This window comes from Panthera tigris, chromosome F2, assembly GCF_018350195.1.
Source record: "Panthera tigris isolate Pti1 chromosome F2, P.tigris_Pti1_mat1.1, whole genome shotgun sequence".
Lineage (NCBI taxonomy): Eukaryota > Metazoa > Chordata > Mammalia > Carnivora > Felidae > Panthera > Panthera tigris.
Genome location: NC_056676.1, coordinates 39,823,008 through 40,399,723, shown reverse-complemented (window position 1 = coordinate 40,399,723; position 576,716 = coordinate 39,823,008). Strand labels below are relative to the sequence as shown.

The window sequence follows — 576,716 nt, the reverse complement described above, 5'->3', positions numbered from 1 at the left end:
GTGGAGCCCTGATTCATATTCTTACAGGCAAGAATTATCCTGCCAAGCCACCAGCTTTTCTCTTTACCTGATCAGGCTGAAAGCCCATTTGCAAGGTAAGATCATCTTGGAAAAGAAATGGAGCCACGTGAAGCCTTGCAGATCCACAAGAGTCTGGTTTGCTGGGAATGAACCAGATAGAATCTGACTATTGCTGCTGTGCCCAATTTGCTGAATTCATAAAGCAAAAAATCAAAATCTAGCCTTTCTTCCATGTCTAGCCATCCGTTTCTGTGAGTCTGCCCACATGCCCTGGACCTCTGGAGGGCAGAGTTCCAGGCCACTGTTCTGCTATTTTGACAGCTTTGCAGCTGTGACCCATGTACTGGAAAGAGCTGTGTGCAGTGCCTTGGTCTTGGAACTTTACACATTTTTGACGTGATTAGGTATTTACAACTGGAAGTGCAGCCAGAGTCCAGTGTTTCCAGGGATGATGCGTATAACCCAGAGGTTCTAATGTGGCTGCTCCTGGCTTTGGCTGGGATCACGTAAGTTCTTAGGAGTTTACCCACAGGTCATGAACATGAGATTATAAAACAGCCACACTGGGACCTTCATCCAGATGGATAAGTTGTATAAAACTTTCTCCACCACAGTTTCGGAAGGTGGTTTTGTAGAAGGCATTCATAAACATTTTGCAAAAGTCATTAGCAGTGACGTGGTAGAACAGACACGTCCTTGGTATTTCCTACATTACACGTATTTGCATAACAGCAAAAAAAGGATGGAGGGGCACTTGGGTGGCTCAGTTCGTTGAGCAACTGAGGCTTAGGTCATGATCCCAGGGTCATGGGATTGAGCCCGGAGTCAGGCTCTGAGCTGAGTGTGGATCCTGCTTAAGATTCTCTTTCTCTCTCCTCTGCCCCTCTCCTTCACTTGCACACGTGCTCTCTCTCTCTCTCAAAAAAAAAAAAAAAAAAGATGGAAATTACCCAAGGATAAAAATACAGTTGATTAAATAAAAAGCCTTTCAAACCATAAGAGACTTTTAAATACAGAGAACAAATGGAGGGTGGATGGGGGGAGGTAGCAAGAGGGGAAATGGGTGATGGGCAGTGAGGAGGGCACTTGTTGGGATGAGCACTGGGTGTTGTATGTAAGCGATGAACCATGGGAATCTACCCCAAAAACCAAGAGCACACTTTACACCCTTTATGTTAACCAATTTGCCAATAAATTATATTAAATAAATAAACAAAAAGCCTTTAACCTTTATTCATTGACTTCCCAATCATTTCTTCATCACCTGTTATGTGCCAGGAACTCTTGTTTGCTAAAGACAAAAATAATAATAATAATAATAAACACTCCCCCTCATTTCAAGGGGCTCATATTTGATGGGAGAAATAAACATATGTACAAATAATTATTCATGATTATGCAGAAGGTGATTTGGGAGCACAGAGGAAGAATGGATTAGCTGGGAGGCTAAGGGTGGGCATCACAATTGAGGAGGCGTTTGAACTGGGTCTGGAGAAAGGCACATAGGAGTTTCTCAGACAGAAGGGTTAAAGTGGGGTTCCAGACAGAGAAATTCTGGTCAGAGGAATTCCTTGAGGAGAGGAACGGTAAGTTTGGGAAAATGGCAAGTCATATGATGTACTTTAGTACTGAATTTTGAGCAATTGCTGTGAGAAAAACTAAAAACTCTCTGCAAATTACATACATACACTCCAATGCTAAAATGATCAGTCCGAAGTGAATCTAGATGAAACAGCACAGGTCATGGAAATAGGGTCCCAGATAGACTAGGAACAACTACAACAAAAAGGACGACCTGAACTCAAATAGTATGACATCTGGTTCCAGTGACTGCTGGTTTCCCCTAAATCCTGATGGGAAATAAGTGGATATTAGAGTGATATTATATACCATACAAGAAGACTATTAGGGTACATATATAATTCCAAAATGCAGGTTCAGCCATTCTCAGGAAATCCTTTTGTTATGCTTATAATTGCCTAAAGTAAATATGCCCTTCAGGTACTGATAAGGAGAAACACAAGAAATGGATGGAACTTACTGATATTTGCCCAGTGGAGAGAGTAGAGAGGTCCTTGTAGAATAGTGTCTGCAGAAGCTCTAGCACAGAGTAAGCACTCAATAAATGCTAGCTCAATCGTGACAAAAGATTATATAAAAATAACAAGTGAAGGGGCTAAGTGTCTGACTTTGGCTCAGATCATGATCTCATGGTTCATGGGTTGTTCAAGCCTCATGTCAGACTCTGTGCTGACAGCTCGGAGCCTGGAGCCCACTTTGGATTCTGTGTCTCCCTCTCTCTCTGCTCCTCCCCTGCTCGCTCTCTCTCTCTCTCTCTCTCTCTCTCTCAATAATAAATAAACATTAAAAAAATAATGAGTGGAAATTCACAAGGCATCCTAAGAAAGCTTTGAGCTTGTTATCTGGAGTTTCAAAGTGGTAAAAGTCAATTAAGGAAAATTGAAAATTGAGGTCAGCATGCACACGCACATCATAACCCATCTATACTACGTGTGTGGCACCAGAATCCCAAACTGAGAAATGAAATGAAGAAGTGGTATAGAACACTGAAAACCCTAGGGCTTTAGAAGGTGCAAATGTCAAACTGCTCTACAGAGATGATTCACAACCCCAGGTCATAGGGTCTCTCAGGAGAGGAAAACAAAACACACAACCTTTCTAGGGATGAGTTCATAATCAAGGATTGCAAACCACATGAAAAGACAAACTACCATAAAGGAGAATTAGGAGGCGTAAGAGTTGGAAATAACAGAATGCTCTAAAAATGATTTGAGGACAATTTGAGGACAAGTGTTTGAGGACGATGCAAACAAACACTTCTAGAACTTCTCTCCATGTACTAAATTTAATTGAAAACTGTTACGAACAATAAAAGGTAACTCCATCTGCAAATTCTTAATGGCCTCTTTTATGCTTCAATCTTGATTTGTGGATTGACTCAGATATCAAAGTCAAAATGTAATTTGATCCCAATCTGGTCAAAACCTACACCAATCTGGTCAACACCAGTCTTTAAAAGGTTATCTTGGAAAAAAGCAGAGAGGTGGAAAATGCCAAAACAGTCAAGTTAAAACAGGCATCTCATTTCCCTGGCAATTAAGCCAATGCTGAAATGGTCATAAATAATTTTATCTATTCATATTTCAGCTACTGCTTCCATTTGGCTTAAGTGTAAATTTTTAGTCATTTATTTTGTTAAAAGCCTCAACAAAGACTCCAAAAACAAGGGTTTTTTTGTATCTCACTGTTTCATTAGAACAACATTCCAAAAAAGCTTCTCCTGGTTTATTTTTACCTATAGAATTTTTAAATCTATAACTGCTAAATTTTAGTGGGTTGAAGGACCGGAAAATGGCACTGATGCAAGAACCCCAAATTCCTGTGTGTCCTTCCAGAACTCTCTTGGGGGAGTAGTCGCTGAACTTAAGGTTCTTATGCATGAACAAAATTTCAGGGAGTAAAATGAATGAGATATTGAGGCAGTGACATAGAATTGCCATCTTATGATTTGCTAGATAAGGACAGTCCACATAAATATTTACTACTGCCTTAATCTCATTTTTAAAGGACTATTTGATACCAAAATAAGGAAGAAGATAATTTCAGAAAAGAAGATGTTCCTCACATTTTCATGTAAATAGCTTTATTAAAAATAGATTACAGCATCCTTATTTTCCCCCATTTTGCCACAAATTAGCAAAATATTGGTCATGGTTTCAGAGTGTGAGATAATAGAAAATATATATATATTGGTCTCTGTCCCCAGTTACTGGCACAGAGCTCCTGAGCCCTTGTAATACCCTCAGTGATAAAAACACTAGGAGCATCTCTTGTTCTGATATTTGGCCTCTGCCTTTGGTTCCTGATATAGGGCTTCTTTTGTTCTGAGGTGACTCTGCCTGGCCTCCTGAATGGAGGCAGGTCACCAGAAAGACCAAGCCATGATTAGAAGTCTGGAATGTTCAGCTCCACATTGTCTTGAGAGGGAAGAGGAGTTGAAAATGGAGATAATGATTGATCGTGCCTATGCCATGAAACCTCCACAAACATTCAAAGAATCTGGAGTTTGGAGAGCTTCCAGGTTGGTGAACCACATACTGGAAGAGTGGCACACCCCAACTCTACAGGGACAGAAGCTTTTGTGCTCAGGACTCCCCCAGACATTGCTGTATGCATCTCTCCATCTGGCTGTTCATCTGTATCCTTTATCATATCCCTTAATCAACTAGCAAACATAAGTGTTTCTCTGAGTTCTGTGAGCTGCTGCTCCAGCGAATTGATTGAACCCAAGGGCGGGGGGGGGGGTCATGGGAACCTCTAATTTGGGGCCAATCAGTCAGAAGCACAGGTGACAATCTGGACTTGAAGTTGGCATCTGAACTGGGGTGGAGGCAATCTTGGGGGACTGAGCCCTTAAGCTGCAGGATCGGACAGTATCTCCAGGTATGTAGGGTCACAATTGAGTTAAATTGTAGGACATCCCATTACTGTCCTGGAGAATTGCTTGGTGTGGGAAAAAAAAATCCCACCCATTTGGTGATCAGAAGTGTCAGAAATGAAGTGTAGGAAGTAAGGAGCAAAGGAGAAAGTAAAGGAGGAAGTGAGGAGTAAAGGAGAAAGACAGGAGGTAGCCTGAACTGTAGAACTCTCCAGGACACTGATTCAGTGATCCCCAACTTTGGGGATGCAGGGCATGTGTCCTCTTATTTCAAAGCAGGGGATCCAGAACTCTAGAATCCCTATCAACTTAGATACAACATTAATTCAACATTAGTAATAGGCAGATTTTATACCTCTTGACCTACCATTATAACTAGTCTGACTATAAAATCATTGGAGTTTAGAGGGTCCTTTATGGTTTCCAAAGCATTTATACATGCATTCTCTCCTTCATTCTAAGGAAGAAAGAAAGGACCCTAATGTAAGAAGTTTTATTTATTTATTTCTATCTTGCAGTTGAAGAAACTGGAAGTTGAAGCTGTCATTCATTTGCTCATATAGTCAATAAATATTTATGTGTCTCCAGGCCCTGTAGCACTATTCTAATCCCCAATGACATTAAGATGAATAAAAAGTCAACCAACTGCTTACGATTATATGGGTAGTTAGTGACAGAGCTCGACTGGAGCCCAGGTATTTTGAATGCAAGTATTGTGCTCTCTCTAGCAAGCCATGATGCCCACGTCTCTCTCTCTTCATTGTGTTTAGTTCTCTTTTCCACAGACAACCCTCCTGCTTGCCCACATACCATCTGAGCTCCCTGACTTTGGGCAGAGCTCCCTGACCTTGGCCGTGGCATTCCGGGCAGGTTCTCATATTCACACCAATATCCTCTAGATGTTTGTTCAACATTTATTTAGGGTGGCTGAGCTCCGGAATGGGGTTGGATGGGTATGAAGAACAAAGAGGGCCATGCCCAATTAGCAAAATAAAGGCCCTGCAGCTAAATAGGAAGTTTAACAGAACATGAAGATAATCATTACATCGTTACTTGAACATAAACATGCGTACAATCTCTCCTCCCTACCCCAAGAAGCTTATCATAATATTTCTTCCAAACATACATAGTTCTTTCCCTGAGAGGAGATCCAATGAATACAGTTTTCTCCAGTTCTTTATATTCCAGTAATACCTTGTTTAACACCCTGGTCACCCACCCCCTCATCTTCCCTTGCACTCACTTCTTCATGAAACAGCCTCTGTTCAACACTTTGCCAAGACATATTCTCATTATGCACCACCCAATTCGAGGCCTGTTCTTTCCAAGAGTCTACTTTGATGCACCCAGAACATTTCACCTTCCCAACTTGATCTCCACACATTTCTCCATCTGGAGCCCATATAATCCAAGATTACAGCTAAGGCTGCATCCACCAGTATGTGATTGGTCTGACAGGTCTCCTGGTCACATGGGTGCAACACTTTTGAATATCGCCTTTACATATATTGCCACGTAGTCCTTTTCATTTGTAAAATCTTTGTAGGTCCTCTTCTCTCATATATCGGCCAGGTTGAGATATGTTAGAGTTCAGAGGCTTTTTCTGAATAGATATAGAACTGATAAAGGACATTTTTAACTTTTTATGTTCCTGGCCCCTGCTCCTGAGCTCCCGGGGAAGCTATACTCTAACATTTACCAAGGTCAAAATGCCTTGGCAAAATCTCAAAGTGTGGGCTCTGTTTCTGCCCTGAGCACACATTGTACATCCGCTTCGTTGAAGAAAATTACCAAAAGGAATTACCAAAAGGAGCAGTCTGAACACAAAAGGTAAGAAAAAGTAAGAAACTTCCCTGGTTCCCAGGAGATTAAAGTCATACAGCCTTGCATATACTCCAAATTTAAGATAAGGTCTGCAACTTTCTGAAATGTCTTTGTCAAATGTTCTATGTTCTTTGTAACTTTTATATAAATTATGTAAAAGCTGCATATGACCAGATGTTCGTTTACAGGAGCACTCTCTTCTTCGTGAAGACTGTATATCCCGGGTGGCTGTCCTAACTTGGGCTTGAATAAAATCTCTTTCTTGCCTTTAGAGATTCTGAAATTGTGTTCAATTTGTGTCAACAGATACATAGATATGCATATTTGTAATATGTCCAATGCAGTGCCGAGTGATGGATCATTATGCATTTGCTCATGATGCTTTTGGAACTAAGAGGAAAAGAGAAATAGTAGCTTCGACTCTTCACTTCCAACTACCCCCCACACTCTCTCTAATGGGATGTTTAAATGCTGAATTTTTTTCTGAAAATAGAAAACACTTGATGCCAGTGGTGCCCCTGCCTGAGTGGCTCAGTTGGTTAAACTTCTGACTCTTGGTTTCAGCTCAGGTCATGATCTCATGGTTCGTGAGTTCCAGGTCCGTGTGGGGCTCTGTGCTGCTGGTGCAGAGCCTGCTTGGGATTTTTCTCTCTCTCTCTCTCTCTCTCTCTCTTTCTCCCTCTCTCTCAAAATAAATAAATAAACTTTAAAAAAAAAAAAAGAATATAATTGGTGCCATATCAGAATACATTTAAGGGAAGATATTCGGTATACCTTGAAAGGTGCCAGTTCATGGGGCTTGTAGATGGCTCAGTCGGTTGAGTGTCTGACCTCGGCCCAGGTCATGATCTTGCGGTTTGTGAGTTCGAGCCCCACATCGGGCTCTGTGCTGACAGCTCAGAGCCTGGAGGCTGCTTCGGATTCTGTGTCTCCCTCTCTCTCTGTCCCTGCCCCACTTGTGCTCTGTCTCTCTCTCAAAAATAAGAATAAACATTTAAAAAATAAAAAAAAGAAAGGTGCCAGTTCAACAGAGAATATTTGAAAAATCTGTTGCTAACTTCATGCAAGATGGCCCTTCTATACATGAAAGTGCTCAGCTGCAAATACCTGGCAGGTGAAAGCCCGTCGAATGAACATGACTCCTCTTTCAATGGCAGTGCAAGCTTCTCTGTGAAGGAATCATACAGTCCTTTCACAATTTACTGCACTGTGGCCTTCTATAACTTTTATCCGAGGCACTAAGAGAAAGTACTTAGTGGTGACCCATCACAAGCCCAGGGAATGCCATTGTGAAGCCCTGCAGAATGCCAGACACATCAACTTGGTCATCAAGTACATGTGACTTGAGCTGATATGAGCTGTCATGCAAGTTCCTAGACTTCACTGTCACAGTGTATAGATAACACTCTCAAGATAGTCCTAGCTCTTGTGAAATCTGCAGGCTTTATCATCAAAACTACTTTGCACAAATTAGACAGCCAACGAATACCTGTTGAATAAAACTGAAGAATGGAATTGATTCTTTGTAGCCCAGGGAGCGGTTGCTACAAACCTCACATTTAAATGATAATGAAATTTAATGCTGAGAATTATACTTTCTAATCCTAACCCTGATCTTGGGGTAAGAGATTTTATGGCAAACACTCGGGTCCTCTGGGTTGTCCATAACCTATGCTTCTCATTGTCTTTCCACTTTGCTTATTTCAAGATAGAATTAAAGCCTATCAGTAGGTGAATTCCAGGAAGGAAGTTAATGTGGAGAAAAGTGTTCTCCAAAGCAGCCGTTCTAAAACGTATTAACTGTTTCTTGCATGAAAGCCGTATTTGATTTCTTGTTCAGTCCTTCCATCCCGTTAATTCCTTTCTCTTTTCCTACTTGACTAATAGTTAGCAAAAGTTAAGATATCAAAATCCCTTCTCCCCTGACCCCCACTCAAATAACAGGAATCCTGAATCATAGCACTCTAAGGCCCACGGGGAGAAGTGGGTGCTTCCTGCAGAAAGAGCAACCAGAAGAGGCACAGGATCCTGAGTGAAACACTGTATCTGTCTCCTAGGGAATCCTCAAGGGCAACTGAAATCATGCACAGATGCACGGAGACAGCCGGTGACCCACAGCTGTAGACAGCACCTTGGAACACACATTTTTGTGGCTTGGGTGAGCAGGAAACACCAGACATAGGAGAGGGTTGCAGAAGGGTGGGTGAAAGAGCACTAGAGCTGAACTTGATCTTCCTCCTTACTCCAAAGAACGAGGAGACCCTAATGCTCCAGAGATTTGCTGGCACCGAGATCTTATTTCGAATTGCAATTACCTGTGGGATGATTAAGACTACAGTACTGGAGATTGCGTTAAACTCAATTAAGTCCTCTGCAATCAGAGTCATTATTCTGGGGTAGGGATGAAAAAAAAAAAAGATGTATATTCTAGTTAAAAAGGGATGAAAAAGAAAATGATCTAGGGCAGTGTTTCCCAAGTCTGCTGCATAAGAATCAGAAGAGCTTGTTGAAAACACAGATTCTTTTCTCCTTCTCCCTACCTCATACCCATTCTGAATCAAGAAAGTCTGGGGTGGTGACCAGGAATCAATATTTTTAAAAGCTCCTTGGGCCATCTGATGTTGCCAGCCCAGGTATGAGCTCTGGGGAAGAACAGGTCTTGGAGGCTGGTTTGTTGCCCTGATCTTCAGCTTGACTGACATTGAACTTGATGTTGCACTGGGCTGATTGGGACTGATCTGCTTACAGACCTCACAGGAAACTTATGGATAAACTAAAATGCCTGCTCATTAGTTACAAGGAGGGTAATCCTTCTCAGAGGTCAAAATGCCCACGTCTGCCATGCAGAACACTGGCATGACACCTGGACGCTTTTAATCAGATGGTCGCTTGCTATTGGTCTGTGAAATCAGATCAAAGAGATGCTCCCAATTGCATTTTCATGTGGGCCACAGGAAGTGCGGGAAATAACTCTTCTATGCCCCAGACTAGATCTCCTCAACCTTGACCAGAGCTGGAGAAACACTGCCAAATTCTCGCTCTCACACATTTTTTTCTAGAGCCTATGAAGGCAATCATTCTCTTGTTTTTTGTTTTTTGTTTTATGTTTATTCTCCTTTCAAATGGGATACTATTTTACTAAATTTCCATTTTCTTCCCTGAAATTACATTCCATTTGTGTGTCCCTGGCCACCTATGCCACACTCCGTGTGTCCACATCACCAATATCTTGGTGACTGTTTACATGCGTAAGCTTATTTTCTATCCTTGTGTACTGACCTGATGGTCAACCTCATGAACTTATATTCCAGCCGGAATAGATTTATAATAAATATATCTTAAGAACCAAAAAAAAATTAGATAGTGTGAGTGCTTTGAAGAAGCTGAACGACAGCAAGAAGTAGATGTGATTTGAGCTGGGAGTTGATTAAGGAAGTCTTCTCTGCAGATGTGACATTTATGTTGAGAGCTAGAACCTCATAATTGCACTCTCAAGCAATGTTTATTTCCAAGGTCACGCAGAGGCATGTCTCCATCGTAAATACTAGCATTGTTTTACTAAAAGAGCCAGTAGATGGCTTTGTAAAATTTGTTATGAGCAGCTAATGGGGAAAATACTCCTCCAGATAGTTGGAAAACTCTTTCACTGTTACACATGAGAAACCCTGGACAAAATATAATAAATATTTTTAAATATGCTATTTTTAAGTGAAATCCATTTCTAGTGAAGAAGTGAGCTCACAAAAAAGTAAGAGAAATCACCAGATTTTGAGAAATCAAAAGTAACGAGGGAAATGAAACTCAGTGAGGTCAACAGGAGACCTGAAAGTTTAGCGGCTGCCGGGAAGGGGTTTGGATACGAATCCCTGTGTAGGAACAGGAGATAAAGCCGTAAGCCCTAGAGACAGGAAGTTGGAACTGAAGCCACAACAGGATGCCAAGATGAAGGATTTACAAATAGGGATTTTTAAAATGGAAAGATAGATAGATATCTCTGAGGACTTATAGCCACGTCACTATCTGATGTTCAAATTCATGTCATGGGCAAGATGTAGGAAACTCTAAGTTCAGATAATAGCATAAAAAGTAGTGCTTAGCTGTGGTGCTTTTGGAGTGACTTACAAAAGCAAATGCAAAACCTTTCTTGAAGAACATCCCGTTAGCAAGGTCTCTGTAGGGATTCCCAGAGATTAAATGCCAGTGAAGGCAAGTTCGTAATCTAAAACTGTAAAACATATGAGGAAACAATACTATGAAAAAGAGTCACCAAAAGTTATGTGTATAGTACAGAAGGTAGAATTAGAACTGTAAATACTGTAATTCTTGAACAGAAATGATTTTTAAAAAGAATTTAAAGGATTAAATTTATAAAAGAAGGTCTTACATGGAAAAAGTACAAGTGTCACTGAAAAAAGATCAGGCAGACCTTGAAAACTGAAGCCAAACAGAACTTTTAGAAATGACAAATATGGCAATAAAAGCTAAAACTTATTGGGGGTGAAATATGTGCATATCACATATCTAATAAGGGACTTATATCTCTAATACATGAAGAACTCTCTAAATAAGCAATTGAGACACACAATTTGGATGGATCTTAAAGGCATTACACTGAATGAAAAAAAGCCAATCTCAAAGGGTTACAAATTGGAGAAAACTCTCAAAATGACAAAAGTATAGAGAGGGAGAACAGATCAGTGGTTATCCAGAGTTAAGACAAGGTGTAAGCAGCGTGACGGTAAAAAGGCAGCGGGAGAGTGTTCTATTGTGTTGATGGAAGAGTTCTGCATGTTAATTGCGGCACTGGTTATATGAATCTACACTGGTGATAAAAGTCATAGAATAAAGACAAAGACTTCTATAATCGTAGTGTAGTTGAAAATATTGTACAAATCAATTTTTTGGCTTCAATAATGCACTGTAATTAGGTCACCATTGGGGCAAGCCAAAAGTGGGTATACATGAACTCTCTGTACTATTTTTGCAATTTATTATGATTCTATATTTAAAAACAAAACTTTTTGCAAAAATTTAAAACTGTGGAATACATATATTTTTAAAAACTGAATGGGCATGTGAAAAATAGATAAGTCGCTGACAAAAAGAGAATTAGTGAACTAGGAGACTGATCTGAGGAAATCATCCTAAGTCAGTCCAGAAAGATGAAGGGATGACAAATACAAAAACATTAAAAGACATGAAGGACAAAAGGAGATGCCCCACACAAACCTAATCGGAGTCACAGAAAGAAAACATTGAGAAAATGGAGGAAAGGGAATATTTGAATAGATAATGGTAGAGAATTTTACAAAATTGATGAAAGATACAAATCTGTAGATTCAAGAAACACAACCATTTGCAAACACTATAAATAACATTAAACCCACCCTCACACATTTTAGTGAAACTGTAGAATACCAAAGAAAGAAATTGTTTAAAGAACAACAGGCACGATTTTATCTGTTGCTAATCACAATTTTCTTCTCATTGAAAAACCAATTGCCTGATGTTTCTTTTGTACTTACATTTGAAGTCTATCTAAATACACTGGTAGCTAAGAATGTCTACAGCTTATTACTTCAGGGAAAACATTTAAAACACTCTGTACTGTGTAAACTTTAGTGCAATCTCAGGAATATGAGCTGAGTAAATATGACAGGCACATGATCCTGGCTGGCCAAGAACCCATAAGTCTGCCTTAGTTTTGCTCAGCTTGTTTTTGCTCTGTAAACAGCGAATAAATCAAACCCACCCTTCTTCCCAGCCTGGTCTGTGGTAACGGTTCCTGCTTGACCTAATGACAGCTCAGTACAAACACCCTTCAGTTAATGTGTTGAGTGTTCAGGGGGTACAAGTTTGGCCCCACACACCCCTTCTACCTGAGCTACCAGTCTCTGGCTTTGAACTGGGAAAATTGAACCAAGATAGAGAATAATGTAGTTCTTTTTTCTTCTTCTTTATCTCTTATGCCAAATAGGCATGGAGATTCTTCTCTGTGAATAAGGCAATTTCAGTCAAAATTTCAACCCTGGGGTTGATTTATAAAATAGAGCAAAGGGCTGAGCATGGACATTCTGTTTCTAACTCTTCTGGAGATTTTAGCATTGTTTTTATCCATCTCCAAAATGGTGCAAAAAAACCCAAAACACTATCATACTGCTTATCTCAGAAGAAATGCAGTGTCACAGCCCTACACTCCACAGACATACATCTCGCCATTCAATTCTACTGCAACTTAAGCTGGAAGGGAAATGAAAACTACTTATTCATTCATTCATTTATCTGTACACATTTTTTTTTTTAATTTGTCAAGCCAGATAATAAAAAAACAATCGTTGAGTACGAACTGGGACAGTGTGGAAGGATCTTCCATCATTTCCTGTTTGAATTCTTGGTAGATGAGTGAGGGGTGAGGGGACATTTTCTTTGGAGTTGTCCAATACTAGGGATGCATACGTGGGGCAGGTTCCTATAGAAAAGGAGTCATGAAACAAACCTACTTACAATCTCCTCATTTGGGGGATTTCTAGGACTCTCCCCCACTGGACACCCTCTTTGTTCTTCACACTGTCTATGGCTCTGGTAGGCTCTGACAAATGTATTTCTACAAACAGCAGTTAGACAGGAGTAGATTATGAGCTTCCCAGTTCTAGGAGTATGAATAACTAGAATGAGCTGTGCGGGGGAAGGTGGTATCATCTCTTTCCACGTCAGGATCCTTAGGCACATGGATGGGAAAGGTTGCCACACCATCCTCTTGGATCTGGAATGGAAGTTCTGCCCTGTTCCCTGAGGACTCGCACAAGTAGGGCATGTAGATGTCATGCAAAGATGATTCAGTCTCCGGCCGGAGGCCATCTTGATGCCTTGCTGGGCAAGTTTTTAATACAGAGAGATTTCAGCCAAAACTCACTGTAGAGAGATAGACGCAAGATTTTTGCTTAATTTTTACACTTCTTGGCCTCAACTCTGTTTTCTCATCTCTTACCATTTGCCTACTCTCTTTGTCTCTCTTCTCTCTCCCCCTCTCTTGAGCTCTTTGTTCTTTCCTCATTTACTTGAAGTGCTGAAATCCTTTCAAAAATTGCTGTTAAATAAAAACAATGAAGAAATGGAAACTTGCTGCCATACTCAGGCTAGGAAATGACTGGAAATTCTGACCATATCAAATAAATATACATGTGTTTTACCATCACTGTGCATTATACCAGTAAACCACAGCTGGCTAACATCACACCTACTTTTGAAAAGTAAACATTGTGACAATAAATGTTCCAAGATGAAATGGAAGTATTTTCGTCCCTTAAATTTCCCACTCAAGTGATAGGTATAGAGTTGGCATTTCAGTTGTTCCAGATAGTAAATTATTTCACCAGGTTACATCCTTCACTTACACAAACCTCCAGCCTCTGTCTGCTTCCATACTCCCCACAGCTGTTACTTAATTTTTTGCTGCATAATTACTGTTTATTCAAAATCTTTCATTTGTTAGAGGAGTTACCACAGAGCTCTCACATTCAGCTTTGAAAATGTGATGACTCAGGTTTTGTTCTTTGTGCTAAATGTTGCAGGCAGCTTTTAGTCCTAACCAAAATATTTGCACAATGCTAATTACGTTTCTGTGGACCATCAAAATAAAGTCTGTAGAAGAATAAATGAAAAATGTGCATCAAACTTCATGACTGCAATTTCAAATCTTTCAGAAAAGGATCTTAAAATTGGATGAAGCACAAACACGGGCACCTTCTTGCTTATCAACAGTAATAGAAAAACCAGCTGAGAAGTACTGAATGTTCCCCTTGGGCCAGGCCTGTTCTGGGCACCTTCCATACTTAATCTTTAAGTACTATCTAATATTTAAGTGCCTATGAGATAGGTAGTATTATCAGCCCATTTTACAGATGAAAAAACCAAGGCACAGAGTTTAAATCACTTGCCCAAGGCCCCTCAGCTAGTAAGTAATAGGGTCTGCATTTAAATGCAGGCATTCTGATTCCAGAGTCCACGCTTGAACCACTACTCAACATTCTACTCATGAAAGCTATTTTCCACATTAATATATATATATTTTTTTCTAAATGTTCATTTATTTATTATTTTTTTAATGTTTACTTATTTTTGAGAGAGGGAGACAGACAGACAGAGCATGAGAGGGGGAGGGGCAGAGAGAGAGAGAGAGAGAGGGACCCAGAATGTGAAGCAAGCTCCAGGCTCTGAGCTGTCAGCACAGAGCCTGATGCGGGGCTCGAACTCACGGACCACGAGATCATGACCGAGCTGAAGTCGGACGTTCAACTGACTGAGCCACCCAGGTGCTCCAATGTTTATTTTTGAGGTAGAGAGAGAGAGCATGGGCACTCAAGGCGGGGAGGGGCAGAGAAAGGGAGACAGATGATCTGAAGGGGGCTCCACGAGACAGCAGAGAGCCTGATGTGGGGCTTGAAGTCACGAACCGTGAGATCATGACCTGAGCCGAAGTCAGATGCTTGACCGACTGAGCCACCCAGGTGTCTCCCTCCCACATTAGTATATATTTTGAAGGAAGCTCCCCTGCCCTGTGTCTGGTCCCCGTTCAACTCATCAACCCCTCATGCCCTCCCCACTCACACCCTTCACCTTCGCAGTTAACGGGAGAAGCCCTGTAGGGCATCCAGCTCCCGAATAGCTGCCTTCCTTATTAGAGTTTATTTCAAAGATCTGGTCTCTGTCTTCTAGAAGTTTATAATCCAAGTTAAACAATATGAAGAGGCATATAATTTATAATCCAAGAAAACTATATAAAGAGGAGTATAAAAAGAACATATAGGCAAGAGGGAGGGGCATGAAAACATAGAGTGTGTACCAAGTTTGACCAGTAAAGCAATGAGATTTGTGACATGTAATGGATAAACCCCTCTGAAGGCAATTCCAAGGCCAGATTCCAGCAGGGTTTCTGCCAACCTGTGGTGCAGCAGTGAAATGACGGCCCACACTAACAACGTTTGCGTAAAAGTAGCTCGCTATTTTACACCTGCACCTTGAATACCAAATGGCTTTCACCTCTTTCCGGTCAATTTAGCTGGCTCTCCCAATATCTTCTTCTTTCATGTCCCCTCCTTCCTTCCTCCTCTTCCCAGGGAGTCGTTTAGCAGCTCCTTGTGGTGTGCTTGTCTTAGAAGACCCTGTTCCCGGCCCTCCAGGGGCTACCAGGAGCTAAAGGCAAGGTCCTCCTTCTCAAGGAGCTTACAGGCCACAAGATCGGCTTTTAAAAATACAAGCTTGATCCTCCCCACATTTAAAACCATCCAATGGCTTTCCATTGCTCTTAGGATAAAGAACAAAATTGACCCGAGGGCCTCCCTAAAGCCCCGAGTGGACAGCTTTGCCTCCTCCCAGTCATGTCCCGCACACTCCCTGCTCTGTTCACGTCTCTCCAACCTTTTATCAGCTCCTTGAATGTGCCAAACCGGGCTCTCAGTTTTAGGATCTGATGGTACCCTCTTTTGCCATTCAGAGCCCCCATCATGATTCATAGGTGCACTCCTGTGACGATCGAGTAGTGTTGACCTCCCTCACCGGACTGTAAATTACAGGAGTGTGGGGAGGAGGTTAGAGGTCCCCAAAGAAATAAGACAAATGTCAGCTGAAATCAGATTCTGAAGAGTTGCCAAGGTGCCAGACTGAGGCATTAGGACATTACTTTGTATGCTCTGGGGAGAGACTGATGGGTTTTGAGCAAGGAGGCAAAGTGATCAGCGGTGCGTTTTAGGAACCGAGGTGAGCCTGGTAGCAAGAAGTGAGAAGGGGTGGAGAGAGACAGAGCAGGGGCCCACGTAGAGGCTGTTGCTATAGTCTGCGTAAGAGGTATGAGCCTGCACAAGGGTGACGGGAAAGACAAGGACAGCAGATTCAGGAGACTTGGTCAAATCGACAGCATTTGATCATTGCTTGAATGTGAAAACTGAGGGACAGGGAAGGCCCACAAAGATTCCCAGTTTTCCAGTTGGCATGGCTGGGAATGTAAGTGGCATCATGAATAGAAATAGAAAGGTGAGGTGAGGAGTCCCCTCTGAGAAGATGACAGAATCAATTCTGGAAATTGTTCAGCTGCAGGCCAGCTGGATGTCGGACCCATGGGACCGGAGCAAGAAGAAAGGTCACGGCCGGTGAAGAGGATGTGGGTGACATGTGCACTGAAATGGTCCTCATGAACAGGAAGAGGAGAAGGGCGAGGTGGGCACTGAGCTGGAATGCAGGAAGAAAGAAAGAACACTCAGAGAGAGCGGGTGGAACCAGGAAAGCCAGGACAGAGGGGCTCTTGCAGGAGGTCAAGACCACTGACATAAGTGCCCTGCCAAGAGCTGGGAGAGGATCTTGCGTGAAAAAGGCCAGCTGAGATCACCAGTTATGGGAGGTCCCCGAGAGAGCTGTTTCAGTGAGTAGAATTTTGAGGGTAAAACCCACATTCCAGGCATTTTATCCAGACAGAGGCCATCAGGGATTCTACTGCCTCTGCTGCTGGCCTTGATTTAATTAAATTGGGCAAACACCAGTATTTACTTGACCACTGGCCAAGAATCAGGTGCTTTATGCTATTTAAATTATTTTTCACCACCGTCTTGTGAAGAAGATATCTTCACTCATTTCAGTATTTTAGTATCCATTATCATATAGTTTACAGTTTGAAGTGGAGCTCAGAGAAGTACTGTAACTTGCCTAAGGACACACAGCAAATAAAGCCACGAGACTGTAAGTTCCACAAGGGCGAGAACCGCAAGTTTAACTTACCATCATGTATGCCCCGATAGCAATAGTTGGCATATAAGGTAGAATGATTTTTTAGATGAATGAATGAATGAATGAAAGAACTAGTGACATTTACCATCAAAATTAGGTCTAACTAGTGACATTTAGCATCAAAGCCCATAAGCCTTCCATATATACAAACGCGATTAATCCAACAGAAGGAGTTCTCCTACTGTCAACTTCTTTAAAAAGTCTCTTGAGAAACAAAAGTGAGGAAGGTGACTTTGTGAGAGTTATTATTTCTGAGTAAAAGTATGTGATTATAACTTGACTTTGCAAATTACCCAGCTGATAATTCATTCAAATAATCAAGTCAATTAAAGCTAAATTCATCCCACATGTGTCAAAGCTTACAGCCAAGTATACATGTATGGAATTTAGGAAACATATTTTGGAAAGGAAGGGCCCCTCAACCATTCCAAGAGTCAATCATGGGCCCAACTGTTTCAAATTATAGAAGACAACTTTTCATATGTTTTTTAGAGAAAACTGTTCTCCTAAAGTGGCATTCCTTCATATGTATTTCAGAAGACAAATTCATGGGAAATAGTGGTCACATATATGAAACTAATTATTGGAAGTTGAAAGGAAAGTGATTCAGGTTTAACTTCTATGGGATATAATTTTTTAGTTTTTTGGAAAACATTAGGAAGGAGCATTTCCTAATAAGGACGATTTGAACTACAATAATCTATTTGTTCCTGTTATGGGAAGTTGCTATCATACTGGTTTTTTCTTCTTCCACTTAGTCCAAACCCAGCTGGGAGGCTGGGTGGTCCATTGAAAAGCATTGTAGGCAGAAGCATATTTCAGGTCTGCCTCTAATTAAATGCAAGTCTGGATAATCCACTAGACTTTCTAAATGTCAGTTTTCCCATCTGTATTGTGGGACTAGAAGTACCTGGTCTACCTAATTTACAGAATTGTTTTAAAGATCAAAGCAGGCAATATAAATTCAAAATTGATAAGAAATGTCAAAACGCTACACAAATGCAGTGTTATCATCATTACCTCTTCCTTAAAAGATGTTTCCAATCCATTCCCCCTAAACAGAAGAACGATCTTCAAGTAATCACGTTGCTGTTGGGTTTTCTCTGTGTCATCATCTTACTGAAACATGAAATCGAATGACTCTTTAGAAATTCTCCAGGCAAGGCTGCCTTTAAGCACTCTGGAAAGAAAATTGTCCTGGCTCATCTTACAAAGCTCTAGAGTTACAGATGTCTGCTTCTTGGGAGCTTCCAGATAGTCCTGAAGTTTTGATTTCCCTTGAAACTTCCTCTGTAGATCTGAAGTCACGATTGTCCAATCCTGAGGTGGAAATTCCCATCGGTATCTTTCCCAAAGGAAAATTCAAGGAAGCCAATGCCAGGATTAGCTTCGGGGAGAATCTTTCAAACCAGGAAGCCCTCTGAAACCTGGAGTTTGGTCTGTTGCATCTTTCAGAGGGATGAGCTTAGACTGCCGTGTTCTTTTTGTGGGCCTCGTATGGGCTATGGTTGGAAAGAGGCCTGACTCCCAGGAAGTAATTTGCCTTCTTACTGACTGAGCACTGAGACTGCCTTTGTTTCTGTTGTCAGCTGGAATTTCAGCCTGAGCTAAAGTGGATAATGTTCTCTGATCACAGCCTCCCCAGTCAGGACATCGCTTGAATAACTCTGAGTGCAAGCTCAGATGCTTAGAAGGTGAGTAGGAGAGAGAAGGCATAGCACAGACAGCTACTTCCTGGGAGAAGTCCATAGCGTTGGGTCCCAGCTTCACATCTGAGAATTACCTGGATTACTGGAACAGAGGGCAGTGGGGATGTTGGCCAACAAAAATAATAGTCACCATATATTTGTTCAACACTTTTTGTGAGCCAGGAACTTTAAATATATTATCACATTTGATCTTCTTAACAGTTAATTCTCCTGGGTAGATGTCTTGGTACCTCTTTTACAAACAAGAAAGCTGATGCAAAATGTCCCATTTACACAGAGTATTTATTGAGCATCTATTACTTTCCAGGCACTGAGAATATGGCAACGAATATGGCACATTATTGTTGAAGAACTAGTGGCCAGAGGAGGTCAAATAACTTGCCCAGTACATTGTCACTGACAGGATTTAGGAGCCAGAATTTAAATATAGATCCGCGAGGCTCAAAGTCTTCTTATCCTGCTTCCAAGACCACAACGGCTTTAAGTCATTCATTTGTTCGTTCATCCAATGAACGGTAAAGTATTCAGCACCTACTGTGCGCCGTGCCCGGAATGGAGTGGACAAAATGATGAGTCAAACCAGGCAGAGCTGGTTCTCATTTTCTTGGAGCTTCAGCCCTGCCTCCTCATAAGGGAAGAGCGGCAGTTCCCCTCCCCAGGAGCTATAGCCCTACCACCAATTTTAGGCGGCCCTCCAAGGCCCTCGTTCGCTCCAGTTATGTCAGGCACAGCAATGGGGATATTCCTAGCTGATTTTTATTTCCATTTATGGACAAAAAAATTTTCTTTGTTAGAGAAAGTGCCGATTCTGGACGGATGAGATCATTTATAAATAAGAGGCATATAAGTAAATAAATAAAATAGAAGGAAGAGATTTCCTGTGGGTTCCAAAGCCAGTACCTCTCGAGGTCCCGCCTCTGGTTCTCCGTGACCCAGATCCTCAAGGACTAGAGGTACAGAAAGGGCTGGCTTGGTCCTCGGGCTGCGTCAGAGCCTCCGCAGGACCTGCACACTTCACTGTGCCGTCAGCGGCTCACGCGTTCCTCAGGCTGGAATCGTATTTCTCTGACCGCGATCCCAGGACTGCGTGTGGCGGGCGCGTATCTTTGATCAGCGTGCGCCTGAAGCACTGACTCCCGCCGCCAGCGGGAAGCCCAGCTCCCTGCGCAAACGTCCCCCGCTGCCCGCTGAAATCGGAGGGGTTCGCAGCCCCCCAGCTCCATCTGTTGACTATTTCAGGCAACTGCCCTCTCCTCTCCAAGAGCCCTCTTTGGTGTCCCAGAGGCTCCGATTCCTTTTGTTCCACTTCCCTGTAGCTTTTTGGCTTCAGGATTAATTTTAGGCCTGAATTATGTATGCCTAACCTTTGCATTGCACACAATGTAATTTCCTACTTGTCCTCAATGTTCAGAAAGGAAACTATCAATGCCATTATTTCTTATTCATATTAAAGAGGTTCAGGCTCCTGATAGGAAAACTGCAGCCACTTCTTCTGGATGCTTCTTGAATGTAAGGTCTGGTGTCCTATCTCCTGGTTTTATCCACCTTTCTGGTGTCCCCACAAAGCTCATGGGCACATACCCTTCCACCCCCGTTATGGCTAGATGTCTTAGTCTCGACGGTTTGCCTCTGGATGTCTCACCACCGCACCAAAATGTTCTCTTCCGTTTACCTAGCTCTTTCTTAGGATTTTCTCAGTTCTTTGCACATCACATCTCAAGCCAGTTAAGTATTTTGATGCACAGGTGAGTGGAATCTACCCACCTTTGGCACTGTTATTCTGCCACACACAGGTAGCACTGATGAAGATGAAATTTTTCTTAAACCGCTTTCAGGTAGAATTTCACCTTGATAGATTGGCTTGCCGGATTTAGGCTTGATAACATAAGGAAGGATTCTTAGCCTATTTCCTGGCAAAAATCCCCAAATTTAATAAATGTTTATTTCCTTCCTTCCTTTCTTGGAAGAAGTCATTCAGTCTGTCTTAGAAGGTGTTTATTCTTAGATATGCGGGAGCCTGTACCTGAAATTAGAGGAATCAGAGTTCTGCTCAGAGTCATCTGCACCTTTCCGAAGAACCGTTCTGAGAATCCAACATGGCAGAATTTGTGACATCATAGAATCCTGGAGCTAACGTGGCTCTTAGAGATAATCTCTACTGACACTGAAACAATCTGACAGGCCTTAAATAGATTAGTAAATTTAGAAAGAAAGCAGACAAAAACATGGTGGTCATTACTGGGAGACGCCACCTTGGCTTCTTCGCAATCACTGTCTCCAGTATGTTGACTGTAGTGGCTCACTGTGCTACGTCTCCCAAGAAATGATCTGCTTTCCTTGGGTTCACCTGCTTTAGTATGTGTTTGTTGCTTTAAAAACATAGCCACTGGGGCGCCTGGGTGGCTCAGTCGGTTAAGCGTCCGACTTCGGCTCAGGTCACGATCTCGCGGCCGGTGAGTTCGAGCCCCGCATCGGGCTCTGTGCTGACTGCTCGGAGCCCGGAGCCTGTTTCAGATTCTGTGTCTCCCTCTCTCTCTGACCCTCCCCCGTTCATGCTCTGTCTCTCTCTGTCTCAAAAATAAATAAACGTTAAAAAACATAGCCACTGATTTAGGTTGATCCTTGAAGAGACACTGAAGATCTTTGTGAGATGCTTTTCAATCAGGACAACTTCCTTCAGAAGTGACAGGGCGTCTAAACATGGGGGTCCGAAAAGCATATGGGCTGACCTGGGGCAAAGAGCATGGGCTTTGAGTCAGGTACACCTGGGTTTGTGTTCAGAGTCTGGCATTTTCTGGTTGTGAGACATGGTGACAGGAAAGTCAGTAATGTCTCTGACATCTGCCTTCCTCATCTGCAAAATGGGGAAATTAGTACCTATCAGTGGAGATTGCTGGGGAAGTTAAATTACCGTATTATGCAACGTGCCTGGCACATAATAAGCAGCAGGTACTATTCGTTTATATTCGTTGTTGCACATTTGAACATCACTGTACCAAACAGGATCAAAAGATGTGTTATTGATTACCTATTACGTCTCTGAGAGTGGGAAAGGATCAGCAGGAAGTTCTGCTGACAACATTTAAACTGCAAATTTTGGGGCGCCTGGGTGGCTCAGTCGGTTAAGAGGCTGACTTCGGCTCAGGTCATGATCTCGTGGTCCGTGAGTTCGAGCCCCGCGTCCGGCTCTGTGCTGACAGCTCGGAGCCTGGAGCCTGTTTCAGATTCTGTGTCTCCCTCTCTCTCTGACCCTCCCCCATTTATGCTCTGTCTCTCTCTGTCTCAAAAATAAATAAACGTTTTAAAAAAAATTAAAAAAAAAATAAACTGCAAATTTTTTTCATGGTAGTCCATATCCGTTGGCAGAAATGGATGTCCTAATAAATAAAATAAAGAAGGCAAAAGAATGGCAATTTTATATTGTCTTAAATGATTGAATCCTACTTCTGCTGTGTAACTAGATATGCCTTGCCTTGCTCTGTAGTGTATCTGTGCAATATTTTCTCTTTTAATTTTCTATAATTTTTGAGTACTTATCCTGTACAGTAAAACCTTGGGTTACAAGTAACTTGTTCTGTGAGTGTTCCACAAGACTAGCAAACATTTCTACTAAATTTTAACTAGATAAACAGGTGATGTCTTGCAATGTAAGTAGCACGTGATGCTGAACGTCATATGATCACAATTGAGACAATGGTTTCTCTCTCTCTCTCTCTCTTTGTCGCGGGATTGGGGTGATCATCTCCCATGCTCAGATGCTCAGTCTCGGGCTGTGGTGTTTGGCAGAAATCAGTGAATTTTCAGAATGTTGGAAGGTGCCCACAGCTGGCACCAGTGTATTTTTGTCACTTCAAAGCACCTATGGACAGTCCTTTGCCTTTCCACACAAGAGTAAGCCTAGGAAGGCTTTGCTTCATTCTAGGTCAAGCTGCTTGCAGATAGATATAGACCCTTTTGTCTGCTGCCTTATTGCCAGTTACATTAAATACAGTATATGATAAGAGTTTATGAATACTCGCTTGTAGTCAACATCCATGTGAGCATATACAATGGCCTCCATGCAGAAAAAGGTTGAAAAGAAAGGTGGTAAAAAGAAGGAGATGATTATGGTGGAAGTTAAGAAGGAAATCACCGAGAAGTACAACCGAGGTATTCGAGTCGCCAAAATTGCAAGATTTTATAACAAGTCTACGTCTGCATCTCATCTGCGGAGGAGGAGGAGAAAAGGGCGGAGGAATCCCTCACTTCAAATGAGATTAGGGAGACGTGTAAAATGTGGGGAACAGTGCAAAATTTTGTAGAAAAGCACCGCCCGAATAAGTCTGTGGCAGTGCGAGCGACGAATCTAACGACAATGCGATGTCACATTTCCGCGAAATCCTCAAAAGGAGACAAAAGCAAGTGTCATGGGATGGGTTCCTTGTTAAAGTTGCATGAAAAGAAAAAGATTCCATTGAACCAATAGGTAGCAGTGATTCCGTTAGTGATAGTGAAAGTCGTCCTACACAATAACCCTCCTCTTTCTGTCTCCCTCACACCAGCCACGAAGGTTTTCAAAGATAAGTGCAGGTTAATTTGTTTATTTTTCTTTGTATTTTTCTTTTTTATTATTTCATATTCTATTACAGTATTGTAATCATTTTTACATGAATATTTGTGGGTTGTGGAACGAATCATCTGCGTTTCCATGATTTCTTATGGAAATTCTCTTTGATACACCAGTGCTTTACAAGCACGTTTCCAGAACTAATTAAGCTCACAAACCAAGGTTTTACTATATTTAATTAGGTGCTTTCCCTATATTTTTCTCATTTAACACTCCCAATGATCCTGTAAAAGGACTGTCATTATTCCAATATGATAGGTGAAGCTTAGTGAAATTAAGTGACTTGCCTTTCACTTAGTGAAATTAAGTGACGACACGGGTTTGCCTGCCATTCAGCCCCCTCCAGATTTTGGAGCGTGTGTGTATGTACAGACCTCTGAAATGTGGCTTTTTATATGCAGGCATGCACTGTGAGTTCTTTTTCCCGTGATGAAGGTGACTGGTACTCAACAGATATTTTTTGGGTAAATGAATCTTTCCTTTCTCCTCAGACCTTACTTGTAATGAGCAATGTGTCTTTGCGTCTTTGCTGTCTTTGGAGCCAGCAAGGTCCATGGGATGGACTTTCCTCCTCTGGGCAAAGATATTACTTTCATTTTTGCTGAGCTAACCATACAGGACAAAGAGAAGCATCATGCATATTCTTTTGTAACTTACGCACGTTGTATGGTCTGGCCCTTGTCTACACCTCCAGCCTCAATGCTCAGTACCCTCCCCTCGGTTCCTTAAATGCTGACCGTACAGGGCTTCTTCTGATTCTCGCCATGCTTCTCCCATTGGGGTCTTCGCATGCTGCTCTGCCTGCCTCAAACACCATTCCCTTCCTGAAGAGTTGAATTGTACCCACTCTTCCAATCTTAGCTTAATCAGAACTTTCTCCAGAAAACTTCCTTGACCCTGTCTCAGTTATCTATTGCTGCACAACAAGCCTCCTCAAAGTGTAGTGACTTAGAACAACCATCCTTCATCTGTTCACAGATCTGTGACGGAGTTGGGCTTTGTAGGGAAGTTCATTTCTGTTCCACGTAGCAATGGCTGGACTAGTCTGCCTGAGGCTGGGGGATCCAAGATGGCCTCACTCACATGTCTGGCACTTCAGCTGGGATGGCCACTCTCTCCCCACAAGATTTCTCCAGCTGGACTTCTTAACATGGTGTTTGGCTTCCAAGAGGGTGAGAAATGCTGCAAGGGAACCTTAAGGACTATGCTTGGAAGTCCCCTGGTGTCTTCCCCTTCTGCCATATTCTACTGATCAAAGCAAATCACAGGGCCAGATCAGGAAGAGGGAAAATAGACCCCATCTCTTGGAGTGGCGCGTGCTTAGAGGGCTAAGGGGAAAAGCTGGTGGCCATATCTCAGCATCTCCACACACTCCTATACTCGATTAGCTCTATTATATAGAGCACCCCTAACTAAAAGCACTTGTAAGTACTTATTCAATGTCTGTCTACATTCTCCCATTACCTCCCACGCTATAAAATCTATTAGAACAGGAATCCTGTCTGTCATCTTCATTGCTAATTGTAAATATGGAGTGAATGAAGGAATGAATGAGTGAGTGAGCATACTATAGTCCAGGCACACGGTACAAGATCACAGATCTTGGTGGTCATAAGCTTGACATTTAAAGTCATGTGGCACTTCCTCTCTCCTGGAAATATTGACAAGCATCTCATGAGGATTGAACTTCCACCATCATTAAAGGCACAGAAAAGCTTATGGTTCTGGAAAATTCTGACTTCTGTAGGAAGTAAAGGCAATGATGATGTTGTCAGCAATCTTTCTTAAAGTTATTGTAACACGACTTGTTTTTTGGTGCCTAGAAAGCTGTCACTGTGATGCTAGAATATCTTGTCTTGTTGATGTTTGTCTAGCAGTGGCTGTTTTGGAAACACATTGGAAAATCCCTTCTCCTTGTCCCCATCTGTCTTTCTTTTCTTTTCTTTTTTTTTTCTTAATATTAACGAAAACCAGAAGGGGATTTCAAGAGAACAGCAAAACCAAACATGGCTATGCAGCATTCACTGGAATTTGCTTTAGAAACTCACATTTCAAATGCTAAATTAACTGCAGGCTTATGAGAGAGAAAAAGAGAATCTTCTTAGAACTAGGGGGGAGAAAACAGGGAAATCAATCAATGTGCATTTCTTTTGATGTTCCTTTGCATGAAAACAGAACAGGATGTGAGGCACAGGGAAATTGGGATTTTTTCAGCCAGAGCAGGCAAGGGCTTGAAAAATCTGGTTTTGACCTATGAGTCATTTGATGCACAGATGCCAAATCTGGAGCCTATGCTGGTTGCTGCCCATCTCCTTGGCCTTCATCTCCTGAGCAGCTGAGCTGGGCCAAGGCAGATGACAAGCAGAAATTGGTTTATCAGCCACCCCGAGGTTGGGTGTTGTGCTCCTCCCGAAACTAATTGTGCTTAGGTGCCGGGACTGTTTGCAAGCATTTCTAATTGTTGGCAGCAATTGTTTACGGTGATTTTTAAAAAACAGCTTATTAAGGAAGAACTCCTAGTTGCTTCAAATTCCTGTAAGATATGTGTATATATACATATGTTTGTGTGTATATATACGTATGTGTGTGCATGAGTGCGTGTGTCTATAACTTTTCTTCTTCAGCGGACTGAAAAGATAGTCAGAAATAGAAGCATGCAAGGCAAACGTGGTCGCTTAGCTTCATAGACCAATCACGCAGCATTTCAGCTCAGAGTTGAGAGTGGCATGGTTTTCATTTGGATTTCTAAGCCTGTGTTCAGCATTTATTTCTTTGTAAATACATATAAACAAAGTCTCTAGGCAACCATCATGAAATAAAGGCAACTTGTTCTGAAAAGCAGAATAATTACTTTCATTCTAGTTTTCTTTTTTGCTACTTAGAAAATGTCTCCCACTCTATACCCACCAACTACCCCACACGTTCCTCCATAAAAACAAAAGGAGTTTATAGGTTTTTTCAACACCAAAGAGGGGGAAATTTCTTGAGCCTCAATATATTCAGCACCAGAGGCAAATGGCTTTACAAAATTCTATCAGATAGCACCCTAAATCAGTAGATCTTTCCAACTAAAATATAAATCAAAGATTGCAGGAGGAGTTTTCTTTGGCCTCTGGCATCATCTGGCTCAGCCCAGGCTGCTTTCATCGCTACATGGTTGCCTAGCAACCTGTCACCAGTCAGCCCCACTCCTGGGGCTCGGTTCCTTACACTGGTCCTCACAGGTTTTTCTTTTTTATATTTGTTGAGCCTGCCATAGCAGCATCTGAACAATGCAATGCCCGTAAGAACAGCTTAGAAGTTGTGCAGGACAGGGGGTGCCTGGCTGGCTCAGTTGGTAGAGCATGTGACTCTTGGTCTCTGGGTCATGAGTTCAAGCCCCATCGGGTGTGGAGCCTACTTTAAAAAAAAAAGTTGTTCAGGATAATATCATGACAGTCCTTGAACCTCAAGGTGAGGAGTCTCTCCCTCATTTGGGGAGTGGTGGTGAGCCACTGCTATTTTGAAGTACAGCAGTGACAAGATCTGTACTGGCTCCTGCTTAGGAGGTTGTGAGATAACAGACCATAGTGATTAACATGGGAATGGAAAGCCATGGCCCAGGAAAGCCATTTGACTTCAGTCGAAGCAGGGTCAGGTGTCATAAGAACACACGTTAGGGCACAAGCTTTTGAACCTGAGTTTACCTAGACCGCAAAGCCGGTGTTTTTTTCTTTATACCATTTTGTCTCGTGCCTAGTCCTGCAATGTGGCACTCAAGAGGCAAAAAAAAAAAAAAAAAAAAAAAAAAAAAAAAAACGCAAAAAAACAAAAAACAAAAACCCAGACATGTTTGTATCTCTACACATTGCCCATAATCATCTAGTGAAGCCATCTGTGACATTTTTTAAAGCCCAATGCCATAGAAAACGGGAGATACGCTCATTTTACAAATGTTCTCCATTCTTCTCCAGATGGTAGCTCTTCTGCCTGCTCCAGCTTTACAAGCAAAACATCTACTTTCGGCGTGGAAAGAATCATCGGACAGGCTCTTTGCAGCCTGCCACTTAAAGGGAGTGGTAGCGACCTTGGCAACTTGAGGCAGAAATCCTCACTGAGGATCAGGGGTAGCAATGGGGAGAGGGGCTCTGAAGGGCAGGCATCCACCCCCGAACTCTTAAAGGACAGCAGCTGACTCAGAAGTTGAAGCAGGTGTGTGGCTGGAGATGTGATCATTGCAGAAGCTCGTGAAACCTTCTCTCTAGAACATTCTTACGAGCATGCCTTGGCTCCAGCAATAGCCTGTTGATTACACTTTCCAGATTCACAGAAAACAGATACTGCTTGGCATAGCCCAGGTCAAGGGACAATCCCCAAATGACCCACCCAAGGAGGGGGCCGGGGTCACATAGGTCAGCTAGGACCATAGAAGTTAGAGGAGAGCGGGTAGTGGTGAGTCAAGCCATCAACCCAAGTGATGTCCACTGTAGCGTGATGGCCGGCCCTGGAGGTGGTGGCGAGATACTGCAGGCAGGGCCACAAGAGAACCAAGATCATGGCAGGTATTTGTGGGCAAACGTGCGACACAACCCTGGGACCCAGAGGGATGATGGATGGGAGAGCTAGTGCAGTGAAAATGAAGAGTAACAGTTACCGGCCACTCAGCCTGCCTGTGCGTAGCTCCGTCCTAAGCTCTTACTCCCTTATGCTAACTCACCGAATCCTCACCAGTGCCTACACAGCACGCACCGCTGCACTGTTCGAGCGAGGAAGCCAAAAGAGGAGAGACTGGGCAACTTCCCCAAGGGACACGCAGGGGAGGGTGGCCTCTTGGCTTTCAACCCAGATGCTTCGACTCCAGGGGCCGTGTGCCTTACCAGTACTTTACTCAGCAAATGGGGCAATGAAATATGAGCTGTTCTTCTCAGATGGGCCCCCTGTGCAGCCACAGATTACAGTCAGGGCTGTTGGGGCACTTTGTTTTGTGTTCTGTTGTTGTTTCAGATCAGCCTTCTTCGCCATTTGACAAAATGCATCCAAGGGGTAGTTTAAGACTTAGGATTACTTAGAAATACTCCAGTCTTCAGGCTCCACATATATCCTTACATATGAATTTGTCCACACCCTGGTGGCTATGATGGCCTATTATAGCCCTATGATGGCAACAACAATTATGCCCCAAACATGCAGTCTGTTCCAAGTATGAACACTAAACTGTGTGGTCCTGGTGTGGGACGAGTCCAAAGGGTGCCCAAGTCTGGATGTGTGTCTTTGCATAATCACTCTGTCCTTTCTAGAGGATGGCATGGTATACACCTGTTGGGGGTTTCACGTTTATTTAGAAGCTGCCACTATTGTCGCTTTGAGTTCTTCCTGTGGCCCTCTTTTCCTTGAACTGCACCGTAAGCCATGCTCATGTACATCCTCGAGGCGCGTTCCTGAGCCAACAACTATGGATTTTTCTACATGCATCCAGAATCCGGAACGGGGCCGGAGGGTGAAGCAGCCGCTTGTGCAGGTAGGTTTTTAAATAGACCAACCACCAGAGGGCGCGATGCAAGACCGTTTTCGGGGGAAGGGAGCAATTTCTGCCTTCACAGTCCCCAGGGGAGTCAAAAAAAAACTAAGGTCTTCAGCCGGGAAGGAATATGGTCTGGGGCTACATTTCTGTCATGAAGAAGATTTGCCATGTACTTCCTGCCTGTTTGGCTAATTATATTTTCTCAGCTCCCCTTAATTATGCAGACCAGATGCTTTATGACTAGAAATAAACACAAAAAGAGAAAGAGCATCAAAGATAAATCGTCTATGACGAGGAGCCATAAATTGGAAGAAAGTAACAAATTAAGTAGTCTAGTCACTGCCACACTTGGCTTGCCACAGTCCATCTTCTCAATTCAATTAGTTTTAGTACTGAGTGTAATGGTAAGCATTTTTAAAAATTGGGGCCAGAGTCTTTTACTTGTTTTCTTTTCTTTCCTTTTTTCTTTTTTGAATAGGCAGTAAAGTAAAACGTCAAATGCTAATTTCCAAATCCTGTAATGGAAAACTTCATCAACTAGGGAGTGTAGTACAGAAAATCCTCTGGTAGTGCTTTTTTTTTTTTTTTTTTTTTTTTGGTAGGGCTCATTTTTTAAGTTAATTTTTAGCTATACAAGTAATACCTAAATACATTCTCCTTATGAAAAAGAGACATTACAGGTACGGTTCGAGGCCCCTTTGAACATCACCACAGTTCTCTTAACCCCCTCCATCTTCTCAGAGATCATCATGATTTCCTATTAGTGTGTTTTCTTCCAGACTTTTCTTTAATTAATTAGGTAGGTGAGGGTATACTTTGTCTGAAGGGCACATTTCTGTTATACTCGTCTGAACATCCAGGCCTAGGTCAGGCCTTATGAGACACTGTTAAGAGCGCTGGACTTAGATTTGATAGGCCTACATTTAAACCTCAGCTCTGTTCTGTTCTGTGTCCGACTCCCGGCATGCCGCATAAGTGCTCTGCAAATGGGGCTAGCAAAACCTCCGTCAGACATTTGTTCATTCATTTATTCTGCAGTATTTACTGAATTCCTCTAAGTTCTAGGCACCTGGGCAAAGCTCTAGGCTAAGGTGGCTTGCAAAGACATAAGCAGACAATTACAACACAGTACGATAAGGAACACGTCACGGAAGTGCCAGGTGCTCTGGGATCGTAGCACTCAGGGGTCAGGGACAGCTTCCTGCAGGAGGTAATGCGAAGCTGCAATCTGAGGGATTAGAAGGAATTGATGGGGGGGGGCATCTGGGTGGCTCAGTTGGTGGAGCGTCGGACTCCTGGGTTTTGGCTCAGGTCACGATCTCCCGGTTTCACGAGTTCAAGCCTCTTGTTGGGCTCCGTGGTGGAAGCTCAGAGCCCGGGTGGGATTCTCTGTTCCTCTCTCTCTGCCCCTCCCCCACTCACACTGTCTCTGTCACTCTCAAAATAAATAAATAAACTTTAAAAAGGGGGGGATTGATCGAGCAAATAGGGATTTGGGAGTAGGTCAATGTGTGGGGGTTTGAGGAAGTAGAAGTAGTTTTCAAGGCAGAGAAAATGTTATATCCAAAGGTCCATTGGCTAAAATGAATAAAATACATTTTTGAGTTCAATAAGCTAAAGTGTTGAGTAGAAAATTTGAAGGGGGTGTAACTAGAGATGAGGTGAGAGAGCTTGGCAGAAGCCGTCATATACCATGTGAGGGAGTCGGGACTGGATCCTGCGGACAGTGGGGAGCCACTCAATTTAGCGGGGTCCATGCTGTGTTTAGATTTGCCCTGGACACGGTTAAGTGCTAATAATATTAGCTATGGTCCCCATACTATATTTCTTTAGCCAATATAGCCTGCACCTTCATCAATAGCGATTGCTATCCAAGAGCCAATTTCCAAGAGAAGAAGAAAGAAAAGGCTGGCTGCGGGGGGCCATGTGACAGTTGCCAGCCGTCATTAAAATCAATGCTCCTTCACCCGAACTCTCCATCCCAGTCATTCCTGTGTAGTTCAACTGTGACTTTCATCTTTTTTCTTTCCTACCATCAGAGACCTGAGAAATGAGTTCAGGAGAAAAGACAGAGAAATCTACCCAGAAGCCCAGACTCCAGACACTCAGGTCATCACTGGTCCTGTCCTGTCACATGCATTTCTGCTGTTCAGGTAACCCCCCTGGAAGTCACGCGAGCAGGAAGACCAGGTGAGAGAGGCCAGGCTCCACGAAGCTTGTACGTGATGCCCGGAGCCTTGCTGCTTTCAGAGTCTGTTTCAGCACATGAGCAGGAAGTCAGAGGGGAAAAAGGACTCCAGTTTTTACTGTGTGTTCTTGACAAGGCCACTCCTAAGTTTCCCTCATTACATCTTCCTTTCCCCATCTTACATTTTACGTCTTGATTGTTGAAGTGGAGTGAGGATGGGAGAGCGTGAAGACGTCACCATTTTTTCTAGCTCAAACATTTAATGATTCCTGCATTTGGTGAACCAGCCCCAAAAGAACCCCAGAGGAGCCAATGTCTCTTCGATTCCCTCTGGGAAAATCACTGCCTCCATAGGGTGTTAGCACACTGCACCGGTCCCAGCCAGACGTCTACCTGGGGATGAAGCCACACAAGCAACCAGCAAGAAAGCAGAGATAAAGTGAAAGGGACCTTTTGAAATATTGAGGCACTTTTTCCTCTCATTGTTAAAATCAGACCACACTTACCATGCTGGGGAAGGGAAGACGTAACTCTGTGAGAACAGTTCCATTCTTGAGTTTGCATTCCAAGTGTCTTGGCTTCAAATGCAAGAACAAGGCAATAGAGGTGGGAGTTGGGGTAGATTTCTTTGGATTCTAAAAGCCTCGCTTTAAATATCTGGTGCCAAACTCGAAGGATTCTTAGCCTAGAACAGGGGTCAGCAAACTTTCTCCAAAAGAGGCCAAATAGTCCTTGTCTCGACTATTCAACCCTGCTGTTGTAACAGGTAGCTCACAGACAGTGTGTAAACAAATGGGTGTGGTCTTGTTCCAATACAACTTTATTTATAAAACAGGCTCTCGCCAGATTTGTCACACAAACCATAGTTTGCCAACTCTGCCCTAGAGTGTATTTGGGAAACCAGAGACCGAGGAAGAATAAGATCCTTTTGTGGTCTGGGAAGAAAGTCTTTGAAGGGATTGGAAAAGGAAAGCAAGAAAATTTAAATTTTAGTGTCGTGTTCATCTCTTGGCTGTCATGTCTGTATTGAACTTGGGTGGAAGGGGGAGTTGGTAATAAATCCTGGATAGTCTTAAGATTTGGGAACAGAGGGTCTTGGCTGGAGCCAAGTGGATACTTGGTCAGCAGCGGAAACCCACCCAGTTCCCAAAGCAGTCCCCAAGACCGGCCTCTCCAAGAGAATGGACAAGGGACATCAATTTGGGGTGCCCGGGGAGAAGAGTCTGTGGAGGACCGATGCATCTTCCTTAACACCATCAGTGTGTTTAGCTTGTGCAGCTGTCATTGCTTCAAAGTGGTCATTGACATTGTGGGGACAGAGGTGGAGAAGTCCTGAGTGTGTGGGCCTAGGGTTTCTAACATATTTCTTTTCATTGCTGCTTCTTATTCTCAGAGTAAGTGATCATCCAGCATCTGACACAGTGCTTGCGTGTAGTCGTTTGAATTAATTAATTGGTGAATGAATATCTCCACCATTTCCTCTTGGTTCAGTTACTTGCTCCTCTCGTCATTGTCCCATAATAATGACCATGCCGCATTGTAATTATGTGTTGAGCTGTTTGTCTCCCCTGATGAACTCACGAGAAAGGACTGTGTCTTCTTTGTTTTTATAGCTTCAAGTTTATGTAAATAGATAAAACGTAAAATGAATTTCCAAGCTGGAGCACAGGGGGATGATGTGGTTTGCTCAGGGCTGAGCGAGTCACAGCAGGCAGGAGAGAGGGCTTGTCTTCTGCCCGCCGCGTGGTGCTGTGTTTTCCCGGCACTGTCTCACACCCCTTTTAAACACCTAGACCACAAACTGAACCCTTGAAGACATCTTCTTAGATGGAATATTATAGCACTTTAAGGTATTTTTGTTTTCATTCCACCCCAGTTTATTTCCACAAAGAGACTCTCAAAGTGTGGGCTGGTGAATTAACGTGGAACTTTGCACAGAAAGGGCACGACAGACACGAATTGGTTGGAGACAAAGAACCTGCTCCATCACCGGGAAGAGGGAGCGACTCTTTCCTGCTCAGAGAAGACACTACAAACCCTGAAAAGGGCAGGGCGGTTTTCACATGACGGTGAGGTGCACACACCAAAAAGGCAGCAACAGCACAGATAGTGTAGAAAACGTAGAAAAAGACGAAAACTCAACCTTCACTGAAAGTTACGACAGTTTCTGTTGAGACTGTAGCATCCACCTACCTCCAGCATCTGAAGACAGTTTCCACCAACTATAATGGTGGTGAAACTAGATGGATGGCTTACCTGTATTAATTTTCTAAGGCTGCTGTAACAAGTTACCACACACCTAATGGCTTAAACCAACACAAACTTATTATCTTATTCAGAAGTCTTAAAGTCAAGGTGTTGGCAGGGTTGAGTTCCTTCTGGAGGCTCTAGGGGAGAATCCATTTCTGTGCCTTTTCCTGCTTCTAGAGGCTTCCTGGGCATTATCTCATGTCCCCTTCCTCAAATCACTAACTTCTGTTTCTGCCATCACATTTCTCTCTCTCTCTCTCTCTCTCTCTCTCTCTGTCTCTCTCTCTCTCACACACACACTCTGACCTTCTCACCCCCCCCCCATAAGGACTTTTGTCGTTACAATGGGACCACCTGAATGATCTAGAATAATCTCCCGATCTCAAGGTCATTAACTTAATCGCAACAGCAAGTTCCTTTTGCCTTGGGTGGGGGGAGTGGGGGGGGGCATTCATTATTTAGTCCACAATACTATCCACGGAATGATGCCAAAAGCAGAGTGAGTCTGCCACAGGACAACTTCCCTTGATCTGCTTGACCCTGGACGAGAAACTCAAGGCCTGGACCAACCCCCCAAAATGGGCAGCTGGAGTGCTTTTCATTCTTTCCTCTCCCCTGGCCCCACCTTGTTCTACACTTGCTCAGAGACTGTCAGAACACAATTAGAAAAAAAGGGGGGTTGGCACTGGGGGGCTGGCAGAGGCATACCCCATGCTGGGAAATGTGTTTCCTACAAGTGAAGTGCTATGGGCGGGGCTGGTAACAAGAGAGCCCTGGTAGAAGTGCGTTGTGGGAGGTGTAGACTGGCATATTCTGGTTCTGTCAGAGTAGCTAAGAGCTGAGTAGTGGAGAAGTGGAGGCAGGCTGATGCTGCCTGCCTCTGGCAAGGAGAACCACTTGGGATTAATGACAGCTTGTCAGAGAACTCTGCACACCCCCTGCCATCCAAGGAGCTGGAAAGGGCTTTCGTCTCTCCTTCCTTGGTCTAGGAGTTCACATATACCGTGCAGAGGGATCTTTTCACATCTGAGCCACAACTGAGAGCTAAATTCAAGTTCTATCCTTTGGCATTGTTAGGTCCAAGAAAAACAAGGAATAAGGATTACCACTTCTGGTATGGAAGCTAAGGTAATTAGACCACTCTATCCACTGAGGACAAGTCAAAGAGCTGGATAAGTTTGTTTGTTTGTTTGTTTGTTTGTTTGTTTGTTTTTAAAGCATCAAAGAACAAACAGGGTGGGGAGCAATTGCTGGGTTCAAATCTAGGAGAGGGTAAGAACCCAGAGAGGTAAGCCCAGAACTCAAAGCTGCCTTTGTCCCAAGAGTATTTGCTGATCCAGAAGAAACAGCTGAAAACCAAGCTGATGGATTCCCGGTTCAAGAAGACAAAAGTCAAAACCTAGAACCCAGAAAAAAATATGTCCTGTGTTAAAACATCCTTTCTTTAAGCTGGGATCCTAACAGGGCCATAGACTCAGACTAACGTGAACTGGAAGAAAACCTTTCAGTGACCCACAGCCTCGTTTTACCATGCCCAGGTGGTTGAGGAAAACTCAAGACTTAAATTTAGATGAAGGGAGCCCTGGACTTAGTAATACCCCTAGGCACCCAGCAAAAATAAATGAAAATTCTCCCAGGATGGATATGTCTTCATCCTAGGGGTCCTCATTATTACTACAGTTTTCCAAATACAATGATCAGCACATAGTGAAAGATAACCAGACACCCTCAGAGCCTGGAAACTGTAAGTTAAAAAGAGTGGAAAGACCAGACAACATAAACAGACACACAAAGACCTAACAATTGAATTATTATATGCAAACTATAAAACAACTCTTCTTATTACATATTTATAGAAATAAAACACAGGCAGAAAAAAAATTTAGCAGGGACCTAGAAATTACATTTAAAAAGTGATGGGGCAGGGGCGCCTGGGTGGCTCAGTCAGTTAAGCGTCCGACTTTGGCTCAGGTCATGATCTCATGGTTCATGAGTTCGAGCCCCGCGTCCGGCTCTGTGCTGACAGAGCCTGGAGCCTGCTTCGGATTCTGTGTGTCTCTCTCTCTCTGCTCCTCCCTTGCTCACACGCTGTCTCTCTCTCAAAAATAAATAAAGATTAAAAAAAAAAAAAGTGATGGGGCAGAATTGAAAAAGAACCAGATACAATTTCTAGAGTTAAAAACTGCGGTAAGCAGCACGAACAGCTCAGTGGAAAGATTCAGTAGTAAGTTATACATGGCTGAAGAGAAAATCCACAGAGTGGAAGAAACTGTTGGAATGCAGCACAGAGAAACAAAGGTGGAAAACAGAAAAGAGAATTAAGAGACTGAGGATCCAATGGAGGTCTAACAGGTTTTTTTGTTTGTTTGTTTTTTTGTTTTTTTTTTTTTTTGAAGTTCCACAGGAGGAGAGGGAAAAGAACAGGGCAGAGGCACTATTTGAAGAAATGATTGCGGTAAGGCTGGCAGCAGGATCCCTGAACATCCCATCAGCTAGGTTCCCAGCACACTCCCAAGTTAGCGACCCGGTGAGCCCAGAGTGCAAGGAGATCCTCTAGGGGGCGGTGTTGTCTAGTGTCAAACAGGTCTGAGCGTTTCAGACATGTAAAAGCCCAAATGCTCAACACTGGTGGGAGAATAGGCAGTTATCTCCCTTGGCTGACAGGTAAAGAGTGTTCCAACCTGAGAGAGCGCATATGCAGAGACTGGAAGATGAAGAGAAGGGAAGGGACGGGACTGAGGAGGGGCGGGAGGAGGATAGGAATGACTCCTAAAATTATGAATGAGTTCCTCTTCTGGGGTATAGAGGCACATGACCAGATGATAGAGAAGACCCCAAACGGATAGGTGGAATGGGAGGGAAGAGCCTTCTAAGAAGGGAAGTGGCCTGATCAGACTCGTGTTAGGAGAAGCATGCTGGGCAGAGTATGCAGAATTGACCAGAGCTGGGAGAGTGATGGCTGTCCTAAGTCATCCAGATGAGAGCTGAGGGTGACCTGCTTAGGTAATGACATTTAAGACGTGGCAATAGCTGGGGCACTCGGGTGGCTCAGTGGGTTAAACATGGGACTCTTGATGTCAGCTCAGGTCATGCACAACCGACTCTGTGCTGGGTGTGGAGCCTGCTTAGGATTCTCTCTGTCCCTTTCCCCCACTCATGTGCTAGCTCTCTCTCTCTCTCTCTCTCTCTCTTTCAAAAAAAAAAAGAAAGAAAAGAAAAGAAAAGAAAAAAGAAAAAAGGTAGAAGACAACAATACCTGATATTGGTAAGGGTGCAGGAAACAGGCATTCTCAAATGCTACTGTTGAGATAGTTAATGGATGCAACTTTAGGGAATACAGTTTAGGAATATGCAATAAAGGCTTAAAAATGAATGTAATGTTTGACCCAGTAATTCCACGTGTAGGGTTTATCCTAAATAATTTAAAATGTACAGTTTATTTCAATATTAATTATGAGGAAAACAACCTAAATGTCCAACATTGGGGATCAATCAAATATATGTACACAAATAATATTTATAGAATTAAAAATCATATTGTAAAAGATTCATTTTCCTCTTGACACTTTTATCTTTTAATTTTGTTCTATAATTAACATGGATCACTTTTGTAATGAAGAACAAATCAATGAAAAACGTTTAGAGTTTATGAAAATGTGACAAGGAATGTTTCTAAAGAACACAAGGAGTAAGTTCCAAAAATAGAAATTATGCAAGGCATATGCTTTGGCCTCTACATAATAAAAATTAAAAGTAGTATCATATGTATGAATGACTCCACCCAGGGGGAATGCAAGTAATACCACATTTTATTTATTTCTCAAATTATTCAGCACCAGTTTGAGTCCCTATCTTCCAGACTGGTGGAAAGTCATGGCCTTGGCCTTGTCCACCCTAGGTCCCCTGCAATCATCCAAGAAGTTCATTATAGGCAGCTCAAAGCAGGATACTGGCAGGTGTTTATTCCCAAGCAGAGAAGAATCCTAGCATCTTTAAGTCTACTGCTGAGCTGTTCCTTGCTTCACAAAGCACTTTTGCCAGCCTGGGTCTTCCTCTGTCTGTCCCGCGCAGCTGGCCCCTATGTCCCAAGGTCAGGCTGCAACAGTCATGTCTTTCAAAGGGGAGCAGCCTTGTGGACAATCCCACTTCGATATCTGGGAGTCCAAAAGGGGAGGGCTTGTATGGTTTCCCAAATCAGACTGTCTCCAGGGGCAACAATTCAGTGTCCTCCCAGGTTCCGCAGCCCCCAAGGTCACCTGGGTGAACGCCTCTCCTGCTCACAAGAATACCAGTGTTCCTATCAAGGCTATCCCCAGAGCAGTGCAGTGTTCCACGGAGGAGAAGACAATAGCCTCCTCCCTAACTCTTGTCCTGAAATAGCTCAGACTGTACCAAAAGCCTCAAAAGATTCACTCAATTTCTCCATCTCTGGGCATAACCCTTGTCCATGAGCCCACCAAGTGTCTCAAGAAATATAGTTAAGTTTCTGGCCTTAAACCCTGTGTGAGGAGCCAAAACAAAGCAAAACAAAACAAACCCAAATACACCGAACAAAAACCAAAACGAAAAGAACTCCTGCTCAACCTTCACCTTCAACCCAAATTCCTCTTTCCACCACCAATTACACAAATAAACTGCAGGTATGTGAGTGGGTGCACAAAGAGATTCTGGGCCCCGGGGATGGAGATGTTTGCTTTGTTCACGGTGTCTCAGTCCCAGCTCAGCAAGTCAAAAATGCCCAACACTTACCACAAGCACAAAGAGCAATTCTTGACTCATAAAATGCACCAATAAATGATCCTTCCAGAGCATCTTCTATTACCGAGTTAGACCTCCAACAGTGCCAATAGCTTTCAGAGTCTGGTGGTTATGACAAGACGGAGCCTCTGGCTTCTCTCCTTGTTTTTTTCCTTCCTTTGCAATCTCCTCTGCTTTCTCCCTTCCTTGTCCATCTCCCTTCGTCTTTCTTTCTCTATTGATTCTTTGCCAAATTCTGTTATTAATTATAATAGCTTGAATTAATCCTCTTGAGTTTTGCAGATAGAAATGATGTAATCTGAAAATGGTGATACACTTATATCTGTTCCAATAACTCTTCCCTTCCTTTCTTATGGCACTGGCCTTTCCTTTCTTATTACGCTTAACCCTCAAGTTAATGTTATGTGAGAGGAGTGACAATGAATAGCTCCATTTTATTCTTCATTTCAAAGGCAATAATTCTGTTATATACCTTTGTATACTGTATATATCTTCTATACTATATATACCTTCTATCTACCTTTCTATACCATATTTGGTAAATAGTCTTCTTTTTCTATCTTACTAAGACATTTTTGTGGGGGCACCTGGCTAGCTCAGTTAGAGGAATATGTGACTTTTGATCTTTGGGTCGTGAGGTCAAGCCCCAGGTTGGATGCAGAGATTACTTAAATAAATAAACTTTAAAAAAAGACATTTTTTTAAAGCCAGCATTAGGTTTCGAACATTATCAAATGCCATTTTGACATATATTGGTCTATTTCTTATATGTACTAGAGTTTTCATAAACCATACTGTTCTTAAGATCTACAAAAGAAAATTTCCTAAATGTCCATTAATTGGGAATGGATAATTAAATGGCGGGGGATTCACACAATGGAATGTTATATGGCCATGAAAATGAGTGACTTATTCTGCTACTGCGCGGAACAATATAGGTGAATCTCATAAATATAATGTTGAATAGAAGCAACCGGGCAAAAATCAAATCTACTCTACAGTCCCATTTATATAAAGTACAAATGCAGGTACATGTGTCATCTATGGTGTCAGAAGCGGTAGTCATGACTGAACAGGAACAGGAGGTGGACCCCTGGAGTGCTGCTATCTTCTGTTTCTTGATCTGTTTCTGATGCTGTTACGTGGATGGGTTCAGTTTGTTAGAATCTGCACAATAGAGGGAAGTGAGGACCATTGCGGAGGGCAGGGGGTGAACTTCCATCGAAAGGTAAAAGGTAAAATTTCCAACTAATTGCTGCAGCTCAGGAATATAATATGAAGAAGGCAGAAGTCTGGATTTTTACATGATATCTCCCCTTTAAATATTTCTTTTTAAAAATTAAAACCAAACACAAACAAAAAACACTGTATCAGCCAAACACAGCATGTCTGAGGGCCAGACTTAGCTTATGGAGCCCAAACTTGCAGCCTCTGTTTAGAATTTGGCAGGGTCAGGCGTTTAAACCCCAGCTGATTAAAAGCTGATCAGCTCCTCTGGGGGATTTGCTTTTCTTCCTGCTGGAGATGCTGTTCAGATATGGCAGAAAAGGGTCACTTACTAAAGTGCCAAGCTTTCATTGTTATTTCCACATATGCCCCGCCCCCCCCCATAAAATGTGGGAGAAAGGGGTGAAAGAGAAGTTTTGGGTCCCTCTAAAGACCACCACCATCCTGTAATGTTCTATAATGTCCTCGCTCAGAAACTGCTGCTCATTCGTGGTTTGGTTTCTCAAGGAAGCATGACAGAAAAAAAAATGAGACAGCACTTGAAATAGAATGGAATCTGCCACAATGGGGCAGTATAATTCCATCCTGCCTACAATCCCTAACCACCTGGGCTTCCCAAATCCCAGCCCCAGATCCTTGAAGAGGAGTCTTATGCAATGCAGGCAGAGAGGGAGAGGTTATAGAAGGCAGAGAATACATTTGGGACACTATGATCTCTGGTTTAGGACATAAATTGAACTTGAAAATAGCTAGATCCATATTTTGAGAAAAGATCAAGAGGGAAGTTCAACAAAAGAGGAAAATGTATTATCAAGGATCTTATTGGTGTTTTTCCCTTGGGGATTTCAACATGGGTAGTTTTCCTTTATGAGTTAGCCAGGTAAACATCTGGTCACTGACGCTGCTGTGCTTTAGAAACAATCTAAGTTAAATCTACTTTTATCAGCAACAAACATCCAGTGTCTTTTTTTTCTATTCACGAGAGGGGAGAACCGAATCAATAGACTCGAGCCACAAAAGGATGATTCCAAAAGTGTGCTGTTGGGTGACTATTTTGGAAGTTAGGATGCATTTTTTTTTGCACAGAAACCAAGTGATATCTAAGGATTAAGTTTCCATAAACAGGTCAAGAGAAACTATTTGACCCAGAATGAAACTAAAATATTATTTTTACAATTAAGAAGAATAGAAAATAACACGTCCTGAGAAAGAATATCTAAGAACACAGCAAACAAGGTGAACCATTCAGCCTCACTTATTAAATATTTGCTTTGTGCAAGATGCAGTTGATCTGAATTTGTTGTTTGGAAGATCAGCACTAGCAGGTTTAGCGGGGAGGGAGGGACAAAAGCCCCATGAAAGTGGGTGAAGAGGAAAAGGAAGAGAGAAAGTAGAACCAAGTGAGTTTGTTCCTTCGAAGACCTTGATGGGGGAAAGGGAGAATGCTGTCGTGATAAGAGGGAAAGAGTGCAGGACCAAGGAAGACAGAGGGAGAGGCAAAAATACAAGCCAAAGGGGGCAGAACTGATGGACCTATCTATGTTCTTGTGGCAAGCATTATTAGTTGCTCTCTGCTAATCAATCTTTGCCTATCCTAGTAAGAGTACCTTGATTTTTTTTAATGTTTATTTATTGATTTTGACAGAGAGAGAGAGAGAGAGAGAGAGAGAGAGAGAGAGAGAAGTGGGGAAGGGGCAGAGAAAGAGGGAGAGAGAATCCCAAGCAGACTCTGAGATGTCAGCGCAGAGCCCGATGCACGACTCAAACTCACAAACCGTGAGATCATGACCTGAGCCAAAATTAAGAGTCAGCTACTTAACCCACTGAGCCACACAGGCGCCCCAAGAGCACCTTGATTTTAGTCAGGAAACCAATGCACTTAGCTAAAAGACTATTTTCCATCACCCCTTGCAGCCAGATGTGGCCTTATTGATAAGGTCTGGCCAATGAGACAGAAGTAGAAATTTCAGGTGGGACACTTAGGGAGATTGCTGATTCCGCCAGGAGAAAGCCCTCTTGTCCTTCCTACAGTTGAAACATATAAATGTGAAACGCATACTTCTCACCCATTATCTGAGCACGTGCCAAAGTGTAATTGATTCATTAATGAGGGGAGCCAGCAAGGTGACAAAGCTGGCTCAGTAGGGAAAAAAGAAATCCTGAAATAAGAATGCTAAGTTAGACAGAAAGTGGCAAATGTTCTTCAAGGTAATAAAACCATCTCTCCTGAGAAAACCTCATTTGCATCTTGCCCATTTTTAACAAATTAACGTCTAATTTTAGACTCTGAACCTTAATCAGCAGCAATGAAAGAGTAAGCCATTCACCAAGTGAGAAGACCCTAGGGGGAACGTGACAATGCTCTAGGATGACAGTGACAGGACCCACAGTCACCCTTTTGCTTTATTTCCAAGTTCTGGACACTTTTCCTGAACACCACCTTCTTTCTGCCTGCTGTCTGAAATACGGGTGCAGTTACAGCAGCCACGAGGAGGAAGCCAGGAAGTACAATGGCAGGGCAGAAAGGGAAAAGGAGCCTGGGTCCCTGATGACTGTGCAGTCACTGAAACAACCCTGCACCACCTACTCCTGACTTCTTTTTGGGGGGGAGGGGTGATAAGCTTCTCTCTCATTTAAGCCATCGCTTCTCTTATTTGTGGCCAAGCTCCATCTTCTCATGGGGCAGGAGGCAGACGTCTAGAGACAGAAATAATTATTTAAATAATGCTGGCAATCCCGTGGACCACTGCGCTCTGAGGTTGTCTACAGGCAGGAAGCCTCTTGGTAAAACGTACCAAAAAAGGTCTGGGTGATTTAGGGGGTTCCAAAGCGCACACAAATAATGAAATGTATTGTTCATCCCAGTGGGCAGTGATGGCTTTCCTATAACCTTGAAGAAGAAACTGAAGATCTAACTCGGGACTAGAGAGGCACTAATAAATTTATCCACAAAAACTTGGATGGTGACACCAAAGGAGAAGTCAGAATATTCACAAATGTGCTCAAATGTCCCAAAAAGCTTACTGCATTACTCAGTACAACCCCCCCTTTGGACTTTCATGCTTTATTACCATATTCCTTGTGCAGGAAACATGCTTTACACCTATATATTACTTTTGCTTGATACACTCATACTTCTATATTACCCTACAGAACCGCATTCCCACAGCCCTATCTGACATACTGTGATGCGTGATTTGAGAAGCCTACTAGGATAATTTTGACTCTGTGTGACGCTTGCCTGTGTGCTGACGCCAGAATCTAAACTCCACCTTAAGATGTGATTCCACCCTAGAGAAGCTGAAAGGGGCTCTGATCAAGATTGGTGGAGAGACAAGCTTTAAAACTGGAGAGAAGGAGGGAAATGTAGACACAGATAAATTTGTTGTTTAGGAAGTGGGAAACGAAGCAAGCTCTTCTAGATGGGTTTGGGAATTGAGTGAGGACTTGTGAGACCATAAGCAAAGAGATATGCCTAAACCTCACACGGGACTTGGCTTCAGCTTGGCATCCTCTCCCTCTTCCTCTGTTTCCCCCACCCAGTCGGGGCGCCGGGGTGGGGTGGAGCGGGGGTGGGGGCGGTGGGGAGGAGACAGGGAGGAGAAAGATCGAGCAGTTATGCATTGAGCCTGGACTCAGAGTAAATATAGTCCAATCCATAAGTAAGATAACATTTAGCCAAGTTGTGCAATGTGATTACATTTGGCTAAGAGCCTAAAGCCTTAGTCACTTATTTTAAACTTATTTTAGATTAAATTCTAAAATTTAGAATTCTAAAATTTAGGTGCACAGTAGGCACTTAATGCATGTTGAACGATCGGCTGAGTCCAAGGACTTGTTTTGTAACTTTCTGAATGCTGCAGAAGCTGCTGTCCAGAAGAAAAACCGGTCAAGAAAAGAGCCCCTTTAATGGCAAGGAGTTCACATGTACCGCACTTGAGAAGCCCTCCAGAGGCTGTGTGTCCCTTGCTCCTGTTTCCTCTCTTCGGAGGCTATACCTTCCACTTTCTTAAACAATACCTCTTTTTGAGTCAGAAAGAACCAGGGAACGGTGTCCTGACAGAAAAGGATTGAGCATGAATGTTAGCATCTTACGTAACTTGTATTTTTATACCACAACTTAAACCTAATACCATTTTCCTTTAGTGTCTATATTTATTTTTGAGAGCACCATATTTTTAAACTGCACGCTGTGCTGACTTTCTCTCCACTGTCCAGGCTACCCTGGGACTTTCTGATATCATCAGGGTGGTTGACCACGGTTGTGTGTTTGGTGTTCACAAATACTAATGAGGCAATGCGGCATCTTTTGTGGAGAGACAGTGGGAAGTACCCTTTGTCTCCCTCTGGGTTTTAGACAATGATCAAATACAAAAGAAGCAGGAGGTAGATTCTGGCAGCAGCCTCTCAGCCTTGGCCGCCTCTTCTCCTGAACAGGGAGCTCAATTTCTTGGTCACTAAGGAAGGTTAAGCTCAGTTTGCCATGAGAGGAGGGAAATCATTTCTTTCAGCAGCAAGTAAGTTTCTTGAGTACCTGAAGGAATTTAAGTGAGCCAGGACAGGGAAAGACTTCCTCTTTAGGACACGGACAAAGGTGACCCTAAATGGAGAACACACTGGATTTAGGAAAGCGATGTCAGACCCAGTGAACTTAGTTCGAACTGCCTTGTAAAGCGACCAAATATAAACTTTGTACCCAACTTTTGTGATGGTAGCCAGCCTGTCCCTATGTTACCCTCCCTGCTGTTGTAAGGGCTGCTCACACAGCAGACCCCAGATGAGTTACATATAGACCCAGATCATCTCTCCAGAGCTCCTACTGTGTGCCCGACCTAGAGGCCGGCAAGCGAAGGCAAGCACCATCTTTCTGAGTTAATAACCTCCACTCAGGCTCAAGTCCTGGAACAGCGGGAGCAAAGTCAGGAAGCAGCTGCCCCCTGGTCCCCCCCTCCAAGTGGGCATGGCTGGCTATGGTCCCCCGGGTCAGAGAGCTTGAAATGGGAGGTGGGGGGCAGTCCTCTTCCTCAGAAAGGGAAGCGATACAAATGAATGTAAAGGAGGAAAGGGTAATGCAACGATGCGCTGTCTCACATGCAAATGAGGAACCGAGCAAGGGAGCATTGGCAAGGAAAACCCAGCCACTGTCCATAGAAAGAAGATAATTTGCCAAAGGACAATAACATACTTTGTAAAGACTTTTTATAAGCCCTAATTAAACACACACACACACACACACACACACACACACACTGAGATAAAACCCCAAACCTCAGAAGCTTGATGTGGCTGAAAGGCAACTGGACAAAATCCTTTGGGGATTCCATTCTGTTAGCCTCTTCCTTTGCTGCCAGCTGCATAGCGGGGGCAAGACAGGGGAGAGAGGGTTGTAAGGTGTTGGATCAGACTCACTCAAGGAGAGGCAAAAGGGAGGGACCATGGTGAGCAGGGGAGGAGAGAGCAAGGTCCTAGGATTTACTGGGTGTTAGACAAGAGTTGAGGGCAGAGGATTTAAAGGTTAACCATGTGTTATGACCTAGATTATGTGAAATTTTTAGAGATGTGAGTCAGACAGAAATATCTCAGAAAATGAATCCACTCTGAGACTACACTGAGTGCCTTGTGACTACAAGTATCCTCCAGACAAGGTGATGAGGCTCTCTTTAAGGTAATGCCCTTTTGTGAGCAGGTTAAATTGAGGAAAATGGACTCATTCTCTTCGACTGTTTCAAGTACTGTCTTTGCCACTCCAGACCAATCATGCACCAACTTCTTCATAATCAACAAATTATAGCAGAAGAATACATCCCACTTTTTTATTATTCAATTGAAATTAAGAATTTTTATGTGAGGCGGCTTTCCAAGACTATAATCACAGTGAATATAAAACTCTACTGTAAGAGATGAATTCCAAGAGTTTAAAAAGTGACAGTCAAAAGACGTAGAAACTGCATAGCAAATAAACCAGATGTGCATGTCTATACCATCTCTCGAAAATGCTGCTGTTGAAACGAAGATGTGAATAGCCTCAAATTCAATATGTAAAAAGTTTCAAACAACAAAACAAGATCATATCACCTGTCTGCCGGAAGCTGTTCTAATGTAGCATAGAGTTTGTTGAAAGGGCTTCATGGAAATAGATGATTTTCAAGTGTTCATAGAGGGGAACACAAAGAAACTAATCAGCCTGTTGACCCTGTCATATCAGCAGCAAAGAAGAAAAGATACCATTCCCAAGGTGGGTAATGAGAGGAAGAAATCAGCCATGTAAAAGAAATGAATATTCCATTTTCTAAGTATTTCAGTATGTGCTTTTGACTCAAAGAAAACCTTCTGTTTGAAGGCAGAGATGGGGGGACAAGGACACATTTTCACTTCTGTGCTTTTTCAATTTCAGAGTGTCTTTTAGCTATCCTCTTTCTAGAAGACTAGTACTTTTTTAATATAACACATTTATTAAGATATGATTCATAATAACATACAATTCACCCACTTAAAATACACAATTCAGTGTCTTGTAGTATATTCAGCACTGTGCAACCATCAATTTAAGACCATCTTCTTCACCCACCCCACCCCCAAGTAACCCTTACCCGTTGGCAGTCACACTTCGGTTCCCCCTAACCCTCTCCCCACACCTAGCCAATCATTAATCCACTGTCTCTATAGGTTTCCCTATTCTGGACACTTCATAGAAAGAGAACCATACAACATATGGCCTTTTGTAACTGGCTTCTTTAACTTAGTGTAACGTTTTCAAGTTTCATACACACACACACACACACACACTTCATTCTTTTTTTTATTGTCAAATGATATCCTTTTTTTTAAATTGGTTTTTAGTGTTTATTTATTTATTTTTGAGAGAGAGAGAGAGAGCGTGCACAAGTGGGGGAGAGGCAGAGAGAGAAGGAGACACAGAATCCAAAGCAGGCTCCAGGCTCTGAGCTGTCAGCACAGAGCCCGACGCGGGGCTCGAACTCACAAGCCTCAAGATCATGACCTGAGCCGAAGTTGGACACCTAACTGACTGAGCCACCCAGGCACCCTGTCAAATGATATTCTACTGTATGGGTATGCCACATTTAATTTATCCGTTCATCAGTTGATAGACATTTCTGTCATTTCTACTTTTTGGTTATTATAAATGCTGTGAACATTTATGTACAAGTTTTTTTGTGACATATATTTTCATTTATCTTGGGTATATACTTAGGTGTGGGATTCTTTTTTTTTTTAACGTTTATTTATTTTTGAAACAGGGAGAGACCGAGCATGAACAGGGGAGGGGCAGAGAGAGAGGGAGACACAGAATCTGAAACAGGCTCCAGGCTCTGAGCTGTCGGCACAGAGCCCGACACGGGGCTCGAACTCACGGACCGTGAGATCATGACCTGAGCCGCAGTCGGCCGCCTAACCGACTGAGCCACCCAGGCGCCCCAGGCGTGGGATTCTTTATATACTCTGGATACAAGTCACTTATCAGATGTAGGCTTTGCAAATATTTTCTTACATTAAGATTTATGTTCTGTGTTGAGTTAATTTGGGTGTACAGTGTGTAAGGAAGGCATCCAATTGCATTGCATGTGGCTCTACAGTTGTACAAGCACCATTTGTTGAAAAGACACTGAATTGTCTGGGAACCCTTGCTGAAAATCAGCGATGGCCAAGAGCCGTAGCTTCTGGTCTTCTAGAGACTTTGCCCTATTAGGAAGCTAGAGCAAGGGCAATGGGGGTCCAATATTGTTTTATTTTTTAATATTTTTAAATATTTTATTTTAGAGAGACAGCAAGTGCGAGCAGGGGAGAGAGGCAGAGGGAGGGGAGGGAGAGAAAGAGAGAGAGAGAGAGAGAGAGAGAGAGAGAGACAGGGAGAGAATCTTAAGCTGGCTCCACACTCAGCGTAGAGCCGGACTGGGGCTCGATCCTACGCCCCCAGATCATGTCCTGAGCCTAAAGCAAGAGTCAGACACTCAACCAACTGAGCCTCCCAGGTGTCCCGGGGCCCAATATTCTTGACCTGCCAAGTCTAGGGTAGAGCCTATGTCTCAGGAGTGAGGGCTGGGTGAAGGAAGGGAGCCCCCAATCCCTTGGCTGTACTCACCTGGAATTTAGCCCCTGCAACACAGAGCTGAGGAGGATAGGAAATGCAGACAGCCTGCGCTCCAGGAGGGATACCACAGTCCTTGGCTGGTGGCCAGGGCAATAGGAGGGAACCGCACGGTCTTGGCGACTCCGAACTGGAGTGGAGCGCCCGTCACACTGAGCTGGGGGTAGGGAGAGGCAGGGAGCAGTTCATAGCTTAAGTGCCATAGAATCTCACTGTTCTCACTGAGATTTATTAGATTTTCTTAAGTAAATGATAAACGTTTTTCTTTTATCTGCCTTCAGGACAATCTCCAGAGACTTTCTTTTTTTTTAAATACTTTTTACCAGTTACAGTTGTTTCACTGGTCTGAGAAACTCCTCCTGGCACGATGCAGGAATTGCCCATCTGGTACTTGCATTTGATATTTCAGCACAGAGGGAAAATATAGTTCAAGTTAGGGTGGGAGCCGGAGAAGTCGGAAGCCAAAAAGAATCAGTTGGTCATGGTTACTTACCTCCCGAGGATTTTGTGGTACAGCTAACTCTGGAGTTAGACCTCTTCTCAGCTGAACCAGTGCTGGCAAAGCTGTGGGCAGTGATGTATGACAGCCTAGAACCATTATGAAGCATGTGATGTGACGGCCAGCTTGCTCCTCTGACCAGAGACCAGAAAGGATGTGGACTAGAGACATAGGGTGAAAGTGGGGTGGGGTTGGGGCCTCAGTGGGCCAGGAAGCAGAGAAGTGGGAAGTGAACTAGCCAAGATCAGGGACGATCTCAAGCTGGTAGTTTTTGTTTGTAAAATATTTACCGATTTCAAGGACTCTGTAAAGCAGTATCACAGTCACGTTCTACAAACTTCCACTAAGGAATGGAAATTCTCCCTGTTACAAAGTCGAAGGTGGAGTAAAAAGAACGAAAACTAGTCCAAGTCTAACCACTTAAATTACTATTTTTTTAAATATGGAAATTAGTGCAGTAAAAAAGAAACCAGACAACTAAATATTAGTCTGTTATTTGTGATAGAAAAAAAAATAGAGGGGCACCTGGGTGGCTCAGTCGGTTAAGTGTCTGACTTCGGCTCAGGTCATGATCTCACGGTTGGTGAGTTTGAGCCCCATGTTGGGCTCTGTGCTGGCCGCTCAGAGCCTGGAGCCTGCTTCCGATTCTGTGTCTCCCTCTCTCTCTGCCCCTCCCCCACTCACACTGTCTCTCTCACAAATAAATAAACATTAAAAAGAAAAAGAAAAAAAAATAGAAAAAAATTGAGACATCAGTTACATATATTTTGGCATGTCCAAAAAATAGATTACTATGTGATTATTTAAAAAAGATATTTGTCATATGTTAGTTTTATTTTACTTTTATACTTAAGGTCTACAAAATAATGATTTGGTATATGCACACGTTGTGAATTGATCATCACAATCAAGCTAATTAACACATCCCTTACTTCACATAGTTAAGCTTTTTTTTGTAGTGAGAACACTTAAGATCTACTCTCAACACATTTCAAGTATACAGTACAGTATTATTAACTATAGTCACCATGCTCTATATTAGATTATCAGAATTTATTCATTCTGCAGAACTGAAACCTTGTACCCTTTGACCAACTTCTCCCTATTTTCTCTACTCCTTAGCCTTGGCAACCACAATTCTACTCTTTGCTCTTAGGAGTTTGAATTTTTTAGATTTCACATATGAAATTATTCAGTATTTGCCTTTCTGTATCTGGCTTATTTTATTTAGCCTAACGTCCTCCAGGTTCTCCCATGTTACTGCAAATGGCAGAATTTCCTTTCGTGTGTGTGTGTGTGTGTGTGTGTGTGTGTGACATTTTCTTTCTCCATTTATCTGTCAATGGACACTTAGGTTGTTTCCATATCTTGGCTATTGTGAATAATGGTATGACAGTTATGGGAGTGTAGATCTCTCTTTAGGATCCCGATTTTACTTCCTTTAGATATATACTTACAAGTGGGATTGCTTGGATCATATGCTAGTTCCATTTTTAATTCTTTGAGGAAACTCCATACTATTTTCCGTATTGGCCGCACCAATTTACATTCCCACCAACAGTATACAGAGTTCCCGTTTCTCTACATCCTTGCCAACAGTTGTCTTTTTGATAATATCCATTCTAACAGGTGTGAGATGATACCTTGTGGTTTTGATTTGTATTTCCCTGATGACTAGTGATGTTGAGCACCTTTTCATATATTGTTGGCCTGTTATATGTTTTCTTTTGAGAAATGTCTATTTGGGTCCTTTGCCTATTTTTAACAAAGTTATTTGGTTTTTTCTATTGAGTTCCTTATAATTTTGGATATTACCCCTTATCAGACACATGGTTTGAAAGTACGGTCTCCAATTCTGTAGATTGTGTCTTCACCCTGATGATTGTTTCTTTCGCTGTGCAGAGCTTTTCAGTTTGATGCAACCCCATATGTCTGTTTTTGCTTCTGTTGCTTGTGCTTTTGGCAACATATATCCAAAAAAAATCATTGCTCAGACCAATGTCAAGAAAAGCTTTTCCCCATGTTTTCTTCTAGCACTTTCCTAGTTCCAGGTTTTCTGCTTAAGTTTTTCATGAATTTTTAGTGGATTTTGGCATATGTTGTGAGACAGGCTCCAGTTTCATTTTCCACATGTAGATATCTGATTTTCCCATCACCATTTATTGAAGAGACTATCTTTTCTATGTTGTGTGTTCTTGGCACCCTCGTTGAAGATCAGTTGGCTGTATATGCATGGATTTATTTCTGGCCTCTCTATTCTGTTTCATTAGCTTACATTTTTAGTTCAGTACAGTACTGTTCTGCTTACTAGCTTTGTAATACATATTGAAATCAGGAAGCGTGATGCCTCCAGCTTTGTTCTCGCTCAAGACTGCTTTGGCTTTGTGGGTCTTTTGTGGTTCCATAACAATTTGGAGATAGTTCTTTTTCTACTTCTAGACAAAATGTCATTGGAATTTTGATAGGGATTACATTGATCTGTAGATTGCTTTGGGTGGTATGGCCATTTTAACAGCATCAATCCTTCCAACTCACAAACGTGGGATATCTAAAAAGATATGTCATATATTATTAAGTAGACAAACAGGCTACAAATCAATGTACAATCTGACTTTATTTTAAATGCACAGATGCATATCAAAAGATCAAAAGATAGTTGTCTCTATGATAGAAATAAAGTTTTAAATTTATTTTTAATTAGGCTTAAAATAATCAAACATAAATGGGATCATATTACAGAACTTGAATTTTTTCACTCATTATATCTCAGAAATCTTTTCATAAGACTGCATGTAGATATAGCTCCTTTTTTTGTATTTATGTATGTATGTATGTATGTATGTATTTATTTGCCCAAGTGACTTTTAAACATATGACATCTTTGGTCATTGCACATCTTGTTTACCAGAAAATATCCAAGCTGGAGACATCGCCTTTTCAGGGAAAAGCTGAGTGAGCAGTGTCTGTGTGACTAAATGTATGATTCTCAAGAGTATAACAAATTACTTCAAATCTTAGTGTCTGAAATAATGAACAGTTATTTCTTTTTAAAAAATTTTTTTCAATGTTTATTTTTGAGAGAGAGAGAGAGAGAGAGAGAGTGCGCATGAGTGGGGGAGGGGCAGATAGAGAAGGAGACACAGAATCCGAAGCAGGCCCCGGGCTCCGAGCTGTCAATACAGAGACCCGGGGCTCGAACCCACAAGCCATGAGATTATGACCTGAGCCGAAGTCAGATGCTTAACCGACTGGGCCAACCAGGTGCCCCTGAACAGTTATTTCATGCAGTTTCTGAGGGTTTGGAATTTGAGAGCAGAAGTTCTAACCCAGGGTCTTTCGGGAGGTTGTAGTCGTGCTGTGAGCCAGGGCTGTAGCCTTTGGAGACTTGACTGCGGGCGGCAGAATCTGCTCTCAGGTTCACTCATATGACTGTTGGCAAGAGGCTTCAGTATCTTTCCACACAGCCCTCTCTCTACAAGGTTTTCTCATCATGGCTCCTTGCAGTGAGTGATCCAAAAGAAAGAGAGTGAGAATGACAAGACAGAAGCTTCAGTGCTTTTTATAACCTAATTTCAGGAGGGACATCACATTGCATCTGTGCTGTGTTCTGTTGGTCACACAAACCAATAGTTGGAGGCAGGGATCACTGGGAGCCATCGTAGAGGCAGGTTACCAAATATACCAAGTATCCTACACAAGGAAGAAAGGCAGTAAACATTTGCTAGATTGGACAGAACCAACGAGTGGCTGGCATTTCAATCCAGATATGATGGTCCAAGACTCTGAAGAGACGCTGTTTAGGTCACCCACATTCAGTTGTCAAGTTGCCCCAAACCTGAGTAGAATTCAGTGACCCTGTACTATGTCAACCAAGAAATTGAGAGAAATAAAAGTAGAACGGTTTAAACTAAACGTAAAGTAAGTTTGCATACCAGGTTACGAAATGTCACTATAGACACTGAACGACTAACGGCAACATGGAAATTACACAGGTGTTCTCTTGCTTAACCACCCATCTTACCCGATTTAGAAGTAGTCAAGTCACCCACCTACAAGTGGCTAGAAGCCAGATTTCAGCCTGGCATGGCTCTGCTGCCCTTGCAGCCTTGCTCATGCCTTCTTCTTACTCCTGCTGCCACCAACACTTGCAGCCCTTGGCCACTATCTGCCTTCCCAAGTAGTTCTGTCTTTAAACATATACTGGTTGAAAGGATGCTGCAGTCACTGTGTATCTACCGACAGCTTTTTTCTGACACTCTTATCTTTCTGCTTCTTCTCCCGCCATGGTCCTCCCTCACACTGAATGTTCTAGTCATACCAACAGTCCTCAGAGATCATACTATCAGACAGATAGTATGATTTCATGTTTCTGTGCCTTGCCGCGTGCTCTTCTTCTTCCAGGAATGTCATTCCAGGTCGTTTTCTGCCTAGCAAACTTCTTTTCACCTTTCAAATCTCTGCTCAAGCATCGTCCTTTCTAATGAAATTTCCCCGACTCTCCAGGGCCTGCCTTGTACCTGTGGCACAGCAGGACAGAGTTAATTACTCTGTTTTCTGGATTGTTGTTGGAATTTTTACTTGTTTCAGTTTTGGAACCATTCTTACTTCGGGGTAGTTATTTTTGTACACATGCATCTTCCCAAGCAAACTGTGAGCTAGCTCCTCGAAGGCAGATTCTACCTTTTACCCTCAATGCCTATCCTCAGTGCCTAGATTTCTGTAATAGATTTCAGTGAATATTTCAACAAATAAACTGAGGAACTAAGGAACTGCAACCTGGACGCTGCAATGCACTGTGAAGTGAGAGACACCTCTGGTTCTAACCTGTAAAACAATTTTGTTTATACCTTTGCTTGGCATACTCCGTCTGTCTGTGGGTGGCCCCATTCCTTATGTGCTAGACTAACTGCTGGGATACATCAGTCTTTGCTTTTTCTGAGGATCTTTGCCTCTGATTCTCAAGGGGTCACTTGCTTATGGCCACTCAATAGTCCTCAGGTCTTCTCAATTCTGAAGAGATCATTCTGGTTATATGGAGAGGCCAGGCGGTGTGACAGCTTAGAGGCTAAGAGGCCAAACAGACTAGCCGGCACAAGAATTAAATAAGAAAATGTACATAGTGTGCTTTCCACATGACCCGACACATAGACACATAATAAGTGCTCAATTGACAGTAGTTTTGGTTACTGTTACTATTACAGCTGCTATTACAGCTGCAAGGTCAGTGAATTTTCTGGTTATACCTGATGTCCTCTTAGCCTAAGGAAGAGCCACGAGGATCTGACACAAGATCCCAAGCGGTGCTCTAAGAATGTGCTCTCTCTGGTCGGCTCGGTCTCCCAGCTCTGTTTCTCCTGCCACCAGGACTCAATGATCCAGTCTTTTCATCAGGCTAAATTAGGCTGTTTAACCTGTGCCCAGGTTTAGAGCAAGGAATAATACCTCTAAACAAAGTTGTTTTGAGAAAACTGCCCATCTAGGCAGTACAGATCCCTTTGCATAAGGTCAGTTTCAAAGACTTTTCTTTCTCTGTCTTTTCCGATGAGCTGAGACAAAATGGCCATGCTAATGGCAACTGTTTTGCATTCCAACTGCTGCTGTCCTAGTATAAAAATTTCATAAAGCCTCAAAAATGTTTCAAATCTTTAGCTTACCTCTATTCAGCTCACTGCTGCCTTTCCTGTTTTGCTTTTGTCCCTGTCACTGGTCCAAGGTGTCAGAGGATCTGACGTTCCCTGCCCCCATTACCACCTCTAATCACTACTGAGATTGCTGACGCCATTCTCTCCACCGCCCCCCCCCCTTTTTTTTTCCTTCCCTCTCAGGTGTCTTGTCAGGTTTCCCATTCTTCTCAGCCTTCCTTGAAGAAGGCTGGCCTCCTAGTCAACACTGCCAGCCAATTACAGTTCCTGTCCTTCAAGGAGACAAACTGAGTAATCCTCACAGGTGAGATAAAATCTCACTTACTCTGACTCTCCCTGGCTGCTTGCTTTTGCTCAGCGCCCAAGGTTTGAAGTTTCTGAAAGGCTGAATGTGCTCACTAAACTCCTTGCACTGGAGGAAAATTAGGCTTTTCAGTTTGATCGAGTGTATGTAGCAGACAAGGCAGTGAATTGGGTATGATTTAGAAAAACAGGGAAGTGTGACCCTTAAACCTTCTCTTCCCACCACCCCAGGGGGTAGTAAGGTGAACTAAGAAGAGATAATTGGTCCTTTTGGGGCTTGGTGCCCAATACTTTCAAATAGCAGCTACAGTTCTTGGTGGGCCCTCACAGGAACCCTTCTCCCATTCTGTGCCTATGGAGCAACAGGGGTCAAGTGTTGGATGGAGAACATGTAGCAAAGTAACCGGGGATCTGAATGAACTTTTTGGGTCCAACTGACTCACTTGGCAAACTGAGACTTTGAGTTCTCTCCTAATGAATACAGAAGCCACCTCCCCTGGGGGACCAAACCTGTGAGGGGCCAATTTGTATTACTGGCACTTTCTTTCGTTCAGTTCTTTGCAAAAAGAAACTAGATTGAGTTTTAGAAATCATTGAATCTTAAGTATAAAATGAAACTATAACTACAGGAAAAAATTCTTTCTCTGTATCTGAGAAGTTAACTTCTGATGAATTGAAGAAGAGAACTTCAACTGAAAGTTTTGATTGTGTATCACTAATGTCAAGTGAATGCTGAACATCCACTTTATATTCATATTGTGTTGGGCTCAACGGGCCAACAAAACCGATGGGCCCTGCCCTTAAAAAACTGAAAATCTTAAAGTTCAAAAATTATTAAAACAATTTAGAAACAAGTATGTGCGCATTTTATGAACCTAAATATTGGTTAAATAATCGAGCCTAAATTGTGTGGCCCTTAAAATATGTGCATTCGGTAACCATTATTAATGGCATATGAAATGCATGAATTTTATCATTCTTAATATATTTGCTTAGACTTGTAACTTGAGAGTTATTTAGAAAACAATGCTGTATATTGTTAGGATCCCGTCTAAGGTATAAATTTTGTTGTAAGAACTGGGCAGAAAGGATTTAGTAGGATTAAGCTTGGCTCTCAAAGTAAATTCTGAAAACGACAAAGGAAAAAGACCTGCCTGCTGTAACAAGTCAGTTTAGATGCTGTTAAGATGTCTTCATTTACCAGGCTTGTCCAGGACTCAGCTTTTAAGGTTACTATTTATGAAAAAGGTATGTTAACTACTGACCAAGGATAATAAATTTACCTCCACACTCTTGCTAGGTCCAAGGACAAAACGAGTAACAATGCATATTCAGGCATGTGCTTTGACTGATAAACCAAGACCATCAAAAACCAGGACATAATTTGCCTTTTTCTTACAGTCATTAATTCAATCACTTAATGAACTTAAAATTAACTCAACAAAATTCTCAGTGGGAGAGGTACAGAGAGATCAACAGCAAAGAACCACTCCTGAATCCCTTCAAACTTTTCACCATGAAAAATTTTCATCTCTTGTTTATGGGACATTAAAAAAAAATTTTTTTTAAGTTTATTTGAGAGAGAGACTGACAGAGCGAGCAGGGGAGAGGCAGAGAGAGGGAGAAAATTCCAAGCAGGCTCCGCACTGTCAAAGCCCGTTGTGGGGCTAGAACTCACAAACTATGAGATCACCACCTGAGCAGAAACCAAGAGTCAGACACTTAACTGACTGAGCCACCCAGGGCATTTTTTAAAAAGTCCTGCCCAAGGTGCCCAAGGGCATTTTAAAAAAAGTCCTGCCTTTGAGGTATAGAACATAAAACTCACCTATAATTGTATTTGCAAAGTTACAGCTACACTTCACCATGAGTACTCCTGACAATTGCTAATCTGAAAGTCGGCTTTAGAAGGAGACAGGGAAGGGCTAATAATGTCCATCAACAATGGATAAATTGATATATTCATATGATGGAATGTTACTTGGTAATAAAGAGACTATGAACACATTTAACAACATAGAAGAATCTCAAAAAATTGAAAAGACAGACACAAAAGAGTATGTGTTATATGATTCCATTTATATGCATTTCTAGAATAGGCAACACTAACCTATGGTGGTGGAAGTCAGAACAACAGTTACATGGGGAAGGATTAACTGGAAAGGGGCTAGAGGGAATTTTCTGTAATGGAAAAGTTGTGTTTCTTTATTGGGGTTGTGGTCACCAAATCTCAAACTATACATTTAAAAACTGTGTAGTGTATTGAATGTAAACTATATGTTTTTTAAGTACTAATTATCTACTGGACTCTGAAGTTAAATATAATCTACTACTGTAGAAAGCACCTAAAAAATCTTACTATGATTAAAAAGCAACGCAGGCATTCAGAAAGCAGATATGAAGCTTTAATTCACTGTGGGCATTTCTCTGACCAATATTATAAACTTTACACGTCTTCATACAGATACATCTTTTGTAAGACACAGGTTTTTTTACCAAGTACTGTGAAACATACCACCATTCCACTTAGTTAAGGGCGTATTATAAATATAATGAGCCACTGATTAAATATAAATACAGAGGTTGATATGTGTTAGAAAGTTTCCATAATAAAAAAAAAGTTTAAGAAAGGCTAAACTATGAAAGTTCACGTGTTTTTACTTTAAATATCTCATCACAGTGACAGCCAATTACAATAAAATTACAACTGCTTTTAGATGATAGTACATTCTGATATCTAACATCCAGTTATTTTCATTTCCACACTGCATTTTCATTTCTAAAGAGTAGACCAACTTTTAGACTGCAGACCAAGTTTCTTGTGCAAGAAATAAGAATCACTATCTTGATTGTGACCACTGGAAACTAAATTTATACATACCATACTAAATAGAGACGAGACTATTAAGTATGTAATATGGAACTCTTCAGTAGCGGTGTTCAAGAGAAATTCAAATAGTAGCCTGAAAATGGTGTTTTTTTTTCTTAATGTTTATTTTTGAGAGAGAGAGAGAGAGAGAGAGAGAGTGTGAGTGTGTGGGGGGAGGGGCAGAGAGAGAGGGAGGCACAGAGTCCAAAGCAGGCTCCACACTGTCAGCACAGGGCCCGATGCAGGACTCGAACCCATTAACTGCGAGATCATAACCTGAGCTGAAGCCAGACGCTTAACCGACTGAGCCACCCAGGTGCCCCTGAAAATGGGTTTTCATTGCTACAGCAGTCTACATATATTTCATTAAAAAGATGACATCTCTGTCAAAACATTTAGAAATAAATATATGGTAGAGCCTTCCCTTTTCCAAGATGCTGCCTGGAAGAAAAGTTCCAAGCTGAATTAAGGGGGAAAGATGGGGGAAAAAAAAAAAAACCCTCAGAAAATAAACATTATACGATGCTCTGAACTACAATCTTCCTGAGTCTGTTTTTCAACTGGAACAAGTTTTAGTCAGTTCTACATTGCTTTAGTGTCCACAATCCAGAGGGAGTCCTTGAACAACCAGTTCATATTCTACAGAAATCAGAAGGACTCCTAAACACCCCTCAACTAATTACACGAGGGAAAGCTGATCATGAGTTGTATTAAAATCTATGTGAATATCAAACATAGTCATAGCCATTCTTTTACCAGTGATGCTAGAATAAGTGATGAAAATATATGCACAGCTGTACACAGATCACCATTAAATACAGGAACAAATGCCATTGATGCATATTAAAAAGCTCCCCAAAAGCCAATCTGAATGTTTATTTTCATTTATTTTGATACAGCATTAGAAGGGACTGCATATAATTACAGGGACTGCTGCAAACAACACTTGATGCTACTAAGTGTTCTATTAAGCATCAGGCATGCACAACAGTTACCTTTGAAAATTTCTCACGTATATATCTTAAATTCCTATTTATAAGCTACAACATGTTTAAAGCATTTAGTGATTTTTAAACCAAATATTTTAACTGACCTATGTCTACACGGAGAAAAACAAAAACTCCCTCCCTGGTCTCAATAACCAAAAGTAGTATTAAATCTTACTCCCCAATTTGATATTTAGACTTAATTCCAAAAAGTGGGGAACATTCTTATCACGACTAAACTGGAAGGATGATCTCCTGAACAGTCTACCCACCACACACAGCATGCTAAGCCTGTGGGGATTACGAGATAAGCATGATGTGCTTGGTGGCTACAGATGACAATAATTGAACAGTCTCTTCTTTTTTTTCTGGATCTTTTTATTTCAAACTAAATGAAGTCATTTCATCAATACAAACTAAAAAAATAATTCTTTTTTCTTCATTTAACATCAATCTAAGAGTGGACCAAACTAAAAACACTGTCTTCAAGCATGTGGCAAAGCAGAAAAAGTTTCAATTACATTAGGTAACCAGGGGTGGTGAAGGGAGTAGTTTGTTTTTCCATTTAAGAAGCATTCCAGTCAAATAATCACAAACACTTACAAATTCAGACTGCTTGGTTCTCAGTCATTTATGGCTTAAGTACTGGATTTGAAAACCACTTCAGGCTAAAATAAATTTATATGAATAATGCATAGATTGTATATCTAGGAAATCATGCAATAAATAAACATTCTCATGTACATTGGAATCTTAGTGACGAGAAGGGTCTGCAGGTGTGAACAGAATGTTTCTTCCCTTTTACGAAGAGAATACGCCCAGCAACATCCTGGCTTTTGGCCTATTCAAGATCCTACTTGCCAGGTCATCTTGATTTTCTCAGATCCATAAAAGAAGCCAATGTCATGAGACATTTGCAACAAGGAACGAACTCGCCTCAATCACAGGTGCCATGAGGTCCGAGCTAGGCAGAATGAGACTCTCGTGATCCTGCCACCCTGCCGCAAAGTCAATTTGGAGGACTTGACCAGCTAGAGTATCAATGGGTAAATGTTTAGTGACCTACTGGAAACCCTTATTATATTAGTATCTTTCACAAATCTATCTGCCCCTTAAATCTATTTCATTTGAAAATTGCCAGGCTAAGACCCACCCACTATTCCTGGTTTTGATATGCCCCTACAACATGAGAATTGAACTGAACCACGATGATTGTTATGTCGTCTCTGTACATCCGAGCAAGCTCCTCAGGAAGACTGAGCATTTTGGAGAGGCGCTCGTGGTCTACAGCTCCAAACTCGTTGTTGCCCACCGCGTGACGAATGAGATGGGTTGCTGCATTCTGATCCTCGAATACCGAGGACATCTTGGCTCTCCTTTCTGTTAAAAGGCCATGCATCTGTCCTAGAGTCACCTTGTAGCCGCCAACAGCTATTGGCTGTTGGTGATGCATGCCCGTCAGGTACTCACCCACAATCCTAACCACATCCTGCCTATGCATCGTCTCCCACAACCCATCAGTAGCCAACACCAGAAACTTATCCTGTGGCCTTAATCGGTGATAAGTCACCTCTGGCTCAGCAGTGAGATAAGGAGGTGTATAATAATTAGGAGGGATAAACTTGGTATATTCATTGTCATTCAACTGGTCTGGGCCTGATTCTATCACTCTCTTTTGAAGGTCAATGCTCCATTTGAACTTTACGTCTCCAAAAGCCCTAAAAGGCATCAGCAAGCCAAGCAGCCGATCCTGTTTCACCACGCTCTTGGCCTCATTCTTTGGGTGCTCCAATTTCAGCCGTTCCAGTTCTCTTTCATTCTGAGCATTGTGGTCATTTGAGAGAGTGACTGCCGACCAAGAGCCGTCCTCTTCCTGCACACCCAGCATGGCTCTGCTATCGCCGGTATTGGCCACGTGAAGGTCGACGCCATCTACATGGGCCACACAAGCAGTGGCCCCAGAAAATGCCACTCGAAGCACCAAGTAATTGAGAAAAGAATTGGGATCACCGACTTGAGCCTCCAAAGAGATGTCATTGTCGAGCCTCTTGAAAGCATTAATTAAAGCCTCCTTCACATCAATATCAGTAGACTCCCCGGTGTTGAGGTCTATAAGTTCTTGCCAGTAAGTCCTTAAGCTGTTGAAATACAATTTGGACGCCTCCTTACTGAAGTAATCATTGGGGTGCTTGTGCCACTGGAGAATGGGCAGCAGTGCCCGGCCACTCTCGACTGCATTTTCAATCTCTAGCAAAGTCTCATGGGGCAACAAGGAGACGGCAATGTAATAAAAGAGTCTCTCACTGACTGCCTGGGAACAAGCACAGCCGGCATGGCCATCAAAAACCCCCAAGAGCATCCCTCTGGTCTGCAAGCAAGTAGCTGCACTTCTCCGGTCCTCGATGGGTGCATTTGCAGGCAGCTGATTGCTGTCAAATCCAAGGACGGAACTGACATTTTTGCCATCGAATTCTGGCACTTTGAAGCTGTATTCGTTGGCTTTCAGGATGCTGTTGACCTGTGGGGGTGTGAGGTAAAATCTCTGCGGCGTGGAGGCGTATCTCCTTCCCTGGGTGTTGTACTGCCACCAGCTCTCCTTCGGCCTGCAAAAGGTGGCATAGGCCGGGTGGGGTGCGTATCGCAGGCGACTCTGAGGAACGTAAGGCGACGAACAGCAGAGGTGTTTGTGGTGGCAGTAACACGCGGTGCCATAGATTCTGCTCAGTTCACAGTTACGGATCAGAGGGAAAAACAGTTGAGTTGGTGCTGGCATGGCATCAGAGAACAGCGGCAGGCTGGCACTTCTGACGGGGATTCCTAGACAGCAATTATACAGACACACACAGAGAGAAGAGTTACATTTCAGATCACTTCATCCGTCTCTGCTTTGAGAACAAATATTTAGCAGGTGAATCTACACGCTAAGCCCTGCGCCAGAAAGCACTGTATTTTATACACCTCTCCTGTACTACTTCCACAGGGTATATTCTGCTAAGCCCAATTCTTAATCACTTATGGAGCCAAGACTAGAGTCTAGCTTTACTTCTCTCTTTTCCTCGTATTTCCTTCTGCAGCACAGACTGTGCAGAACATACAACAGATCTGGCTGGAAAAAAGCTGAGGAGACGAAGATTATATAACATTATGCAGTGGCAGTCTACCTGGCCAACCACTCTTCTCCCTCCCTATCCTTAAAAAGGCCCTGGATCTCCCATGACGAAAATCCCGTTTCCAGATTTGTGGTCAATGGTAACATTTGATTACACGATTACCACCAAAATGGTGTCAGAATACATCCCCGACATATATATGCTCATGAATTCTTTAGTAAGTTATATGCACACACTACCAAATTAATATTATGTTCATATATAGTATGAACATATATATGCAGCAGATATAGGGGAAAAAATTACATGATGAATAAAAAGAGAAATGCCAGTGTCCCTTTCCTGCGCCTCAGTGGACGGTCTTGCAAACTACGCTTCTCTAGACCACTGTGCCAATTTGGTGAGCTCAGGGACATAGGTCTGCCACCAACTTGCCAAATAATCCTAGAAATGTGAGCTTACCTCTTTGGGCCTCACTTCCCTAGGTTGTAAGTGAACACACAGAAGCAGATGCTATCGAAGGCCTCTTCTGGGTCTCTATGCCTTTATGAGTGTTTGTTGCAGTGAGGCTTTGAAATCAAATGCAGGTTTCATTTATTTGTTGTTTAATCACTGTACGCTTTGTGATAAAAATAAGTTTAAGTACGCTAGTAGCTCTAAGGCTTTGTTAGTAATGTAAATGGTCTCAGTTCTGTAATTTAATTTACTTGCTAGCATTTTCCCCTGCTAATCAGCCAGAAGGGAAAGCTACAGAAATACTATTTTCATTCATTATGGATCGAGGTAGAATTCAATCCCTAGAAAAATATTTTCTCTTACATTTAAAATAAAAGTATGTATTTGCCTTAAGGAAGCAATAAAGAATAGTGAAATAATAGTCTAACAGTCTAAGGTTTGTATAGAAAAGGTGCACATATTAATCCAAATAAAAATCACTGACACTATGTGACACTGAAAATATTTTGCTGGACATTTATCTAGAAAATTTATTGAATGTGCATCATTAATCCAGATAATTTATGCAAGGGAAAAAACTTTCTTCCTTCTAACATTTATTTCCCCTGAATTGTTGAGGTATTGCTTCAAATAACTCATTTGGCCTATAAAGAAATAGACTTTAGAATTAAATAAGGAAACAAATGCAGTAAACAAAAAATAATACAGAAAACAAAACCATGTGGGTTTTAATGTCAGCAATTCCTTCTTAAGGTTGAACCCATTAAGGAAAAAAAATTTACAAATATCACAGATTGTTAGCTATATATTACATTATTTTCAGGTACCCTCTTTTGAAGAGTAATTGGAGAAGTGATAAGTGGGATGTGTGAGAGCAGAGAAAACCAAACACCGAATAATAACTTATTCTTGTTTGCTTCTGTAATGAGCACTGCATAAGCTGGGCATACAGAACCCCTTTTGCAAGTGATAGAAAGCACCATTATTTTAAATGCACTATTTCAGAAGGGATTTGTTTTAAAAACCAAAGACAAGATTATACAACAGAAGGCAATGATTAGAATTTTGGAAAGAAGATCAATAACTAAATAAGCATTCTGAAATGCCATAATGAAAAACAGAAATTCCAGATGAACAGGAATCTATCAAGACTAACCATATAAATCTCTGCACTTCAAACTAAATACCTGAAAGTCATCCAAAGGTTAAGGGTACATGATTGAGCCAGGAGATGTGCTCAAATGTTGTGCCACATGACTCTGGCTTCCAGACATAAACCGTACCTTGTTAGATTTGCATGCAGAAAGCACATTAACTCATTTCATGCTTTGTATAAAGATTTTCTATTATTAAAAATATAAACAGATGACCATTTTAAGAGAAATTTTCTCCATAATTTTATTATTTTTTTAAGATCTTATTTTTAAGTAATCTCTACACTCAGCCTGGGGCTTGAACTCACAACCCCGAGATCGAGAGTCACTTGCTGCACCGACTGAGCCAGCCAGGCACCCCTCTCCATAACTTTAGATAAGTTTGTATTTGTGCTTACTTTAAAACTTAAGACTTTTATAGGAAGAAGAAATGTTTGCTTCTGTATGGAATGCAGACCAAATCAAAGTACTACTTTGTGCGTGTGTATGTGTATGTGTCTGCAAGGGGGGTTTGATAGATGAGCAGCAGGATTACGTTGTATGTCTAACCAAGGAATAACAAGTCCAAGAAATCTGCACTTTCCTTAAATTCCTCCGTTTTGACAATTTTTCTGCTTTTGTAGTTGATTGCAAAATGAATGAAATATTGTGGCAAAAGAACTGATTCATGCAGCAGATGCTTTGAATAATATATAAAATCAAAGAGCAAGCACTCAAATACTCAGATAACATACTACATTTTTTCCTTCAAGGCGAAAGTTCTTGAGATTAAAAAAAAAAAAAAAAAAAGCAGAGTGGATTTTATCAATTGTACCTTTCAGTTTTTCAGGAGCTTAGCATATGGACTGAGAATGTATCCCAATACCCCAACTCCCAGCATACCTTCAAAAGACAAATTCTTAGAGAATATGGAATTCATGAAAACCCTGCTCTGTGATTCATGAGTGTTGTATCATCACCAGTACACATGACATAGTCTCTCCATCAGACCAGATATCCTCACAAACCAAAGTACTTGCAAATGCTTTTTCAAACCGTAAGTGCGCATTCAAAAACTCTGAGTATCTTTCTGAATATCCTGTGATTCAACAACAACAAAACCCCATGAGATCAAAACTTTTGCTGACAAACTCACTGAACTAATGAAGTAGAAAGCTCTTGATTAGGCAATTAAGAACAGCAACAAGGTACAGTGTTGGTAAACTGGAGGACTGTCATATTTTCAAGTGGTTTCTGACCACAATTTCACTGAAAAGTTCCTATCCCTGATCCACGTTATATGCAGTATCTTCGTCCTAGGCAAATTTGACCCATTTTGCCAATGACTAGTAAGAAAAGATGCACTGCAACCCGAAACAGGAGAGAGACCCATCCATTCTTACTGATGGGCTCGACAGAGCCTGTGCCAAGAAACGATTCTACTTCATTCAATAAACCCACGGACCATATTAATTAGAAAATGCTGTTATACTGCACCGACTCCGGAGCTCTTTAGCTTTCAAAGCTTTTGGTGTAAATGAAGAAAAAAAAAAAGCTATACTCGTCATTCAACGTGTCACAACCTCAGTTTATGTAATCCAATTGCATTAAACACCCTGTATAAAGACTTCACAATTTTTCAGCATTTTCTGGAAATGCTAGCCATTTCACAGCTCCTGTTATCTCTACATGAATGAAGAAACCGGCTTCCCTCCGAAGACACGACGCCCCAAGCCAGCACTTGTTTGATTAGTTTCCTTTGTCCCTACCTGAAAGCTGCACTAAGGTATCAAAGCTATCCGGGTCCAGGACGCCTTTGTTCCCTTCTTCTATCTACCTCACCCCTAATTCCACGGCGACCCAGCTAAAACCATCCACACACAAAATCAGTCACCATCCTTTCTGGGTACCCAACGCAGGTAGTTAAGTGAATACCTACCAATTCGTCTGGGCCCGGGACACACACACATTCTCCTGTCATCACAACACGGAGCCGACAACATCCACAACCCGCGCGGACAGCAGCAGCGACAGCAGCACCGGCCCATTGAAAGCAAGGCAGAGATGCTCATTAGAGGAGGCGGCGGCGGGGGAGGCGGGCACGGAGGAGGGGCGAGCTCTCGCTCCAGCCCCGTGTGTGGGGCAGGGAGGGGGGAAAAGGATGGAGCAGGGAGAAAGGGGTGGGGAGATAGAAGGAAACCAAACAAACAAACCCACCCCACTGGAGAGGCAGGAACGGAGCCCGAGGCGGCGGGGACTCAGCCGCGAGCAGAGGCGCGCCCCGGGACCGGTCCCTCCATCCAGCCCGGGCGCGGAGCCCACCGGCCCCCGGCATCCTCCGCCCGCTGCCCACCCCGCCCGGCCCACGCAGCGCCGGCTTCAGTCCAGAAGCCTAAGGCAGGGGTCGGCCCGCGGCAGGCTGCCGTGGGATCACCCCAGACTCCGGGGTGCGTACGGGGGACCCTCAGGCAGAGACGCCACACAGCTGGCGCCGCACCTCCTCGGAGCTCGCACTCGCGTTAGGTTCTCCACGGCGTCCCCGGCGCTGACAGCGGCGGCGGCCGGCCCGCCCCCCACCCAGAGCCCGCGGCGGCCCCTCGGCGCCGCCACGTCCGCCCGTAGCCCCGACGCCCCCGCGCGCACCTAGCGCTCCGGGGCTCGTCCCTCCTCCGCCCGGGCCACCGCTCGCCAACCCTCTGCACGCCCGCGGCCGTCGCTCCCCATGCGTGCCGGGCAACCTCCTCACAACTTTGGGCGCGTAGAGGAGGATTCCGGACTGGGCGGCTCGGGCATGGGGCAGGGAAGGGAATACGAACCGGGCACACAGGGGAGGAGTCGCTTCTTCCCGACGAGGAAGCGGCCGCAGCAGTAGCGGCACCGCCAAGCGCTCCCTCCAAGCCGCCCGGCGTAACTCCCTGGAGTGCAGCCCCTGGCCCCCAGCTGGCCCACTCCCTGCCCCGCCGGGCCGCCACCCTGCCCCGCCCGAACGTCCGGGCCGAAGCACTGCCCGCCTCCCGATTGGCTGCGCCCGGGAGAGTGGGCGGGGAGGAGAAGTGAGGGCCAGGCCTGAGTCGAGGAGGGGGGGCGGAAGAGCCGCGCGCTCCCAGCCAGCTTTGTGACGTCATGGGGGTCAGACAATCCCTTCCATTCCGAGCGAGCGGCTCATTGGTTCCACTGGCACGCCTCACGTGACCGCGCCCGGTAGCTGGGTGGAAGGTGGGGCTTCGTGGCGCAAGGGAGCTGCGACCGGCTGGGCGGGGCGGCTGTGAAACGGCTGGAGACCCGCGGGGGTGGGAAGAAGCTCCTGGGCCCACCCCAGCATTCCCACACGCTGGGGTCTCCGGTGGTTCGCTGCTCCCGGCCGGCCGGGCTTCCGCGAATCCCTGGCGCCTCGGCGGGTGACCCGCCTTGGCCTGGCAGCCTGGCGGTTCAGCCTTCACCGCGCCTTGCTGGTGGGCCCAAGTTTCCTAGGATAGGCGGTGGGGCCGGCTCCCCAGCCCAGCAGGGAACTGAATTCCCTGCATTTCGCCCCAGCCTAGAATATAAGGCATGACAATCTGTTGCCCCGTTCACTTGATACTTTGCAAATTTTAGGAACAGTAATTCGGATCATGTTTCCCACCGTTTTCTAGACATCTCTTGAGTCCTAGGGAGGAAGAGCGAGACTGAACAGCAGCAAGAAGAAATTGTGATCAAGGAATTCTTTTCCCTCTAGTGTAGGTGTGCTCTGAAGGTCTTTGATACCAGTGTTGCCTCGTTTTCCCGGGATGGTTACAAGGAAACCTGTAGGAGTGGAAGAGTACTGGACTTGGAGCTGATCAGAACACCTTCATCCAAGTCATTTCTGCTCCATAAGACTCCGTGTCTGTTTCAGTGAGATGAGGTTACGCTTGGAGTGGCATTGGCATTCTGTGATTATACACAAGAGATCCTGAAGGCTTCTTTTGCCTCCATCCACACATATCCCATCTTTATGGGAACTGAGTTATCTATAGTGGCCTCTAAATGCTTCCCTGGGGATGATATTAGGTAGATCATTGCACTCAGCCTGCCTAGTGTGAAACTGTTTACTTTGATTTATTAAGCATATCTGCTTACTAGCCAATAAAGTTCACACAGTGATATGGGCTGGATATAAAAACTGTCATGTTAATGGTATTGTGGGGTTTTGTTTTTATTAATCTTGCATTATTTTATTTTTACGTAATAAAGGAAAAACTTTATATACACAAAACTGCCAAGAACTGGTTCTTCATAATTCCTGGATTTTTTCAGCTGCCTCTATTCTTTAAATTAGAGGAGAGCTTTTTTGTCCAGCTCCAAGTGGCCCATGAAACTCTTGTGGCTCTCTAAGTGGCCTTGATCTCCCATTTAGTTCATCTGCCTCACTTCCCCCCTTTTTACCTCTCAAATTCTGTATTTTTCATTGTCCTTTTCCCAATTGGTATAGATTTATTTGTCTAGTTTTCTCTTGTTTCATAGAAGCAGTATAGGGTGACTTAGCATAGTGAGTAAGAGCATAGCTGGAGGCAGGCTGCCTGGGTTCCAATCCCAGCTCTGTAAATTACTATGTGGTCTTAGGCAACCTCTTTCTGGCTCAGGTCTCTCATATGTGAGGTAGGAATAAAAATAGCAATAACTCACAGGACTGTACTAAATAGGCCAATATAAATATATATTGTGCTAAGTAAGTACATAGCAGGGAGTAAGAGCTTTATAAGTATTCGCTATTATTGGGGCACCTGGCTGGCTCAGTTGGTAGAGCATATGACTCTTGATCTTGGGGCTGTGAGTTTGAGCCCTACATTGAGTGTAGAGATTACTTAAAAATAAAATCTTAAAAAAAACCATTAGCTATTATTAATATTATAGACACATGTCCAGGTAAGTATGCCTCTTTTAGATTTAAGACTCCTAAAGAGTAGTGGTTCCAGATCCCTAAGTGCAATATATTCTTAATTCTCTAGTTAGACACTAAGAAGTTATTGATAGGGGTGCCTGGGTGGCTCAGTTGGTTAAGTATCCGACTCGATTTTCGTTCAAGTCACTATAGTTTGGGAGATTCAGCCCTGCATCGGGCTCTGCGCTGACAGCACATGGCCTGCTCCGGATTCTCTCTCCCCCTCTCTCTGCCCCTCCCTGAGTAGTGCTCCTCCTCCCCTCTCAAAATAAATAAGTAAACATTAAAAAAAAGAAGTTCTTAACATACTGGAAAGTCTTAGAACTTTAGGATATCAGTTTAATTTACGTGAGGAGTGTCACTGCCTCTTAGCCCCTACTTTGCAGACATGGTGATGAGTAAACTGAAGCTAAGGGTAGATTTTTATGAGTTTCTGCCTCATAAGGTTTCAGAAATGAAGTCTATACTAGGCTTGTCTGTTGTCTATAATATTTTCCCATTGATTCTGAAAGGTAGAGGGATAAGACTCAGGAATGTATACATCCATATGAATGACCTCTTCAAACTGTCACTTTGGGAATGTACACCTTTATTCCACACCAACGTTGCCATTATGCAGAGCACTTTTTAAATTACCTTTTCAAATTGTTTTTGTCTGCACAGGAAACTCCAACTTGTTTTACTATAACTAGCACCTTGTTTTTTATACCTAAAATAGCATTGATTTCCCCCATCTTACTATTCTTAGCCCTAAATGACCTGGCTATTTCTGAAAACCCATTCTCAAAAAACTAGTATTTGCCACCACTAAATATAGTCAAAAGCATTTGTCATGAGTGTTGGAGGCAATGTCAAGGTGTTTCTAGAATCAGAATGAAGGCCCCCCAAAGTAATGTCTATGAAGTGAACTTATGTAGAGGTGCAAGTTTGTTTTCCAGCTGCAGAGTTGTAGGTTTCAGTGATGTGTGTATTACACATCGAGTCATAGTTTTGCAGAGGAACCAACCGCTTGTACCATTGAGAGAGATTCTTTAGTATCTCAACCTTATCTCCTCTCTGCCTTGGCTTTCTCCCTGTCTCTATACACAGCTCTGTTTAGCCACTCAACAGGCTTGCTTATGAAGTGCCGTTTGTTACCACATGGTCATCTGGCCAGGCAAGGGCAAGTCCTTGGGTGTGCTGCGCTGACCCCACAGACTGCTTGAGCCACCAGAACACCTGTTGACACTTGGACATTGGAAGGTGTAGAAAAGAAGCTCCGGAACAACCTAGGATTGTTGGAAAGAAGGGCCAGCAAAGAGAGAGGAAAGGATTTCAAAAATAGTACAAAAATAGTACCAAAAACTGGTACAAAGGAGCTGTGCAAAAATACCTATTTTGTCTACTCACATGCTTTCCGTGATACCAGTAATGCAAAGACAGCTCATGAATGAGACCCTTGACGGTCATTTTCTTACCCTAGAACAAAGCTAGAAATGAGCAAGTGCCGAACCAGATTGGCCTGTTGTTCTTATGGATGGATGATGAAACCTCTGGGGGTATTGGAGGTTAGCTGTGACAACATGAGATGGCCCAGCAGAGTCTTGGTACCATCCAAGAAGCTTAAAATAGACCAGCATGTGGGTCTGAGGTATTGGTCTGGTAGTTAGTGACTTCCCTTTGCCTTTGCCAAAATCAACAATTGGAAGAGAGGCTGGGTCTAACACACTCCTCTCTAAGTCCTACTTCCCTACAGGAAGGGGCAGGAAATCAGCAAGTATTTACTAAGTGTGTAAGCAACAGGTACCTCTGTTAGTTATTACCATCCCAGGGTTGAGAATTGCTTTTTGGAAATTACTTGGAGTTATGCAGTAAGATCAGCAAACCATCTATAAGAAACAGAATGTGTATTGTAGCTCATCTCTTGTGGACTTAGAGGCTGTTAAAGGTGTTTTCACATTTATCTCATTTAATATTTTTAAAGTATTCCATTGTCATAAGAATTCATGAAGCAATGGTATATTTGAGGGGAAAAAAAAAGCTTCATTCTCTTGCAAAACTAGGGAGGAAAGTCTGCTGACTGGTAGGCAGGAAGTTTCTGTGCATTAATTTAACATGACAAAGAATATGACAGCTGTGTATCTGGGGTTGCTTAATTAGGGTGCTTTGGTAAGAAGACTGCAGGTCTGTGGACCTGACTGCCACATATTTCAACAATCCCTGTTAATGGGGGTGTCTTAGAATACTAAGGATGGCATGTTGGGGGGATCTGGGATTGTCTGGTCATCAGACAATCTGGCAAATTAACTTCCCACTCAGTGTAATTCTATAGATGGATTCCCCAGAATAAAGTACAGAGGGAAAAGGTAAAGGAAGGGCTTCAGGGAAACAGAGACATTGGGGCGAGTCTAGAGCACTTTGTACAACAGGTGCTGACTTGTGCCTTTGAAGCAGGTCAGGCCAATGTGCAGACTTCAGCAGAAGCCTCCAGTCTATACACCCAAAAATAGTCGCTGCTGATTTGCATACTTCTTAAAAGCTATAATTCTTCACTTATCTGTACACCTTAACTACTAGAATGTAAGCCTCTTAAGGGCAGGGATCATGTCTCTTTTATGAACCGATACAAACCCACGGCTTGGCATATAGTGAGAACTAACAGGTAGTGAGTGCTTAACTTTATATTATTCTCTGTTCTAACTGCATTGGCTCAGTATATTCTCATAACACTCATAGGAGGTAGGTGCTATCAGTATATCTATTTCACAGGAGAGGAAACTGAGTCTCAACAAGGGTAATTTGCCCGGGGTTACATAAGTAGGAAATAGTAGAACCATCTACTTCAGAGCTTGTACTCTAAGGCACTATGCTATAAGGTCCACTACATATAATAGGTGCTCAATGGGGCACCTGGGTGGCTCAGTTGGTTACGTATCTGACTCCTGGTTTCAGCTCAAGCCATGATCTCACGGTTTCTTGAGTATGAGCACCGCGTCAGGCTCCTTGCTGACAGAGGGGAGCCTGCTTGGGATTCTCTGTCTCCCTCTCTCTCTGCTCCTTCCCCACTCATGCTGTCTCTGTCTCTCTCAAAATAAATAAACTTTAAAAAAAAATAGATGCTCGATAATGAATGGACTCCTTTCAAATGAAAAAGGCAGCACGTTGCAATAGATGAATGCATTCTGATGAAGGCCTAAAGAAACTTTCCCATTTTCATTCGGATTTGAGGGCAAACTATATATTTGCAGGATTTTCACCCATGCTTATTGTGTCTGTGACCAGCAATAACCTTGATACAGCTAGAGGACACCAACAGTCCTCTATTGTCAGATTGCTGCAGGGTTTGGCTATAGTTTTTCAAGAGAACCAGCTGTGGCTATAAAAGCATATTTTCCTTGGAAACCAGATATTAATATTTGTAGATGATACCTAATGTATTCGATTCATATCCTAGATATGATATCAGCAGTTTAATCTGTTGAAAGCTATAAATTATGTTCATCTGAAAGCATTGCTTTTATTTTGAAGCAGTATCAGCTGGAGAGAGAAAAGTTCGAGGAGAGAAAGAAGACAGAGAAAGTGGAATGTTAGCTATTGAATGTATATGTATAGCTATTGAATTAGGTATCCAGTTTCTGCCAGGAACAATGGGCTCTGGAATGCTCATCAGAATATTTAGATATTACCTAGTACAACATCTGGGTTCTTAAGGCTTCATGGCTTTGTGAAATGAGTATAGACTGGAGTCAGAGAGTCTTGAATTCAAATCCTAGCTTTGCTTCTTAACAACTGGGTATTTTTTCAAAATTTGCCCAACGGCTTCAATTTTAAAAACCTCTAAGGTGTGTTGTAAAGATTAATGATGATGTCAATGAAAGTTCCAAATGATGGCTGGCAAGTAGTACCAAGAGGTTGTACCCAAATGAGTTCTCTATTGCTGCTGTAAGAGATGACCACAAATTTAGTGGGAACAGCGCACATATCTTACACTTGGGGAGATCAGAAGTCCGAAATGGGTCTCGGTGGGCTGACATCAAGGTGTCTGCAGATCTGCATCCCCTTCTGGAGTCTTTAGCCGAGAAGCTGTTTTCTTACCTTACCCAGCATTGAGAAGCTACCTGCATTCCCAGGCTAATGGCCCCTTTGTCCATCTTCAAGGCAAGCGGAGATCTTACGATCACTAACTCTGATCTCCTCCACTGCCTTCCTTTCTAATGGACACTTGCAATTACATCAGGCCCAACATGATAATCCAGGACGATCTCTTTATTTTAAAATCAGCTGATTAGCAATCATAATTCCATCTGCAACCTCGTTTCCTCTTGCAATGTAAAGCAGCATATTCACAAGTTCTGGGGATTATGATGTGGACCTAGGGAGGGGTATTATTCTGCACACCACAGCACCTTTCTTCCTTAATATTTGTTCATTCATTTATGCACTTATTAAAGGAAAATACGAATAATAAAAGTATCTTTTGGGGTGCCTGGGTGGCTCAGTTGGTTACACATCCAACTCTTGGTTTCCACTTAGGTCATCATCTCAAGGTTCGTGAGTTCGAGTCCCACATCGGGCTCTGAGCTGCCAGTGCAGACTCTGCTTGGAATTCTCTGTTTCTGCCCCTCCCCTGCTTGCACTCTCTCTCTCTCTCTCAAAATCAAAAAATAAACTTTAAAGAAAGTGTCTTTTAGGGAAATACAAATCAAAACCACAATGAGATACCACATTACATCTGTCAGAATGGCTAACATTAACAACTCAGGCAACAACAGATGTTGGTGAGGATGCGGAGAAAGAGGATCTCTTTGCGTTGTTGGTGGCAATGCAAGCTGGTGCAGCCACTCCGGAAAACAGTATGGAGGTTCCTCAAAAAACTAAAAATGGAACTACCCTACAACCCAGTAATTGCACTACTAGGCATTTATCCAAAGGATACAGGTGTGCTGTTTTGAAGGGACACATGCACTCCAATGTTTACAGCAGCACTATCAACAATAGCCAAAGTATGGAAAGAGCCAAAAGGTCCATCGATGGATGAATGGACAAAGAATATATACACACACACACACACACACACACACACACACACACATAGAGTATTACTCGGCAATCAAAAAGAATGAAATCTTGCCATTTGCAACTACGTGGATGGAACTGGAGGGTATTATGCTAAGTGAAATTAGTCAGAGAAAGACAAAAATCATATGATTTCACTCATATGAGGACTTTAACAGACAAAACAGATGAACATAAGGGAAGGGAAACAAAAATAATATAAAAACAGAGAGGGGGACAAAACAGAAGAGACTCATAAATAGGGAGAACAAACTGAGGGTTGCTGGAGGGGTTGTGGGAGGGGGGATGGGCTAAATGGATAAGGGCCATTAAGGAATCTACTCCTGAAATCATTATTTCACTATATGCTAACTAATTTGGATGTAAATTTTAAAAAATAAAAAATAAAATTAAAAAAAAGTATCTCTTACCCTCCAGAGAGATCTGTTTAGTTGGAGAGCTTAGATTAAAAAAAATTAAAAAATGTACTGACAATTATATACAACTGACACTTTATTAAAAATGTCATTAAAAAATTAACTGACCAGACAATATGCAACAGGCCCTGATATGAGCCACTCAAGGTTGTGCTACAGACTTTTGGAGGAAAGAGTCAGTTTGGTGTATGAGAGGGAAAAAAAGAATCGCTGGAAATTTTTATTGTCTTCAAGAAGTAATGTAATAAGGGTGTCCCCTTCCCTCCCCAAAAGAGATCTTAGTTTGCATTGTTTAAAATGTGATCTTAGTTTGCATTAAGGTAAGAACAAAGGAGGTGATAGCCTCCTTCCATTCTGCCTTGGTGACTCTCCACCAAACTTTGAGGGGTATAAAAAATCTTTAGTGGAACCAGAGGAAGGCAACCAGCAGGGTGAAGAGCCTAGAATCAGAACATAGGACAAGTTTAGGGATATTGATGGTGTGATCTTCAAATACTTAAATGACAGTCGTATGAAAAGAAAGCAAGATTTATCTTTGAAAGTTCTGGAGTTTGAAAACACTAGAATAAATATGTATACGTTAGATTTAAACTCGGTATTATCACTTTGTGCGTTATGGTTTTCTGAAAATGGAATGAGCTACCCCTTAAAGTAATGAGTTTTCTGAAGGTATTCAAATAAAACCCAGACAATAGTGTCAAAGAATGTGCTCCCAAAGCATTTTGTTCATGTCTCAAACATTGTACTTACATTGTAATCATTTACATTCCAGTCTCCCTGTATTAATTGTTGTTACCTTTTTCTAGGGTGAACCTATCATATTCATTTTTACTTGGTTTAGAAGATACCCAAAGAATGTTGGATGGGGGAATGGATATTGCATGGATGAGGTTGAGATTACACAGGGTGACCTTTGGAGTCTCTCCTACGCTGAGACTGTTAGTTCTCTGAGCTAGGGTATAAACTAAATTTAAAGAGCAGAACTGGAATCCAGAAAAGAGGTCGTGGTAGTACATTCTAGATTTCACAGTATGGAAAGGCCCAGAGAGGGGATGGAACAAATCTGAGTGGAGGTGCTGTGTTGGGTGAAGAACAGGAGTTAGAGTTGGCACAGAACACTAGGTCTAGATTTCCTGCAGTGTGGACCCAGGTTGACACTTGACTACTTTGTTCTGAAAGGAAAGTACTCAGACAATCATATGCATCATGGCTGGATGGGGATGACTAGGAGCTTGTTATGGACTTAATTATGTCCCTCCCTAATTTATATGTTAAAGCTCCAAACCCCAATGTGGTAGTATTGGGAGGTGGGGTCTTTGGGAAGTGACTAGGTTTAGACGAGGTCATGAGGACCCTCATGATGGGTGGGATTAGTGCTCTTTTAAGAAGAGGCAGCAGAGGGATGCCTGGATGGCTCAGTTGGTTGAGTCAGTTGGTTGGTCTGACTTCAGCTCAGGTCATGATCTCATGGCTTGTAAGTTTGAGACCCACTCTGGGCTCTGTGCTGATAGCTCAGAGCCCAGAGCCTATTTTGGATTCTGTGTCTCCCTCTCTCTCTGCTTCTCCCCCGCTCACACTCTGTCTCTCCCTCTCCCTCTCTCTCTCTCTGAAAACTAAACATTAAAAATTTTTTAAAAATTAAAAAAAAAAAGAAGAGGCAGCAGGAAGTTTGCTTTCCCCGCTGTCCCTCCCATGGGAGTACATGTAGAGAAGCGTGCCATCTGGAAGCCAGGAAAAGCACCCTCACCAGAGAAAAAAAATCCAGTCTAAGACAGGCTATTGCCTAAATATGAGAGTAAAGAGTTAAAACGCTGGGCTAGATAACGGCAGCAAAAATATAAGGGAGGGAAAAAATGGGATGTTTTTACTAAAAACATCAGGACCTGATGGCAAGGTAAATAAGAAAGGGAGGAAAGGAAATGGTATCAGAGGCCCAAAGCTTTGTGTCTGGGTGACCAAGAGGTTGGACATTTATGCCCACTGAGTTTCTTTCTTATTCAGATGGAAGGAATGTGGGAAGATATTCAGAATATTCAGGATTTCCCACAGCTGTTTCTGTGAAGTTCTGGCTGAAAATGGGCTGTTTTTTTGTTTTTTTTTTTTTAATATTTGTGAGGATGAAAAAGTCAAGAATGTTAGTCTGTGAAGGGCCAAAGTTTCATAGGTGAGCCGCAGTATGAGGTAAGACTTTGCCCTGAATGGCCATGATAATAGCAGGCACTGCTGGAGGGGAGACTGCCCTGGGCCCGTGCAACAGCAGGCACTCCATACGCATCACCTCATGTCATTGAATGGCCGGTGAATACGAAGGCCTCAGCTGGTCCTGCCCAGTGTCTGCGTTAGGGCAGCAGCCAGGGAGAATTCTCAGCCATGTTAGTACTAAGGATACTGACATGTTTCTTAAGTAACTGGATTTTCTTTTTTTTTTAATTTTTGGACTCTAAATTGAATAAATACCTGCCTGTGTCTGTGTGTATGTGACAGGGCGAGGGAGCAGGATGGAGGAGGTATTCAGTGGTTCAGAGCCAGAACTGTGGCCCAGTTATAGCATATTATTTTTCTAGCCTCCTTTCCATTTCTTTTTATATCCCCACCCTTGTTTTTCTATCCTCTCTCTTTTAATTTATGCTGTCTTATATTTTATGCATCCCTGAAAGTAGTCCTAAATTCCTTCTAGAACAAAGGAGAATAAGTATAAATATACTTCTACGGGGGCGCCTGGGGCTCAGTTGGTTAAGCATTTGACTCTTGATCTCGGCTCAGGTCATGATCCTGATTCGTGAGACTGAGCCCCGAGTTGGGCTCTGTGCTGACAGCTCAGAGCCTGCTTGGGATTCTCTCTCCCCGTGCCCCTCCCCTGCTCACGTGCATATGGACACACTCTCTCTCTCTTTTTCAAAAAATAAATAAACTTAAATATATACATACATATAGATATAGATATAGATATATATATATACTTACACACACACACACACACACATATATACACACACATATATATATTTCTATGTACATTAGTCCCCAATTTATTCACAAGAAAGCAGAGGCTCAATTAATTTATCTAACTTACCCAAGACTACAGTGGGTATATTAGTTGTCTGTTGCTAGGTAACAAATCACCCTTGAAATGAGCAACTAAAACAGAACGGACACTGAGTTTCTCACTTGATTTCTGAGGGTCAGGAATCTGGGAGCAGCGTAGCTGAGTGGTTCTAGCTCAGAGTCTGATGAGGTTGCAGCCAAGCCTCAGATGTTAGTAGTCACTTGAAGGCTTGACAGGGGCTGAAGGATCCGCTTCCAGCTCACTCCCATGGCTGTTGGCAGAACGTTTCCGTTTCTTGCCTCATGGGCCTCTCTGTGAGGCTGTTCACAACACAGGGGCTGGCTTTCCCGGGAGCCAGTAATCCGAGGGAGACACCGAGATGAAGCTGCGATATGTTTTGTAATTAACCTCAGAAACGATAGACGGTCACTTGCTTATATTCTGTTGGTCGCACAAACAAACCCTGGTGCCGTTGGGGAGGGAACTCTACACGGGGATGAATTCCAGGGCTGGGGATCACTGGGGGCCATCGTGCCAACCACACTGAGTAAATAATGTAGCTGAGCCCACATGATGCTGCTTTTACAAAACCACTGGATTCACGCTCAGGTTTGGCCCCCAAAGCTGTTCCCACTCCTTGCATCTTGAACATTAGGTGAATGAGCACCCACAAGCAGTGCTGTTCTGGGTTTCCAGTTTTCTTCCTCTGACCCTGCTTACGATCGATCGTCAGCGCTGCCACATTGTCATCCGTAAATCTTTGTGTAGCCTCGTAACTCTATTTAATCACTGCTAAAGATGAATCCAGATCTGATCCTTCTCCTTAAGATAACCCTAAATGACTTAATTTTGGGATGCTCAGGAGCTAAAATAACACTATATATACTTACATGCTGTGCATTTGGTTATGCAAGAAACGATTATGATTTTAACTCCTTTCACTTTTTACGTTCTTTGCTTCATGGGAGGTATATGTGTGTAGAAGATAAAAGGCTTTAGTGATCCCGCCCCTCATAAGATGACTCCACCCCTCATTTGTCAGTGTAATGAGAAAATCCATGAAGATAGTTTTATGGAACGTATTTTTACTGCATTGTTGAACTGTAGCCAAATTTTATCAGAGAAAGAAATGAGGACATGTTGTTCTCCTGGAACCAGGGCACTGCTGGCTCAGTGTTCAGTATTCAGACCACAGATCCATGAGTTACCAATAAACCAACAAACAACCCGGATAAATGAACACAGAGGATTTCATTTGTTGCTGGCTATTACCCTCCGTTTTGATGTTCCTTCCTCTATTCTGCATCTGGAAATTCCATTTTCATTTGAAGTATGTATAAATTGATGTCACTATCAGTGTGTAAACACAACCCCAGACCAATTTCTTAGCCAAGATTATTTTTTCAGAACAATGGTGTTGATTAATTATTTCATCTTTAAATTATTCCTATTTAAATTTGTAAGCCATTGCTATGTGCTAGGGGTATTTCGGTGTTCTTATAACTTTCTTTACCTCTGGGATCTACCTTCAAGACCTGGTGTGATAGGCTAGTTTACGAGTAAGATAATCAGTTTTGTCTAGGGAGAGAACTTTCTCTTTACATTTGTAAGCTTTGTGGTGTTCTATAAATGGATAAAAAGGTAAGACACAATCTTTGTGCCTTTAAGAACTTGTAGTCTCGCTGCTAGGTGAACATTAACAGGAATAATCATGAGACCATGTGTTATAGCAGAAGTATTCACAAAATGCTTAAAGAGAAGGGGGAAGGAGTTTAGTTCTGCCTGGTAGAGGAAGGAGTTACCAGGAAAGACTCTTCTTAGATTGGTGGTCCCCAAAATTTGGTCACAGGACCAGTGCTAGTCTCTAATAGAATTTTTACTGATTTGTGGCAGAGTGACCAAAAAAAAAAAAAAAAAAAAAAATGAGGCCATGATTTAATGTAAATAAACTAAATTATATAAGTTAACTTTATGATTTTTAAAAATTCTTCAGCCTAAAGTGAAGGATTTACGTTTCTTTTCTGTTGTATTATCCTTAATGAAGTCATGATGATAGTACCTATTATTTGTTTTCTTTAACTGCAAAATGAAACTTGGCAGCCTCACATCAATCTGCATTTTCATGCATTTAGTCATTTATTGGTCCGTGAAATCCAAAAGGATAGGAGCCCTTAATATGGATGGTTACAACTGAGCTGGAGTTGGAAAGGAGGTACACTCCTGTGTAAAGGAAATTTCTGCTGTTTGCCTGCAAGTGGTTTAACTACCTCTGCATTAAGGGTAAATAAATTTATGGGAAATAAAAATATATATATTCTTGCTTTTTTAAGACTGGTTTTTAATGTTTTTCTTGAATGTGTCTGGGGGAGTGTGGGGGGAAGATAGAGAGAAAACCTGTGCCCATAGGGGTATAGAATTTGAATTATAGCTTTGAAAAGCTGCTGCTACCAACATGAATACTGGTTTTAGAAGGATTTCCCCCTCCCCCCATAAAGTCTTCTGAAGTTTAGCTAAAATTAGGTTTGATGATTGTAAACCTTCTACTTCTTTCTGGGTATCAGGTTAAAAAAATAAGAACTTTTATATATATGGGCCTTCCCCCCCGCAACTTGTTGGCAACAAGACCAGAAAGAGTGAGCCATTGGCTCTGTCTGAGCAGGTCAGCAGTAACAGAAGCTTCACCGCAGCCAGGCTGAAGACCCGCTTTGCCCAAAGCCTCTCGCTCGTCTCACCTTTGGTAGCAAAAGCTTTCCATCTCTTTGCAAATAGATGCTTGGCAGGAATTGAGCTTAGCCATAATTTTAAGGAATGTGTCATCTTTGAAGAGGGATTCAAGGAGAATGACAAAGATGATAAAAGGACTGAATAATATCAAAAGATGTTTAAGAAAAGTATAGGGATTCCCCTGTCTGAACTCTGGGGCAGGTCTTGTAAGAGTTTATCTACCCTGAGTGACTCCCAGCAAAAGTGCTCTAAGACATGATCAAAGATTTCCTTGAAAACTTGCCAGACAACACTTGTACATAACAGGCTCCCATTGTCCTATCCACTTGGAAGCAATCCCTGTAAAGTAAGAGCGCTCTGAGGTCAGACATGCTCCTCGTTTCATCCTCCTGGTACTGCGAGGTTGTAACATTGCCAAACCCCAGTTTCCTCCTCTCTACAATGGGAATAATAGTTCTTACTGCATAAGGTTGTTGTGCACAGAAGTAATAGCATGCAATAAGCACAAATTACCACTGTTCCTATTTTTATTATTGCTGTTTCCTTCTGAGGGGGGGACTGTCTCTCCTGCACCCCCTCCTTCTCTACTGTGCACTGTCTTCCATCTTTGAATCCGGAGGGTCCTGATTCAAGTGCGCATGCATACTAGTTGATTCTTTCAGCTTCCTTGAGCCTAGAACACCTGCGCATGAACCAAAAAGCTACTCTCATGCTGATCGGACAGATCATTTATTTTGGTGAACTGTCATATACTTAAGCAAACGAATCAAAAATTTCTATCACAATATTTCTAAACAAAATCATGTAGAGAAAAAAATGCTAAACATTTAAGCAAATTATATTTTCTTTTTTTTAAGTTTATTTATTTATTTAGAGAGGTTACACGAGTGGAGGAGGAGCAGAGAGAGAGGGAGAGAGTGAATCCCAAGCAGGCTCTGTGCTGTCATTGTGGAACCCGAGGCAGTGCTCAATCTCACAGACGGTGAGATCATGACCTTAGCCAAAACTTAGAGTCAGACACATAAGCAACTGAACCACCCAAGTGCCCCTAAGCAAATTATATTTTCTATTAACAAGCCTCAGGCATTTCTCTCTCCATGACCTTTACCAACCCAGCAATGGGAATATTGGAAGGAGATAAACATACCAGTGATGATGGGATAATGGAATATTACATGTCCTTCCTGGTTCCTGCTTTGAAAAAGAGAGAGAGACAGAGAAAGAGAGAAATATAGAGATTCTATCTCTGGTCTTGAGGGGGTTGAATCATGACCTGATCTGATGCACAGAGGAGCTCCTGGAAGCCTGTCTGCCCTGAAATGACTGGCTAAGCTGTTGGGGGTTGAGATAGAGAAGCTAAGAAGCCCCTCTCACACACTCCCAAGAAACAGATTTTGTAATTAAATTAAAAGGGGGTGGAGGGGGGCGCCAGGGTGGCTCAGTTGGTTAAGCGGCCGACTTCGGCTCAGGTCATGATCTCACAGTCTGTGAGTTCGAGCCCCGCATCGGGCTTTGTGCTGACAGCTCAGAGCCTAGAGTCTGTTTCGGATTGTGTCTCCCTCTCTCTCTGCCCCTCCCCTGTTCATGCTCTGTCTCTCTCTGTCTCAAAAATAAATAAATGTTAAAAAAAAAATTAAAAAAAAAATAAAAGGGGGTGGAGGGATCATGAGGTTGTATCTCTTGCCTAGAAACGTTGAATTGACCTAAACTTAAAAAGTGCTATTTTGAGTCACTGGTTCATTCAATCAATAGTTAATGTCACCTGATGTGTGTCAGACACTGTTCTGGACGCTGGAGATCAAACAGGACCAAGTCCCTGTTCTCATGGAACCTGAAGTCTAGTGGAGAAAATAATTCAGAAAGAACACAGGAATTCCACAGAATGCACCCTCCTGTGGCATAGGAGTGTCTCGAGTGTGGGCCTGGTGGCTTAAGTACCGTGATGTCCGTGTTTAATATTCACTCAGAAACTTAGGTATGCGTTTTCATGTTGTTATACTAATTATCAAAGCACTCACTTCCAATTAAAGCAGTGAGTATTTTTGACCTCTCAAAAATCACTGACATGGCTTTGCAGATAGATCTATTTTTGTTCTGCTTTCTCAAGTTCATGCTCTTTGTGGGATCCAACAAGGAAAATGCCACCCAGCCACAAGTGTAATAGAATAAGCTCTATGTTACCCGTGATATTGACATGCTGAGAAGCAAACCTTTGATTTTCTCAAATGCAATTTTGTGCTTTAAGTATCGGGCTTACCTACCTAGGGTTTTACTCTTTGATATACTTAACTTTTTGTATATATTTTCTTAAGTTTCAATGTAAATTTTAATAAGAGTCAGAAATCTTGGCTGAGGCCAAAGGCTGGATCATATTATATGTGCTGGTAAAGCCATGAGAACGACCTTCAGATTTCTGTAGGCTAGTGGTTTGTAAAGGAGGACAGTTTGTTCTAACCTTAACCCCGTTACAACCCTAGCAAAAAACATGTGGTAAGTCAAGCAGCACATGGTAGATGTTATATTTCAGCTATGAAGTGATACCTAATACCAAGTCAATATTTATTTTTAACTTTGGAGGTACTGTATTAAGTAGTTAAGAACAAGTCTCTCAAATATCCCCCACAGATTATTCATTAATTACCATGGGGAAGTGGTGCCTTTATAATGGGGAGATCTGTCAGATACTACCATCATCAATGAATCTAACGTCATCAATGATTGTGATTATGGGCTAACATGTTCTCCCTGATGAGATGCATCACCTAGCTAGTAAGTATTCTCACCAAACAATGTGTAACCTGACCATGAGGAAACAAGCAGACAAATCTAGACTGTGGGGCATTCTGCAAGGCATCCGGCTTGGATGCTTCAAACACGCTGTGCCAGTACAACGACACCAACAGCAAAGTGAAGGAACGCTCCAAATTAAAAGACACTAAGTAGACATGACGGCTGAGTGATAGGGTGCTGGATCCAAAAACAGAGAGCAGAGAAGAGGGGATGGGAGTAGGGGGAAGGAGGAAAATATCTGTAAAGATTATTTGGGACAAAATCGGAGAAAGTGGAATATCGTCTTTCTATTATGCAATTCTTTTGTATTGGTGTTAAATTGCTTGACTCTGATTGTTACGAAGGGGAATGTTTTCACTCTTTGGAGATACATGCTGGAAACTTTTAGTGTGAAATGTCGTAAGATCTGCAACTTTCAAATGATTTAAGACAAAAATAAGAGAGAAACAAACATGGCAAAATGGTCATTGGTGGATCTAGGTGAAGGGAATATGTGTGTTCATTGTATTTTTCTTTTGACTTACCTGTAGGTTTTGAATTTTTTTAAATAAAAAGGAGAGTGGGGAGATAAGGAAAGTCTATTTGAGAGAAATTATTATAGAAATCTGGAATAAAACCAGAAGATGTATGAAAGCACACATGCATACAGCTTCGGCATGAAGCCCAGGACAATGGGCGGAACTCTGCGGTGGGAAGCACAGGGCTCATGCCCTGTGTGTCCTCTGCCATCGCCAGCCGTGTGATCGGAGGCAGTTTGCCTAAACTCTCTGTACTCATTTCCTAGGGCTGCCGTAACCAAGTACCTCAAACTATGCGCCTTAAAACAACAGAAATGTATTGTCTCGCAGTTCTGGAGGCCAGAAATCTGGAATCAAGGAGTCAGCAAGGCCATGAACCCTCTGAAACCTACAGGGGAGAATCCTCCCTTGCCTCTTCCTCGCTTCTGGTGGCTTGCCAGTAATCCTTGGCACTCCTTGCCTGGCAGCCACCACACATTCATCTCTTCCTGTGCAGTACATGGTGTTCTCCCCTCGTGTGTCTGTCCCAGTAACTCCTCTCCTAAGGACAGCCGTTATATTGAATTAGGGCTCTAATGACACTAATGACCTCATCTTAAGCTTTATTACATCTGCAAAGACCCTACACCCGAATAGGGTTGCATTCCCAGGTACTGGGGGTTACGGCTTTGACACAGCTTGTGGGGGGTGAGGTGGGGGAGATGCAAATAACCTCCAAGACTCTCCATTCTTATTTCTTCAACCCCCGAACAGGCATGGGAAGGTGGGGGGACCAGTGAACCAAAATGACATCTGAGGTCCCTTCTGATCCCAGAGCATGAGGCTCTGTGTGTCCACCTGTCCTAAGTGGTGACATTAGTCGGCGCTGGGCAACAAAGGAGCCCAAGAGAGACTTGGTGAGGAGGAGGCTCCAGGTCATTACCGAACATAGAAGAAACGCGGCCTTTGGAAAATACGATTCTTGCACATTCTTGGCATAGCAGGCCGCTTTAGTTTGCTGTCACGGGCATCCTCTTTGTCTTCATTTTTATTTGTCTCAGTGGTTGTTGGCCCAAAGTTTTCCAAGTCGAATTCTCCTCTTGTTACCCATAAAATTACATAAAATGAGATGCTAGTGTTAAAAAATATATAAATAATTGTCACATTGCAAGTGATTTCAGATGTTGGCTAGGCCACCGAATGGAGCAGATTAATGAGGAGAATCGAGACTCCTCTCTCTGTCTTTGTCCTTCAGGCTGAAAAAAGGCAAGATAAGAAGAGAGGACATTCTGTAATGAGTAAGGGCAACTTCACCTCCACATGGGCTCAGCCCCTCCTGCTGGGCCAGCTCTAGGCATCTAGAGGAGGAGACCCTTTGAGGCCCTTGGCTCTCCCTTTGCAAGCAGAGGAGGCAGGGGGCAGCATAAATGGAGATGAGAACTGTCCGGGCTCTTTCCTGATGTCCCCGTGCTTCAAAGAGAAAAGTGTGTCAAAGCCGGGGAGGGGAAAGCACTGAACACCGAGTTGAAAGAGGACATGTTCCCAGAACTCCAGGCTCACAGTTCTCAGTGTGACACGTTGTGTACAAAGATGCAACTGCATGCGTCCTCTATCTTCCTCCATGTGACCTGATGTGGACACCAGGTGTCTGTAAACCAGGACAGGGCGGTGTCCCATCTGAGCAATCTCCAACTTGGGGCGGGAAGCAAAAACCTTAGGGAAATGAGATCTTATCCAAGATTGAATAGCGTTCATTTTTCCTGATTTCAGAAATCATTTAGGTAAACACTTGGTAATTTAATTATAATGTTGTTGTTAGGAAAGCCTATTGTGTCATTTGCAGCCAATGCTAAGTAAAAACACTGGAGATTCACACCTTGTGGTTATTATTCTGGTCTTTCCCTGCCATTTCTTCAGCACTAGGAGTTATGGGTTTGTCAGCATTTCCATTATTACTTCTTATTTTTAAGGCTCTGTCTTAGTTGCTGAAAAGTGCATGTATTGGATGGGAGCCTAGAGATAATTTCCTTTAGTGTTATAGCAGCTGCATTCTTTCACGGATGTGTGTGACTTTGCAAGCGATTTCAATTTCTTTTTATTAAAAAATTAATTCCTACATAAATCTCAACTCCTTTTTTATATGCATATTGCTCTTATTCAAGATCATGGTGTAAATCGTGTGAGATAAACATTTACGAACAGTACACAATTCAAGAAGTGTATTGTCCTGGCAGCGACATAACAAGGTATGGTCAAGAAGTAAGGAGATGGATGTGGTGGTAATCGGTCACACATTGTGTATCTCTAGGGTTTGTAATATAAAACAGGAGAAAAGAACATAGGGCCTTAAATTATAAGTTTAAGTTACAAGTATTATACTTGCTATGGACATTGGGATCTTCCTATCAAATCATAGAATTTCAGTATCTGCAGAAAACCTTAGATTTTATCTCACTCACCAATTATGGATACTTATTCCATCAATTCCACATTCCTTCTTCCTCTTTTCCAACAACGTATCAGTTATCTATTGCTGTGTAACAAACAACTCTCAAACTTAGTGACTTAAAAAACAATCACTGAGTGACTCACAATTTTGGGTATTGGCAATTTGAACTGAGCTCAGCTAGGTGGTTCTTCTGCTCATCCCAACTAGGCTCACCCATGTGGCCACACAAACACTTTTCAAGGTTCTGTTTGTGTTACATTTGTGAATGCATCATTGGCCAAAGCAAATCACGAGCTTGGCCATATGATTTGCTTTGGCCAGTGACGTATTCACAAATGTAACACAAACAGAACCTTAAAAAGACTCTATCTCTTGGTGGATAAGACTCTATCTCCCATAGTTATGGGCCTCTGAGGGAAGTGAGAATTCATAATAAGAGAGAGAGGAGAGTGACATGATTGTCCAAGGACATTGAGTCAGTGATAGAGGTGGAGACACTTCAGCACTGTCCCTGTCTATCCCTCAGATGGCCCCAGCCCTATACCCATGATCTATACCCAAGACCTGAGGAGAAGTGGCTATAACAAAAAGAACAAAAGAGGGTTTCAGTGAAAACTCTAGGGAAGACATGGGGATTTAGAGGGTGAAGGGAGTTTGTGGTTTGGGATGGACGGGAATTGGGTTGCTGAACCCAGCCTGCTTCTGGAACAGAATTGAGATGGGAAAAGAAATCACCTGGGTCAGGCATCCAGGCTTCAATGGAATGTCCAGGAAGAATCACAGCCTCACCAGGTCAGGGTAGGAGGGAGGACTCCTTCTCAAACACAGATGAGACACCCTCTTAGGACTTCCAGACAAACTGGAAGACATTGAGGGAACTGAGTGCCCCATGGAGCAAGCAAGGCTGGAGTCAGAGAAACCTTTTTTGGTGACCCTTTATCTTGACCCTATTTCTGGCATCGGCTCTTGTGGCCTGAGGAACAGGAATGAGAGCTGTCCCCTACTGATGAGCCCTGCTCTTTCACCATGGCCCAGGCAAAACTACATTGTCCTTTGTTCTTGATATGTCTTAACCTCCCGTGCAAAGTCTCTTTCTCCTTTCTTGTCCTCAACTCCTCTATAGTTTATTCACCATAACAAAGAAGCTTTCTCTTATTTGACAAGTAATTTTCCCCAGGCTTAAATTACTTCCCCAGCCTGGGGATCTTTGCATCTTCATAGGAGATTTCTCATGACCCCAGACTCTGGATCTAAAGGAATAATTCTGTTTTTAAAAAAGAAAAACTGGTGTTATTCTAAGATATTTTCGCATAGAAATTCCAAAGGAATCTGCAAAAAGATTATTAGCTCTAATAAGTACATTTATCAAGATCTAAAGGAAAAAATTCTTTAATAAAAAATTCAATTGTGGGTGGGGGGGGGAGATGTTGAGCAAAGAAGGCTTCCTGGAGCCTCTCAAATCACATCACATGGGTAGCTTTGGTTTCAAGGCTGTGTCTGTGCCTCCAGGGACTCTGAGGACCAAAGGAAACATGAAAAGGACAATGTACTGATTTTGGAAGATGAGAGAAGCTAAAGAGCTTTTAGTCAACATTGTATTATGCAAATTTTCAAACATACAGAAAATTTGGAGGAATTTGTACTCAACATCCATGTACTCACTGCCCAGATTTTATCATAATGTTAAAATACTTACTTTATCACACCTGCACCCATCTGTCCATCCCTATCCTTTAATCCATCAATTTTTTGGATACATTTCAAAGTCGCAGGCACCACTTTCCCCTAAATGCTTCAGCATGCATTTCATTATCCCGAGTTTCATTTTGTTTATAGCTTTTTTTCAGGTATGCACAATGATCTAGGTACATTTCAAGCGAACGTTCTCTGAGTTTTCACAAATGTGCACAATTGTTTAATGGAGACCCCTATCAAAATAACATTACTATTACTCCAAAATGCCTCATGCTCCACACCCAGAGACAACTACTGCTCTGATTTTTCCACCACAGGTTAGTGGAATCATACAGTGCATACTCCATTATCCGAGACTCCTTTCATGCAGCACGTTTTAGAGATTCATCCATGTTGTTGCTTGAATCACTAGTTTGTTCCTTTTTGTTGTTGAGCAGCATTCCACTTGTTAAATTTACCATGGTTTGTGTGTCCATTGTCCAAGATGAATACCTAGAATAAAGCTGCCATGAACACTCTTGAAAATGTGTTTTCATTTTTCTTGGGTAAATACCTAGGAGTCAAATTGCTGGATCATAAGGTAGATATATGTTCAGTTTTATAAAAAAAAAAACAAAACCACTGACTTTTTTCCAAAGTCATTTTACAACCCTATCAAGAATTGGTTGCTCTATGTCCTCATCAACATTTTATATTGTCATTCTTGCTTAATTTTAGCCATTCTGGTCAGGAAGTAATGAAAGAAATTAATGAATACTTTAAAAAGTGAGGTTAAAAAGCCTAATAGCGCAATGAAATAAACGATTATGATTTTTATAGTTTTCTATTTAATCTCAGGGTATATTCTGGATATTGTAAAAGTTAAAAATATTGGAGGTAGAGTAGCTAATTGAAACTTTTAGCCAATGAAAAAGTATGTGACGGTTTTCATTTTTTCATATAACATTGTCGTGAAGACAAGAGAAGTAACATAATTATTGGCAGCTGTTGTTTCTAAAAGACAAACCAAGAATGAATTTAGAATAGTTAATTGGAAACTTATATTTTCAGAAAAATAAGCTATTGGGTTCTAAAGCATAAAAAAAACAAAAAAATATTGCTTCTAGAAATGTATTTGTTCTTCTTTCTTTAACTGTCATTTAACATCAAAGCCAATCAATTCTTATTGTTTTAGGTGGCCGAATATACTCAAATATCAGTCACAGTTCCAATTCTTAAGCTACTATGTAAACATGTATGTATTTCTCCATGATGGTATATATGTAATACCCGATATATAAGCAACAAGTGCTAGGGAAGGGGATCTGGGAGCCCACAACTGTGGAGGGACTTCAGGGAAGGGATAAGACTGAAGGTGAATCAGCAAATATGGGAGGATCAAGTGAGGGTTAAGATGGAGAATATTCCAAAGAGTAATCAAAAAAATACTCATGAGAGTTGATTAATACTTTCCTGAGAAGTATTCTTCTCTATTAAAAGATACTTTGTCTTTGATCACTGTGATAGAGACATGAAAGAAATTGTAGGATCAGAGGAATTAGGGAGGAAGAATGCTCCGATATGCCCCTAGACTCTCAATATTCAGAATCAATACAGAAAGTAAGTTTCTTTGGCAATGTCATTGGTATTGCCAGAGAGTAAATGAGTGGTGTGTGTGTGTGTGTGTGTGTGTGTGTGTGTGTGTGTGAGTGCATCTAAAATGGAAGCAAGAGGAAGCAGAAAGAATATGAAAGTCTTAGATAAAACAATAAATGATGTATAACACATTTATTGTTCTGTATTTATTTATACACACTCTATTTTGTTGCAGAAGAAAGCTAGGATAACTTGAATGGATACATATAACTTGAAGGCATAAATTTAAAATAAGGGTGAAATAATTTTTGCATGAGTTTTTTTCCTGCATCACTGTATTAATAGCTTTGCACTTGTGGGGACAATTGAATGGCACTTGTATCCTTCAACCTACCTTCAAAAAGCAGTCTCACTGTTGTGCAAGTTGGATTCCTTCTGGGTCACCACCTGTTGTGAGTCAGGTTTGGAATGAATTCTACAATCACACCCAGTTTAGGTTAAGGAATATGCTTTATTGAGGAAAGGGAAAACCTCTAAGACAGATCACACAGAAAGAAAAGATATGGATTCACTGCCTCCCATGGGCCCACAGGCGAGGGTCCCCTACAAGACATGTGGTCAGGGTTGATGTTCCAAGAGAAGAACAATACCCCCCCCCACTCCATTTTTCCTAGAAAGCAGGTATAAGAAAGCTGCTTTGTCACTGGGGGGAGCACTCAGGTACCTGGTCCAGGCAGTCTGGATTTGGGGGCCCAGGTGGTTTACAGCAGTTGCTGGGAAAGCCAGCTGCCTAGCACCTGAGGAATTTGGGGTTCATGGGATGTTGCAGTCTTCCTGCAGGGGAGAGGATGCTAGCTGACCCTTGGGAAGCTGAGCTTAAACGCAGCCCTTCTGCCATAACAAAGAGTCTCAGGTCCCCTGCTAGCTCATTGTCCTGGTCACCAGAATGAGTTTCCAGGGTCATCCTCAGACTATTTTACTCATCACATCATACTTAATGGGAAGTCTGCAGCCAGGAAGCCTAAAACTTGTATGGTGACCTTGCAAAAGTCCCTTCACCTCTCTGACCCTAATTAGAAGCTCTGGTACTTACCTTGCTCTGTGGGTTGTTAGGGAATCAAATAAGAGTGACCAAATAACTAAAATGGGAGGAACTGGAAGGAGGTGGTCAGAAGGTATGAACTTCCAGTTAAAGGTAAGTACCAGGGACAGAACAGGTAGCGAGGTGACTAGAGCTCATGATGCTTTATGGGAAATAGGGAAGCTGTTAAGAGAGTAATCTTAAGAGCTCCCATCACAAGGACATTTTTTTTCTTTCCTTTGTATTGTATTTGTATGAGAAGATGGATATTAACTAAACCTTACTGTGGTAATCACTTCAGAATATACGTAAACCAAATCATCATGTTGAATGCCTTAAGCTTACACAGTGACGTATGTCAATTATCTCTCAATAAAACTGGGAGGAAAAGTTTCTTTTTTAATTCTTAATGATTATTTACTTCTGAGAAGGAGAGAGACAGACAGACAGAGCGTGAACAGGGGAGAGAGGGAGACACAGAATTCGAAGCAGGCTCCGGGCTCGGAGCGGTCAGCACAGAGCCCAATGCTGGGATCACAACCTGAGCCAAAATCTTAACCTGAGCTGAGATCACGACCTGAGCCAAGATCATGACCTGAGCCAAAGTTGGATGCCCATCTGACTGAGCCACCAAGGTGCCCTGGGGAAGAAAAGGCGCCCCCCCTTTTTTTTTAAAAAGGTATGAGTGGGGCACCTGGGTGGTTCAGTCGTTGAGCCTCAGACTTTGGCTCAGTTCATGATCTCACGGTTGGCTGGCGAGTTAGAGCCCCACATTGGGCTCTCTGTTGTCAGTGCAGAGCCCGCTTAGGATCCTCTGTCCCCCCTCTCTCTCTGCCCCTCCCCTTCTCTCTCTCTCTCTCTCTCTCTCAAAAATAAACTTTTTTTTTTTTTTTTTTTTAAGGGAATGAGCAACAGCAAGAGCTGAGAGGTTTGATTCAGTTGAGTCCCTGCTTAGAAATCTTGGAAAAGGAGAATGTGGAAACAGTGGAGGCCCCAGCCAGATTGAAAAGAAAGCCAAAGGCAGAGGGGGCTTCTGCCTCACTTCCAGTTTGGAATTCTGAGGGGAGCCCACTTCACCAGGGGAGGCCGCAGAGGAGCAGAAATGGCGATGAGGCACGGTCAGGCAGTGAGAGGGCCTGCACATGGCGGCCGGGTGATTCGATCTCCCGTGTGTCCCACTAGGGGAAGACGGAGGTTTGAGTGGGCCAAAGGGACCCGGGTTTGGCATGAGGAGGCGGTGCAGGACATAGGCAGATGACATTGGCACACACTCCAAAGCTGGACGGACCAGTTGTATCCCCACCAAAGCCACATGGGATGCTACTGTAAATGGGATTGTTGTCCTGACATCTTTCTCGGAGAGTTCATTATTAGTGGGTAGAAACATAACTGATTTTTGTATGTCGATTTTGCATCCTCTAGTTTTTTCTTTTGTTGCTTGCTTTTGTTGGCAAGAAACCGTCACCTAATTTGAGATCATGAAAATTCACACTCCCGCTTCCTCCTAAGCGTTTTACACTTTCACCTCTTACATTTAGGTCTATGACCTCTTTCGAGTTCATTGTTGTATTTGGTGTGACGTAGAAGTCCAATAGAAAAGATATCTTCATAGTTAATTTCACTTAACCTTTCTTGCTTTTTAAAATGTGGCTACCAGAAAGTTTAAAGTTACTTTTAAAAGTGACGTGACTTAGATTACTTTTCTATTGGACAACACTGAAGTATGCCAGTGGCAATACTGGGATCATAGCTATAAGTGCTACAAAAATGTATTGAGCACATACGATGTGCCAGGTGCTATTCTAGACACTAGGGATACTGAGACAATGAGGCACAAGCTCTCCTCTCAAAGAGTTACAAATATTTTGTGGGAAACAGACAAGCAAACAAATCCATCATGGTGGAGAATTTGGTTCTCAGCTTCATATATCTAGAAAATCTTATCAGTTCCATAGGAAAAGGCATGCTGGAACACTGGCTCAGAGTTACCATCCTCACATAAATCACAGAACCATCATTTATCAGTTTTTAAGGAGATCTGGAATATAACAGTCATGACTTCTTGAGCACCTATCTATACAGGCATTGTTCTAGAACTCTACATGCAATATGTCATTTTGCCCTTATAGTGATCCTCTGAGATAGTACGATGATCATCTCCAGTTTACAGATACGGAAATTGAGATGTAGAGCTTTGAAGTAGTTAGCCCAAAGTCACACAGCTGGGAAGTTTTAAATTCAGAAACCAAGCTCTTTAACCAGTACACTCCATTGCCTGTTGCCAAATGTCCCGGACGTTTGTGTTGGCCCCTCAGCGGTTTGTCTCTCTGTAGGAGGATTTATATGCAAAGCAGAATTATAACTAGGGGTTGTCTGGGTGAGTATTGAGTCAGAGCAAGAGAGTTGGTGACAAATTGAAAGGCTAATGGCATCAAGACCCACCGTAGGGTCAAAAGATACCCAGTACAGCAATGGAGAATTAAATATGGAGGGTCATGGAATCCCTTCCTCTGGATACTTGCCAACTTCTGCCTCTCTGTGCTTGTGGGTTTTTTTTCTTTTTAATTGTTTCTAGAATGGCAGTTCCTCTTTCCTTAACTCGGTCCTGCTTTTGACAGCATAATACCTAGAGTTATGTTCTTTCTCTTCCTGTTTTGAGTCTAGGAAATACTTCGTGTTGAAGTTGACTGATTTACTGCCCTCCTTTGCAGAGCGTTGGCTTGATTGGTCAAAGCAACAGAGCTCTAACTGACACCCCGCCTTCCTTTCTCAGTTCTAATCTGAGTCCTGATATTTTTATGCCACCGCCACCATCTCTATCATAGTAACCGAGACAAACCTGTTCAAAATGATAGACCTTCTTGATCTTCCTGCCTAGAACTTTCCTGTCTCCCGTCCAGCCTCTACACACACGCTGTCGCCCAGAATAGCTGTGGTGTTGACCCACCGCTTAGGTGACTCCCTTTTGATTTTAAAATAAGCTCCTCAGCTGGACGCTTTCGGCTCCTCATGATCTAGCCTCACTCTTATTGTTCCCCCACCATGAATCCTCTGTCCTTCAGGTCCCTGTCTTCGTTCATTCCTTCCTCTGAAACCTGGCTCTAATAAAACTACCTACTCTTACAAGATCTACTTACTTATATCGTACAGTATATACTGGGCTTTAGCATATACTCCGCTCCGTTGCTCCCTCTCTCCCAGGTCAGAATTCTCTTTCTCTCTTCCAGGACGCAGTCTGGCTTATGTTATATTTAGCTCTGAGGTGATGGGAAAACCAGGGGCTCTGTAGCCCTGCCACCGGGGTAAGGAACATGTCAAGTAATTATGACAATATTAATAAGGACTAGAACTTTTTCAATAGCTGTCACAAACTGAGTGTTTCACAGCATTATCTCCCAACTCATGGAGGAAGGGACCACTGTACCCATCATACAGATAACAAAACCGAGACTCAGAAAGTAAAGCAGTAGCCAGATGGTGGGGCTGGGATTCAGAGCATGTTGTAGAGGCTAAGCATTGGCATTTTGGTGCCCATCTCAGGGGCGAGATGGTAGCTGGCTCCCGGGAGGCATCACACAGAAGACCTAGTCTCGGCTGCCCTCCGTGAACTTCTGTTCTTAACAACTTGGAAGAGAGGAGGCACAGAGGTACTGCACAGGCCAGCGGAGGAAACCAAAGCAGATGTCCAAAGGAGCTGGTGCAGAGCAGGAGGGAGGAACTGGGATTCGGTCTGGGGAAGTGCACATCAAACCAGCCCCAGGGAGCCAATCCAGCACGCTAGGCTGGGACGGTCAGCAGAGAAAGGACAGCGGGGAAGGTGGAAAATGCCAGGAGGGCTGATGGACAGTCACGGAGGTGTTGCTCTGTAATGGGATGAGGCAACAGCTGGGCCAGCGCTATTCTGGGCAGCACTCAGCGGAGGTGTCAAAGTACAGAGAGGCCTACTCTTGTCTTCGTGTTTACAGGAGCGAGTCCGTGTCACAGACTCAGTGTGCGTGTGCACGCGCGTGTGTGCATGTGTGTGCACTCACACACAGCCACGCGTGCACACACTGATACTGAGCCCCATTATACACACACCACACACTGAGCCTTATCTCTCCCTCACACACACACACACACACACACACACACACGGATACTGAGCCCCATCATACCCTGTGAATTTTTTCAACTTTCTTCCATTCCGGGTTTTGCCTGTATATTTCCTAATGCTTCTGAGAGAAGTTGTGGGCCTATTGCATCGATAGGACACCGGGTACAGTTCAGGGTAGATAGGGAGGCAGGGAGTAAGTAGCTGAATAAAATAGTCCGCAGCCACAATGATGAGTTCGTGCCAGGTTCTGGAAGATCTGTTTTTAGCTGAAATCTCTGCTCGTTTTAGACCATCCGGAGGCAACGTTGCTTCGTGTTAAAGGCAGGAGCCTGAGTTTACATTTGGCTCCACCTTTTACTACATACACTTAATTATTCCACCATTTGTGAGTCTATTTTCTCATCTGTGAAGTGCAAGTAGTAATAACACCTACCTCATGGGGCTGCAGGGAAGGTTAAATGCAAAGGGACTGCCCTTGTGTTGGCAGTCCTTGGTAAGTGGACATCAATGTTCTCTTGAAATACCCCCAGAGGTTAACAGTGTAATGCATTCACAATCCGTCTGTAGTCTTTATTCAGATGACTTCGGATTTTGATATGCCAGGCTTTGCAAAGATTAACAGATTGAAACCCACAGTGAAAAACAGAACAAAACAAAAAAGCCAGTTTGAGGACTTTCTTCTAGAGCTGGAATAAAGCGATCCCAATCTTTGGAAAGTTGGCTAAATGGGCTCAGGGATATACTAGGCTTTAGAGCCATATTTTTGTGCACCTCTGGGACCCGTCTTGGCCTGGCACCATCAGGAGGGTGCTCACACCTGGGGACCTTGGGAGACGAAGCTCTGTAGTGATTCTGTCATTCCCAAACCTCACTACTGGCCATGCCTTCTAAGGCTTGAGAGCACAATTCCAACCCAACGTGGCCTACATGTCGGGGCTGTGGGCCTGCCCATCACAAGGTGAGGACGAGACAGAGGGAGGCCCTCTGAGAGTTTCATTTTCCTCCTCCTTTATCTGGGGGACTTTTTCAGTGCCTGTCATTTCTGGGCACTCTCAGCTGGCTGATTCCCAGGAGGGGGAAAGGGACATCTCTGGCCTTCCAGCTGGAAGAGCCCTCTGGGGTTTATTTGGTGGAGCCTCTCAAAGGCTCCAGAGCCAACAATGCTTGTCTGTAATCCCCTGTCAGAGTCGGTGATAAGCAAACCGCCCGACACCCTGAGGACCTCTCAGCGAGGGCTACTCCGCTACAAAGTCCTAGGTAAACAGGGTGTGTCCGGGGAGAAGCCGTAAGAGGATTCTTTCTCTTTCAAACCAAAGCAAGGAAAATCAGAGAGAGGCAAGTCGTCTGTCATTGTCGTCCATCTGCAGAACTGACTAAGCAAAATTGTGAACAGGCCAAGACTGTTCTATCTCCTGATTCATGAGCCTGAATTTGTTTTTGTATTGGATTGATTCAGTTAATAAAGTGCTTACATGCTCTGCTTTTCCTCAATTGTAAGCAGCAAAATTTCTCCATAAAATGTCCCAAATGACTGTGCTTTTGAACTGAGTACGACCTTCTGTGGGTGATTTTTGTGCATCTTGGAATATGAATAGTTTGACAGCTTTAAAAAAAATTTTTTTTTAATTTTTTTTTAAATGTTTATTTATTCTTGAGACAGAGACAGAGCATGAACAGGGGAGGGGCAGAGAGAGAGGGAGACACAGAATCTTGAAACAGGCTCCAGGCTCTGAGCTGTCAGCACGGAGCCCGACGTGGGGCTCGAACCCACAAACCGTGAGATCATGACCTGAGCCGAAGTCGGACGCTTAACCGACTGAGCCACCCAGCCGCCCCTAGTTTGACAGCTTTTAAAAAAATGTTTATTAATAAGGATTATAAGGGTATCTGTCAATGGAGAATGAGGACAGCGCCTCCCCTTACATTACCCCATACATGTATCCAGGAGGCCTGCTTGGGAAGCTGGCCTGGTAGATCCTTCTTTGAAAACTTTTCTTTGCTTAGTTGTATCTGACAGAGATGCTGGATTTTTTGTCAGCTTCCAAGGAAACCAGTGGGGAAGACAGAGTAGCTGCTGCACGGACGTGGTGTAAGAAAGTGTCTAGATGCCTCACGTAGCCAGCAAGCCATGGCTCTCTCTGGCGTAACACATGCCTTATAAACTGTAATTGCAGGCGGGCCAGCTTCCTTTCCGCAATGGGAATACACACTGCTGCCCCTACCTGCCTTGTATGGTTGTGTGGGTTGTCGTGGCATGCTATATGACAAAGGGCTTTGTAGCGGCAACAGGGGTAATTGTTGTACTGTTATGGCTGCCTGCCCTTCACTGGAGTCAGCCTGGAGAATTTTATTTCCTCAGGGGATACCTTCTTGGTTTCTGAGTTAAAACGGTTAAATTCCACCAAGGACTATGGGACAAAGTCATCAGTCTTCTGCTCTTGCTGGATGATGGAACAGTATCTCTTGGAGACAGGTCTGAATGTGATTTGTGTACCCACTCGTATTAGGACATGTTTCTAGACATTACGTCCTTGTCTTTAAAAATTGTTACCCTAGAGGGTCTTTTGCTCTGAAATTCTTCAGAGCCAGCCAGCACCTGCACACAGAACCGGTCAGTGTGGAGTCAGACATAAGAGCTCCATGGAACGCCGGACACGAGTCTTGCTTGTGGGTGAAGACTATGTCAGGTAACACGCAGGGACACCAGGTGATGGAGACGAAGAACTTCAGAATACTGACCAATGTATTCGTAGAGTCCTAAGTACTAACGTGGGTAAGTTATCTGGGCCAAAGTGTTTATTTTAAGACGAGAAGATTACGGCTCAAAATTGGTTAAGAAAGCAAAATAGACTTAGTAATACATTAAATAGCTATTTTTTGCAAACTTAGTTTTTCTTAAAAAATTTCTTTAATGTTTGTTTATTTTTGAGAGAAAAGGGGGGGGGGCGGGGAATGGGGGAAGGGCAGAGAGAGAAAGAGACAGAGAATCCAAAGCAGGCTCCATGCAAAGCCTGACGTGGGGCTTGAACTCATGAACCGTGAGATCATGACCTGAGCCAAAGTCCAACACTTAACTGACTGAACCACCCAGGTGCCCCAATACTTAGTTTTTCTGATTCTAGGCCAATGTTCTTTCTATTAAATCACTAATAATATGGACAGAATCAACAGTCATAATAGCAGCTACTGTTTATTGAACAATGAGTATGTGTTAGACGTTGTGATAAGCTATTTACATATATTCACTCATTTAATTCCTGCAACAAACCAGGAAGGCAATATTTTTCCCAATTTACAAATGAAGAAAATGAAGCTCAGAAATATTATTTCCCAAGATCAGGGTGTTGATATTTATACCAATTCACAGTATAGACAGCAAGAAGGAGCATAGTGTTGTGGTGGTGGTTGTTGTTGTTTACATACAATATTGTGTCTACATTCTTAAAAAAATTAAAGAGGAGGGGCACCTGGGTGGCTCAGTCGGTTAAGCGTTGGACTTCAGCTCAGGTTGTGATCTTGTGGTTTGTGAGTTCGAGCCCCATGTCGGGCTCTGTGCTGACAGCTCGGAGGCTGGAACCTGCTTTGGATTCTGTGTCTCCCTCCCTTTCTGCTCCTCCCATGCTGACGCTCTGTCTCTCAAAACTAAATAAGCATTAAAAACAATAAAAACATTTTTAGAGATGAAAAATCAGTTCTTACCCCAAATATCAAGGACCCTAGAAAATACACCCTGAGGGGAACTGTCACACACAACTCATCCTAAAGCACAGCCTGACTTTATATAGACAGGGATTAACTGGAAATGAGAGTGTGGAGCCCCCGCTTCTTCCGCAAACCAAGCTTTTAGAACTCAGACACGAAATGAGTCATAAGAAAAATGTGCAGGCTTTTGGCCACAGTGGAAATACTCATTTCCCCAATTGCTCAGCACATCAAAACATTGAGGCCAACGATTTTTATGTGCTAGGAATGTTAAAAACAGCTTTTAGTCTTAGAGCTGCTTTTACAATAATTGAACCAACCTGTCTTTGCCCCTGCTGTAGTTCCATTCTAAAGATCTGACACTCTGGCTTTTTCTCCTCTTGCTTTGTGGGAGTTATGAGAAACTCTCTAGGCTGACCATCGTCACTTGCCACAATACGTTTGCCTGCCGCTTAATCTCGGCATCATCTGCTTCCAACGGTTGTTAAAAAGCGTAAATCCTCTATGAAGTCTTTCCATGCTCTGGCACAATTTACGCAGCTTGACCTTTAAAACTCTGAACATGTATTTAATTATAACTCAAAAATCAAAAAGCATTTTTTTAGAAATCCTGTCTTCCCTAAAAAGTTAACTTTCCGTTAAACAATGCCATGAACAAATGTCCTAAAAGCACCAAAAGTAGTTCCTGAAATTTCTCCATTATAAAATAAAAGCATAGTAAGAGAGAGAGAACAGCCGTCTCTGAAATCAGCCCAGGCTCTTTCAGCCCAAGTAGAAACAGGATGAAACTTGACAAGAATAAAAGAGAAAAAATCTTCTGAAAACAATCCAGTATTTGATTATTGGCTGGTAATGGAATGTGGTGTGTAACGTTGATGGGAAAGAGGATTGTGGTGTTCATTTAATACGTTGTTTAGAGAGGAGAAATGCTGGGCATGGACAGATTTATGAATGCATGCATAAATGGATGAAAGAGACAAAAAAGAAAGGTAAGGGTGATAGAGCCCACTTATCAAGCTCATTCTCTTTTTAAAAATGTTTAATGTTTATTTATTTTTGAGAGACAGAGGACAAGCAGGGGAAGGGCAGAGAGGGAGGGAGACACAGAATCTGAAGCAAGATCCAGGCTCTGAGCTGTCAGCACAGAGCCTGACCCAGGGCTCAAACCCATGAAGTGTAAGATCATGACCTGGGTCCAAGTCGGACACTAAACCAACTGAGCCACACAGGCACCCCAAGCTCATTCTCCTCTTTAAATCCCTCACCTTACATCCCAGCCACACTACCTAGATTTCTCCAGAAGGGCTGTGTCCCCTCTCCTGGTTTTCACTGGCAGGGCCCTATACCTAAAACATCCTTTTACATGCCCCTATTTGAGTCTTGTCCCATCATAATGTGATAGCAACAGAAACTGCTCACTAGTAATGAAGAGCCACAACCTGCAAGGTTCTGGACTAAATGCTGTATATGCTGACCTTGTATAATCCTTACACCAACCTTTGACAGCAGGTGCTATGACGAACCCCATTATGTTAAGAGAACTAAAGCTCAAAGAGGTAGAATAACTTGACCAAGGCCGCAGCTAGTAAGTAGAAGACACAATTCCAAACCAGGCAGTTGAACTCCTAAACCTGTGCTCTTAATCACTGCGCTTTACCACTTGAGTTTCTTTGCCCTAACCCATGCGCACTTAAGGACAGAAACATTCCATAAGGGAAGGGAAGCAAAAATAATACAAAAACAGGGAGGAGGACAAAACATAAGAGACTCTTAAATATGGAGAACAAACAGAGGGTTGCTGGAGGGGTTGTGGGAGGGGGGATGGGCTAAATGGGGAAGGGGCATTGAGGAATCTACTCCTGAAATCATTGTTGCACTATAGGCTCACTAATTTGGATGTAAATTTAAAAACTAAAATAAAAAAAAAGGATAGAAACATTCCTTATCTTTGTATCCATAGCATCTAGGACAATGCCTGGCATATAAGAAAAAGAAAAGTTTGTTGAATGAATGAAAGGTGGAGACAAGGAGAAAGGAGGTGAGAAATTGGGCAGCGTGACTGCAGAGTATTCCTTCGTGAATTATGGTTAAGTAGGAACAAGAGAGAAAAAGACCCAGTAAAGTGATAGTGATAGTTACAGGGACACATGACATGAGGGAAATGTGTGTGTGTGTGTGTGTGTGTGTGTGTGTGTGTGTGTGTAGATGAAGGGACTTAATGACTTCTAGGCTGAAGAAAAGGTGCCAGTGAAAATGGAAAGACTGAAGACACAGAAGAGAAAGCGATCTGGTGGTAAAGTATGTTCCCGAGCTCACACGAGGAGATGAAATCAAGCAAGAGCTTGGGTAATGTGAGTCAGCTCCTGGGAGTCATTCATTCATGCACATTCTCAATTCCAATTTTTCTCTTATAATATTTCTCTATTTAGAAAATGTTTTAAAAGTATTTGTGTGATCACATAAATGAATGAAATACAATCATCTTAGCTAATATAGTTGGTATTTAATTAAGTAGTTAATCTAATTAGCCCATTTCAAACATGTCTGCAGGTGCTCTAAAGCAGTTAGGAGAGTGGATCTTGAAAGTCTAATCAGAAGCAAAATTTTTTGTAATTGTATGGCGAGGGGTGTTAACCGGATTTGTAACGGGGATCATTTTGCAATTTATACAAATAGTGAATCATTACATTCTATACCTGAAAATAATAGGGGTAATGTGATGCCAGTTATACCTCAAAAATAAAAGAATTTAAAAAAAAAGAGAAGAAGAAACACCTGAAATTGCTCTGGACACTGCATCTTTCTAAGCTGGAATATGTCCTTTGTAAAGGAACTTTGTTATTCAGGAGGTAAAACGTGAAACATATCTTCCACTAAAATGAAAGTAATTGGAGTTATATTACCAGCGATTTTCTTGTTGTTGTTAGACCAGCTGGCGTTTGCCCAGCATTTCAGGTTAAAACAGGGGGACAGCACAGAATTGACTCAAAAGCCAGTGACCTCAGATTGGGTGGGAGTTATAAATCCCCTCCCCAACATCTGTTTTTCTCCTATAAATGGGAAGAATAATACCTTTCTTCCAAAGATTTTATGAGCATTAAATGTGGAAAAAAATGTGAAAGGGCTTTCAATTTTTGATGAACATCACTGTTATAAGACTTTTAGGCAGTGAGCAGATATCAAACCATTTGATGTCAAAGATAAAATTAAACACAGTAGCAGTTGTGCTAGAGCTAACAGAAAGGGAGCCTTAAAAATACAAGAGCCATAGGGCACCTGGGTGGCTCAGTCAGTTAAGTGTCCAACTCTTGATCTTGGCTCAGGTCATGATCTCACCGTTCGTGCGTTCCAGCCCTGAGTTGGACTCTGTGCTGACAGTGTGGGGCCTGCTTGGGATTCTGCCTCTCCCTTTCTCTGCCCCTCCCCTGCTCTCTCTCTCTGTGTGTCTCAAAATAAGTAAATAAACTTAAAAAAACAAAACTTTCCAAAAAGATAAACAGAAAGGCCTCTCACATAATTGCTTGAATCTCAGGGTTGGACAACCTTCACAGAGCAGACATGTTTCCTATATGCCAGGCCACAAGGCAGGGTTTCTAGGAGTTCTATGCCACTCCAGCTCCCCTGAGAGATTATCTGTATGTGCCTCCCACCCTGGAGGGAAGAGAAGAGAAAGGAGAGCCAATAGGGGGTAGGCTGGCCAGCCTCTCGCTGAGTGGCCTGGAGCTGGGTTTGGACTGTGGAAGCTGAGACTGGGACTGGAAAGTTCCTGACCCTGGCTAATAGGTCCTGCCACAGAATTCTGGAGAAAGCCTCAGGCCCCAAATCAGGACCTATGCCAAGCTTAGAGGGGCCAACAGTGGAGACAACTGAAGGGGTTACCCACCCACAGATGGGAATTGAAGAGGAACAAAATGAAAGCAAAAGGACATGGAGAATAATAACCCGGGAAGATACGTGGAGGAGGCTAGTTCTGAGGAACCTCCTGGAACAGCCAGAGGGCCACAGAGGAATAACGTGGCTTAAAACCCATCTGGCCAATGCAAGAAAACCTCAAAATAAAAGCTGACCTACTCTGGCAGCCCTCCCTTTCCCATAATTCTATCACTTAAACAGGACTTGCTGTTATGTGAAGCAACCTCTTTTTTCTAGATTCCAGTCTGTGTGCCTAGATGCAATTTGTATGGTTTACGTACTGTACAAATGCATCCCGGAGGTGGAAGGGAGAGCTGAACTCCAGCCACGCCTGGCTCACCAGGCCATGCCCATCTGCCCTGAGGAAAGAAAAGGCCCATTCTTTGCTCAAAGGCAATTCTATGGACTGAATTGTGTACCCCCTTCCCCAGCCCCACAAATTTGCATGTCGAAGCCCCAACCCCCACTGTGATGGTATATGGTGATGGGGCCTTTGGGAGGTAATTAGGTTTAGATGAGGTCGTGAAGGTGGGCCCTCATGGGGGGGGGTTGGTGCCCTGATGAGAAGAGACACCACAGAACTTGCTTCCCTCACCCCTGTCTCTACCCGAACGGTCCTGGGAAAAGTCATGTGAAGGCACAAGAAGGCAGGGATGCAAGGAAGCCGCTCTCACCAGGCACAGGCCCCCATGTCATCCTGATCTCAGACTTCTGGCCTCCGGAATGGTGAGAAATCAATTTCTGCTTAGGCCCCCCAGGCTGTGGTACCTTGTTATGGCAGGTGAGTCAACTGTGACAGGCTCCTGCGGGGATTCTTCCATCACAGAGCCACATTATGCCACGGTGGCAGTCCTCACCCTGCCTTTGGAGGCTGCAGGCTCCGAAAAATGACGATTCAGTTTCATTTATAAAACATTGGAATTGGGGGTGCCTGGGTAGCTCAGTTGGTTAAGCGTTCAACTCTTGATTTAGGCTCAGGTCATGACCTCACAGTTCATGGGTTCGAGCCCTACGATGAGCTCTGTGTTGATAGAGCGGAGCCTGCTTGGGATTTTCTCTCTCCCTTTCTCTCTGCCTCTCCCTCGCTCTCACTCGTGTGATCTCTCTCACAAAATAAATAAATAAACTTAAAAAAAAAAACATTAAGGGGCGCCTGGGTGGCTCAGTTGGTTAAGTGTCTGACTTCGGCTCAGGTCATGATCTCACGGTTCGCGGGTTGGAGACCCGCCTCAGGCTCTGTGCTGACAACTTGGAGCTTGGAGCCTGCTTCGGATTCTGTCTCTGTCTCTCTGCCCCTCCCTGCTCATGCTCTGTTTCTCTCTCTCTAATATACAACAAAACATAAAAACAATTTTTTTTAAAAACATAGAAATTAAATTAAAAAGTACATTTCCCAAATGCACTCACGAGTGTTATATATTATTTTCCTGGGGTTTTTATTTATTTGAAGACCATCGAACCAGGTTATCTTGTTTGGGGACAAAAATTTTAGAATATAGTTTCCTGCACATATCTGAATTCCTTGTTAAGGTGTCATATTGACAGTGATATCACTGCACTGGAATTGTAATAAATTTAAATTGTAACAAATGTCCCCCTTTTTAAGGATGTCAGTCACATCGGATTAGGGCCCATGCTAATGTCCTCATCTTAGCTTGATCACCTCTGGGAAGATCCTATCTTCAAGTAAGTTCACATTCTGAGGTCGTGGGGGCTAACCTCTAACATATCTTCTTGGGTGAACGCAATTCAAACCATAATACTCACCAAAGAGTTTTCTAGAGATCAGTTGGTCCCTGCAGATTCTCATATATTGAGAGAATATGGGGAGTGGGTGGCTGGAGCACTTCTCATTGTCAGGGAATGACTTGTGTTGGGGACATAAATCAAAACCTTCCCCAGCCCATAAAACCTCTCCCCAAAAAGTAGAGGAGTAAGGGGACATTTTTATTATTGGATGGGCATTAGACCCGAATGTGACCCACATCCCAGGCAATCTGCTGAGGGCAAAGATGGAAAGGAATCTTGCCCTTTCATGTGGTCGAGCAGATACAGCTCATTACATACATGTTCTCAAGGTAGACAATAGTCCTCAAGTAGGAAAACCAAGCAGCACCGTTAGTCACACATGTAGTTCATCCTAAATGCACCCGGGAATTGAGGTGGTCATCTGTGTTACCTAATTGGTTTTATCCAAAGGAAAAATAGAATTTCCTTATGACAAGAGGGAGCTTTGCAAGCTGGAGCCAGCTGGCTCACTGAAGTTAGGCTCCTACCCTCCCACAGAAACCGGGAGCCCGGGGCCGCTTTCTCCTCCTTGAGGATTACATTTCAGAGATGATTCCCACATCCTTGAGAAAAGTATTCTTGGGTCTTAAAGCTGGCAAGAGGCTGGTTTAGCTTTGAAAATGGTTCACATACATCTAGAGGGACAGAGAAGGAATTTACAGTGACAGGTTTTCTAAAGTAAATGCTGGAAGGAAAGGGGGAGGGGGTGTGAGTCTCCCTTTTTGTATGAGGGAAATGGCTTTTAAAATTTTGTATTTACCCTTTATACTTGGCACTTAGATTTATATACTAATCCTGTTTTAGTTTTGTTAACGCCGGTCAGAATACCCAAGCCTAAGCCACCATGACAGCACAGGACAAACTGAGCCTCTGGACGTAAAAACCTGAGGGGAGGACACTGAAGGGTAATGATTTATCTGTGAGAGCCTGTCTGAGAGGCCAGTTGGCTTTCCTAGATGACCGTCCATCCAATCGCTCTCCGACTCCAGTGGTTGTTAGACATTCTAGACATTTGGTTTTTTCACATAACAAATCCAAAACCAAGCCCAAACTTGATTTTGTTCATGGGACTTGGCTCAAACGTCACTCTCTCCAAGATGCCTATATGGACCCATGTGTCATCCATTCATGTGCGATTGATTGTCTTACAACTTACTTGAAATCCCGAAGAATAAGCCCTTCCTGGTACTTCATCCCTCTGCTTCCCACAACAGCTAGATCCTCAAGGCTTTTCAACTTTGTTGAAAAAATCATCCTTTATTCCCCTTCTGAGTCCATTTCTAATTCTATGGTTTCTTTTTAGCTTTTCCTGATCTGCACTGTCTTTGCTGGGCTTCCAGGATGTCAGCATCTTTTGTCCAAACTTCCTAACAACTAGACTGTGGAGGGTGAGGGAAGGATGGAATGGTTTGCCTTGGGAAGTTTTGAGCTTCCCAGGTGGAAAATATTTCAGAGAAGCTGAACGCCTCTTGGAAAAGAGTGGGGCAGGAATCCTCATCATGAGTGGGGTTTGGATTATATGACCTGCAATATTCTTTTCAAAACCAAGATATTGTTTCTCGTAGGCCTTATACATGCACCCACAGACTCCAAGCTGCAAAACTGTTCTGCAGAAGAGAGGAGAGTCTAGGTTAGAAAAACTCCATATCATCTTGTCCCGTCAGCTTATTGGTGTTGACCCGGCCACTTCTAATTTCTAATTTTATTCAGTCAGATAGATGTGTTTTCGATGCACCTGAAGAGCCTAATGCCTAAAAAATAAAACAAAAAGAATGGAATGAAATGTGCATGTATGTGAGTGTATACACATAGAAAAATCTGGAAGGGCAAACATTAAAACGTTTCAGTGTTTATCACTGAGATGTGAAATGATGGGTGATTTCAGTATTTAATTTTTGTTGTTCTCCATGTTTCAGATTTTTTTTTACAAGGTAAAAGGATTTATGTTTACTATCAAATGTCTCCCTGTTTTTCTATCTATATAGATTTTTCCCCCTGACAGGCTGGAATACAGGTGGAATCAGGAATTATTGGTAGGAGGTAGGGCTAGGGATCCTGAGGCGCAATACATATTTAGCAGAAAGAGATGCCGAAAGACAGAGAGGGCCGCAAGCATTAGGCTGGCTGACACCCAGGGCTGGGCCCACGAGGAGCTGTTTGGGGAAGTAGGTTAAGGCAGCAAGAATCCGTGACCCTGGACTTCATGTGGGAGAGCAAGCAGACTGGCTCTGTAGCATACAATTTGGTTCTAACTCAATGGAGGGAAGAACTTGGTCACCTTCAGAGCTTGCCAAAAACCAAATAGGGATCACTGTAAACATGTCCAAATGGAGTGAGAGGCACATGATGACCCGTCGGAGAACAGAATGCAAATAGATCTTGCGTGCCTGCCACACTTGAAGTATCCCGAGCAAAGAGCAGGGGTTACATAAAATGGGTGGTTGACCAAGGCAGGCCTCACTCCTTGGCCGGCTTTCGGTTATCGTGATGTGTAGCATGTTAGACGTACCCAGTGAGAATATTATCTTGATGTAACTAAGGTAATCCCAGCAAAATAGATAAGTGGCTTAACATGATTCCTGCAAACAAGAGGACATCGAAGAAATGGCACAGCTGGCATTTCTCCAACACTGAGAACAGGACTTTTGTCAGCCACATTAAGAAGTAAAAGCATAATCAAATCTGGCTAGAAGTCGGTCAGACACAGCTGAAATCATCAAAAAACTATCTGAAGTATGAGTTTACAACCATTATTATACCTAATAAATCAAGCAGTAGGGAATAGTATGCCTTGTGACATTAGCCCGTGATAGTAGGGAGCCATCATGGTTACCAGGATATAACCATTTAAAAACTAAGCATTCAGTATATTATTAATACTAGTATGATTAAAACGAGAGTAAAGGGGGTAGATAAAATTAATGAGATAATATGCGAGATCACTTCAGAAGTATTCTATATTTCCTCTTTATCTCATCATTTTTATTTCTGCTTTGTACCTGTTTTACCTGTGTTAATAGTACACGGATAGCTGTGTACACACATATGGAATTATACTTGAGTGGAAACATATGACATTACAGACAGGTGTGCCCAGTGCTATGCAGGAGAGGACAGTGGATTGCACCCAGGAATCACCCCAGGGATCAGACATGGGATCTCACATGTATGCATTGACAGGAGGGCAAAAAACCAACCAAACAAACCAGTTAACTAGGTTTAAAACTGGGAGTCTGGGAGATAATAAGTTCCTATCCCTGGAGCTCTTCAAACGTAGGTTAGAGGGCTGGGTATTTGACTATATTGTAAAGGGGATTCCAGCAGCCTTTGCAGAAATAGACCATATGGTTTTAAAGACCTTTCAACCCTGAATTCTATATTCCCATCATTCTTCTGTTTCCAATGTATTTTTGTTCAACTTTTCCCACAGATTTGATCTGATTCTGCCTTTTCTTATGTTGATTTATGTACGTTTTATCTCTTCTAGAAGATTAAATTCTCTGAGGGCAGAGGTTACTTTGTGTTCCTCTTTGATCCATGTTTTTGTACATTGGAGGCATTCAAGAAATGCTTGTTAGTTGAAATGGTAAGATGTTATTATGTTAATGAAGTAAAAAGTATTGTCTGACTGGGGAATAAAATAAATCAAATACCAAAGAAAGCAGTGGAAGTTATTCAGAGGCCTCAGATCTTTTTTGATTTTGAATGAGATGATTTTCAGGATTGAACGCACCGCCTCTTCTTAAAAGGATGTCCTTGTGTAACGAGGCTAGAACTGCCTCATCACAAACAGGACGTGGAACGGCCTGGGGCTTTTCTGTCACAGCGATTACCAATCTGTATTTATTGAGTCAGGAGCTGTGTTGTACAATATGAAGATTATGAATAAATACTAATACGGTTTCTGTGGTCAAAGAGCCCAGAATTCAATTCAGGAGACAAAGGAGAAGGCACACTCAGGAAGCAGACAATGTTGAAATAGCACATATTACAACATTATCAACTGGTCCCAACTGAAGGCTCTGGGGCTCCAGGGACCAGAAGGTCCCCATAGGCTGCAGTGACCGGCCAAGGCTTCTTGGAGGAGCCTGGCTTGAGCTGCTTTGAGTTCAAGGCATCAGCTGCTTTGTACCTGATAAAGGTGTCCTACGTCAGGGATCAGCCCTCTCTTTGTGATCCATCCGACCTTTGCTGCTAGGATTCTGGATAAGACTGGGACCACAAATCAGAGAACTTCTTTGTCATCAGAATCAATAACAATAGCCTTTGTCTGCTGCCATGAGAAAGCCCCCAAGTTGCTGTTTTTACCTATAAATGAGGTGAAATGTGGTTAACCTGATGTCAAAAAATTCTTGCCGTTATTAAAAAAAAAAATCTGTAATTTTATGAGAAAAGGTCATTTCCTGAAAGAAAACAGATCCAGGGAACTTGGCCTTTCCAGATGGTCTATCTAAGTAGAGCCTGAAGAAAGAGACAAAGCCTGTAGATGAGAACAAAGTGGAGGGAAGACTGAAGCTCTACCCTCACCATCTGAACCGCCACCGTCTGAATGCCGGGAACCTGAGAGGCCCTGCAGCCCTGGTGGCACCGTGGGTGTGTCCAGCATGGGTGGCCCTGCCAGAGCTGCTTAGCAGTTTGTCCTTGTTAATGTTGAGCCTGGTTGTCACCAGGCTCCTCAGCAGCTATAGCGCTGTGGTCACAAAGAGAACTGATGTGGTTTCCTATTTCAGTCAAATCCATCTCAGCTGCTAAGCACCAGAGCTAGGCTCTTCTGGCAGAGACTCTCAGATGACAGTTTCTGGAGCGAAGCGTTGTCAATAATGGTCAAGGGAGCAGATGACCGTGAGCACAAGAGACATAGGACAAGTAGAAGTCAGGCGAGTGTGCTTTTTATCGTTATCAGGGATGAGGATCTCTACGTAGGAAACCACCTATCAGAGAGGTTTCTGTTTTGGTTTTTGACCTTTCATTTAACAAGTACTAACTGATCTGAATTGGCTTTTTATCTGGAATGCTGGGACATGAGGCATTTTTCCTGCTCGGGACCACGTGGTATACGGATGCGAGAGCTGGAAGTGAGGCAAGACGTTTTAGCTCTCGTGGGGAAAATCAGTCCGAAGAGAAACTGGATGATGGCCGAGGTTAGAGGAATGAGACTGGCAGAAATCCAGAGCCACAGCCCTGATGACAGAGATGACACATGAGCCCGTATCCACTCTGAAGTGGTCTCGCCTACATTCTTGAAGCGTTACCTGCTAATGGGTTAGAAGTGCAATTTCTCAGTTATCACCCTGGACCTGCTGAATCAGAAACTACGAGGTGGGGTCCAGCAGTCTGTGTTTTAACAAGCCCTGCAAGTGATTCTGATGCTTATTAAAGTTTGAGAAACAATGACCTAGAGCAGTTACCTAAGCAGTAAATCCGCTTCCTACTTTAAGTCAGTTCAAGTTGGATTTGCTGTTACTTGTGTCACCTGCACTTCGAACCAGTAGGACTCTGGTGGTGACAAATGGACTTCATTTATGGCCTTCACTGCCTTGGACACCTGCTCAGGTGTGGGCAGTCTACTCACCACCTGGGGAAAATTTGAACAAGTCCCATAACTTTTCCATCCCTTTTTTCCCCCTATATTTTGTGTATTGTGGTAAAATAGGCATAACCTAAAGTGTGCCATTTCAATGATTTAAAAATTTTTTAATGTTTATTTTTGAGAGAGAGAGAGAGAGAGAGAGAGAGAGAGGGAGAGAAAGATTGAGTGAGCAGGGAAGGAGCAGAGAGAGAGGGAGACGGGATCTGAAGCAGGTTCTGTGCTGACAGCAGAGAGCCCAATGTGGGGTTCAAACTCACAAACTATGAGATCATGGTCTGAGCCAAAATCAAATGCTTAACTGACTGAGCCACCCAGGTGCCCAAACATTTTAACAATTTTTGTGTGTGCAGCTCTGGGGCATTAAGTACATTCACACGGTTATGCAACAATCACCACCATGTATCTTTAGAACTTTAAAATATTCCCATACTGAAACCACATACTCCTTAAACACCAACTGCCCATTCTTCTACCCTCCACCCCTGGCAACCACCATTTTACTTCTGTCTCTGAATTTGACCACTCTCAGAACCTCATGTAAATGGAAACATACAACATTTGCTCTCTTATGATCGGCTTATTTCCCTTAGCATAACGTCTTAAAGTTTCACCCATGTTGTAGTATGTGTTAGAATTTTAACTTCCTTTATAAGGTTGAATGATATTCCATTGTAATAGAACACATTTTGTTTGGCGGTTCTTCAGTCAGCAGACACTTGGGTTCCTTCCACGTTTTGACTGTTGTGAATAATGCCACTAAGAACACAGAGGTACAAATATCTGTCGGGGTCTCTGCTTTCCCTTTAGAGAAATTTGTATCACAAATCCACCTCACACATCCTCTCTTATTCTCTACTCTCTCCCTTTGGAATGAGGGGGTTTTAGTGTCCTGAAATTGGTTTTAGATAGTTGGATCTTGTATCTCAAAGTCTCAGTTAAAATGTACAACTCAACCTTTCATTACATAATAGCTGAAGACACATGGGTTGTTGCTGATCGCTTGCAAAGTTCTTTAAATATGAGTCATAGCCCACCTCCCAAAGAGAAGAGAAAACTCACAAGTGTTTAGAGACCACAGAGTGGTGGGCCTCAGATAGGGCTTGACATTTTTTTGGTGTTGTTTAATTTGTGTAACAACCCTGCCGAATGACGGTTCTTATCTTCTTTTCACATGAGGAAGCTCAGCTTCAGAGAAGACGGTTAGCATGTCTGTGTCCCACAGCCAAAAAACAGAATCCAAACACAGATCTGTTGGTCTGCTAGGCACTTCCATAACCTTTGTATTCTCTGCTTTCACACTTAATGGAGACACAAAACTGTGAATGAGTGAATTATAGAGCACAGATCCTATGTTAAATCTCAGGAAAGGGAAATAACAGTTTGGGCTATCTTGATTTCAGAGTAGTCCATGTTGAAGATTGAACACGACCAGGACCTTGAAGAATGATTAACATGTAGACAAACAGAAGTTAGGAGGCAGGGCGTTCCTGGGGTGAGGACTATATTAGGCAAAGGTGGGAAGGGGGCATCAGTATGGAATATGTAAAGGACAGAGATGAGGCCTTCCTAATTGAGTAGAGGGGGGGCCTGTCACAGAGCAGTAGGAGATAAAGTTAGATCTGAAGGGTCTGTGCACATTAGAACAGAACTGGAAATCCACGTGAGTTTTTTAAAAGCGACATGGAATAACACACAGAGCACGGAGTTAAACTTGGACTTGAATCTCTGCTTTGTCCTAATGTATAACATCTTGGGCCATTTTGTAACTCATTAAAACCCACGGATCCTCAGTCTTCATACTTGTACGATGGGATTGATAACATGTAACTCGGTTCAGCTCTTGTAAGAATTAGTGATACTGTACGTACAGGGTTTGCCCCAGGCCCAAAACAGAATAAGTGCTCAGTACGTGTAGAGGTCATGGCTGCCACCATCACCACAGTTATCCTCAGCAGTGCATTGGACGGTGGACAGGTACTGGGAATTCCTAAACACAGGAGTGGCCATGTGCGATTTTAGACGCTAATTTAGGAAGACCTGTCCAGCAACAGCATGCAGTCTGGATGGCTGAGGGTAACAACGCTGGAGGCCAAGGGACTCTAAGAGGTCCCTCTGGTTCCTGGCATGTGAAACCAGGAGGTAGAGCAGGGTGCGAGGGACTGGAACGGAGAGGGAAGAGAAACCACGAGGCCCTTCGACGGAAGAGATGACAGAGCTTGCAGACGCTTAGGAGTGAAGCAGCAGCACTGAGCTGCCTAGGAAGCAAGGAGGAGGAGGATGGGAACACTGGTGCTGTGGACTAAAAATAAGAAAGGGGAGCTGATGGGGAATGGAAATGCCATAGGGAAGCTGCTTACGTCAATGGTGGTATGTGGAGTTTGAGGTGATGCTAGACACTAAAGTAAGAACAAACTATTAGGTTTCCATACATGGACTGAGTGGGAACCGATACCAGAGAAAGTGGGAAAAACCCAGAGTGGCTGAGAGAGAGAGCGAAGCAAGATAGATTTGGGTTGAATGAACTGGCAACAGTACGCGTCATACAAAAAACTCTCGTTGCCTGGAGTCGGTAACAGAAAACAGTGTTCTTGTTTTACTATGGAGGCCGCTGCAAAAACCTAGGAACCACGAGGCCCCGTGTGGTGGTTCTTTGCTTTCCCAGCTTATGGCTACCACGGTGCTGGGCAAGTGCCAAGTGGTTGGCGTTTATGGTGGAAGGAGGCAAGACGGTGTCGTGGAAAGTGGCACACGGCCACCGTGGCAGAACGTTGATCCATGGTCCACATGCACCTCATGTGTCAGCTAATGCAACATAAATGTAATGTAACAGCACTGATCCTGATGCTGGCATGGTGACGTTCGACATACAGTCTATTGGAAATTCCCTTTACACTTCTGGGTTGCTTATGATTTAGAATCCCTCTAGGATATATTTCTTTCTCTCTTTCTCTTTTTTTTAAAGTTTATTTACTTATTTTTGAGAGAGACAGAGGCAGTGTGAGCAGGGGAGAGGCAGAGAGAGGGAGAGAGAGAATCCCAGGCAGGTTCCATGCTGTCAGCACAGAGCCCAATGCAGGGCTCAAACTCACGAAACTGTGAGATCACGACCTGAGCAGAAACCAAGAGTCAGATGCTTAACTGACTGAGCCACCAGGCATCTCTACTATACATTTCTTAAAAGTGTTAACGGGGTCCCCCAATACTTTAACTGTGGCCCATTATTTTTAGGAACTAAAATGGAATTAATGTGATTTAGCAATGGTTACAAGGTTTTATTCTTCTTAGCTTTTTTTTTTTTTAATCTTATTTTGGCAAAGATTACCTAAAATAAGAGTTATTCTTAGAGTGAAGGGTGTCTTTTTATTTCAAATTATGTCTGATTTTTTCTGTGTAAATCAATGTTGATCATGTCTCCAAGGAACAAGAGTGTCAGAATGTAGGCACATTTATTATTTGAATGAAATGGTGTGTATCATTATTTGAATCCTTGATATGAGTTCCACCTTATTGCTACTCTGAGTTCAAGCAGATTACAAAAGAAAATCTTTAAATCTTACACAAGCAATCCAAAGCGCCTTCCGGGTGGGAAGGAGAGTGGAAGGAGATTTTTTTTCTTGCTTTTGTTGCTGGGCAATTCAGATGTGCAATGCCAACCTGAGAGTTTCCATGTGCGAAACAGACAGCAAATGCCAAACCTGAAGTTTTCCCACCACTAGCTTTTCTGTTTGGCACACGTTGCCTCAGCATGAGCCAGTAGCCCAGGTAAAACAGAACACCAGCCATACAGAGGAATGTTTTAATTTTTACTTATAGAATTTAAATAATAAAATTTAAGATTTACTGACTATGCCCTTCTTTTTTTTTTTTTTTTTTTTTTTTTTAATTTTTTTTTTCAACGTTTTTTATTTATTTTGGGGACAGAGAGAGACAGAGCATGAACGGGGGAGGGGCAGAGAGAGAGGGAGACACAGAATCGGAAACAGGCTCCAGGCTCCGAGCCGTCAGCCCAGAGCCCGACGCGGGGCTCGAACTCACGGACCGCGAGATCGTGACCTGGCTGAAGTCGGACGCTTAACCGACTGCGCCACCCAGGCGCCCCTGACTATGCCCTTCTTAATGTGCTCCCAGTTTTCTCCAGCATCCTCTAACATAGAAACACTGTGCTATGTTCATTGAGCTCCTCTTCCATTAAATTGTCAGTTCCATGAGGAAGAGACCACATCTGCCTCATTCGTCATCGTACCCCCAGTATAGTTCCTGTCTCAAATTGTAATATGCATGCCGGGCATATTTGAATATCTAAATCCACGGATGACGGTGATAACCTGGTTCATTCAGCTATTTATATGAAATGCTGATATCTTTCTAGATTGTCTTAATACAATGTTTCACATGGCCTATCGTTGTATCTTAGAATCAGAAACTTAGTGTTACAAAGACCTTATAAGTCATTTAGTGAGGGAGTTTTCAACTTAAATGCACAGGAGAATCATCTGGGAGCTTTGCAAAATACTCAGGCTTAGGTCCCACTCCATAGAGTCTGACATAATTGGTCTGGGGTTGTGACCCAAGCACTGGGAGTCTTAAAATCTCCTCAGGTGATTCTATTGTGCAGACAAAATTGAGAAGCACTGATATATTGCAGTCTTTTACAGATAAGAAAATTGAGGCCTATAGAAGTTAACTGACTTGCCATAAGTCATAGCTAGTTAGTGGCAAAGGATAGAAACTCAGGTGTTCTGGATCTCAGACCAGTGTTCTTCTCTAACTGTGTTTTTCATTCTTGATTCACATACCACTGACTCTGTCATCCAATATTTTCTGTTAAGGTGACTCCCTTTTTAGCATTTAAATAATATTTATTTATTTATTTACTTACTTACTTAACTTACTTTTGAGAGAGAGAGAGCACATGAGCACAGGAAGGGACACAAAGAGATAGGGAGAGAGAGAATCCCAAGCAGGCTCTGTGCTGTCAGTGCAGAGCCCAATGCGGGGGCTCAAACTCACCAATGGGGGAGGTCATGACCTGAGCCGAAATCAAGAATCAGATGCTTAACTGACTGAGCCACCCAGGCACCCTTCAACTTATTTATTTTGAAAGAAAATTTTCTATTAGTTGATAACTGGAAAATGTTTCACTTGATATCCATAAATGAAAACTAAGACTAAAAATACTGAGAAAAAAATATTACTAAGTTTTAGCTAGATAAAATTGCCTGCTGAAGATTCTCAGCCTTAATTTTTTTTTTTCTCCTTAACAAGAACAGAAAGTGATAAAGAGGAATGAACATGTAATTATCATTAAGTTGAGACTTTCTCCTTAAGAGGATTGAAAAATAATTGAAATGGAGAGACTGTTTCACTTCTGAGTCAAATAATACATTCTGGAGAAATTAATAATTTTTTTATTAATTCATAAATTCTCTGTTCACATAGCACCCTTAATTGCCTTGAGTGCCAGAGTGGTCCACACCACATATTCTAAAGTGCCGTGCTCCATGCATAATTGGATTCACTACTTTCTTTGCAATGGCATCTAATCAGAACGGTTAAAGATCAAAATACATTAAGGGTAGAATTCTGGCATAAAAAGAACTGTATATAATGGGAAAGAGAAGAAAAACACAGAACTTTCTGTTGATATACATAAAGGAAAAACCAAGAACTTCCTTTATGGAGTTTAAAGCTCTTTACAAACTATTGAGTTACAAAGTTCTGATGCTGATGATAACCCGATGCACTTTTACCAAGTGCTCTCTCCAGGCAGAAAAAAGCTCAAACACTGGGTGGGATGAAAACAGAAGATAAAGAGGGGATGGAAGTCCCTGCTGGAACTTTCGGCTAAGTCAAATTTGATCAGACCACCTTTCATGGTACAAATTTTTATTTTGTGAGGCAAAAGTTGTCAGTCATACCTCAGTGGCCTGGACTAATGGTACAGGACAAATGAGGAGGGACACAAGCCTGTTCCAGCACTGCTCCAGAACAAGAAAACATTTGCCGGAACAATCCTTATAGTTTCCATAACATGCAGACTCATTGGCACGCACTCATTGTCTTTTTCGGAGGCTGACAACGTCTTTGTCTACTCTGTGCTTTTTCAAAGTTGTCTCATCAATGTTGGCCTAATGCTCGTGTCCTTCCTGCAGAAAAGCCAGCTGGGGTCTTTGGTTCTGTCAGGGGGCAAGTTATAATATAGCCACTTTCCTTTCATCACATTGACTAGGAAATCTCCCCTGCCAGGAACTAAAAGGCTTTAATTTTATGAATCATCAAAGCTTCTTTCTATACATGATGTAGAATAACCTTTTCTTTTCAGAAAGTCTAATCCAAGAGCCTCCCAGACCTCAGGATGTCACCAAATGGGCATGTGCGTGGTGAGCAAGAAGAAAAGTATTCAAAGCTGAGCTGTGTATTGCATAACACCCTGTATTAGAAAATCTCGACCCATAAAATGCTTACCTACTTTGGAGTTTAAATAAAGCAGGATGGTGTTCCTTTTTAAAGAACTGCTTTACAGTTATATTCTTGTCAGAATTCCAATTATTCTATGACTCAGTGGTATATGTCTAGCTTTTTCAAAATTCTTTTTTCGGGTAAGAATGTGAAGAAGTTTTTGTGAGAAGTTTGTGAAGGAAAGGTTTATGTAATTATGCTGAACTGCATCAAATACAAATACATTTTATTTCATTATTTGATAAACAGTGTTTTGAAAATAATGTTTTCAGAATCGAGCCTTACCTGTAAAAGCGATACATACTTTCTTTGGTGCCTTTGAAGATGTGGCAATTAACTTCTGCTTAGGAATTAATTGATATTTCTGGCAAGGTTGAGGCTATTCAATATGCAGCCCTGTCAGTCTTCTGGATTAAGACTTCCATAACAGAAGAAGAAACAGACTGAAGTTTTTAATGCAAAGGATTAATTTTTCCTAATTTTCACAAAACCTGAGCATTGGCACTTTCTATTTCTTTCTTTCTTTTTTTTTTTTTTTTAATGTTTATTTATTTTTGAGAGACAGGGTGCGAGCGGGAGAGGGGCAGAGAGAGGGAGATGCAGAATCTGAAGCAGGCTGCTAGCACAGGGCCCGATGAGGGGCTCGAACTCAGAACTCAGAATGAACTCAGAACTCATGACACTTAACCGACTGAGCCACCCAAGAGCCCCATTCCTATTTCATCGCTAGCAGAGACTGGCTCGCTGCTTCCGCCTCCCCCAGAGCACAGCTAGACAACAGGTCACGTAGACACTAGTTCTGGCCAATGAAATGCGTCTAGAAGTGCCTGGCCCAGAGAAAGTCTCAGGTCCCTGGTCTTATCACTGAATGGCAAGGGATCCAGGCGAGGATGTTGAGGCCAAGTCACAAGATGAACGGCCACTCGCCGCTCATAAACACCCACCACATTGACTTTTGAATAAGTGAGAAATAAATTCTCATCGTATTAAATCACTGAGATTTTAGAATGCTTTCATTTCTTGTTGTTGCTGTTTTTAACAGTAACCACTAAATAATACATCACCCGCTGTCCTTTCTTCTCTCTTTCTGTCTCCTGCTCTCCTCATTTCCTTCCTTTTACTGTCTTTGTTTACCGTGTGATTAGGTCTTTCTGATTTAATCACCAAAACAAACTGCTTTTATTGGATTTGGGACTAAGGCCTTAAAAGTGCTGAAATAATAAGCAGGCCCAATTAATTTAATTAGGAGGAAAAGTTCAATCAATTCAACTTTTTAAAAAGCTAGGATAATTTTTATTAAACAACTATTTGAAGAAAGGATCACACTTATCTAGTTTAGAGATCACATAAGAGTCTCACGATAACTGTGACAAATGTGATTATCTCAGTGCTAGAGACCCCGCGGATGTGCACAACAACCATCGTCTGATGAGGAAAACCAATGTGCATGGGCCTGAAAACAGCTACTAGCCTAAGCTCCCAGCCAACGATCTACTCAAATGGGACCGTGGCCTCCAGTATGCAAGCATGTTCATTGCACAATAAGAGCAGGCTAGAAAAAATATTAGTACTGGGTATACGACTGGGTGAGGCTTCCAAAAGAATTAAGAGTTTCAAAAAGGCTTTTTTAGAAACACAAAACGAAAATCTGATTTTTGTAAGCTGCTTTCTTTCAGACGCAATATGGCAATTAACCCTCTTCCTTCTTGCTCCAAGTTGCTGGTTCTCAAGCTGGGCTCAGTAAAGCCCATTCAGAGGCCGTCTTAGGAAGTGGGCTCCAGGCAACTCACCCCAGATTTGTCAAGAAAAAGCTTTATTTTGATACATTTTGCCATTTGGGCTTCTGCATCAGCATTTTTTTTTTTTTTTTGAGAAGTTTCCCTTGCTTTATGGGGTTACAAGCCATAGCTTTATAATGTTCTGCCTGGACATCACACCTACTCTCATAGTTTTAGGAACACAAATACCCAGTGAGGTCTAAATCTGAATCTATAGCACATCTCTTTTCTGGGCATCCCCCCCCCCCCACTCATGGTCCCACTCATACTTCACCACCTCCACTTGCTGGATGTCTCATAGCCACCTCTTCACAATATTTCTGAAATAGAATGCATTATTCTGCCTACCCTTCTTCCTTCGTGGATGACATCACCATCCACCTGATGATTCAGAGAAAACTCTGAATCATCCTGACCCCCTTTCTCTTCCATCCCCATCTCCAGTCATTCAGTCTAGTTTGTAAACTGTCCTAATTATCCATTAAATATGCCCTTCCTCACCATCCTCATTGCCACTGCTTTAGCCTATGCCCTTGTCACCCTTCTTCACCTGGACCATTACAATAGTCCCCAGTGGTTCTCCTACCACTCCATCCCTGGCTGCCTTGCTTTTGCTGAAATACAGTAGAAATACTAAAGGTTAATGTTTATTTTTACCTTGTCAGTTAACAAATTGCTTTCATGTACATTTTCATATTTAAGTATCATAGCATTCCTGCAAGAAGACACTGTTATTCTTAATTTAGAATAGGAATTGGAGGCCCGAGAAAGTATCTTGATCAAGGATCCTCAAAAAGCCAAAGAGCTGTTGTTCAAACCTGAGGACTGTAAAGTTTATGCTGATGATGTTAAACCATACTACCAAACACATGTCAGTCCTTGGTTCTAACACCTTCAGTTCCTCACCACTGTCTTCAAGAAAGTCTAGACCTTTTAGCACATCTAAAAGGCTCATTGTAATTGTGCCCCAGGGAGCTTTAGTAGTTATTGGTAATAGTTAAACAGTCCAGCTCTGGAATTAAGACCCACATTCTAGTTAAACCCTTGCTTAAGTTACATAACCCCTATAAACTTCAGTTTCCTAATGGGCACTCTAAGGCTAATAATAGAGTTTACCCCACAAGGTTGTTGTGGGGCTTAAATAAGATGGCGCATATGATGTGTTCAGTGAATGTCGGCTATGAGTACTGATTTACCAGCCTCATCCTACGGCATTGGTTTTCCATCTTCCACCCTTTGAGCAGCTCACACTTCTGTGACCTTGTCTGTGAAATCTTAAAGATCCCAGTTGGCGATTTCCCCACCACTTTGTACACACCTCTATAATTAGATACTTGGTTGGGTAGTACCACCCTTAAGACCAGCAGTGGAATGTTCCCTGGGAGTGGTCAGTAGGTCTTGGAGAAAGTCCCCACTACAGAATGCCCTTCCCCAATCTCTCCTAGGTCTATTACCTTAGATCTCTTGTTCCTTTGCCCTGCCTCTTCCTCAACTCCTGCCATTTCTGATGTCACATTTGTCCTCCAGGCTTGCCCTTGCTCTAACTTGCCCAGCCTTGCTGATGGCATCTGACTTCAGCTCCATGCCAGCGCTGTGTTCCACTTATGTGTGAGGCTTTGGCAACTTGTCTATTCTCTCTCTGGCATCTGACCTCAGTCTGTTTCCTGTTTCTAGCTTTTCTGAAGCTGACAAGTCCCAGGGACTGACCAACAATGGGTTCGATAGGATGATCACAGATCTTACCACCCTATTTTGTGTTGTCTTTCTTATCCATCAAGCTGAACTCTTTTAAAACAGAGACAACTTGTCTTTGATCTCAGTAGATCTTCTGTAGCATCTGGTTTGGAATAAACCCTTAATAATTGCTTGTTGATTGAATAGACTATTGTTCCCCCAAACAAGTGGCTGTGGGTCTTGGGGTCTCCTGCTGTATAAGTTTGCAGATCACAGAGACATCTGAGTGCACTCAATCTTCTGAAACTCCACTCATACAATCAGCTTCCAATAAATGAAAAGTACACATAACTACGATCATATGTAGTATTTTTTCCCATAAAAATATAAAACCATTTCACCTATAAGGTATTTTTTCTTATTTTCTTCCATTACATGCTGACAGAATTCTATAAGTTTGACTATGTCATCAACAACCTATTTAGCTTCATTCTATGCATTTTCAAGGTTAACTGCTTTTACCCTGCACTTTGTTGATGTTAATCCCTTATGATTGTATGTAAATTTCTTTTTTTATTGTACATAAATTTCTTGAAAGAAATCTTTATGTATTTTTTGATGGTACTTTATTGAACAGCCTAATGTGAAGTGCATACTACAAAATATTGCTTACATTGAAATATATTGCAGTCTCCTAAGTTTTGCTACTGAAAAATAATCTCATTTTGTGTTAACTCAACTATATGGCTTTCATTGGATACATTTTTCTTTACCCACAGAAATTTAATTTTGTTTTATCTGTAAAACAACAAGATTGCCCAGATGATCACTGTTTCTTTTCATCTCCAACCATATGTATAGTTCTGAAATACAATTTAAAAACCCCGGTGTCTCCTTGTCTCAAATGATCCTAGAATTAATAGAAAAAATCCTAAAAATCTATTGATTTACTAAAATGAAAAATACCCTTTGAAATTATTAAAATTTTCAAACATATACTTTAGGGAAATGCAAATTAATGCAACAATGAGATACCACAAATTGATTATCCTAATGCTGGGGGCATAATTGGACACCACTGGTAGAAACATACATTTGGTATAACCTTTATACCAAAAGGGCAATTAGACAATATGTTTCACCATAAATATGCATGCTTAAAACCATTTGGACCAGAAATTATTCTTCTAGAAGGTTCTCCTAAAGAAATAATCAAGGATAGATGCAAAGCTTTAGCTAAATGATGGTTCTCATCATTTAGATTGGAAAAGACAAGAAACTCATTAAATGTTTGTGGACAGAAGGAAGTGTCAGTTGGTAAACAAGTTGCACAGTGCCTTAAGGCTACTACTCTGTAAAAATTGGGGACGGGGCACACGATGGGGAAGAAACGTCTAATCACTTCTTTCTGGGGCTCAAGTCCTGTGGCTATATCATTCGGGGATTAGGCCAGGCAGGGCTACCTTCCTTTATTCTCTCTCTGGCTTCATTACAGGACAAAGCAGGGGGAATTGAGCATCTCAAAATCTGAACCCGAGGTGTGAGGAAGAAAGCTGGATGGGGCAAAAGAGCAAACAAGAGGTAGGTCAAAATCAAGAATGGAGGAGATGAGAGGAGGCCGGACAGACCTCTGCAGTGAGGGCAGAATGGGCTCTGGAACACAAGGTGACCACGAAGGATGAATGAGGAAAGTGCTCTCTTGCGTCACCTTCTGGTATCCAGGTGTATGTGGACCAGATAGACCTGCTCATAAACTCTGCTTGTTGCTCTTCTAAAGGGTTTACAATAGATAATAACCAAAATGTCTAACAATAGAAGATGGGTTGAAAAAATGTTTACAAAAGATTATTGTAGGGGAGGAAAAATAACTTTCCCTCTCCCTTCTGAGTTCTTAGCTAATACACCTGAGATAAAAGACAGATCAACAAGAGAAAAACAGAATTTGATTAACATGTATACCTCATGTATACATGGTAGATACCCAGGAAAAAGGTAAATAACTCCCAAAGGTGGCTTAGGATTCAGGCTTAAAAATCAATTTTTGAAGAACATTTAATCACATAGGAATATGTTTATTCTGTGTAGCTTTTTTTTTTTTTTTTAAAGCAGGCTACAAAACAATGCAATACACCTCCCAATATGGAGAAAAAGTGCAAGTATGATATATATCATCTAGGATGCAAAGAAAAATGTCTGGGGGAATAAGTGAAGGCTAAACTAATCTGTGGTTATCACTAGTGCTAGGATTACAAGCAGCATTTACTTTCTTTTCTTCATGCTATTCTGTACTGTCCAAAATTTCTACAAGGAATATATATGATTTTTATGATCACAAAAAAGGTTTAAATATGTAAGAAGTGTGCGTTAGAGACAGAGAACAGTGTCCTAAGGGTCAGAGGTCACCATGAATTCCAGGGATGTGAAAGAGGTATGAGCAAAAACCCAGATTCAGCACTGAGGCCTGGATGAGACTCAAGGCTCCATGAGATTTTACTGTTATTTTTCTATAGCAATTTAAACTGTAATCTGCATAGCAGTAAAGGCAGCTCTGTTTATCTTTTGATAATACAACATGAATTTCCCTATTGGCAGATAAGTTTCTCCTGTATAGCTAATATATATGCACATATTTTTGCATGTCTAACCATGTCATTTGCATATAATTTAAACCCATAAGTGATGTTTATAAGAATTCTGAGCCATACTCTTCCCACTCAGCAAGCTAAGTGAACAAATTAAATCCTGTCTCTATTAAACTATTATCAGAGCAGCAGTGGCTGTCCTGAGGAGGTTGTAATCCCAGCTGACCATTGAGGGATTTACCAGTAACCTTGGGCCTACCACAGAACTGCTTAGGGCCTCAGTTTTGTGATCCACGAATGAGGGTGGTAAACTACTATTTCTAAGGACCAGTGAAGTCTATGATTTGGGGATTTCTTTTTCCCCATGGTAAGACTTGACAACATCTAAAAACATAATGAAGACTGAACACTCTTTGAATACTAATCATTTTTATTCCATATGTTCCAGTGAAAAGGAACGATTGCTATTTTAAAAAGAAATGTCTGAAGCTGCTTATGCATTCTGGAAGACGGAAGAGACTAGGCTGATCTTTTGTTTGCGAAATACCTGGAGGGGGCTTTTGGTTATAAAAGGTGATTTCTGCAAGGCATTTTCCAGCAATATGTATTTTGACAGAGAACTGAATTGTTCTGTAGGTAGAGAGACTGTGGGTTTGCCGTGGTAAAAGGAAGGGGTGATTATATCAGTGGAAGTGTCTTTTCCTTCCTTCTACCCTCCATTAGACCCCCAACCCACTTCAAGTAACACACAATCTAAGTAGAAACAGCGTGCTTCTAAACAAAATAATGAAATAATACCTTTAACCCTAACTTCCAATCAGATTGTTCTCCCCAAACCCCTTTGTCTGTATAACAAGTTTGAGAGCCACTCCTGGCAGAAGGAGACCGTTTGGAAATACCGAGGACTTGACGAAGAGGGTAAAGGAGAGAAGGGTCCAAGCAGAGAGGAGAGCAGGAAAGACTTGGCTGAAGGGCTCCGAGAACAGCAAGGGCTGGTATTCCGCTTGGAGTTGTTTTCTATCTGTGTGATGCTGTAGCCCATCCCCTGTTATTCCAGACCTTCAGCAAAAGCTTACAACATACACTTGTCCAGTGTTAATAGTTCTGTGGGGGGAATTAAGGGGTCCTTATAGGGGCAAAATGGTAGGAGCAAGAACTATGGCTGCAGGAGGGAAGAGGAGAAACAGGAATTTGGCAGAAGCATTCCGAGTGAGAGGCGACTTGAAGATCATAAGCCAACCTACCTCCCACACACTCTGGTCCTCAGCTGTGACACATAACACATGCACGTGAGCACATGCACATACATGCTCGTGTGCAAACATACACAAGCACATGCACACACTTGTGCACCCCCTACTGGGAAGCTTAAAAAATACTGGAAAGAGGCAGGACTTATCATAATATACGGGTTGGGCTGGAAGCTAATCATTCCCTCTGTGTATTATAGGACAGGGTATTCTGAGAAGGTTGGAACACTGGTGAATGGCTTCCATTTGAATGTGTAATTCTTGACAGAGAACACATTCTTGTTACATTAGTAAAATTTAGCCTCAGTTGGCTCAATTTTTTTCTTTCTTTCTTCTTATTTTTATCTGAGGGAGAGAGAGAGTGCGCATGAGCAGAGGAGAGGGGCAGAGGGAGAGAGAATCTTAAGCAGGCTCCATGCTCAGCACAGAGCCCAAACACAGGGCTTAATCCCATGACCCTGGGATCATGACCTGAGACGAAATCAAAAGTCGGACAGTCAGTCAGTCAACTGAACCACCCCAGCACCCAATTTTTTTCTTTAAAAGAGAGTAGTGGGGCACCTGGGTGGCTCAGTTGGTTGAGCGACCAACCTTGGCTCAGGTCATGATCTTGCGGTTCGTGAGCTTGAGCCCCACATCAGTACAGAGCTTGCTTCGGATCCTCTGTCCCCCCCTCTCTTTGCCCCTCCCCTGCTCATACTCTCTCTCTCAAAAATAAATAAAACATTAAAAATAAATAAATAAATAAATAAATAAATAAATAAATAAATAGAGTAGCAACCTTCATTGTAGTAGAAATCACTCCAATTGTTGGCAAAATTTTCAAAGTTTGATTTCTATTTTAACCCCTTGCTTAGTCAGCTGAGCTCATTCACATCTTGAACTCACAGAGATTCCTTAATCTGGCCATTCCTTCAGCCCCAAGGACCTTTGTCTCTCCTGGGTCCTTCTCAACATCCTTTCACTTGAAGGGGGCCCAAACAAATGCCTGATCCACCCGTATGGGCCATCACCTCTTGTCACTGGGTTTTTTTCATTTAAATGATTGAATTTCAGTATCAGATGGTGTGGATGCTCCCCCATTTGGAGTGTGTAAAACTAGGAACACTTAACATGTGACTGTGACAGAAGCAAATATACCAGATGTGGCTTGGGTTTCAAGGATCTGTTTTTATCCTGATTTACTGTTAGCTTCCATGACCACCACAAGTTGAAGAAAGGTCCAAACCTTTGTGCTCTTACTACATTATCACATGTAAAAACAAAGTTTAAAGTACAAGGTCATGAAATGATTCTTTGGGCCAGCACTTTCTCTGGTTATTCATGAAGATATGCAAGCAAATGCTTTTTGGGTGTGGTGATTATAAGTGTGTTAACAAGATGGGGGGGGGAATATTCTGTTAGCAACTGGTACAAGAATCCTCCCCCCCCCCCCCCCCCGGGAGAGCTTGCTTCATTAAGAAACACCGTTCCTGCCTGAGATAAAAGGTGGGTCTACAGAGGCTGGAGTTTGGCTTCTCACACCACAAGGAGCTCCTGGGTGAATCTGGGAAGAAGGGGGAGAGAAGAAAGAGAGAAGGAAACAGATAAAATGAGAGAGGAGATGTTGGGGGCTGTGTCTTCAGAAAGTTAAAAAGAATCAGAGAATGTTTGGGGTGATTGCATTTCTTATGGAAACTTGAAGAAGTTCAGAGGAGCCGACCAGCTAGCTTCTGTATAGTCATAGGGAGAGGGTGGTCCGGGCTGCACTGGAGGGACGTGACCGGCCTGCTCAAAGGGAGACTGAGGAATAGCCTAGTGAGCAGAGGCTGTGGTGTTAGTGCAAGCCTGAGTACTTAGAAGTGAACTGAGACAGTCAGTGAACGATATAGATGGAGAGCGAACAGATAAATGGGATCTTAGCGGTTTTGACGGCAGACTTGAGTGACAGAGTTCCAAGAAGAGAGCTTGTTTTCTCCAGCAGGGACATAAGAGACAAATCCTGGTAGGAAAAAGAAAAAAACATGTCTATTGTCTATTCTTCAGTGGAGTGCAGGCATTCCTGGAAACCACATCATTAAGTGGACTGCTACAGAATAGAACCTATTGTTACCCTAGGAAAAGGATTATAACAGAATAGCATCCTGACCAAGAACTCAGCATTGCAGAAACCATAAATACAACCAACCACATGTCATAAAAGCAAAGATAGGTATACATTCATATAACCACTTAAAACTGTAAAATTATTCTTGAGTTCTACAAAACAAGCATAAATGTAATATACTCAGTTTCATAAAAGACTCCAATATGCTATAAAGCGAATAGTTGTAAAAACTAGTATCATAAATTTAACATGGAATATGTTAGTTGTAACAATTAATTAAACACTTAAGATTTTCTTTGCCTTCTTAGTACTTAAATGAAGTTTTATGACATAAGTATAATGTTTAATGGGGTTATCCAAGAAAGTTCGAATTAATGCTTTCTTTTCTCTTGCAAAATGTGTCTGAATTAAGCAATGCTGCTGGAAGTCAGTCAATTAATCAAAAGTTCCTTAAGGAACATGGCTGATGCTCCCCACCTATTATTGTTGCTACTGTTGAGGGTATTGATGATAATTCTGGCACTAAATAGCATATTTATAAGAAAGATACAAGAGTAGGCGTCTCTACTGTGTCATTGGATATTGAATTGTAGATGGTTACATATACCTCTTAGGACATTCTGGAGGGTACCAAGTGGAATTCACCCTTTGGTGTAATTAATTTGGGCTGACTGGGAAGTATTTGTTTAGGAGTATTTTATTAGTCAGGATTGCATTAGGCTGCATGTAATAGATACCTGTCTACAAATAGGGGTTTCTTGTTCCCAGTAGCAAGAAGTAGAAGCAGCCCTGGGCTGATACACCTGCTCAAGATAGTCATCAAGGACCCAGTCTTCCATAGTTTCCCGCTCTGCATCCTCAGGCCTGAGCTCAAGATGACTTTTGCACCTCCAGGTATCATGACCACATTTCCAGCAGGAAGAGGGGAAGGACAAAAAGTACGTGCCAGCTAAGTTTTTATGAGGAACTCAGCAGTCTTTTCAGAAGCCCCATCTAGTGCACTTCTGCTTGTCTCTCGCTGACTACCATGAAACGTGGCCACCTACACAGTGGAAGTTGAACACATTCCATTCCAAATGAAGCCAGCGTTCTGAAGAAAAGAGGTGGAGAATGGATATTCTATAGGCAGCTAGTGATATTCTTCTGCAAGCTGATTTATTTTAGGATAGCAATTCATAGTCTTATGATGGCATACTCTATATCACAGGTCGTGTTCAAATGTCAAGGTCAGTAACATTTTTCTCACATAGATTTAGTTTAAACTGCTGTACTTTAAAAATTTTTTTTAAATGTTTATTTTTGAAAGAGACAGAGTGTGAGGGGGAGCAGAGAGAGAGACACACACAGAATCTGAAGCAGGCTTCAGGCTCTGAGCTGTCAGCACAGAGCCTGATGCAGGGCTCAAACTCACGAGCCATGAGATCGTGATCTGAGCAGAAGTCAGACACTTAACTGACTGAGGTACTCAGGCACCCCAAACTGCTGTACTTCTTATAAATCTTGCCCACCTGCCCTTTCAAGATTATCTATCATTTAAAAATATGAAAAACCATATTTTAGGTGAAATGACTTGTCTGAGGACAAGTGGACTCAATATGAACATTGTCTTCATCTAGCATTTCCCATGTAGAGAGTTATCAACTGTGGATCCTGGAATTAGAGAGAGAAGATGGCTTAGAGATCTTTGGGACTGCACATGATGGGACAAAGTCCAGAAAGCATAATTGGTTTAGTCAAAGTCTCCGTACTGACAGAGATAGGACTAAAGTATACTAGACTGGAAGGCAAAAGGTATTCCTGTCTAGTATACTTTCTGCCTATTTCTAATAAACATATGCCTATTAAATATGTATCTCAACTTTGAACTCATTTCTCTCATGAGGAAGAAGAAACAAGTCACAAAGATTTCACTTGTTCTCCATCCACTTCAGATTCTTTTCTAAACCACTTCTTATTTACAGAACCCCTCAGGACAAACCTAATAACAAGGTTTGTCACTTTATGGACATAAACACGTACGTCATGGAATAAATGATATTTGCCCAAATGGTAGAACTATATAACTAAAAGCCGGGTATGGTCCAGTTAGTCTGGGATATTTGAGTTTGTGCTGTGTGCAAGGCAATTTGCTTTAGGTGTTTTCAGTATTTCAGTTCTTGAGGCTTACCATCTGGAGGCAAACAGACACCCTTCTTTGGTGTTATGATTTTTGCCTGGGAAGGTTTTATGTGCACGCCCAACTGGCCGACTGGGAAAGGACCACGGAGTCCGTGTGGTGTATCCCTTCCCCCAAGGCAGGTAACTCCACTCCATACCCCAGACTTATTGCCATGAGTCATCTATAGAAAGATCTGAATGACAAGTAGCCACTATTATTTAGGCAGCTCTAAATTATCATAATGTTCTTCCCTCTCTTAAGCTGAAATCTATTGTTTTTTAGCTTCCATTTATTGATCCTAATTTGTACTTAGAAGTCATATGGATGTTAACTCCATCTTCCATGAGACAAATAGTTGAAGAGAGCTATCGTGGTCCTGGTTAAACTTCTCCCCAGTTCCTTCTATCTTTCTTCCTGGGACAGCTCTAGATCCTTCAGTATCATCACCCTCCAAACAGCCCAATTCATCGGGCCCCTGAGAACCAGGTACATCGAGAACTAGACACAATACCATGCGTTAGATGTGGGCAGCACATTAGAGGACCGTTTCTTCCTTTATTTTGGGATTGTGGGTACTCAACTAATGTGGCCATAAATTGTATTAACAACCTCATCCCAATGTTGTTCTGTATTGTGCTTGTTGGCCTGTTGAAACCATTACTCTTTTTTTCTGGAACACTGTTGTCGGGTCAGTTCTCCTCCTCTGGATTTGCGTATCTACACTTGCCTTGGGTGTACTACAGAAGCATTCAAATAAGCAAAACATGCCACATTAATTCGTTTTGTGGTTGTCACAATAATAATTCAATCACAATGGTGTGCTACACTCATTGTGCGCTTAACCTCTCCCAGGTAACTAACCAGGATTATCTCCTTCAATCCTTACAATGGCTCTCTTGAGAGAGGTGTTATCCAGTTTTACAGATGAAGAAGAGGCTCATAGAGGTTGAAGCTTGGGCTTACAGTCACACACAAAGAAAATGGAGGATTCAGATATAGATGCCTCAGAATTCAAAGCTTTTGCTCGGAGCTACAATTCTGCTCTGCCTCTTTATCTCAGCATACAAAAAACCCAAAAATGTGGCTAAATGAGGGCTCTTCCCACAGATGTATAGTACTTAAGGAGAGCAGACAGAATTGGAGAAATTGGTTTGGGATTTTGTTTGGGTTAGGGTCTAAGATAGATACTCTGCAGCATAAAATCTCATAACCCTTTACCTCCTGAGGGTCAGAGGGAAAATGACCTAGTAACGTACAAAGTAACATTGAAAATGTCCATTTCATGAGTCTCCCTGGCAGCTGGGCTCCTACGACAGAGGCAGCTGAACAGGATACATGGAATGACACCCAAATATTTATTAAAACATTGGGAATCAAAGTGCCATGCAAACACTAGGCTACAATTATTTCTGTCAGAGCAGACTTGAGAAGAAAGTTCAAAAATGACATAAGGGGAAAAAGAGCTCTATGATTTGTTTTTAAACTATTTTTTTTAATGCTCTGGTAGACTAAACAGCTGTTTTTTTTCCTGCTGCATCAGTTCTGTCCCTCAGCAACTCACAGCAAGAGTGGCTGCAAAAGAAAATGACCAATGTGAAAGCATGATCAGAATAATGGCCAACTCCCAGCAAGGAACAGACCTTTCCCAAATGGGATGAGGGCTTTGGCTTTGGGTTCTGAGCTTGGTGTCTCCTCCCCCTACTATATAACAGTCCTTTGAAACAGTATGACACGATGGCTTTGAGAGAGACTCCAGAAAATGAGAAATGTTCATTGCATGGAACCACATTTAGCTAGCTAAAACTAAAACAAAATGAAATCTTACTCTGGTTGCTGCAATGAGGAAGGCCAAAGCCAGGAATTAGATGGAAGCAAGCTTTTTTCTTGCTTTGTATTTTTTACTCTAAACAATCCTTTCTTTACTGTTGGTCAGTTCTGTCAAATGGCTGATCCAGGACCTCTGTAAATGAGGTTGCTCCTGCCACAGGGCCTTTGCACATATCTTTCCTTCTATCTGGACATCTTCACCATCATTCCTACCTCATCATCCTGGCTGACTTATGCTAATCTTTCATGTCTTGGCTGAAATGTCCTATCCACGTTTTGTGTTCTTGTACCTTGTAGATTTTCTTTTTAGTGCTTGTGACAGGCAGAATAATGGCCCCCAAAGATGTCTACATCCTCATTCCCAGAACTCGTAAATATATTACCTTACATGGTAAGAGGGTCTTTGCAGATATGATTAAGGATTTTGAGTTGGGCATTATTGGGTGGGCCCAGTGTAATCACAGGAGTCTCTATATATAAAAACATAAATATTAATATATGCAAATGCATGTATTTAAATATATGTAAAGTATATGTCCGTATATGTAAATATATATTTAAATATAAATATTGTCTGTCTTTCTCTCTCTCTCTCTCTATATATATATATTATAGTTTCCACACCCAACATGGGGCTTGAACTCACAACCCCAGGATCAAGAGTCACATGCTCCACATCAAGAGTTCTTGTGCTTCACCAACTGAGCCAGCCAGTGACCCCTCACAGGAGCCAGGCGCCTCTTATAAATAAGAGAAAGGCAGGAAAATGTCCCAACGAGTCTCCATTTGGGGAGATTTGTAAAGGAGGAATTACATACTCTGGATAATGGTTTGATTTTTTTTAACGGATTTAAATGAAAATGTGTATTTCATTAAAATGAGGGGAGAGAGATTCCATAATCATTAGGTAATTCGTTTTTTGTTTCCCCCTTAGGCATGACCTGTTTTATGACCCTCTATCTAGGAGATCAATGAAAGTGTGTTTCTATTTTTAGCATTCAGTTCCCAAACCTGAGCTGAAAACCTCAGCACTACATATAGAGTAGTACACGTTATCATCTGAGCACGCGCAGTCCCCGGATGGGACAGTGGAAACGAGGAGGGGTGCAGAGGTAGCGAAGAGAGGGGAGAAGCACGACATTCTCTGGGCTCGGCAGCCCCCAGCCTGCACGCTCTTTGAAAACCGGGGAAGGGTTTAGTGTGCGCTCTACTGCCATCTGCTGCCAGCCGTGGCTTCAAACACTGAGTAAAGACTCATGGTTTAAAATACAAAGAAATCCAGTGGAAAGTTACAGATTAAGACTGATCCCCTCTACTTTCTATCAGACACATAGCATGAAAGTTCATTTGCTCCATATCATTAGGAACACTTGGTGTTTTAATTTTTGTAATTTTAGACATTTTTGTGATTCTGCCATGATATCTCACTGATTTCATCTTGCATTCTCAGGATGACTAAGGTTGAGCCCTTTGAAAAAATATTAATTTTTATTAAATACAAGAACTAATGCCCCTCTTAGCCTGTTCGGGGATCAAAGCCGCAACGTCAGTGCTGTTAGTGCCACACTCTACCCAACTGAGATAACCATCCACCTAACTGAACATTTTTCATCTGTGCTTATGATCCTTCAGAAATCCTCTTTAGAGAGATGCATACTGCAGTCTTTTGCCCATTTTCCTTTTGGGTTTGTTAGTCTTTTCCTTACTGAGTTGATGAGTTCTTTATTCTGGATGGAAGTGCCTTGTCAGATAATATGTTTCGAAATTTTTTTCACATGGAAGCTTGCCTTTTCATTCTTACAATTGTACCTTTTGATGAACAGAGTTCCTAATTTCAATGTAAATTGCAAATTTACATTTACATTTAATGGAAATATATGTAAGTGCAAATTTAATGTAAGTTGTAAAGTCCAACTTACCAATGTTTTCCTTTAAGGTTAATCTTTTCTGGGTCTAAAGAAATCTTGGCCTACAGCAAAGTTATGAATATATTGTCCTGTGTTACCATCTAGAGGCTTTAGCATTTAACCTTTCACATTTAGATCTACGATCTACCTGAAATTGATTTTTGTGTAGGTGTGACATAGGGGTAAGGATTCTAGTTTTTTTTTTTTCTGTTGTGATATTCAATAGACCATTGAAAAAACACCCTGTCCTCACTGCAATGCATGCCATAGATCAAGTGACTGTGGGTCTGTGGGTCTGTTTCTATATTTCATTCCAGTGGTCATTTGTTTATCCTGGGAAGATCCACAGCCATGTCTTTTTTTTTTTTTTTTTTTTTGGTAACAATCATGATAATAAATGCAAAGTTATTTTTAAAGCCCACAGACTGCTCTGTGTTGGGCAGTTTGTCCACCACTACTTCTAGCACTCTCCACAATGTCACAGTGTCCTAAGGCCGGCCCCAGAGAGACTAACCTGGGTCTTTCTTTCAGAATTAAATATGAATAGGACTTACTACTGCCACCTCTACTACTACATGGTAACACTGACATAGTATTAGCTACGTGCCAGGCAGTCTCCTAAGCACTGTATACTCAGTAACTCATTCAATCTTCCCTGAAACTCTATGAGGTAGGTACTATTATTCCCTCTTATGGAGCAGGAAATTTAGTCACAGGGAGGTAAGTAACTTGCTCCGAATCATTCAGCTAGTAAGAGCCAGAAGTTGAGTACGGTGAGTTTGGCTCCAGATTCTGTTGTCAACCACTACCCTTTGCTGCTGGTCTTATAAGCAATGCTTTTTTTTTTTTTTTTTTTAAATGAAACATGATATGCCAGGCAACAGACAGCAGAAGCACCAGTCTCCTAGCTCATGGACCACCAAGTACTCCAGGGCAATTTGACTGTGGAAGACGATCCTTTCATGCAGCCTCTGTCCATTCATTCACTCTTTGGGGTAAAATATTCAGCCGGTAAGCTTAGCTTGGTTGAACTTTTTATACACTGTGGCGTGATGTAAAAATCTTTCATGATACAGCTCCTATTTTCCCTTCCAACCTCATCTCCTTCTAAAACCCCCAAATGTACTGTTCTGTGTTCTTTTACGTGATGGTCAGGTGGGGCCACAAGAAGAGACACAGGAGAGGCTCAGGAAAACAGAAGTTCTTATACTCACGGTCTTACAAACAAGAGCGTGCCATACCGTGCAGGCACCCACGTCACACGGAGCCACATGGGGAAGCACCAGTGCTGGTCAGGAGGCAGAACTAGAGCAAGGGGAGAGCCTAGGCCCCAGCCTTTATCCGTCTCTGTATTTCTGCAGGAAAGGCAAGGCAGGCCAGGGTAAACAGGATTGGCTAGCTGAAATAATTACTGTGGGCTCTAAGCTGTGGGGTGCTCTTTAGTTGCCTGGTACTTGGTCCTGAGATGATTAAGGCAGGATATTGCTTCCTGGGCATGTATGAGCCAGATAGGGGTATGGATCTGGATTGGTTAGTCTATATGTCAAAGCAGGCAACTTGCTATGCCCTTTGCTGAAATTCAAATCCCAGAAAAAATAGCCAGAAAAAAAATTTAAGATGTCAAAACATCATAACATACAGAAAAATTTAAAAATATAAAGAATACACATATTCTGTATTCCAACTACCTGTAGTGCCCAAATGCTATGTTTCTTCATCTCAGAGTACACACTGTTTCTTGCTTTGATTGCCCTTGTCTTGTTAATCTTTAAATTTTAGATTAAATACCACTTTTCTCAGGTAAAATTCTAATGACAGCAGATGCACAGTTAAGAGCTTTCCCATCACACCCTGGTGGCTGTAGCACTTTTCAGTTCCCTGCAATTATTGGTTAACACACCTATTTCCTCTACCAGTTCTAAGACCCTCCTGAGAGGCTGTGGAGTGGGAAGAGTAGAAATACTATTTGAATGAATAAATGAATAAATTAAATTCCTGCTTCCAAATATTCCACTCTCTTCCCTTTTTCCTTTCTTTCTCTTTCTTTTCTTTCTTTTCTTTCTTTTCTTTCTTTCTTTCTTTCTTTCTTTCTTTCTTTCTTTCTTTCTTTCTTTCTTTCTTTCTTTCTTTCTATGCTTATTTATTTATTTTGAGAGAGAGAGAGAAAAGAGAAAGAGAGAATGTGCAGGGAAGAGGCAGAGAGAATCCCATGCAGGCTCCATGCTCAGTGCAGAGCTTGATGTGAGGCTCGATCCCATGACCGTGAGATCATGACCTGAGCTGAAACCAAGAGTTGGATGCTCACCCGACTGAGCCATCCAGGTGCCCCTCTTCCCTCTTTTCTAATCTGTACCATGAACCGTGTCTAAACATGGTGTGATGACACTTCCTTCTTGCCTTTCACTGATGGCTCTACTAGGGAGGGCCTCTTCCTGGTGAGGCTGGGGTCAGTTCCTGGTCAGTTCCTGAGATCAGTAATCTGGGTTTTAATATTATGGAAATAATTTATTAGCAAGATAGAAAATATATTTGGAGGCAGGTGTTTTAAACTAAAAATTATAAAAATTCTAGTGTACATAGTTTCCTGTTGTGTTTATCATTAAGATAAGGAATGAATCCTCACAACAAGCGGAAAACAAAGGGTATTATTTCCATTGTAGAGAGGCAGACTAAAGCTCAATGATGTCAAATGACCTGGTTTAAGGTCCCAAAGCCAGTAATTTGGAGGCACTCAAATTCTCATTTGAATCCGGGGCTTCTGTTACTAAATCTGGAGCATTCTCCATTAAGTCATACTGTTCCTTGACTTGTATTTATTTCCCCTCAGCTTTTATTTGTCAATATTTATAGGCAACAAAAAAGGATACATATTTCGTACCTGCAAGCAGAGTTAGTGGTCATTCTGAATGCCTCTCAATCTAGTAACCAGTAAAGCCTTCCCAAAAGGGTTTGTTAGGACAGCAGTGCCAGAGAAATGAGCAAATATAAACATCTCATAACAGAGACTGGTCTGCAGAACTGTCAGGGACCCATGCATTTTCTAAGTAGGATACTAAGCACACAGCAGCTTGTAAAGAACCTCCAGGTAAACCTAGAGTTTGCTTCAGTATGAAATGATGAGGAGACTTATCAAATGTTTCTAGGTAATCAGTAAAACTGGGGATGTAACATGACAAGTACCGTAAATCGGTGCCACAGAAACCGACATAAGATTATAGAGCTAATGGAAAATTAGGCACCTGATCATAAAATTTAAATTGTGGCAATGTAGACAAAGGAATCAACAGCATATGAAGATCTGAACACATTTTTATGTATCTAACCAAAGTAAAAAGCAACACTGTATAAAACTAGTATAGAAAAATGATGTTTTAAAATGTTTTTTCTCTGTTTTAATTTATTAGGTGAGCCGACTCACCTATTGTCTGAAATTCCCATTTTCAAACATTCACATAAATATTAACTTCTCATGTGTGCAATGAGAGTTAAATTTCTTTCATATGCTTCTGAGCAAGTGGTTTTAAAAATCCAGGCTATTACATTTGTTTCTCTTTACAGGTTTTATAAAGGCATTCCTGTACTTTGACCCTTCAAAAACTAGTTTCAAATACTTGAAATACTTCAAATACTTCTTAGCCCTACTTCTTTCTCCTCAGTCATTCTTAAAACTCAAAGAAATGTAAAAGATTCAACTTTGGCAAAGGCTGGGGACCCCTGTCGCAATAGTATTGTATATTCCTAAATGTTATTTCATGAAATACACATTAATCAAACAGGAAACAGAGACAACAAATGTTTTATTCCATATTTTCAATTAAAAAATAGAAACAATATTTACATAACATTGTATTTATGTATTTACACAGCATCAACATAGAAGGCAGTAAGAAATGATGGTTTGTGGGTTAATGATCATTATACTTGAAACATAAGATGACTTTCAAGTATACAGTATACAATGAAAAGGATTATTGAAGAGTATTTTAAAGAAAAAAACTCATGTCATGGGAAATTATTACTACATGGTTCAGAATCTACATTAAGTATATTTTGGATCCTAATTTTTTTTCCTTATTTAAAAAAAATACAAGTGTACTGATTTATGAAGCCTAAGTTTGCTTGCAATAAATCATCTTGTCAATATAGCATGATAAATTTACAGTTCATTATTTATAATCTTTAAATATAATGGAAGAGCAAAACTTGGGAGTGCTCTTAAAATGTAATTTTTAAAATATATGAAAAACTATATTGGGGAAAATGTCACACATTATAGCTTTGTTTTAAATGTAAATGATAGTTAAGATATATACATGCTTTACGGGAAAGATCTCCTGACCTAACAATACAGGTATACAAAGGAATGAATATATACCATCTCATGAGATGCCTATTAATCCAAGAGTGAATTAGTCCATTGCCAAACAGGGTGAGAAATTAAAATGAGACCAATTGAGTCAGCAATATACAATTTCAAATTTCTAAGTACTTGAAAATAGTTTTCAACATTTATTTACCATAACGTTAAGTAAAAACCAGAAACTGCTAAACTGAAAACTAGCCTTGAACTTGGAACTAAGTAATTTTGTCAATGTGAGAAAATGTAGGCAAATCCCAGTTTATAAAATTATCTACAGAGACAAATGATGGGGACTGCTTTCGTTACCATTGCAAAGTGTTATGCTGACAGCAACACGTAGATTTCCTTTGCCCTGCTGTCAGTTTATCTACTTTATGAACTGGTGAATTAAATACCACCACAAATGGGAAAACAACATTCTTCATTATATCACACTACATATTCACAAAGAAGTTATGTATCCACAAATTATAAAAATAAATCTTTCTTTAGATTAGAAAACAAAGAAAAATATAATAATTTGTATTAAAAGTTTTAAAAACTTTGGCAAACTAACCTGATGATCATGACTGTTTTTGCCACAGCTATGTTGTCTTTGAAGTTATTCACAAAATTAAATCAGAAATCTTTGATCCACTAATGTTTTGGATGCCAAATTCTTCTGTCCTACTGTATTACGTATAAATCTAAAAATCTGGAAAAATATTAAAACAATTTTTATTAATGAAATTTTATATACAGAAAGAATGAAAACTATATACAGAAAGAAAATGAAATATGTATAACCAATTAAAATATCTAAATTAAACTAGCTAATTTTCTCAACTATTTATTTTCATGTATTGGGCATCTGAGCCATGGTGATATACAAAATTATTTCAAGACTCTTTATCATCTTTCATAATACCAAAGAAGTGTATATTTCTATTTAGACTATGTTTTAATGAATTAATAATACAAATTTTCTCATGTTCATAGAAATTCACTGTCAAATATGTTGCAAGACATCTTATCTCTAGCTCTAAAAGCTACAGAAACATCAACAGAACTGTTAGGGACAGAATTTGTAATTTTAGATCTCTGTCAAAGACTAAGAAATTATGTATTACTAACTCATATACTTCCTTGGATATAATGGGGGAATATTTGAGTGACATTAATAACATTTCCAGAACAAATTTGTCATTTCTTAAAATCTTCATTTCAGGCTCCAAAGCCATCTAGCAGTTGTTTTTTTATTCACACAGGTGGAAAATGCATGAGAGTTACCATAAGGGGGCTGTTCTGGGGCTGAGTCCTGAGCTAGATCACCCTAGCTTGCCTTTTTGTTATGTTAACATCTGGTGCTGAGGATGAATGGAACTCTAATTACCTCTACTTTTTTTTTTTTTTTTTAATTTCAAGTTTTTATTTAAATTCCAGTTGGTTAACATATATGGTAAATTTTGTTTCAGATTCTAATTACTGTCGCTTCTGGCATCTAGAAGATCAGCAATTTGAATATCTTCCTACTGGATTCCTTTTACATTTGCTCAAACAACTTATGCCCTCCACAAGACCCCAGTATTTCATTGATCCTGAAGGAGAGGGCTGAAATATTTCTTCTTTTTTTTTTTTTTTTTGGTAGGAATAATCACATTCTAAACCTTTATAAATTCCTTGTGAAAGTAGATACTGTTAGTCTCTGCTATAAAATATCTACTTCCAACGTATTTTTTAAAAAATTATTAAAAAAAAATATTTGTTTTAAAGTTTATTTATTTATTAGGCGGGGGGGGGGGGGGGAGCGGGGGGAGTGGTGGTGCAGAGCCCAATGTAGGGCTTGAACTCACAAACTGTGAGATCATGACCTGAGCCAAGATCAAGAGTCAGACGCTTAATGGACTGAGCCACCAGGGGCCCCATCCAATATAGTTCTTTTAAAAGAAATCCAGTAAAAAATTTTACAGTTACCTCTTGTTGTAGGTATGTAAGGAAGGCTGCTAGAACAAAATTTTGGCAAGCCAAATCCACAACACAGAAGAACAGCACATCAAAAATAAGAAGAGTGGCTTCATTTCCATAATACAGGACACTGCTGAAAGAATATCCTTCATCTATTAAAAAAAAAAAAGCAATTTATAAGATATAAATTAGAAACTGCAAAATGGAATAAATTTTGGTGATAAAGTTTGGATATTTAAAAACAGCACAATAGAAACTAGCTGCTACTTGTAATACTTCATTGCTTTAAAAAAATAAACAAACGGTATTAAAATTAAAAATTGCTAATCTCAAAGATTAGTCAAGGAATTCTGCTTACAAAAAGCAATTTTAACATTTGTACCAAAGGTTGGTCATTGCTTGTAATATAAGTGTATCGTCAATACCTCTCAAAGACCAGGTAATTAATATCCCTTATTTGTTTATATAACTAAAGCCCAAAGAATCTTAGATTCTTCAAGATAGAGGAAGTTAAAAAAAAAAACAAATCAAACCAGCAAGGACTGAATAGTGCATAGTGTGCTATAATTTGCGTCTTAAATAGGTTGCGTCTTAAATAGAGCAGAACTCTAAGGTTCTGCTCTAAGACCTCTCTTTTTTTTTTTCTTCCCCTCACTCCACAAGGAGGGGTTTGTTCTTTTTGGGATGTAAACACCCTTTTAAGATTCTGATGAAAGCTACAGACCCTTTCACCAGAGTGGGAAGAAAGTACATATATACAAATCTGGCACATAATTTCAGGGAGGTCCGGGGAACCAGCAAAGCTGTTCATGGATATCCAGTTAGGAACTCTGTTTGATACAAGGGGATGCCTGGCTTGCTGGTAATGTTCTTTTTTGATCAGGGTGCTAGTTACAGGGATATATTCAGTTTGTGAAAACTCACTCCCCTTTATTCTATATTCTTACAAAATATGGACTTCTGTATATATATTATACTTGCATATATATTTAAACAAATAAACAAGCCTGCTCTGTATGCTCTTCCCGGGTGTTCTTTCACTGACATCGCTCCAGCAATGCCCTCCTTTGATGAGACTCCCGGCTATTGTGTGTCTTTCCTTTCTCCTGAGATCCAGTTTATTACATTTAATACCTCACTGGACATTTCCTCTTAGTTGTCCAGAAAGTACCGCAAGATACGACATATTCAAAACTAAATTTAGGGGCACCTGGGTGGCTCAATCAATTAAGCATCTGACTTCGGCTCAGGTCATGATCTCACAGTTCGTGAGTTCAAGCCTCGCGTCGGGCTCTGTGCTGACAGCTCGGAGCCTGGAGCCTGCTTCGGATTCTATGTCTCCCTCTCTCTCTGCCCTCCCCTACTTGCACTCTCTTTCTCAAAAATAAACATTAAAAAAAATTTAAAAGAAAACCTAAATTCATCTTCTTTCCCTCCATCTGCATTCTTTTAGTGAAAAGCATCACCACCAACCACTTAGTCATACAAGCTGGAAATCTGGATAATTTTTTACTACTCTCTCTCCCTTACCTGTTTTTTTTCCTCTTATTATCTCTGACAATCCTTTCTTCTTCTTTATCCCCATCATTACTGCTGTAGCTCATATTCTCATCATCTCCCAGTGAAGATGAAGATGAAGATGAAGATGACTGTATTGTTATTACAAATAGTAACATGACTACGCTGGGAGCCATCCCATACCAGGCACTGATGCCTACCAGGCTTTTCACACATGATAACACAGGTGTAAATACAACCTTAACACACTTTACTATTGCCAGAGTAGTAGAAATCTACCATCAGATTTGCTTAACACTTTTTGATGGCGTCCATGTTCATTAGCAGTGGTTTCCAAATTGTTTTGATCATGGATCCCTATCAGAACGAAGTGTTAAGCATGCATTCCACAATAGGTATATTTTATTAAATACTACTATATATTATAAATTCTTTAAAATACAAATTAAAAATGACCGAATTGCAAACATACAAATAGACATTTTAATGTTTTTTCTCATACCTCCACAGATCAACCACATCTCTTGTGAGGCAAAAATTGAAAAGATGTATATACATATTTTGGAAACAACTGCTCTATAGGATAAAGTAAAACTCCTCAGGATGTCAGACAAGGATTTTGGGATTTGATCATCACCCTCTTTATCTTTCATGCACTCCTACTATGTCCCACTTCATACCAGGCTTCAACAATAAAATTCAATAAAATTCATAAGTACTGAATGCCCTTTGCCCCTTCTGTACAAATGTCTTTGCCTCTCTTCCCCTGACATTCCTGTTTGACAATAGTAACTTTTTTTGTTTAAGATGCAATTCAAAGTTTTCCATGTTGCTTCTTCTGGCTCAACTCCATGCCTGGTTAGATATTCCACTATCCTTTCTGTACTTGGTATATCCTGTGCCTGCAGAGCCTTCCATCCCAGCATCACCCCACTCATACATTTGAGATGCCCACTAGTCTGTGTATCTGTGTATCCTGGGACTGGCACAACACATAATGCCCAATACTGCCTGAATAAGTGACATCTAGGCCATGACACAGGTTATATCATTTCCATTCTAATGAACCCATATAAGAGGTTATCAGCCACATTAAAAGTGACATATATACCACATTTTTAAGATAAGAAACCAGGTTTAGGCACCATTCCTGTCGCAGATAGCTGTGATTTTTAAGAATTTGGATAAAATAAAAAATTAAATGTTAAAACTAATCACGAATGTTATTCTTCTTTAAGTGTTTCATTAGTTTTCCACTAACTGCAGATTCTCATAAAATCTGAATTTTATGTTCACTCTTGCCACTTTTATTCAACATAGCACTGGAAGTGCTAGAGTAATCAGGCAAGAAAAAGAAATAAAGGGCATCTAAATTGGGTAAGGAAGAAATTAAATGGTCACTATTTTCAGATGACATGATACAACACCCTAAAGCCTCCAACCAAAAACTCTCATAAGTAATAAATGGATTCAGTAAAGTTGTAGGATACAAAATTAATACCTAGAAATCCTCTATACACTAATAATGAAGTAGCAGAAAGAGATATTAAGAAAACAATCCCATTTACAATTGCACCCAAAATAATAAAGTACCTAGAAATAAATAACCAAGGAGGTTATCTGTACTCTGAAAACTATAAAACATTGATGAAAGAAATTAAAGACACCACACACAAATGGAAAGATATTTCATGTTCATGGGTTGGAAGAATTAATATGGTTAAAATGTTCATACTACCCAAAGCAACCTAAAGATTCAATGCAATTCCTAACAAATTACTAACAGCATTTTCACAGATCTGGAACAAATAATACTAAAATTTATATGGAAACACAAATAGCCAAAGCAATCCTGAGAAAGAAAAAAACAAAGCTGGAGGTAGCACAGTTCCAGATTTCAAGATATACTACAAAGCTGTTGTAACCAAAACAGTATGGTACTGGCACAAAAACAAGACACATAGATCAACATAACAGAATAGAGAGCCCAGAAATAAACCCATGCCTATATGGTCAATTGTTCTATGACAGAGAAGGCAAGAATATACAATGAGGAAAAGACAATCTCTCCAATAAATGGTGCTGGGAAAACTGGACAGCTACATGCAAAGAAAGAATGGAACTGGACCACTTTCTTACACCATACACAAAAATAAAAACTCAAACGTATCAAAGACCTAAATGTGAGACATGAAACCACAGAACTCCTAGACATAGACAGTAATTTCTTTGACATTGACCATGGCAAATTAAAAAAAATTTTTAAATGTTTTATTTATTTTTGAGACAGAGAGAAACAGAGCATGAGCAAGGGAGGGGCAGAGAGAGAGGGAGACACAGAATCTGAAGCAGGCTCCAGGCTCTGAGCTGTCAGCACAGAGCCCGACGTGGGGCTCGAACTCACAAACCACAAGACCATGACCTGAGCCAAAGTTGGATGCTTAACCAACTGAGCCACCCAGGCACCCCTGACCATGGCAAAATTTTTAAGGAGACATATATATGTCTCCTCAGGCAAGAGAAATAAAGGCAAACATAAACTATTGGGACTACATCAAAATAAAAAAGCTTTACATAGTGAAGGAAGCAATCAACAACATAAAAAAACAACGTACTGAAGGGGAGAAGATATTTGCAAATGACATACCTGAAAAGAGGTTAATACCCAAAATACATAAAAACTTAACTCAATACTTAAAAAAAAAAATCCCATTTAAAAATGGGAAGAGGACCTGAAAGACATTTTCCCAAAAAAGACATACAGATGGCCAACAGACACATGAAATGAAGTCCAATGTCACTAATCATCAGGAAAATGCAAACCAAAACCACAATGAAAACCTTACACCTGTCTGAATGGCTAAAATTAAAAACACAAGAAATAAGAAGTGTTGATGAGGATGTGGAGAAAAGGGAACTCTTGTGCATTGTTGGTGGGAATGTAAATTGGTACAGCTACTGTGGAAAACAGTATGGAGGTTCCTCAAAATTTTAAAAATAGAAATGCCATATGATGCAATAATTCCACTACTGGTCATTTACCCAAAGAAAATAGAAACACTAATTTGGAAATATAGATGTACCCCTATGTTTATTGCAGCATTATTTACGATGACCAAGATATTAAAGCAGCCCAAGCATCCATTCACAGATGAGTGGATAAAGAATACACAAATAAATATATATATTCACACACACAGTGGAATATTAGCCATAAAAAATGGAATGAGATCTTGCCATATGCAACATGGATGGATGTAGAGGGTGTTATGCTAAGTGAAGTAAGTCAGACAGAAAAAGATAAATACCACATGATTTCATTTATATGTGTAATCTAAAAAACAAAACAAATGAACAAAAAGCAGAATCTGATGGTCGGCAGGGGTAAGGTGGAGGGGAGTACATATGGGTGGAGGAGGTGGGAGACACAGGCTTCTAGTTATAGAATGAATAAGTCACAGGGATAAAAGATACAGCATAAGGAATGTAGTCAGTGGTACTATAACAGCATTGCAGGGTGACAGATGGTAGCTACACTTGTGGTGAGCATAACACAACATACAGATTTGTTGAATCACTATGTTGTATACCTGAAACTAATGTAACATCATGTCAGTTATACTCAAATTTAAAAAACCTGAATTTTATGTGTTTTACTATCTCTTTCATGTCTACCACTGATTTTGAAATTGTTTTTTTACTTTCTTACAGAATAATGATCTTTTTTTGTATCACACACGCACACACGTGTGTGTGCGTGTGTGTGTGTGTGTGTGTGTGTGTGTGTGTATTTAAGTAGGCTTCACATCCAGCACAGAGCCCAGTGCAGGGCTTGAACTCACGACCCTGAGATCAAGACCTGAGCTGAGATGAAGAGTTGGACACTTAACTGACTGAGCCACACAGGCGCCCCTTTTATACTTTTGTTTCCTGCTATATGACATAATAAAATGGAACCTAGCAAACTACTATAATACTGTGAAGTTAATTAAGTTCATTACATTTCCTTTGTTTTTATATAAAATTATAAAAGCAAAACAAATAACCACAAGTACTTTTTTTTCAAACTTTGAAAATAGTAATCAAGTTTAGCAAAGGTCATTTGTAGGATACCATTGTAAAAGATGCTTTTTTCCATTGGTTCCATGAATTCCATTCCAAGAATTCTTTCAAGAAGCAATTTGTCTTTTATAAAGTAGTCCATTTCCTTATGAACCTAATATAAAAAGACAAAGTTATTTCAAAAACAGCAGTGAAATGTTTCCAAATTAATGTAAAATCAGGAAGAGAGAAAATGAAAAATGAATAGTAAGGAAAATAATGTTCTTTAAAAAGATGGATTTTACTACACTGGGCTTTGTAACAAAGTTTTTCTTTAGAAATGTTTAAAATTTTAAATGTCTGTAGTAGTATTTAGGGCTAGATATACTTAAAATCAACTTATAACAAGCTTTTCAGGAATACAACCACAGCATATCTCTGTAATAAATAATATAGTAATACTTCAGTAACTAGCTGACACAATTGCAGTATAGACATACTTCAAGGGAATTATCATTATGCTAGTAGCGATATAAAATGTCATTTTATTTTAATATAACCTAACTCTGTCTTTAAGCCACAGTATTAATTTTGACAGGCAAAAAAAGAAGGGTTCTAAGTCCACTGACTTAGTTAACTAAAGAAATCACTGACATTCCTGGTTAACTTTTTAAGAATTATATTTTGCTTCTAGTTTAAATATAAATGCTGACATACATACATGATCGATGAAAGAGCCAAGAAATTTATTCATAGTATGATATGCTTTTATACTCTGCTCAAATGTACTTGCCGATGAACTCAATAGTCTGGCAGGGCCATTTTTCTAATGTGAAAGAGACAAAAATAAATGCAACACGTCTTACATTCTTGGTTTTTAAGTAACATGAAATATTGACAAAATATACCTGAATTGTAATTTATACAAACCCTTGTTAGTGTCTCATGAATTCTGTCATAGTGTTGTCTCATCTGGCTGGAAATTGCAATCTGAAAAGTCTGACCATCTGTGTTTGGTACCAAACCTCTCTGGCTACACAAGTTTTCCTGAAAAGTTAAAGGATTTAAATAAAGATCATAAAAATTTTGCCTTATCTCAAAAAGAAAATATAAAAATTTTTTTTTAAAAAAAGTTTATTTATTTTTGAGAGACAGAGTGTGAGCGGGGGGAGGAGCAGAGAGAGAGGGAGACAGAATCTGAAGCAGGCTCCAGGCTTTAGGCTCCGAGCTGCCAGCACAGAGCCTGACACAGAGCTCAAACTCACGAACCGCAAGATCATGACCTGAGCCAAAGTTGGACACTTAACTGACTGAGGCACCCTTAAAATTTTTCTTTTTGTTGGTATCACACATTACAAGATTTGGAAGCCAACTGAAATTTTACTGAAACTATATTTGAGACAAAAGAGATTCTGACATTATCCGAGGTTCCCACTCCCCTCCGGGTTTTACTAATTTCTTTGTTGTCATGCCTTTCAGCTCTCTGTATCATTTCCTTTACACTACTTTAAAAAAAATCCATACTAAATTCATTATATATTGATATTTGCTTTATGATTAATTTTATTGCTCTTTAATGCATGCCAAAATGTCTAGTCTTAGATTAACTACTTTCATAATTATAATCTTTTTTGTTTTCTAAAAACTTTTAAAACACTTCCTTAATTAAATGCAATAAAAAGGTAGTGATACATGATTGAACGGTTAATGCCATGGACCAGATATCCATTTCAGGTCTCCTTGACACAGCCTGAATCCTGACAACCATAAACATGTGAAATTTTGCCCTACCCCACCCCTAGCTACTTCCCATCGATGCTTCAAGGTCACCTCAAGTCCTTCTGCTTCCCTTCTCTTGCTTTATTTGCCTATTCCAGAGTTTAATAACCTTCTTCTTTGTCTAAACTTAATCTTCAAACATAACACTTGTTTTTCACAAACTGAAAGTCCACATGTAGTAAATTTCTCTATTAAAAAACATTTCTTTTTTCCTGATTAAAAAAGCACATGCTATTTGCAGACAATTTATAAAATATGGAGTAGTATAAAAAAGAAAGAAAAGAAAAAAATGACCTATGATCTCAACATTCAGAGATAGAAGTTTTGAAGGTATTTCATTTCCAGTCCTTTGTCCAGGGATATACATATAGATGGCATAAAATTGGGATCACACTGATTTCTTTTTCTCTATGTCATTAAATATTCTATAAAACAAGATATTTAACGTCTACCTAAGATTTCACTGTGTAGGAAAACCAATTGATTTAATATATTCTTATTTTTATGTATGTTTTTGGCCTTATAAATAGTCCCTGTGATAAAGACCCTCAACCTAATTAGCTATTCACATTGCTAATTATTTCCTTGAATTAGATTTACAGAATCAGTGAGTAAAAGATAATCAACTCTTAAAAAAACTCTTGGTATATTTACTTCCAAATGCTTTCCAGAAGATTTGTAAAAATTTATTCTTAGACCAGTAGTTTTACGGGTGCCCATTTCACCATGTCCTTGGTACTATTAAGTATTAGCTTTTTTAAAAAAGTTTGCTAATTTGAAGAGGGCAAAAATATTAGTTTTTTACATTTATTTATGAGCTATAGATTTTTAAGAGGTTTATTAGTCTCCTGTTCATTTATGTATTTAAAATTTGTCATTTTTCCATTGAGGTTTTAACTGTTTGCTTATTGATCTTTATGACTTTCAATATTGCTATCAATATCTTTGTAATATTTGCTATGAGAATTTTATCCTTATTTGCTATGTCTTTTATTTATATGATTGTTGGCTAGGTAAATATTCTCCATTAATTAATAAAGTAAAATCAATGAATATTCCGTTTATGATGCTTTCTAATTTTTTTTTTTTTAATGTTTACTTTTTTGTGTAAACAGGGGAGGGGCAGAGAGAGAGAGGGCACAGAGGATCTCAAGCAGGCTCTGTGCTGACAGCAGAGAGCCTGACGTAGGGCTGGAGACCAGGGGCTGTGAGATGATGACCTGAGCTGAAGTCCGACACTCAACGGACTAAGCCACCCAGGTGCCCCTGATATTTTCTATTCTTTTTGCTTTGAATGTCATCTCTCAATCTCAGATATTCATTTTTTTTTTACATTTAACTTTTCAATCAGGTGTTAATTTCTAATAGTTAACCAACCAGTTCATTTAACTAAATAAATTGTTTTCTGAGACGTGCTATAATCATGTTCTAAATTCGTATAAGTCACAGGTCCTTTGGTCAAAAAATCCTTTTAATTTTTCTTCTTAAGTATTTATTTTTCTTTTTAATTTTATTAAGGAAGTGGTCTAATGTACACAGCACAGAGAACAAACAGTAAACCATCCATCACCCAACCCCAAATCTGTAAACAATTCTGTATGTATCTATAATTAATAAGGTCTTAAAAAAACAAACCACCATGCCATTTTCACATGTAATAAAATGAATCATTCCTTAATATAATTTAATATTTAGTCCTTAAATGTCCTAATTTTTCCCAAGGACTTTTTTTTTTATAGTTGGTTTGTTTGGATCAGGATCCAAAGTCTACACATTGTACTTGATTATTTTGTTTCTAAATCTCTTCCTATGTAACAGTTCTCACACCACCCACCCCTCTTCTTTACATGCTCTTGATTTGCTGGAGACACTGGGTCATCTACCTTGTGAGCCATCCTGCATTCTACATATGGCTAATTTCTTCCTATGGTATTATTGAATTTATCCCTCTAGCTCCTCTAATTCCTGTAAACTGGCGGTTAGATCTAGAGGCTTGATTGTATTTAGACTTGATTTTCTTAAGCAAGGATATTTTATGAGTGATACTATGTACTTCCTACTGCATCATAACAGGAGGTGCATAATGTTCGTTTTCCTAATTTTTACTTGTAGTAAGATTGAGCCAGTGTGCTCAGATTGTGTCGACCTGATTCCTTGTTATAAAGCTCCCTGTCAACTTACCCTTAACTGTTTTAGCATCCACTGATGATTGTAACCTATATGCATTAATCCATCAGTCATTACAACATGGTGATTTTCTAAGGTAGAATTTCTTTTAGTTTCTTTTTATAAGGAAGAACTTTCCCTCATGAATTCTTCGGTTACTCTGAAATACAGTTCATATAAGGAACTGTAAGATGAAATTTGATTCTTTCCCTTTATTAATGTTCAGGGTAATGAATCAGTGCCCCAGCAACTTTCAAAAGTAATCAATGAGGAATTTTTAAAAATATTATTACAAATCCTAGATTAAGAAAAGAGAACCCATGTCTCAAATTAAAAAGGAAGATGTTAAATACTTTCATACCGCTTCTCTTTTAAGATTCATATTCATTTCTTCCATATTAGTATCTGCATGCCCATGTACTGATCTACCATGAATGTAATATCCAAAACATTTGTGGGATAACAGAAACACTGATATCTATAAAAAGAGAAGAGAGGAACTATTAGCAGCTCATTGAGAAAACAATGAAAAGTAAGTTTTTCTTAAAATTGCTTTCTTTCTCTCAAAATAAAGAGGGTTGAATTCTCGGAAAATATATAAACAGGACAATAGAGTAATAAAGGATAATTAAGTAATTTTTTTTAAAGTACACAGAAATGAGATTGAAGATATTTTCCAAGAAAGGAAGAAATAGGATTGATATATGAAAACTTTTCAGGGACTCTGCTGAATGAATTATTTGGTAGCATAAGGAATTCATAATTAAGAAACTGCACATGAAGAAGAAGAAACTAAGGCAGTAAACATTAGCTTGTAGCTCATTATAACTATCTCCGGAATTAACAATCAGTGGGAAATTGGACTAAAAAATCCAATCATACCAAATCACTTTTAAAGCCTCTCTTAATGTACTCATGACCTTCAAAAAGGGAAAAATAACAGTCTCAAGATAAAGTTAGAAAGTACTTACATTGCTCATACAGCATAAATCCACAAACTGTCGAATTTTATCTTCTATAAATCTCTCATAAAAGACAGCAAAGAACATGATCTGAAACATTAAGCCAAGTTCATACTTATTAGGTTTTAAAATTTAATTTTCTTTTATAGCCACAGTATAGTATCTTAAGAAAAAAGAAGGTCCACCCAAGAACACACTGGCCTCTGAATGGTTCCTGTGGGATAAAATCCTACTTATCATTTCTGATTCTTCTGTCAAAGAAAGTAGGTTTTGGAATTTTATTAAGATTCATTGAGGGAGCCTATTTTGCATTTTAAAACCTTTTCTGTATCATTAAAACAAGACAGGACAAACGTGGGGGAAGAAAAAGAAGGGCTTTAAAAAATTTAGCATAAACCAACGTATTAGTGGCCAGATTTATGTTTGGTTCTGCAATCCTGCTCATCTCCTAAGTTCCAAAGCCATTAGAAAACATGCTGCTTTTCAAATTAATCTTCCCTGACAGAGTAGCACATAAAAAACATATATCAAGTATTCTATTTCAACTGTGGATACTGCATTAAATATTCGAATGGAATGGTTTCAACTGTTTTCTTAGCTTTAATAACAATACTGGAAAAGGAAATTATTTTATAAATCAAAAGAGAAAAGTTTATGTCGTAGACCTACTTAGATGTATGTCAGAGAAAGAGAACATTTCCTAACCACCCAGTTGAAAGTTGGCCCCTGTTCCTAACTTCCACCCACCTCTCCTCCACTTACTCCCTATCTCATCTCCCAATGCCCTTCACAGCATTTGCCACAATCTGTAGCTTGTTCTTGTTAAGCATATCCTTGAGCCCAGCACAGAGCCTAGTACAGAAATGTACTCAGATATTGAATGAATAAATAAATGAATCTACAGCAGCTGATTACTGAACACACTTCCCTAACATTCTATATATGTCTTGTTTTAAATCCCTTTAAAGGACTTGAAAAACAGCAACTTTCAAAGTTTAAAAACTAAAGGATACCACTTAAAAGTTGAAGAAGCTGGGTTTAGGGAAATAAAAGGAGTAAATAATAAGCTTAACATTATGAGAATCAAAAACACTTTTTATGAACAAATTTGTGGAACGGTAACAGGTTTTTAAAGGGACTCTTAACAATACTTGAGGAATAAACACTGATAACCCACGGAGAGTAATACTCCTACCAGAATGAAAGCAGAGTGAGAAACAAAGAATGAGGTGAGATGGTGGTGCCTGAGATGACTAGCTTCTGCCCCACCAATCCTTCCCGCTTTCTCCTTAGTGACAGAACCCTCTTTGGAGCGGGCACACTGCTGCCCAGCTGAAAGACACCAGTGCAGGAAGGTGTAGCCATCTGTCTAAGTTCTGGCCGAGGAAATGCTGAACAGCACTTCTGGAAAGGCTCTTAGAGAAGAGAGGGTGAGCTGTTCCCCCTGACTCCTTCCACAAGGTGACCTTAGAGAGGGAAGTTCTGAGTGGCAGAGCTTCTGGGTCCTGGCGGCAGCATGGAGCCGCCCTGCGTTGCACATCTCCATTCTTCTTTCTCATGATACAGGTCACTTTTACTTCAGCCATTGCCATTTTGGTTTTTTGTTGTTGTTGTACTTAACCAAATATGAAAAGGTTCAGATGGTATTCCTTTAAATTCTCTACATCCAGATGAATCCAATCTACTCAGAAAAATGTATACTTATATATCTTTAAAATGACTTTTCTTCCTATTATATTGATGATAAATATCAAACCCCATTCTCTTTTGATCCTATCTCATTTCAAATTCTAATGTGTTTGGCTTTCTTTTCTTAATTGTTAATTAATTAAGTGTTTAATTTATTAAACACTTAAGTGTTTAAGTTATTAAGTAAATAAACTTAATTAGTGTTTATTAATATTTTGAGAGAGAGGGAACAGAGCATGAGTTGGGGAGGGGCAGAGAGAGAGGGAAACAGAATTGGAAGCAGGCTTCAGGCTTTGAGCTGTCAGCACAGAGCCTGATGTGGGGCTCGAACCCACAAAATATGAGGTCAGGACCTGAGCCAAAATTGGATGTCCAACCGACTGAGCCACCCAGGTACCCCTGACTTTCTTTTCTGATTATTAAGCCATCTCTCACTGGATCTATTCCTGTAGCTTCTAGTTTAAATAAGTCTCACCAATTTAAAATAAATGTAAATTTTCAGAGTCTATTCTCAGGTTACAGAATGCCACCTGGATCCAATTCTATAGGAATTTTTGGATTTTAATCCCAAACCATGATTTAAAAATAGCCTGTTTTGCCAGGCTGGAGAAAGTTTAACGCGGTGTGTCTAAAGGTCCATGTTCATTTGCTGACTTAAAGAAATTTTTAATCAAACAGAAAGGTTCTTTCCATTCATGGGAGTGTCTAGAAGCAAGAGAAAGAAGTGCAGATATTGGAGTCAGGTGCTTTAGTTCATGCTGCTTTCTCTTCTTCATCTTTTTTTTTTTTTTTTTTAAGGTCTAAGAAGATAAGGGAAGTGAGCATAGAAAAGATCCTCTGCTAGAGCCACAGGACCTGAGGCCAAGATTTATTTTTAGTTTCAGTTTTCTCAATAAATATTTCAACAAAAATTTCACAAGGGGTACTGGCAATCTGAATGAGATTTAATGATATATAAATAAATGTAAACACTCAGTTGCATTTAAAAAAAAAAAAAAAAAAAGAAATATTAAAAGCAGCTTAGCAGGGCCCCTGGGTGGCTCAGTTGGTTGAGCGTCTGACTTCGGCTCAGGTCATGATCTCGTGGTCTGTGAGTCCGAGCCCTGTGTCGGGCTCTGTGCTGACAGCTCAGAGCCTGGAGCCTGTTTCGGATTCTGTGTCTCCCTCTCTCTGACCCTCCCCCACTCGTGCTCTGTCTCTCTTTCTCTGTCAAAAATAAGTAAACTTTTAAAAAAATAATAAATAAAAGTAGCTTAGCTATCCCTATAGTTTATACAAACTAAACACAAAGTCCGTCCTCTGACTAGAAAGCTGCAGGTCTGAAAGACCCTTTGGAGCCCACTGGGTTGGCTCTGACATCAGAGGTTCAAATTCCAGTTCTGTCGATCTCTAACTGCATGACTTTAGCAAACTATTTAGCCTTTCTGCGCCCCAGTGTCCTCATCTATAAAATGAGGATACTAATAGAAACTATCTCTGAGGGCTACTATAAAGATTAAGTTAATATTTACAATGCAATTAATTACCACAGGGCCTGGATCATAACACAATGTGAGCTATTAGCTATTGTTGTTTCCACTGTTACCTTATTTCTGCTGTAGAAACCAAGATTGTGGTCAATATTTGAAGATAATTAGTATGTAAACAGAGTTATAAATATGGAAAGGCAATGTTGCTAAAAAGTATGATCTGTTGTTACCTGTAAACTTCCAATGACTAGCCAAAGAGCAGTAGACACTGCGTATCTTAAAATGCGGCTATAGGGAGCTATATAGCTAGTTGGGCTTCTGGAAAGACTAGAGGATGAGTCCATTAATGCTAAGTTCTTGAATCCTACAACCTGAAGTAAAAAAAAAAGAAAAATTTAAACAGACATGGATAAAGAAAACAGCTCTACTATGAAAATGAGACACTCTTCCCTACCCTTACTTTAAAAAACTAAAATATTTATAAAAGTTTGTACAAACATTAGAAAATCTAGATTAAAAATCATTATCCAGGAGTTTTCATTACAAAACAAAATATTTAGTTAGTTCATTTGGAAATCTCTTCAATATGACTAAGGGCCAGATATAACCTTATTATCACACACTGACAAAATTAAAAAATTTCTGTCAAGAAGAATGAAACTTTACTCAGTAAACAGCAATGAACAACTAGCATTTCACACATTTTTAACATATGCCAGGCACTATGCAAAATACTTCTTATACTTTTCAACAGTGGTTTTTGCAAATGTTTTTTTGTAAAATGTCTTTTGAAGGAGGTACCTTCTGTGATAAAAGGAAGCCATAGCTGAGTAAGTATAGTCTGTACATTATACTCCTGTCCATGCCTTCCACTCTCATTGAATAAAGGTTCTGGTAAGTTTTTTTTTTTAAATTTTTTTTAAACATTTATTTATTATCGAGACAGAGAGACACAGAGTGTGAGCGGAGGAGGGGTAGACACAGAATCCGAAGCAGGCTCCAGGCTCCAAGTTGTCAGCACAGAGCCCGACGCGGGGCTCGAACTCACAAACTGTGAGATCATGACCTGAGCTGAAGTCAGTCGCCCAACCAACTGAGCCACCCAGGTGCCCCGGTTCTGGTAAGTTTTACAGTAAAGAAATCTACATGACTTTATTGAATCCAATGCTTTCCAAATGTGCTCATCTAAAAAAATTCTTTTTCATATAACACCTTTTAAAGCTCTATAGAACACTCTTAACAAACAAACTATAGATGAATTTTTGAAAAATCATTCATATGCCTTAGAAATACATATATTTTCCCAGCTTAAAAAAGGAAAGAAAGGGAAAGGAAGAAAAGAAGGAAAAAGGAAGGCAGACAGACATGAGTTAGTAATTCATATCTAACTTTATTTAAGCAGCTAATTCCTGAGAAAATCTATTAGCCACATAAATGGTTTTCATAGTTCAGTCTCCTATTCAGTACTGAATACTTCCTTTAATAATTCCAACCAGATCCATGAAATAGCTGCAAAGGCATCATAAGCATCACCCATTCTCTGTGCATAGTGCAGCTCTCAGCACTGAACGTAGCCCACAGCAAGCATTCAATGATAATTGGTTGAAAAACTTCACCTATAATAGTGGTTCTGATGCAGAATTCTAATTCTAGTAAGAATGTGACTGAGAAAGAAAAGTTTTTTGTTTTTGTTTTTTTTTTCAAAACACAGATAACTAGACCTCAGAGCTACTGAATCAAACATAATCTCTAGGGGTGAGGCCAGGAACAGATATTTTGCAAAAGCTTCCCAGGGGGTTTTGATACAAACCAGTAGTTTAAAAACGGCTCCTGGGGCACCTGGGTGGCTCAGTCGGTTAAGTGTCTGACTTCAGCTCAGGTCATGATTTCGCAGTTCGTGAGTTTGAGCCCCATGTCAGGCTCTGTGCTGACAGCTCAGATTCTAGAGCTTGCTTCGAATTCTGTGTCTCTCTCCCTCTCTCTCTGCCCCTCCCCTGCTCATGATCTTTCTCTCTCAAAAATAAACAAAACAAAATAAACTGCTCCTTACCTAGAGTAATCAAACTGAAAGAGACAGAGTAGAATGGCAATCGTCAGGGGCTGGGGAAGGGGTATGGGAAGTTGTTGTTTAATGAGTACAGAATTTCAGGTGTGCAAGATGAAAAGAGTCTTAGGGGCTGGTGACCCAACAAGATGAATGTACCTAATGAGACTGAACTGCACAATGAAAAATGGTTAAGATGATAAATTTCATGTTATGTGCATTTTTTTTTTTTAATTTTTATTTTAGAGAGACAGAGAGATAGTGAGCAGAGGAGAGGGGCAGAGGGAGAAGGAATCTTAAGCAGGCTCCATGCGCAGCACAGAACCCGAAGCAGGTCTCGATCCCACAACCCTGGGATCATGACCTGAGCTAAAATCAAGAGTCAGACACTCAACAGACTGAGCCACCCAGGCGATTTTTTGTTTTGTTTTACATGTTATGTGTATTTTAACAAAGTTTTTAAAAGCCACTCTTTGTAATGGCTTGATAACTTTAGAAAACTTTAGAAGACTTCCACTGATGTGAAAGTGTAGCTGGAAAAAAAATGTAGCTGGAATTACATGAAATTAATATATATGAGGCACACAGAAGTCACACACAATTACAAAAGTTCATACCTCCAAAAAAAAGAGGACAGTAAGTATTTGGAAGAGTGGATTAATTTTTCTCACAGTTTGAATTTCATTCCATTCATTTGCTACAAAATATGTTCTCCATATGCTCACAGGAACCATGGCACTGCGAACACCGCCCTCACCTGGTCAGAGAGAGAAAATAAGTAAGAGGGTTTCATCTTTGTTCTGAAAAAGCAGCAAAAGCATTTTGGTACAATGGTTATTTCAGTTACCTTCAACAGCTTTCAGAACCTTTCCTTTAGGTCGCTCCCAGTCAATAAAGAATATATCTATGGTAATCTGGGACATAAGCTTATGCAAAAATTGCAGAGCCTGAAAATGACAAACAAAACATTTGAAATGTATCCATGGGGCACATGGTGGCTCAGTTGGTTATGCGGCTGACTTCAGCTCAGATCACAATCTCATGGTTTGTGAGTTCGAGCCCCATGTTGCAATCTATGGTAACAGCTCAGAGCCTGGAGACTGCTTCAGATTTTGTGTCTCCCTTTCTCTCTGCTCCCTGCCCCCCACACTGTCTCTCTTTTTCTCTCTCAAAAATAATATGTAACATTTAAAAAAACCTGCCTATGAAAATAATGATTTTTTTAAGAAACAAATATACTTAATCACAAGAATATACAATACACAATGACAAAGTTATAATCATTATGGGATCACTAGAAGCTCATCAAGTAACATGGAATCAACAAATCCACAAAATTTTTATACATTTGCCCTCCTTTCTTCTTTCTTTAAAATAGGGATATGAAAAAAGTAGACATACTACCTTCTCCTCATACAGAAGCCATGCATAATTGACTCTCTTTCCCTAGGTTTCCAAAAGCACACTATTTTCTAGATCATCTGATTTCTTTATGAGTAAAGGTATTTTTCAACTGTAATTTGCTGTCTTAAAGTTTTAAGATGCCTTTACTGTCTATTTCTGGTATTGAGATTGCTAATTTTTAAAAATGTGTTGTTGAAACACATCTTTTTCATTTTAACGTAAGTAATATGTTTAATCTGGGGCGTTCTTCCTAGTAGAAGCATTGTTTATCAAAGAATACAAGTGTTAAGTATGACATGATTCCTTCATTCAAGAAGCTCACAGATCAGTGGGAAAAGCAGACACTAATAATCATAGTACAATGGGATGAGATCTACCACAACCATGTTAGACAGCTTTCCATACATTGATAGAACAATGAAATAGGGAAAGGAGACGTCATGAGAAGAGGAGGAAAGTAATATGGAGACAGAGAAAAGAAATTCTAGATTTCAGCACTTTATCCAAGGTGGTACCTTTTATTGTGCACTAAAGAGATAAAATTCATGCCTAAAGGTATTGTGAATGCACCATCAGACTTCAAAAAGAAAAGTCATATAATTAAATATCACTTTATCAAATTAATATAATTTGTATTAATTCAAAAATACGTATGGCTTCTTAACAAAATTATTTAAGTCAGTTTTTCAGAATGAACTACCTATTATAAATAAAAGTAGACTTTCTTGGTAAAATAAAATAATTCGTGCTTTTTTTTTTCTTTTAATATTTATTTATCTTTAAGAGACAGAAAGAGAGAGCACACAATACACGAGGGAGAGACAGAGGGAGAGGAGAGAGAGAATCCCAAGCAGACTCCACACTGCCAGCTTGGAGCCTGACACAGGGCTTGATCCCACAAACCACGAGAGCTGAACTGAAGCTAAGAGTTGAACGTTTAACCAACTGAACCACCCAGGAGCCCCTTCAGTATTTTAAAAAAGACTGATTAGAGGGGCAGCTGGGTGGCTTAGTTGGTTAAATGTCTGACTCTTGGTTTCGCCTCAGGTCATGATCTCACAGTTCATGGGATCAAGCCCTGCATCAGGCTCCAAGCACTGATGGAAAGAAGCATGCTTGGGATTCTCTCTCTCCCTCTCTCTCTTTGCCACTCCCTGACTCTTTCTCTCAAATTAAAAAAAAAAAAGAAAAGAAAAGAATAAATAATAAATTAAAAATAAAATCAAACTAAATTTGGAGCACCTGGCTGGCTCAGTGGGAAGAGCAGGCAACTCTTGATCTCAGGGTTGTGAGGTCGAGCTCCATGTTGGGTGTAGAGATTACTTAAATAAACAAAACTTTAAAAAATAAAAATAAACAAAAAAAGTAAAATCACACTAAATTTTACACCAAAGATTTTGAAAGCATTTTAAAGACTTATGAGTTTATTAGCAGGTTTTTTAAATTCAGGAACCTGTCCTTTAAAACTTACCTTCAGAGCAAAAGCACATCCCACATAAGTAACAAGACGTTCTTCCTGAGCTGGCACTGGTAGCAAAACAGAGATAGATTTCTGTGCCTACGATATAAATTACACTGTTAAATATGACCATACAGGGTTTTTAAGAAGCACAATTTATAAACCAAAGAAAGCATAAAAGAGGTAGGTGGTGATACTCAGTAAATACCATATTCAAGGAATCGGGAGTTCATCACTTGCCTCACTCAATTCTCTTGATCAGAAATATCCCCAAATAAAGATAGTTCCTCTATAAAGACAGCCTCAGTTATTCAGGTATGAACATTTAGGTTAAATTGAGAAACTCACGTACTTTGAAGAAAATAAGCCAATATAGACCTGTTCCCACAGTGATGATGAAGAAAACATTGGCCAGATCACCAGCATAGTACACCAAGAATTTCATAACTGTCTGCAATTTAAAAAGAGAATTATAGCGGTTATAGACTCAATCTATTTATACTATCACTTTTAGTAACCTATTTTCTACCCAGTTTCTCAAGTTTAAAGCCTGTTTCATGTGTCTATAGATTATTCAGTTATAAAGCCCAACTGGGGACACCTCCTGGGTTCCTTTGAATCTGTACCTTTCAGTCCATTACCAACATTGTCTTACTCAACCCGGCTTATCTTTTTACTGTCTAAGAAAGTTACATTGCTTCCTAATTCTCTCCTAGTTTGGAGCCCTTTACCCCAATCAGTCCTTCATACTACCACCAGAGTTAGCTTTCTAAAATCTAAATTGGAAAAATAAAATGTAAATTGGATTGTGTCACTCCTTTTCCTAAAAATGTACAATGACTCTTCACTATAAATTCCAGACCCATAAGGTCCTTCACAACCTAGACCAAAATGGACTTTTTAAACTTCATATGCCAGTTCCAACCACTCCATGATTAACTTGCATTTGAATTATTTTGTGGAATGAAATGGGCATTGCTTATTGTTCCATCAAATATTCTTTCTTCTCTGTGGCAAACTCTCATGAGCTCTGAAAGTAGAGACCCAATCTGTCTTTGCTCACTATCACATCCCAGCACCTGGTAGTGTTCTTGGCAATCAGAAAGTAGGTCCTCAGTGACTATCTGTGGAATGCTCAGATAACCCAACCCACCCTAAAGTTCACTTCTCTGGAAAGCCTTTCTTAACTATTCCAAACAGTAAACCAAGCGCCTCTCCTCTGATTCCTTGGCACACTGGCTTTGGTGTCGGGAAGATGTATCGGTACAAACAAGTTACTATGTTGCCTTTCTCAGGTAACTCATCAGCAAAATGGAAATAAATACCACCTATTACTGAGTTGTAAAAAATTAAATGAGTAGAAAATTTATTTCACTTCTGCCACAATTTCATTCCGTGTAAAATGGGAATGATAATAATAGTATCTAATCTCATAGAACTATTGTGAGGATTAAATAAATTATATAAATAAAGCTTTAAAAAAGTGCCTAGCATACATTCAATAAATGTTAGATAAAAATAAAAACAAAGGTAAATTAAAAACGACTATATGAGATGTAAAACTATAAAGTTAATAGAATAAAACCTGGGAGGATATCTTTGTGATCTTGAGATTGGGAAGGTTTTCCTAAAAAATATTCCAGAGGCACATGAAAAACTAATCAATGTGACAATATCAAAATTAAGAGTCTCTGTTAAACAAAGTAACACATAGATAAAGATAATAGATGGGTCATATTTGGAGGACATATTTCAACATCAAAAACCAAAAGGGGATTCATATTTAGAAAATACAAAGAACTACTTTAAATCAACGAGAAAAACTGGAAACCAAATAGAAAAATTGGCAAGGGATATAAACAGGCAGTTTACAAAAAGGGAAACCAAAATGATTAATAAAGTCTATGAAAAGCAGAGAAATGAAAATGAAATCAACAATGACGTACTACTTGCACTGCCAGATTGGCAATAAATGGAAACGCTGGAAAATACCAAGCGTTGGTGAGGATGTGTGGAAATAAGAACAGCACTGCGGGTGGGAGTGTGGACCGGCACACAGCAATGTGGGAGGAAAATGCGGTGTGCACACACCTCTTCTGGTTATATACCCCAGGGAAAGAAGGCAGTGTTTTACTCATTCTCCAGCTGTATCTTAAAAGAAAGACACAAAATAGTCAAAAGATGAAAATATACTTTAAAAACTCCTGAGATCATACCTGTAAATCAATCATGGGACTCCCAATGCGCCTCTTCCACCCTGCTGTCTTCAAAAGAGATGATAAAACAGCCAGCCCACCCAAAACGCCTAAAGCAATCTAAAAAAACACAACATTTTGGAATATATGTAATTTCCCTCATCAATGTTCAAATATGCAAATAGAGTAAAGAAATGCTAAAGAAAAATGGTGGATAGAGGCCAAGTTGAAGGAACTCTTAATGGCCAAATCTAGGACAATTTGACCAAGAAGATAGATAGTAATGAATTATAATCATTAGAATAAAATAAATATACAGGAATCTATACTGATTTAAAGAAATGACTGAATAGGGGCACCTGGGTGGCTCAGTCAGTTAAGCGTCCGACTTCGGCTCAGGTCACGATCTCATGGTTTGTGAGTTTGAGTCCCGCGTCAGGCTCTGCACTGACAGCTCAGAGCCTGGAGCCAGCTTCAGATTCTGTGTCTCCCTCTCTCTCTCTCTGCCCCTCCCCTGTTCATGCTCTATCTCTGTCTCCAAAATAAATAAAACATTAAAAAAAAAATCTTTTTAAAGAAATCATTGAATAAATAAATCCATGTGGGCAAAGGGACAACTTCTTCTAGAATTCCATTTAACAAACATAGAAGAAATGAAAAATAGAAAAAATAAAAAATAAAAAAAAGAGAAAAATCACCATCAGGCAGATGTCACGGTAATACTTTTTATAGATAAGAATCATCACTAGATACTAAAATCAGAGACCAAAAGGATAATGAGAAGCAGGATATTTGCATCCTCTCAAACTCTCTCTCCACAAGATACTTATTAATTACAAACAGAAAAATACTATTTGGAGAACTCTGCATACAGCACCTTAGACATATGATCCAAGTTAACATCATTAGTAATAAGACATCCTGACATCATGTACCTTCTGATATGATGCACTGAGAAGGGCACAACATCATATCTGTAGTATCTGTATCAAAACTTGATTTAATTATGAGAAAATATCAGACAACCCCAACTGAAGGTCAAAATAAATAACCAGTACTCTTCAAAAGTGTTGGGATGGGGTCATGAAATCAGACAAAGAAAAATTGAGGAACTGTCACAGATTAAAGGAGACTAAGGAGACTAAGGAGACATGATCACGAAAAGCAAAAGCAATTTGGGTCCTAAACCAAAAAAAAAGGATAGTGAGAGGCGCCTGAGTGCCTCCATTGGTTAAGTGTCCGACTTCAGCTCAGGTCACGATCTCACGGTTCGCGAGTTCGAGCCCCGTGTAAGACTCTGTGCTGACAGCTCAGAGACTGGAGCCTGATTCAGATTCTGTGTCTCCCTCTCTCTGCCCCTCCCTCGTTCACACTCTGTCTCTCTCTCTCTCTCTCTCTCAAAAATAAATAAACATTAAAAAAAAAATTTAAAAAAAAGGATAGTGAAAAAACTTATGAAATTCAAAGGATATGCAGATCAGTTAATAGGATTACATCAATATTAATGCCCTTATTATGATCACTGTACTATGGTTATGTAACAGGTGAACATTAGGAGAGGCTGGGTGAAGGATCTATCGCAGAACTATTTTGACAACTCCCTTGTGTACTTAAACATTTTTTAATTAAGAAATATACTGTAAATATTTTAACAAGTTAAAACAAACTCACATCTGTCTGGACTTGTGCTTCTCCTTGATTCATTTCATATTTGACTGAGAAAGAAACCTGAAATTTAAAACAAAGTAAATTAGCCATACTGAAATTATGTAACACAAACCTACTTTTACTATAAAGATATATTTGTTGTAGAAATGCCTATTTTTAATCTATCAGTATTTTTAGAGTTGACCTTTATTTATATATAAGTGGAAATACTCTGAGGAATTGTTCATGCTGCTTTAAATATACCTTTTGAACACACATTGAAGAAAGAGGGGTTCATTAACAGCAGTCAAACCAAACTAATGATATTTCATTTTCTGATAGGTGTCTGTAACTGAGGAATGTGACAAATCTTGTGTAGCAAGAATTTAGCAACTAGCTAAACAATCACACCTTAGAAGGCATTAATCAAAGGGCCGAACAAGAATCTTAGGGATACCACTATATTAAGAGACAAGAAGAGAAAGAGAAACCAGTAAAGGGTAGAGAAACAGGACTGTGAGAGGCAGAAGAGGCGAGATACCGAAGTCTTACCAAGATAACAGAATAGAGGTTCAAGAATATGTCTGGAAATACAGTGTCAAATATTGTATGTCAGGTTAAAGAAATAAAGCTAGTGTATGTGGAATTCATTGCTGACCTTTAAGAAAGAGGTTTTCAAAGACACAAAATGGCAAGAGCTAGACTGCAAATGATGAAAGAGTAAATGGCTGGAAAATCAAGGAAAGATATATGATAGCAAGCTAAAAAGCTGGCAGAACTAAGGAAAGATTTTATTGTTTGGTTGTTTTACTGTATTTAAGATGGGAGGACTTGATAGTTGTTATAGGCAAAGGAAAGGGGCCAGCAGAGAAGCTGGCTGAATAAGGGAAGAGCGGTGAAACAGGATGCTGGAGAAAGTACTACACACAAGCACACGTAGAAAATTAAGTAAGGAGGAAGGGCACTCTGTTCGTAAAAATCGGAGCAAGAGACAGGAAGGATAATGAAACAGAGATTCTGAAGTATTACAGAGGAAAACTGAGGGCATTCATCTGAGGGCAAATCTGAGGGATGCTCTTGATCTCCTCAGAAAATGTGAGGAAAAGTTATTTGCTGTTGGTGAGAGAGCAAAGACGTAGCTGAATGCTTCACTAATGTAGAATTTTTGCAACACCTCTCATGAAAAATTAAGAAATGATGAAAGAACTGTACATTCTATACTTAGAAGGAATCTGAGGTGGACTTCATCGGTATAGTTTCATGATTCTCGCAATTCTTTTTGTATCTATTATTTTCCAATTTATCAAGACTTACTTTGGAATATTTTAAGCAAATAAAAAGATTGTTAAAGAAAAGACCCAGAAGTGTTTTATCTTAAAATAAATATACTCTTGGTTACCCAGGAAATTTTATTTTTTTTTTAATTTTTAAAATTTATTTATTTTGAGAGAGAAAGAGAGAGACAGACACAGAGAGACAGACAGAGAATCTCAAGCAGGCTCCATGCTGCCAGCACAGAGCCTGACGCAGGGCTCCACTTGGGGCTCAACACAGAGCTTATCCGACTGAGCCACCCAGGTGGTGTTCCTAACCAGGAAATTTTAAACCAGGCAGCCTTGTTGTTACTAAGTGAGTTTCTGGATTTTCCTCTCCTCGTTATGGTGCATATGAGCTCAGGCAATGGAAACTAATTTTAACGTCCAATTCGGTCATACAAATGAGGAGGTAAAATCTTTCAGAGAAGAGTTATGTTATGTGCCTACTTTTTCTTTAATGGAAGCCTGAATCTAGTAGCAGCTGAGTACAAATACAATATAGAAGCCAAAAGTAGCCAAAATTCAGAAAAGTAAAACAGTAGAAATTAAAAGCTATTAGTGAGGTTTGGAGCTAGGGAATGCTTAAATACCTCTCATGTTTCCAGACGGGGAAGGGAATGGCCACTTAATCTCTCTGAGGGAAAAGTATAGAAGGATTACCTCTGGTTTTGGTCTCTATATCTCTATCATGTACCACTCCTCAAAGCAGAGATGCTTTATCTGACTACTCGTGAGGTTGGGAGGAGGAACTGAGCCTTCTCCAGGCTCATTCTCTAGCGTAGCCTGTCTTCAGAGTGTACGAGGTCTCTACTCCATTCACAGGCCCTTCCAGGCAAGGGAGGCCTTTAGTTCTGCAGTTAACTTTGAGTTGGGGAAATAGTAGGAAGCCAACCTGGCTGCAGGTCCAAACTATTCTCTACTTCCCTTTAGCACTACTAGTTATAAACTACTGATGATTTGAATCTTTCTACCTGTCAAAGTGCATTTTCATCAAGTGAGCAAACCTGACGAGAAGAGGAACACATATGCCTGCTGAAAAGTTCGAGTCTCTGCTTTTATTAGCCAAGGAAACAATACCTTAGTGCGAGCAAGTTGGCAAAAAGGACAGAGACAGACACTGCATATTTCAGGATACCCCGGGATCCTGAACAGGGATGCCCAACTGCATCCCTGGTGATGGTGTCTAGATAAAAACTTAATTCTTGCTTTTTTACTTGAACAATCTGTAAAGAACTCACCTTTACCGTTAGTAGTAAAAAGTAATTAACACTTGACTATATTTAGTGCAGTATTTTTTTTAAAACTTAAAAAAGAACTAATAACCTTTGACCATAATGTAAACTGCATCAGTATTACATTAACACATACAGAGCCACTGAATAGCATGGCACTCACCTTCACAGACTGGCTGTTGGGATCTTTGATATCAATGTCGCTGTAGGCAATGGTAATTAAGGGAGGGTAAATGTTTCCATTTTTTGTGTTGGGCACAAGGTAGATGCTGTTTATAAGAAAATACATTTTTAGTTATAAATATATCTAAGTCCTTAAACATACAGCTGACTTACTGTTGTTGTTGTTTTAATGTAATATGGATAGTCTTGGTGATCTCAGAATCAACCAGTTAATAAGGACTAGGGTCAAACAAACTAATGGTAACAACATAAGCTATCTTAAGTAGTCAAAACTTTAATATTAAAATATACCGTCTGAGACAAATTAGAAACTGTTTGCGATCTAGGTCCTATGAAGTTTACAAGTGAAATCACTGAAGTACTATGAACCATCTTTGAGGAACAGTCAAAAGTGAAGTGTTAAACGAAGCCTAGGAAAAGACAGATAACACCATAATTTTCAAAGGAGAAAGATGAATTCTTAACAAAATAATGCATGTCATATCTCGTACTGTTTATAGTACATAGTGGAACATATTTTGCTGAATTCAATGCATGAATATAGTTTGTAAATTCAAAGTGCCAAATGCTAGGGGCCAGCGTGGTTTTACCACAATCAGGTTAGGCCTGACTAGGTCCAATTTCATTTTTACCAGTGATACTACATTAGTAGATTGAGGGGATGCTAAAAAACACAGTATATTTGGACTTCAGCAAGATACATGATAAAGCTTCTATACTGCCTGTATCTCATAAGATTGCTATGAAAAGCAGAATGAAATAACAATGAAAAAATGTATGTGGATATTGAAGTGCTTCAAAGTGCCAGACTCATGTAAAACGACGGTGTTGATTCTTGCCAGTGTAGTCAATGTACACATCGAAAAATATTAGAGTGGGTGAGGTGCCTGGGTGGCTCAGTCAGTTAAGTGTCTGTCCAACTTGAGCTCAGGTCATGATCGCGCAGTTCATGAGTTCAAGCCCCACGGTGGATTCTGTGCTGACTGTGCAGAGCCTGGAGCCTGCTTTGAATTCTGTCTCCCTCTCTCTCTGTCCCTGCCCGGTCTGTGCTCTCTCTCCCTCTCTCTCTCAAAAATAAATAAACATTAAAAAATACATATATCAGAGTGGGGAAAGTCAGTTATGATCTAGAGGTAGGAATCTCACACTTAAAAACAGAGAAATAAGGGCTACAAGGCACTATTCTAAGGTAGGATCATCATTAAGATTTCCTAGGAAGAGGGAGGTGTTGATAGTTAATCTGGGCCAAGGCAGTAGCTATGAAAGGAAATGAAAACCCAGGGGCCTACCCATTAAACCACTGGGCAGGCTCCTTCTCACATTCCCATTTCAGCCCACTGCTATTCAGTTCCCCTCCGCCTCCCAACCCATTCTAATTCAGCAGGGCTAGAGTGTGCATTCTGACAAAACTCCTCAGGTTCTTCAACAGAATTCTCCCCCTGGAGCTCCTCACTTCTACTGGTGTATATACCAGTCTACACAGATATCTAAAAATCTCTATGTATTGCTGCAATTCAGTTGTCCTTATTGTTTTCATCTGATGATTACTAGTAAACACTTTCATTATCACATTTTCCCATACACTCCAACCTTAATTTAGTACAACAGATGTTTGCTTACCTCAGTGATATTTGGGTAGCAATTCGAGTTAATCTTGGCTGACTTCCTAAGTCATTTTCCCGTCCACTTAGTGCATCCACTAAGAAAATGCGCCGAGTCAGAAGCCACTTGCCGGGGCTACTGTCTTTTATCATAAAAAGAAAAGAAAAAGATGGCATTAAAAAATACCTTGGTTCTCAAGGAGAAGTTACAGAATAAATTTAAAACACAGAATTATACATTGTGTTTTAGATAAAATGATTGCACAAACAGCTATTGCTGCAAGAAATTCTTGGTAATAGCTTTCCTGACTTCACTTGAATGTCTGCTGATTGTTTGGACTTTCATCAGTTTGGAAGGATTTTCCCTGCAAATTACCTGAATAAGAATTTTATAATATGAGGACAAAATAAATGAACTTGTCTGAAAAGCAGCTTGAGAACAGCTTGAAGAAGCCCCAATTTACAGTTCTACTACTTTTTCTCAATTTACATGTTAGCAATAATATTTAATTTCTTAACAGTAGGCCTCATATGTTTGGCAGAAATTTCTAAATATATCAGCAGTCTTATTGTTTTACTTCTTGGCAGACTATCTAAAACCATATAATAAGAGAAAGCCCATGACCTTTTTTATAACCCATGGTTTATTAAATTATCATGAAGGTTGACTTATTTATTGGTTTTCAGCTCAGAGAGAGAATGGTATATATGGATGTCTTACCTCGGTTTACAAATATTTTATTGTGCTGAAGATTTAGGTTTAACACAGGCACAGCCCAAACATACTGGTGTTGATTTTCATCAGTATATTCAAGGTACACATCATAAAATATAGGAGAGGGAAAGTCGGTTAAGATCTTAGCAATAGGAATCTCACACTGGAAAATAAAAAATAAAAGCAATGAAAATTAGAAAGCATATTTAATCTTTCAAAGTGTTCTTTGGGGGCGCCTGGGTGGCTCAGTCGGTTGACTATCTGACTTCGGCTCAGGTCATGGTCTCGTGGTTCATGGGTTCGAGCCCCGCGTCATCCGTGCTGACAGCTCAGAGCCTGGAGGCTGCTTCGTATTCTGTGTCTCCCTCTCTCTGCCCCTCACTACTCATACTCTTTCAAAAATAAAAATAAACGTAAAAGAAAAGTGTTTTTTAAGCTTTTAAAATATCTTTAAACTATCTTTTTAATATGCATTCCCATGAACCTTCCAAAACATGAATACTTCAATATGATTCTTTTTAATGATCAAAAGAACTAAAAGTAAAGAACTGCTTGGTTCTTATTCTACAACACAGCTGGAGAAGGTATGCCTTTGTTCTCAACATTAAGTGTACATCAGTGAAAAAGTTTAAAAACTACTGTCCTATGGAATGAGGTCTTAATTCTTTCTCCTGACGTACAGTGTAGTCTAAGATTTGGCTTCCCTTAACAGAACCAGGCTTATCTCCCACTGCTCCCTACCAGTCTATGGTCCATTCATACCAACCTAATGCAGTTCCTAAATATGCTATGCTATTCTATGTCTCTCTGACATCACAAATGTTGCTGCCTGATATTCCCTTCCCCACTGTGTTTCCTGGCAAACTCATATTCATTCTACAAGACTAAATATCACTCATTCTGAGAAGCCTTCCAGTACCTCCCCAGGAACTGCTGATGACTCCTCTTTTGTGTCAATACGGTACTTTGTACACACCGCATTCTACATTCTTTGCGATTCTTTGTCTACATAGTATTTTCTCTATTAGGCTGTGAGCTACTTCAGAGGCAGCCCAGTTCAATGGAAAAAAACATGGTTTTTAAGTTTAACAGAACACCAGTTCCACAATTTACCTGCTACAAGACCTTAAGTCAATTACTTAATCTCACTGAGCACCATTTCCTCATCTATGAATGATATGTATAATAATGATACGTATCTCACATAGTTATTTCATGGATCAAATGAGATGACAAAATGCTGAGCATCCAGCAGCAGGCATTTAACTAGTGTTGATTCTCCTTGTTCATAGTAGACACATAATAACATTCCTTTTTTTTTTTTTTTTGATAACATAAGTCATTTATAATAAAAGTAAATTCATGTTCATGATAGAGGTTTGGAAACTATTACTATTTTGTTTATTTCTGAGAGACAGAGACAGACAGAGCATGAGCAGGGGAAGAACAGAGACAGAGGGAGACACAGAATCCAAAGCAGGCTCCAGGCTCCGAGCTGTCAGCACAGAGCCTGATGCGGGGCTTGAACTCACGAACCGTGAGATCATGGCCTGAGTCAAAGTCAAGACGCTTAATCGACTGAGCCACCCAGGTGCCCCTGAGGTTTGGAAAATAATAAAATAAATAAATAAATAAATAAATAAATAAATAACCTGCAATCCCACTATCCAGAGATAACCACTATTAAAAATGTTTATTGTCTTGCAATCTGTTTTCCATGATAGTTTTCATTGTAGTTTTAACAAAAGTGGAATCACAGTTTTGTTCTATGGTGTATGTATATGCATTTTATCAAGAAGTATTTCTGTAGACAAGTGAATGTCTGTCTTTCAGAAGTTTAATGGCTCGTAACATTCCTTTATACCATACTGTAAATACTGTAATTTCAAAATGGGTTACTAAAGGAAGGAACTGTCAGGGAGGGTAGAAGGGAGAAAAGTATGGAAGGAAAGACAGAGGCATTTTTATTTATTAACTGGGGGGTAGAGAGAGGAGGGAGTAACATTTTTATTAGTCACTAAAAATAATATTTTCGCTTTATTTGAAAATGCTCAGAAGAAAATATCATTTTATATGCCTAAAAGTAAATAAATAATAATTATGAAAATCTAATATTATATGATTTTAAACTCTATAGATGACAAGGTAAGACTTTCCACACCCAAATAATAAAAAACTATATCAGTCAGTGAAATTATTCACTACTATTAAAAACATTTTGAAAATTCAAAGATCATCCCAATATTGCTGATGTGAAATGAAGTTAAAATATAGACTAGTATAGTCCAAACTTACGTTTTGGTGATAGGTTGTTCCAAAAGAATAAGCAGCATTCAGTCTTGTCTCTGTGTCTGGACAAAGCTAGAGCAAAACAATACAAATGGTAAATATCTCAGAATAATGTTTTATTTGCTTATAGTCAAGAATTCTTAAACTCCTACTTCTTAAAGTAGTTTTAAGAAATTCCCATTTAAAACACAATAAAAAAAATCAATGTGGCCATGCAAGTTAATCTAGTAAACATCTAGTCTTTTCCTTATCTTTGCTGAGGCAAAAATAAGGCACATTAGGTAGGAATTCTTTAGCTAGAAGTATGCTCACCTGTAAAACACCTCCTTCTAATGTCTGCCACTTGAGAAAATTTCCTCTTACATCATAGGAAGCAGCAATAAACTTCAGTTTTCTATTCTGATTAAATAAAAACAAGAATAAAATGTTACATACTCTAGAAGCAATGCAGTATTCTATTGAGAAATGTTCATTACTGACTGATCCTTTCTTTTTCCAGAGATCAAATATCAAATTCAACTGTCTTTACTTTGAAGCAAAATTAATCTAAGTATCTTTATAATTAAACACACCTAAAATAAATGAACTGGTTTTTTTTGCATTAAAACTATTATCCCAGAATTGAGAGGCAATGCCAGTGACAAGTAACTTCCTTCAAAACTGTTAAGTATGTGTGCGTGTGTTTGTGTAGAAGAGTGGGGGGTGAGCAGGGACAAGAATAATCTATTCCATCATTCTAGAAGGTTAAAAAGCTGAAGGTAAAAATTTTGACCTTAGCACAAAAATTTATGCTAAGGAAATGGCATAGAGTTCCAGTCAGTCTTTGGAAGCAGTTCTTAAAAATGTAGAGACAGAGGAGGACAGAGTTTGTTTGGCATTTGGTGATGAAAACTACTTTCCCAGTCCTACACGTACTACTTACTCCCACAACCACATAATCCAGAGGTATCCATACACTCAGTAAGGCTGCTAAACTCTGTATTGTTTAATTCCTATGAACAGCTGATATTTTGGTTTAGTAATTAAATTTTTAGAAAAAAACCTAAGGAAGCAAGAATTACGACTAATTATAAATTTTAAATTATAAATCAAAATACAGTTGTTCTCTAATAATCTAATAACTTATACCTGGTTTTCCCCTTTAAAACTGAAATTTGTAGGAAGAGGTATGGTACTGAGTACTTGAGGTGCTAATCCTAGCTGGTCTCCATAGAAGAGCCATGGAAGATTCCGTCTCCTACAAATAATTACAATTGTTTTAGTAACACGGTACCAATATATCTTATTACTAATATTTGTGAAAGTAACTGCATTGAATTTGGTCAAAATGACAGTTCATCAGGGTATCTTTACCAAAATGAAATAGAATGAACAGTGTGCAGTCCAGTATTTTCAAAGATAAACTGAAACAGTCGGCATGCATCAAAAGTGACAGAGTCGTAAGAATTCATGTTCATCACACACATATTTCCGAGAGCTTGGCAAGATGTTAGATTGGCATACACCTACGAGAGAACCATGTAAAGGTAACCAGGCAAAGAAATGTAACATGGACTTCAATACTTTAAGCAAAAGCTGATATAAAAATTATGTTTGTACCTAGTCTACAAATTCTTTTTGGCAGTATTCTTTTGCTCTTTAATATCTTTCCTCTATTTTAAGTAGAAAAGAACTTTCCACTTGAAAAATGTGTACATTTTAACTGTAAATTACAGGTGAACATATAAAGATGAGCAGTTGAAAAAAGAACTAACTAAAAACATAGCATGACATTTAAAAAATTATTAGGTAAAATAATTATATTTGAAAGAATACTATTTGTTGAGTTTGCCACTCAAACTTCTCAGTTTCCCTATCAGGAAGAGGCAGCTCTATTTTTTATAGTTGATTCAAGTCAAACATTTCAGTGATCTTCTTTCTCTCCCTTCCCATACCCATACCCAGCTCATCAGTAAATCCTATTGCCTCAATCTTCAAGTGTATCTAGAAGCTGAACTTCTCTCAGACCCAGGCTACCACTCTTGTTCATGGGTCCGCCATCTCCCACTTGGGTTACTGTAATACTCTCCCGACTGGTCTCCCTGCTTCTGTCTTGCTTCAGCAAAATCTATTCTCCATGCTAGTGATCCTTTCAAAATCTGAAGTTCAGTCACTATCTTCCTGTGCACAAAATCCTTCTAATCCCCCTTGCAATAAACTCTAGGTCCTCACTGTAGCCACGCCCTTCATCTCCAAATTCACCTCTCCACTTGCCCTTACTTACTTACCCTGCTCTAGCCACTCTAGCCTCCTTCCTGTTTCTTTCTTTTTTTTTTTTTTTAAAAAGGTGATTTTTTTTTTTTAATTTTTTTTAACGTTTATTTATTTTTGAGACAGAGAGAGACAGAGCATGAATGGGGGAGGGTCAGAGACAGGGAGACACAGAATCTGAAACAGGCTCCAGGCTCTGAGCTGTCAGCACAGAGCCCGACGCGGGGCTCGAACTCACAGACCGCGAGATCATGACCTGAGCTGAAGTCGGACGCTTAACGGACCGAGCCACCCAGGCGCCCCACTTCCTGTTTCTTAAACACGAACACATCAGAGAACTGCTTTGGAATCTCTGTACTTGCTGTGGTCTCTATTTAGAACACTCTTTCCCTGGATATTTACACTCTCACTTCCTTCAGGACTTTGTTCAAATATCACTCACAGAGATATGTATCCCAACCACCCTGTATAAAATAGTACCCCTTCCACTCTCTATGCTCTTTATCCTGGTTTATTTGTCTTATAGCACTTAGCACCACCTGCATTTACTTAGAATATAATTCCATGAGGGATTTTTTTCCTGTCTTTTTCTGAAATACATAACCTGATTTGAGAACAGGGCCTGGCACACAGGTCAATAATTAATATTTAAGAAATGACAGTATGAATCACTTTCCTCTAACACTCCATTCTAGCTGAACAAGCTTGAAGACATTCAATTTGTGTATAATGAAATGTGAAATGAAAAACATTTTCTTTGTGTATTTTCTTTCCACTAGAAATGGCTTATTTTTCTTATAGAATATGACCAAGGAGATATATCTAGAAGATATATCTTAGAAGATTTTTATTATCTGGGGAAAAAATGGTGGTGGGACAATTCTGTAAAATGAAATAAAATTATTTAAAAACAACTTAAACTTACCCAACAAGCAGCTGCTGATGACTGCAAATACTTTGCAAACCATTCTGAAGTGAAAGACATGCCCTGCTCACAAAAAGATAAGTTTTAGTTTTAAGTTCAAATGAAGATTCCTTATGTACACTGCTAAGAAAATATTAACATGCATATTTTCCAATGGGAAATGACTACTAGCACTTTCTCAATGTTATTAGAAAATAGTTTTAATGAGGATATAAGAGTTAATTATAACCAAACTCAGTTATCACAAAGAGGGACTGCATTACAAAATCATGTCACTTAGGCAAAAGATAAAAGGAAACAGTGTGTCTATAATCCAAAAAAACTATTACACTCATTTTACTAATACAAGAAACAAAGAACAAGATGGCAAAAAAAAATAAAAGAAAAACTAGGTATTGATTTAGCATTTCACTGCCAACACATGCTGATTTAGGATTATTATACTGTATTAAATTTGCAAGTAATAAAAAAGAAACATTTATGAATGATTTCTAAGCAACAGGAAATTGGGGATATACAGAGTAACTGACATATAAAATCTCTAGAGTGGCGATTCTCAAATAATGATGGGCATCAGAGTCACCTGTGGAATTTCCAAAGAACAGAAAATGCCTGACTGCATTCCAAATCAATCTCCAGGAGACCAAGGCACGCATGTGCTCTGAAAGCTGCAGATATAAATCTCTGGCTAAGAACCACTGCTTTAGAGCTTATCTGCACATCTTGCTAAAAAATGACACACTAAGAAACACCATTCAGAGGCATGGACAGAGAGGAGATAAAGCCAAATTATATGGAACATGGCATCATAGCTATCAAAAAAATCTAAAGTAAAATTCTAAGTCACTATTTTCATCTCGTCAAGTAGCAATTCTCCCTTTTAAAAATTCTCCCTTTTAAAGAAAAACATCACCTTTGCATACAGGATTGAAGAACACATTAAAAAAAAAAACAACTAGTAAAAATGGAAAGCAAAGACAACAGTGTTTGGAAATTCATGTAAAATAAACCCACAGACAATTCCAGTGACAATGTTAAAGCTACATGATCCTTTCATAAAATACTATCCACACATTTTAACCCAGGAATTTAGAAACACTTGGGACATATATCATAAGGAAATAATCTCTCTAAAAGGAAAAACATATCTGTGCATAAAATGATTGATAGCAATATTATTAATAACAGAAAACCTAAATATTCAAAGGGGAGTGTTAGGTAACTATTAAAAATTATATTGGTTGAGCCTGGAACATGGTATAGAGAAACCAAGAAGGTGCAAAAAGACTGATGGAGACATGTCAAAATAACATAGGAACTGTCTTAAAGTGAAGCCCGAAGACAATTTGAACTTTGGAAAAAAAAAAAAAACACAGTAAAAAATTATAGCACATTGAATAAAGATTTCATGAGTTCAAAGTGAAAAAAAAGTATAGAGAGAAAGGAAAGCACTCTTTACAGAAGACTGCTAGCTACTAAATGTAAAGGAAATAACAGAATTGTGAAATTATCTTGAAATGACCGATTTAAAACTTGATTCAGGCAAGGTTGGTTCATCAGTGGCCACTAAAATGGATATTTACAAAGTCGCAAAGTAAAATCTCAGACTGACTTATTAATCACAGTACCTTTACAATGAAGAGAAGTGGCAGATCCCACCGTGACCAGATAATCAAATTTAGCATCACCAGGAACTAGACAACCTAACATGTGCTCTTTGTTATGATGCAATGGATATACACAATACCTACATCATATTCTTGTGAAAAGATGTTTCACTGAATCTAATCATGAGAAAACAATCAGAAAAATCCAGATTGTGGGACACTCTACAAGAGACCTGGCCTGGATTCTGCATTTCAATTCTATAAAAGTCAAAAAAGCAAAAAAACTGCAAACCCACAAAAGCAAAATTCAGCAGGGTCTAGATTAAAGAAAACTAAAAGACTAATTACATTGTGGGATCCTTAAATGAATCCTTGGATTCTTGCCTCCTCTCTCCCTGCACCCACAAAAAGGGAGGCATAAAGGACATTATTGGAACACAGGGTAAATTTAGATATGAACAGTATATCAGATAATTTTATTATCTTAGTTTCTTTGCTGTGAAGCCAGGAAAACCCCCTTGTTCTTAGGGGCTATATAATATGATATTTAGGAGTGAAGTGTCACAAGTCTACAACTTATTTTCAAGTGACTCTGAAAAAAAATGTGTGTGTGTATGCATGCATTTTACATATATACAGAATTATAAAGCAAATGCAGCAAAACAATAATTGGTTAACCTAAGTGAAAGATATATGTATAGTCCTGGTCTTGTACTTTTTTTTAAGTTTATTTATTTTGAGAGAGAGTGCACAAGTGAGCAGGGAAGGGCAGAGAGAGGAAGACAGAGAATCCCAATCAGGCTCCATGCTGTCAGCACAGAGCCCAGTGTGGGGTTCGAACCCACGAACTGTGAGAACATGACCTGAGCTGAAATCAAGAGTTGGATGCTCAAAACCGACTGAGCCACCCAGGCACATTCCTGGACTTATATTTTTAACTTTTCTGTAATTTTGAAATTTTCAAAAAAAAAGTTGAGAAAAACACAAAGCCAAGATGCTAGATCACTATTACTATCTTTGGGGACAGACAATGGGAACACACTGACCCGTATATATGGAAACTCTTTACTGATTGGCAGGTACATTCCTAGAGTAGGATTAAATGCTCTCATAAAATTATACAAAATTAATTATGTTCCAATTCTGTATTACCAAGAGAACACCTGATATGTAACGTTCTAAGCACACTTTTCCAATTAGGAAGCGTGTACATTATCAAGTCAATGTAAGTATTTTAGTCTAGCTGGCAATTAATATATATAAACTAATAAACATGCATTTTGCTTTATCCACCATCTAGTCTCTTGTGGGTTTAATTATTTTGTACTGGTCCCCTAGGTCCTGACTGACTACAAGTGCACTGCTAAAACTGAGTTCTTATGTCAGCCAGGCTGAGGACTGGGCCAAAATAGTCATATAATCTTAACTATATTTGTTTACATGCCTCATAACTTAAGCTACACAGAACCTGTCTCAACATTAGTTATAAAATGACTTAAAAATCAAGGTTTCCAAACTTGTCCTTAGGAAAGCATCAGTGTTCAAGATTGATAATGTTTAAATGAAATGTATTAACTGAATCAAATTAACTTTAAGAATGGAATTGATTTCCCCTGTCCATCTTTTCTTAACAGAGTCTGCAACAGATCTATTGCAAAGTGGTGTGAAGAAGGATGTGGAGATGGTATGGAAGAGAGCAGTATGGTTGGAAGACTATTACACTGAGCAAATGAGGAAACTGAAGATGAGACCCAGATTTCTCACTACTGGAGAAGGTACTTAAAATCTATCAAAAGGAGAGTTAGAAGGAATGCTGAGGTACTGCTTTGGAACTGAAAGTATCAGTGGGAACTCATTTACTTCAATACATATACAAAATAAATAGTTACAGATGTGTGTATGTATATAGGTATCTGCCTCCTAAAAGGGCATGCTCCGTGTGGTAATCTTGGTTCCTAATTATTATCTTCCAGAAATTCTAAAGAAATGGCTGATCCCAGGGCTGAGGTAGGAAAAGTACAAGATAAGCCTGGAAATCTTTTGTTCCAGAAAGGAAGGAAATGCTCAAAGAATGATGGAGATATATGAAAAAGACACAGGAAACAAACTGAAGAAGCTTCTACTAGCTAAATCTAGGACAATTTGAGGATCAAAACAAATAATGCATGTACTGGATTATAACCAACTGAATAAAACAGGAACCCACTAATCTATACCTACATTAATAAACAAATATATAAATGAGAAGAAGGAAAAATTCTTTCTTATAGTAGAATGTCAATTAATAAATGAAGAAGGAATGATGGAAATATTTGGCAACCATACTAGTAGTGGTTGATAAAGGCAAACATCACTAACCAAGACTAAAACTTATTGTTGTTTAACTTACTGTTGGGGTTGGTGAAGACGAAGTGCAATCTTGGAAATTCTCTTTACAAAATACTAACCTATTATAAAGGGAAAAATGGTACCCTTATAGTAGACATGGTGACTTTATGGCATGTGATCGAAGTTAAAATCACCAGTAGTGGGACAAATGGACACTGGGTGCCCTCTGTTATAATACGTTGACATCTTTTTTGTGGTTTCCTGCCAAGCATGTCCTGATTATGAGGAAAAACTGGATGGATCCAGGTTGAGGGTCATCCTATAGACTGTAAAGCCTGTAACCTTCAAAGCTGTTGAGTTCATGAAAGACAGCGAAAGACTGAGGACCTATTTCAGATCAGAGGAGACTAAAAGAGGCATGACTTCTAAATGACTGGTGATCTGACACCAAAGAGACAAAAGAGGCGTTGTTGGTACTGTTGGCAAAATTATTTTAAAAAGGCAAAAAGAAAACAAATGGAAAAATGAAAATTAAAGGCCTGCAAGTTTGACAATGGTATACAGAAGGTCACTATAACCTGAGACTGGGAACACTCCAGAAGACACACCTCTTATTCCAAATGAGGCAATTTGGGGTGATCTCAGAGCTCCGTATTTGCACCCCAATATTAACATTTATTTTGTTGGTTTGCAAATGCATGGTACTTGCCTATCACTCCCACAAGACCATATTGGAGAACAGGGATTTTTGCTTTATTCCTTAAGAGCCCAGATTCCACCTTCATCATGGCTGTCCTCCTGTCCCTTAATGACTCTCATTCATCTAAGGATAATTTGAGCAACCGGGTCCTAGCCTGCCTGCCAGAAGCTCTGCTGCCATACTGGGTATTTTATTTTCAGTGCTCATTAACTAACTCCTAGTTAGTCAACGAACTCCTATTCTCTATTCGTGATCTCTTCACTTCCAATTCATCTACTTCCCATTTTACACAGCAGACCTTGTCAGACCAGAATCTGTTACAAAGGCTCTAACCTGAGGCATCCATGCTCTCATCCACAGAACAAGGAATCTGGCCAGATATGAATAACCGTTGTTTCTCCAGTGATTAGCATGTATAGGCACTGTGAGGTAATTATTATTATTATGTCCAATGTACAGACAGTAAAACTGAAGTTTAGAAATATCAAGTAAATCCAAGGATATAAAACTAATGACTGGCAACCTAGGGTTCAAGTCTAGAGTCTCTGGTGCTCTTAACAAATAATGCTTCATTCCTTACAGGATCTATATAGGACCTTTCCAGCTTAAACATTCGGAGATTCACTGAAAAAGTTTGAGCTAAGGTAGAGAAGAGAGTAACTGTTTCTTAATTTATTTGTGTTTTGAAGTGACTTACACAGAAATATTTCTCATTTTAGCCCCAGACTGATGACCAAAGGAAGTAATGCAACAAGAATGGAACAAAAAAACTGAAACATACTCACAGGTTCTCCATAACGGGCAGATGAAATTACACGTGAAGGAAAATTCACTGTGCTGCTGAAACATAATCCCCCTGTCTTCATAAATAAATAAAAATTAAAAAAAAAAAGTTTATGGAAAGGTATAACTTAATTTTAAAATATACACTTCATTAATGTGCTTAGCCTTACTAAAATGTTCGGTTCCGAACACACACAGGACCTGTTGGTATTGACGAATGTTGGCTCACATCGAACACATCTGTCAATATAACAAAAACATTTTAAAATGTTAATGAATTATGCTAGATCTAATTTCATTAAAATTTGTCTTCTTAAATGCTGGATTAGAATAGATTCATTCAACTAAGTAATTACTTATAATAAACTAAACAAATTAAAAAAATTAACACTGATTTGATTATTTTTATACCACTCCTTGTATTACAAAGCAAGGTATAAATAAATAATATTAGCCAATAATAGGAGAATATTCTTTTGAAACTACATGGCGTGTACAGAATAAACAATATTGAATAAAAAAGATGGTTAAGTCACTCAATTAAGAGCCTAACAAACTCACATAAGTAAAACCCAATCTGTTTTCATAGGTAGTTATATCAAATCTACATTCCTTATTTTGCCTCTCACAAAGCAAAAAGGAAACATATACTGAAAAAATGTGTGTCTATCCCCTGATCAAAGCTGTGACAAACACTTTTAAAGTCTATTTATTATCTTTATTTATTTTAGAAAAATACTTTGTATTTTTCATTAATGTATGATATCCAGGGAGGGAGAGCATCCACCGGACTAGCGGGGACAGTGATGGGTCTGTAGTATTCATTACTCGTAAGATAGAGCAGGTAGGAGGGACTGGGGCATGGCATAGAAGTAGGCTTAAGGAGGTACTGGAGGGGAAGACCTGGGGATCAGCCCAATAGTCAATATTTGGATACTACAATCCATATCAGCATAAGGGAAGAGGTGATCCAATACTAAATACCCCCAGGAGAAGCTACTCAAGTATTTTCTCTTAAACTTGGGAAAAGTCATCATGTAGCTCTCTATAAAAATGTAAAGAATTTGAAATAGGGATACTGTGTTTGAGTTAGAGAGACAGGGCTGTGTGTTTATGTGGTGCACACATATGCACGCATAAAGGGGAAACAGGAAGTGATAAAGAACAGGGCTATTAATCAGGGTTTCTGGGTCACTATAATTACCATTTATCTATTAACATGCTTTTTTATGTAATATTATTAAAAAAATTTTTTTAATGTTTATTTATTTTTGAGAGAGACAGAAACAGAATGTGAATGGGTTAGGGGCAGAGAGAGAGGGAAACACAAAATCCAAAGCGGGTTCCAGGCTCCGAGCTGTCAGCACAGAGCCTGACGCAGGGCTCAAACCCACGAACCGTGAGATTATGACCTGAGCTGAAGTCGGATGTTCAACCGACTGAGCCACCCAGGTGCCCTTATGTAACATTATTTTAAAGCACAGTTCCTGGCACACAGTAAGGATGCTGCAAATAGAAGTTAATATTTATATACTATATATATTATAGATTATGTACAAATTTCATAATAACAAACAAAAAAAGCACCTTTTACTGAGCACGTACTCTGAAGCACTATGCTAAGAATTCACATACTGATTTCTGAGCTGTGATAACAGCCTAGGAAGTAGGCGGTATATTTCCATTCTAAGGACAAAAAGACTGACTTACTGAGCTAGCCAAGGTCAAACAACTGATAAGAGACTGAGCCAAGCTTTGAACCCTAATCAGTCTCATTCTCTGATCTTCAGCTTCTTTATATGTTAATATCTACTTTTATCTTCTTTGGGCTATTATGAGGAACAAGTGATATCATAGGAAGTATTTTTAAAAGGTATAGATTCCATATAAATGTAAGATGATATTTAAAGTCAGCACCCAGCACACCGCTTACCTGTTTCCTAAAGCATTTGCTACTGTAAAAGAGTTTTGATTTTCGTCACAGAGCTTACAAGTTGCTTGAGACAACAATGTTCCGTTAACATCTCTTTCCACTAAACAATTTAGAAACAAAATTAAGATGTAACTCAAAGTCAACATATAACCTTCTATAAACTTAGTACAGTCCCCTTGTAATTATTATAAATAATCAGGTATATTTAAGATACCTGATTTGTATAAGAGGAATGTCAAATACCACCATAACAAAGTGTAGAAAAGTGAAGCCTTCCTCATTCCCACATAAAAAAATTACAAAAATTAACCTTCCAAATCATAATAATAAATTATTATTTTTTTCTTAATTTTTCTTTTTTGTTACTTCTTACCTGTACGTTCCTACTACAGCAGGTATGCAGAAACAAGTAATTTCATAGACAGTTGATACGTTTCTACAACTTAAGAGGGTTTTTTGTAGCACCTATTAAAATGTTAAATTCACATATCCTACAACACCACAATTTCATTTTTAGATACCTAACCTACAGAAACACTTGTACATGTGTATAAGGATATTTACTGAGGCAGTTACTTGTTAGAAAACAACCTACATATTTAAAATAGCAAGATGATGGTATATTCATCCTACGAAATACTATGGAGTGGACTAAGAAGAATTAGGTAATCTAACAGATCATACTGGTAACTGAAAAAAGTTTGCTCTAGAACAATATTTTTGGTATGAAACATTTATGTTTGAAATGTTTGATATGAAACATAGGTATGAAAAAATGTGGCTGTAATGTTTATTTTAAAACAGAAAAAAAAAGGTTCTAGAAGGAAACACACACGCAAACGTGTATGTGCACACACATCAAAATGTTAACAATTACTTTTGGGGCTAAGGGAATTAACAGAGAACCAGCACTGAGAAAAATGGTCAAAGGGCATTACTCCTAATCATAATGTTATCAATAATGCTTTGTCCATAATGTTTTAAGTTTTTGCAAGATAGTAAAAATGAGTTTAACCAAAGTAAAGATGAATGACTTGTTTCTCCTACAGTCATCCCTATCCTCGTCTCAGTAAATGGCAATGCCACTGGACCATTTACTCAGGCCCTAGTCCTTAGAGTTTCCTCATTTCTTTTCATACTGTATATTAAAAACAATAAAATTAAAGTTAACAAAATAAATCTGAAAATCTTGTTAGCTCCTCCTTTAAAATATATCCAGAAACTGAATTATTCTCTCTACCTCCGCAACTCTACCCCAGGCCAAGGGACATCAATCTATCACCTGGACTTTTATGACAGCTTCCTAATTGGAGTCCTGGTTCTATTCTCTAGGCAGAAGCTAGAGCAAGACTTTTCAAAACTAAGTGTGATGATTTCACTCCCCTGAAAACTTTCTAATGGCCTTCCATCTCACTTGGGGTAATTTCTAAGGTCACCATTACAGCCAAAAGGCCTTACATGATCTGCAAACAATCACCCCAACTTTCCAGACCCATCTACTTCTGCTTTCCTCCTCATTTACTTTACCCACATTAGCATATTTGCTGCTCCTTGAAAATGCCAAATATTCTCTCATCTCAGGATCTTTGTACTTGCTATTCCCTCTGTCTAGAACGAGTCCCTTAGTCATCTACATGGCTCTGTCCCGCACTTCCTTCAAATCTTTGCTAAGATGTCACTTTTCCAAAGAGATCTTCCATGATCATCCATGTAAAATAACACTTGGCGTGCTCTCTCTCTCTCTCTCTCCCCCTCCCTCCCTTGTCTTCACAGCACTTACCACGCCCTGGCATATACTATTAATTTGCTTATTGCCTTCCTCTTAGAACCTAAGTTGGATTCACCACTGTCTGCCAGCACCTGGCAGGTAGTGCTCAATAAACTCTTTTTTGAATTTGGGAAATTTTAATTTGGAAGGTTTCACATAAAAATTGTGTATTTTTAGCATTTTTTTAAAGATAGGAAAATCTGATTTCATGGGACCCATGTTCCTACATGATGATAACCATTTTCTGGTACTGAACAGGGTACTGCTCAGTAAAAGGTACTGCTTTTTAGCTTCACTGCCGTTCTGTTAAGTTTTATAATTTTATTTTAAATTTTAATTTTTGTGAACAAATATTTATGATTAAATAAGTATGACAACATATAAATATTTCCAAGGATGTACAGAAACATATAAATACATAAAGCATTCTTGGAAGAACACAAAAGAAACTTAATAGTGGTTACATTAGAGAACTAAGAATAAGAGTGAGGGTGGAAGGGCAAGGACCCTTGGTTTTTATATTTTTCTATACTATTTACATTTCAAACCATATACATGTATTACTTTAATTTTAAAAAGTAAAAATTTTAAGTTGAAAAACATGGATATATCTTTTTAAGTAGTAAATCTACATGTGCTCTTATGGCACTCTCTCCAAAATACACTGCAAATAGACATTCCAATATATTTGCAATACATTAAAAACTTGGAAAGATAGAGAAAAAATAATTCCTTTAGGTTAATTTCTGGGAAATAAAATAGATGGGGAGTGTAGACTTTTATTTCTCATTCTATAGCCTCAAGAATTTTGATATTTTTAATGATAATTATTTTAAAATTATTTTTAAAAAATTATTTACCTGATTATCTGATCATTTTCTTTTTATGTCAGAAATGGGAAGAGTTGAGAGAAGCGGTGCAATAAGTAGGATGTACCCTCTTTCTGTACTCTTCCACTCCTCTCCAACCCCTCTTGCAAATTCACAGAACAAATCAACAGCAAAAGTTCAAGGTGGCTCTAAGGAGCTCATGCCATGGAGAATTTTAAGTACGTAACAGTAGCATCTAAGATAGTGAAATACTGTTTTCACAGCTGTCACTCAACCTTAAGGGGTCTCTAGGTGTCAGAGCCACCATCTGGCCCCCCAGGCATCTAGCCTCCATTCTCAGCAACCTACTAAAACTGCCACTTCTGTACCAGTGATCTCTGGCTGTCAAAAGTTGTTTCAGAAATTCAGTCCATAATGACTTCCTCACAGCATGAATCTATGAACCATCATCACCTTCATCCCCACTTAGAAATCCCAAAGATATTTTGACTTTTCCTTTTTCCTCATCCCTATATTCCTTCACTCATCTAGGTCTACTGTCATCCTTTTAATGTTTCTGGCATCTACTCTTTCGGGTATAATTCCCTCTAGCTCTGGTTCAGGTCCAGTAGTCACATGTCTACAGCACCAGAGCAGCCTCTTCACAGCTCTCCCTACTTCTGCTCTTCCACTCCTTAAATGTGAACTTCATGAAAGCAGGGACTTCGTGCCTGTTCACTGTATCCTCTTCACTGCTTTATGCTTTGCGCCCTTGCACAATGGCCAGTGCGTAGTAGGAGCTCAATAAATATTTGTTGAATGAACAAATGCAACAGATTGTTGCCAGATTAATCATCATTCTCCTGTTCAAAACTTTGAACAAAATGCCTATGCCTACAGAACATCCTACCATTCAAGGCCTTCCGCCATCTGTACCAAAGCACCTTTAAACTCAACAAACTGTTACCCTCCCAATTCCTTTATTTTCAATCTAGATGTTTGTGTTTATAATAATACTCTTGCTCACACTGCTCCTTCTGCCTAGATGTTCTCTTTCTTATTACCTTTTGAAATCCCATTAATCCTTTCTGGTCCCACGATTACACTGCCTCCTCATGACAACCTTCCTAAACAACCCTGGTTGAAGTGACTTCCTCTTTACAGAGCATTTATTGTTTATAAATGCTCATTTGAGGATTTAATATATGTGCCCCTGTGAAAATATTTTGTTGCTATTTTGCTCTGCAAATTACTTTTCCATAGGCATATCCTGCCTTCTAGCTAGATTTTAAATAAATTGATGGCAGAGATTTGTATTTCTTTAAAAAAATAATTTGGGGGAGGGGAGGCTCAGAGGGAGAGAGAGAATCTCAAGCAGGCTCCATGCTCAGTGTGGAGCCTGATGCAGGGCTCGATCCCATGAACTGTGGGATCATGACCTGAGTAGAAACCAAGAGTTGGACACTTAACTGAGCCACCCAGGTACCCCTATAAAATTAATTTTTGAATAGATAATATATAAATAGAATAAAAAAGGCACAAAAAATTTTTAAGTGAAAATTAAGTCTCTTCCATCCTTTTCCCCCCAGATACCGAATTCTCCTCCCTGGAAGCAATACTGTTATCAGTTCCTTGTAAATTCTTCCAGAAATAGGCTGTGCATAAACACATATGCATATATAATCTTTTTTAGAAAACATAAATGGTAGTTCACCAAACACAGAAAACAGAACTGATAAATAGCAGGTACCAAATAAATATTTGTGGATGAATGAATATAAACTTTATATACCTTGTTTTTTTACTTAATGGATCTTGGATTTGTTTTCACAGCAATAAAGAACTGCATTATTTTTCTATATAATAATCTATATTTTTCTGCATTCTATACCATTGTATGGATGTACCAGAGTTTATTTGACTAATCTCCTCTTAACAAACTTTTACATTGCTTACAATATTTTGTCTTAGGATTAATGTTTCAATAAGAAGCCATGCATATACTTCTTCAGACATATATTTCCCTGCATTGGAATAGGAAATTCCCAGATAAGGGCTAGCTGGGCAATGATCTGCATTTGATAAATACTGTCAAGTTGCTTTCTACAGACACTGCACAAATTTATAATCCTCTAGTAATATATGAATGACTATTTCCCTGTATCCTTACTTAACCAACTGAGCCACCCGGGCACCCTGAAATTCGTTTTTCTTTAGATTCATATTTAATATTTAGATATTTGACCTGAAATTTATTTTTTCTTAAGCAATAAGTTAGAAACCCGACTTAGTATTTTCCAAGTTTCCCCAACACCATTTACTAATCAGTCTTTTCTCCACTGACATGAAATACTACTTTTATCCCATATCACATTCTGATACAGATTAGATCTATTTTGATTCTCTATTTTAAGTCCCATCCATCAGTATGTGTAACCCATATACCAGCCATTCATATTATTACAGTAGCTTTAAAATGTACATAGTATCTGATGGGGTTATTTCCTCTTTCCTTTTTCATAATTGTCTTGGCTTTTCACATTTTCCAGATAAACTTTGGAATTAGTCTCTAAAACAGACAAACAATATTCTAGTAGAATTTATTAAGGTTCTGTTAAATGTATAGACGGGTATTGTGAGAGCCAACATCTTTTTTTTTTTAATGGTTTGTTTGTTTGTTTATTTATTTATTTATTTATTTATTTTTATTGTTTTAAATATTTATTTTTGAGAGACAGAGGGAGAGAGTGTGAGTAGGAGAGGGGTAGAGAGAGAGGAAGACACAGAATCTGAAGCAGTCTCCAGGCTCTGAGCTCTCAGCAGAGCCCAACATGGGGCTCAAACTCACAAACCGTGAGATCATGACCCGAGCCCAAATTGGACGCTTAACTGACTGAGCCATCCAGGTGCCCCTAATGTTTTGTTTATTTTTGTGAGAGAGAGACAGAGACAGAGACAGAGACAGAGAGAGAGAGAGAGAGAGAGAGAGAGAAGGAGAGAGAGAAGGAGTGGGGGACAGGCAGAGAGAAAGGGAGACAGAGAATCCAAAGCAGGCTCCGCATTGTCAGTGCAAAGCACAACGTGGGGCTCAAACCCATGAACCGTGAGATCACAACCTCAGCTGAAATCAAGAGCAGGATGCTCAACCGAGCCACCCAGGGGCCCTCTAATATCTTTATAATATTTAATCTTCCCCTCCAAGAACAAGGTATGTATTCCATTTATTAAAGCCAACTTTGTGTTCTGCAGGAGCATTCTAAGGTTCTTCAATTGATTTACCTTATATATTTCTTCTGAAGTTTATACAGGTGTTTTTTCTTTTTGTTGCTACTGTAGACAAGATCTTTTCTTCCTTCATATATTCTAAAGGATTGTTGTTTAGATAGACAAAGTCTACTAATTTTTTACCCCCAAACCTTTATTGTTTATGATAATTTTTAGTAATTCTCTTGGGTTTTCTAAACATATAATCAAATCATTAAAAATTAGTTTTTAATGATTTTTACTTCCTTTTTAATTACTCTACCACCTGTTTCTTTCACTTACCTAAATGCATCTTCATCTGGTTCCTGACAACAGAAATGCTTATACTTTCTCCCTATTAGGCACCATGTTGACTTTTGAGTTGAAACATATATACTTTATCATATTAAGGAAGTATCCATCTTATCCATCTAATTGTACATTGTTAAGACTTTTTTTTTTAATCAGGTAGGACTTTTTATTCTCTTCTCAATGCCTGCTGTTGACTTAAACATCATTAAATTCTGGGCAATAAAAAATACTGTTCACCAAGGTATTTCCATTAATGTCTTTATCAAAAATAACATAAGTGGGGGTGCCTGGGTGGCTTAGTCAAAGTGTCCAATTCTTGATTTCGGCTCAGGTCACAGTCTTGCAGTTTGTGAGATCAAGCCCTGCATCAGCCTTTGCACTGAGTGTGGAGCCTCCTTGAGGTTCTCTTCCTCTCTCTCTCTGCCCCACCCCTGCTCGCATTCTCTCTCTCAATATAAATAAATATATATTTGTTAAGTAGCGTAAGTGAAGATTCTACTACTTTTTCATAAAGAATCTACTTCTTACCTAAAATATGGCCAGTAGGACAGTGGCATTTTCCTTCTGCAGTTAAACCACCAGGGCAAGAAATGCAATTCCAGCCATCTTCAGTAACACCTTTCTAAATTAAAATAAATCAATAAGTAAATTCTCCTTCTTAATTGATGCTGTGAATTCAAGAAGCCACAGTAGTGTACAATTTGTAGTCAAGATTCAAATAAATCATGCATGTATGAGCTACATAAATATTTCTTGGAGAGTCAAACTGTGCTCACTTTCCAAAATTAAGCTATACATTATTACTATGTACAGACTACTGTTAACTCTGGGCAACCGTTGTTTCTTCTTCATGATTTTCAGTTCAAATGAATCATTTCTTTCAAAGTAATATTGCCATTCAGTTTTTCCATTTACAAAGAAAAAACAACAAAATTCAACAGCATTTAATCAACAGATAGTCAATTAATAGTTTGGTTTTACCTGTTCTAAAATATTCTAATTTTTACTTATTTAAAAAAAAAATTTAATGTTCATTATTTTTTAGAGAGAGAGACAAATTATGAGCAGGGGAGAGGCAGAGAGAGGGAGACATAGAATCTGAAGCAGGCTCCAGCCTCCAAGCTATCCACACAGAGCCCGATGTGGGGCTCAAACTCATGAACTATGAGATCATGACCAGAGCCAAAGTCAGATGCTCAACTGACGGAGCCAACCAGGTGCCCCTCTAATTTTTATAATCCAAATATGTTAGCTTTTAAAAATTAAGTTATGATTTAAAATGGGTGAATTTTATAGTGTATGAATAATATGTAAATAAAGTTGTTAAAGTTATAAGGATATTTCTTTCAATCCAGAATTGTTTGTATTAATGAAGGTTTTGTTTTTCTTTTTAAGTTTATTTATTTATTTTGAGTGGTGGAGGGGCAGTGAGAGAGGAAGACAGAGAATTCCATGCAGGCTCCGCACTGTCAGCACAGAGCTGATGCAGGGCCTGAACCCATGAACCATGAAATCATGAAATTCGAGCTGAAATCAAGAGCCAGATCTTAACTGATTGAGCCACCCAAGTGCCTCAATGAAGGTTTTTTATAAAATATGACATTCAAAATTAGGCATATTATATTATATGATTTTTCCTAAACCTGGGGCAAAAATATAATATCAAAAACATGAATGTAACCAAAATGAATAGAGAACAAATGGTAATAACAAAACAATGCCACAAATTATTTTTAATTTTAGTTGAAAAGACTGGATTTATCATGAAATGCTCCTATATTTGTCAGTACATTATACAGGACTATTTAAAAATTATGATTGTTGGGGTTCCTGGGTGGCTCAGTCGGTTAAGCATCCAACTCTTGATTTTGGCCCAGGTCATGACCTCAGGGTTCATTAGATCGATTCTGCAGTGTGCTCTGCCCTGATAGTACCAGTCTGTTTGGGATTTTCTCTCCTTCCCTCTCTCTCTCTCTCTCTCTCTCTCTCTCTCTGTGTCTCTCTCTGTCTCACTCTCTGCCCCTCCCCCACTCGTGTGCACACATGCTCTCCCTCTCTCAATATAAATAAATAAACATTGGAAAAATAAAAATTATGCTTGTTTAGTAATCTCACTGAAAATAAATTTTCTTTGTAGCCATTTCATATTAGCTTTTTATCATTGATAATTCATCTATGGTCAATATTTACAAAAATATAAAATACGTATTAAGGTGAAAATCAAACTTAAAAGTTAAATCAAGTTAGCCATAAATTAGGACAACTGGTAAATTAAACTAGTAAGTTAATAATAATCAACTTGATAGTATTTTAGACCATTAAATTCCCAGATTCAATTATTTTATTCAGATAATGAGAAGAAACATCACTATAAAAGAACTGGCTCACAAAGACTTCCAATTATCCAAAATGACTGGAAAATGTATTTCTGTTAATTAAGAATCATTACATATAGTAACTATTAATTTACTAATTTTCCTAAAATTATGATATGACTAACAAAACAGCAATAGATATTATTTAACCTCTTTAATGATGCAATTGGCATTTCATGAACTTATCACACCTCAGTTATCATTATAAACATGAATTGTTATATAAGACTGTTAACACAATAGGTGTAAGGCACAGAACTCAATCTGTACCAGTCAAAAAACTCACACATCCCAACTTGTTCTCTATATATACCATTCATCTATTTTTTTTTTAAGTCACTGAGTTACTCTATGAGGAAATATAAAGACACAAATATTCACAGCTTTGTGGTTTTTTAAATCTCAGACTTTAAAAACTAAGGCAATACATTTGTTTTTTTCCAAGTCTGCATAAAATTTCACTCATTTCCCAAAATTTACTCGAGGAAAACAAAGTTAATTTAACAATTTTGAGTTTTGGGACCATATTATAGTACAGCATTAAAATTAGTTTAAAAAAATAAAGATATGTTAATTTACTACTTTTTACAGTAAAATGATTTTAAAATAAATACTTGATACCATGTTTTCCGGGCACTTTTTACAAATAATATCAGGTCCTCCATTATTAGAGATCATCTGAAATCCTGGTAAACACACACATGAAGTTCCTAAAATAAAAACAGTCAATTTTGACCTTGGTAAATAAAAATAAAGCTCCAAGATAGGGAAAATTTTAATATTCTTACAATCTTGAGAAGTATAGCTGTTAATAGCAAGACTCTGGAATCAGCACTGCATGGGTTCTAATCTTAATTCTGCTATTCAGCTGTGTGACCTTTAGCAAGCTACTAAACTCTATGGCTTGGTCTCCAGTTTGGTAAAATGGGGACAATAACGGTACTTACCTCATAGGGTTGATATGGGTGTTAAATTAGTTATTATACGCAAAGATCTTGGAATGTGTATGGCACGCAGTAGGTACCATATGTGCTACCACCTTAAGTGCAAGCATAACTGAACTATTAAAGCACTGAACTTTAATTTTAATAATCAAACTATGCATTAACTGCTATGGGAAATTTTACTGTTCTATTTCATCCAACCATACACATATATTCAATGAATTCAAATTTACTTTGTCAAAACAAAACCTTATTAGCAAAGTTACCTTGATTCAAATAAAACCATTGTTTTCCTCTGGACAGACAGTAGACCTTATAAGATAATCACCATTCAACTTGCTGGACAGGTAAGGACAACATTCTCTAAGGAGGCATCAAGTGGAAACAGCACCCACAGGAATCTATGCAGTAGGATGCATCCAATATCTGGGTCCATAACTATGAAGCAACACCTTACAGTTTAAGAGTCGGTGAAATGCTTCCTCATTCATACATCCTCACCTGAGGAGCCGGCCCAGTCTTAAATGACAACTTTAATGAGGATATATCAAATTTGAAGATGGCAGAAAGTTAACACCATGGGTGACCAAATCAAGAGTGAAAACATTTTGGACCTTAGAATACGGAAAAAGTCTTATTCTGAGCAGTTTCAGTGAGGGGAACTGGGACCAAATGACCTACGTTTGAAGGGGAAAAAACAACAACAACTAAGTTTAATACAAAGAGACTTTAAGGGCAATTAGTAATATTCAATAATAAAAGGGATGAGTCCTAAGGAAATCTATATTAAGAACGCACTGTATAGTGGAAATACATGGGTTGAGACTGAGGGCAGAGAGACACCAGTTCTTCCAATCCACAATTTAGGTAACAAAGAAGATGTAACAACATCATCGAGGCTTGAATTTCCTTATCTGTAAAATGAGAAGACTGGACCTAATCATGGTTAAGGTCCCTTCTAGCTCTAGGTTTCTGGGATTTGAAGAGCACGATAAAGAGCTAACAACATTTATAAGCGCTAATTTGCATTCCCTCCCCAACCCATCCTGTGACCTACTTCTCTACACCTCGTTCCTTCTCTATTTTTTTTCTATCTTCGGTGGGCGACTTTCCAGGTGCCTCCCGAAAGACCCCTCGGATGAGAAGCGAAGGACTGGCGCCGAGAAATTAATTATCGGCCATGGCTCAGGGGGTAGCTTACTCGGGTTCCCCAACCTCATTTGTGTGCAAGCTGCAATCCTCCAAGGAAACCCACCCCTCAGGAGTTGGCAGTTAACTCTCCTGAAACATTTCTTCCCGCCGACGAAAATGTGTTTCAGAGACAGGGGGAGGGAGCAGCGGGCAACAACAAGCCTGGTGTGTTAAAACTCTGGCGAGGGCCCACCCTGAACGGTCTCACCTCGGGCATCCTGCCTCTGGTTGGCTCCACACGGCACACAGGACAGCGCGGAGATATCGAAGTACTGGTGGTGGCCGCACGACTCCGGCTGCAGGAATGGAAATGAGAAGGTCTGGGCGTGTGAGACTCGCGGGAGGGCCAACAGGAGGAATACGTTCACAGCCGCGGCGAAAGTGGACCAAGCCGCCATGGCTACCCTGGCCCCACCGCCGCTCGTCACCATGGTGCAGACGCCGGCGGCAGCGCAGTCTCCCGCGCCCCATCAGCCGCTGCGGCGAACCTGCAGAGCCGATTGGACGACTCCGCCTGGGGTTACGGAAGTGTCTGCCGTCGCCGCCTGGTTGCTAGGTGAGCAAAGCCTCGGGAAGCTGGCTGGTCTGGGATAGGAAGGGGTAGAGGTACAGTAACCCTGGAGGCTGGCAGGCCAACCCGCTCTTTAAAATGTGTTTCAAACTCTGGGACGCGACCCGTTACCGGGATTGTTATCAGTTTAGGAGGTCGGTAAATAGAATTTCACAGCAAAGACTATATGCGATAGGATGACAGAATTATGAGTATTGTTTCATTAAGCTGTTGAATGATGTTTACATCAGAATTTATCCAAATCAGGCCATTTTCGCGTTAAAGGAGACATTCCAACAGAGTATTTGCAAAATACATTTGTCAAAAAAGTAGAAAAAATCCACTGATTTGAAATATGCAATGCTGGAAGATTGGCTTAAGCACTAAAAAAAGATCTTTCCTGCCAGACTTTTTCTTTGTGTTTCTACTTTCTTTGTTTCGGGTAAAGGAAATCATGTATATAAAATTAGATCATCTTTACTCATTTGTGAATAAAGAAGGAAACTAATTTTTAACCAAATTTAAACATATGTGAATCCTGCCTTTCAAAGCAGGCATCCTTGAAGGCTATTAGCACCAAAACATTTTAGAATTACCTTTAGAGCCACTTTACAGATCATAAAATTTTATTTCTCAATATTTAAATCTCACTTCTGTTTCTGTTGTATTTTATTTTATTTTGTTCTCACACTCCCCACTCCCCCAATAAAATCACCTGGCATAATTTTCAGCCACCTTATCAATCAGTAGTAGCTAGAAACAACTTTTGGCTCTCTCTCAAAAAAAAAAAGATAGATAACTTTAACCAGTATCCACCATCAGTCCTAGTATTTTTCATGTGGCCTTCCCCAAAAGACCAGCATTCACTCAGTCACTAATATCTATGATACAGGACACAGTAATATGTTCTGAAAGCTCTCTCTTAAAAAGGAATCTAAAAAATGTTTTTGAGTAATTATGCATTGCTGGGGTGTTTTAACTGGTAGTGGAAATCATTTATCTGATTAAGATTTTTTTTAAAAGACATGTGACTATACAAATGTCAATGACTCAGAAAGGGTATGGTCAGAATAGTTGAGATTAATCTGCAAAAGCTTTGTATGGGTGAATTTTAATTCTAATCTTCCTTGATGAAGTGCATACTGTTATATGCTCTGTGGAGGGGATTGGGGCAATAACATTTACTCATTGCCTTCTATGTAATTAAGACAACAAAAGAGCTCCCATTCTTGGTTTTTCTTGTGTTCCACACTGTGCACTATACTAGGCTCTTGACAGCATTAATCTGAACTCTATAATAACCCTCTGAGGTAATACTATCCCTTTCTGAGGATCAAGAAAGTAACATTTTAGAAAGTGGTGGAACTAGAATTTATTTTCATCTGGCCAACTCCACAACCTGTTACCTTTCCAGTTTACTAAGTGGCTTCTTTGTGGAATAGAGGAAAAATTTGGCATATTCTATATATAGGATGAAACGATTGCCTTTAGTTAACAAGATGATACCTCCATTGTACACCACAGACAGGAACGATGATTGCCTAAGACCTTTGGGCACTGTACCTGACAAAACTGCTCCAAAAAGCTAAATAAAGTAGTGAAATGATTCAAAATAGAAACAGGTTTGACATAACTGTAGATACTATGGGTCCATCTGTATAAACTGCTTACAAGGATAGTGGAAAAAATGTTAGCTAAAACTGTTAAGTATAAATTGGGAGTGTATCATTAGGGATATTTCTGCTGCAAATAATAGATCAAGTAGTTTAAGCCAGTTCCCAATGGCTTAAACAAAAACAAACAGGAGAAGTCTGGACATAGGTGGTCACTGGTGTTCATTCAATGATGTCAGATAGTCACCTCTGCAGTTTTCTTGGCTTTTCCCTCTTAGTTGCAGGGTGCTTGCCCTATACCAGATTTAAGACAGGAACAAGAAAATAAGCTGAACCAGAGATATTTCCACTGTCTCTTAAAAGAAAAAAAAAGTAAATGCTTTCTCTATGTCATGTCTTATGCTAAACTTCTTACCTGCATCATTTCAGTATTTTTAACAGCCCTATAAATAGGCAGTGCATTTATCAGCTTAAAGACATCCCAGTATCACCCAGCTAAAATGTGGAAGAATTATCCATAGAAGTGGACGAGACTAGCAGAACATGGTTTAATGTCAGCTTATGAAGAAGTCTACCAAAAGACATGAGAGGATGGCTTCAAAGAGGATAGCAAATGCTTATTGAACACCTAGAATGAGATGGGTACTGTACCATGCCTTACCTACAATAACAAAATTAGGGCTATGGAAGAAGGGAGAGGCAGGGAAGGATGAATGAAAGAGCTGTTTAGGAGGAAGAATCGTGAGAATGTTAGGACTTGGACAGTGGAAGTAAAGAAACAAAAACAAGGATCACTCCCGGTTTCTGATTTGGGTAGCTAGGTGGATTGTGACATTATAGGAAAACAGGAAATATCTGGGGACAGATAAAAGCTTCTTTCTGAATAAAAAAAATTAATGGTAAAAATTAAATTTATAGAATTATCCATTCATGGGGAGTTGGGACCATGGATGATAATTTAAATAACTGATATTAATTTTTTGTTTTCAGTGTGTCAGTCACTGCAATATGTCATTTGACAAAATTGGGACCATTATAATCACTTTACTTTACAGATGAGAAAACCAAGACTTAGAAAGCATATATGACTTCCTAAGGTCATACTCAGATCATGATTCTAACTCTGGTAATTTGATACCAGAGCCCACATTCTTTCTTAAAAAAAAATAATAATAATGTTTATGTTTAAGAGAGAAACAGAGTGCGAGCAGGGGGATGGGCAGAGAGGGAGGGAGACACAGAGTCCAAAGCAGGCTCCAGGCTCCCAACTGTCATCACAGAGCCTGACACAGGGCTTGAACCCACAAGATCATGACCTAAGCCAAAGTTGGATGCTTAACTGACTGAGCTACCCAGGTACCCCTGGAGCCCACCATCTTGCCCCTGATTCTTTACTTGTGCTCTTGAACCCTTGGATGTGCTTTCTTGGGCATGAATAAAGAAAAGGGAAAGGCAGGTAAGCCCATGAGGGGGTTAATGCATTAAAGTATCACAAAGAATGTGATGAACAAATGCAAAGTGTGGAAGTGGAAGTTGTGGTCAGAAAGGGGAATTAGTGAGGTCAAGATCTTACAGTCAGGGCACTTTGTGTGTTAAACCCTACTCTCTTTCCCAATCTTCAGACTCTTGGTGCCAATTCCTACTAGAACTGCTGCATCACATTCAATATGTTCTAAACTGGATGGGCTTCCATAATGGAACACTCTCCCAGGTTTTCTCCAGGTGATTCCTAGAATAAACTTTCTGGTTATTCCTGCTCTTTGCCCTTTCTTGACTCAACTTCCTTTATCTAACTAAATATGGATAGTCCCTGAGGGCTCAGTCCTAGACTTTTGTCTCTTCTCATACTTTAGTTTCCCTCTGGATGTCAACCATATCCTTGACTTCACTGACCACTTTTTGCAGATGACTCACATATTTATATATATCCAGGCCAAATTTCTTTTTCTGAGCTCTGAACCAGTATTTCCACTGCTTGCTTGGAAGTTCCATTTGGGTGGAATGAAGCATCTTTAATTCAAGGTGTCCCGAAACAACCCATGATCTCCATCCCTTCCTCCACCCCCAACCTTGTCTTCTTCCAGTGTCTTCTATCTCAGTTAATGGTAACATCATCCCACCTGTAATACAGACCAAAACTCTAGGAGTCACTTTTGATGCTTTCCATTCTTTCATCCTCCCATTTCAGTCTAGCTAGACTTCTTAATTTTTTTAACTTTATTTATTTTGAGAGAGGGAGAGCGAGGGAGTGAAAGAGAGCAAGGGAGGGAGTGAGAAGTGAGAGAGAGCGAGGGAGGGGCAGAAAGTGAGGGAGAGAGAGAATCCTGAGAAGGCTCCATGCTGCCAGTGCAGAGTTCAATGAGGGGCACTATCCCACAAACCACGAGATCATGACCTGAGCCAAAATTAAGAGTCAGATGCTTAACTGACTGAGCCACCCAGGCACCCCTAGACCTCCTGATTTTTTGCCTTCTAAATATATCTTGAATTAATCACCCAAATATCCCTTGAATTCTTTTACTTTTCTTAACCTCTATTACCCTAAAATGTCTTCTCTCATATGAATTACTGCAATGACCTATTTTAAACCTTAATTTTCAGTTTTAGGCATTATCAGTTATTCTATTTTATTTTTTTATTGAGGTATAATTGACATATAATTTTTATATTGGTTTCAGGTTTACACCATGATTCAATATTTGTATATATTGATAAATGATCACCACAGTAAGTCTAGTTAACATCTATCACCATATATAGTTACAAAATTTTTTCTTGTAATGAGAACTTTTAAGATCTACTCTTAGCAACTTTCAAATATGCAATGAAGTATTATTAACTATAGTTGCTATGCTGTATATTACATCCCCATGACTTATTTATTTTACAGCTGGAAGTTTATACCTCTGGGCCCTCTTCATCCATTTCACCCACTCTCTACCCTCACTTCTGACAACTACCAGTCTGTTCTCTTGTATCTATGAGTTTGGGGATTTTTTGTTATCTTTTAAAATAGATTCCTCATGTAAATGAGATCATAAGGTATTTGTCTTTCTCTGTCAGACTTATTTCACTTAGTGTAATGCCTCAAGGTCCACCCATGTTGTTGCAAATGGCAAGTTCGCATTCTTAATTTTTTTTTTTAACATTTATTTATTTTTGAGAGACAGAGAGAGGCAGAGCACAAGCGGGGGAGGGGCAGAGAGAGAATGAGACACGGAATCCGAAACAGGCTCCAGGCTCTGAGCGTCAGCACAGAGCATGATGTGGGGCTCAAACTCACAAACCGCAAGATTATGACCTGAGCCGAAGTCGGACGCTTAACCGACTGAGCCACTGAGGTGCCCATGGTCGCATTCTTTTTTATGACTGAATAACATTCCTACATATATGTGTATAATCACATTTTTCCCTTTCTTTCTTTCTTTTTCTTTCTTTCTTTCTTTCTTTCTTTCTTTCTTTCTTTCTTTCTTTCTTTCTTTTCTTTCTTTTCTCTTTCTTTCTTTCTTTTTTCTTTCTTTCCTTCTTCCTCCCTTTCTTCTTTCATTTGTTGTTCCCATTGTTTCCATATCTTGGTTATTGTAAATAATGTTACAATGAGTGTAAGGGTGCATATATCTTTTTGAGTTAGGGTTTCATTTTCTTCAGATAGACACCCAGAGGTAGAATTGCTAGATCATATGATAGTTCTATTTTTAATTTTTAAAGGAACATCCATAATGGTTGCACTAATTTAAATTCTCACTAACAGTGCACAAGGTTTCCCTTTTTTCCACATCCTCACCAACACTTGTTCTTTTCTTTTTGATAATAACCATCCTAACAGGTGTGAGATAATATCTCACAGTTGTTTTTGATTTGCATTTCCCTGATGATTAGTGATGTTGAGTACCATTTCATATACCTGTTGGCCATCTGTATGTATTCATTGGAAAAATATCTATCCAGACCTTCTGCCCATTTTTTGATCAGATTGTTTCTCTGTGATTGAATTGTATTAGTTGTTTATATATTTTGGGTATTAATCCCTTATCAGATACATGATTTGCATGCTATTTTCTCCATTCACTAGGTTGCTTTTTCATTTTGTTGATGGTTTCCTTTGCTGTGCAGAATCTTTTTAGTTTGATGCAGTCCCGCTTGTTTATTTTCGCTTCAGTTGCTTCAGGGATCTATGTTCTTAAGCACTGTTATGAGGTCTCTCCTCAAGGACAGAAACCCAGAATGAAGAGACTATGCAATCTATCAAACTGGAAGGGTAAAGTGGAGTAATGTTAAAGAGAGATCTCAGGTTAAGTGTATTGCATATTCTCTCCTTTCTTGGTTTACTGCTTTCTTTGGGTAGAGTTTCCTGAGAAAAGATGCATAAGATGTAAATTTTTGAGACCTTGCGTGTCTGAAAATATCTTTATTCTTCCCTCACAGTTTATTTGGGTATGAAGTTCTACTTTGGAAAATCCCCTCAGAATTTTGAAGGTACTGCTTCTCTTTCTTTTGGTTTCTCATATTGCTCTTGGAAAATCTGCCATTTTGATTCTTAATCTTTTGGGTTTAAATTTGCTTTTTACCTTCTGGAAGTGTTGAGGATGTCCCTCTGTCCTCATTTTTTTTTAATTTTATAGTGATGCGTCTTGGAGTATTTCATTGTCTTCTTTTGTGTTGAGCACTTGTTGGATCTTAATTGTTCCTATGAAGATCACTCATTTATTCCTCTTCTCTCTTTTTGGAAGCTCTGTTTCAGATACTGGACCCCATGGACTGTTTCTTTAATTTTCTTATGTTATCTTTTCCATTTCATTTTGTTTTGCTCTACTTTCTGGAAAAATTTCCAAGCATTCTCTTTCAAACATTCCCTTGAGTTTTTCATTTCCACTATTATTAATTCAACTTCTAAAAGCACTTTTTAATTTTCTGACTATATCTAATGTGTAACATCATGGTATTCTTTCATGGATGTAATATTTTATCTCTTTGAGGACATTACTTATTAATAGTGTTTTAAGTTTCCTTTTAAGTTTTTTTTTTAAGAAATTTTATTTATTTTTTAATGTTCATTCACTTTTGAGAGACAGAGACAGAGACAGAACACAAGCAGGGGAGAGGCAGAAAGAGAGGGGGACACAGAATCCGAAGCAGGTTCCAGGCTCTGAGCTGTCAGCACAGAGGGCTTGAATTTACCAACTGTAAGATCATGACCTGAGCGGAAGTCAGATGCTCAACGGACTGAGCCACCCACGCACCCCTCCTTTTATGTTTAAAGTTTCCTTCTGCCTGCACAATCTCTGTTTTTTCAAAGTTATGTTTTGTATGAGAGGACTTACTTATAAATCTGGTGACCCTTTGCTATTTATGTATATGTGTTTTATATCTATGTATATTTATCTACTAAATGTATGCATATTAGAGTGGGGCACACTGAAAAGCTAATAGGAAGCTCTAAAAGGACATGTGGGGCTTCTTGACTGGTCTACAATGTGTAGGGTGATTTGCCTGGGCTGTTTCTTTTTCTTTTTTAGAAAAATTTTTTAAGTTTTTATTTATTTTTGAGAGAGAGAGAGGGAGAGACTGAGTGTGAGCAGGGGAGGGGCAGAGAGAGACACACAGAATCTGAAGCAGGCTACAGGCTCTGAGCTGTCAGCACAGAGCCCGACACGGGGCTTGAATCCACGAACTGTGAGATCATGACCTGAGCCAAAGTTGGAAGCTTAACTGACTGAGCCACCCACGCACCCCATGCCTGGGCTGTTTCTTAGGGCATCTCCCATGTTAGTGTTTTTTCTTTCTTCTGTCTTGTTGTGCTGATCAGGTTCCCCAGGAAGAAACTTCTCTCTGGAAAATTCAAGCCTGGCTGCCAGGGAAGGAGGGTGTGAGTTTCATCATTCAGTTTCATCATTTACATGTTGCCATTCTTTCATATAATAGAACCCCTGATCTCATTTGTACCCATTGTCCCATAGTCATATTCTCTCCAGAGAATGAACTTTCCATCTTCTGCTGTAGTGGGGGAGATCTATGTTTCTTGGCTCTGGAAAGGAGTCTTAAGTGCATGTTTTTAGTGCTTTATAAATTAATGTTCAACCAAATGTTTTCATCTCCTTCCCCAACAGAAGACACTGAGGACTTCTAAGACTTTGAGGACTTATTTGGTGTATATCAGGTTGCCTTTTGCTTTTCCCACTGTCAATTTAGGATTCAGCCCTCTTGGATTCACAAAAGAATTTATCACCTATCTATCTCTTTCCTGCTCACAAAATTTTATTGCCGTTGCCTCCTACTCTATTATCTTCATTCGTGTCAGTTTTTGCTTCTTCCAAAAGTTCCTTTTCTGTTATATTATTAGGATTTCTGAAAGGAGAGGAAGTAAATACCTGTGTTCAAACTGTCACCTTAAACTGGAAGTCAAAAACCCTGTTAACCTGTCCTCATATACATACTCTTGCTGCCCCCTAATCCATTCTCCATACCTCAGCTGGAGTAACCTTTGAAATGCAAGTCTATCACCTCTCTGCTTAAAATAATTTTTTTTTTTTTCCAGTGGGAAGCTCAACCTCTTGAGCATGAACCACAACTCCCAGCAGGGTCTGACTTGTTCCCACATCCTTTCATTGTCCCGTGCACTCCTGTGCACTCTGCCCACATTGGTCTTCTTTCAATTCTCTGAATGCTAAACCTGTGCACCTCTCTGCCTGGACTATCCCTCTTTCCTTGCCCTCCCTGGAAATTTCCATTTACTTTGTTAACTCTACCTTTCCTTCCAGCTCATCTGTCACTTCTTTTTTTTTTTTTTTTTTAAAGCTTATTTATTTATTTTGAGTGGGTGGGGGAGGGCAGAGAGAAAAACAGAGAAGAATCCCAAGCAGACTCCATGCTGTCAGTGCAGAGCCCCAAGTGGGGCTCAATCCTATGAACTCGTGAGACCAAGACCTGAGCTGAAATCAAGAGTCAGATGCTTAGCCAACTGAGCCACCCAAGCATCCCTCATCTGTCATTTAAGGAACTCCTCCTGCCTTTTGTGATCAGGCCAGGCCTGTGATTCTCACAGCATCATGTATTTCCCTTTTATAGCTCTTGTCCCTATTGTAAATTTACATTTAGTTGAGTAATTCTTCTAGGTTTCCTGCCCTCTCCTAGACTACAAGAATTATGAAAGCAAGGACCATGTCCATTTTTGTTCACCCTGTCTCCTTAGTACCTGGAGTTGTGCATAACACATTGTCATTTAATACACATTTGTTGCAATGGAAAAGATTAAAACTTGCTTCACTCCCTCATTCTCTAGTTTATTGTCATCTTCCAAACTCTAAGGGGATTTCAATGCTGTGTCCTCTCACTTCATCCCTGAGAAGGGGGCAGAGGACCAACATAGGTTGAGCCTGGAGTAGGCTCTAGCCATAGTCTAAGAGACAGATTTTTTTGTGTCCACAAAATCTTCTTTCTACTTTGCTTGATGTTGATCAATCAAAGTACCATGTACCAATAACCAGTCTCGGGAGGACTCCAAAAATTTCTGCCCATTGCATCTTCGTTTTAGAGTCATTAGGGGAAATACAATGCAGACAAACATTGGACAGACAATAGTTTATTTACATAGAGAAGAGACAGAGCAGGATCAGCTTCAATAGTGGTGTCAGTCCCCCATGGCCAGTGGGTCTCTCTTGGCCACTGACACAAGGCAACTGGTCTTTGTGCCACACCCCTCTCATGATGCAGTGGAAACAACCTGGCTTCTCTCTAGGACAAGATAACAGTAGGTTGACCAAGTGATGTTTAATGTACATACTTTAAACAGAGCAAGAGTACTTAGCCGAAAACAAGACCTATCCCACATAAGGTGATAGGTCAGGTTTAGCCTGTGTGGGCTCTTTAACTCTTGGCAAGGAGGTGTTGCAGACTCAAGGCCCATTCTTATGCAGCTGAGTGGGGTCTGAAAGACTGCATGAAGGAGACTCCTTCTTCCAACACAAAGTCTTATAGACTCTTTCCTTCTTCCTCCCTTCACCCTTTTCTTTTCTTCTTTCTTTCACTTTCTCCTTATATTCTGTGTTTGGAAGTTCTCTTTAGTTTATTGCTTCTTTCTTTTGTTTTATGTACCCAGTACTAAATGGAACCAAGAGAAATGAAGCCTAAGCAGGAGAGGTCATGTTTCATTGTGTGGTTCTACCTGTTCACTAGAAGTGGGTTCTATACTGAGATTTGGGGGCCAAAGCTTCAGCAGTAAAACAGAGATTTTGTCCACCACCTTTCCTGCATGCCTCCTTTGTTAACCTATAACATAAATAACATTCAGGATCTCAGTCTCCTCCATCTTTCCACCATGGCGATAAGACTCCCATTTACTCCGTCACACACAGTTGAGCAAGCTCCTTTATTTAATCAGTAGTGTCCAAACAGGGCTCCAACAATCCCTAGGGGTTTTGTAGGTGTGCCTCTGAGGACCACTTAAGGGGAAAATTGGAAAAGAGCATTCAGGTCACCACAGCAACAGGTAAGATTTCATGTTATATGCTTTTCTTGGTGCTTTACTATGTATTATATATAATATATGCATGTGTGCATATGCATGTGTGTGCATGCATGTTTATGCACATGCATGTGTGTTTTACATACACAACACTCCTACTGTCACCTTCATTTGATAGGTGAAGAAATTAAAGCAGAGTGATTCAGTGACTAATGTGATACAGCTAGCAAGTGGCAGAGTTAGGTTTGGAACTATGGTATTCTGATTTCTGAGCCAGCCTTCTTGATTTCCAAGTCATACTGGAGTTTGTTGTGTGTTAGGGACTGTGGTAAGTGCTTTACAAGCACTATATCATTTAGTCCTCAAAAATGGCCCTGAATGGTGAATACTGTTATCTTCACTCTACAAATGGAGAAACCTAAGGATAAGGAATTTGTTCAGTCATCAAGTGGCAGAGTTGGGATTTAAACTTGGATCTGCCTGATTCAAAAGCCCACAGTCTTAATCCCCATGTTCAACCTGTGCTTCTGGTGTAATGGCATGTGCAGTGTCTATTCTGCTACAGTATAAGCTTCCTGAGGAAAGAGGGCTGAGTTGTTCACCCTTGTCTTTCAGGGGCCTTGGCAAGGTTCTTGGCCCACAGTTTGTGCTCAATAAATGCCAGTTAAGTTGAATGGAAGTCAAGGTGTGCAAGATGGATAAAGGACTTTGCAGTTGAGAAGATCAAGGAACTCTTGAGATCAAGTGAGAAAAGACCGTTCTTGTGGGTGTTGAAGAGCTAGGAAGGGCAGATGAAAGCTGTCTGATCCAAAATCATTCTGGAGGGTAGGGAGTGATGTAGATATAGTAAAAAGCTGGGAGAGGTTGAGTAATTGCCCAGGCAGAGCCACAGAATGCTCATGGCTTGGTGTGGTTACCATATTTTATGATATAGTCTTGTTCCAGAAACTTTTCTTTCTGTACTCTGAAATGATTAGACATCCATGTTGACATACTAAAGGCTCAAGAAACTATTCTATAACCAGGATACCATGTAATTAAACCTAATTACCTCAACTGGCATTTTCTGGTTTTGATTGTAATTGGTATTGTTATCTGAGTGAGGCAGGAGGCAGACTAGAAAAGACAGGCATACGGTATAGTGTCTTATTTGTGGAGAAAATCTGTGCAAGTAGAAGGGGATGGCTATCCCCAAACAGTAAATGAGGCTGACAAAACCTGTTTAAGCCTGTTCAAAAGACGGAGTTTGATCTAAGCATACTTGTTCAGATTAGCCTTATAGAAAATGCTCATTAAATGATAGCTATTATTTTTGTTAACATAGATGAGAATGCTTCCTAGGTACCCTTTAACTGAGAACCACTTTTTGAGATTAGGTACCTTCTCATGTTCTATTTCCACATGTAGCGAACAACTCTTTGAGTATTTGACTTCATATAGAGAGCATATACAGGCCAGGAAAAGTGCTGGTCAGCCAGAGGTGATCTCAGGTTCACTTTACTAGTGTTTCTTCTTGTGACTTAATATTGGCAATATTGACATTCTGGAGTGTTGGTTCTGTGTTTGTTTAAAGGGAGCCTGCCTCAAAGGCCAGAATCCTCTTCCTGTGGCCTCTGGGAGCAAATGAGCAGGGTTCAATTCCTGGATTGAATTCCTGGATTGGATTCAATTCCTTCACTATCTCTGTAGTTTTGAGCAAGCTATGCAATCCTTTATGCATTAGTTTCCCTTATCTGTAATATAGGAAACATAATAGTACCTACTTCTAAAAATAGTTGTAAAAATATAATGAGATAATGCACAGGGCTTGTCACGTGGTAAGTAAGCCCTCAATATATTTTAGCTTTTGAGGCCAGGTTCCCCTAGGACCAAACCCAGGACTGTAGGGAATAATCAAGGTAAATGCTATTTACTCAATAAGCCTAGCTTCCCAAAGTGCCCTCTTTCGGCATGGATGGCCTGGGTAACCCTGACATTTGAAACAAGTCACTAATACTTACCTAGTCTAAGGTTTTATATATATTAACTCATTTAGTATTTATGGCAACCCCATGGGGTAGATATTATTTTATCCCCATTTTACAGATGAGGAAACTGAGGCATAGAGAGGCTAAATAACTTGCCCAAGTGAGTAAATGGTGGCTCTCATTCCAGGAACCACCTTTTATTCACTTGATAGACTACCTCTTATAATCATATCAGAAGGATTGAAAACTCATTTTTTTCATCTCCATTTTAAAGATGTAGTATCTGTTTTCTTAGTGAGCTTTGACTCCAACCATAAATGCATCATGTAGTTATAAAACTGGTGGGCTGCTTTGTTATTTGTAAATAATAAAATAAAATCAAACACAAGGCTGTTCACCAGATATTACATAGCTGGCATCACAGAACATGCCTGTAATTGTGCTTTTCACTTACCATTTGTTCAAGATTGGTCTATCTGTTCTCATGTTTCAAAAAACTAGGAAGTAGTAACAACAAACGTAAAAAGGCACTTCAAAAAGTTATTAATGTCTATAAAATTGAATAGGCATGGATTTATTAAACCCACTGGGTGTTGGTCATCTAAGGCAGTAAAACTAACATTTCTGTGCCTTTTTAAAGCTTATGAAAGAGCTTTATAGAAGATGCTTACAATACACGATAACTGCAGCGGTGAAAAGACAAATCGCCAACTGGTCTCTGCTTTTGCATCTCTTAATTCCTGTAAACCACAAATGTTTCCCCAACGTACCTCAGCAGTTATTATTGAAGCTTCTCCTTACTGCAATGATTCGGCCTCGAACTTTGTCTAGGAATCGCTCCCTTCTCTGGTGGAGGCTCCCGGATTGGCTGGAATCTGAACATGCGCAGAAGCTCAGCAAACCCTAGGCGGGCCGTTGTGCTCGTGGGCACCGCCTCCCTTCCCCTGACAAGGGGAAGCGGGTGAGCACAAGACGCGTGCGCAAACGTGGCCGGGGCGCCGGGGTGGTGGGTTACGCCTGGAGAGCGCATGGGCAGACAAACTGTACGTCCGTTTGTCCGGAGCGGAGGGGAGAGTGGGCGCCATCTTCTTCTAGGCTTACTGAGGGCTTCACCTGTGCCGGGCAGGCTGCTGCGACGAGGAGTGCCCCCCGCCCCCGGTCTTGTGTGTCCGACTCGGCAGCAGTGGTGTGTGTTTACTGCCAAGTGCGAAGCAGTTACCCTTGGGGCGTCGGGGGTGGGGAGGGGTTGGCGACTGGGACGGAAGAACGGGGAAAGGCGGGGCCGGCGGCCGCGCCAGGAGCTAGCGTAGCTTCTGCCGTTAGGGCACCCTCCTTCCTTGCTAAACACCGACTCTCCCGTCAGCCTCCATGTGGTGTTGTGTGTGCGCTTCCCAGTTTTCCTGAGAGTGAAGATCTCGAAGGATTTCATAGGTATTTTTTTTCTTTGCTATGTCATCGTAGTCAGTGGTGGCAGAAAAGCGCTGAAGGCCCGGCTCGTTAGGCGTGAGAGTGGCCAAAGTGTTTGAGTTAGGTATGGGCAGTTCACCCTGTGGCGAGTTAGGGTGGAATGTTTGCCCTTGGGACGGCGTAACGGAAAGGCACGGAGGTTGGGCGGTCCAGGTTAATTTGAAGGCTGATTTTGGCTGAAGGTCTGGCGACAGCATCGGATCCCACGTAGCAACTTTGGCCTGGCGCAAAAGAAGGAAGCTCTAACCCTTGGGAGTCTGGACAAAGGCTTTGGGCTATAGAAGCGATTCCTTCGGATGATCCCCGTTTGAGGATGATGGATGTTGTGGGAAATCCTGTGCCCTGTGGATTCGTCTTCATTTACAGTTCCTATTAACGACTATGGCTCTGTCGTCATGCCTTTGGTTTTTATTTTAACCATCTACATTATAAAAGGATAAAAGGCAGATCTTCATAAAGAATAATTGTGGACCGGGCTAGATTATTTTCTGCAAGGGAAACTCATGCATTTAGAATTTCATCATAACTTTGGGTTTTAAGGAATAGTCATTTCCCCCCACCGTATCTGGAGAATGACTTGTTACTCACTAGTTAAAATCAGATGGATCTGAGATAATACCTATTTAAATTTAGTCTCGTTTCCCTATCAGGCTTGATTAGAAGATGCACATTTCGTATTGTTTAGTAATGGTGATCAAGTGTGATGAATCCTGGATAAAATCAAAATTACTTAAAATGAACTTAATTTCAAGCTTTTCAGGACTCACTTCATCTTTTCATAGGTTAGAAGTTCTAACATCACTGTCTTTAAATCAACACAGTCGCAAAAATACTTCTGTTACATTCATAAGTAGAAACAATTCTAAGTGCAGTGTACTTTAGGGTATTTTGTGTGTTTCTATTTTTGTGTTATGTTCTAAGAGTAGAATTTCTGGTGAATTTGCTTAAGGAAATGACCTATGGGAACCATAGGAAAAGTGCTCATTTTGAGAACTGGTCTCTTACAGATGGCCTCCTAGGTGTGTCATTGTTGAGGGATAAAATGGTACGTTACCCTACCAGCTAAAAGGGAAAAAAGTTAATTGTTAGCTTTATGTGGCAAATTAGACAAAATATTTTGTCTGCTTGGATTGGAACTCATGAGATTTGTACTCCTGGAACTATTTAGTTCAAATATTGTTTTTAAGCTGAGGATAAACTAGAAATTTTTTGAATTTGACATGTTATTCCTTGAAACGTCCCTACGTAGCTTGTCGATATATTTATGTTCTCAGGGCATATCCCTTTTTAAGTTTTTTAAAAAGTTGAGGATAGACAAAATGGCACGTATCTTACTTGCTTTGGAGCTAAGTTAATTTGTATAGGAAGGAATCTTGGAACTTTAATGTGGACAACTAGTACAGAAGCCATTTATATAGTTTTTTAAACGTTGGTGTGGATATTGGTTTGTTGAAGGAACCAGGTTTGTACTCATTTTTATTTTTGGTACTGTGGATTTTTCATAAACGATTTTTTTAGGGCAGTTTTTTTAGGTTTACAGCAATATTGAGCAGAAGATGCAGAGATTTCCTATATACCCCCTGCCCGCGCCCATGTGCTTTGTAAATATTTTAATAGTATTAATAGTCAATATTTTAAGTATCAATTTGGCATTGATAATTCAGATGTAGAATATGGCCAGTAATTTCTTGATACCTTGTTAGTTGAGCTTGTAGTTTAAAAAGTAATCAGTGGACCCTTTCCAAAGGAAAATAAGCCTTGCAGACCTCAAAGAATATGTCTTCCAACCACACTTTGTGGAAGAGTGGTACTTAAGTGTAAGTACTGAATTAAAGCAACATTTCTTTGCACATTAAAAACATAAGTGTATAATTATTAATTTAGCAACTCTTATTTGATAAGATTACATTAAATGTTGTAACTTTGAGTATCTCTGAAAATATTAGATATAAATTTCCTTAAGGAAATAATAAGATTTCTCAGCAGTTAATACTGATAATCCCTAAACATTCTAAATACATGTGTTTTTATTTTCTTTATTGTCATTTGGGTTTTCTCAGTGCAGGACAGCTTAAAATGGAATAAACTTGTTAGCATAATAAGATTCTTGTTTGAACATTTTCTGTTTGGCTTAGGATGAATTTAGTAGTAATTGTTTTAGGAGTTTAAGATAAGGATTAGTAGCAGAGATTTTTTATTTTAGGGGTATTTTAGTGTTTGCCTTAATTATATTAGAATCAGGAAATTTAATTCCCTGTTTGGAAGTGGGAGCTATATGTGTATAACTTAAAATTTGTATTCAGATGGGTAGCCATGGGTTTGAATTTATTACTTTAAAAATTGGTTTTTGAATCCAAAACGTTAGTATTTTGTTCATTTATTGTATCATTTTGAATGGTTGCCTTTTTAGTTTGATTTGGTCTTATATTTTAAAAGGGAGGAAAACTGCAAGAGAGTTGGACATAAGGAGCTAGGTGTTTGGTTTTCTCATGAGTGGAAGTGACAGAAGTTTTTTTGGGAACTTTTGATGTGTTTAAATTGACCTTTTACTTGTAGAACACTTGTCTTTTTTTTTTTTTTTTTTAAGTGGATATAAAATTTATATACAGTGAAATGCACAGACTTTAAGGATAGTATTCATTTGATAAGTTTGTACTCCCATGTAGCCAACACTCTAATCAAAATGTATAACACTTTCATCACCCCTTTGCTCTTGCCACTTCCAATCAAGGAGCTATTTAATTTCCAGAAGATTTTTGTTTTTAAATAATTTGCAGATGTCTACTTGGAATTTGTACTTCGTTTTTGCTGAAGGATGATTAATTTCCCCTTGGAACAAAGAAGACCATTTTGTAATGTCCATAGTTGTGGTTCCGTATATTGCTTCACTTTTAATAGGTAATTCTGAAGGGAATATCCTAATCTGGCGTGTTTAAGATCAATTACAGGGTCCAAGGATTAATTATATTTCATTTTCTTTCCACAGTTAAGTTGCTTTTACAGAATTAACAGGTCTCCAAGAAATTTTAAAAAGGTAAGATATCCAGAGCTTAAGGCTATTCACAGAAGCTTGACAAAAAAATGTAAAGTAGAATAGTACATGTAGGCACACATGGTTTCTGTACTTTACCTTTGGCCAGTGATGCACCAGTGGTAGACAGTTTATTATTATGAGCAGAAATTATATTCTGACCATAGATGGCTTTTCTCATATGTAAAACTTATCATGGTTGGTAACATTCTTTAATCCACAAAGCTCTCTCACATGTTTCAGCAGAAGATCTGTTTCTAAGTGAGTCTGAAAATAGTTTTTGGTCTTGTTGTGAAGCAGTGCTTGGCAGATTTACAAAGAAGATTTGATATTTTTGATGTTCATACTATATAGGATAGGTGATATGAAATATTTCTCCGAAGTAGTTGGTTTATTTGTATGTTTAGATGGGAGGTTTATTCTTTTTCTAAGAAATTAGATACTGTCCATATTTTTTGTGAACTCATACCCTGTTTTCATTTATAAATGCTGAAGAAGGTAGGAACCAAGTAATTATTAAGTTTAGTTTGGGATAAGGTACTTCACAAATAAGACTTGCTATTATGTGTACCTTTTTGTCTGCAGGTCATTATTGCTGTGGTTTGAGCTCAGCATGGCTGTAGTCATCCGTTTACTGGGGCTTCCTTTTATTGCGGGGCCTGTGGATATTCGTCACTTCTTCACGGGATTGACTATTCCTGATGGAGGAGTGCATATAATTGGAGGGGAAGTTGGGGAGGCTTTTATTATTTTTGCAACAGATGAAGATGCAAGACGTGCCATAAGTCGTTCAGGAGGGTTTATCAAGGATTCATCTGTAGAGCTCTTTCTTAGTAGTAAGGCAGAAATGCAGAAGACTATAGAAATGAAAAGAACTGATCGCATAGGAAGAGAGCGACCGGGATCTGGGGCATCAGGGGCTGGCAGCTTATCTAACTTTGTTGAGGCTATTAAAGAAGAAGCAAGTAATTCTGGATATGGCTCTCCAATTAATCAAGATGCTGGGTTTCATACTAATGGTACAGGACATGGTGATTTAAGGCCAAGAAAGACAAGGCCATTGAAGGCAGAGAATCCTTACTTGTTTCTGCGAGGTTTGCCTTACTTAGTAAATGAAGATGATGTACGTGTCTTTTTTTCTGGTTTGTGTGTGGATGGCGTAATTTTCTTAAAACATCACGATGGCCGAAATAATGGTGATGCCATAGTAAAATTTGCTTCATGTATTGATGCTTCAGGAGGTCTTAAATGTCATAGAAGTTTTATGGGTTCAAGATTTATAGAAGTAATGCAAGGCTCAGAACAACAGTGGATTGAGTTTGGTGGTAATGCAATTAAGGAGGTTGACATTCCTATGAGAACTGAAGAACATTCTCCACCAAGAGGAATTAATGATAGACATTTTCGAAAACGATCTCATTCAAAATCGCCCAGAAGAACACGTTCTCGTTCTCCTCTCGGATTTTATGTTCACTTAAAAAATCTGTCCCTAAGTATTAACAAAAGAGATTTAAGAAATTTCTTTAGAGATACTGATCTGACTAATGAACAGATTAGGTTTTTATATAAAGATGAAAGAAGAACAAGATATGCCTTTGTAATGTTCAAAACTCTGAAAGACTATAACACTGCTCTGGGTTTACATAAGACTGTTTTACAGTATCGTCCTGTTCATATTGATCCTGTTTCTAGAAAACAAATGCTGAAGTTCATTGAATGTTATGAAAAGAAAAGACCAGTGTCCATAGAAAAAGAGAGGCTTGGACATATTTCACAAAAATACTCTCAAGAAGGCTACCCTGGCCAGAAACTGTGTATATATATAAGAAATTTTCCTTTTGATGTTACAAAAGTTGAAGTGCAAAAGTTCTTTGCAGACTTTTCTCTTGCAGAGGATGACATTTACTTACTTTATGATGACAAAGGAGTTGGTCTGGGAGAAGCATTGGTGAAATTCAAATCAGAAGAACAAGCCATGAAAGCCGAACGTTTAAACCGACGGAGATTCTTGGGGACAGAGGTATTGTTAAGACTTATATCTGAGGCACAAATGCAGGAGTTTGATGTAAATTTTTCCTTGATGTCCAGTGAGAGAGTGCAAGACCATTCACAGTCACGTGATAGAGATGACCATTCCCATTCTTTTGACTCCAGCGATCCACCAATATACTCAGTTGGTCCTTCTGAAAACTTCAGGCATCAGCAGGAGGACTTGAGGCAACTGGACAATTTCAAGCAAACCCAGGGGGATTTCCGACAGCTTGATAGGAGCCTTCCAGAAGATTTTAGGCGCTCCCCAGAGGACTTCAGGCGCTCCCCAGAAGACTTCAGGCGCCCTCGGGAGGAACACTTTAGGCGGCCTCTTGAGGATTTCAGGCGGCCTCTTGAGGAGGATTTCAGGCGTCCTTGGGAGGACTTCAGATACCCTCGGGAGGAGGACTTCAGGTACTCCAGAGAGGAGGAGTGGAGGCGGGCACCGGAGGAGGATTTCAGGCGGCCTTCCAAGGAGGATTTCAGGCGACCCCTCGAGGAGGACTGGAGGCGGCTCCCGGAGGAGGATTGGAGGAGGCCCCCGGAGGGAGACTTCAGGCGGCCTCTTGAGGAGGATTGGAGGCGGCCTCCTGAGGATGACTTTAGACGGCTTCCCCAAGGGGAGTGGAGACGACCACCTGAGGAGGACTTCAGGCGACTTCCCGAGGAGGACTTCCGGCGACCTCCGGAGGAAGATTTCAGGCGACCTCCCGAGGAGGATTTCAGGCGTTCTCCCGAGGAGGATTTCAGGCGTTCTCCCGAAGAAGATTTCAGGCGGCCGCCCCAGGAACACTTCAGGCGGCCGGCCCCGGAGCATCTCAGGCGTCCGCCCCCGGAGCACTTCAGGCGGCCGCCCCCAGAGCATTTCAGGCGACCGCCTCAGGAGCACTTCCGCCGGCCACCCCAGGAGCACTTCCGCCGGCCGCCTCAGGAGCATTTCCGGCGGCCACCCCAGGAACATTTAAGGCGCCCCCGAGAGGAGGATTTCAGGCACCCACCGGATGAAGATTTCAGAGGCCTTCCCGATGAAGACTTGAGGCATCCTCCTGATGAGGACTTCAGGAGCCCCCAGGAGGAAGATTTTAGATGCCCTTCTGATGAGGACTTCAGGCGGCTCCAGGAAGAAGACCTCAGGGAACCTCCAGAGGAGGACCCTAGACTTCCTGACAGTTTTAGACCTCCTGGTGAGGAGTTTAGGAGTCCACCCGATGACTTTAGAAGTCATCGTCCTTTTGTGAATTTTGGTCGCCCAGAAGGTGGCAAGTTTGATTTTGGAAAGCGCAGTATGGGGAGTTTTCCTGAGGGGAGATTCATGCCCGACCCAAAATTAAATTGTAGTTCAGGTAGACTAACACCTATTAAGATAATGAATCTTCCATTTAAAGCTAATGTTAACGAAATTCTAGACTTTTTCCATGGTTATAGAATCATACCTGATTCAGTTTCAATACAGTATAATGAGCAAGGGTTACCTACAGGGGAAGCCATTGTTGCTATGATAAACTATAATGAAGCTATGGCTGCTATTAAAGATCTAAGTGATAGGCCAGTTGGCCCACGCAAAGTTAAATTAATGTTGCTCTAGAGAGCATTCCTAAATTCAGAATTACCTCCCCACAGTATTGATGCAGTAAAATGCATTTGTTTTTTTTTTTTAAGTGTTTATTTTTAATTATCTAATGAAAAGAAACATTTTGACTTGTGAATAGAACAAATGTAAATAGTAGAATGTGAATCTGGTTTTCTTTTGCTTGCAAATTACCATTCACTTTTTCTAATTTAAAATTATATATGCCCCCTTTTTTGGACAGTTGGGGAGAAAACTCCCTGAGTGCATTAGTTTTTGTTGATGTCATGGGTAAACCTCAAGATTTGTATAAAGTAGACCTGTATTTGGGGAAGATAAGTTTTATATTCACTTTTGTTTCTGGTCTGTAGTCTACATCTTTTACACTGTATAAGGAAATGGTCAGTGACTATTGTTCAGGTTTAGCATTTGCATTGCTAACTGCCTACAGAATTAATGCCCTCTTCTTTGTCTGAGATATTACTGTGTTAAGCCTCCCATTAATTATAAATAGTTCAAAATGGACAGACTGTGAACTTGAAGTTTACTTGTGTAAAAAGCTTAGGAGATTCTTGAAGTTTCCATGTTCATAACTTTGCAAAGTTTTATAAAAATAAAAAAATTTGCAACTGAATAGACCAGCCAATTAACTTTACTTGTATTTGTATAAAAAGAAAAAAGGATTACAGCTTCTTCTGTGAAGTTTTCAACAGCTATCTTAGACCATATTTATGATAGGATGGACCAAATAGCCTATAATAGCATAGAGTGCTGTGTACCTTTATGGTGTTTTCCATATCTCATCAACCAAACTGGTAAGATTAACTCCAAATACTTAAAAGAAAAAAGTAATTATAGGTACAAGGGGACATTTAGGCTTATGCTGGGAAGAATCTGATAAATGGATATAGTTTGTTCTGGGAAGAATTTAGTGATGATTCATTGAACTTTTTTTTTTTTTTTTTACTAGGTTCTCATTTTTAAATTATAAGACTTTGTATCCAAAGACTCAATAACTAAATATAATCAGATTTTTGTGAGATTGCATTTTTACTTCTTTGATATTTAGTGTAGACGTTTTACAAACACTGCATTTGATTTTATTATACCCATAATAGTGGCTAACATTTATTGGGCACCTACTGTGTGCTAGGCAGTGAAAGTGCTTTACATGCATAATCTCAATCTCAATTTAAACATTACCTTAAGAAGTATGGGGTATTACTTATGTCTATTTCACAAGTGAGATAATGAAGTTTAGAGGTTAAGTAACTTGCCTAAAGTCATAGCTAGTAAATCATGGAGCCAGGTTCAACCCAGACAGACCTTGGACTCCCGTTCATGCTCTTAACACTTTTGCCTACTAACTTTTGTTAAACGGTACTTTTAATTTTGGTAAGATTGTGCTAAAAATACTTGAGTAAATGATGTTTTCTTTCTCTCCATTGTTGCTTTAAAGTGGCATTAAAAAACCAAAATTACTATGCTCATTGTTCATAAAAGACAAAATAACTTTAAAAGTTTTTATATATCTATCCAGGGCTTCTCTTGGATAATAATATCATAAATTGACTTCTAATTTAAAATTGTTCATTTTATCAAATATGATTTGATTTTGGTTGGCCTTTTATATAGTTTACATAAAGCCAGGTTAATTTTCCTCAATTCTGTGATTCACAGGTTTCCCATATTGAGCAAATAAGAATATAATTTGAATTTATATGTGGTAGCTTAGTAATTTAATAATAGGATTTTGCAGAAGTAGAATACTTTGTCAGTATTTAGCCATTTGCCACTATTTTGGATTAATCTTCAGTGATTTAAGAAACTTAAGAGAGGCCAACTAAAGTTTCTGTGTTTTTAATTATTGTGAATATCTTACTTGCTAGTAGAATGAATAAACTGGTAAATTTGGTTTGAAAAAGCACATCAATATGGCTCTTTAAACTAGTAAGCTTACAAATAGGGGAATGATAAATGTGCAAACTGAACACAATGAACAAAAAACAAAAGAAGAAGAAATGACTATTTTTAAATGCTCAGAGATTATATAAATGGTTCATTTGATCAGTCTTCTTGAGGAATGTATAGAAGACTTTAAAACCCTTCCTAAATACATATCAGTAAGAGCCAAGATGAAGCCTAAAAGTGAAATACCATGTGATGTGGAACTGCTTCTCAAATGGGCTGGGGTGTGAGGTGATAGTAGACAAGAGGTCAACAATAGTAAACAGAAGCTTTGTATTATGATTGTAAAATTAATGAATTGATATAATTTACTCATAACCATTTAGTTTAATAAATTTATTAACTTTTAAAAATAAAAAAGTAGAGAAAATTGGCTCCTACTGGTTGGGAACCATTTTTGCACATTTTCCCAGCTCTGCTGTCATTGGTTATGTTAAATTGGCCATGGTAGTATTTTTGCAATGGAAATTGGCAAATGTAACAAATCAGGGCATTTTCCATGATGGACAAACAGCACACCAATTTCAAAAACATAAAAGAGAATACTGCACTCAATTCTCATAGACCCATCAATGTGGTTGACTTTGAACAACCAGGGTTTGAACTGCAAGTGTGCACTTATAGGTAGGATTGTTTTGATAGATACAGTATAACACTAAATATTTTTATGGTTTTGTTGATACTTTGTTTTCTCTAGCTGACTTTATTGTAAGAATATAGTGGATAATACAGATACAAAATGTGTTGATCAACTGTTATTGGTAAGGCTTCTGATCAACAGGAGGTTACTGATAAGCAAGAGGCTGCTAAGTTTTAAGGGAATCAAAAGTTAATGGATTTAAACTGTGCAGGGATCAGCACTCTTGACCCTGGTATAGTTTGGGGGAAAACTGTTTCAGCCACTTTCTCCTGTTCCCAGACACATCAGGTACACTAGGAGCATACTGGTTCTCTAGTTTAATACCTAGCAACATGTTAACTATCTTAAAACCAAACATTTTTTGTCAGAAGGTATCTGAAAAATATAGTTACCATCTAGAAAGTAAACTTGATCCCATAAACCAGGAGATAGTTAAGAATCATTAAGAGTTTATTTTTTATCAGTTACTAAGAATATTCTCAAGAGCAGTAGCTCTTGGTCCATAGATCACCTATTAAGCAGTGACCCCATCACCTCCATCTTTGTATTAAGTGTTAGCTATTACTTAAGGAGTTGTACTAGGTACTATATATTTGGCTTATAATTATGAATTAACTATGTGATTTATTCTCAATAACCCTAAAAAACTTAAACTGTTTTGGAGATATGTGGAGGCTTATAGGCTAAGTAACTGGTCCAGTTACCTATTTTTTTTTTTTTTTTTAATTAGGAACCTGAAGAGGTTTTTACATTTTTAAAGGTGGTTTAAATGATTATAGAACTATCTATGTAGTAGCCTTAATTTTGTTTCTCAGCCCACAGATTATAAAGTATTTACTGCCTAGCCCTTTAAGAAATAGTTTGCCAACCTAAGTCTGGTCTAAAAGAAACTTAATTTTACATTGCTGAAAGTATTATGTATAGTAATCCTTTTGTCTTTAGAAGATTTCTTTGAAGTAGGCAGAGCATACATTTTATATCAGAACTATTTGCTGATTGCTTTGTATATCAGGCACTGTTTTAATTTTATAGATAGGCAACTAATGCTAAGAGAAGTGAGCTGCTATAATAAATGAGAAATACTATAACCCTGGTTTTTCCTCCCAACTATAACACCACGTTTAAATATTGAGAAAATAAAATGCAATGTAATGATACCTTTAGTGTCTTAATTTATTTAGGGTTTTAGAACATTCTGAATATTTTGTACTGAAGTAATTTTATCATTTAGGGCTATTCTCAGGAAGCAATGTTTTGTTAACAGAACCATGAATAACAAAGTCAAAAAAGCTTTCTAGAAAGTCTTTATTTTTGTTGTGAATAGTTGCCTTTTGTGGTTATCCCAAATGATTTTATAAATTTCACAATTTTTATATGCCTGACTGGTATCCATGAAATAACAAAAGTACAGTCCCCATCCAAAGAAACAAAAGTATTGGACATACTGAAAGGCTCTGATTAAATTGATTATTTTCAGGAATAAAAGTAACTGTATACTCTTCCATTAATTAGATGGTGGTTTGGTAAAATTTTTATAGACTTTTAAATGATTATCGTTTTCCATGATGTTTCTTAGGCAACATTCCACCAAATTACAGCTTTCTAAAAGCTATATAGTACCATGTATAATGCTTTAGTATGACAGCATTTTCATTTTAAAACCAGAATCAGGCTGAATGTGGCTTTCTTTTTGAGTCTAAAATTTCTGCTTTATGTAGTTTTAAGACACTGATATCCTAGTGTCCCATTACATTTAATAAAAAGTAATGACACTTATTGAAAAGTAAATTATGTATCAAATAATGAAACTTCAGGTTGTAGTAAAAGTGAAAAAAAAGTAAAGGAAAAAAACCTTTGTCCTTTTGATTAAGGCTTTATGGAATAGAATTTGTATTTAATCAGAATGAGTAAAGACCCTTTTTTTGGCAATGAAAGCAAAGAAAGCAAGTGGAATTGTTAGATCTCTTGTGTTTTGTCATCTATTTCTATTGCAACCTCAACTAGGTATAGTGCATTAATATGGAATGCATTTGAAATACATAATTTTTTTTTTTTTTAATGGAACCTATACAAAAATCACATACTGCTAGATAGGATGTTGAAATGGCTGGTGTGTAATATTTTTTAAAACCTTCATTTTTGGTCAGCATAAATTTCCTTTAATTTTCATTTTCAGGAGGATTTCATTTTGAGGTTTAACGAGTATGAAGCCAGTATAAAGTTTTACAGTGTAGTAATTCTGGATGCCAAGTCATTCAAGATGAAAATTGAAATATGAAGTTTTCTTAAGAAAATTAATTTTCTTCTTCTGTAACATCTAAGTCTTCATCCTCTTCATCATCATCTGCCTGTTGATCCTTTCTTGGTCGACAGGTAGATACCTGTTAAAAGTTAACACATTTTAAAAAATATCAACTTAAAATATTTTTACATACTTGGTATCTTTTTAATATGCCCTTATAGAGAAGGTCACATAGAACATATGTTTCAGGAAGATGATAATTTTTCAGTAATGAAAATTCCCTATGAATTCTTATATTTTAAGGTTGAAAACAGTTACAGAGCTTTTTCATTCATATATCAGGTTGTTTTTGAACAAAAATATGAAATTAACCAATTCCAGTTGGGTACTAGTATTTGAATAACAAAACACTTCAGAGAAAAGTACATACTCAGTATACTATGGATATCGAAAATATTTTGTTAAGTAATTCTTAGGTCACAAAAATGGGCATTTGAATATGAGAATCATCAAAGGGACAGCAAATAATATGCCAAGACTATTTCAACTAGGCAGCTGAAATATTAAAATTTACTACTGTGATTTAAATGGAGTGAGTCTGAATTCACTACTTGCTTTTAAGTCCTGACCATTGCCACTTGGGAAGTCATCTTGCTTCAGACCTTTCTGAGGCCCATTTGGCAATGTCTGGAGACAATGTTGTTACATCTGGGGGTTTGTGTTTGTGTGTGTTACTGGCATCTTGTGGGTAGAGGCTAGTGATGCTGAACATCTTTAGAATGCACAGGACAGTACTCCCTGTTCCCTTGCCAAATTATCTGACTCAAAGTCAATGGTGTGGAGGTCAAGAAACCCTAGGATAATGTAATTCTAAAGTACGACACAGATGTTAGCCAATTTTGGTAACATTATTAGCTCTCAATAGAAACAAACTTTGTACTATAATACTAGATAATATGGAATTTACATGAAAGGCACTTTATGCTGATAAATAATAAAAATGTGAGTTTGGGGGAAAGAGACGTATACATATAAAGCAGTAAATAAATGCTTAGAAGAGAACCAAATGAAAATAGAAGTCATTGGGTCACATTTACCTACAAGTTGTATTTTGAAAATATGTTGCTTAATCTTATTTATTAATTTTTTTGAGAGAGATCAAAGGGGGTGGGGAAGGACAGAGAGAGGGAGACAGAAGGTCTGAAGTAGGCTCTGTGCTGACAGCAGCGAGCCCGATGTGGGACTTGAACTCACAAACTGAGATCATGACCTGAGCTGAAGTTGGATGCTTAACTGACTGAGCCACCCAAGTGCCCCTATTTTGCTCAATTTTAAATTCTGAAGGCTAGATATGAAACAAAGTATTGATCTCTGGATCAGAAGTTGGCAAGCTATACTCCATTTTGCCTCCTGTTTTTGTAAATAAAGTTTTATTATAACACTGCCATAAAGAATTGTTAATGTATTGTTTATGGCTGCCCTTATTTGGGACATACACCTTGGGCCCGTTTTCTGTATGGCCTCTTAAAAGAAAAAGGCTGTACACCCCTCCCAGTTGTAGACATCTAGTAACTCAGGCTTTCTGGATATAGAAGAAATGAGCAAATGGACTTTTTACCTAAAGATATGTGCTTCCAGATCTAAGATCATGTTCAGCAAAAAGACTTTTTTTAGGTATAATTTTCACTGAGTCATGATAGTGGTATTTAAACCATAAGCAGTTTGACTTCAGAATCTATGCTCTTCATATTACATCTGAAAACAAATCTAGATTAGCATTCTCCTGTCCTTTCCACCTCTGCTCTCAAGTGTTCTGTAGAGAGTATTATGTACTACAGTATACAAAATAAATAACAGAGCTGCACTTAATGCAATCTTCCAATCATCTTCTGTAAGAGGGTAAGTTATATGAAGTCAGGACATAAGGGAAACTAAAAATGTATTGAACAATACCAAAGGCAGCTGCTCATATTCCTTTAAATTACGGTTTTTAGCTTACCTGACCTGTTCCAGATACACACTTAGCTGACAGTGATCTTTGAAGAGGGGACTTTGAATTTGCTCTTACGATATCTAAACGGGATGAATAATCTGGTGGATACAGAGAATTTCGGAAAACCTGTTGCAATGATAAAGCAACATTATAAAATAAATACCAAACGATGGGAATCTAGGAAGCCATGTTAAGTTCTTCTTAGTTAAGATTTTTTTTTTTTTAAAGCAACCACACCCACCTGCTCACCTCCACCTCCTAGGAACAAATTTCTATTATTGTAAATTAAAAAAAAAAAAAAAAAAGCACTACAAAAAATAAAGTTTTAAAGATGAAAGCTATAAAGTTTATTTGAACCAGGTTAAGATGCTGATGGGTTCTGAAACCATCACTTGAGAGCTTCTGCTGAGGAGTTCCTACCCTCAAAGTGGATGCTTCCGAGTAGAGAGGCTGCAAGTCATACCTTTGATTCTTTGTCTTCTCCTGTCTCAACTCTTATCAATTTAACTTCATCGCAGTACTCTGACAGTACATCATTTCAGAGTAGGTTGGAGCCACTGTGATTTATGGATCATAATCTCACTAGACTCTTGAAACACCTTTTGTCAGTTTTTTTATCCTTAAGGCAACAGTTCCAAATACCACTCTCTTAAGCCTATCTATATTTTTTGTCTTCCCCCATTTCTCTAATATATAAACTGGTAGGTAATGTTGTCAGATGTGAATTTCTTCAACTTCACTCCCTTTTTCCTCAACTCTTTACCTCACCCCTTTTATTTAATGTCATCTGAGTCTTTCCAAGGTGCATATTTCCTATATCTAAGACTTCAAAAAAGAAAAGCCTTCTTTCTCCACAGGTTTCTTCCCCTCAGCAAATAAGCTCAAGATCAATTTTTTTTTTTTTTTAAATTCAAGATATAACTTTACTCCTTAACTTCTCAAATATTCTCCTTCATCTCCATTTGTCAAAAAAACTACAAGTGGGCTTTCACTTTCCACTGAAATTGCTTTTGCCCCAAACCACCAAAGTCATCTTTGATCCTCCCTGGCCTTGTTATGAAACTTCTTTTCCAGGTATGCCATCTCTAAACTCTTTTCATGTGCTAGCTGCCCTATTTCTTCACATCTCTTTTTTTACTGCTTATACCTTAAATATTTTTAAAGGATTTCCCTTAGGCCACTTTTTTTTTTTTTCTTACCCTTTTCTCTGAAGATCTTACCTATATAGTGTTTAATGGCTACCTTTCAACCAATTTTCTATAGGCTCTCTTCTGATAGCCATACTTAACATGCCTAACTACTTCTCTGTTCCAGACCAACCATCTAGTAGAACTCTGAGATGATTGAAATGCTTGCTGTCTAAACAGGCTACATGTGGCTACTACCCCTTGAAATGTGGTTCATGTGAATGAGGAACTGAATTGTTAACTCTAGCCACATATGCCTAGGGGCTACTGTGTTAGACAGTGTAGTTCTACATTCACCTTTACAATGATAGATGTTACGATACATTGAGTAGACCAAACTATAATCCTAGGCATTCTCCCTAAATTTCTCATCTGAGGCACTTCTATTTTAATTTATTGACTCTGCACATCTTTCTTTGTAGTTTACTTAGAATTATCTTACTGAAGACCAAAGTATGATTATTAAAACACTTTGTGGCTCCTCCCTACCTAGAGTCCAAATAGTGACACCCAAGGCTTAACATTACTCAAACCTACTCATCACTCTTCACCTCTAGCCTATTTACCTATATGCAGAATATGTTATACTCTGCCTTTGCAATGCTGATTCCTCAGCCTAGAATTCCAGCACACTCATCATTCAAGAGCCAAGTCAAATGCCATCTTCTGCTTTCTCCTATTCTCTAGTCAGTAGCGCTTACTGTTTATACCTCAATACAGCTATCATTTCATTGTTCTGTAATTATGTATCTACAACACTAGTGCAAGGAGCCCTGTTTTATCTTTGCAACTCCTCCCAGCTTAAGACTGTAACATAAAGGAATGTTAACGACATGTTTTGGGGAAAAGAAACTCAAAACTAAGGGATTTCTCTATGCATTTCTTTAAACCTTAGAGAAGTGCAAGACACAAAAGGAGCGAAGAGGTGAAACTTAAACTCAAGAGGTGAGACATGTTTTAGGACAATTCAGTCATGCTAATTAGGTTATTTAACATGTTACTGAGGATCCAATTATGTTTTCATGCCAGTTAAGGAACACATTTCCTGGTATGATATAAGAACCGGATATAAGGAACACATATCCTGGTATAAGAACCATGAATCAAATGGTATTTGGAAGGGATGTATTTTTGTTAGAACAATATTCCTTTTTTAACTGTTCTAGGAAAGATGAAGTTAAAAGTGGGAAATGGAAGACAGGATACACCCATGGGATAAAAGTCTAAACCAGCTACATGTTAAAATTAATCTCTTAATGCAAAACAACAGGTTTACAGGAATGTTTATTGGCAATAATGCATTTCCCAATATGGTCCAAGATCTCTTCTAGGAGTGAGTCTCAAGATGCTCTGAAGTGATTGCACAGAGGTGATCTTTTGAAGGGGAAAATGAGCCTGACAATGCTTTTTTATGTGAAGAACAAATAAGGTAAGATGGTTTGTGATATAACTAGATGCCTAACCGCAAAAAAAATTAGCTGTTGCCAGAATAAGTCTCAGCAGTCTTTGTAAAGCATGAAGTATTTAAGAAGAATAGCAAGTTATTTCTCTGTCCCTGTCTACATATTTTCTCTACTTGTTACCAAGAAATGCTGTATGCAAAAGATTCTTTTTCTTTTTGGTACCAGTTTCATAGAATTTTACTTTCCCTGGTCCCACAACTCTCCCTAGTCTGCTTCCTTCTCTCCACAATTGCTGTGTGGCAGAACACTAACAGCTTCTGCCTATAGTTCGTTACACCTCAGGACCTTTGTGTATCTGTGTCCTTTGCCCTACAGGTGTTGCCAGGCATCCTACGCGTCCCTCAGACTTCTAATTAAGAAACCATTCTTTGATTCGCCAGACTATTTAGAATCCTCACAGCACACTATATTTTTTCTTTACAGGACTGGTCACATTATAAAACTTAAACAGTTACACAGTACAGGCATACTTCATTTTATTGCAGTTCACTGTGCTTCACAGAGACTCTTTTACAACTTAAGGGTTTTGTGGCAATGCTGCTTCAAGCAAGTCTGTCAGTGGCATGTTTCCAACAGCATTTGCTCACTTCGTGTCTCTGTGTCACATTTTGGTAATTATTAACAATATTTTAAACTTTTTCATTATTATTACCTGTCTTAAGGTGACCTGTGATCAGTGATTATGACTCACTGGAAGCTCGGGTGATGGTTAGCATTTTTTTAGCAATAATATATTTTCTTTATGTACACCTTTTTGCTTTTTGGATCTAATGCTGTTGCACACTTAATGGACTATAGTATATAACACTGTATGTTAACTGTGCTGGAATTAAAATAAAAGACTTAAAAAAGTAGACTACAGTATAGCGTAAACATAACTTTGATGTGCACTGGCAAACCTTAAAATTCATTTGACTTGCTTTATTGTGATGTTCCTTTTGTTGCACAGGTCTGGAATGCTATAATATCTCTGAGGTATGCCTGTATATTTTTTAAATGTCTGAACTCTATGGTAGATTTTTAAATCTTTGCTTTGACAACTCAGACCTTTTCTAACTTATAATACTAAATCTTCAGAGTGATGCCTGGCATATAACAGGTGCTCAATAAACAGTTGTTGAATGAACATTTTATGAGGTAAATACTAGATCTCCATTTGAGAGATAAGGAAGCTGAAGAATGAAAAACTTGCTCAATATTACCCCATTAGAAAGTAGGAACGTTGATACCCAAAAACGTATCTACCACACAGCTCTGAGATCCTGGGTGTTTTATGAATCTCTCCTCCCACGAGCTATTTAGCTAACTGATTAAGAATACTGGTAAGGGAAGTGGTGTGACAGAATAAACTAGCTAGGACCTCTGGAATGAGAAAGAAAATCTTGGGGTTCAAAGAGATTGAAGGAACTTTAGTGACAGTTAACAAATGGCATGTCAGAGGCATTAGAAAAAGGAGAATGAAGATACTTCTAAACAGGACTCCAGTCTTCTAGGAAAACTAAGGGATCAGTTTTGAACCTACCACTCAGTGCAGTGTTTTTCTTGTAGGGAATGGTGCCTATCACACTCATCAAGAACCACACTAATCACAGTATAGAGAGGATAAAAACAGTGTCTGTAGTCAGGACTTTTGGGTTTGGCTTCCAGCATTATTAGTTATGGGACCCTCTGGGAAGTTTCTTAATCTACTTCTGCCTCAGTTTCCTCTTCCATAGAAAGGAGGACAATAAATACTTTTGTCAAAGTTGATGGGAGGATTAAAATATAATTAAAATGCATAGATCAGTAGCTGTCCAAAGTAATCGCTATATATAAACATTTGCTATTATTTTACAAATGACAGATAAAAGCTTGATCTGTTTTTTAAAAGATAGGACATGAAAGGAGTGAAAATTAAGAAACCTTAGCTATAGTACTTGGAAGGAAGGGAAACTTAGGAAGCCATCTATTGATAGACAATAAATAGAAATATCACGTGTGCATACCTGATATAAAACTAAGATGAGATTTTGACATTGGAAAACATATGTACACATATTAAAACATGTATCCTTCTTCATTTTAGTCAAACTGTAATCTGATTTTATGAATTAAATTTCTTGGAACCAGTGGAGTAGTGGGAAGAGAAGGCCCAGGTGACTCTTTATGGATAGTTAGTTAATAAATAAACAACTGGGGGGATCTTCAAAATTGTCAACTGGCAGATACTCCCAAATTCTATCACTCATTAATAGACAATTCTGGTTATATCTTGAGATTATCTGGTCTTTTTCACTTCTACTATAGAGATAATATGGACAAAGTCTGTGTGTAATATTTTATCTATTTCAGCAAAAATACTTTTGTGCCTTTATTCCTCCCTTTAAAAGGTAAGAGGGTTGGACAGTTACTCTTCAGATGTGCTTGTTGAAGCCAGGTTGTGATATTTAGATGCTCTAACATTAGTTGGCTACTTGCATTTGCATCTAACTATCAGTACAAAGCAAGCCTTATTATAAACCTACACTTACTTCATAGCATACTGATTAAATCACACAAAACTGGTGAGAATTCTGATTCTGCTGTTTACTAGCTAAGTGGCTGTGGTCAAGTTAAGTTACTTAAAGCCTCTAAACCTGTTTCTGTAGTTATAAGATGTGAAAAACCACAGCACCTACTTCATAGGATTCTGAGCAGTGAATGAGAAAATGCATGTGAAGCTTTGGGTATTCTGCACAGCATAAGCAATCAAATGTTAGCACTAATCAATGTGATGGTTAGCACACTTAAGTGACTTACATCACCAGTCAAAATGATACAGTATTTCATGTAATGGCCTTATTAACTAGCTGTTAATAAATTAACTCTTGGAACTTTACCATGGTGAATTTGTTAAGTTAAAAATACATAATGAGAAAATCATAAAAGTTGAGCTATTTGGGACTGCACACAGTAACACGAGCCATTGTAGTATTCAAACTTAAGATATTTTTACCCATACAGATTAATGCTTTCTTTTAAATATTTCCATCTTAAGAGAAGAACTTAACTTAGATAGATATAGTCCTACCTCCAAATCTTCTTCTTCATCAATCTTTTGTATGTTTTGGTAGGCAGCAGTATAGACCTCTAAAGCTTTGCCATGAAATAACATTTCAATAGTGATAAATTCTGAAAATATAGTCTAAAAAAAAAAAAAAAACCACAAAGATTTGAATTTAAACAATCATATGAATTTGTGAATTTAGTAAATTTATTCCTTATTATTGTTTTTGCATTTTATGAAATACAGAGGTATCTCTTTTTCCACAGGGCACATCAAGTATAAAAGATAATGGGAATAAAAATAGTTGAAAAGACTGTAGCACAACGTTGAAATTATATAAAATATTTCTTATCCCACCATTTAATTTCCTCCTATTTTTTAATAAGTCAGTTCTTTGTATACCTTGTAACTGATATTTGTGATAAAAAAAAGATCTGACTAAAATGTATATCATATGTACTCTGTTACCATATGTCTCTAAATATTAGATAAAGCAGGTCAGTTCTAAACCTGATATTTTAGTAACTCCAACTGATGTTGAAACAATAGTATGTCTTTTTAGACAGGAATTCTATCCCATCATATTTCTATGTGTTACTTGTATTCTCTAGCCACAAAGGACTTACTTGGTAATTATATTGCTACTACTGATAATAGCACCATGGATTTGCGTAGAGCTTTTCCAGTTTACGAATACGTGACTTGCCTCCTGTTGCTCATAGCTAGAATGTTGTGACTTGGGTCTGATTCTTCGAAGGTTATAGCTCTTGCTTATTGTACTGTGCTCTTCTTGCTGGAATCCATCATTTCCTTCCCAAATAAACTGTGCATGTAAACTGTGCATCTATGGAGCATGATGACAGCTTACAAGGAAGATAATGAGCTAAGAGAATGAATGGAGATGTGCATGTTGATTTAAGCAGGGTGAGATAATCGGTAGGTAAGGAAAGGATACAAACCAGAAAAGTTTTCAATAAAATAGGATCTTATCCTTTTGTTAATTATTTTGTCTCTTATCAAAATAAAAAAATCAGAGCATTAATATAGAGAGGAGTGGACAGAATAAGAATAAGGTAGAAAGTACCAAAGCATTGTCCTTAAGGGGCAAGAGAAAAGAGATGGGCTACAACAGACAAGAGTCAAATACCCATTTCCCTTTGTTGCTGCTCTCCTGTGTTAGTCATCAAATAGGAGTGGCCCTGCACTTTGGAAGACAGTGTTATAGGTATCCCTTAGTGTCCTGTGATTTTTTTTTTTTTTCTCCTTCATGTCCATTCTTTCTTCCTTAAGAATATTTAAGGGAGTACTGATAGGCTTCTGATTACTACTCAATGGAAACAGATCAGTAGTTGAAAGTATCCCTTCTGGCCTAAAAAGACTGGGCTCTGGGACAAGACACAAGTATGACTAACAGTGACCCTTACTGTTACTTCACATAGGTCACAGAGGGTTCTGGTATACTGGAATGGCAACTGACTAATAAGCAGTATTATGACCAAGAATCTCTAGACCAAGAATGAAGTCGCTTTTGATTAAGACTGGCACTTATTCACTTAGTTGTCCGTCTTCCTAAGATAGCAGTCTAGCTAGAAAGGAGTCAAGTGCCCTTAGGAGTGTGAAAACTCCGAGAGGGAAAACAGCAGAACCAGAAGTCAATGATATGCCAAAACACTTAAGATTCCTACTTGGTTCTTGGTCTGCAGCGCATTTTAGGCAATGGGAATAATCAAGCAGAGGTTTACAACTTTCCTTCTGAATCTTAAATTTAGAGATTTTCTACATTTACTAAATAAAGAACTACGTAAAAAATATAGACATAGCTTGACTTTCTTTTTATTCAAGGCTGTTACAGAAATTTGTTTTCATTTATTTAGGTTTAATGTTTCAGCTAAGTACAGTAGAGAATCAACATTTTACAATGTTACACAGTGCACCCTCTTTTTTAGTTTTTCTTTTTTGGGTATTTATAAACCATCTGTTTACTTACGTGGATCTATTATGTGGAGAGAGAAGATAAGGTATTTGCTTTATGCTATAAAAGTACTTGAGAAATAAAGTAGCCTCAAATAAGGGAATTAAGCTTAATCAGTCAAGTGAGTTAGGTATTACTCCTATTTTTAAATATTTCTACAAATGGACATTCTAAATCTTTATAATAGACTGTCACACTATTTAATAACTAGTGAAATCCAAATACTTACAACCTTATTACACCTAAATCAGTAGATTAGGCTTAATTCAAATCTATTCCACTGTGGTAACTTTGTGGAATATGCAAACATTTCAAAATAATTTAAAACATTTTTCAAGTATTTGAATATAGTTATTAAATTTCTGATGGTCAGAATCTCTGAATGTGTCATCTCTGAACTAACAATTTTTTAATACTAGCATTTTATAGGATTTACATTACCCTTAGCTCATAAGTGAGCCCTGAAAAATATGTAGATACGTCTTTCCAGTCTCAATTTAGTTTCAATTAATGATAAGTACTTTGAAAATTCTCTTTAATCTATAAATGGCTATTATTTACTATGTGGAAGGTGGGGGGGAGGGAATCACTCTCAGGTTTTGTGATACTTTGGTTTAATCCTTTATGGTTTGAACTTTTATTTCTTGGCAAAACCTATATTGTAACACCTAAATAAGACGAGACTGGCCCTACTGATTTTTTATACTGTTTATTTTTCTGTCAAAAACCATAATGGGAAATCAGAAGTACTGGTAATCTAGTATCCCAGACTTGGAATTTTTGACCTAAGAGTTATGAAGCCTAAAGATTATCATAGAGAGTTATATCCCTGAGTATAGCGAGGAGGGAATACTGCCAATTAATTATACTCTTTTTTTTTTCTAGTTAGAATTTCACAAAACATCTGAAGATAGGCAGAAGGAAGGAGAATAATAGCAAGGAACAGAAAAGTTAGGTGACACCTAGTATAAGAAGAACATAAAAAGCATGTTTTTGAAATTAAATAGTTTCAGTGAATCACCAGAAGGGTGGTGGAACTTTTTAGGACCCAATCATATTTAGAAATAATTTTCCCCAAATAAATTTAGCCTAACTTTCAGTGATCTCATGTAATCTTATCTGCAGTGGGTGAGTATCATCAGGGACAGACGCATTAATGAGTTATCTTTTTTTCCCCTTTTCAATTTTATTTTGTATGACTAGAGGGTAATTTGGGCATGTACTTAATTTTTACTGGTAGGAGATGGGGGAACTAATCTGAAATTCTCTATTGACAAGTATTCTGTAAAGCAGGATAGTATATAGGAGTTAAGATTATGGGCTCTGGATTAAGATATGGGCTCTGGAATCTGGGTTCCAATCATGACCGAACATAACAGTTATATAATATTAAGCAGTTTATCTGTACTTTTCCTTAATTTTTCTCATCTGTACAATGGGGGATAAGAACAGTATCAAACTCATAAGTTTGGGGGTTAAGGATTAAATGAGAAAATCCAAGAAAAGGTATAGTATGGTGACTGACTTAGAGTAAGTGCTCCACACAAGTTAGCTATTTTTATCACTCAAGAAGTAAACTTGCTAAGTTAGAAAATGTTCCTTATGTTAATATTAAAGCCTCTACCTGGTTTAATTAGCAAGCAACACTTTTAACAAAAAAGTCATGAAAGGTCTGACTAATAACATTTTGGCAAATAAAGGGGAAATAATGACTCCAGAGTAGAGGCTATTCAATAAGTGATGCCAGGAGAACTTTTATCTACTTGAAAAGAATAAAGCTAGATATCTACCTTATACCATATGCAAAACACAACTGCCAGATAAAATGTTTAAATATTTAAAATATTTTTAAAACTTACAACTACTACAAGAAAATATAAGCAAGTATTTACAATCTTGAGGATGAAAACAACCTTTCAAACATGACACCAAATATGAAACCAAAAAAGAGACCAACAGATCTGGCAACAAACATAAAACTTTATGGCACAAACACACCATAAACAACAAAATGGGAAAATACATTTGTGACATTTCTCTTCAATATAAAAGGTTAATTCTCTCAATATAAGGATTTTTTACAAATTAATAAGCAAACTGCCAACACTCAATAAAAATACAGGCTAAGGACAAGTGTGGGTAATTTACTAAAGAAGAAATAAATGTATTATTAAATATATGAAAAAATATTGTCTTAATAGTAGTAAGTGCAACTTAAGATTACACTGATTTTTTTCACCTATCAGACTAATTATTAAAAAGACTACTACTCATCATTGGTATATTGGGTTACTCATGCAGGTTTTATAGAAATGTAAACCAGTTAAAACTTTGTGGGCAGGAATTTAAAAGCTTTGTGGACAGAAAGTATCAAAATTTAAAGGGTGTATGCTCTTTGAATCAGAAATACCACTCTGTTAATTTATCCCAAAAGAACAACTGGATCAGCAAAAAGCCAAATGTTTAATGATGCATTGAGATCTATACCTGCAAAAATAATGTTGATAACACCAAAAAGGACTGGTTAGACAAAGTAATATATATCCATAGCAAAAACTGTGAGGATACCAAAAGGATGATACACATCTGTTTCTTAGCAAATGTCTGTGATATATTAAATTTTAAAAAGAGATGCTACATATAGTGTGGTCCACTTAAATATAACTGTATAGGGGTAATGATATTACCTCCCTCATAAAGATGTTGTGAGGAGTAAGTGAGTGTATCCACATAAAATGCATAGAATATGTGACATAGTCAACACCTAAGAAATATTTATTATCCTATCTCTTGTGTATATGTACATAGAAAAAAGTTGTAATGACATAAACCAAAATGCTAATTTATTATTTCTGAGTAGTAGGATTATTATACTTTCTTAATAGTTTCATGCAGAAAATTTATGGTTATTTTATATTTAGTTATAAGAAAAATAAAGCTATTTAAATTTAGAAGATGTTTCTTGTTCATGTCAGCTACTTTGCCACATACTGAATTCCTGTTCCTCTCTGTTCCAGGAGTGACCCCCTGTTTAAGATCCTTTCTGTAGGCCTGAAATTCCCTTGACATTCACCATGTAACTGATGATTTTTCCTATTATATGGGAAACAAATGGGATTGTGATTTTTCATCCACATTCTGTACTCTTAAGTTCCATACCAACTTTTCTCAAGCCAATTTTTTGCAAGATTCCTGTGAAGTCTTTATCTAAAAATTGTGCTACCTTGCTGATTGATTAATTGTGCTACTTTTGCTGCTACCAAAATTCAGATGGACTTGTCAGTTAAACCTACCTCCCACACAGTTGTACAGTAATCAGCAGTGCTCACTCATTTCTGCCCCCAGAGAGGTTAGAGGAGCCAGAAGTTCTGCCCCCATCTGAACCAGTAGCCTGATAAAAGGTAAGAATAAGAATGTTCTAGGTTTGTTTCTCCCAAAATTATGAGTGGCAGCAACGATTTTTACTTTTCCAAGAATTTCTATCATAAACAGAAATGTAAGACATGCTAAAATCAACATAGGGGGGCAGTAGTGTCACTCTTTTTGACTTGTGTTTGAAACTTCTGGGATTTGTGCATCCCTCTTTATCATAAAAGATCTCAAATGAGGTCTGACTTGGAAAAGAAACAATTTGATAGTGATGAGGAAAGATGTATAAAATGGAGATTCAGAACCCTAACAGAGTTTAATTTTGACCTCTGGAACTCATTTCTGGAAGTTTGGTAGATTGTGGGGGGTCTGTATTTAAAGTGTAGGTTGTCACAGATGATATATATCTTGTATGTAGAAAATCTTAAGGAATCTACTAAACTATCAGCACTAATAAATGAATTCTGTAAGGTTGCAGGATACAGGATCAGTCTGCAAAAACTGATTATATTTGTGTGCATTTGCAATGAATAATCCAAAAATGAAATTAAGTAAACAATTCCATTTACAACAGCATGAAGGATTATAAAATACTTAGGAAAAATTGTGAGAAAAGAAACACAAAATGTATCCTCTGAACACTATAAAATGGTTAAAATAAACTAAGGAATACTTAAATAAATGGAAAAATATCCCTATGTTTATGGCCTGAAAAAATTAATTGTAAGATGGCAATACTCCCCAAATTGATTTACAGAGTTGATGCAATTCCTACCAGAATCCCACCTGACTTCTTTATAGAAACTGAGAAGCTGATTCTAAAATTCATACAGAATTACAACAGATCCAGAATAGCCAAAACAATCTTTGAAAAGAAGTAGAAGAACTTATACACCCTGATTTTAAAATTCATTATAAAGCAATGCTAATCAATGTAATGTGGTACTGGCATAGGACAGACCTATAGATCAATGAAAGGGAAAGTTCAGAAACAAAACCATGTCAACTGATTTTTACCAAGGGTTCCAAGGCTATTCAATGGAAAAGAATAGCTTCTTCAACAAATGGTGCTTGGGCAACTGGACAGTCACATGCAAAAAGATGGAAGTTTAACCTTCAGCTCACACCATACATCAAAATTAATTCAAATGGATCAAAGACTTAAAAGAACTATGAAAACTATACAACTGTTAGAAGAAAACAGGGATAAATCTTCATGATCTCAGATTCGGCAATGGATTGTTAGATATGACACTAAAAACACAAGCAACAAAAGAAACATATATTGACTTCAAGCATAAAAACTTTTCTGCTTCAAGGAACACCATGAAGATAGTGAAAAGAACCCTAAGGATGAGAGAAAATAATTGCAAACCATAGATCTGAAAAGGGACTTGTATCCAGAATAGATAAAGAACTTTTACCACTCAATAATAAAAAGACAACCCAATGAAAATATGGGCAAAGGGTCTGAATAGACATTTCTTCAAGGAAGACATACCAATGGCCAATAAGCATTAGCAGGGAAATGCAACTCAAAACCACAATGACCTACCATTTCACACCCACTCGGATGGTTGTGATGAAAAAGTCTGATGAACAGCAAGTATTGGTGAGGATGCAAAAAAATTTGAACCTAATCTTGAAGCCCCTTTGGAAAACAGTCTGGAAGCTTCTCAGATGATTACAGATAAGGTTATACCATATGATGCAGCAATTCAATTAGATGTATACCTAATAAAAATGACAATTCATGTCCATACAAAAACTTGTATATGAATGTATCGTTAATCACAATAGCCAAAAGGTAGAAACCACCCAAGTGTCCGTTAATGGATGAACAGATAAACAAAATGTGGCAATACTCATATAATAGAATATTTGGCCATAAAAAGGAATGGACTATACTCATAGGATACATGTTATGACATGAGAGCATGTATATAGCTAATATACATATATGTATATATGTATAGTTAATAATGAAAACATTACGCGAAGTGAAAGAAGCCAGTTACAAAAACCATGTCATGATTCCAGTCACATGAACTGTCCAGAGTAGCCAAATCCATAGAGACGTGAGATAAGTGATGGTTGCTTAGGGCTGGGGTGGGGTGGGGTGGGGTGGGGTGGGGGGAGCAGTGAAGTACTAGGTCTTACTTTGAGGTGATAACAATGTTCTAAAATTGAGTGGTGATGATTACATATATCACAACACATTAAAAACTACTGAGTTGTACATTTTAAGTGGGTAAATTGTGTGGTGTATGAATTATATCTCAATTTTCTAAGAAGTAGGTTTCTTCCTGTCTAACACTTTTGTGACCACCAAGAGCCTTCCAAGGGCATGATACAGTAGGTAAAGAGAAAGCTTGGAAGCCCTTCTCTGTGCACCCTCCACTGTGCAGTCTCTGTCTATGTCATAATGCTTCAGAAAATCCCAGGTACTTGGAATTGCAGTTGGGAATTCTGCATTCACGGTCTCTGCCTGTTCTGTAACTGGTGGTCACTCAGGGAATTAAAAACACATGTAGAGGTAGTCTGCCCCTGAAGTGAGCCCAAAGATCAGAGGCACAGATTGCCATGTGTACAAGGAAATTTTGCAGGCATGAGGATCAGCGGGAGAGAGGAATCAGACTGCCATCACTGAAGAACCCCTTAGGTGGCAATGGAATCAAGTATACCTCACCAGTCTTCATTCTCATTGTTCAGGTTAAAGCTGTTTATTTTAATAATCTTCTTTCCTTTCTCCCTCAATTTATGAGATGATGTCAGTGACTAAAATGTTATATCCTGCCCACACTCTCCCACCTCAGTAAATGGAGTTTGTCTCCTCTATTAAATGAGATGGTCTTCATGAGCAGTAATCTACCATTACAAAGCAGAGTGCAAAGTGAATTGAGAGGCTTTAAAAAAGGGTTTGGTCTTCAGGACCAAACCAGAGACTTTTGAGCAGAGTTATCAGAAAAAAATCAAAGTTCTGAAATCCTTTAAAACTGTAATGGGGAGAAAAAGGTACAAATGAATGTTGTTTCGTGGACTGTAAAGAGGAATGATATAATTAAATGGCAGATAATTTTACTGATAAGAACGTAACTTTTGAAAGCAAGATGTTTTCTTTGTTAGTAGTTGTAAAATGACAAAAGTATTTTTCTTTAAAGCTTTTTTCTCAGAAAATTTGCAGCAAGCCAAAACACATCCTAGATTACTTGTTTTAAGGGACATAATATGGTCATAAGCAATCCTCCAAATCTTTCCAAATGCATATGAAAAAGTCACTGAAGACTTCTGAAGTCTATGATCTGAAAGATGTCATATCTACTGGTATGTTGCAATAAGATAAGGCAATTCTTATGACACTGTATCATGGTGGATGCAAATTTATGTGGTTGGCTACTCTTGCTATTTTTTTATGTGATAATATCTAGTTACTAGAGAATGGAAAGCACAGATTTTTAAAATACATAATTGGTTTATAGTTTCAGATTTTTGGCTATGATACTTTGGGTAAATTACTTTCTATCTTTGCTTAAATTTTATACAATGTATGGATAACACCACCTCATTCTTATGAAGTTGCTATAAAGAGAATTCATATAAAGTGCCTGTAACAGCACTGGATGCACAAAAACATAAGAAATGTTAGTTTCCTTTGATTAAATAGAAATGGAATAAGTTGAATATCTGAGGAAATAGGAAAATATCATCTGATATATTTTTATTTATAGTACCTTTTTCATATAGACTATGGGCTAAAAAAAATCAGCATTAAAATTTTTCATACATTTAAATAAACAAAAAATAACATTAGAAAACATGTTTCAAACTTTAACAGTTACTTTATTACCTTTATATCCTTTATTTTCTGCTTTTCAAAATTGTCAATGGTTTCCTCCAGATGACGAGTTGTTCGGGTAGCATCCATTGTAGCTCTCTGCAATTCAGTTTCTGCCTACAAAAAGTATTCCCCAACCAAAGATATAAAACAGTTCAAGTTAGAATCCATTCAACTGAGTCTATTTGTAAATGTTACAATTGCCCTATTGGCTTTTTGGCGTAATACTGTAAACTGTTCAAGAATATATTTTACCACATAAAATAAAATGATCTATATAATAAGCATGTGCAGAATAAAGAACTTTAAATCTATTAAATGACAATTCCTGACCTCAAACAAAAGAAAACGTAACTCCTTCCCCTTTCTTCCTACAAAATCATTTTTTTCCCTATATCACCCTTGGACTGTTTACTGTAAAACAATTTTCTATACTTTCTACTCCTTTCATCTGTTTTACCATCTGTGCCATTTATCATTCTGTTCTTTTCTCATTATTTCCCCTTTAACCCTTTATTTTCCAAATAAGGATGGACTTGTGACTTAAGTATTTTAAATTTTCTAATTCTCCAAATGCATTAAATGTTTCTAATCCTGTAATATCCTAATCAGATATAGAAGAATGTACACTACAGATCTTTATTTCAGCATGGGGTGTATTTGTACATTCTTTTTATAAGCTAATCATATTACACTGTTACCATTTAGTTAATGCTTATTACAAAAAATATGTACCAGTAAGTAATAAATTAGATGGCAACTTTAACGCTTTACTTCATATACTGTAATGACAAGTACTCATACAATCTAGATCTGTAGTGTATAATCAATATGGTGGCCAGTAGCCACATGTGGCTACTGTAAGATTTAATGATTAAAAAACTACTTCCTCATTTGGTCTAATTGCATTTCAAGAGCTCAACAGCCATATATTGCTAGTGGCTACAGTACTGTAAAGTGCAGAACATTTCTAATCTACTCATGTATTTCACTTAAAAAAGCATTTCTTACTTTAGAACTGTAGTTGCCCAAAAATATTTAAAAGATTTTATTACTAAGCAGTAGAGGTTTTAAAAAACATAGCTTAATTTTTGATTAAATTCTAATACAGTTTTGTTTCCTGTACTAGTAGTATATTTACTCAAAAGTATCAAATATCATCATTTAATAATCCATGGAAAAATGTGCATTTGTCATCAAAGTTTAGTGACACGTACTATTTTGACATTTAGCCCTTGCTTTTTCAAGAAAATGTATAAATTGAAGTAAGTAAAAGAGTTTACTATAGGGATCCATCTCGACACACCACTTTATTACCCACCTGTGACTGAAATTTTTCATAAAGGAAAAAATACATTTCAAAGAGAACAATTTTTTTTAGTAAATTAGAATCATATGCTCATTGAGTTATATAAACTTGCAATCAGATTATACATTAATTATAATTTTATATTGATTATGTACTCTTACATTTAGAATAACTCACGGGGCACCTGGGTGGCTCAGTCGGTTAAGTGTCTGACTCTTGATTTCAGCTCAGGTCATGGTCTCACAGGTTTGTGGCTTCGAGCCCTGCAGCAGGCTCTGCATTGACAGTGCAGAGTCTGCTTGGGATTCTCTCTCTCTCTGCCCCTCCCCCACTTGCAGTGTCTCTCTCTCTCTCAAAAATAAGTAAACAAACTTAAAAAAAGAAGAATTTAGAATAATTCAAGTACATGATTTTAAGATGCTAAGAATTTAAAAATATAGTCATTATACGTATGTGTACATTTGCCATAAGGGTGTAAAGTTTTTTAAAAGCATACAAACTTCTAACTTTTTTTTTTAAGTTTACTTATTTATTGTGAAAGAGAGTGCAGACACATGTGCAGGAGAGGCAGAGAGAGAATCCCAAGCAGGCTCTGTGCTCACAGCAGTGAGCCCAATGCAGGGCTCAATCTCACAAACTGCAAGATCATGACCCCCAGCTGAAATCAAGAGCCTGAGGCTTAACCAACCAAGCCACCCAGGTGCCCTGGGCTTGCAATTTTTAAAAATATAACTGTATCACAGGAAATTCAAAAGTAAAATAGAGTTCCTTTGTAGATTAGTATGAAAAAATTTCTAACAGTTATTTGATGCATGTTAACCTTCTAATGAGAATATTCAGGAAAACTAATTTCTTAATAGTATTACATGAGACTCACGCAATTCTTTACTTGTGACTACTTCCTTCTGATTATGTCTTTGCCCTCTCCAGTTACTGATAGTTTCAAATTAAAAAAATTTTTTTTGATTTGGACAGGTAGGTGGAATTGGCTAAACCAGGAAAAGAGTGGGGAAGCAGAGGCTACAGCTGGGACACCTGTGTTTTAATCTTCCCCCACCCTCTACCAACTAATATTCATTTCTGAAAGTCTCAGATCTTTTCACTCAGGCACAGTAACTCACACAAAGTTAACACAGCTATTTTTAACAAAAAAGACATAGGTTTCTTTTTCTTGTTTTGTTTTGTTTTTTTTTTTCGGAAAATTCTTCAAAATCCTATAATGTATCAATTTGAGTAGGAAATGCTTTTTATTAAAACACTATGAGGGCGCCTGGGTGTCTCAGTCAGTTGAGCATCCGACTTCAGTTCAGGTCATGATTTCACAGCCTGTGAGTTCAAGCCCCCCGTCGGCCTCACTGCTGTCAGCACAGAGCAGGCTTCAGGTCTTCTGTCCCCTTTCTTTCTGTTCCTCCCCCTGCTCATGCTCTCTCAAAGATAAACATTACAAAAATAAAATAAAAAAATAAAATACTATGACACAACTCTGTGAGTTAGAGGTATCAGTATATTTAATGAAATTAGCCATGAGTGCAAAATGGCTTATAAAATGGTGAGCCAGACTGGCGTTTTTCAAACTGTGTCATAGGAAACTTTTTCCAAAGCCACCCAGGGCCTTGCAGGATGAGCAAGCAGACAGAGCCCTGAGATTCTTCTTTATCCCACCCTCTTATATCAGAGCCACTCCATGTTTTTTACATAATGAACTTTAACATGCTTGCTGCTTTTGAATTATGAGATGAATTTTAAGGGTCCATCCTAATAAATATTCTATTATGCTATGATTGAATATTTTTATATTTATATTGAATACATTTGTAGATAGATTGTCCTTTATTTTCTAGTCTTAGGTTGTCAAAATCCACTCACTTTTCCAGTGAGCATAGCAGTTCACCTATAGCAGTAATCTATTCCATTGTTGCATTTATTTCCCCCAATGTGAACCTAGCGACCAGTTTCATCTACAGTATAAGACTGCCTCCTCCACAGCAGTGTTTACAACAGACCATCTAAGTCAGAAACATCTTTGTCTTAGAAATGTTCATTTCTGTGTTGAATCTCCACACTAATACCCCTGATTCAATCCTACCAACCACTCGGGATTCCAGATGTGACATTTTTCTGCCTTTATGTATTCTCCTCCAAACAAAACAAAACAACAAAATTTTGATCTCTCGCTTCTTAAAATCTGGATAACCTGGTCTCTCTGCCTTAGTCCCTAGCTGGCAGTCATAAATTTTCCACCATTCTCTGGTTTTTCTGACTTGCTTAAAATCCAGACTCTATACTCTAGTTGGTAAATCTTAATCCTCAACTAGATGTTTCTGTCCCAGCCCTATGGCTGCCCATTTTTGTTTATTACAAGGTTGGGCTTATGTACCTTTGGTCCAGAGGAAGGAGGACCGCGCAACTGGTGTAGCCCCAAATTATTGCTCCAGGGGTTCCCCTCAGGGATGGAGGTGTTATGGAACCTCAAATGCCCCCAATAGGGACACTCCTAATTGGCTGAGCTAGGGCAGTAAAAACCTTCAGGAAGCAGGAAGGAGACACAAGGAATGGGAAAAAGAGGCAGGGGGATAAATTAGTACTTTCTATACAATTGCACCTATTCCAATTGTTGGCAATTAGCCAGGCACTATTTTCTATCCTTTTATTTAGTCACGAACAAGGTACATTCTACCTTAAGTAACAGTCATTCTTAACAGAAGATCCTTGTCACAGTTGGTAGTCCTATCTAGATCCTTTTGTGTCCAGCTAAGGACCTCAATTGTATTCTAGAACCTCCTGAGGGTCTTTGGCTGGTAGTCATAATTGTGGTTTCACACTGTTGTTGTTTTTTAAAGGTGAAGGGGATTATACTGGGGAAAAATGACTCTTCCTTCCTTTTCAAAAGCAGGGCAGCTGATTTCTATAATGAGAACTTGTAAATGCATAGGTTTCTTTTCAACCTTTATATTCAAATTTTCTGCACATTTAAGAGTAGAAATGCATAATTTCCATATATATTTACTTTTGTACGGCATACCTTACAAAACATTTTTTTAAAGATCAAAAGTCAAAGGATACAATAACATGTCGATCAGATGGGTTTCGCTGTCGTGTTCTTTCTAACTGAGTTAACTGTTTAGCTTCTCGATTCCTTGCTGTTAATGTTGCTTTGAGGTCATCCTGAAAACAGGCATTTATGATTAATACAAATCTCTGATTTAAGAAGTAATATATACACACTCTGTTTTAAGAATGGGAAAACACTCCTTGTTTGGTCCAAGTATCATTACCACAGGAATTATTACTACTGCAGAATCAGTGTGTGTGAGTGTGCCTACGTATGTGTGCATTTCTTTAATATCCTCTAAAAATAATGATACAGGCAAGATAATTTTAATACGAACCTATAACCATTATATATAATGTTATATATAGAGAGAATTTTGACTGTGGTAGTAGTTACATGTGTATACACATTTGTCAAAACTCAATGAACACTTAAAACAGGAGAATTTTACTGCCTGTAAATTATACCTCAAAGTTGATTTAAAAAACACAACTTGGGATGTAACATGCGGTATGGAGACTATAGTTATTAACCCTGTATTGCATATTTTAAAGTTGCTTAAGAGTACATCTTAAAAAGCCTCATCGCAAGAAAAAAAGATTTCTAACTATGTATGATGATGGATGTTAACTAGACTTTTGTGATCATTTCACAACGTACACAGATACTAAATCACTGAAACTAATATGTATCAATAAAGAAATAGAGCTTTGTCTTAGTCACTTTTAGTCTACCTGTTATTGCCTACTTTAAAATAAAAAAATATAAACTTAATATAAACTTATATTCATTTAGTAAAATAAGTTCTGTCCATATATTCTTCATGACTATAAATATTAAATATTTTAAACTTTCTATAATAATGTTTTATGTTGCTATAGTTTACTTAGTAAACTCACTAAAAATATCTCACTATTCTCAAAGTTCTAAGAAATGATGCTTCATAAAATGTGTGAAAAGAACTGTGTAAATATTATGTTATACTTTTTATTAAGAGGACAATTATTGGAAATCTCATCCTCATTGCCACAATACCTAATAAATAGTAGGAAAAAATGAATTTACTTACTCGTTTCATTTTTACAATGGTTCCATAAGCTTTCAAAGGTTCAACTACTTTGGCTTCAAGTCTTTCAACCTATTGAAAATTATTATAAAATATAACTGAAAAGAAACACAGACATATCAAAATTTAAATTCGGAAATAAAACCTGTGCTCTTTAACCTAAACATAATTACTACACAGAGTAATGTTTTAAGATGTCACAGTTTATCTTTATAAAAAAGCATCACCAGAAATTGATAAAACTCAGAATCGAAACTCAAATACAATAAAAACTATTAAGTTGCAGAGGAACAATAAAAGCAGAAAAGTACCTCGTATACAATATGGCAAGAAGGTGTCTCAGGTTTCTAAGAAGCTTATCTCCGCCACACAATCATCTCTCTATTACTTTTCTACCTCACAGTTGCTTTTGGGTAAGTCTCAAGACCTCTCAAATTTTAGTGCTGCTATCATTATCAGTGTGTTTAGCACAGTGTTGGATATTCTACATATATTATCTCCAAAAGTAATAGTCCAACTTTCCAGATAAGAAAATATATTATCTCCAAAGTAATAGTCCAACTTTCCAGATAAGAAAATTGAAGCTGAAAGCTACAGCATATTGGAAAAATTTTAAATGACACAAATCCTCAAAAGCAGAAAAAGCTTACAGACCACTGCATTAGCTGCAATTCTTTTCTGGGAAGCCTTTTGTAAATTACTAAAGCTTGAAGAACAAGATAAATGGTCTCAGTGTTGCTGAACTGTCAAACCGCATGGTTGATTTTTTATTTAGAATTAAACTGTTTTTCTTGGGGCGCCTGGGTGGCTCAGTCAGTTGAGCAGCTGACTTTTTTTTTTGGAGCAGCTGACTCTTGATTTCATCTCAGGTCATGATCCCAGGATCGTGGGATCTAGCCTCATGTTAGGCTCATTGCTGAGCATCTGAAACCTACTTAGGATTCGCGCTTTCTCTCTCTCTCTCCCCCTCTGCCGCCTCCCTTGCTTACAATCTCCCTAAAATTAAAAAAAAATTGAACTGTTTTTCTTAAACATTACAGTTTTTATCTCATTTTGAGTAATTAATTAATAGTGCTAGTGGAAGGCACTGAAAAAGGTTTTATAAAAAAAATTTTTTTTTTTTTAACATTTATTTATTTTTGAGACAGAGAGAGCATGAACAGGGGAGGGTCAGAGAAAGAGGGAGACACAGAATCTCAAACAGGCTCCAGGCTCTGAGCTGTCAGCACAGAGCCCGATGTGGGGCTCAAACCCACAGACTGTGAGATCATCACCTGAGCTGAAGTCGGACGCTCAACCGACTGAGCCACCCAGGCGCCCCTGAAAAAGGTTTTATAAAGACATATATAGGGGTGCCTGGGTGGCTTAGTTGGTTAAACATCCAACTCTTGATCCCTGCTCAGGTCATGATCTCATGGTTCATGAGATGGTTCATGAGACTGAGCCCCAAGTCAGGCTCTGCGCTGACAGGGAGGAGCCTGCTTGGGATTCTATCTTTCCCTCTCTCTCTCTGCCCCCCCCCCCCCCCCAGGTGCTTGTACATGCACACACACTTTCTCTCTCTCTCAAAATAAAATTTAAAAAAATCCAAAACTTTAAAGGCAAATATATATGTATAGTGTAAGAAAAATAACTCTTGGACAATAACATTTTCTTTATCAGGACAAGTAATACAAGATGACATTATTGTTCAAAATGAACATTATTTTTGGAGGAGGAAGAAGCCTTTTTTAAAAATGTTTATTTATTTATTTTGAGCGAAAGAGAGAGAGAGAGAGCACATAAGGAGGGGAGGGACAGAGAAAGAGGGAGACAGAATCAATCCCAAGCATGCTCTGTGCTGTCAGCACAGAGTCCAATGCAGGGCTCGATCTCACGAACTGTGAAATCATGACCTGAGCCGAAATCAAGAGTCAGAACTCTTGAAACTGACTGAGCCACCCAGGCGCCCCAGAAGAAGGCTCTTTTTTGATGATGTATGTTTATATAGTCAGTAGTTTACATTTCATATTGGTTTTTCTATAAACAAAATGTATATGAATGCTTCACTTTAAAAGATTTTAGGAAAATGAAACAAACCAAGTTCTCATTGAGTATTTAAATATTAGGAATCCTAAAATCAAAACCATGAATACTCTGAATAGTTTAGTCTATACCATTTTGAATAATCCATACACTGATTATGCAGTGCAAGGTTTATCTTAAGTCTTTTTTCTGTTCTTTTTGTTGCCTACCTTTTGTTCATGGTTCATTAGCACCTCCACCATTTGGGAAGCAGGGGAAATAAAAAAGGAGAACAAATGTAAATCAATTCACTTTGCTATTTGATAAATAGCATAGAGGTTTTCTAGAAAGGGACACTGAAATTACTGTCTTAACATGGGAATTCAGGGTTATCAGTGAGTGTAAATAAATAATTTTTGAACACTAAGTCCCCCGTTATGTTTAACTGAGAGTTGGGTGTTTATTATAGAAGACTGTCCTATGACAAGAACTCAACTTTTCCCAAAAAGTACCCCCAAATCTAATTACTACTCAAATTTCCGTTTGGATCGCAAATGTAGGTTCAAAGATCGTTATCTTTGTTTTTGTGAGTTTTTTTGATAATTGAAATTACTGGATTAGGCTTTTAAAAAGTACCAAAAGCACTGATGAGAAGAGTCCAAGAGAAGCAATGTGGCTCCTAACTTGGCAATTTTCTGACAGTAAACCTGTATCTTGAAACCTAAGATAAATATAAGTGAAAGTGCTTATGAGGTTTTAAAGGTAAAAATGGATTTTCATGAAGAAAACAATTACAACACCATCTTCTTCCCTCCTTTCCAAAGCAAAAGCAAAAAAACCAAAGCCACTCTACAAAGTCTCACTACTAGTTTATATCTATGATATAAATCAGCAAATCACTGCTGCTTTTTTTTTTTTTTAATCAATGAAATACCGGTCCACTTTGCAGAGCACTGAAGCAGCAAAGATCTCTTGTCCAATTATTACTTATTCACTCGTATCACCACTCTCAACATCTTCCATCTCCAGACATACTTTAAAATATACTTACGTGCACACAAGACACAAGTCATGCTCCTTTTCTTTCCCATGGGTACTATGTTTACTACCCCCTGTAAAGAGCCACCCCTTGGCCAAATGAAGTGGGGAAATTCAGGACTTCAGAACACCCTAAAGTTTAGTTTGAAAACGGTAAAATCACAAATCACAGGAAGCTTCCCTTTAACAGACTCACACAATGTTACATGAAATGTACGTTTATCATCAAGTGTGTGGTCGCCACTGCAGTTAGGTGGATTACAAGTGGAAGTCTTCACGGTTCCTTCATCCACTACTTCGGGGCTCATTCATAACAATGACGCTGTGACCTCACTCCATACCTCTGCTTGTCGATAATCCTGAAGTTTGGCAAACTCCTCGGCAAAGTTTTTCAGGCCCTGCTTTAAATTTGGGGTCTCTGTGCAGGCATACACGTTGATTTCATTCACCAGTAGGTCTGCTTTGTCTCGCAGTCTGGCAGTTTTCCGCACATAAGCAGCAAAGATTTGGCACAGCTCTCCGAAATGCTTCTCCACATTCGTGACAGCATCTTGCAGTTGTCTGGTTTGAGCGTCCCTAGAGAAAAAGATGACACAAAACGCAAATCATTCTCATCAGAGATGAAAAGGCTTCATCTCCGCGTTAATTTGATACGCAAACATTCCCGGGGCGTTTTGCGGCTTCGAAGGAGCAAACCATCAACGATCCCACCACCACCTCCCGAGGCGGGTTCCCCTCCTCTAGGTCCCCAGGTCGGGGCCTGGCCTCAACACCCCGACAGTGCGGGCGCACGGAGAGGCCAGGCTGTGGCCTGGCCGCGCCGCCGCGGGGTGGGGGCTGCTAGGGCTGCCGCTCGGCGCGGCGCGGCCTGGGCGCCCGGCTGCCTCCCAGGCGTCTGCACCGCCCGGGCAGTACCGGGCCCGGGGAGCGTGGTCCCAAGATCCACCCCCGGCCTCCGGGGCTCGCCGCAGCCCTGGGAAGTAGGCCCCAGATCGCAGCAGGGACGGGCCAGACCCCGGCCCAGGGTCGAGATTCGGCACGGAGGCCCCGGAGAGAGAGGCTCCGCTTCCCCCACCCGAGCCCTCGCGTGTGGAGGGGCCCTGGCCAGCCGAGGCCCCGGGGCTGTTACCGGTTTTCCAAGCTGCGCCTCAACATCTTGCCTGGCGCACGGCCGGGGACCCCGGGCTGGGCCCAACGACCTGGGCTCGGAGGCGTCCGAGCGTGCGCCGGGGCGCGAGCCACCGCCTCCCGGAGCCTGAGAACCCGCCCCGCGCGCCGCCGCGCCGGCCCCGGCGTTTCTACGGCAACGCGGCGCGTCCCCGCGCTCGGGGCCTGAGTCGGCGGGAGCGCGGCCAGGGAAAGCCGGGGGGCCCCGGCGCCCGCCCCGAGACCCGCCCGCGCCCTCGGCCCGCGCGTTCCCTCCCGCCGCGTGCGGATGGCACAGCGCCTAGGCCGGTGCCCGCTGCTGGGCCTTTCATCTTCGTCGAGAGCCGCGCTCGCCAAACACCGCCTCCGGTCCCTCCAGCCGGGACTGTGGGCAAAGGAGCGAAAAGCCAATCAGCCAGTAACTGGGAGGGAAACGTAAAAGGAAAGGCCAATGGGGTCCAGTTTCTGCTGACGCGCCCTTTAGCTTCAGAGCATATGCTCAGCGTGTCCGCGTCCCTGTGTTGAATCTGAAAACGTGGGCTCTTGGAAGCTGCCTTTGGTAGGAGCGCTGCTTACCGTCTCATCCCTAACTTTTCACTTATTCAGCAAATATTTGTTGAGTTCCTATTTTCTGGAAAAGATTGGGTTAGACACTGGAACTAATACAAACAAAGGTAAGAAGAAAGGACCCCCATCCTGACGGACCTTAGCGTTCAACGAGGTGACAGCCACTTAAACTGTTGAACAATATACTCTGAGATAAACAACAAACGGGAGGCTTTTCTTTTGCCTTTGAACAACCCATGTTCTTTGGGTCTTCTGACCTTACCTTGTGCCGCTCTTCCAAGTAAACACTGTTAGGAGGAAATTCAAGCGCTCTCTCTCTCTCTCTCTCTCTCTCTCTCTCTCTCTCTCTCACACACACACACACACACACACACACACACACACACACACACACACACACACGTCTCACGCTTCTGTCTTCCCAACAGCACGTTAGGGCCCTCTTCCTTGGTAGTGTATTTTCTGGATTTTGTGCTGTCTCCCCCAGTCTAGACTGAGCTCTTGGAGGTAGAGGAAATGCAGTTTTGGTCTTGTATTGTCAGTGCCTTAGGCTGATGAAAGTTTGTTTTGGACAAACGGATATCCCCAGTCCTTTGTTACCTCTCTTATGGAACTCCCCTTCTTCTCCTATGTTACCTGTATTCCTCTCTTCTCCCCCTTGTATTCATTCGGCAAGTTATCTATCCAGGACCTGTTGTATTCCAGATAGTGTGCTGGACTCTGAGCGTGGAGTAGTAAACTAAAATCAGAATAGTCTTTGCTCTTGTAGAGTGCACAGTCTCCTCAGAGTGATAGACACTAATCAAACAAATACTTGTAAAATTGCAGTTGAGGTATGTGCTACTGTATCTATTTTTTGCTGTATAACAAATCATGGCAGAACCTTGTGGCTTATGATAGTCCTTTAGCTAACTCAGGATTCTATGAATGGGCTGGGTGATTCTTTTACTTTAGTCTACTCAAATGGGCTCTTTTATATCTTTCTGGCCAGCTCTGGGTTTGCTGGTGACTGGATGAGCCAGGGTGACCTCGCTCACAAGTCTGGGGTTGAGAAGGCTATCAGCAGGGGCAACAGAGGCAACATGTTAGTGACCCCTTTTGCATTATAACACAGGTACTAAGGAAAAGTACATGGTGCACGATGACATATACTTAATACAGAAGTTTGGTTTGAACTGGATGGGGGAAGTAGTTCATTGAGAAAGTGACATTTGAACTGAGATTCAGAGATTGAGAAGGGGTTAACTAGGTGAAGAAGGAGGGAAAAGTAGTCCAAAGAGAAGGACAGGATAGGCAGATTCCCTCCCTCCCAACCCAAACCCCAATCCCATTCCCATCTATCCTAACTGCCCTCCAGCTGATTATTCAAGTCAAAAACTTTGGAGCCATCCTTTCTTTTCCACAGGCACACTGACAGTTTCCATCTGTCCCACTGCCAAAACGTACCCTGAATCACTCCTTTTTCATTTCTGCATCACCATAATCAAAGCTACTATTATCATTCACCTTTACCGCAGACCCTCCTTGTTGGTCTCTGCACGTCCACAGTTACACATTGCAATGCAAAATAAAAAAAATGTAGATCAGATCATGCCAACCTTTCAAAGCCTCTGCTGAATCATCTGAGTGCTTATGTCTCCCCCAAATTCATATGTTGAATTCCTAATTTCTGGGGTGATGGTTTTAGGAGATGGGGCCTTAGGGGAAGGCTTTATTAGTGCTCTTTTTTTTTTTTTTTTTTAAGTTTATTTATTTCTTGGAGAGAGAGAGAGAGAGAGAGGATCCCAGGCAGGCTCTGCACTGTCAGCACAGAGCCCAATGTGGGGCTTGAACTCATGAATCATGAGGTCATGCTGAGCCAAAATCAAGAGTGTGGCACTTAACCCATTGAGCCACCCAGATGTCCCAACCCTGTTGGCGCTCTTAATAAAAGAGATTTCAGAGAGCTCCGTAGCTCCTTCTGCCTTGTTACACTGAGAAGATGGCCATCAATGAGGGAGAGAACTGTGAGAAGTAAATTTCTGTTTTTTATAAGCTGCATAGTTTATGTTTTTGTTTCTGCTATAGCAGCTTAAATGGCCTAAGACGGACTCAGTATGCTTAAAATCAAGATTTAAATCCTTACTCTGGCTATGAAGGCTGTATCTCATTCTTGCCTTCCCATCTACTTCCACTGCCCCCACTCTGCTCTAGATACAGTATCTTTCTTTCTGTTCCCAGCATGTATCAAGCTCGTTTTAGAATCAGTTTTGTGTTTGTTGTTTTTTTCCGCCTGGAACACTCTTCCCTCAGGTCTTCGCATGGCTGGCCCCTTCTTATCACATAGAATTCTGCTTTAAAGGTGCCTACAGAATGAGGTTTTCTCTGAACACCTAATCATTACCATATCACTCTGTTTTGTTTCCTTTGAAGCACATAACACTCTCTGAAATTAACCTATTTGTTTATATGCTATTTCTGTCTCCCATGATTAGAATATAATCTGCATGGACGTAGGCACAGTTCACATTATATTCTCTGCACCACCAAAGTCCTTGATTCATAGTAGGAACTAATGGAATTAGTAATTAATGGAATTTACCAATGAAAAATGAATGAGTGAAAACCCCACGACAGAAAGAGCACGGTGTGTTTGAGGAAATGGAAGAAAATCAAAGAGACTGGAGTAGAGGAGGTGGGCATCATGATAGGTGATGTAGTTGGAGTGGTAGGGAGGGGGTCTGGTCACGTAGGCAGTTCAGCCATGGTGAAAAAATTTGTTCCTTACACTGGAGTTCTTCAGAGAAACAGAACCAATAGTATATGTGTATATGTACTAAATATAGTGTATATATATGTTTTTATTATCCATCCATCCATCCATCCATCAATCCATCCATCCATCCATCCATATGGTTTATTTTAAAGAACTGGCTCATGTGAAAATGGGAGCTGAGTCCCAGGACATGCTGTCAGCAAGCTGGAGACCCAGGAGAGCTGATGGTATGAATTCTAGTCCAAAAGCTGGCAGACTCAAGACTCAAGAAGAGCTGATATTTCTGGCTGAGTCTGAAGGTTGGGAAAAAAAGCAACATTCCAGTTTAAGCAGTCAGGTAGGAAGCTTTCCTTCTCCCTCAGATTTTTTGTCCTAGTCAGGTATCTTTTTTTTTTTTTAATTTAAATTTTAGTTAGTTAACATTATAGTGCAATATTGGTTTCAGGAGTAGAATTCAGTGATTCATCACTTACATACAACACCCAGTGCGTATCACAACAAGTGTCGTCCTCAATGCCCATCACCCATCTGACTCCCCTCTTTCTAGTCAGGTCTTAAATTGATTGGATGAGGCATACCTACATTAGGGAGGACAATCTGCTTTACTCAGTCTACCAATTCAAATGTTAATCTCATTCCAAAACATCCTCACAAACACACCCAGAAAAATGTTTGGTCAAAAGTTTGGGCATCCTGTGGCCCAGTCAAGTTGATACAAATTAAGGATCACAGTCCTTATCTTAGTATTTATATGTTACAGCGACAACTATCGTATTCGTCATGTAACTTTTAAATCTTTTAGCAAATGCCTCATGTACAATTTTTGAACAAAAATATACTGAATTGTACTCTTTCAGCCTCCACCTAACATATGGAATGAATATGTTCTAGGAACCCATCTCCTGAGTTCTGGGCTCTTCTTTGGTTTTACTCTTTTGTTAACAGACATTTCAGAACATTGAAATTAAATCCCTTGTCTTCTCTTTCCAGCGTGCTTGCCACTGTTCTAGACTCTCTCTCTCTCTCACACACACACACCACGTACATTGTGATTTTTTTTTGCAATGTTCTTAAACAAATGTAAGCATTAAATAAATTAATTTAAGTAGTCAATGAATGCCATTTCATATTTGAAATAAGGAGAGTGTATGTAGCCAATCATGGTTGTAGCATTCCAAAATCTCTGGGAATTACTCTTCCAGGATACCAGCTGTATAACTTGACTTTTTTCAGTGATTTCTTAAATTACTACTGACTTTTCACTGACTTCTCTTAAGTTACTACATGATATTTATTTATTGTGAAAACAGCACAATTTTATTTTGCATAACATTGAATGAATTCTAATTGACTTAGGTTGGTTTAAGAAAGGTCCAGTGGAGGCAAAGAGTTACATTAACTTCATTCACCATTTATTCAGCATTATTTACTGAGAACTTGTCATATACCAGGTGCTGGATTTACCATTCTTTTTTTTGTTTTTATGTTTATTCATTTTTGAGAGACAGAGACAGAGCACAAGCAGGGGGAGGGGTAGGGAGAGGGGGAGACACAGAATCCGAAACAGGCTCCAGACTCTGAGCTGCCAGCACAGAGCCTGACGTGGGGCTCGAACTCATGGACCGTGAGATCATGACCTGAGCTGAAGTCAGATGCTTAAAGGACTGAGGCACACAGGTGCCCCTGGATTTACCATTTTTTAAACCAAGTGCCCTGCATGAGGTGGAAGGAGGTACCTGTACATATAACTGGAGCAGTTTTTGAGCTTTTTTCCAGTCGTATTTCTTTGAAACTTTAGAGGTGATGATGTAGTTTAAATTAGATTATTTTATTTAAATCATATGTTATTATTTTCTTAATCTTAGCTTTCTCCTCCCCTCCCCCTTGTCCCATTTTAGAAAGGAAAATATTAAGTGAGCAACCATGATATATTGTATTTTTTTGCCGTTGTTTATGCCTATACAACATGACTTTGGATGTAGCTGTTACATGTTAGATAGCTTAAGAAAATTGTTTTAATGTTGATACACAGATACAAAACCTCTCCCTAGCAAATAGTTTTGTTTATTATTTGTTTAATTTTTTTTTTAATGTTTATTTTTATTTTTGAGACAGAGAGAGACAGAGCATGAGCAGGGGAGGGGCAGAGAGCAAGGGAGACACAGAATTGGAAACAGGCTCCAGGCTCTGAGCTGTCAGCACAGAGCCCGACGCGGGGCTCGAACTCACGGACCGTTAGATCATGACCTGAGCCGAAGTCGGACGCTTAACCGACTGAGCCACCCAGGCGCCCCTAATTTTGTTTTTTTACTCTTTGAAGATTCAGTATTTGAGGGGATATAAGGACTCCCTCTAGTGGTAAACTTAGTACTTAAAATGACTTGGTCAAGAACTGGAACCAAGGGATTAGGATGAAACTGCCCCAGACTGCCATCTCTTTTATGATCAGTTTTCAAGTAGAACTTACCTATCACTGGCTTTCTTAGTGTATTAAGGAGTGAGTGTCATAAAGTGATGAAGCACATGGGCTTTGGAGGGCTCTGAGGTCTCACACCCAGATTTAAAGCCCGGCTTTATCACTCTCTTGAGGGTTGGTGTTCATCAGAGTCACCTGGAAGGCACGTTAAGACACAGCTTTCTAGACCCCGGCCCAAGTTTCTGACTCAGGGATCTGGAGTGAGCGCCAAGAATATACATTTATAACAAATTCTCAGATGACACTGATGCTGCTGATCCAGGGACTGTAGCCGGGGCCCAAGGGTGCAAGAGCACCTGGCCCCAGGGGTCCCAAACAGACCGGGTTCAGCCACTTATTGCTGACATCATCCAGAGGCAGAGAGACAAGAGGTAGTGAGGCAAGAAAGGAATTTATTTCAGTGAGGACTACACTGGGAAGACAGCAGACTTACATCCCAAAGACTGACTCCAAAGTGCTGAAGATAGTGCTAGGTTTATATAAGGAAAATGTGGGACAAAGGTTGGTGGGTGCATGTAGGTGGGCAATACAGGTCAGGTCAAGCCTTGTCTTGGGGTCAATTGTGGGGGCTCTTGCTGGCATCAGGGCAATTGTTATTATTTGAGGGGGTAGTTTCGGTTCCCATCATGGGATGCTTTAGCCGCCAGCTCTTTTGCTTGAGTTAAAAGTTAAGTTGGAAAACTTCATCAGTTAGAAAGTACAGACTAAGGTAAAAATGGAGGTAAAGTTCTCTTTCAAAACCACACTTTGAGAAATAGGATCCTTGACTCCTAGAGTGATGTCACTAAGTAAGCCTTCTGTTCCTCAGGGTTGAGCTGCAGGGTTGTTGTGAGAATTAAATGGAGTAGTTGATGTTAATTAAGTGCTTAGCATGATTCCTGACATAGTGAGTGCTCCATAAAGGTTAGCTTGTGTTAATGTCACAGATATGCAGTGTTTTCTAATTTGGAAAATTCAAAAAATAAATAAAACTGTTTAATAATATTGTTGAGTTAAAATAGTCAGCTAAGTTATATCAGTAATTTTACTTATGGTTGAGGTCTTTGTGCTTGACACTGTACTAAGCATTATTAACAAATCTATAGAATCTCCATCATTATTAATATATTAATCTTTTTCATTGGTTTGAAAAACTGATAACAAAACAAAACAGAAACTACACACTGAAGGGGAGTGTCAAATAAACACAGGGGCCAATTGAAACAGCTCCCAATGGCCAAAGCTGGAAAAATTTGAGCAATAAAATATAGTAGTAATGGATTATAACCCAAGGTGAAAAACAGATATCCCTGAGTCCATGCTGAGATCAATGATTAAATGAATGAAAGAATGAATAAATAAGTAAATGGAGAAGAGACAAATCTTCCATGCAGAAGAGTCCAAATAATTTATGTAGATTCTCTGCCCTCAAAGCGGAAGCCTAACTCAGTCCTTAAGTGTAGACAACACATAGTGACTTCTTCCTTCCTTCCTTTTCTTTCTTCCTTTTTCTTTCTTTCTCTTTCTCTTTTCTCCTTTCCTTTTCTTTCTTTCTTTCTTTCTTCTCTTTCTTTCTTTTGCTTTTATTTACATAGTAACTTCTTTCTAAAGAAGGGGAAAAAAGTAAAGTGGAGAAACATGACAAACATCAGCTCAGCCAGGTGATTAAGGTCAATGTCAACAGTGGTAAGTTATGTTACAAGTATGTACCTTTTATGTGATGTCATGGAAATGGTATCTTATATTTCTGGTCTTTCTCCTCAAAACCCATAACCCCCGAGTAATCATGAGAAACACATCAGATAAATCCAAGTATAGTGGCATTTTATAAAATATCTTACCAGGATGCCTCAAAACTGTCAAGGTCATCAAAAATAAGAGAGTCTGGGGGTGCCTGGGTGGCTCAGTTGGTTAAGCATCCATTGGACTTTGGCTCAGGTCATGATCTCATGAGTTCAAACCCTGCACCGGGCTCTCTGCTGTCGGCACGGAGCCCGCTTCAGATCCTCTGTCCCCCAATCTCTCTGCCCCTCTCCCGCTTGCGTTCCTGCTCTTTCTCTCAAAAATAAATTTAAAAATGGGGCACCTGGGTGGCTCAGTTGGTTGAGCTACCGATTTCGACTCAGGTCATGATCTCACGGTTTGTGAGTTCGAGTCCCGCGTTGGGCTCTGTGCTGACAGCTCAGAGCCTGGAGCCTGCTTCTGATTCTGTGTCTCCCTCTCTCTCTGCCCTTCCCCCATTCATGCTCTGTCTCTGTGTCTCAGAAATAAATAAACATTAAAAAAAAATAAAATAAATTAAAAAAAATTAGGAAGTCTGAAAAACTGTCACAGGCAGGAGGAGCTTAAGGTGGCATGACAACTAAATGTAGTGTGGTATCCTGGATGGGGTCCTGGAACAGGACGTGGACATTAGGTAAACGGTAAGAACTAAGGAAATCTGAATAAAATACAGAAAAAAATAAAGCAAAGTTATTTGACTGTTAGAAAAATATGAATACATATTCATTATTAGAATGAGAAAAGTTGAGAAGTATAATAAAGAAAAGTTGAGGGGCGCCTGGGTGGCTCAGTCGGTTAAGCATCCGACTTCAGCTCAGGTCATGATCTCGTGGTTCATGAGTTCGAGCCCTGCATCAGGCTCTGTGCTAATAGCTAGGAGCCTGGAGCCTGCTTTGGATTCTGAGTCTCCCTCTCTGTCTGCCCCTCCTTTGCTCTCTGTCTCTGTCTCTCAAAAATAAATAAACATTAAAAAAAATTTAAAAAAAGAGAAAAGTTGAAAAGTATAATAAAGAAAAGAATGCCAATACTATAGGTAAAATGTTATGTTAATATTAGGTAAACATTTTTGTAGATCTGTTTTTCTAGATTGATCTATCTGATAGGTAGAGGTAGAGCATATATATGCATATGTAAATATACAAATATATAGTAGGCCTGAAGACAAATGATCTTACAAAAATATGATTTTTGTATGTGTTTTAAATTTTTATTTTAGGCATTATTTAATTTTTTTTTACATTATGAAATATAGCAAACATACAGAAAGTAATTAACTGGCCTCTGTGTATTCGTTGGGCAGATTTTACCATATTTGCTTCAGTTTTTTTTTTAATAAGCAAAAATTCCAGATAAGTTAAAATCCTACCCTTTCATCTTGTTCCCTCTCTCCCTTTTTTGTCGTGATAATCACTGTCTTCAAGCATATTCTTTCCATGCCTGTTTATATACTTCTACTTTATATGTATGTATTCATTAATGATGTAGTATTTTTTGTGTTTTTAAACATTATGTGATTGGTGTAATATTTACGTACCTTTTTGAAATTTGCTTCTTAACACAACATTATTATGTTTTAGAGGTTTATCCACATTGTTACATTGGGTGCTGTGTAGTTAAACTAGTGTTTGTATTCTTCTGGTGAATATTGGTTGTTTCCAATTTTTTGTCTTACAAAATATGCTGCAATGTATATGTACTTTATTTTCTCTAGAGTATCTACATAGAGATGGCTTGTCTTTTTGTGTTGTTTGTAATAACTTTTACATTACAAAAGTTTTTAATATTAGGCCTTTAATCTAGTTGGTATCTATTTTTGTATATACTAGGAAGTAAGGATCTAATTTTATTTTTTTCCATACAGGTAACCACTTGTACCAAATTAATTTATTGAATTATCCCCCCCATCCCAACTAATTTTTATTACTACTTCTGTCACATGCCAAGTTCCCATACATAGTTTGACCTTTTATAGGCATTCTGTTCATTGGCCTATTTGTTTAGCCATTGCTTCTCAAACCCGCCAGCCCTAGGCAATCAGTAATCTGTTTTCTGTCTCTATGGACTTGCCTGTTCTCGGTGTGTCAAATAAATGGAATCATACAATACATAGTCTTTTGTGATTGAACTTTCACTTAGCATAATGTTTTCAAGGTTCATTCATGTTATAAACTGTAGTAGTATTTTATTCTTTTTATTGCTGAGTAATAGTCCTTTGTATGGACATACCAATTTGATTTACCCCTTCATCAATTGATAGACGTTTGAGTTAGTTCCACTTTTTGCTTGTTATGAATAATGCTGCTGTAAACATTTCTGTGCAAGTTTTTGTGTAGGCATGCGTTTGCATTTCCCTTGAGTATATATACTTAGGAGTTGAATTGCTGTATCATAAGGTAACAGTATGTTTAACTTTTTGATGAATTTCCAGACTGTTTTGCAAAGTGGCTGCACCAGATTCCCACTAACAGTGCATGATGGCTCTAATTACTCCACATCCTGTGCAACATTTGTTATTTTCTGACTTTATTCATTTTAGCCATACTAGTGGGAAAAAAATGATATGACATAGTGGTTTTGATTTCCATTTGCCTGATGCCTAATAATAAGCATTTTTTCATGATCTTATTGGCCATTTATCTTTTTTTTGTATTTTTAAATTGAAGTATGATTAACATAAAGTGTTATTCGTTTCCGATGTACAGTATAATGATTCAACAAATCTATACATTACTCAGTGCTCTTCACAAGAAATGTACTCTTAATTTCTGTGGGGAAATAGGTTCTACTTACATAAATGGGTTAAAAAAAAAAAACTTAGGTTGGAAAACTGCCACCACGGGGTGAAAACACCCAAGGTTAGCTAGAGAGATACTGTAATGGAATCACGAGTTATATCACCTGTAGGAAATTACTTTCCATCTGGTGCCAATGTACCTGTATCACAAACTCCGCTTGCCCCCCAGATCCTTTGCTTCTTACACATACAAGTTAATGATTACTGTCTGATTGCTTTCTCCATGTTCACGTATGTAAGATTTTTTTTCCCTCATGTTCACCACGTGGGTAGTATCTTGTGAACTCAATAAATAGGGAGACAAAATCCCTGTTTGGGGCTCTTGTCTCCTCCCAGGCATTCGCCTCTCTTGCACTCAATTCTGCATCTGCTCTCTTGCTGGACAAGAGAGAACTCCAGACTCGTAGTCTGCTACAAATTTCCTTTATCTACTTCACCCATCTGCCCACCCACCTCCTCCTGGCAACCACCAGTTTGTTCTCTGTATTTGAGTCGTTTCTTTCTTTGTTTGTCCCTTTCTTTGTTCATTTTTTTTTTGTTTCCTCAACTCCATGTATAAGTGAAATCATATGGTCTTTGTCTGTCTGATTTATTTCACTTAGCATTATACCCTTTAGGTCCATCCATGTTGTTAGAAATGGCAAGATCCCAATTCTTTTTTTATGGCTGAGTAATATTCCATTGTGTGTGTGTGTGTGTGTGTATATATATATATATATATATATATATCTCACATATATTCCATTATATGTATATATATGTATCCATATATATATCACATCTTTATCCATTTATTTATGGATGGACACTTGGATTGCTTCCATATATTGACTGTTGTAAATATGCTTCAATTAAACATAGAAGTGTGTATATCTTTTTGAATTAATGATTTCATTTAGGGGGATAGATACACAGCAATGGAATTACTGGATCATATGGTAATTACATTTTTAATTTTGGGGGGAATGTCCATACTGTTTTCCACAGTGTGGCTGCACTTTGCATTTCCACTAATAGTGCACGAGGGTGCCTTTTTCTTCACATCCTCACCAACACTTGTTATTTCTTGTATTTTTGATACTAACCATTCTGGCAGGTGTAAGGTGATATCTCATTGTGGTTTTGATTTGCATTTCTCTGATGATTAGTGATGTTGAACATTTTTCATGTGTCTGTTGGCCATTTGTATGTCTTCTTTGGAACAATGTCTACTCAGGTCCTCTGCCCATTTTAAAAAAAAAAATTTTAAAGAGAGAGAGAGAGCTCATAAGTGGGGCAGAGTGAAGGAGGGGTGGGGGAGAGACAGAGAGAGAGAGAGAGAGAGAGAGAGAGAGAGAGGAAAAACTTAAGCAGGCTCTATGCTCAGCACAGAGCCTGATGTGAGGCTTGATCCCATGACCCTGGGATCATGTCCTGAGCTGAAACCAAGAGTCAACTAACTGACTGAACCACTCAGGCAAACCCCCCTGCCCATTTTTAATTGGGTTATTTGTTTTGTTGTTGTTGTTGTTTTGTTTTGTTTTCTTGGCATTGAGTTGTATAAATTCTTTATGTATTTTGGATATTAACCCCTTATTGGATATCTTATTGGCCATTTGTATATCTTCTTTGGAGAAATATCTATGTAGATCCTTTGCCTATTTTTTAAATTGGTAATTTGTCCTTATATTATTGGGTTATGAAAGTTCTTTATGTATTCTAGATACAAGTCCCTTATCAGATATATGATTTGCAAATATTTTTCTCCCATTATATGGATTGTCTTTTCACTTTCTTGATGCTATCTTTTGAAGTACAAAAGGTTTTAATTATGATGAAGCCCAATTTATGTAAGTTTTCCTTTGTTGTCTGTGCTTTTTAAACAAAGAGGGCTTGGTTAACCTAAGGTCATAAAGAATCACGCCTATATTTTCTTCTAAGAGTTTTATAGTTTTGGCACTTAAATTTATGTCTATGGTCAATTTTGAATTAATTTTTAAAAAATCTTTATTTATTTAATTATTTATTTTTAAAGTTTATTTATTTCTTTTGAGAGATACACAGACAGCATGAGTAAAGGAGGGCAGAGAGAAGGAGAGAGAATACCAAGCAGGTTCCGTACCTTCAGTGCAGAGCCTGATGAAGGGATTGAACCCACAAAACTGCAAGATCATGACCTGAGCCAAAACCAAGAGTCAGATGCTTAACCAACTGAGCCATCCAGGAGCCTCTATTTATTTTTGAGAGAGAGAGAGAGAGCATTAGTGGTGAGGGGCAGAGAGAGAGGGAGAGAGAGAATCCAAAGCAGGCTCTGTGCTCTCAGCACAGAGCCTGACATGGGAGTGGAACCCATCAGTGAGATCATGACTTGAACAGAAGTCAGATGTTCAACCAACTGAGCCACCCAGGCCGCCTAAGAATTGAAGATTTTATATTTTGTAAACATGTAGTTCAATTTCAAATTTTATGGTAAACTCTCTGCTATGAAAAATAAAGAAATTACCATCTTTATACCTTCTATCACTTCCCTTTTCCTCACATTTTGTTTTTATTAATAATACTATTATTTTATATTATCAATGTCCCTAACAATATGTTTGAAGCTATAACTCATATAGTGGTTTAGTCTTGGTTGTACATTTACATTGACTCATTGACTCATTGCTCCCTATCAGTCCACTTGATCTAAGTTGGTGACTTTATAAACTCAGAGTTGTATGTCATATTCTGTTATCGGTATTTTAATGTCTGTGGGACGAGTAATGATGTTCATTCTTTCATTTCTTTCATTTATGTGATTTATAATTTGTGCCTTCTCTCTCTCTCTCTCTTTTTTTTTTCTTGATTAGTCTGGCTAGAGACTTATCAATTTTAATGATCTTTTCAAAGAACTAGCTTTTGGTCCCATTTTTTTTCCTTCCCTCTCCTTTTCCTTCTTTTTTTTTTTTTTTTTTTTTCTGCCTCCTACTTGTTATAGGGTTAATTTGCTATTCTTTTTTTAAAAAAATGTTTATTTATTTATTTTGATGGAGAGAGTGTGTGTGCATGAGCAGGGAGGGGCAGAGAGAGAGGGAGAGAGAATTCCTAGCAGCTTCCATGCTGTCAGTGCAGAGCCTGACACGGGGCTCCATCTCATGAGAGATGAACGTGAGATCATGAACTGAGCCGAAATCAAGAGTCAGACGCTTAGCTGACTCAGCCACCCAGGTGTCCTTCCTCTTCTTTTCTTTCTTTCTTTTTTTTTTTCAAGATTTTATTTTTAAGTAATCTCTACATCCAACATGGGGCTTAAACTCACAATCCCGATATCAGGAGTCACATGCTCTACCAACTGAGCCAGCCAGGCACCCCATTTCCCCCCTAGTTTCTTAAGATAGAAGCTTAGATCATGGTATTTACACCTTTCTTCTTTTCTGATATATGAATTTAATGCTATATAAATACTATGCACTTTTCTCTAAGCACTGCTTTTGCCGCATCCATAAATTTTAGTATGTTGTGTTTTTCTTTTCATTCAACTAAAAATACTTTCTAATTTCCCTTATAGATCCCTCTTTGACTCATGGGTCATTTGGAGGTGTGTTGTTTAACTTTCAAATTTTCAAATTTTACAGATCTATTTCTGTTACTGATTTTTAGTTTAATTCTGTTATGATCAGAGAATATATATATTATGATTTTGGTTCTTTCAAATTGGTTGAAGGATTTTTTTTTAAGTAATCTCTATGCCCAACATGGGGCTCAAACTCGTGACTCCAAGATTAAGAGTCACAATGTCTACCGACTGAGCCAACCAAGCACCCCCTGGAGGATTTTTTAATGACTCAGAATATTGTCTATTTTGGTGAATGTTTCATATGCTTCATTTTTATTATACTTCATTTTTCAAGTTTTTATTTAAATTCTACTTTGTTAACATATAGTGTAATATTGTTTTCAGGAGTATAATTTAGTGATTCATCAGTTACATATGATGCCTTGTTTCATATGCTTTTGAAAAGAATTTGTATCCTACTGTTGGGTAGAAAATTCTACCAATGTTAATTAGGTCAAGTGTTGATAGCATTGTATTATAGGTTTTCTATAACCTTACTGAATTTCTTTCTATTTGCTCTGAAATAAGAATGTTGAAGTCTCCAACTGTAATTATAGATTTGCCTGTTTCTCCTTTCAGTTCCATCAGCTTTTGTCCATTTTGAATATGTGTTGTTAGGTTCATATATGTTTAGATTATGTACCATATTGATATATCTTCTTAATGACCCTTTAATGATTGTATAATACTGCTTTTTATCCCTAAGAAGTGTGGTACATGTGTATACACACACACACACACACACACACACACACACACACACACACACAGTACATACAATGGAATATTACTTGGTGATCAAAAAGAACGAAATCTTGCCATTTGCAACAACATGGATGGAATTAGAGTGTATTATGCTAAGCAAAATAAGTCATTCAGAGAAAGACAATTATCATATGATTTTACTCATATGTGGAATTTAAGAAAGAAAACAGATGAACATAGGGGAACGGAAGCAAAAATAAGATAAAAACAGAGAAGGAGACAAACCATAAGAAACTCTTAAATACAGAAAACAAACTGAGGTTTGCTGGTATGGTGTTGGGTGGGGGGATGGGCTAAATGGGTGTCGGGCATTAAGGAGGGCACTTGGGATTAACACTGGGTATTATATGAAAGTGATGAACCACTAAATTTTACACCTGAAACTAATATTACACTGTATGTTAACTAACTGGAATTTTAATAAAAATAGAAAATAATGCCAAGGTTTGTTATATATATATATATATATATATATATATATATATTTTTTTTTTTTTTTACCACAATTTGAAAATATTAAAAAGGTAATATATCAAAAACCATTGGAATTACATACTTTAGATGGGTGAATTGTATCATATGTGAATTATATCTCAGAAAGACTGTTAAAATTATCCAAAGCATTTAGGATTTTTGCTTTAAAACAGTTGGCATTTCGTGCTAAACATTGCAACCTTTTGGGAGCTGAGAAATTGTTCCTCCTGTCTAATGGACAACTAGTCATTTCCTTTCGCAGCACATTAGATGGTATATTAGGGACAATAGAAACACAAACGTCCCTAGGTTTGATATACATCAGAGGTTCATCATTGAAAAGAAATGGAAGGGAACAGGGGTGCCTGGCTGGCTAGCTCAGTTGGTACAGCATGCAACTTTTGTTCTTGGGGTTGTGAGTTTGAGCCTCATATTGGATGTGGAGATTACTTAAAAATAAAATCTTAAAAAAAAAAAAAGAAATAGAAGGGAATAAATAAGTAGGACCTGGCAGAGACAGACTCTCACCTAGAGATTGGCAGCACTGCCAGAGGAAAGTTATGAATTACCTAGTGAAATGAAAACTAGGCTTGGCTGTTACGGGCTTTTTATCTTAATCTATGAGAAGCTACTGACTACTGATTCCTGAAATCATTGTTATACTATATGTTAACTAACTTGGATTTAAATTAAAAAAAAATACTGCTCTTTATTCCTGGTACTATTCCTTAATCTGAAGACTATTTTTCCTGATACTAATGTACTTTTTATTAGTGTTAGGATGGTATAATCTTTCCCTTCCTTTCGCTTTTAACTTATCTGTATCTTTATATTTAAAATGGATTTCTTATATAGTTAGGTTTTGATTTATCCACCTGATAGTCTCTGACTTTAATTAATTTGTTTAGGCCATTTATATTTAATGTAATAATTGATATAGTAATATTAAAATCTACCATTTGGTAGCTTTTTAAATATATTCCGTATTTCCTTTGTTGGAAGACCTGGGTCCTATTATTTTTTGATGTCTTTGTTAATATCCTGTGTCAGGGCTAACTCCATGTAATTGCAGTATATCCTGTGCCTATGGTGGGGGATATCTGCTGACTCCAATTCAGCATGTGGCCATGGGATGCAGTTACTTCAAGAGATTCCTCCAGTGTAGTGGAGCTTAATGCTGGATGCACATTAGAAATACCTGAGAAGCTTTAAAAAAATACCAATGCCTGTGTCCTACCAATAAAAATTATAATTTGATTTATCTGGAATGCAGCCTGGCAATTGATAATCTTAAATTAGGCTTCCCAGGTGATTCTAATGTGAATTAGGTTGCAGACCCTGGGAAGATCTTGAATGAAAATAGAAAATTCTACTTTCATTGATTTTCCTTAATGCTTCTCTGAGCTCCCTACCTACTCTTTTTTCACTTCTTTAAAAATTTGGGGATAAAATGGAGAATTCCCAGGATTTAGTTGAACTCAATATTTTCCCTTATCCTTATTCCTTGGAAGAAGGTATGGGATTATGATCTAGTCATGGCTGAAACTTTTCAAAATTTATGACATGATTTAGTATACTTTACTGTGTTTTACTTTTGCTTGTAATTTTTTGGCTACTTTTTGCAACCTTTATTTATTTGTTTATTTTGTCAGATATGGAGGGAAAGGATTCTGAGATCCAACTTTATTCTATCATCTTTACCTGGAAGTCCTTGTATTTTTTGTTATATTATACTATTTTCTTTAATCTTCACAATGATCTTGTGAAGCTACTACTATTACTACTGTAGTTGTAGATTTCCTTGTTTTTACAGATGCTTAGACAATAATTCTATTAACTTTTTAAAAGGATAAAATTAGATATGAATTAACATTTTTTTCCTGACAGAAATGTAAAAAATTTTAAGCTACTATATTGTGGGCATACGTTGTAACTTTTTTTTTGTCCTTTAGATTGGAAGATTATCTTTCTCAACCAGAAAAGCCTCTGTTAGGGGCACCTGGGTGGCTCAGTTGGTTGACATCTGACTTCAGCTCAAGTCATGATCTCTATGTAAATTCGAGCCCCACATCAGTCTCTGTGCTCAGAGCCTGGAGCCTGCTTCGAATTCTGTGTCTCCCCCCGTCTCTGCCCCTCCCCTGCTCATGTTCTGTCTCTCTCTGTCTCTCAATAATAAATAAATGTTAAAAAAAATTTTTTTAAAAGAAAAGCCTGTGTTAGCAACCATTTGTATTTCACATGTTAGCTTCACGTTCTGTCCATATGAATTTTTTTCTTTATTGTTTTTCAGTGTTGATATCAGTTTTTCTGAGTCTTCACAGTTATTTTTAGTGAGCAGTTAGATTTTACTTAGTCAGTGTATTACAGGTGATTGCAGCCATTATTCTTTCTGATGTTCCAATTACTCAGGAGCTGGCCAGTGGGATCCATTCCAGCTGGTGCTGTGTTTGACAAGTTCCTGTTTCTCATAAATGTGTCCTGGGTTCTGGCCCAAGACGTCCCAGACTCGCCTTGTGTCTATTCTTCTCAAGACTTGGAATCAGCCAATTCTGCAAGGAACAGCTAGACGTCACTTTAAACTGAAAACTCTGAATTCCTTATTAAAGCATTTTCTTGAGAGAGTTTTGGGAATAGCAAGCCTGCTGAGTAAAGAGTTGAAAGCATCTATTTTGACTGTTAGCTGTAATGGTCACTGAAAACAATATGTTTATCTTTTTAACAAAGACTATCACAGTCAAAATCTGCGTTAAATCATAGCTTGTTGTGCTCCTATCCTTTCAACCTAAATAAACAAAAATTTAAAATAGTGTGTTTGAGATTGTACTTGTATTAGAGACAGTTTTATGCAGTTTAACATACTCATAGGCTTAGCCTACTGGGAAGAAAGAGTAATGTTTCTTCAGATCACCAGTTTTTGGAAATACTTCTCACTTTGATACCAGAATCTAGTAAATATGGGGTTTCTATGACAAATACCATGGAGTGAAAAGTTCAGTCATTTATTAGAGTATGTCCAGATCTTTATTTGGGATTAACTGAAGCATTGGAATAATTTTCAGAAACATTTCCTTTTTATCTAGATAATATTGTGTTATAGAAAAATGGGTATTTTATTAAAAGAGTGTACCTAAAACTTTTATTTTCTTTAAAAATTCTCACATATTTATTGCTTTGTTATTATTATAAAAGTTATAATGCTTTTTTTTAGATAGCTTGCAAGATGCAGAACCACTGTTAATCACTTTTCTTTTTTTTAAGTTTATTTATTTATTTTGAGAGAGAGAGAGAGAACACGAGCAGGGGAGGGGCAGAGAGAGATGGAGAGAGAGAATCCTAAGCAGCCTCCATGCTGAGCTTGACGTGCTGAGCTTGACATGGGGCTTGATCTCATGACTCTGAGATCATGACCTGAGCTGAAATCAAGAGTCAGATGCTTAACCGACAGAGCCACCCAGGCACCCCTGGGTGCTATTGATATCTCATACTTCTCTATGTGATATTTCATACTACTCTGTAGCATCGGTCACAATTATAAGTAAATATCTGATTGGGTAATGAGTACTATTTGTGTCTGTCTGTCCTCATATAGACTGCATTACTCATATGTCTGACCTCATATAGACAGCATGCTACATCATTCATTACCGCACACCTAGAAGCTAGAATACTGTCTTAAGTGTAATAGTCAATATATTTTTGTTGAACAAATTATATCTAAAAATAGTAAATATTTTACTTTAATATTTTAGTTCCCAAATTTGTAACTTGCCTCTTAAGCTTATGCTTTAAAACAAACAGATAAAATCCATTTTAGCAGTCTTTGTCATTGTAATTTGCTTTTATATTTTGAAAGCCCTTTCCCAATTTGAGATCAATTAAATATTCACCTTCCCCCCAAAGCTTTTATAAGGTTTCATTTTATGTAATTAACATTTTAATCCTTTAAAAATTTATTTCATTCTAAGTTGTGAGGAAACAGTGTTAAATGGCCAGTATGACCAATATGTCTAATTAGCTATTTTCCCCAGTGCCATTGATTTAATAATATAAATACCTTCTCTGATAATTTGAGGCTCTGTATATTTCTTTTCCTCTTATTGGTCTCCAAGAAGCTTCTTTAAAGTATGTGCCTAGGAATGGAACCATAATTCAAAATCACAGAAGTGCTCTTGACCCTATCCCTGCTTTTCACTTTTGCACATTTTGCTCCAGAAATGTTGAATTTTCCCAGAATGGTGGGAAAAGTCATTGTGCTTTTGGCCATATGTGAACTTCCAGGTGGCTCTGTGTTGCCAAGTCTGCCCTAAGAAAACAGTTTTAATTAAGAAAAAAAAAATTGGCAATTTGCTTTGGGAATTGCATTAAGCAGAAGACACCAGGAGTCAGGGGGGCTTACACAAGATAGAAATTAATTTTTCTTTCACATAAAAGAAGTACCATGGTAGGCAGTCAATAGCTTGTCTGGAGGATAAATAAAGTTATCTGGAATGCAGACTTCTTTCTTTGCAACAAGAAGCAGCACAGTCATTATATACAGATTTTTGGCTTCAGACAACTTTTGGGAAGGCTGAAGGGCAAAAAAGCCTTTCCCTAAAAGTTTGTTCCCCTTTTAAGGAGATTTTTAAAAGTCCCAAGTATCTCTCTATCTCTCTATCTCTGTCTCTGTCTCTATCTCTATCTCTCTATAGAAATATGTATGTATGTATCTATTTGCAGCTGTGGTAATTGTCCCATCTAAAACTCTAGCCAACGGAAAAGAAATACATATAGATTTTCTAGTAGTATAAAAACATGCAATGACATGTTTATTTTTTAAAGTGTGCAAGACAGTATTGTTTTTTTTTACACCTTGACTTTTAATGATTCCTTAAAATTTTTGCCAGTAGTGAATAATGCTTTCTCATTGTTTTAATTTGCATTCCTTTGAATTGTAGTTAAGTTGAGCATCTTTTTAAATATATGTATTCTTTTTTGTCTTTTTAAAAATGTTTCATTTGGAAATAATTTCAAAGCTGGAAATACAAAATCCGTACAAGGAACATATATACACTCTTTACTCAGGTTCATCTATTGCTAACATTTAACTCCATTTGCTTTGTCATTTTCTCTCTTTGTGTATGTTTGCATGTATGTGTGTGTGTGTGTGTGTGTGTGTGTGTGTGTGTGTGTGCATAATTTTTTACTGAAGCATTTGAAGTTACATATATGGAGTCCTTTACTCTTAAATATTTCCACATATATTTCCTAAGAATAGGGACACTTTTTCACAGAACCACATGAATTTATCAAATTCATAAATTAATATTGAGGGGCATGTGGGTGGCTCAGTTGGTTAAGCCTCTGACTTTGGCTCAGGTCATGATCTTGCAGTTCATGAGTTTGAGCCCCACATTGGGCTTCCTGCTGTCAGCCTGTCAGTGCAAAGCCCACTTTGGATCCCCTGTCCCTTTCTCTCTGCGCCCCCCCCCACCTTGGACTCTCCCCAAAATAAAAAAATTAATATTGTTGTAATACTTTATCATTCATATTCCAGTTTTGTTCATTGATCTAATATTTTCCTTGATAGCATTTTTTCCAGTCCAATAAAAGATCCAGTCTAGAATAAGGTATTGCATTTAATTGCCATGTCTCTTCAGCCTTCTTTAATATGGAACATTTCCACAGCCCCTCTTTGTCTTTTATGACATTGACATTTTGTGAGAATGTAATGCCCCATGTCCCACGTTCTTAGTAAAAGTTCATTATTTTGTGCTTGTCTGATGTTTCCTCATAAAAGACTGAGGTTATGCATTCTTGGCAAAAATACTGCATTGTAGATGGTGTGTTCTTCTCAGAGTATCACATCTGGGGCACATGTTCATCTCTTCCTTATTGGTTATTGTAATGGTCATCTGCCAAGTCTTCAATGTGCATCTCTTATAAGTTAAGTACTGGGTTCAAAGATGAATAAGATAATTCCTCTGCCAAGGAGATTACAGTCTAGGAAGGAAACGTAACGGAAATGTAGGAAACGGAAATGTAAACAGAAAAAGGACAGTAACATGAGTTGTGTGCTGTAATAGGGGCATGAACAGTGGAGTAATTAAATCTACCTTCAGGCATAACTCTGGCCAGGGAAGTTGGGAAAGCTTCACAGAGATAAGTTATTCAGGAACAGGGACTATGCTTATGGATGTTTGTTACCCTTAGAGGATCTTGCCTTATACTCATTAATAAGAAATAAATGAATTAAAAAAATCTATGTACTTCAAAATAAAACTGTCGAAATATAATACAAAATATATTTGATTTTATCTCTTTTTAGTTCACCATTGATTATATAATTGACTGTTTTAGACACTAAGGAAATATATTTACTTGCTGAGAGAAAATGCTCATAGTAAATTATGTGTAAAAATGTGGTTTATAAATTTATGAGATAAGCTTTTATTACACCCAGTTAGAGACCTTGATTAAAACATTGAAATATGTACAGAATCATAGATCTTGATGCAGGAAAGGATTTCAAGAGTTCATCCATTCCAGTGTCTTCTCTTCAGGTGAGGCCAGTTTTGCAGATGAAGACATGGGGCTCAGAGTAGTTTAATGACTTGACAAGGTGAAAGTTATATGGTTAATAAGAAGTCTGTAGCCTTGAACTAATTCCAGTCATGTTCCTAGTAATAACTGGTGTTTAATCCATATTTGCAGAATGAATGATGTTCTTTTTTCCTAGTGCATTGTGCTTTCCAGTATTCATACTGAACTCTTAGGAATCCCTATGATCACAAGTTCTATTTGTGGTCTCCAAGAGTCATAGCTAACCTTCAAGTTATATCCTAAAGTTATAAGTTCTCTTGGCATGAACTAATACCACTATTTAATAGAAATACAACATGACCCATTTTTTTAACTGGTTTGTAACTTGTAATCGGTACATTAAAAAAGTACAGAGGAAGAGTGAAGTCAATTTTCATAATATATTTTATTCAATGAATATATCTAAAGTTTTAGCATTTTGGGAATTATCTCTTAATCTCCATCTATTTCACCCATTCCCCCAATCCCCTCCCCTTTGGGAACGACCAGTTTGTTCTCTGTATGTGTGTATTTATTTAATGTTTATTTATTTTTGAGAGAGCGAGAGACAGAGACAGAGAGTGAGTGGGGAAGGGGCAGAGAGAGGGAGACAGAGAATCCAAAACAGGCTCCAGGCTCTGAGCTGTCAGCACAGAGCTCGATGTGGAGCTCGAACTTGTGAACCGGGAGATCATGACCTGAGCCAAAGTCGGATGCTTAACCGACTGAGCCACCCAGGCGCCCCTTGTTCTCTGTATTTAAAAGTATGTTTATTTTGTTTGTTTGTTTTGTTTTTAAGATTCTACATAAAAGTGAAATAATATTTGTCTTCCTTCCTCTTATTTCACTTAGCATAATACCTTCTAGGTGTGCTTATACTGTTACAAATGGCAAGATTTTCTTTTTAATGGCTGAGTAGTATTCCATTTTGTGTGTTTCACATGTAAATGTGATTTCAATAAACATTTCAATATGTAAATAATGTAAAATTATTGAAATATTTCAATTCCTTTTTTGATAATTTCTTAGAAATCCAGTGTATATTTTGCAGCCTATCCCATTTTGCACTATCTACATTTCAAGTTCTCAATAGTCACATGTGGTTAGTGGTTACTATATGGTTCAATACTCACAATATAGTGTGTGTGTGTTGGACAGTACAGATCTAGAATGACCCTTGGTAATCTATCTTTATGTTTTGCATTACTTAATACTAGCTGCCAAAGGACAATGTCCCAAAGAAGGGTTTCTTCTCCCACCAGACTGGATTTTGATATAATCTCAGGGTTGTGAGTGCAGATCCTTATATAAATCTTTCGAAGAATTGCAGAATTTTGGAGAGGGATAAGACAATATGGTAGTGCTTCAATAAAAACATACACACAACCACTTATTTCTCATGCTTATGGTATTAACAACTAGTTGTGATGCTTTTAGAATTAGATCATGGATAATGTGATTATCTAAATTGATCTCCATGTTCCTTTTATAGATCGATACATCACAGCATCAAGATAAAATTCTTTACTTTTAGATTTATGGGGAGAAAGAGAAGGCAGCTTTGATGAAAATGACATTCATACTTAAAAATTTTTATTTCATATGTTGATAGGAAACGTTTTTCTTGGCTGCTATTAGTGGCAGAAACCTTTAATAAGATAATATTTCAAATTAGTGGGTAAAGATAATGTAGTTCATAAATCATCTTGGGACAACTGGGCACACATCTGTAGCATTATAATATAATAAAGTTTGATCCCAACTTCTTCTATATCAGGATAATGCCACATGAAATTAGGATATTCTGTCTCATATATTGTTGGTGGAGTGCAGGGTTGGAGGCCAATTTGGCAATCTCGAATTATATGTTTCCACCTCTAGGAATTTATCTAACATATATATTCACATGCGTACAAAGAAGTATGTAATATGTAATTCACTCTAGCAGTTATTTATAATAGCAAAAAAACAACCAAAAAACTTAATGTAGGATTGGCTAAATACATTATGATACATCCATAGAGTAGCTTATTATATATTCTTTTAAAAAATGAGCTCTCTTTAATGTCCTGGTACAGAATTCACTCTAAGATATATTATAAAGAGAGAAAAACAAGATACAGAACTGTATACAGATCAGGGGTCAGCAAACAATCCAATTTGCTGCCTGTTTTGGTAAATAAAGTTTTACTGGAATGCAGCCTCTCCCGTCTGTTTACATATTGTCTCTGGCTGCTTTTGTGCTCAATGGCAGAGTTGAGTAATTGCTACAGACACCATATGGGCTGAAAAGCAGAAAATATTTATTATCCACCCTTTAAAAAAAATCTTGCTGAGCCCTGTGTACTCCTATCTATGTTATATAACTTTTACTAATTAAAAAAGAGTACAGAAATCTCCCTATTTGTGGCTTCATTTTTCATGATTTCAGTTACCAGCAGTCAACTGTGCTCAGCCCCAGTTTGGAAGCAGATGATCCTTTTCCTGATCAATCAATGAAGGCCAATGGTTGGCTAATGCTACATCATAATATTTACATCCTTCACCTCACTTCATGTTATCATGTAGACATTTTATCATCTCACATCATCACGAGAAGAAGGGTGAATACAGTACAATAAGATATTTCGAGAGAGACGATGTTCACATAACTTTTATTACAGTATATTGTTATAATTGTTCTACTTTATTATTAGTTATTGTTCTTACTCTCTTACTGTGCCTAATTTTCAGATTAAGCTTTATCATACACACACACACACACACACACACACACACACATATATGTGAACACATATACATATATATTTACATCAGAAAAAACATGGTATATATAGGGTTTGGTATTATGACTGGGTGTCTTGGAACATATCCCCTGCAAATAAGGGGATACTCCCCTATAAAATAATTGGAAATATTCTTACCTCCAACATTTCACAATTGTAAACCTGAAAATATCGTCAATGTTATGTTTGTCGAATTCCCTGCGTTTAAGGAGGTTGCATAAAAAAAATCAAGAATACGTTTTTAAGTGATTTCTGATATGATCAATCCATAGAAAGAAATTCCATTTCTTTATGATGGGATCTATACTGTGCCCAGAAGAGCAATTAAAAGGTGGAAAAATCCAATCAATCAGTTCATCATTTTGTGTACAGAGTAAGTGGTTTGAAGGTTTTTTGTTTTTGTTTTTTCCCCTGAACTCACTGTAACAACTCACCTGGAGGCAAGTTGGCAGAGTTATCAGCTAGCTGTGTAACTGACATCAAAGGTTCTGTGGCCCACGGATGAATTCTTTTGCCATCCCAGTTCTGGCCAGCCACCCTCCAGAGCTGGTGTTGGTTGTTTGGACCCCCCGATGCATACACAGAATAGAGCCATGGTTGTCTCCTTGACATCTTTCTATGGCTTCCTCCGACTCTCATTTCTTTGTTTTTCATGGTTCCTTGCTTGCTCTGATCTTGGACTGTCTACCTCTAACAACCTGGATTATCTGCCTATAACAACCTGGCCTCAGCTAGCCTGGTCTCCACCCCGCATTGGTACCCTCCCTCTCAGTTTGCAGCAAACCAAACCCAAAACTCTGTTAACACCCATATCACAACACGGCCCTTGTGCACCTCAGAGCATGTCAGCCAATAATTACAGTAATAAATCTCACCCCATTCCAAGCTATGTTTGCTCCTCTCTGCCCCCAGATACACAGTGCTCTTCCATGGTTCTGTTCCAAGCTGCTCCTATGCTGGAACATAGCCTGTGCTCTCTGCCTGGATAGCACCTCTCATCCGAGCTCAGTTGTTTCTGACTCCCGTGGAGAGATTTATATTCTCTTGTTTTCAATTTTCAACATTTTATTCTTTATTACAGTGTTGAGATTGTATTGAAATTATTTGTTTTTGTGCTTGTGTTTGCTCCTTCATTGCACATTGTGCAGTCCTCTTGGATGCCATGCCCCTTTAACAACATCAGCCACAGAGGAAGTCTGTCACAAAAGGCTGATGAATGAAGGTACTGTTCTTGAAAACTCCTTGCGACCTCAAGAGTCTAAGGTTCTCTGAATATTGACAAAAGTATGGCAGAAAATTTATTCAACAGCAGATATTTATGAAGTACCTACTACTATGTGCCGGACTATGATATGGTGCTTGGCACGAGTCAGAGAACAAAGCAAAGATGCCCTTGGAGTTTACTTCACGGTGAGGTGCAGGCATCATCCAATTTTATAGTATGTTAGAATGTGGTAAGTGGTACAACAAAAGGAAAACAGAGCAGGGTCCGAGTGATTAGCAGTGTTGCTGTCACAGTGGACGGTTTCAGTTCCTCGTTTTTTTTTTAAGCACGGCATCTGCTAATACCTAACAGTTGAGCCAGACAGTTGAAGCACTATATGAGCTCACTGAATTCTCGTACTAGCTAAATGTGGTAGGTATTATTTTTCTTATTATCTTCATTAATATTGATGAGGAAATGAAGAGAGAAGTTCAGTAACTTGAGACTAAGTTCACACTGCTAGTACATGGCAGACCGGGATTCGAATCCAATCAGTCTGATCTGAAAGTTCAGGTTATTAATCACTATTAATTAGTACCCTGATATCTGTGGGAAGTGATACATTTCCTAAATTCTCCACTACGCTTTTTCACTTTATAGTAATTTTTTTTAAGACAGTAGTTTTATTGAAAGATAAAGAATTTTTTTACAGCCAGGGGGCAGCAAATGATTGCTCTTAAACTATGTACAAAGCAGATGACAAATGCAGATAGCTTTTTGAACTGTTTAAATGTAGTTAATAAGCCTCAAGATGAGAAAATGGAAGTATTCCCTGTGCTTTTCTTTAATCATTTAGAATAAAATTACTTTCATGTTAAAAGTAATATTTACAAACATTTCTTTAAAATAATAAATTTACAGAAAGACTATCACCTTGATCTGAATCTTGATCTAAATATCAGTATCCCTAATATATTTCCAGTTTGGCTTTATAATATTTTTAGATGCCTGAATATGTGTATTTACAAATAACTTAATTGCTATTTTCACAACTAAAGAATGGAGTAAATGGGTATTTATGCTTAGTTATTCTTCATTAGAAATTGAATTTCTATTTTTCTTTTTTTCTTCATTGGAAATTGAATTTGAAATCCATGCATATAAAATCTTTTTTAAAGCTTCACAAAGGAAGAAGTGTTGTGGAAAAATGTCAACCAACTTAAATAATTAGGTTTTCTGAGTCGTACAGGGTATACTGTTGACCTTTGAACAGCACAGGGGTTAGGCACCAACCCTGTGCAATAAAAAAATCTACCTATAACTTTTGAATTTCTCCGAACTACTAATAGTCCACTGTTGACTGGCTAATAATAGCAGCAGTCAATTAACAGGTATTTTGTGTGTGTATCATATACTGTATTCTTATAATATACGAGGCCAGAGAAAAGAAAATGTTATTAAAATCATAAGGAAGAGAAAATATATTTACAGTATGTACTGTATTTATAAAAACAAATCCATCATGTGTAAGTGGATCACCACAGTTCAAACCCATGCTGTTCAAGGATCAAATGTAGTTGCACAAACTGTAGACGAAGATTTGGGGGTACTCTCAGAGCTTTTTAAAGGGCTAACTCGTAGAATAGCAGAATAGGGGATTTGGTCGTTAGGGAATGTTTAATAAAGAGCAACTCAATAAAGATCTTAGATGATCTCAGGGGAACACTGAGACTCAGAGCTTATTTTCCCAAATCGAATGGAAGCTTTGGCGTGGGACACAGGATCCCTAACATTCTGACGGACACGAGTTTTGAAGCAGAGGGAATTCATAATTCTTCATTCAACACGAGGCTGACACCAATCCCAAGTGAGGAACCCAAGCATTGCCCTAGGAGAAGGGCAGGGCTGTCTGCGGGGTGAAAAGTCAGGGGGCAGCCCCGCTCCAGGGCCCGGTGAACTTCCCACCCCCAGGTGAACTTCCCACCCCAAGCAGTGCGGCTGGGGCGGGAAGGAGGGGGAGGAGGAAGGGGACCCAGCGTCCCAGCCGCGCGAGCTCCTCCTCCCGCTGCCAGCGGCCTCAGCTAGTCCGCCTCGGGCTGCCGCCGGGCTGCAGGCACTGCGCTCCGAAGCGCCTCCCCACGGGCCACCACCCAAGGTCGGTTTCTCACACTTAGAACAAGCTCTTTAAAAACAGCCCTTGCGCTCGAAGGACGTGTCATTGTTAACAGTTTGGGGCAACTGATGTCCTTGGCCGATTTTCTGCAGAGTAGGGGAGGGAGTTTAACTCACTGCCCTTGCTCAGCCTCCCGGGGTCCTGGTTGTCCCCGCCCCCTCGAGAAGGGGTGTGTGTGGGGGGTCCCCTGCCTCCTGTTGGTCGTCGGCCCCTGCCACAGCCCGCCGGGTGTCGCCACTGTAGCTCTTGTCAGGTCCTTTCCTAACCGCTGTTGGCTGGTCTCCCCCACCGCGTCGTGTGGGTGTTTAGGTTCCTGGGGACTTCACAGCCCGGTCGGTCCCGGCAACGGAAGGGGGAGCCCGGGGGGCATGCGGTGGTGCAGAGGACAGACAGGCTGGGGGCAAGGGCCCTGCTGAGACTGGGGACGTGAGAAGGGCGACTGTGGTCAAGGCAGAGGCCTACAGTTGGAGCATGGGGGCCGGGAAGAAAAGCAAGCTTCAGGATATTGCTAACTGGGTGTCTTTTGCCAAGGCGAGAGAAAACAATTACCGGGACTCTCCTAGGTTCTAAACCAACAGCTGGATGCCATTTCCTATCCCTCCCGCCACCTCCGTTTGTAAGGCTTTATATTTGACAAAGAATTTACTTCTTTTTCTCAAATGAATGTAAGAAGACACCCATTTCAAATACACATTTGAGGGACCCAGGAAAGTTCTGTGAATAGGGAAATATGATATATTTACTAGAAGTCCAAACATATTTTATATGTAATATACTGCTGACTTAACAGACACACATATATTTATGTGTCTGCGTGGTATTTAGTATTTCTATTTCCTCCCTGTTTTGGTCCTAAGTCTAGTTAACCCCAGGGGTGCTGTTTCATTGCTCTACACGCTTTGCGGCAACTCCTCTCAGATTTGAACTCCTTTGTGGACCCCAGCGTAACCACACCTCGCCCTGCACGCCGAACCTTCCCAACTATATTATTATTGCCGTGAAACCCTAAGTGCTATGGAATCGCGTTTGTAGCTCACTAACAACTCTTAAAGCAGTCTACTTGATATTCGTGTTAGTACATTTGTATTCCAAGCTTCTTTATGAGATTTTGAGCTCTTTGGGCGTATTCGTCTTTGTATCCTCTGCAGTGCTCAGCACTGTACAGAGCAGTGTTCCTACCTCTAGGCCTCGGACTTGCTCTTCTCTTTCGGGAGGGTTCTTCCCCCAGACAGCTGCATGGCTAGCTAGCTCTTTCATTTCCTTGAGGTCTTGACTCAAAAATCACGTTGCCACTGCCTAAAATCCTCCTGCCCCTCAGCATTTTGTAGTTCCCTTTCTTGCTTTATTTTTTCTCTCTAGTACATAATACATTTAGCATTTTATGTATCTTACTCATTTATCTGGTTCATTTTCTATCTAAATTACAAGTTCCATGAGGACAGAGAGTTTTGTCTATTTTGTTCAGAACTGTATCCCTAGGGGTGCCTGGGTGGTTCAGTCGGTTGAGCATCCGACTTCAGCTCAGGTCATGATCTCACCGTCACCGTTCGTGGGTTCGAGCCCCACATCAGGCTCTGTGCTGACAGCTCAGAACCTGGAGCCTGCTTTGGATTCTGTATCTCCTTCTCTGATCCTCCCCCATTCATGCTCTGTCTCTCAAAAATAAATAAACGTTAAAAAAAAAAAAGAACTGTATCCCTAGTGTTTATCACACAGTAGGTGTCCAGTAAATATTAACAAATAAAGGAATAAATAGAAGCATTAAATAAATACAGTAGAAATGAATCAGAGTATATAGGCATTGGATCTGAGCCTAGAACTGATGTCAAGGGAAATGAATGCTTCTTTCCAACATGTGTAGAAGGGCACTAGCTAAATTAATTCACGTTTACCTGGGTCTGTTAAGTTTATGAGAAACCAACTAATTGTTTCATTAATGTTTCAAAATACATATTTTTAAAATAAAGAGTGAGCGTATAAATATTTCCAACCTGTTTTCATAGATCAAAGGGAAACATAGGTCTTTGTTTCCTGGCTTGTCAGAGAAATGATTATGCTTCTAAGACATCTGTTCAGCTCATCATTTTCATTTCCTCCTGTGGTTTATACAGTTGAGCCCATTGGTACATATTTGTTTATATAATATGGCATATGGTATTGGTCAGTTCTGACCATAGAAATGTCCTGAAGATTTGTGGTAGCACTAGGCCTTACAATGTGTGGTTTTGTCATGGAAAAATTAGATTTCCATTCTGGTAGACAGTTGAGTACTGATCATATTAACAAGAATTTTGAATAAAGATATTTAGATTTCTCACCTCACTGCAAAATGGTGAGTTGCAAGATTTAGTGAGCTAATACTAAATAAATAGTTCTTTTTCTCCTTGAAAGGTAAGCTTGGATCTGGGCAAATTTGAGGAAGTTGGTGTGCCAGGATTAAACTTAGGAAATACTGGGACTTTTACTAGGATTTGTTAAAACAAACAAACAACTCCTACCCCCCACAGAACAAAAACAAAGCTAATTTCACTATTCATTTGAATGCAAATATTTTCCAGAAAGCATTGCCCCTGGAAAGTTTTGAAATTTTATCTTGGGATTAAAGAAAAAAATATGAGAAATATGAATATCCTTATGAACCTCATATGATTTTGCTTCTAGAGCAGGAAGACTTTATAATCCTGATCTGTTTTAGTCAACTTCCCTCAGCCTTAGAGTTCTCGGTTTTGTCAAATAAAAAGCAAATCTGGACTTAGTAAGGAGAGACTTTATTTGAAAGGATTATTGCAAGAGGTGGGCAGAGACCATTACAATGTCATGAGGGGGCTCTTTCCATAGGGAGAACACTGTAACCATGTGATTGGCAAGTGTCTGAAGAGTTAGGCAAAAAGGGCTTCTTTTACAGGAGGAGTGAACAAGGCTAGCAAGAACTGGGCTGGAGAAGTGGGATGAGAGCACAGCATATAGGACAGTAGGTCAGAGAATGCCTTACTCAGACCCCACCCTGCTTTCCAGGTGGGACCCATAAATAGGTATTGTATGCTGTCTCAGGCTGCAAGTGGGCTCAATCAAGTTCAGGGACCCAAAGCAAGAAGAGAAGCCTAACCAAAGTTTGGTGAACAAGTGCTTTGTTTTAGTAAATCAGTGGGGACCAGGAGGTTCAGCTAATCATTTGTAAGGCAAAGGCTGGTCTTGTCATAGGGTGAACAAGTGGGGAACCTGTGAATTTTATCTAAGTAGTATGGGAAGGGTGGTTCTTTGCAGTAAGCCATTTTCCAGAACACAAAAGCAGAGGGAGAATTCCTTTAATTTTTGTTGTTTTCCAGGAGCACAGGACTCAGGTAAAATTCAACATTGTCAGTTTCTCTACCTAGAATGAATTTGGAAAAATACTCTGACCTTATTCTGCCTGCTTTATAAAAGGATTACAGTGAAAACAATCTGATGGTTGCTAATATTTGAAATTTGAAATTTTTCCTCCCAGAAAAAGAAAAGGTGAATATATAAAATATCTTTGGAGCTTTATTCTTGCAAATAAAATACATCTTAAAGGATGTGATTTTCTGGTTTATATAGTAGCTGACTTGCAGAGGCATTCCATATTTAATGGTTGTAAATGAGAATTGTAGGAGAAAATAAATCTTTAAAACATGGATTAATCAAAGTCAGTATTTAGAACTTTACCAAAAAGGTAAACACCCAGGTTTACTCTAAAGTACTTGGTTTATGAAAAAATTAAAGACTATTTCCTGACCCCCTAGGAAGTTTCATTCTACAGTGAATGACTTTGTTATGGCAGAAAGTTCCATAAAGATAGAGTGAGTTAAAGATAAAAAGCTCCGTGTTTTATTTTGTTGTGTTGTGTTTAAAAGGACCATAAAACCACAAAATTTAGATTTAAATCAGTTTATTCTTTTCAGAAACATATGTATTGGATACATCAACTTAGAGATAACTGCCCATTTTACTTTCTCATGTAGCTATGTACTTAAATTCTGATTTTCCTCAAAATAGCTCAGAGAAAGTGAGGAAAGTATGTATGAAGAAAGTATAGAATTTTATTAAGCCTCTGAAATTCCAAACATATGCAAAACAAATAAAAACAGACTGGAGGTGGGGAAACTTTTGAGGAACATTTTGTATGTGTGGCCTACTTGCGGAAAAATTTATTCTTCCAGGGCCCAATCTGTGGTCTGTCGCTCACCAGCTGGGTGACCCCAGGGTCACCTACATTTTTCTAGCTTCGGTTTCCTCTACTGTTAAATGCAGACTAAGATGGTCTATAAGGGATCAGCCTAGTTTTAGAAGTTTATGTATTGTCTTAAAGCCAGTAATTCCTTAATTTATGAAGCAATTTGAAAACCTTGGATCATCAACAGATTTCCAGCTCTAGATGATTTACAGACGGTGTAGTTAAGATGGGGGAATGGGGAAAAAAGGATATATAAAGTCAACAACACAGGAGAGAGATTTTCTCTGAAGACAGCTAAGTGCTCAGGGTAAATGTGATTCCTGCTGGTAACACTCCCCAGGATCCTGCATTCTTCCTTACCTCTCACAGAGGCTCATCCTGGCTGGGTATCTTTACCTGGTCACCACTTAAGCCAAAGCAACTCCCCTCTTTCTGCTTTTCTTCTCTCCCGCACCTCAGTCTCCTTTGAATACTCAACCCTCAATAGCTCTCACCAGCCAAGGCCCATCCTGGTTTCCAGAATTAGCTACACCTGTGACAGCCTCACCGCTTTCTCCCAGAGCCCGCCCCATGCTGGGTAGGAAATGGCTTTCGTTTGCTATTTCCATTTTCAGACAGTAGATGTCCCTGGTTTACCATTAAAAAGGGCTTCCTGGTTGTCATCCTGGTTCCCAGGCCTCCTATATCAAGTTCTGTGTTGAACCACCTTAGAGTCAGAAATGTTTGATTTTTGCTTGTTTATAATCATATCTTCTAGGCAGTAGTTTCACAAATGTATGTAAACTACTCAAACAGTGCTTCCCCGTTTTAGATATTTCTGTAGAAGAGTTATTTTCTGATTGCGATGCCAGTGTGTGTGTGTGGGGGGGGGAAACTAGCTCCCTGCCTTAGAGATCTTCATTAAATCATGCCATCTTCCATGAGGTATTGAGATGCTGCCTTTTGGAAAAGGGATTTCAAAAAACTTGTATAATTGACAATATCTTCCAGCTAAACCTTTGAAGTTCTAGTTCTAATATCTTAAAGAAACTTTTCAAATGGTGTAACCCATTTGATTTTTATTCCTATGTATATTTCCCTTTCTCTTTAAGCCGCAAGACATCCTTTAGTCTTAAAGGATGAAATTGAGAATCAGTTTTCTGGAAACAGTTTGCCATTTTCTCCCTAATGCTGTGCCAATAAGCCAAAGGGAGCATTATAGAGCAGACGTATACATCTCCACGATAGAAAAACAAAATATACTGCCACCAGAAAGACCAGCCTACTGTTGTAAATATCTCAAAGATGCCTTCATGGGAGGTGTCTTAAGAATTTTCATGGAAGACAAAATTAGGGAGAATCTGAAGAAAATATCTTATCATTAATAAAATTATAATTTTTGTAACTCTAGTGACTGATTTTCCCAGTATGTGATTTCGTTTAGTTCACTGAATATACATTTTAAAATAGAATTTCTTTCTTCCTACTTTCCCCCTTGTCATGCAACAAAATATGACTTCAAACCAAAAACCTAAATTCATAAATTAAGGAAGGTTCTAACTTTCATTAAAAAGATCTTTAAAATTCATAGTTTTCCACAAAACCCTGAATCATACCGCTTTTTTTTGGAAAATGTCTATTTGATTTTAAGAAATTAATCACTTCTTGGTGCTGCTATTTAAGACAGTAATCTAAATATATTTTATGAGATAAGTTACACTTTTGATGGGCTCTGTGATTAGAATTTGAAACACTTAAAGATCTCCCATACACTCTCAAATCTGGTGATTTTAAACAGAATGTAATCTAAAAATGATCTCCCAGATCTCGCCCAGCAGTGAGGTCTTATCATTTCACTGTTGCCCTCCTGTTCTCCAATTACCCAGATGTCTACACACTGAGCATGGTGCCTCCCTGACTTGGTGATGGATTTGTGTAGCTGTCAATTCTAGATTTATTGCTTAGTTTGGGAATGAGCTGTTTCAATAGCACATGCCCTGCAGATCTCTCAGAACTAGCAAAAACTCTCATCAGAAGCAAAATATTAGCCTACACCTCATATGCTTGTAGTCCTGAGATTATGTAGTTTTTTTTTTTTTTCCCTGAATAAAGTTAGAAATCCAAAATGACAACACAAATTTCTTAACTTCATCCTAACTCTGTGATATTGCTGTCTGGCAACAGCTATAGCCAAACCTACGATTTAAATTTCAAACTTAGTAAGTGAGAAATCATGTATAAGAGCCAGAATACACAAAGCAGCAGTTGCAACAATATCCTTCTACAACATGTTAGAAAGAACATCGCAAACACATTGCCAAAATTATTAATTTTCTAGAAGAAAAACACACAAAGCAAATGTTCTTGAGGAACAAATACATATATGCCTTGGAAATGGCTTTAACTAGCAATAATGTATAATTGTTGAGTTCTGTGTTCAAGACATTGGAATTCTTGTTAATTCATATTTTTTTCATGACTAAATGTACTGGAGGAAACCAAATAAATATCTCTAAAAGCTGAAGTTCTGAGTACTCAGAATGTTTTCTGGGACATAGCCCAGTTTTTTATACCTAAGAATTAGACGGGAGAAGTAAGGATACAGGCACTGTTTTGATCTTTCTCTCTCTCCTTCATGTTTCTCATAATCAGTCATGATATGATGGGACTATTTCACTTAGGTGTTCTGTCTTCAAGTTAAGTATCTTAGACATAAGCCAACCTTTCTCTCTTCCAAACTATAGTATTTAAAAAAAAATTTTTTTTAATGTTTATCTATTTTTGAGAGAGAGAGCGAGAGAGTGCACAAGCATAGGAGGGGCAGAGGGAGAGATGGACACACAGAATCTGAAGCAGGCTCCAGGCTCTACGTTGTCAGCACAGAGCCCAACTAGGGGCTCGAACTCATGAACCATGAAATCATGACCTTAGCTGAAATCTGACGCTTGACTGACTGAGCCACCCAGGTGCCCCTAAACTTTAGTATTTTTTAATCCTTTTAGCTCTTCCTTCAGGTTTAAAAGCCTGTGGCCATTTGGAATTTTTTCTCTTTTGTTGCTCCTCTAAACCCTTGTGGTCGCCAAGTTCCTCCTCTGAAATGCTTCCTCTTTTTGAGCATGAAAACACCTATCTTTGCTGTCTTTCACATCTGGTTTGACAGGTTAAAATTCAAATTAGTTTTATGTACAACCCTTTTTTTTTTTTTGCTGTTTTCTTCATCTTCCCCAGAACTTACAGTTTAGACTCTACTGCTGGTAAGAGCAAACAGAGGCTTTGCTGGTAGATTTTTCAAAAACCTTACCTAACTCCGGTGATCCTTACTACCTTCCACAAATTGACAGGACCTTTTCTCAGACCCCTCCTCACCCACTCTCCACCCCGTCTCATGATCATTCTACTTCTTGGCATTTGTTCATGCTGTCTCTGCCTCAGCTTCATTTTGCCTATTCAAATTCATCACATTCTTCATTGAGGTCACAGAGCAGGTCCCAGATGCTGCATTGTTTCCCCAAAGAGCATGTACACAGCCCTGTCCCAACTGAAAGTTCTTTGCTGGCACCTCTAATGTATATTCTGTGACTGTCCTTGTGTTCTTTCTGTGGCCTCATGTGACCATGGCTATGTCTCCAAGAATATTTTAGACTCTTAGGGCTGAGAATGTTGATGATCTTTTCAAATTACCCACCCTGTTTTGTTGGTGGTGGTGGTGATGACATTTGTTGTTTCCTTCAGGATCTTGCTGACTACGTCTCCAAGTGATCTTTACATAGGCGACCATGTTCATTTGGAAATACTTGTCTTCTTCAGAGAGAGAGGATCGGTGTGTGATTTCAAATGCTTCTTCTTTTGGTTTTTTAAAACAGCTTTATTGAGATGTAATTTACATACTATAAAGAGCACCCATTTTAAGTGTACAAATCAATGAATTTTAGTATATCCACAGAGTTGTGTAACCTCCCTACAGTCTAATTTTAGTATATTTTCATTGCCTCCAAAAGAAACCTTGAACCCATTTTCAGTCATCCCTCTATTGGTTGGCATTTAACACACCAATATTTTAAAACACTGAATGCAAAAAAAACCCAAAAAAACAAAAAAACAGTGAATGCGTTAGAACATCTCCATTCGATAGCATGGCTATTTTTGAGGGAAAGCTATTAACCAAATGTTAATGGATTTTTAAATCTATTATAAATTTTCCCATCAATCAGTAATGCTTAAAGTACTTGATCAGGCATTGTAGTTTTAAAATTTTGTTTGTTTTTTGGTGCATCAAACCCCAATGCCTAAGAACATTTGGCTCTTGCTCAATGGCAGATCATTTTTGTTTTCTAACAAGAAACTGTGTCAACAGGACAACTAATTCAGCCATGTTGATTGAATTGATGAGTCAATTTAGTGTTTACAGCTCTGTTAAAAATGATTATTTGATCAAGAACATTTGCCATTTTATTCAAGATTGTCAAATAATTTGAGTGTGTGGACATAGCCTTCTATCTGCATTAATTAATTCAAAACTTGGAGCAAAGAAATGGGACCTGATACAAAAAGAATTCCAGGAAATATCTCTTGGGAATCTAGCTCTGTGTGTAGCTCCAAAGCTCCATGTACTTCTTGAAAATCGACAGTAGTGATTTAAAACATTTCATTAAACAAATGGACCTGGTTTAGTGAGTAAAAACAGCTTTGTAGATGGCAAATCGGGAGCTGCAGTGAATGTAGGCACTCACGTACTTGTGACTGCTTCCAATATTTAGGAACCATTAGTCCAAGGCTAACATTTTGATATTCACGTACTTCTTCATGGTTTTATGTGTAACCTGTTGATTTTACCCTCTACGTGTTTCTTGAACCTGTCCTCTTACAGCATCTCCCAGCTCAGGCCCTCGTGCTCACTCTTGGGCTTGCGCAGCTCAAGCCTGACTTGTATTCCTGCCTCCACTCTCATGCGCCTTGCCTCAAACCCTGTCCCCAGGCTGCCTTCCACACACCAGCCAGAGTGACGGCTCAAGACCAAATCCATTTGGGGTGGTTCCCTTCCATGTGCTTCCACCACGGGGAGAATGAAGGGCAGGCCCCTTGGCACAGACCATAAGGCTTCTGTGTCCCGCGCTCTGCTCGGACCTCCTTTGCCGCCATTCCCCTGCACACTTAGCGTTCTAATAACACTTTACTGCTGGACGCTTCACCGTACCCACCTGAATGTTTCACGCTTCTCTTCAAGCAGTTCCTTCTGCCCGCAGTGGTTGCCCATACATCTTTCTTCACATAGATAATTCGGATTCATTTTTTTTGTTTTATTTGAGAGAGAGAGTGTGAGCGTGCGTGCAGGTGGGGGAGGGGCAGAGGGAGAAAGAATCCCAAGCAGGCTCCACGTTCAGTGAGGAGCCCACCGCAGGGCTCGAGCCCATGACCCTGGGATCATGACCCGAGCTGAAATCAAGAGTCGGATGCTCAACCGATTGAGCCACCCTGGCGCCTCCTCCTGGATTCATTTATAAGGCAGTTCAGGTGTCATCTTTATGGGAAAACCTTTCCTTGACAGCAGCTTAGGGGAAGGGTCCTTCACTGGTGTGCCAGCGCCTTGATATAAGGGAGGATGTTTTAATCATCTCTGTTTTCTCAGTGTCTGGCAGGAGGCACCTTGTAAAGGTTTGCTGACTTGAAGTCAATTTTGTTGAATAAGTAACTAAATTTCTTAGTTCATGGATCACTTCTGCCTTTGCTATGCCTTCTTTCTGAATGTTTGTTCATCTCATTGTGATTTATAACCAGTGTGTGCGCGCATGTGTGTGTTTTCAGAACTTTATGGGGTATAGGGGCACCCAGGTGGCTCAGTTGGTTGGGCATCTGACTCTGGATTTCGGCTCAGGTCATGATCCCAGGGTCATGAGATTGAGCTCAGCACAGAGCCTGCTTAGGATTCCCTCTCTCCCTTTGCCCCTCTCCCCCAGTCATGGGCTCACTCGCTCTCAAAATAATTAAATAAACTTTAAAACTTTATGGGTACAAAAACACTTTTTTCATGATATCTAGGGGAGTGGATCAAGCCTGATTTAGGATGAAAAATGAAAGATAAAGGTCTGTGTGGTATTTCTTGAACTGTAAGTAAACCTAGGCCAGAGATGCTCTAGTGTCAAGTTGATATTAACTCTTTATGTGTTTACATTTATTTGTTGATCATTTTCCAAACTGAAAGTTAGATTAAAAATTATTATTGTAACTACCATTTCCTTATTTATTGAGTACTTACTATATACAAGCCCCTGTTAAAACTCCTTCATGTTAATTATATATATATATATTTATACATATATATATTTATATATATGTATAAATATATATATATAAAAGCTTATTTATTTATTTTAAGAGAGAATAGAGTGCCTACAAACATGTATGAGCATGAGTGGGGGAGGGGCAGAGTGAGAGAATCCCAAACAGGCTACATGCTGTCATCACAGAGACCAGTGAGGGGCTTGAACCCATGAACCATGTAATCATGACTTGAGCCAAAGTCAAGAGTTGGACTTTGACCAACTGAGCCATCTAGGTGCCCCATGTTTATTATATTTAAACCTCCTATCAACAAATGCAGAAGAAATTACTATTCCCATTTACATTCAGGGAGACTGGTTAAGTAACTTGCTAAAAGTCATACAGCCATGGGCTGCATTGCTAGGATTCAAACTCTGAGGTCTTGAGCTCCAAAGCCCATGTTCTTTCCACTTAGTTTTGATGCCTCCACAAAAGGGTACTTCTGTAAGAATGAGCCACAAAGTAGGTAAACTGTGATAATGAGGTAGAGAGCAGGCAACAATCAGATACTACTCGGAAGGGTAAGCATTGAATAGGTCATGATCAAGGATAGGATGGCAGAATGGGTGTCCCTGGTGGGAGAAAGGCAGGCCTCTTACAGCTATAAGAAAGTTACCGGAAGGGGATGAGGGTGTGCCAAAGACACAGTGTGCCTGAAGCCCAATTTTGCAAGTAACTGGCTCTGATGGGAAATATTTTGGTGCTTGCTGCTCTCATCACATGAACTAGGAAAAACTAAGAAAAAACCTTCCTCTGCCCCCAATTTTTTTTTCTTAGAAAGCAATGAAAAAGAGAAAAAGAGAGAAGTTAAAGGGGAAAATAAGTATGTATAGATTGGTAAAGAAAATGAAGAGAAAGAGGTTTTGAAATAATTATGATAGAGGGCACCTGGCTCAGTGGGTTAAGCACCCAACTGCGTCTCAGGTCATGATGTCACCGTTCGTGAGTTCAAGCCCTGTGTCGGGCTTTCTGCTGTCAGTGCAGAGCCTGCTTCAGATTCTCTGTCCCGCCCTTCTCTCTGCTGATCTCTCTTTCTCAAAAATAAATAAACTTTAAAAAATAAAGAAAGAATTATAACACAGCCAGAATGGGTCACCAGTTTTCATATGCAAACATCAGATCTTTGGAGAAATTATTTCTTTCCAAAATATTTTGGAAGCAGAAATTATATTTGCCATAAATTATTTTGCAAGAGAATCTATTTGGCTTGATTTAACCTTAGTATTTAAAAGACCTGCAATCATCATTCTTTTTTACACTTTACGATTTTTTGAAGTTCTATTTTCTCAAGATTTGACCAAATTATTTAAAACGGGAATGGAAAAACATGGCTTTCTTCCAGATGGTGTGTGAGCATTGCTTTATAATTTTGTTAGCATGTGGGGGGGGGGGGTGGGTAGAATGTTATTTCATTTTGTTTGTAAACTCTGGGTGTGGATGTTCAGTTTTAAAATGAACATCATTTGTTAATGCTGTTACACTACTTACTTCTAGAATTTTTACAATAAATTCTTCTGTCTTCCTGGTGCTGAATTAAAACTTTCTTGCATGTGAGCTTCTTTCCAGTATGAAGGCAGATTTAAATTAATAATCTTTTTGAAATTAAAAAAAGGTAAGTATATTGATAAATTGTGTGATAAGTGGTTGCATAGAAACCATTGACAGACATTGCGTGGTGAATTACAATTTAAAATAAGGCTTAATTTTCATATATATATATGTATTCATTCTTGTAAGTTAGACTCAATCACATGCCTTTGCTTTTAGCTACATATCTATGTAAAATAGTACATTTGAAAGTCGTTTATTTTAAAATGAGACAAAATTTAAAAATTTGACTCAGAGGAAAATTGAACAATAGGGAGAATGAACTTCCCTTGACCTGGGATAAATGAAAAAGTGACTTCAACCAAAAATAACATTTCTCCCTGCAGAGCAGGAACGTAATATATGGAGATACCTTTGCAGCATCCAGACGTGTGATTTCAGGATGCTGCCAGATGTTATATGTGCTCCAGGAGACCTCACAGAATTGGGTAGAAAGTGTGGACTATGCTGCCTGAGCCACACATGAGGAGGACTGTGGACCGATAAGAAAAGATGGCCACAGAAATCAAGGTGCTGTAAGAGGAGGCTCACGAGTGTCCAGGGGTTGCATCAGTTTACCTCCATCAAACAGGAGGCAAGGCTGGATGAAGTGGGGAGAATCAGATCCCAAACATACTCATGATCTCTTTCGTTATCTGCTTCCCCCTAGGATGTGGGACGAAAGGGCATGTAAGGAGGTAGTTCAGATTATGCAGAATTCACTTCAGTTTAAATTTCAGGCCACAATAATATGACTACAATGGTTAGGCTTGCCAATTATGTATATTCCCCTTTTATATGTGAGCCAGTTTGTTCATTTATTTCTTCATTTCTTCCTTCCTTCCTCCCTTCCTGTCTTCCTCCCTTCCTTCCTTCCTTCCTTCCTTCCTTCCTTCCTTCCTTCCTTCCTTCTTCCCTTCCTTCCTTCCTTCCTTCCTTCCTTCCTTCCTTCCTTCCTTCCTTCCATTATTAAGAATTAGTTGCATTATCATTTTGCTAGGAGCTGATATCGAGATAACACAGGGACACAGCCTGCAAGGAACCTCTATATGGATGTTAAAATCCACTGCTCTTGGACTTAGTCTAGTTGGGGATATAGTCAGTAAATTTGTACACTGAACAAATAACTTGATTATTGCACATAGTGCTGGCTGCTGTGAAAGAAATGAACAAGATATAATGTTAGAAAGCAATGCTTAACAGCCTTTTTGAGGAGGGGACCTGGAGGCTCTCACTGAAAGTAAAGAGGAGAGCCAGCCCTGCAAAGAAGGGGGGAGAACATTCCAAGCAGAGGGAATAGCATATGCAAAGGCCTTGAGGTTTGCCCTCCTTGAGGTGTGAAAGAGCTTGCTATTTTTAAGGCACAGACATACAACGACCATTTTCTTCCACAGCTGGAGCTGTAAGGAAGAGATTAGCACAAACCAGGAGGATGGGGAGGGGAGGGGTGAATGCCAGTTTATGCAGGGTCTTTTAAGGCTGGGCAAGGAGCTTGGGTTTTCTTTGAAATGAGATGTGAATTCATTGAAAGGACCTAGTCAGGGGTGAAATATGAACTAGTTCATGTTTTGAGAAGAATGCCAGGCCTGCTGTGTGAAGAACGGATGGAGGTGGGCAGGAGAGGAAGGAGAGTCATACAGAGGTTCCTGAGTGGTCTGGGCAAAGAGGCCATGCCTGGTATCCAGTGGGGAGGCTGCAGGTAGCCCGTGCAGGGCTGAATGTGGGAGTTGTTCTCTGCTCATCCTAACGCCCACCTCTGTGGAGCCCTGGGGCTCTGGGAACAGAGTTTGAAAACCACGAACCCATATATGTGTAAAAATGAGTTTGACTGACGTTTTCAGACACGTAACCACTACTTGACTGAACTGACCAGATTAGCTAGGGGTGGGGTGTGTAGTTCTTCTGAAGCTAAGATCCTGGTTTGTTGTATTGGAAGGTTACAAGATAATTTTAGATGATGGAAGTATGTTTTGTTTACTGAGGTATATAAAAACTGTTGACCACACGTGTTCTATTTAAAGTATTCTTTGGAGGAAATAACTTCCAAATCCTTGGCTTTCAGTCTTACACTGAAATCTCATTATTGGAGGTCAAGATCAAGGGGACAACATAAACAAGGGTAAGAAAGAGCGAAGATGAACCCAATCAATGATTTACTGGCTCACACACCGCAAAATCAAACTGAGTCACGTTGCTGGGCTTGATCTCAATTTTTAAAAGCTACCCCTTTCTTTCAATGAACAATGTTTGGGAGATTAAGACAATGGTGTTGTGCTTTTCAGGCTCTAGGCAGGTTGTGCTTCTGTATTTAATTTTGCTGCAGTAACACATGTCCTGATGGAGCACGGGCTTGATTATTGTAATTCTCTTTTAGTAGGACTTCCAGCAGGGCTTTTCTGTCACTTGCTGCTCATGCAGAATGCAGCGGCACATCTGTTGGCTGATTTGAGAATGGGCAATCATATTACCCCATCCTGTATAATTTGATATGTGTGGGTCACTGAGGACTCTGGCGATGTTTCTTTGTTTCTCTCTGTCTCTCCTTCTCTCTCTTTTTAAAAAGGATGAAAATTATATTTCCTCTGTATCCAAGCCTATCTATTTTTCACAAGCATTTATCTTTTCTTAGAATTGTGAGGCATTTTACCTACTCTCAAGTCACCTGTCATTTTAGGTTAAAGGTGTATCCATGCTGTTTGTTACGTGGATGACAGGGGGAAAATGAGACTATGTGGTAAGATTATGAGGCACTGTTTTAATAGATTTTATTCCTGCTTGGTGAAAGAGGATGAAGAGTTTCCATTCCGTTCCGTTCCGTTCCGTTCCATTCCATTTCATGCCATTTCTTCCTTCCACTCAGGGATTCTTAAGTTTGCCAACAGCCTGGAAGAGAGAGACAGCTGCTGTGATACCGCAGCTTTGCCTGTGGCTGGTAATATAGCTTTTGACCCACATGGTTAGTGAATGTTGGAAAAGCTGTGGATGGAGAGGTCAAGTCAGGAGTCATGACACTGTGGACTTCTCTGGACTGCCAGTTGCCTCTGTTTCTTGTTCCATGAGCATCCTAGTTTAAGGTTGTTCAGAATGGTGGGAAATTGGATTGGAAGAAAGATCAGCAATTTGTATGCACAATTACCCAGAGGAGAAAGTAAGACAAGGCACACAGGTAGGGCGCCATCCTGCCTTCAAGGCCAGATGGTCATTGGGCCTCTGGTTTCCTTCACTGGCAAGTTTACTGATGTTACATTGAGTGTTGGGAGGGTGAAAAGATTGGAAAGGGTGGCAGGCACTTTAGGTGCCCCCACAGGTAGAGGCAGGCTGACTCTAGGGAGTATCTCAAGAGGCATCAATCATAACTAACCATTTCCAAGTTGTCCAGTGTCTTCTGGGTAAGGGAATCAATCTTTCTCTATGGTCTTTTATAACATTTACTCCATTTATTCTTTTGATTCTTTTAGTCACTATGGTCGGTGCTCATTTAACTTTTCAAAAGACAAGAACAAATTTTGGGAAGGAAATAAAGCTCATGTGGCAACTATAATTTTCATATATTAGGGGTTAGTGGAATTTACCCGAGGTGTTGACTACCTAGGTGGAGGCTGGGGTAAAAACCTTCATCCTGAATCACAACTCCAGTGTTTCTGTGAGTGGGTTCCTTTACATCACTGCTCCTCAGTTTCTTTGTGTGTAAAATGTGGATAATCATATCAGCCTCTCAGTGTTGCTGTGAGGGGTAAATGAGATAATGATTGGGAAGTTCCTGCAGCACCCTTTCCTGCCTCCTTTAAAGTTTATCTTGGTTCTATCCAGGAAAAGAGTTAATTTTTTCCCATTACTTAAGTATAATTTCTCTCTTTTGTGATGAATTTTCATCTTGAGAAATAGCTTTATTCAAGCAAGTTTTTCCCTCCCTCCCCCATCCTTCTTTCCTCCCTCTCCTCCTTTCTCCATTCCTCCCTTCCTTCCTTTTATCCCCCCCTTTCTTCCTTCCTTCCTTCCTTCCTTCCTTCCTTCCTTCCTTCCTTTCTTCCTCCCTTCATCCCTCCCTTTCTTCCTTCCTTCTTCCCTCCCTTCCTCCCTTCCTTCCTTTCTTCTTTTCTTCCCCCTTCCCCCTTTTTTCTTTCCTTCCTTCCTTCCTTCCTCCCTCCCAATAAATAGTCATAGTAGGTAGACACAAAGGCAGTCTTTTCAAACTGGCCTAAAGACCAGGTTAGTGATTACGTGACTCCAGTAAACTAATCAAATTCTATGATAAATTTGTGGAAAGATGTCCGCTTTAACATTGTTTTGTGTTTTAAAACAGAGTAGTGTAGTTGAAGGTTTATTTTATGCAAATACAGTGGAAGCATTGTGTAAGGACTAAAGCATACTTCATTAGAGTGGGGTCTAAGAAAAACCAAAGAAGGAATCCTAATGAGTAAGCATTTTAATAGACGGATAGTTCCACTGAGATCACAGAGTGGTTAGTAGAAAGAAGTAGGATGGCTGTAATTAGTGTTGGATGCAAATGGTTAAAGCAAGGAGGTCTTATTTCATAGAGCAGTGAAAGCCATTCTTGCTGTGTAAATATCATCACTTCTGCTGAAATAAACTGTACAGTGTCAGTCTCAGGTTGGTGATCAGAGAACCTAATTCTTGGGACACTTCTCAACCAAGGGGTACTAAAGCTCTTGAGAGAGTGTGAACGTCAAGGTTGCCCTTGGCTTTATAGACTTACAGTGATATATTGCTAGGCTCTGTTAGGTAATAGATTTAGTTGACTTTCGGAGGGATTTCAGTTTAAATTTGGAATCTCCAAGCCAGGAGTGGGACCTGTTTTTTTTTTGGCTGTTCATTATAAATAAACAGGTCTTCAGTGAAGCTGTCTCTTAGTCAGAACCTATGGGGCAGGGAGCCCATGATCAAAGGCACTGTTTCTCATGGATGAAGGGCGTGTGACCATAGGATGCTACTTTACAGTATTTTTTAAACAGTTAGATGAGATTACCCTACGGTTTATACTTGAAAATAGCACCTGAAATATTTTCAGGCACATACTAGAGTTAGTCACTTCATGAATTCTTTAAAAAAATTTTTTTTTAACAGTTACTTATTATTGAGAGACAGAGAGAGACAGACCGTGAGCAGGGGAGGGTCAGAGAGAGAGGGAGACACAGAATCCAAAGCAGGCTCCGAGCTCTGAGCTGTCAGCACAGAGCCCGACGTGGGGCTTGAACTCACAAACTATGAGATCATGACCTGAGCCGATGTTGGACGCTTAACCCACTGAGCCACCCATGCACCCCATTTAAAAAAATTTTTTTTTAAAAATATTTACTTATTATTGAGAGACAGAGAGAGACAGACCGTGAGCAGGGGAGGGGCAGAAAGAGAGGGAGTCATGAATTCTAATAGGAGTGTGGGAAAAAAAAAAAAAAAGATTAGTGTCATGCCCCAGACTGTGGCTTCCAGGACATGTCTGTGGGCAAAGTCTGACACACTGCTGTATCTGAAGGAGATGTTTTCTAACTCCAACCTTAAAGGCAAAAATAGGCTGCAGGTAGTGGCAGGACTTGAGGAATTTGGTTTCTGTGTGGAATCTGGAAAGGAGACACCAGGAAGGATAGGACCTGAGGTTTGGAAGGGATGGGGTGAGCTCAGAGACATCCTAGACAAGTGTCTAGATTGTTGTGATTAATATGTTTCCCACTCTTTTACCAAAACACTCCTGAATATCCCTGAGGGAATTTATGTAGATCACATGGGATTTACAAAAAATATGCCCAATATATACCGCGGTGACTCTAGTTAGCAATGTTGTATTGAATATTTGAAAGTTGCTAAAGAGTAGATCTTAAAAATTCTCATAAGAAAAAAAACATAACTCTGTGTAGGGACGGAAAACTAAATTTATTGTGGTAATGATGGTGTGCGGTATATACATATACCAAATCATTATGTTGTACACCTAAAGTTAAGAGAGTGTTATGTGTCAATCACATCTCAAAAACATGCCTAATAAATTATATTCCAGTTCATAATATCATAGATGGATCAAGTCCACAAAACCTTTTATGTGATCAGTATAACCTTATAGAAATAGCCAGATTCATAGAGTTTTTGTTTTGAGATTTAATGAACATTTTTATGAATATATATGATTAATTTCATTTCCTTAACAGATTTTTTTTTACAGTGTGTATGTGTGTGTTTTCATTTATTGAAATGGCCAAAGACCTTAAGAAAAAACAGAGATAGTACAGGGTGGCTTGGGTTTTAGCTCAGCTCTGACTCAGATCTTCTTGTGACCATGTGAAAGTCACTTCACTTTGCTGGTCCTCAGTGACTTCCATCATAAAATGAGAGGACTGATACAGGTCCTTGGATTTGTATGGTTATTTATAAAATAAATGATGCTGCTTGTGTGTAAATATGCTTTTTAAAAAAAATGTTTATTTATTTTTGAGAGAGAGAGAGAGAGAGAGAGAGAGAACAGGTGGGGGAGGGGCAGAGAGAGAGGGAGACACAGAATCTGAAGCAGGCTCCAGGCTCTGAGCTGTCAGCACAGAGCCCAATGTGGGGCTCGATCCCATGAACCATGAGATCATGACCTGAGCCAGTCAGACACTTAACCGACCAAGCCATCCAGGCGCTTGTGAAAATGTGCTTGTAATGTGCCTAGACTGTTGCTTATCTTTTCCAATCATCACTGTGAGGGGGATACTTACATGGAGGAGTAGGAGAGGACCGTGGAGCATGGGTGAGGGGACAGATAATACAGGAGAGGGAGCATTATGTGGACTGAGACAGTAGTATAGCATGAGCTAAGGAGTGTTATTAACACAGCTCTCTGCACCCATGGCCAAAAAATTAAAGCAAAAAAGAAAGACTTGGATCATGTGAGCAGTGCCCAATCTGTGTAATCTCATCAGCTAGCAATATTTAAAAAACGATGTTTGGGAATTGATAAGTCATATATAGTAAGGGTGTTAAAAATCTAGGGTGATGTATTACCTTCTTTTCATAAACAAACTGACCTTCAAATATAGAAAATACAGGGAGCATATATTACCAAAGGAAAAAAAAAATCTTTAAATTCATCAAATGGATCTCTTGGGAAACTCATCTCCTTGTCCTTATTTTTCTAATTTTTTCCTGGATTGGTAAAGAAGGTATCTTGCATGGTCCCAAGTCCCAAGGCTGGCATTTAGAAACCAGTGAGTCCTTTTCAGAATTCATCCTCTGATGCTTTGTATTTTCTGAGAGAGAACTATCACATGAGTGATCTCCTAGGCTTATTTTAAAATCCCGAGAGTCTAATGTTTAGTGGTGCTAGTAATGCCGGGACTGGAGGGGAAGAATAGCTCCTTGCTTGTTGCCTTCTCGGGACACCAGCCGAGCTGCTCTGTGTGTGTGGAGGGAATGCGTGCCTGAGTGCATGTGCCTTTGGAAACAGCGGGGAGCGCTGAGATGGAACCTTTGCAACCCTGCTGGGACTATCATCTTTAGATCCAGTTTTACAATTAGAAGGGTATGAATAACATAAATAAACGGATGGTGATTTACCTTGCTTTTTTATTTTATTTCCTGGAGTTTTATGACTTGAGTTTTGTGAAAATCTCCATTATCAGTCGGCGGGTAGCCCACCCATCTAAAATTATTTGTTGATTGTCTGAGAAATAATTTTTCCCCAAGGAAGTCCAGCATTGGCAGAGCACTGGTTTAATTGTTAAACAATTCCACTGATTTTTCCATAGGCCTTTGGCCACATGAAGCCTTTCTGAGGGAAATCCCTAGCATTAATAGTAGTACTGTCTGTGTGAATCAGTCTATACTTGAGTGGGAAAGCCTGCTTTCAGGGGACTGAGTCTCCTCTTTGTGTTTGGGGTGGGGGTGATAACAACCAGACAGTTATCTCCTGGAGGCAGAGATAAGAGCATCCTTCTGCGCTATCATGATTCTCTACTGTAAGTGGGCTCACGACCAATGTCTATCTAGAATGTCAACTTCCCGCTACCAGGAGCCATGATTTCTTGGTGCAAAGTTACAGAATGTATAATGTCATAATAATCAATATCCCTTAAGGGGAAACTAGAAAGCACCTTGGATTATTCTGCTAGCACATGTGTGTCTTCTAAGCGTTGGCCTTTTTCTGCTCAGTTCATTTGGCAGGCAAGAGGAAGTTAGTCTTGGCCCAAAGGCACACCACAGTGGGAAGAGGGTGAGGCAGAGACACATCTCCCCTTGTTTAAAGTCACACAAGGACCTTAAAAGACATCCCTCTGATGTTTATAGCAGGTTACTCTTTCCCTCAAAGAAGAATGTTAATGTTAAGTTCATTAAGTGGAGATTTTGTTATACTCATTTCCAACTGAATGTTGTACGTGATTGAATTTACTGGTTTTTGGTTTTTTGTTTTTTTGTTTTTTGTTTTGTTTGGTTTTGTTTGGTTTGTTTTTGGTGAGGACAGGTCTCTTTAAAGATGGGAAAACAAAGGAAAAAGGCCTGGAATACACTGAAAATGTAGCAGCATAGAAAATGACGTATGACTGAGTTTGCTCAGGCAGGACTCCGGCCTCCACTCTCTTGTCATACTTCCTCCTTTCTACAAACACAGAGGCTTGGTTTTGCTTGAAACCAGACTTCTGCTCACTAAACATCTTTATTGTGCCATGTTCTAGGTCTCAGTTAATGAAAACCATGTAATTCAGCTATCCACAGTGAAAATTTTAACCTATTAAAAATATTTATCTGTACTCTTGACTTTTCACATTCAATCAGTTGTACTAAGTGAAGGAGGTTTTTTCCCCCCGAATAGTTCTCTCCATTTTTATCATAATTACTTAATCCAGCCCCCAGAAGCTTCCTGCCTAGACTCTGGTGTGGTTCTCCTAGCTTATTTCCTGAACGCAGTCTCTTAGCCCTCTTCTCCATTCTGTGTTCTTGTTTTTGGACTTATCTTTCCTCAACCCCATTCATACTCTCATCTTCCCTGTCTTAACCAGTATCGGTGCAAGTCTCAACCCTATTTGAGCTTCTCTACGATTCCTTGGCTTCACATGCATTTATTGAGCACCAACAATGTGCTAGGCATGGCCATATGGCCTGGATATAAGAAAAAGGTATCAGCCCCACCTTCAAGGAGCATTGATTCTTGTGGAGGAGAGAGATGGATAGTGTAGGAGAACGTTCTGGAATCCAGGAAGGCTTTGCAAAGGGGGTGAACCCCAAAAAGGATTTCCAAAGAGAAGGAACTGTGTGAAGAGGGATGGAAGGGCACTGACTGGTGAGGTGGTGTCAATTCAGGGGTTAACTCAGGGTGACTTGAGGGTGGGTGTTGGTAAGAGTGGTGCAGTGAGGCTTGACAGGGAAGGAAGAGGCAGTAGCTGGAGCCAGGCCCCCTTGCTATGGTTCCCGCTCTCTCCAGCAGAGAGCCTCAGCACTGACCACACCTGCCTTGTGCCATCTTGTTCCTTGTCCCAGCTGGGCCCTCACTCACATGTTCCCCTCACTCGGAATGTGCCCTTTCCCCAGATCTTCCTATCTTTTAAGGCACAATTCTCATGCCACTTGCTCTGAAGAGACTTCCTAGACTTCTTAGGCCTTCTGTACAATGCCCTCTGTTTCTAAACTTCTTTTTTTGCGGTAGAACTTACGTAATATAAAATTTACCATTTTAACCATTTCCAGGTGTACAGTTAGATCTGTGGCATTAAATACCCTCCACATTATTGTACACCATCACTACCATCCATCTCTGGAACTTTTTCATCTCCCCAAACCGAAACTCTGTACCCCTCAAATACCAGCTCTCCACTTCCCATTTCTCCCAGCCGTGGAAACCACCATTCTACTTTCTGTTCATGACTTTGACTACTCTAAGTACTGGAATCTTACAGTATTTGCCCTTACAGGATATGCTTCTTTCACTTAGCATAATACCTTCAAGTTTCATTCATGATGTAGTGTGTGTTAGAATTTCCTTCCTTTTTATTTTTATTTTTATTTATTTTTTATTTTTATTATTTTTTATTTTTCATTTTTTTTAAGAATTTCCTTCCTTTTTAAAGCTGAATAACATCCCATTATATATATATATATATATATATATATATATATATATATATATATACCACCTTTCATTTATCCATTCATCCACCAAGGGGTACTTGGGTTGTTTCCACCTTTTGGCTATTGTGAATAATACTGCTGTGAACATGAGTGTACAAATATCAGTTTGGCTGGCTCAGTGCGTTAAGCATCTGACTCTTGATTTTGGCTCAGGTCACGATCTCATGGTTCGCAAGTTCAAACCCCACACGGACTCTGCACTGACAGCACAAGAGCCTACTTGGGATTCTCTCTCTTCCTCTCTCTCTGCCCCTCCCCAACTTGTGTGTGTGTGTGTGTGTGTGTGTGTGTGTGTGTGTGTGTGCGCGCTTGCTCTCTGTCACAGTCTCTCAAAACAAACAAAAAAACAAACAAACAAACAATCGAACAATAGAAACCCAAATATCAGTTTGAGTCCTGGTGTTCACTTCTTTGGGGGTGTTCCTCTACTTTTAAAAGGTTATGTAAGTCTATGTTACACGATTTAGAATGAAATCATTTAATGTCTCCTTTATCGGTGATATTATTTTATAAAACTTTGAACACCTACTAAGTGATATGAAATAGGTGCTTCGTTTAAACCCACAACCATAGCCACTAACATTTATTGAGGGCATACTTTGTATTAAGCAGTCCTCTGCATGCTTTACATGCAGTAACACATTTAATCCTCAGAATAACCTCATGAGAAGAACATTTACTATCCCTATTTTGCAGATGAGGAAATGGAGGCACTGAGCCGTTATGTGTATATAAGGGCATATAACAAATAAGAGGTGATATTATTAACTCTCACAGCGACTCAGAACAGATTTTATCATCTTCATTAATTCAGATGAGAAAATTATTGTTCTGAGCAATTAAGTGGCATTCCTAATAGCATACAGTTACGCAGAAGCAGAGTTCAAGTACCTTGTTTACTTGACTCTGATTCCCATGCTCTTTCCACTGCAGTGTATTTTTCTATTCTATTCTATTCTATTCTATTCTATTCTATTCTATTCTATTCTATTCTATTCATTTTGCTTTGTTTTTAACCAGATTGCACATTCTTGGGAGACAAAAACATCTTTCTGATTCTTTTCCAAGTACATAGTCAGTGATCACTACCTATTTGATTTCTCATTGTTAGGTCAATAAGCAGATGAATATAGGAAGGACTAAAGGATTCAAGGAAAGGACACAATAGTTTTGAATTGAGGCTTCAGCCATTTGAGGACAAGGGAATGGGAAGGAATCATTTAAAACACTACTTTCACCAAGAAATTAGTGTTCAATAACCATTGTTTTTCTTTTGTGTTTCTGCAATCTATAAGTATGTCATAATACATGGAACGCAGTGTTACATATGCTGCACCCCATGGGAAAAAACCCCATTGATTATTCACAAGAGTTACACTACTCTCGTGAATTATTAAAATTTGCTAATGAGATGAGAAGCAGCCCCAAACTCCCATCAGGCTGCTCTTTCTGCTCCTGCCATGGAGGGGCCTTTTCTGTGAAGAGAGGAGAGCTTGGGGGAGTCAGACTGGGAGGGGATGGCTGACAGGGAGAGTCAGTGTGAGGATGGATGGCCCCAGTGGGAGGAGGGCACGCGTGAATTGAGAAGTAGGATCCATCCATTATATAAAAATAAACAATAAGCAACTTTTGAATCGCGATGCTGTATTTCCTTCTGGGATTCAAATGACTACACAAACCACTTGAGCTTCATTTTTATGGTTTATGAAGCTCAAGGGAATTATATGCTCGTAATTTATAGTTGCTGGTTCCACGTAGTGTTTATGGCTCCGTATGCTATGTATGATGATATCGTGTGCATGCCTGTACACAGGGTTTAATTAATGACCTAGAGATTATCCTTGGCCTGACTTATTGATGTCTGTGTGTTGGAAAACATGTGCTTCCATGCTGAAAAATAAGAGTGGTTCAGGGCCAAGAGCAGTAGCCTTGGAGTTTGGAGTGAAATTTCATGCTACTTGCAGATTCAGTCTTCGGAATTCTGCATGTATTGTGCACCTTTCCAGCTCATCTTCTAAGCTTTTGCAGTAAGTGAAACAATTAAAAGTTAAATTAGATTCTGAGTCCCTCTGAATCAATTCCCTTCCTATATTTTTTTTTTTTTTGCAGAATGCAATGGACATGAAAGTTACAATTGATTTTGGGGGGTTATTCTTCCTTTGAGAAGCAGTGAGTCTTCTCCATTTCCTGGAGTTGGGAGGGGCCCAGGCAGGGATGTCTTTTAGGGTTCCACATGTGAAGAGCAGAGAGAAAGTCAAGGATGTAGGTTTCAATTTTATTAACTTTTTTCTTTAGAGTAGCTCTTGCTAAACCAGATTTTAGAGTGTTAAAGCGACTTAATTAGTTGAGATCAGTGGTTTTCAAACTTAAAAACTCATAGTTCTCTTTTTTAAAGGAGCTCACAGATAAAATGGGTACAAGGGTGCCCCCAGTCCCTCTGGTTAGTTGAGAGACAGTGTGGTACAGTGGTTCAAGTATGACCTAGAGTGGTAGACTGCTTGGGCTCAGGTCTCAAGTTTTCCTACTTACTTAGATGGGCAAATTATTTACCCTCCTGGTACCTCAGTTTCTCCAACTATAAAATGGGGATGATAAGAATAAAACCAGTCTCATGGGGTTTTTGTAAGGATTAAAGACAGGAGTTGATTATGAGTTAAGCGCTAAGATCAGTACTTGCATGCGATACTGCCTATCAGCTGCTGCTAGTATTATTTAATCTACCCAACAGGTCAGTGACGCAGCTTGAAAACCTCTGAGTTGTTCAAATATTTATCGTGTACCTACTCTGTGCCAGGAAGGTCTAAGGACTGGGGAGATGGCGGCGAACAAAACAAAGTCAACTTTTCTGTCTCTTCTAGCCCAGGGGTTGGCTAACTTTTTCTGTAAAGGGCCAGACGGTAAATGTTTTAGGCTCTGCAGCCCATACTGTCTCTGTCACCACTGCTTACCCCTGCCATTATAGCACTGAAGCAGTTATAGATAATATGTAAGTGAATGGGCATGGTTGTGTTCTAATAAAACTTTATTTACAGAAGCAAGAAGTGGGCTGAATTTGGCCTGAGGGCAGAGGTTTGCTTTTTCCTGTTCGAACTTAACCTCTCCTTTTATAAACTAGACAAATGAGGCCCAGGTCACATAATAGTGGCAAAATCAAAACCAGAATATTGTTTCAGACATCCTACCATGCAATACTTTTTCCTTTTTACTGTTCTCCCTGGCACATTGACTTTGGAGGGCCCTTCCTGTCTTTTATCAAGTTGCACAATGAGTTGGGTAAAAGTGGGATGACTGAGAGTCTCACCAGAAGATCCTGTGATTTGCTCGCTTTTGTATCTGTCTTTAGAATGGCATATTTGCTCATTCAACAGATATTTATCAGGTGCCCACCATGTACTAGGCACTGTTCTGAGGCCAAGTAGCTACTGGTTAACAAAGCAGACAAAGGTCCCTGCCCTCTTGGAACTTACATTCTAGAGGGGCGGGGAGAGATAGCAAACAATAGACAAAATAAATAAATTATCAGATGATCAGGAAGATTGAGGGCATACGAGCAGTTTGTGGGGTTCTCTAGGGTGGTCAGAGCAGGCTTCACCGCGAAGAGGAAATTTGAGCAAAGACTTAAAGGAGACAAGAACATCAGTAGAGTAAAACCAGAGCAAAAGCCCTTCTGGCAGAGAGCTCTGCTGGAGCATGTCAAGAGTGTTGGAAGAATGGCAAGTAGGCCACTGTGGCTGGAGAGAAGTGTATGGTGGGTGTGTAATAGAAAACAAGGTGGGGGTGGTTGGGGGTACTTGTGTAGTACACAATGGGGAGCCATTGTAGTATTCTGAACAGAGTCATGCATTGCTCCTAAAGAATAGACTCACTCTTACCTGCCCTTGAGAACGGGAGACAGAAGCAGAGGCCATTGTGTCGATCCAGATGAGCGGTGATGTTGACTCAGGCCGCAATAATAGTGACAGACCAAGGAAGTGAGAGGAGGTCAGATCCTGAATACATATTTTGAAGGTAGCATCAATAGACATTGCAATATACTGAAAGTGGCATATGAAGAATGAGAAGAGGTAAGGATGACCCTGTACTTACAGTATTCATAGGATTCCTGGCCTTATCATACAGCTCAAGAACTTTCTTTCACAGATGGGAGAACTGAGGTACAGAGAGGAATGGCTTGTCCAGGCCCCAGCAGCAAGCAAGTGGTTGCTCTCCATCTGGAGGGGCACAGCTCTATCTCTCTCTCTCTTTTAAATGGTTATTTATTTTTGAGAGAGAGAGAGAGAGAGAGAGAGAAAGAGGGAGAGAGAGAGAGAGAGAGAGAGAGAGAGAAGGGAACAGAGGATCCTAAGCAGGCTCTGCCCTGACAGCAGCGAGCTCGATGTAGGGCTTGAACTCATGACTGGTGAGATTATGACCTGAGCTGAAGTTGGATGCTCAGCCAACTGAGCCACCCAGGAGCCCCTCTCTCTTTTCTATTCTCCATCTTTTATCTTGTTGGGTTAGTCTTCTTTGTACTTCTCTGTAGAGCTGGGTGTTCCTTTACTCTTTCTGACGTATCCTGCTTTTACCTACCCCATGATAAGATTTTCCTCTCTGTTTTGTAATTGCCTGCTTACTGTCTCCATCTCCACTTGGCTCTTTGGGGGCTCCTAGCATAGTGTTTCACACACAATAGGTACTTTATTGTGCTTTGTTAATGTTATATGACTATGTAAAGTTTTTTCAAATGGTTTTCTCCTAACTTACAGCCATTGTAAAATCTTGTTCTTTTATAGTTTTTCTTCTTTCATTGACTTTCCCTCAGTGTTTTATTTCTTTTTCCTTATAGAATCTCCGTTTGGATTTGCTTTATGTTTTCTATTTTAAGAGTTTCCCTAGAGCCTGTCACATTGAAGGGAAAAGTCCTTTGATTTTCATTTTAAATTACATCTGTTAAATAGTAACACATCAGGTAGTAAGGCATTTGGTATTTTAAATCTCTCTTCTTACTTTCTTTGGTTCCTCAACAGGTCTCTCGGGGGGCATACAAGTTCAGAGCATCTTGAAATTCTGCCAGCAATGTGGCACAGTTGCCTCAGTGGGTATAATTCTCGAACGTGTGAAGTGCAGCTGGGTTATGTACAGTTTACCCATGCCCAGAGTAGAATGCATTTGCCTAACTACGCTCAGTCCTCTCTTTTGCCATTACTCTTAGTTGACTATGTGCTATAAAAACCAACAGGTGTCAACAATGTAGGCAACCATGCCTTGACTAAATCTGCTCAGGATGAGGGTGCATCTGCATCTGCTGGAAGCATCTTCTAGAACTGCTAGTTGCTGAAACTGCAAATTCACATAACCCTTTGCTTTTACCTAAATTACTGCTCCAAGTCCTACCAGATGCAAAAAAAAAAAAAAAAAAGAAAAAGAAAAAGAAAAAGAAAAGAAAAAAAATCAGGTTAGTGTATATAATGGGTAAAATATCTATTAAATACTGGAACCTGAAAGATATTTTAATTTTTTTTGCATATTTTTTGGTGGGATATGTGAGTCTTTTTATTGTCTCAATAAGAGCTGTGAACAAGCAATAGATTATTGGTTGTCATATTTTTGGTTTTATGACCCATTGATTATAGTCTCATTCTTTTGAGTTCAATGATGAAATGGTAGGCAATATTTATAGTCTGGCGTTGTGTTGAATATTCTACACGAGTTCTTTGATTCTTCCAGCAATGCTGAGGTAGCTGCTATTATTATTACTCCCATTTTACAGATGAGGAATGAAGTTAAGTAGCTGGCCCCATGACAATATCTGTAGAGCTAGGGACACACCTGTTATCCCAAAGGTATTTGTGAATCTAGAGGCTCTGTGGTATTGTGCTAGCTTATGTTCAGTTTTTCCTTATATAGATTTTAAATTATGATCATTTGGGGAGTTTACACTGTATCTCAATAAGCTTTATGGTTAATTTGTGTTTCATTTGGTATATGGTATTTTATGAAAATTCCCAACACTTATACACCACTGTAGCATTTATAAAATGTTTTTTACAAATAATCTCTCCCTTAATTTTAATGTTCTGTGGGCACTCACCCTATTTTCCTAGTATCAAAGTCATGCTGATCATCTTAAATGTGAAGAAAAGCTTCCCCGTACTTCCTTTTCTTTTTAATTTCCCCCATCTCTCACCCCGCCTCACATCTATTGCTTTACAGTATTCCAAATAATTTTGTATCTATTATTCCATTTAATCTTCAAACCAGTCATGTGAGGTAGATGTTGTTATTCCCACTTTGCTGTTGAAGAAGTTGAGCCTGAGAGAAGTGATTTGACTGGAGAGATGAGGCAGAAGGGAAGTCAGAGAGATTTGAAGTGTGGGAAAGACTCAGCCCACCATTGTTGGCTTTGAAGATGAAGGAGGCCACAGCCAGGGAATATGGGCAGCCTCAAGAAGCTGAGAACAACTCTGGCAAATAGCTGGCAAGGAAGTGGGGTCCTTAGTTCTACAACCTCATGGATCTGAATTCTGCCAACAACCTGAATGAGCCTGGAGGTGTGTGTTCTCCCCTAGCACCCCCAGAAAAGAACACAACCCCGCCAACACCTTCATCCTGCCACGTGCAACACTTAGCAAAGCACCTGCTGAGCCATGCTATGCCTGGATCCCTGGCTCATGGAAATCATGAGAGAATAAATTTGTTATTTTAAGCTGCTAAATTTGGGGTAATCTGTGACAGTGGCAATAGAATACACATACACTTGCAAAAGTTGTGTGGTGGTGACTCAGGTGATTCCCAGTTCCATACTGTTTCCACTGGTTGCCCAGGACAGCACCCAGCACTGTGGTCTCTAAGGGTGAGAGGTCCATCAGCCCCAGGTGTGCACAGAAGGATCCTTTTGAGTAAAGAAAGAAAACTCAACTTTTCAGTGTATAGTTTTGCCTAGGTTTTGCACTATAATTAATGTATTAGCATAGCAGAATAGTTATAATTCATGTACGGTATGTTGTCTCCTCAATTGTTTTTTACTGACAGGGTTGCATGATCATAAAGATTGCATAATAAATTGACTGTCATGTTGAACACTGACCTAGTTAGTGGACAGCAGAACACAGAGTCTGCATGCTCTAGTGGAAAGTATTTGGAGTTGGAGCCATCAATTTTATTTTCACCTATGATGGTAATTAGTCCAGTGACTTTGGTTAAGCCACTTAACTCTGGCTTACATTTCCTCATGGAACAGGAGTTCGGCATCCTGGATGCTCCCTGAGCTTTCTTTGAGAATATGGAGATGACACATTGGCACATAAATCAGTAACTATCATCTCTGAAACACGTCTTTGTTCTGACTGAGACAAGAGAGAAACTTGGACAAACAACAACAACAACGTCAACACAAACAACAAAACATGTTTCACAGAGTTGGCTGGTTGTTTGGACTAACTGATCATTATGTTTGACTGAATTGACTTCATATAGTGAGCTACTCCTGGGCAGGTATTTTTCTGACTCATTTGTTAAAGTTTTCCAAACCTCTGTTCTGGTACTTTGCACCAGATTCATAATAAGATCTTGCGGAATGAATGGGTAGACTTAAAATGGTAAAATAAAAGTATCAAGGTTAAAAAGAAGTGTTAAGGTTAAAAAGAAGCATTCCAACATAAATTACAGTGATCAATCTGTTATTTATTAAGAGATAAATAACGCTTCCAGAGAAGTGACTGCTTTCATTAGACCACAGGACCTCAAGGGGACTGGCAGTACAATTGATTGTTTCTAGGGGTATTCAACAGAACTGTTAGAACAATCTAGCTACTTGTATATGGTACCTATTATGCTTCAGATGTCATGCTGGGGACTTTTTGTATATTAACTTACTTAATGCTCACAATAACCATATTGGTTTGGAACTGGTATGACTCCCCTTATTAAAAGTAGGTAATGCAAAGCACAGAGAACTTAAATAACCTGCTCCAGGTCACATAGTTAATAATTGGTGGGGCAGGGATCCAAACCCGACAGGCTGGCTTCAGAGTCTTTGCCCCTCACTTGTGTGCTCTGTTGCTTGTCTGTGATAAGAGGTGGCTAGGCAGGCTCTGGAGGACTCTTTTCCTGAGTCCTCTGAGCATAAGTCTTTCTTTAATTTCTAACTCACCAGGAATAATCAGGACCACCTTTGTTCCCCATGGACTCAGGTATGGGACCAGAATAGGAAAGCCCACAGTAAGGTATTCAGTATCGTCATGAAGAGGAGTAGAGGGTAGATCTTGGCACAAAGAGCTTTCTGGCCTTGGAAAAATGGAACTTTCTGAGCCAGAGTTTTCTCGTATTATCAATATGGAGCTGACAGTACCTACTAGATAGGGCTATTATGAGGGTTAAGTGAAATAATGGGTATAGAGCATATTGTTTCAGGCATAGAATATAGCAGGTACTTAATAAATCTTTGTTGAACTGTACTGCACCCATGCCCTGGGTACTGGGTGGCTTTGGAACCCAGTAGATGTTAACACACAGGAGAGAGGATCTGCAACACAGCTTTGCCTACATAGCATCTCTGTGGTCATCTTTGTGTCTTTGCACAGGTATATTGAGGCTGGAGTACACGCTTCTCTGTTCTTCTCTCAGTTCCCAGTGGTAGTAATATTTTATTACGAACGCATTATATTATGAATGTACTTGAACGTAGATTTCTAATAGCCACAATTCTCTTGGAGATTGACGAAGCTTAATCAAAAGTCTTACATGATTTTTATTCACTTCCATCACAACCGTGCTTCCCTGAGCCTTCCCCATCTGTGTTAGGAGGATCACTGTTCACCTTTGCGTTCTCTTTTCCTCACTTATTTTGGGAGGTTCACTGTTGATCCATGCATCCTGTCTCCCCCGTTTCTGGTGGGAGGACCTCTATATATCTATGTGTTCAGGCTTGCCACCTGGGATTTTCCTTGACTCCTCCCTTCTTCCCATACCCCACATCCCATCCCTCAGTGGATCCTGTCAGTTCTCCCTTAATAACCTGTTCTGAATCTAACCAATTCTCTTCTCTTCTACCACTACCAGGTTAATCCTAGCCATGATCACCTCTTGTCTGGATGACGGTAAGCACCTCCTTTGGTCTTGCTTCCTGTCTTGCCCTTCTAGTTTACTCTCCATAGGCAGCCAGAGTGATTGTGTCACTCCTCTGTGTCCACCCCCAATGATATGTCACATTCAGAACACAATCCAGTGTCTCACCATGGCCTGCGAGGTTCCTTACGACCCTACCCATAACTATCTGTGCATCTTCGTTTCCATCTCTTTCCCCTGCTTGCTGCTCTCAGTCTGCTTGCCTCCTTTTTGCTTTAGGAGCACTCCAAGTGGCCTCCCACTTTGGACACTCCATGTTCACTTGCTCCTCCCTTCCAGAACACTCTTTCCCCAGAACTGCCCTTGGCTGTTTCTTCTTATTCTTCATGGCTCTGCTCAAACTTGATGTCCTCAGAGAGGCCGTTTCGGTGTTCATCGCGCTCTCTCAGACCCTAACCCTGTTTATCTTCCTTCATAACATCTAACTTAAAAAAAAACAAACTCCATATTATTTGCTTTTCTGTTCTCTGTCTAGGATGTATGGGGATTCAACACCTGGAAAAATAATTGGCACATATTATGAGTTTAAAAATATTTGGAATAAATGGATGAGTGAATTATTGAAGAATTTAAAAGGAATATAGTGGAAGAAGTTGGATATTTCAAAAAAGCATTTCTTCTCAGAGCAGCAAGGGAGGTAGAAGGCAATCTATCTAGGGGTGATTCCTTCCCCTTGACAGCAAAAGAGAATTTACCTACTTAGGGAATAAAGTGAGCCTGAGTTGAGGTAGTCCTCCCCACCACTCTGTCTTATACACCTGTTGCCTGCCTGTGGGCCCCCCCTCCTGCCCCCCCTGCCCTCCATCCTGCTGTTTGGAGGCTTAGGGAAGAGCACCTAATTTGCCATTACCCAGCAGAGCAGCTGTGCTTTTCTCTTGTCTTCTGTGCTTGGGATCTCTCTGGGAACAGGCCTACAGAAGCTTGGAGAACACTATTCCCTCCCCGGATGGTTTGGGAGGTACCAAGAGCCTAATGTCCACTTGGGAGTAATGGTCCTTAAGGAGAAGTTCAATACTTTGGCTGAACACAGCAGAGCCTTTCTCAGGGAAACTCTCCGAGGAGTTTCTGCACAGGCCTCCCAGGTAGAGACGTGATCTGTAGCGGTATTAGGCCTCTTTATATTCCAGTTTCATCTCTACGCATTGATTTTGTCATTTGCAGCTTATAATGGAAATGAGGATAGCTGGTATGGGTGGAGAAGTTACTAGATGCTTCTCTCTGTCTTGTAGCTGGGACACTCCTGGGGAGTAGCTGAATGGGCATTTGGTTTCTTAACTCTTCTCTGGGTTTCACCAAGTCAGGGTTGCCTGGAAGGTGGTCATCAATTCTGTAGATGGTTCATATTGTACAATGTGAATACATGAAAGAATTAGGACCAGCTCCCAACATAAAAGCTTAAAGGAGGACATAAGTATATAAATTGTGACAACTTATACTAATTTTAGGAATACGTGTTGTTTAAACAGGATGAAAAATACATTACATTTGATCAATTTCCCTGTATGCTGTTCTTGGGGGACAATGGAATCTTTAGTTTTCTGTAGATTGATTGTGATGCTAGTACCTTAAGGAAGGCTGGTATTTATTTTGCTTTGAGAAAACTAAAGATATATATGGTGGCGTATCACCTGTATATAGAGGTCAGTCTGAAATACAGCTTTGATCGGAAAAAAGTAAGTGGAAAAGGACTATGAAGATATGAAGCAGGAGACTCATGTCCTGGCATGAGAGCCAGGCCCCTGAGTGCTTCCTATTCTTGATATCTATTTAGCATTCTCATCTAACATTTTCAGTTGTCTTTCTCCCCACCCCAGAGCAGCGAAGAAGCAGTAAACTGGACGAGGGCAGAGGAGGTTTCAAGTCAAAGTCATACTTTGTCAAAACTTAACCAGCAATGCAGGACTGCTGTAGACTAGCTCAGAATTGTTGGTTTTGTCTGTAAGTCCAAGATAGACACAGTGGGGATTGCCTTCAGGCATGACACACAGGAAGGAGTCAGTGGATGGAAACGATCCAACCAGGAGGATGTTCATGAATTTGCCAAGTCAAAGAGCTTTGCTTGGCGAGGAAGCTGGGATAGGAAACTGGGCAAAGGTTGTGTGGCTCAAGCCAGATGCTGAAAGACCAAGAGATGGTTTCCAAGGTAGGTCGGCAAGAGTGTTAACAAATGGAAGTGTACTGAGGTCCACGTGGGTGGTTAGGTTGATTCTGAAACTAAATGAGAAGATTTAAGTTTGTGATGGCTAAGTTACTTTTATATCGCTACATGAAAATTATGCCATAGACTGGTACCTTCAGAATGGAGAATGTACACTCTAGGAAGGAGGCATGATGATCTCAGGGTATGTGATATGCAAAGCATATAATGCCTTCTTATCAAAAGACAGAAATCAATTTTTAGGTAAAGATTGACATTAGCATTTGTGCTGTATATATGGATCATCAAAAGACATATAATATATACTTGTATATATTGTATGTATAAATTTGGGAGTGTGCTCAAATCAAGTACAACATAAACAGTGTTTGGAAATGACCAGTCTATAGAATAATATAGCTCGATCAAACAGTCTGTATGAATTCTTTTGATTTCCTGCCCCTAATTTATCTGCACACTTATCTGTATCCATAGCCTTTTTTCCCCCTGTTTACTCCTTTTGCCATGGAAAAGATATCTTTCAGTGGAAAAGATGGGCTTTTCTTCTTTTCATCTGTGTGGTTTCTCCTCCTGCATTCAGAGTCTCAGTCCAATTGGTTAAGTTTGACTCTTTACTCAATAAATCTGTTCACTCCCTTACTCACACAGGCAACTTTTTTCTGCCCAACTTGTGAATAGTTTTACAGCCCTTTCATCTGAATAAAAACCCTGCAACTTTCCATCCCAAATCGGTTGTCCTTTCTCCCCACCACACCTCATTCCTGCCAAGTTTTTGTCCATGCTCTCTGTATGTCCCTTTGACTTTTCTCCTTCTGCAGTCTGGGTTCTGCCTCAGCATTCCATGGGAGCTGCCTTGGCTTTCATGCTTTGGCCCTGAGCCCCTGTAATCACCTAATGCCACATCCAATGAGCACTATTACTGCTCACTTTAGTTCACCTTTCTTTGGCATCTTAACCATTTCTTCTGTTTTGAATGTCTTCTTTCTGGCCACCTCTATTTGTTAATGCCTAAGAACACCCACCTTAGAAATCACTTCTCTCAGGTCATCATCTTTGCTTTAAACTAGTTCCTCCACCTGTATTTCCCTATCTTGATGAATGTCAGCACCATCTGCTCTATCATTTGCATTAGCCTCAGCTCCCTCTAATGATGAGCCAGTCAAAGGCACTCTTCATTTTTATTATTGCATTTATGATTTCTAGCATTTCTTTCTGATTATTTCTTAGTTTCCATCTCCCTTCTTATATTACTCATTGTCCTTGTGTTGACCTTACCTTGCCTGTCTGCCTACTTTTCCCATTAGAGTCCTTTATGTATTAATCATAGTTATTTTCAACATCCTGTATGATAATTCTAATTTCTGTGTCATATCTGAGTCTAATTCTGATGATATTTTTTTTCTCTTCATACAGTGTTTCTTCTTGCCTTTTGTCATACCTTGTAATTTTTTGTTGACAGCTGGGCATGTTGTATTGCATAATAAGAACTGAGGGAAATAGGTCTTTAGTGGGAGGATTTATGTTAATCTGGCTAGGAGCTGGACTATATTTAATGTTTATTTTAGCCGTAGGTTCCAGAGGCTTCAGTTTTTTTCTCATCTTTATTTTTGTTCTCTCTCTTGGCTTTGAAGCTTCCCTGTGTCCTACTTCTTGGAGGGAGTCTGCATTGTACACTTCCTTTACCTGTAATTCACTGTTATGACACTGGAGTCTGTTGGTGAAGTTGTAGGGTGTGTGTGTGTGTGTGTGTGTGTGTGTGTAAGTGACCCATGATCTTCTGATGAAGTCTCAGTCCTAGGCTCATAGGGAGACTGTGTTTTGGACTGTAGTCTTCACAAGAGTTTCTACCTCTCTTCCAGGGGTATAGCCCCTTTCTCCTTTGCCCTTTACTCCATACCAGGGCTACAGTTTCCTCAATTTATTTCCTTGAAGCCCAGCTCCTTGGTGACTATGGGATTCTCCTTCCCCCTTCTGCCCCTACTTCTCTATAGGAAGACTGTAGGGTACTGCAGTGGGGAGGAATTCCCTTCCCCCAGGCAAGATAAGGGTTCAAAATTATGCACAGGTGAAGTCATTTTCTCTGGAGAACAGGACTTTTTTAATGGTGATGGCTCTGGATGGGTGTCACAAGGATCGTTCAGCTGGGAGGGGATCTTTCTCAGATTCTCGCTGTGAACCTGGTGGTGTTCCTGGAGGGAAAGCTCAGGAAAGCTTCCTTGCCTCAAGACTATGGACCCCAGGAATTTCTCACTCTTACCCCAGTCTATACTGAACCTCCAGCAATTTGTCAAAATTACCAGGAAAGTGTTTCTACCAGTTTATGGCTCCTGTAACTTCTGCCTGAGGTAAACAGATCTCAGTCACTGTATTTCTTTCTTGAGATGTACCTACCTCTCCAGATTTCAGGGAGGTAATTTGCTCTGCTACTTCAATTTTATGATAGGTCCAAGCAAATTAATTGATTTTCAGTTTGTCCATTTTTTTCTCCTTATAAGAAAGGGGACGATGATTTCCAAGATCTTTACATGTCAGAGCTGAGATCAAAGTCTGCCTCACTCCTAGTCCTTCATTGTTTCTATCCAAGTCCTATTACTTCTATTTCCAAAGTATCTTTTGAAACATTCCCAGCTTCATTCAGTCAAGGCATCATGATTTCTTGTCTGGATCATTGCAGCAGTCACCTGACCATTCTCCTTATCACCAGTAACGCATAAATTGTCCTAAGATGAAGTCTCATCTTAGGACTGTCCTTACTAACGTCTTCTAATGGCCCAACCACTTTAGTATAGAATACAGTGTCCTCCTACATCCACTGCCTTCTGGTCCCTTACAATGCGGTACAAAAGATCAAACATTCAGGGTTTGGGGACAAGGATGTGGATGAATTTTATAAGAACCTTAAAAATTATTTCTTTAATTTCTGTTGCTTTAATTAAATGATCCCTTTAAACTGGGACATGTTCACAGAAGAAAGCGGATCAAAGAGAAATAAAATTCAGGTAGAACAAATGTTAATGTATGGTCTACTTATTGCTATAAAATATATGTTTCTTTGTGATCACACAAACATACCCATATTTTGTGCTTGTACAGAGGAAGGGACTGGATTGAAACATCTTTTATTTTGGCCGCAAGTCCAATAAAGTCCCAAGGGTTGTGATGTGACACACATTCTGTCAGGGCATACATGAGACTGGATACAGGTAAGATGAGGGCCCCTAGCATAAGCACTTGCCCTATTTTCAACTCCAGGCACTCTTAATTCACTACCAAAGACCAAATGAAGTGATAACTGTAACGCATCAACAGTCTAGACTTTAGCTGGCCCTGGAGACATTGCATTAGTGTCCTATGGGTGAGGTCTAAATTAGATGGCAGTCAGGTATGTATGTACACAGGAGCGGTCATTACTGTGGGCAGATGTGCACAGCTAATGGCTGGCAGTGGAGATTGCTGCAGGGGGAATTCCTTGATAAAAATGAGTTAAAATGAGACAATGGATTATCCAGAAGGGTGCTTTTCTACAGACTACACTTTTATTGGCGAAGGCAATCAAAGGAAAAAAAACCCGAGCCATTAAAAATGAAAGCCACTATACTGTATTTATTTAATACCATCTAGGTACCACATAGACGATGTATACATCTATATGATTTTTTTTTCTTTTTAGTTTGAGTAAACTAAAGGAAATGCTGCTTTCATTTTTCCCCCAAATAAATGTAGATGGGAGGCTGGTACATTAAGGCAATGTAGGAACCTAATGTACTGGGACAGAGGGACTACTTGCAAAAGAGTTAAATCTTTATGCATGTAAGCCAAACTGCCCATGATCTCATTACGCCGCAGAGAGCTTGCAAGCATTGCTCCCCAATCACAAAGAAAAATCAGCACACAAGTGACCTGTGTATTAGCATCTCTGCAAATCTCAGGCAGGAGCTGAGATTTATATACACTTTACACACCCCTGAGGAAATACCCATTTTATGCCATTGATAGGCCAGATGTATTTTTCTCTGTGAAATGTGATCAGAATGTAATTAGAAGAAAATACACTGCGTATTCAAAAACAAATAGACAGTATTCTTTAAAACTCCATGGCAATTTAGAACAGGCAGCAATATCAAATTACAGGAGTTGTATGGAAGGCTTATTACTGTGTGATTGGGCCTATGTGGTTATATTAGCAACAGTGAACTGATTTAGTTCTACAGCCATTGAGATGAGTTGAAAATCTCACATGTCCAAAAAATCTTTGTCTTGGAATATGATTACTTATGTGATAAAATATCTCACGTTAGATAGCGCGATTCCTTAAAAAATGCCAGTGTGGATTTCAGTCTGTTTTTCCCCCCAAAACCAATTTTACATGGAAGGAAAAAAATGAAGATGGCTTTGGGGGAAAAATACAGACATTTCTAATAGAACTTGCTAGAGCAATCACACAGACTGCTATTATTCTATTGCATCTGTGCATTTTCCTGTAACAAAGTGATTAATATGCTTTAAATTTTGAACTTATGGACTCAACTATTTTAGTGTCATATTAAAATACACAAAAACCTGACACATCTAATTTCTATGTAATCCCAAGTAGTATAAAATTATATGTGTATTTATAATGTTTAGGCATTTGAATGGATTGTGTGACATAAGCGTGGACAATTATGTACAGGAACATGAATAAAACATGGTCAAATGTATAAACAAAACAGACACCAGCCAAAAGAATTGTATGTGTGCATGATGAATCAGGATGAAAATTCATCCTTTAATCTCTCTAGACTTTGGATCACAATATTTTATATAAGACTGAATACTTTATAGGAAATATCTGGGAGGGGGGAGGGCATAATTTATAACCTGTGTCCTATAAGGATTTTAATTCTTAGTTTTATATGAACCAAAAAGATGTGTAAAACATTGTTAATGTTTCTAAACCTCTCTGAAGAGGTCCAAAGAGAGTATGGATTAGTGGCAATGAATTTAAAGACAGGATTAACAAGGGTTGCTTCCGAATTGAAGGTATTAAGAACCAACTTTACAAAGCAGAATATTCTCATAAGGAGATTTAGGCATCATCTGGGACTATTGATGAGTTCCAAGGAACCAGTAACCCATAGCCTTGCTCTGGTATTTGTCAAGACCTTACAAATGTGAAGAATGTCTACAGAAAAAGAAAGTTTGTGGGTGCACATTAAGGACTGAAACAAGACATGTGGCAGTTTAAAAATATGGCCCTGAATTCTTTGCTGTCCTCCCATTGAGAGGCAGGGTCTTGTCTGTTTCCTTTGAATTTAGGTAGGTCTGTGACTGCTTTGACCCCCAGAATGCGGCAAAAGGTGTTGCCACGTGATTCTGAAGCTTGGTCAGGAGAGGCCATGCAGTGTCCACCCAGTTCTCTGGGGATGCTCATTCTGGGAGAAGCCAGCCACGCGCCGTAAAGAAATCCCACCACCCTGAGGCTTCCGTACTGGAGAGGCCACTTATAGGTCCCCAGGGCAACAGCTGGCTGCACCTTGAGACTTTTGCAAGCACTGAGGAACAGAGACAAACCATGCTTCCTTTTCCTTCTCCCAGGCTCTGACACAGGGAATCCATGGGAATGATAAAGTTATCGTACACTACTTAGTTTGGGGATGTTTAGTTCACAGCAGCAGTTAACTGGGGCAAGCCAGTATTTCCCGAACTTACCTTCCACAATGGCCACTTGGGGAGCAAGTTAAAGATTCCCATGTTTCACTCCTGGGCATTCTGACTTAACAGGATTGGCTGGGAGTAGGGCTGGAGAAATCGGTTTTTAACAAGTAGCACGGAAAGTTAACGACGATAAAATGACTCCAAGATACTGCATGATTTGTTGGTCAGTTTTGATATATGAATTTTTCATGACAAACATATTTCTTTGATTACTTGGAATGGGCTCACGGGCCCATTATTTTCCTTATTTTAAGGTTGTAAAACACACCACTTATATGCCTATCTATTATGCCAGTCCCAATTGTGAAAAAGCAGCCAACGAGACAAGACACTCTCATTAGGCACTAAATCAGAGCAGCGAGAGAGAGGACGATGAGGGTTGGCATAGGAGGGAGTTTAGGGAGGAAGTGAGGCTGCCATGAGGCCTTTGATGCTGATGGCACTGGAAGCGGCTTAGAGGAGAAGGAAGGTGTCACGTGTGGAGGATGGAAGCAGGAGGGGAGGCCAACAGCGAAAGAGTTTTCAGATTCCATCATAGTACTGGGAATACTCTATTGCACTTGTTTATTACTATCATTACTTCTAACACCGGCAGCAACCCGAACCATCTTTTACTGAGTGTTTCCTTTGTGTGTGTTGCTCTCATTTGCTCACATCTGTCTCCTGCCTTCCTGGCACCTGCACTGCATCTTGCTCCTCTTTGTATCCTGTGATTGGTGTGGGGCCCGCCTAGCACATGGTGGGCAGGCCTACAGATGGTTGTGGAATAATAATAATAATGATAATAAAAAATGATAAGAGATAATATTTATGGGGCCAGACACCTTGAATAGATTACCCTATTTCGTCCTCATAACAAATCTATCACAGAACAGGATCCTTGCCCAAAGTTGTGTAGATTGTAAGTGGTGGCCCCTGCATTCCGACCTAGGCAGTTGGACTTTGAACATGACTCTGAATGCATTAAGAAAGCTGTGCTAGAGAATGAATAGAGTCTATCACTCTTGACCCCTCCACATACTGCCTTTACCTGGGGGCACTCTTCTCATCTTTCCTTGCCCCGCTAGTACCTACTCATCCTGCACTATCCTTTCCCTTGATGCGTAGTGGGAGACAGAAATGATGCTAAGTTTCCTACAGCACGTGGAACAATCCTATACAGAATGCCAGTAACAGCCCAGTTAGGAAACAGTGCATAATAACACTCACTAAAAGCTTGAAAGAAACCTACCCCCCAACCCCGTATTACAGGTGTCAGGTGGTGAATAATTTTATTTATTGGGAAAGAGAAGAAATATTTTCTCTTGACCCTCTTGAAGTGTCAAACTTACAGGGAACAATTTTATTTAAGAGCTGATTTCATAGAAACCTAAAAACAGCAACATTTTTATTTTTGGATATGAATCAAAGGATATTTTAATCTTCTAGCTTTTAATAAAGTCTATTCATTTGCTCACATGAACATTCATTTAGTCAACAGATATTTATTAAACACTTTTTAGAGGCAAATCACTCTTCTAGGCTTAGGAGATACAGCACGAACATGACAAGCAAAAACCCTGTCCTCATGCAAGAGGGAGTTTATAACCCTAAAATTGCAAGGGGGGATAGAACATGAGAGGGAGGATTCAATTGCTTCTTTTGCAGCCACGAATTATTTATGTGGGATCTCTGAAAATATAACTAGGGCCACATTTCTTCATAACTAGACAAGCTTATAACCCCAAGGGTGTATGCACTGTCCGTGCCTTGCTAGAGAGGTAGATATAGACTATGTCATTAAAGCCAATTGCTACCACATACCCGGGGCTGTTTGGGGACTAAGAGAATTGAGGATTTATTTAAAATTGGGAGAACAGAAGAGTTGGCACCTGTAGGAAATCTTGCCAGTGCAGTTATGTTAATGTCATAAATATTTCAGAAAAAATCAGTGGTTAAAAGGATATCAACGTTGACCTAATTGGTTGCAAATAAAGTAAAACCCAGAGATTTTCAAGAATCCTTTTAAAGCCGAATGGGTTGCACTTCGTTTTAGCTCATTTTCCCAGACCTCTTTGTTGGGACGAGCCAAGCAGGAAGAAGAAATATACATAGGATGGAAAGAAGCTATTATTTTGTCATCATTGCTATTATTTTGTTTGTTTTTGTGGTGGTACTTCAGATAATGTTCTTAATTTGATGGACCAGAAGAAAGAAAACTAAGATAGTTTCATTTTTGTACTAGTTTGATGTCATTGCTACCAAGAGAAATATTTCCTACCTAAGCCTAAAGTCAAAGATACGAAAAAGGGGTAAAGAGGTGCCACTGGTAGAAAAAGATAATAGAGCCAAATTTACCCATATTGGGTGGTTGCTGTTGTGGCAAGATCATTCACTGAGATATGACCTGTGTTTTGCCTTTCCTGTGCATGAAAAGGAGGTGGCCATTCCTTGGGTTCACTTACCTTAGGGTGAGTTTGGGTCAGAAGGGAATTTCACTTCCTGTCTTTGGTGAAAGCCTAAACTTGTTAAGCTGATTATAGTAAAATGCCCTGGGAATCAGTAGAGTTAGAGAGGTAAGAGAAGGAAGAACAGAAGAGAGAAGAGATCCTTTGTAACTGGCAGGATCTTGGTGTAGTGGATACTTGTATTCTGTTCTCTCACGGTGGACCTTGGAGGGAATGGCACTATGGAAGGCTGGACCCTAGGCACAGGGTTTGCTAGTTAAGTCCAAGATTCCATGTCTATTTCCACCCAGGACCCTTGGGGTCGATGTTCCTATCTGGACAAAGTGAGCCTGGGCCATAAAGCAACAGCTGTGACCCTATGGATGGGAGATTGGAGATGTGACTTTGTTCTGGGTTTGTGGGAGCCTCTCAGGTTTCTGTGAGATTCTAGAGAGGGGAAGATGTCAAGAACTATGAAAGGTCTGTGTAACTTATTACTACTGCCTTGAATATGATGTGAAGAATCAGTGAGATGATGCCTGGAAAGAGCTTAGCACATTGCCTGGCATAAAGTAAATGCCAAATATTTGGGAGCTATTATGTAAAGGCACATATGTATAGCACTAAATGTAGGTGGCAAATGCGGTGATCAAAGGTAGGAAAAGAGAGAAGGTGTGCTTTTTCCAGTCTTCTGTCTAGGCCCTGAGGTTCTCATTCTTTTGAATTGGAAGGCTTTTTGACTGGGCAACTTGGTTTTGAAGAAGTCTCAAGTTTTCTCTATCTGCATCCTTCACATCTTTGTTTGAGTTGGTATAAAACGTGGAAATATTATTGCTTTGCAGAGAAAATCAGGGCTTAAAGATAAGAAAGCCTGAAAAATCCAGGCTGACCCAAAAGTAAACTATTAAAAGGGTAGACCCAGGCTAGAGGCCAGCTAGCCCCTTAAGGCCGCACTGTCCATAGAAATGGCAGGCAAGCAGGTTATGAATGGGTCACCAGCATGCCTCAATAGTGGTACCCTCGACTGGAATGTAGCTAAAGAAGGTCTGAGGTGGTTGGAGGCCCCTCCCTGGTCCAGTAGCCTTTGGCTGAGAACATCTGTACAATATAAGAACAAATCTTGTATGTACAGCATAGTGACTATAGTTAATAATACTGTATTGGGGGCACCTGGGTGGCTAAGTCGGTTGAGCGTCCGACTTTGGCTCAGGTCATGATCTCATGGTCTGTGAGTTCGAGCCCTGCGTCGGGCTCTGTGCCGACAGCTCAGAGCCTGGAGCCTGCTTCAGATTCTGTGTCTCCCTCTCTCTCTGACCCTCCCCCACTCATGCTCTGTCTCTCTCTGTCTCAAAAATAAATAAACATTAAAAAAAATAATATTGTATTGTATATTTGAATGTTGCTAAAAGAGTAGATCTTAAGATTTCTCACAAGAAAAAAATTGTAACTATGTGTAGCAATGGATGGTAATGAGACTTATTGTGGTGATCATTTCACAATATATATAAATATTGAATCATTATGTTGTACACCTGAAACTAATTTAATGTTATATGTCAATTATATCTCAAAAAAAGGAACACATTTTATGTTCTATGTGTGCCATGATGTGTAAAATTTTGAGAAGCACTGATTTAAGGATTGAGAGCTTCAGGTCCACACCGGGGAGGATTGCGGAACTAGGGAGTGAGGAGGAAAGTATCCTTAAAAAGCTCAAACTGAATTAAAGATTTTTCAAACCCAAGCAGGGACAGTATAAGTAAATTCTCGGATTCCAGGAAGGGAAATTATTTGCCATGGAGTTGACATGGGGAGTTGCCAACGCAGAGTTGTGCAATGCAGGAGATCCTATAGGATGATTCAGCTGTCAGGTCCCAAGAATCTTGGACTTTGGAGGTGGAAATTCTACGTCTGCCAGTGGGTTTGGGGGCTGGGACTTATTGGTAGTGCAAGATACTGCCACTTAGAAACCTATTTATCTGGGAACTAGGGTGCCAATGCCAGAGTGAGCCTGGAAACCAGAATAAAGTCCTATCAATTGACCAAGCTAGTAGCGTAAGGCTCCTTGTCCTTCATCAATTTAGGGCAAGTGGACAAGTTTGGTGCCTAAGACTGGAGTGGGGCCAGGTTTTAAAGTAAAGGCTTAAATGGATTTAGGTTTGAATGTTAGGAAGGAAGCCAGGAAGGGAACCAAGCAGACCCCAAAACCACCTTCTCTGTAGGGCTCTTGTGGCTGCCAGGTCTAGAATCCACCAGCTGACCACTCCTCACCCACATATCGGTAAATAAATAGCTTTGTTCCTTGTGGAAGCTAAAGAACATTTAAGTTCTATTCTGCCATATCAGATCACAGGCTTTTTTTTTTTAATTGTGTGGGTTAAGTAATAAGCTCCGATAATCATGCTTAGCCCTTGTAGCAGCATTTGAGTCATTTATTAATGCAGGGACATTAAGCTGCTCTATTATAAATACAGGATAATTACCCAGATGATGTGTGAAGTTCTTTCCAAATTTCTTCCCTTTATTTAGTCCAACATAAGCACTAACATATGGTGCCTCTGCCATGAGTACATGTGGATGAGGTCAATTATAAAGAAAGCAAAAACTGATTGATAAGTGGGTGTGGTTTCAAGAATCAATCAGTCAATAAAGACATTAGGCCTTCTTTTATGACTGGGACTAGGTATCTGGGGGCACAGGGACAAAAATGTAACAACTCTGAGCACATGGCCCAAAGGGTTGGTAATCTAGCAGGGGATTGGTAAGAGATTGCTAATGTAGCCGGGGAAGTAAGGCTATGCTGTAGGGGTCAGTCAGGGTGGGTGAGAATCTGGAAACCCTTGGAGGGGGGACTTTCCAGTGTGGAGGTGCTGTGTATCAACCACACACTGGAGGAAGGTAGTCACGCACAAAGGCGATAGTTCACATCTCTGATTTATATCTTCATGTTACAGTGGGCAGGGTTCTTTAAAAAAAATTAAGGGTTCAACCCAGTGTAGGATAGATGGCCATGGAAAAAGGCAATCCTTTAGAGAAACAGCAGCAGCAACAAGAAAAAGGAGGCAAGTCTGATTCACAGCTTTGATGCTCTTTGAGAAAGAGAGTCTGAATGATAGGTCTAGGATCCATACTAAGAAATTTAGGACATTTCTTACCCCATAAACTTTCTGGTTTTTTTTTAAAGCTTCTTCTTCCCCGTCCATGGTGACCATCACTGTGTTCAAGTGAGGAAAACAAATTTCAGGAGATTGGAGCTGGTGGACTGTTAGTAACAGGAATTGAAATAGTAAGCATTCAGCTGTTTGCTGTGCTGGTTGTGCAGACGTTCCCCTGTCACTCCCAAAGCTCTGCCTTCTACCTCATTTGTAGGAGAGGGAAAAAGGACAAGGGAGCCACATTTCACATTAGTATGGATATGGGCTGGAGAAGAGAGAGTGACTGAAAGAGGCAAGACACGACAGGAGTCGAGAGAGGTTACTGAAAGCAGGCAATCCAAGCAAAGGGAGACTGGGGAAATAAGAGTTCTTTTGAGAGTCCTGAGATCCTGGGATGATGTTAATTAATGCTTGAACATTTTGAAAATTGATACTAAGACTATTCCACCACCTTTGCCTCCTCAGTGCCAGAAGGTTGTAAGGGGACATCTAGGCAGCCGACATGTGGGTTATAAGGCCCCTGTGTTTTATTTTGTGGCAACAAGGAAGGGGTGCGTACTGTAGAGACTACACCTCTACAACCAACATCGATGGGGAAGAACCTCAAAAGGATGGTACAGAAGAGCAGAAAGGTAAGCATGCCTTCCACCACTGTGGTCTGCAGTGGGAGAGGAAAAGGAAGACTTCCATATAACTTAAAAACTGTCCCGGATACTGTAGTTTCCATAGAGAACAATAGCCATCGTGTGCCATCTACCCACAAGGAAGGTGTCCATTGGTGGCAGGCACATCCATTATAAACTCAAAGAAGAGGGTAACTGGAGCCACCAGAGGTTTTGGGAAGAGATCTGACTTCAGTTTGATTTTAAAGAATGAGAGGGATTTGGCTTGGCCAAGAGAAATAATTTAATACAAGCTCCCATGTGCCAGGCCTGTGCTTTTGTACATATGATACTTCATTTAATCTTTGGAAGGCTTATTTAACAGATGAACAAATGAGGTTGAGAAAGATGAAGTTTGTTTTCTGATAAGTGATGGAGCTAAGTTTCATATTTAAGAAACTTTGGTGCCCAAGAATATTTTTAGTCACTACCACTCTGTTTCTGTAGGTTAGACTGTGTCGTTTCAAGGTGGGGACAATACTGCCTTATTGGAGGCTATTTTGAAAAGTGAGGAAGGAGGGAGGTTTGGGTACTTACATGAGATTGTCACTGGAGATGTCACTGGAGATTGAGAATTTAGTGGAAGGGCCTGTGTTGCAAGATATTCTGTGATATGTGGGTAATCCTATACTATGGAGAATTACCCCAAATGATAATATAATTCTATGAAGAAACACTGGAAGGAAAAAGCATAAATGCAGTAGATAAGGCAATGGGAAATAAGAATTGCCAGCAGTAGGGGACATGGGCTGAATGGAGACTTGTCTAATCAATGAACAGACTGGGGAGAAGAGTTTGTTTGCTTCCCAAGTGTTCCAAGTCCTTTTCCATTTCTGCTGGCTGGTCCTTTAACTTAGCTGGGTTTTGTTTGTTTGTTTGCAGAGCTCATTCTTGTTCTTTAGGTCTCAGAGCAAATATAATCTCATCACGTAGGTCTTTTCAAACCACTGCCAGTTTATTTCACATCCTTGTATCGTTACCTATTGCTGTGTAACAAATCCCCCCACAATTCAACAGCTTAAAACAATAAGACTTACTGTCTAACGCTTTGTGTGTGTCAAGAATCTGGGAGCTAGTGGTCTGGCTCAGGAACTTTCATGAAGTTACAGTCAAGGCATGGACTGGGGCTGCAGTCATCTGAAGGGCTGGAAGACCCACCTCTAAGACTATTCACACTGTTGTTGGCAGGCCTCAGTTCCTTGCTGGCCGTTTGCCACATGGGACTTGCCATAGGCTTTCTGAGGGTCCCCAACATATGGCAATTGGTTTTTCTGCCAGAGTGAGAGCATGAGAAGGTGACCGAACAAGCCACCCTGTCTTTTATAACCCAATTTTGAAAGTGACATACCATTCACTACTTCTTTTGTATTCTATTGGTCGGTCAGACCAACTCTGTAAAATGTGAGAAAGGACTACACAAAGGTGTGAATGTCAAGAGGAGGAATCACTGGGGGCGATCTTAGAAGCTGGTGACCACACTCCTGCTTACTTTCTTCATAGCACTTATCCCAACCTTGGATTCTCTTATTTGTTTACTTGTTAATTGGTGATCTTTTCCCCACTAGAATGAAAGTTGTACTAAAGCAGAAACACTTACCTGGCTCGCTTCTGAAATTCCAGCTCCTGGAAGAGTGTATAAATATTGTTGAAATAATGAATATTATTTGAATGGATAATGAATAATGAATAATGATGCGATAAATATTGTTGAAAGAATGAATATGTGAATGAACCACATGGTAACGTGTAGAAGGTCACTAACTAACCTTCATTTCCTCTGTCTACATTTGTGTTTCTCATATTAGTTTGTGATCGTGTTAAGAATGACTTAGATCACTGGCTGGACAAAGAGGCAGGAGCATGATACAGATGTCTAGTTTGATTTTTTTTCTTTTTTTACTTGATAAATGATTTAAAAGAATTAGCTATATTCTTAGTCCTTTTTCATACTGCCAAAACATGTTCTAGTGATAAAAATAGTCTGGGGTAGTACATCATAGTTTCAAAATTGCTCTCACATTCTACCCTTCGTTTGATTTTAACAATACCATGTTTAAGTTGATGGAAGTTATATTTACAGATGAGGTATTGGAGGTTTGCAAAGGGCAGTGACTCACCAAAGGGATGTACTTAGTGGTTAACATGGGGACCTAAGCAAAACCTGTCTCCAGATCAAGGACACTGTCCCTGAGCCCAGATTGCCTTTGTTTAATGCTTACTTGATACTTCTCTCATGATAATTTTTAATACTATTATATAAAATGATATTCTCAGAATAGCTCTCTCAGAATAACTTGCTGTCTTTCATATGTACACGGACCATTTCTTGTATAGCAGGGTGATTGTATTAACTTACCATTATGGCATGGGCTTCTAATAGTTTATTGTATTTAATTTCGTTATCATTTATTTGAGCGCCTGCTGTGTGAACCAGAACTGTGCTAGGTGCTGCATATAAAAAAGGTGAATAAAATATGTGCTTCGATTTTAAAAAATGACATTTTTTTTTGGTACTTTCTTTTCGTAATTCTAAAAGCAACTTAGGTGTTTTTCAGAATTTTTGAAAAATATGGAAATGTGTAAAGAAGAAAAAAAAGTCTTCCAAATGTTAATTACCATTCACATTTTGGAGTATTTTCTTCCAGAGTTTCACTTATAGACATATACATTTGTACATGTATATGTACTTTCCTATAATATTTTAATGTAAGAAAAAATCATATTAAAAAACTTTTTCCTCATCCCCTTAAAAAAGACTTAGCCCCTGGTCTTGGGTCGGTCAATGACTCTGTTGAGGTTGTAAAAGACCCCGAGGGCTTGCGCAGTCTGGAAAAATTGGTAGGGCTTCTGGTCTTCTGCCCCTTGTGTCCCAGCCCTCATAAACCATTCAGTGGTAGAGGCTCCCTGATGTCAGGGCTCACAAGGGACTGTTCAGACCCCAGATATCCAAGAGCCATTTCCCCCTGTGGGGCACACTGAAGAGAGCCAGGGAGCAGAAACCTAGGGTTTGACTCCTCCAATCCCAGTCTTTTTTTTTACTTTTACTTTTTATTTATTTTTTAATGTTTATGTATTTTTGAGAGAGAGGAGGGAGGGAGAGAGAGAGAGTGAGTGCACACAAGTGGGGAGGGGCAGAGAGAGAGAGGGAGACAGAGGATTAGAAGCGGGCTCTGCACTGATAGCACCGAGCCCGATTCGGGGCTTGAACTCACGAACCTGAAATCATGACCTGAGCCAAAGTCAGATGCCTAACTGACTGAGCCACCCAGGCATCCCTGAAGTCAACACTTTTTAAAAAATTTTTTTTTAACGTTTATTTATTTTTGAGACAGAGAGAGACAGAGCATGAACAGGGGAGGGTCAGAGAGAGGGAGACACAGAATCTGAAACAGGCTCCAGGCTCTGAGCTGTCAGCACAGAGCCCAACGCGGGACTTGAACTCATGGACCGCGAGATCATGTCCTGAGCCGAAGTCGGCCGCTTAACCGACTGAGCCACACAGGCGCCCCTGAAGTCAACATTTTTGAACATAGATCTTTGTTGAAACTTTGTGATCAGTTTTTAGGATAAATGATGGAGTGTCTGCTCTTCGAGTTCACATCTGGCCTGGGAATGAGAGGAAGACAATGAGAGAGAGAGAGTTTTCATGGAGGTGGTGAATTGGACAATAGAGATAGACTACCAGTCACAAAAGGGGCAAAAATGGGGGCAGCCTCAGCAGCGGTGACAGATTTGCCAAGATGAGTTTACACATGCTTCCTTTAATCTGCTGATGGTCGATGGCATATATTTTAGATCTGACGCTGGGAGAGTGGTGTCATTTAAGGCCTTACCACTCACAGTGTGGCCTCAGACTAGCAGCCTCAGCAACCCAGAAGTAGCTAAAATGCAGAATCTCAGACCTCACTCTAGACCTTGGTAACTGTAGATAGTATCACTATTATCCCATCCGAAGTCTTTGCGTTCTAACCAGCTGATAGGCACGCATTTTTAGCTTACAGCCTAATTTCCCTTTCCATCAACACAGAGCCCACGTTTGAAAATGCATGAGCAGTTATTGCTATTATGATGATGACTATTATTACTATTACCTTGATTTTATAGTGCATATTTTCTTTTGAGAGCCGAAAAGGCTTAAGAAATATTATATCACTAATCCTTACAACATCACTGTGAAATAGGTAGGTGGCAAATATAAACAAGTATCAATATTATGCTAAATCATACTTAAGTATATGGTGTGAAATCCTGGGCGATATAATGAAAGCAATATCCTTTTGCTTCTGGTGAAGTATTTTATGTTTTTATCTCTTGGGGTACATCAGTGAGGGATAGGGCTTGGTGACCTATTATGTTTTTCTCCATCACTCATTTAGATAATGTTCCTTTCACATTTATATGAAAACGTTTAGATATATTTTTGAAAAATTCTAGGCCATGAGAGAGACTTTACAAACATGACCTCAGCAATGCTGCTGTGAGAGGGAAACAGAGATACTTAGAATTACCAATGGAATTGAAATCAAAGACTGTAATTTAATCCAGTCAGCTTCTGTATTGAGGCATCTCCAGCCTGAGTCCAAGCCATCTTTCCATCTTGCCAGTTACTATGCCACATTTGTCCTCCCCACACCTTCATCATTTCTTGGTCACCCTCGCTGATTCTACTATTTATCTTTAAAAAACAACTAATTTTGGGTGCTTGGGTGGCTTAGTTGGCTGAGCATCTGCCTCTTGATTTCAGCCCAGGTCAAGATCCCAGGATTGTGGGATCGATCCCTGTGTTGGGCTCCACACCGAGAGTGGAGCCTGCTTAAGATTCTCTCTCTCCCTCAGCCCCTCTCCCCAGCTCGTGCATGCTCTCTCTCTCCCTAAAATAAAAATAAGCATTAAAAAAAAACAATAAATTTAAAAAATCTTAAATAAATTTTCCTTAAAAGGAAATGTTATATTACCACCACAAATGGAAGACCAGTAAGTGCTTCTTGGTATAGAATAAAGTAACATTGATAACCAACATTATGAAAGCAAACGATATTATCAAATTCCAGCCTGTAGACTTTGGGCCCGAGGCTGGCTCTCTTTGTGAAAAAGAGAGATTTAGCAAGTACTCGAGTGGTGTGGAAGATATATTGGCACCAAACTGAGACTGTCTTCTTAAGGCAATTAGGAGAATTAACAGAGTTAGTAGGAGATTATTTTTCTGACTTTATAATTCAATGTTATTTAATGCCTACATGTGTACTACTCAAAATCATTTCTCTTCACTTCTACAGGGCTGGACATTAATTCTCAAGATGTAACCAGAGCGGGCTCCCCACAATTTCACCCGTTACTCCTGCTTCCTCCCAATGAAATACTTCCTGCTCTGGGCTCTGTAAAGCTTCTCCCATCTGCTATGACTTCTCCTTTTCTGTGACCATCTGAATCTTTTCAGCCTTCAAGACTGATTTCAAATTCTTTTTGGTGAGCTTCCTTGATTTCCTGGGTTTGTGGAAATCTCACTGTTCTAAAAATTTCTTTTGTCGTGCTCAGTTCATGTTTATCACACACCCACTTAGTGGCTGAGAATCTTCTTGTGGGAGCATCTGTCTTCATACCAGCGAGGTGGTCAGCTTTCAGAGGCAGCATAGCATCTTAGGCTCCTTCTTAGAATGGTGCCTTGCAGGGCACAGGTGCTAGATCAGTAACTGATGCTTCTTTGGGATGAAATTTCTCTGAACTGGCTCCATTTGTGGTTTGAATATCTATGTGCTAACGGGAGCTGTATGTACAGTAGACTGATAGCTTTGAGGGTTCTTGTTTGACCTTGTCACTCTGTTCAACATTGCTACAGCTGATGTAGAAACTTTTGGCAGCTTGTAAGTGAGAACACTAAGTTCCAATTTATTTCTGCTTTGACCTGGAAGTTATGGTTTGTGCCGTTTGTGACATTCTCAGGGACCTTAGGAAAGCCCTCTCTAACTCAGAGGAGGTAAACTAAATTGGATGGAAACTTTGGGTTTGGATTCAATCTAGTAGCCCAATCATCTAGAATTCATAGAAAGCATTCCAGGAAGAGGCAAGGAAACCATCTTAGACCACTCGACACAGTTTTCATTATCCAGGCCACCAGATCATACTTCTTTTTTCCGTGTGCAATATTTTTCAGGCTCTCTCTACCATGATATGATTGTTTTTCAATTGAATCCTTCCTTTTGGGCTCTGTTTGCCAGGTTAATTAACTGCATTTGTCTCAGATCCTGATTGTTTCTAAGATCTGGATGCAATATTTCCCCCAAAGATCATTGAATTTACAAACAAGTTGTTACTGCTGAAATCTTGATATTTCACTTGGGTAAAATGTAAAGTACTGAGATCATTATCTAAATACTGATAAACTTGCCCTGTTTGAAACCTGTCCATTGTGTATGGTTACACTTCATATGACTTTTAAGATACATGATGGTTGTAAGGACTTTCTTCAGGAATATACCCTTTTGCAAAGGCCTTATCTTCATCTGTGAAGCTTTTCAAAAACAGCTACAGTGCATTTTAAACACCACAGAAAATTATTATAAGATCCTGAACTCACACAGAGCCAGAGATGTCAAATCCAACCACATAAATCCATAGTCCCTTCTCCTGATTTTTGGTGGGAGGTGTTGAGATTGCATTTTCATGGCCTTTATAAAATTGTCAGTAACTGTAGGAATATTAAAGGGTTAATCCGTTTCGTTTACTTAAATATTCCAAACCACGATGAAAACATTTTTGCACCTAAGAGGAAAGATTGTGGGTGAAAAACTGAAGATACATGATTTATCACTCCCCTCACAAATAAAATTTATTCATTGCATCCACCAGCCATCACACAGATGGTCAGAAAATTGGCTTTGTGTAGGGATGTGGATTCAGGCATGAATATTAATATGAGACAGATGTAAACGCATATTAATATGCATTTGCTTTGCATGGACTGACATTACAATATTTTCATTAAAGGAACTGCATTTGAAAAGAAAGTATAGGTCACCTTTTACAAAGCATAAAATTGAATGGTAGAATATATTTGTTGGCTCTGGAAAACTGCTGTTGATAAGAAATGGAAAAATTAACGTTGAATCCGTAGTCGGATGTTTACAACATGGCAACAGAGGCATCAGAAAGATTTCGCTCCTCTGGATTACAATTAAACTCTATTTTTGCACTTCAGTCGTACAGGGTACAGGCTGCGACTCAAACAACCTAGGAAGCAAAGCCCTGTTTGGATATGATACACGGACAAGTATAAATTATGAGGAGTCTGAGATAAGCTAAAGTATCAAGAAAGATCCATTCACATCCTAAGACACAAATTTGCAGTGTGCGTTTGCCGTAATGGCAGTGATTCATAAAAATATAAGATTTATGCAGGGATGGTACTTGGGGAATTTTTTTCTTTCTTTTTTTTTTTTTTTGGTGTGGGACAGCATTTATGCTCACATCAGCGCCAGCATCTGTGCTGTTAGTATCTGCTTATGGTAGCATTGTGCTTCCTTCCCAAGTGGAAGGAGAGAACGTGACATTGTAAAAAGCTATTCACATGCTTGCTGCTTTGTACTCACAAACCATTCACAGGGTGTTTTGCCACTAAAATATTGCTTACTGGAGAGAACAGCAGCTTTCTTCTGTTTGTGAATCCCTTTAAAACTGCTGTGTTGGCTCTTCAGACAAACATGATTACATCCCAGCACATGAACATGCAAGCTAATAATTATAAATGATCTGTTATTGATTATTCACTTCAGTGACTTCACTAATCCTTACAAAACCTCTGTGAGGCTTCTGAATTCCATTCTCCAACCCTGATGTCCGCCCCCTCCCACCTCGAGACTTGCCCATGTCTTTTTAGTTGCTTGCTGAAAAAAATTCAACCAGAGGCCCAACAATGTAGCCAAAATGGAGTTGAAGTTCCCCCCTGCCACCCTTCCCCCCAGCACTAGCATGGATTAATGGAGACAGCATGAAATCTGGCCTGGGGTCAGGAAGCTTTGGGTTCAAATCTTGATTCTGCTACTCATGGGCCTCATGACCTAGGCAAAAAAAGTCGAACGTTTCCGAGCATCAGTTTCTTATGGGTAAACAAAGGGATAGTTTTACCGGTTTCCTTGGTAATTTTCATTTGATTGTTTGGCATATTACTTGTGAAAACTTATGGGAAATTGCCTAGCATGTCTGGCACATAGTAATTTCTCAGAGCTATTTTCATAGTTTTCTATTTCTTTTGCTGGCCCAGCCATTTTTCCAATCTCTCTGTCTCTCTGCTTAGTTATTTTTCATTCTGTTTCTTATTCCTCTTCACTGTCATCGTTCTGCTTTGGCCTTCCTTATACTTCTCCTGGTGTATAACCATTTATTGTATAATGGTTTTATAACTGGTTTTCCCATCTACTCATCTAAACCACGGCACAAGTTGATTTTCCTAAAGCATAGTACCCATCAGGTTTCTTTTTTTTTTTTCAAAATCCTTCAAGGGTTTAGCATTACTTATCAAGTAAAACCCAAATCCTTAGTTGGCAGGCCAGGTCTCTTTTTGCTGAGCCTCTAATCTGCCCCTTCAGGCCAGTCTCTGTCTTCTTCTTCTTTTTTTTTTTTAGGATTTTATTTTTAAGTAATCTCTACACCCAATGTGGTGTAGAGATCAACGTGGCTTGAACTCATGACCCTGAGATCAAGAGTCGCATGCTACACCGACTGAGTCAGCCAGGCACCCCCAGCCCTCAACCTCTGTCTTCTTGTCACACTTCTACAGGACTGCTTTTTCCAAACCTTCTCTCACTTTCCTGCCTTGGCCTTGCCTGGATTCTGTCTGGAGGAGCATGTCTCCCTAATACCACCTGGTGAACTCCTACTCATTGAATAACTCTTTTCCTATGAATATTTTTCTGTGAATACCTATAACGTTTGGTTTCACTCCAATAAATGTTTGCTACAAAGTTTATTTGACAAATGCATTTATAGAACTCTAATTCATTCAACTATGTCATGTGTCCATTCTATAGATGAAGAAGCTGAGGCACAGAGAGTGAGTAATTCCCTTGGACACAGAGCTGTTAGGTGGCAGATTTGGGATTCCAACCCAGGTGGTCTGGCTACAGAATGTGTTATTAGGTTATTAGCCACATGTATTCTATACTACTTTTCAACTTCACATTTTTTAATATATCATGTGTCTTTCTATCAGTCCTATTCTTGTTAAGGTACTATTACAATTCTCCACCAAGCTTTCTTTTTAATTTTTTTTAAACATAAGATTATTTGTTTGGATTATGGAATCATTTAGCTTTTTTTTTTTTTTTTTACCATGTTTGAGTCAAAGATTGAAACTCGTGGTTGTCTGCAAGGGTTCTGGATGAACACAGGTATTTGATTGTCTGTCTGTCTATCTATCTATCTATCTATCTATCATCTATCTCTCTATATCTCTATTTCTATCTATCTGATATTTCTTTATATATTTATGTATTATATTTCTTTTAGGATGGTTATAAAACATTTCCACTCTGGTTCCATAATCCTTATATATCAATTATACACATTGTTTATATACTGAAGATTTTCCCTGCAATTACCACATTCTTATCAATAAGGTTGCTTATGTTTGTGATTAATTGTTTTATATATTTGCGTGCTTTCGAATTCGGTGCATAGGCATTTATGATTGTTAGCTCTTCCTGATGGATAGACCCTGTAATTATTATATAATGCCCTTCTTCATCTCTTGTTACAGCCTTTAATTTAAAGTCTAGTTTGTCTGATATCAGTATGGCTACTCCAGCTTTCTTTTGACTTCCAGTAGCATGATAGATAGTTCTCCATCCCCTCACTTTCAATCTGAAGGTGTTCTCAGGTCTGAAATGAGTCTCTTGTAGACAGCAAATAGATGGATCTTGTTTTGTTTTGTTTTTTTATCTATTCTGATACCCTATGTCTTTTGGTTGGACCATTTAGTCCACTTACATTCAGTGCTATTATTGAAAGATATGGATTTAGAGTCATTATGTTATCTGTAGGTTTAATGCTTATAGTGGTGTCTCTGGTGCTTTGTGGTCCTTGCAACATTTCACTTAGAGTTTCCCTTAGAATCTCTTGTAGGGCTGGTTTAGTGGAGATGAATTCCTTCAGTTTTTGTTTGTTTGGGAAAAGCTTTATCTCTCCTTCTATTCTGAATGACAGACTTGCTGGATAAAGGATTCTCGGCTGCATATTTTTTCTGTTCGCCACATTGAAGATTTCCTGCCATTCCATTCTGGTCTGCCGAGTTTCAGTAGATAGGTCTGCTACTACCCTTACGTGTCTACTTTTGTATGTTAAGGCCCGTTTATCCCTAGCTGCTTTCAGAATTCTCTATCCTTGTATTTTGCCAGTTTCACTATGATATGTCATGCAGAAGATTGATTCAAGTTATGTCGGAAGGGAGTTCTCTGTGCCTCTTCGATTTCAATGCCTGTTTGTTGCCCAGATCACGTAAGTTCTCAGCTATGGTTTGTTCAAGTACACCTTCAGCCCCTTTCTCTCTCTCTTCTTCTGACATTCCTATGATATGGATATTGTTCCGTTTGACTGCATCACTTAGTTCTCTAATTCTCCCCTCGTAACTCCCGGATTTTTTATCTCTTTCTCAGCTTCCTCTTTTTCCATAATTTTATCTTCTAATTCACCTATTCTCCCCTCTGCCTTTTATATACCGAAGATTTTCAACAAGATGGGATGTCTTGCATTAAGCAGGCCAAGAACATTCCCATGCCTCTAGGCACCCAGTAGTTTCTAGGTGGAAAACAAGCCTGTTTTTCTCACTGCCTTATTTCCAGTGCCTAGCATATTGCCTGGAATATGGCTAGTAAACAAATGCTCAAAGAACCATTCTATTTCCTCATGTTGTTCTAAGTACTCTTAGTAATAAGTTATTTATATGTTAATTTATTCCTTCATGTTTGTTATGATCACCCTTGGTGTGGTTCCTGAAGTTGCAATTCAGAGTTCCACATGTAGTCACTTCCAAAGAAACAAAGAAATGAATCTTTATTTCCCACTTGAGGGTGGCTGGGCATCATAGCAAATGGAGCCCAGGGTGATTACAGAATATATTTAATAGGTCCCCTGATCCTACTTCTCTCCAAGTCTGCAGGCATCAATTTTTTTAAAGTGGGGGTGCCTAGTCAGGGGCACACATACCCTTTAGAAGATCCATGGATGGGCTTCAGGGTCTTTGGGATTGCTAAAATTGTATACATAATTGTACATGAATTTTGGGGGGGAGAAGGTCCATAGATTAAAAAAATAATTTATATTATTCTTATTTTCCTTTTAAATAATAAAAGTAATATGTTCACACTGTGAGAAAATTCAAACTGTACAAAATATCAAGTAAAAAAATTCAACCAGCACAGAAGCAGATCAAGCAAAAACCTAGAATTTGTTTTTTTCCACTTTTCACTCTTTATATCTTCAGTCTCTTTCCTGATAAGAGGATCACACCACAATTCTATCTGACAGCTGATTCTAATAATACAAAGTTATATTTCCATATCAGTACATATAGACCAACCTTTTTTGGAAAACCTTTATTTTGATATAATTATAGATTCACAGGAAGGTGCAGAACATGTATAGAGAGGTCCTGTGTTTTGGGACCAATGGTAATATAATGCCTGATTATATCACAGTATCAAAACCAGGACCTGAGGTCTACAGGGCTTATTGACATTTCTCCAGTTTTACATATACCTGTGTGTGTGTGTGGTGGGGGGTGGGGGAGTGGGGGGGTTCTATGCAGTTGTGTTATGTACTACTCATGTAACCACTGCCACAATGAAGGTACAGAACTGTCCACAATCATGTCCCTCCTACTATTCCCTTTATAACCACATCCACCTCTGTCCCTACTATCCCTAATCCCTGTCAACCACCCTGTTCCTTGGCTCTACAATTTTGTTATTTCAAGAATGTTACATAAAGGGAGCCATCAAATTTGTAGTCTTTTGAGGTTTGCTTTATTATTTTTTTTTCCACTCAGCCTAAGTCCCTGGAGATTTATCCAAGTTGTTGAGTGTATCTGTAATTCACTTCTTTTTATTGTTAAGCAATATGTGGTACAGTAGGATTGTACCACAGTTTGGTTATACATGTGCCCACTGAAAATATTTAAGTTGTTCACAGTGCTTGGCTATTGTGAGTGAAACTGCTATGAACATTAGTGTACAGGTTTTTGTGTGAACAGGTCTTCATGTCTTTGGGATAAGTGCCCAACAGTGCAATTGCTGGGTCACATGGTAAGCACATATAGTTTTATTAGACATTGCAAAACTATTTTGAGGTCTGTAGCTTTGTCACAGATTATTAAAGGGAACTGTGATCATAAGAAGGCTGAACTAACTTGACATGACCCAAATATGGCCTGGAACCCAGTTTTTGCTCCAAATTGTCATGTAAGGAAACTTCTCTTTTCCATTCTTTTTTCTGCCGCCTCATAGGCATTTCACATGAAAACTTCAGCAACAGTTCTTTGAGGACATTCCTTACTTATCATCTACAACTCTGGTCCTAGGACTCTTCTAACTACTATTCATCTGCAGTCTTTTCAACATCCATTGTCCACAGGAGAAATTCACAACCTCTCTAGCTCTCAAAGATTTTGACTGCATTTATCATTCTGTTCTTATTTATTTACATTGTTGACACTTCATCTACTGATTGTTAGTGTCAGCTCTGTTAATCCTATGTCTTACAGACAATTAAGTTTTCACTTACTCTTGCACTGTGTTTTCCTATGTTCTCAAAATGCAGCTCGTTGAAACCCTTTGTTAGCTATCATCCTCTTTGCTTTAGGGAAAACTGAATAGAACAGCTCTGCTTAGGCTGGTGGCAAGAAAGGAATTTCTTAAGATAGAGAAGGATGATGATAAAAATTGATTAAAGTCAGGATAATGCAGTTTTTTAATTTCTTTTAAGTTAAATTTTCACAGGTGCTTCTTTTCCTGGTAGTGGCTGACATGAGAAATAAAGACACTAAGCAGCCATTTACAGATGTAAACATGAAAAATCCCAGAGACGATGAAGTAGATAGTTTGGGCTGAAAAGGGTAGTCTAATAGTTAATGCTCCCAGTCAGTGTCTTTGTTTCCTGATAATCAGCTTGTTTGATCCAACATATTTCTGGCCTGGGAGTTCATATGGCTTCATGTGACTCTGGGATCTAGCGTATCCAATGATAACTTACCATCGGAGCCAGACAACTCGTGTTCTGGAAAGTACTTTTGGTTTGCTGCATCTGATGTATGCCAGATCCTCATCTCGAGTCCTGTTAGGACTAGCCTGACAAATCCTTAACACTGAGGTTCTCTTTGCTTGCTCTTAGTTGAGCGTTGACTACATTTCAGTGATGATGAGTGAAGGGCAGAAGGGGATGCTGTTATTTTCTTATTCCCTCTCTTTCTTTTCTTTTAAGTGAATGCATATCAAAAGCTAATTAAGTGCCACACACCCTGCTAAATATTTTGTGTACATTGCTTCTTTTGATGTTTATAGCAACCCCTATGCACTTTCTCCATGTCTGTCTTATTGGAGGCTTTCCCTCTACCACATGTTGACTGGTCTTCCTGACATAGTGGCTGCTCAAGGCCAGTAGGTTATTCTTTAGTGCGCTGAACACTGTAGTGCACTTTTGGTGGAGGAATGTACTCAGAAGGACCACTTGAGCTTTGTTCCCAAACCTTTTGTGGTTGAAATTAATGTAAATTGATTAAATGTCATGTAAAGTGATAATATATAGGTGGGAAAGAAAGATACTGTTTTTAAGAAAACAAACTTGAATGTTTAGAAAGTGCTAGGAATTTCCCCAAGGGATACAGGAGTGCTGACGCGTACGGGCATTTGTACCCCAAGTTTTATTTATTGTATCCCTATTGTTTATTTCAACAATAGCCAAATTATGGAAAGAGCCTAAATGTCCATCAACTGATGAATGGATAAAGAAATTGTGGTTTATATATACAATGGAATACTACGTGGCAATGAGAAAGAATGAAATATGGCCTTTTGTAGCAACGTGGATGGAGCTGGAGAGTGTTATGCTAAGTGAAATAAATCATACAGAGAAAGATAGATACCATATGTTTTCATTCTTATGTGGATCCTGAGAAACTTAACAGAAGACCATGGGGGAGGGGAAGGGAAGGAAAAAAAAAGTTAGAGAGGAAGGGAGCCAAACTATAAGAGGCGTTTAAAAATTGAGAATAAACTGAAGGTTGATGGGGGGTAGGAGGGAGGGGAAAATGGATGATGGTCATTGAGGAGTGCACCTGTTGGGATGAGCACTGGATGTTGTATGGAAACCAATTTGACAATAAATTTCATATAAAAAAGTCTTAATAAGGGAATTCAGTAAACAAATTACTGTTTAATTTAGTATGAGGAGAAAATCTGGAAAGATTTTGCACTTAGACTACTTTACAAGTGTCTGCATGGTCTGTTTCTTGTTAAAGAAAGTAAAACTGGAAATTATAGATACATTATGAGTGTGGTTTGTGCAAGAAAGGAAATAAAAGGCTTTTACACTATTTCATAGGCTTGATGAGCGTTCATTTATATATGTTAGGTTACTGTAAAATGTTTAAGGTTTGTTTGTATCATTTTAGGACTCCCCCTTTACACTGATATTTTTGCTTATATAACTAATTCCAGGACTGAGTTATGCAGAATAGGAATCTGCAACTATATGATGACATTTTATAGGTAAGGAAACTGAAATTTACAGAGATTATGTAACTTGTCTTCTTTTTCTAGACAATTAATGATACCGCAGTGGATATTGCAAAACTAGGATTTGGTATACATGTTTCATATGTTGGGAAATTGCTTGATCCTATATCAAGGTTTTTTTAAGCCTTTATATAATATGCACATTGGTGCCTTACGTCATTTTTAATAGTGATGATAAATTAGCACATTGTGACATTGTAATTAAAATACTTAAGAATGTTCAGTGAAAAAAGTGCAGGTTATAAAGCCTGTTTATAATATAGATCCAGTTTTGAGGAGAAATATCTATATATCTATATATGTATATATCTATATATCTATATATAGATATCTGTATCTATGTCTATCTATCTCTATAGATATATATAGACATATATAGATATCTATATATAGATATATATAGACATATATAGATATCTATATATAGATATATATAGACATATATAGATATATATAGACATATATAGATATCTATTTATAGATAGATAGAGATAGATAGACATAGATACAGATCCAGTTTTGGGGAAAATATATATGCTTTAGATTATCATTACTATCAAATACACACATCTCCACATGAAATAGACCAAAGATATTTTTACGAAGTCTTAATGATTTTTTCTATTTCTGAGTAGTAACAGAAGAGATCATTTCTTTATTTTGTTTTTCCATATTTTAAAAAATTGCCTCTGGGAATACATAATATTTTTATGATCATTTAAAATGTTAAAAAAAAAACCGGTCATGGGCTTGATTTTTTTTCATTCTCCCCCCACCTTAAAAATATGCTGATTGGTCTATTATTACAGTCATTTTAATAATGGTGGCATGGAATCAGGGGAAGTGAAGGACTATTCCACAATATTTTCCCTTTGTCTGGTCTTCTGGACAAATCGCTTTAAAAAACAGGCTTGCATTCTGACCTGCTTTTCTCTGATACCTGACAATTCATCTCAGATGTTTCTCTCCTGGGTCTACCAGTGTCTTATCAGTGCTGCGTTCTGAAGAATTGAATGCAGTATGAGTTGATTTAACAGAGCTCTGTCATCCTCGATCTCTATTATGTCTAAGATTATAAGAAGTCTCCTGTCTTGTGACCTGGAATGCCCCACTAGAATGAATAATTCACCATCTAGTCTTCTCCAGTCACCCTATTTATGCCTTACCTGTTTTAAAACGGAAGTTTTCTAACAAATGAAAAAATATGGGTAAATAATTTTTCAGATTTTATTTCTTTACCCTGTAGTAGATTCCTGAGCAATATAAATGTGCAAATGAAAGCTGTCTCTTATTACTATCTGGCTTTCTCCGTGCAATTCATTTAGCTATATCTCTGTCTTTTCTTTTTGATGTAACAATTGCTGATATGAGGATGAATTGTAATGTTACTTGTCTGGAATCTGAGTGAAATATGCCTGAGGAATGTAATGATTAGGGTCGGGGGGGGTGTTTCTATGTGAAAGATGTACTCTTTTTTAAAACTCAGCATTGGTGGGAAATTGCCAGCCAGTGCATGGAGGTTTTAGTTAAAAAGAAAAAAAGTCCTAGGTTATAGTCTTCCACAGAAACATGGTAATAATTCATTAAACTTTAACAATTTAATCCAGAAGTCAGTGATGGTGGGGGGCCTCTGTGTGAAGCATAGAAAAAAAAAATCTCTCTGAGGTCTGGTGCAATTTTCTTGCTTTTAATCTGGTGTTCAGGGTGTTTGCAATCATCCTTACTTCACAGTTGGGAGTTTTTCCTTGGTGTTCTTGTAGATTGTACAAGGAATGATAAAACAGCTGTTATCAGGCTGCATGAGAATCTATCTCTTACCTCGCCACAATAGGAGGTGAAGTACAGATGTTGTTTAATAAAGAACTTAAGAGACAGGTCAGCCTGTCCAGCTTGGATGAACACAAGGCTGTAATTGCTCAAGTGGGGACACGTGGTATACCCCAAAGAGGATTCTCTTTGACAGCTCCAGCTTTTCTGGCTGAGCCCTCTGAGAGGTGAGAATGATATATATATATCTGTGGATATATATTGATATGTGTAAGGATAAACAGGGAGGGTGGAAGGTGTCAAATTAGAGGGTCACAAAATGTTTTAATTTTTCCTTTGTCTTCCAAATTTAAGACACTTATGGCATAAGAATCGTCCTAAGAGTTCAGTCTTTGACTTTTCTTGAACAATTCAATACTCAGTGCTAATCCACCTGCCAATCAACAATTTAGAAACAAATGGAAAATGTGAGAAGATGAATCAAATACTTTGCCCATTATAGAGTTTTCATGATTAGAGAACAAGAGGGAGTTCACTTGATCTCTCAAGACAGCATCTGAAAACTCCTGCTAACAATAAACTGATCCACAGAAGCCTGATTTTACTCTTGGTCTAGCAGGTGACATAGGCTCCCCAGTTGTCCAAGTGCAGGGCTTGATCCTTTCCAATGATTAGACACTTGTTGCACTTTGGTGGGCAAGCAAATCACGTATTAGCATAAGAAGAGCTCTAACAAAAAGAATTGTAGAAGTTAAGTTTCATTTTTTTCAAGTACTGTCACTTTTTGTCTATCTTTTAAAAATAATATAAAATATTTTTACCAAAAAAAATTGAAAAAAATAAAAGAGAAATAAGATATCTTTGAGTTGTAATCCCATGATCCAATAGTAATGATTGTTAACATCTTAGTTGTATGTTTTTCCGTACTGTTTCGTATGCGTGTGTAAACTACACCCTCCACATACACTGTAACTTTTTAAATTAATAACCACATGCATCACCACATTCATGTTGTTAATAATCTGCTGCTTTCACCTGATAATATCACAGTCTTGTTTCATGTCAACACATTAAGCTTAAGCATCGTAATCGATTGTATGGATTTATCATTAGTTATTAAGCTGATTCCTTATAGATGGACATTTAATTTGTTTCCACTATTCTGCGATTATAACAAACTATGATGAATACCTTTACAATCTTTTTTTTGGTACACATTTAACAAATTATGTTAGAAAATGGAATTTCTGGGAAAAAAATGATAGCTACAGCCAAACTGTCACCTAAAGATGTTAAAATAATTTATGTTCCTGCCAGTAGCATATGAGAATCCCTGTGTTTTCTCAAACACTTGCCAACATTAGGTTTTGTGGTTTTTTTTTTTAAATCTATATTAATCTGCTAAATTAAAAATGTTATCAGTTTATTGTCCTGATTGGCATTTATTTTATTACTAATAAGATAGAGCATTTTTTATATGCTGGTAAACATTTAAATTCTTTTACCATTTGCCTTTTCATGACTTTTGCTCATTTTTTTCCCTTTTAGGCTGTTTATATTTTCCTTATTGATTTTTAAGTTCATTATGTATTCTTTTTTATGTTTATTTATCTCTTTTTGAGAGAGAGACAGTGTGAGCCAGGGAGGGGCAGAGAGAGAGAGAGAGAGAGGGAGATACAGAATCTGAAACAGGTTCCAGGCTCTGAGCTGTGAGCACAGAGCCCAATGCAAGGCTTGAACTCACAAACCGTGAGATCATGACCTGAGCTAAAGTCGGGTGCTTAACCTACTAAGCCACCCAGTTGCCCCTGAGTTCATTATGTATTAAGCACATAAATTATTTTGTTATGAATTCTTTGCCATAGGCCCCCAAGTGTCAATTTTTTAAAAACCTTGTTACTGTCGTTTTGGGTCAAATAGAAACTTTAAAATGGATATGTAATAGAAGCACCTGGGTGGCTCAGTCGGTTAAGTGCCCATCTCTTGGTTTCGGCTCAGGTCATGATCTCACAGTTCATGGGTTCAAGCCCTACATCAGGTTCCATGCTTACAGTGCAGAGCTTGCTTGAGATTCTCTCTCTCTTTCTCTCTCTCTCTCTCTGCCCCTTCCCCACTTGTGTTCTCTCTCTCTCTCTCTCAAAATAAATAAATAAATAAGCTTAAAAAACTATATGTAATAAAATCTATTCATCTCTTCCCATTATGATCTCTATCTTTGGTATAACTTCCAGCCCAAGATTATATCAATCTCATTGATATTTTCTTCTAGTGCTTTTATGATTTATTTGTTCTTATTTGAATCTTTAATCTATATGAAATGCTGCATACATTCCAGTATACAGCACTGGTTAGGAACTTAACCTTTTCTCTGTAAATGGTTAACTACCTTCTCCATCATCACATATTGAATTTTCCATAATTTCATTATTGTTTTGAGTTGCTTTCTTTATGAGATTATAATTCTGATACATACTGGGTCTATTTCTGAATTCACTCTTCTATTAATCCATCTACCCTTAAGATAGCACCATACCTTTTCAAAAACTTTAACATAATATAGTGAGCAACTGAAGGGCATATCCTTTTGTCTACTTAGACACTGCACGTCACCATCTTTCCATAGCAGTTGTGAATGCATGCCTGGACTTGAGTCCAACCCTGTCACTTACTACATATATAATCACAGGTAAATTACCCACCTCTCTCAGATTTTGATTTCTTCCTGTGTAAAATGAAGAAAATAATACCTCACAGAGTTGTTGTGACAAGTGAAATAATCTGTGTAAAGCTCTTTGTGCAGTTTGGAATATAGCATATTCAACAATAACTGTTCATAATAGAAAGACATTTAGGATGTGGTCCTTCTCATGGTTTTGTGCATGCCTTGATTGCAGAGATTAAGGATAAACATGAAAAGGCAGATGATTTGATGACGCGCCATAAGGTGAACACGCACATTCCAACCCTCCCGTCTGTTAGGAGGCAGACTCAGGGCTGCTATGGCAGGTACAGAGGTGTGAGTGGGGCAGCTGACTGCTTAAGACATATTTCGCGGGGCGGGGGCAATGGCTTGATTTGGTCATCAGTGTCAACGGATTGGTTCTCAGCTTGGTGGTCCAGTTGATCTAGAGTCAGTTCAGGTCTGGAGTCACAAGCAGGAAATATATGGTCTCAGGTTATCTGATCTGAGAAGATGCACAAGTCTGATGAAACAGGGCTGATTCAGATCATGTGCCCTGTCCAGAAAGCACGGAGATCTGCATGCTTCCGACCGTTTTTATAAACATGGCACATCCCTCTTCTCATATTTTGTCTACCGATCCTTATGATGTCCAAGGGTTCCTAAATCAGATGGGTGGTGCCACTGAAAATGCCCAGGTGCAGTTGCAACTTACCTGGTGCCTTCTCCCTCATGGAGTCTGAGTCACATAAATTGTTTATGAAGGTGAATTTCCCATTGATTATAAGGCCTGCCTTTAATACCCTGTATGACACTAAAACGACTTAATGTGACTTATGTTAACTCTTATACTCCTTTTCTATTCCTTAACCCAGTAGCTGTTGCTTATACCAGCCTCTCAACACTGGAAAAATTATTCTTGCACCCCCAAACTGAGTACGTCTTCAAATAACAGGAATGGTTATTTCTCAGTACAACGTCTATCTCCTATTCACCGTTAGACAAACCCTGACAAATTCACATTCTTTGGCCTTCTTTTCCTTGCTTACACACATACCTCTCTTCTGTTGATACATCTCTTCTTTATACTCGTTATCATGTACAGTTGATAGGTTATAACCTTCGTTCCCTACATTCTAGCCGTTAGCTGTTGGGCTGGGTAGATCTCTAAGTCCATGCAGCAACACGTTTACACACCAACTCTCAGGACCACTGAATATGCTAATCCCTTGTATGCTGACCTTTACCACCGTCTGTTTCAATGGGTGGTTGTTTCCTGACCTTGTCTCCAAATTCAGAGTGCGAGTTCTTGATTACCGCCCCCAAATGAGCACTGCCTTCTTTCACACTACTAACAGGAAGCTTGTGCTCTCATCCAGTTCCATTTTCCTTGGGTGACACCAGACGGAGTTATAGTTTTCACATCTAGTGTTATCTATCTATACTACAATAGCAGGCTTCATTGTTCCAAAATGCTGTTGAAAGACACAACCACTACTGAGCCATTACCTATATATTTTTTTATCACCCACTATTCATTATAATGCCTTTGTGTTCTGTCAGCGTTATCAGAGGCAACCAGTATTTATTAGGCATCCACCGGCTGTGTGACATTGTGGTACGTGCTGCCAAGGGCACTTGTGTAGAATGAAGCATTACAAGAGAGGAGGACGACAGTTTTTCTTTATGGCGCACCACCCCACCTTACACCGTAGTGTTGGTCACCAGGTTGGTCAAATTACCCATTTGATCCCTTGGACTCCGTTAGGATTTCCTAGAAAGGTGACAGTGTTTGTCATGTGTTTTAGATGGGCTCGTTGCAACATGGCCTTTGGGTGAATTTGCAAAAATAGTAAGAAAAGATAGTCTTTTCTGAGAAGAGAGCAAACAAGAAAGCAAGGTTTTCTTAGAAAAGAGAAAGAAATTGTGTGTGTGTGTGTGTGTGTGTGTGTGTGTGTGTGTGTGTGTATTTGTAACTCAAGTGGCATAAGGACTTCTACTTTCATTTCAGTATGCATGCTGTGGAGCTAGGTTAATTTAAGACTTGTAAATATTTCTAGACCCATTTACCCAAATAAACTTAATTTACCTTATGACACATCATGTCCTGGAATTTCAGGTGAGGACTTAATGTACCCTTCCGGGAGTGGTTTCTGACTTCTTGGCATCTGATCAAGATAGAGTCTGAGCTTCCAATTTTCTTAGTCTTTGGATTCATCAACCTTCTTAAGTCTCACAGTGTAGATATAGCTATAATAAGTACCCTGTTAGTCTAGTGGGTCTGAGGTATATCTGTTCATTTTGGCACACACAGTATGCCCTTTGAACCTTCTGTCTCTTGGTCTCTGGGTGTCTGCCATTACATCATAGAGTCCTGCTAGATACTGACAAGTGTAAATCTACCATGATATTTTGAAGTTTTGGATGCTTCTTTTATTATGAGAATGATGATGGATTGAGTTATAACTCATTTCTTGTTCTCTGCCCAAAGTTTCTTAGCAGAGCTAGAATCAATTCTGGTGTAATCCCTGGTCATACCAGGTAGAGGGTTGCATGACATTTTTTTGGACACCAAGAGGGATTCATATTGTTTTGAACACAGAAGCAGGCTAACTCATTAAATAAGGCATTTCAGTGCAATAGAACTCACTTTGTATACATGATAGTCATTATTAGCAATAAAAATATTGATGATAATTTTAATGCATGCAATCTCATCATTTTACACCATATCTAGATATTTATTAGACTTTAATTTGCATGATGTATGGTTTCCATGTGTGTCCTTTTAACATTTTTTTTATTAAAGAGATTTTTTTAAATGTTTACTTAATTTTGAGAGAGAGACAGAGTGCGAATGAGGGAGGAGTGGAGAGAGAGGGAGACACAGAATCTGAAGCAGGCTCCAGGCTCTGAGCCGTAAGCACAGAGCCTGATGCCGGGTTCTAACTCATGAACCATGAGATCATGACCTGAGCCAAAGTTGGAAGCTTAACTGACTGAGCCATCCAGGCACCCCCTTTAGAAAATTTTTTTTAATGTTAATTTAGTTTTGAGAGAGAGAGAGAAAGAGAAAGAAATACAGAGTGTGAGGAGAGGAGGGGCAGAGAGAGAGGGAGACACAGAATCCAAAGCAGGCTCTAGGCTCTGAGCTGTCAGCACAGAGCCCGATGTGGGGTTTGAACTCATGAACCACAAGATCATGACCTGAACCAAAGTCGGACTCTTAACCGACTGAGCCACCCAGGTGCCCCACTATGTGTGTCCTTTTATTTGATGTAGGCAAAGTAGATACCATTGCCTTGTGGGAAGTCATCATGGAGTATTGGAGAAACAGACAGACCTGAGATTGGATTCCACCCCAAATACTCTAATCACTCAGTAGTGAATGCAAGCAACTTACTCTCATCTTTGGTTTAGGGATTTATCACTTGGATTCCGGTCAAGAGGCTGCAACCATATGAGTTATATTAACAGAGAGCTTTTAATATTAAGAATTACTAACTGGGTGTTGGAGAAATGAAAAGGTTAAAAACGAACGCCTAGGTACCATGGAGGTGATGATGCGGGAAGAAGCTACCACCCTCAGCTGCGAAACAGGAGGAAGAAGACGGAATGTTAATACTTAGAAGATTGGAGGAGGGGCCTTGCAGGGCTTGGATACAGATCTCCGAGGAGGGTGCACTGGCTGGGCTGGTGTCACCCGAGGGCAGCATCCACGAGGCTGGTTGTAGGAGTGTAAGAAAAGCTGCATGCTGACTCACCCTTGCTGCTGGCTTGGAAAGAACTTCTGTGAGCTGGAGTGAGCTGTGGCCTCCAGAGATGAGAAGTGTTGCTGAGCCATGCAGACAACGGGGAATAAGTTGGGAAGGAACAAATCCTTCTTCCTCCTCCAGTCTTGTGGTCTCTCTCGGATGACCCCTGGTGACAGAGCCTAGCGGGGGAACAGTAGGCTCTGACCGTGGGCTGCAGAGCACCAGCCCCGTTGCCGCAGAGCAGAGCAGGGAAGGCCGATTTGAAACTGAGAAACAATCCTTTAATAACCAGCGCGGGGATGATGTTGCCTACCCCAGTTGGTTATCATCTTAATCATTATTATTATCACTGAAATCTGTGTAAAGAATCTAGTGCAATGGCTGGCTCATAGTAAGGGCTAAAACTCATCAGTTCTTTTCATTTTTTTATAGGTTTACAAAGTCTTCTTTCAGCTTAGTTCTTAAAGATGGCCAGTGACACGTTGACACTCTGATTCCTCTATTTTTTTAAGTTTATTTATTTATTTTGAGAGAGAGAGAGAGACAGAGAGAATCCCAAGCAGGCTCTGTGTTTTCAGCACAGAGCCCAGCGCGGGGCACGATCTCATGAAGCATGAGTTTGTGACCTGAGTCGAAAGCAAGGGTCGGACGCTTAACCAAATGAGCCGCTCGGGCACCCCCGATTCCTCTATTTTGATCCCAAACCACCACAGTAGCATTTTGTGTGTGGATTAGTAGTGTTGCCTCTGGAATTCATTTGTTATTAGTTGCGAACTTTGGACAAGTTAATTAAGTTCTCCAAGCCTAAATTTACATTACGTGGAATACCACATGGACAGTGCTTGATTCAAAGCCTGGCAAATAAGTGTTTAAACATGTTAGCTGCCATTATTGTTATGCTCATCGTCGCCACTATCAGTATTTAATGTGTGTGGAGAAAGCAACAAAATAGCCTCAACTTGAGATACAACGTCTGCGAAGCCATCTTTCTCCAAAATCACCAGTGATTCCCTTTATCTCTGAAACCTAATCATTCTAATGAAAATGAAACACAGTTTGTTTTCCTTGTTAGCCACGTACCTCATTTTTGGTTCTTCAAAAAATTTCTATTTTTCTAACCTTTGATCCCATTATTCTGAAAGAACCCAATATTACCAATTCTGTTTTGCCTTAGGGGGTATTGAGTCCTGAGATTCTTTGAGCCTTTCCCTGAGTCATGCATGTGTTGGTGAAAAGGCCTGGAAGGGATTCAAAAATCCATCATGCCACTATCAGGGACTCTTGAATTCTGAAGCATTCCTGGCTCCCACTTGCTCAGGGATACAGAGACTGTCACTAGAAATTCAGAATGAGTGTTCTGCATGGTAATGCGGCACATCACTGCTAGGTCCTGAGGCAAGCTGAGGACATCCTGGATTTTATGCATTATGCATGAGAGGGTGTAAGAAATAAAGGATCAATCATCTTCTCCCTCAGATAACATTGATCATTTGCTACACATTATTTGGCTGGGCTCTGTGCAGATTTATTTTCTCCAATGAGAACGAGAAGCAGATTGCCTGTTTTCTTAATGAGCAATGACATCAATCTAGCCAAATCTATCTAATGCATTGGATGTCTCTCTCTCTCTCATTCTCTGCCCCCCCCCCCAATAGTTAGAAGAAATGGGGACAGCTTCCGAAGACTGCCGACTCCTGTGAGGGTGCCGATGGAGTGGGAAACTTGGGTCTAATTCAGGCTGATGAGGAGTCTCCTTCTCTCCCTGTACTTTTTTTTTTCTTTTTAATTTAAAGCAGTGTTTTCACTCTTCATTTTTCCAGATGGCATATTCTGAGGGGCTGATCTGCAGGAAAGGCCAAGTGAAAAGTCACCCAATAATGAGATAGGAGGAAGATGGTGTGTGAAATGCATGACTAGGCAGTGATGGTAGGACTCTGAGCGGGCTGGAATGGCACAGTCATCGGGCAGAATAACAAATACCAATCAGAACATGTTATTACAAGCGGTCCTCAGCCAACACGAGTGACCTCTCATAACATCGGAATCCACGTGTGGCCCCCATGAGCGCCTGGAGTTGAGACCTTTCTGTTGATCCAGTGTTCCCCTCGCTGTGGTAGCCAATAGAATGTTGGAGGTAGTGGCAGGACTGAAGATCTGAGAGGAGAGTGGAATGTCTTGCTGGAGCAAGACCCTCCTTCAATCAGACAAGTGTCAACTGTGGGAGGCAGGGGCTTTGGGACACTGGCTGGCTGAGGTTGGGCAATTTGGGATTTGGTGGAGCAGACCACTAATGGCAGATCAGGGCTGGCCTGGGGTCTTGGCAGGATTGGCCCGCCTGGAGACTGTTTGCTGGGAAGCACGATGCCTGAGGGAGAGGAGAGATCTCAGACCCCTGACCCGGCACAGGGTAGGGCAAGAGGGGTCCTAACAAAGGAGGAAAATGTGTCACTAGGTGGATGGGGCAGAGGAACAGGGCAACTTTCAAGGAGATCCTGCCAATCAGTGGCAGTGGCTCGGGTCCCAGAAGGAAGAGAAGAGGCTCTGGTGAGAATAAGGCAGGACACCCATCCCAGGCAACGGCCAGAATGGTGGGCCACGAGGCTTCCACATCATAAACTTCCCACCCCCAGTGTCTCAAAGTCACAGAGAAAGAAATGTTGAAACTGTTGGAAACTAATTAACCATGAACCACAATAGCACGTGGAAAATCAGTGATGTAAATTGCGAAACATTAAGTCCTGCTTCTGTTTTTTTTTTTTTTTTTTTTTTTTCCTGCAGAAATGTAAATATGGGAGAATTTTTACCAAGCTAGAATGTAAGAACCAGGAAGACTTGGGCAGGGGCATTTCATGGAGTGTCACGCCTCTCCTCCATCAGGCTTGCTTCCCACTCTGAAGCGGGGAGGTGGGTTAGAACCACAGCTCAGGGACAGGGCTGGGAGACTGAGTTAAACACGCAGGCTTCCTGTGGAGGGAAAGGAGAGGCTGGGAGGGTGTTGGAGGGTCCGCTGAAGTAAGCTCACTCTGCCAGACACTGTGCTGAGACTCTGATGGTTTTCCCATAAAATGAAGTGTTCTTAGCATTTTTTCTTTTCTGTTGGCTTTTCCCTCCCTCTCTCCCCTCCCTTTTCTTTTTTTCAAACAATTTTTAGAGCACGACCAGGGGAGGGGCAGAGAGAGAGAGGGAGATGCAGAATCCGAAGCATGTGCCAGGCTCTGAGCTCTCAGCACAGAGCCTGATGCGGGGCTCAGGGCTCAGGGCCGGAACCCACGAACCATGAGATCATGACCTGAGCCAAGGTCAGACTGAGCCACCCAGGCGCCCCCCACCCCTTCCCTTTTCTTAACAAATGAGGAAATTGTAACAGGGAGAAGCAAATTAACTCGCTCAAGTTCGAGGCAGGTAGAGAGCTGATCTCTAATCTATTAACGTGAGTCCAGAGCCTGGTCTCTCATGCACCCTGACACACAGCTCTCAGGCGTCTGCTCTGGGATGTGAAGTCTGAGTCAGCCCCGCTCAGAGGCTGTCCTGAGCCAAAGCATCACCTTTCTCATTCTAGAGCGAGAGAGTCCTTTTATCGATTCACCCTGAGATCAACTTACTGTTTGGGGAGTTCAGCAAACACGGCGTGCGTGGTATGAACTAGCAGTCCGCTCCTTAAAGGTCCTTTTATTTTGTGACCCGATGTAGATCGTTACATTGTAGATCTTATTTAAAGTCATCTTTTTATATTTAGCCGATTGCTCCAGCCTGTCAAGATCTTTTTAAATCCTTACTAACAGCAGATTCTTCTTTTTTGTTCCTTCTTTTTTAAAGTCCAATACAACGTGAAATGAAAACCACAACTCTCTTAAAAGCCCTCCTGTTTCGGAAAGCTTTGACACATTCAGCAGAGATCTATTCCTCGGTGTCTGTCTGTGCTATGTTTATTTTCTGCCTTGCCAATTCGTGGAGGATAACTGTACCCAAATGTGCCTTTAGACGGCAAACTCTTCAGGGCAAGGGCTCTGCTCTTTGTTTTGGCACATGCTACCTATTACAGAGCTCAGTGTGCACCTGAGGCTCCAGATAAATAATAACAATCCCGGACTATTTCTCACTTGGAGAGCTGCACGGGCCTTTTCAGACAGTGTGTTAGCTTTCTTTAAAGAATATCCGAGTGACCGATTTTACCTTGACATTGGGTGCCCATCTCTCTGCACCTGTTCCACCTGCTGCCTGGCTGGTAGCTGCTTCTTTATTGTTTGCTGTTTCTGCACTGCCCTTAGGAGCCATTCCTGAGAAGTAGCACTTTGGCTTGCAGATGATGCGCGCCTTTATGAATGTTCTGGTTCTGACGCCAACCAGGCAGCATTCTTCCCCCTTGCCCTCCCCACCCTGTTAGTGCTGAAGTGTGAATCCCGGATGGTTTCCAGTGGACAGGAGCCAGAGCAGGAGGAGGTAAAGAGGTGGGAGGGGACAGTTATTTGATTTCTGGCAGTAAAAACAACTAGCCGAAGCCTGGGTTTCACAGATTTTAGCAAAATAGTCTTTTGCTTTTCATTTCTTTCCCTCTCTTTCTCATGAAGAGCTCGAATGGCCGGGGGCTGGGGGGTGGGGTGGGGTGGGGGAGGATTACAGCTTTCTTTTGTTCGCTTTGAAAAGAATAGTTTAAATACAGTTAATGTACCTATTATCATTTTCAAAATATAGAACGAAAGAAATCCTGGTTGGCTCCAATGGATTTGGAAGCAAAGTTGCCTGCTTTGGCTGCAGCCAGATTAGATTACTGTAATTCTCTCAAGTGGCACTTTTGCTAACAATTAAAGTGGATCTTTGGAGGGACCAGGATTCAGTTGAGAGGAAGATGTCTTACAGCAGCGAATCAACCATTTGTTCTCAGATTGAGAATAAAAAACTTTTAATCCCCTCCACTTTTGGGTGGCCGTTGCGTAGAGGAGAGCTTGCTTTTTAACAGACTGACACTTCAAATCTTGAATTACCTGGCTCTGTCTCATGCCTCTGGGCTCTTCTTGGCGAACCAAACTTCATCATTAGATAGGGCTTATATTCTCTATCAAATGGGCCTTTTGAACATTCCTTTTATCATGCTAACGTCTCATTCATTCACCTCCAAAATAGTGAGGTCAAAACTTCTCTGTCTAGGCAATTACTGTTATCCTGTAGCGTGTGATATGTGTAATTGATATTAGCTATAATGTCATACATTTTATTCATTTATTTATTTAATTTTATTTAAAAAATGTTTATTTATTTTTGAGAGAGAGAGAGAGAGTAAGCAGGGAAGGGCAGAGAGAGAGAGGGGTGCAGAGGATCTGAAGCAAGCTCTGTGCTGACAGCAGGAAGCCTGCCTGATGCGGGGCTCAAACTCACCAACCATGAGATCAGAACTTAAGCCAGCGTCGGATGCTCAATCCACATTTTTGTTCCAAAGAGTAGCTTTATTTCTTGACCCTCTTTATTTTTAAATATTTATTTATTTATTTATTTACACTGCGAATGTCTTAATCATTTTTGTTTACAACTGAAACTCTGGGAACTCAAAGTTAACATCTTTAATTTCTGCCTGAGTCTTCAGACTTTTTTCAAAGTAAAGCTGTCTGGTGCACTCAGTGATTGGTCAGGATCTGTAAAATGGACATTGTCTAGTTCAACGTTCCATTGTATCAAGACTGTTTCCCCCCCATCCAAAGTTTCTTCCTCTCTTTTTCTCCTGATCCAACTTCTAAGTTACACTGAGGGGAGCAGAGGTTGCTCTCATGATGTTGAAGGCTGAGAGAAGTCACATCCATTTTCTGTTCTGCTGATGTTCCTGGAGTCTGTTATCCTGCTGTGGCTAACACCTGGAGGAATCACACAGAGGAGCAACTGTCCCTCTTCTCACCCTGCTGGTGGCTGCATTCTCCTCCCCTTCCTCCTCCCATTGGGGGTCCCTTCCCGGACAGGCTCTTAGAGCCACTCATGGGCCGATCTTCACTCCAGGACCATGAGATCCTTGTCGTTCCTCAGGTTTGGTTTGTGGTTGATGATGGCGTTGGACCACCACTCAAGTCTAGGTGCACGTGCCACCACACTCTTGTTTCTTGCAAGCTTCACGGGGCTGGATAGACTTGCAAAGACTGCCACTCTCCAACTGTACCTGGAAAATGTATTTAGCAGGCCTCCCCCCGCCCCCAGATATTCTAAACATCACAGGAGAATGCCCTGGTACCCGGGTTTCAAGCCCCTAGTTTGGCCAGAGGTGGGAAAGATTAAAAAAATTTCCCACTGTTCATTTTTTCCATCTTTTAATCTTCGTTGGACTCCTTCATCTCTCCTCTTCTCATAGTGGTGTTGGCCCTGGGGAGATAGGGTGAGGGGTAGCTCCCTGGCTTTGGATATATGTATCGGCATCTTCTTCCTTGCCCCTGAGGTCATTTATCTCAAAGTCAAGGCTTGGGCATATCGTTTCACTGCTTCCTACATGTGTAATATGTCCGCTATGTTTATCTTTAAGATTTAGAATAAAAAAGCAACGTTTCATTTCCTCCCTTGGGTTGATGTTGAGCTGATGATGGGAGCAACTACTTCCCCATGGCAAATGGCAAGTCAGTGTCTCCAGGTCCGGATGCAGAGATGGCAGGGGTTATGAATACTACTTGCTGCTTGATGTCTCACATTTTTGGTGTGACATGAATACTTTATATTTTTTCCTCCTATATATGTGTGTGAGTGTGTGTGTGTGTATGCTTGTGTGTGTATTTTGGCAACTATCATAACCAAAGTGGTCCCACGGAGAACAAATTTCTTAAGTAAAAAAAAAATTTTCTGTAATATTAATGATGCCATACAGACGACTATTTAGGAATAATAACTGTGATGTCATCTCAAGAATCATGTGTCAGGAAGGATCAACATAACATTTTTGTTCCTAGGAGAAAATATGCAGGGCTCTATCAAAGCAGAAATATAATGATTAATTGTATATAAATATTTGATTATATTTTGCTGTTTTCGAGAATCTGGAAGCAAGACAGCAATCTTTTTCTCGTACTGGGCTGAAGTGGTGCTGGAGCTGGGATGAGCATGTGTGGGGATGCTGGGGTGGAGGTCTGGTGGGCAGGACCAGGTGATGAGCAAGGAAGATTTCATCTTTATTGTACATGGCTTAACCATGTAGTATTTGTTTAGTTTGATCATTTGAAATGAGGTCATGTTAATCTTGTACTTTCTTTGGGAGGCACGTGAGGAGGTTTACCTGCCCACTTGGATGTCAAGTTATTAAAATCCAAGAGGGGTAGAGTAGAGGGAGAGATATATGGTAACATGTTATCTATCCAGCAGCTCATGTCATCTAGGGTGTTTGAACTGAGGGCAAGGATCTGCCAGCCAGGACTGGGACTCACGTGAAGGGTGTACAGGCACAAGACACACTGTCAGAGTGCGCGATATCATCCTGAAGACACAGGTCATAGGCTGTAACTGAATAAAGGCAATGGCCTTTAAACTCACACAGATCTGAGCTATGATGCCACCTTATTCATTTCTTTGCTCACAACCTTAATAGTGTTGACTCTCAAAGTTGTACTGTTACTGGAAACTGGAAGGTATTTTGTTTAAGAATAGTTTTTTTAAATGTTTATTTATTTTTGATGGGGTGGGGGAGAGGGGAGGGCAAGGACAGAGAGGGAGAGAGAATCCCAAGTAGGTTCTGTGCTGTCAACGCAGAGCCTGACATGAGGCTCGAACTCACAAAGCATGAGCTCATGACCTGAGCTGAAACCGAGAGTTGGACGTGTAGCTCACTGAACCACCCAAGCAGCCCTAAACTGGAAAGTACTAAATTTTACTCTAGGAATGTAATGTGGAACTCCAAATCAGTGGACCCATATTAAGAAAAAACAATTTAATTTAAAAAAGTGTTTAAAATCTTGTTTCTATTGCAAAATATATGATTATTAAATCTGTAATTGTGTACTTTAAGGTAAAACAAATGATTTAAGTATATATACATATATATTTTTATAATTACTTGCTTTAATGATGTTTTGATCAACTAACTAAGTTGTACTGGATTTCATTTAGGGCCATATCATCTGAAACGTGATGTTTATTTAACCTTTATAGTCAAACTTAATGTAGAAGTGTGGGAACACAGTCAACTGAGGCAATAGCAGATTCTTCTCGTCCTTATCAAATTCATTTCAGAGCTATGCTCATTGAGTGGAATAGTTTAAATTATGGTTGCATAATGCACATCATTTTTTTTTCCTATGGTCATACTTACTCTTATTCTCCCTCCTTTGCTGAGATCATAGAGTTAAATTCACATTAATTAAGTGCACATTTATACTTTATTGTTATCTCCTCCTCACAGATGAAGAAATAAAGCTTAGAGCAGTTGAGACATTTGTCAGCTTCTCAGAGCTTTAACAACCAAGGAGAAAGTTTTGAAAGCAAGCCATGGGGAATGTTTAGCCTTGCATCTGAGGCTAGGAGAGCTGTCTCCCTCCGGGTTCCTTATCCATCATCACCCAGCTATTTGCTCAAAGTCAAAACGTAGTAGTCATTCTCGGTTCCTCCCTCTTTCTCACCTTCCACATGATAAATATTTAAAATCTATCCATTTCCTTAGTTTAGGCCATCATCATCTCACCTGGATATTAAGAATATGATAATAGCAAATGTGTGTGTGTGTGTGTGTGTGTGTGTGTGTGTGTGTGTGTGTGTGTGTGTAGCACTTACTAAGCATTATACCACACCTGACATGTACTTATCTATATTTAATTCTCACAATTACTCCTTGAGGTAAGTACTATTGTTTGTTCTCATTTTAAAAACAAGAAAACTAAGGCACACCTAGATTAGAGGCAAAGATAAGAAACAGTATCCTATTTGATTTTTCTACCTTAGTTTTGTTTTCTCCAATTCACTTTCCGCAGCACAGCTAGTCTGATAGTTTTAAAGTAAAAATCTTCCTATATTGCTTATGATGTTAAAATCTTTTTTTTTCTTTTTGGCATCTTGCTACCATTTGGGGTCCACATTTGGTACTTGGTACCCCTTTTCCATGGGGCCTTACCCATGTAAGAGTAGTAACTGATGGAAGATTACTGGGGGAAGTTGGGTACCACACAAGGACCTGGTGGAAGAGGAGAGCTGTTTGGACCAGCACCTTCTTGGTGCCTTTGTAGACTGTATGCTCTAAAGATGCCTACAACAATATCTTCCCTCCCACACAGTCTTCTTAGAGAGCGACACTGTGAGAAGTGCTCCTTTCTCTTGAATCTGGATGGGCTTATAACTGTGGTCATTCTGACCCTCTGAGACTTCCAAGGCTGGATCATAAAAGGTGGTGTGGCTTCTGCATAGATCATGGAAAGAATCGCTCCGGATCTCTGTAGAAGCTACCAAAATGCCCCAAGGCCGCTGTGTTATGAGGAAGCCCAGTCTAGCTGTGGTACAGAGACCACCCAGAGAAGCTCTGAGACTCCTGAACAGAGATGCCGGCCCAGCCACCAGCTGCTCCAGTGCCATCATTGTCTGACTGTAACTGCATGAGACACCTTGAGCAGAAGCAACCAGCTATGGCTTTCCCAAATAATGACGCAGAGATAATAAAATGATTTTTGCTGTTCTAAGCCATTAAGTTTGGGATGATATGTTACACAGCAACATAGAACTGGGACTGTGTCCCGCAATTTATATCACTCGAGAGTAGCTGTAGGCTTGAGGAGGACACACACAGTGATTTGATCCCCAGTTTATTCTGGGAAAGAGGGTTCCCTATCTTCCCAGACTACTTTGTCTAAAAGATGAGTGGCTGAGACAGTTGTGTGTACTTGAACTGTGTTTCTTACTGAACTTTCAGCATCTTGGTGCATCACAGGTGATGAAACACACATTTTTATCAGTTGGTGATCCTGCCAGATGTCTCCTGCCTTCATTAGGTGGCTTGGCAGGGAGCTAGCTCAACAGAAGGATATACTCACCTTGACCCTCATCCTAGAAGCTCCCTGTCAGGTAGCTCATGGGTGCTCTCTGCTCCCCTCCCAACTTCTTGATAAAAATTTCCAGCAGCATTGGGGAGCAGATACCTCTTCTGGAGCACTTTCCATGGTGCCTTCCTTACTCTGGCCAGCCATGTTCTCTGCATGAGCTTGAGGAATTATGGGCACTCCTTTGCCACTCTACTTCTTCAATAAATCCCACTTTAGACTTACACTGTGTGTCGCGTGTGGTGTCTTACACTCTTTGTGCTCCTTACAATAAGAAGTAGGGTCAGTGGCCAACACAGTCTATGGATTTAGTCAGTCCAAGTTGGATTAATAGTGACAGAATGGGGGACATCCCCTTCATAGTTAGTGGTGAGAATGCTTCAGCAAAAATATCTCACCAAATATCAGGATGCCTGTCTCTGTGCCTGATATTTTACCATTAGAGACATATGTAATCAAGAAAGACGATGTTTTCAAGGATTCCAGAGTTTAAAGGGGGAGACAGACAAAGGAGCTGGCAACTGCAACTCAGGATGAGCAGCGCCACAGGAAGACTATGCCGAGGGCGTCTTGGGAGGAAATAGATCTCAGGGGAGGCAGAGGAAGCCAGAGATGTCTGAGGAAGCAGTAATGTGAGGACTGAGATCTGAAGATTAAGATGGAGTTGGCCAGTGGCGCTTGTGTGGCTCAGTCAGTTGGGCATCCAACTCTTATTTTGGCTCAGGTCATGATCTCATGGTCGTGAGATCCAGCCCCATGTCGGGCTCTGTGCTGGGCATGGAGCCTGCTTGAGATTCTCTCTTTCCTTTTACCCCTCACCTGCTCATGCTCTCTCTCTCTCTCTCTCTCAAAAAGAATAAAAAAAAAAAAGATAGAGGTGGCCAAGGGAAGGGAAGGAAAGGAGAGAGAAAGCCTGCCTCGTTTCAGGGATTGGAACACCACTCTGCTTTGGGAGACTGGGGGGATGGAAAAGTGGGGAGGAGAGCATCAGAATGAGGGAGGAGAAGGTGGAGGGTACAATCAAATCATGCAGGGGAGTTGGACTCTATTTTGAGGGCAGTAAGGAGCTGCTCATTGTTCTTAGGCAGGAGAGGTACAAGATGAGATTTGCCTTTTGGGAATGTGGCTTTGTCTGTAGTGTAAAGCATTAGAAGGGGCCATGGTGGTCATCTAAGTGAGATGCTGGTGGCCTCGAATTGGGAAAAGTGGACATGTGTTAAGATGCTTTTGGATGTGACCTCAGAGTATTTTTTTTTTCTCAGAGTATTTTTTTACCCCCATCCTCCTTAATTCCCAGTTCCCCACCTCCAAATACTATGTTCCATCCTGCTAGTCTTTAAATATATCAGCTCATCAGCCGTGTCAGGCATCAAAGTCTTTTTAAATCCCCCTTCCACAGTTTTTCCAGTCTGTAATGTCCCTTGTCTTTCACATTTGGCAAACTGTTACTCATCCTTCAGACCCATCTCCTCCCTATTTTCCCTGACTTGCTCGGGAAATACCATTATTTTCTCCTTGATACTTCAATAGATTGCTTTCCTCTCTTCTGTTATATGTATTGTACGCTCCTGTTTTCCCCTTTAGGTTTACTCTTTCTTTCATCCTGTCCACACTGCTGTTGCCTGGAAAGTCAGTCTGAATGGATACCAATGGACTCTCTTCTCTGAGACTGAATGGATGGGTCAGTCTCCATCCATTGGCTTGGCATTGGGTTGGCTATTTTCAGGAGAAGAGAGGGAATAAGGAGAATAAATTTGGCTTATTTATTCCCCTGGCATCCTTTCTGTGTGACTACTCTGAGCTAGCTGCCTCCCACAACAAAGATTCTACCTAGTGATGTGCTGGTAAATGGTTAACAAGCAGCTTGAGTGTTGGAGAATCCCTGATGTGTAGTTTTTGTCCATTTCTGTAGTGTAAATACTCCTACCATGACCAGTTTCAAGAAACCAATGTGATGTCACTAAATGTGGAGTTGGGAAGGGATGTACACTGTCTGTTTTCTCAAAGTGGCACAAGTCAGCTCTAGCCCCTCATGGTTCCATTTTCCCTTGTAAATAATTGTATCTGTTCTTCCCTTAGCCCTTTGGGTCTGTGAGGAGGGCTGTGCCATAGTTTTTAGTCCTGGGAAATTGCACTATCTTCTGTGGCTTTCTTCACAATACCCATAACTTTGAAAATAGTCCTTCTATTAGACTCTCCTCAGATTATACAATTTGAGGTGCCATCTGTTTCCTGATGAGATCCTAATTAATTCACCAAGTAATATTATGTAGAAATTGATCATTTAAAAAGCTTTTCTCCTGCTATATTACAAATACTTAGAGTGCAGGGATTATGATTTATTAATTTTTGTATCTCCAACATCTAGTCAGTGGAGGGGTGAGATGGGAAAGAAGGATCTAATTCTTATCCAGTATCTACTATGCACCACATATTGTCAGATACGTCAGAACTGTTCTGTCTTTAATTTTAACAAACCAAATCAAGTCTAGTCACTATCATTATAGGCATTGACAGATAAGGAAACTGAGGCTCAGAGTGTTAAATAACTTTTCCATGGTTACAGTTAAGAAGTAGCTGAGTTAGGATTTGAACCTGAGTGTCTGGCTCTGAAATATTCTTTTTGCTCTGTTGTCTCAATTTATTTTTAGTACTTGAATGGAAGTTTTAGCTAACAGAGAAGATAGACTGAGTGCCATCAGAGATGCCTGATGAGAGGGATCTCCGTGTGGAAGGAAGATGGCAATTGGCTTCCTTCTGTTCCTAGGAATGAACTTTCTAGCAATCTAGTAGCTTATGAAATGTAGACTGGTAATGTATAAGCATTTCCATTGAACAGGGTGTTTTAGGTAACATCAGGAAATCATAGATTAGTCATAAATCTGGCAGGTATTTTTATTAGTAGCTTAACAAATTCATATCTTACAATAGTACCGGGCAGCTTCTAATCTCTTTAGGGTTTAACATTAGCTTAATACTCCAAGATGAGGAAAACCATGCCTGTATAGTTGCATTAAATGATGGCAGAAACTGCAAGCGTGATCAATTCAAGAGAAATTTCATAAGAGAAAGTACTTAGATCATCCTAACATCTCAGATTTTGTGCTCCAGTCTTTTCATCTAGAATGTACTAGTGACCCTAGTCCAGACCTGGAGGGATCTGTGGGAAGTCTGCTTTAGAGAAACATCTGTCATGTATTTCCGCTCTCTTGAAAGGGCTTAGTGTTTTGTTTTAATAATGAAAAACATTTGCTGGAAAAATCGATCTTGTTTTGGCAATGTCATTCTGTTACGATGACATGAAAGGGAACACAATAGGTCTAGCAGACCTCTCAGGAGCCTGAGTGAGAAAACTTGGGTCTAGTACCAGCTTTGATACTTGCCTCGTTTTATCATTACAGCTGAGCCGCCTAAATGTGTGCACCTCAGTCTTCTCATAGGTGCAGTGGGTAGGGAGATTAGACGTAGCCTAAACGGTCTTCCTCGCTCTGAAAGCGTATGAAACCCTTATGAGTTTTTCTTTCTTTTTAGTGAAACCGTTACAATTTTTCTACATTTATCAGCCACTATGCCTTTAATTCCAATTTTATTCCTATTTTCCTTTATAGCAATAATTTTATTATTTGGTTAGTCATCCTCTCTCTCCCTCTCTCTTATTATCTATCATTTGCTTACCATCTGGCTATGTATCTATAACTACTAAGGAGAAAATCTGCCCAGTGTCCAATGTGTAGGTACAAAAATAAAACAATCCCTACATTATGTACTTCTGTCTAGCCTTCTATTCCCTAACACATGCTTTGCGTATATGTGTGTGTGCATGTGCACATATATATATGCATTAACACACATAGGTGTAAACATTATATATGTATATACATATATTAATATTAATGTAGCTATGTCTCTACACAGTTGTCTTTTGGTAATTGTTTACCCATCACTTCTCTTGGAATAAAAAGAAACATTTTGATTTATAGCATTTGCCAGTTTCTGTGGTCTAACAGCTCCCACCATGGCAATTTCAAGCTACCCATGGTAAATTGCCGAATGTAGAGCTGAGAAAAGATGCACAAAATCGGCCCTTGCAAGCGATACAAGCTGGTTCCAGCACACCTTCGAGTATAAGCAGCTTGTGGGGCACAAACTGCTCTCTTTCATGCTAAAATACCTATTTTAGCGTATATTTTGGGAACTGAATACTGAACCTAAAAGTAAGGAATACAAAGCTTGTGTTTTCTAGTTAATTTCTGTTCATTAGGATCTTGGAATTCTTTTTAATAGCCCTCTGTCACCCTCATACCAAATGCATGCATACACAAGCACGTATATGCACACACCTCAATTTGGTTGAATTTTGTTGATGATATCTGTGCCTTATGTAATTGTGTGTAAGTAGACAATATTAAAATACTGTGCCAATTTTCTTCTTCACAAATCGTCTATCCTTTCAAATTTGAAGTTAGGAGAGCTTCCCTAAAAATCTGTATTTCTAAAGAGTTCTAAACCTTTTTAAAAATGTTTATTTTTGAGAGAGAGAGAGAGAGAGAGAGAGAGAGAGAGAGAGAAGAGGGAGACACAGAATCAGAAGCAGGCTCCAGGCTCTGCGCTGTCGGCACAGAGCCCATAGGGGGTGGGGGGCTCAAACTCAGGAACCATGAGATCGTGACCTGAGCTGAAGTCGGACACTTAACCCACTGAGCTACCCAGGTGTCTCAAGGGTTCTAAACCTAAGCCTTTCCTTATGAGTGTGTCTGTGTTTGTACCCAAGATTTTCATTGATTAGTTGTTTATCAAAGGAGTTAGCGCTGGAAAAATCCCCAAACTATTAGAATCAAGTCAGAGACTGATATAAATTTGATATACTCAGAAATCCAGAGAGCTGCACATAGTAATTTGGTATTTAGTCAATCGCAGAAAGGCTACAATGCGTTGACTGTTGACTGAATGATGAGCATCAAACATAGAGTGTAATTAACACAGACAGAAGCTTACTGCCAACAACAGTTTGAAACAATTTTAGTCCTCTGTCTCTTGCCAACTTTGATATATAAAGAACCCTTCATTGCATGATGGAGAAAATTTGTTTTTGTATGGGGAATTCAGCATGTACCCCAGAGCCTCCAGAATAGTGGCTTTTGCAGGGTAGGAACTTAATGGGTATTTGTTGGATTGAACCAGATCTACATTAAAAAAAAATTGGTCCTCAGACACCACAATTCTTGTTAGAAAATACCACTGAGTTTCATGAGCCAGTGGTAACATGTCCTCTGTACCCTCAAGTAGTAAGTGAGCCTTTGCCAGGCTAGTGAACATTTTTTAAGGGAGGAAAGACAATGATGAATACCTATCTTATTCAATCCAAGGAAAACTTTTATAAAAATAGTCACTGAGAATTTGAAGTTGTGTACGGATCCAAGAATTGATCTGTGCTGATCAAATGTGTAAGAAGGAATATCAGCTCTAAGGTATCCATTTCAGCTACTACTTGAGTTCTAAGTTATCCACTAATAGTTTATCTGCTAAAACTGGAATCGTGTTTGCCGTGATAATTCGCTGCACCCTGGGCAATGAGCTTGAATTTTGAGCTGAGAGCCAGGTGGGACAGGACTTGGAAGAATATGCAGGTAGATACTGAGCAAGCTGCAGCTAGATGTGTGTGTGTGTGTGTGTGTGTGTGTGTGTGTGTGTGTGTGTGTGTGTGTTTGTGTGAACATTGCAAAGTGTGTATCATTCATCCACACTGATAGAGATAATAGTCAGAACATAGCCATTATCTGTAGTCCTTGATTGTCTTTAGGCTACAGTTCTAAGTCATGTGCTGCCCTTGTGGATCTCTCTGGCCTCACCTCTTGCTACTTCCTTCCTTGTACCCACAGATTAGTCATGTTGAGCTGTTAGCAGCCCCCCAAAGCAGTTAGGATTCCTGATACCCCTGTGCCACAGGACTGCTCTTCCTGCTTGCTACATGCTTCTTCCCATCTGACACTCCTCCCACCCCTTACTCAGCTTGGTTTACTCCTCTAAATCATTCTTCTCGACCCAGTTCAGATGTCTCTTAGAATGTCACCCTCGTCTGCACTGAGTGCCTATCTTGGGAGGCCCATTGCGTGTAGTAATACATTTATCAGTGTCTATCACATTGTATTGTAGTTGTTGGTCTGCAGGTTCCCCTACAGAGGAAGAGAGTGATTACTATCTCTTTGTATTCCCAGGACCCAGCACAGCATTTGGCAAATAGTAGGTATTCCATAAATGTTAAGTATTTCAATATATAAATAGCTAAAATGAATAAATATGTGATTTACCAGTTGAGTATTCATCTATTCAATCTTGAATTGCCTTTATTCATCAAGATTTTTCCTTTTTTTAAAATGTTTTTATTATTTATTTTTAAGAGAGAGAGAAAGAGAGGGGGAGAGAGAGAGAGAGAGAGAGTGCATAGAGAGAGGGAGACACAGAATCCAAAACAGGCTCCAGGCTCTGAGCTGTAGCACAGTGCCAGACATGGGGCTCAAACCCATGAACCATGAGATCATGACCTGAGACAAAGTGGAACACTTAACCCACTGAGCTACCCAGGTGTCCCCAGCAGGAATTTTTGTTGTAGAAGAAACACAACTTAAAGAAAAATAGGAATTTACCAGTTCAAATAACTGTGAGTCTAAAGAGTGGCGTTAACTATGGGCTTATTGGATCCAGGTCTCCGATGATGCCATTAGAAATCTCTTTCTCTCCATGTCTCTTTTCTCCTCTGGGGTGTTTTCTCATTAGGTTGTCTCCATGTGATTGGAAAAGATGGTCCTTGTAGCTCTAGGCTTACATGATCCAATATAGATCACAATTTCAGAATGATACTGAATGTCTACATCAACACACCCAAGATGCCTATGCTTGGCTCTGGTTGGGTTCCACATTCACCCTTGGACCAATCACTGTGCCCAGGGCAGTTAAGCATTCCGATTTTTCACCTTAGATCACATGCAAGCACCTGTGGATGGCAGGTTTCCTTAATTGAATACTTCTTGGGAAGTGGTTTCTGGGGGCAGTTTGCAACAGGAAGTGATAATTAAAATAGGCATATATATCTATATGCTGTCGTTGATTTTGCAATATGATTAACAAATATGCATTTTAAAAAGTCTACCAGGCGTCCAGGCAATTTAACTCTGTACATCTTTTCTGCGTCCACTGAGATGCACCAAGACTGGTGTAAAAGAAATCTCTGGAGGATACTCAATTTTCAGGTACTTAGATGCTGAGCCTAGGTGTGTAATTCTATGCCTGTATCTTGCTCCTTTCATTAAGGAGATTTTTGTTTATTGGTTAAAAAAAAACCCTTTTTTTTAGGGGCATCTGCGTGGCTCAGTCAGTTGAACGCCCAGTTCTTGATTTTGGCTCAGGTCATGATCTCAGAATTTTGTGGGTTTGAACCCTGAGTCAGGCTCAGAGCTGAGAGCACAGAGCCTGCTTGAGATTCTCCCCGTTTCTCTGCCCCTCTCCCACTTGCACATCCTCTGTCTCTGTCAAAATAAAAAAATAAACTTAAAAAATAAATAAACTTTTTAAAATTTTAGAATATTTTTTATAGACAAAGCACACAGTATAGAGGGTTCTCATATACCCCATCACCCAGTTTTCCCTGTTGTTAACATCTTACATTATTATGGTATGTTTGTCACAACTAAGGAAACAACATCTGTGCATTACCATTAACTGATCACCACAGTGTTATTTGGATTTCATGAGTTTTTCCTGAAAAACTTTTTTACTTTTTCTTGCTAGGATCCCATTCAAGGTACCCCATTATATTTAGTCACCGTCTTCTTGGCCTCCTCCTGTTTGATAGTTTCTTGGGCTTTTCCTTGTTTCTGATGACCTTGACAGTTTTGAGGAGTGCTGGTAGGGTATTTTGTAAACTCTCCCTCAACTTGGGTTTGTCTGATATTTTCTCCTGGTTAGACTGGAGTGATGGGATTTGGGGAGGAAGACCTCAGAGGTAGAGTGTCATTCTCATCACATAATGTCAAGGGGGCATACTATCCACATGACTTACCACTGTTGACATTAACTTTGATCACTGGCCTGAAGTAGTGTTTGCCGGGTTTCTCCACTGTACAGTTATTTTTTCCTCCCTCTTCTCACACTCTACTCTTTTGAAGCAGGTCACTAAGCACCACTTACACAAGACGTGGGGGTTGAGCTTCACCTCCTTGAGGGGAGGAGTACCTACATGAATTATTTGGAATTCTCCTGTGTGGGAGTTTTGTCTCTTCTTCTCTATTTACCCAATTATTTTATTTTTTAAAGTATACTTATTTATTTTGAGAGAGAGAGAGAGAGAGAGAGAGACAGAGAGAGAGAGAGAGAATGAGTGGGGGAAGGGCAGAAAGAGACGGGACAGAGCATCCAAAGTGGGGTCTGTGCTGATAGCAGACAGCCGAGGCGGAGCTCAGACTCCTGAGCCATGAGATCACGACCTGAGCCGAAGTCGGATGCTTAATCTACTGAGCCCCCCAGGAGCCCCTACTCAGTTATTTTTTAATGTCATTGTGGACCCATGAATGTTCATTTTTTACTTTGGGTTATAAGCGAGCACTACATTATTTATTTTGTTCCTCAAACTGTTCCAGCTTTAGCAATTGAGAGTTCTTTCAGTTGGCTCCTCTGTCCCTTTGCCATACTCCTATCCTTTTGTTTTTTTGAGCACTTCTTTATGCTCTGGCTTTACAAGATACCTCATTCTCATTTTGTATATTCTGTTCCAGTCCTAGAATCAGCCATGTCTCCGAGGGGCCCTGGTTCCTTTTATTGGAGAATGGTGTTAGAAACCAAGGTCTGGGAGCTGGTGCTGGTGGATTCTGGAGTTTCATTACTTCTCAATCCTCTTGGTGGACAGAGCTAATAAATATATGTATCTATACTAACTTATTTCACACTTGCTTTTAGTTTTCTTTGTTACTGACCTTCCCCCCCCCCACCCCCCCCCCGCCCCCAATCTATGCATGCCTTCACCTTGCCTTTCAGTTTGATGTATAATTTTCTCCTGGCTTCCAAATTTTGCTCTATTTCTTGGCTATGCTTTTATTACATTTTCTCCTTGATTCAGTGATCATGATGTAAGAAGTAATGTGTTCAGCTTGATCCAGCACTTGAAATAGCAGCTCCTCTGCTGTGTCCTTGCAGGTCACATGTTCTGTCCAGGACTTATTGGTGACACCCAGATGCTGTAGGACATATAAATGAGCTTTTATTTTTGGCCTCTCGTTTGAGATGCTCATAATAGGATTATATCACTCTGTTTGAAAAACATATATATTCTGCCTCAATATCCATTTTCAATATGCAGCAAGTGATATTTCCAAGTAAATATTTTGTTCCAGAAATCTGGGTCAGGCTGTAAACATTTCTAGAATTTTGCTTCTGCAAAGACAGAACATTATTTGGAAATTATGGTGTTATTGGGGAAAAAAGATGAGTTATTTGAAGAGACATATGAAGAAAACCACCTCAGAGTTAGAAGTAGCTAAAAGAAATTTTCTGATAGTACTTTTTATTTCCTTTTAAAAATTGAATATATTTGACATATAACATTGTGTAAGTTTAAGACATATATTTGTCTTTTCTTCCTCTTTCTTTCTTTCTTTTCTTTCTTTCTTTCTTTCTTTCTTTCTTTCTTTCTTTCTTTTGTTCTTTCTTCTTCTTCTTCTTCTTCTTCTTCTTCTTCTTCTTCTTCTTCTGTTATGAGTAAGGAAAAGGACTTGTGAAAGTCTTCAGGGGAAACAATGTGTGAGGAAGAAAGTGAGGTTCGTTCCCAGAGAAACTGCATAGAAGGTGAGCCCCTGAAGAATGAAGGAGAGAAATGAATGCCTACACTCTTATAAAATGCAAGCAGATATCTTAAGACTGCATACAGCCTTAGGTCCCCAGGGATAGACATCAGCAGAACACCTGTCACAATAGGACTCTGGCTTGAAGAAAAAAGTCAGGTTATATTTGCTACATAGGTCTGGAAGATAAAACCAAATTAGATCATCTAGTCATTTCTGAATAATGTGAATTTTAGCAAGCAAATTATTCTCTTAAATTTTATTACATATTTACCTTATATTATGTCTTAAAACAAGTGCAAAATGAGTAAACAATGTTTTTTTAAACTGATATTACATTTACCTCAAACATTTTTTTCCAGAGAAAAATACAACTAGTACATAATCTCTATTCTCATTTATGCTTCTGGGGGGAAGACTGGTTTATTTCAGGCATTCATTAACTCACTCAGTCATCAATCATTTATTGAACACTAATGAATCAGACATTATTGGAGGCTTTGAGGATAGAGTTTTGAGTCAGTTACCGTCTTTATCACCGCCCTTCGACTCCAGAGTTTGGGAATCTAAAAAAAGACCACTGTGTGAAGAATACAGTATTTAGGTATCATGTTAGAGGTGACTGGGGGGTACAGTAGAAGAAAAGGGGAAAGATGAATCTGTTCTATCTTGGCGGCTCCCCACCTTGCAGGCACAGTGCTTGAGAAGGAAACCAAATGCTCCTCTAAAAGATCCTATAAACCCAAACCCATACAAACATGAGGAAGTGATGCTGAAGTGCTCTCTCCCCTTCCTGCCTGTTCTTCCCTTCTCTCTCTTCCCCTCTCATTCTGTCTCTTACAGCAGAGATCAGGGACTTCAAGTTTTGAAGTACTAACACAATTAAGCAATTTAGAAATCCTTCTAATGGGATCTCCTCTCAAGGAAGTGTCTTTAGATTCCATGATCAGAGAAGGAAAAGTGATCAAGATTCTTGGATTCAAGATGGTCTGGGGATTGAGGGATGAGGTAGGGAGGATGTGTGCAAGACAGACCGCATTGATGACAGGTAAGTTCAAAATGGATCCTATTTCCAGGCCTGGTGTGTGGGAATTAATGAAATCGACAGACACAAGAGTATAGCAGTCATTCAACACAGATGTCAATAGCCGATGGTGTGGGTTCAAATCCTGCATGACTTACTTAACTACCCTTCATACTTCCATTTCCTTACCTGAAGGTGGGGAGGGTGATTGTTGTACCCACGTTATATGAGGATTATATGAGTTAATATGTATAAGATCTTTAGAACAGTGCTGGGCACACTATCAGTGCTATATAGTTAAGTGTTGGCAATTGTCAGATTTAGATACTGAACATCTTGTATGTGCAAGATTCTGTGCTAAATACTAGGAAGTATAAAAGATCTTCCAGGTAGGGTCCCTTCCACAATCTTTATCAGCAAGTACTTCTAACTCCTCTTCAACTGAATATTTTTTTATAATTCCATTTTGTGCTATATCTTTAAGGAAATAATCCATCCTTTTTCCATTTACCTCCTCTTAAGTAGACCAGCATATTCTATTAGCATTTTCTATTCCACTTGGAGTGGAAACATCATCTAAGGTAACAGTGTCTGGATAATGAAGAACTTGGTTCACTTTGCTGAGAAGGGAGTGAATTATTTCTATGCGATTTTCCAACAGCAATATCTTTAGATGCTCTGTCTTTTATTATTATTATTATTATTTTTTTTAAAGTGTTTATTTATTTTTTGAGAGAGAGAGAGAGAGAGAGAGCGAGCGTGCAGAGGAGTGGAGGGAGAGGGAAACACAGAATCCCAAAGCAGGCTTCAGGCTCTGAGCTGTCAGCACAAGCCTGACACAGGGCTGGAACCCACCAAGTGGGAGATCATGACCTGAGCCAAAGTTGGCCGCTTAACTGAGTGACCTACCCGGGCACCCCCCTCTGAGGGTCTTTAATTATGATTGCCAATTGCTAAAACTATTGAAAGCATATAGCATACATAAAAACAGCTATTTAGACTCTAATATGTACAGAGCAGCCATGATGTAACATTAAAAAAAATTGAGCTACTTTAATTGAACATACCATTAAAAAATAATGAAAAAATGTTGGCAATTTAGTCAGAAAAGAGTGGTCACTCATCACTTCTTTGAATTTATAAACTGGAGTTGAAAGTCCAGGACTGTTGACAAGCCTAGTAATTCTGGGTCTGGGTTTGTGAGCCCATCAATTACCTAATATTTCTTTAGTAGTAAACAATCAAAAAGGTAAAATCATCACGTTTCTACTGTTTAGGAATATTATGAGGTTAAGTTAGAGAATCTTTTTGAAACTCGGAGACCACAAGTGTCAATAAGCTACGAAATAAAACTTTAATATTTGAGTTAGTAACTAAAACTGTGCTCACAGTACCCTGAAAACTTTACACTTAGACCTACATCTGCTAAAGCCAGAGTCAAGAACATAGTTTCGCTTCAGATAACAATTGATACCTTTTCAAAGTTCAAAAATAGAAATTTTGACTGGTCATGATTCCAAATCAGCAGCTAAAAAGGTGTTTGGGAATCTGACATGCAAGTAACGGTTGCATTTTAAAAGGTTTCACGTTACCGAGAAGCTGTCAAAAGAGAAACAAGTGTGCGAAACCTTTTTATAGCTCTCTTGATCTCACAAAAAGAAACCCCAAATATTTCCTTTCGTCAGGTTTACTTTTAGGGTGCAATCTTTAGGAAATTTGATATATGCACTGGGCAATTTCGCTGACTTTCCCCATCCCTGAACTCTCCTTGCTTCTTATAAAGACTTTCAGTAGGGTTAGTTTCAAAATTAATCCAGGCATTTGAGGGCAGTTGTGCCCTCCGCGCTTGAATAATTAAGTGCATACTATTAAAGAAAAGGCTACACATTAGTAACTTAGAAGAATCAGAGTGGATGAACCACTTTTCAGAACCTGCATGACAATTTTGAAAATTAAACCCAGTTAATAGAAAAAAATGCTAAATCAATGGCCATAAAATTTAATGGGTTTATAGCAGCCTTAACACAGTAGGACTGAATTATCATGTTAATTTAATTTCCATTTCTAAATGAACCAGAAGGCACAATAAAGGTCAATTAACCAGCTACCTTCCCTGTCTTCTTTTTCTTTTACTGCTGGTTTTAAATCACATTCAGCCCCAAAGCACTCACACTGCTTCTGGAAACTCATTAGTTTTTCTTGAAATTAAAACAAAAAAGAAAAAAAAAAAGAAGAAACAAAAACTAACAACTAACCATGTGCTGAGAACAACCACTGAGAATGTGCCACAATTATGGGGATATATGTATTCAATGAAAAAGCTTTACTCTTGTCACATCGAGGCTACAAACAGTCACACCAAGCCTAGGGAAACACACAAGTTAAAGGTCTCAATTATAGTGTTTGCCAAGTGTTCATCTACAGTGAAAAAGCTGTGTGTGCTACTCTTAACATTTATGAGGCGAATAAGGAAGAGAACTCCATCTGTGAAATGTGGGTCTGTTGTTAGTACAGTGAGAACCTCAAGCTTTGCACAGCCTGCATTTTTTTTGCATTGAAATGTGTCACTTTATATTAATAGGCTTTTATTCCTTTTTTTTATTTAATGAAAAGAGAAAAAAAAAGAAGTCAGTTTCTTCCTCTTCACCAGCAAGAGAATTCAGTCCTTGTTTTTAGTGTAGTTAATTAATTTTGCAGTGTATTGCCTGTAATTTGATATAATGTGGATCCAATGCTTCAAACATTCCGGTGTTTTCCAGAGATAAAAACAACATCAGGGGTACTAGCCTGGTGAACAAAATATAGTTTTGTTTTTAAAAATCTTTACAGTCACTAAAATTGGTTTCTAATTACAATATTTGCAAGAATTGGAACAGTGATTTGCAGATGTTGCAAAATGATCGTGATTTTGGTTCCAATAGGAATGTCTTTAAAAGAAAATAAGTAATGTTTGTAAAACCTCTAACCCCAGGTACCAGGTAGCTTTCAATGAATGTTAGCCTTCTTTCCATTCCACATTAACATTCTAAAGTAGAAAAATGAAATACTCATGATTTAAAGTCTAGTTGTTTGGAATTATTTCTTAGGATTATAGAACTTTAAGAGAGCGATGACTTCAATATCTTTGCTTATCAAATTCCTATAACAAAGATACTGAATTTAAGTGTAATTTAGATCAGGAGTGTAAGGGTTTTACTTTATGGCTAACATCTATTTTTTTTCACATGAAAAATTTAGTTCACCTTTCTTTTAATAAAAATCTGCTCTTTTGCTTCCCCTTCACACCAAAGATCAATTGATCTGTATCTGTCTGTCTGTCCATCTATCTATCATCTATCAGTTTTAGAAGACATGAGTAAGATTTAATGATCTCATGACAATTTCTGGACCAAAATGAAACACATATTCCATGCAGAATGTTGATGTAGGAGTATAATTCACAACGTACAGATTTGACAAATACATACTCATGGATGTGATTGGCTTTGAGAGGCATCTTTGAGAGGCATCTGAAAACTTTTGTAGGCTAGCAATAGAATCCAGCCTTTCTTTTAATGGCAACCTGCTTAATCCACTTTTAGAGTTCTTGTGATAGAATAGAAAGAATTGAAATTTTGCCACTGGGATTCTTTAACAAAATTTTTTAAATGTTTATTTATTTTTGAGAGAGTGAGCAGGGGAGGGGCAGAGAGAGAGAGAGAGAGGGAGACAGAGAATCCGAAGCAGGCTCCAGGCTCCAAGCTATCAGCACAGAGCCCGACGTGGGGCTAGAACTCACGAGCCACGAGATCATGGCCTGAACTGAATTCTGATGCTCAACCGACTGAGCCACTCAGATGTGCCTGGAATTCTTCAAACATTAAATACACTTAAATGATTTTGTTAATTGCATGTGTATAATAAGCAATGCTTTTGTAAGATGGAGGGGGTTTCTTGTGCTGTTTTACTCCTGGTCTTTCTTTAGATTGACATTGGGATTGCACATATAAAGCACCCATTCTGTCACCTGTGTGAGGTAGCTCTGTAGTGAATACTCTCTTCCCCTCTCTTCTCCCTCTCCTCTTCCTCTTTACTCCCATCAGAGCTCTCAGTGAGCTCCAGAGTAAGGCCCTAGGAGCAAACGTGAGCCAAGTGTCTGCTGTGGCCTCTTGCCACTTGCCGTTTCCTACAATTGATGAGGATGCCCAATTACAGTGGATTCTCAAAAATTATTGCTGACCAACTGAACGATATCATATCGTATGATGTAATTATTCTGCCCTCCCCACCTCTTTTGAGACTGGAGAGGCTGTCTTTAAACATTAGGGCACTGTGTCATGAATTATATCCCTGAACCGTTGATATGACTTAGGGGTTGGAGTCACAGAAGTCACTAGACTGTGACTGACCATGTGCAGACAGGGAATGTAGAGAAGTGGTATGGGTACATGGTGGGATAATAGGAAACGAAAGAAGAAAAATGGAAGCAAGAGGAAGAGTGTTAGAAGAGAATAGGAGAAAGCTGTGGCAATGCGTGCCCTTCATGACCACATTCACGAGGCAGAATACCCATTCCTACATTTGCACAGCAGTCTCCCCTCCACCTCCCCTGCTTATTGACCACTGCCAGCTGGTATTATTTACAATGTCATGGTCAGGTCCAAAGATTATTGAGTTTGGAACTTTCTGTCTTGATGGTTTTAAGGAAATTTCCTCCAGGTGAGAGTTTAACTGGTATCTCTCCTAACTATTACCCGATAGTTCATAAGCCCTTAGCTCCCTGGAGTTGTCTTATCAGAATATGTGAATGTATTTGACAGCTCTTCTGCCATCTGGCTATGTGGTTTTTGGAAGTCACTTTAGTTTTCTAGGCCCTGGTTTCCCCAGTGGTGAAAGGGGTTTGCCCTTTGATTCTGAAGTTACCTCTGGCTCCAATATTCTATGGTTCTCTGAAGCCCCATTTCAAGCATGGAGTAAGAATGTAAACAGGATCAAAATGCCCCAGCTTTCCCCTTTTCCTTCAATTTACCTCTCTTGTACAAAGATGAACTGAACTGAACTGATTTTTGCTGGAAAATTACATGTGTGTCTATGCATGCATACACATATACATATATATATACACACAGATGTATATGTATATACATGTGTAGATATGTATTCTACAGTAGTTTGAAATTTTACTTTCGTATTAAGTGACTTGGAGGCAAAATTTTGATGTTGTGTAAATAGAGAGACAATGAAAAGAGGGAAAAAGTCTGTTTTTTGACTTCTAAAACTTTTTGACTGCCAGTTACATTCTTTTATTGAAAAGGGTCTAGTATATGTGCAGATGTAGGAAAATTGGAGAAAAACAGAACTTCTTACTCACTTAAGAAACATCTGTCCATTTGTGTAGTACGGTATATATATAATTTTTAGTGACAATATTTTATATTACACTTAAGCCTCACCATGAAAGCCGAGGAGCCGTGAGGAGAGGAAGTCTGATGGCTTGTGTGAAATGGGCCAGGTGGCTGACTGGTAAAGGAAAACACAAGTTCGTTACCTAGCAGCATTTCCTTTATCTCATAAGAACATGTTTGCTAAGAAAGTAGATCAGAAGGAAAAATCTTGGAATTGTGCTCTTTGTTTTACAATTGGAAAGAGTGAATAAATATGTGAAGTTAATGCAGCTTGGGCACCACTGCAGAGCCGTGTCAGGAGAAGACGATGGTAACTAAGAACAAATGGGCCAGGATGGCAGCAGAAGGGCCCTTCCTCGAAGACAGGAGAGCCATTCAGCTCCCTCTGAGCTCCCTCCCTTGCAGAGGTAGAGAGGAGAGGGACACAAGTGACAACTTTGGGCCTATGGCTCTCTCTCTATTTTTATTTCTCAGCTGGGGGTCCAGTGTTCTCATTTATAGGCACCTGTCCCTTTCAACTCTTAGAATAGTTTCTCCCTCTCACCTTGGTATCTATATCTCTTATTCTGTTCCAAAAAGAAAAGAAAAACAAAACTCTAAGTTTATTGCCCCAAGAAGTTTCTTACATTCAGAAGACTGCACAGATGTAGCTGAGTGCTGTATGAAGCAGTTCAGTCTACCCCAGTCCTGCCCAGCATCTAGAAAGGTGGCTGAGGGTGCCTGCCACCTGGCCACTGGGGAGGTAGGAAGATGGCTCAGGTAGATACAGAAAGATGAGTGTGATGTACCCAAGAAACAAATAATCCTGAAACCCTGTGGGCACCACCCAGGATCTCCATTGTAATCATGGAATGGGTGGCTGGTGCTCTCATTTATCTGTCTCCTCGTCCATCTCTTCATGGATCCATTGAGTCAATAAGCACTTGGGGAACTTCTTTGTGTCAGACGCAGATGCCTGTGCGTAAACTGGAGTAAGTCTACCAAGGGAAGACATTTAAAATAATATGAACTTTGATTTTGAGGTTTACAATTTGTCAGGCATTGTGTTAAGTACTTTATATGCATCATTTCATCTAATCTTCTTATGTATGACCCCAATTTTCAGACTAGAAACTGAGACTCTGAGACTCTAAGCGGCTTGTTCAAGACCACATAGCTAGTAAGTGACAGAGCCAGGTTTGAAGTTGGGACTGTTTTACTTGGAAACTTCCCACGAAGAGGTCATTGGACTAGAAAGTGATAAATGCAATAAGGGAGGCATGCCTGGGGATGAGGAAACATGACAGAGGAATTCAATCCACCTTTGTGGGTTCAGTTAAAGCACTTTGGAGATAGTTGTTCCTTTTTTTAAATTTTATTTTTTTAGTTTACATCTAAATTAGTTAGCATATAGTACAACAGTGATTTCAGGAGTAGATTCCCTATTGCCCCCTGCCCATTTAGGTCATCCCTCCTCTCACAACCCCTCCAGTAACCCTCTGTTTGTTCTCCATATTTAAGAGTCTCTTATGTTTTGTCCCCCTCCCTGTTTTTATATTATTTTTGTTTCCCTTCCCTTATGTTCATCTGTTCTGTGTCTTAAAGTCCTCATATGAGTAAAGTCATATGATATTTGTCTTTCTCTGACTAATTTTGCTTAGCATAATACCCTCCAGTTCCATCCGCGTAGTTGCAAATGGCAAGATTTCTTCTTTTTGATTGCCAAATAATACTCCATTGCATGTATGTACCACATCTTCTTTGTCCATTCATCCATCGATGGACGTTTGGGCTCTTTCCATACTTTGGTTATTGTTGATAGTGCTGCTATAAACATGGGGGTGCATGTGTCCCTTCAAAACAGCACACCTGTATCCCTTGGATAAATGCCTAGAAGTGCAATTGCTGGGTCGTAGGGTTGGAGATGGTTGTTCTTGAATGTAATGTTAAACTATGGACCTGAAGGCAGATTGAGGTATATTAGTGATTCGAGACAGAAGAATCACTTGTGAAAAGGACTGTGTGAGGAATTGCAAGTGCTTTGGTGTTTCTGAAAGATCAAGTGTAGGGCAAGGACTTGTGGGATATGAGCCTGGAGAGGTGGGTGGGGTCAGTTCATGGTGGATTATTTAGAATCTACAGTGTAGCTGATGTCAAATGAGCTTGGAACCTGTGCAGTGGTCTGGGAGAAATGTGATGGGGGCTGGTCATAGCAGGGGCCATGGCATGATGGAAGGAGAGAAGGGAGGGAAGACTTGATGGCCTGCTGGGTGGACAGAGGGAATGAGAGATGCAGGAGGGTAGGATGCCTCTCAGACTGGGTTGGTGGTTGGATGGATGGAAACTCCAGAGGACCCAGGAGGAGGAAAAGGTTCTGAAGAAGGGTACTGAGCCGCTTTATTTCTTACCAGTCTCTAGTTCCAACACAGTAAGTTTTTCTATATTAGGTTAAAATGGTAATGCATAGATTTCAAACTTACTATAATTTATAGTTAATTATTCCGTTTTATAATTTCATAAATAAGAACTATTTTTCTTGCCTGGGGGAAATTAAATACGTTTGTTACAATCTCAAAAAATAAAACAGAATTAGGTCAGCCATTGTTAAATGGATATTAACCATAACAACAACCACTTACTGAGCATGACACATGTCCAGGTATCATTCTATGGGCTTTAGCTACATCAATTCTATTCATCTTGCCTTCAGTGATTCTAGCCAGAAAATCCAAGCTGTAACCCGCTGGAGTTCATTCATATCCTGTCATGGTTGGAAGCCTAATTGTATGGCTCTGTCATGGGTGAGTTTGAGCATGGCATGATCCCCATTGCTGGTGACTGAGACCCAGGAGGACAGCTTTGTGGAAATAAATCAGAGAAAGCTGTTTCACTACAAGTTGTATGAAGATGGAATGTGTACTTTCTTCAGACCAAGTTTGTATTCTGGTAATGCCAGTTAGAAGCTGTATGACTTGGGGGTGTTCAAAGCAGCATTATTCATAATAGACGAAACTGGAAACAACCTAACTCTCCATCCACTGGTGAATGGACAGACAAAACTGATAGAAATTCCACTGAATACTATTCAGCAATAAAAAGAAACCTTATTTATGCAACCTTAGTATGGACGAGCCTCAAAAACTTTATGCTATGGGAAAGAAGCCAAGCACAGAAGACCACATATTCTATGATTCCATTTACATGAAATGTCCAGAAAAGGTCAGTTTCTAGAGAAAGAAAGTAGATTAGTGGTTGCTTGAGTCTGGAGGTGAGATGGATTCCATTGTATGTATGAGGAATTTTATCGGTATAAAAATGTTCTTAAACTAATTATGGTAATGATTGCAACCGTTTGGTAAAGTTAGTAAAAATCATTTAATTCATGAAATGGCTGCATTTTATGATATGTAAAATATACTTCAATGAAGTTGTTAAAAAAATAAAAGAAGCTGGGTGACCTTGGCCAAGTTCTTGAATCCCTTTTTGTTTCACTGTCCTTATCTTCACAATGGGTGGTGAATTTTTAGTTCTTATTTCATCTCTGGCAGCATTTGGCTCAGGTTATCATTCACTGCTCCCCTGTTGCTGGCCCCCACTCACTTTCTGAGATACTTTCTTGACTTGATTTCTCAGATACTGAACCCTCCTGATTTTCTTTTCTTACAACAAAAGCTGGCATTGGGTTCTCTGACAGTGTGGGGACAGGTTTAATTGTTTCAGTCTGCAATTAATTATCCAGCTCAATGCCTGGGATATGCATCCTGAATCAGCCTCTGCTACTTCTGATGTTGGGATTATTCTGGGTTCTGCCTGGGATATTTTGGGACTTTTTTGAGATATTTTTCTGACACCTCAATATCACTTCAGGTTCCTTAGCTCTAAGGGCAATTTTGTCAATCTTTTCCCATCAATTTATTCCAGAAGGTCTTCCTTATTCACCTTTGCTAGAGATCCCTCTCCTGATCTTCTGAATTCATTACAAATTCATTTTTGTTTTTATATTTTGCTCATGGTTGCAATAAGATTTTGTGAGAGGGGACATAGAAGATGCTCTGTGTGCTATTGAGATCACAATTAGGACTGAAGAGCTTATTTGTCCAGCTGCCCAAGATTGGTCTCCTTTCTAGGGGGAGCCTTCATTCAGTGACTCATCTACTCAAGGCTCAACCTTCTCACTCAACTTGGTAGAACTCTGAAGGACCACCCAGGTTCAGAACTTCCTGAAGTTGGCAGAAGCTTTTATTAAGAATCCGTCCATCCCAGCTTCTCTCTCTATTTCTATTTTCTTCCCTTCCTTTCCATCTGAGTTGACCCCAAGAATACCCTCTAATAAACGTTATTCATACTAATCTCCGTCTCAGAGTCTGCTTCCTAGAGAGAAGAGATGTGACAGAAGAGCTGTGAATACATCTGTCCACTCAGCCATTTGGAATGCTTTTTACATGCTTTTTACAGGGCTTATTTTGAGATCAGGGCCTTTTAAAATAAGATTGAAGTGTGTGAATTCTTTCTACCCGGAAGGTGATGTTAATTTCCCTCTCCAATACCAACTCACTCCTTTTGGTTTTGGATAGAGACATCAGGCTCAGTTGGGTTCCCAGCGTCTCCCTCCCTCCTTCTCCCCACAGCTGGTACTATGTGACCCTTACTTGTGAGCTCAGCCTCCCACTTCTTAGGGCTAAACTAACCCTGTGTGGAAAAATCTTAGCAGTTTGTCTTAAGTCAGTCTTTCCTCAAGCAGATCCTAAGATAAAGGTTTGTGTGTAAGTACTTTATTAAGGAGGTATCCCTGGAAGAAAGGGAGAGGAAGCCAAGCAAGGCTAAGATCTCAGGGAGAGTTCTTTGGCGATAATGTGATGGTTAATTTTGTATGGCAATGTGACTAGCCGCAGGGCGGGATGGGGGGTAGGGGTGTGCAGTGTAAATATTATTTCTGGGTGTGTCTGGAAGGGTATTTCCAGATGAGACTAGCATCTGAATCAGTGGACTTGGTAAAGTAGGTTGCCTTCCCCAAGGTCATGGAACTTGGGCATACTGACTCCACTAGGAGCCTGAATGAAACAAAGTGCGGGAGGAGAGGAACTTGTCTTTCTTTTCCTGTCTCACTGCTGAGCTTGAACACATCTCATTCTCTCTGCCCTGAGACTGGGATTTATACCACCAGCTCCTCCAGTTCCTGGGTCTTCAGCTTGCAGACAGCAGACTGTGGGACTTCTCAGCTTCAATAATTCTGTGACCCAATTCCTCATAATAAATTCCTGTCTGTCTATCTATCTATCTATCTATCTATCTATCTATCTATCTACATCTATCCATCCATCCATCCATCCATCCATCCATCCATCCATCCATCTCTCCATCCATCCTATTGACTCTGATTCTTTGGAGAACCCTGATTAATATAGATCATGTTGTTTGATCCTCAGAAGAACTCTGGGATGTAATTTATACCTCAGAAATTTTTCTTCCTGAGGCAGAAGAGTGGGGTTTCTATACTCTTGCATCCAATATTCAGATTGATTGACAGTGACTCCCTGTGGTGGGGCCAGGAGCTGGGATGAAAACTCCCAGGCACTTCTGGCTCTGCCCATGCAGAGCAAAGCCACTCCTGTACCATGAGGGTCCCTCAAGGTCACATATGAGTGCTGGATATTGGGAGCCAAAGCACACAGAAGCTAATGAAGGGGCACCCAGAAGGGACAGAGGGGATCTTGGTGGAACAACAACATCATCTGCTGCATGGTTCTACCACCAGCATCCTCATCAGTCTGGCTTTGGTGCCAGGCTCTAATTTTGATAGTGCGTCCTGACAGGAGAATTTTGAAACTTGGCCTTATAAATAGTCTGTCTCTAGCCTAGTAGAACTTATAGAATATCTAATTTTGTGTTGGACCGCATTCCAATGAGCCTGTTTGGATGAGTTAGTTGCAAAATGCTCCATTAAATAATGAAATGAGTTAATCTTTTTATGGAGTTCCTCTATATTTGCTATCAAAATGCAAAAAGTGTTTGCCAAAAGCAGCAAGCCTAGTATTGGTCTAATTGATATTGAGCTATTCCTCATAGTTGTAATTGCCCACTAAGCTTAGTGGCTCCTTGAGGCCACTCTGAGAATGATAATAGGACTATGTCATCAGCATAAAGGAGGATGCTGTGACAGGAGGTCATGTATCCAGGTTATCAAAAGATGTATCAAATGGTTTGGGTGAAAATTAAAGAGTAGGTGGGCTAGGACATTTGTACCATTTGAGGCCGTAATCTGCTCTGTGAAGAGCCCATTTCCTGTCCATTTTGATCCCTTTTTGATATTACAGTAAAGGCTCTGAAGGACTATTAAAAGCCAGGGATCGATCTCGAGATTATGCAACTTGGCCTGTAAATGGTTTCTGTCTATAAAATCAAAGGCTGACAATAGAGTAATAAACACCATAAGCCTCAAATCGTTTTTAACCATTTTCCTTAATAGAAGAAATAGAGTATAGTAGGAATAGTCCATAATAGAAAAACTATTTCTAAAGCATTTGTGCTCTTCCTGTAGGATATTATATTGAGACACCCAAATAGGCAGTGTGAGAGAGCAAAGATTTTTTAAAAGGATATTCTGAAGATTGCTGGGTGGTAAGCAACGATAGAAGAAGACTACCTCCCCCCCCCCCCCCACGCACACATTTATTTTACTAATAGATTATTCTCTTGGTCTATTTTATAGAATTATACTGTTGGTGATTATGTCAATAACGTTGCATGGATTAACACCTGCAATGTAGAATAGGATTTGGGGTGGCAAAACTGTCCCTGCTACACAGTTCAAAACAGTCCTTTCACCGTCCAACCAATGTGAGCTTGCTCCTTGGTGAATCACAGATACACCAGGTGGAGTTGTTGTACAAAGGAAACCTTATCTGCAGCAAATAAGGAGATCCCAGGAAATAACTTCCAAAGATGTGACTCTCTGAACTAGGGTGAGTGGGTTCCTTTTATTTAGGGTTAGAATGGATATTTAGATAGGGAAGCCTTGTCATTGTATGTAGAGGGGGATGTGAATCGCTCAAGCTGCCTTCAGGAAACACTCTGGTACAGACATTGTATGTTATGTAAATGAAGCTTGTGCTCTTGTTTGTGGGGAGATTTTAGTATTAAAATGGGCTAAAGGTAGTTTTCAGTCATTCTAGAGGTCACTCCAAGGTCCATCTGCCCTGGTGCAATTCAGGGTTAACACTCAAACTGGTCTGGGTGGTCTGGGCTGGTGGGAGGTCTTGTCAGGGCAGTCACTATTGCTTGAGGGGTGGTTTCAATTTCCATTTACCTGAATTGAGAGCTAAACTGGAAAGAAGAACTTACGGAAAAATGTGGGGATCAAGGGTTGGTGAGTATAATCAGGTGGGCAATAAAGGTCAGGTCTTGGGGTCTAGCTGGTGACGAATTTTGAGTGAAGTTTAATGAGTTAGGGGAACTGGATTTGAGCTAGAGAAAGTTCTACGGTTCTTAAACTGTGAGATGAATATAAGAGTTTTTTTTTTTTTATTAAATTTTTTTTTTTCAACGTTTATTGATTTTTGGGACAGAGAGAGACAGAGCATGAACGGGGGAGGGACAGAGAGAGAGGGAGACACAGAATCGGAAACAGGCTCCAGGCTCTGAGCCATCAGCCCAGAGCCTGACGCGGGGCTCAAACTCACGGACCGTGAGATCGTGACCTGGCTGAAGTCGGACGCTTAACCGACTGCGCCACCCAGGCGCCCCGAATATAAGAGTTTTAAAAAAAGAAGTCTTTGAAACTGCCTACCCACATCCCTAACCAATATAGTAAACAAAAAACAATGTGACATTGTGGGAGAAATGGTGATGATTAGTGCCACTTTTAAGGATCTCAAGGATGTGGGGGAGGGGTGGCCCCCAACATATCTCTATTTCATTTACCAATCTGGCCCCGGCAGAAACTGGATAGATCCTGGAGAATGACTGTAGGCTACCAGAGAGAAGCTCAAATAGTAGCCTTGATCAATAGGAGACTGGCAGAGTGGATCTAGTTTGCTAGTGCAGGTTAAAATACCTTTGTTACACAATATGCAGCCATTAATTTGATAATGGAGTTCTTTTCTTTCTCTGTAGGTAAGAAGTTGGAAACAGCTTGCCTTCACAAGGAGGGAAAACCATATATATTTGCGGTTTTGCAAATATGTACTATGTTAAGTCTCCTGCCCTCTGCCATAATATGGTCTGAACATATCTAGACTGTTGGTGTGTACTCTGTAGAATATCAATTGATTGATTACATTGTTGGTATCATGCTGATCAGGCAGGATGTGCAAAAGAAATTAGCATGCTGGAGACATTGGTGCTTGGGCCAAAGGGTGGGAGATAAATTCTCCAAAGGCTTTATGACCTGCCACTTTGGTAATGTTTTCAGGGGTCCAGTGGTTCCAGAGGCATACTGGGACATCTCCTCCAGGATATAGGAGAACATGCTTCAACCTTCATCCACTATCACAAAGAAGGCAGCACAATGCCTGCTAGACCTGTTCAGGTACTGGAGGAACACATTCTACATCCAAGAATACTATTCCAGCCATATATCATGTGACCCAAAGGCTGTCAGTTTTGAGAAGGGCCTGGAATAGGAAAGGGCTCTGAAGAGGTTCAAGTTGTGATATAAGCAGCTCTGTCATGTAGGCTATAAAATTCCACAAACTTAAGTGGCTATTCATCAAGAACTTATGAGCTGGGTTCTGTTGGAAGCATTAAGTTACAAAGCTGAGTGGACCCAGCAGCAGTTCATCATAAGGTGAAAATGGTATGTTTAAGACTGAGGAGCAGAGGGCATGAGTAGCCTAGACCCCCGTATCACCCACAATGTCTGCACCAGCACCTATCTTTCAGCCCAAAGCTAGCACGAGGTTGAGATGGGAAGGAGGTGCACACAATCAGTTGAAGGAGGAGGATAAACCTAAGGTTGGTTTATGGATGGGTTGGCTTGGTATGTGGGTCCAGGCAGAAGCGATGCAACCATAAGTAGGGCAGCTTTGAAAGATAATGTTGAGAAAAATCTTTCCATAGTAGAGCTCTGAACAGTATATCTGGTCATCCTCTTTATGAGCATGAAGAAATGGTCCATTCATCTGGCCCTTGATGCATAGCCTGGCCAGTTTGGTTAATGACCTGGAAGGAAAACAAAAACAAAAAGCAAAACTAGAAGATCAGAGAATAAGTCTGGGATAGAGGTAATGTGAATGAACATATGGAGGTTGGCATGAAGTGAGATTTTTGTATCATGTATTAATTAATGCTTACCAGAAAGCACATATCATTGAAGTAGCACTAAAACAATCGAGTAGACAATACAACTCAGACAGGTAACATTAGCTGGGATTGGTCATCAGCTACTTCAGGACTGCACTCTGGGCACATGAATGAAGAGGCCACAGAGGCAGAGGTGAAAGCCACACATGGACCTAACAACATGGATTCCCACGTATGAAGGCAAATATTGCTAAGCCAGCTCTGAGTGTTCAGCCTGGCCGCCACAGATCTCAAGGCTGAGCTCCTAACATGGTACTCTTCCTCACAAGTAGCTAGTTGCTGACAAGTTGACTACATCGGACCCTTGTCATTCTGGAAGTGCTGGTGATTTGCTCTAATAAGAACAAATATCTGTTCCAAATGAGTTTGCCTTTGCTGGTCACAAAAGTTCAGCCAGCACTGCTGTCTGGAGTCTTACCCGATCCATAGCATTCATAGAGTGAAGGAAATGCTGGAATGGGCCCATTATTATAAAATTCACTGGCAGGATCACATGCTGTACCATCCAGAATCTGTCAATCTAATAGACTATTGGACTGGCCTGTTGAAGGTGAAGCTAAAGTGCCATGTTGGGGGCAATACTCTGCAAGTATAGGGCCTCTTAATTAGAAATATAAGGAGGATTCTCAGGTTGCCATTTAACAGTAGACTAGATTATTGACATTCTCAAAGATATAACCTTATTACTACTCCTATGGAATATGATTTCTCTTATAAAATGTAATACTGTATAACTCGAAATGAAATGATCTGTTCACATTCAATGATACAAGAGCAGCAAAGCCAAGCTCAGTGCCCTCATGCCCTATCAGAGCTCTTCTCGTTCCACCTGTTTGCTCATCCTTCTCTGTTGTTATTGCTCTAGGTAAGACCGTGTTACAGTACATGCAGTTCAAATTAACATATGCACAACGTTACAAATGATGACATATTTTGAAATTTTAGGGCCACTCAGAAGTGCTCAAAACCATAAATGTTTTGTTTGCCACAATTAAGGCTCTACTGAAATGAGTGTGATTGCAAATTAATTTGACTAAATGCTGGCCTTTTCAAGTGCACAGCTTTCCCTACAGTTATAGTGATCTTTTAGTTCAGGTCTTCCATGAATTCCATTTGGAAGAATCATTTCAATTCTGGTATTCAGGTCTCTTGAATATTATTTCCTTTAAAGGGTAAAACAAATATGTGCAAGGCAAATAATAGGAAGAGGGACAAGGTAGATTTCATACATATAAATGTAATTTGATGGTGTAATATATGTATCTAAGGCATGCGTGGTCTGTCTTATTAGGGAGCAGAACCATTGTGTGATAAAAAGTCGCATTTCCAGTATCTGTTTGGATTCTAAAAATCTTAGAAATACATTCTTACTTGCAAAATGATTGCCTTATTTTGAACCCAGCTGCATGTGAGTTATTATTAATCACACCCCTCCCCTCCAAACACTTCTCTCTACGCATGTGGTTATTTATTTGAAATAGATAGAATCAGTATCAGTTTTTAAAGAGAATGGCTATATTCTTAAAGGAAGCTGGAAGACTGTGATACTACAAAGAGATATAAAAACTATATAAGGAAAATGATATATTAACTGGTTAAATTAGTACTTAAAAAAGGCAGAGAGGCCTACTTTACCTCTTACCTTAAACAAAATATGTTTGGGGCACCTGGGTGGCTCAGTTGGTTAAGAGTCCGACTCTTGATTTCAGCTCAGGTCATGATATCACAGTTGGTGAGTTTGAGCCCCACGTCGAGGCTCTGTGCTGATCCCTGCTTGGGATTCTCTCTCCCTCTCTCTCTGTCAAAATAAATAAATAAGGATAGTTAAAAATATGTTTATTTCTCTGTAGATTCTATTGAACAACTATGGTGTATTTTATTTTTCAGTGTTAAGTATTTTCATGTGAGTTTGTAAAGAAACATTTCCAAATTATGCTATTATTTTGCAAAAGAAGTCAGTGAACCAAATAACTATAAACATATTTCCACACAAAGATGGAAAACATGCACAAGAAGAGTCAGAATTTGTCTTGGCGAACACAGTATTGGGTTCATGGTGTGAGACTTTTATTCATTAAGTACTGCTTCAGAACCACCTACGGAATATAGAAAATGATTAAGATTTAGTGTCTGATGCTAACATAGAACCACAGAGCCCTAGCTTAAGAAAAGTCATAAAGCATCGTTTTCTGAGGAGGCAGGAAGAATGAAGGAGATCATCTCAGGTAATATCGGTGGTAAAGGAGACACAAAATGTTCCAAGATGACTGAATAGTCAACTGCTCTCTATCTTAAGTTGGGGAGATAAACTCTCCTTGAGAATTGCTGCCTTTACAGGAGACTTTCTTGACAGAGAGGGCCAGGTAGACCAAAGGAAGTATGCCTGGATCTGGAGAGTACAGTCCATTTTTTATAAGCTGACTAGCTGAATACCTACCATGTGCTAGGTACCCTTCCCAGTGTCGTGGGGGTTACAAAGATAAATAAAGAGGAAACTGGCTTATCTTAGAGCTCCTACTTTTGCCAAACACTTGACAGGACTTCTGTGAAATGGGTGTTATGGTTACTATTTTTACATATAGGAAAGTGGGGATTTGGAGATTAAATAATATGTTGCAAATCACAAAGCTAGTAAGTGATAACCATAATAGCCCCTTTGCAGAATTGTGGCTAGGTCCTCGGTGTGAAGTACAAGCTCAAAAAAAGTTAGTTCTGGGGCAGATTCTAAGTATGTATTTGGGAGTTATTTTATCTTAAAGCTGTTTGCAAACTCTATCATTCAATTATCACCTAATTATAACATGTTCAACTTAGTAATGTTCTAGAATTCTTTCTTATGTATTAGTTTATGCTATTATGGCAATCTGTGAGCTTCTGAGACTGTGTGTTATACGGGCAAGTCACACTTTCACCACACCCCATGTTGCCCCCTTGCTCTTTGGACACTGCTTAGTGAAGATCAAGGTTTCACTCTTTTGCTGAAGTGTTCATCATTCGTTGGTTCCTCCTGATCACCGTAAGGGTAAAGAATGAACGAGGGGTGCCTGGGTGGCTCAGTCGGTTAAGCGTCTGACTTTGGCTCTGGTCATGATCTTGTGGTCCGTGAGTTTGAGCCCCACGTCAGGCTCTGTGCTGACAGCTCAGAGCCTGGAGCCTGTTTCAGATTCTGGGTCTCCCTCTCTCTCTGCCCCTCCCCTGCTCATGCTCTGTCTCTCTCACTCTCAAAAATAAATAAAAACATTTAAAAAGGTTAAAAAAAAGAATGAATGACATGCAAGATCAGAATTTTATTTTGTATCAGTATGCTTTAAAAAAGTGGCTTCAGATGTTTGTCTGAAATCTCCAGCAAGAGATATATTTTTCATCAGACCTAGCTTTTGTGTATACATGCACACACTCCAGTCAAAGATTTTATGAAACAATACTTACCTTATGGACGATAGACTCTGATACTTTCTATTCGATTCAATTTAATTAGATTCCATTCCATTCTATTCCATTCTCTGCCATGCTTTTCTGCTATTCCATTCCATTCCATCCCATTAAAAAAAATCCTAATCACAGACCACTAAACTGATTTAATAGCCCACTAATGGGTCATGGTCCACATTTTGAAAAAAAAGATTTCTTTTTAAGACATTTCAAACACAGGGCACTAAATGAAATTTGAACCTCCTACAGTGCCTAGCACGGTGCTAAAATATAACAGGTAATCTGGTGTGTTAGATTACCAATTTGCTCCAAATCTTCACCCTCCTTTCCATGTCTACATTTTTTTGCCATGTAACTTTAGAGTGTATGCCTATTTTGATGCTGGCCTGGGCTATGTGATTTGTTTGGGGCAATGGGGAAGTTAGTAAACATGGCCCGATCAAAAGCTTAAAAAGTGCGTTTTATCGTGGTTGGGTTTGTTTGCTCTTGCCCCTATGTCTTGGTTATGAGAACATGCTCGACCAGCTGCTTGAGACACAGGGATGGGATCAGAATATGATCACAGCTGAATTGCTCCGGGTGTACCAGCTGAGGCAATCCTAGATCAGCTCACAGCCAGCCAACACTGACACATGAGTGAGCCCAGCCAAGATAAGCAGAGGCATCTAGCCATCTAGCCAACCACTCCAGACATGTGAGCAATAAACATTTATTGTTAAATGCCACTGAGGTTTTTTGGTTTGTTACACATTATTACTGTGGTGATAGATAATATGCACCTGGCTGCACCTGCCCAATCCTGTACTGTTTGTGTTTGAGTAACGTGAAGTTTATCTATGTAACTTGAAGCCTAGCAGAATCAAAAACTTCACCATCCTGCCTCACTTCCACTGATGTGTCAAAATTTATCCAGCTTGTTGATTGGGGTCACCTAGTTACAGGTATTTCCAGTTGAAGAAAAAAACCTCCAACTGTTCCCAAATGTTAGTGTCCATCAGATCAGCTGATCTGCTGAATTAGAACCTAATGCTTGCTAAAGGCTGAAAACTGCTGACCTGGTGAATCTATTTTTTTTGAATTTGGAAACAAGGGGATTAATTGCTAAAGACTACCGGGTAAAATCCAATGGTTTGCTCATGCAATTGATTTAAGTATAGTTATCCTACATACAACAAATGACAACACATATAACCCACATCTTCCTTGCTTAACTGTTTAGTCTTTGTACATCAGGAAACTAAAAGTTAAGCCTCAGTTCTGGTACTATTTTTTGGGGGTATTGTCTCTCCAAAGGTGCTGCCCCTTGTGGCTGCCAGGATATCTTTGAGTGGTTGTCAGGTCCTTAGAACTGTGTTGGTTACGAAGTTACTTAAGGCTCCTCTGTTTTTGTTTTTGTTTTTGTTTTGTTTTTAAACAAAACTCAATTTCTAATGTGTAAAACATTCTGCCATTGCTGTTATCTCTGTTTTTCATGTTTCTCTTTTCTTGTCAAACTTCATTGACCTGTGCTGGGCTTGGTTTCTTGGTGTTGGACAAATTTGGGGCACCCTGAAAATTTACTATTATCTCTTTGATCACCTGAGCATAGGGATAGTCCTCAGTACGTCTGATTTCCTCAGGAGGTTCTCAACCTCTCAGAGACCACATTTTGACATTCGGATGTAGGACCATTGAAATTGTTAACATTTAAGAAGACGATAAAGGTATGATGTTACACTGGAATGCACTACACTATATAGGTGCACAGAAATAATTTAGCATCCCACTGTTAGGAATCTGAAAGTTATTTTAAAGCATGTCAGTCTACCCTTTCTTCCTGTTCTTTCTAGGTTTCCAGCTTTTTGTTTTAGGACTTCTCTGCTAATTGCTCTTGTCTTATTTCCTTTAGCATTTTATTACTCCCCAAATAGGTACCCTTCTCCCCAAAAAGGTGTTCCTTCTGTGTAGGAGTTAGACAACTTGGGGTCTTCAAAAGAAAGATATTACTCACTGCTCTGGAAAATCTGAAATAGGTGGAAAGATCTGGATAATATCACTGAGAAAGCATAACTGCCAAAAAGGTGGTTATTAAAAAACCAGTAACTTCTACTTCTCCCTCTGATATCAGAGAGATCTCTAAGTTTGGGCCAGGGGATACTCCATTAAAACAAGCTGGAGAGGCCTCATTGCCTTGACATAGAAGGCTTGACATAGTTGCTTTACTTACTACCAATAAGCTTGAGCCTTGTCTTTTGTAGGTTAGCCAGGGACCCACGAAGAGGTCAGGCTTCTTAGAGGGAGGGGTCCTAGCACCTTAACAGAAATTCCTGGTCATTCCATCTTTCAGGTGCACCAAGCATAGCTCTCTTTACCAGTCAGGTTCCAATGACGGAAACAGACTTACTTTGATCTTTCGTATCTTCCTTGTTTTCTCTGACTTGGGTCTTAATGAGTCCTTTGGACTTTCTGAATTCTTGTATCCCCATCATCCTTTAGCACAGAGGTTTTTTTTTTTTTAATTTTTTTTTAATCTTTGTTAATTTTTGAAAGAGAGAGAGGCAGATTGCGAGTGGGGGAGGAACAGGGAGAGAGGGAGATACAAATCCAAAGCAGTCTCCAGGTTCCCAGCTGTCAGCACAGAGCCCGTCGCGGGGTTCGAATTCACGAACTGTGAGATCATGACCTGAGCTGAAGTAGGATGCTTAACTGAGTCATTCAGGCTCCCCTAGCACAGAGGTTTTTGATCTTAGTTGTCCTTCAGGAGCTCTGAAAAACCCAGATGCCCTGGGGCCGCACCCAGATTAATGACATCAGAATCTCTGGGGATGGGTCTCAAGCATCTGCACTTTTGGAGTAGTTTCATTGTGTAGCAAAGTGGAAAGCCATCGCTCTAGTCAATTTCTTAAGTCACCTTCCAAGCTCTTTACTTTCAGAAAGTTGGGAAGTACTGAGCTTTCATGCCTCTCTGATTTTGAGATTGAAAGGACTAGATTAGACACATAGTGCCAATAAGAAGACTGTCCTCTCCAGATCTTCTTTTTCTTTTCTACTTTTTCCGTTTCTCATTTCTCCCCCAACAGGGCTGTCAGTCAAAAAATAAAGTAGTTGCGCTTAAAATGTAAAGTATGTGGCTCATGTTCAAACCACTGCTACCCCAGCGGAAAGTCCTTTCTGGTCTGGCATGAAATTCTTAGGTCTTTCGAACCTAGCATATGGTATGAGGTAAACACATAGTTGTTAAATTGAATTGAAACATGAATTTTTTAAATTCACTCATAGCAAGTACATTATTCTACAGTGTCTCTGTATGTCTGAAACTCTCAGGTAAGTTTGTGAATTGCCGGGACTAAACAGATCATTCTTTCTTTCCAGACTGTCTAGCTGCAGGTACTCACTGCCATGATGTTAAATCTTCTGTGAATTCTTAAACTCTAAGGATATTTGCAAGATGAACACAATATTATCTTGGCAGAGAATCGTGTGTATGGATGTGGGTAGGGGGTGATAGTTGCTCCTATATATCTCTTTAACATAAAAGAAGCTAGGTTTAGTTTGCTCCTATTTTATTCTCCCAGGATCCAGGAAAAATACTCAAGAGGAAAAAGGGTATTATTTTCACTCTGAGAGCTAACAGTGATGGAAACTTGGAAATGAAAGCAAGTATGCATAGGTACATAAGTCATGAATTTTAAATGTCTGAATTACCTCTGGTTTATTCATCTAAAATGAAAATATTCTCCAGCCATCAAAATCATGTTTATAGCTTATTTGGGAAAATTTATCTTAAAACCAGATATAGATTTTGGAAGGAAACCAGGAGCCTGGACAGTACAATTCACTTGGGGTCAAAGGCACAATTACTGGGAGATCTTTTTTTTTTTTTTTTTTTTTTTTATTAAGGCTGCAATGTTAAGATTTGAGGAATATAAAAGAAATAACTTAAAACATCTTCCTAGAAGTAACTGTATATCATCAGCTTTAGATGAAAAAGCTGGGAACTGGCTTCATTTGAAGGAATAATTACTCAGCTCTCTAGAGTTTGCTTAAATGACTTCAAGGACCAAATTTACAGCTTATATCACGTGCTGTTAAATCCTTTTTTGCAGAGTCTGTGCAAGCCAGAATACTTATTAGGTTTCTGCTTATTTATTCATTTGTCATGTGCTTCTTGAGCACCTACTTTAGTCAGGTACTGCTAGGTTCTGGAAATACAAGGATGAACAATATGCTCCCTATCCTCAAGCAACTTACAGTTTAGTAAGGAAGACAGTCATTGAACAAATAAATGACACGGATAGTGATTTAATTACAGTTGCGATAAGTGGAACAAGAGAAAAATTACAGTGTGCAGTGGAAGTCATTAATATGGAAAGTGCCTCATCTTGGGGGTTAGAGATGGTTTTCTTTAGGAAATGATGCATTAGCTGGCGTTGGTGGGATTAGTAGGTGTTAGCTCACTTGTTGTTCTGTGAAAGTACATTTTAATCGAGTCATTGAAATCAGATATTTATTTGTAGAAGAACTGATTCAGTGTGATTGGGTGTCTAGTGGGCTTACATAAAATTTAATTTAGAAAATCAATATCTCTGTATATCCATAGAAGTCAGAGGTTAACAAAGTGTCATTAGTGACTCAAAAGATCATATCCATTCACTCAAAAAGTATTCGTGCTGGGGATATAGCAGTGAACAAAACAGACAAAAATCCCTGCCCTCACGGAGCTTGCGCTATAATAGACTAGACAGTCAGTAAAGATAAGTGAGTACTTACAGAACATATTAGTTATTGATAATGGCTATGGAAGAAAAATAAGGCAGAAAGGGGGTTAGGGAGTGTTGGGGTTGCAAATTTACCATAGCCTACTTTACATAATGCTTTTAGAAGAAAATCTGTTCTGATTCTACTCACAGATGGGCTACTAGGGTTGCAGTTGGCTGGAGTTGGCACCATATTCGAATATTCACTGGAATTCTTCAGAGCTGTTGTCCCTAAACTGTTGTGAGGGGGCACTAATGTCCTTTTCCTCACGACTTTGCAGTTGGGAAAGGTGCTGGTGGAGAAACCTTGACTGCTTTATCTCCTGGGACATTTGTCTGAGCTTTCGAAAGCACCTTGTATGTGATATTTTGCCTGTGTTGGTGAATGGTCTTTCTGTCAGGCAGGTAAAGAACATGTTATACTTGCATTGGCATCTTTTTGGCAATAATAACAAACATTTGTGTGTTACTAGCTAGGTGCCAGGTGCATTTCTCAACCTCTTACCTATAGTCCTCATGGCAGTTTTACAAGGTGAATATTATTGTCGTTCCCATTTTGCAAATGGCAAATTCAGAAAGATGAACTTGCCCAAGGTCACACATGTAGTACATAGCAGAATTAGGAATCAAGACCAGGCAGACTATGCCATGGTCGCCAAACATTTTTTGAACACACATCCCAATAATAAAATAATTTGGAGCATTAATCTCAAGGTATGTATGTTTATTGATTTAAAATTATACGTACAAATTAATATAATAATAGGGTATGTAAATTATAAAACATCCATAAAATAGAAAGTAAAAGTGAAAAGCTAAAGGTGAAGTATTTAAATATGCATTTTTAAGGTTTTATTAACAGTTCAAAACTTTTTTGCTTTCATAAATGTGATTCACTATGCTTTGTTATTTTTTGTTTCAAATTATGGACTACACTTTGTGATCATACTATTGAAAGATTTGTTTCTGAATTTTTAGCTGAAAAAGATGCTTCACAGATAATTCTTGGGTCCTTATGGAAGGTATACATCATTAGCTGCCCTGAATTATGATATGTTTGTCACTCATCCATCCTTTATACAAAGGCTTTTAAAATTGTGATTGTTTAGATTGTACAGAAAAACTCTTATCATTTCTGATTTGATTAGCTGCTCTTGCAAATTCCTTGGAAGAAGGTGCCTTTTTACATTTCGACAAATGAGATAAAGACCAACTAATATATTATTTTGAGGATGTTGAAACTGGTTAAAATATTGTTTCTACTTTTTTATTTTGATATAGATAAGGGGGATTTTAGAGGGCCCATCCTGCCGTCGTCTCGTTTTCCTAGAAAGCAGAACCTGGGCTTTATTTAGAAGTGTACAATCCCAGAGAGCAAGAAGGAGGGACAAGGGGAGGGAAATCCTGTCAAGGATTTATTATTGAGTTGGCCACTGTCTTGTATGGAGCATGACTGATGCTCAATACTAAGATATGGTCTTCCTAAAAGCTGTGCAAATGACTGCTTCCCAGGACAGTCCCTCTGGGGAAAGGAATAAGAAAACGTATTCTGTAGTTCCTATCTTCCAGAGTTCAGAAGTTCACTCTGGGATTGCACTTGTGTTGGGTACTCGGCAGGGTCCTGTAGCCTTTCTACTCCTCCAAGTCAACAGGAAAACCTGGGGCGGGAGGCAAGAAAGCAGCATCCCGAGCAAATATGAGGCTGGGCACTGTCAGCTTGTGTCTGCTTGAAGGAGGTCAGAGCCCGTGCTCCAACGAGGGGCTGGACAGGAGAGAGGCCGGGCAGGGCGAGGTGAAGGGGCACCAGAAAGGTGATTTGTGGATACACTTAAATTATGTCTTTGGCAATAGAAACCATATAACTATGCAAACATTTTCAAATAACCAGTTTCAAAATGCTCCCTTAAGCATTCTTTTTTTTTTTTTCCTAAAGCACTTACTTTTAATTTTTGTTAAAACAGCACCTGTATCAACCTAGGTAAACTGCCTACCAGGTAAATCGCAACATGCTGTGATACACCGAAGTAAAAGAACAAGGGAAGGTTCCACTGTGAAGTGCTGAAGTGTGAGAGCCTTCCCCCCCCCCCCCCCAGGATGCTCACAGGCTGTATGTGAGTGCAGGCAAACAGACTGATTTATGCACCAGGCTCAACCTGTATGCTAAATATTGGCATAACAATTTCTTATTTTTTGATCGGAACTGAATAGAAAAAGATGTTCTAATGTTTTCTAAATAAGTTCTAATATTTTCTCGTTTCCTAATTGCTAACTCCCTTCAGGCAGTGGCAGCTTTCAAAGCAATGGCCGCACCCCCGCCTTTGTGTCTGTTTGTCCCCATTAGGCTGTGACCTATATCCGAGATGGGAAGATGGAGAGTTGGTAGTTGGAATCGCCCAGCATCTGTGGAGAACTGGAAAGGGTAGGTTTTCTGGCAAGATGCGTATGACCAATATCTCCAATCCTTTTATGGCAGTGACTAATTGTGAGTGTGTGTGTGTGTGTGTGTGTGTGTGTGTGTGAGAGAGAGAGAGAGAGGGAGAGAGAGGAGAGAGAGAGAGAGAAGGAGGGAGAGACAAAGAGGAAGGGAGAGAGGAAGGGAGAGAGGGAGGGAGGGAGAGACGGGGAGAGAAAGGGAGGAGAAGGAGGGAGAGACAAAGAGGGAAAGGAGAGAAGGAGGAAGGGAGAGAGAGGAAGAGAGAGGGTGGGAGAGAGAGAGAAACCTTAGAAGGATGGGAAAAGTTGTTGCCTACCAGCTGTGGAGATGGTATGGGGGGCATGGTCGAGTGGGTATGAGGAGAAGGGCTGTTGTGTATTTTTGACATTGTCTAGGTGGAGACTGAACCTCCTCCCCTTGGGAATTATATGGACTCTGGTTGATTTTTTTTTGGTAGCAGAAAACTGCTAAATATATATATATATATATATATATATATATATATATATATATATATATTTAAATATTTTTTTGTGTTGAAGACATCATCCATCCATCCATCCATCCATCCATCCATCCTTTTGTACATCCACCCCCTTATCCATCTGTACCAAAACTTCAAAGAGCAGCTCTTACAGGAAGTTTAAAATTGTGTAGATCTCATCACTTTTCCAGAAAGATCTCTTATAGTTATTATAGGCCTCCTCCTGCCATAGTCCACTATTTTCTCTATTATTTTGTCCCTCTTTACCCGCATATTTTCTCGTATGTCTCTGCAGCCAGCCTGTGTGCTGCTTGTTCACCTGTGCCCCGCTGAGGCCAGCCCTGCACTGGACCGTCAGCCTGGATGCAGCCGTCTGGCTGTATATAAACACTGCTTTCATTTGTTTGTTGAATGCTGACAAAGTTCTCTGGCCTTATTCCTCCCAAATTACCCTCCAACCTATTTCTTGTATTTAATGATGCTGTCTTTAATATCTTGCATCTGTAAGAATGTGCAAAAATATACAGCGTATTCCTCACTTTCCTGACTGCTGTGCCAAGAAACGTAACAAGAAGGTATATTGATTTTTATTTCTTCTGGGCTTCAGCCACACACATTCCCACATAGTTCCAGACGTTAACAACTGAGGCAGGCCCTGGCATTACAGTTTTGGGAATTTTAACGACAGTGTTGGCCTGCATAGCTCATTCATCTCAGGACATGCGTCTCCATCTGCCAGGCTGAGGTGCTTTTTCCAAGAAGCATTCAAGTACACGGGGAGTGGGTTCGGTGCTGGGCAGTTTCTGTGTCAGAGTAATACTCCAGGCTGACGCCTCAGCAACAAAGAGGGCTGAGCAGAGCTCTGAGGCAGATGCGGCAGAAGTAACACACTCTCTGGAGAGGAGCGGTGACACTTTTGTGAAGGAAAACAAACTTCACACATGCCTAGTAGCTTCTCCCTTGAGAAATCCATATCTTAGTAAGAGCCAGAGAAGGGGTTGAGGGTTGAGAGCCATGCTTGCCCACGTCTATGGGGATGGACAGGTTGTACCCCAGTGAATCATCTTCCTGAACATTTCCTAGCATGTGAGCATTTGCTGTCTCTTTTCTGGCACAGAGCCAGTTGTTTGGCCTGATCTGAGAGCCACGAGTGAGTGCATTTCTCGAAGGATATACGTTTGGCTACACACGCACTGGAGGACGAAAAGATATAATTGCTTCCTGTTTTCTTCATTTTCCCTCTATATTAATTATTTCCCTTTTCTTCCGTCTGATGGAAAGAAGGCCACAGGAAACAAAACTACCCTTTCCCATTTGGTCTTAGCCAACAATGCATTAACGAAACCCCTTGTTTAGTGGCTGGGGTCACAGTTGATGGCATCTGTGGAGATTAGAGCTAGAGTTTACCCAGCTCTGAAAATGGCACAATTTTAAACTCAGAGGGAAAACACCTTCTGTAAAGTCCCCTAGGAGATAGGCAAATGAATGATCTACTTTAGAGCTTGCTTAAATATTCACCGTTGTGGTTGACTGCAGTGTGGAGTGGAGGTCTCCGTTGGACTATCTGCATGGCGATATTTTAAGAGAATCAGAGCAGGGAGGTCAGCCTGGGAAACTCATTTTACCACATGATGGATGCAGGACACACACATTATGCTCAGACCACTGCTTTGAGCCTCTGATTTGTTTGCACAACTCATCTAAACTGTAAGGCCCCATGCAGGACATGAAAAGTATCTTGGAAAGTGATGTACATTCTTCAGCTTGAAATTGGATTATAATCTAATTTAACATAGTTTTTTTTTTTCCCCCTCTTTAATTCTTACATTTTTTTTTACTGTGGTAAAATACCCCTTGCACAGAATTTACTATATTAACCGTTTTTAAATGTACAGTTCTGGGGTATTACATACATTAATAATGTACAACCATCACCACCGTTCATCTCCATTGCTCCTTTCATCTTGTAAAATTGAAACTCAATACTCATTAAACACAAACTCCCCATTGTTCCCTGCCTCCAGCCCTGGCAACCACCAGGGTGGTTGTCTACTTTCTGTCTCTATGATTTTGATGACTCTAAGTACCTAATACAGGTGGAATCACACAATATTTGTCTTTCTGTGTCTGGTTTATTCCACCTAGCATGGTGTCCATCCATGTTTGTCCATGTTCAACATCTTCATCTGTTTTGTAATATTATCAGAATTCCCTTTCTTTTTAAGGCCGAGTAGTCTTCCATTATGTGAATATACCATATTTTGGTTATTCATTCATCCATTGATGAACACTTGGGTTGCTTTCATGTTTTAGATTTTGTGAATAAGGCTGCTATGAACATGGGCGTACAAATATCTCTTTGAGACCCTGCTTTCACTTCTTTTGGGTGTATACCCAGAAGTGGAATTCTGGGTCATATGGTAATTCTATTTTTAAATTTTTGAGAAACTGCCACTCTTTCATTTCTCTCCATTTCTCATCCTTCTTCAAATGGGAAGATAGATCTGAATGTGTATTGTGGCTTTGTCATTTGATCATTTTCTTTGCCCACTATTTGTTCAGTCTCCTATATGTCTTGGGAGCATATATTGCCTCTAGTATTACTAAGTGGACCAGACAGTACGAAGTAAAGCCTTGATTTATAGGTGATGTGGATTAAGGAGTATCTTGTGATGATCACTGGATGTTACATGTAAGTATTAAGTCACTAAATCGTACACCTAAAACTAATATTACATTGTTTTTTAACTAACTAAAATTTAAATAAAAACTTAAAAATATATATGTGAGATAATTTAAAGACTTTAGGCCTGTGTATAGGCTACATAATAATCATTATTATTTACTGAATGTCTTTTACATGTCAAGAGCTTTATTAAGCACCAAGGCTACAAAGTATAAAAAACTCAGTCCCTGCCCTCAGGTAACTCACTGTCTGGTGGAGGAGAGACATATACCCAGGGATTTCAATGTCACAATCAATCTAATGGAAATATAATTATGTATAAGGCACAATTGGGAATGTCAAGAAGGGGCTTTAAAGTTTGCTTGGGGGGAAACCAAGAGCTAATCTTTTAGTTGAAAATTGTGGTAAAAGTTTGTCAATTGAAGATGGGCCAAGGGCATTCAAGCAATGGGAGAATGGGGTACAAAGGGAAATACCAGAAGTTTAGTGTGGGTGGAGTGGTGAGTTGTGAGACTGGATAAAAGCAAGAGATGAATAAGTAGGCAAGAGCAAGATCACAGGAGGTGCTGGACATCATAGTTCTTCCGTTGGGTAATGGTAAGCCACAGAAGGGTCTTAAGCAAAGAATAAATAGCATCTGAGTTGAGGTTCAGAATGTTGCACGTGTAAGACTGAGTGGGAAAGGGTTATTCTGGAAGGAGGGAGAACATTTAGAAGATGTGAGAATGGCCCCAGGAAAAGAAAAAAAATTGAACTTAAACCAAGGCACCAAGACAGTGTTTTGACAAAGAGGAAGGATACGGTTCTGGGAAAGATTTAAGAGAATAAAATGTATAGGACTTATTAAATCACTGGAAATAGAATGTATCTTCCAAGGAAATCCAGGATTGTAGTTTGAGTGATGCAAAGACAATGTTTTTTTTTTATTCATTCAGAAAATATTTATGATATATCTATGGGTCCCAAGAAAAGTGGTGAGTGCTGAGGATACTTAAGTGACAAGACGTAAGATCTGCCTTCAGAGAGTTTGAACTTTAGTAGGAGAGATAGATATCACAGCTTACAAGTGAAATATGGCACTTGCATCATGAAGTTGTGACTATTACCTCCAATAAGGAGCCCAACATCTTGAGCTTACGGAACTTGCAAGATATCCAGTGGAGATGCAGACAGCTGGGTATATGGGAGAAGGACTCAGAAGACACAGGAGTAATCAGGGTTGAAGTCACAGTCAAGATCTTGGGAGTGATGATATCACAAGGGAGAGTGGGGGTGTCCTAAGAGAAAATGGGCAAGGAGAGATGCAAATTTTAAAGGGGTAAAAGAGGAAGAGTTGCCAGCAAATAAGACTGCGAAGTAACTGTTAGGGAGACAAGAGTGAGACATTTGCATTTTATCTCCCATCACTCTTGAAAGTCCTGCTTTGGTGGTACATAGGAGAGAAGTACTCCTATTATTTCCAGTATCTATTTTGGTGCCTAGCTCAGAGCAGGCACTAAGAAATGTTGATTTAGTTAAATGTAATAGGGGTTAGGAAATTAATTTTATCCTAATAGTGTGATGAAGGAAGTGGAGAAATAATGTAATACACAAAATTGGAAAAGAATTGAATTTGATGTTTATTGAATTTGTGATCAGGGAAACTTTAGTTTACAGCTGACTTCATCACCAACTGCGGGGCAAGTTACTTGTCTCTCAATATTGTATTTATACTATGTGCTTCTGTGTCCTTCTTAGTAAATCAGGGGATTGGGATAAGAGGCAAAGTCCTATTTGGTTCTAAAATTCTGAATTTGGAAACATAATTAGCAGGCGAAGCTGAAGAGGTGATATATTTTCAAATGGAGGTATCCTTGTCGGCTTTCACTGATATATTATCTTATAAAACATTGAGACATTAAGTGTTTGATAGTGGAACTCTGGATATTGATTTCGCCCCCAGTCATAAATGGCCTTTGCTTCTGAAGAATGGTAGGCATTGCAGAGTTGTTTATACCAGTAGATTGCGTCCCTGCAAAACGAATGTCAAACAGTGCATCTGGGTATTGTCTTGATAAATTACATGACTCAGTGATCACTGACCCACATTTTGTAATATGATTTTATAAAACCCGTGTGACAATGCTAATGGAGATGCACTATAGATGCACTATAGTTCTTACACAGTAGAGGCCAACAGTGTTCTTGGAAAAAAATGAAAATAGGAAACGTAATCACAGATTTGCTATTATAAGATTTCATCTAAAGAAAGAATGTTAGGTGGGTGGATATTCTTTACAGGGAAGTTGTTAGAATTTCAAGCAAATTTACTGCATGCCAACCAATAATACTGCTTTGTCAAAATAATTGTTTATTTCTGTACTTCTAGAATCTGCACTGCCATAGCACCAGGTATGGGATAATAGGTTTGCACTCTGTACATATGCTGGGGTGCACGATACTTTGGCGTGTGTAGTCTTGGTCTGGGATTTCCTTTTTATGACTTCATTTTTTGTTGTGGCAGCCTCCATCTGAGGATTCATTCACAGCAGAAAAAAGACACTGACCTTATCAGTGAAGATTTTAGCCCGACTCACGAAAGGAAAAAGAGTACCTCAGACAACAAATTCACTTGTGTTTACAGAAAAAGCATTAGGAGAGTTATAAAGATTTCTTTTTCTTGAAACACAGCAGCTTGTATGGTTTTGTCATGTAAACTGCCAAGATAGAAGGAGGAATTTAGTGGGCTTCGATGTATGAGACTTATTCACAAATATCCTTTCTGTTTGTTTTTTTTTTTTAAACAGAACATTTGAATTCTAAGAGTTCTGTTTGTATGTTCCAGTTTGGAGTCTGAATTTTTGCCTATTGAAAAAAATGCAGTTATGGACTGGCACCTGGGCATGATTCTAGCTACCCTTCTAATTTCATTTCTTCAGTAGTGGTAGGAATCTAAAGAAACACTACGTTGGGTCTTGATCATTTTCTGAGAACAGAGTTTCTAATCTCGATTTGCTAAGTGTTCTTAATATTCTATTATTTTGCATCTTAGTGATTCATTGCCATGATTAAAATGGTGGTAGAAAAGTGAAGCCGAATAAGAAAACTGGACAGTTTAGGTTTACCAAAGGACTTTTCCCCCTCAGTTTCTTTAATGGGTTGGGGACACGGAAAATGATGAGGTCAGCTTTGGTCAGTTTGAAGTCATAAGCTTATAGCATATGCAAATGGAGATGTGAGCCTATAGGTCACATGTCATCATCGATGGTATGAGTTGAAGGTTGTGCATGGGAGAGATTACCCAAGGGAGAATATGAGGAATGAGATAAGTAAAGTGCTGCGAGTAAAATCTTGGTAAAGATCAATTTTTAAGTGGCTGTTGGAAAGAGACAAGGAAACTCAAAAAGAAGAGCCAGCCAGTCACTAGGAAATTCTTGAAGGTTACGGCAGACGTGAATTTTCAAAAGAAGGGAATGGTCACAAATGACAAACGCTGCAGGAAGATAAAGGAATAATTGGACTGGAACGTGTCCATTGCATTTGTCAACCAGGGGATGAAACTGACCATCGTAAGAACCAGTTTAGTGGAACAGCTGTGGCAGAAACCCAGATTGCATTAGATTTAGGAGTAAACAGGAAAAGAACAAATACTGTTTTCCTTTTAAAGAAACTAGTTTTGCTTCAATGAAGTTGTACTATGCTGTGTGCATGTGGGAGGGAGTGGTTGCAAATTAAGATTTCAAAGGGAAAGAAGGGTTTAAGAATGTGGTAATGATGGAAAGAAAAGTCTGTTGGGGCCAGTTGGGGATTTTGATCAGGACAATACAATTTGATGGGACATGGTGGTGGGTAGATTAGATGCAGGATTATTCCATCAACTTTCTTGGAAGAACATGGAGTGTTAGCAAAGAAACCAAAGGATGAAGGCAAGGGCTGGAGGTTGGGCCGAGTTATGGAGTGAAGCTCTTTAAAAAGAATTGCAGATTGTAGTCTGTATTGCAGTAGAATTCCAAGGTCACAGATATGGGAAGGTGGTTCTCAGAGCACAAAGTAGAATTTGTCGGTAGCCTTGAATACTGAAACACTTGCAAAGGAAGGAGACTCTGGAAGCAGTGGCAGAAGGTATAGTCTGAAGTAGTGGGGGTGGGGTTGTAGGAAATGGGTGACCCTGACACATGTATGGAAGATACCTGTGGCTGCACTTGAAATTGCTCTACAGGGGTACCTGGGTGGTTCAGTCCATGAATCCTCCAACTTCATGATCTCGCGGTCTGTGGGTTCGAGCCCAGCATCAGGCTCTGTGCTGACAGCTCAGAGCCTGGAGCTTGCTTTGGATTCTGTGTCTCCCTCTCTCTCTGCCCCTCCCCCTGCTCTCTCTCTCTCTCCCTCTCTCTCTCTGCCCCTCTCCCACTTGTGCTTTCTCTCTCTCTCAAAAATAAATAAACTTAAAAAATAAAAAAGATAAAAAAAAAAAAAAGAAGAAATTGCTCTACATGTGAGAGGTCCGAAGTGACTAGGGAACCACTCTTAGACTTGTTTCTCAGACAGTATATATATAACACAGAGGCAGGGGTCTTGTGAAGCGAAGACTATACTCATGGCTCGTGACTGGAACGACTGCGTCTTACCTTAGAATTCCTTAAGAGGAACTCATCCCCAAAGCTTGGATATCCTTGTTTATTTATACTACTACATCGGTGACAGTGGAAGTATCTGACATTTTAGGGGAACATAAAAAGTGATGAAGAGATGTTTGGGACCCTTTAAAAGGATGTCCAATAGAAAGAAGAATCAATTCCCCAAACTGTAGGACAGCTACTGAAGTAAAGGCGAGGATGGATCTAAAGCGGCAAAATCGGCATGGGGGAAAGTCATTCCCGTTTAGTCCTTTAGTGACCCAGAGGTCAGTACGGTTATGATGAATTGTTTATAACAGGGTCTCAAAGTGGGAAGAGTCCAATCTTTCCTCCAATTAAAAAAATTCCCCAACAGTTGGGTGAACATCTCTAGTAAGTCAGGTTCATTACTAGCCATGATCATCGTTAATGTACATCTCCGAGTAGGAAGATAGTAGCTGTAGGGCTGCCTGTTCCATTTACAAATTCTAAATTCCTTGTCGGCCAGGGTCCAAAATCCTCCGAACCCACCCAAATTATTTTTTTCCAAAAATGTCTTCCTTATGTAGAGATTTCACTCAGTGATCCTATTTTGAGTCTTCTGGAGTTATTCTTTTACAAATTCAGTGACCTCTATCTTTTTCCATATGTATCTTTCTACCATGTTTTAATATCATATAGTTTCCAGGTCTTCCAATACCTTGTCCTTGGGTATCAGGATCTAGACCTAGACACAATTCTCCAGACGTGCGCTGCTGGTGTTAGTAGAGTCATTGCTTATCTTGACCCAAATACAATGATATCATCAGCAGAGTCTTGGGTTTTTGTTTTTGTTTTTATTTTTTTCAAGTCCTAGCAAGGGGGTCATAGGCCTCTCTAATGATACATTCATGGAATAAAAAGAGAATCAAGAAAAGGGTGGAGAAAAATGCCAACAAAGCTCTTTCTACTTGCTAACAATTTTATGCACCGACACACCATTGAATAATTTTCCAAACAGTTACAAATCCACCTACCTCATTACTACCCGGTCCACAGCACTCCACTGTGTCTGTGCTGGTATTATGAAAGGCAGCCAAATGTCTTGGCGAGATCGTGGTGCATTTTCTGGCTTAAAGATCTTTCAAAGATTCTCCGAATCTCAGAATACTCCTCAGAATAAAGTCTAAACTCAGAATAAAATCTAAATTCCTCAACACGGCTTTCAGTTCTGATTTTGCTTGTTTCTCCTGCCTTCATTCTTCAATCTCCAGTATGAATTCTATGTTCCAGTCTTTCTGAACTACTTGCAGCTCAGCTCCATAAGCCATCGCATCGCCCTCTATCACCCCAAAGCCTTTCACCTTTTATTCTTTTCCACCAGCATTTTGTGGTCCTTAGTCCCCAGCTCTGTTGGCCTAGCTTATTTCCCTTTGTCCTTCCCCTCACACAATGAGACTATTTTCCCTCATCTAAGAGCTTCCTTCCATCTTTCTCCATTATATCCATGTTTAGCCCCATAAAGGCTGGTCTTTTTTTCTTTTCTAGCTCTCCCTTTAGACTGAAATCCCCTTGAAGGCAAGAACTGGGCACTTTATCCCCAAGGCCTATGTGGTACCCAGCACAGGGTAGGGACTCAATACATTAAAAAAAAAATCAATTCTGACTGGTCTTTGAATACATTTGACTTGTGATATTCTTTCCATCTACTCTCCTGCTAATGTAGCAAAGTAGTTTGCACTGAATTATTTTTGGCAACCTCGTGCTGGCCTCTGGTGACCACCTATTTCCCTACTAAGAGCATATAAATTACCTAGTGAAGAATACACTTTAGGATGTTCCTGGCTTTGAAAGTCAAACTCTTCTGGCTTCAGAATACGAAATCCCCCTTTTTGAAATCTGAAGCATTTGCTTAGCTCTGATCTTCTGGCAATTTTCCCATTCTCTGATTTTTTTTTTTCCCAGGACACTAGCAGCTGTGATAACAGCTGCAAATTGTTTTAATTGTCTTGGATGTAATGCATCTGGACTTGAACACATTTTAAAGCTGCTAGACACTCTCTTACTATCTCCCTTACTAAGATTGTGTTCCATCCATTGCAACCTCAATATTATTCTCCTCTGAGGAGGAAAATGGGAGCAAACCAAAGAGAGAACTTTTCTGCTTTTTCATTCATCATCATCAAGCAGTTAACTTATCATTCCTTTGTCTTATTATTAACAACATAACTTTATTTTTTTAAGTTTATTTATTTTGAGAGAGAGAGAGAGAGAGAGAGAGAGAGAGAGGGAGATTGTGTGTGTGTGTGGGGGGGAAGGTCAGAGAGAGAGGGACAGAGAGAATCCCAAGCAGGCTCCTTGCTGTCAGTGCAGTGTCTGACATGGATCTCGATCCCATGAACTGTAAGATCAAGACCTGAGCCAAAATCAAGAGTTGGAAGCTTAACCAACTGAGCCACCCAGGCGCCCCTAAAAACATAACTTTAAAACAATAACAACAACAACATTCTTATTTTGGTCTCATCTCAGTTACATTCTGGAAGGTTGGGGCAGGAGGAATATGCGTGGATAGAGAGGACAGCAATCGTATATTCTCCCTCTCTCTCTCTCTCTCTCTCTCTCTCTCTCTCTCTCTAAGACCTGCTTGGTACTAGACATTGTGATAGAGATCTTGTTACAAATATGATTTATTCTCTGTTCTTAGGGAGCTCATGGTCAAGTAGAGAGTGTTAAAAATCATAGTGTTATATTTGAGTTAGCTGTGCATCAACCTTGGCAAAAAAAGATAACTTGATAACTATTTTGCATGATTTAGTTTTTTATCCATCCTTCCATATATCTTCCAAGTCACGGTTCTCAACTATAGTTGTATGTTAGAATCACCGAGGGATTCTGGATTGGATAGCAATAAAGTAGGTGGATTTGTAACTATTTGGAAACTTTTATAACACAACAAACCAACTTGATTAGGATCTCTGAGGAATGAAGTCTTATGGGTGGTACCTATTGAAAGCTCCCTTGAAAAATTCGTAGTCAGAGAGTGGAGAACCATGGTCTTAAGTACTTACTATGTGTTTTAGTAGTGCCGTGCCAGGGACTGAAAAAGATACACCCCATCCTAATGTAATACAAAGTCATTGCCAGAGGTAACACTTTGAGTAGACAAGGCATTCTCACAGAAAAGAGCAAAGTGAAAATGCAAGGTAGTATATTGTATGATTAAGAGCCAAAGTGAGCGGAAGTAAACAAAACAAACCAAAACAAAAAACAAACAAAGAAAAAACCAAAAAAACCCACCCCCAAATCCATGGACGTTACAGGTAAAGGAGACAAATCCTGGGCCAGAGTTGTGAGAAAAGAGTTGGGGCAGGTGGGCTAAGGTACACTTTGAAGAATGCATAGGATCAATCAGGTGGTAGGATAGATACATGCGGTTCTGACCAGGAGGGTATAATGAACAAAGGCTTGGTGGCAGGAATGATGTGGAGTGTTCTGAGCATTTTGTGGACTGGAAAGCCAAAATGGAGCAGAAGTTTAATTTTGAGAACCAATCAGACTAAGGTTATGGAAGTAAAGCCCAAATAGGTAGAACTTTGTATGCTATTTTGAGGAATTTTTCTTTAAAGTATAGGCAGCACTTTATTTTTTTTTTTAATTTTAAAAACATAACCACAGTCCTTGGACATTTCTCAAACCTCTTTCAAATGAGAAAATATTTTACGGCATTGATCAACCTCAGCCTTGCTACTGAGTTTAGAATCTGTGATACAAACTTGGAGGAGAGAGGAGGCTGGATCTCATAGGCAAATGGAAGTATTCTCTAATGCTCCCATTCATTTGTGTCAGTAGCGTCCTGGTAAGTGTGTAACAACCAACTCTCTAGGGAGAAAAAAGCCTTGATTTGTAGTGTTTGCCGATTTCCATGGTGTAAATACTACCACTGTGATCAACATGAAGATACCATCGGTTTAAAAATCACTTTGCAAAATTTCTGGAAATCTGACATTGACTCTCACAAGCTGGTATGAGCCGGCTTCGAGACACCGCTGCTGGCGTTTACTACCTCAATTCTCTCAGTAATGGTTTGTCTCTGGGAAGAGGGGCATTGAGGCATAGAAGATTTGCCTTTGAAGTATCATATTCAGTTTCATCTAAATTTATGTAACTCATTAAAAAATGGGGGTGGTGGAGGAGGAGGAGGAGGAGGAGGAGGAGGAGGAGGAGGAGGAGGAGGAGGAGAAAATCCCTGACACTTTGACTAGAGCAAAACTGAAAGAGCACGTCAACATCCATGTCTTAGGAAATGCGATTCCAGAAGCGTCTTTTGCGGACAGAGGGGCCCCCGAGCGCTCGGTGGCCGGGTGGAGTGTCTCACCTTAGTTCGTGGTGTTTCCAGCAGAGCAGCGAAGGGTTACGAAGCCTGGGAAAACATAGGAATGTGCTGAATAAATCCAATTTCCGTGCAAGGGCGCTCTGTGTGCCCCAGGAGGAATCACAGGCCGTTGTGTTTGTGTGAAACTCAGCTCCCGCTGCGAAGGGCCCTTTCCACTTTGACTGCTGAACCCACGTCCCCTTGGTTCCCAGAGACAACCCAACGGCACCAGCATCGCCGGTGAGAAGTCCGTGAGCTTTGAAGCGCCATCGGACCCGATCTGATCACAGTTTGCCTCTCCCTAGCGCCCGGGTCACTCCTGACGCGTTTAGCTCTTGCCTTCAGTACTCGTCGCGGCCGCATGGGGGTGAGAGCGCAGGGGTCCCGCTCGAAGCGTTCAGACGCCACCTGGGTCCCGCGCCGGGCCTAGGCGAGCCTTCCACGGGCAACGCCGCCGCCCTCCGCGCAATCCACCTTCCCCTTTTCTTCCCACTTCAAAAAAAAAAAAAAAAAAAAACAAAACAAAAAAAAAAAACAACCAACCAACTCATGTGTGGGTAAAAAAGCCATTTAGTCAAAAATAAAGACTAAAATGTTTTTTCCTTCTGATAGTGTTCCCTGGTTCCGTCACTCGGCATTATGCTCCATAATGTGCCGCGTGCAGCCATTTTGTCATCGCTTTGGGTCATCCTTGCTCACAATTGGTTATTTACTCAGGGGCTTTTGAAATTATTGAGTTGACACATCTGTCAGACGGCAAAAGCAGAAATGCTAAAAGGTCACTTGGAGAGAAACCAGCTGCTCCAGACAAACCTTTCTGCCTCCAAATAGCGCAATCATTACAGCCTGGCAGATGGGGCCTCTGCTTTCGTTTCAGTCGCTCCCCTTGCCTTCAGGTATTTAGCCACACTACCTCATTGCCAGGTCAGCCAGGCCTCCTCGTAATTACCCACACAATAGGCATCTCTCTGCTTAAGAATAACAGCTCCATTTTCTCTAAATAGGAAACCAGTTTCCTCACAGATATGAGCTACTCAACGCGTGCCACAAACTTTCCTATTAACAGATTAATTTTGACAGTGGTGGGTATGTTTCTATTACTTCTGCAGCCTTCATTATACCTAGAAACACGAGGTTTGGTCTGATTTAACACTTTGGCGGGCTTCTGAGGGTCTGAGGAGATGGCCTCTGGAGAGTAGGTCTGCGATTCCCTTTCCCCTCCACCTAATCCTTCGTCCTCCTCACCTCCTTCCCCTCTGTGTGCCCCTGGAGAGTTGGTGTCATGTCGGGAGGAAAAGGGCAAAAGGTGACGCCTGTTTGTGCTGCTCCACGGGGAGGTTTCATTCGGATGACTTTTCAGTCAGCCTGGCTCCCCCGAGGCCTCAGAATCTGAAAGGTGTGTGTGCGCACGAGTGCTTATGTTTACGGCCCTGAGAGATGATGTAAAATAAAAATTAACAAGAAAAGCAAGCTGATATTGAACCTCAAGTGTATAGGGAGGAGAATCTTCCATAAAGCAGGTTCTCACAAACTCTGCTTTGGGGAACAATTAATATGTCATCAGCTATAATAACAGCATCTTAACCTTTCAGAATAATAACAAATAAATTGATAAACATAAGGCAGTGTGTCTCAAACTTAGTGGCCATGGGGGTGGTTTTTAGAAACCCTAATTTAACTATGCTTATTTTCCCCAAATCAGTAGTATTACCAACAGTAAGGTTGAAGTTTGCTCTCTGTCATTAGGGACAAGACACTTCAGTGGATAAGTTTGAAAAGCAACACTTTGGGGTACGTGCACGAAGCAGAGAGTGGAAAGGGATTTGAGAGCTGCCTTGTGATTACAGTTAGAGTTCTGAAATCATCGCGTCCGGAGTAGATCACACGACCTCAATATTCCCTTTCAGCCTGGTGGGGCTTCTCACATAAATAGACGTGAACCTGGAAGACTTCACTTGGGAAATGCTATCAAAGAGCTTCAAACAGAAAAACACTAACAAAACCTTCGACCACCCAATATCGTGACAACTCATGATTGACGCCCCAGACATTGCTGTTTTCCCTTTTGTTTCTCCTTGAGGTACTCACTACCTTGCCCCTCAGTCCTCCATTTCCACTTTTGCATTCTCTTCAGTCTCTTATTCTGGGGACTAAACAGCAACTCTACGGTTGTGTTAAGGGCTGTGAGCACCAAGAGAAATTGCTATTCGCAGCAAAAGTGGGGGCTCTCTGCGTTGTACCTCCATTATCCTATAAGAATTCAAAAAAATTGTTACATATGCCATAGCCTGAGACTAGCTGTGAATCAGGAAGCTGAGAAAAGTTTGGAAGTGAGACAAACTATGGCAACCGACCAAGTTGATCTAGGTAATTGTCCCCTAATAAGATTCAACTGTAAACTAGTAAATGGCTTTACTGTTTGCTTCTGGAAATCTTGCAAATTAGTTTATGTGGGCAAAGAGTTTGGTCACATGGGTAAGCAGTTCTATCAGGATGAGAGATTGCTCGTTTAGGCAATGGTTCACTTACCAGACAATAGTTAACACTATTGCTTCAAGGCACGAGTGTTGCTGTATTCATCAATCCTAAATTATCGTGTCGTAAACTTTGTCTAATCTCAATTAACCTCTTGTCTTGAAAGACTCCCCCCTCAAACCAGATCCCAGAGTCCTAGAAACGTCCTCTTCTGATCTCTCTTGTGAGATATTGCTAACATGCTGTCAAGGTGTTGTCTCCATTACTGCAGTAAGTCTGATAAACTTAGCTCAATCAACAGTTCTTCTGGTGGTCTTTTTGGGGAAGTTGATAGTCAACAAAGTGGACTGGTGTCCAGTCTTGGAACAGACTGGACAGAAAGAGAGAACACTCCGAAGAGATCCCCAGGAAAGTTATGATGTAGCAGTTAATTCCGAACATGGGCGATGGGGCAGGACACAAGATAGGTTTGGAGCATGTATGTATTCTACAGGGGTTCCTAGAAGTTATATATGAAGAGACACTGGTCAAAAAATAGACGTCCTATGATTCATGAGACAAACTTCAGAGTCATTACAAATTTATTATTAAAGAATAAATGGTGGGGTGTGTGACCAGCTTAGTTGGTAGAGCATGGGACTCTTGATCTTGGGGTTGTGAGTTCAATCCCCATGTTGGGCCTAGAGGTTACTTAAAGAGAAACAAGAATAAATAGTCTTACTTTAAGATCACCAGCTGTTGAAACTCAGGGGCATATTGGGTCCTTAGTCAGAAAGAAGGTATTCTGGAGCTGTGGAGGAGGGGGGTGACCAGGGAAGACTTTATGCAGGAGGTGGCTAGCATTTGAGGTGGGTCTTGAAGAATGGGTAGAATTTCTGTGTGTGTGCATGTGTGCGTGCGTGTGTGTGTGTGTGTGTGTGTTTATGTGGAGATGGGTCATGAGGACATTTGGAATAAAGCAAGATGCAGGAGGCAGTATAATGAAGTGGTTAAGAGAATGAGCACATGATTCAGAGACCTGCATTTGAAGTCTAATTCCACCACTTAAAATTGTGCAGATGCACATGGGCAAGTTGCTTAACTTCTCTAAGTCTCATCCATAAAATGGATCTATGATACCTACTGTATTAGGGTCCTTATGAGGACAAAATGAGATAATGTATGTAAAGTAGGAGGAGATTACGTGGATATAGTTAAGACTTACTAGATGATGGCTATTATCATTTATTATTATTATTATTATTATTATTATTATTATTACCACCGTCTAACACAAAAGAGAAGTGAATGGCAAGAAAGCTCAGGGCCCATTCCAGGACAGACTGAAGGTGAAACTCTGCATGCAAAAGTAGGAGAAAACAATTCAGGAAGAGTCAGGGCCAATTGTAAAAAAGCCTTGAATTCATTTTAAAACATTTATTCAGTAGGCAGAGGGGGACCCATAAAGGATTTTGATGCAGGGGAGCAATGATCAGAGCTGTCCTGGTAATACATGGGTTGAATGAAAGGAGAGGAGAGACCAGTTTCAGAGATCAGTGAGCTAGCAGGCTGTAGCAGAGTCAAGAGTGTGGTGTTTCTAATGCTGGAAGAAAGAATAACTGTGAGAGAGTTTTGGAAGGGTTTTGGGATTAAAAGGTCCTCTCGTCCATTTAATTCAGGCTTAAACAAATCAGCATTTAAGCCCTTAATCTAAAGCACATCAAATGAAGTTTAGCCACAAGTTTATTTAAAAAAAAATTTTTTTTTTAACGTTTATTTATTTTTGAGACAGAGAGAGACAGAGCATGAACGGGGGAGGGTCAGAGAGAGGGAGACACAGAATGTGAAACAGGCTCCAGGCTCTGAGCTGTCAGCACAGAGCCCGACACGGGGCTCAAACTCATGGACCGCGAGATCGTGACCTGAGCTGAAGTCGGCCGCTTAACTGACTGAGCCACCCAGGTGCCCCAAGCCACAAGTTTAAAAGTAGCTCATCACGCTAGTGCTGTAGCTTATGCTCTGAGCCTTCTGCTATGTGACGCCTGATCCCACGAACACCGGGCATGTGGAATGAATGCATAGCAAAAGCAACGAGCTAATGCATCTGAACTCTGTCTAATTTATAGTATATTTGCATTACCTACGAGCTTACCGTGGGACTGGAGCCCTTTGAATAGTAGAATGTGTTGCTAAGTTTTACCCGAGTTCTGCAAATTCCAATCCACTAACTTTTTATCATATAAGGTGCTAAATTTGACGCCCTCCCCTTCCGAGTTCATATCAGTTGAGGAAGGAAACATTAACAAATCCACTGAATATAGTATTTTTTGAATCAATTCTTGCCATGCTTTATCTATTGGCATTCAAATTTATTTAATTAGTGGGCTCTAATTTGCACTAAACAGAAAAGCCAGGATTCAGAGCCAGCATCAGGTGACACTAATGTTAGCCTAATTGGTCGATCTGTGTTAATTATCAGGTAACTTGGCTAAATAATAAAGCCATTCACAGACAAGGACAAAGTGATTTTAAAAGTCTCTCTTTAAACAAGGCCTCACTTCCCTAGAACAGTCTAGCAGCTTTTAGAGCCACAACGGGTTATTTATAACGGCTCTCTCCTTAGAGATTCTATTTTCAGATGGAGGAGGAGTATTAAGATTGGGACATAAGACCCGGAGGTGCAAATCAGAGTTAGTGGAAGCCACATAAGGGAGGGAGATCAGCTTCAAGGGTTGCGATATTTAGAATGAAAATGAAGAACATAATGTGTTTTATTCTTAAATAATTATTAAACTTTTGAAAAGGCTGAGAACAATCTAGGTAAAATCCAAACCACCTTCAACAAAGGGTAAGCCTCCCTTCCCAGGATTGGGATCATGTTGTGCATATGGTGTGGTTTTCTGATCCTTTTACTTAACCATCTGAGAGCATTTTCTTCCCCATAGTATTAATTATTTCTCAAAAACATTCGTCTAACTTCACAATTAAATTGGCTAAATCATAGGTCACATTTTAACCTTCTTATGTGAGGAGGGAGGTAGGGAACAAGGTCAGGGTGGGAGAGGGTTATTTGTAGGGTCCAAATGGTTAAGGGGAAGTGCCTTATGTAGAGAGGAGGGAGGTGGCCCTCTCCGTCGTCCTGGGCAGTTAAAACAAGGTGATGCTGGGAGAGTGTAAAGGCGTACCAACCTCACTGACTTCCGCACATTTCTTACTGCACAGCAGAACCCATGCAATCATCCTTTCTAAGTTTAGGTTTTAGGATTGTTAAAAGAGGAAAATATGGCCCGGGACCAAGTTTATCCCCCTGCATGTTTTTAGACAGTCTTAGATCATGATCTAAGAATATTTTTATATTTTTAACTGATTACAAAATATCAAAAGAAAAATAATATTTTGTGACACATTAAAGTTATATGAAGCTCACATTTCCGTGTCTTTGAAGTTTGACTGGAACCCAGCCATGCCCATTCATTTGCTTGCGGTCCCTGGAGCTTGTCTGCGGCCGCTTCCCTAGCGTAGCGGCAGAGCTGAGTGGTTGAGACCGAGGCTGTCTGGCCTGAAACACCTAAAATATTGACTGTCTGACCTTTCTAGTGAAAGTTTGTTCACCCTTGCTCTAGGAGATGAATTTTTACGCTCATATCCACATGTCTTCCTAGAATTTTAAAAGGGCATTCTAAGCCTTTAATTATAACTTCCTGACATCACAACCTCATATCCACTTGTTACTGAGCATATTTGTTTCAAATATTAATCATTACTAATAAGGACATTGCAGGCTGGACTAACTTTCCATGGCAGTGCTAACACTTGAGAATCTTGGGCCTCACTTTTAACTTACTCAGACTATGTATTATCACACAATTAGAATCATTCATTACGGAAAAAAGGACTTTTTTTAGTTTTTTCATTAAGCTGAGAAAGAAATTTTAAATATTATGTTAACATAAAAGCAATATGATGTTAATGACTTTGCAAAGCACCTTGAGAGATCTTGGATGATAATGAGAACTGAACGTGCAGTGGGTAAAACTACATGCCAGTCAGCTGTTTGTTCTAACACACGTATCCACACTGGAAGATAAAATTACCTGGAGATTGTATCATTCTCTCTTTCTTTTTCTCTCTCCCATATACACGTACACACACACACACACACACACACACACACACACACACATTGTGTGTACACATCCATACTCCATGGCTGGAATCCAAACTGGCTGCTCTATAGACAACAGTGATTGTCGCACATCCAATATGGCATGTATTTCCCTGAATCAGTTGAATTGAGAGTTACACGGCGGCTCTTACCTTTATAGACTGTTCATTATTTTGGAAACATAGGGAGAGCAATGATTTTATGTTTAGCATGTAATAAGCACGTAATACAAGTTACCTATTACTGTTGTTAGTAGTGGAAACTTGACTAACTTGAGTACGTCTCCAGAAAATACTTTGGGGGCCAGCTAATAGAATGCTGTTTGTGACTCTTGGTGGCACAACTGGAGGACATATTAGAGATTAGAATTCAGGCTGTGATGTGTCTCCAATAAAGTTTTGCTGTAGGTAAGACCCCAAAGTCAGGTGTTTTCGTGGTTCATTTAGAGCGACTGAGATGGTAGAGAAATATAATGTGCTTCTAATGGAGTCTTGGCAGAGATTAGTTGTGGAGATCACAGACTGGGGTCCCATGGTTGAATTTGGCTGGCAGTAGCTTTGATTAGCAAAATAAGTATTGATAAAAAAATAAATTTGAATATTTTTAGACAGGCCGCGTACTCTCAGCTTTACCGTTGTCTTCACTGTTGCATATTCCCAACATGGTACCCATCTTATCCCTAGAGGCATTCGAATTTGTAACTCTTGATTAGAAACACTGTTGAGGAATCCTTGAGAGGGACATTTTAAGGGACTTGGATTTGCATGCCTGTGTATGCGTGTGTGCATATATAGGTAAATAATTAGTTTTGCTGCTAGGTTCCAGATTTCAAAATCATATAGTTAAATAAAGCATCCCAACTAAAAAGAACTCAAGGCAAATTCTGTAGTACATTTCTCTGTGTCTGGTAGTGAAAAAATTCCCTCCTGTCCTTTTTTTATAATTTAGTCTTCTTACTATTTATTATGCTCAATGATAAAAGTCGAACAGCATCAGCTCACAGAAGGCTGGCTCTGCTCTGAAAATGTGTGCATCCTTGGGTTACATGAATTTGCTCTTCTGATATGAGGGTACTATAATGCCCCTTAGGGAAAGAACAGAATGCTTTCCTGTCCAGAGAATTTTGAACACTGGCCAGAGTAAATGAATGTCCTCTGGCTGAATGATGAGGCTCAGACTTATTATGTGGACACCTGTCCATTAAATACTTGTTAGACACAGTCCTTTTGCTCTTCTGTGGCCCTGGGTAAGTCTTATTTCTTTTCCCAATCACATATTATGGGATATTCTGAGAAAATGACTTGGTTATCTTGGAGTTCCTAATGGTACAAGAAGAAAATGTTAGATAGAGTCCGACATGGTACTAAGGCTGGAAAGAGAATTTTTAAGAGTTTACATAATGGTTTTTGTTGCCAGAAACCATGGAAAGAAATAGTACTCAAGAGGGGAAGGAAGCTGTAAAAATGAAATATGGACCATGACCATGGTAGGGCAATCCAGGAACACATCTGCTCTTTGTGGGGATATGGTCCCTTTAAGACAAGGATGTTCCTGACCAAAAGTCAATTGGTGCCACTTGCCTCTGTGGGCAGACTTGAATTTTTGCTTCTAATCTCGTTCAGCACCTACCCACTTGCCTTCAGGGCTCTCACTTTAGTCTCGGGGCTTGTTGGGCACTCATCTGTCTGTTCTTTAGTCTGCCTGAGGTGGCTTTGCTGTCTGGTCTCCTTTTTCTCTGTCCTGTATTGCAGAAAACCAACTTTGGATCACATACTGTGCAAAATTTTGAGGTAGATAAAAAGATTGCAACTTTTCCCTTTTTTGAGGTTTATAGTGAAAGAGAGAGCCCGATGTAGGTACTGAAATAGAGAGAAATGCACAGAGCTGAGGGAAATGGAGGAAGACAATGTCCCTGATATTTACATAGCACACTATATTCACAAACATTATCTCATTTAATCTCCCCATATTCTGTGATGCAGGCAGTATTCTCACTACAAGGTGAGGAGAACAAAGCTTAGAGGTGAAAGAAAAAACAATATGTGAAAGATTAAAAAGCTCAAAATGCAGTAATGTTGGGAGGAAAAAGTGCTAAAACACCCCAAAAAGAGTCTCTTCTGTGTTTGGAACAAAAGGGAGAACAAATAGGCCCAATTACAGGAGCGTTTAATGTTAAAATGATAGAAAATAGAAATTATTACAGAAGCAGATCCTATTTGGTTTCTGTATTCTATAAAAAGAACAAAAATCCACTGACTGTCAAATTCCCTGAAAAGACACCAAAAGACACCATTGAGAAAACAAAGCAGTAAGGGAGACAACCATTTTAGAAGAAAGAGGGCAAAAGTGGGATATTTATGAGGTTTTTTAGAGGTATGATTTAAAGTCTTTTCAGTATGGGGACCTGGTTGGGATTGAGCAAAATTCACAATGTGACAGTTGAGGATTAACAAGGTGGATTTTAAAGGATAAACAATCATGTAGTGAGTCTGGTTGGGAGGCCTATTGTCTGGGAAAGGGGCTATTAACTCTGATGAGGGTAGTAGAGTTTTTCATTGTTTGGAGAAATGGATTTCCAGAACGTTCCTGCAACAAAAACAATGCACCTTTATTTTCTTGGAAAACTTCCCTGCAAATTTTTCATGGAATATGAAAGTCCTATGAATGCAGACCGGTGAATAGTAAAGTCATGTTAATGTAAACAGTGTTGCCGATGGTTTCCATTCTCTGGAGGGAAGCCCTGCAAGTAGGGTGAGAGACCCACAGTGTGGCCTAAGGCAAGGCTCTGTCAGGCTGTCCCTGTGTGGAGTTGTTTGGAGCCCATGCAGAGTTGGTTGCGACAGTGGTGGGAAGAATGCGGACTGTAAGAAAAAGGGTTCTGAAATGGTGCCCGGTAAGGCAGGATTATTTAGGAGAGAGACTCTTCATTGACTTTCTTATACCTTACCCTATGTTTGAGAGTATTTCTGAATATTTGCTTATGATGCTGGAATTTATTTTTATTTTTTAAAAATATTTATTTATTTCGAGAGAGAGAGAAAGAGAGAGCAAGTGAAACAGGGAGGGGCACAGAGAGAGAGAGGGAGAGAGAGAATCCCAAGCAGGTTCTGTGCTGTCAGCACCGAGCTTGACTCAGGGCTTGATCCCGTGCCTCATGAGCCATGAGATCATGACCTGAGCCAAAATCAAAAGTTGCATGCTCAACCGACTGAGCTACCCAGGTGCCCCATGGAATTTATTTTTATTTGGAACAAAATCTATTCCACAATTAGAAGTAAAAGTGGGAATTGTAAGTTGATATGTAAGGATACAATGACCAAAATTCATCACACTGAAGAGTAATCAAGCCATTATGGTACCGTTATCTAATAGTAGATCATTTCCTGATCTGAAGTTAAAAGGCATGAACATTGGAAAGTGGGAGAAACATTTACTGATGACGACACAGGGTAGAAAGAGAGCTGGAATCCCATCAGCAGACATTGAACACTCTGTATCTGCTAGGCACTCTCTTAGGCCCTGGCATAGAACAGGTTATAAAACAGACTACATCTCTGTGCTCTGGGGCCCAGGCTGGAGGAAGGAGCAGACATTAAGCAAGCAATCCAAAGAAAAATATGTCAAGGAGGGTAAGTCCTACAAAGGAACATAAAGGAGGATAGGTACACAATAATGGAAGGTGTTATTTAAAATAATAGAGCAAGAGCTCTTCTAAAATAAGGTGAGGTTTTAATAGAGGCACAAAGCAGTTGAAGGGGGATGCCATGCCAATGACCGGACAAAGAAGCTTCTCCACAGAGAGCATAGCTTGTGCAAAGGCCCTGAGTCAGGAACATGCTTATCATATTCAGGGAACAAGAAAGCCAGTGTATTTGGAACAGAGTGAGGTAGGAAGGAAATGGAGGAGATAAATCCAAGAATGGTCTTGGATAGAGTGAAAAAGGGCAGATTGTTTTTTCCCAGGCTGACATTTTTTTGAGAGTAATCCCTGTTTACTTCATTTGAGCATAGGTACCTAGGGGGTAGGAGAAAATAGTCTATTATTCAAGACTGTGTACACTCCCACTTTAATGGGGCATCAATCACCCTGAAGCACTGTGTGCACCTTTGCTTGTAATATTTCTGGAATCCCTGCCTCATACCTTTCATGCTCTCTAGGTGATAGAAACTTTTACTTCAGAGAGAAAAGAGTCTAACATGACTGTCACTTACTACCCATGACTCAATTGTATCTACTTAATGAATATATTACCTCCATTGTCTTATTCCTTAAGACAAGATTTATCCTTCCTCCTGCCCTTCTGGGTTCAGGGTCCCATCCTCTGAGTGTCCTTGTTTATAAATCATCTGCTTCCTCTCTTTATTGTCAACATCCCCTCTTCCACTGGTTCTTTGTCTTCAGCTTTTAGAAGGGCTTAGGTCTTGCCCATCTCAAAACAATTCCCCCTCAACTTGATGACAAATTCTAGCTCTTGCCAATGTCTTTCTTCTCCTTCATAGCCCACATCTCCTTCATGACTCTACTCATGCTCTATGCGTTTTCCATCGCTTTCGTTCTGCACCCCTCTAAAGTCATGACTCCATACCACCTCTCCACAAAACCCCTTTCTCTCAGTTCAGCAGTGACTTACTCTTTGCCCAAACCAGCTCATACCTTTCAGTTTTCATTCTCTGCAAAGTCTCTCAAGTTCCTTTTTTTAAAAATGTTTGTTTATTTTTGAGACAGAGAGAGAAAGAGAGAGGAAGAAAGCTCAAGTGGGGGAGGGGAAGTGAGAGAGGGGGACAGAGGATCCAAAGCAAGCTCTGTGCTGACAGCAGCGAGTCTGACACCGGGCTTGAACTCACCAACCATGAGATCATGACCTGAGCTGAAGTCAGACATTCAACCAACTGAACCACCCAGGTGCCCCCCTCTCAAGTTCCTTTGCATAGTTCTTTCCTCTTCTGTGGCTACTTCTTGGTTTCCTTTGTTCATTTCCAGCTGCCTAAATGTATTTATTCCATAAGACTGAGCTTCTCAACCAGCATAAAACAGTGATGCCCTTAGTTCTTGTTATGGTCATAGTCCCCACGCTAGTTGCCTACAGACCTGAGTTTTCTTGTCTGTTTACCCCACCGGGCTGCCCAAATACCTGTTTGTACTGATATGAAAAAATGCATGGAAAGTACAGCCCTGGAAGTCTGTCCTCAGCCCTCCCAATCTTATATTCTAGATACTCTTAATGATCTCATTCACACAACTACTCCCTATGGGGAGATGAATTCTAAATCTGTCTCCATCATTCCTCTGTTGAGTTCTAGATCGGTATAATCAAACCAAATACCTCGTCTTGGGTGATCCTCAAATTAGCATATTAAACTTTTTATCCCCAGTGCTGTTCTTTTCAGTGAATGATATCACCAACCACCTCCAAACGTGAGTGATTCTCAGTCCAGCTGCATTACTCACACATAAACTCAGCTGCCACATCTTCTTGATTTGGGTTTTGTGCCATCATATCTAGTCTTTCCTGTCATCACTCTGATGCCACTTTCATTCAAGTCTTTATAATTCTTTACTGAAACTGTTGTGGTAGATCTTATTGCTCAAAGGATTTACAGCTCTTTCCTATAGTTCCCTTCTCTGTGATGACTCTTGTGGGAGAGTTATACATTCCTACCCCCAGTGAATTCAGACAGTGTGGTCTAGGGTTTGCTTTGGCTAAGGAAATGTGAATAGAGTTAGCCAGATGGCAAAGTTTGATGGCACAGTCCTCTAGACTGCCAATTCTACTCAAGACTTCTGTCACCAACTACAAGAAGGTAGGGTCCAACTACAATAGTGGGAAAAGTCCATATAAGGCCACCCTCTCTTCTGACATCAAATGCAAGTTTAGAGGTTCCTCAAACCACTCTCAGGTTTGATATTTTCTGGAAAGACTCACAGAACTCACTGAAAGCTATTGTACTTGTGGTTATAGTTTATTATAGGAAAAATATACAGAAGAAAAATTAGCCAAAGAAAGACATGCATAGAGCAAGGTCTGGGAGGGTTCCAAATGTAAAGTATCCATTATACTCAGAACATGTCACCGTCCCAGCATTAATGTGAGGCAATATACCTGGAGTATTGCCAACCAGGAAAGTTCACCTGAGCTTTGAGTTCAGAGCTTTCATTGGGGCTCCATCATATAAGCATGTTTAACTGATTGCCCATGTTGTTGACCCCAAATACCTATATCTCTGGGCAAAGACAAATTCTTTACTACACAGAAGTGAATTGGATCACTGCTGACAAGCAGCTTTAAACACCAGGGTGGGATTTGCTGTTTTCTTCTCTCTGCCATCTGACTAACAATGTTCCAGATAAGTAAGTCTGGGTCTAGAGTGAAGATGGAGAGGAGCTGAGTTGCAGCTGGCCCAACATGGCTGTGTGACATGGGCAAGATGTAAATCTTGGTGTTTGTAAGCACCTAAGATTTGGGAATCGTTTGTTACCACAGCATTACTTGTAGCATGGTATCATCTTATGGATGAAGCCATTGGCATCTGCCTCTTGCTCTGTCCCCACCCCCCCTACTTTGATCCGTTGGACCTGCTTGAGCCCAGGCATCATGGCAGTTTGTCCTTCCAGTATTGAGTGGTAAACAGACCAAGAATCACAGAGTTCTCTTTTTTTTCTTTCTTTTTTTCCTTTTGGAGAGAATGAGTGTGCCAGTGGGGGCACAGGGGCAGAGGGAGGGAGCAAGAGAATCCGAGCAGGCTCCATGCTCACCTCGGATCCCAACACAGGGCTTGATCCCATGACCCTGGGACCATGGCCTGAATTGAAATCAAGAGTCTTATGCTCAACTGACTGAGCCACCCAGGTGCCCCCAAGAAGCCCAGATTTTTATCAGGCTGAACTAGATTTCTGCTCACTTTATTCCAGCTTCTCCAGTTAGTCACAGGCTGTTTAAGTCAGGGAAAGATAGGACTCAGTTTTCAGGGAGGGAGGAGAGAAGCTTTGCAACATTCTCCAATCCAGCTTTTGAAACAGTAAAGTTGATCAGATATTTTGATTCTTCTCTGGCTGTTATTGTCTGCTCTCAAAGGGTTAAGAACCCAGAAAGGGAAAAATGGTTGCTCAGACAACCCCAACCCTATGTACCAGTAAAGGCTAAATCTGCTGACTTCAGTACTTGCTGGGGGTCAGGACTGGAACTTGGAATTGGTAGGAATTTGTAGTTCAAGTAAATCTCATTGGTAGTCCATCTTTAATATGAAAGACTATTCCAAGAACAGAAAATGGACAATGGTCTTATTGCTCCAAAGGTAGACAGGAAGGAGCTGGTGGGTGTTCCAGGAAAGAATAAACACTTTAGTGTAATCAGTTTGTGTCACCTTCTAGGTTGGAATCAGTTAGTGGTGAGGCAGTTGGCATTTTCAGCCTGAGGCTGTCATCTGCACAGGCAGGAAAACCAGAAAGCGGCTGAATGGCTGGCCACAGCACAGCCCATCAAGAGGTCGAGAGAGTCTCTGCAAGAAGAGCTGGAGTGGTGGGAGGCTCTGAAGAGGAGGCCAAGAATCTATATTTGATCTAGGATGTAAAAGGACAAAGTGGTTGAAGCAGTTCACGTAAGAATTAATTTCCAGGGAAACAGGATACTTAGCAAATTGTCTCTTTTCCTGAATTGACAGATATGATAGGAACTATAGTAATACATCTCAAAGGATGAGCAGTTTATTCCCAGGGGTACTTTATTTACTGAAAAGTAAATCTCACTGAGAACCCGGCTGGAAATATCTTTTCATTTACTATGCTCTCTGCCTGCCTTGCCTTTAATAGAAAACAAGCCAAGAATGTTCTCAAATAAAACTAAAGACCATACGGCCACTAGTGAGTTCCAGAGGAACATTTATAACAATAATTGCAGACAGAGGATCATTCTTTCAGGGACTGCAGTTCCCAGGCCCCCTCGCTGAAGCGGGATAGAGCAATACTGTGCAACCCTGGGGCCGATGCTTCCTATAAAGCTCAGAGACAGTCAACTGGGACTCAAGGGGAAAGGAAATGGGAACAGAAAGAAAATATCCAAGAGAATGATTTTTTTTCAAAAGGATGGGATGACCTCACAGGAAGTGTTTTGAGCTATTCATTAACTCATGAAGAGCTACAACTTACTCCTTTACTTTTTCTTCTTTTTCTCCTTCTTCAGCTCTCAACGTTCTCCTGCATCTGTTCCCCCAATCCCAGTAACCCCAGTAGCAATCCCTGGTGGAGACTAAAATTAGGACTGCTTTTAGAAATGCTGATAGTCTTGGAAAACTAGCAGGGCCATGACAATGACAAAGGCAGGACAGCCATAATGAAATAAATACATATATAAAGTGGCTGTCTTCTCTTCATGTGATCGTCTTCATTGACATGTTTGAGACTTGGCATAGAAAGTATACATGTCTCCCTCCCTCCTTCCTTCTTTCCTTCTTTCCTTCCTTCTTTCCTTCTTTCCTTCCTTCTTTCCTTCCTTCCTTCCTTCCTTCCTCCTCCTTTCCTCCCTTCCTCTTTCTTTCTTTCTTTCTTTCTTTCTTTCTTTCTTTCTTTCTTTCTTTTTCTTTCTTTCTTTCTTTCTTTCTTTCTTTCTTTTTCTTTCTTTCTTTCTTTTTCTTTCTTTCTTTCTTTCTTTCTTTCTTTCTTTCTTTCTTTCTTTCTTTCTTTCTTTCTCTCTTTCAAAGGCAGAGAGAACAGCTCCCGAGGGGTTGTAGTGGGTTTGAAGCCATCATATGGTGCACATGCCTCAAAATATTCCCCTCCACGTTCATTCTTGGAATCTGAAAGACACTTTTCATGCCATTAAAATTATTTCTTGGGAGCCTACTGAAGACATGCATCTTTAACTAAGCCAAGCCATGGGGCCATGGCATTATCTGGTGGGAGTGAATATATGTGTTCAGTACAATGCTGTCAGAATATTTCTTTCTCCTCTTCAATCATCTCTGTGAGGCGAGCAGCCTTGGGGGAGTGGGGCACAGGCTGGGTACATTTTGATGGGTAAGCTGAGGTCTGGAATATAGATGGACTCCTGTCAGGATGTGGTGAAGATGATGGAAGAAGGCGCTTGTCAAGCACAGGGCTGCGTGAGCACACTCTGTGTGCATGCATGTGTGTATGGGGAATACAGACAGGCGACACAGTGATCGATGAAAAGGGGAGAGCCTGTGAGACAGATAATTCAAAATTCTTATGTGGAAACACACTTATTTCTTGATCATGCCACATTAATTTATAAACTTTGTCTCTAGTGTTTCCTCTAGGATGTGTGTGTGTGTGTGTGTGTGTGTGTGTGTGTGTGTGTTCAACTAATAAGCTTTATTTTTTAGAACAGTTTTAAATTTACAGAGAAATTGATCAGGTATCAGGTGGTGCAGAGATCACGCACACATATCCTTCTGCCCCCAAATAGAGTTCCCTTATTATTATCATTTTCTATTAGGAAAGTCTATTAGTTACAATTAGTGCACTGATACTGATACATTATTAACTAAAGTCCATGGTTCATATTAATTTTCACTCTTTGTTTTGTATAGTCCTGTGGATTTTGGCAAATGCATAATGCCAGGTATTCACCATTACAGTATCATACAGAGTAGTTTTGCTGCCTCAAAAATCCCCATGCTTCACCTGTTATTTCTTCCCCCAAGATTCATTCTTTAACTCAATATAATGATGAAGGGAATAGTTAATTAAATGTACATATGTGCACATAATATATGAATATGTAAGTGTGTAAGTGTATATGTGTGTATACCCTCATACGCATGCACAATCTTATATTTAAGCAATGTAATTTCCTTATGGCTGCTTACACACTATCTCCAATAAAATAAGAAGCTGCATGTATGTAAAACCTTTATGCTTCTATCTTGTGCCTGAGGTGTTTTCTTTAACGGGACCATCGTCTATCATTAAATCCACAGAAGGTCAAACTTATCACCTGACGCTAGCATTATGATCCTTAAGATGTCCTTGTAAAGGCTGGATGTCATGGCAACCAGTTTTATATATCAGGATGCAGTGCTGCTGAACTTCTCTTAATAAATCAGGCATAATTGGCATATATGCACTATAATTAATTAAAAGTTATTCAAGTGGAATGATTTTATATCGTGCAACATTAAGTCATTAAATTTACTTGTCCTGATCTTCCTTCAGTGTTGGTATTCTTGTTTGGCTTAAAAAAAAAAAACCACCTTACATTTTTAGTATCAAGTGCTTTAAAAAGTAGCTATTTATGGGTACTATATTGTAAAATAGATCGATGCATTATTTATTTATTTGTTTTTGATATGTTAAGGTTAAATTCTGGTGGGTTTAGGTCAGAGAAGAGTTATAAGACTTTCTCTCCATTCTTTAATGTACTGAAGCGCCTTGCAAGGCACCTCTGTGTGGTCAGTCATGGTGCTTGTTAGCGCTCTGGTAGGTAAGTACTGCATGGGCAAGAGTGCATGTGCCAGAAATGGTTAACCCACCGCCACACCCTTAAGTTATCTTCTTGGTGGCTCCAAATCTGGGATGGAGCCAAAAAGAACGAGTGGTTCAAGGCCTGAAGGCAATGAGGAATTCAGGAAGAGCCAATGGCATCATGCCTTGCTACTCAGAGAGTAATCAGAGGGCCAGCAGATCCATCTGGGAACTTGTTAGAAATGTGGAGCTTTAGGTCCCAATCCAACTGACTGAATCAGGATTCACTTTGGATGATGATCCCCAGATGTCCCACGTGCACAACAAAGTTTGAGAAGCACTGGCCTAGTGGTTCAGAACATGCATGCTGGAGGAGAAAAGCCATGAGTTGAATTGCAATTCTACTACTTTTTAGTGGTAGGAATTGGCCACATGTCTCAGTTTGAGTTCCTTAATCCTTTAATGTGGGAATCACCCTTTTGGAGCATAATGATAGAACAGATGTGAAGTGCCCAGCACAGTGCCTCTTATACAGTAGTGCATGTGTTAGCTGTGATTAAAACTGGCTGGAGAGTCAGTGTGACTATAGAATGCCAACGTAAGTGACAGAGAAAGAGCCCCAGCTTGGGAATGTGAAAGTGAGTCTGAGTCAAAATCAGTAAACAATGATGAGCGACCTTAGAATTCAGGAGATGCCAAGGGAGAGAGGAGACAGTCTAACCCAGTTTCCTCGGTGAGTCATAGGTCCAGGATCTACCTTACAAGTACATTTCAGCTTCCCTATATTTCGGAACATCCCAGGTATTCAGGAATTCAGTGTCCTTGCCTCAGTGGTTCTCACAAAGTAGGAAGAAGGTAAATGAGCAGATGAGAAAGGAAGCATCCCACATTAGAATCACAAGAGATCAAGTTTGGAAGGAACCTGAAAGGTGATCTAGCGTGATTATCTATTTCATGTTTTGGTTCTCACCAAATTGTTGCTCAGTCTATGGCTGAATGCCCTCTGTGACTGAAAACCCACCAGCTCCACTGACTCAGCTGTAACTTGGCTGTTGTCTGTGGGCAGAGAAGTGTTTTACAAGTCAATGGACTCAGATATTTAGCATCCAACATATAGACAAAACAACCAGAGAATTTCAAACAAGTTATCCTGTTTGCAACCACACTTGTTGAAGTATCTACTATGTTCTAGGCATCAGGCAAAGTGTTTGGGATAAAAATATGTATAACACATAGAGCCCATAGTTTTGCTGAGTTCGTAGTCTGGATAAGTGACAGACATGTAAGCAATAACTATAATGCAATAAAGGCAATGATAGAAGAATGAATGAGTGGGTCAGGTAGCAGGGAAAAGGGCCACTCATTCTATGAAGGATGTTGAGGATTTGCTAAGCAGATGATTTTTGATATGGGTCTTTATTATAGACCTCTAGTGTTTGCCGAGTGAATACCTAGGTATATGAACTGTATGCATATGTGTGTGTGCGTGCACACGTGTGCTTCAGAATGTGCACGTACTCTTAAAAGGAACATAGCAAAGGTGTAGTATCTTGCAGTCCTGAGATTGGCTCCTATGCCATCCCTTCTTTGCTAGGTGATGTTGGAAATATTTCCCGTCTATGAGCCTCAAGTCTAAACAAAGGCAGTTCTTAGTGTTTTCTAATAAATAATACTATTCTGCAAAGTCTCTTTATTTAGTTTTTAAAATATTTATTTATTTAATTATTTAATTATTTATTTCAAGTTTTTATTTAAGCCTAGTTAGTTAATATATAGTGTAATACTGGTTTTAGGAGTAAAATTTAGTGATTCATCACTTACATATAACAAACACCCAGTGCTCATGCTAAGTGCCCTCCTTAATACACATCATCCATTTAGCCCATCCTCCTCCTACTTCCCTCCAGCAACCCTCAGTTTGTTTTCTATAGTTAAGAGTCTCTTATGATTTGCCTCCCTCTCTGTTTTTATCTTATTTTTCCTTCCCTTCCCCTATGTTCATCTGTTCTGTTTCTTAAATTCCACATTCTGAGTGAAATCAAATGATGTTTGTCTTTCTCTGATTGACTTATTTCACTTAGCATAATACATTCTAGTTCTATCCACATCATTGCAAATGGCAAGATTTCATTCTTTTTGATGGCTGAGTAATATTTCATTGTGTGTGTGTGTGTGTGTGTGTGTGTGTGTGTGTGTGTATACACACAGACATACATATATACATGTATATATACATCATATCATATCTTCTTTATCCATTCATCAGTTGATGGACATTTAAGCTCTTTTCATAATTGTTGAGAATGTTGCTATAAACATTGGGGAGCATGTATCCCTTCAAATCAGTATTTTTGTATCCTTTGGGTAAATACCTAGTAGGCAATTGCTGGGTCATAGGATAGTTCTGTTTTTAACTTTTTGATACTGTTTTCCAGAGTGGGTGTACCAGTTTGCATTCCCACCAGCAGAGCAAGGGAGTCCCCCTTTCTCAACACCCTTGCCAACATCTGTTGTTTCCTGTGTTGTTAATTTGAGCCATTCTGACAGGTGTGAGGTGATATCTCATCATAGCTTTGATTTGTATTTCCCTGATGATAAGTGATGTTGAGCATCTTTTCATGTGTCTGTTAGCCACTAATATGTCTTCTTTGGAAAATTGTCTATTCATGTCTTCTGTCCATTTATTCACTATTGTTTTTTGGGGGTATTGAGTTTGATAAGTTCTTTATAGATTTTGGGTAATAACCCTTTATCAGGTAAGTCATTTGCAGATACCTTCTCTCATTCCGTAGGTTGCCTTTTAGTTCTGTTAATTGTTTCCTTTGCTGTGCAGAAGTGTTTTATCTTGATGAGGTCCAAATGGTTCATTTTGCTTTTGTTTCCCCTGCCTTTCAAGATGTGTCTAGTAAGAAGTTGCTCCAGCTGATGTCAAAGAGGTTGCTGTGTGTGTTCTCCTCTAGGAATTTGATGATTTCTTTTCTCACATTCAGGTTCTTTATCCATTTTGAGTTTGTTTTTGTGTGTAGTGTAAGAAAGTGGCCCAGTTTCATTCTTCTGCATGTGCTATCCAGTTTTCCCAGCACCATTTGCTGAAGAGACTGTCTTTTTTCCATTGGACATTCTTTCCTGCTTTGTTGAAGATTAGTTGACCACATAATTGTGGGTATATTTCTGTGTTTTCAGTTCCGTTGATCTATGTATCTGTTTTTGTGACAGTACCATACTGTCTTGATGACTGCAACTTTGTAATATAGTTTGAAGTCCAGAATTGTGATACCTCCAGCTTTGTGTTCCCTATCAAAATACCACCAGCATTTCTCACAGAGCTAGGACAAACAATTCTAAGAGAATTTGTATGGAACCACAAAAGACCCTGGATAGCCAAAGCAGTCTTGAAAAAGAAAAGTAAAGCTAGAGGCATCAAAATGTAAAGTCCTCTTTAAACACATATACTGTGTGATAATAGAGATTTATAAAACACAAATAAGGCTGTGATTAGACACATAAAATCACTCTTCATTTTATAGGAGGATTTATTTTCAGAATGTTTATAATTTCTCTTTAGTGCATTTCAATTGTAATTTGACTTAATTTTTTGTGGTATGTTTCTCTTTTTAAAACAAGTTGTATCTCCACTTAGATAACATTGATAATAATATAAATATTTGAAATAATAGAGAAAAATAATTTTTATGGATCATGGAAGCAATTGGAAAAAATGTACTGAATTTAAATTTTAAGGGTTTCCTTTTTGTTAAACCATTCATCCATCCATCCAGCCCTTTAACCCATTCTCTATTCCAAGTCAAGAGTTATTATTTTTTCCTAAAGTTATAATGATATTGAGTACAGCAAACTTAAAAGTTAATATTGAGTATTGAAAAGTCTAAGATATTTTCTAGTCGTTTCTACATTTTTCTCAAAATTAAAATTTGGATTACCCATATACTTATACTTGTAGTAACTCATCAGGTAATACAACCGATTATTTCTTTTTGGTTCATTTTTAGGTAGAAATTTGAATTTTAGTGTTTGCTTGAAATGAGTGTTACTCTCCAATATTTCAAATCTCTGTAAATTATTCTTTGTATGCCTACTACTTGGACCTCAAATATTTTGTAATCCATTTGATACATTTCACCATGTTTACCTAAGAAAAACTTCTAAACATCTGAACCACTTATAAGGATGTCTTTGGCTTTTTGGACATCAACTTGGTACAAAACAACAGTTTGCTACAAAAGATGTAAGTGAATTAGAAACAGATGGATAATATTTCTGTGAATAAATATAATTAAAGGTTTAAAAGCTTGCAGAAAAATATTCACTAAAACCAAATGGCTGAAGAGTCAGTCTAGGAGCTATGACTAATCTTAAATAGGTTACGATTCCCTTCCAAGTCAATCTCAAAGTGTTTGGTGGGTTACTCATATCTGTTTATCCACACATTTGGTCAGTGTTTGTGACGAACTTGGAACGGTCAGATGGAGTTAGAGTACCTGGCACATGCTTGAAAGAAAGTGTGCTTTAAGCCACTTCATCAGAGCTTTGACATACCAACCATGGCAGTTAGTAATCATTTTATCTTTTTTGCTGTAAACGTACACTTGTTGCATCCAGTAATTGCTTTTGTTGAATCTATAGAGTAGGCATTATTGAGTCACGTCCAGCATTTGCTCAATTATGAACCAACAAACTGAATTCACAAGTAGATCTGATGTTCGAGATCCAGAAGAGGGCAGTAGGACACAGAGATTAAATCCCACTCCACCAGTCAGTACAACAATGGCTGCTAACAACTACTCAGTGTTAGATCTAACATTTACCTTCCCTTTGGCATACCATGAGCATGATATAGCTAAGGAAAGAAATTAACCCTTCTGCACCCCTACTATGTGTCAAGCACTAACTAGGTATTGTTCACATGTGGTAAGTCCTAACAGCCTTGAGAGGTAGGTGACATATTATTACCATTTGTATTAATGGGAAAAATCAATGCTCAGAGAGCTTAAGCAACTTGCCTGAGGTCACACAGCAAGTAATAGAACCAAAATTAAAGTCCAGATCTGACTGCATAGGTTCTGTTCAACCCTATTAGAATTTGATTACTGACCCCACTACTCATAAACTTACTGACCTAGGTCAGGCAAGTAATTAAGCTGTTAAGAACTCTGGTTTATTTTATTTATTTATCTTTCTTTCTTTCTTTTTCTTTCTTTTTTTTTTTTTTTTTTTTTTGAGAGAGGGAGAGAATGTACATGAACAAGCGGGGGAGGGGCAGAGGGAGAGAGAGAGAGAGAGAGGGAATCTTAAGCAGGCTTCACACTTAGCATGGTGCTGGATGTGCAGTTCAAGCCCTATGACCATGACATTATAACCTAAGCCCAAGTCAAGAGTTGGACACTTAGCTGACTGAGCCACCAGGCAAAAAATTAGAGAAAATTAAATCCAGAAGGGAAACAAGAGAGCTTATCCAACACTTCCATCTTAGAGATGATGAAAAGAAGGCCCAGAGTGTTTCAGTGACTTGTATACTATCAGAAAGCTTGATAGTGACAGACACTAGAACTCAGGATTGGCAACTTTTGTCCAGCTTTCTTCTCTCTTTTCTCTGTGTCATTTCCTAGAGATAACAATAAATGTCCCTGAAGAAATTATAGAAGTTTCTTTATTTTATAAGGAACTTATTTCATTAGGAAGTCCTGCTTCCCTTGCTCTGTTCATGAGGGAAGCCAATATAAGGCTAAGACTGTATAAGATTTGTCTAAGACTGTTGGTTGATAGGAGGGTGGGAAGGGCCAGGGTATGAATAATTAAGACACTCTTCAAATGGGAAATGCTAAAATGCAGACCCCAATAAAATCAATACTAATGTTAGATTTTTTTGTTTCAATCAGTCTTACTGGTTTTCCCAAATCTATGATGGAGAAGCTAACTACTTGGAAACAGTGGAGATTGATCTAATGTGACTCCTTTGAGAAAATTTTGGGTTATCAACCATATTTTATTCCAGTTTTTCTAACTTCTTCTTTTCTGAGTTTGGTATAATCCGTCTAGTCCTCACAGTAGGTTCATAGCGAATCCAGTAAGAGGAAGCAAAAAGGCGAAAAGAAAAAAAAGGAATAATTGGAAGGAGAAATGCTTCAGTCTTCATCACCAAGAGGGTAGGACGCCCAAGCACCTTGTACATGTGTTTGAAGAATCCCCCAGGTTTCATTGGGCTGTGGATTTATGGACTGTAGCTAGGAAAGCTGATCATCAGTTATACAGATATAGAGCCTTTCTATTTAAAATACTTGCAATTGGAGCTACTGGTTTTCCTAATTTACCCAAAGGTGGATTTTTGTGTTAAACATTGTTTGAAAATAGAGATTTCTAATAGTTTAAATGATCTATCCCTGGCTCACCTTAGGAATAGTTTCCCAGATCCCATTCATGTCTCATTTCATCAGATTCTTAGGGCTCTTCCTTTCCCTTGCAGTGCTGGAAAAAGATCTTCTGAGAGGTCTGGAGAAAGGGAGCTTAGGTGGTGATTCATGAATACATGTTCCAGGAGCTATAGCATGGCTGTCCTGGAGGCTGGAGGAAAGGGCAAGTGGAGACCAGTGATGCTTTGCTTCCAAACTCAGCATTTGAACACCTGCATTCAATGTGGTTCAATGGTTCACTGACCATTAGGCATGTAGTACATGTTCCAGTTTTCTGTTATCACTGGCCAAAGCTTACATTTTGTGTTTTGTGATTAGGTATCTTATCTCCATTATAGGTATGCCCAATCTCAACTCACACTCAGGATCTAGAACAGTGCCCTAAAATGCAAGGTTATGATACGTATTGATTATTTTGAATGACCCTCTGAATAGGACAAAACTTCTGACTTCTGTCCAGTCTGTATGGAATGAATGTAAAGATGGATTAGGGAAAGTGAACTATAAAGAAATAGGGAAAAAAACCACCGTGGGTTAGTAATGCAATCTAGTATCTTCGGATGCAGAGTGTGGCATATTAACAAATGACAATATTGCCTGTGAAGTGCTGAAATAATTCCTGATATGTTGCCTGCTGAATGGCAGCAAAGTGTTCCAGCACTGCTAATGGTATGGGATGTGAGAGATGATAGGGTCTGGGGCATAGAGCGTGCCCATTCTACATTGGATAGAGGGCCTGTTGCCTCAGGATGCTATTATTTCAGCATGATAGATGTTTGATGTAAGTTATAATAATTTCATCTCCCACAGCATTCCTGGAAGACAGTTGATAGGATACACACACACACACACACACACACACACACACACACACACAAGAACCTTTAGTTACCCAGGAGGATACTATAATTTTAGATGTTAGAATGACTATAGAAAGTAAAAAATAATAAAATTTAAACTATCACAAGAAGTATTAAATGCTTGTATTGTCTCTGATAACAAATAAGAAGCTGTTGCCCCTTAAAACACGATCAGTTGTACAAAAGGTTAACACGGTCAATAGCATTTAATACAGGTTCGTGGTATGTTGAGTTATGAGAAGAACAAAGGTCTGACTTTGCCATTTGTACAGTAGGTCCAATGATGGATATTCAGAATATCTCATGTCTCATCATTCTGTAACACCACTATCATTTTTATCATAAAAGAATTATGTTACTCCATATATGAAAAATGCATTCTTGAACCACTGTGAATTAGTTTTTAATGTACTGTGACCTTGGATTGCCCTGGGATATTAATGCTAAATGATTACTTCTGAATGCTTTTTGAATAGCTGCATAGTGCAATTAAATGTGCGATACATCATGGATGACATAGCTAAATGCCTCTTCTGGTCAAGGGACCCAAAGAGGTCTTGGGAATGATGGTAATTCTGCATTGCTGAGGATAGGAGAGAAAAGGATCTCTTGTTAGTAGGGAAATAAGTACAGACTGAAGTGGATGATAACCTTTTCCTGGGGTTAGTCAATGGGAAATAAATTTTTGATTAAGAACCGTAAAGGAAGATGATTTTTCATCATTGCCAAAGTAGTGTCCCATTATATCTGCCAAATGTGCAAAGTGAATAATTATCATTAGTCTTTCTGAGTGACAAGTTGCCAAACAGTATGTCTGAGTATGTGTGTGCACATGTATGTGCGTGTGTGTGTGTGTGTGTGTGTGTGTGTGTGTGTATGTATGAATGTAGAGGTGTAGATGAAGGAATAAAGAATTTGGTTCATATTCTAGCCCTCTTTCTAGAATGGGCCTCTATTGAATTACCGCTTGCTTCAGTGTGGAATCGCATAAATCTTGCACTTAATCAAATCCTTTTTTTATCAAATTATTGGGCCTGGGGAAATATGACAGATGAAAGGGTGGTACGGAAGAGCCAAGATGAAGTAGAGGGCCTTTTACCTATTGGTCAGTGGTTTAAATCCAACCTTGCTGGCTGGTGGCTAAGGGTGGTCACTGTCCTGCTGGTTGTGGGCTGGTGGCCAGAGTCTGGCTGTCAGCTGACTCCACAGTCTACAGAAGAGCCTTGAATTCGTGGGTCCCTGATGGCAAACGGCTCTCCATCAGACACTCTTTGTCTTTAGTTGACGCTGTGAACAGGCTGCTGCCGAAAGGCCCAGCACTAATGCTGTTGGGTGAGTGATCTGGGATTGGAACCTTTGAGCTTGATCAACGAAGAGAACTTTTTACTAAGGCAGAACTCACTGAATTTCTCTTTAACTGGTGACAATTTTAAAAAGAAGCATTAATAAGGATTTTGGTTCTGTTTCATGAAAATGAGCCACAATTGTGCAAGCCAGTCTAACTTCAGACCACAGCCCTAAGTGTATCACCCTTCCCAGGGCCAGGCTCACCATGGCCTCTTGTGAGACCTAGTGGCGGTGCTTGGTCAATACCAAGGTGCTCCATTAAGCTCCTTGCAGAGATCGCTTTATGGCCTCAGTGAGCCCAGGTATAGAAATGGCTAGAGTTCCCTATTCCTAAACTCCCACTCCTGTCCCTGCAACCGGAGGCCTTTCTTGCTGTTTGGAGAATGTGACCTTGTATTTTATCTAGCCAGCTAGCTAGCTATCTAGGAGAGAAAGATTGCAAGCAAGGGAAAGGGGCAGAGGGGGAGAGAGAGGGAGAGAGAGAGAGAGAGAGAATTTGAAGCAGGCTCCAGCTTGGTGTGGAGCTGGATGCAGGGCTCAGTCCCATGACTCTGGGATCATGACCTGAGCCGAAATCGGGAGTCAGATGCTCAACTGACTAAGCCATCCAGGCACCCCTGTGACCTTGTATTTTAAATGCTAGTGTTTCGGGGATAATAGCACCAGCCTAGATGTACTAATACTTATTTTTCCTAGAATGATACTGATACAGATTAAATGTAAATATATTAATGCCTACATCTCAACTGATTGACTTCTTGGATGAGCCTTCCAGGACATTTTTATGAGTATACATGTACAGCTTCTATTTTTGAATTTGAAATTCTGTTGCTGTTTATTCATAGAGATCTGCATTTTGTAATTATTTATTTGTTTATATATTTATCATGTGTGCTGCCAGTTCCACGAGGCAAGGACTTTGTTTTCTTCTTTTTATGTACCCCACACCTAGTATAGTGCCTTCTACATAATGGATGGTCAATAAAAATTTGGGGGATGACTGAATGAATGAACACATTTCTTAGGAACATATTTACGTGTATGAGTGGAGAAAGGGGCCTAGAAAGAGGAAAAGAGTAGGAGAATAATTTTATAATGAATAAAGCTATGAGTTTGGAACTTAATTACAAAAGATACAATGTGAATGCAAAAAAATTCAAAGATCTTCTTTGAGGCAGAGTGGAATCAGAAAAGCTTTGGTGCTTCCTTGCTGGCTTTGCAATTCACCAGCTATGAGCTAATTTCCTTCTTAAATGTCTTTGAAAAGCTCTATCTCATTCATATTTCGGAGCAGCAAACAAGTCCTGTCTCACTTCGGACCCTCTCAATTTCTCACCTGGATTATAGCAAGAGCTTCCTAACTAACTTCCCTGATCCAACCCCTCTCAGATCCTTCCTTCTTAGAGCTGCCAGGGAAATCTTTCCAAAATGCAAATCTGACCATGCTCTGCCCCAGATTTCTAATTGGCTGTAGGATAAAAGCCAAACTTCTTCTTTGTTTTAATGTTTATTTATTTTTGAGAGCTAAGGGTGCAGAGAGAGAGGGGGGAGAGAGAATCCTGAGCAGACTCTGTACTATCAGTGCAGAGCCCGATTTGGGGCTTGATCCCACAAACCACAAGACCTGAGTCAAAATCAAGAGTCAGATGCCCAACTGACTGAGCCACCCAGGCGTCCCCAGACTTCTCAGTGTGGCTTACAAGGCCTTTCTCAATCTTCCCTTCTTTGTTGCCTCACCCTCCTGTCTCACTCTCTGTCCAAACAGGGCAGCTCTCCAGAAGCCAAGACCCTTGGCTCTGCACTTTTGCAAGTGGTAGTTCCTACTTCCCTTTGTCTGGTTAACTCCATTTCTTCCTTCAACTTGGAGTTCAGCTTTCACTTCATTCAGGAAGTGTTTCCTGACACCACTCCGTCACCATCCCATGGCCAGGTGCCATAGATCTCTCTCTTTCATGTGCCATGTGCTCTTTGGTAGCCCAGAATACTCAGCTAAGTCCACTGCGATTGAGCGGCTCTGGTATGAGTTCTCACTAGATGCTGAGCAGCTTCGGGGACTCTTCTTCCATCTCTGAGTCTCTGGTGCTCATATAACCTGCACGTGGTAGATGTTCAATGAAGGTGTGTTGAGTGAATGCGTGACTCACTCACTGACCGACGGTACTTTATCTGGTCCTTGATGACAGACCTTTAAAGTGTGTAGGGTCTGGTGCAAAGGAGAGAATGGGGGAAGGGTAGTTGGCTTGCTGAGGTCAGCTGATGAGTTAGTTGTCAGATCTGTTTTACTCAGTGCTAAATGTAATGCAGTGTCAAGCAAAACGAAACAAAAAGCCACTGGAAGAAAAGGAGAAAATGTTTCGCCTGGGCTGCTGCTGCTGTGATTCAGGCATAAATGATCTTTTCCTCCTTTGAAATCCCTTATTTCCCTTATGGACAGGAACTAATGTAATTATATATGCTCTCATCTTAGTTTGTTGTATCAGTCGGCTTATATGAGTTATACTGTAGTAACAAACAACCTCTATATCTTACTGGTTGCCTACCTGCTCATGTTGCATTTCCATCATGGGGTGGCCATGGCTCTGCTCCTTATCCGGATCCAGGCTAATGGAGAGAAACCCCCATTTCTGTCTGGGGTGTTGCTGGGCTCACAGCAGGGGAGAAAGGGAAATCATGCAAAGTGCCCATCTGGTCTTTAAAAAAATTGAGGTATAACTGACATATAGCATGGTATTAGTTTCGACGAGAGGTGTATATGTTGTGAAATGACCACTACAGTAAGTCTAGTTAACATCCATCACCATACATACATTTTTTTTTCTTGTGATGAGAACTTTCAGATATACAATACAGAATTATTATGTATAGTCACAGTTCTGTATATTACATCTCCAGGACTTACTTATTTTTTAACTGGAAGTTCATGTCTTTTGACCACCTTTACCCATTTCGCTGCCCTCCCCGAGCATTGCCTGTGGCAGCCACCAATATTCTGTTCCCCGTGTCTATCATTTCATTTTTGTTTGTTTTTTATGCTTACTCTACTTCTCACTTTACTACTTAGACTCCTCACAGTTGGTCTTAATGCTTCTGCCTAGAAACATGGCTTCTACCCGTATTTCCTTAGCCAAAGCAAGTCCTAAGTGGAGATATATTGTATTCCCATGGGGGAGAGCAGCAGCAAATATTGTGAACAATAATGTAGCCTATCACATTTCCCCCACTGTACCATAAACTCCTGGAGGGCAGGAATGTTTGCGTTCTCTGACTCACAACCCTGGAGCCTGGCCAAAGCATATTACTTGTTATCTTTGAAATAAAGAGCAGAGGTGTTGTGCTTCAGAAATAATGGAGACTTATTTGGAATATCACACTCTTCTTTTTTGTGTGTCATCAGTTATATTTCAGTTTGTGTGATCTAATTATTTAAAAGCCCTTATTATTTTTTCCCAATTAAATATTGAATGCTTGATACTCCTTTGAATGTGTTAATCGGTTGCTTGCTACAGAACTCTAGTCAACAGAGGTTTGTCTTATTTCCCCAACTAATCTTGACCGATGGCTTCATGCTAGCTCTCCACTTCCTCCTCCGCAGCAAATCTCAAGGTTGGTACTGGAGGCCCTCTGTGATCTGGCACCAAGTGATGGTGCTCGTGCTGACCTCCACACCTAGCCGCCCTGAGCCTTGCCCCATGTGTGCTGCTTTTCCCCCTTAGTGTCTTTGCTCTGGTGATCGCCTCTGCCTGAGATGACCCACGGTCCTAGCAGCATCAATTCAGATCCTTCTCAGGCTTCACAACCTAGGTTAAGTACTACTTCTCTCACACAGTCTTCCTTGGCACTTAGGGGATGCAAGCCACACTTTCACGCCATGCTCTTTATCTTCCTCCTCAGGCAACTCATTTGTTTTATCCTGCGAAGGAGGTTAGGACCGCAGGGTTTGTACAGTTAGAACCGAATTTGAACTAAGTTTCTGCCACTGAACTACTTCTCAAAACCGGGCTGAAATTCTTATCCTCTGAGTGTCAATTACTTCATTTGTAAGTAGGGGGTGATAATAACTGTCTCATAGGACATATTTGATAAGCTATGTAAAGTGATTGATCACCATCCCTCACATATAGGAAGTGCACAATAAATGAAAGTCATTACCTGATAGAGTTAGGTACTACTGGGTAGGGTTTCTTTGCTTCACCCTTCTATCTCCCCAGTGACATTGCGCAGAGTAAAATGAAGGTATTTGTTGAGTGAATTAATGCGTAATAGAATGATGCTAGAAAGATGGCCACGAGGCTCACTTTTCAGGGAAATTCATGACACTGGACTGAGTCTTGGTTCTTTTCCCTGAGGCTGAGTTTGCCTAGATTGTTAATGGCTTAGGTCTGATGGTGGGGGTCCCAAATCTAGTGATAGGGCAGGGAGAGATGGAAACTGTTACAAAAACATTTGAGAGGTGTCCCCCAGTAGAGGATCAAAGAAAGTGGAACAAAAATTCTCCTAACATATTTGTAATAAAAAAATTACTGTCCAGAGACCCCAGATAACACCATTTTATGTATCACCCCAATAGTTTACTAGAAGTATCTTATTTCTTCTTCCTTTCATTATGGCAGACTGAACAAATAACTATTTCAAAGACTGGGTCTAAAATTTGCACCGTAAATCCTGGACATACTGCAAATGTTTATTGAATGGTAAGTGGCAACTACAGAGCAATCATTTACCTGATTAAGAGAATGCTGTTTGGAAAAAATCACAAGCTATATGTTTCAAAAGTCTTGTAATAAGTTAATGTTTTCAAATAAGTACAATTTCTCTTCCATAAGCCATAAATAATATCACAGTTCATTTTAAAGCACTACAGTTATTTAACTCTTCCAACAGTGCCTCTTTTAAATCAAGCTCAGTGCTACTCCTTTCTTAAATTGGCAATGTTGTCGAATTTTTGGATCCCTGTCCCCCAATGAGGACAGCTATAGGAACTTCCTGAGTGCCAGCAAAGGAGGAGTACAGGTGTTGATGACGCTGGAAGCCTCCACACCAAGCCAGAGTGGGGTTCAGACCCGTGGATTGTCCTCAGTATAGAGATAACTTAATCTTGGGACAAACTTTTTAGTGAATCAGGTTCTTTCTTTGTGTGTGTTTCCTGTTGTCACTGTAACAGATGACCGCAAGCTGAGCGGCTTAATACAACACAAATATATTCTTTGTAGTTCTGAAAATGAGTCTTATGGGGCTAAAATCAAGGTGTCAGCTGGGGTTGGTCCCATCTGGAGGCTCCACAGGAGACTGTTTCCTGTTTCTTCCAGTTCTAGCCAGGTTCCTGACTGCTTCTGTGGTCACATTGCCTTCTCTTCTACTGTAGTCAAAACTCCCTCCATCTCCTTATTATAAAGACATTTGTGATTACGTTTAGGGCCTGCCCCAATAATCGAGAGTAATCTCCGTTTCTCAAAAATTCTTAAATTAACCACATCTGCCAAGTCCCTTTGCCATATAGTGTAATATTCAGTTTCTGGGGATTAGGGCATCTTGGGGTGCCATTACTCAGCCTACCATGCCTTGCCTTTCAAAAGCTTTTCTGTTTCTAGACTATCATATTGACTTTATAAAAACAAAGAATAAAGTACTGGCTTTCCCAGAGGGAAAAGAAGGCATCTCAAAAGGCTGTATATACAGATTGCGGAATGAGGAGTAGGTTGTGAAGATTCTGATTTGCCTAAAGCCTGGCTCATGCAGTTTGGTTACGAACGGCGGTTTGTCCCTGTCATTCTGTGAGTTTGTTTGTTTCTATATCCAAATCCAAGTGATGAAAACCTATTGTTAAGATTTTGAAGAATGAGAACCATCATAGGATTCACTTCATCTTGCACAAAATAGATGTGTAGGCGCTTAGCGATCTAATCAAGTATTTGCATAATTCTTCCACTGCTCCACCATCCCACCTATGGCCACTGTGTAATCCTAGGGGCTGAGGGTCTCACTGCAAGCCTAATAAATGACTGTTGAAAGTGGACTTGATTCTAAATCTGCTTGAAATTAGCAATGGAAAAATTCGTCTCCACCTTCTCCAATTATTGTATCTTTCTTTATAACTCTGGATAGAGAACAGTTTAAACCTTAATTCTGATGGTCCTTAATTTTATGAGTTTCATTAAAACCCTTGAGAGTCATTTAATTTTATGGAGTTCAATGCTAATATCAAAATGCATTCCCTCCAAAATAGATTTTTACCTTGTATCATAGAGATTGAGCTTCCATTTTTAACACATATGTTCTTAGTGCTTATGCAAATTTCACTACTTATCTTTAAAATTGGCATATCATTGTTATTGTTATTATTATTATTGTGTATTGACCAAGTTGAATGCCTCATTCTCAAGGGATTGCTGTCAGAGTTATATAACACAAGAACAATGGGTGAATGTTGTTCATTTTAAATGTGAAATTATAAATCAATTACAGTGGTGGCTAAAACCCCTTCATGACATGCCACAATTTACTTCCAATGACATTTAAACCTATCTCACATGCTGAACAATCTGTAATAAATTATGATTTTTTTTTTTTTTTTGCTTCTGAAATGAAGCTATAATTATGACAGTTGAATTCTTGTTCTGGGAAATAAGGTGGCATTTAATTCCTTGAGAACAAATGACACTCACAAAAGAACAGTTAATTATTCTCAGCTGCAAAGGAAGGGAGGAGGGGAGAGAAAAATTATGAAAAAGAACATGGTAGCACTTTATGTGAAGTATCTATTAACTAATCCTTAACTAAAGCTGAACTACAATTGAACTTCTGGGGCTGCCCCTGAGCTCAGGTAACACTTTTCATTATTTCAATTCTCAATAAAACCCAAACAGAAGGAATTAGCAACCTGCACATTTCTCTATTCCTTGTCCATGATGATACAAATATTCTCCCAATCAGCCTTGGCTCATTGAACGTGGGTCTACACTGTAACCCAGTTAAATCAGACTCGAGATGGGGGGTGGGTGGGTGGGCAGGTGTTTCATGGTATTAGTTTTCAATTTCAGCTGTCCTAATAAAGGTCTTTAACTGCTATAGTCATTCAATCAATATTGCAAATAAAGAGAAAGGAAAGCATTGTACCCCCAGAATTTATTATGTTGTTGTTCGTTTCTAGTTTAAACAGCAACTCTACTTCTATTGGCTTTTCTCCGATGGCCCTTTCCTGTTCATTCTGGCAAGAAGCCCCTGTGCAATTGAATATGCCAGCAAACACGAGGCCACTCTTCAGAGCCAGTCCTGACACCATCAGCTGTGATGTTAGCAGCCTGCTATTAGAGACGCCTCTTTCTTTGACTTCCCTTTCTTCCTTGGGAGGAATAGATACTCCAGAGAAGGGCCCTGCTGAGTGGAATCCCCCATTTTGACTGCAATTAGGGATTGTGACTTGATTGATTTGGGGGCTCTCTGAAATGTAGCAGGATCAACACAGTTGCACACAAAACAAGGCATAATCCACTGGGTTAAATTAACGTTAAATCAGAGATGATTGGATTAATTGCTATTACATTTTATCTTCTGTGCACATGTGCTGTTGGCAGGCTTTCAGAGCCTTTTTAAAATTAGCTTAGAACTGGATGGAAATGGTACAGGTGCAAATGATTTGTGCACTGGGTCTTTCAAGTACACAGTGGGCTCATAAGAAGGTGCATTTTTTTCCAAATCATATTTTGGATGTGATTTACGAAAACTGCACCGAGAATAAACTTGGCATCACTATACAGAAGCTATGGATGTGTTAAATGGCAAAAGGACCCTGTTGGCTAGAAGATAACTTGGAAAGTGGATCTGCTTTGTACTGTGGCCTTGGCACTGTCCCTGTCTTCAGTTTGTTTCCCCTCCATGCTTTTCTGCCCTCATGAGAGTCTGTAGGGTCCTGGAGACTGATGCATCTGAGCACTTAGTGTGACAGTTGATACCCTGGAATGTATTCTTCAAAAACCCCATTCCTTCAACAAATTTTCAAGATAAAATGTTGACATGATGACTGTTAACAGAATGAATCTGTTTCACAGAAATAGTGTGGAATATGCAATTGAAATATGGAATGATCAGATGAGTGAGGCAAAAACAAAGATAGTCAAAGGCTAGTATCTTTTTATGTACTACTCATTTGCCCGTCAGCCAGTGGCTCAGGCCCACTGCCAAGCTGACGGTGTGAAAACCTGCTAAACCACTTGGAAGAAAGGGTTATGTTTTTATGGTTTAGGAAATGGGGTAAATCAACAGCTCCTTTTTAAGACCATGGTGTGCACAGCACTATAAAACAGGTATTGTGGAGGAGAGAAAGATTTCATTTCTGGGGCTGATCGTATTTTGGATCAATACAAATAAATGGGTTAGAGCATGGTATCTTCTCTTCTTTGACCTGTGACACTTTGCCAGCAATATCCGGCTCATGAGAGCAAGCAGTGACTATCAACGGGATTTTCCCCTCCTGGACAATCTTCTGTCTGCAGGTCTTTTGCATATGATGCGTTTGCTTCTGTCTAGCATGCCGGACCCGAGCATCCTGGCTTCTTCTATGGCTTTATCATCCCTGCCACTGACCCTCTTCTATGGCTTTGTCATCCCTGCCAAAGGCCCCACTGGCCTTTTGCACTTGCACCGGCTTCTTTTTTTTTTTTTAATGTTTATTTATTTTTGAGACAGAGAGAGACAGAGCATGAATGGGGGAGGGTCAGAGAGAGAGGGAGACACAGAATCCGAAACAGGCTCCAGGCTCTGAGCGGTCAGCACAGAGCCCGACGTGGGGCTCGAACTCACGGACTGTGAGATCATGACCTGAGCTGAAGTCGGCCGCTTAACCGACTGAGCCAGCCAGGCGCCCCTGCGCCGGCTTCTTGAACCTTCTCTGCTTTACCTTGTCTTTGTCACTCCTCATGCATACTTGTCTCCCTGCCTCCACTCCAGGCCATGTCAGTTCCCAAAAGAAAGGGTGTTATGATACATACAAATGTCCAAATGCAACAATTGGGAACTGGGCTCACAAAATCATTTCAGCTTATTACACATATATATGTATATGCATATATCAACCTTTAATTTATTCTTTTGAAAAAGTAGCACATATGTGATTAAGTTCACATGATGCCAATAGTTACACTGAAAAGAAAGTTTCCTTCCCATCCATGACCTGACCGCTGGTATTCTAATTTCTCATTTCAGAGATAGCCACTATTACTGGGTTTTATATTTTACCCATTCTTATAGAAATATATGCATATATAAATACATATGCATATATGCTCTACCTCATTTTTACACACAAATCACATGATGGCATCTCTGCTCTCTTCTATATTTCCTGCTTACTGTTTGCTTAAATGGATGAAGAGTGGCCCATATTTGTACACATAGAGATGCCTTATTCTTTTTTAAGTTTCCATAGTGTTCCTGGATGTGTCATAATTTATTGAGCCAGTCATCTACTGATGAGCACTTACACTGGTTTTCAGATTTTTGCTTTCATAAGTCACACTTGCACCTAATTTTTAACATGCTTAGGTATTTGCATTGTATCTGCAAAACAAAATCCTTAGAAATAAAGTTTTATGGATATATCACAAGATTTCAATAAAACACACTTAAGAAAGGTGAGTGAATCTTTGCCAGTGGAACGCCCTTAGAACCACTGCTTGGGTCAAAAAAGAGACTTGCTGGGGTGCCTGGGTGGCTCAGTTGGTTGAGCTTCTGACTTCGGCTCAGGTCATGATCTTGCCGTTCGTGAGTTCGAGCCTGACATCGTTGGGCTCTGTACTGACAGCTCAGAGCCTGGAGCCTGCTTTGGATTCTGTGTCTCCCTCTCTCTCTGCCCCTCCCCAACTTTCTCTCTCTCTCTCTCTCTCTCTTTCTCAAAAATAAATAAACATTAAAAAAAAAAAGAGTGACTTGCCACCACCTGAGAGACCCCATTCCTGGCAGCTTCCATTTCTTACTTGTTTCCTTCTTCCACTTGCTTTTCATACTATAGTTTTTCTTGCTTTTGAGCTTTGTAGAATTGATTTACACAGTACTATAGACTGCATGTTTGTGTTCCCCCCAAATTCACATGTGGACACCTAACTTCCAATGTGATGGTGTTAGGAGGTAGGCCTTTGGGAGGCTATGAGGTCACAAGGGTGGGGCCTTCATGATGGGATTAATGCCTTTATAAAAGAGACCTTGGGGAGGCTCTCACCCCATCTCCCATGTGAATACAGTCGAGAAGATTGCCTTGTGTGAACCAAGAAGAGAGCTCTCAGCAGACACTGAATGTTCCGGCACCTTTCCAGACTCCAGAACTGTGAGAAATAAATGTTGTTATGCAAGATGTCCAGTCTATGCTATTCTGTCATAGCAGTCTGAATGGACTATTTTTGTGTGTGTGTGCCATTTTTGTGTCTGGCTTTTTTGCTCATCGTATTTGTGAAGGCTGTGTGTATTGTTTCATTGTTTCGTTGTAACTGTAGATAGGTCATTTTTACTGGTATATATTACTTTATTGAATGAATACATCACAATTCATTTATCCATTCTTCTGCTGGTGGACATTTGGGTTCTTTGGCTGTTAGGAACAATGTGGCTATGCATACATTACTGTTGGGTACATACCCTAGGAGTGGGGTGGTCGTATCATGGATTCCATGTGTGTTAAATTCTAGTAATGCCAACATGTTTCCCCAAATCATATTCATATCAGCGTGTATAAGAATTCTCATTGTTCCACATTCTTTCAAATATAGGTAATGGCACTTTATTTTTAGACATTCTGCTAATTGCATAGTGGTGTATCATTGGGGTTTTAATTTGTATTTTTCTGATTACTCAAGGACTCCTGAATATGTTTCCTTATTGAAATATTATTTTGTGAAGTATCTGTCAAAGTCTCTTGCCCATTTTTCATTCAGGCTCTAGAGAGCTCGGAGATCATTTTATATATTCTTGATACAAGCCTTTTGTTACATACATATAACATTTTCTCCCATCTATAGATTGCTTTTCCACTTTCTTAATGTTATATTTTGATGAAAACAATTCCTAGTTTTAATGTAGTCCAGTTCAAAGATTTTCCATTAATGGTGATTTTTCTTTCCTTGTAGTATGTGTGTTGCTAAAAAAAAAATCCTTAATTCAATCTAACGAAAATATTCCCCTTATCATATACTAGTGTCATTCTTTGTCTTTATTTTTTGGGAATTGATTTTTGTGCATGGCAGGAGGTGGGAGTGAAGTTTCCTTTTTCCTATAAGAATATCCAGCTGAGGGGTGCCTGGGGGGCTCTGTTGGTTAAACGTCCAACTTCAGCTCATGATCTTGCAGTATGTGAGTTGGAGCCTTGCATCGGGTTCCGTGATGACAGCTCAGAGCCTGGAGCCTACTCTGGATTCTGTGTCTCCCTCTCTGTCTGCCCTTCCCCCGCTAATGCTCTGTCTCTCAAAAATGAATAATGTTAAAAAATTAATTAAAAAAAAAGAATATCCAGCTGATTCAGTGCCATGTACTGGAAAGACTATCCTTTTACCTCTTAATTGCATTGTTAACGTTGTCATGAATCAAGTACATGTACACATAGAGGATCACTTGGGGATCTACTTCTAGACTTTCTATTTTGTTCCATTGGTTTATTTGTCAAACTTTTACAAATATCACATTTCTTAATTATAGTAGCTTTATAATAAGTCTTGCTATCTAGTGGAACAAGGTCTCTTATCTTGTTCTTCAAGACAGTTTGCATATTCTTAGCCACTTGCATTTTTATATAATTTGAGAAATGGCTTTTTAGTTTCTTCAGAAATAAAGGTTAGATTTTTTGGGGGGGGAGTGGGGCAGGGACAGAGCTGGGGAGAGGGAGGGAGGCAGAAAGAGAGAGAGAGAGAAAGAAGAGAGAGAATCTTAAGCAGGCTCCACGCTCAGCACAGAGCCTGACTTGGGGCTGGACCCCATGACCCTGTGATCACGACCTTAGCCGAAAATGAGAGTTGGAGGCTCAACTGACTGAACCACCCCAGTGCCTCTAAATGTTGGAGTTTTAAACATGATTTCTTTGAATATATAAAAAATTGGGGGGAGAACCAATATTTTTGTAATATTGAGTCTTGCTATCTATGTATGCTACTGGAATCATGTGTTAATGAGTGAAACTGATCCATAATTTCTTTCTTATAATGGTTCTGTCAGGCTTTGGCATCAAGCCTCATAAAAATGCTAGTCATATGCCAGTCTCATAGAAATGAACCGTCTTTGTACTTTCTGAAGAGTTTGTGTGGAATTGTAGTTATTTCTTCGCCAACAAATCCTCGATCTGGAGTTTTTATTGCATATGTTTTTAAAGAATTTTTTTTTAGAGCAGCAATTTTAACAAAATTGAGATGAAGGTCGGAGATTTCCCATGTACCCCCTGCCTCCACACATGCATAGCCTCTCCCATTATTAACATCACTCACCAGAAGGGTACATTTACTACCAAGTATGAATCTACATTAACTCTTCATAATTACCCAAGTCCATAGTTTACCTTAGGATTCACTCTTGGTATATCCTCTGTGGGTTTGGATAAATGTATAATGACATATAATATATGTCTCTATAATATCATAGAGAGTATGTTCACTGCCCTAAAGATCTTCTCTGCTCTGTCTATCCATTCTTTCCCCTCCCCCAAATCTCTGGCAACCATTGACTTTTTTTATTGTCTCCATAGATGTGCCTTTTTTGGAATGTCATATAGTTGGAATCAGACAACATGTAACCTTTTTGAATTAGCCTCTTTCATTTAGTAATATGCATTTAAATTTCTTCTCATGGCTTGATGGCTCATTCTTTTTAGTACTAAATAATATTCCACTGTTTGGATGTACCACAGTTTATCCACTCATCTACTGAAAGACATCTTGGTTGCTTTCAAGTTTTGACAGTTATGAATAAAGCTGCTATAAACATCTGTGTGTAGGTTTTTGTGTTGACATAAATCTTCACATTTTTGTGGGGTAAATCCAAGGAGCATGATTGCTGAATTCCATGGTAAAAGTATGTTTAGTTTGGTAAAAAACTGTTAAGCTGTCTTCCAAAGTGCCTATACCACTTTGCATTCCCACCAGCAACAAATGAGAGATTCTGTTGATCCAAATCCTTGCCAACATTTGGTTTTGTCAGTGTCCCAGATTTGGGCTATTCTAATAGGTATGTGCTTGTATCTCATCATCGTTTTAATTTACATTTCCTCAATGACATATACTGTGGAGCATCTTTCCATATATTCATTTGCCATCTGTGTATCATCTTTAGTGTGGTATCTGTTGAGGTCTTTGGCCCATTTTTTAATCTGGCTGTTTTTTATTGTTGAGTTTTAAGAGTTCTTTGTATATTTTGATTAATAGTCCTTTATAAGATGTATCTTTTGCAAATATTTTCTCCCAATCTGTGGCTTGTCTTCCCATTCTCTTGAGTTGTCTTTTGCAGAACAGTAGCTTTAAATTTTAATAAAGTCCAGCTTATCAGTTATTTCTTTCTCGGATCATGCATTTGGTGTTGTGTCAAAAAAGATACCATCATACTCAAGGTCATCTAGGTTTTCTTTTTTTTTTGGTCATCTTCTAGGGGTTTTATAGTTTTGCATTTTACATTTTGGTTTATGATCCATTTTGAGTTAAGTTTTATAAAGAGAGTAAGATCTGTGTGTCTATGTTCTTGTTCTTTTTCTTTCTTTTCTTTTTTTTTTTTTTTACATGTAGATATCCAGTTGTTCCAGCACCATTTGTCAAAGAGATTATCTTTGCTCCATTGTATTATCTTTACTCCTTTTTCAACGATCAGTTTACTATATTCATGGGAGTTCTATTCCTGGGATCTCTATTCCGTTTCATTAATCTATTCGTGTATTCTTTCAATATATTACTGTCTTGATTACTATAGTGTTATAGTAAGTCTTGAAGTTGGGTACCATTAGCCCACCAGCTTTGTTCTTCTTCTTCAATATTGTGTTGGCTATTCTGTGTTTTTGACTTTCCATATAAACTTTGGAACCAGTTTGTTAATATCCATAAAATACTGCTGATATTTTGATTGGGAATTGAATCTATAGATCAAGTTATGAAGAACTGGCATTTTTGATAATACTGAGTTTTCCTATCAATGAACATGGAATATCTCTTCATTTATTTGGTTCTTCTTTTATTTCATTCATTAGGCTTTTGTAGTTTTTCTCATATAGATGTACACTTTTTGTGAAATTTATACCTAACGATTTAATTTGGGGGGGGGTGCTAATGCAAATGATATTATGTTTTTAATTTCAAATTCCACTTGTTCATTACTGGTATATAGGAAAGAAATTGACACTTTTATATTAACCTTGTATCCTGGAACCTTGCTATAATCACTTATTAGTTTCAGGAGTTTCTTTTGTCCATTCTTTGAGTTGTTCTATGTAGACAATCATGCCATCTGTAAACAAGGACAGTTTTATATCTTCCTTCCCAATCTATGAACCTTTTATTTCATTTTCCTGCCTTATTGAATTAGCAAGGATTGCCACTACAATGTTGAAAAGGAGTGGTAAGCTTTTCACTATATTTTCAGCAATATCTTCCTAAGATCTTTTTTTATAATATTGTTTTATAATCTCTTTAATGTTTTGTGATGTTACCTATTTCATATCTAACACGGTTATTTATGCCTTTTCTCCTTTTTTCTTGATCCATCTTATGGAGAATGTTATCAATGTATTGATTTTATAATGAAACAGTTTTGGTCTTGTTGATCCTATTTATCGTATTTTTTTCTATTTTATTTCTATTCTTGTCTGTTTAGTTCCTTTTACTATATTTAGGTTTATTTTACTGTTTTATGGCTAACTTAGTGAGATGAATATTTAACTTATTAATTTCATCTTTTCTTCTTTTGTAATGAATACTATACATTTCCTTGTGAGAATGGGCTTATCCACATTCCACAGTTTATCATCAGTTAATCAAATAATAACTATACATATTAATTCACACAGATATGGAGATTTTCTAGTTTTGTTTTGTTAATGATTTCAAGCTTAATAGAATTGTGTCACAGAACATATTCTGATCATTTAAATACTATGCAATTTGTTGAGTTTTTCTTGATGATTCAGCATATGGTTAATTTTTATCAATGCTTGGTATGTGCCTTAGAAGGTATATTTTGCAGTTCTTGGGTACTGTTATCTACAAGTCAGTTACTTAAAGTCTCTTAATTATGTTGTTCAGATCTTCCAAGTATTTACTATCTTTTATTCTACCATTTACTGAGAAGATTGTGATTATGTTTTCCACTATGATTATTGGCTTTATGTTTCACCTTGTAGTTCTGTTTTCTCTCTATATTTTGAAATTATGATATTAGGTAAATACAAATTAATAATGGATTAAGATGGTTAACCCCCTTTCATATGACATTTCCCACTTTTCTCTAGTTATGTATTTTATTTACTTTGTCTGGTATTGTATAATTTAATCAACCTTTTTGTTTTATGATTGTATGTTGTATCTTTTCCATCCTTGTATTTTCAACTTTTGGTTCCTTATTTTCAGATATATTATTTATAATCAGCATATTATAAATTTTAAATTTTAATATGACCATTTTTTTCTTTAAAAAAATTTTTTTTTACATTTATTTATTTTTGATAGAGAGAGACAGAGCACAAATGGGGGAGGGGCAGAGAGAGGAGACACAGAATCCAAAGAAAGCTCCAGGCTGTGAGCTGTCAGCACAGAGCCTGATGCGGGGCTTGAACTCACAAACTGAGATTATGACCTGAGCTGAAGTCAGACGCTTAACCGACTGAGTCACCCAGGCACCCCCACCATTTTTGTCTTTTAATATGAGCTTATAATATAATCAGTGATACATTTGTTTAAATCTCCCATTTTATATCTGTTTTCAATTTTCCTAACTTTCTTTATCCTCCTATTTTCTTTCTTTCTTGCCTTGTGTTTCAATAGATTATTTCTTAGTCATGTATTCTTGTCCCACTTTCCTAATCATGTCAGCTTGGTAGTTGTACAATTATTATTTTTTCAGTGGTTATCCTGAAGAATACAATATGCATTTTTAAATTATCAAAGACTGATATTTTTTGATTCTTTTTATCCATTTTCTTGATATGAGAGTGGTCTTAAAATACTTTAACTCCATTTAATCCTTTGTCAACTTTTATGCTATTTTTTTTTGTCTTGTATCTCAGTTCTATGCACGACTATTTTGCCTTTCTGTGTTTCATGTTTGTTATTTTCTTCTTTCTTTACTTACAAAAACAGAAAAAAAAGACACTGTCTTTACAAAACTTATATTCCTGTTGAGGAGACAGTCGACAAAAACATAAACAACTAAAATGTATTGTATGTCAGATGGTGATAAATACTTCAGAGAAAAAGCAGGGAAATAATATATGGAAGGTTGGGAAGCAAGGGTAGAATTTTAAGTGAGGGTGATGTGGGAAGACCTCCTTAAATAATTGAAGTTTGAACAAAGACATACAGGAGTTATGGGGATAAGCCATGAAGAAATCTGGTAGTAGATTATTTCTAGGCACAGGGAACTGTACATAAAAAGCATCTCAGTCAGAACTGTACCTGATATGTTTTAAGATTAGGTAGGAGGCAGGTGTGGCTGAAGTTAAATGAGTATGGGAGGGCAGAAATGGATAATGAGAGGAGTAGTGATGTTTTTGTTTGTTATCATTTAAAATTTTTTTAATAGTTATTTATTTTTGAGAGACAGAAAGAGACAGAGCATGAGCAGGGGAGGGGCAGAGAGAGAGAGGGAGACATAGAATCTGAAGCAGGCTCTAGGCTCTGAGCTGTCAGTACAGAGCCCAACATGGGGCTCGAACTCACCAACTGTTGAGATCATGACCTGAGCTTAAGTTGGATGCTTAACCTACTGAGCCACCCAGGCACCCCTGTAGTTATGTTTTTACAATGAGGTAGTGAGTTGGGAGTCAAATAATGTCACTATGGCCTTGTAGAAAAATTTTTGGCTTGTGATTATGACATAAAACCCAGTTTAAGAGATGTGATGGTAGTTGAATACAAAATACAACTTTTTTTTCTTTTAGCTTGCAGTTTTAGAGGGTTTATTATATGTCAGGTAGTGTATTAAGCACCTTACATGCAAAATTTCAGTTTATATTTAATATAAGAATGTAGGTTTCACACAGCTTGTCTTACCCAAGCTCACAGTTCATATGTAGCAATTCTAGAAGTCAAGGCCATGTGGTCTCTTAACCATAATTCTATTATTTCTTGGACTCTTATTGTTTAATGACAGTTTACCTGGAGAGATCTAGCTCTGAACTCTGTAGATGGGATTTCCTACTTCTTCTTTCAGTACACAAAGCATTAGCAAATGATCCCAAGAGACTTGGTTGGCTTGTCATGTGGGTCATTTACCTGTTCTATGTTTTAATGACACATGCTACACATTCGATTCTGGGCCATTTTTTTTTTCGTAAGCCTATTGCCATACACAAGAATGGACAAAGACATCATGGATGGTTAAACCTTAATAAAACATCATTACTGAAAAGAAACCATGTCCTATAGAGGACATTGGCATATGAGTTATTTTAACCTACTGTAAGGTCTTTTGTTTACATCTGAGTGACCAATTATGTTCCTTTTTTATTTTATGTAATATAAAAGAAAAAATTAACTTGGTAGACTATGCTAGAAAAACTTGCCCTTGGAATAATCTAACGTTGTATTTGTCTGTCACAAATGAGTAGCATGTGCATTCTTGAGTTTATTGTCTCAGAAGGAGGGATGTTGGCTGACCCAACCCCTGTGGAACAATCAGAAGGTTGGGCGATCCATTTTATTTTGTACACAATTTTACTAGAAAACTGAAGACTTATTGATGTAAGGTAAAATATTAGCTGGCAGGTAAAAATAAGCCTGTTAATGAATGCGATTAGACCAGCAGCTGGAATGAATTGCAGTGTTTGCAACATCAATGGAATTACTAGACCTTAAAATATTCAGGGAATCAATTAAAAGTCTTCTTTGGGATTCAAAAAATGTGTGTTCATGTGCTTAACTTTAAAATGAGCACCGGGAAGAGAAATGGCTAAACCTTCTGTCAGAAAACCACTTAAAGATTCCAAGGGCGTCTGACTGTTTTCTGGGCCCAGCCAGCTTCTGAAGGAAGCCCTGGTGGGCTGAAAGGCAGGCATCTTGGAGCACAAGCTCCAGACTGTGCTTCCGAGAATTGAATAAGAGAAGCACGTGAGAGCAATTGAAATGGGTGTCCTGGCCACACTCCCTGAAGGTTCTGCAACCTCGTTAACCTTTGAGAAGAGCGCAGCTTCCAACCAGGATGAAAGACGAAAAGAAGGTGATAGTTTCTTAAATATGTTCTTTCTCGTGGTCACCCCAAGGACCTTGAAGAGTTTCAAGCCAGAAGTTTTGAGCTGAATAATCTTGTATCAAAGTCCTTGGGAGAAATTAATTGGACAGCGTAATGTGTAAGCAACTGAACATAGATATTATCTAGCATTCCCAAAACTAGATTAATTAACCTCCGTTTCCCTACACTAACAAACAAGCTGGATAGGCTCTTTAAAGCTCTGCTTTTAGGCTTTTACCTCCAGGGAAGAACCAAAGGAAGCCTCCATTGTTCTCATAATTGTTTTACAATCCAAAGTTGAAAGTTCCTCTTCAAATTAATGGAAAATAGAAGCATAAAATAATAAAGCTGGGGAGATTATTTAGTTTTAGGCTATGATTGTCTAAGACATCTGTTTTAATTTGGGGGATACATTCGTGCCCTTTTTTCATGTCTAAGTCTAAAAGATGAGGGCTGGTTTACAGGTTAAATGTATCCTTCACAATTTCTGAGACTTTTTTTCCCCCTCATCGTCTCGGTAGGAAGCTGGGCAGGGTCAGAAATCCTGCAAGCCACAATTGCTGGTTTTGTGAAGATGACGTCAGGATTTCTGAACCTGCAAATCTCCTACTGGTTTTTTTTTTTTTTTTTTGCCCCCATGGCTCCAGGTTTCAATGTAACCCCTAGTCCCAAGCAGTCAGGATCCCGTGTTGGTCCCACAATACTCATGGATATCTTCTGGTTGCTCTTACTGGGGACAGGAGACAGTGGGGAGATGGCCAAGGGGATGTGCCCACCCAGTGCCTAGCTCCTCTTCTAGACCATGCTCTGGGGAATTCAAAATTCCTGGTTAAACCTGTGAGCTGGCTTTCAAGGTAACAGTTTGTCCTCATAAGAGTGAATTGTGGTACAGTGGGTGTGTGCACCCATAGATCTAAGGAGTAGACAAGGAGAGGGGGGAGAGTGAGAACAGGGGGAAGAGTGAATGGAGCTTAGACATGCAGGATGCACCCAGGCCTCTCAGAGGAGCCAAGTGATGGGGGTAGGGAGGATGGGACAACTTAGCCTTGCCACACAGTTAGGAACCTCTATTTGTACCGGCCCTACCAATTGCTGTAGCCAGCCATGGTCGTGGCCATATGAGAAGAGCTGCCTGTGCCTTGGGTCCCTAAAAAAGGACAGTGAAGACACACTTTGCCTTCTTACCAACATTCTCCAGTGGTTTTCTTCAAAACTGAAGTACCCCGTTGGCATTTTACTACAGAGATTATCAGAAGCAACAAGGGGTAATTGCACTATTTAGTGTACCTTTGTTCTAGTCTCAGCAACTTGTCTCTTATTTTAGCTTCTCCTAAGGTTCCTCCTATTTGACTATTTCTTTTTTGCCAACGTCCCCCTTCAGTGATCCAGCCATTGTATATTGCCTCTGTTCCCACCGCAACATCTATTCAGGTTTTTTTTCTTGTGGTATACCCCCGGTGATCTTCCACTTCGGCCCCACCCATGGCTTCCATTATATTTGCCTTAGGCTAATCCAGTAGTGCTTGAGATAACAATTTCAGGTGGAAGGGGAGTGTGGTATAATCACACTGTGTGTATATATGTTTATGGGTAGCAGAGAGAGAAGGGGAAAGTTCAGTGTATATTCTGCAACGGATACGTTGAAACCACAGAATCTTGAAGCTGCTGTTTTCTTCTAGGGCTTATGATATTTGTCAATTAACCGTTTGAAGACTCCTAAGAGAAATGCATTCCCTATGAAGAGCACTAAAGAGAGAAAATCATTACTATTTTTCAGGCACAAAAAAATAAATAAAGAGTGTGTAAACATCTTAGCCAGGAGCTCAGATCCTGATCTGGGGACAGGAGGGATAGACGTATAGAAGGTACGTTTAAATCCAACGAATTCAGGGAAAAAAAAAAAAAAGGATAGTGTGAGACTAAGAAAGTACATGCATTTGAGTAGTGAAGACATACATTGAACTGTCATGGGATCAGAGGACTTAATTCTGTCTCTCATCACCAGCTACCTGTGTGACCCTGAGCAGTTTACTAATGACCTTCACCTTCAGGTTCCTTGTTTGTAAAACTGACACAATGTCTTCCCTGCTGCCTTACAGGGTAGCTGTGAGGACGAACTGAAACAATGACTAGGAAAACACTTTGTTTACAGGAATCTGCGGTGTATATGTGTTGGAACCCTGTGTTCCCTCCCGAGCTCAGACGTGTCTGAGATCTGGACCTAGTCGAGGCTCATGCACATGGTGGTGCTTGTGCTCTTTGTTTTGGTTTTCCCCTAAGCCACTGTCCCCAGCACGTAAAAGTTTGTTGGCTAAATGAAAATAATGCAGAAAATAATGTTGCCTAATGAAAGAAATGCAGGACGATATTCTACTTTCATCACACAATCCTCTATCTCACTTTTTGTTTTCTTTTGTAAATAGAGATCTACATATGTTCTGCTGAGCCAACAGGATCACACCAGCTCCTACGGGAAGGATAAGCTCTGTGTCCCCGGGGGGCGGGGGGGGGGGGCCTCATCCTATGAGACTTCACTGGTTTAAGGGCTGGGATAGCATCCTGGCCGTTATCCAGCTGTGAGGGGCCTTGGGCATTAGATGACTTAGGCTGTTTCCCTATCACCCTATTTCCTCAGCTATAAAATCAATATTTTAAATGACACAATTTCTAGGATCTCTTCCAGCTCTAGTTTCCAGGATTCTAAATCTAGCATACACACATGCTCAGGTCTTCTTTTTCTTTTTAAAATGATGAAATAAGCAAAGGCAAAGCCTACCAGAACCTAAATAATCAAAATAACTGATAAGTTAAATATTTTGTTTGGTCAAAATTGTTTCTGGAATATCAACTTTATGGGGACACTGGGGAAGACAAAATAGACAAGATCCTCACTCTTACAGAGCTCACTCCTTAGTAGGCAAGACAACAAAGAAGCAAGTAAGTGAATAAAGAAACGGTGAATATAGACTTGTGCTATAAAATAGGAGATTTTAGATTCACCAAATTGACCATACATTCCCCTCCTCTAAATCCCCAGATTTCTTATTGAGGATCACCTTTTAAACAGATTTACAGAATTCTGTTTGCCTATGTGGAAATAAGGAAGAGAAAATAATTTGAAAGGGGCTTAGGGAATTCTGAATCTTTGAAATCATTAACTCTTTCAAATTTGGGTGGCCAAAAAAAAAAAAATCTACACACAAAAATGAGCAACTCTTAGTCTTAGACGCAACATTGAACAGATGAAGTTTGTCTATGGGGAAAACACTGAATAATATAGCATCGACTTACAGTGGGTCACTGTTTAGGCATTCATTTGCATTTTGACTGAATCTGTTGACAGGAAAAGGATCCCAAATGTGATGGAACTAATTTGAAAGCTTACAAAGCCTTATAAGCACAGTGAAACAAGTTAGTGTATAGTCAAACTTTAAAAAGTGGAGAGAAAACAGTATGTGTACAATGCTAGTGAGCAAAACAGAGAAGTCACAAATAGGCAAGAAATAGTTTTGAATTTATCTTGAATGTCTGCACTTGCAGCAGATCGATCAACCCAGAAAGACATTAGATGCTAAATTGGAGAGAGAAGCCTTTGCAGGTGCTTTGAAGGGCTCAAGTGGTCAAGATGCTGATTACTTATTATGCCCTATTTCACTTGTAAGCGTATGGCTTTCCTTTCTTTTGATTTTACAATGTTGCGGGACTCCGCACTTAATGCTTCCCAGTCGTGCCTATAGTGAGTTTATTTAACTCATAAATGGAACAAAGTAGGGAAAAGAAAAGAGGGCATGGATATTTTCTGAAGTCACCACAAAGATTTGAAGGAGGGCTGAGAAGAAGCGTGGGACTGAGGGAGATAAGGATATGTGGATACTTCAGAAAGAAGACCCAACGTACAACCAGTAGAGAAAGAAGTCCTGGATATCTAATGCACAAGCATAGTGATCATAGACAACAATATTGTACTATAAACACCAAACTTGCTAAGAGACTAGATGTAAATTATTCCCACCACAAAAAAGAAATGACAATTATGTGATGATAAGGGTGTTAGCCAACGCTTCAAAGACAATCATAATATCTAAATGCATCAGAGCAACATGTTGAGCACCTTAAACTTACACAGCGTTATACGTGAAATGTATTTCAATGTAAAAAGAAAGAAGACCTGTCTAAACTCCACCAAATTGCGAAGAGTTGAAAGCCAAGAAATGGGAGAGAGAGGAGAGGAGGTTGGGCAAATAAGGGTATTTATTTGATGGCCAAAAAGGAGGAAAAACCAGAAACTGCAACTTGGGTTGGGGGAAACAATGCTGAGTAAGTCATGGTGGTTGGTGCCGGTGACAGATTGCAACCCCCAATTTATATTTAGGAATCTTTGTAAATCAGATTTTGGTGTGTTAGAGAGTGCCTATTTTTTGAACATTTGCCTTGGACCTAACAGTGTTTTTAGCCACGCTACATTTTCTCTTAAGACAAGCTTAATGCTATTGTTTGTCGTTCAGCAATCTACTGTCAGATGTGGATGACTCATTGACATTTTAGCACCAACTACGATCTATTTTCCTCGCTAAACGTTGAATTAGAGGTTTTATGCATATAATATGGATTTAAGAAATTTCCCTGCAGAGGTTAATGTGCTTAAAGGTCAATGCAGTGGGGTGTGTTTTGGAAGAACGTAATATAAAGCATTTAAAAAATATAGATTTGACAGGTCTTTTGCAAGCTTTATTGTCTAAAATGTAATGCTTAGTTTCTGTGAGATTAATATACCCACAAAAGAAATCATTACCGGTACTTTGACGGACTGAGCAGTTTCTGAAGCTCCTGTAATGCCAAGAGTACAATATGCATGGGCAGCAGTGAAGCTATAACTCAGCCCTGTGTGATTATGATGTTTAAGTAGAAAGCAAGAATCAGGGAAAGTGTTTTGCAACAATGTCCTCTCCAAATAACAGAGTATTTACTGGTTCACCAAGAAAACGTCAGTGTTCAAAAGGACTGTGGGTGTCACAAGCAATTAGTGTGTCTACGAAGGATCTTCTGCAATTCCCAGAGAAGACAGGAAAATGTTATATAGAATGTGAAATGTAGGGGTCATTTCAAAAGTAATGGATACTGACACAGAGCTACAAACAATTGTACGGTTTACACATCACTCAAAGAAATTGGATTAGAGCCAGAGAAAAAGATGTTTTATATTATGGTTTCAAAAAAAAAAATCTTGAGGGCATTTGGTACAAGACAGTATAATATCTACCTTTTTTTTGAAATGTAATGTACATGAAGGCAAAGGGTTCTATGTCATTTCTGAGGTAAAATGTTACCACTTGGAGCATATTTCTTCCCAAAGACTTCACACTAACAATAGCCTGTACATATTAAAATAGTTTACAAGTGGCATGTAAATGAAGTACCTAAATCCTAGTGTTCAAAGTGTTTCTATGTCCTGCTGAAAGAATTGCTCATCTGATGTTTCTCAGGCTTTGTCTAAACTCTCAAATAGGAGCAGGCTTCCGTTTGTTTGTCTTGGAAACACATTTAACTAGGCAAGTGTTCTGACTCAGACTTGGGATGATATTTGTGGCACTGGCTGGCTTGGGAGAGTGTTTGACTCCCTGAGGCAAGGCCCTGGTAACCAGCAAGAACGTTATGTCTTAGTATGTGGACGTTGTAAAACCATACAAATGGTGGCTTCCGAAAAGATAGGTTTATGTCCTAATTCGTGAACTCTGTGGATATTATTTGGAAAAAGGGTCAATGCAGATGAAAGTAAGTTAAGGATCTCGAGATGAAGAGATCATCTTGGATTCTCTGGGTAGGACCTAAATCCAATGACAATACTCTTATGAGAGAAAGGCAGAGGGATATTGAGAAAGGTAGAAAAGACATAGAAGCTGAGGCGATGATTAGACATAGAAGAGATTGGAATGATGGAGCCACAAGCCCAGGAACTCAAGAAATACCAGCAGCCACCAGAAGCTGGAAAAGGCCAGGAAGGATTCACCCTTAGAGCCTTCTGAGGGAATGTGGCTTTGATCTTGAACTTTTGGTTGGCAAAGCTGTGAGAAAATGATTTTTATTTTTTAAGCCATCCAGTTTGTGGCAATTTGTTACAGTAGTGACAGAAGACTTATATAGCAACCTTTAACTTCTGGGGTTCCTACACACCAAAGTAAAACCAGGTTGCCAAGTGGTGCCTAGGTGACTCAGGTGAATAAGCGCCTGACTCTTGGTTTTGGCTCAGGTCATGGGATCAAGCCCCGCGTTGCTTGATTCTCTCTCTCCCTCTTCCTCTTCCCTTCTCCTGCTTATGTGCACTGTCTGTCTGTCTGTCTGTCTCTCTCTCCAAAAACCACCACCACCACCATCACCACCACCACCACCAACAAAAACCAGGGTCCCACGTAGAACATGGTCTAGGTTGCTCACCCTCTATCCTTCTACACTCCCATGAGGTGATAATAACTCACTGGGAGGAGACAACAAGATGGAGAAAGTGGTTCTGAATTCCAAATCCAAGATTGTAAAGGTGTCTTTAGTTTTGAAGTGAGGGAAGATAGGAGCCATTTCTGTCAGCGCGCTTACCACAGTATCTTTCTGATTCCTTTGTTCTTGCCTCCTGTCCACCATTTTGGCCTTGGGAAGAGGAGGGCAGGTGAGACACAAGAAAAGGAAGGAATTAAAACAGAGTAAGGAGTAAGCTGAACATAGTAAGGACTCTTCTCTGATAAGAACATATAATTATGGTATCCAGACAAAGACATTTTGAAGACAAACACAAACAGCAACAACAACAAACCAGATAGAAACCCAGGATAGATATAAATTAACAATGGAAGAGTTGAGACTTTTTCACCTTAACATTTCATGAAGTAGATAGACTATAGCACCAAATTAAGAGAGAAAACATTTTCCTCTCTGTCTGGCCAAGTTGTTGTATAAAGATTCACAACAATGACCATACATAATATCATTTAATTTTGGACAGATTATTTTATCTGTCTGGAACAGTTTGGAGTATATTGTTTTGACCTTTATTGAAGTCAGAGACTTTGTTCTTGGTCCCTGATTCTCTGTTATCTTTCCCTCTCTCTCTCTCTCTCTTTTTCTCTGTAGTCATATCTTTCAGGTAAGGTTCCTCAGGGTTCCCTGAATGAGCCTCTTGAAGTTATTTCTAGGTCTCCTCAGTGAATTCAATTTAGGATGTTAGTTTAACCTATTAACTTGTCTCGTAACTAGTGCGTTTTCGGCCCCATGGGTTTAAGTAGATTACATCTCGATGTGTTATTAGGTAATTCTGACTTCACATAGGCTTCATAAAATAGCGGCCCTGGCCTCTAAAATTTAAAGTAATGGAGTTTCCTGTAAGTGAGAAGAAACCACATCTGGACAACCCTGCAGGCTCATGGAGCTGTCTCGTATCCAGGCGCCATGAGGGGACTGGGGACGTTTGAGGATGTGCCAAGGTAACTGCTCTGACAGCAGTGCTCGTGAGAAAGTTCTCGTCTTCCTAGGGTTAATAACAAGGCAGTGCTGTCGATGTGAAAATGGATTCAATTTGCTTCAATTCAAACAGTTGTAGGAATAATTTTGCTGAGTCAGTACACTGCAAATGGCTCTGTGCCCTCATGGAGACACACGGATGCTCCAAGAGATGTCTGCTTAAGCAGCTCGGCTGCTACTGCCTTAACCTGGATATTAAGGTCTTCCTGAACTGTCCGCCATTTTTCTTTTTCTACTATGTTCCTTTAGATACCTGCCACTTTGACCAAACCTAGTCATTCAACAGTGATGTCAGGCCCTTGGGACTTTGTCAGGGATATCTGTCCCCTCATTTCTGCCTAGTTGAGATCCTAGTCATTTCGAGCCTGAATCAAACCTCCCAAACACAGTTACCCCCTTCTTCCTCTGCAGCCATGCATGGCACACTGCCAGAACCTCTCTCTTGGTCCCTCCTTCCTCTTTCATCTGCCCCATTTCACAGTTTATGCTCTTTCTGACTGCATCCCACTAAAATATTACTTCCTGGGGACTTGCGTCTTAGTCATCTTTCTATAACTCACATCTTTCTATAACTGAAAGTCATCTTTCTTAACTCACATCTTTCTATAACTGAAAGAGGACTTTTCCTCCTGTAACTATTTGATAAACATTTTTTAATGAACAAAAAAAAAATGATAGAAAAATAGGTGATTTGGACCATTACAAAATACTTTTTATTTCCCAGATTTGCTGGAGAACCCTGAACAAATAGTTGCCTGGGATACCCAGAAATCAAGTAAATGTTTGAGAATCAAGACAGCAGTTCATTATTCCATAAGTATAAAGACAAAAATGTTGGAATTAGCTCAGGATTTCCCTTGTACAAGTTACTTTAGATGGGAGAAACGAAGGTCATTACTGCCAAACTCTTAATGTCTTAGAGTGTCTTGCTTGGGTGGGACAACAACCTCCCCATTGGTCTCCATCCTCCCCTGGCATCTCCTCCAAGCCCGTCTTCACAAAGGAATATTTATAAAATAGAAAGCTGACCCTGCCTTGATCCTGCTCTCAGGATGAAGTCCAGACGCTGCGGCCTGTCATGTCAGGCCTTTTATGACCCTCCCCTGCTTGCCTTTCTAGTCGTGTCTCTGTAGCCTTTTCAGGTCTCCTTTCAGATTCATCGCTTATTCTCCGATCCCATGCTGTCTTAGGCCTGTGTTCTGTTTGGTTTTTTTCCCTGGAATTTTCTCCCTCTTTTCATCTTTCGGAATAACTCCTTCTTATCCTTTCAGAATTGGTTTAAGCAGATTCTTCAGGCTGAGTGTGTTCTGTGTGCACATCTATTATAACACATTTTAGCATAGCATTTCATACACACTGTCATAATACTTGATACCTTTTGTCTTTTTCCTTTTGTCAGGATCATGTCTTACTCACAAGTCTGGAGCTGTGGGAATCCTTAGCACAGAGGAGCAGATGAGGTTCCCTAGGAAGAACATGTAGACTAAAAAGTGCATCAGGCTGAGAGTTAGCAGAGGGAAAGTACCCACCAGAGGAGACAAAGAAGGTAGAGGAGAATCAGAAGAGATCTGCATGTGGAATCCAAAGAAGGTAAACGTTTCCTATTGAAAGAAATGTTCAGCTGTGTGAAACATTGTAAAAAGGTCAAGTTAAGTAAATATTGGAAGGTACTCATTGGATTTGGTGCTTAGGAGCTCATTGGTGGTCTTTGTAATAGATCACAAGGTCTGTTTCTAGGGTTTAGCACCCACATAAACACTATTGCATCCAGCAGAACAGATCATTTTGACTGAAGATTTTGTAATGCCTAGGTTGGCATGTCCGCTATACTTTTGTCATTAGGGACACAGTCCAGGTTCTCAGCACAAGGAGATATTTGGCAAAAGCTGAAGAAGGAAGATCTACTTCTGTGCTTTGGATATGATTGTAATCCTAGCTGCCGTTTCATGCTGTAATCTTCAGCACCTCATCAGCATCCCCAACCGCACCTGCTTGCCTGGCCCTCAGCTGTCACCGAGACAGATTGGTTGGTCCTTCACGGGCCTGTGCAATTTTGCCACCTGGGGCCGGTCAGCTGAACCCGTGGGGTCTCTGGCCCCTCCGACCACTTCCAGGCTTGGATGCAGCAGGACACTGAGGTACTGGGACGGGCTTCTTCAGCAGCTACTGAGGGAGCTAGGTGACATGACTTGGGATTTGGGGAAAAGAACTCCCTTTGTAATGAATCTGGGAGACTAGAGAGGGGAAGTAGCCATGCAGATAAATTTCCCCTCCTTCCTCTTTGAAGGGACTGCTTTGAGCAGCTTCGATGCACAGCCTGTCTGGAGACATCCCAGGTGGCTGAGTAGCTGCACCTGCTGAGCGACCAGCTGTGTGTCTTTGAGGCTTATGGTAAAGCAGTGGCCAGTACAGTGACACGCTGTGGCTCTGTAACCTTCCTTGTCACACTTCTCTTTTCATTAACTCTCACTGCTTCAGGACTTCACCTTTCAAATTAGGCACCCCTGTCCGGTTCTGTTTTCAGTGGAGTCCGGGCTGAGACATTTCTTTGTCTCCCTTGCCCACCTAGGATGCTGGTGATTGTGCAAATATCAACAGCAAAGCTTGGACTTCTCTAGTCAATAGCTGGCCTGTCCTCTCCTTTCCAACTTTAAGGCAATGGATAGGGCAAGGATGTCACATAATTTGAATGGCATGAATCATTGGCCAGGATTCATTTTGGCTGATACCTTGCCTATTCTGCAGGCAGAATAAATAAACTCCTTTGAATAAACACGTTGCTTATTTGGGGGACAAACCCAGGAGCCACATGCCAGCTCATCACTAGGGCACCAGGCTCTGGCTTATTTTCTTGGCTACATATGGCAGGAGAAGGGGGCTGTTCAAACGTCAGGAAGAAGAAGGCGATTTTATCAAGTCTCACACAATCTGCTGAGTCCACTGTCAGCTGGGTCCCATCTGCACAGATGTGAAATTGTATTCCTGTTGAACAAGGGTCCTTTAGGTTAAAAGTAATAAATATTATCTTACTTAATTGAAAGATTGTTAGGATTATTACTTCGGCTTTTGGCAAATCCTCCAAGGGGAAAAATGGATCCATGTATCTGGAAGGAGGGGCATGGTAACTTAAATTCTGGAATCTGAAGCAAATCTCTTAGCAGCTGGATAAGAGCTGAGAGAGGAGGAGGAGGAGGTTCTGAATAGCTATTCTTGAATAGGGCCATAGATTGAGGGGAGAAAATAAATTTAGTAGGTACCAAATTCTACTTCTAGGAGTTTGGTTCTGAAAGTTAGGGTACATAGGATGGTTGCTAGAGGAGGTGTCTGTCTACCTGATGAGGGGAAGAAGCTATCTGTCGAGTCAGAGTGTAGCCACAAATAGAAAATGTCTCCCTTGTCAGCCGGATGACTCTTGGGCTCTCACATGAGTTCTGAAAAGTTATGGTGGTTTTGCCTGTCTGGGCTTCAATTTCCTTTGTTCGTAAAGTGAGGACACTACACTGGGTGGTCTCCAAGATTGTTTTCATGAATGGAAATTTCCTGTCCATTCATTTTACTAGTAAGGCCTGTATTGACTTGTTCTCAGGTCCCCCACTGGATTCCAGAGCAGAAGTATGCATACCACTGATTGATTGCTTTTATTCTGATGTCAAGGTTACCATTCTGAAAACTCCACATGAGGGAAACATTAGGGTGGCATAGTAACAAAACGTTTTTTTTTTTTTTTTAAAAGAATACTTTGATGGGTTGGCTGCACAGATTCAGAAGTCCTGATATGCCCAAGGAAGATAGCTCAAGTGTAGATGAATAGAGATTAGGCCAACTTTAGACAGAGACAGAGATAAGGAACAGGAGAGGGAGTAGGAGAGGGGAGGAGGAGGGGATGGGAGGAGGGGAGGAAAGGAGGGAGGGCGAGAGAGGGAGAGAGACAGAGAGAGAGAGAGAGAGAGAGAGAGAAGCAGATAGACCCTAATGCCTATACCACAGAAACAAACATTAGTAACACTAGGTTCTGTTTGTTCCCAGATGCGCAAATCTATGCTATCTCTTAGACTTACCAGCCCTCTTTAAAATTCTGTCACGTTTCCCTTTTGTTTCTCTGCAACTTGGTGGGAAAGATGTGCAGTCAGAGCCTTGCAGCTTTTTCTTGGTTATTCTCATTCATTGTCCCAAACGGCTTCTGTGACTGTTAGCTGGCCAATGACGCCACAGCTAGGGACACAATTGAGATAACCTCTGAAGTGGAGGGAAAACATCTATGATTTGGGTGAGTGGAGGTGGCAGGGCCACTGGCCTGGTTCTATTCGCTGCATACGTGCAATGTATCAAGCACTGAACCCCAAGCTGGTACACAGCAGTGAACCAGACCAGTGGGGTCCCTCAGCTCATGGAGCGTCCATCCCCAGATCAGGTTTTCTCTTAGGGACCTGATTACATATTCTGTGTAATGCTAGATAAGTTTTTCTCATTTTTCATTAAAAGAGTGATGCAGATTTTATGCATTCAATGAACAAACATTTGGTGAGCACCTACTATGTACCAACAAACTTTCCAGGTGTGGGGGTACAATGTAGAACGAGGCAGACTCTGTTCTGCCTCCTTGGAGTTCAGGCTCTAGTGTGGAAAACAGAGATTTAACAAAGAATTACACACAGGGGTATTTAACTGGAAGGTCAGAGAGCAGTTTCTGAAGAGGTCATGTTCAAGAGGATTAGAGCTCATTCTCAATTATTTGAGTTTGGAAAATTTAATCCACAGTAAAATGTTAATCTCTCGTTTGATTTCTACTACTCTTACCTGGTATGGATATGGGCTGTCTTCCTGTGCAATCAGCAGCTGCTTGCATGGAGCTCCATCCTCATTTAAATGTTAATGTAAGCAAAACATTATTAGGAAAGTAACTTGGATGCAAATAAATAAATAAAGGGTTCTAAAGCCAAATACTAATGACTTGAAAATTACCTGCCGTGTTCGATTAGCTCTGCCACTTTTTATGAATATGGATAGTTGAGAACTGACTGTAAACTATTATTTCTAGCAGCTAATTGATCTCTTTCGTAGATCAATTTAAGTTTTATTATTTGTGCTTGATTCTTAAAAGAGAGTTAATGTTTGCCCAATTACTTTGCTGTGTATCAAATTAACGATATCCTATGATGTTCTATGCAAGCGTTTCTTAAATTCTAGCTTGGGATGCCAACGACTCACTTCCTGTGACTGTTAGCTGCCCGAGGCTGCAATGGCATCAAATGGGGGGAAAGGTACCCATGATTTGGGTGAGTGGGGATGGTAGGGATATCGGCTTACTTAAAACCTGCTGCTTTGGACTAGCTTTTCCTTCCAGGATGCAGCTAGAACAGGCAGACCAGGCATCACCTAATCTAATTGTGGACACGACAGAAAGGCTAAGGCCTTGGAAGGTTAGTAACCAGAAACTGAGCATCAGGAAACCAAACCAGTTGAGTTATATGCATTTTATGCCAAAACACAGGTTCAGAAAACATGCATATCACAATTCACTTGAAAAGAGTCAAAATATAGTCAGAATAGAGGTGACCTCAATGAGCCACCAATTATTAGAAGATGTTGTTTCTATAACCTAGAAAACTATATCCTGAATTTCAAAGCTAGTTTTTATCTTCTCCTGATCTAAACTGTAGATGTCCTGGAATCTCATCCAAAGGACTTTCTGGAGCATGATTCAATCTGTGTCCCACCTCTTAGGTTCACTTTAAGATAAGATTGGCTGGGTACCGACCAGTCGTGCATCTGAAGGAGATATAAACCAGATCTAAAGCCAAGGTCTAAGATTGCCCTGGGCCTCCAGAAGTTCTTCATTTTGGAATAATTTTCATCTTTTTTGTGACTCTGATAAAAAGTTGTGGATTCTTTCTCTAGAAAAATGCACATGTGCATACATACATAAAATGTTCTTTGGTCTTTTTTAAGGCACCATGGACCTGGGGTCAAGAACCCTTGGCCAAGAGGTAAAATAGAGCCCAATCACTCTTATTTGGACTGGAATATTTTCACATTGAATCTTCTTTGGTATTGACCAAAAGGGTCTCAAATCTTTTGTGGAGGGGTCATGTTCCATTCTATTCACTTTGGTATTTGTAGTTTCTAGTCACTTTTAGGTAGGTAATAAAAGTCCCTATAGTGCCATTCAGTCCCAAACACAGTATCAAGTAAATTCATAATATATCAACTCTGGTGTTAAAACAATAAAAAAACCACAAAAAACCCTCTGTCCTTGATTTAATGTTAACCTCTTTCCCCTCAAAATGTGGAACTGGAGGCTGAGTCTCTTTGAGATTGGAGGCCCAAAGTTTGTGACTAGGCAGGGATTTTGACTGGCTTCTTTTTTTCCCCTCTGCATCCTAGTTCATTCTCCCTCATTTTGCTACCTATGACTTCTGGACCTTTGTGGTTGGAACAAAGTGCAAAGGAAGGAGAGTAAGGGAGGCAGGAAAGGTCCCGCTGAAAGCTACTGCTGTGAGCTGGCTTTCAGTTGGTGGTACTCCTGCTTCTCTACTTACAGGATATGGTAGACTCCATTAGAGTAAATCGAGGTAAATTTTGGGCAGGTTTGGTGAATTATTACCCACTGTAGCTGAGGATCAATGAGCTCCATGAAGAAAAGGACACTCTGCCTACTTAATAGAGTTGAGCAAACAGGGAATCAACACTAGTCACTTTAAGCATTTCTAGATGGACTTAGGAAAAAGCATAATGAGGAGGACCACGAACTTTGGCAAAAGAAACTATGCCCAAACCTGCCTTTTCCCTTTACCAGTTGTGGAACCTTGATGGGTCATTTATGATTTCAGCAGTTAGTTTTCTCATTAGAAAAATGAGCATAATAATAACCTCTTGTGGTCATATTGGATAATCAGAGATAATGTTTATAAGGTGTCCAACACTTAGTAGGCACTTGATGAATGGTAACTATGAAGATTAGTTTGAAAACATACCCCAAGTCCCTTTAGTGCAGAAGTTTATAAGCACAGACATCCACGCCCTTTCTCAGTCTGTATCAAACATTCAATGTGGTCTCCAACACATTTACTGCTTTGAGGAGAAAAATAATATTCAAGCTGAGTTATTTTTCTCTCCCACATGTGGTTTCTCATAGTTCTACATGTGTGGCTTGGTTCTTGGATTCCACTCAGGCATTATGCAACATCCTGATGTTGCAAAGATGCTGTGTTGGAGAGAGAGGCACATTTAAAACAGACACAAGTAACATAGAGTCAGACCCACTGGTGGTGGTGGGAGATGAGCTCGGCCAGATGTTCCTCAACCTCCCACAAGCTGTGACTCACAGGTGGCCCCTGGTGCCGTGTGCAGCGGCTCGGGGGACAACCTGTTGTCCCAGCTGAGTTCTCCATCATGGTGAGGTCAGAGCCTAGATTTATGAGCTCCTGGCAAGGTAGAGTGCAGATGGAGAAAATTTCAACTTTAGCTTTTGTGAGGGAATCAGGAAGTACCTTTAGGAATTGTCACTGCCATGACTTATTAGAGAGTTTCGCCCCGAACCCTTTCTCCTGTGTAACTCCCCTTCTCTGCTGACTTCTTCCCCTCCAGCCTCCGCACAATGTCTAATGATACCTATGCCCCTAACTCTTATTTTTGACATTCTTTGCTCTTGACCTCTGTTGGAAACTTCTTTTATCTACCCTTTGGTGTGGATCTGAAATTCCATATGGCCATGCATCCCTGTTGATGGTAGAATTCAGAATATGGGATTGCAAAGTGAAGCTGTTTTAGCTTTCTCTCCCTCAGAGGTGTTGGGTCTTAACAATGGTCTTGCACCAAGCGAATTGTGGTTCCTGGGTGTGCTTTACAATGCTAAGGAAATCCCCTGGTAGTGGACAATGTGTCTTGTTATGCACTTCTTTACATTTGTTCCAGAAAAAGAAAGGAAGGAAGGAAGGGAGGAAGGAAGGGAGGAAGGAAGGGAGGGAGGAAAGAAAGAAAGAGAGAGAGAGAGAGAGAGAGAGAGAGAGAAAATGTTTACTGTGAATTGTTTTTACATGGAAATTAAATTAAATATTTTAAATAGTCCATGGAATGAAAGGCTCAGATTGAGAAGAAGTCACTTTCCACAAAATTCAGACACCCTCTAGAAATGGTCCTATTCCACTGCTAGCCTTTTTTGGTGTATGACTCCCCAGCCTCTGTTCTAGCCAACAGCTGCTGGCAATTTTGCAATGAATTTCTCCTTTAATTAATCAATTGGGGTCCACATGGAGGAGGTCTGTATTCACTGTGTCAAAATTTTGACAAAAGCATGCATGCAAGGGAATCAGGCATGCACAAAAAATCCAATTTCTTTTTGACTGTACTCAAATAGTAATCAGGAAGCTGCATACAGGAAATAAACAACTGTCTTTGCATAGACAATTAATGTGACATTTTTTTAAAGGGGAGCATGCTCTGGCTACTGGAATAAGTATAATGGTACTATAAGATCAAGAACAGAATGATGTATTTAGGGAAGAAAAATAAAGTTCATAAATCCAAGAATTGGAATAACTGAGAGTTGTCAAGGAATGAGAATTATGGAGGGGACGATGTTTTCCATTCTGCCTCAATGCAAGCAGAAACATAAGCACAAATATGTCTTGTTCCAGAAGTGAGATTAACACTGGACACTTCTGCTGACAGAGAGGGAAAGACAGTTGGGGGACAAGGAGGATATGAAGCCCGCATCCTGACATCCTCTAAGGCATGTGGAATGTAGGAGAATGAACACACCCATTTGAAAAGGCAGCAGGGGATGTGGTAACCTCATAGAGCCAGATTTCAGTGAAGATGGGCAGCGGTGTTCTGTGAGGAAGTTCAAGATAGAAGGGCGTTTGTCAACATGGAAAGGGCTTCTAGAAGGAGCATCCCTACCATGCAATGCATTGGCTATTTATTATTTGCCACATGACAATAGATGTTGCAGTGTATGTGTGTTGATCTGTGTGTCACTAGTATGTGTGTGTGTATGTGTGTGTACCATATCCTGACTACTTAATCAATTTTATTTAAAAAATCAAACTTTCTACAACCTCAAAACCTTTGTTAAGGCTAGAAATTCTCTTTAACCAAAATAACTTTTTTTTTACAAAAAAATAGCTGAATTAAAACTAACCAACGGAAAAGGAAAAACAACAACAACTGAATATGGTACAAGACACTCTCCAGATAAACCTGAACAAAATAAATGAAGGCGGCCAAGAAACGGATGGACTTGTGTGACAACTGTCTAGATTTCCAGGGCTCAGCCATTACATGGTTTCCACGTTTTCTAACCCCTACGTGCCAATGTCAGTGCTAATAGCAGGGCCCCTCTGGGGGCTTCTTCCTGCCATAGGGAGTCAAGGTCGGGGGGCGGGGGAGGGCGGGAAGGTACAGACCCCTGCCAGGATGTTCAGGGTACAGCCCGGGGGTGGGGGTGAGGGCTTGGGGGGGGGGGGCTGGGGCTTTATCTTTTTTTTTTTTTTTCTGCTTCATATATTGTTTCTCCCTCGTTAGAAATGACACTGCTGACAGTGTTCTTTCTCGGCAGTTTACATGCCACAGAATATGCTGAAGTTGTCTGGCAGCTTCCATGATGAGGGTAATCATCCTCACAGACGCCAGCCCTCGCGCACCTGCACTTGGCTCCAGCGCCGCAGCGCGCGGGGCGGCGGAGGCAGCGGGTCCCGGCCCTCTCGGCTCTGGCTCCTTCCGTCTTGCTGGCTCCAGCCGACTCTGTGTACAAGCCAGCAGCACGGGCTGGACTGCTTGCTTCCCGCACGGGGTTGTGCAGTGAGCTACTTGGGAAGAAGGCGCGAGACTGAGGCTTGCTCACCAAAGTGCTATTGCCTCCTAATATACTGGGCTGCTGGGAGTGCCTGAAGGCTTCTCATAGGAAGAGTAATGGTGCTATCTTACAGGGCACGATGAGAAAACACAGGCCACTTAGCTCTCTAGCTAGATCAGAGCAAAGTCGGAGTCCAAACTGCATGGTTGGAAGCCAGCTGTCATGTGCGGGACTAACTTCTATTGTGGAATGTTCTCAGAAACATCACCAAACACTTATCCCAAAGACAGTGTGAAGCTGCTTGAAACGCAGAGGCAGTCCGTTAAGCGTAACTAGTCGTTACTGCGGCTATTGTGTGCGGTCTCATCCCAGGCACTGCTAGGGCAAAGTCCAGCCCCTTGAGGAACTCTCCATGGAAAATGTAGGAGACAGGCGCTCAGTGTCTTTTGTTACAGAAAATATGTGCTCTAAGATTTAAGAGGAGGGTTTGTTAGCTGAGTGACACAGATGGGATGCCAGATCTGGAAGGGAAGGTAGGATTTTACATAGGGATAGAGAAAGAAGGATCATGAGACAGGCATAGATTTTAAATTCTTCCAGCTTGTATCCGATGTTGTCGTTAAGAACCAGTGTTAAATCACAGGAATCTCACCAAAATAGAATGGGAAGGGACCAGGGTCTGGGTAGGTGTTACTATCTAACACATTTCTATCCATGCAAAGACAACTCAGAAGGCAGGAACAAACCTGAAATGGGAGTGAGAGAGGGAGAAGGGGAGAAAGGGGAGACGATGAGACAGGGGAGGGCGGGGCAGGGACTAAAGGGGGCAGGGACTAATTACTCTGAAAAAGACAAGTTAGATCCTGCAATTTTAAGAGTTGAGATGTTGTTTTTAGAAGCCTTAAAAAGCTACAGCAGTGTTTAACAGGGGTAATTTCACCTAACAGCTGGAAAGAAGCTTAAAAAAGGAATACCTGTACTGGACCGCAGCTTGGAAGGAAGAAGGTAAAGAAGTGAGAACACTAGCTTTATCATGAATGACACCCTGTGTCTGCCCTCTTTGATTCTATGAATTTATTTTTAAACTACCTGTATCTTGCTTTGTATTATTTGGAATAGCTACCAGTTAACTTAGCCACCTTATTGTCTTGTTCCAGTAAAGAATACTTTTCTCTATTAAAAACAATGACTAGGCTGTATGGTGTGGAGCTGCTGGTGTTCTGTTAAGGAAATTAAATCCCCAGGCCTCTGTGAAAGGAATGGGCACTTGAAATCATTAGCGGCAGATGGGAAGGTATCCTGCCAGCCCCTGGCCCCCAGCTGCCATGTTTTACTTTTCCCCTCCCATTGCCCTGCATCTAATGAGCTGTCCCATCTGAAAAATTCTTTCTGTCATATTTCATACCTTTCCACTCTTCTCCATGCTCATGGCAGCTCTTCCGACTCAACTCTCCTTGCCTTTCACCTGGATATCAGCACATCCTCATTCATTCTAAACACCACCATTGGAGCATTAAGGTGGGAGCTGGGATTGTAATTATGCGTGAGACACAGCCCCTGCTTTTAAGTTGCACTTAATCTGGTTAAGGAGTTGGACAGATGAGCAGACAACATAAGTACTATTTTAGACCAAAGAAGCTGAGATGTTTTCAGCACATACAGGAGGACCACTCAATCAGGCAGGGGCTCAGGGGTGATTTTCTGGAGAAGAAAGGAATGCCGTGCTCGTCAGAGAAAGTAGTGTAGGAAGGAGTGACCCATGTAACAGTTTAGAGGCGTGAGAGAGCATGGCACTTTTAAGGAACTGGAGGAGTCTCTGAATTACATACCCCCAGGAAAGGGGCATGATGGTAAAACAGTAGCTAAGCAAGTAGACAGGACCAGGCTGTGTTGGGTCTGTGTTCCATTCATTTGTCATTCAGTCATTCATCTATCGTGGTTTTTGAGTGTTTACTGTGCACAAAGCAAGAGACTAAGCACCATATGTTAAAGGAAGCTAAGAATAAATATAAACATTTGTTGACTTGTTGATGAGAAAGAGCACAGGTGAGGTGTCGTTGGCACTGGAGGTAGAGAAGAGAAAGGGAGTGATGCCTGACTGATGTATCGACTGGTGTTGTCCTCGTGCCGCCCCCCATCCCCAGACCCCAGCTGCAGAACACAGTTTCAGTGACAGTCTGCAACTAAATGTCAGGTTAACTTTCCTTTCCTTGACTGAAAATATAAATGTAGGAAGGATGATGGGGCATTCAGCAGTGAGGAAATGAGTCAGGGACTAAGTAGAAGCAAGCTAGATGGTTGAGCAATTTTCTTAAACGATATATGAAAGGAGAATCTTGAAAAGGAATAGGGTTTGACTTGACTTTATATTCAGAACTTATAAAAATGCCGGGCAACGTGCACTCAGCAGAGCATTAGTGCATTAGGAGCCATAATCTAGTTGAGTTTCTAAAGTAACTCCAACCAAGAAATGAAAAATGAGGGTGTTCGATTTCTGCAGAATCAATGTTTGAAAAAAAAAGTAGTGAATAATGGATGCAATAGAATGGAATAACTGAATAATACAATGGGAAGGAATTAGGAACAAAAAAGGGAAAAGAAATTGCTCAGAGATAATCTGATCCATGGCAAAAGGTTATAAACTACCATTTTTAGCAATAAAGGTACTTTTGGGCCAGGGAAAAGAATAAGAAAAATAAAAAGTAATTTAAGATGAAAAAAAAAAAGAGAAACATGTGAAATATTAAACACCTGGGCCATGCAATATTGAAAAGACAGAACAAAATTAAAATAATATATAAACTTTGACAGTTTCCACTTTTTTAAAAAAAGCCATGTTGCTTCAGCCCCACTCCCAAATACTGACACCTTCCTGATGGCCCTCACTCAAAGCCCTTGGGGGCAACACTGAGAATGGGTGGACTCTCCTTGATCTCCCTCTTTAGGCAACTCAAAGTTACTCTCTCTCTCTCTCTGCACCCACCACTCCAGCCACCAAGCCGGATGAGTTCTAAGAGAGTGCTTGCTCGTAAGACAGGTGGCCAAGGTTCCGGAGACAAAATGATACAGTGCATTCATGGAAAAATAACTCTAAAAAGAGATGTGATCCCATTCTTCTGGAACCTGCGTTCCAGTGCCAACAAAATCTCTTAGCCCTCTGATCTTGCCTCACAGAGGATTCTCTGCCTCAGTGGTCCTGGGCCCCTGGCATCAGCATAACCTAGGAACTCATTAGAAATGCAGATTTTTCGGGGCACCTGGGTAGCTCAGTCAGTTAAGCGTCTGACTCTTGATTTCTGCTCAGGTTATGATTTCATGGTTTGTGAGATCAAGCCACACCATCAGGCTCTGTGATGGTGGCATGGAGCCTGTTTAGGATTTTCTGTCCATCTCTCTCTCTGTCCCTGCCTCACTCACTCACTTTCTCTTGCTCTCCCTTTCTCTCAAAATAAAGAAATAAACATTAAAAAAATTAAAAGAAATGCATATTTTTCAAGTCCCACCCAGACCTACTGGTTCTGGGTGAGGCCTAGCAATCTGGATTTCTTTTTTGGTTGCACAGTCAAGTGTGAGAGCCCAAGTTCTGTTTTTCTGCCCAGTTTGTGCTGACCATTCTTCCTCACTGAAGCCCAGGCAGGAGCTGGGTGCTTCACACATGTGCTCTTAATGCTTGAAACAACCTCCTGGAGTATTTCTTTGTTACTTGCCATTTCTATAGGAGACAGAACTGAGGCTCCACTCAAGAAAGGCACTTGCCCAACATCTCAGTGATAATGAGTTTAAGAGCTGGGGTTTGGATCCAGGGCTGGCCAATGCCAACATCCATGCTCCTTTCTCTACACGTTGTCCTTTTCTCTGAGCACCACACCTTTTCTGATTCAACTTTGCATTGTTCAGCCAACAGTTTCTCCCTTGTTTAAGTCTCCTATATCTCACCTTAGAGTATGTCTGCATGTGTCTGCTCCTCATTGTTCTGCTTGGCTCCTTTCCAAGGGTGATTCTTCCACTCTGCTCACATCGAGATTCCTCTTCCCCCCTCGTCTCTCTGCCGTTTTCTACCTTTTACCGTCCTTTATTTTCTCTTCATTAGCCCATGTATTTCTTCCAAAAATTACGTATCTCTTGTTTCTTATCTCTTTAATCATCAGACTCCCTCATCTTCCCTCTCTTTTCATATTCTCTCACTGAGAATGTCACCCGGTCCCAGGATTTCTCCTCGGGTGAAATCCAAACCTCGGTCTCCAGTCCTGACCTCTTTCTCAAGCTCCAGACCCATGGGTCAAGCTTCTTGCTGGATATCTTATCAACCTCACCTCAGTGTGCCTAACATTGAGCTGATGAGTCCCTCCTCAAATCTGCCCAATTCTCCATCTCTTCTTGCTAGGAGAGAAAACCTGTACTCTCCCCTCTTTCACACTCTATCCATTCAGGCCCTGTGACCTGATCATTCTTCTTGAAAATATCCACCAGATCTGGTGCTCTTAGTTATATTCCCCAACTGGATTCTAAGCTCTTTGAGGGATGGACAGGATCTTATTCCCCTTATATCTCTCCACCTAGCTTGTTGCTTTGATGTTATAGGTGCTCCAAGAATATTAAATGAATATGTAGAGAAATTATGGGGAATTAAAAAAATAGCAATTTTTATTCTCATGGGAAAAGGAGAAAAATAGCAGGCACTGTAAAGGTAAGTTAAAAGAATTTATTGACAGCCAAGGTGACTGTTAAAATGCTTGCTGAATTATTAGTCCCAGAGGAGCAGAAGGAGGGAGACCTGAAACACTTATCAAATAATGAATCAAAGGATGGTCCCTGTAGCCTCCTGTTAAGAGGCAGAGATATTTCAACATCTCAAGAATCAAGTACTACAATCTTTTATGAGACCAGAAAATCATTGTAGGTCTCATAAATTTCCCTCTTCTCATTGTTCCAAAGGCTTAATTTAGGATGAGTCACTCCATAAATCTAGACAAAGATGACTAATGATTATAATAACAATATCATAAATTATATCGTGCTTTTCCACCAAAGGAAAACTGTATCTAATTTATTCTCAAAATATTCCTCATTGGTTGCTAGGACCAGGGATCATTCTCTCTATTTTTCAGCAAACTGGGCATGGAAAGTGCCTACTCACTTATCCTTATGGCCATGCCATTTCCTATGGTACATCTTAACGTCTATCCAAGTTTTACTTCAAGTGGATTACAGCTTCCACCCCATCTTTGTCAGTCTCCAAGCCTTTCCTTAGTTTTCTTTCCTTCTAGTGGTCACACCACATTCTGAACCTTCTGTAATAAAATGTTGCTGTAGCTTACTCATTGTCTAATTCATTGCCCCAGGAACTCAGAAAACCTAACCACAGGGGAATGAAAAAGGTAAAAAAGTATGCAAACTGAATTTTAGGTCAGTTTTCTGATAATAATTACATTGGGGTGCCTGGCTGGCTCAGTTGGTTAAGTGTCTAACTTCGCCCTAGGTCATAATCTCGCGAGTTCAAGCCCCTGAGTCAGGCCCTGTGCTGACAGCTCAGAGCCTGGAGCCTGTTTCAGATTCTGTGTCTCCCTACCCCCCACCCCCCGCCCCTGCCCCTCCCCGACTCTGCTCTGTCTCTCTCTCCCTCTCTCAAAAATAAATAAGCATTAAAAAAAATTAAAAATAATTATAATAGTAGTTAACTCCTTTCTCATAACAGATATTTAAAGTTACTGCAATGGCAAGTTCCCTTTTTGGTATATTCATTTTAGTTAGCCCTGTTAATGCCACTGAAACAGGAAATATGCATTTTGTTTCGTTTTTAAATGTTTATTTTATTTTTGAGAGAGAGAGAGAAAGCTCAGGAGAGGGGCATAGAAAGAGGGAGACAGAGGATCCAAAGTGGGCTCTACACTGACAAACAGAGAGCCTGATGTGGGACTTGAAGTCACGAACTGGAAGATCATGACCTGAGCTGAAGTTGGACCCTTAACTAACTGAGCCAGTGAGGTGCCCCTGCATGTTTTTAATATATCCTCAATCACTGTTTACCAAGTTATTCAAGATGGATATTAAGCACATAGTTATTTACTAAGTGACTTGGTTAAAGTCACTGGTTCAATAACACTGTGATCACAGTGTTTGAGTCATTAAAATATGAATCCATATCTGTTGATACTCAGTTTATTATGTGGTCCATAAATGTATCATTTTGTAAAAATTTAAGCATGATTTTACAATTTTTTCCTAGTAAAACCCTCTGATGAGTTAATCTGAACAATTACCTTAAGAATAATGCCTTGATTTTAAATTTATTTTTTTATGAATTCAAGTTGCTTTGCAACTATTATTTTAAATAATAATTTCATAAGATGGTAATGAAAAAAGCAGTCCTATTCTTGTCTTTCTCTTCATAGATGGAGTTGCTAATACTCTTCATTCATCCATTCATTTATTCCACAAATATTCATTTATTGCCAACTGTATGCCAAGAACTCTCCTGGGTGCTGAATATATGAACAAATCAAATGATCCTTTTCCTTGAGGAGCTTAGAGCCTAAAACGAGATACAGACATGAAGCAAAGAGACACAGAAAGGGATGCATACCTTCAGATTACAAGTGCTATGAAGTAAAAGAATTAAGAGGGATACAATGGACAATGAAGAATCCAAGATGGCCTCTTTGAGAAAGAGACATTTGTTGTGGGATTGAAGGCTAGGAGTTAGGCCGAGTAGCACGCAGATGAGCAGCACTTGGGAATGACCTAAGAGGATCGTGTGGCACTGATGGCAGTGAGAGGGGAAGAGGGTTACAAAATGAGGCAGAGGAAGGGGGTAAGGGTGGGAGAGCCGCCAGATGGTGCATCATCTTGTCCATGCTGAGGATTTGAGACATTATTTTGAGTGCAAAGGAAACTACTGGAGGGTTTAAGCAGAGGAATAAGTAGAATCAAATTTTTATTTCAAAAGGACCATGCTGGCTGCTTTGTGGGAGCATAGGTTGGAAAGGAACAGGAGAGAAGGACTGATTATGAAGCTCTCAAGTTAGTTCAGGTGAGTAAGTACTAGGGTGCTCACTGTAGAGGTGGGCAGATTTATTTATTTTTTTATTGTTTATTTTTTGAGGTGGGCAGATTTAAAATATATTTTAGAGTCAGACTAGTAGGACTTAGTGATGGATTGGATGGAGCCAGGGTTAGGGATGAAGGAGACTGAGATGCTTTATGTCACTGAGTCTCTGACTGATAAGACCTAGAGGGAACCTTAGGTGCTTCCTAATTCAACTCCCCATTTTTGAGCAAACGGAATTGAGGATCTGAGAGGTGAGGTGATTTACATACACGAATAGTTCTTTTACTGCAGGTAAAGAACTGAGTGATGTTCAAGGTCAAAAGAATGAGCCAACAGAATTAAAATAGTCTTTTTATATTTAATTCTTACCTCTAAGAAAAATACTTAGAATAACTATTATGAGAAACTCATCATTTCATTATTAATTAGTTTGTTTATTTATTTTTAGATTTTTTAGAGAGAGAGTGTGAGTTGGAGAGGGGCAGTGAGGGAGGGAGAGAGAGAGAATCTTAAACAGGCTCCCTGCTCAGCACAGAGCCCAACGTGGGGCTTGATCCCACAACCCTGGGAGCATGACCTGAACTGGAATAAAGAGTCAGATGCTCAACTGAGCCACCTAGGCACCCCACTCACCATTTATTTTATAAATATTTGCAATGGGTCTGAGCATGTAGGAAAAAGTTTCTAGTTCCTTTTCCTGTGTGTTTAAGTGACTCATTAGTTGGGAAAGCCACCTCCTCATCTGTTCAGTTTCTCAGGCCAAAAACACTATAAAGTCATTCCTTGATATTCAGCCCAAGTGTTCACTTGTCCAATGACAGATGTTCTATTTTATTTGGAAATATAAAAGAAACCAATAGTTCCTGATCTGCCCCTAAAAAGAAGATATGGAGCTTTATTCTTTAGGTGAAGTGAAATATATTCACGCATGCAAATTATTATTTTATTTTTTTGTTTCTTTTCACTGATGCAAAAAGAATTGACTGCTGAGAAATGAGTCCCTGTCCTTTGTCCTGTTTGGCTGATGTGGCATATTCTTTGAAAGTTTGATTTATTAAAATAAGTGATAATTGTTAATCATTCTCTTAGGAGAATGAGATTTATATTTTATATTTAATGGTAATAATAATAATGTTTTTAAGTGTTTATTTATTTATTTTGAGAGAGAGAGAGTACAGGAGCATGGACAGAGAAAGGGCAGAGAGAGAGAGAGAGAGGGAGAAAGAGAATCCCAAGCAGGATCCGTGCTGTCAGTGCAGAGCCTGATGAAGGGCTTGATCCCAGGAACCATGAGATCATGACCTGAGCCAAAATCAAGCGTCAGATGCTTAACTAACTGAGCCACCCAGGTGCCCCAATAATAATTATGTTTTAATAATGATGGCTAATATGTATAGAGCCAATCCCTAAGTGCCAGGCCCTGTACCAGAACTGTTAATATGCACTGTTTGCCTACAGCCAGGCAGCTCATGGTGGCAGAGCTGAAGTTCATGCCCAAGTCTGTCTGATTACAGAGCCCATGTTCAAAGCCATTCTTTTGTATATTCACCCATCCATCCAATAAATGCCAAGCAGTTGGGTGACAGGAATGTTCCAAGAGCAGAGATATAGCAGTGAATAAAATAGACAAAAATCCCTGCCTTCATGAACTTATATTCTATTTTGGGGTAGGAAGGGTTAGGAATAAAGCATAATAAATTAGTAGATAGTGTGCTAGAAAGTGATAACTGGTATGGAGAAAAACAAATCCTGGTAAAGGGAGGTGTTGCACTTTTAAATAGAGGAGTTGGGGAGGGCGAAATCAAGAAGGTAACATCTGAGCAAAGACTTCAGGGAGACTAGGGCCTGAGCTCTGTGGCTATTGATGGGAATAGCATTCTAAGCAGAGGGAATAGCAATGCAAAGGCTCTCCTTCAGGAGGTGCCTGGCATGTTTGAGAATTAGTAGGGAGGCCATTGTGGTAGCAGTAGAGTGAGCAAGAGGGAAAGGGGATGGAGGGGCCAAAGTGGGGTTGGGGAGGGTAGTAAATGCAGTCAGTGATGGAAGGCCAGATTGTCCCGTAGGGTTTTTCAAGTCAGGATACTTAAAAAAACACCATAAATCTTGTATAAAAATGCTGTTCGACACACTATTACAAGGCAAGCTTTATTCACATGGCATTGGATGTCTCCAAGAATTGGTAAATGACAGTGGTTACTGCTCTCTGGGAATATCTGAGCCACTGACTTCCTGAGTCAGCCGTCCTTCCTCAGTAACCAAGAGTCAGATGGGTTTTATTCAACTTTGCAACTAATCTGTAAATCCATTTTTATAGTGTGTTACAGTAGTGTTTCTCAAACTTGAATGTGCATATTAATTAATTGGGGAATCATGTTAAAATGCAAGTTCTGATTCAGTGGGTCTGAGGCAGAGCCCATGAAGCTGCATTTCTTTTTTAAAAAAAAATTTTTTTTAACATTTATTTGTTTTTTGAGACAGAGAGAGACAGAGCATGAACGGGGGAGGGACAGAGAGAGAGGGAGACACAGAATCGGAAGCAGGCTCCAGGCTCTGAGCCATCAGCCCAGAGCCCGACGCGGGGCTCAAACTCACGGACCGTGAGATAGTGACCTGAGCTGAAGTCGGAGGCTTAACCGACTGAGCCACCCAGGCACCCCTGAAGCTGCATTTCTAACAAGCTTCCAGGTGAAGTCAGTGCTGCTGGTCTGTGGTCCATACCTTGAAAAATAGGGCGTTAGCATTTGCAGAAGACTTTCCTATACATCGTCTCATTTTAATTTGGCTCTTCGTCAAAACCCTGAGTTAATTGGTTCAGATCGTATCATCTTCATTTACAAATGAAGAAATCAAAGCTCAGAGGGGTGAGACGACCTGGCAGAGGTTGTATGGCCAAATGACAGAGCCGTGACTTGAATTTAGCTCCCTGGCTTCTAGACAACAGCTGCCCTGATGGCTTTTAAGATCTAATACATAAAAGCATGCTAATTAATGCTTTTAGCTGGTGCGTGTGTGTGTGTGCATGTGTGTGTGTGTGCACACACACACATGCACACACATTCATGCACACAATTTGGTGGGGGGCAGGCAGAGGGGATGATAAAGCTTCTCTAAAGCTGCAGCTGCCCAGAGGCCCGCCTTGGCAGTGGTCTCTGGAAATGATCCAGTCATCACAACATGCCCTGGAAATGTCTTCCTGTGTGCCTTGCTCTGGCACAGTGCTGGCCCCCACCTCGGATGGAAACATTTTCTTCACATCCACTTTGTGTGTGAGCTAAACTGCATTTCATCTACCTCTGAGATAATCTGGTCCTGTGCTCTTGCCCAAGTCAGAAAGTTATTTACTGTCAAGCTGGAAAATACTGTTCTTCTCACCCAAGGACAGCACTGTTCTCAGAAATGAAGCACATCACTTCATACTGAGCTCCAGCTTTCTGGGACAAGCAGAAATCTTTGAAGCATTTCCAGCCAAATCCTTGGAGAGGTAAACATATTTTTCAGCCGCAGGATTCCAGGTTAAAGAAGTGTGTCCCCCACTTGTTTACAAAGCATCGTAGCAGCTGTTCGGAGGCCTCCACCCCCCTGGACAGACAGGCATTTGGAAGATGCACCGAGCCCTGCCAGACAGTCTGCTCAGGCTCGCCCCTCTGGGAAGACCTCACCACCATCAGCCACCGGCAGTGCTGAGGGCTCAGTACAGGAACGGCACAGGAGACACGCCTGCCTGGCTGTTCGGATTCAGTTTTGTTGTGCTCTTTTTATTAATGTTCAAGAAATCGTGCTGCCTCTCAACTTTTTCCGCGGATGATGGTTAAAGGGAAACTCCTACCTCTACCCTCTACTGCTTCTTACTCCCTAGTGAGAGACAGGGCTTCAGAGATGCAGGCATTGGTTTCTCGGGCGCTCCAGGGAGAAGTGCTGCACCCCCTTCCCTCTGCCTGTGTGCCCATGCTTAAAAACTCTGCTCATGTCCTGTGTGCTTTGGGAAATCCTCGTGGGACCCACCAGCTTACAGGGACTGCTCGCTTTCCTCATTCCTAGAACACAGAGTGTTTTCACTATTCATTAGCCTTCCCCTGTACTGTCTTGGAAGGTTGTAACAATAATGGAGCTAACAATAGCTAGCATGTATAGCGTGATTACTATTCATTTCACATTGTGCTAAGCACTTTTTATGGACTACCCCATTTATCCTCAAAAAGAACCTCATAAAACTGGTATTGTTATCCCCATTTTAAGATAAGAAGATTAAGGCATTGAGAAAGTAGAGTTTGCCCAAGGTCATACAGCAAACAAATCAGAGAACCTGGCCTGGTACCAGGTGTGTTTGGACGCTTGTTATCTTTTAAACGTGTAAAGATAATGCCTCTTTTGTTAGGCAGAGACAGTAGTCAATAAACTGTGATGAATAGCAGTAGTTGAAATAATATCCCTGTGTTTCAGTGAAAACTACTCTGGAGACACTTCCACCTTAATATTACTACCTACTGTTACTACTACTCGTACGAATACTACTACTATGTGGGGCTCCATATGAGCAGATGGCTGTAGAAGTTATGTGGTGTGTGTGTGGTGTGTGTGTGTGCACTTGTTTGCTTGCTTGCTTCAGACATCTTTGGAAGAACCACCCATTTCCATTCTTAGTCCATGTAATTGGGGTAAGTGTGACCTTCTCCTTACCCCCTTCCTCTGAAGCTGGCACCCAATCCTTTCCAATAGAATATTCCATACTCCTGAACATAGGGATGGATCAGGGTCCAGCCAACCAGAGACTGATATAGAAGGACAAACTTGAGATTGTGGGTACCAAGAATGATAGGAGCCTGAGTCTACTGGGGGGTCACCTTTGCGCCCCCCCCCCCCACCATATACTAAAGCCAGCCTACAAAGAAAGCGCACATAGAAGACAGTAAGGCTTACAGAAGAGAGACAGTTTTAAGGAGAGATTGGAACCTCTGGATCCAGCTGGGCTTTATTCCTAGACTTCTCAAATATAAGAACAAATCAATTCTCTATTTTTGTTGAAGCTATTTTTGAGTTGCATTTTTCCTCTTATGATTGAGTGAGCCCTGACTAATCATTAGGAAAAAACCTCTCATTAAAACTAACACTAAAATTGGAGCACGTGTCCCCTTTTCCTTTAAATAGCAGTCATTTGGCCAGCAAGGGTTTGCTCTCCTTTTTATCTAGACTGGCACCGTCCAATAGTATTTTCTGTGATGATTGGAATATTCTAGAAATGGTCAAGATCTGCATTGTCCAACACAGTGGCCATTAGCCACACGCACTACTGAGCACTTGAAAAGTGGCTAGTGCAACTAAGGAACTGAATTTTTAATTTTATTTGTTTTCAACTGAAATATGCACATGTGGCTGGTGGCTACTGGACTGGGCAGCAAGGATCTAGGCCACCTCTGTACTATATGAATGAACGCAGAAACTCTCGATGACTCCACCGTACTAGGTGGAGTGACCAAAGAATTACAGCTTACTCTCTCTCTGTTTCTGGTGGGTTCCCAGGAGTCCTTCTGTCTGTGTGAATCCAAAGCTCATGCTCTTTCCCCTGGAGGAGGCTCAGAGAGAGGGGGTGACTTGATGAAGTCTTCTAATGGCAAATGCCTTAACAGCTCTGTTTGTGCAATGACAGATGAAAGAAAACTCTTAATTAAAAAAAAATTTTTTTAGACGTTTATTCATTTTTTGAAACACAAGAGAGAGATGGAGTGTGAGTGGGGGAGGGGCAGAGAGAGAGAGGGACACACAGAATCTGAAGCAGGCTCCAGGCTCTGAGCTGTCGGCACCGAGCCGGACGTGGGACTTGAACTCACGAACTGCAAGATCGTGACCTGAGCTGAAGTTGGCCACTTAAGCAACTGAGCCACCCAGGCGCCTCTTACTTTTTGAATATGGCTACCCCACTCTGGTCTATCCATCCTGAGACCTGCTGTGAGACAGGGCCTGGGAGGTCATTGTAGTTGAACCTTCTTGTGGTCTAGATCATGCTAACACTTGTTATAGAAAGCAATAGAGAAAAATAGACCCAGTGATATTCAGATTCCTCTTACTTGTCTTCTAAATGTTCATCTAAATTTGCAGAAGGAAGGTGGAGACAAATCTTAAGACATTACTCAACCGGAAATTGATCTAGTTGTCAAGAGCTTTTGAAATCAGGCAGCCTGGATTTAACTTCTGACTCTACCATTTAACACATGTGAGGCCTCCATGGAGCCATTCACGTTCTTTGAATGATGGGTTTTTGCAACTGAAAACAAATAGGGCAATAGCATCTAGCTCGTGGTATCTTACTGAGTATTAAGTGAGACAGTACATGTGAAAGACCTACTAGAGTGCTCTATAAACATCCCCTGCCATTGCTGTTTCATATTATTATTGATATCTATGGGGTAATGTTTCAAGTAACGAAGAGCACAAAACATATTGATGGTTTTTGTAACTTTCCACATCAGGGCTCCTCACTAGCCGGCAGTATCCTTTCAATCTGAAATTTAGCTGAAAGTCTGAATGAGGTTCCTCTGCACAAATTACTCAGTCTTAACTGAGGTAAATTAAATGAAGATCCCTGGTCCGAATGATGAGTGTCTGCCTGGCATAATTACTGCTTTTCACTGCTTGGCAACTTTCTTTTCATCTTTCAAAGATGTCAGGAGTTCTTGCCAGTGGGGTTTAAAAATAGTCCTTGCTCTTTCTTTCCTGAAGGCTGAAGCGCTAAACACCTTAACAATGACATTAGACAGCAGCTCCCCTAAAACCCTGGGGAGAAGGCCATGTTCTTTCCCAAGCTGCCTGTCTGGGTGTAGAATAATTAGACTGGAGTTCAGGAAGCATTTATTCTAAAAATATTTATCTCATACCTCCTACTTTCCAGACACTGTGCTGGCTGGCCACTGAGGGTACAGGAAGGGATCCAATGGACAGAGTCTACAGCTACCTTAATGGAGCATATAGTCTAAGGATGTTGTCTGATGGCTAAGCATGGGGGGTGTTTTAGTGCCTTGTTTACAGGATACTGGTCATCTCCCCAAAATCATTTTCTCATTAGGAAAGCACTACTGAGGGAGCCTCCAGAAAAGTATAAACGGGTTGAGAGAACATCATTCGATTAGATGCTGAGGCTTCTCTTCAGTTCTGTATTCTTGCCGTGCATAGAGGACATTTTTATGTTCATGTAAAAGAATTAAATGGCTGGATTCATGTCCAATGGCACAATTCTATGCATTAGAGGAAGGGGAGCCTTGTAAGGTCATATTATCACATACTAAGTCCCATAAACTGTTGGCTCAGTTTATTCAGACTTGTCTGTCATACTTGCTGCAAAATAGGATGTGGGGCACCTGAGTGGCTCAGTCAGTTAAGCATCTGACTTTTGGTTTCAGTTCAGGTCATGATCTCACGGTTCATGGGTTCAAGCCCTGCATTGAGCTCTCTGCTGTCGGCACAGGGCCCGCTTCGGATCCTCTCTCTGTCTTTCTCTTTCTCTCTCTCTCTCTCTCTCTGCCCCTCCTATGCTTTTTCTCTCTCTCTCTCTCAAAAATAAATACACATTAAAAAAATAGGATGGAAACATTTCAACATATAAACTTTGGGAAGCAGGTTTATCAGCATCAATATCTTAATAGCTACAGAACCCATGTACAGTATTCTTTTTACAAACATTAATGCCGTACTCACATTATGGCAGACACTGGCAGGATCTTGGAAGCAGCAAGTCTCATTTCTCTGGGAAGAGGCTGTTTTCAGTAGCTTGAGAGCAGTATAGTTCTATAAATTTACGTGATCACAAAGAATTCTGTTAATGGGATCTTGTTCCTCATTCCCCAAAAACGTTGTGTTGGGATTGCAGTAAAAGTTTAAGGAATCAGTGGGCATATGAAGCCAGGTTTCTGCGTCTCAGGATCTATTCTGACTTAAGTCCACCAGAGGTGACCACAGTAACATTCACTTTAGCGTCTTTTACTTGACTGGACATTGATTGAGTCACATGAAATACCATTAACAACAGTACACATTCACATGGATCGTCTCATGTCCTTCTCAGCACGTTCCTCTGAGGTCAGGAACGTGCTGCCATTTGCTGCCACTTTATAGAGGAGGATACCAGGAATCTAGAGTTAAAACACAGGCCCCAGATGAGGCTGCAAGACTGTAAGGGACCTGGATTGTATGCAGGTGTGGTGTATTTGACCCCAAAGCACAGGCTTTAAATCCACAGCCCTGAGGGTATGAGTGCATTGTCGACTTCTTCTAGTTCCCACTGTGTTTCGTCCATGGTTAAGTTCTCGATAAATACTGGTCAGTTAGAAGTTTTCGGCTCTGTGGTGGAGTGGGGTGGGGGATGGGAGAGTTGAGCTTTAATTCAAATTAGAAATTTTTTTCAGTACCTGCCTGATGCTGTTGTGACCTGCCCTTTCTCTATACCTTTGAAACTCGGATAACCGGGGTTGGAATCACCAGCCCTACATCTTGGTTAATACTTTTTCTGACCGCAACCGTTTTCTCCTGCCTCCACACAGATACTATTTCTGAGCTGATATGATGGAAAATCTACCCCCTGCAAGTTTCTACAAAGTATCTAAACTCACAATGCCATGTTTCTCTAGTAGTTTTCCTGAAGCTGTTAGGCTCACATTTCACAGTTAACATATTTTGCTAGTATCCTGCTGGCCATTGGCCCTCCAACTCACTTTCCCCTTCCACTGCTACCTAGCCCCAGACCCCCAAATCCTACACACACACACTTCCTGAGTCTTCTAAAAGTCCAAATTTGAGGGTCGCCTGGGTGGCTCAGTAGGTTAAGCATCCACCTCTTGATTTCAGCTCAGGTCATGATCTCACAGTTCATGAGCTCAAGCCCCATATCAGGCTCCATACTGACGATGTGTAGCCTGCTTCAGATTCTCGATCTTTCTCTCTCTCTCTCTCTGCTTCTCTCTCTGCCCCTCCGCCACTCATGCATGCTCTCTTTCTCTCTCAAAATAAGTAAATAAACGTATTAAAAAGATAAAAAAAATAAATGAAAGTCCAAATTTGAGTCTCTACTGGATATTCTTCTTGAAGCTTTCCCATGAAGCAGCATGCCTTCTCTTTCCCTGTTTTTCTGTCTTCGGGAAATCTGGAGAATAAAATCCTCTCCGTTACTGCACTAACAGGTGTTTAACAATTTTATGTAATTGTCATTCAATCTTTACAATAACTCTAGGAATTAGATGTTTTGTCCTTATTTTATGTTTATTTATTTTTGAGAGAGAGAGAGAGAGAGAGAGAGACAGAGCATGAGCAGGGGAGGGGCAGAGAGAGAGGGAGACACAGAATCTGAAACAGGCTCCAGACTCTGTAGCTGTCAGCACAGAGCCAGATGTGGGGCTCGAACCCATGGACTGTGAGATCTTGACCTAAACTGACTGAGCCACCCAGGCACTCCTGTCCTTATTTTATGATGAAAGGAAAAAAAAAAAGACTCAGAAACATAATTTATCCAGGTTATCACTGGGGGAGCTATGCTGAGAACCTTTGCTTTTTAGCCCGGCTCTGATGCTTTTCCCCCTCCCTCCTGCCTCACTTGTCCACACAGAGAAAGAAAGGATTTTTCCTCAGCTAGTTGGCTGTATCACTGTTTCCTCGATGGAGTGCTACTGACAGTTTGGGTGAGATGATTCACTGTAAGGAACTGTCTTGGGCATTGCTGGTGGCTTGGCCTCCCTGGTCCCACCCACAAAATGCTGGTAGTGTGTTCTAGTCATTGTGACAACCAATGAATGTCCCTTTGCATGTCTGGGGGTCACTTTCTTGGGTGGGGTAGTCCTTACTCCATGAAAGAGAACAGATGATCCCTAGAGGTAAGTGGACAGATAAATCCTCATTTCTGTACTACTCAATTAATTGCAGGGCTGATATGCATATAGCAGCCTCCACTACTGTTAAAACAGTATCATGAAGCAGAAAGGTAGGGAAGAATAGAAGACAGTCAGAAAAACAGAATATAGCCCTTCTTTCCCCCAATTTAACACATGGAACCTACGGAAGGCCCGGATGACAAGGTCATTCTCACCCCAGAATTAAGCTGTGGGTAGAATCCAAGATGGCGGGGAAGCAAGGCCAGAAAGTGGTGCTTTGGGAAGCAGCAAGAAGGGAGGAACCACTTCCAGTGGTGGAAAAATCACTGGAGAAAAGGAAGGGGAGTCTGGGTCTAGTGTTCTCTGGGTTGCAAGTCACTGTGTAATCTTGAGTACTCTCCTTCTGACCTGCAGAATGAGAGAATTGCATCAGGGGATGGCTAAGGGTCTTCTTAGCCATGTTTCTTAGTTTAGGGAGCTTGGGGGGATCAGAAATGCTGGTCATTTTGTTTACTGAGAGTTCTTAATACTTTGGTTGCTGTGTACAGTTTAGCCTCCTAATGACTTCCATATTTTTCAGCTGCTTCAGCCTGAATCATCTTTATCCCTGAGGAGAAAGGAAAGTCCAATTCCATGATCTGATTCTGTTCAGAAACCATAACCCTCGGCCCAGGCTCAGGGCCTGTGCTGTACTATTTATTCCTGCTGGCAAGTCACAGGCTCTGGGTTAGGGAGATACATGATCTTAAATGTTAGCAGAGTCAGATGTGCTCAATGGAAACAGTCTGGCTAACTCACAACAGATTCTCAGCCCTCTTGGCTGTCCTCCAGAAATCATGTCTGGTAGGATTTCTGCAACAGATCTGATAGTTGCTGACTTAGAGAACGTGTAAGCTGTTTGTGAATTCATGGTGAATGGTCCTAATTCCAGACACAAATTCCCATTGACAGTAAGAGAGTAGAAACGTACAGAAAATGCATTGAAAGCTTATTTGTGAAGTGTGTGTGTGTGTGTGTGTGTGTGTGTGTGTGTGTGTGAGAGAGAGAGAGAGAGAGAGAGAGAGAGAGAAGGAGAGTATGTGAAATATGAAAATAACTTAGGTTGGTAGAGGCTAGATACCTTCTAAGTGGAATATTTTGTCAAGATGGCTACATAGGGAAGGAATAGACTAGAATGATGAGGTCTAATGATTTTTCAACACAGAATATAAAACTTAACCTCACAAGACATAACCAAAACATAGCATGCTCTATCAGAAGGCCAGTATGCAATTTTTGATAATTGAGAGAAACAGGGCAGATAGACATAAGACATAGGAAAATTGATAAAGTTTACTAGAATTTATAGGTTGGTTTCATTTATTCTGTGTTCCAGAACATCAGGGAAACTTTCGGCAAATTATCAGATTATTTATAAGGATTTTTCTCCGTTCTCAAGCACTTAATGATTTTTGTTTTGTTTTGTTTTGTTTTACTGTTCACTACATATTTCGTAGAGCCTGACCCTATCCCAGATAGAATGTATGCTACTTCACACTCTCATGTGTATGAATGTGTGCAGGTGTGTGTGGGTGTAAAGGGTAATTTGTAGAGTTAGGAAGGTAGATGGGAAATGGTTATTCTAATGTCTTTTGCAGACTTGCTGCTTGTTTGCTAAGAGACAATTCCAAAAGGCAGAGGAAAAATAATACTAATACCTAATAATTGATGTGTGCCTTATCACCCATTGGTCGGTTTTCTGCTGTTCTTTCTGGAAACAACTTCTTAGGATGGGCAGATGCATGGGTATAGTTGTCTAGACAAATGCATTGTTACTTCTTTGAAGACTAAATAGAGTTTGAAGAGACATCTTAATTCTCAGCATGAGTCTAGAGAAATGAAATCGTGAGGGTCAGCTCTTAGATGGGTGATGTTGGTCAGTTAATTTTGGAGAACTATCACTTAACTGGCTTTGCTGGTAGAACATGTCTTCTCAGCTTGTGTGTATGAAGACTGTGTTATGAGTCTTCAGAAGTGTGCTAGCTCCTGCAGATGACGGGTTGACAATAAACACATTTATAGAGTATTAGGTTAGTAACATCTAAATGGGACTTTAATGTTTGAAGGGCTTAAAATAATTTTTATCGTTCAATCAATTGCTATGTTGTACACAGGCTGATTACTCTTGAGTCAGTGCAAAGAATTCCAGTAAATTTAACAACATCAGGAATCAAATTATTTGAGTGTCTTAATACTTATTCTGACTACCTAATGTATGTACCAACTATTCCTAAATGTAGTGGCTTAGGATAACTTCCTATTTTCTGTCATAGTTCTGTGGGTTGACTGTGACTTAAAGAGGACCCCGTCTTACATGGCATCAACTGGAAGGTTTGCTCTTGAGTTTCTCTCACCTAAAGGCTTGACCAGATGGACTCACTCACATGGCTGGCGGTTGATCATGGCCATGAGCTGGGAGTTTAGCTGAGATTGTCCACTGAAGTACCTACATGTGTTCTAGTGGCCTCGCCATGTGGCTTGAGCTTCTCACAGCCATGGGAGTTGGGCTCCCAAAAGAACCGTGCTAAGAGCTAGCCTTCCAAGAAAGCATAGCTAACTGCAAGTCTCTTGATCTTGCCCCTTAACCCCAAGAATGTCACCGTTGCTGCATTATATTGGTCAAAGGCAAGTCAGAAAGGGCAACCTAAGTTTAAGGGGAAGGGAATTAGATTCCACTCAATGATGGGGAAGTAACAAAGTCGTGCTGTAGCAGAACATGTGGAATGGGAGATATTATTGTGGGCATTTATGGAAAGTACAATTTGTCACAACGCTTTTAACCTAGTACTTACTTGTTTTATGTGTATGAATGAAGTCATTATTTCCAAAAAATTATACTATCACTGTTAAGACCTTCTTGGAAATCCAGCAAGATAAAAACAGAATGGTGGCATGTTCTGGCACCATGCTGACTTGGTTTTGAATCCAGATTTCGCTTCCCTAAGACCCATGGGACATTGGTCGAGTACAGTTATATAATTTGTGGGGCCCAGGGCAAAATGAGTGGTTGTTCAAAACTTAGTAAGAATTTTAATTTAATGGCATCAGACCATTAAACCAAGCATGAGGTCCTTTTCAATGCGAGGCTTTTTGTGACTGCACAGGTCGCTTACCTATGAGGCACCCCTCAGGGTACATAACTTCTCTGAGCCTCACTCACATCTTCAAATTAGGAATGATGCTATCTATCTTATAGGGGGATTTAAAATCTTTTTTAAATGTTTATTTAGTTTTGAGAGACAGAGAGAGACAGAACCCGAGTGGGGAAGGGGCAGAGAGAGAGGGAGAGACAGAATCTGAAGCAGGCTCCAGGCTCTGAGCTGTCAGCACAGAGCCTGGCGTGGGGCTTGAACCCACAAACCGTGAGATCATGACCTGAGCCGAAGTCAGATGCTTAACCAACTGAGCCACCCAGGCACCCCTCTTATAGGTGGATTTTAAAGAAAACTTGAAATGATGTTATGTAACAGTATTTATTAAGCTTATCAATATGCTTTCCCAGCTTATTAAGCTCGTAGAACGTGCTTAATAAATAAAAGTATTAAAAGTTAATAGTAGTAGTAGTTGAATTAAAACATAAATGAGAATTTATTTGGAGGACTTCTATCAAGAGTTTTTTTTTTTAATTTGCTGCTCAAAGAAATAAGAGCTTTTTGCAGGCCACATGCATGCCCAAAATATCCCTGAGTAGAAAAATATATGAAATCTAGAGAAATGCTTGACACATGCTCAGTCGTTCCCCTTATAATATTTGCAATCATAAAAATGTCTACTCTGATGCTTTCCAACTTGAGTAGAATTTCTTTTCCGTGGAGTACCATAGACAAGCAAGTTTCCAGGTTTCAAATTTAGTTACTTGAACATATGAGACATTTTAGTTACTTGAACTATTGAAAAGAATGTTTTATGTCAAAAGCAGAAATTGTGTATTTCTCTTTAATATTTAACAGCTGAAATGATTTAGGCTCAAATGTCATCTTCAAACCCTAAAAACACCTTTGGGGAGAGACAACATTAAAACTTTTAAGTCCTAAAGGACATCTTAAAAAGTCATGAGTTAATGAAAACAGGACCGTTCGTTTTCCGAAAACAATTTCTTTGACATATTTTCCTTACCTGGAAAACGGTTGAGAAGTCATAGTTCGAAGGTGGGATATCTGTGTATCTTCATTCTCCTAGTGACTTATCAACGCAATATTTCCAGACTAAATAACTGAAAATACAATATTTTATTCAAATTTAGTTATTGGATGGGAGGAGATAGACCCTATGAGGTGATTGTATTTCCTTTCCTCTCATTTCAAAGTTGTTCTCTCTGTTCCCCTCTCCTCTCTACCCACCCTCTTGTAATTTATCTAAATTATCCCTAAAATAAGAGTGTCAGATATTTCTTTGGTGATGTCACCCCTAGTTCATAACAGTACTGTCAAAATCTGGCCAAGAATCCACAAATAAGTCTTCTGCCTTTTGCTCAGTAAGGCCCAGAGGACAAATACCTCCATGAAGTGAATTGTGAGGATTTTGAAGGAACTTCCTACCTAGTTCATGGAAGATCAGATCCTCCTAGTAAAATGCCCAACCCCCAGAGGCGCTAAGCGTATAAACTCTGGGTAGATAAGGATGTGCTCCCCGTGCAGGGTCAGGGTCTGTATGACCAACCCTGTCCTTTATGGGGTTGACTACAGAAGATCTGAGCCAGGGCAAACCAAAGGCCCTTAAAATGCTCTCATCGTCACCAAGAAAGATTCCTGTGTCTTTCTGGGTTACCTCAGAGCCCAGCTCCACATTATCCATTGATGCTATCTGGGACCCTGAAGTCTGTCTTCTCAGTTGGTGGCCCCTCATTCTGTTACCTGCTTTCCCTGGAGCTCTGCTAATGGTCTGTGCCCTCTCATGCCTGGTCTTGCCTGTATCCTTATACCTATGGACATGATGCCCACATCTGCCTCACATATCTGCGGTCTTTGCCTCACAACCACATCCTACTGATCTGACCTCAACTGCAACACCTGGTCATTTCCCCTCAGACTAGTGAGAACTTTTGATTCCCATATGCACTTGGCCAGGTGGATTATTCCTCTAGGCGTCTATTATAGGTTGGATTGTGTTCTCCTCACATTCATACACTCAAGTCCGAATCCCCAGTGCCTTAGACTGTGACCTTCTTTGAAGATAGGGTGTTCGTGGAGATGGTCAACTTGGAATGAGATCATTAGGGTGGGCTGTAATCCAGGCTGACCGGTGTCCTTTAAGAAAGGGGGAAATTGGAGATAGACTAATATACAGGAAGAGCGCCATGAGCATATGCAGGGGTACACAGAAGGACATGGACAGATCCTTCTTCATGGCTCGTAGAAGGAACAACCCTGCAAACACCTTGATTTAAGACTTCTAGCCTCCAGAACCATGAGACAAATTGGTTTTATTGCTTAGGCTGCCCAGTTTGTGGTAGTTCATGATGGAAGCCCTAACAAACAAATAGGGGACCCCATCCTACACAGGTTTCAACTCCTTTTCTCGGCTCTTCCACAGCATTCAAAGCCTGTGTGGTGGCACTCGCTCTTTCTATGGTGGGGAGCCTGTCGACATCCACGAGGTAAGGTTTCTTTCTGGGTCCGCAGCGCACGGTTTTCTGAAGCGTGTTTGGCCTGTACCTGGCTGGTCTCTTGGCTCGCGAAACGTGCATTTCTGAAAGGGCTCCCGGACTGATGTCTACATCTCTAAGTTATCCATGCAGCTTGGCCTTTTCTTTGAAGATAAAGTATCCAGTTAATCTCTCCAGACCACCTTGCCGTCTCTTCCCTGGCTTCCTCCTAACTGGACTGAGTGAAAGCAAGTCAGCCCTCAAATCCCCTTCGGTGAGGACACTTGCCAGTGTCTGACTCTGCTGCTTCATCAAGGAGGGTGACAGTGGGGCCAGTCGTGCCATCAGGGCCACAAATCAAACGTAGCCGCTTCGTTGCAGTCAGATACAATATTGTTTCCTCTGCCCTCCCTACGAGCAAGTGGTCAGGGCCATAATTACTCTTGATGGCAGGTGGCAGGTCGACATCACATCTTGACATTAGCTTTTAGCTATTTTTTTTATAGCTGCCAGTGTGCTCAGTCAAATACCTGTCTGTCATCACAATCAGACAGGTCTTAATGTCTCTGCATTACAGAGGAGGACCTCGGCTCCCTTCCAGCCCGTTTATTATGGTCCCAGCGTAGCATTTTATCACACATTCCTTACGCATAGCCTCCTCTCCACCACCACGGAAATCTTCCAAGTTGGCAGCTTTAGTGTCTACTGCCATTAATCTTCACTAGGCTGGGATCACGGGGCAAAGGATGATTTATTGCAATTACCTGTTATAGTGCAGAGCTCAGGTGAGCTGGGCTCACATGCATTTACTGGGCTCCCTTCCACTCTCCCACAGCCAAGGAGTAAAACGTGTTTGCTTTGTTTCTGTGTATATCTTCTTGCATTTAGCCCATCAAATGTTAGTTAATTAACAGAGAAGTGGAAAAATAGATTTAGATAGTATTAGGGTTATGTACAGACATGGGGAAGCCTGGCTGTTCATAGCCAGAGCTGACGCTGACATTTGACAGTCCATTTAATTTCTTTGTTGTTTCTGCATTTTAAGAAACATCCAAAGGAAATTCGCAATTGCACTTACCTGCCACTTTCTGCACCATCTGTTCCAGGTGATTAAAACCAATCTGCATATAGTGTGTTTCATTTCCAATTTCTTGCTCCCTGGGAAGGCATGGGGCAGTGCATGAAGTGGATAATGTGTGCTTGAGTTCTGCTCGTAAGGGGGGGAAAGACAGGGTGGGGGTGGAATAAAAAGGGAGAAGACGAAAGTTCCAGGATAAGCTCTTCATAGCAGAAAAAAGTGTGTTCCTAAGAGCGGCCCATTGTTTTCCCATTACCAGCTCCGTTGGCAGCTTATCTGTCCTAAGTTAAAAAGCCCCAGTACTCTCATGTCCCTGGCCCAATGAGAAAGTGACAATTTTCTGGGTAGATTAATGGAATTAAAACACATGTTTGCTATTGTATATGGGATCTGATTCATTTGCATGTCGAATATAATTTGTAGGAGACACTATCTGGTGTCCTTACTATGGACAATAAATCGTTTGTCTCCTATTGGAGTGGGGAGGGGTAAACTAAATGATCTCCCTCTCTCTCCCCCCACGTCTGTTGAAGCCATGCTGTGAACTGCCCTATGAAGGGGCCCACGTGGCCAGCAATTGAGGGTGGCCTCTGGCCAGCGGCTAGGATGGAGTTGAGGCCCTCTGACCAAAAGTCTGGGAGAAACAGCATCCCACCAACGATGTGGACTTGGAAGCAGTTCTTCTCCAGTTGAGCTCTGAGGTCGATTGCAACCCCAGCTGGTGCCATGACTGTGGTCTTGTGCAAGACCGTGAGCCAGAGCATCCAGCAAGCCACCCCAGACCCCCGACTCACAGAAACTGCAAGATGATGCGTGTTGTTGTCTTAAGCCATTCTATTTTGGAGCGTTTTATTATACAGCCATAGACAATTAATACAACGTGGAAAACTGAACCACACGGGACTCTTTCACTAATTCTGCTTACTATAGAAAGGAACTTGGGAAAAGGTACGTTTGTCTTGCAATCCCGTAAGGAGTACTAACTGAGGTCAATGAAGAGGTAACGATAAAATATTGAACAAATCTGAATGGCACAGATGCCAATCAAACAGAAAGTAGCCTTGTCACCAAGTAGGGTGCTGGGGGCATGCTGTGGTGCTAGGGCCATGGCACCACATCCCCTTTAGTCATGAGGGGCTCCGGGAAGTTCTGGGAGAAGGGGTGGGCCACCCTACAGGTACTTGTGAGGCTCAGGAAGAGTTAATTACCAACTGGAACCAACATGTCCCTATTTGAACACTTAGCATGCCCATACTGGTGCCTCCCTCCTGGATATCAGCCCTTGGCCAGTTCAAAGGAGCTCATTTCAGATAGTATCATCTGCATCAGAAGGCCCAGACTCCGGGCAGGAGTGGGGAGGTAGCAGTTCCTTTTTGTTCTTTCCTCTGATTTACTGAGGAGACATCCATGGGTCCAAGGCTCCCAGTGGCCACAGTCAGCTACCTTTTCCATTTGCTTATCAGTAAGCAGTCTATTACGAGCCCAGAGGTTTTGGAGAACATACCTCCCACAGCTGGAAGCCCAGCTTTCGCTCTGACACCCTTTCTCCAGTTGCCAGGCATTAGTGAAGGTAATTCTGCAGAATGCAGGAGCTCGGGCAAAGGCAGGCCTTTTAAACATTCAGCTGCGCGCTTGAACTGGGGAAGTCACAGCTGCTCCTCGCTTTTGATAATGCCAGGGAAATTGGTAAATAAATAAATAACTAGGGCCCAGGGTTCATTTACTAAATACCCCAATATGTGCAAGCAAGCCGCATCAGGCACATCAAAGGAAAATAAAAGCATAATTTAGTAATAACATGGTCTCCTGCAGCCTCCTGCTTAACTCACATGTTAAGTTAAAAGAGGTAAATCAGGGGTTTTGAAGCACCATTGTATACTTAGTCTTCTTTTTCTTTTTTTAAAAAAAGAAAGGGATCTGGGACCACTTCCTATGTTAGCAGGATCTGGCACATTTTCCTTCCTGTGAAAGGGGAGACTTTAAAAAATGATTGTTAACAATTAGCCTTTATTTATCCTTCAGTTAGGGAATCTCCCCTCCTGCAAGAAGTGTGCCAATGTTTAAAGTGTTTGCAAGGATTTGAGGGACTTCGCGTCCCCCGTGGCGGAGATTGGTTTTCCGTTTGGGTGTGGAAGAAACAGGGCAGAGCTCTTGCTCGACTGAAGAAACTAACCCACAGGAGGGAAAATAAAGACACACATGCCCTGGGGCGGGGGCGGGGGGAGCAAGATAAATGTGGTGTCTCCTGGGACACCTTCCAAACTGTCTGCCCATTCCCAGGGACCTCTAAACCTTTGGATGGTCTCTGATGTCTGGGAACAGACGGCAAAGGGACAGCAGTGCGAGCACTGATGGTAGGACTTTCCCAAGGCACGTCAGGCAATCTCCTCAGGGGGGGAAATTTGTGAAGAATAAACTAAGCACCTGGGTGACTCAGTCAGTTCCTTGTCTGACTTCGACTCCGGTTGTGATCTCACAGTGCATGAGTTCGAGCCCTGCATCAGGCCCTCTGCTGTTAGCATGGAGCCTGCTTCAGATCTTCTGTCTCCCTCTCTTTCTGCCCCTCCCACCTTCCCTTCCTCTCTCTCCCTCTCTCTTTTCTCAAGAATAAATAAACATTAAAAAAACCTCAATATCTTTAAAAAAAAAAGTGAGTATCAGATATAATACCTATTTGAGGATTGTATGCTTTTTAAAAATTTTTTTTAAAGTTTATTTATTTATTTTGAAAGAAAGAGAGCACAAGCGAGGGAGGGGCAGAGAGGAGAGACAGAATCCCAACCAGGCTCGGTGCGAGGTTCAAACTCACGAACTGCGAGATCATGGCCTAAGCCAAGATCAAGAGTTGCAGGCTCGACTGACTGCGCCACGCAGATGCCGCGGGGATTGTATGTTAAAGGTGAAAGATATCAGCACATCTGCCTCTCCTGGTACATGAGGTCACGCCTGAACCCTGTGGGCTGTGGCAGTGATAGGTAGAGACGTCGGCTGAATTTCCGGCTGCTTTGCGCAGAGGCATCTACTGCGGGAGACTGAAGTAGTAGATGTCCACGTCCTTGTGGCACTCGAATACCGTATTAGCTGGCGTATTAGCTGGCGACTGTTGGTGTCGTGTGGAGTGACAGTCTGACACCCCTGCCATGAAGTTTGCTGGTAACGCTGAGGTCAGCAGCAGCCCTGACAACAGCTGTGCCGCAGCGGAGGGGATGCTGTCTGTCCGTGATCTTCTGCTCGTGGCCAAAGTGCCGATCCTGCGAGCGCATAGCCCGTTAGGCGGAAACTTCACCGCCATTTGCCTGTGTTCTGCTCTGAAGGTGGACAGCCTCCAACACTGTGCCGCTAGACCGGGAACCGGCGTCTTACTTACTGTGATCAAGAACGTGACCTCAGCATTAGGTAGACCTGCGTCTGAATCTCAGTTTTGACATTTAATAGCTGCGTGAATTTGGACGTGTTAATTAACCTCTCTGTTAGTTTCAGCATTTATAAAATAAGGACTAATACGATTACCCACTCTGTGGTAGTATCCTAATGAGGAGTAAATAAGATAATTTTTAAAAGATTACATGGTACCATATCTGGGTATACAGTAAACACAGATCTTCCTCAACTTACGATGGGTTATATCCAGATAGACCCACTGTTAAGTTGAAAATATTGCAAGTCAAAAATGCATTTAATACACCTGACCCACCAAACGTCATCGCTTAGTGTAGCCTACCTTAAATGTGCCCAGAACACTTAACATCAGCCAGAGTCGGGCTCACACAAAGCCTATTTTATACTAACACATTGACTATCTCATGTGATTTACTGAATCCTGTACTTAAAGTGCAAAACAACATTGTATGACTACAAAACCGTTGTTAAGTGTGTCGTTGTTTCCTGTCGTGGTCATGTGGCTGACTGGTTGCTGTGGCTCTCACTTCCCAGCATCATGATGGAGAATCACACCGTGCATATCACTAGCCCAGGAGAAGGTCAAACTTCACAACTGGAAGAATGGTTTCTACTGAATGCGTATTGCTTTCATACCATCGTAAAGTTAAAATATCGTAAGTCAAGTCATTGTAAGTCAGGAGTCGTCTGTGCTCTATTGGTGGTAATTTTATTTTAAATATTAAGAACAGATGGAAAAACTCTGTGGCTCTCCTTTACCTGGCGCTATCACAGAAGCCGCTAAACCACACTTCTTTGATTTCAAGTCTCCCTGGATTGTAGCATCATCAAATTCATAACTTTTGGAAAGAAAAAGAAACAGTAACACGTTGAACCACTTACAAAGCACATCTTGATTCCAGGTGTGAACGTATGAAAAATTCTCTCTCAGGATCATGTAAATGGGATTTATCAAGTCTGAGATGTACCTGATCAAAAAGGCTTCGCGTTATTATTCTAGCAGAATAATATCCGAAGGAACTGAGCATAGGTGAAGACTTGGTCCTTGTCATTTCTCTCAGAAAGTCTTTGATGTGCTCTTGCCCACAAGCTCCTCCTGTTTGTGGATACTTTCTCTAGATGAGCCTGAGTTTTCCTATACATAAAATGGGATATTTCCAATTTCCCAGTGTTGTTATGAGAATTACGTGAGACAACATAGACAAGTCACCTGGCCTAGTTTCTTACCCAGAAAAGCAGCTCCATGTTTTCTTGTCTGCTTCTTCTTGCTGTCGCACAACAGACTGTGAGCTACATGACGTGGATGTGAAGGAAATGGCACCGATGACATGGAACATTTCTGAATTAAAAAAGTTTAGACCACTCAGAATTCTCAGCCTGTGGATTTAGCCAACACTTACTGTGTAACGAACACAAACGTGATAAGCTGGCTGCGAACCCCCTGAATTAATTAAATGCTCCCTGATCAGAGGTAGCCTAGAGACTGTGTCTCTGGAAGGGTCCAAGTAGGATAGGCAGAAAAGGGGTTCTTTTGATGAATTGATGATTTTATTGAGGCTCTGAGAGGCCACAGCAAACATGAGAAATAGTGCTCCTGCTCTTCTTTAAGAGTCAGACTTTTCATTCATTTGTTCAACTGTTATTTTATAAAGTGCCTCCTTTGGGTGAGGTCCTGTACTAGGCTGTGTCTACACTGGTGGATAAAAGAGACATGTGACCCTTGTGCCATGGAGCTTGGAATCTGAAGAGGAAGGTAGGCAATGAACAAGAAAACAAACCAACACAAAATTATAAATTGGGATAAGTGCTATGAAGGAAAAGAGCCAGACATGGGGAATAATAGCAGGGTGTGGGATGAAGGAAAGCCTTTCAGTGGGGTTGGCATCTAAGCTGGAAGGAACTAGCAATAAAAAGCAAGAGAAAGGTGTTCTAGCCTGAGGGAACAGCATATGTGAAGCCTCTAAGGTGGGGGAGAACTTGGCATACTTTGTTTATTTGTTTGCTTATTTATTTGCCTATTTACTTATTTTGAGAGCGAGGGAGAGAATCCCAAGCGAGCTCCTGTCAGCGTAGAGCCTGACACAGGGCTCCATCTCATGAAACGTGACATCGTGACCTGAGCCAAGATCAAGGGTTGAACATTTAACCGCCTGAACCACCCAGGCACCCTGTCATACTTTAGACCTGTGAAAAGGCCAGTAGGAAGGAGCACAGTGTCCCAAGGTATAGTCTGTTCTCAAACAACTGATTTGCTTATTATTTCAGTAATATGTTGAAGGGAATCTAAAAGAATGATTATAATCTGACCAACATATTTGAACTTCCAGGGAGAACATGTAGGGAATAGGACAAGCAAGGAACACACAGGGGGAATTCATCATCATTTTCTTTTCATGGTGCTGCACATTAACAGGTCCTACTTGTGTCATCTCTGCTATGGTGCAAGCAAACTTTGCCTCTCCAGAGTGTAGGGGCCATGGGGTTTGGTTTCTCCAACTTATTTCATTCCAGCTGCACGTAGTGTTACTGGCTATGGGTGTGGGATCAGATCATCCTGGAAATAGTGAGTTAAGAGCCCAGCAGAGTATGAGTAGTTGTTTTCCCCCTAGCACGGTATTTGAAAATAGGTTTTTGCTCGGTTCTCCTAGAACCTTGCATTTCTTAATAGGTGCTATGGTCCGAATGTGTATGACCCCCTAAATTCATATGTCAGTGCCTGGTGTGATGGTATTAGGTGGTGGGGACTTCGGGAGGTGCTTAGATCATGAGGGGGGAGCTCTCATACATGGGATTAGTGCCCTTATAATAGAGGCCCCAGAGAGCTTGCTGGCCCCTTCCATCATGTGAGGACCTGGCTATGAACCAGGAGGAGGGCCCTCACTAGGACATGATCATGCCAATGCCTTGATCTTGGACTCCTCAGCATCCAGAACTGTGAGAAATAAAATTTCTGTTGTTTATCAGCAACCCACTCTGTGGTCTTTTGTTGTAGGGACCTGTCCAAGACAATAGATATTGGATCAAAAAAAAAAGACCTACTAAAGGAAATAAGTTTGGGAAATCTTGGAGGTGGGTGGGTGGTAAAGAGCTACAGTAAATAGTTAAACATTATTTTAGTACTTCCTGGAGCCTTTCATAGTCTTGAATTTCCTCAAATATTGCCATGAATGTTTATACTTCTGTTGGGGTATATATCAAATAAAAAGAAAAGTTTAAAAATGATACTTAAAATTCCTTTAAAATCAGGTTTTGAGAAAAGACCCAATTTATTCTTTTTTATATATTAAATATTATTTATTGTCAAATTGGTTCCCATACAACACCCAGCTCATCCCAACAGGTGCCCTCCTCAATGCCCATCACCCACTTTCCCCTCTCCCCCACCCCCCCAAGACACAATTTATTCTAACATGTGCCAGAATCAAGAGCAATAGCATTAGACAATTAGGAGCGCAAAGCAAATATATGCCATGATGTAAGGAATTAATGGAATGGAATTTAATCTAGGACATTAAAGGCAATCGTATTTATATGAGTTTGGAATGAATTCTTTTCGGAAATTCCCTTATGTGAGCCATGGTCCAGAAGATACATCCCAGTGAGTGTGTGAATGTAAGGAACCTCTCATGTAACTGGAACCATGGATACATTTGTGAGATTGGTTAGTTTGTGGGAGAGTCTATAAACACGTGCTCTCCACGAAGACAGTGTGAGCTGGAGAGACAGGGAGATGGCATTGTTAAGAGAGAGGTAAACTTGAGCCTAGCCATATGGTCAGTGCCACAGCCAGGCAAGCCTGTCAGGGGCAGGCAGCCTTGTAGTGCAGGCAAGAGGGAATTGTCCTGTGAGAACCACATACATTCGGCCCCGAGGAAATGAGGACAGAGGGCTGTGGGCCAGAGTCTGCTCAGTGACTGACACTTGTGCTGATCGGAGCCAACACCGGATGTTGAATCATGTCTACACAAAGTTGATTAGGATGGATGGGAGCCTTCTAATGCCCTAAAAACATTCAGTTCAGGGCAAACCATACTCATCCAAAGTGCCATACACAAGATTGGCTTCTATTTTGCGATGTTTGTGACTAAATTTATTCAACCGATCGGAGGCGTATAAATAGATCTTCCAAGAAATTCCTCTTTTTCTAACCACGCTCCATCCCAGATGTCTTCCTATAGCTGCCATTTATCCATTAAAATACTATGCTGGTTCCATTAAAATATCAAGCTTTCTGGATTAGATGGAGAACAACCATAGATGTGTGACTTTGCCTGTGCAGACTACTCACCTTGCTGCTATGAGTACATCAGAATTTGCTAACAGTATCGGTGAGAAGACATTGCCATGAGCTTCCCATTTGATCAGGGTTGATACGAGAGACTCAGGAATTGATCATTTGGCCACTTCCCTTCATGCTGTCTTTCGGCATGCAACACCGATGGAAATGCAGCCAGATATCTGGAAAACTGCCAAAGACATACGCATAACTGGGTTTTCCAAACTAAGTTGCTTTCTGGGAGTAATAGATGCATATTGATTTTTATGCCATCCATTCAGAGTTCTAACATAAAAAGCCGGGAGACGATTCTAACTCACTCAAGTTCTGCTTTGCCCCATGCTACCCCACCCCCTACTCACTGTGCTAGACATGGCCCTTTCATAACAAATCACTAACCCCCAAGATTCTCAAGCTAACCTAATGGGCTTAGCATCATTAGTGAATTAGTCTCTCTCACTCGCACACACACATAATCACACACATACATTATAATCTTTTAATGTTCTGCTGGAAGGATTACTTGAAATTTTTGCACAAAAGAATAATTATCACAGTTATGCTTATATTATAATATATACAAATGACCTTAATGTCATGTAAAAATGTATATCCTTAGGAAAATTCTTGCTTTAACTCCTAATAGCAAAATTGATATTATGAAATGAGGTATTTTATGACAAAAGAATGGATTAATTTCCTCACAATGCCCCATAAACAGTTGCTAAAGTCAAATCATCCGTTCACTAGTGACAATGGTTTAAAATATCTTGCCTCAATATATTTTGTTATATTAGAGTATGTAATGTCTAGTATAGTTTCCTACAGACTTAAACTATTTTATTTCATATATAAGGTAGCAATGAAAAAAAATTTTTTTGGCAACTAAATCTAGCTTTTCTCCTTGTAGTTAGAATTTTGAAGTAAATGATCTTCAGAGGGAGGAGATGTTAGTATATTCCAATTTTCTCCTCTGATTTCTAGGACGTCTTCTTAGAAGCAGACCCAAGGAAGGAAATAGTTTCATATGCAGTATGGTCTTGGCTTATGCTGTGGTTTTAAGATATAATTGGGATAATAAATCATGTTCTGGTGTTCTGATTGGATGTCAAAGCACTCCTAGGTGGTGAAAATGTGTCTCCTCTTCTGTAAACACTTTGTCTCCAGTCAAGAAGCTGTCTCCCATTCCTTCTTGTTTGTAAAGTCCTTGTGGATCTTTGTTGCCTTGATTTTAGCAGGCCTTATCCAATGTATGTAGCATTAATGGTGCTATTCAATTCTATATTTATGTCTGAATAAAAATATTTAAAAATCAGCATAAAGCACGTTCAGGCAAGTATATCATTTCATCAGTACACAGCCACACATGAAAATCTGGGATTCCCATTTGAGTCTATAGAATTCCCCCATTCTAAAAGGAAAGCATCCTACTTATTCTGAGACTGAGACCTGATTCACATGTCACTGAACATAGCAATCTGCCTACAGTATAGGGGGCCAATGAATTGGAGACTATCATTAAGACAACGGATAAGTCTTTTGAGAAGATGCTCCAGAAACTTTTAGAAAAGTACATCTTCTTTCTGCATTATTAAAGCTATTCCTGGGGCACCTGGGTGGCTCAGTCGGTTGGGTGTCCGACTTCGGCTCAGGTCACGATCTCGCTGTCCGTGAGTTCGAACCCCGTGTCGGGCTCTGTGCTGACTGCTCAGAGCCTGGAGCCTGTTTCGGATTCTGTGTCTCCCCCTCTCTCTGCCCCTCCCCCGTTCATGCTCTGTCTCTCTCTGTCTGAAAAATAAATAAACGTTAAAAAAAAATTTTAAAAAAAGCTATTCTTTTTTTTTCATATTGTGTTTCTAATGTAGACATTTAAGATTATTGTTGTTGAATGTCCCATGGAGCATGTCTTTTTTTTTTTTTTTCCTGGCTGTTCTATGTGGCTGTATGAAAGTACTAGTTAGGAGCAATAATAATGAAAACTTAGGCTAGGAGTCTCCATTTATTTCCTTATTCCCAACATGGAATCTAGGAGTTGATTGCTGTTTTACTTTGAATTATTCAACTCAACTCGTGTTTATAAAGCACCAGCTGTACACTCAGTCCTTGGTGATGTAAGGGCTTCCCAAAGGCATTCAGAACTTGGTCTCTAGGAATTACAGTAAAGTTGGGAGGCAAGACTCTCTTCCATTAAACAACCAAGAAACCATCATTGTCATGTGGTGACAACACCCATGATATAGTGACTCTGGTCCTTTAAGTGTGCAGTGTGGACCAGCAGCATCAGCATTAACTGGGAGAGTGCTAGAAATGTGATCTGCATGCATTAAAGTTTAAGAAATTCCCATAAAAGCCGTGAGCACTGGGGAAAGCCAGCTCTGGGTGAGGTCCTTGTAGGCTGGGATGGTGGGATAAGGCTTGATAGAGAACAACAGACGTAAGAGGGTAGGATCTAAGCCGTGTGGACCCGTTTGTCTTAAGCTGTCACTTGCATGAAAGCCACTCCCCAGGGATACTTGTTTAAAATGCTGATTCCTGAAACTCTCCCCCTATCCCTTAATGAATGAGAGTCTGTGGGATGGGCCCCAGGAAAATGTATTTTTTTAATGTTTATTTATTTTGAGAGAGAGAGAGAGAGAGAGAGAGCACAAGCAGGGGAGAGGCAGAAAAAGAGGGAGAGAGAGAGAAAGAGAGAGAGAGAGAGAGAGAGAGAGAGAGAGAGAATCCCAAGCAGACTCCACACCAGCAGTGCTGAGCCCTACACGGGCCTTGAATTCACAGACCGTGATGTCATGACCTGAGCTGAAATCAAGAGTCAGCCGCTGAACCAACTGAGCCACCCAGGTGGCCCTAAGAAAAGGTATTTTTAACAAACGCCACAGGAAACTTTCTAAAGTAAGTTTGAGAGTCATAGGTGCAGAAAAAAGAGAATGCATTCAGGGTAGGGAAAGTTTGCATCTTGAAACCACGCCAGTTTTGCTGTCTACACTTCTTCCTTACTGCCCTTGCCTGCGTCATTTCTCACCAGTCTCCATTCCAGTTTATCCTCCTTACTGGTGCCAGAGTGAATGATCTAAAAACAAATTGGGACACGTGTCTTGCCGGTTATAAAACGCTGCTGTTGTCTAAAGCAAGGCTTTTAACTGTGGCATAGAAGCCCTGTTAAACTCCGGCCCCCTGTCCGTCTCCTCTGCCAGCACTTCCTCTCCAGGAATCTCAAAGTCCAGGCAAACTGAACTTTTCTCCCTCCCAGAACACACTGGACCCTTCCACACCTGAGGGTATTTCCTTGTAATGCCCTACTATTCCTTCTCTGTCTGCCACACTCTTCTCCGTTTCTCGTCCTCAGTAGTACTTCTGGTGGGGATAAAAATAAGTTGTCTTTTTGCGGAGCTGTTTGTTCTCCTTATTCTAAGGTTGGAAACTGGATTTAGCTGTAGAGAAGCTTCTCTTTTGGGATGGGGGATGTAGCAATTTAATAGGCCTTCGTTTATGTAAAGGCCAGGCATATTCTGGAAGGGAGAGTTGAGACAATGAGGAGCTAAGCTGCTTTTTTATGATAGATCTTCTTCGAGACAAAAGATGGTTACAGTGTTCCCTTTTTGTTCCCCTTTTGTATGGTTTCTTGTTTTCTCTATGTGGAAGGGAAAGCGAATGAAATGGGCCCGCGTGAGGAGATGAGAGAGGCAGAATATTCTTGGGGACAAGGATGGGGTCTTCAGTGATAATCTAATGGTTCGGTTTTGACTCTGTCTTTTCCAAATTGCAATTCCTGTATGTTATCCTTAAGTCTTCAGTTAAGTTGATTCACCATTGTGGCTCCCTCTAGGTCTTACTTTAGTACCGCCTGAAGGAATAAAAGGACGAGCTAAGTCCATATTTTGGAGCTGTAGTAAGATGGAGAGAGGGTAAGGAGTTGGCAGACTTAACTGAAGAAGAACAACTGAAGGTGATCAGTTGGTCTGAAGACAAAATTCACAGAGTAATAGAACAAATATGCATGTCTCAAGTCTTCAAAATCATTCATTTGTTCATTCGATACACACTTATTGAACACCTACTCTGGGTCTGGTATGGCCACCTCTCTTCTTGACTACATTGAGGTTCGTGGAGAAAATCGCACAATTCACCCAGTAGTTGTCCAGCCTAGGACTTGATGCTCAGTAAATCTTTCCTTCATCTCTGAATGGCTTCAATTTTCCATCCCTGATGGCAGTTCAAAAATTTAATTATTGTAGGGGCACCTGGGTGGCTCAGCTGATTGAGCGACCAACTTCGGCTCAGTTCATGATATCATGGTTCATGAGTTCGAGGCAAATATCAGGCTCATTGCTGTCAGTCTTTCAGTGCAGAGCCTGCATTGGATCCTCTGTCCCTCTCTCTCTGCCCCTCCTCCACTTGCGCACACGCTCTCTCTCAGAAACAAACAAATAAATAAATAAATAAATAAATAAAGCATTATAAAAAACTCTCCTTAAAAATTTAATTATTTTCATTAAGCTACCCATTCCCTTGCTCCTTGTCCTTGTATTCATTAAAGTGTGGAGCATAATTTCCTCTGATTTCAGCTTTTCTGCTCTAGGGTTTTTCTGTTTCTTTTCCCATCTATATTTTTTACTTCTGAAGGAAAAGGTCTTTTGGAGTTAACATTCCTATGGTCAATGAGAAAAAACAACAAAAAGTGGGTAAAAGCATGAGCAAGCATTTCCTACCCCAGGAGACCCATTTGGCCCACGCATGCATGAGATGACCAAAGCTGAGATGCCCGCTTGGCCCCAAGTCCCATCCCCTCTGTCTTTTTGGGGACTGCGCCCATCCCCTGTCATTTCCACCTTTTCAACCTCTCCTACTCTAGTGACTTCTTCTCCTTACGTCTTTACCATCCCCAAATTAGCAGATTCCTATTCTGTTCTCCTAAATGCTATTATTTCTTTCTCTTGGCATCTCTTTCTTAGAAGCCCAATTGTATTGCTTGTTTTCTCATGGCCTCTGTAATTCCCATCTCCCTGCAACCTGGCTTCCATCTCAAAACTCCAGCCTTCCAACTCTTAATACGTGTAGGTCATATTTCTAGCTGTGGTGGAAATCATTGTAAATAGCAATAAAGTAACTGCAACTTCAGGTTATTGTGAGGATAAACTGAGATAGTGATTATAAAAAGCTTAGTGCAATGACTGGCATATTGTGAGCCCTCCATAATTGCTAGCTGTTTGATCCTTCACAAAAGGAAAATGGTGACAAAAGCCATCATCATCCACGATGGCTACCGAAGAAAGGCACAATACATAAGGCCAGCAGCAGATAGGTTAAAACTCCAACTTACTATCAGCTTAAAAGCCAACTGCCAAGGCCCATTAAAAGGGTCTTCTTAGTGATGTGAAAATTAATTCTTTTTACTAAATACACCCAATCTTTGCTTTCTGAACATAGTATAGAATGATATTTCTTGGCCTCCTGGGGCTGGAGAGGCTCTGTGGCCAGCGGCAGTCAATGAGTTGTGAGCAGAGGTGATGCGTGTCTTTTCTGGACCAAGGTCTGAATTGTTGGTGCAGGACTCTCCAGAGTGCTCTTTTCTCTCTGCCAAAATGTTCCAAAGAATGGCTGCTCTATCAGCCAGGCTCCTTGGCTCTTTAGACGAATGGCATGCAGGTTCACTGCCTTTCATTTATAAACTAGGTGAGTTAGCGAAGAATACTAGGTTTCGTATGCATAGAGTCATATGAATGCCTCCCCCGAGGTGGGAGCAGCAATTCTCTCCTCTGCTGAATGCTTGACTGCCAGCCACAGTACCCAGCTCCCGCTAGGCAAGTGCACATCCAGCAAGCTGCAATGCTCCGAGTTCAGAGAGAATTCTTTATTATCAGTGCGATCGGGTTGGTTGGTCCTTTCAACTTTTATTCTAGTTTTATTCTGGTTTTTAATGATCAATTATTATTAACTTGGGTTCTTCATATCCATTTAATTGGCTGCGGCTTATTTATCCTGAACGGGTAGGCTGCGTATTTATCTCAACAGTATTTTTGGCCTATAATTTTCTAATCATTTGATTTTAAAGCATAATGTATTGTAGTTCAAACTTAAATAATCTGTATATTTTTCTTAAAGAAAATGTATACATCCTCCGTTGAAAATTTGCTTAGAAAGTAACACTTCTCTGGCGATATGCTCCCTATAAATTTGTGCTACTTAAAATACTTAACAGTGTGAGTTAAATAATCAGTATAGTAAGATAACCAGGCTCTTTTTAATTTACAGGACATTTAAAAATATACTTAGCTTCATTTTGTGCTTATGGTTATTCGGAAGGACAAGTACTCCCATTTACCAAAAATGTCTACAAAGACAGAGGTAGAATGAAAATTTTATGTGTAAGATATTTTGCTCTGTGGAATAAACAATGAGCAATTAAATTATGTTGCTAGCAATCGGTTTATTACAACTTTTACATTTTGATCCTCTGTAATTGTTTTTCACTACTAAGTTCTGGACAGTGGGAAGGGTTGGTGAAATGGGTCACAGGATCTTTGGCCCTGAGACTAGAATAGAAACATCTGAGAGTGACCTATACAAAGCCTCCTTAGTGACCTGGTGAAGGGCTCAGTCTCTGGTGTAATCTTGTTCAAAATATCATCAGACTTTAAGGATGTGAAGGGGTGCAAAAGGAAAAAAAAGTAGATTTACCATATGTGGCCCAGAGAAGGGTTGCAATTTCAAGCAATGCCCATGGTAATAGGCAGGTAGTGTACACGATTAGAGAGTGGATGGGGGACAGTAAGGAGTCCTGGAGATTGTAAGGCATATATAACCCGTTTAAAAGCATTAAAAACAATCAAGCAAACAAACAATGATCCCAATCTAGCAAAACAGGGCTGCAGGCTAAATTCCGCACAGGACACACAGTCAGCACTCTGTGCTAAAGAGCAGACGTGGGTTCACAAGAGACAGAGAGTATTGTAGAAATGTTGGCTTTGGTTCAGTGTCAATACTCAGTTTCCATGAAGTTGAAAACGGGGTGCATGTAATCTCGCTGGAGATCGATGCCAAGATCTACTCATTCTTGATCCTAAGACTCCCGCAATGACATCTTTTATTTTGCCATGAAAGGATAAATACTGATATGATAACTTTTTTTTCCTCAATAGTTTCTGTTGTCCCTGCCCTTCTTCCTTATGGTAGCTCAACCTGCATCATTTGATGCTTCTGGTAAACCAGAACATACCTTGGCACACTTAATTTGGAATTTTGGGAAGACGATTATTTGACTGGTTCTTTTTTTCCCCCTAATTTTGATTTCTCTTGGGTTATTAGCGGTGATTCTGCGATTCTGTCAGCAGGTTATTGGAGATGAAGTATAATTGGGATTGGAGACTTCAGGAGAAAGCAGGTATAGATTGTCTTCATTTGCTGTAAGCACCTCGACACTTACAGTTGGAAGGCTGTTTTTCTTGGAAGGGAAAAAGAAATAAAATTGGAGATGAGTAATTGTGCCTTTTCTCTGCCATTCCCTCAACATTCTATCACTTCCTCCAAGCAATGGATCAATCCCTTCTTTCATATTTCTTGTTCCCACAAAAGTTTAACAACTTTTGTGGTCCTTGCTTGTCCTATACTTGGCCAGGTGAACACTAATCTTTCTGGTTTGTGCCGCTTCTTCATAATTTTATGACTTACACATTTTGATCAAGATCCTTTAGAATCCAACCTCATCAGAGAAGCCCCTTGGTAGCTACACCTGCTTCTTTGATTGCCATCCTCTCCTGCTTTCCCCTTTGACCATATTTCACTTGACCATCAGAAATTTGCTTGATTATAGAATCCCATCTATAGAGTCTAATGTCCATAGTAACATAGCCACCCATCCTCTCTCTACCCCAAACATTTTGAAATCTGTTCACTTAAAATCAAAGACACGTTGAAGTCTCCTCGCCTAAAAGCAAGGGCATTAAATTATGATTATGCCTTTAGTTCTTTTTGTTAGAATTCAAACTTACTGCTTGAAATCAGCCCAGCTGCTTTCTTTTAGTGTCCAACCCCTCCACTATTGGCAAGTTCTCCAGAATGAGGTCCATACTCAGTGGGATGCAGTGCTCTATGGTAGGAATAGTAGGGCTCTGCATCTAGTGAGCTGTGTGACCTTGGGCAAGATGGTTAACTTCTCTGAGCCTCAGTAATGTTTCGGATTGGTAAAATGCAGACAGCATCTACCTTGTGAGGTTACTGTGGCAATTATATGAGAAATGCTTTTAGCGGAGGGCCAGTTATGACACAGAAGTTCTGTAAGTGGCAGCCAATATCTTCTTTCAAGACATAAAAACTTTCAACAGAGTAAATCAGGAGTTTACCAGATCCTTCACTTTTAGCAGCAGAAGAATCTTCTAGCATCTGATGAGGAAGAGGATGACGGTGATGATGACTCCAGCTACCATTTATTGGAACACTCACCCTGCACCACTATTTACCCCTCATAGCAGCCCTATAAAACAAATATTGCTGTCATTCCCATTTTATGAGGGGGGAAACGAAGACCTAAGTAGATTAAGCAACATGCTTAAAGTGGCAGAGTCCGGTTCCAAACCAACATGTGCCGGACGTTGAAGTCTGTGCTCTGATCATGGATGACCCCCCGCCCCTTGCCTACATCAGGTAAGCCAGGCTCTTGGCCGAGGCGTCCACATGATCCGCCTGGAAGGTCTGTGTTACACCCACAGTGACACGGCATCCATGCAGTCCTCCGTCGTCCTGACCCAGTTTTCTTCCTGGTGTCTTCACTCTCTGCTCCTTGCACATGTACAGAACTGAATACCTGTGAAGTTTCCACATGATAGCTCCCTAGGATTTTGTATTTCTAATGTGGGTTACCATTCTGCTGTGTTGAACTCCCCTTCCCTGCTTCACACTTGTCTCAATAACATCTTGGTCCAATTCCACAAGTTTCTATCTAATCCCTTCAGCGATGAACAGTTTCGGTTTAGTAATTAAGTAAGATTCAGTCATGCTGATTTCTTAGTTTCAGGTCTGATGTGATTCCAAGATCCCTTGTCTCAGGACAGGGAAGAGTTCCCCGCATGAAGCCAGAGCAGAGTGTAGGGTTGCTTCCTTCTTGCTCTCCCTTCTCTCTTCTGTGCATTGAGGCCTTCAGGCCTGAGAGAGGATAGAAGAAGAGGAAAGCAGTTTGTCATTTTGTCTGACTATCCATGGTGAGGTCCTTCTTCCACATCTATGGGTTGTCACCACAGCACAGTGGATGGTAATAGGTTGTGATGTTAATTTTATGCATCAAGTGGGCTGGGCCATGGTGACCAGTTGTCTGGTCAAACACCAGTCTAGATGTTGCTGTAAGGATATCTTTAAGGTGTGATTAATGTTTACAGTTTGTTGACTTTAAGGCAGATTGTTCTCCATGATGTGGGTGAGCCTCGTCCAATCAGTTGAAGGGCTTAAGAGAAAGACTGAAGTTTCCAAAGAAGAAATTATTCCTCCAACTGTAACATAGAAGTTCTACCTGAGTTCCTAGCCTTCAGCTCAAGAATGCAACAGCAGCTCTTACCTGAATCACCAGCCTGCTGGCTTGCCCTACAGATTTTGCACTCGCCAGCCGAAACAATCACGAGTCAACTCCTCGAAATGAATCTTTTCCTCTCTCTCTCTTTCTGGAGAGACAGAGGTCTAGTAGTTTAGATTATGTCTCTGAAGAGAGGGGGTGGGAATTAAGAGAAAGATCTGGTTGCTTCTGTTTCTCTGGAGAATCTTGACTAACACAGTAATGATCTTTCAAATGGGGTATAAAAAATGGGAGTTTTTATATACCAGGAGAGGTTCAAGATGCTCCCATTGAGATGATACAAGAAATATTAGAACTTCAACCTATAGAGTTCCTTTTTTTTTTTTAATCCAAAGAAATAAAAAAGTTCTGTTTCTTTAATGTTTAATATGCAGATTGACACCAGCACCCTCCCTGGATCCATGTAAATCAGATGGCCACACTTCACGTACCAGGCCTGAAGGTTTATGGTCAAAAAGTGGCAATGACGAAGCAAAGGGCTTTTGCCAATGGTGCCTTCCCACACCCATTGGCGTTCAGTGTATTCAGGCACTTTTCAGTTACCTATACATACACTTAAAGTTAAATGGGGGTGCCTGGATGCCTCAGTCGGGTGAGTGTCCGACTTCAGCTTAGGTCCTGATCTCACAGTTGCTGGGTTTGAGCCCCGCATCCGGCTCTGTGCTGACAGCTCAGAGCCTGGAGCCTACTTTGGATTCTGGGTCTCCCTCTCTCTCTGCACTCCCCCCCCCGCCCCCCGCCACTTGCTTGCACATGCTCTCTGTCTCTCTGTCTCTCTGTCTCTCTGTCTCTCTCTCTCTCTCTCAAAAATAAATAAACATTAGCAGATTTGAAGATAAGTGTATTTATGGATACTACCTAATATTAGCGAAATCAAACCCGGTACAGTGGAAAAATGGTTTCAGATGATCTTCACAAAGACTGTATGGGTGAAAGCGAATGCTAATAATGCAAGCTCACCTGGAAAGTGGAATTGGCAGATATTTTTCACTCCCCTGGTGCAAGTGCTTCTTTGCCTCTATCTCGAAGTAGGGGTAGAGAATCTGGGACACTCCAATCAGGTATGCCAAAAAGGCGGCCAAAAGGTTTTCCTGATTTTCAAGAGGGCTATTAAAATATGGATTCAGGGTCGCATCTTAGCTTAAGTTTGCTTTACCATGTAGTTGCTCTCCATACATTGTAAGATAAATAGTTGAAGTGTGAGCATCTCCTGATCCATTTCTGTTGCCTACATCCTTTATTCTCTGATATCATGTAAATAGATGGAGGGAGAGAAGGATTTCAAGATGATTTCAAAGTTTTCATCCTGGGTGAGTGAATGAGATGTGATATAGAAGGCCGAGAAGAAAGGGGTAGATGATTTTTTTGGGGGGGACAAGTTCTGAGGTCAGAAGACCTTTAAGAAAAGAACTGAATATCACACACACACACACACACACGTACATTTAGAGATAGATGCTTAAAGAAAGAGTTCCGTTTTGAGGAACTTGAAAAAAGTGGATTTGTAAATTAAAATTTCTGTAAATGAAAGTTCATTGCCATGGTATGCCAAAGCAATGCATTATATTATGCTATTTAAAAATACAGATATTAACCATGGAGTGCACTTATAAATAATAACCCATTCTGAGGGGAAAGCGTCAGTTCCAAAGTGGTGGTGGTGCATAAAATTGCAAATTCCATGCCATTTTAACCATACATTTTGCAAATTAAACATACTACTTTTTTTCACATTTTTTTTTGTTGCTTGTTTGTGGATTCTATAAATCTGATATTTTTCAAGAGCTTTCTCACATTAGGTACTCGGACTGTTGAGAGTGTAAGATAATAATGCCGTCGTCTGCTCGGCATGCAGAAAAACCAGAGGTCACCTGGGTAAAGTCACCAAGTCTCTGCTCAGCTGGATGCATCTCATGTCCCTGCAAAGTCTGAACCCACCACATGGCAGTCCTTTGGGGCTAAGATCAAGTCCTTTTTCCCTTTGGCCTCTCCATGCTCCTTGCCTCCCTGCCGCCAAGACCTTTCTCCCGGAGATCCCTGCATCTCCTGACTGCTGCTGAGCTGGACAACAAGCAAATGAAAAAGAGTTGAGTCGATCTGAGTTGTGGGCTTGGGGTCCAATGAAAGTGGACTAGCCTGAGTCCATGTTACTTTTTTAGCTTGGTCACAATCCACAAATGTCATATAGCAGCAGGAAGGGTCCAGGGTCCTGCGTAGCATGTACGTTTTCCCTGAAAGCCTTGCTTGTGCAGATCCGGTTCTCCCTCTCTTAAGAAAAAAAAAGAAAGAAAAAGAAAGAAAAGAAAAAAAGAAAACATCCCAAGAAAACAACCCAAATCACACAGTAGTATGAGGCAAAATATCTGATTACAGAGTCTAAAACTGCTTTGTGTATGTAATTTTTGAAGAGAAAAAAATTACAAGCCAGCAGCAATGAAGTGCTTAGTGCAAGATTTCAGTTTTCAACCTTGCAGCTATTACATTTCAATCTGAGCAGCGGGAAGATTCTGCTGATCCTAAGCTAACGAATGTCAAGAAGGAAATGGCTTTCTTTCTTCTTTTAGCAGGTGGTTATTGTTTTAAAAATGAAGAGCCTCAATCCTGGCTGGAATCCAAGGCATGTCACATAATCTTGATCTAGAGATATGCAGTGAGATTCCCCAGCCCCCAAATATTTGATTAGAGCATATGTAAATCATCCTGTATTCTTGGCATGGGCTGAATTAGGAATGACAATGTGGATTATGATGTTCTTATACCATCAAAGGTTATTATTACTATTTTTTCCCCAAAGGAAGGAAAGTTGTTTAGTCAGGAGTTCCGATGCTTCTTGGTATGGCAGATAATTTCTGCTGATATCCAATAAGGAAATAAACAATGAGTATAACAGTTCACGACATTCTGTAAATGTAACTTAGATTTCTTGAAAGGTTAATAGCACAGCTAATACTGAAATATGCAGTCACTCAAAGAACTGTCAGCAATTTTCTTTTGTGACCCCGATTTCTGAGGGTTAAGGTAACTAACTGTCCCTCAGCCCCAAATCAAAAAATTAGATTTGAGAGCCCTAAATATGTATCAAAATCATTTAGAAACAGTGTAGTAGCCAAAATATGAAAGAGACACATTGTTTTGTTGTATAATTAATTGAGAAGATGTTTCAACATCTTATCTACTTGTGTATATAGAACGGCATCCTGAGAGGTAAACATCGCTGTGATCTTCAATGCTTAAATTCAAGGGTTTGCAGAAAACAGCTCCATACTCTCACTAATGTCCTTCGTTTGGTCCCGTGGATCTGGCTGTACAAAGTGGATGCTTTAACTCCAATCTAAATATAGTTGAAAGAATTCTAGGCAATGTTTTTCCAATCATAATAGTAATGACATACAGGAGACACAAATTTACCAAGAAAACGACGTTGCTGTGATTTAACACAATGGAAAAAATGGAATTATATGTATTTAATATAATTTGCTATCTACAGAGAATTGCTGTTTGTCTAGAGAGCAAATCTTGGGGGTGTGGGTGTTTCATGTATATCTCATGCATGATTAGGATTTATATCCCAAAGTTGCCAGTTTTTTTTTTTTTTAATACAGGTGGGATCTTTCTGGATTAGCTCCAGAAATAGTTAAATTATTGGATTAAAAGTGTTTCTTCCTCATAAGAATGAAGAGGGGGAAGGGATAAAAACTGCGTGCAGACAAGAACCAGTCTTGCCTGGAGGTGGAAATGTATGCAATGCCTCAGAACAGACAATAGAAACCTAATGAGGTAAAAAGTCTGGCGGAATAGTGATCTGATTTTCACAGATTAAACTAATGTCAATGAGGGGAAAGGAACAGTGAATGAGCCGAAATGGCTCTGAGACACCTGCAAATAATTGTGTTTCCAGCGATAGATTGTTCGGGCATTGTTTTATATGGCATTTTACAGCAGAAGGAACAGAATGGGGATCCAGAGAGGTGGGGTTCTTTTCTCACACCTCCTTCTCTCTCCAGAGATGCACTCCCCTTAAGCCCCCGCAGCAATCATGTCCCAGGAAGGAGCTGCCTACTGACCCCTCTGCCTGTTTACTAAATCATATAATTTGATTGATAAGAAAATAAAATCATTGCAGCTGAATGCTGCACCCCCATCTTAAAAAGGAAGAGTCTCGGTACTAATATTTTACAGTACATCTGTAGTACATGGGTTGCATTTTTTCACTGAGTTCTAGGACTATTTTTCATTCATTTGCTTTATTTGCTCTTTTGGGGGGCCAAGAAGAGAAATTAAGTGAAAAATTTAAGCGAAGAGGCCTTTATTTGGGCAATTAGAATTGCAACTCAGGAGACACTGATTCAAGGAGAAACATAAATTGGGTTTGGAGGAAGATAGACAGGGGTCAGAGTTAGAGAGGCAAAGGCTCTGAGTGTAGTTCTCATTCAGGTCCTCTATGCAAAACAGGGACTGAAACTAGGTTCACTGGGATTGGTCGAGTTCACATGCAAATGAAAGCTTGAACCTTCTTAAATCGAATTGGCTCCTTTCTAAGTGCAGAGGGCACAGGAGTCAGATGTCACGGTGAGGAGGAGGCTAAGTCCAGGATGAGGGCTTGAAGCGGACTGAAAGGTTTTTAAAAAGTTCATGCTTTCTCTGATGAGGATGTGCATAAATTCCTCCTCCCTAATGGCCTCCCGACCTGATTTTAAAAAGAGACTCTCTTAGCTAGATTTGCTTGGTCTGTTTTGAAATCTCATTTTATAGGCCTTTCATCAGCTTTATCTGGGCCATATTTTACTCAGAATTCGATTTAAGTGAGGTCCTCTTGTAACCAGCTGAAATTTTTGACTGACAAGCCTGTATGAGGGGACACACTCCCATTCCTGCGAGCAATACCTATAAAACAATTATCAACAATTCTTTAAGGACTGGATGGCGACATAAGGGACATAAGGAAGGAGAAGAAGGAAAATCTATATAGCTAACTTAGGACTTGAAATCTTTTCCTCCCATTTGGAAAACAATAAAAATGACATGATGATCATTGTGCCAGAAATAACACTATTTGGACTCTGGCAATTAATCACGGATGTGATAGATAGGTAGTGGAAATTTTATTTCAAAATTTAACCATATTTGGTGAAGTGTCTGATTAGCTTGATATGGGTTCATCTTACCAGAAAACAGTTTGAATTGCCATGGAAATACAATTTGCTTTAAAGGAAAAATCATAATCTGAGCAGGGTAACAAACTCATGTTGACTTTTCCATGATTTTTTAAAATTTCAGATTTATTGAGCTATAATTTGCATATTGTAAAATCCCTCTTTTTGAGTATGAGCTTTGATGGACATGTCACTGTGTAGTCATTGCCATAACCAAAACATAGCACAGTTCCCTCACTTGCAGAAATTTCCTCCTGCCCTTTTGCAGTCAACCCCTGCTCCCCCTTCTACCCTCAGCCCCTGGCCACTGATGATCTATTTCCTATCCCATAGTTCTATAGTTTTGCCTTTTCTGGAATGCCATGCAAATGGAATCATACAACATTGAGCTTTTTTGAGTCTAGCTTTTTTATTTAGGATAAATGTATTTGAGATTCATCCATGTTGTTGTGGATGTCAGTAGTTCACTTCTTTTGATTACTGGATAGTATTCCACATGGTTTCACTTTTAACATAGGGATGTATCTGGGGGCTAATTCTTCCATCTGGGCTATGATGGAATCAAGGTCAGGCAGAGCCTTTATCTGGTGGCAATGGTACCTTCTCTGGAAATTCTTCAGAGAGAACCTCTTGGATACTTTTTAGGCTAGGAGAACCCAAACCAAAGAAGCACACATATGTATATATATGTATATATATATATAGGCTGTGCTCTCATATAATTTGGGAGACAATTCTGAGCAGGAAAGACTGACTGGAACAGAGGTAGATACCAAACTAAGATTCCATGGTACCAGGAATTGTTTTTAAAAAATAAATCTCTACAGGGGCGCCTGGATGGCTCAGTCCATTACATGTCTGACTTCGGCTCAGGTCATAATCTCATGGTCAGTTGGTTTGAGCTCTGAGTTGGGCCCTGTGCTGACAGTTCAGAGCCTGGACCCTGCTTTGGATTCTGTGTCTCCCTCTCTCTCTGCCCCTTCCCCCTGCACCCCCACTGTCTCTCAAATAAATAAATACTTAAAAAATTAAAAAAATAAATCTCTGCAGGTAAGTAACTCAACATATATGGTTTTCCAAAAAATGAAAAACTGAAAGAACCATTTAGAGAAATCAATTGGAGAAAGTTTTAAAAGATGATTACACATTCGTTGACTGATTAAGACATTACTTTTCAAAATAACAGTGCATATATTTGTCTAGAACTTTCTAATATTTAAAACACTGCATGTACTATCTCATTTAATGGTCACAGCCACCCCATGACGCCACCAGGGTAGATACTGTTATAGGAGTCCAAGGTGACAGTGGCTTGCTCAAGGTCACATAGTGGGTAATTGTCAGCATTGACTCAAAAGCCTGAGTCTCCTGACTCTCAACCTAGTGAAAACTGAGAGGATCAAATTTTAAATAATAAATTTAAGTAGGAGTAAATATTGTCAGAGTTAAGTATTTAGGGTTGTAGTTACTAAGCTCATGGGAAAATTCAACCACGAGTCTCTTGTTATTTTATAAAAGATTGGAATTAAAAAAAATACAATCTCACCATGTTATTAGGTTAAGCACTTCTAAAACAAACAAGCAAACAACGACGTATTGTAAATTAGACCATTTTGGAATTTGTGCAATTTAAATGGTTGAGTTATTTTATGTTAGGGAAGTGACTGCACAATATTCATTAGCTAATTTTCATGATGTTTTGGTTTTTTTTTAAAACACATTGGGCCAAATTACACTTTCAGAGATGCTGGCAGAATTTTAATTAATGTAATAGGTCTAATTTCCATTCTTTGTATAGTGGTTTCCTTTTGATTCAGGGAGGTGTTGCACATTATAATTCCCCCTTTTATAAAGGAAGAAACCCAGTTTTTGCAGGCTGAGATATATACCCACAGTCCAACAATGAAGTGTAGAAGAGTTCATCATTGATATGGGTTTTAGGGGAGTGAAGTTTTGGCCCTAATAATTTGGTCGATGGTGGTAAAATTGGTGACATCCATATGTGTCCCATTCAGTGGCTGAGTTGTGCTATATTCCCCATTCCCCCACCACAATCCCTTCCCTGGTCTCTTTTGTTTTGAGGAGATGCAAGAGCTACGGAAGGAACAAAGATCTGAGTATACTAAACTAGCTCGTTAAAATAGTCCCTAGAAAATATTTCAACCAAAATGAAAACTTTATTGCGTGTTCCACCAAAACTTTGCAAAGACTTTCGCATTAATTGTCACCATCTTCTTGGGAGGCTAAGTAATAGTGTCTATAAGCCAGTGGGTTTATTTAAATTTACTTCTTCTTATGTATATATTTTTACTCAAAGAAGCTTGACGATGAAAGTAACACTTCATAAAAAATACTCTATCCTGTGTTGTTTCGATGTCTAAAGATTTCAGAGCTTGAGCATTAATATATAACATTTCACAAAGTGCATTCTAGAGTTAGACTCCCAGGGAAATAGGGTCACCTTTAGCATTTTAGACCTATGATCCCTTTTCTTGTGGATCTATAATTTCAGCAAAAAAAGCATATTAGCCGGAGCTAGGAAGCACTGGATACTTAACACAAACAGCTGTTAATTATAAAATGGCAGTCGTTTGTATTTTACTAAAAATGTTGATATGGCCCTCAAAGAATTTTTAGGAAGACATAAAATGCCTTTCATCTCTGTGTCTGATTTCTACATTTGCTACCTTCTTTCCCCCAAAGAATGCCTTTTCTTCCTTCAGAGCCCTATCAAGGCTCATAAAACCAATAAAATATCTTTTTGGAAGAAGCCAAAATGTACTTGAAGGAATTAGGGTTGATCTGGGAGATGCAATGCTGGCGTTATAGCAAATTAGTTCTGTTAAATATGAGTAGAATGAGTGTTCTGTATATTGTTTTGCAGTAAAATATATGGGCACGTGTATGCACGTGTACGAATGCAGTACACTTACATAGAAAGCTGCTTGCACGTTTCATTAGGTGTTTATCACGGTGATGCGGCAATGAAATACAAGACTGGCAGACAATAGATTTTTCTGTAGAAGCTGTAGATCCTGATCCAGTGTAAGATATATTTTTTATATTCAAGCCTGTCTTTTATTTTGTTTACACAACAAAGTTATTATGCTAATTACATGGTAATAAGCTGTCCCTGAGGACTTTCTACATTGATATCATCTACTTGAGGATGCAGATTTGGAGCCAATATGTTATTATTACTATTTCAAAATGATATGATCAGAATGACAGTTTCACCTTCTTACAGGAGTCCTCACTAGGCTCTTTACCGCTGAGGGCGGGGTTGGGCAATGAGCAGGAGGAGTAATCCAGGAGAGTGTGGGGGATTTTTTTTCATGCTGTTTTTAAAGAATGTGGGTCTGGACAACATTTTGGAATAAAGAGTCAGGTTTAAGGCTGTGTGTGTGTGTGTGTGTGTGTGTGTGTGTGTGTGTTGTGTATGTATGTGCACAAGTGGGAGCTCACTCTGATATGCGTGCAACTTCACTAGGGGGAGCTCTTGGCTGGCTGTTCAGAGGCTTGACCATTGTCTGTAGGAGACAATTTTTCTTTGTTTGAAAATTTACAAATCATCAATGAAAATGCCATAGATATAGCAGAAGCTTTGGGGCTAAGTCACTGGCTCCCAGTTCTGCCTTCAGGTGGGGATGGCGATGGTGATGTGTTTGTCTGTCCCGCCCATTGCTCAGCAATTATTTTTCTACATTGCCATCATGTAGCAGATTTTTAGAGCTATGTAAATAGATCTTTGCACCCAGAGATAGAGCTTCTTTGTAGCCCATTCCTTCTTCAACGCTCCCCACTGAAGCTTGGTGGTAACAGTGAAAAAGTTTACATTTACAAAACCTTTTTTTTTTCAATATGACCTCAGATCCATTAATTAAATGATGATAGAAATGTGATTTTTGTGAATGACATCACAATGCTAGTTTAAAAATTGGGAACTTTACGATTGTAAATGCACCTGATTAGAGAGTCACTAGGGGAAAATGCTCAGCTGAAGAGACAGAAAAATTATTTGAAAATCTTTATCATATAATCATTCTGGAAGGAAAAAAAGGATATATCAGGCCTAGGATAAAGGTGACACTGGCTCGGACAATTTTAGGACAATTTTATTGTCCTTGTTCTTTAAATGTTCTACTACCCACCCCCCCCCACCAAGCTTTTTTTTTTTTTGTCTTTTTTTTTTGTCTTTTTAAATTGGAGGGAAAAAAAATAAAGCAAAGTGCTTCTTTCCCGACCATGTTCCTTTCCTTTTTTCTCCACTCTAATGACATTTGGCAGGCTCGGCTGTGTAATGCTTGACTGGTTTTATTGTTGTCTGTTCCCAGTGGGGAATAGTTGACGCTGCTCTCTGTTTTCAATTGATATCCATTTTCAACAATATTGCTTTCTATTAGATTCCTGCACAGTTTGTGCCGAGCAAACTGAATATTTACTGGGCTGACCTCAAAGCCTTCATATCAACAAACACTAGAATAAGCAAAATATGCATTTTTAAGATCAAATGTTTTCAAATGCTCCTTTCAAAATTATTATTTTTTAAATGCACTGTGAACTGCAGATTAAAGGATATTATATTGCCACTGCTGTCAGCCCATTCTTATTTATTTATTTTCACACATTAAATAATGGGATTAAACACAAAACAAGTTGTATGCGCCTACCTGGGCAAGGTTAAAAGCAATTCAGTTTTCTCATATTTAGCAATCCCTCCTTTTTAAGCAATAAAGTATGTTTACTCATTGCTTTTTAATGCAGATGATGTTAATAATATCACATTGAGCAGAGCAACTGAGTCTGACAAGCTGGAAGACAGGTAACCATTTCAAGGCTTCCTCAGGGGCCAGGGACTCTGTGTTAGAACTGAGGGGTCAAGATTGAATTTAGCCAGAAAGAAAGCCAAAAAGCCAGTGAATTACATGAATTTTCAAGTATCTTTCAATCTGCTAGGCAAAGTTTTCAGAATCTTAATTGTATGCCCTACCTACATCACCATGTATCTGGCTGCAGTTGGTATATAAGAGAGAAAGATATTTGGGGCCCCTTGGGGTCTCAGTCAGTTGAGCGTCCGACTTCTGCTCAGGTCATGATCTCTTGGTTCGTGAGTTCAAGCCCCGCATCCAGTTCTGTGCTGACAGCTCAGAGCCTGGAGCCTGATTGGGATTCTGTGTCTCTCTCTCTCTGCTCCTCCCCCACTCACACTCTGTCTCTCTCTCAAAAACAAATAAACATTAAAATAAAAATTAAAAAAAAGAGAAAGATGTTTGGTTTGGGGAGATTAAAAAGCAGAAAAGGATTGTTTTCTATGATGGGTATATCAGGAACTATTGCAATATAGTCAAACCTATTTAGTTACTTTTAAAAAGGCCTGTGAGGGGCGCCTGGGTGGCGCAGTCGGTTAAGCGTCCGACTTCAGCCAGGTCACGATCTTCAGCCAGGTCACGATCTCGCGGTCCGTGAGTTCGAGCCCCGCGTCAGGCTCTGGGCTGATGGCTCGGAGCCTGGAGACTGTTTCCGATTCTGTGTCTCCCTCTCTCTCTGCCCCTCCCCCGTTCATGCTCTGTCTCTCTCTGTCCCAAAAATAATAAAAAACGTTGAAAAAAAAAATTAAAAAAATAAATAAAAAGGCCTGTGATTCTTTTTTTTAATTTATTTTTTTTAATGTTTATTCATTTTTGAGAGAGAGAGAGGGAGACACAGAATCTGAAGCAGGCTCCAGGTTCTGAGCTGTCAGCACCGAGCCTGACACAGGGCTCAAACCCACAGACTGTGAGATCATGATCCTAGCCAAAGTTGGATGCTTAACTGAGTGAGCCATCCAGGCCGCCCCCCCCCCCCCCGCCAAAGGCTTGTAATTCTTTTATACTGAAGTTGAAACAAACCATATTAGAATGAGTCTGCCTAAAATGTATTGGTTAGGTTGAAGTAACTATAGGTAATTTAAGCAAAGAAGCCTGCACAGTGAGGTGGAGATTGACTTCTATGAAGGGCAGTGTTAATGATACATGCCCACCTGACCCTCATGTTACAGAGGAGAAAACCATTTTATAAGCTCTCACATGTCACAGGCAAAGAAGAGTAAGCCCAATTTCCCATTTACAAAGTTTTCTCCCTCTTTCACTTCTTTCTTTTTCCCTCCTTTCCTTTAATAAATATTTATTAAGTATCTACATTAGCAGCCTCATTTCTCTTTAGGCAGAGACTCATCTCCCTGTTACCATTTCCTGTGCCCATACTACCTGCGAGCTACTCAGTGCCAAGCACTTTCCATACCTGTCATTTACCGGCCCCCCTCCCAACAGCCCCAGGGCTCTGACCGCTTTATTTTACTACTTCTGAAAGTTTGTGTGTGTTACAGCTGAAACACACCAGAGCCTTTAAGGATCATCTGCCATTCGAAGCATCTTACTTAGAAAATGTGGCCAAGTGGAGATTGTGCGGGCCTGGCAAGCAGTGGCCGGGACCCGACAGGCCGGGTGGTTCTGGGAAAACCCCTTACTCAGCTTCATTTTTCACCATCTGTGTCTCAGTTTTTCTATTTGTAAACCGGACATAATTAAAACTGCCCACTGGGCCTTTCACAGGCATGTTGGGAGGGTTAGCAAGTGGCTGCAAAGTTTCCTTAGCTCTTTGAAAGAGAGGTGTTACAAGAAATTCAAGGCAGGAGGCTTTTATGCAAGGCGTTGTCTGCATTTACATGTAAACCTCCATTTTTTTTAGATTAAATATGGCATTCTTTGGCCCTAATGAAGAGCATGGTTAATCAGTAGGATCTCAATCAAAAATACAATTTATATGGATTCCAGGAATGCCGGAATCTCACGACCAGTATGGAACTGACATAACAGGCTGATGGGACACTGGGTGCTCTGGGTGGGTGTTCAACAAACTTGGGTTCCAATCCACTGCTGTCACTAAGCAGCTGTGTCAACCCTGGTGGGAGATTTCCCTCCCTCAGCTTCTTCACTGGTGAAAATAATGCCCATTCTGATCACCTCCAAGGGGAATAAAACCAAGGAATGCATGAAAGTATTTAGAATGATATGAAGCATGATTTGCATGTAATATGTGCTATTGGTGATTTTTGAAAATGGAATGAGATAATCCTAAACTTTCTTCTTTGGCTAATTGCAGTTGCATTAAACCAATGCAGTACAGATTGTTTAAGAGTAAAGACGTCATTCTCCCTGTTGTTCTTTATCCTGTATTTTGTCGTTAAATTTTGGCTATCTTCCTTGTTGAGTATGAAAGCAGCTACCAGCCAGGTATTTCTCCAAATGCTTTGTTCCTAAAAAGTACCCTCAGATGTAAGATGCATTTCATTCTTACCAAAAACATACATGACTTGTGACCCAAGAGTGTTTTCTCAAAGCTTCTCTCATGAAGCTTGTCCAGGAATCTGCAGATCAAACATACAGTGTGCTAGTTGCACAAATGATTTTTTTAGGGTCCTTTGCACCATCTTAACGTTCTCACATCTATGACCGTATTTCCCAAGTGGTATCAGAATTCAATTATGCTTTACTTGATTTTTCCCCTTTCAAATGCAAATGATTATTTATCAAAATCGTGAGCATGCAAATGACAAAAGAAAAATAGATTTCATTGAGATCTGTTGCTTTGGAGAGTATTTCATTTAAATTGGATTCGTAAGATGGAACTTCCATTTTCTCTCTGTGAGTTGCAGGCCCACCCTTGGGAAGTAGACTTGAAGCAAGGTCGCTTGGGAAGGTTGACAGTCCAAAGTATGTGGCATCATCTTGGTGATGGCTATTGTAGGTGCATGAGTGTAAGTTATTGTAAAGAAGAAAGGCCTTGGGCAAAGACATAAAGAGTGGGAGAAATTACAGTGTGTCACCTTAATTAGGTCAAATTGAGTTAAAATGAACTTCTCTATCCTAGAAGGGGAGAAAAGACAAAAAATGTGGTTTTTGTTTTTATTTGTATTTATTTTATTTATTTATTTTGTGTGTGTGGTTTTTGTTCTTAAAAGGAGACTAAGATGGGGTGTCTGGTTGGCCCAGTCAGTTAAGTAACTTGACTCTTGATCTTGGCTCAGGTCATGATCTCACGGGTTGGTGGGTTCGAGGCCCATGACGGGTTCTGTGTTGACAGTGTGAAGCCTGCTTGGAATGCTCTCTCCCCTTTCTCTGCCCCTCCATTGCTCAAGCTCTCTCTCTCAAAATAAATAAACTTGAAAAAAATAAAATAAAATAAAAGCACACTAAGATAAAGGGGAGAGAGAAAGACAGAGGATTATATGCCACTCCTCTGCTTTCTTTCCATATGCCATGAGCCTCCATTATTCCAGTTTGTTCAAGTGTCGGGGTTAATCTAAGGCATGCGGCTTAGTTCCATGTCATGTCTTGGAGGGGTTTAGAATACCCACATTTCCTTCTTTTTTTTTTTTTTTTTTATGTTTTTTAAATTTATTTTTTAGACAGAGAGAGAAGAGAGAGAGCATGCACAAGCCGGGGAGGGGCAGAGAGAGGGAGACACAGAATCTGAAGCAGGCTCCAGGCTCTGAGCTGTCAGCACAGAGCCCCACACGGGCTCGAACCCACCAACTGTGAGATCATGACCTGAGCTGAAGTGGGAGGCTCAACCAACTGAGCCACTCGAGTGCCCCCCTCTTTTTTTTGGTAATTTTAAAAATGTTTATTTATTTATTTATTTATTTTGAGATGGGGGGAGAGAGAACGCGTGTGTGTGTGAAGAACAGGGAGAGAGGGAGAGAGAATCCCAAACTGGATTAGGGCTCGAATTCACAAACCGTGAAATCATGACCTGAGCTGAAATCAAGAGTCGGAGGCTTAACCGTCTGAGCCCCCAGGTGCCTCCCCACGTTTCCCCCGCAAAGCATTCGGAACCTGGGAAGCGCCCATGGCCCAGAGCCTGCCAAAAAGTAGCCGGAAGCTGTGTATCCCGGAGAGGATGCAGCACAGGGGTACAGGCCACTGGAGGCGAAGGCAGCGTGTGTGCGGATGGCATCTGGGGGCTCGGAATGGAGCGCACTGTGCGAGAGGCAGGGCTTAGACCAAAAGTGGGGCGGTGGGAGTAAGCGGCCCAGGAGGGAGGAGCGTGAAGCTGGCCAGAGACGGCCCCTCACTTAGCTGCCTGCAATTAAGGCGAGGGACTGAACTGCCGGAAGCTCCGGCTCTACACTTCCGGAAACAGCGAAGGAATCGGGTTGCCTTTAGGAACATTGGAAGTGACAAGTGAGATGGGGTGTGTAAAAAGCATTTTGTCCTAGAAGTCCTGTTAGGATTGGATGTGAGGTTGGCGCAACCGCGGAAGCAGGAAGGGCAGCCTGCAGGGAGGGGTCTTCTGAAGCTTGCAGTCACGGCACCCCTACCCCGTCGTGGGGCGTCTGGCTCATCGGTGAGCAGCGGGCAGTGGGTATCTGGGCTGCCAGGCTCTTCCCAGCACCCCTTGGTGGGTGCTGACCTCATCTGGAGTCCCCTTTTAGGAAGGGGACAACTGTGAGCACCTAACTCATACGAAAAACCTGCTTAGGGATAGAGCTTTCTGGATCCAATCTCAGAACCTCAGGCTCAGGAAGTGACCCTGCAGAGCACAGCACTCTTGAACTGACTTGAGGAGAAAGAGACAGACCTTAAAACATCTTCACAAAGGAAGAAAATATTATCAGCCCAGACACAGACACCGTAAAGACATAGTTTAGCGCCTACGGTTGGTTGGATTTCATAAAATGAAGAAAATCAACCCAGAGGCCTGTTTGTGGAGTTGAGGCATGATCGTATTTTAGTTTTCTTAACTAAATAAATCCATCGGTTGACAAAGAGGAGAGGGTAGTGGGTTAGACAGAGAAGCTATGATTGAAGACTTGAAGGCAGGGTCAGCTAGAGAGGCATTGATCACAGTCTCATTAGTCCTGGAACAGAAACAAAAATGAATTTGAAATGCAGGGAGGGGGCGGGGGAGGGCAGAAAAGGGACCAAAGGGAAATATGGGTACATTTTCCAACAGCATGATACATAACATACGCATGAGCTCGGACGCTGAGATACAATTCATCGGTTAAATTCCTGACAGATACTGAACCAGGGCAAAATGTTTCTATCATCCTGGACCTCTTTCTCTTTGCCTTTCTAGTAAAGCATGCTGAAATAACATCAACCACATAAAAAAGGCATTCTGCTCCTGGTAAGCATTATTAATGTTGCAACACTGCAAAATAGCTTTCCAAGTCAAGTCAGGTATAGTGAGGATGATGGGAGAGACAGGCAATTGGAGAGCTTGGGACATCATTACTATTGGCAAGTCATTTCTCTGATTTGGATTTGAAGAAGCCTATATTAGCCACAAAAGAGATCTATAAAAGAGCCGATTGCATTATTTTATTAAATTGGGAGTGAAGCTGATCATAAAATTTAATATTAGGAGGAACCAGAACAATTGGCGCAAAATTAAAGTAACTGTTACGAAAACCTTAGTCTTCCAGGCTGCCATCAGCTGCCCCGCTGTCCTGTGTCTTGTCAAACTGCATCCGTTATTTTTCTTTTGCGTAGAAAATGTAGTTCTGTGCCTCACATGAATCTTCCTTTTCCTGCCCACTACATTCTTTCTCTGCTCACACTGTTTCTTGTGCCTGCCTCCTTGGTTCTCATTTATTCTAGTCCCATGACATCTTTCAAGATCTGGTAGAAAGCTTTCCTGGATCTCCTTGAGGAATCAATCCCGGGGTTCAGGGGAGCCCAATAATGAAGACCTCTCTTCCCCACCTGAGTTCTGAACCAGCTGAGAAGTATATGGAAACAGGACAAATGCCATCCTTACTCTGATAAGGCTGAAGAATGTGGCACGTGGATCCCATAATCTGGAGGTGGAATGACATGCCTACTGCAGAGATCTGCCCTCAGGTGAGAGAGGCAGAAGGTGTGCTCTGGGGGGGCAGGCTCACTCCCAAGAGAAGGAGGAAGGGACAGAGCTGTGTAGAACCACTTCCTGATGCCGAGCTGCTTCTCTTCCAGTTCCCCCTTTGGCCAACTCTAGCCTGGAATCATAGAGAGGGGAAGGATTCCAGGAAAAGCCATTCTCAGCTTAAACAAACTGATGATAGAATAGTCTAGTGCAGTCAATACCTTGATAACTTGGCATTATGGGTAATATATTATTATGTACATTATATATAATGTAAACCATTATGAATATACCTCAGATAGGTAGGAAAAAGAGAAGAAAAAGAAAAGCAAACTATATAGGGCTTCATACCAAATTAAGGAAGAAATACTAGTAAGAACTACCGTCCTCTTTTCTGCAACTGGTCGCACAGTCATTGCTGGCATTTAAAGCTTCTTTCTTTCTGTAACCTTGCCATATTCCCTTTGCTCCAATCTGGGGCCTCAACTCATCATGGTTCTTGTCTGATGGTGGGTGGGGGACCTAAACTGTCGCTCCGGAAGGTTCTGTGCTGTTAGCTGTCTCACCTATAATGGGCCACTGCAGTTTTCTATTTCCTTTATCACAGAGCATTGGGAGTATTAAGAGGTCTCTGCTCCTATTATGCAGTAGTGTGGTATAATAAGAAAAATATCTGGTCTTTGTTCCTGGTTCCTGGCACAGAGCTCCTAAACCCCTTGGGATTTCCCGAGGGATAAGGGTGATAGGATGTCATTTGTTCTCCTGAGGGCACTCTTGGTAGCCCTGTAGATAGCTTCAGGATAGGGGTTGGTCATCAGAGAAACAACCATGTGATTAGAGAGTTGGAACTTTGAGTCTCCTGCCACAACCTCTAGGGAGGGGTGAGGGGATAAAGATTGAGTTAATCATCAATGGCCAACAATTTAATCAGTCATGTCTATGTAATGCCACCTCCATTAAAAACCCTTAATTGATGGGATCTGGGCAACTTCTGAGTTGGTGTATGCATACATGTGCAGGCAGGGTAGCATATCCCAACCCCGTGGGGACAGAGGCTCCTGCATTCAGGATCCTTCTGGACATTGCCGTATGTACCTTTTCATCTGGCTGTTCATTTGTATCTTTTATAATCAACGGTAATTGTAAGTATAGAATTTTCCTGAGTTCTATGAGTCATTCTTATAAATTACCGAAACTGAGGAGGGGGGTTATGGGAACCCCCAACTTTGTAGCCAAGTTGGACAGAAGCGTGGGTAACCTGGGACCTGATACTCGCAATTGGCATCTGAAATGGGAGCAGTTTTGTGGGACTGAGCCCTTAAACCTGTGGAGTCTGACACTAACTCAGATAGTTAATGTCAGAATTAAATTGGATTTGGAGGACACCCAGTTGGTGTCAAAATTGGTTGGTGGGAGGGAGAAAACCTTTCAAGTAGCAAACCAATTTTTTTTCACCCCAACCAATAAAGGAACCTCCTTCTTTGACAGTTGGTTTACTGATGTGAAGAGCCCAAGTGGCCAGGTGGTCATCTCAGCTTCCAGTTTAATGAAACATGTGTGTGTGCACACACGTGTACCCATGCAGGCACACCCCTGGAAACCTTCTTCCTTAGCAACAAAGCATTTGAAACCAGCAGAGCCCAAAATTGTGAGGAAAGAAAGCAGAAATTTTACTAGTAGAGGACACGGGTAATAGTAATATGAGCCACTTCTATTTCCATCCCTTGATTCTCAGGATCCTGAATCCTATCTATGGAAGAAACAGTACAATATATTAGTCATTAATCTGGCACTTACTGCATCCTAGAGGGTGTCACAAAAGAGTGGTTCCGCACTGATACCGTTAACTGTGTCTTCAAAGGCCTTTCTACTATTCTGTTAAGCCTCAGAAAGATGAGGGTTATGGTAAGCACAGTGAATTCCATGAATATAAGCCCATGATCCACTTTATTTGCTGAAAAATTAATTCTCTTGTCCAGAGCGATATTATGTAGAGTAGTATGATGGTAAATAAGGCATTCTGCAAGTTCATGGATGGTAGTTTTGGCATTTGTGTTGTGGGAAGTGAAGGCAAATCCATATTCAGAGGAAGTGTCAATTCCATGAGAACAAAGTACTGCCTCTAATGGAAAGGCATGGAAGACCACATGGAGGTCGTCCAGTCTAATCAACCTGCTATTAGGTGGCTGGCAGTTTTACCAAGAAATGGCGCCATATCAGGGGCTCAGTGTTGACCCCCGCTGTTGACAGTTTACATATTCAGCAATGACTACAGCCAGATCAGCATACCATTGGGTCCAACACCAATCGTTGACCTACAAGACTATGAGCAAATCAGTGTTTTAAGCTGCTAACTTTTGAGGTAGTTTGTTGCACAACAAAGGCTAACTTAAACAGAAATTGGTACCAGGAAGTGAGGTGCTGCCAACACAAAAAAACCTAAAACATGTGGCACTAGTTTTGTTTCAAAGTAATTGGCAAAACCACTGCATGTGGTGACTCGGAAGTTAGAAAATGTAACTAACTCATACGATTGTGGATCCAATTAAGAAAATTTTCAGGCAGAGTGTTGAAAACATATACGAAGAAAGGGATGAACTAAAGAAAACTATTCAGTTTGCAGGCAGAAAGTAGAGGAAGTATAGAGGGCCTTTCTAGACTTTCTAAATTAGAAAATAAAATAGTTTTCAGTCACAGTCTCTTCAGTCTACAAAAGATCCTTCTAAAATCTTTTGGGGGGGGGTTGGTTTTAAGCACCTGTACAGACCTCAGAAAGATTTGTGGTGGTTCCTAGAAGATTCTCTCAATAGGGCAAGATAACTTCTAAAGACTTCAAGGGCATTAATTTATAGCATCCTGATTTCCTGTCAAAAGAAGAAAGGAGAGCACATCAAAAACAATTGTGTGTGTGTGTGTGTGTGTGTGTGTGTGTGTGTGTGTGTTTTCTGTGTCTAATTAAATGGGCTCTACCCTGATACATAGGAAACCCACAAAGTTTTAAAGGGGGTTGTATAAGGTTGCATTCTAATGGGACCAAAACAGTTCAAAGTAAACAGATGACTCTGGGCCCTCAAATTTCTTTGAAAAGGGAGCAGGATGAGAAAAGCTATTTCTCTGTAAATAAGGGCTATTTCTTATTGTATATGTACATGACTGGATTCTTGAGTTGCTATGCACCAATGATTCCTATTTACTTCCCATTTCTCCTTTTTTAAAAAAATTCTTAAAGCTTATTTATTTATTTTGAGAGAGACAGAGACAGTGCGAGTTGGGGAGGGGCAAAGATAGGAATGGAGGGAGAGAATCCCAGGCAGGCTCCACACTGTCAGCACAGAGCCTGAGGTGGGGCTCGAATTCATGAAATGATGAGATCATGACCTGAGCCAAAACCGAGAGTTGGATACTTAACTGACTGAGCCACCCGGGTACCCCTCTCTTTTTTTTGAATGGAGATATTTATTACAATTTTCTTATTGCCATCTCACCATTGCATGTTGGGTATGTGGGGAGAGGGAGCAAACAAATGTGTCTGTTTAGTTCACAAATTTCCGGACTAAGAGGAGCCACATGCAAGAAGCTGTACCTAAGAGGCCTTGTCCACATCTGAACCATCCACATCTGGATAAAGTTCCCAAGATATTGGACTCTGCGTTTGTGATAAAACTATATGATGGTTTCCAGCAATCTCGGAAGTGAGTGAATAATTACAATAATACAAATAATACAAATAATTATAGCTAGTGGGTGATTGTGGACGATTACATCTGGCCACAAATTCTTTGCAGCTTGTCCCATGAAGAGATGGAGTGGGTTTCTCTACCTCTTGAATTGTGGCTGGCTCATGACTCGATTCAACCAACCAACCAACCTAACAGACAAAAATGTGACAGAAGTGACAATGTGTAAACTGTGAGTCTAAGCCTCCAGAGACCTTGCAGTTTCTGAACTTGCTCTCTTGGAACATGTCTACTCTGAATAAGCCTGCCCTCTTTTTCCTGTGGAGAGAAAGGCCTGGCCACCCCAACCCTGCCAGCTGTCTCAGCTGAGGCCCCAGATATAGGAGTGGGATCATCAGACGCTATGTAAGGCAAAGGTGCCTGTGTCTCAGCTGAGCCCAACCCAAACCTGCAACCCACAGAATTGAGAGGAGATAAATGATTATTTCAAGCCACAGAGTTTTGAGGTGGTTCTTTGCCTAACAAAATCCAGTTTTATGGCTTCATATAGAAGTCTTTTGTCTTTTACTGAAATTGCAAAAACCTTGAGGGCAGGAACAGCATTTTGCAATATTTGTGATTTCTGTAACACTTAGCACAGGGCTGGGTACATATTGATAGTATGTGAATGCTTTTTATGTGCTGGAGGCTATTATTCTTATGTTTGGAAATACAGAGTTTAAAAAGTAAAAGAATATCAGAAGAAAAAGTTTAGGCTGGCTAAGCCTATCATAGGAGTTCCTTCCTCGTTCCTGCCTCCTTTTTCACCCCTGACAAGGGGAACAGGTGTGGTCTTTAACCCCTGGTCTTCAGAATCAGAGGGGACCAGATTTTTTCCATCTATTTCACTGTTAGACTCTCAATGGGTAGTGAAGAAGTGTCCACTGCTTAAAGAGGTGACAATATAAATAGATAAAGAAAAAAACTAAACGTTTTGGCAGCAGGGAGTATTAGCCCAAACTCTGAATCTTTCAGCTTTGCCCATGGATGTTACTGGGCCTAATAACCAGTTGAAAGCAGACCAGTGAGAGTCAGAACAATTGCCTGGAATCATCTTGCTTCCTCCCTGATCTGATTCTGCTCTTCTTCTCTTTCCTCCTGAATCCTGGCCTTTGGCTTTGTTTCCCATTTACAACCTACTTACTCTTCCCTTTGCACTTGGCATTGCTATTAAGTATTCTTGGCTTGGGCTGTTAGTAATTCATACAGATGCTGGCTTAGGCTCACCTTTGGATCTTTCCACCCAGACTTGCCTTAGATAGGCTGCTGTGACCTAATTTTAGCTCCTTGTGGAGTAACCATCAAGAGATGCTGCCAGAATGGGCTGAGAGGTGGGTGAGGACCTCGTGCACATTGACTTCACATCTACTGCTGTTAGGTCTTGGAGGTCATTTGCTAATCGGATCAAGAGAAAAGAGTAATGTATTCTGCTACCATTGAAAAACAAGAGATGTAAAAATTTCCTCAATGAAATTATTATGTAACACACACAATGCATTTTCTCTCACTGGAGTATAGAGAGGTAGTTCCCAGGCTGTGCCTACCCAGGTGTCTGCAGAGCTGGGCTCAGGGTTCCTGCCTCCGTGCCCACCAGGGAGCTCTGCTTCATTCTGCTTTAAATGTGGGTGATGCGTAGAAGGATCCTGTAAAGGATTCTGCAGTGTAAGGCTTAGATGTGAATGCACACCATCTTTATTTGTTAAGCGTAGAATAAGAGCTCATCATGAGAAACTTGCTCAGAAACGCCAATGAACTGAGTATCTCTTCACTATAAGAACAGTAGAGTTACTTTAAAAGCCATGTTGTGACTTTTAATTTTGCGATAAGGTCAAAATATGATTTGTCCCCTTTATGCTTATTTAAAGATCACACGTGAATCTCTAAAGTGATAGTTACTAAAACTGTGGGTGGGCCAAGTCAGCAAATAACAATACTGCCTTTCTGTGTATGAGGCTTCATTAATACTTCAATATTCGTCTGAAGACAGAAGGGTGTGTGTCCCCCAATCCCCTTGCTTCCCATTATGTTTTTGCTTGATTACTGCAGGTGTGCAAAAGCCTTTTCCGTGTGAAGCCACATGTCTCTGCATAGGAGTTTGGGGTTTGAGAGTGCATTTATCAAATGCATGCCAACTCTTGCAAAACTCCCTAAGAAAATTGTAGAACACCTGCATACTAATGGTTTTTATTGTTGAAATTATTTTATTGCACAATCAAAAACCTACAATCATATCATGGAAACATGCTCCATGACTCCAAGTACAAAAATTGGCTGTGAACTTCACTGCTGACACTTTATTTCTTGTAATTAAACTTTTACTTTTATTTCACCTATTTTATCCCATAAACAGGGGAAAAAAATAAAACATATGGAGGGAACTGCGGGATGTTGTGGTTTATTCCATGTTTTGGTATTTTTAGCTGTTCCCAATGAACCTGAAGCCCTGAAATTTGTACTCAAAGTGTATTAAAAAGATAAATTCATTAGTTAAAAAATATTGAAAAGCTAGCTATAAATTTAGGTTGGAATCTTCTCTATTTCCTTGTCTTGCAGAAAGTAACAGACCACAGTCGCCGGTATTTTCTTTCCTCTTCAAAACCACTTCTGCTCCAAAGACCATGAACCTGAACTGAAGAAACGACTCTTTCCTGCTGGTGTGAGATAATTCAGTCTCCATGATGTCTTAATCCTGGGCCTCCCTTAATTGACTTCTAACTGTGCTGAACTGTGGCTGCTAGGAGTTGCAATGTGGATCGCAATTTACAAGGCACTGGAATCGTTTCTCGTCCTCAAATTAGTCCTGAGCCATACTCGAGAAAGATTAAAAAAAAAAAAAAAAAGGTTTACCTTTCCTGGCTGTCTTGCCATCTCAAGTAAGACTTTCTTACCATCTCAGAATGGATGGTTGCCTTTTAACAATTTAGTTAGGGACAGAAAGGAAAGAGCATTACGGCTGCCGATAACATGTCAATTTTGTCCTAATAAAGTTGCCTCCCCAAACCATAAGAGACTCTTAAATACAGAGAACAAACTGAGGATTGCTGGAGGGGAGGTAGGTGGGGGGATGGGCTAAGTGGTGATAGGGATTAAGGAGGGCACTTGGGATGAGCACTGGGTGTTGTATGTAAGTGATGAATCACTACATTCTACTACTGAATCCATTACTACACTATATGTTACCTAACTTGGATTTAAATTAAAAAAAAAAAAATTGCCTCCCATGGCTCATCTTGTCTAGGGGAATTGGAGAGCTCCTAATGCTTTTAGATGTTCATGAGGGGGTGGTGATTATTTTGAAGCCCTGTTCTGTGGGGATCCAATACAAGGATCACCTCCTTTTCCTTTTCCATGAATGTCTTTGGGATATATTTATTAATTAGGAAGTATTCTAGATCTTAGCAGCAGGGGGAAAAAAGGAGAAGGTTATTTCTTCTATGGCCCCTTATAGCCATGTAACATTTACTTCTGCCTAACCTACCTTGCTTCTTCCTTTCCTTCTTCGGACCCTCCAACTTAGAAAGCCATGATATATGCACACATGAACACCAGTGGGTATAGGTGCTCTGTTAACTCTTGGAATAAAGAAGATATGTTAGAATCCTCAAAGAATTCACATCCAAAGGGGGAGACATATACATAAATGATGGTGATATAATTTAAAAAGATGTATGTGAAGAGTTTTTATGGCATCAGAAAGGAGAGACACCTATCACTGGGGCTGGAGGAGTCCATGGTGGTTTTCTGGAGGAAAAGGCAACAGAATTAACTTTAAGGATGACTCAGAATCAGCCAGGAAAGGAAATGTTAAGAGGATCCTTTAGGCAGAAGGAATGGATGAGAAAAGCAGGGAAGGTTAAATAGGTAGTGTGTGTGCAGGAATCACAAGCTGTTTCATGCCACACCGGAGAGCAGATGGGGAGGTTTGGGGAGAGCTAATCAGGCCCGGAGGTAGGTATGTGTAGTATTACATGCCGTGGCAACCGGCTTGGACTTCATCAAGTAGAGGATGGGGATGCTCTTATGCAGGGAGTAAAAGTGGTCAGATTGGTGCCTTATGTGTGTCATTTGGGCAGCTGGGCACAGGGTGAATTTGAGCACAGGAAAAGTAAGGCTGCAGGTCAGATAGCAGGCTGATACAGTTGTCCAAGAAAAAGTCCTGAACTAGGGTGGTGACAGCTGATGGTGAGGGGTTACGGTTGAGAAATACCTAATAGGTTAAACTGGAAGGGCTTGCACTAAGTTCATAGAAGGCGACTCATTAATTTTTCAGAACGGCCACAGAACTTACTCAGCTTTGAAGAGACTGGATCCTCCATTTGAGACCTGAAGACCCTCCATCATGCAAGACTGACTGCCTGCCTATAACTTTGTGGAGAGGCTGGTATTAACATACCAGGGCTCATGGGTGAGCATTCAGGTATGAAATCATTCTTATGAGAATTCCATGAAGTCTGCTCCTTCTCACTCTCAGGAACCTTTGGACATTTGTGGGATAACTATTATGGAGAACCCAGGATGAATGGGGCTGGGATGATTAGGACTAGTTTTTGGCTATGAAGCCTACAATTCCCATCTCTAAGTGTTTCCAGATTGAGAGCCATATATTTTGTCATGGAAATGCCATTTGGCTCCTAGAATGATTCCTCAGAGCCTGTAGGAGAAAGCCAGCATCCTGAGCTTTGTGCTCAAGGTCCTTTCATGGTCTGTCCCTGTCTTCTTCATTCTCGTTTCCCATCACGTGACACATGCATTCTTTCTCCGTGTCTTGCGATTTGCAAATGTCGTTCTACTTTTGAAATCTTGTCCCACAGTTGTCCATCTAAATACCTTTTACTCCCCTTCAGAAAGTATCCTGGAAGCCTTACTGATGGTAAAGACTTTAAGGGAAATGCGTGCATACATATATATGTATATTTATTTCTAGTGGTTAGCTCAGTCAGTGCTTAGCAAAGAGTTCTGAATGAATATGGGTGGGTATTTCTCTTGTCCTATATCAGGCTCAGACTCTCAGGGATTTATAAGTCGTAAGAATTACTTAAAATACCCAGCAATATAAAATTCTAGAAAAAAATAAGTGTGTGACAATGCTTTTAAAAATGTAAAAATTATCTACCAAAGTATATTATTATTATATTGAACACCATGTTTACCTACTCACTCATTTAGCTAACACTTATTGGGCAAAATCTGTAAGCAAAGCACAAATAGAACAGGTAGCTCATGCTTAGGAGACTTACCTGATTGAAGTCCAGATCTTTGGAAGACTAGAAGTTCAGGTATCATATTGAGCATTTTACTGACCTTTGCCTGTTGTGGAGGACTAAGTGTAGCCAGGATGGTAGAAAGTGCTAGGTCTCTTGGAAGAGGATCTGAGCTCTCACAAGCTGACTGAGTGAAACACTGCTCTCATTTTCAATGGCCTCATCTGTAAAGCCCGGATAGAGGCACACACCTCCTGGGTTGTGCAATTCAGTAAAAGGATGGAAGCTAATGTGGGTGTGGATAATTTGGTGTCAGGGTCAGTTTTATGAGTATGTGACCTGTGCAGTTGCTCAGGGTGTTGGCCTTGGTTTAATGCTTTACTGTCGCCATCTTGAAATTCTCCATAATTACTGAACAAGGGGCCTCACAGTTTCATTTTTTTCTGAGTTCCTTAAATTATGTAGCCAGTTCTGCCTGACACACAACCACGGGCACATAATAGTGTTCTCAAAAGAGCCCTAAATTCTTAACCTGAGATTAGAGGGGCCACTTCTAATGAGGGTTGGGCTTTGATGATACCTTCTCTTTGCTCTTCCACTGAAGGCATGCTGTTGCTCCCTCTATTCCCATACCTGCTTCCTGAGGAGAATATAGATTTTCAATTCTGTCATCCATTTTTTTGTCATTTATTTAAAAAATCCATACTGAGATCATTCTTTTATCTTAACTACTATTTTTATCCCCCACCTGCCCCTTCTCCCTACCGAGATAAACACATTGGCCACCAGCTGTACATAAAATCAAAAATGCAAATTCCTTTTTGATTCCATCAAGGTTCGAGTTGCAGGTTTGTGTGTGGTGTGTGTGTGTGTGTGTGTGTGTGTGTGCTGTTAAAATACTTCAAAAATTTTAATTAAAAAAAAAGCTAAGTCCCTGTGGTAGTTTGATTTTGGCATCTACCATAGAATTTTAAGATTTTAATATCTTTGTTGATCATAAATTGACTGTGAATTTTGCTCCGATGAAAATTACTTGTGCCTGAAAGCTACACTGGGTTGAAACATTCTACCACAGTAATCTCTATGGATTAGAGCATATTGAAGTACAACCGTGGGAAATAGAATGCTTCTTTTAAACCACTGAGCCAACAAATAAGGTCATTTGATGCTGAGAGACCGTGAATGTCCACAAAGGGGCTAGTTCACCGGTAACATTAAGCTGGTTTGGACTGACCTATTCCTTAGCTGATGGTAGGAATATTAGAACTTTATTGTTATTATTATTATTATTATTATTATTATTATTATTTTATCAATCCCCTTTTTCTTTTTGTCCTTCCAAGATACAAGCTGGAAAATAAACTATAAGGTGGTTGAATCTCTGCATGGTTAAAACTAAGTCAACTTTTGTGCAGACTATTTCCTTTTGAATTTGCTGTCTAAATGCTTTGAAAGCACATTAAAAATGGCAACGTGTTAGGCATTTTAAATGGGGAAGATTTCAGGTGTCATCTCTAAATGACAATTCAGAAATACCTACTTTGTATCCCCCCCCGCCCAAATGCTCTGAGCTGGAAAACTGAATGAATGAAAAGAAAAATGGGAAAACCAAACAAATTGGAATCATGCCTGGCTTGTTTACTTTAGGAAATCTCTTAACACTCATTTTAATCAATTGAAAAGAGATGGTTCATCAGATCATAGAATTTTAGAGCTGAAAGGAGCCTCAGAGATGATCTCATCTGACTCTCTCATTTTATGGATGAGGAAACTGGGACCCAGCGAGGGGAAGACGGCTTTCTAGCATTCCACGGCTAATTAGCAGCTGGGCAGAGCACTGAAGTCACCACATGCCCAGCCTGATGTCTTTTCCAGTCTGGATTACTGCCTCATTTTCATACCAGTTTAAAGTCTTCACATAGTTACAAATTAAAAAGATTTATAAAAGTAACTTAGTGAACATAGGAAGAGTATTTTTTTTTTTGGTTGAATGAGAGCTTTCAATTATGTTTTGGAATTTTGACTGGTACTGGACATAAAATTGTTTTGCACACAGTAGACAGTAAATATTTGTAGATTGAGAGAACTGCTCAGAAAAAGTTAATTTATAAAAAAAAGAAAAACCCACAAAACCCTAAACACATATGTTTAACATTGCATAAGGGAAAATGCTTACATCTAATATCAAAGGAAGTAAGTTCTTCCCCCAATAAAATCCTAAATGCAATTTCAGGTGTTCTTTCCAAAAATAAAAGGAAACCTATGTGGTAGGATATTTGCAGACCTTCTCAAAGTTGCTTATCAATAGGGTGGACCATATGATTTTTTGTCCAAACTGGGTCACTTTTGATAGTGAAAGGAGACATTATAAACATTTTTGTTGAGGCAACAAGTATAAACTGGGACTTTGCAGGGCAACTAGGACGTATGGGTCACCTTACATATGAAATGATGAAAAGTTTACATTAATTCGGTATTTACTATGTGCTAGGCAAGGCCTCAGGGACTTCTAGACTTTAGTGTCTCTTTTACTGGTTGAGCAGGTAAAGTCTTCAGCGACATTTTATTATGAGGTTTAAATATTATATTAAAAGTCAGAGGTGTTGGATCACATAATTTTTACTTCCTACAATGAAAGGTACAGAAATCTTTTCTATTTCTCTAGGTAGAAAGAAATGAAGGCTTTCTGGAGGACTGTCTACCTCCTTCCACCCCCCCACCCCCCACCCCCCAAACCCCCCACCCCTGCCCAAATTTCTTCCACAAGTCCCTCTTTCTGAGACTTCTTTGAGTGGCAAAATTCAAATAGGATTATTTGGTGTTGAATATTTTTCTGAAAACAGCTTCCTGGTGAGGAAGGTTTCTTTGTCCTGACAAGATAGGTTGCTGCTGAATTTGCTTTTCTCACTTTTAGTTGGTTTTATAATGGGGTTGTTGAAAGCAATGAACGGTTTAGAAAAATACCCTTGGTGCGGCGAAATAGGGACCGTTTCCAAAGCTTGTTCAAAATCTGATTACATTAGCAATTTCTCAAATCCATTGTATTAGCTTTGTAATTTGCTTCCATGACCCACGAATCTATTGACTCAGACAGTGACTTTTTTTTTTAAGGAAGGGAAAAAGACCTCTCTCTTTGGAAAACACAAACTTTGAAGAACTTGGAAACAATAGATTTCTAGATTGGCTGGAAGATAAGATCCAAACCTACCCAATTTGTTTGCCATTGTTTGCAGTGTCTCTGTAGGGAGGCTGGGACTGATGCCTTGGTAGCTCTTTTGGATTTTATAGACAGCGCTTTAAGGAGTAACCTCAGGCTGGGCCCTTAGACGTTCTTTCTGCAGGGAGGGAGAAACCTTGACGTTTGAAAATAGGTAGTATCCTTATTGAAACTTCAGCAGGTGCCTAGGTCTTAATACTCGATGCTTTCCTTATATTTTCTCACTTTACCTTCACAGCAGCAGCATGAAAACCTAAACCATACTTCGCGCTAGTTTGTGGTCAAGAAAGCAGAGGCTGAGAGAGGTGACTTTGGGAACTAGCAAAGTTGTGATTTACAGGCAGTTTTGTCTGGTTCCAGGGCTGCACCCTGGGCTCTTAACTAACCACTCTGCCAGGCAATATTTGGAGATTCTCTTGGATTTATCTCAATTCTTGAGAGGGTTGTCTCCATTGAAAGCCAACTACCCAGTTATCGGAACCAGAACATTTGCATACTGTTATGGGTTGAACTGCGCCCCAGCCCCAAAGTATATGCTGAAGTCCTAAACCCCAATACCTCAGAATGTGACAGTATTTGGAAATAGGGTCTTTTATGTTTTATTTTAAATTTATTTTTATTATTATTTTATTTTTGAGAGAGAGAGAGAGAGAGCAGGGGAGGGGCAGAGAGAGAGGGAGACACAGAATCTGAAGCAGGCTCCAGGCTCTGAGCTGTCAGCACAGAGACCCATGTGGGGCTCGAACCCACAAAACTCGAGATCATGCCCTGAGGCGAAGTCGGTCGCTCAACCTGCTGAGCCAGTCAGGCATCCTGGAAATTGGGTCTTTTAAGAGAGAACCAAGTGAGGTGGGTAGTGTGGGACCTAATCTGATATGATCAGATGCCCTTAAAGGGGGAAATTTGGACACAGACAGAGGTAAGATGATGTGAAGTGGTACAGGAAGAAGACCACCATCTGGAAGCCAAAGCTACAAGCAGTCTACAAGGAGAGAGGCCTGGAACAGACCATTCCCTAGTGCCTCTGGAGACAGCACGTCTCTGCAAACTTCTTGATTTCAGACTTCTGGCCTCCAGAACCATCAGACAATAAATTTCTGTTGTTGTTCTAAGGCACCTAGTTTGTGGCACTTTGTTACAGCAGCCCTAGCAAATACACGTTTCCCCCACATTGTAGCTGGTGGGGACTTGCTTCTGAGTGACCGCTGGAGCTACTCTTTCTGCTGACTGTGGAGCAGAGAGAGACAGGTCCAGGCCGGAAGCGCTTGCGATGCAGCACCAGCCAGTGGAACCCATCTCCAGGCTTTGAGACTGAGGTAGAGCCCTGGCCACCTCACCAGTGACAAGGGGAGGTGGCCTGCGTGGTGGCTGTGATCTCCCACTTCTTAGACGCACACGATGGTGGTTCCAAGCCGACTCCTCTTTCTCTCTCTCCTACTCCCGGTGGGAGAATGATCTGTCATGGCTCTTGAATAATGCACACATTGATGATTTCTTAATAACTTAAAAGCCCTTGTGATGGGATGAGGAGAAGGAAGAAAACATGTCCGACCACCTGCAAGCAGGGAACAACAGCTTCATTCAAATCATTCTCAGGAGGAACTTTTGAACTGCCAGGCGAGACCTGATCCTGAGCTTCTGGGGAGAGTAATCTGGTTTCCTCAAATTTACCACCACTACCTCTAAGTGCAACCAGAAACACAACTATACTATTAGCTAGAAATAATAAAATGCTCAATAAACCCAAGATGATGAAGGCCCAGCCAGGAAACCCTCAAACACTCATGTTTACGGCACACCTGGTGAGTATTTTTATAGTAGAGTATAAAATATGCCCTTTTGAATAGCACCGAATTGGTGGCACAGCACATTTATGCCCTTCAAGCTATAAGCCTGAATTTGCAGTTTATAAACTCCTTATAACCCTTCTCTATAATGTAAAAGTTTAGAACAGAAAGAGTAGTTGGACAAGCTGTAGAGGTGGAAACAAACAGCTTCTGTTTCTCGTCTATAGAAGAGAAAGCTGAAGGGAGTGAGTGTCTTTATGGAATTGCTTCGGCCCAGGGGAAAATTCCTGGAAAGAGGATTGGAATCAGATAAATTCCTTCTTCTCTTGAATTTCTACTGTACTGTTGAGGACAAACTTATTAAAAAAAAAAAAAAAAAAGAACACCTTTGTTGAACAAGGTGTCAGAATAGCGGCAACCCGTTTTGGGTTGGCATTTCATCCCCCCAGTATGGCCATGCCTGGTGGAACTCTGTAGCCTTTCTCTCAATGTTTGTTTTTCCCTGTAGACTTGTAATACTCTGTGGGCCTTTCCTGATGCCGGGACCTCCCACTCAGGCCAAGCCACCCCGCTCCACGCCAGGCCCACCATTCTCGTCTTGGCCCACCTCTCTTCTTTCACAGTTTTATAATTAGTGACCCCTGCCACATACCGGGCACCTACCACTGCCCAAATTCTCTCTTTCCTCTCTGGAGTCCTGGTGGTCTGTCTCCAATGGCAAAATGTGTTTTCCTGAACCCTCTGCCTCTGGTTGGGTCCCAGGAAGTACTCAGCGGCAGAGCCTGGGAAGGGCTCCTAGGCCCATCTCCTGTGTGGGAGTAAAGGCAGCAAGATGGGGCTGAGGAAGAACCTAACGATGATGCAGCCGGAGCAAAGGCCTCAGCTCCCACCATGTGAAGCCCACCGTCTAGAACAGCTGGGTCTTTGAAAACCTTCCTCAAAGGGCACTAGGGGCTGGCTGCCCCAGGAGGGGATATGGTCTTGGGTAAGGAAACTCCCTGTGACTAAGGGCAGCTCTCTCTTTGGGAGAAACTCAGTCGGGACCCTTCAGCTACCAACAAGCCTAGCAGCTGGGGGAATGAGTGTTGGGTCTAACCAGGGTGGATCTGGCTGGGTACCACTGCGTTCACTACACCCTCATTGTAGAATTCCCAGTTGAGGAAGCCAAGACTTTGCAGAGAAATAAAGGTTACAAGTAAGGTTAGGAAGAATCTTATCCCTATTTTTTTTACATTTACCGAAATATAACAATCAAACACGTGCTATCAATACTATTTTACACACCTTAAATAAGTTATAATTAATGCTCTATAATTAATTAATCTATTATTTATCTCTTTCCCTTCTCCTAAGCTTTAATAAGATACTTACAAATATGTTTATCTCTGTTACAAATAGTATATTGATAATTGCCATTAACTGAGCACATACTGTATTGCAGATATTTATTATTTTATTCAATCTTCATAAGAGCCTATAAGAAAGATACCATTATCCCCATTACGGATGAGGAAAGCAAGCTTAAAACAGAACAAATTACTTCTCCAATTCACACATAAATTGCAGAACTGGGTTCTGAACCTGACCCCGGAAGTTCTATTCTTTTAACTCTATCATGTTGCTTTTTATCCTAATAAGTAGTTTATTTTCCTTTTTGGTTCTCTTTCCAGATATCCAATACCTCTCTGATTTTTGTTTTCCCTGCTAGTTATGGAATCCATTCCTGGAGTCTGACTTTAGTCCCAGAAATAAAGCTGTAAAAGAGACAATGGAAACCTGTATTAAACCTCCTTGGAATAGCTTGGGGGTGGGGTAGCTCCTTAGAGAGCCCCTGCTTTCCTAGGCTGGAGCTCTTGCTGCATGGCTCTGACCCTTCTTCCATCCATTGATGCAGGACAATCTCCCTTGGCTTCTCCTCTGTGCCCTGAACCTCTTGAGGCTTCACCACAATAATCTCAATCCCTATTCCACCTTCCTCTTCTCCCAAAGCCCAGTTCTTTTTTCTAGTTCTTTTCTTTTTTCTAGTTCTTAGCAGAAATGACAACTGATGTCCACAAGTTCAGATCTAAAATTCTCATGGCAGTAGAAAGAAAATAAGTAGATACAGTCCCACATCCTGGGATTTCAGGCACAGGGAAGAGAGATTGAGAAGAGACCACTACATATATAATGACTTAAAGACTTGTCTTCATGTGTCGTTTCCCCAGCATGCCTCATATTGAAAACCTGATTTGGTCCAGACTAAAACTTCCTAGAGTTTGGGGCATCAGGTAAAAAAATATTCCCTACTTCATCATTTCAGAAATTTTAAGTTAAATAGAGCCAATTCTCTGTCTCTCTTTGTCTCTCTCTTTCTCCTTCTCTCTCTCCCTACACACACACACACACACACACACACACACACACACACATACACACACACCCCCCACACACTCTCAATCTGTATCTGTATAGTATCTAGGTATGTAATTTGTAAATTTATAAATCTATATACAAATATAGATTCCATATAAATATAAATCTATGTATGCAATTTGTAAAACTATAACAAAAGGAATCTTATCCAGCTGGCTTTATCCAACTCAAAATGTGCCATGTGGGCTTTAGAGAAGAAATCAGGATGAGTTGCTTAGCTGAGGCCTTTTTTTATACTAGAATAGTGGAATTAAAATCTCATTTTTTGAAATGAAAAAAGGATAGATTTTCATCTGTCTGAGATAATTTAATATAACCTACCTGGAGGCAGAGGAGAATGGAGCGAATGATTCTTCTAGTCATTTCTAGCTCTATAATTATATTTTCAGGGGGAGAGAATAAAGATTCCTGCTGCTCCACACACTATTATACATTTTGAAGAGGATTCAGAATTTAATATTTGTCATTCAGCCACTTTCTTAATTTTATGTCTAATTAGCCAAGAAATTGAAGTTTCAAAAACATTCTTGATTTGCCAAATTCCCATATGTATTTCAATTCAACATGCATTTAGTATATTCCTTCTAGGTGTGTGGCACTTTGTTGGGGAACCAGGGAAAGAGGTCGAAGGAGGAGGAAAACGCGCCAAGTCTTTGCATGTCCAGAGTCCAGTGAGGAAGCAGGACAATTCAAAACGAGTTGCTAAGTTGGGGGTATTGCCGTTTAGCAGAAACACAGAGGTGGGCTCACAGAATTTTGCTGAGGTGGAGGGAACACTGAGGAAGCTTCACAAGGAGCTGATGTTGGAACTGGGTCAAAAATAAGCAGACTGTCACGTGGGGTGCTGGGAGGGAGGGAGGAAGGGAGGAAAGAAGGGAGGGAGGGAGGATGGGAAGAAGGAAGGAAAGAAGGGAGGGAAAACAGGGAGGGAAAGAAGGAAGGAGGAAGGAAATAAGGAAAGTTTCTTTGAGCCACCTCTCCACTGAGACCTTCCCCTGGCCTATTGTGATTAATGTTCCTCCATTGTGTCTGTTATGCAGAATCTGAAGGCTCAAGACAAGAAAGGCCCCAGGCTCTGCTAGCATTCTTCATTTCAAGACTGTCCTGTCCTTGCTTCCTCCCTGCCCTTCAGATAAGGAGGTAGCACGCAACTCTACACTTGCAACCTGTCCAGGTGTTTGTGTGTGAGGACTGTATGGCATATCACAAGCTCATCACCCCCTAAACAGAATGGTAGCTGTCGGTAACCCCAGCACTACAGTGGATTCCTACTGAGAATGCTCTCCTTCTCCCAAGACTGTCTTATCTTCCGAATCTCCAAAAATAATAGTACTGTTTCTCTCAAAACTGCTATTTCCATAGAGATGAATCTTTCCTCCCACATTTGTCTTATTTTGCAGGACATTGTTAAAAATATCTTTTCATAAATAACTAATAGTATTTACCTCCCTTTCACAAGCTTGACTCTCATGGATATTATAATGCTGCAAAGGATGAATGCTTTGTGGGGTTGGTTGCAAGCAGCCACAAGCCCACAGCCCCCCCACCCCCACCCCCATGCTCAAGGCCAGCACTAATTTCCATGTGAAGGCAGTGAATTTGCACTTCCATGTAATTCCCTTTCTTTGGGATTCCTAGCCATCCCCACACCCTTCTGGTCCTCAGACCATCTCTCCTGCCTGCAGCCAGCTGTCAACTAATCCTTCCAAACTGTGAATCCTCAACCGGAAAATGTTGCCTTCTCCAGAGACACATTCTAATGGGGGAATCACAGGCACTGTAACTGGCCTCAGTAGAACCATGGTAATGAAGGACTTGCTGGCCATGCTGCTGGCTGAGAGCTACTGGGAATAGTCTGAGGGGAGCCTTAGCCAAAACTTCCCAAAGGTGGTGGCAGCTGCCTTTTCTGCACTCACATAGACTTGTCGAAAATGTGTGGACTTTCTAACTACTAGGTACTGATTATTGGTGGCTTCTGTGAATTAGTCCTGTCCCCCACTTTTCTTGGGTCTCCAGATATACAGGCATCTAAGACATTGCTTCTTATTTACAGACACAACAGAGGCCCTTAAGTTAGGAATTTCCTCACCATTCTGCTTCTCCACCTTAGAACATCAGTCTTTGCATCCCTCTTAGCACTTGTCCTGCTCCTCTGCCTCCTTCACTCAAGGCCAGCCTGTTTCCCTGTTCTGGATTCCACCTTATACCTCTTGTTCCACTGCGTTCTCTTTCTTGACTGTAACCTCGAAGTGTCCCTCTCCTTGTTTATGCGAGTCCTTGCCTGCACGTAAGGTACAAATCCTTCTCACCTGAGAACCTGTCTTCCTCTCTATCTTCAACTCATTATAAGCTGGTGTTCTTCCTCTCCAGTCTGATGTAACTCTTCTTTCTAACACCACTGTTGATCCTCTAATGGTCAGCTTCATGGATATTTCTCAGGCATCATATTTGTTTCCCTACAATATTTACCGCTGCTGACAATGCCATCCTTCTTCAATTCATTTCCTCATTTGATTTCTTCGTTGAACTCCTTATGCTTCTCTTTGGTCTTCTTTCAAGGTGTCTCTTCTTTCACAACATCCCTTAAATATTGATATTTATTTAAATATTGACATCATGAATTTCTCATCAGCCTATTTCTCTTCTTTATTCCTTCCTGGGCTCTCTCATTAACCCTCTCAGCTTAAAGTCCATCTTTGTCCTGTTGACTGTGAACCCACATCTCCCACTCAGACCTCTTTCCTATGCTTCAGACGTGTATGTTCAGGTGTCTAATGGGCATGTACATCAGGCCAATCCAGACTCCTCAAATCTGCTTCATCCCAAAGTATGTCCCTCCGTCCCCCTTTAACTCCCTTCACCTTACTCACTCTCTTGTATTTCCTAAAAGAGGTGCCTGGCACCACTATATACACATGGGACTCCTGGATATATTCCCTTCCTTTCTCCCACACAGCTAACTGAGTGATGGTCTTATCAATTGTACAAGCTTGTCCATACCTTCTTCTACTTCCTATTGCTTCTGCCAGATTTAGGCACCCATTGTTTCTTCTATGCACTCTTTGTGCTGCTTCCAGTTTCTAGTCTTGCCCCTCACTGCCATCTACTATGAACACCATCCATCCACCACAAGTCTGAACATGTCAATGATCAGTCAGAATTCTTCAAGGTCCTTCTTGGCTCAGAGCAGAGAAAACTGTGGCTCATGGGCCAAATCTGGCCCATCTTCTGTTTCTGTACAAATAAAACTCACGTACAAACTCAACTCTTCCATTGCATAAAAGTTGCCACAAACAATGAAGAATTGAGTACTTCCGAAAGAGAGCATAGGGTCTCCAAAACCTACGAGATTTCCCATCTGAGCCTTTTCCAGGAAAAATTTGCTGGCCTGTGGCAGAGGATTCACCCAACCTTCTTACCATCTTAGCATAGCACAGAAAGCCCTCCAACATATGTCCTCTCTGTACACTGTCCAGATTCATGTTCTTTAACTTTGTCTCTAATAGAAATGTTGGATTTTTTTTTTTTTTTTTGGTATATGAGGTTGTGTAACATGGTGTTTTAAGGGGGATGTATACCCAAGATACCTGGAGCGAATCCTGGCCTTGCCACTCATTATCTGTGTGATCTTGAGCAAGTTACTTAACCTCTTTATGGTGTAGTTTCCCCATATGCAAAAATGGAAGATCCTGATTCAAACTTTTCCCAATTCAGAGAACTTTGGAAATATTTTATTTGACTGTAACGTAGAGCTAATGAGATTGTCTTTTGGGTAATAGTTCATGGCAGTACAGCTGTCAGCACAGAGCCTGACGCGGGGCTCAAACTCACGGACTGTGAGATCGTGACCTGAGCCGAAGTCAGACACTCAACCCACTGAGCCACCCAGGTGCCCCCCCCACCCCCCGCTGGCCACAATGTATTTTTGAGAGCAGTGTTACACATGTTAAAGTATTCTCACTTGAATAAGTCAACTTTCTTATCTCAACTGATTTATATGACATCGTCTAGAAACAAAAATTCACCTGTCAATGCAAAAAGCGAAGACATCAGGGAAAAAAAGGGATTATTTTTGAGGAATTTAAAAATTTATTGGAAAAGAGAAAGGCTCCCTGTTTATGGGGCACTTGGGTGGCTCAGTCGGTTAAACGTCCGACTTCGGCTCAAGCCGTGATCTCTCTGCTCACAGGTTTGAGCCCCGCATCAGGCTCTGTGCTGGCAGCTGAGAACCTAGAGCCTGCTTCACATTCTGTGTCTCCCTCTCTCTCTCTATCTCTCTCTCTCTCCTTCAAAAATAAAAATAAACTTTAAAAAAATTACAAAACCACAATTATTCCACCCTGCCTGCATGTGAGTATGGTATACATAAGCTGTTATTTATAGACTTTAGTGCTCACCCTAATCTGATTCTCTTCAGCTCATTTCTAAGAGAATGATATTTTTTTGCCCTCCGGCAGTTAGGTGAGATCTTGTGAATGCAAATGCGCCATTCCTTACTTCCTGGATGAAGCACTGGATCACTGGTGTGAGACCAGCACTTTCTTCCCATGCTGGATAGAACAAGGAGGACAATATTCCAGATGGTACATCCACAAGATGGAGGCCTCTCTCAGCCTCGATTACTGAGTCACACTGTATGGGGGCAAGTGGCTCCAGTGTGTTACCTGGACCCTCAATGGATTTTTTGACTGTGAACAATGAACTTCACTCAGATTCAATCAGAGAGATTTGGGGGTTGTTTGGTATTGCACATAACTTGGTCTATCTTGGATTATGACTCCGTAAGAGAATAATGCCTTTTCCTTCCCTCATGTTCTTAGACAGTGGAATTAAGTGAATACCCGGGTGGGTAGAGCAGGCTTCCCAGTCCCAAGTCTTGTGTGGGGCCTTGGAAAGAGCTGTTCTATTGTTCTATGCTGATGAAGAAAGGGCTCCCCTTTGTGATCCACTCCTGGTTGTTTTCCCTCTTGTAATTAGCAGTTTTTGTTATTGTACTTGGGAGGTGAAGCTTTAGGAGCAAAGGCCATGGCTTTAATGATAAATGCCTCCTCAAACATTTCTAACCTGAAAATAAAATAACATAAAACCCCTCAAATGAATGTGGGAGCAAGCTGCAAATGTCAATTCTGCCATTGTATGGATTTAAAATCAAATGTAAACAATGTTTGAGGAAACACTGACCTGAATCAAGTCTTTTTTTTTTTTTTTTTTTTTTTTTTTCACACTAGTAATTAGTTCTGCAGCAGCAGGCTGAGGCTGAAAGCTGGGTCAGTGCCCCTCTCCCCCAGGAAGCTGAGAAAATTCTCACTGCAGCCAGACCACAAGACTAGGCCCCTGGGGAGGTCGTCTGCTGTGGTTGCCACTTTGCCCACTTCTGGTAAAGGGCAGGTTTCTTGGCAAATGCTCCCCCGACTTGATTTGGAGGGAGTGGATAGAAATTTTTTCTTTCTTCAGTGTGAGCAGTAACCAGAGTGGAGAAGCTTGAGGAGGGATGATGGAGGTTAAAATTCAAGAAATCAGATGGCTGGCTTAACCAATATTGGGGTATCAGCTTCAAAAAGGTATCTTTACTAAAAAATAGGTGAATGGCCACAATGTTACATAGCTTTTCTCATACTCTGGAGCACAGTACCGCTATAAAATCAAATTATCTGAGGGTTTCTTATTTTGATTTTTGTTCTGCAGCTGTTTCAATAATCAGAACTTTTAATAATCCATTTTCCTGATTCATAAAGCAATGGGTAAGGATGGATGTTTTTGAAAAATATTTGAGACTGAGTGGCTGGTTTAAATTTCCCACAGTGAGTGTCTTCACTTGAAGCCTGAGAAACAGATATCAAATTGTGTGTAAGAAGTACAAACCAGTTCACGGGGCGCCTGGGTGGCTCAGTCGGTTGAGCATCCGACTTCAGCTCAGGTCACAATCTCGCGGTCCGCGAGTTCGAGCCCCGCGTCAGGCTCTGGGCTTATGGCTCAGAGCCTGGAGCTTGCTTCCAATTCTGTGTCTCCCTCTCTCTCTGCCCCTCCCCCGTTCACGCTGTGTCTCTCTCTGTCTCAAAAATAAATAAACGTTAAAAAAATTTTTTTTTTAAAAAAAGAAGTACAAACCAGTTCATAAATGAGAACTTTAACCTCTGGAGCTATTACTCAGAACTGTACAAATTCAGACATATCCTTGTGAACATCCGTGCCATTTCTAAGTTTATTTGAGAGCGTTTGGTCAAAAAAAGATTTTCAGGCCATCAAGATTATCTTCTCTGTTTCGAGTTCAGAGAACTAAAAGAAAATAAGACTCTACCTAATGAGGTGGAAAAATCATTTAAAAATCAGATAAATACCAAAGACTTGAGTATTAACAATTTATTATTATAGTATTCACTAACCTTAGGCAGGCTGGATATAAATGTTCTCTAAAGTGCTAAGTAGAAAGAATTTAATGATTTCAGTTTAATTCCCTGTTGCACTAAAGTCCATTCTGGAAAGAAAAAATAAAAACCATCAATGTACATTATATTAAAGGTCTGAGTCTCAAAAGTAAAACTCTAATCTTTAGCTGGAAAAACAAAGTATTTCAAAATGCATCCTGAGTCTACTGAAACTTCATCGTTCCTGAACCAGTCTGCTGTTATCAATAGTCAGTTCCTCTGTTATGACAGTAAATTAAAATACCACTCTTTGCCTTAACAACAACAACAACAAAAAATGAATAAGAAGAATAAGAAATTTAAATGCCTTTGCCAAATCACTCTTTGGCTTGCTTTTTCATATCTTCTTTCTTTACTGAGGCCTTAAATCTGATATCCTTCAAATAGGCAGGACAGAGAAGAAAATGGCTCTTACCTTTCTGTTCCCCCTTTCTCTCTCCTGATGCTTCTGGTCTTTGTTCATCATTTTTTTCAGGTCATTACATCCCTTCTGGATTAATTTCTTTACTATCCCATTGGCTGGGCTGCCAAAACTCATTTCTTCATTACTGTTCTTTGCTTAAGGGTAGCAGTTGTTCAATCCTCCACCACATCCCCTTTGATCTGCCTTGGATTTTATTTTTTTATAACATCTATTTCTTTTTCCTTCTTTGTTTATCCCAGTGGCAGAAAAAGAGGATTAATTATTTCTATGAAGCCAGTGCTTCCTTTTGTGTCAAAGTGCTGGCAAACAGAACACATTTATCTCGAGAAAGAGCATTTCTCCATCGGTTGTAATTTGGGGTTCTATATATTGGACACTGGATTCACTGAGGGCAGGGTCTCTGCAGATTCTCTTGGCAGAGTAAGTTGAACGATGACAAGTGTCTGCAGATCTAAGTCCGACTCCTTAATAAGTCTCTGTCTCTTGTCATGCATGTCTCTAAACCCATCCCAGAATAATCTTTCTGAAAGACAAATGAAATCTGTTAATTCTTGTCCCTGAACATTTCATGGGCTCTCCATTGTCTTCAGAAGAGACCCAAACTCTTCAGAATAGCATAAAAACACTGGTTTTCTCCAACTTACTTCATATCTTCCCATTCTCCCCACTATCTATTACATTTCAGCCATTTGGTATTTCATACCAAAATAGAGGGGTTTCCAGACAGAGGACATCTTCTCCCATCTCTGGGCTTTTGAACTTGTTATTCTCTCTTATGAGAATGCCCTCCCCCTTTAGCTACTTGGCAAAGTCCTCACACTTTTTAGGACTCGATCCAAGGTTAGCCACTCTCTGAACCTTCTCCCATTTTCCCAAGACCCACAGGGTCGCTGTCCCCATAGTACTTTATATTCGAGTCTGGTGTCCTGCTCACCATATTCAATGTGAGTGTCTACTTGCCTGGATCATCCACTAGGTTTTGAGCTGCTTGAGGACAGGATCTCTGTCTTAGTTATCTCTGGGATCTCCATATCCTATTAAAGAGCCAGGAATATCATAGTGGCTCAAACATATTACATGCTCAGATGAATGAATGAATGAATGAATGGATAGTTAAGCAGCTCAATATTTCTCATTAGTTGCATGGCATAAATTATGAATCACTCTAGTTTTATTTTTCTTTTTGGTTGGCAATAAGAATATTCCCAAATGCAGGTACTTACTAGTTGTTACTGCTGTTATTCTAATTAATTAAGACTCATATTTTGAATAATATGAATTGATTCTATACAGTCTGAATTTATCAGGAAATTGTGGGTTCCTTTTTTATAATTTTATATGGTTTCTCATCTCTTTTCTTGACAAGCCACACTTCTGTTGGTTTTCTGTAGAGTAAATAGGATTTGGACCTGTTCACTTTAAGAATGTCCTTTTTCCTTTTAAATCCTAAGGAAAAATTGCATTAGTGGTCTGAATTTATCAAGATAACATTGAATTAAAAATTGGGTACATGCTGTATATACACAATTGTTCTCCTACATTTTCTAGATTCCATTTTATTGTTTTATTGTGAGCATTGGGCCATGGTATTAAATATTTTAGGTAAATATAATTATCGACTGCATAATACCCCATTTTTTGGTTGTACTCTTTCTATAGTCGTCACTTATTGAAGTATTATTGCATTGTGTTATGTGTATGCTTTTGTTTATATATTTGTATGTTTGTATGGTATCACAATGCAAAATGTATTTCTTGTTATGGATTAGGGTCCAAAACGTCTGAGAGCCAATGGCTTACTCATAGACGAGTTCTGAGACGACCTATTCCCCTTTAATATTTTCTTACAAAGGCAAGTCAGGTTAAGATGAAACTCAAGGAGGGCAATCTTGAAAGGTTTAACAAGTATAACGTTTGTGAGTAGAAGTTAGAATAGTAGAATTAAGTTAAGAAGGTCCTGTCATAGAATAATTAAATACATGATAGATAAATGTATTATGCTTAATTTCCTTGTGTGATTTATGGGAACTGTATTTATTTTTAAACTCACCAGCTCTACCTACTTTAGGTCTCCTGACTTATTTTACCTCCCTGAGTCCCTGTCCCTCTGCCATTTACTACTGCAAATTGGGGATCCCTCAAATGGGGAGCCCAAGACAATAGACTTAGTTCAACACAGTCAAGTGTAGTTTCTATCTTCCTACCTTTGGCCAGCTAGCCTGGCCCCTCTGCTGTCATTCCCACTGTGCACTATATATTGTCAAAGCTGAGGCATGTCTTAGGAATAAGACGTCTCGGTTAAGGAAATCAGGATGGTGATCCCCACTTTTAAAAACTCCATCCTACCTTCCGGCACAGCAGTATGATTGATTCAGAAGATGGGTATCTTTCAGAAAGTTGCATCTTATTTTCCTGCATTAACACCTAGTGCATCCCACAGACACGTGGCCTGGTAACTCCTCTTGTGTAAGTTTTCCACGATTCCTCTTTGTGAGTCACCATTTCTAATGTTAGCAATTTACAGTAATGAGCCACGAGCTGACACCCAGGCTGGGTGAGACAGAGGCAACGTTCCATCTACAACAAGTGGCAAAGAGTACTTGAGGGATACATTCTCTGCATTTTGAAAGCATCTTAATGATCCTAAGTGCTTTAGATGTTTAGAGGAAGTTCAAAGGCACTGAATCAATTGTACATCATTAAAAGAATACAATACATAAAACTTGGGGGCTGGAGGAATGGCATCTATTTTCCTGTTTCACAGACTACAAAGACTGAGGAGGCAGAAGGATAGAAGACCACTGAAGTAATGCTCTTGTTCCCTAGAAGCACAGGGTAAATGCATGTTTCCTTATGTGTTCGTGGCTGGGTTCCAAATGTGCCTGGGTAAGGATGAGTAAATTCAGGCATGTTGGGGAATCATGGGACATCCCATGACGTTTCTCCAAACATCTTTCATTCAGCAAAACACCAAACTCCTTAGCTGAACATTGCTTCATATTTAATTTTTAAATTGATTCATTATATGGCAAGATGGAGTTTACGTGTTTCCAAAGACTTTTACAGTTTTTACAATAAGGATAGTTGGATAACTTTGGAACTGCGTCTTTTGTAACAAATTACTTATTTTGGTGATAACAAGAATGACAGATCTATAGTTATTAGAACATAAATATTATCACCACGCACATTGACACACTCAGTTCAGAAAGTCAGTTTCTTAATATAAGAACACAGCCATCAATTTGATGAATTGCATTTTCCTTTCTCTCAAAGTAGGCTTTTTAATATGACTTCATTATTGAACAGGGTAGAGAATTCTAGTGCCAACAAACTCCTGCCAGCTATTTTTAGATTCATATTTATGTTTTTCTCTAGTACCTTTGGACGGCAGCTGAGTATCTAGAAAGTGGAAGAAACATGGCCATTGGCTTCAGATGGCACTAGGTTTGAAATCTGGCCTTGCCACTGATTGGTTGAGTGGCCATGGGCAAATCACTTCATTTCTGTAAGACTTACTACCTCCCTTGTGGAAAGAGCACAGTACACTTCCTGGTTGTGCTCTTGTGAGAATGAAATGTATGTGCATGCAAAATGCTTCATATAAGGCCTTCTGGAAATTGTAGCAATTGGCTGAGATGCTGCCCTCATTACTCTCCTCACCCGATGGTGCAGAGATGGAGATAGAGGTGCACTGCTTTCCTCACTCTGGCCACTCTTTGCTCCCCGACTTGCCACCATTGACTTGTTTTCTAACCCAGCCATATTGCACTTGTGCCCTTTAGATGTCAGCCGGGCCCAAAGCCTATTCAGTCAACATTGTCTCCCTTGATGGCCACACAGCAAGGTTGTCTTCTCTGCACCTCTTAATCATGGTTTTCCACCTCTGCTTTCTCTGCCCTGCTGTGATTGCCCCACTGTGCTTCCCACATGCACCCTGTGGACAGTAGTCTTTCCCTTCCTATGCTGAAAGATGAGGTGATCTGAGAGGGAACGAAAGTCCTTTGTGTGAAATACATTCCCCTCTATCTTTTTACATTGGTTCGGTGCCCACAAGTATCATGTGGGTAATGAAAGTGTGGAGGCCAGAAGTTTAACTATGTCTGTCTAACAGACTGGAGCCTGAAGGTAGAGGTAGAAATTGGTGGAAGTCTCTCTTGCCTACCAGTGGATCAGCTTTTCTCACAAAACTAGTCTTTTTTCTCTTGTCAAGAGACCAGACCTAAAAGAAAGGTCATTCCTATGTTATGATATGATATGATATGATATGATTGATATAATAATATGATATGATATAATCAGGTCATCTTCATCATTCACAGATTCCATTGTGCAGTTGCCTACTTACTAAAATGTATTCATAATTCCAAATCAATATCCTGGTGCCTTGCTCACCATTCACAGATATATGCAGAGTGAGAGAGATATAGCCCTTCCAAGCACAAGTTCCTCATTGGAGTCAAACAAGGAATCCTTCTGTTTCTGTCTCTCTCTCATAACAGAAGGGACTAGAGGATGGAGACAAGATGTGGCAGGGAAGTGTAGTATGAGAAACTCTTGGTCTGGGGCCTTGGACTAGGTTTGAAGCCCAATTCTAGCATCTGTTAGTGGAGAGCCTGTAGGCAAATCACTCAACACTTGTGTGAGCTTGTGAGAAACACTTGTGAGAAAATAGAACCCACTGACTGGAGTTGTTTTGGGATTTAAGGTTATGATCTATGTGATATATATATATATATATATATATATATATATCTGTATCTATCTATCTCCAAGGAGCAATGGTTCAGTATTCACTAACTCACTAATTCAGTGTTTGTGGAGACTTTGTAAAACATAACTACCACAAATAATGAGAATCAACTGTTACATGTATATTGTGCGTTCGTGTGTGTGTGTGTGTGTGTGTGTGTGTGTAAACATCTTTCGGTGGAGGAGTAAGTGGGGAATAATAACTACCCTTGGATTCAGTTCCATTTCTATCAATAGACTCCATTGATGTGTAGATTGAGACAAGTTACTTTACTTCTGTGCTTTATAACTTCCTAATATGCAAAGTTAGGGTCAAGGTATCTGCCCTTCCCATAACAAGAGGTTGCTGTGAGGAGAAAATGAATTTAATAGTCATGAACTTCCTTAGTAACTTTCAAAACACTCTAATAATGGAAGGTAGTATTTTTATCTGGCTCCTGTCCAGGCAGCAAGAGTAATCAAGAGGCTGAGATGGTTATTCTGCAGGGTCTCTGGTCTACAGTGGGCTATTCTAATCTAGTGTTCATTCATCTGTTGATTTGTTTACTCAATCTTTCAGTGAACTTGTATTGAAAACGGATTATGTGCCCAGGCCTATGCAAGATGTGAGGGATACAAATGAGTGAGCAAGACTCATCTCTAAAGACGCTCACCGCAGGAGACAAACACGCTATCTGGATTCTAGGATAGGGGTATCCCAGGCTTCCACTTTTCCACCAAACCTAAATTTTTACATGGCCTTAGGGCTTCATCTGACTCTGGAGACTTTCCCATACTTATGTCGGTTGCATATTTGTGAGTACCTGTGAGTGTGTGAGAATGGGTATGAGTGTGTCCAGAGCTAGAAATGGGGATGCAAAATACCCTGATACTTTCCTCTAAGTGCAATTTCCTCCATGTTTCTCTTTCATTCATACTCATTCCCTAGGAGTCTCATGGAATGAATGGTTGCTTCTCTGGGATCTCAGTCATAATCCCTCATGCTACAGCTACAAACATACAGAAATTCACACATATTCAGATGATGATTCCTGACAGTTAAATACATCAGCTGAACAAACTGCATTCACTTCAGATGTGCTCCGTGGGAAGCATGTTGGGTTTTTTTTGTGTGTGTCCTAAACCCTGAGGCCCCAGTATAAATAAACCTACTAACATGATTCCTAGTGAGGAATCATTATTTGTCTAACAACTTCCGTTCTCTGAGCTTATATGAAAGCAATTCTTAGACGATATGTGTGTATATGAACTCCTCTAAAGTTGTTTTAAGGGTCTATAATATTGCATAGATATTGTATAATATATGTATTTAAGGGTGTATAATATTGCACTTGCCCTTTCAAATTGTCTTGATAATGTATGCAAAATAGGGAGAAAAATTACAGACCTCCTTGGAAATTGCTTTGACACAAGATTTGAGTGAACATAAAACCTATTTTAAAAGACCTACCAGGAAACACAGTAATCATATGAGCCAAATCCCTTCACAGAGAAGGTCTAGAGTGATGAAATGGATATCCTAATTTTTGGATTGTTAGTGTGAAAATATAATGCAATTTAGTTATGATACAATATACTTTACATCCTTCCTCCATCCCTTTTCTCTATGTTTTTCCCTCATCAATTTGGCTAATCATTCTAATCAAACTAATCAACACTAATATATTCATTCATTCATTGATTCATTCTTTCATGCATTCATTTATTATTAAGAGTGAATTAGAAGCCTGTAATATTCAAGGCCCTATCAGGACTAAAATTCCTTTCCTGGAACATGTCCTATTGGGATAAATGAAGTAGATAACCTGATATGTAGTATTTTTCTGGGTAGTTTTTCAATATTACACGTTTATTAAATTCTAGTAGGCTCATTCACTTTTATTAAAGGTTTCAAATATTTTTCTCCCAGTCTGTAAAGGTAAAATAATCTCATCCAAAGTAAGGCTAGGGTTTCTGTTCTAATATCTGTTAAGTTTAAGCTGCCATTTCCAGCTTCTGGAAAGATAGTGAGGATGTTAAGAGCATGGGCTCTAAAGTCAGACTGCCTGGATCCAAACTCTGGCTTAGCCAATTTCTTCCTTCCTCCCTCCCTCCCTCCCTTCCTTCCTTTCCTCCCTCCCTCCCTCCCTCCTTTCTTTCTTTCTTTCTTTCTTTCTTTCTTTCTTTCTTTCTTTCTTTCTTCATTTTTAATTTAAATTCTAGTTAGTTAACATATATGGTAAAATTGGTTTCAGATGTAGAATTTAGTGATTCATCATTTACATATGACACCCAGGACTCATCACAACAAGTGCCCTCCTTAATTACCATCACCCCCTTAGCCAATCCCCCACCCACCTCCCTCCATCAACCTCAGTTTGTTCTTGGTTAAGAGTCTTTTATGGCTTGTTTCCCTCTCTCTTTTTTTCCTTGTATCTGTTTTGTTTCTAAAATTCTACATATGAGATAAATCATATGGCATTTGTCTTTCTCTGACTGACTTATTTCTCTTAGCATAATACACTCTAGCTCTATCCATGTCATTGCATATGGCAAGATTTCATTCTTTTTGATGGCTGAGTAATATTCCATCATGTATGTATATACCACTTCTTTATCCACTCATCCATCAATGGACATTTGGGCTTCTTCCACAATTTGACTATTATAGATAATGCTGCTATAAACATTGGGGTGCATGTGCCCCTTCAAATAATTATTTTTGTGTCCTTTGGATAAATGCCTAGTAGTACAATTGCTGGATCACAAGATAGTTAGTTCTATTTTTGACTTTTTGAGGAACCTCCATACTGTTTTCCAGAGTAGCTGCACCAGTTTGCATTCCCACCAACAGTGTAAGAGAGTTTCCCTATCTCTGCATTCTTGCCAACATCTGTTGTTTCCTGTGTTGTTAATTTTAGCCATTCTGAGGTGTGAGGTGGTATCTCATTGTGGTTTGGATTTGTATTTCCCTGATGATGAGTGATATTGAGCATCTTTTCCTGTGTCTGTTAGCCATCTGCATGTCTTCTTTGAAAAAATGTCCTTTCATGTCCTCTGCCCATTTCTTAACTGGATTATTTTTTTCTTGGGTGTTGAGTTTGATAAGTTCTTTATAGATTTTGGGTACTAACAAACTCTGGCTTTGCCATTTTCTATCTTTATAACTTTAGGCAAGTTACTTAACTCTTTTATACTTCAATTTTATTGTCTGTAAAGCAAGAATGATGATATCTACTTCTTTGGGCTCTTCAGGATATTAAGTGGGAGGCCCTATAAAGCCCATAGTATAGCACCTGAACCATATTAACCATAGCAAGTACTTGGTAGATGTCAGTTGTTATTGTTGGTATTGTACAATGAAAGCCATTTATTTGATTCCTGGATTGATTTGGTAGCACATTGGATATTCTCTGCCAAAAATTTTACATTTCCACTAATAAGACATATGATGCTTGTTTGGATAATCTAGAGCCCACAGGTTAATTGTTGCCTAAGCCATAAATGCAAGGGTATAGCTATGGAGTTGATGGGCTTTACATCCCAGAATGAGGGCTGGGAAAGATACTTCCTGTATGTGTAGCTCTAGGAACAAATGAGTTAAATCACCAAGCCTGTGACTAGTGAAATGGAAACCTAGGGAATAAATCTGGTGGAAATTGCACTCATATTCTTAAATTAAGGAATAAGTTGATAGTTTTTGCAAACTTAGACTTGATTGGAATCATGTGGGAGAATTTTAATAATATAAATTTCTGAGCTAGAGTTAGGACCTAATAAATTAGAGTTTCCTGAAATTTCTATTTAACCAACAAGTTCCCACCAGTAATTTGTATGTAGCTAGCCTGATACCAGCATGTGAGAAGCCTCGTCCTACCTTGTAGTGGGTGGTTGATATCTAAATGCCATTATTTGGTAGACATTCCAGACCAGGTAGAAGAGATTACCTTCAACCTTAATTTGGTTTTCATTGAAGGCATACTAGGGCCCCTGTGCTCTCACTTCTGGACTGGTGACATCAGTAGGGAGGAGGAAAGAGATGAATTGAAGGGCTCTGTAATTCAAGTGGATATCTTTTGTTCTCTGTGAATCCCCTGGAACTTCCTCTTAGAGCTTAGCAGAGGCCTCACTTCTCACCTTTTAACGACAGTTCCTTGGTTTATGTGGAAAACCTCCAGCAAATATGCAGCTCATCATTATAATACCTGGTTTAACAAAACAAAACAACACCCCCCCCCAAAAAAAAGAAAGAAAAAACACTGGATAACTGAAAAACAGAAATAAAAATTTAAAACGCCAGAGCAAACCACCATTGCCTCAAGAAAACAGTTGGCTTAAACATTTTAGACACTACATTTTGTAAATGAGATTGTGGCCCCTTTTGCTTTGATACTAGAAACCTCAGAGCGAAGTCTATGCCTCACGTTGCACAAATACAGTAAGGGATGTTCTGCCAGGCATTTTATGTACTCATCTCACTCTTGGACTCTTCACATCATTTTCCTACCCTTATTTACCCTTTGTCATTATTTCCTCAGTTATGTATTTTTAACCCTCTTCTGCTCCGTATGATACAAAGCATATACAATCATTTTCAGAATGAGTTGGCGTTTGAATGTATAGACAAAGATATAGTAGGCAATTGGCACGTAAGATATTATTTCTGTCCTAATCTACACAATTTAGGAGTCAGAGAGAGTCACAGAAACATATAAAAAAAATTATAGTGTAGTTTTCTAAGTGCTATAAAGGCGGTGTGGACACAGTGCCACAAAGGTGGTGGCGCACAATGGGGGAGCAATTATTCTGCACCTGTTGTGTCCCAGCAATTTTTTTAGGCCCTGAAGATAAAAACTGCCTTAACCCCAAGGTGTTCAAGTCTATGGGGAAGACAAATACGTAAGCAAATAACTATAGGATAACGTGATTCATTCTAAAACGGAGTGTATATAAAATGCTGTGAAAACACAGATCATGGGCAATTAATTATATCTGGGAAAGGAAGTCTCAAGGAGAGAGAGCTACGGAGAGGTGATGACATTTCAGCTTGATCTTGTGCATAACAAATGACTTCCTATAAGGTATTTTCCACCTGTTTTGAATTAACTAAAATGATTAGGCCTTAGAATTTATAAAGGTCATCTCTACTAGGATGGGAAAAGTGGATCACTCTTGTAAAATAACCATTTAAAAAGCACCAGCTTGATTCTGGTATGGCTACCAGAATGAATTAATGATAAAATACATAAGAAGGAAGATTTTGGAAACTGAGATGGCGATTGAATAACAATAGTGCTAATAAATAATTGTACATAATTAATTATAAGCAATATGATATCAAATAATTATAGCTTCCTACTCTACCACATTGCCTTTTAGTTTGTGTTTGATTTAGGCCCAACTACAGGGAAAACCACTGACTGATGAGGTAAATAGAAATGTTGCCAACACTCTAAGACAGAAATAATGCTATGTGTTCTCCAAATCTACTTGGTTTTCTTTCTGGGTCCACTATTGAATTCTTTCCCATCACCCTTGCTGATATGTGACACTTCCAGAACTGGCCTATAAAAATCTTCTATGCTTGGGCCACCTGGGTGGCTCAGTCCGTTAGACTTCCAACTCTTGATTTTGGCTTAGGTCATGATCTCATGGTTTGTGGGTGCCAGCCCCACATTGGGCTCTGTGCTGTCATCACGGAGCCTGCTTAGGATTCTTTCTCTCCCTCTCTCTCTGCCCTCCTCCGTTCACACTCTATCTCAAAATAAACTAATAAACATTAAAAAAAAAAAAACAAAAAAAAAACCTTCCATGCTTGATCTTTGACTCTCTCACTTTCTCCTCCATGGAGACTGCGTGTTAAAGACAATGGCGTCAGAAGGAGCTTGGGTCCCTAGGGCACATTTCGAGGAGGGATCCCTAGGAAAGCTAACCAGGATCGTGCACACTGGCTTTGCCTGAGGGAGACGGTATCATACACTGTGCAAGGCTACAGACATTTGCAATTGTTTGCTACAGTGGTTGTTCTGCCCTAGCACGCTTTCCATGAGATAACGTCAGCACTGTTGCTTTTCCATTTTCCATTTTCAGCACCACTCCATCTATCCTCATAATCACATAACACACTGGGGTTAATTCAATAAATGTTTATGGAATCTATGAATTAAGGTTTTCAGACACTGAATAAGGTTAGTATTGTAACTCCCAAGTATCAAGTTTGCATAAAATAGGTCATAACAATATGCAGGTCTCAGTTCTCAGAGGAGCTGCCTTACATTGGCTGTGATTCATGTGACACACGTATGGGACACGTCAGAGTATGGCCCCTGTTCCAGACCTGGGGCACATGCGTCATGTGAGGGGAGGGTGCTCTGCCGTTGTGTTTGTGAACATACTTGCAAGAGGGCCCCCCCCCCATAAAAAATGAGTTGGGTCACTTGGTCTTAGTTCTCAGGGGCTTAGATTTGTTTGGCAAAGCAGTAGGGCTTTTTTTTCCCCCCCAATGTTTTATTATTTGTTTATTTTGAGAGAGATAGAGCATGAGTGGGGGAAGGGCAGAGAGAGGGGGAGACAGAGGATCTGAAGCAGTTTCCCTTCTGACAGCAGAGAGCCCAAGGCAGGGCTCAAACTCACGAACTGTGAGATCATGACCTGAGCTGAAGTTGAAGGCTTAACTGACTGAGCCACCCAGGTACCCCAGCGGTAGGGTTTGAAAATAGCTGTTCCCATGCGTGAATTCTTAAAGTATTTCTATGACATTCTAATGTACCTGAATGAACAATTTATTTAATCAAGGATATTTCATAAGTATGTCCTGCATTTCAGCGGGGAATTGCTCTTGTTATTGGGAACTAACATGGCGAACAGATTGGCCCCTGCCTTCAAGAATCTGGGAAGGGGAAACAGATATGTAAAATACAATACAACAATGGTTGTTTTCAGGGAGGCAAGACAGGGCATATTGCATTTATTTTGCACGTTTTCGCTTCTTTCTGGACAAAAAGATATGTTGATACTTCTGTTTTTTTAAAGCCAAAGCAACACCAAAAAGAATTTCTCTATGTGCAAAGTTTAATTCAATTATTAAGGTCTCTAAATTTGGTTTTTTTTCTTTGGTCATAATGGGTGTGGTATAGGCAGAGAGCTGGGAGTTCATGGAGGGGGTATTTTTGTATTAAACCTGCCGTTTGATTTTAAGACTTTGATGGACTGTATATATGCACTTCTCTGTGAATAGGTAGCCATATATCTCCTTGCAGTCAGCTATATATGAGATATATAAGAGATATATAAGATATATGAGAATTTACTTTTTTTCCCCTAGCACTAGGTTGCTTGGTGTAGAGGCCTAATTAATTTCTCAGTTAATTCCTTAATAAGGTGTCAAAAATAGTAAGTTATTGAACCTGCAAGTATGTCTGGTTTTCTTGCATTCAAATTCCCACGTCCCCAATATATCACTCACATTGCTCTGAGATTCATTTCTCCAAGCTCATCTCATTGTACCTATTTACCTGCTGAAAACACCTTCGGGGGTTCCCATTGCTTATTGAGTTATATTCGACTCCACAGTAGCATTTCAGCACTCTCCCTGTCTGCCCCATGTAGATTGCTAAACCCGTTCACGGCATCCTTCTCGTCCCTCACTGCAGGCCCAGCGTCGTGAACGTTCTCTCAGTTCCACATACCCCTTCATGCTCTTCCTTAATCCTATTTCTTCCTGTATCCTAAGGCTGTCCCTTGACTCTTCACCCAGTGTGCTTCCTGAGCTCCAGTTTTCCTGCACAAATGACTGTTTTTAGGAATTGGAGCTGTAGGTAGGGTGGCTGAGCTCATCAGCCACAGATTGGACACTAGTGAAGATTGTCGTAATGCTGTTGGAGGGCCTCTGTGGATCTTAATGAAACGATGGACAGGGGAGCTACTTAACTCCACCCTGTCGGATCTTTCCCTAGAGGGTCTCTGACAGTTCCTTGATATCAACATCTTCTGATCGGTTGTCTTCAGAAGAATGAGTGTGGAGGGTTAGAGGCTGAGCCATGATGCCTAAGGATTCAGAATCTGCAAGTCTAGCCTCTTCCTTATGGTTGCAGTCAGTCACCTGCCTCAGCAGAGTCTGGAAATCATAAAATGCAGAATCCAGGCCCATAGCAGACCAACCAAAGCAGAATTTCCAGGGTGAGGAAATAGAGTTCAGACATCCACAATTTTTTTTTAAGTTTATTTATGTATTTTGAGAGAGAGAGAGAGAGAGAGAGAGAGACTGAGAGCATGGGGTGGGGGGCGAGGGGGAGAAGCAGCAAGAGAGGGAGAGAAAGAATCCCAAGCAGGCTCTGCACTGTCAACACACAGCTCCATGCAGGGCTCGAACTCAAGAACCGTGAGACCATGGCCTGGCCAAAATCAAGAGTCAGACGCTTAACTGACCGAACCACTCAGCCGCCCCAGCATCCACATTTAAATTTTTTTTTATGTTTATTTGTTTTTGAGGGAGAGACAGAGTGTGAGCAGGGGAGGAGCAGAGAGAGAGGGAGACACAGAATCTGAAGCAGGCTCCAGGCTCTGAGCTGTCAGCACAGAGCCCAACGTGGGGCTTGAACACACGAACCTCGAGATCATGACCTGATCCGAAGTCTGACGCTTAACCAACTGAGCCACCCAGGTGCCCCTCTGCAACATCCACAGTTGAAATACCTATTCTGTGTGGGTGATTTAGGTCTGACAGCCACTCTCCACAGATGGGCAGACAGTCTGTGAGAAAAACCTGGTATCAGTCCCGTTACTGCCACAGTCAAAGGAAGGGCAAGTTGGCTTTTATTTCTTTGTTCACAATAGCGTTTGGCCTCCCAGCCGCCATGTGGACAGCAGGAAAGCTGAGTCCAAGGAGTGGTGGGGTGAGGGCAAATCAGGACCGTACCTCCTTGTGGGTATAGTCCTTGACAATCACAAGGAAGGAATGCGGTATTAGTTTGGAGGGGTGGGAATTACACTAATAATCCTCAATGTCCACTCACTATTTTATTGAGCACTAGGTACTGAGCACACCCGAATTGTCTGCAGTCCCCGATGCTCCTGCTTCTCGCCCCCTATCCCTATCTTGGCCTGATGCCAGAACACTTCTCTTCGTCTCTAAATTTTGGCGACATTGCTATAACCCGTACTGACGTAGTGGAAGAATGAAAAAGAACGTAGGATTATGTTTATCTTTTATTGCTTTCTAAGGTTTTTTTTTTTTTTGCACGTGTTTTATAACATATATGATATACAGTGGAGCACGTATTTGTGAATAAAAATACGCATGTTCACATGATACATATGGTCACTCTTCTTTAACTGATCCTGTATACCTTTAAAAAACTTTACTATCAGCTATCTTGATGAGGCAGCAACCTGATCCTCTAAGCTTTAACCAACTGCTGGCTCCTCTTTCCCGATTACTTTCTAAGGCCTGGGAATTTTGTATTTTGGACTCTCCCAGGGCTTTAATGAATTTCCTTTGGATGCTCGTCCAATGGAACCAGCACTGCTATTTGACATTTTGAATTTTTCATTTCATTATGTGACCTTGGAGGGTGTTGTTTTGAAGTAACCAAATCCTGATCTTAATCTAGTGAGTTTAACCCTTGCCTGTTTTGCTACCAATGTCATGGCCAATTAAATGCTTCGGTATTCATGTAACGCACCAAAAAATTAAAGGCTGTCCTCAATTAAAAGTCTATCCTCTTCCACCTATGACCTGACTCAAATTATTTTGTGTGACCTTACAAACTTGAGGTACAAAGTGTTTATATTCTTAGCTTCTTGAACTTCCACCAGTTAAATATTGAATATGTAGCAAATACCTGTATGTATGTGTATACACACACACACACACACACACGTATTACAGTATGTGTATGTACAATCCACAGTCATTTAATTTCTTTTTAAGTTGGGCTCTTTTTGGTCCAAGGATCATTTTTTTCATAATAGATCTAAATTTATACCAGTTGGGTACTATTTCCAGGACAGCCTTGTCACCGACATAAATCATCTCATTTCAGCAGCTACAGTAAATAATTGGGCCCCTGAGACATTGTTTTCCATCTTCTCTGCAGAGAGCTCCCTCCAACCTCTGGGTTCTCCCCTGGGTGTGCAGGGTGATGGTGCCGTTGCCTCTGGCCTTTTCATGTATTATTTATTTCATTTATTGCAGGACTCAGAACAAATTGGAATTGGCAAAAAATGGAGAGAGGGCTGGTGGAATGATAATGTCCACGGTTCTCATGATTACCAGAAACTGCAGAGAGAGCAGACAGGGAAAAGAAAACAAGAGAAAAAACGAAATATCATTTCAAATGAGAACACTGAAGAAAAAATACTTGTAACCGAGTGAATTTTCACGTCTCAATGACAAAAGGCTAGTTTAATAAAGTTTTTTTGTTTTGTTTTGTTTTTTATAAGTCAAATACAGCCTCAATTGCTAGAAGGCCAGGGGAGTGCTGGGTCTAGGCCAGGAGCTCTATCAAGAAGTTGACAGACTTACAGGATACCCTCCCTGGGGCTAAGCTTCTCCCTCCTAAAGCCTCAGTTTTTCCCCTGGTAAACACCCATGGATTGATTACTTTTCCCGGTCCCTGGAGTATAAAAGGGTCAGTTCACTACTGGGTTATAATAAAACTTTCTCCTTCATTTCTGGTTGATGAAATACCTTCCAGCTTTTGTACAAAGATTAATTGGCTGCAATAGAACTTGATTACAGTCCAGTAGCTTTTTGTCATACAGCTTTCATCTTGGACCAATTCTTCTTAAAACAAGAAGCCTTTAAATGTTATGATCCTGATTGACACCAAGTAAGATTTTACTGAAAGGTGGTGTAAAATATGTAAAGTACCTATCTGGCCTAGTAGCCAAAAGAGTAAATGCTTAATATAGCAGGTGTCTCCTGTCTTTTATTATGTGTGTATGTATTCTGAATATATATATATATATATATATATATATATAACATGTATACATTATATTTTATATATATATATATAAAACATGTATACATACATTATATATATATATATAAAACATGTATACATACATTATATATATATATATATATATATATATAAATTCTGTGTTCCAGAATTTTAAAGTTTGAATAGATCCTAGAGGGCATGTGATCCAGTGATACATAACATAACCTTGGCCACAATGATAGGTAGGAATTATTATTACTCTTTTAAATTAAGTTTTTCATTTTAATTCTGGTATAGTTACATACATTAGTTTCAAGTGTGCAGTATAGTGGTTCAACAATTCTGTACATTGCTTAGTGCTCATCAAGATAAGTGCAGTCTTAATCTCTTTCACCTATTTCATACATTCCTCCACCCACCTCCCCTCTGGTAACCATTTGTTTGTTTTCTATAATTAAGAGTCTGTTTCTTGGTTTCTCTCTCTCTCTCTCTCTCTCTCTCTCTCTCTCTCACTTGTTTGTTTTGTTTCTTAAATTCCACATATGTGAGAAATTATATGGTATTTGTCTTTCTCTGACTTATTTCGCTTAACATTATTCTCTCTAGCTCCATCCATGTTGTTGCAAATGGCAAGATTCCATTCATTTTTATGGCTGAATAACACTGCATTGTGTGTATACACCACATCTTCTTTATCCATTCATCTACTGAGGGACACTTGGGCTGCTTCTGCAATTTGGCTACTGTAAATAATGCTGCAGTGAACATTGGGGTGCAGTGTTTTTGTCTTTTGGGGGTAAATACCTAGTAATGTGATTACTGGATCGTAGGGTACTCCATTTTTAACTTTCTAAGGAACCTCCATACTGTTTTCCAGAGTGGCTGCACCAGTCTGCATTCCTCCCAGCAGTGCACATCTTCGTCAACACTTGCTGTTTCTTGTGTTGTTGATGGTAGCCATTTTGACAGGTGTAAAGGTGATATCTCATTGTGGTTTTGATCTGCGTTCCTCTGATGTTGAGTGATGTTGAGCATCTTCTCATGTGTCTGTTGGCCATCTGGATGTCTTCTTTGGAAAAATGTCTATTCATGTCTTCTGCCCATTTTTAATTGGATTATTTGTTTTTGGGTTGTTGAGTTGTATTAAGTTTTTAAATAGATTTTGGATACTAACCCTTTATCAGATATGTCATTTGCAAATATCTTCTCCCATTCTGTAGGTTGTCTTTCAGTTTTGTTGGTTGTTCCCTTTGCTGTGCAGAGGTCGGTATTATTATTATCCATATTCTTCAGATAAGGAAACTGAAATTTAGAAAGATGAAATAATTTGCAGAATCATCCAGCTAGGATTTAAACTCAGACCTAAATCCAGTAACTCCTAACCACTATATTAGATGCCGTTTAGGTCACATTTAAACTCATGCTATCAGTTTGAAAGTATTAGTTATCTATTGCTGTCTTATAAACCCACCCCAAAGCTTAGACGTATATAAGTACAACAATGACTTATTTTCTTGCATGGTTGCTGTGAGTCAGAAATTCAGGATGATCTTGATTAGGCAGTTCTCGCTTAGGGTCTTTTGTGAAGTTGTAGTCAGATGTTGGCTCAGGCTGTTGCCTGAAGGCTTGCCTGGGGCTAAAAATTTTACTTCCAAGGTGGTTCATTCACAAGAATGATAGACTGATGCTGGCTGCCAGCAGGGTTCTTCCATTGTTGTCCATGTGAACCACTCCACAGGGCTGTACAGCATGGTGGCTGGCTTCCCTTATAATGTGTGATTCAAAAGAGCAAGGCTGAAGCAGTAATGCCTTCCATGATGTGGCCTTAGAAATACCGTACTATGCTTCCCACCACAATGTGACCACAGAATGTTGTTGGTCACAACAGCCAACTCTAGTTCAATGTGTGAAGGACTATCCATGGGTGCCAATACCAGAAGGCCTGAGTCATTGGGGGTCGTCTTGGAGACTGGCTATGACAGCAGACCACTATTTGCTCTCTTCTTTCATAAGCCCTTTCCATTCCTGACCCTAGTCTACCATTCTTAGCCTATATTGATCTGTTATAGACAATAAATATTAGCATAGCCAATGGGCTCTATAACTATTTGGACTCTGGAAAGTGAAGCAATCCAATTTTTTGAGCTGTTGCTAGAGGAGTTACGTAACTTAGGCCTTCACCAATGACTCACTTTTTCAATCTGCTTTTCCTTTCAGAAACTGCTGGCTTACCTGCCCCTATAAACCTATAATCTAGTGATTGTGTAGGGAACCTCATAACTGAGGCCACTCTATCTGATCCATTAAGAGACACAAGAATAGGTTTGGCAGATTGGTGCTTCTGAACTGATCAGAGTCCAGAATGTTGTCCCTGAGAGAGCTTCTACAGTTGCTTCTGGTCCTACAGAAAGCTATGAAGTAGATCTCTTAGATACTCCATTTCAGAGCCAACCATGAGTCAAGTCGGTAATGTATAAGGAGCTATAACTATCCCCATGCGTTAATAATGCTGGTTCTTGGTGTATAGAAATACAGCATATTGAAAAATGTTTCTTGGGGAAGAAGGCCATTTTATTTTGTTGTCTCTAATTTACTAACATTTTTCATCCTATATATTACTTAATGAAGATAAGCCACTGAAACACTAGTTAGGACAGGAACTGTGTTTTTCCAGAAGCAACGCCTGGTGTGATGTTTAAAAATATAATGCGCTTCCAGTCCCTGCTTCTTTCTTGTTCCAAGGATGTCATTATCAATACTAGTATAAATTTTTCATTGCTTGAGCCATTAAAATATACTGGGAATAGATTTTTCAATTTTTCAAGTTCCACTGAGTATATTAGCAAAATTGTCCGTCTGTCAGCAGGCATGTGGTGACTCCAGTAGCATCTCTGATTTTGATTGTTCGGAATCTTCTTATTTGTACAGGTCTCCAGGAGAGAAGAGGCCAAGGATCTATTTGCAAACCCTCCTCCTCACTCTTCCCTTCCTATCACTTTTTCTTGTATCTTTTATTCTCTTGTCTGACTCTTTAAGAAAATAAACACTAAAAGCAATCTTAAGAGAAAGGATATGTAAATTTCATTGGTAAACTTGTGAGCTTTTAAACATCACGCTCGAAGGTACGTTATTTTATTATTTTTAATATCCCTAAAAGTTAAAGGAGAGAATTTATTAAGGAGGAGATCCTTGACCCGTGTAGAATTTTCTTATGCTTCAGGGACAGACTCAGAGTGGAGACATATGTTAACATTCAGTGTAGTGACTATTCTGGACTCATACACAAATGACCGACGGCAGCTTGAACGCTCTGTCCTTTTGTAATCACAATGAACTACAAGTTGTGTGCGCGCCTTTAGAATGAATTTTAGACTTCAGTGTGGGGTGTTATGCAACAAGAACCTAAGAGAGGATCACAGTGGGTGGGACAGGTTAGAATGTACAAACATGCTTAATTGAAAAGGTGAAGTCAGGCTAAAAAATAGCATGGTGCGGTCATAGATGGTAGATGTGGGGGGTAGTTCCAGGATCTGCCTCTCAATTCCTTTCATGTTAGAATGAGGAAAGAGAGGACAAGTGCACGGCCTAATGTCATATGACTGAAAAGTGGCAAATGGCCCTCAAATCAACATCCTAGACTTTCAGTCATGAAGTTTTTTCAGTACACCACGTCTTCACAAAAAGAAGGTGAGATTGATTTTCCATAGAATTCGCTTCCTTTCAATATAGATTATTCAGGGTTAACGACTAAAGAATAGATTTATTGTTTGTTTGAAATTAATCTGATTTGAGTAACCGCACAGATCAAATTCAACAAATGGTCTTTTATTATTGTGTGTTGTTTATATCCATCCACTGAGCTTGATCTTACAGTGTAATGCCAGTGGCTTACATCACCATGAAGACAACCTTATCAATGGACCTGAGGTCATTAACATCTACATTAGTTTCCTATTGCTACTGTGAACAAATTACTAGCCTCAAACAATATACCTAAATTTATTATCATCAAGTTCTGGGAGTCAGAGGTCTGAAAATAGGTCTTTACATGGCTAAAAACAAGGAAGGTGTCGTCAGGGCTGTTTTTTTCTGGAGACTCTAGGGAGAATCCATTCATTTTGTTTCCTGTCATTTGGAGGCTGGCTGCATTCCTTGGCTTATGGCCTTGTTCCAACAACGGCATCACTCTGACCCCTGCTTCTATCATCACACTTCCTTCTCTGACTCTAATACTCTTGCCTCCCTCTTCTAAGAACCCTTGTGATTACATGGCATTCATCCTTTCTGGATAATCCAGGGCAATATTCCCATCTCAAGATTGTTACTTACATCTACAAAGTCTGTTTGGCCACGTAACGTAACAAATTCACAGGTACTGGAGATCAGAACATGGATGTCTTTGGGGGGCCATTATTCTATCACAACATCTAAATTTAATACTCAGCTTAAAGGGGCACCTGGGTGGCTTGGTCGGTTAAGCATCCAGCTCTTGGTTTCCGCTTAGGTCATGATCTCATGGTTTGTGGGTTTGAGCCCCACATTGGGCTCTATGCTGACAGCATGGAGCCTGCTTGGTATTCTCTCTCCCTCTCTCTGCCCCTCCCCTGCTCTCTCTCTCTTTCAAAATAAATAAACTTATAAAAAATTAAACAAAAATTCAGTTAAAAAATTCGAGTGTGATGGTGAGATCCTTGCAAAGAGTCTGAAGACTTCAGTTTGAGTCTGATCTAGAACACATCACCTGGGTGACCTTGGGCAGCTTACTTAACCTGACCAAACCTTAGTTTCTTGATCTGCACACCAAGGGCTAGAAATAAGAGCCAGAATGTATTACACACTTGGTGTGTTCACTCATTCACAATTCTTTAAGAAATATTATTGCACACTCCCTCATGCCAGGGAGAGTGCGAGGTGCTGAGGGCACAGTGATGAGCAAACACTGACATAGGGCCTGTCTCAGGAACTTAGGTCTTGTGGAGAGCACATTTCTTCATTACATTTGTAGTTATATAAAGTATTAGAAAATTTTAAATATGACAGCATTCTACTGTTGAGGGACTCGTGCCAGGGGACTTGGTCTACAAAGGAGCGTGGAGAGGACTCTCCTGAGGCAGCATCTCCTGAATTGGGATGTGCAGAATCTGTAGAGATGAGGGAGGCAGAGGCGGAAGGAAGTGCACTGTAGGCAGAGGGACCAGAAGATGCAAAGCGGAAGGGAGCAGAGTGGGTGCAAAGGATCTGTAGAAGACTGTAGTGATAGACCTGAGAGAGTAAGTAGATCCCAAATACTCTGCCAATAGTTAGTTTAAAGTGCGTGATCCAAACACTCACTTCCTTTGGCAAATAACCTGAGGCAAGTCATTAAACTGTGCTAAGCCTCAGTTCCCTCACTGGTAAAATACAAAGAAGAGTTGTAGCTCTTAGGGAGTTGCAGATTAGATAAGAAAATGCCCCATAATTGCAAAGCACTGGAATTTTAGCAATTTTCCTAATCATTAACTCCTTTATTCTTGCATCAATCTTATGGTATATTATTGACCCTATGTTATAGATGGGAAAACTGAGGCTAGACCATTAAATTACCTGTCCAGGGCCATACAGCATGTTAGTGGGAGAGCAGGGAATTTCAGCCAAGATCCATCTAGTTGCAGGGAGCTGGTGGTCTCCACAACAGCGTCACTTGCCGTGGAGGGTGGCTTCAGGGATAAATGGGATGACACGGGCATGTTGTAAAGTAAATGTAGATCCATAAATAAAAGGCTTGTGATTATTCATATTACCTCCCAACCATTGTTTTTCCTTCCATTATTACTCACATTATAACAAAGGGAATGTAAGCTGCCTGAGCTGATTCATTTTATTTCCTCCCCAATTCATTTTCTCTCTAAATAAATTCCAATAAAAGCTAAAGAGAACAGGAATAAGGAGAGATGCAAAGTGCATTTGTGTCTTCATTGATTCTGTGGCCGTATTCCTTTTGGCACAGGTGCTAGAGCTTATTTCCTAGGTAACAGACAAGAACAGCTTACTGTCTATTATGCTCTTAGATTGAGAAATCAAGTGTTTGGGGCAATTAAATACTCTGACAAATGGAGATAACCAAATAAACCATTTGAGGTTTACCTAATTTCAAAGATTTAGAGCACAAGAATATATTTAACAATAAAATGATATATTTAATCTTCCTTTAATAATTTCAAAGATATTTCAGAACCATGCTGTTTTTCAGGATCCCCATCACTGTGTCAATTATCATTGCCTTGATAAAGTGGAGGAGTGCTGGCTTAATAGTCATTTTTAGTCCATAGGATCCCAGATAACCATTCCTTACTAGACATTGTCATAGACTGAAATTTGAATTCAATTTCTTGATTAATTCTGTATATTTAGAACAGTGCAATGAGGGCTTTGAAATAGTCTCCTTTTAATTTCATAATTAATGTGAAACAATAAAAAGCATTATATCTTAAGTGGAAAATACATAACCTCCAAATGCTTTCCCAACCAAATCAAACAGATGCAAAATGAAGAGAGAAGGAGCTTCCATTAGCTAAATTATGGATTGTTTTGTTTTTGCTTTTGTTTTTTTTAATCATTCATGAAGATGTCTGGCGATGTCAGAATACAAGTCTTTAGCAATTCTGAAGTCAGAAAGGTTTTCAAGGACACATCTATTTTCATAGACACCCACAAGAAGTATATTTGCTTTGTTGTTTTTGTTTTAAGATTGGTATTTAAGAAGAGTCCGACATGAATTGATACTTCTTAATTTCTAGCTGCTAGATCTCTCATCGCTCCTACCAATTCAAGGCAAGGATGCAGTTAATGAAAAGTATGGCAAGAGTCATTATGACAAGATCTATCTTACTGTAAGTTTATGGATTCAGAATCTCTGGTCACTGAATAGCCACATTAAGGACTAAAGAAGTCACTGACAGCTTGGAGCTGAGCTCTCAAAGTTGGAGCCAGCAGCATGTCTTATGCATTGACTGAAATAACTCAGCGAAATTTCTTTCTCTCTTAACAAGCTTCCTCCAGTCGTGAAATTCCCTTTGCTATGCTGCAACCCCAATGTGGAAAGGAGAACATGTTCAGATATTGAAAAACCGTAGGCCATTACCTACTTTATCACTCATATCAAAGACACTGAAAAGATAGCACATGTACAATTGATGGATTATTCTCATCATGAAAGTCTGATGACCCCACTTGGGTTTTCAAACAAGGCATTTAATAACCACTGCCTTGTTAAAAGGTGGAAAATGATCTGGCTGGTGGCCTGATAGGACGAGGTTTTATTGATTTTACTGAGGCCCTTGACTTGGGAGATCACAGGCTTCTTAAGGGCAAACTTAAAAGGAAGCATTAAGATGGATGAGTAATTACCTGTGTGATGTATGTCATTCTGTAAAAACATCAGGATTGGGTAGCTTCTCCTTTGGGTATCACTTGATGGGGGAGGGAAAGACCGTAGGCGAAGTTCATTTCAACCACTTCTAGTTCCTTGCATATATATGAATTAGCTTTGTTCTGTTAGAACTATTGGTACAGATGATTTTAAAGACATAAGCCTCTGTTTTATTCAAACTTGTAAACTCCTTGTTTACAAGGAGGAATAGATAGGTGCTAGACCAGCAAAATGATGTTTCAAATGCTAATGGAAAAAAAGAAAGAACTTTATAACGTTTTTAGTGCTCATGGTTCTGAATCTCACTGCAAATAGGGATCTCTGAAGCCTGGGGCTTCCCTGGGGCCAAGTTGAGCTCGAGACAAAGTCGGGATAGAGACCACTGCTGGCAGACTGGGGAATGGGGAAGGAGGTACTGAGTTGGAATCCACGCTAAGGAGATTTGGAAGCTTCACAGGGTCCTGGAGATCAGAGGCGACCATACAGCATTCTGAGCAGTAGGACAGGCACTCAGGACCATATGGAGCAGTGTCGAGTGCATACTGTTCGTGAGAGATGGCTGTCTGAGAGGTTGTGCAGTGGGGTTCTTCGGCCCATCTTTTTTGTCCCTTCCCCTCCTTGAGTTCATATCACTCACTGAATTAACAAGGCTATCCTCAGGCTGGAGAGGGAAAAGAGGAAGAGGTTTTGTTTACTGGAAACCACTGGGCTATTGAACCTGGGTGAAGCATGACATTCCTTCAGTGTTAAAATACTGTATTGAGCAATCCTTTCGATGTAAGGAAAAAGAATACTTTTTATCTTGGGGTGTCTGGGTTGCCCAGTTGGTTAAGCGTCCAACTCTTGATTTCGGCTTAGGTCGTGATCTCCTGTTTCACGCGATCAAGCCCCACATGGGGCTCTGTGCTGACAGTGTGGAGCTTTCTTGAGACTCTTTCTTTCCCTCTCTCTCTTGCCCCTCTCCCTCCCCTGCTTGCATTCACTCTCACTCTCTCTCTCTCTCTCTCTCTCTCTCTCTCAAAATACATAAGTAAACATGAAAAAAAAATTTTAAAGAATACTTTTTTATCTTACCTGTTGGATTATAATGGAAAGGGTATGAGCTTCAGAGCCAAACAGATGAGATCACCCGGCCTCCAGTTCTGGCTCCATGCAGTATCTGTGAGACCTTGGGCAAGTGTCTTAATTTCTCTAATCTTTCTAACTTTTAATCTGTCTAATTTTTCTAATCTTTCTCTCACTTACCTATCATTCATTTCTTCATTTATCTGTCAAACATCAGTTGGGCAAATACTGTCTATTAAGTGCCAGAATCCCCATGTTATGTAATAGAGTTCAACAGTGATTTCAACGTGATTATTGTTCTCAAAGAGATCCTAGCTTTATAGAGACAGTCACATTTGTAAATAAATGCAATATTATAGGGTCTGTTATGTGTTGGATAGAGGATATACTGGACAGAGTGAAGGCATAAGAAAAGGGAGTGATTGAATTTTCTAAACAGGGAACGGAACTGAGAATGATTCAGAAAGGAGGTAATGCATAACTGAGTCCTGAAAGATGATTAGTCGGGAGTGTGGTTTGCAAAGGTGGGCAGATGCCAAGTCACGGAGGGGGCTAGAATCCTCATGGTGCAAAGAGGAATCTTCCCATCAGGGGTGTCTTTATGTGGGGGATAAGGGGAATCATTATAAACAGTCTGGGGTGGGTGAGAGGGCACCCTCTTGTTTGTATCTACAAAACAAGGTTTCCTTGGGTAAATGATTACATGAACTTGTTATAGAGATTCCTTCTAAGATTCCAAATTCTCCTGGGAAAAAGAAAGTGTGGCCTCGTCTTTGACATCTTTGTCTATTTTACTGATCTTGGGCACCTAAGTTTTTGCCTTCTTGTGGGGATCCCGAAAGGGTGTTTTCGTCGTGTTCGCATAATGTCCTGGGCCTCTTCTAGTAGGAGGGAGGATTTGGCCGCTAGGTAGCACATCCTCTGAAGCCATGAATGAAAGCTGTCCTTTGCAGGTACTTCTGTTGTAGGAGATACTGAATCCTCCTACTCACTCATGCAGGCAGAAAGTTTTTGCTCTATAGGCAGTTGTGATTCTGCTGGCTTCCATTTTGTGGGTTAAAGGACACAGTTTTTCTGTATTATACAGCAGGACAAGTCAGCCACCAAAGAGCTCACTGGGATATGTGAATTATTTGTAAGCTATCACACAGGTTTAACTTGATTTATACTAGATGAAAGCATTACCACAGCATGTGTGAGCTTAGAAGAGGGGAGGAAATCCCTTGCTTTAGTTCCTACTTGGAAATACATTTTTTAAAAGGTCAGATCCAAGAGTGAAATCATGGAGGTGAGGTGCTAAAAATACGTATTAATTCCATCATTAAATGAAACTCATCATTGTTATACAGAGAAAAATGGATGGGATAGCACTTGGGGAAAAGGTCTGCTAAGTATTATAATGATGATATTGCAATTAGATTCCAGCAATGTGATATTACATAATGGACGAATATTTGGGAGATTATATTTCTATGTAAGGAAGCACTCAATGACTAGAATACATTTTTCCTTAAATGGATTTTTATATGTTTGCATACATTGGCTTTTTCCAGAGAAAAAAATTAATACATAAGATATTTCACTTTGTTAGAAGCCATCTCTGGTGAAGTATTGTTAAAAATAATGAATGTGTGAGAAGATTAGGTGAAATGTTTTTCTCTCCCTGTCTCTTACAAATGTTATAAAGTATAACACTACCACAGTAAACTTCCAGAAATTTCTTGATATCACCCAGAAAAGAAGAGGGATATCAAAGACCACCCAGAAAAGAAGAGGGATATCAAAGACCAATTTAATGTAGTTCTCTTATTTTCATTATCCTTCCATATTTGAAGCCCACTGCTCATCCCTTGGCTTAGAACTTCGACTCCAGCATACTCATGGACTCTTCCCTAATTGTTAATATTTGTGGGGTAGAATTCATTAGAAGGCCTACTCACATGGCTGTGATTTAGCTCCAGAAACGAATTCTCTGTAACAGGTTATTTCACATTTTGTTGATGGGGAAGTAATACATACTGTTGATGGGCAGATCCTATATTCCAAATGTGTTCATGAGTACTCATTCATTTGGGAGGACATCTGTCTAATGGTCATGTTTTGGAGAATAATTTTTATGCATGCTATTTGAATTTGAGCACATACAATGGTTTTATGAAGAAAACTAGCTACGTCTTTTTTTTTTTTTTTTTTTTTTCAAAATCTACCCATGAAGGGTTGGAATCTTTTGGGTGATGAAAAACAATGTCTCCTAAAAGGAGTGAGGATTGTAAAGTGAAAGGTGCTCCAAGTAGCTTGATTAGAAAAAACGTGCAGTTTTAGGAGAGTCCCAGAGACTGCAGTAAGTAGGCCTGAACTCAAATATTGGTTCCACCAGCTGCATGAATTGTGTCACGTTACATAGTCTCCTTAGTGCCTGGTCTTCATCCGTAAAATGGGGTTACTAATATCTAATCAAAGGAAATGTATAAAGGTCTTTACCCGCTGCCAGTCGCATTGTGACTTTTACCAAATAATGGTTATCATTGGATGTAAATTCATGAGTAGCTTTCAAAGGATCTCTTCTCCTATGGAAGTGAACTGCCTAGATTACCTGTAAATATAACTTTATTTATTTTTGGAAGAACTCTAACTTGAGGATGTCTGAGAGTCTTGTTTTCACATAATCTCCTTAAGTGGTTGTGATAATTCTCCTAGCAGCCCAGTGAGACAGTTTCCAACATGGTAAGTTGACTTGAGCCATATCATATTGACTTCTGACAGCTAGAGCATCGCTGTTAACGGGTACCAGACCAAAAAAAGGAAAAAGAAAATTTATATGTAGGCTTAAGTATCAAAACCCCAAATATCATTGCATGACATTAAAATAATGACTTCTGTTTTTCTCATAATGTGTGTTTATTGTAGAAAATTTAGAAAATACTAATATCAAAAAAATGTTTCTTTTACCCATTATTCAGATATAATTTATAACTGTTAATATTTTAGTATATGTCTGTCTAGTTCTTTCTCTAGATATGCAGCATATTTTTCCTAACAAAAATGGAATTGTGTTGAACATATTTCTTTACAGTATGCTTTTCTGATTTAATGGTTTATCGTGATCATATTTTCAAGTCTTTAGAGTACTCTAAACATATTTTAATGTGTGTATGATATTCCAATATACTTTAATCAATCCTCTCGTTTCGAACATTTATGCTGTACTCAGAACTCCTCACTCTTTGTCTGATGGGTAAGCTCACACATGGAAAGTCACAGGGAATGGCAGTGGAGCCCCTGGACTAAATCAAGACAGCAACCTGCTCAGTCTTTTCACATTTAATTATGTGAGTCAATACATTTCCTCATTACTAAAGCAGTTTGCTTTGGGTTTTGGTTACTTATAGCCAGACTTGTAGCCCAAGTAACAACTATCTGGTAATCAGAATTTGAAGATTTTAGTACTTAAAATTCTGATTTTAAGAATTTCAAAATCATAAATTACCTCCCCCCCCCGAAAGTTCATACTAATTTATTTTCCCACAAGCACGTGCTATAGCATCTTGAACAATATGCTAAAGTATAGTTTGTGTTGCATGAAAATGAGCTTATCACCAAAGTATATGGCAATCTACGGGTCACCGTTCTGGGACATGGAAACTATCCTTTCTCCAAACAAGTTCTGGCCGTTGCTCTTCCCTCCTCCCCCACCACCTGTCTTCATTTACATCAAGGCTTGGTCCAAAAACATTAAAACTCATTCCCAAGGGTCCTGGGTTACCATTCCCTCCTCTGCCATTAATTCTCTCTGTGGTGTTATATAATTTAGTAAGTCTCTGTGATATACTTTCTTTACTTGCTATTCATAACTTACAGAGCATGTATGTGGACAAAAGGAAGTAATAGGTTCAAAATTTCTTTGAAAAAATACTATCCATTTACTTTTCATCTTTAGCCCTTGTTTCTTGGAAAACTTCAGTTCCAGATGCGTAAATTTCAGTTAGTTGTCCTACTGTGGAAGGTGACACTGGAGTTAAAACATGAAGGAAATGAGAGGTATCTGAGGGAAGGTCTTTCCAGCAGAAAAATAAAACAAAGCGACAACAACAAACAACAGCCAGTGCAAAGGTCCTGGGTCAGGGCCATGTCTCAAGAATTGTAAATTGTTTGGGTGGGTCTCTGCTGCCTACCATATGACACCTACATTCTCTTTCTCTTCTAGGCTCATCGTAGCCATGTCTTCCATCACTGCAGATATTCAGGCCACACGGATGCCAAAGACACACATCTGAGCACTACTGTTAGTGTCATCCTCACAAAAGGCATTGCCTAAGGACTTTTGTCATGATACTCTTCCATGGGAAAAAAAAAAAAACAATGTCTGATTTTGAACATGCAGAAGATATGGCCATCATTACCATCATTTGTCAATGATTTAGATAACACGAGCACCAATCCCACTGAGCCTCCTCACATACTGTTTTTGGCTCTAAAAATGTTTTCTGTCCCATCTCCCTCAAACCCACTTGACCCTAGCTAATTCTTGTTCTTCCTTAAAGTCTCAACTTAAATGTCTCTTCTTCCAGTTGTAAGCTTTTCTGCTCTGTCCCTATCCTGTCATTACTGAAATCATGTAATTACTGAGCTCATGTCACTCCTGTGCTCAAACACATCAGTGCCTTTTTATCAAGCCAAATATGTAGGGTCACCTTGGCCTATTGGGTGCTGCCTGATTGGCCTACCCTTACCATTTCACTCTGACCACACCTTCTACCATGCTCTATCTGCTCACTCTAATGCACCCTGCATATGCCAGACATGGGCCTGACTCAGGGCCTTTGCACATGCTGTTCCTTCTGCCTAGAAAGCTTCTCCCTCAGGTATCTCTCATTTCCCTCAGTGTTTTTCTTGTGTCATCTTTTCAGGTAGACTATCTCTGGCCAACTTATCTAAAATTTCCACATACCTCTTTAGTCTCATATTCCCTTCCCTGATTTTTCCTTTGGAACTAATTACCTTATAAATATATTACACATGGTACTTAGATATATTATCTCTCCACTACTCTCCATTCCCACCAGATTACAAGCTCCAGGTGGGCAAGGATTTCTGTGTCCTTCATTAATGTAACTGCTGTATTCTCAGTGCCAGGAACTCAATAAACACTTGTTAAATGATTGAACATTGCATTTATATATGCATTTATGTATGCATTTATTATCTACTTATTTATTAATTTTGCTTTGTTTTATTTAAGATTCCTTTTCTCTCCTGAGAAGAGGCCAAGAAGCCTAAGGCAGAGGATAACCTGAATGAGGGCTGAATTCTGAGCTCAGAATTATTACTTACCCTTTTCCAACTCACAGTGTCTTTCAAGGAAGCTCTTGATTCCATACATCCTGTCCCTGTAATCTTCTAGACGTTTTCAGGAACATCCAAATTCTGGGGTACAAAGCTACTGAGCCCCCTTGTGCATTAAGGTTAATAAAAATGAGTGAGCCCTCATGTATGGTAGGGATAAATATCTATTGTAACAAAATTTAGACATAAGATAGCAATTAACACTGACATGCCCATCAAACTTGTAAAAAGAACAGAAAAAAGAACCATTTATCCCCAAAATGTTAAAAATTCCCTTTATAGTGAAAAATCAGCACACTAGATTTTTTTATTCCATTTAAAGAAAAAACTTACTGTGCAGGAATGAAAAATCTAGTATGTTAAAATTTATAATAATATATTTTTTTTAAGTCTTGAGCCATAGACTTTCTGATGGATATGGGCAGGTTTTATCTTTCAAACAGAATGTTAAAAATTCCTGTGATGTTAGTGGGAAATTGCTCACCACTTTGCCCTTCAAATGGCATCCTTGGCTCTTGAGAAAGATTTTTGAAAGCCTTTATTTGATTCTTGACAGCCGTGCATTCTTCCAGGCTGCCAGATGAGACTCTATCTTGTCTAAATGTAAATACCTGGTAACTTGACTCCCGGTCATGGAGGGCAGTTTATTCTTTTTGTAGGAAGGCTTGATTTTAAAGAAAGAAGAGACTGTGGGCCTTTCATTAGTAGGCAGGCTTCAAACTGGTTCCAGACCCTGCGTTTACTCCTGTAGAGCAGACTTTGTTTTCATGCCCAGTAAGTTTGAGAAAGCAGTAAAATCCCTCCGGTAAATGGATCACTGACACAGAGGGAGAGGTCACCCTGGTCTTGCAAAGCACAAAACTGCTGCTCTCCTGGGAAGTTGGACACCAATGAGTCCACTGGGGAGTGCTCCAGCTCCTCCTTTGCCCGGGGCTGTTAGGAGCCCAGAGTGCTCAAGTCAGTAGGTGGGGAAGGGCAGGGCTGGGAGGAGCAGTTTTGACTCAGTCTTGTGCAATCTTAACATCTTGCATGAGGGAACTGTAGAAATGCCTCTAATAAAATACACGGGTACACGTCACATACACACTCATAAAGCTATGAAATGCTTTTTTCCCTCTGTTTTTGGCTGGCAGGGGTGGGGGGGGGGCATGAAATCGCACAATTTATGCTGTCATTTCTGCAGCACTTCCAGTGAAGCATCTAGGTGTTTCTCCTAATATCTCCACTGCAACTTCCAAATCATAGTCTTCCTGTGTTAGCTGAAAGCATTAAAACCAGAAATTACCATAATAGTGCTATTTACCCCTCATTTATGGAGCTACTAGTGTTATTTTTCCACTGACTTTACAGAATGCATTTCAACCAGCAGTATTTTTGGTCTGGTTGATGAAACTCAATTGTACTTAAAAAACACAGTTGGGCATTGTATCCAAAGACGAAACAGCAGGCTTGTCATTTCACAAAAGGGACTTCCAGAGGTTGTAGTCCCTGTAATCAGACAGTATTTCATTTGGTGTTTGATGCTGTGGACTAATGCTTTATTTCACAGCTAATCATCTCCATGTGCTTATGTAACTGGACCAGTGTTTGAATGAAGTCTGTGCGTTTCAAGAGCACTACAAACTAGATGTTAGAAATTTGTTTTCACTTTATGTAAAAACAGACCTGACGATGGGGGTGAGTGAGATATAAATCCTGGAAGAGCTGTACCAAAAGGTTGGAAGAAATAAGTGATGTGTGTGTGTGTGTGTGTGTGTGTGTGTGTGTGCGCGATAACCCTGAGGTTGTTAGCACAGATTTACCCCATTGATATTTTATGTTCAGGCATAGCTCTTGGAGACTCTCTCTGAACTCACAAACAGCCCTGATTATGGTGTTTGTGACAATGCCACAGGGTCTTTGCATTATTTATCCCCGTCTGCTTTACTCATCCAGCTTTCTGGGAATATTTTCAGATGGAATCACTAATTAGCACATATGTGGAAACTTCTCAAAGCAGTTTGGCCCCCTTCTCATTACTTTTTAATTTTTTTTTCTATTTGCCTAATGTATGTCAAAGATAACATTTTATATGACGGGTCAGGGAAATTTTCAGATTGAAATGCACGCATTTCATGGAGAAAAAATAGTCAAGCCGGGAACATTTTACATGATCAGAAAGAAAGCAGTTCAAATGCATAGTAATGGAGAATGATGTTACTTTGGTCCATAAGGTGTTCTGTGGAGTATTTTATTAGTTGACCTCTAGGAGAGCTTTCTAAAATTGCCTCACAAATATTTTAACAATCCTGTAAACTGTGCCTTTATTGATCAGTGCACATCCTGACTTTGCTAGATTACATGGGCCTCCTTCTGCTTCCCAGGCTTTGAATTCTATATATTTTGGGCACGGCATTGTTTCAGTTAGATCACAATCCACATATGTAAGAACTTGTCTTATTTTTTTTTTTAATTTTGAAATACTAAGAACAATGTGAAAACAAAGTCTCTGAATTTTTGTATCTCCCTTCCTAGGTTTCTTCCTATTACTCTATGTCAAAAAAAAAAAAAAAAGAAAGAAAGAAAGAAAGAAAGAAAGAAATCATTTCCCATGTCATACAGCAAATACAAGGCATGAAATATGAATTCTTGGGCAATGGTATTATTAAGATGACAGAAAAATCTAGGTTCAGCCAGAAGAGAAAATACTAATATTGGAAGAAAAAAACCCATGGGGATATTTAAAAATAAATCATCAAAATAAAACACATCTCTTAACCAAAGAATTTAGACTTAGCAACACTATTTTCAATTAGGTAGGATGTTTTTTTCTGCATAACACGGGCACACGAATTATGTATTTTGTGAGCAGAGCTGTTGTGTGTGTGAATGATTGAATTGTGGTCTCTAAGAGGTCTGCTACACAGTTTATTTATTATGGTTGCATTTGCTTTATGAAGAACTCAGTGTAAATATGGATGGAAAATCTTCAGAGTGTTCTCTGCAGAAGTCCAAAAACAAATATAGTCTTTTAGATAGTGCAGTTCAGCTTCAGGCATAAAATGCCTAGTCATTTGGTGAAGTGGCCAAGTTACAGTCATCATCTACAGGATCTAATAAATGGTATTAATTGAAGAGTTTTCTTTTTTAACCTATGGCCAATGGCTTCTGTTGCATTATATTTCTATAGCTGAGCGTTTAAAGCTTAGTCTGGATTGGAGACTTAACATTTGCTTATCAACTATAGTCTTAAAGCAGCGCCTGGGGATCTGGGACAACGTATGAACTCATCTTACACGCCATTTCTGTTCTTTGAAAGTGGCTGCCTATAGACTTAGTGGGAAAGTGTGTCGGGATCTAGAAGTAATATCTGTAATAGTTATAGTAAAGAGTTTGTGGCAGTAACAATACACACGCCAGGCATTTTCCATCCCATATCTAAAAATTTGCACTCAGTTGTGCGAGCTTGCTAATTTAACAGCTGATTTACAGATGAGAAAACTGCCTAACGCTCTGTTCCAAATTTAACCTAATTCAAAATGTTCTCAGTCTGTGTTCTCCAATAGGGCAGCCATCAACTGCATGTGAGTATTGAGCACTTGAAATGTGTGGCTGGTCCAAATTGAGGTACACCATAACTGTAAAAATACATATTGGATTTCAGAGACTTAGCATGGGAAAAAGAATGTAAACATTTTATTAGTATTTCTTACATTGTTACATGTTGAAATAATACTATTTTGGATATATTGCGTTAAATAAACTATGTCATTAAAATTAATTTCACATAGTTCTTTTTACTTTTTAAAAACGTGGCTGCTAAAAAACTTAAAATTACATAGGTGGCTCACATTTCTGGCTCACATTATATTTCCATTGGATCGTGCTGCTCTCAATTAGCATGTCTTCTCTTCTTTCATTAGTTCTAATGTTTAAATATTTTAAACTTTAAAGACAGATTGTGGTTTCTTTTCTACAAATCTGTAGAAAGAAAGTGTTCACTTTTTCCCCCCAAAATATTTAACTTCTTTTCCAGGCCCCTCTATGCCTTTAGGCCTTTGCTCCCATTTGCTCTTCTGTTTGGAATGCCAGCATGCCCTTGCCCAGACACCTAGTGAAAGCCCACTCACGTATTTTTCAACACTTGCCTCAAGCCTCACAGTGGTATCATGTGTAACATTAAGGCCCAGTATTATGTGCTGCCTTGATGTCTGGTGAAGTTAGGGTGGCTTCCAACGGCCTAACCCCAAGTTCCCCTCCTCACGCTGCTCCTGCAGAAAAGGTCACCGAGCTAAACAGCCCTCCTTTGTCAGGGGAACCAAGTGCAGCTCCTGCTTTTATCCTTGAGTAGTGACTTTCAATTCCCTGCCAGCCACAGAATTACTCAAACCAGCCAAGCACATCTTCCTGTGGGAACCAGGGGCGCCCCACCTTCTTGGTGCTGCAAAGCCTGCCTCCCATAGTGTGGTTGTTCATCCCGCTCCAGAGTGCAAGGCGGGTATGATCTCGCATGTGATGCGGCATCCTCCACCCTCCGGGATGTGACTGCATACTAATCGACTAATAAGCTATTGTTGATCCTGCCTGTCCAGGATTGGGTGTCATCTGTTCAGACACCCCATTAACCCCAGGGTGGAATCTCTCCCTCGCCAACAGGGTGATGAAAACAATTGCCTTTTTGCATAGTAAGCCTTTCCTCACGCCCCCCCCCCCACCCCTTCCAAGGCAGAGGAAGTAACCAGCCCTCTCACTTACAGTAATTTGCCTATATATCTGTGTCCTTCTACTGGAAATTGAAAGCTGATTGAAGGTAACAGAATTTCTTGTATTTCTGTGCTTGTATTTCTGGTTCTGAGAGCAGTGCTGGTACATAGCAGGCACTCGGTAAATGTTTGATGAATGAAAAAAATTTTGAAAACCATTGCAGAGTTGAGGCTGGTATTAGGAATTTCCTACTTTCTTAAAAATCATTTTTTGGGGCGCCTGGGTGGCTCAGTCGGTTGAGCCTCCGACTTCGGCTCAAGTCATGGTCTCGCAGTCTGTGAGTTCGAGCCCCACGTTGGGCTCTGTGCTGACAGCTTGGAGCCTGGAGCCTGCTTTGGATTCTGTGTCTCCCTCCCTCTCTGCCCCTCCCCTGCTCATGCTCTGTCTCTCTCTCTCTCTGTCAAAAATAAACATTAAAAAAATTAAAAAGAATCATTTTAGAGAGAGAGATAGAGAGCATGAGCAGGGGGGAGGGGCAGAGGGAGAGAGAATCTTAAGCAGGCTGTGTGTTCAGCCTGGAGCCTGATGCAGGGCTGGATCCCTTGACCCTGGGATCCTGGGAATCCCACTCAGATACCCTGGAAATTTCCTATTCCTTAAACACAAAGAAATAAATTGAATTTTCCTCAGTCTAATAATTGCCAGTGGAAGGGTAGGGAAGGTATCTGCTTATGCTACAATTTGCCAAGGAAAAGTGGATGTAATCAGAAGTAATGGGAAGAGAATTAGTGGGTAATATCTTTTCTCCTCTTGAAAACTCTGTGAATGGTAGAAAGAAGAGGATGACCTTGGGAATAAATTCAGAGAACCATTGTGTCGTAAAATTGTTTGATCAACCACAATCTGCATTTTAGGGAAACATAATTTAAATCAAAAGATATTTTCCTTAAATTTAAGAGCAAAGAAAATGCTCAGTGTGATTATGGATAACTCAGGTTTGTTTCAGATTACAGGATGTCCATGTCTGTGGAGGGAAGAGGCCTAGAGTAGGTATGTGTTCGGTGGGAGAACAATAAGATGAATCTAATCTCATGGAAAGAACTGGGCTGAATCCAAGGCAGTTGGCAAGCCTGGGCTTGTAACTGATAAAGCTTTTACAAGGTCAGGTCTTTCTCTCAAGCCACCATGGTGCCTGTACTACAGGGACATTAGGACCTGCACAGTCATGGGTGGAAAGAATCCCACTGAATCAGTCAGTAGCCTCTCTGTTAAGCCCCTTCCAGGGCCAGACATCTGGTCTCCCACTGCTCCTCCACGGCCCTTGTCCAGAAGACAAGAGGAGCATCCAAGGCCAAGAACACTGTAGCTCTATTATTTCTCAGTTTTCTTAAATGTTCAGTCGAGTGAAATAGTGATGCATATTGTCTCTTTGCAATCTCACTTTCTCCTGTCACATATCTGAACAAGCTGGACCTCTCCAGTTAATAAATGACTACTGATAATTAAAACCAATTGCAACTGTAAGATAAACTATCATAGTCTGGTTTAACTGCATTAGAAATGAACACCTAGATCGCTTATATTTTTAGAATACCGTCAGTATTTGTTGGCTAACTACCTTCATTAGGAAGGACTTTGTTTTGTTTCTCATTTTTATCAATATTTGTTTTTGATGTTGAACTGTCCTATCCTTCACGTGATTATTGTAATAGTAGATGGTACATTGTTTTCATGTCTTCCCTTGACAACAACAGCTTTATATCAGTCCCCAAGTGGTTTGGGAATATAGCTGGTCTCTGGCAACCCTAAGCCTGGACTCACTGTTGTATGATGGGGTAGTATAAGATTCTTGCTGCTGGGGTAGTATAAGAATGAAGATGTGGCAAACCAGTAAACATGTCCCAAAAGCCAAAAGGCGTTCAGTAGCCGGGCTCCCTCCTGACCAACTTTCAGTTCCCAAATGGTCTATTTCTCCAATATTCATGGCCTCTGGTCCTGAGGATCCTCAGGGTTCGGAAGATAGAATTTGGGGTTTATGTGTCTTAGCTTCAGTTTATATCTCGGCCTGCAGGCTGCCCTCCATTTAGAATTAAATTAACTTAAAAAGAGAGTGCAAGCACCTTGTTTGAAAATCTGTTCGGTTTGCCTGGTGATTTAATTTTCAGCCCAGATATCATTTGGCCTCCCTGTTGGATAGTGTCTGCTTTTCATTTGCTGGGTGGTGTTCACAAGGTCCCAGGACATCGCAGGAGGCTGCCAACACAACAGCGGACCTTGGAAGGCCGGCCCTCATGCATATTTTTTAACTTCAGAGTCATAAGACTGGCCTCTTGCTCCACTGCAATTGCCCTGGCTTCAAGAAGCAAGGCATGCTTTCTGTTCTGCAAAGCATCTTGTATTATTTTTTAAACATTTTTCTTTTGATACATACCCAAGCACCACACATTTTTCCCCCTTAATTTTTAAACCCACGTACACTTCGAGGGAAATTGAATCCATATGTTTCTGATTCATTTACACACAACTCATCAAAATATTGTTTTAAAAGAGCTAAACTCAAGTCCCACAGGGGCTGAGCGGGTTGCAGGCTTGGCTGAAGGCTCTCCCTTCCCTGGTCGTGGCTAGATGTGAGCAAACCAGCTTCAGTGAAATAGGAACGCTCACACTTCACAGAATTTGCACTGAAAAGCATCTTTCTTTTGAGGTTCAGAGAGAACATGGTGACTCCTTAGCTTGCAGTCAACGTTCAGTTGTGCAGCTGGCCCAGCCCAGGCCTGCTTTAGCCCTAGACAGTGTGGAGAAAACCAGTAGGAAAGTCACTCCTTACACTGTGCTAGCCAAATTGGAATGATCAGAAATCATCTAGTGAAGCTATCTAGGTATATTTTTCTGCCTGATTGTAGAATTTCTGCCATAAAATCATGGCGCTGGCAGTGACCCTACAAAATCATTCTCCTACCTTCATACAGACCTCACAAAATTCCTAAACAAACAGCAAAGGTGGCCTAATTGTCACAAGTATTGTCATGTAGCAAAGGCTCGTTCTCACTGCCTTTTAGGTGATTGTGACGAAAGCTCAAAAGCCCTCAATGTCAGTAGCTCTGTTAAATTTAGATATATATACAAGATGTGTATGCTTGCCCCCAACTAAATTCTTGAGGTTCCACTAGTTCTCAGATAATGAACTGTGAAATTGTCCTATTGTGCCGTTTGGTTCCCAATAACCATTGAAGCGAGCATAGAGACTGGCAGGACAGCCAGCAGTGAGAAGCTTTGTCTGTGGTTAAGAACTGTTCTCTTATGCCTGAATTAATCAGGAAGCCCAGTTGGAATGGTCGAAAAGAGCTGTCAACATCTGGACATCTCTGCCATGGAAATTCCCAAGGCGATCACAGCCTAGGAAACAGTATTGGGGGGTCCATTCTTCCATTGCCAGTAGAGAAAACAGGAATCCCAATGTTGCATGCGCCATTGAAAGGTTAGCGAGGTGGCTGGGATGTACAAAGACGAACAGGAACTGTTTAGCCCCCAACAGGGTTCGGGCCTCTGAAAGCAGTACGTTTGCTAATCGGCAGAAGGGTTTCCAACACACAGGGTGTCTCTGACCTATTGAAAATGGGTAAACTTTTCAATAGGTTTTTTGATTAATGTCAATTAATGTAGCTGCTCTGAAATGGTGGGGCCTCATTAGTATCAAAAGGTTCTGCTACTTGGCACTAAAATGGCATCAGGCATTCAGCTAAATTCCTGCTTTCCTCGGGGGCAATCAGCCTGCTCAGCTTGCCTGGGGCTTTTGACTCTAAAGTCTCTTCCCACATTAAACAAGTGAATCCTGGGCACTCTGGTGGGTTCACAAATCCTGACAGATGTTTCTTTACAAAAACATGCAGGCCCGACAGCCCTCGAATACCTTAAATGTATGATGTTCTTTCTCTCCAAACTTTCTCGACGTTGTGTATTTACTCATTTTACTAAAGTCCGTGCCGAGTAATCTGACGAGCCTTGCTCTGAGGTAACACTGTATAGATGGGTCGGGGGATTTAAAAATTTGTTGGTTCTTCTTTTTATTTTTCTCTCAGTTTATTCAAGTGTTAGAACTGTTTAGTGGTCATGGATTATTCCCCTGGGTGATTCTTTGCTGGCATCATATTATGATCTAAATTTATGATGATGGGCTGGTTGGTGTCGCTAAAAATAAAAGTGCAATGGGGCATAGCACTAGGGCACACTCTGTCTAGGCTCCAGAAGGGCAGCTTTTAAAAGCAGCTGAATCACTTAGCAGCTGTATTAGACATGAAACACAGCCATGTCTAAGCATCCAGGACCTGGGTAAAGTACACTATTTTCACAAGGCCTTGCTGTGATCAGGATGTAGGTAGGCATGAGATTTGGGTCCCAGACTTTCTTTTAACAAGTACCACGAATAAAAATACTAGCAGCCACCAGCTTTGGGGTCCAGATATGTGTCCAGGCCTATGCTTGGCACATTATTTACATTATTTTATTAGCTCAAGACAACCAGGTGAAGTGAGCATTCTATCACATCTACTAGACAGATGAGGACACTGAGGCTCAAAGGAATTGGCTCATCTATCCAAGACAACAGGGCTAGTAAATGGGAGAAGGCTTCAGATCAAGCTAAAGGCTATAGGCTTTGGAATCAGAAGTAATAGATAGTAGTAATAGACAGTACTATTAACTACACTTTATTAAAAAAAACATTCGTACAAAAAACAGACTTGGAAAAAAATTAGGTATTCTGCATTTTAGGTGATTATCGTGCTAAAGAGCAAGGATGTGGTGCAGAAGCATCTCCTCCATGATGCCCTCCCTGATGTCCAGGCAGTGCCCCCTCCCTTGCTCCTTTGCAGAGTAACCTTCTCTTTCCCTCTGCCGCACCCTTTCTAGGCTGTATCTTTCTTCCTTGGTCTTTCTCCCCTGCCAGACTGTACTGCCTTCCAGGGAAGGGACTGGATCCTCTGGTATTCCCAGTGCCTGGCACAGTGCTTGGCATGGAATGTGTGCCGTTCAGCGTGTGTTTAGTGAACGAAGATATTGAAGAAGCTGATTAGCGACCCATGAAGCTGAAAGGAGGTGGGGAAGAAAGACAGGAACATAATGTGAGCCATCTCATATGTCAAAGAAAAGCCATCTTTAAGTAAGATCTGACTCAGGCCACCAGCTCTGGTCTAGCTTCCGTATAAACAGTGTCTCTTAGAGAGATATATTTAGTGCCATTTGCCTTTATTTTTATTATCAGAATTTTCCAGGATCTTCCTACGTAGATGGGGTAACACTTTTCCCCCTAATATAAAATAGGTGTGATTTTTTTATTTAAATTTTTTTTTAATGTTTACTTATTTTTGAGAGAGAGAGAGAGAGAGAAGAGGGGCAGAGAGTGAGGGAGACAGAATCTGAAACAGGCTCCAGGCTCTGAGCTGTCAGCACAGAGCCCGAGCCCGACCTGGGGCTCGAACCCATGAACCGTGAGATAATGACCTGAGCCGAAGTTGGACGCTTAACCCGACTGAGCCGCCTAGGCGCCCCCAAATAGGTGTGATTTTAATGGAGAAAGTTCTGGCTAACCTTTGGGCTGTGTGGACGATTAAGAAAATCATTAGTGCTTATTAAGAACTTATTTATTTAGGCCAAAGAGATCAAAACCCTGCTATGCCACGCTTTGTTCAAAATGAAAGCTGTTGGCCGGTCCCAGCACAGTCTTTCAGTACAATCCAATTGAAACCCCTCTACTTTCAGAACACAGAACATGACACAGGCGGACAAGCAAACATAATTAAACACTGGCCCAGATAGGGTTTTTCTTAATTAGTTGTGAGTCTCTATAATGAAAATACCTGGAGATTTGTCTGACTTCAAAGTCCCATTAAAGCTGTGCAGCTTTTGTTGCTTTGAAAATTTGAGAGTTTAGGACTCCTCGCCTTGTGCTTCTTAATGATGATAATTATATGATATGCTTAAAAGTGCTTTTGATCTTGGCCTCTCAAAGCACTCAAGTGAGGCGTCAATTCCCTCAACCCCACTCGGAGGCAGGCCTTCCTTGTTTACGGACAATGTGAGCTGACATGGATGTCACAGCTCTTGCTGCTTCCGAGAGACAGGGCCGGCAGCATCGGTGAAGTTGCACAGTTCCACATCTAAATCTCCAGCCTGAATGTGAATCCGTGGAAATAATGGCAACACCTGACATGGTTAGGGTGTTTTAGATAGCTTTTCTTAAATCTCATTTGAACAATAACAAAAAATTCATAGAGGAACCAAGTAACACAGCACCTGCTGCACCTATAAAATGGGAATAGAATTTCTCACTCTTTCCTTTCCTTTTTGTCTCTTCTAATAGTTTCTCAGAAGGCACGTCACCAACCAGGTGACAGGTACGCTGAGTCAATCTCATCTTGGGCTGCAAGGAGCGATCCCCCTACCTTTCCTGCAGTTCATCAGTCTTGCTAATGAAACACTTCATAGAGTACAGTCGTTTCTTTATGCTTCTATAACTGATGTTGTTGACTTCGTACCTTGCTAGAATGTTAGCTTCTTGTGTCATTATCCATGGGGCAGGCTGAAGACAGAAATGAATACTTATTGTGGAAAAATGAATTAAAAGGTATGCAATGAAAACCTAATTTTGGCATAAACCTTTCCAAGGAAATAAACTCTATCATGAGCAAGTTGAAGTTGAGTGAGATTGTCTTGTACATGCTACTTCAATTTATACATTTCTTTACCTGAAGTGAGTGAATAAATCTTAGATTTGAGCAGATGGCCCATGAGTCTAATTTGGGAGGAACTCTCAAGATCTACACAGAAGAGAACTTGATATAGTGGCATTAAGAATACAACAGAGGGGTGCCTGGGTGGCTCGGTCAGTTGAGTGTCTGACTTCGACTCATGTCATGATCTCGTGGTTCGTGAGTTCGAGCCCCACATCAGGCTTACTGCTGTCAGCACAGAGACCACTTCGGATCCTCTGTCCCCCTCTCTGCCCCTCCTCCACTTGCACTCCTCTCTCTCTCTCTCAAAAATAAATAAACATTAAAAAAAGAATAAAACATGAAGAGCGTGCTTGGTTGTTCACAAGCAGATCTTGGGAGTATCATGCCTTCATCCTATTACTACCTCTGAAAGGAAGAGGACCTGGGATCCAGTGACATCTAAGATGAGTGTTAAAAACACATATAACAGGGAACTTCTAGTGCATTGGAAGAGAGGCTTGATGTCAGCAAAGCATACTCATTTTGCATATCCAGGTCCATGGAGAGGCTACAGAATCAAAGAAAATCAAGAGAAAAATAAATCAAACAAAACAAACAAACTTAGATCTTATTGAAAAATTGTTAAAATTAGACCAAGTGTGGCAATGTTGTTGTTGTCATTACCTTGAACATCCATATAAAATTTACCTTGTTGTTGTTTTTTTAAATCTCAAAGACTTTGGTGTATTATTTTCTGTGTGGTATGGGGGTTTGTAAAGTTAAGAACAAGGAACAATAGCCGATATTGATTATGCTCTTTTAGGTGCCAGAATTGTTCTAAGTTCTTTGGGTATAATCTTCACATCAGCCCTGCAATGTAGATGTTGTTTTTCTAGTTTAGAGATGCAAAAACTGGAATTCAGGAAGGTTAACTAACTTGCTAGAGGACAGTGTTAATAAAAGAGCCAGGATTATTACCCAAAGACGTCTGACGCCAAAGCTCCCATTCTTATCCAGTAGATTATTCTGCCTGGAGGACGCAATTTGAGCTGGAAGACAGGGGACCTGGAACCAATAATGCTAGCACAAGAAAAATCCATCTCTTCATCTCATATATTGTTCCTCCTATGGAGAGTTAAGCACACACACACACTCACACACACACACACACTCACTCACAGAAAGAAGGAGATTGTATTTTCTAAGTCTGGGCAGACTTTATAGATTAGCCTAAGGTTTTCAAGCTATCACAGTGGGTGTTAAATGAGTACTCAAAATATAGCCAATAATCAAGC

General features: G+C 40.2%; 4 protein-coding genes and 3 long non-coding RNA genes across 25 annotated transcripts in view; 4 read left to right on the top strand and 3 right to left on the bottom strand.

Moving 5' to 3' along the window:
• Nucleotides 1–767, top strand: part of LOC122235072 — an 8,012-nt gene extending 7,245 nt beyond the window's left edge. Inside the window, exon 3 of the long non-coding RNA XR_006213188.1 lies at nt 1–767. This exon is cut by the window's left edge and continues 1,634 nt beyond it. This is a non-coding gene — a long non-coding RNA (uncharacterized LOC122235072).
• Nucleotides 768–58,340: 57,573 nt separating this feature from the next.
• On the bottom strand, nt 58,341–65,485 carry PDP1 (pyruvate dehydrogenase phosphatase catalytic subunit 1). Of its 4 annotated transcripts, XM_042973302.1 has the most exons (3): nt 65,240–65,293; nt 64,363–64,397; nt 58,341–60,541 (listed from the first exon to the last, which is right to left on the bottom strand). In XM_042973302.1, the coding sequence occupies exons 2-3, from the start codon at nt 64,391–64,393 to the stop codon at nt 58,881–58,883; spliced, it is 1,692 nt and encodes a 563-aa protein (XP_042829236.1). In that variant the 5' UTR covers nt 64,394–64,397; nt 65,240–65,293; the 3' UTR covers nt 58,341–58,880. The 4 variants fall into 4 exon arrangements, with proteins under 4 accessions (XP_042829236.1, XP_042829238.1, XP_042829239.1 ...); XM_042973304.1 differs by lacking the exon at nt 64,363–64,397 and having other exon boundaries at nt 65,240–65,485; XM_042973305.1 differs by lacking the exons at nt 64,363–64,397; nt 65,240–65,293 and adding an exon at nt 65,067–65,185.
• A 38,344-nt stretch (nt 65,486–103,829) lies between these two features.
• TMEM67 (transmembrane protein 67) lies at nt 103,830–187,074 on the bottom strand. Of its 7 annotated transcripts, none has more exons than XR_006213152.1 (30): nt 186,850–187,074; nt 185,128–185,216; nt 182,660–182,753; nt 176,000–176,099; nt 174,237–174,306; nt 174,069–174,143; nt 168,649–168,711; nt 166,827–166,978; nt 166,602–166,710; nt 165,786–165,872; nt 165,480–165,545; nt 163,191–163,347; nt 162,489–162,612; nt 160,849–160,954; nt 158,162–158,218; nt 156,512–156,610; nt 154,648–154,746; nt 154,308–154,394; nt 152,280–152,379; nt 152,050–152,189; nt 149,619–149,759; nt 146,240–146,320; nt 145,630–145,746; nt 142,254–142,370; nt 142,045–142,149; nt 141,396–141,498; nt 135,774–135,916; nt 134,377–134,514; nt 130,702–130,815; nt 103,830–103,900 (listed from the first exon to the last, which is right to left on the bottom strand). XR_006213152.1 is itself a non-coding variant. In XM_007082776.3 (28 exons), exons 1-28 carry the CDS (start codon nt 187,070–187,072, stop codon nt 134,434–134,436), a joined length of 2,985 nt encoding a protein of 994 aa, XP_007082838.2. In that variant the 5' UTR covers nt 187,073–187,074; the 3' UTR covers nt 133,288–134,433. The 7 variants fall into 7 exon arrangements, 1 of the variants encoding a protein (XP_007082838.2); XR_006213154.1 differs by lacking the exons at nt 103,830–103,900; nt 130,702–130,815 and adding exons at nt 122,959–123,028; nt 123,367–123,463; XR_006213151.1 differs by lacking the exon at nt 103,830–103,900 and adding an exon at nt 127,225–127,298 and having other exon boundaries at nt 130,675–130,815.
• Nucleotides 187,075–200,249: 13,175 nt separating this feature from the next.
• On the top strand, nt 200,250–226,357 carry RBM12B (RNA binding motif protein 12B). Of its 8 annotated transcripts, XR_006213150.1 has the most exons (4): nt 202,447–203,733; nt 216,679–216,787; nt 224,836–225,219; nt 225,945–226,357. XR_006213150.1 is itself a non-coding variant. In XM_015537747.2 (3 exons), exon 3 carries the CDS (start codon nt 204,344–204,346, stop codon nt 207,344–207,346), a length of 3,003 nt encoding a protein of 1,000 aa, XP_015393233.2. In that variant the 5' UTR covers nt 200,250–200,663; nt 203,686–203,733; nt 204,316–204,343; the 3' UTR covers nt 207,347–211,093. The 8 variants fall into 8 exon arrangements, 7 of the variants coding, with proteins under 7 accessions (XP_015393233.2, XP_007082839.2, XP_042829402.1 ...); XM_015537747.2 differs by lacking the exons at nt 216,679–216,787; nt 224,836–225,219; nt 225,945–226,357 and adding exons at nt 200,250–200,663; nt 204,316–211,093 and having other exon boundaries at nt 203,686–203,733; XM_007082777.3 differs by lacking the exons at nt 216,679–216,787; nt 224,836–225,219; nt 225,945–226,357 and adding exons at nt 200,251–200,418; nt 204,316–211,093 and having other exon boundaries at nt 203,686–203,733.
• CIBAR1 (CBY1 interacting BAR domain containing 1) lies at nt 211,225–238,750 on the bottom strand. The gene is made up of 9 exons (XM_042973471.1): nt 238,621–238,750; nt 237,833–238,067; nt 234,453–234,521; nt 233,395–233,496; nt 230,344–230,349; nt 229,035–229,139; nt 219,871–219,984; nt 214,178–214,297; nt 211,225–212,317 (listed from the first exon to the last, which is right to left on the bottom strand). Exons 1-9 carry the CDS (start codon nt 238,644–238,646, stop codon nt 212,231–212,233), a joined length of 864 nt encoding a protein of 287 aa, XP_042829405.1. The 5' UTR covers nt 238,647–238,750; the 3' UTR covers nt 211,225–212,230.
• Nucleotides 238,751–238,835: 85 nt separating this feature from the next.
• On the top strand, nt 238,836–453,871 carry LOC122235052. 3 transcript variants are annotated; one of them, XR_006213157.1, is made up of 4 exons: nt 238,836–239,311; nt 242,112–242,296; nt 446,077–446,267; nt 453,804–453,871. It is a non-coding gene; the product is annotated as an uncharacterized LOC122235052 (long non-coding RNA). The 3 variants fall into 3 exon arrangements; XR_006213156.1 differs by lacking the exons at nt 446,077–446,267; nt 453,804–453,871 and adding an exon at nt 256,213–256,577; XR_006213158.1 differs by lacking the exons at nt 446,077–446,267; nt 453,804–453,871 and adding an exon at nt 255,756–255,863.
• A 57,241-nt stretch (nt 453,872–511,112) lies between these two features.
• Nucleotides 511,113–562,970, top strand: LOC122234921. Its single transcript, XR_006212910.1, has 6 exons — nt 511,113–511,346; nt 514,885–515,039; nt 515,133–515,256; nt 517,617–517,936; nt 519,334–519,480; nt 562,890–562,970. It is a non-coding gene; the product is annotated as an uncharacterized LOC122234921 (long non-coding RNA).
• The last annotated feature ends 13,746 nt before the right edge of the window (nt 562,971–576,716 follow it).

Coding starts and splice junctions, on each gene's coding strand:
- TMEM67 (XM_007082776.3), bottom strand. CDS start 187,072: ATGGTGACGAGCGGCGGTGGGGCCAGGGTAGCCATGGCGGCTTGGTCC. Junction 176,100..182,659: donor TCCTACTGGCCATATTTTAG/GTAAGAAGTAGA, acceptor TAAATTGTTTAG/TGGAAAGAGATGTTAACGGA. Junction 146,321..149,618: donor TAGTCATTGGAAGTTTACAG/GTAACAACAGAT, acceptor TTAATGTTTCAG/ATCATGTTCTTTGCTGTCTT.
- CIBAR1 (XM_042973471.1), bottom strand. CDS start 238,646: ATGTTGAGGCGCAGCTTGGAAAACCG. Junction 238,068..238,620: donor AGGCGCAGCTTGGAAAACCG/GTAACAGCCCCG, acceptor CTTTTTCTCTAG/GGACGCTCAAACCAGACAAC. Junction 212,318..214,177: donor GTGTATCTGGAACAGGTCAG/GTAAGCTAAAAA, acceptor AACTTTTAACAG/GTATCTACCTGTCGACCAAG.
- PDP1 (XM_042973302.1), bottom strand. CDS start 64,393: ATGTGTGTGTGTCCCGGGCCCAGACGAATTG. Junction 60,542..64,362: donor TCCCGGGCCCAGACGAATTG/GTAGGTATTCAC, acceptor ATTGCTGTCTAG/GAATCCCCGTCAGAAGTGCC.
- RBM12B (XM_015537747.2), top strand. CDS start 204,344: ATGGCTGTAGTCATCCGTTTACTGGGGCTTCCTTTTATTGCGGGGCCT.